Source organism: Artemia sp. Qi Xiang Cuo, chromosome 9 (assembly GCF_049724085.1).
Source record: "Artemia sp. Qi Xiang Cuo chromosome 9, ASM4972408v1, whole genome shotgun sequence".
Taxonomy (NCBI): Eukaryota; Metazoa; Arthropoda; class Branchiopoda; order Anostraca; family Artemiidae; genus Artemia; species Artemia sp. Qi Xiang Cuo.
The window spans coordinates 9128272-9650771 of record NC_142802.1 but is presented as its reverse complement, the minus strand read 5'-3'; the positions used below and the strand labels follow the sequence as shown (position 1 = coordinate 9650771).

At 34.7% G+C, this 522500-nt stretch overlaps 3 protein-coding genes across 6 annotated transcripts in view; 2 read left to right on the top strand and 1 right to left on the bottom strand.

Moving 5' to 3' along the window:
* Nucleotides 1–38505, top strand: part of LOC148948298 (uncharacterized) — a 281601-nt gene extending 243096 nt beyond the window's left edge. The window contains exons 12-13 of the mRNA XM_089094880.1: nt 37526–38222; nt 38298–38505. Of these exons, the coding sequence (XP_088951006.1) occupies nt 37526–38222; nt 38298–38505 (905 nt within the window). The remainder of the gene's footprint in view (nt 1–37525; nt 38223–38297) is intronic.
* Nucleotides 38506–194243: 155738 nt separating this feature from the next.
* LOC148948297 (CUGBP Elav-like family member 3-A) lies at nt 194244–474514 on the bottom strand. Of its 3 annotated transcripts, XM_089094277.1 has the most exons (12): nt 474492–474514; nt 440519–440864; nt 361963–362045; nt 291698–291746; nt 278529–278657; nt 258121–258200; nt 249074–249217; nt 242561–242867; nt 240864–240959; nt 221931–222020; nt 214629–214787; nt 194244–200118 (listed from the first exon to the last, which is right to left on the bottom strand). In XM_089094277.1, exons 2-12 carry the CDS (start codon nt 440829–440831, stop codon nt 199991–199993), a joined length of 1578 nt encoding a protein of 525 aa, XP_088950403.1. In that variant the 5' UTR covers nt 440832–440864; nt 474492–474514; the 3' UTR covers nt 194244–199990. The 3 variants fall into 3 exon arrangements, with proteins under 3 accessions (XP_088950403.1, XP_088950404.1, XP_088950405.1); XM_089094278.1 differs by lacking the exon at nt 221931–222020; XM_089094279.1 differs by lacking the exons at nt 440519–440864; nt 474492–474514 and adding an exon at nt 422144–422276.
* A 47046-nt stretch (nt 474515–521560) lies between these two features.
* Moca-cyp (nuclear cyclophilin protein Moca-cyp) overlaps nt 521561–522500 on the top strand; it is a 100988-nt gene continuing 100048 nt past the window's right edge. Inside the window, exon 1 of one of the 2 annotated variants that reach the window (XM_089094273.1) lies at nt 521561–521647. The gene's annotated coding sequence lies outside the window, so the exon portion shown is untranslated. The remainder of the gene's footprint in view (nt 521648–522500) is intronic. The other variant, XM_089094274.1, reaches the window with a different exon arrangement.

Below are 522500 nucleotides of genomic sequence, written 5' to 3'. Positions count from 1 at the left end.
TATTGGGGAGGGGGAAACCAAATATTAATCAGATAGTGCTTTTACTATGATGCAAGAATTTAGGTACTTATTTAGTAGCCGGTAAACATGTGACTAGAAGCGTATTGAAAAGCTTTACGAAAAAACTAGGTTATCACTTCCTAGTGAGGTGTTGTCAATTCCATGACAGATATTTTTTGTCATACTTTGTTTTATTTTATTAGCATTAGCCAAACTTCATGTTGTGTATACCTACCAACTACTAAATATGTACCGCGCTTTTTTTCTGATCAATTATTTTCTGTGAAATTAATATCGTAAAAATTGGCAAAATATAAAAGTGGTTAAGCTATCTTTGGGTACTTTATATGATTGAAGTGGACAAGTATTCAGCCAATATAATAGCAGGAGGGAAATTAAGTTTTGACGGGACGAAAAATTGGCATAGTTTTTGACTTTATAAAATAGTGGATATTGCACATGGGAAATAAATCCTATTTTTTATAGATTAACATTGGTGAGTTATCGCCACCACTGCCATCAGCTCAAGAAGCACTTATTTACAATGAGCCTGCGGCAATACTTACACCGCCAGTGGACTTTAGAGATGATGATACTTTAGTTGTTGATAATAGGGAGTGGCAAAGGGGGTTTCTAAATGATTGTTTCGGGAATATAGCTAGCCTAGACGACTTAAGTTGTGATATAGATATGACTGAGGACCCGGAATGGACAAATAGGTTTATAAATGAGTATTTGGGGGGTAACCCCACAAGTGCATTTAAACCGGGTTCTCAAGCTAATAGTCATAAAGAAATCCCCTCACAGGACAATACAGGCTGGCTAGATCAACTATCCCCAAATACCCTAGAATTAAAAATCAGTGAATTGGGTGATTTTACAGTACGGGCAACTAGTGCAATTGAACAGACTGGGGGTGGTGCTATTGACGATTCTATACCACCCCCCCTGTTGAGGTTGATGATAGTAGTAGTTAAACAATACCTCCACCAGCAATTATACTTCCAGATTTCTTTCTATCTAACTCTGCCTTGCACCATACAAATGTCTACAGCACAAAATTCAGTGAATCCTTTAACTATTTAATGTCAAGAGATATAATGACAGACCCCCTGGATATTATTCACTCCTATGTTAACAAGATTCGAGCCCTTCTTGAACAACAGATGGGGGGGGGAGGAAGGGACAGTTTAAAGGCTTCAATAGCACTAAAAATATATATTTTAAATGAGAATGCGAACGAACTCTATTCAAAATACTTGCATACAAAAGGTTAGCAATTCGCCCGCATCTGTCAAATTATCAGTAAGCAGCATTGTGACTAAGCTAGATAATTATAACGAGGGGGGTAGCGGGTCGGTTGTTTTCTTCATAGAAAATTTAAACGTTAACATCTGTAGATTTAAAAATGATTTTGTTTTAAGAGGTTGTGGGGAGGAGCAGGGTTCTATAGTTTAAAATATCATTCTGATTTAGAGGGCTGTCAGGAAATACAACGAATCTGTTTCGATGCGAGGCTACAGTGTTTCAAGTATGTATTTTTTATTGCCGCCTATAAACTTCTGCGTGATAATGCCTCTAAGAAAAAGTTGGACAAATTAGAAATTAATGGGGATGGGTCAAAGTTTCCTAAAGTAGATTTTAATTGTTTAAATGGTAAATCTCCCGTAACATTAAGGAGGATAGATATTTTTGAGCGGGAGAATGCACATTTAAAGATTGGTGTTACGGTGTTGCAGTATGAAACAGAATTTGAGGAGGGCCAGCGTTCTGATAAAAAGGGTGTATTATTTCCTGTGAGGGCTCCGTCCATTGAATCAGTGAAGCATTGGGTCTGGCTTCTATACACGCCCCCCTCAGAGCCTGATTCAATAGGACATTTTATTTCAATTAAAGATATTAGTAGGGTTTTGGGGGAGGGTAAAAAGCGGTGTGTATGCGATTACTGTCCGACTTGTCTCTCAAGATTTCGTAGTAATTTAAAGTTAAAGCATCACATAAGAGCCTGTAAACGTCATGGATACCAGGCTGTGGAAACGGTAAGTGGAGATAGAGTGATCTTACGTTTTAAGAACTTTCATAATATGCTCCTTTAGAGCAATAAGATCGCTTCGGAATGTGAAGCGAGACCCACAGACGTTTACGATTCGTCAAATCTTAATCGTGTTAAAATACACGAAGCCATAGGGGTCTCTTACGCTCATGCGCAATGAAATTCCAGTAATACCATGCAAGTGTTGGATGTAGTTCAGTCGTTGGGGGGCGAAGACTGCATGCGATCTGCATTGACCACTCTAATTAAAACAGTGAATGGTGCAATTTCTTGCATTCGCTACACAAACTATTCTATACTCCTATCACCAGATGACAGATTGGCCATTAAAAATCGTAAAATATGTTGGGTTTGCAAGGGAAAATTCGATGATGGCGTTGGGAATGGGGGAAAGAGGAAGGTGCAGGACCATGATCATTTATGGCAGGGAATTACATCGGGAGGGAGTAACCTTAGAGGGGTTTCACATCAATCGTGCAATGTAAACGTTAGACAGCAATATTTCGAACCGGTTCTTATACATAATTCCAATTACGACTTAAAGTTTATTTTACCGGCGTTGCCCCAGATTGCCAAGGGGGGAGTTGTAGATAACGCATGGATAGATGGTTCTTTTTCATATAATATCATCGGAGAAGCTACTGCTGTTAGAATTCATGTGGAAAACAGTTGACATGGGTGGCACATGCCTGAATAAAATCTGTTTTTTAGACTTTTTCAGTTTCTTCCCCAAGTCCTTAAGTCAATTGATTCAGGTAAAGAATAGCGACAATTTTGATAGTTTCCCCCTCCTTAAACAGCGCTTTCCCGATGATGAAATGTATGATTTATTAACGTGTAAGGGCATATATGCATATGATTACTACAACTCTGCCTCGAGGCTAGATGAGGTGTCATTACCGCCTATTGAAGCATTTTATAATTCTCTTACGGAAAGTGAGTGCACCCCTAGCGACTATGAATTTGCTAAGAGGGTTGTGCATAGGGAAGGTGTAAAAATGGGTTGGATTACTGTAAACTATACTTGGCCAGGTATGTACTGACTCTTCTGTACATTGTGTGCCAAAAATACGGACAAAATCTATGGGGAATTTGGATTGGATTTACGGTATTATTTTTGCACTCCTCAACTGGTGATGAACATGATTCTTAAAATCAGAAAAGAAAAAATAGGACTGATCGCCGACGTGGATCAACACCTGTTTGTGGAGAGATTAATGAGGGGTGGGTATGATTTTTATGGGGATCGTATCATGAAAACTGATCCGACTGGACAGCACACCGATTAAAAGTCAGACCCAGTTATTTTGGATATGAATTTCCTTTATCCGTCGGCAATATCTCACTACTGTTTGCCGTGTGGGAATTACAAATGGCTTAACAATCCATGTACTTCAAATTTCCCCAGCATTGCTACCGTTGAGGAGAATGGGGCCCAGGGAGTTTTTTTTTTATCGACGGTGAAATACCTGTGGAAATCCATGACTCAGTAAAAGATTTTGTTTTCCCGTGCATAAATAGGCCGGTGGCGGTGGGTAGGGACTCTCTGAGCCCCTACAATTTATCTTTAGTAGAGGATGGGAGTATGCACTGGGTGCCTTCAAAGCAAAAACTTATTGCCGACCTCAACCCGAAAGAGAATGTCGTTGTACATCACGTGCTATTGAAATGGATGGTGTCTAAGGGTTTAAAAGTCAAAAAGATTCATAGAGCCCTCCAATTTCACCAAAAGCACTGCATGAAAACGTCTATTGACACCTTAGTCAGTAAGTCTTACCTAGCAAAAGCAAAAGTTGACAAGGAATTCTATATACATTTTAAGCTAATCCTTCTGTAAAATGTGCGAAGGCGTACGAAACAGAAGTCGCTGTGACATTGTAACCAATCCCAAAGATTGTGCTCGAATAATTGCGGATCCAAACTTCACATCGTTCACAATCATAACACTCTGATATGTTGCTCCTACATCGTAAGAAAAGAAACATCATTTTAAAGAAAAATATTGCAGGCGGGAGTGCAATAACGGAAATATAAAAAATCATGTTGTCATTTTATTATAATGTATGCAAGGTACAATGACCGATTGAGGAACAAGTTCAAGTGCATTATGGTGACACTGATTTACTCCTGTTAAAAGTTAAAACTGAAAATCTGTTGAACGGTTTTGAAAATGGAGAGTGTATTACATCATGGATGGACTAAACCAACTGCACTGAATCCCTCTAACCAGAGCTAGTGATACGCCAGGCCCCGAATCAATTGTTAATGTTAAAATCTGAAACGGGAATCGATCTGTAATCCAGTGGTGTGTTTCCTGGGCCGAAGGTATACTGTGTGGAAGCAGACAACAAGGATATCAAACAAGTTTGGACGGGGGTGCCTACACACTTTGTAAAAAATAATTTCGATATGAGTATCTATAGAAACTGTGCGGAACGTAGTTTAGTCCCAAGAGCGAAAGTCATGGCGATTCACTCTTTACAATTTAAAAACACAGTTAAAAAAACTTTTAGAGTTGAGAAAAATATCATGTCAGCCATATCAGACAAATTTTATGTAATTGAGGATGGTCTGAAGGTGCTACCACATGGTCACTTTCTGATTTCAGACCGAGTTGAATGTGTAGAGTATAGAAAGCAACTCGGTCTACAAAATTTAACTTAAATTCTTTAATAGTACAAGGTGGTTGGTGGTGGATGTTTATTGTTTTTCTTTTTATCAATAAATTTACAATGTGTGTGTGTGTGTGTTTTCAAGGCAGAACATTTACTTCTTCTTCATAATTTCCAGTACACACAGTTATTTAATGTCCCCGACCCGGCCCCGGTCCGCCGTGGCAGGCCCGTCGCACTTCCCAGCTGCCCAAGGTGGCCACCCCCGGGGGTGGGGGGATCCCATTTTTTTTTTGTAAATAAAAAATTGTGATATTATTTTAAGTTTATTTTTTAATAAATATTGTTATTATATATAAATAAAAAAAGTGTATTTATTAAATATAAAGTTTGTGATATATTCCTAGTGTCTATTTCTAATAAATGTTTATGTTTTTCTTATAAATAAAAAAATAAAAAAAAGTGTATTCATTGAATATAGAGTGTGTGATATTTTCCTAGTGCATATTTCTAATAAATGTTTATGTTTTCCTTATAAATAAATAAAAACAAAACAAAAATTCTATGTTTAAAGTGCCTTTTTCTAATTATATTATTTGTAAAGTGCTGCTACTCGTATGTTAATAATAAAAGAAAATATGATTGCTTATTTATTTTGTTCTTCTTCTCATTATTCTTGAACGGAGTAGTAATAGGGAAATTATTTAGTCATTAGACATCTCTAGTTTACAATTAGTTGTAGGTGAGCTGTTGAAGGGAACAGCAATCTGTATCAAACAGTTCGTGGTAACGAACTGTAAGTAAGGAGCGACCCGGCTCAATGGTAGCCGAAACTCTAAGAGACAGATAACAAAAGATACATCAAAAGAATTACATTTTAATGTTGATTTCAAATATATAAGTTTCATCAAGTGTATTCGTACCCATCAAAAGTTACGCTCCTGAGAAAATTTTGCTGATTTTTGAAAAAAAGGGGGGAAGGCCTCCTAAAAGCTATGGAACCTTAATGAAAATCACACCATCATATTCAGGGTATATGAGAACCCTACTGTAGAGGTTTCAAGCACCTATCTACAAAAATGTGGAATTTTGATTTTTTGCCAGAAGAAAGATCACGAATGCGCGTTTATTTGTTTGTTGTTTTTTTATTTCCCCAGAAGTGAACGTATCGATCCAATAGTCCTAGAATATCGTAAGAGGGCTCATTTGAACGGAAATTAAACGTTCTAGTGCCCTTTTTAAGTAGCCGAAAAACTGGAGGGCAACTTGACCCAATCCAACGCTCATTTTTTTCCCGAAGTGACCCAATTAAAATTTTGAGATAGGTATTTTGTTCAGCATAGTTGAAAATCTAATAAATATTTCTTTTAGTATGACTTAATCCCCCACAGTTCCTAGGGGAAGGGCGGCAAATTATGAACTTTGCCCATTGTTTACATATTGTATTGGTTATTGGGAAGTATACAGACATTTTCAGAAATATTTTTTTCTGGGGGAGGCAGGAGGAGGGAGTTACTCGGGAGAATCTTTCCGTGGAGGATATTTCCTTGGGGTAATGGACATTTATATGAAGGGGGCGCCGGATTTCCCAGCATTATTTAAAAAACGATCGGAAATAAAATTAAAAAAAACTAGTTTTTTCAACTGAAAGTAAGAAATAACATTAGAACTTAAAACGAACAGAAATTATTACGTATAAGAGGGGGTTCGCCCATAAGTCAATACCTCGCTCTTTACGCTAGAGTTTTTTTTACTGCTTTCAAAAGAGCTATCTATTCTAATTAAACAGCCTTTGTGAAGGGGAGAATTCCCTCATATACGCAATAACATATACGTAATAAAAAAAACAATAAAAAACAAGCGATACGGCTTCTTTACGCTATAGTTTTTTAGTACTTTCAAAGGGTTATCTATTCTAATTAACCGGTCTTTATGATTTAGGGGTTTTTATTCGAACAAAATTTGAACTTTAGCGTAAAGAGCGAGGTATTGACTAGGGAGCAAACTCCCTAATATACTTAATAAATATACAATAAAAAAACAAGCGATACGGCTTCTATACCCTAAAGTTTTTTAGTACTTTCAAAAGAGCTATCTATTCTAATTAACAGGCCTTTGTGATTTAGAGGTTTGCGATTCGAACAAAATTCGAACTTTAGTGTAAAGAGCGAGGTATTGAATAGGGAGCAAACTCCCTAATATACGCAATAAAAACAAACGAATATAGAAATTCGTTACGTAAGTTAATTTGTCAGTTACGTCAGCACAACATTTGGAGAAAGTCAATTAGCCAAAAAAAAATCAATATACAAATTTCGTTTTAATTATTCATATACGGTGAGCCAAAATCAAAGCTCCATTAATTCAAAAACATTCAGAAATTAACTAATAAAAAAGTTTTTTTATTGAAAGTAAGGAGCGACATTAAAACTTATAACGAACAGAAATTATTCCGTATATGAAAGGGGCTGTCCCCTCCTCAACGCCTCGCTTTTTACGCTAAAGATTTTTATTGTTTTAAGAAATAAAGTTGTGAGACAGAGTCAAACTTTAGCGTAAAGAGCGAGGCGTTGAGGAGAGGACAGCCCCTTTCATATAAGGAATAATTTCTGTTCGTTTTAATTTTTAATGTCGCTCCTTACTTTCAGTTTAAAAAACTTGTTTTTTAGTTAATCGATTTAAAACACCATTCAGATCGTTTCTGCGTGGTCCATCATTGTGAGGCAAAACGAAACTCTTAACTGAAATAATTAAAAATTGTGATAGAATGTTTATGGAAAAGCCGAAAAAAATCTACTATTGCTACAGTATTTGGCAGGAGTCATACGATAAAATACAAGCCATTGCTACATCAGTGCAGATACAATTCATACGGGACTTGATGTTTTCGACATTACTGAACCAAACTCTTGGCTAATTATTGACGATTTAGCTGAATCCATTGCACAATGGTCCAAGGAAATGCTACAATTGTTTACTGTTCACTCTCATCATGAACAGATTTCCGTTACTCTAGCTCTACACAATCTTTTTCAACGGAACAAATGTATGCGAACACTTGCTTTGAAATGTACCTACTATATCATCTGCAGAGTTGTTCGTGATTCTAGCTCGCTAATAACTCTTAATAAACAAATATATCCCGGCGCTCCCAAATTTTCTCTTTCAGCGTACAATCAGGAAATTAATAAGCCCTAGGGCTACAACCTATTGGATCTTAATCAAAATACACCCTAGGATTTATGTGGAGTCACAGATATTTTTGACAATCAAATTACAGTATATCTCCCTGTGAACAGTAAAAAAGGCTATTAGTTTCAATCATGAAACTGAAAAAAATACATGAAAATAGACATTTAGTCTCCGTTCTAAGCACTTCAAAACCCCCGCTTAGAAAAGTCATACTCAAACATGGTATTGACAGTGATTTCATTAATCTAATATCTGAATTTTGTTTAAATTTATCCGAGGGCAATGTTCAACTGCCAGAAGTAATTAAGCAACAGGCAAAGCAACATCGTTCTATTGTACATGCATTGGCCCGTAAAACATTTTAGAAGGAAACGTCTTCTTCAAGCGGGCTATTGTAGATTTTTGTAGATTTTTTACACTTTTACTGCCAATAATTGCAGGACTTGTAAACAGTGTTCTCTAGATGGCTAAACCCTATAAATTGACTCCAATAGAACTCGCTCTTTCACCAATGGAACACTTTGAGGGCAATCTGAGTAAATTCATTGACAATGAGAATAATGAGGATGATAAAAACTACTTTTACTTCAATATGCACTTTGCCGAGTGGACCAACATAAGCCCTATCGTGCGAGAGCCAGTGGCAATGTGAGTGTCTTTGATCACAAAAAAAGAAGCATCTCCTCAGGATTCTTCTGCTACTGCTGTAAAACAATTAAAGAAGATGGAATTGGATTCAATATAATATTATATTGGGAAATATAATGCAATACTCATTTCTTGAAAAAATAACACGACTCATAACATATCTCAAAGAAAGAGGTAAAGATCATATTCAAGTTGATAGCAATGGGAAAGGGATATAATCCAAGGGAAGAGCTATTGTCTACTTGATTTAATCTATGACATGGTTACAAATCGTAAAGGACTTATATCATTTGGCAGTCATCTATACAATTTTCTAAATACATCAAACTTCCCCAAAAGTCTTAGTAGCAATAGTCAAATTCTAAAAAAATTAAATGATCATACTCCTTCCTCATCATCAATATTCATTAAAACTGGAAGAAGAAGAAGATGAAGATTTTAAATCGATCTTGGAAAATACTAAAACACCTAGTGGAAACATTGATTTGACAATGAGGAGGAGAAGGAGCACACCGCTGATAGCTAGACAAAAGCGAAGACGTATCAACTCAACGTCACCACCATCATCACCCACTAGTATACAAAAGGGTAGTGGACGTTACACTACGTGTTTATGTTCAAAATGGTTGAAGTTCTCAAACGTGTTTATGAAAATATTGGTGAAGTGGGAAGTTTAAGTTTCCCCACCACTCTTTCCAAAGTCACTGGTTTTCACACTAAAGGTGTACAAGCCTATCTACAAAATGAAACAAGTTACATACTACTTAGAAATCATAGGCTTAGCGATATTCATTATCGAAAGACTAAAGCTTTCCCCCCTACATATAATGCAAGCAGATCGATTAACTCTATATGAGATTCAAAGGCGTCACAATACACCGTACAAGTACATTCTACTTGCAATCAGTGTTTTTAATCGCTATGCATATGCCATTCCATTGCGGTCAAAGAGAGGTGTTGAAGTTGCTCAGGATATAGAAAGTATTCTTGAACAAGATTCATATAAAAAAATTCAAACGGATCGGGGTAGTGAATTTGTTAATCCACATGTTCAAAAAGTACTAATGAAATATAACACAATGCTCTATTATAGTCATAGTCCTATAAAGGTTGCATTCGCTGAACGATTGATAAGAACTATTCGACTATTAATTTCAAGATATTGAACATTGAAAAATACACCTGCTTTTACTCATGATTTAGATAAAATCATGTTAATTTATAATCAACGACCCCATCGATCATTGTCCAACTCAACCCCAACTGAAGTTCATCATGATTCTGATCATGATACATTTGATTCTTTTCTTAAACAATATTCCAAAGAAAAGATTATGAAGAAAAAAATTCAATGTTGGTGATACTGTTTGAATTAATAGAACAAGTAATATTTTTGAAAAGGGTAATTACATGTGGTCCACTGAACTTTTTAAAGTTGCAAAAATCCTAGACACCAAACCCATAACTTATCGTCTACGAGATACCAAAGACGAAGAGATTCTCGGCGGCTTTTATGAGTATGAACTACAAAAAGTTAAAAATAATAGTGAAATCTATCAAATTGAAAAGATATTAAAGACTCGTACTCGCAGGGAGAAGAAACAGTTACTTGTTCGGTGGCTAGGTTACAACTCTGATTTTGATTCTTCGATCAGTGTTGAAGATACTGACAATGCCCAATTATTTTTATGTAGCATTTATGTCCAACGTCTCCAATCCTCTCTATAATGAATTGAATAAAACAAGTGATTTTAGGACGAAACTCTCCCCCGCCATCAAATTCGATGACGGAAAGTATGAAGTGGCTCTTGTTGACTGTATTCTCCAAAATACTTATGATATCCTGAGAAAGGATCGTGTGCATGATATAAAAGTTATACCATTCGATTGGTCACTGTTTGTCGAGTATGAGTGGGTTGAAGCAGTTAAATCTAGTGAATGCCACATTAAACACAATCTAGGGAAGGCCTATATTGTCACATTGAAATATAAAGAATATGGTACTATGACGGATTTGTGTCGTACAATCAAAATAAAAATCTCATATCGTAGGAATGGTACATTCCATTTTAATTATTCAATGGAACACGATAGGATTTACCTCTCCTGTTGACACTGAAATTATTCATCTCAATGATAATCTGAGAGATGTTCTTGGCTTTAAGCAGAATATGATCAGTGTTTAAAACGCTAACACTGTTAGCGGGATGGATCATGTTATTTTTCCTGATCATCCACCTGGTTTCGCCTCGGACTCTTGCATATTTCTTTATGCATCTTTCGTTGAAACATAGAGAGTTGGTAATTCCAATTTCTCCCTCCTACGTGGCCTTGAATGAAAAATAACCCGTGAACTTGTTCCTCGATCTAATATAAAGCTTCTTCAGTATTTTCCTGCAAACAATTCGCACCTTGAACAATCATTTAGAACTAAAAAGTAGATGGAGTGACCTTGTAGCAATAACAAAAGGCTTAGATTTGATTGCATGCCAGTTTCGAACCATCGTCATGACTGCCTAAGATGAACAACCGAAGGATTCCATTTGTCTGTCCTGATATTGACTGCTATGCTGGTGCTCTGAGTCCACGTCAAATAGGTCATGGATTGGACAATTACAAGGGGCGTACTACAATGTCTGGCTATGGTCTTGGTAGCTGGTTTACTAGGCTATTTCGTTCTGCACTACCCCTTGCCAGAAAATATCTTGTACCTGCTGCATCAAATTTTGCTGCCTCAACACTAAAGAACTGGGGTTTGGGTAAAAATTTCAAAGAGAGTGTTAAAGAAAATATTAGATCTTCAGCAAGAGCCGCTGGTGAGTAATTAAAATCTCTCCAAAATGGGATGGGGTTAAAAAGGGTGCGTGGTCATCATTCACTCATCAGTCTCTACCCAGGCGGGAAGCGAAGGACATCAACAACGACTTTGAGGAATAAAACAAAGAAGAAGAAAAAGATTGGTAGATCAAAGAAGGATTTCTTTTCTTAAGATGACCTATCTCCCCCACAAGGAATCGCATCCATCAATCAGCCTCTCATTGAATCTATTCAATGCTGAAAATGTTGATGTCAGTGTCACGTATGGTTACTATGAACAATTTCATCCTCAACAACCCCTCTCAGAAAATATACACTTTCAGATATTTTCCAATGAAGACTTTTTCATTGATTTACCATCAACATTTATTGATTTAAATATTGTGGTGAAGAAAAAGTCAGATAATACAACTCCAACTGCTGCCGATGGCCTGTCCTATGAAAACTTTATCCTACACAACCTATTCAAACAAATTAATGTATTCATTAATGGAACATTGGTAAGCAATAGCAATAATTTATCCGACTATGCAAGCTACATACAATTTATGATGATGACACCGTAGGCATATAAGGAGTTAAGAGAACAGTCATTGGGCTATGAATATAGATCGGGTGTTGACACTGACGGTGAGTTAACTACTGTGGTGACCCAGGAGTATCATCTAGCTGGAAAATTAAATCATGAGATATTCAATATATCCCAATGGTTACCCCCCAATGTCAAGATTGACATAAAGTTGTAACTAGCTCCATTGAATTTCATTTTGAGAAAAACACTTGCTGCAGCACCCGATGCAAATGTCATTATCACCTCAGCAATTCTTAATGTTAGGAAACAATTGGCTAACAGTTCTGTTGCATTGGCAGTTGAAAAGCTAAGAGCCAATGGTAACAATAATAAACTTCTTAGCCCCCATACCATCACTAATCAACGTCACATTGCCACTGGCTCTCGCAGTTACATTGATTATCATTTATCAATGGAGAAATCCCATCAAAAATTGTTTTGGCCTTCATGAAGAGTGCTAGTGTCGTTGGATCCTGGACTGCATCCCCCCATGATTTTAATTTATTTGGTCTATCTAGCTTTGTGTGCAAAGTGTTGGTATTCCACTGTACACTCAATCATTTGAAAAAAATCCTACAGAACTCTGCAAGAGTTGACCATGCAATCCCTAGATCATGATTCACAACTATTTGAAAATGAAATAACTGATTCAATATTTTCAAAAAATCATGATGTAATTGTTTTGGACCTGTCTGGCACCCAGGATATGAGTATAGTACGAATGGGGAATGTACATTTAGAGTACACATTTGCCAATGCCTTGACTGAGAGTATCAGGCTAATATCATTGAGTCAATTTGAAACCTATTGGGAAATAACACCTGACAGCAGTGTTCTGCTAGACCTAGCACCATCAACACAAACCAAATAAACAGCGTATTTAATATGGATTTATACATGTCCCAGTACAAGTCCTATTGCACACCATCGAACTTCATTGAAAAAATTCCAAGTGTTAACAATACCCTATTCATTGTTAATAGGAGTCCATCGACTTTGAAGATACGTCATTGGCTATGTATCTTTCAAACATAGAATATTGAACTTTTAGATCCTCTTGGTCTATCATATAAATTCTAAATTCTACATATCAACAGCTTTATTCAGAGTAATGGCAAAATTATTATACAAAATCAGAGCAAAATAAATGATTGATCGACTATGACATGCGGCTTTCATGCACTACTCTTTTTCATGTTCAGATGTCTTGGCTATACCTACAAGTAGTTTCTCAGCATTTACGTTGACTTTCCAGGATTGAACAACTTTCTAGTGGAATATATACTTTCAAGTGTGTTTAATATTGATTTTAGTGCCCTACAAATAAAATGTTCTAAAAATGTATTTAAAATTGTTTATTAATAAAAATAATGCATATACATGATTAAAAATAACTTTTCTACTCTTTAGATTTCATCTTCTACTACGTATAGGTATTTGTCGAGAACAACTAATGCAGGTAGATGTGCTGTAATGTCAGGGTCACATTTTCTACAGTATAATGTAAGTTCACTCTTATCATATCTCTTTGTATAGTCAATGATACTATTCTCATTTATTTTGTAAAATTCGCAAGTTTCAATTTGCTTATTTGAAGCAATGTCATATGTAGTATCCTCAAGTGATGAATTACATTCCTTAATAGCCAAATAGAAATCAGTAGGCTTATAATATTAGTAGCCATTGTCTTCACCACGATGACGTAGAAACCAAATTCTTTTGTTGTTGCAACAGTCGAACCTTAGACCAGATTCCTCCTCCCAAAACAATCTAAAGCCATGACGATACCTATCTCTTAGCAATAAACTAAAATCACGTTTAGGATTCTTTCCGATCATACCAGGATATGTATTCTCCCACCGATTACATTTATCTTAGTGGCAATTAGAGCATAGGTGTTCTCTAGGATGAGAGTCACACACCCGTTCAAGACAGGAATTACAACCTTTAATTTGTATAGCATATCCCCTATGCAATTTACACGGGTTGCATAATCTAGACTTTTCATCATACTCATCGATCATTGTATAATTCTCACATGATGACCAGCTGCCCAGTGTATACATGCATATTGGACATGTATGGAACATTTTTTCATGTGTTGACACTCTCACCGCCAAAATGAAACTGAGCTACGATCAACAAATTGAGTTGGGGAGAGAGAGAAGTAAATCCTCCTTGAACAACATCTTTCTCGTGAAAAAAAGGCTTAAATTTATAAGCTAGTGTGTGTTTAACAGCAAATTCACTATATAATTTTGCATTGTCGTGATTAATATGTCAATAAATTGTGTAAATGCCTTTGGACCACGACATAAAAGCTTTATGCAATAGTTTAATGACGGAGAATTACTTTTCATTATATCGACAAGCATTCCATGAGAAAATATCTTCCTTTGAACTGATAATTCCAGAAAATCATCATCTAGAATCAAACGTTTTTCCATAAACACAAGATTCCCCACGATTCTCTCTTTCTCAAATATGTCCATATTTTAGAGTCCTAACACTCCCACAACCAACTTCAGACTAACCAGGATTCTTTTTCTACTCTAAAAAATATACGCTAACCTACTATAGAAGAAAAACATCTTCGATTTAGAAACAATTTTATTGAGTATAATTACAACAATAATAATCAGTGATTCAATTTATTTTCCTCGATATGTTTCACTAGTTTATCTAATGCAACTTGAAGTCTATTTATATGCACAATGTTCATTTTTGCTGCAAAGCATAATTTCTCTTCCAATTTAAATTTGCTCAATGATATCACATATCTAGCATACATACCATCCCATTCAAAGGCTTAGTCTCCATCCTCATGTAATATCCACTGTCACGTTTGGTACTCTCGCCCTTGTGTCATTGCTGCTACCTTCTCCACCATCAAGCACCAATAGCGTAAATGTACCACTCATTTTCTTTGCTAATATCGTCTCAAATAAGCTGCTCTCTCTAAATTCAATTCTCTTACTAATATGAACTACAATGAAAATTACTCCTTATATTTGACCAATTACTAATCAACTTACCTCATATGGAGTACCTTCTGCTGCCAATCTCTCTGATTGGTCAAGAAAATAGGTGGTGGCTCAGAAACCTGTCTGGTTGCATTATACAATCTCGTCCCTGAATATCTAGTTCCAAATATAACATGCACGGTCACTTTACTGGTCCATGATATGGAAGGTTTGGTCGTATTGTGCAACATGTCGTCAAATCTTATATATGCACACTACTGGTATTGAGGAGGGGGCAACCCTCTCATATACGTAATAATTTCTGTCTGTTTTAAAGATTAATGTTGATCCTTACATTCAGTTGAAAAAACTTGTTTTTTATTTAATTTATTTAAGACCTTACATATGCAGGCATGTGCGTGCCTGAGATTTACTGTTTTTAAGATGCAGATTAATCCACTAATATAGAATGAAGGAGAAACTTACTGATGGGGGGTGAAACTTCCGAGGCTATACCTTGAAATTTAAAATTTAATAACTGTTCTGGGCCCATGTTAATCAAGTCCATAAAACCACAAGCGAAGAAAAATAAAAAATGTCAGTATGTAAAGTTTTTCACTGTTTTATGGTCAGAGTTTTAGTAATTATTTGGGTATTTACCTTTCATGTGAGGGAGGGGAGTACAAACAAAATCGTTGAAGTGAACAGAATTAAGAAACAGGAAGAAGTCCCTGCAAGAGATAGCCCTCGTTACTTTTATTGTCGCTGTTTTTCTTGGAAAATGATAAATGTAAGAAAGGACAATTATAATTTGGGAAAAGCTCTTTCACTGCAGTTTTTCAAAGAAGTGTGTTATTATTGAACCTGAGGTTCAAGGTTCAATCTTTTTCAAAGTCTAAATTACTTGGAGATATATTTTATACTTTCTAATGCACTTTAAGAGTAATTCAAATGAGTGGGATTCTTTTTATGCCCATCAACTACTAGCTAATTTATTTAAAACCTTACTGTCCAATCCTGGGATTTAGAGTTAGTAAGATACATAACAATTGCTAAGATTTAAAAACATTTAAAATTTTTACCAACAAGAGAGCATTACCAAATCGTTAAGATAAATTGAAAGAACTAATTGTTGCATGACATTAAAACTTCTGAGGCTATATCTTGCTAACACCCGATAATCGTTCTGTAACCTATATAATCCTTAGATCATATCCTTGCAATGCATTCCTGGGAGTTCGCGTTAGTAAGATGTACAGCAATCGTTAAGACAGAGCATTACCAAATTTTGCAAATATTTGTCAACATTAGAGGATTGTCAAACAGCTAAGTTAAATTGAAGGAAAAATTGTTGTAGGGAGTTGAAACTTCTGAAGTTGTATCTTGATATTTTACGTTTGCAGTCAGTGACGGTTCAAAGCCTTGGCCCAGGCAGGGGGGGAAGCTCTCCTCCCAGTTTTTCCGACATTAAATTCGTTTATTTTATATTTTATATTCCTGTGGTGTGCCTTCTCCCCCCCCCCCAACCAGATTATGAGGCTTAAAACCGCTATTGTTTGTATCTTTTCTGTAACCAATTTAATCCAGCTGCAGAGGAAATTTCAGAATTAACCCCTATAAAATTATTTACTGTAAATTTTATGGGCAAATTTTTTAGTCTTTTCGAATTAATCCTTTTCTTAAAAAAACACTCCACGATTTTTTGGGAGCAGAAAAAAGCAATCTTAAGAATTTAATTCCTTTGGTTTTCATTGTTTATTATCTTCTTAAATTGTGTTAAACGAAAAACGGACAATATTTGGTAACGTTCTTATGAGCATTAAAACTCACTGGGGCATTTCTTATGCTTTTTAACTGTTGGTTAATTTATTTAAGATTTTACAATATATTATTGGAATTCAGTGTTAGTAAGATAACAGTAAATGCAAAGATACCAAATGTAACAAATAATTGCTAACAGTATAGCGTTATAAAATTAAAAAAAAAAATTAAGGAAATTTTTTTTTATAAGAGATTGAAACTTATGATGTTATTCCTTAAAATTAAAAATTTAACAGTAGATCTGGGAACAATTTAAGCCCAGTACATAAAGGAAACAGCAGAGAAAATTCAAAATTAACCCCTAATAAAAATTATTTGCGGCTTGATGGTAAAATTTGTTTGCAGTCTATTCGGATTAATTCTTTCTTCTTTTGGGGGGGGGATAAAAGAGTTGTTGAAAAGAACAGGCCACGATGTTTAGGGAACGGAAAGAAGTAATCTTAAGAATTCTTTTAACGTTTATTTTTGATTTTATATGTTGATTTATTGTGGTAATTTAATATTCCATCTGGGATCGATCTAATCAAGACCATAGAAGAGACAATAGGTAATGTTACAAAATTAACCCCCTAATAAAAATTTTTTACTTCTTAATGGTCAATTTCTTTGTAATTTTTTTCCGAATGATCTTTCTTAAAGAAGGCATAACAATTATTGAAACGAACTTACCATGTTTTTAGAGAATGAAATAAAAGTATTTTTTGAATTAACTCATTTTAGATTGCATTGTTGATTTTCTTCTTAGATAGTGGTAAATCAAGAAAAAATACAATAATTTGCTTTATTGCGGTAATGGAACTTACGAGCAATAAAACTTAATGGGCTATTTTTGTGCTTGTCAACTGCTATTAATTTATTTAAAACCTTACCATATATTCCTGGAGTTTAGTGTTAGTGAAATAGAGCATAGTTGCTTCAGCTAGAATATTACCAAGTATTTAAAATAATTACCAACAGTAGAGCATTATCAAAAATCTCTATAAAAACATTAGGAAATTGCTAAGAAAACTGAAGGAAAAATTTTCTGGAAGAGATGGATACTTATGAGGCTATGAATTGAATTTTAGAATTTAATAACTGTTCTGGGAACAATTTAATCAACTCCATAGAAGAGGCAGTGAAAAATTAAAGAATTAAAACCTAAAAAAATTATTTAATGCTTCATGGTAAAGTTTTTGTAACATTTTCGGATGTAGGCATTTTTTTAGGGAATATGAAATATTTTTTGAAGCAAACAGACCATGTTTTTTCAGGGAACATAAAAAGTATTTTAAAAATTTAATCCTTTCAGCTTTTATTGTTGATTTTCCCTTTAAATAGAAAGTTAAATGAGATTAACCCAATAATTTGTTTATCTGTGGTAATGCACTTAAGAGCAATGAAAAATAAACTTAACTGGCTATTTTTGTATTTATCAACTTCTAGATTAATTATTTAAAACCTTACCACGCATTCCTAAAATTTGGTATTAGTTAGAAACAGTAATCGTTAAGACAGATCATTACCAAATATTTCAAATAATTACATACAGTAGAGTATTACCAACAATCTCTAAAAAAGGCATTAGCAAATTGCTAAGAAAACTGAAGGAAAAATATGCTGTAAGAGATGTAAACTTCTAAGGCTATATCTAGAAATTTAAAAACTTATCTCGAACCGACTCAATTAAGCCCGTAGAACCTTTAAAATAAAAAAAAAAAAAAATGACAGCAAGTTAAATTATTTACCCTTTTCAAACAGTTCGCGGTAACGAACTGTAAGTAAGCAGCGACCCTGTTCTGTAGTGATAAGAACTCTAAAAAACGGAAATTTGATACCAATAGATACATCGAAAGAACCAGATTTGTATGCTGATATCAAATATATAAGCCTCATTAAGTTTAGTATTACTCATCAAAAGTAACGAGCCTGAGAAAATCAGCATTTTTTCGAAAATGACTTTTTTCGACCAATTTTCGAAAAAAGGGAGAAACACCAACTAAAAGTCAGAGAATCTTAATGAAAAAAACACCATCAGATTCAGCGTATCAGATAACCCTAATGTAGAGGTTTCAAGCTCATATCGGTAAAAATGGGATTTTTTTTTTTTGCCAGAAGAACGATCACGGATGCGAGTTTATTTGTTTGTTTTTTCTCTTTTTTTTCCAGGGGAGATCGTATATATCCAGTGGTCATAGGTCATCGGTAGAAGGCTCATTTGAATGGAAACTAAAAGTTTCAGTGCACTTTCTAAGTGACCAAAAAAAACGGAGGGCAACTTGGCCCCCTCCAACACTCATTTTTTTCCAAAATGACTTTCGGAATTTTTTAGATAGCCATTTTGTTCAGAATAGTCAAAATATATATTAACTATGTCTTAGAGGACGAATTAATCCCCACAGTCCTTTGGGAAAGGCTGAAAATTATGAACTTTGCCCTTTGTTTATATATAGCATTGGTTATTGGTAAGTACATAGACGTTTCCAGGGGGATTTTATCTTGGGAGGGGGTTCGGGGAGGGGGCTACGTGGGAGGATCTTTCCATGGAGGAATATTTCGTGGGGAAAGGGAATTTTCTACGAAGGGGGGTGCCAGATTTCTCACCATATTAAAAAAACGATCAGAAATTAAATAAAAAAATAATTTTTTCAACTGAAAGTAAAAAGCAGCATTAAAACAAACAGAAACTATTACGTATATGAGTGGGTTGGGCTCCCTTATCAATACCTTGCTCTGTACGCTGTTTTAGTACTTTTAAAAGTGCTATTTAGTCTAATTAAACCGTTGTGATTCAGGGATCATTTTTACAGAATCGGAATAAAATTTGAACTTTAGCGTAAAGAGCAAGGTATTGACGACGGGAGTGGAACCCACTCATATAAGTAATAATTTCTGTTTATTTTAAGTTTTAATGTTGTTCTTTACTTTCAGCTGAAAAAAAAACTTGTTGTTTTATTTAATATGGTTAAAGTTAAATCATCTTTTGGTATTAATCTGTTTTTAGTAAATATAAAAATTTGTTGAAGCGAACAGACCAAGTTTTTTAGGGAAGAGAATTTTTTAAATAAGTTAATCCTTTTAGCTTTTATTTTTGATTTTCATCTTAGATAGCAAGACTTGAAAGAAAGGACAAAGATCAGTTTCTATTTGGTAAAGCACTTAAGAGCAATGAAACTGAGTGGCCTTTCTTTTCGTCCTACCAAATGCTGGTTAATTATACAAGTAGTATCCATCTTTTGAATTCTACGACGCCTCCGTACCAAACAAGTTTTTCTGGTAGGTATAGTATGCTACAGGGGCATTACACCCTTTCAAAGAGATTTACGCAATTTAAGGACAAGTTTGCCTGACGTAGATTTCTAGTTCCTGATATACAAGTTTTTTTTTTTAGGTTAAATCCGTGATCATTCATCTGTAAGTTGATTAGTAGGTTTTTTTTTTTTTAAACTTGGCTAATAGGTTTTTAAACCTATTACTACGAACGCTACATGCATTCCATTTTTGGAACTAGGAGCGAGATTGTGTGATGCTATCAGACTGGTTTCGTTTCATGGGTTCATTAATAGAAGGACTAATGTTTTTGAAAAGGGTAATTACTTCTTTAGTTTACGAGATTTGTGCGAATTTTTTGCGAAAAGGTATTTGCGTAAAGGTATTGCGATGGTTAAGAATGCCTCACGGGTAATTAAAGAATGGGATGCTTGCATCAACAATACAAAGAATAAGCTCAGATACTTAATAGATTTGACGCTTACAAGAGACATTGCTAGAAAGTATTCAATAGCTTAATTGAAAAGTAACGATAGAATGAGATTGTGACTTGACCTAGCTTTACCTCGCCGATGTGGTCTGTATAATACATAAGTAACGTTTGAAAAGTATTGTCAATTTAAAAAGAAATGGCTGAAAAGTGTTTTGAGGGGGATGGGTTGCATGGAGGGTTGAGTTGCACGAGGGTTCAGTTAAAGGGGATACAGTTGCACGGGGGTTTCGGTTATACAGGGGTTCAGTTACAAGAAGATTCAGTTGCACGGGGGTTGAGTTAAATGGGAATTGAGTTCCACGAGAGTAGTGCTTTGTCGTGGTTTAGCCGTGAGGTCCCTTACCACAACCCCAAAGGGCTCCGATCCCCCCCCCAACCCCGAAGGAACCCCCGGTCCTCAAAGGTTCTCTAGGCTCCCAAAGGGGCCGTGGTTTACCTTGTAACTTTTACATTCTCTTGATTTTCAAAGTTCCGTTTGAAGGACTCTGTTGTTTTAAGCCAGTGTGATTTTTTCTTTACATGGGGTTCGTTCAAAAAAGCGAGAATTTCTGTTAAATAAATAATTCTTATATTTTTTCCGTTCAGTTGAAGGCGAGGATTTCTGTTAAATAAATAATTGTAATACCTTTTAAAATGACTTCACGGGGTTTGAGGGGGCTCTGTTGTTTTAAGCCGTTTGATTTTTTCTTTACATGGTGTTCGATCAAAAAGCGAGGATATTCCGTGTGATTTTTTTGGGAAGTTTAATGAATTTATTAGTTACCGAGAGTTCAACGGCTCCTCCCCTCAATGACTTCCAGGGGGTTTTATGACTCCTCCTCACAATGAATTCAGATGGTTTTAGGACTCATCCCCCTAGCCATAACTCCATTCAACCTTGAGCGAAGATATAAAAGTTTGATGAAGTATTTTCCTGCTTAACAACTACATTAATAACTTCCAAGATGATAAGACTTATTTTTTAATTTAATTGGGAACGAAAAGTCAAAGTCTAACATAAAGAACAAGGTATTTCGGAGGGGGTAGCTAACTTCATATACGGGATAATTTCCATTTGTCTTAGTTTTTAACGATGCTCCTTATTTATAGTTGAAAATTCTTATTTTTTAATTTAATTGAGAATGAAAAGTCAAAGTCTAACATAATGAACCAGGTATTTCGGAGGGGGTAGCTAACTTCATATACGGGATAATTTCCATTCGTCTTAGTTTTTAACGATGCTCCTTATTTCTAGTTGAAAATTCTTATTTTATAATTTAATTGGGAATGAAAAGTAAAAGTCTAACATAAAGAACAAGGTATTTCGGAGGGGGTAGCTAACTTCATCTACGGGATAATTTCCATTCGTCTTAGCTTTTAACGATGCTCCTTATTTTTAGTTGAAAATGCTTATTTTTTTAATTTAATTGGGAATGAAAAGTCAAAGTGCCAGATTGGTTGAAATCCACTAGCTCAGTATTGGGGTCTTAGTCCACCAGCCTGAATGGTGGAAATCCACTGGCTCAGTATTGAGGTCTCAGTCCACCAGCCTGAATGGTCGAAATTCACTAGCTCAGTATTGGGGTCTTAGTCCACCAGCCTGAATGGTGGAAATTCACTAGCTCAGAATTGGGGTCTTAGTCCACCAGCCTGAATTGTGGAAATTCACTAGCTCAGAATTAGGGTCTTAGTCAGTGTTCAGATTGGAGCGTTGGGGTCCGACTATCTGGGCTTTATTTGTCAAGACCTGAATGCTAAGCGATGGACATGAGCTCGGTTGGGACCCCATTGTGAAAACGGAAAACAAAAAACAAAAAATATATTGTTGATATGTGTGTAGAGCATGGCATGGTTACCGCTTGGGGCAACAGTCTAACCGTTGACGGTTTTAGGTATCCGTGAATAAGTTCTAAGGCGAGAGTAGAAACTGGGACAAATTTTTGGAGGTGCCCACCTCACCTGCTCAGAGTCTCAGGCAAGTGACCCTAAATTTGAAAAAGTGGAAATTGGCTCAGATTTTCTAAACTGAGCTGAGACATTGAATAGATACTATTGGGAAAGTTATTGGAGACGCTGGGCATCCTTGAACAAGTGCTAAATTGAGAGAGGAATTTGGGACAATATTTGGGGGCACCCACCCGCCCAGTCTCCAGCAGGTGACCAAATAATTTAAAAAACATACAGAGACTACACACAAAAATAGACGAATCACACAAAGAGAAGAAAAACACACATAAACGACACATAGAGACGACACATGCACAGAGACGATACACACACACAGAGTCAACACACACAGAGAAATGAGACACACACACAGAAATGACAAACACACATAGAGACAACACACACAAAGAGACGTCACACACACACACAGTTACTACACACACATAGAGACAACACACACATAGAGACAACACACACACAGAGACAAAAGCCACACAGAGACGACAAACACACAGAGACGACACACTCACAGTGACGACTTACACAGAGAGACGACACATACACAGAGACCACACACACACAAACACGACACATACACATATAGAGACGACACACACACAGAGACGACTCACTCAAAGTGACGACTTAAACATAGAGACGACACACACACAGAGACGACAAACACACAGAGACGACATACACAAAGAGACGAATCACACACAGAGAGGACAAACACACAGACACGACACATAGAGACGACACATGCACAGAGATGATACACACACACAGAGTCAACACACACAGAGAGACGAGACACGCACACAGAAATGACAAAACACACATAGAGACGACACACACAAAGAGACGTCACACACACACAAATACGAAACACACTTAGAGACGACACACACATAGAGACAACACACACACACACAGAGACAACATCCACACAGAGACGACACACACACACAGAGACGACACACACAAAGAGACTACTTACACAGAGAGACCACACACACACAGAGAAGACACACACACAGAGACGACACAGATAGAGAGACGACACACACACAGAGACGACACACTCAAAGTGACGACTTACACATAGAGACAACATACACACAGAGACGACAAACACAAAGAGAATAAACACATATAGAGACGACACGAAAACAGAGACGACAAACACAAAGAGAAAACACACACACAGTTCCGACAACACAACCCCAATGACAAACGCACAGAGAGGACAAACACACAGAAACGACACACACACACAGATCCAATAAACACATCCAGACACCAAAGACCTATATATGACCGAAACACAAATACAAAATACCCCAAAGAGACTACACACACAGAGTTCACTCACACACAGAGAACAAACACACAGAGACGACAGACACAAAGAGACGAATCACACACAGAGAGGAAAAACACACAGAAACGACACATAGAGACGAAACATGCACAGAGACGATACAAACACACAGAGTCAACACACACAGAGAGACGAGACACACAAAAACAGAAAAGACACACGCACATAGAGATGACACACACAAAGAGACGTCACACACACACAGATACAAAACACAAATAGTGACGACACACACATAGAGACAACACACACACACACAAACAACATCCACACAGAGACGACACAAACACACACACAGAGACGACACACACACAGAGACGACACACACAAAGTGACGACTAACACAAAGAGACGACACACACACAGAGACGACAATCACACAGAAACAACACACACACACACATACACAGAGACGACACACACAGAGAGACAACACAGACACAGAGACGACACACACACCGAGAAGACAACAATAAGAGAGACGACACGCACACAGAGACGACAAACACACAGAGACAACACACACAAACAGATACTAAACACCCACAGAGACGACACATTCACAGACACGACACACACACACATAGTCCACTCACACAGAGAGAGGACAAACACACAGAGACGACAGACACAAAGAGACGAATCACACACAGAGAGGACAAACGCACAGAAACGACACAAAGAGACGTCACACACACACACACAGAGACGACACACTCAAAGTGACGACTTACACATAGAGACGACACACACACACAGAGCCCACAAACACACAGAGACTACACACATATAGATAAGACACACACACAGAGACGACAAACACACAGAGAAGACTTACACAGAGAGACGACAAACACACAGAGACGACAAACACACAGAGACGTCACACATAGAGAGACGACACGCAAACAGAGACGACAAACACACAGAGACAAAACACACACAGATACGAAACACACAAAGAGACGACACACGCACAGAGAGGACAAACACACAGAAACAACACACACACACAGAGACGACACACACATAGAGACAACACAGACATAGAGATGACAGACACACAGAGGACAAACACACAGAGACGACAGACACAAAGAGACGAATCACACACAGAGAGGACAAACACACAGAAACGACACATAGAGACGACACATGCACAGAGACGATACGAACACACAGAGTCAACACACACAAAGAGACGTCACACACACAAAGATACGAAACACACATAGGGAAGACACACACATAGAGACAACACACACACACAGACAACATCCACACAGAGACGAAACAAACACACACACAGAGACTACACACACACAGAGACGACACACACAAATTGAATACTTACAAAAAGATACGACACACACACAGAGACTACAAGCACACAGAAACTACACACACACACACACATAAACAGAGACGACACACACACATAGAGACAACAAAGACACAGAGACGACACACACACACAGAGACGACAACACATAGAGATACGACTCGCACACACACACTAAAAACACACACATACAACACACACACACAGATACTACACACACACAGAGAATACACATTCAAAGAGACAACACACACACACAGAGTCCACACACACAGAGAGAGGACAAACACACAGAGACGACAGACACAAAGAGACGAATCACACGCAGAGAGGACAAACACACAGAAACGACACATAGAGACGACACTTGGACAGAGACGATACAAACACACAGAGTCAACACACACAGAGATACGAGACTTGGCATATCTGATGAAATAATTTAGGTCTTATGATCAATTTAATTTATTTTTTTTTAATAAAGTAGTTTTTTTTTTTTAGTAAGGCCACAACACAACACCAGCAAAGAGATAGAACACACACACACAGAGTAGAAGTAAATACTGGGAAGACACACACAGAGACGACATACACTATGAGTCGACAACAAACTATTGTCGACACACACACACACACACACACACACAGAGACGCCAAAACACACAGACCCGCGCCCAATAGAGCCGAACCAACAACACCCACAGAGAGATGAAACACAAACTGATAAAAAACACACACACACAGACACGACACACACACACACAAACAAACAGATACCCAACACACACAGAGAATACACATTCAAAGAGACGACACACACACACACAGAGTACACAAACACCGATAATACATACTAAAAGTGACGACTTACACATAGAGACGACACACACAAACACACAGAGAAGAACACAAACACAGACACTAGACGCATAGAGACGACACACACACACACACACAGATGACAAACACACTGAGACAACACACACACAAAGATACGACACACAAACAGAGACGAAAAACTAAAATAGAAGACTTACACATATAGACGACACACACACACACAGAGATACGACAAAACACACAGAGAAGAGACACAGAGAGACGACACACACACACACACACATAGATGAAAAACACACCGAGACAACACACACACACACAGAGACGACACACACACACACACACACACACACACACACAGATACGAAACACACAAAGAGACGACACACGCACAGAGAAGACACACACACACAGAGCACACACGGGTAGAACCCTCACCACCAAGGTCAGGTTAGGTTAGATTAGGTTAGTATACCTAACATTTCTAGGTTAACTTACATCAGGTTAAGTGGCGCGCCACTTAACCTGATGTAAGTTAACCTAGAAATTTTAGGTAACTTAACCTAATCTAACCTAAACTGACCTTGGTGGTGAGGGTTCTACCCGTGTGTGCTCTGTGTGTGTGTGTCGTCTCTGTGAGTGTGTCGTCTCTTTGTGTGTTTCGTCTCTGTGTGTGTGTGTCGTTTCTGTGTGTGGGTGTGTTGACTCCGTGTGTGTGTCATCTGTGTGTGTGTGTGTGTCGTCTCTATGTGTCTTGTCTCTGTGTGTTTTGTCGTCTCTCTGTGTGTGTGTGTGTGTGTGTGTGTTTGTGTCGTTTCTTATCGTAAGTCATCTATTTGAGTTTGTCATCTCTGTGTGTGTGTCGTCTCTTTGTGTGTGTGTGTTATCTCAATGTGTTTTTGATCTGTGTGTGTGTGTGTGTGTCGGCTATATGTGTCTCGTGTCGGTGTGTGTTGTCGTCTGTCTGTGTGTGTGTGTGTGTGTGTGTGTGTGTGTCGTCTGTCTTTTTCAGTATTCTCTATGTCTATGTCGTCTGTGTGTGCTTGTGCTCTGTGTGTGTGTGTGTCGTCTGTGTGTGTGTGTCGTCTCTTTGTGTGTTTCGTATCTGTGTGTGTGTGTGTGTGTGTGTGTGTCGTCTCTTTGTGTGTGTGTGTTGTCTCCGTGTCTCTATGTATAAGTCGTCACTTTGAGTGTGTCGTCTCTGTGTCTGTGTCGTCTTTCTACGTGTGTCGTCTCTGTGTGTTTGACGTCTCTGTGTGTTTGTCGTCTCTATGTGTAAGTCGTCAATTTGAGTGTGTCGTCTCTGTGTGTGTGTTTGTCGTCTCTGTGTGGATGTTGTCTGTGTGTGTGTGTGTGTTGTCTCTATGTGTGTGGTGTCTCTATGTGTGTGTAGTATCTGTGTGTGTGTGTGTCGTCTCTGTGTGTGTGTCGTCTCTATGTTTGTTTGTCTTTTCTGTGTGTGTGTCTCATCTCTCTGTGTGTGTTGACTCTGTGTGTGTGTATCATCTCTGTGTGTGTATAGTCTCTATGTGTCGTTTCTGTGTGTTTGTCCTCTCTGTGTGTGATTCGTCTCTTTGTGTCTGTCGTCTCTGTGTGTTTTTTAAATTTTTGGGTCACCTGCCGGAGACTATGGGTGGGTGGGTGCCCCCAAATATTGTCTCAAATTCCTCTCTCAATTTAGCACTTGTTCAAGGATGCCCAGCGTCTCCAATAACTTTCCCAATAGTATCTATTCACTGTCTAAGCTCAGTTTAGAAAATCTGAGCCAATTTCCACTTTTTCAAATTTAGTGTCACTTGCCTGAGACTCTGAGCAGGTGAGGTGGGCACCTCCAAAAATTTTTCCCAATTTCCACTCTCGCCTTAGAACTTATTCACGGATACCTAAAACCGTCAACGGTTAGACTGTTGCCCCTAGCGGTAACCATGCCATGCTCTACACACATATCAACAATATATTTTTTGTTTTTTGTTTTCCGTTTTCACAATGGGGTCCCAATCGAGCTCATGTCCATCGCTTAGCATTCAGGTCTTGACAAATAAACCCCAGATAGTCGGACCCCAACGCTCCAATCTGAACACTGACTAAGACCCCAATTCTGAGCTAGTGAATTTCAACCATTCAGGCTGGTGGACTAAGACCTCAATTATGAGCTAGTGAATTTCCACCATTCAGGCTGGTGGACTAAGACCCCAAATCTGAGTTAGTGAATTTCTACCATTCAGGCTGTTGGACTTAGACCTCAATACTGAGCCAGTGTATTTCCACCATTCGGGCTGGTGGACTAAGACCCCAATACTGAGCTAGTGGATTTCAACCATTCTGGCACTTTGACTTTTCATTCCCAATTAAATTAAAAAAATAAGCATTTTCAACTAGAAATAAGGAGCATCGTTAAAAACAAAGACGAATGGAAATTATCCCGTAGATTAAGTTAGCTACCCCCTCCGAAATACCGTGTTCTTTATGTTATACTTTGACTTTTCATTCCCAATTAAATTAAAAAATAAGCATTTTCAACTAGAAATAAGGAGCATCGTTAAAAACTAAGACGAATCGAAATTATCCCGTATATGAAGTGAGCTACCCTCTCCGAAATACCTTGTTCTTTATGTTAGACTTTGACTTTTCGTTCCAAATTAAATTAAAAAATAAGCATTTTCAACTAGAAATAAGGAGCATCGTTAAAAACTAAGACGAATGGAAATTATCCCGTATATAAAGTTAGCGACCCCCTCCAAAATACCTTGTTCTTTATGTTATACTTTTACTTTTCATTCCCAATTAAATTAAAAAATAAGTCTTATCATCTTGGAAGTTATTAATGTAGTTGTTAAGCAGAAAAATACTTCATCAAACTTTTATATCTACGCTCAAGGTTGAATGGAGTTATGGCTAGGGGGATGAGTCCTATAACCATCTGAATTCATTGTGAGGAGGAGTCATAAAACCCCCTGGAAGTCATTGAGGGGGGGAGTCATTGAACTCTCGGTAACTAATAAATTCATTAAACTTCCCAAAAAAATCACACGGAATATCCTCGCTTTTTGAACGAACACCATGTAAAGAAAAAAATCAAACGGCTTAAAACAACAGAGGCCCCTCAAACCCCGTGAAGTCATTTTAAAAAATATAACAATTATTTATTTACCAGAAATCCTCGCCTTCAATTGAACGGAAAAAATATAAGAATTATTTATTTAACAGAAATTCTCGCTTTTTTGAACGAACACCATGTAAAGAAAAAATCACACTGGCTTAAAACAACAGAGTCCTTCAAATGGAACTTTGAAAATCAAGAGAATGAAAAAGTTACAAGGTAAACCACGGCCCCTTTGGGAGCCTAGAGAACCTTTGAGGACCGGGGGGTTCCTTCGGAGTTGGGGTGGGGGGATCGGAGCCCTTTGGGGTTGTGGTAAGGGACCCCACGGCTAAACTACGACAAAGCACTACTCTCGTGGAACTCAATTCCCATTTAACTCAACCCCCGTGCAACTGAATCCCCCTTGTAACTGAACCCCTGTATAACCGAAACCCCCGTGCAACTGTATCCCCTTTAACTGAACCCTCGTGCAACTCAACTCTCCATGCAACCCATCCCCCTCAAAACACTTTTCAGCCATTTCTTTTTAAATTGACAATACTTTTCAAACGTTACTTATGTATTATACAGACCACTATGGCGAGGTAAAGCTAGGTCAAGTCACAATGTCATTCTATCGTTACTTTTCAATTAAGCTATTGAATACTTTCTAGCAATGTCTCTTGTAAGTGTCAAATCTATTAAGTATCTGAGCTTATTCTTTGTATTGTTGATGCAAGCATCCCATTCTTTAATTACCCGTGAGGCATTCTTAACCATCGCAATACCTTTACGCAAATACCTTTTCGCAAAAAATTCGCAAATCTCGTAAACTAAAGAAGTAATTACTCTTTTCAAAAACATTAGTCCTTCTATTAATGAACCCATGAAACGAAACCAGTCTGATAGCATCACACAATTTCGCTCCTAGTTCCAAAAATGGAATGCATGTAGCGTTCGTAGCAATAGGTTTAAAAACCTATTAGCCAAGTTTAAAAAAAAAAACGTATTAATCAACTTACAGATGAATGACCACGGATTTAACCTAAAAAAAAAAACTTGTATATCATGAACTAGAAATCTACGTCAGAAAAACTTGTCCTTAAATTGCGTAAATCTCTTTGAAAGGGTGTAATGCCCCTGTAGCATACTATACCTACCAGAAAAACCTGTTTGGTACGGAGGCCTTGTAGAATTCAAAAGATGGATACTACTTATACAGAGTTCAGTGAGGTAACACCAAAATTGAATTGGATATTATTCCTGTCTGGATTTATTTTGGTGAGGTCATAATTTATTCCAAATGAGTTGTTGACCTGAGTTAACTTTTAGAGGATTATAAAATGGAATCTACTTTGCTTTTAGTTTGACCTATATTTCGATATTTATTAATTCAGTATTTTTTCTTGAATTAATGGTGATTGCGATAGCAATGAAACGCTCTGACGAAACGCCTGAACTTGTATATTCTCCTGTTCTGAATTTTATTCAAAGCAATTTGCAAAGCGGAATTGAGGAGGATATTATTAAAAGACATAGTATGGAGTTTTTTGACGTGAATATAGTCAAAGAAGCTAAAAGTTTAATGTGGCAAATTAGTGCACCTGAATCGGATAGCCCAGTACGTAAGGGAAACAATGCACTTTCTAATCATTTTAGTGACATTATTTCTCTGTTAAGATCTTTTTGACAGTAGCGACACTTTTGTATCTATGTTTGTGATAAAGCGACCTACAGAGGTGCAATGTCTCCCTGCAAATACTTATACTTCTTTACTCTCTAAGTTTAATGAGCAACAACAAAGACAATCAGGGCAACTTGACAATTATCAGTTGAATTTTCCTCAACTTCCGACACTCATACGACAGTTATTGTCTCTAAAGTGCCTTCAGATCTGTCTGATCCGATTAAACGCAAATCTGTTCTCGATCAAATAGCTGGGCATGAATTAGTTTGTAGTGCGAAACCTGTTAAAGACAGATGGTATATCAATATCGATAAATCTGAAACTGAAGATTTCTGTACATCGGATCAAATCTTTATTACCGGAGCAACAGTTAAAGTACGATCCAAGCGCTTTATTGGGATTCTCAGAGGTTTTCCAGTTGATGTTGACCTTTCAGTTATTAATAGACTGCAAGGTATAATAAGTGCAAATCGACTGGGCCAGACTATGTCAGTCAAGCTTGGATTTGAAGACTCCTTCACTCAGTCTACTTATTAAAGAAAAAATTAAAGTTTGATATCAATTTTTTCAAATTCACGAATTTAAGGAAATACCTAAATACTGCTTCAAATGCCGATCAAACGATCACTTTCAAAGTGCTTGCACCAGCAATGTCCAAAAATGTGCCAGATCTGCTGGGCCACATCTTTCAACTAAGGATAGTCCTTGTAGTGCTACTCCCACGTGTGCTAACTGTGTAAAAATCATACTTCTGATAGCTTGTCCTGCCCTATATCTAAGGAACTAATGTCGCGCTCCCACTTTTTGCAATGACTTTGGAGTTTTCAATAATATCGTTTGATATTAATGGTACAAAGGATAAGGACTTCGTTATTGATGAGCTCTACAATGATTTTGATTTGGTTTGTTTACAGGAGCATCTTCTTACAGACTTTAACATTAACGTTTTGCGTCGTAGCCTTCATCATGATTTGTTTTTGAATGCTGCCAGAGCCACAAGGGGCTACCCATCCGGTGGGCTAGCTTGTGTTTTTAAGCGTAATCCTAATTTGGTTTCGCTGGTGATTGTTTACTCAGATGAGTTTTTTTTGGCTGCTCGTATGGGCACTACTGTTTTCATTAATTCTTATCTGTCTTATGATGACCGTTCTTCCAGATCGATGGCTAGATATGCTAATGCCACTAACAAGTTGAAGTTTCTAGTGGAAAAAATTCTTTCTATTTCTCTAGATTATATGATCATTGGTGACCTCAATACGGATATAAATAACTCATCAGTGAGAAGTGATTTGTTGTTAGATTGCCTTCTATCTTATCATATTATACCAAAAACTCATCGGTTTTCTTACATTCACCAGTCATGCAGTAACAGCAATATTGATCACATTATTTGTTCATCTATTATTGCTTCATCAGTGCTGTTTGTACACACTGAAGAAAAAGATTTGGACCATCTCCCTATCTTATTTACTCTTACACTGAATTGAAGCCCTGAAAGTTTCTGTGGAGTACCCAGGTCTCCAAATGATCTGAAAAAAGTAATTGGAAGAAAGCTGATGTTCCTCTCTATGCGTTTACACTAACAAGGCTGCTGTCTGCTATATGAGTTCCCTATCATCTGCTTCAGAGCTCTATACAAGTGAATTGCAAAAAGGACCTGGATTGCTATTATAATCAAATAATTAAATGTGTAAAAGATGCCGAGGTAGTTGCAGTGCCGCTGCAACGTGTTAGACGTGGTACGCAAAAACCTATCTGGTCTTTAGATCCTAATTTAAAAACTTTGAAAAATAAAGCTAAGTTGTGGTTAAAAGTCTGGAATGAATGTGAAAGACCGCCTTGTGGAATTGTATCTGACCTTAAGCATAAGACGCGGAGTGAATATAAAAAATATCTTAAGTCAATGCGCTATCGTGGTACGGATTTTCCAGTGTCAAAGAGAGAATAGCAAAAAGTTATTAATTCTGAGTCGATTAGAAGTGATATGCCAAGTAGTGATTGTCTTCCTGCATCTGCTTGACATGGTCCGTACTCGTCTATTTTTTTCTAATGTTGATTACCGTGTGCATTCTTTGTATTCTCATTCTCTTTCTGCTATTTTTAGTACCCCTCTATCTCAGCGTCTCTGTGTTCCCATTTCTCTTTCATCCGTAATTGAAGCAATTAAGAAACTTAAATCAGATAATGTTGATAATGATGGTATATCTAGATTTCACCTTTTATTAGATTGCTTCCCCCTTATTGACCATATACTCCTACTTCTCCAGATGTGTATTTGTACTTCTAGTGTACCTGAGAGTTGTTTGTGTGGAACTGTTTCTTCAATTTCAAAGAAGGGAAATTCTCCTTTTATTTGCTCTTCTTACCGACCTACTACTGTCTCTTGCACTTTTAGTAAAGTTCTTGAGCATGTATTACTACCTTTTGTGACCAATAATAGGCTTGAGAGAGATAACCAGTTTGGATTTAAGCCCGGATTAGGTTGTCAACACGCACATCGTGTATTATATTCTTTGCTCCTTGAAAATTCTTCTAAGGGAAGGAGTATATATCTTTGTACTTTAGATTTATCAAAAGCTTTTGATAGTGTATGTCATAGTCAACTTTTTTCTGCTCTTCGTGGTTGCGGTGTCAGTCTATCGGTTATTTTACTTCTTCGGTACTGGTACTCTAATTCTTTTCTTCGGCTGAAATCTGTGCCATGATCTATTATTAAATTGAAAAGAAGTTTAAGGCAAGGTGGAGTTTTATCTCCGACCCTTTTTAATTTATGTATTTCAGGAGTTCTGGCAAAGATATCGGCTACCTATCTCTCCGGTTTTTCTGATGTTTCATACCTGGCTTACGCTGATGATCTGCTTCTTATCAGCCGTACTAAAACTGGTTTATCTAACATGGTTTCTTGTGTTGCCACTTCTTTTTCAGACATAGGCCTTTCTTTTAATGTAGGGAAATGCAAATTTCTTTCTTTTAATAACATTTCTTGTACGTCCCCTCGCTGTAGTGGCTTTACTATACCTCTCGTAGATTCTCCTCGATGGCTCGGTATTTCTATTACAAATAATCTTCCCAGCTTGTACCAGCGCACAGTCTCAAACATTAATATGAAAATTAAATTAGGATATGCTAAGATTGTTGCCAATAGAGGTAAATATAATAAACTCGCGTTGGCCAAGCTCTACTCAACTTTTTGTGACCATTCAATTCTTTTTGCTTCTGGAATTTTTCTCCTTTTGAAGAAAAATGAGTTAAAAAGAATCCGGATTTTAGATTTTGTAAATTTTTGTTGTTTCTTCCACCTTGGACCAAAAACCGGGTAATTATTAATAAATTTCTTGTTCCTAATATTACTGAAAAACTGGAAGCACTTACAGAAAACTTTCAAATACTGCTTGTATCCGTTTTTCTCCGCACCATCACCTTATCAGGTTTTTTCAGTCGTAAGCTATTTTTCTTTTATTTGTTTAGTTGTTTTTCTCTGTTTGGTCATTCTACATTTTAGAATTGAAAAGAGTGAGTAAAAATCAAATAAAGATAATAATAATGGCAGCTTATTAGACTCTGCAAGTTGTCAGTTTTTTTCTCTTTTCCTCTTTCCCCCCTCCTTTCACGTTATTTATTTTTTGTTTTAGTTTCTTTTAAATTATTATGTGTTACACTGTAATTGGTAATCTTTGATTTATATATTGATTTGTGTTGCATTTTATGTGTTTTTCCTCGTGATACTCCACGTATTGTACCTCTGTACAGTGTGGGTTGAAAAAAAAAAATAATAATAATTCAGTATTAGGAAGATACACAACTATCACAATGACAGAATAGAGGAAAAACTTCCTTTTCGAGAATGAAACTTCTGAGCCTACTTCTTAAAATTGAAAATTTAATAAAAGTACATGAACCAATTTAATCAATTTCATATCAGGAAAAAAATTACTTCTAATAACACACAGATTTGTATCGTCTTTGGTACCAAACTTTTTTCAGGGAATATAAAAAATGGCTATTGAAGAGAACAGAAACGTTTTTTTTTCAGGAAACAAAAAAAAGTGTGTCTAAGAATTATCAAATCTTTTATTGTCGGTATTCTCCAAGGAATGTCAGGAAATAGAGGTAAGAAACGACAATAATTAGTTTCTAAATAGATACTACCAGTTCATACCAGCGTGCTGTTACAAAATTTGAGGTCTTTTTCTAAGTATAGGACCTCTAAGGATATGAGAGACCAAGCAAGTGGATTAGTTAAAAGGATTTTATAGGACCAGAAAATACAGACATGGCAGGCCCAGCGCTCGCTTTCGACTTCACTGAGTCTTTATTGGCCGACAGAGATTTGGGGTGAACTTTTATGTTTAAGCTGGGTTTGAATGAAAAAGAAATAAATTTATTAATTGAAATGAGGGCCGATAGTTTGCCACTGGGCCAAAGAAGAAAGTTTATCGGGGGAAAGGTCAAATACTGGTCTTTATTTTTGTCCTTGATGTGGAGGGTTGATTGAAAGTGTATATTACTTGATGTGTGAATGTGAAAAACAGACTGATTGGAGAATCTAATTGTTTGCTAGGGAGGATTTTGATTTTTATTGGCTGTTGAGAGTGTATGCGTATGAATGTTTTATGGGTGTCAGAAGTTTTGTACGATTCCTTTGTCTCACGATGGCTCATAGAACTACATTTCTGTAGGATTATTTTAGGATTTTTTAACTTTCTGTGTAAAAGTTCTTTGTTTTATATAATTTTCCATGGCCTATTGTCTTTAAGCAAAAATGAATTCTATTCAATTCTATTCTATAAAATTACTTTGAGATTTATTTTCTGTTGGAACAGCGAAAGCTAGGTGAGATGTCATTTTTGTCGATATTCTCCTGTTTAATTTATTTAGAAAAAAACTTGTAGTAGATTGCACTTAGTGTCATTAACATATACAACGCTATCTTATATATACTGTCAAAGAAAGAGAAGTAATTAACTTACTGATGGAGAGCAAAAATTTTAAGACTAAATCTTGAAATTGACAATTGACCAAATGACAATTGGCAATTGACCAGAGACTAAGTTGATCTAGTTCACAAGACAAACAGCTTAGAAAATTTTAATCAAAGATTCATTTCTGTGTATTCATTTGTTGGACCGATCAGGAATCCCATTGAGAATTGGACAACATCCCAAGATTCACATGCGGATGCTCCCGAAGTATGAAAACAAAATCTCCAGATATTAAACAATAAATATATATTTTCTTGGTACACATTTTCATGGTAATGTTTGATGTATGCAAACATATTTGTCCAAAGATCCCATGCTTGCAGTCGCTGTTGGCCCTCGGAAGGTATCTTTATCGTACAAATAACAGTTCAATAGGAATAAATCCTTTAATTTGACAGTGAAACAAAAAAAAGGTCACATATTACAGCAGCCATCTTCAGTAGATAAACTCTACGGATTTTTTTTTTCTGGGATCCCTCTGAAAATATCCATATATATATATATATATATATATATATATATATATATATATATATATATATATATATATATATATATATATATATATATATATATATATATATATATATATATATATATATATATTTATATTTATTTGTTTCAGTGTCAAATAAAAGGACTTATCTCTTTTGAACTTTTAATTGTACCTCATGGACAGGCATTGTGGTCTTTAAAATACCTACATATACTTAGGTTTTACAACATGTTGTTTTCTATGGCAGAAGACCTTGGATATTTCTCAATGTTTTTAAATCGCTTCTAAGGATAAAGCTGCCACTCTTGCAGCAGCTTACATCTTTGTTTTCGAAGTCCTGAGCAATCAAATCTTGAATTTCCGGTCCATCAGTTACTTTGTTTTTTCAGTGCCTCAAATTTAAATAAATGATTTTAATTTTATAATAGGTAATAAATTCAATTCATAAAATAACAATGTCATGAATACAGAATTGGATTTTTTGTATTAGGTCCGTTTTTTGGCAAATCAATCGACTTAATTCTTGCAAGCTTTGATAAGTTTTTTTTTTTACTTTATATTTGAAAATTAAATTAAATAAATAATTTTAAATATATTGAAATATTATAAATACATAAGAAAAGAGAAATATTACCATTTGAACCTCCAAAAAATTATAGACTCTGGTAGCTACCTGGTAGGTTGTTTCTTAGAAAAATACGATTTCACTATAGTTTTCCGTGCCTTTTTTATTTCTAAAATTCCCATTTTGTTATTTTAGAGGAAATAAAAACTTATAAATAGAAAAAAAGAACAGTTATGGAAGAAGGTCATATCGTATTTGTTCTATTTTTTTCATAACTCAAAATTGTGGCTAAAGTGGACAGGGGCGGATCTATGATTTTTTTTTGGGGGGGGGGGGGAGGGGGGCAAAATAGTTGGATCCGAAAATTTTTTTTTGGGGGGAGCGTGCAAAAGAGGCTTATGTAATAAACTTGCGTTAGGAGTAAGTTTAATTAACGCAAACTTGAGCTAATTAAGTAAATGACACTACTTTAGACTACACTAGGGGGGTGCCCCCCTAGATCTGCCACTGATAGTGGAACTATTAATAAATTTTAAGGAAAATGAGTCTTAAGTTTTATGTAGATTGTTTTTTGTGTTTTCTTTAGATTGCCCAAAACTAAAGCTGTTGAGGCTTGTTGTTTGAAAACTGCAGAACTACAAATAATAAATTTACTCATTGGGGTTTCCACACCTTTCAAAGTACTTCCGTTTTTTGAAGGATTCCGATTAAAAAAAAAAAATGATGAAAACTAAATAACATATTTAACTAGTGGCTTGCCTTATCCCTGACTAGAATAATTAATTTAATTGTACATCTCTAGGGGAGTTTGCTGAAGCACGAGAAGACATAGCAGCTTTGGAAATGGACTACGACGAAATAGCCAAAGACTGGAAGTCATTAGTTGGTGATGATGATGATGATGATGATGAAAGTAACAAAGCACAAAATCAAAAAACCTTCTCTGCCCAAAAGAAGGATTCAGCTAATCGAAAATCAACAAAAGGCGGAAAATTTTCAGCTGATCCAAAGAAGGGAGGCAATGCTTACTCGGAGAAAAAGGGTGGCTCAAAAATGAAAATAAACGCAGCAGCAGATAAGGGCTATTCAGCGGAAAATAGTGTCGAAAATAAGTATTCATCGCGTGGAGATAAATACTCGTCAAAAAGAAATGGCGAATCTAATTCTAGAAGTAATAATGAGGAAAATGGATACACCAGTAGGAAACAAGATACGGAAAATTATAGAACAAGAACTAATGATTATTCAGCAAAAGATGAAAAGCCAAAAAGAAAAAATGCTCAAGATAGAAATAATTATGAAGAATCAAAAAATCGCACAAATAACTATCAGCCACCGAATTACCAAGCCACTAATTATGATCCGTCGAATGCTTACAATAAAAAAAATGATCGGCTATCAAATTATGAAGAAAACCAGCCGTCAAGTTATGGGGTACGCTCTTTTGATCCATCCAACGTAGGAATGGGTTCTTATGAACCGTCAAACTATCGAACAACAAATGAGGGGAATAATTACGAGCAATCCAAAAATCGCACAAGCAATTACGACCCATCGAATTATCCGACGAATAATTACGAGGCGTCAGATAATTATAATCGAATAAATGCTGAGCCGTCAAATTACAGGGAAGGTGTAAATGAGCCATCAAATTATGGAGTACGCTCTTATGATCCGTCAAACGTTGGGGTAGGTTCTTATCAACCGTCAAACTATCGAACGACGAATGAGGGCAGTGCATACCCACCACTGAAAAATTATGAAGCTTCTAATAGGTACTAACAATAAATATAAAATAAGAGAAGCAAGCTAGAACAAACTATCCTCTAAAAAGGAAAACGATAATAACTTATTTAACTTAGTCTGCACGCTTCTGTTTGATTTTGAGATGGTTTAAAATAAATGTGTAATTTATTTTATTGTTAATTTAATGTAATTAAAAAATAATACTTGAAATTAGGTATGAAGAGTTTATTAGATTTTTTCTTTCCATGGGCTTCAGTTAGGCTTTTATGCTGCTTTGTGTAAGTGGGGTTTTAATTCATATTTAATCTATCATCCTTTTTTCTTTAACTTGATAGATTTTGCATATTGTTGAATTAAAGTTTCTTTAAACTTTATTTATTATATAATTTTTTTACATTTTACGAGAACATATAAACAATTCATATTATAACTTGAGTACCTTTTACATTTCTTAAAGGTTTTGTCAGTTGTTAAATTGAAAGGTGAAACGGTATATTAGAGACCTAAGAATTGATCAGGACAATTTTTTTCACTTTTTACTAATCAAAAACTAAGGGCTATATTCGATGAGAAAATGCACTAAGAAACTCCATTTTTCACAAAAAGTATGTAGCCAATGGTGCCAACAATGTTAAATAAACAAAGAAAGTATTTTGGGTAGATTTTGATGTGTTTTAATTTTTTGGGATGAGGAGGAATAAATTAAGTTTGTTAACATGTGAAGCACTGTTCAGAAATGAAAGATCTAAACCTAACAATTTGTTTGTTCCTTATTAAATAAATTATTTAGGAGGAATATTCTCAATAAGATAATGCTATTAAGGATTAAAATTTCTTAAAAAGCCTAAATGATTTTTACAATCAATGATACATGCTAAATAATTACGGGGGACAATTCATCCGTCTAAAAACTAAACTTATTTGTCTCAGTGGCTTTCAATTTACTCCTTTTAGAAAATTAAATATATTTGATCAAAATTGAGATACAATATCAGAGAATTTAGATTTAAACTGGAATTTCCTTTTTCGATATGTAATCAACTAAGCATTCAGTAATGAATATCTTAAAATATAAAATTAGGTAAAAAAGCTACCGAAAAAGCTAAAACGAGAAACTTTTACACCAGTTTAATTTAATGGTAATTAAGAAATGAAACGTTGAAAATTAGTCCTTGTAAAAACAGGACCAATTTACTTCTGTAGCTTCCCGTTTTACTTTTTTCTAAATTTTAAAAATAAAAAAGGAGACAGAGACCCAAGATACTCCCCTGCTTTATAATCATATAAATTGTTGAACACTAAGGAAATAAAGCCGAATTTATATTCCTTTACTAACTTTCAAAAATTAAACAAGCTAAGATGGTGCAAGGCTGTTAATTTCGGGGGGGGGGGATGGTCTTCTTGATCTTTCTGCACCCCCTCCCCTAGATTTTGAAAATATCTATTTTGGTATTTTAAATGAAAAATACTGTTTTTGTATTTTCACAAAAGAAAATTGAAAAAAATTTCCCCTCCTAGACTTTTCTCCTTTCAAAAAAACACATTTTATCCCCTCCTCTTGTGCTTCCGTAAATTGATGCCACTGAGGAATAGCAACAATAAATTAGTGTTTTCAGATTCCCTACTCAGTACACCTGTCTAGAGAGCAAAGCGTTATAAACTAAGCTATTTGTTCTCGTTAAAAGCAGGAATTTTAGGAATAGAGATTAATCAGGGATATTGTTCTCAGACTTAAAAGAAGGTAGTGGATTCAAAGAAAAGAGTTTCTTAAGAACAGGGATGCCACTCCTTACTTTCACCAAAAAACTTGTTTTTTTTTTGTTTTTTTTTTAATTCAATTTCTGTTCGTCCTAAATTTCATTACATCTCTGGTACAATTTTTTGTATGGCTCTGTGAGCAGCTTTGATTTGACCCTAGTTCTTCTTGAAAGCTTTCTATTGGCTTTCAATGACCCTATTGGCTTTCAGACGAGCCAATCGGATAATATTTTCCATTCTTTTAGAAACATTGTAAATAGAACAGACTGTAACCTCCCCAATGTCTTTATTAATCACATAATCTTAAAACGAATATTTTTCTAGTATTTTTGAATAAATATTTAAACAAATATTTTAATGTTTTAGAATCCTAAAATCTATGTTTTAGAATCGCGCATTTTAACTTAAGCGACGACTACAGGGAATCCCAGTAGTGTTGACAGGTTGACAGTAGTAGTAGACAGTAGACAGTAGACAGTAGACAGTAGTGTTGACAGAAGGTGTGACGTTCCACAGGAAAAAGAAATTCAAGAGGAAGGAAAAGGAACTCAAGAAAAATGAAGAAGGAACTATTAATTCAAGAAAAATGAAGTAGCCTACATTATTTAGTTTCAGCCGCCCTACTTTTGCTAATAATCAAAAAGAAAATCCAATGAAATTAAGAAAGTGAAGAGGAAACTTAAAACAAACAAAAACAAATATTGTTTTGAAGCTTATGCAACATATTCCTCCAATATTAGTTCAAATAAACTGACTCGTAATACTTTCCAAATTTTTTTTAATCCTGAAAAACTAGCGCTTTACTAAAAACACAAAATTGACGTAACAAAACACTATTAGGAGCAGAAAAGTCCGTAAGTATCCTGCAAAAAAGACTAATTTATAAAAGTTTCAATAGTCAAACAGAAAATAGTCAAACAGAAAATTTTAGAACACAATTTTAGTTCTCTCAAAACCATCAGTAAGATCAGTTTTAAATAAAGCCCTAGTTTTTCAGAGTTCTCAGGGATTGGACAGAATTAGACCGTTGAAGCTTCTGGTTATTTTATTACCAAAAGTCAATTGGACCTTGGCCTGATATTTTCCGAAATTTGTACTTTTGAAGAAAGCCTTCTAAAACTTTAACAACTGCTTATCTCAATCCTGAAGGCTTATTGCTTCGCTTCACCCCCGTCTACCCTGAGGGGTAAACACGCACCCACGTCATATAGCTAAATTATATTTAATAGTAAATTATATTTAATATTTTATATATTAATAGGCACTATATACCATAGAAGGCTCTAAAATAACCTTCTAATTGTCGCAGTTTAAAATTTAAAACAAGGAATTTACATACCCCCTCCCCATCTCGAAAAACGGCTCTGTAGTATGCGGACCAAGCCAAGAAATCCGAATAAATTTGTTTCTAAAATGAGATTTTTTTATTTTATATAACCAAAATAATTGTTACTATTTCTGATTCAGCTACAAGTCGCAATTTTTTTTTCACGTTTTTTTCAAACCACGTTTTTAAAATGTTGGTTACTTTTTTTCATGGTTCACTTTTTACTATAGGTTGCAGTTTTTACTATCGCTGCAATCAGTGATAAGTTTAGTTTATGGTCAGTTAAGTCATGGTCAGTTATGGTCAGTAATGGTCAGTTATGGTCAGGTCAGTTAAGTTTATGAGATGCTCGTGTCAGGACTTTCTATTTTACAAATAAAAAAAAACATAAGTTTTTTAATTGAAAACACAGAGTAACATTGACATTAAAATGAACAGAAAATTTGTCTGTATATGAGAGAGGTTGCCTTCTGTCAAACTCCCCCTTCCCTAAGCAAGTACCCACAAGGATGTAATATTTCGTGACACTCTCTAAACGTTTCTACAATAAAGGGGGAGCTGTAATCCAGTGGCATCCGTACTAGTAGGAGAAAAATAAGTTTTGACCAGGAATAAATAGGTAAAGAAATGGTTTCTTCACCATCTGGACCAGAAAAAAATGCTTAACAATATATCAAAAATCTAAATCTCTAGCTTGATGCAAAATTGTTTTTTTTAATGTTTTTTTATTTCTTTTCTCAAAAACCGGGAAAAAAAATCAAAAACGTAAACTATAATGTTTTACACATCTTTTTAGATCAGCTTTTGGCTCTGAATTCATTTCTGATACTCATTTCGTTACCTGACCAAAAAAAAATATTTATCAGCAAAAAAAAAAATGGGGAAAAAACTATGTCTTTGGGGAAAAAAACTCTTACCAGCGTTTATCAAGGTCTACTACGGAATAAGTTTGTCGTTCTTGTAGTCTATTTGGCTATGTAAACGAAAGGCTTAGAAAAAAAACGACTAAACAACAATAAACAGGAATGACGAAACACCTCAGCACCAAACACCATGAGGCAAGATAGGTTCTAACTTAATGTTTTCAGAGAAAAGCTTTTATCTTATTTTTCAAATATATAGAAATTGCACATCATGAAAATGTACGAACTAGATTTTTAATCATAACAGATAACTGTTATTCTCCTTCAGTAAGTTCTTCTTCTTGAAACTTCGAATTGTTGAACGAGCTTCCCTTACACGTACGGCAGGCTATAGTACACTCAAGTCCGTTTTTCTTACAAGTACACTTTTCAATATCACAGCCGTCAATACGACACGAGCATTTGATAATTTTCATCAGCTGAGACGGAGCGGCAGGGAGATCTGATTTTATTGGCGCAAAAACTTCGTTATCCTGCAGTTTCCATCCCAGGCATAAAGGGTCTACTGGGTTCCCGAGCCAGATTTGAACTTGGCAGTAGACACATAGCGAGTGGTACTTCGCTGCTGCCTGAGTCGGTGGCAGTTCTTGTGGATGCACGAAAGTGGTGGCAGTGCTCACTTTTCTGTGAAAGATTAGCTTTCTGGCAGGGTCCAGGTTCGAAACATCAGGGCAACCGTACAGTATCAACAATGCTCGCTCTCCTACTGCCACAATATCATCAAGCGATGGGAGCTTGTCGCCAAATATAGCAGCGCTGTCCCTGAAACTCTTGTTGGAAAGTAGCAGCTGAACGGCTTTGCTCTTTCCTATTCCGTAAAGGTGAGAGGTTGCGTCACAACCCAGCACAGCATGACAGAACGGAATCAGATTGCTGACATCTGTTCCTATTTTCTGCTTCATCTCACTAATATCCCAAGCTGTACTAGTACCGCCAAACTTCGCTTCTGGTGATAAATATACACGCCCGGAACGCGAATCTGATCGACTTATCAGAAGAACCAAGATGTCAGTATCATCAGCAACCACGATTGTGTCTGTAAGATTAGCAGCTTCTACCGCTTTTTCTACAATCAGAACGTCGGCGTCTCCTTCCAAGTGGAAAATTCGGAAACCTACGGCTTCCAAATGGTTGCCGAGCAGCTTCAGGAAACGTCCTTTGTTTGTCTTACATGAAAGAAACTCTTCTTTCTTCATGCAGAGGGTCATCTCTTCGGTGAAAAAAACTTGGCGGCCAACCATCCCTGCTCGACGTAAATGAGTAGCATCTTTGATTGCTGGACCACCTTCATATCCGTCAAACACAACGATCGCACTAGGGTACCTTGCTTGTACGTAATGGACGTATGAAGCAAAGATGACCTTGAAGGTTGACCCTACCTTCCATGGAACTCGATGTAGAAGAGAACCACCCTCCAAGGTGATGTTACACGCAGAAGCAGGTCTCGAGGGTGACTGAGTCTCGATCTCGCAAGCCTGAAAGATCGCTTTTGCAAGCTCTGACATATTTGCTTTTCTCATAAGACCATCGCTTTGAAAAAGAGAAGGAGGAATCGTACTAGGTTTGTACTTGAAGTATTCTTCTCGAAGATCAGTTCATTGGGCCACTATTATAAATCGCCGGAAAAGGAGCGCCGGATCTATGTGCGCTACCACGGATGACCCCGCCTTTTTGGCATTCATTAGGGTCAATTGGTCTTTTTTCTTGAAGACTTGCTCCTTCAAGGTTTTTCCCGTCATCTTACTTAGAATCAACTTTCCAGCCACATCGGCCTCGTCAACATTAATATCTTGGGAAGAAGTTATACCATTGGCAATGTTTCTAAGCTAATTGTCACCTCTGAACGGAGAAGATTCTCCGAAGTATCCGACGAGCTTCTGGGTATCGTCGAAGTCACGCTCCTTTCTACTGGAACTCATGTCGTGGTGCTGCTCACTTGTCGAGTAACCAATTTTCGTCAAATTTTGCATCAAGAGGTTGATCTCCAGGCTTGCTGGTCTTGACAGAACCCAAATGGCTCTCTGCTGTTCTGTCATCCCACCTCCAGTTGTAAGACCGCCCGATGTTTTCAGACTTTTCATATACTCCTGCTCGATGACAAGATCTGCCGAGAGCCCAGCCCAGCGTCGCTCTGATCTTCTAATGGTGTGACCTCCCTGTTCAAATGCTTCAAAGAGTGGTGGGTGACTAGTTTGAAGCTTAGCCATCTCTTGCTGGTATATCCAGACCGACTTGACATAGAGGTTATTTCCAGATGCTGCTAGAAACGGAAGCATCTCTACTGCAGATTGTAGGTGCAAATCCCACAGGCCTAGTCTCTCGGCACGTATGAACTTAAGCAGTATCCCAACCATGTCAAGATACTGAAACCAGAGCTTCGCAGTTCTCTGAATCAGCAGGTCTTGGCGTCTCTGCTTGAAAAAGTTTTCAAGTTGCTTGAGCTGGGGATCATGACTGAGATCTTCGGGTGGGAGGTATCCATCCAGTACGTTAGCGAAGACAGTAGACATGTCTAGAGACGTCAACGTCGCTTGCTCTTCTTCGAGGAGAAAAGCATATATGGCCAAGCTCACGAGAATGTGAGATCGAACAGCTCTAGAAATCGCTCTTCCAGAAAGAATGTGCGGCACTGCACCAGTCGCGTATACCAATTCCAGAACCTCTTTCAGACCAGAACCTTGCATGAGGTGTCCTATGCGTCCGACGAAACTCATCATCAAATGAAAACCACCTAACTTGAGAACAATACTACTCAGCTCATTCGTCGTGTCGGACTTGAGGATTTTCATAGACTTCCACCAGAGCGGCTGGTCAAATGTGAGAACGGGTTTGAATCCGTAGGTTCTGCCTTGCGAAGCTACAAAGCGCAAGGTTGAGTAAAGGCAGGATTCGTTGCTAGACGGGAGGTCAATCATCGGCAAAAACAAGACGCTTGCCTTGCTGCGAAGGTTTCCCGTTTCATGACGTATTTGGTTAGAGAAAACTGACTGCATGAAACCATTCCAGCTCGGTCTTGGGACATTCAGGAACCCGGTAGCTAACCAGAGCTGATCGAGTGAGGCATACGGGTCGTTGACATTTTTGCCAGGGATCTTCTCATTTTGCACCTTTGAAAGCACTGTCTCACTTAAGCGGTAAGGGTAGATGGGAATTTTTCCTTTTTGGGCTACTTCATCTAATGAAACTTCAACTCTCGGAATGGCTGTTAATGAGAGGAGGTGTGACTGTTGCTAGCAGAGCCATCCCATGGAAAGTGTTTCTTCCGTCCATCGTGCAAACATCGCGATCTGCATTATCAGCTACATACTGCACAGCATGTGCGGAGGTAATTCCTGCAAGGCTAGATTCATCATGGACTGATGCACAGCGTTTAAATTTCTGTACTTTAGTATAGGAGGAGCAGAATCCATGGCTGTGTAAAGCGTCAATAAGAAATCTGGACTGGAAATGGTGATCCAGTTGCACTGCTAAGCCTAGTTGCAGTGGAAAAATGAGGGCACGCGGGCAAGCTGCTTGAACGATGGAATTGCCAATGGCAAGTACTTTGAAGGAAATATCGGTTCCAACGAATATTTCATCTAAGAACACCATTAAGCTATTAGGTAGAGAGCCTTTCAGCTGTTCTCCAGAAGAAATCTGCTTTGCGGTCATATATGATTCCTTCTGTGCTGGCAGTCCTTTGATATCACTTTTGATAATCTTTGCTGCTGCTTTAATAAGCTTGATTTTCTCACTCTCTTCGTTATCGGTTTTCTCCAAGTAATAAAAATTCTGGAGTATCGCTGATGCTTTTTCTTTGAATGTCACCACGTCAGCCTTACCGTCAATAGTTGCAAATACTAGCTGGTCACTGAAGTATTCCAGAAGCTTGCTCTTTAAATACTTGTTAGAGTACGGTTCAAGGTCTGTCCCATTCAAAAGCTCTCCCATTTTAATAACAAGTTCACTGACTGTATACTGATCTTCGTCATTTTCTTCGAAAAAAGTATCCAGCTTCAAAAAAGCATAATATCTTTCATCTTGACCTGGCTTTCCTCTTTTTGGACGTTTTTTTTATCTGGCTAAGTATTTTCGAGTAATCCAAAAAGTTATTGCGCTACAAATCTGGCTCGAAGGTTGTTATTTAATATAAATAAATAAGAAAAGGCTTGGTGATAAGTTGCGTCAACTTCGTGTACCCTTGACACTGAACGTATTCGGCAAACAACGATATTTGACCAATCGTCATCACGGCTCTTGCACACTGCCTTTATACTCTCTTCAAAGTCTTTAGTCCGAACCTTTTACCACTCGTATTCTTTTCTGTGGGTAGTGTTGAGATTTATCCTTGAAGTGCAGAAAAAGCAACGCTCTTGGAAGTTGAAACTTAGAGTCCGTGATCGGAGTACCACTTTTTCTGCGTCTTTCTTTTATTGCAAGGTTCTTCATCTTTCATTCTCAATTTTCGACAGGTATATTTTGTTTGTGAAAGTCTTTCTGCAAGTAACATGGAAATGGTTCCCTGCCTCGACAGAGATGCTGGTACCTCTCGTTTTGCTAGTTTCATTGATTGCCGTAGCTCCTTATTCTGCCAGTACCGACGATTCTGAGGTGTCTATTGAACGTTCACAAAGGGGATATAAAACTGCGGTCTCCGCCATCTAAAAAAGAGAACTGGGAATAAGTGAGTATAAGTATAAGTAGTATACGTAATAAGTGAATATAAGTATGGGAATAAGTAGAGCTGTCGGTGAATGTTACAACGAAAACCCTGATTCTGAACCCAAAAATATGTAGCTAAACCCTCCCCAGTTCAGATAAGTTACTAAAATAAATGAACTGTCAATCTTATTGAGGGCCGGTGTCGAGTATCATGGGTGCTTCAAGGATTCTTGACCAGGGAAATCTGACAGTCACATCCGCGAAAGGGACCAGTGATAGTCGATAATACTCTCGCTTCCACTAGAGAAATAGCTTTTTCGTTCCGCCTAGCGGCGTCAACCGTGCTGCACTCTAGCGACTTGTTTGCTGTACTTAAGTTTTCTTCAGACAGATGGCGCTGATAAAAAATGTGTCAGAAAATAGAGGTAGGACGAGCGTAGAGTTTTTTTTCCGTTCTATATTTCCTTCCTCCGATTCCTTTCCGCCTCCTAGTAGTTACGTTACAAAAGCATCGGCAAGAAAAACAAACAAAAACGTACCTGTGTTAAATCTCTGCTCGGACTCCAAAATACTTTCCATCTGAGGAGTTTTTTGCAGATAGGTGGCTCTAAAAGGCTCAGCAGACTGAAGCAACTTTGAAAAGAGTGTAAGATCAAGGCATGGTGTAACAGAAAGTGAATATCAGAAGGGACTTTCCAGCTGGTTGAAAATGTCGTCACCAATAAAGCTCGGTAGGAAAAGAAATGGATTCGGAACGCCAGTAGGCTATTTGTTCAGATGGGGAAAAATGAACTGAAAATTCGTGCTCCTCTTCGAAAAATACCCTGTGATCGTGTGTCGCTTTATTTTTTTTTTTTTTTTTTTATTTTTTTTTTTTTTTATTTTTTCTTCATAAAAAAAAAAAAAAAAATAAAAAAGAATTAAATGTTTAAACGTGATGTTTCTGTCTAATAAAAGAGCCCAAAAACAATCGTTTCTTAAAAGGGAAACCATCAATAAACTACTTTTCTTTTCACGGTTCCTCATTCTCGGATTCTGGAAATATCTAAAAAATAGGCGCAAAAAACGTAAAAAAAGGGAATTAGATTTTTGATATGTTGTAGAGCTCTCTTTTCTGAACACAGTGGTGCAAAATTAATTTCTATACCAATTTTTTCCTGGTTCGACCATTTTTTTCCGTATTTTTCCCCTACTAATAGGCGTAATCCAAAAATATTCCTCACAATGAACGGAAATTCGTGACAATTCACTTCCTCCGTTGAAACTCCGTGAAATTCGTGGAAAATTTCACTTCCTCCCTTGAAAGTTATATGATTTCGGCTTAAAAATGCATTTCTGAGCCTTGAGACCACCCCCGCCCCACACACACTAAAATGATGACAAATTTACCCCCCTTCATATGGCGGAAATTTATGTGGATAAACTTAAAAACAATTTTCTAAGAATACTATATTTTTTATATGGTCTCTGTGAAGGAATGGGCAACCGGGCAGCGTTGTGTCCTTTAAAATTGGGATCATCAATATATAGCTTGACGATTGGTCTGAGTTTGATCTTATTTTGATTATTCATAATTTTTACTTGAAAGTATTATGGGCTAAAATTATTTTTTCGGCACAGTATCTTTTGCTACTTAAAAGTGTTCTAGAATTTGTAGCGATAAAAATTTTGTAGCGAGAGATACAGACATATAAAATGGAATAAACACAGATAAAAAAGGCAATAGATTTATTGACTTACATATTTAGGTGTACAGCAATGGGTCACTTCAAATGACAATAATGGTGACCAAGATGAAAGAGTTTAAGACTTCTATCAGAATGGTCCTGCTTCAACTTTTCGAATCCCTCCAAATCTCATTTACGAATAAATTTAAAAAGCACATCTACCCCACTACCAAACGCAGTTCTTTCGTCCTGCGCTGTAAGGACTGGCTTGCCATTGGCTCACGTGGCCCAAGGACGCGAATCCTCGTCCAAAAATTTCTTTAAGATATTTCAAATGATTCAGGCGTTCACACGGTTTTTCGCCATTTAAACTTCCTTAGAAATATCGTACGTAGCATTTTTTTGCTACTACTTATCTTAGCGAAATTCGAACGACTAGCGTCGTTGTTTGACTGAAGCTAGAATGCAATTTCTCTTTTTGCTGATTAAGACTTTAGACTCTTGGAAGCGGTATTTGAGCTCAAGTAGGGGACGTTTAATTTCTGCCCGAATCATCTTTAGAAGGAAAGAATCTTGTATTTTAAATATATGGTATTTTACTCATGGTGCACATCACCCTTCCCATCAATTAATGACGTCCCGTCATTAGTAACTGCTCATTAGGAGTGCTTAAAATTTTTCAATTATTTATTTTATTTTATTCTACATCCCTATCTAAAATTTATTTACCGGACTAAGATTATTTATGGTTCTAGGTTAGCTACTATACTAAGGATTTATTTTTTTTGTTTCTACATCTAACACTGATTACTTTTGTATTTACAACAAGGTTGGGGCTATTCTACCTTTACATAAGTTTTTTTTTTAATTCACTTTTTTTTTTGTCTATGTGGCATACTACATTCTATCTACACTACATTAAATGAATAGCTTGACAACGCTACACATAACTATCTGGATATCTAAAACTACATACAAAAACAATTTAAAAAACACAATATTGTGTTTGCCATGTTCACTGGTAATTTTAAAATACTTTCACTATTGCGATTTTTGAATTGTTAAAGTTATTAGGAAGTAACACATGTAGATTCACATCTATTCATCACCTTCGAGTCTTTAGTGTACTGCACCATTCTGTTGTAAATTATTGTCCTTCACTCTTTTTGTCTTGGCAAAAATTTTGAAGCATTTACGTTATGGTTTCTTCATGGAAAAGTTCGAGTCTAGTTGTCTTTACACGACAAGTTTTCCCTAATAGTCAACTGGGAAATGACCGTTAAATATCGTTCTAATAGTCAACTGGGAAATGATGCTTCCCACTACTCGTGTTGGTGTTTTTCTTCTCAGCATATAATTTTTAGGATTTTTGAGGCACATAGAGAATGTATTCTCGCGTAAAATTGTTAATTTGTGCCTTTTGAAACGGGTAGTCGTCATACTATGGTGATTCTTTTAATACATTGTCCTTAAGTTCAACTTCAAATATCATTTAACTTCAAATATCGTTAAATATCATGTGCTGATTGATGGGATTCTCAGAATTAAACTTCAAATTGTCTCTAACTTCAGCTTCAAATTTCTTTAAATTTAAATATCATTTAACTGGAAATATCGTTAAATATCGTTTATCGTGTGCTGATCGATGGGGTTCTCAGAATTAAACTCCAAATTGTCTCTAACTTTAGCTTCAAATATCTTCAAATGTTTTTAAGTATCATTTAACTTCAAATATAATTAAATATCTCGTACGGATCTGGTATTGATCGAACTGGATACTAAGATTCAAATATAGTGTTACCTGATACGTAATATGGTTCATGGTCGAAGAAGCGACGATCAAAGGTAACTGTTGTTTTCGTAGACGAAGCTGGGATGAAAATTGCCTGGAGTCTATGGTGAGTACTCTTCATTGGTTGAGATATGATGAAAATAGATGATACTCGGTTGTATCTGTACTGGGCAGCTCATTGTAATGCTCGATAACCAATTTGCCATTTACTTCCTGTAATAAAAATAACAAGGCAGAATCACACGTTCTTTGAAGTAAATACTCATACAATAATTCACACATTAATTGGATTATAATAAAACAACATAGTTCCCGTTGGGAAATTCAATACATAGCAGTTTCTTATAAAATATTAATTCTTTAACTTTAAGTATGGTCTCTTATTATACTGTCTAATATATACTAATACATACACTTTATTTTAACTTCTTTCAACACTTAGTTAATTTTACAATAGATTTAAAATAATCATTTAAACAGAGTTTATGCTACATGGTTAATTTTTGAGGTCTAATTTTACAACTTATTTCATGCCTGCATTGTTCACGCACGTCCGTGCTGCATAAGAAACGCATGTTGCGGCGTCGTAACCACACGGTTTTACGTAAACGATACTACACTGAAGGAACGAGACATAACAAAGACAAGTGGAAACCTCTCTACCCATTCGTTTTGTAATGTCTTCCCTATTTCTTGGCTTAGACGTTCTCATGGGGTGCCGGGTTTAACCTCAGCATTTCAGCTGTTTCCCCGTGTTCTTCTCTTGGTTTTCGTCCTATTAGTTTTAGGATTTTTCCGTAATTACAAGTCGATATGGTTCTTATGGTCAGGTAAGTTGAGAATACGAAACATACGGCCAATAGTATGTTCCACCAGGAATTGGTCGAGAATAATCAATATCTATTATATACATACGTTAATCTTTGGTCTTCATTTGTAAATAGGGGAATTTGCGAATCTAATGCTTCTCTTATTTTTGTAAGCCTTATTGTTCCTTTATTCTTTTCTATTTTTGACCATATCGAGGTTTTTATTTCCTCGTTTTCTATATTGGGAATAGTGTATGACAGGTTGATCGCCTTGAAGTGAGTTATTATGGGACTTATTATCTTTGTGCTCGTGGTAATTAACGGCGTTCGGACGGTTGACTCTTTAGTTACGAGTCGACACCCTTGTTTTATGGTTATCGTACCCACATTTTGTAATAGTAATTCTGTTTTGTAACTTGGGTCTATTCTTTCTGTATTATTGTAACAAGACAAAGTTCCAACAGTTTATCTTGGAAGAGAAATCATGATAGTGTTTATAAATATGAACAGGATCAGCTCATAATTAGACTCTTCTGTACTGGTAGTTTTTTTTTTCATTTTATAAAGCTGCCAGATAGAAGAGTATAGCCTACTGAATTGCATAGTTTAAAAACTAAACTTCTTTTCAAATACCCGACGCTCCGAACTAGTCGTGTTTACTTCAGCTAATAAAAACAAATTCGCTCTATCAAAATATACTGAAAACTGGCGGAAATTTGTACGGGTATAATGGGGGTGAAGAATATAGGTTTCAAGAGGAAATCTCTTTAGTAGTCACTATATCAGAATTAGATAATTTAATATACATGTTGCTCAAATAAATTTCGCATAAACTAAAAAAAAAGGGAGAAACAGGAAAAAATTTACAAAAATAAACGTTTTCCACTAAATGAAGCACAATCTTTTCAAGTTAAACATAAACCTTAGTCTAACTTAAATAAATTATCAGGTTCTAATTAGTTTAATTGAGATAATTGAATTTTAATTACTAACTTATTGAGAAATTATATTTTAATAAATAATTAAAGTAAAAATTGGGTGCGGATTGATTACTAGAATAATTAAATAAGAATTTGACTGATATTTCAAGCAAAAAAAAGAACAAAACGGCAAGTAAAAAGGAAGATAAAACACTAAAAACCTAAAAATAGAGCAAAACACGATTCAGATCAAGTTCTAGCTATGAATAGTGTCAGATTATCGAATTTTTAAGTCAAGTTAGGCATATTTGATTTACTTTTGATTAATTTTCTTCATAGTTTAAATTTTTTTTTTCAATCTTCACGTGGAAGATAATTTCATACAAATGAACTTAAGAAAGGGGTAGATACCAAAGCAGTACTGCAAAACATACACAAAGAGCCCTGTCTTAATGAGTTTAATAATGGTTGAAGGGATTCTACATCTTAGAAAGCTCTTATGCCCATTTTAGAGAGGAGATTTCGCCTCGTCTTAATCCATGTATAAGACCATTAGTAAAGATGTCACCGTCATCACCTTGCAGTCTTCTTATTGGTAGAAATTAAATGATTAGTAAAAAACCACGACTTTCTCTCCTCTAAACCAATAGCTGTCATGAGCCTTGAGTTCCTCCCCAGGCTTCCCACAGGACGTGGTCCAACGCCAGTTGTCGTCCTCAGTAGACCACGAGCTTCCTACCTTTGGTTATTTTCTGTTCCAACCTTTCTATTATCCTTTTAAAGGGCATAGAAATAACACTAACAAAAATAAGACATCTAAAACTTAATCAAATCCTTAGTAACATAGACTAATTTAGTCTAAGGTGCGCAAAGTATAGCAATCAAGGATGCTTGTTGTAACAAAACATTGAACGTAGATTTAATTAAACTAAAGTACTAAGGTACGTCTTATGTCTAGCTACAAAAATAAAACCTACATATGCTCATCCTCTCTCGCTCTTAAATAAGTAGACAACATAAAAAGAAAATTGACATTTTCAAATAAGCAGTTTTTAAGAACAATAGACAGACTTTTGACGACCTTTCTTAATTGTGTTGAATGGTATCTGTTTATAAAAAAAGCAATAAGTTAAGTCTGATATTTGCCATCATTACAAATAACCCATAAAATTAATAAGCGCAAATAACGCGGATATTTATCCACTAGGGGACCTAACGTGTGTGAGGGGAGTTGACCCCAGCAATACAAATGACACTCGACCCAAAAAAAATACATTCATGTATTTTTAATTATTCTCAAAAGAAAATATTAAGTAAGCATACTTCTTAAATAGGCTCAAAGGCAGGAAATAGCATAAAAAATTGCATAAAAAAAACAAATATTGATTTTACGCAATACATGTCAATTCTAATATTCTGAGTTAGAAGATCAAAATCAAGTAGCCTTGATAAGGTCCATGTTCAAATATTTTTCAATGTAGGTCAATCATTCCCCGCCCCGCTTTCAACGCCTACTAATATATTAAGGCAATAGTTGTTTTTTCTTAAGGTAGCTACCTAGTAGGCAAAATGTGCAACACAGGACCTAAAAACACTATTTGTCACCATCGGTCGACCACGAGCTTCCCGCCTTGGGCCTTTCTCCCTGATCGCCGACGTTCTGACATCACTTGCATTACACATATACTATATATTTAAAAGTTACGTGTCACCTATTAACGCCCTGTGTAATTGTTTCCGTGATAAGGTTTCTGTTCTAGCATGATAAGCTTTCTAGGCACAATTTTTTTGTAGACTAATTGGATAAGGGATTATCGGCTTCACTCTATTTGATTTCTATAATCAGATCATATTCATCTGATATAAAATTTATCTGATATTCGACTAAGCTATACTGATTTATAATCAGACTAAGGTTGAGGATGATTTGTCTTTGAGTAACCATAAGAACGGACCAGAACTATCAATAGTTCTCTGTTTTTCCTCATGTGGGCTTATATTCTTTGTAAACCAGCATGAACACTGGCTTGTTATACATCTACATGGCTGTAAAGCAGCCCTGGTTCAAAATTCAAATTTTCTTGATCACTCATTTTGCGGAGCTAATTCAGAATTTGAATTTTCTCTATCACCATTATTCAGATGAAGGTCATCTGTGTAGGTAAAGGAGACTCTTTTAAGACCTACCCCGATGCCTCGATTTTCTGTGATTAACGGTTTCTTTCACCGATTGCTAAGCTTCCACTTTTTTTTCTTATTTATTGTTACTCTTCTTGTTTTTTTTTAATCCTTTTCCTCAAGTAATTTAATTATATATTTATATATCTTTTCCTTCCCTTTGCTTGTGAAACTACATAACTAACCTAGTATTTGTTAGCTTCAACAAAGGTAATTTTATTGCTTATTACGTCATAAAATGCCATATTTTAAAGCATCTCTACTCCTAAAACACTCGGAAATGGCAGTGTTCGTAGTGCTAGCTACCGCTGGCACCACTTATTGGGGTGTATGTGCGGGGTCACCACTTTTAAAGGCAAAAATGGCGCAAAAAAGGTTGCTATGCCACTTACTCGAATGACGCAAAAAGATTGCTATGCCACTTACTCGAATGGGAGACCCCTCGTCGGCCCAAATATTAGTGAGATTCCCGCTCTTACCCCAACGGTTCTGCAAATATTGGGTTTGGTACTACCCTATTTACAGTATATCCTGTCCCAGGGTATGGTAACGCGATCGAGTTGTCAAATAGCCACTTTCTAAAGCCAAATGTACCCGCCTTGGGTTACGGCTAGAAAATCTCTACTCTCTCCTTGGAGGTAATAACCCTCCCTGTCAATATAATAATGACGGTGCCTTGTAGCTCTATTCCTACCCTGCCTGGGTTACGGAAAATACTACACAGTTTGTAGAAAATACCTTACTTGTATTCTTCCAAAAGGGTCACAAATGTAATTAAAGAAACGAAAATAGTTCATTTATCTGAAAGGAAAAGAAACAGGGGTGGAACCCCAACAGTAGCAGTGTTATCCTTGAACAATAAGTTTATAGCCTGTACCTGTAGTAAGGCTGAGTTAGGACCCCATTTGCTACTATTATGTCTATACCTGCGTTTCATCGGTCCAGCTAGATTTTGTTTTTCTTTACGTATTATCTTTTATTTTATTCTTTCAATTCACGGTACAAATACTTTATTATTTAGTAATATACGGCACTACTACATTGCATTTATTACTAACACAAAAAAAACTACTAATTATACACTTGCTTCTACTTGTTAAAAACTGAATACTATTTTTTTTTTTCATTTTACAATATTTTATTGAGCTTTTTCTCCATTTTTTCTATTGTACCCAACTCTTTGAGGGGATACAAATTTATTTCTAATAGCCAAAGTTCAAGCAAAGCTGCTCGAAGTTTTGCTAATTCGAGCGCCGCTAAAAGCGAAGTCCATTTACCTTCCTCTTTCGACAAAGCCATTCCTGTTTCAATATACAATTTTTATTTAGTCAGCTCGATTCAGTTTTCCCAACTTCCACCAGTTAAAACTTAAAGAAAATAAAAATATAGTATATATGTATACAAGCAATGAATCAACTCAAAATAAATTATTTTTTTTCGTTTAATTATTTTGGGGGAGGCTATTATCTCCTATGAGATATTCTAAAGGGTTTCCCTTTCGTAGCCTAGCGGCAATAGGCCTAATCACTTTTCTTATATGTCTGTATCTCTCCAATAATTAAATTCAAATTACAAAGTTTTAATAGCTTAATTAGTTCGCACTTTTTCTCCAATTTCCGACTCGCGCCATTTGTAGCGATAAAAATTTTGGAGCGAGAGATACAGACATATAAAATGGAATAAACACAGATAAAAAAGACAATAGATTTATTGACTTACCTATTTAGGTGTACAGCAATGGGTCACTACAAATGACAATAATGGTGACCAAGATGAAAGAGTTTAAGACTTCTATCAGAATAGTCCTGCTTCAACTTTACGAATCCTTCCAAATCTCATTTACGAATAAATTCAAAAAGCACATCTACCCCACTACCAAACGCAGTTCTTTCGTCCTGCGCTGTAAGGCCTGGCTTGCCATTGGCTCACGTGGCCCAAGGACGCGAATCCTCGTCCAAAAATCCCTTTAAGATATTTCAAATGATTCAGGCGTTCACACGGTTTTTCCCCATTTAAACTTCCTTAGAAATATTGTGCATAGCATTTTTTTGCTACTAATTATATTAGCGAAATTCGAACGACTAGCGTCGTTGTTTGACTGAATCTAGAAAGAAATTTCTCTTTTTGCTGATTAAGAATTTGGACTCTTGGAAGCGGTATTTGAACTCAATTAGGGGACGTTTAATTTCTGCCTGAATCATCTTTAGAAGGAAAGAATCTTGTATTTTAAATATATGGTATTTTACTCATGGTGCAAATTTCCAACTTCTGTTTGATATTTTTACCATTGATTTGATACAGCCATCCAAAAAAAATACTAAATGAATAATCTAAATACTAATAATAAATGTATGCTAATACTAAATAATCTAATACTAAATGCATTATACTAAATACGTATCATTGAATATGTTTCTTAAACATATCGTTCTTTTCCCGCATCTTTTAAATAGCACAAAATAACATATATGTGGATAGGAGCTTGAAGTAATTACGATATTGTTCTCTGATTAAATAAAAAAAACATGTTTTTTTAAACTGAAAGTAAGGAGCAACATTAAAACTTAAAACTAACAGAAATTATTCCGTATATGAAAGGGGCTGTCCCCTCCTCAACGCCTCGCTCTTTACGCTAAAGTTTGACTCTGTGTCACAACTTTATTTTTTAAAACGATAAAAACTTTAGTGTAAAGACCAAGGCGTTAAAGATTTTCATTAACGTTAGTAGAGAGGGGGGTCCGACTCCGGGACGAACCACGTGGTTTATGGTTTTCTCACTGAGAATGAAAAAACAGGATTTTTCTCACTTGAAAAAACATGGTTTTTCTCACTTTTATGGATGTTTCTTGGATGGTTATGAGTGTTAGTCAATTTATTTGATGTTTTTCATGGATGTCAACAGCAATTTATGTCTGTTTTATGGTTTTTGTCAGTGAGAATGAAAAAACAGGATTTTTCTCACTTTGATGGATGTTTTCTGGATTATTGAGTCTAACGGGGACAGGGTCAATGACACTTCTTTCAAGATCCCCTTTCGTGAATCAATAATTCTCCTTAGAAACAACAAATTAATTCCCCTTTCTTGACAAATCAATCAACCATGACATCATCTGTCAGACATTAAAAAACTTCGCCCAGAAACAATTCTCCAGGAATAGACCATAGACAATAATGAACTTCACCCCGGAAAACATTCTACTGGTTAAACTCCAAAGATATTAATAAACTTGGCCATGCAAACAATTCTCCAAGAAACATCTTAGCGATGAATAGATTAATGCGTGAAAGGGTTTCCCAGTAATTTGAAATGTGACAGCGCAGGGATGCCAAAAACAAAAGGAACACGCATAAATTACGTTTAGCGATTATTTGGGCGAAACCGTTTTAGACATTATAGGGAATTATTTCGGCGAAACAGTTAGAGACATCTTAAACGATGATTTTAGAAGAGGTTTTAGAAGAGGATTTGAGGGTGAAACTCTGCGGTCGTTATAATACACAAGCTCCATTTGAAAAGTGTCGTGAGATCCCTAACCCAAGCCCAAAGGGCTCCGATACCCCTACCCCAACCCCCAAGGAAGCCCCCCGTCCCCATCGGTCCCCCGGGCTCCCAAAGGACCACCCCGCCCTCAAGGGCCCCCCAGACCCCCAAAGGCCCACCCCCGGCCCTCCAAGAGTCCCCTCCCCCATTTGTTAATAACTTTTTATGCACTTTATTTTATCATTTCAAAACAAGTTCCTTTCTTAATGTCATTCCTTAATCCTATTTTACAAGTTGAAGTACCCATCCTATTCACCTACAACTTTTCTTTACCGCTTTTTGGATACCTCAACACCAAGATATTCTCTTCAAAAGACATTTCAGAGCAACTTCTTTTCTTAATGTTCCCTTCCAAGTACATTTTCCAACGTGAAGTACCTGGCCTCTTCACCCACAACTTTACTTTACAGCTTTTTGGATACCTCAACACCAAGAAATACCTTTCAAAAGACATTTCAGAGCAAGTTCCTTTCTTTATGTCCCTCCTAAACCTATTTTACAAGTTGAAGTACCCATCTTTTTTCACCCACAAATTTACTTTACAGCTTTTTTGATACCTCAACACCAAGAAATACCTTTCAAAATACAATTCAGAGAAAGTTCCTTACTTAGTGTCACTACTAAACATATTTTAAAAGTTGAAATACCCATCTTTTTCACCCACACATATACTTTACAGCTTTTTGGATACCTCAACACCATGAAATACATTTCAAGAAGCATTTAAGCGAAAGTCCTTTTCTTAGTGTCCGTCCTAAGCCCATTTTACAACTTGAAGTACCTGTCCTTTTCACCCACAACTTTACTATATGACTTTTTGGATACCTCAACACCAAGAAATACCTTTCAAAAGGCATTTCAGAGCAAGTTCCTTTGCTTAATGTCCCTTCTAAAACCATTTTCCAACTTGAAGTAGCCTTCCTTTTCATCCACAACTTTACTTTACAGCTTTTTGGTTACCTCAACACCAATAAATACCTTTCAAAAGGCATTTCAGAGCAAGTTCCTTTCTTAATGTCCATTCTAAAACCATTTTCCAACTTGAAGTAGCCTTCCTTTTCATCCACAACTTTACTTTACAGCTTTTGGATACCTCAACACCAAGAAATACTTTTCAAAAGACATTTCAGAGCAAGTTCCTTTCTTAATGTTAGTCCTTAACCCATTTTTACAAGTTGAAGTACCAATCCTTTCACCACAACTTTACTTTACAGCTTTTTTGGATACCCCAACACCAAGCAATACCTTTCAAAAGGCATTTCAGAGCAAGTTCCTTTCTTAATGTCCCTTCTAAACCCATTTTACAACTTGAAGTACCCATCCTTTTTCACCCACAACTTTACTTTACAGTTTTTTGGATACCTCAACACCAAGAAATACCTTTCAAAAGACATTTCAGAGCAAGGTCCTTTCTTAATATCCCTTCTAAACCCATTTTAAAAGTTGAAGTACCCATCCTTTTCACTCACAACTATACTTAACAACTTTTTGGTTACCCCAACATCAAGAAATACCTTCCAAAGGGCATGTCAGAGCAAGTTCATTTCTTAATGTCCCTTCTAAAACCATTTTACGAGTTGAAGTACCCATCCTTTTCACTCACAACTATACTTTACATGTTTTTGGATACCTCAACACCAAGAAATACCTTTCAAAAGCCATTTCAGAGCAAGTTCCTTTCTTAATATCCCTTCTAAAACCATTTTACAACTTGAAGTACCCATCCTTTTCACTCACAACTATACTTTATAGTTTTTTGGATACCTCAACACCAGGAAATACCTTTCAAACACCATTTCAAAGCAAGTTCCTTTCTTTATGTCCCTTGTAAACCCATTTTACAAGTTGAAGTACCTATCCGTTTTCACCCACAACTTTACTTTACAGCTTTTTGGATACCTGAACACCAAGAAATACCTATCAAAAGGTATTTCAGAGCAAGTTCCTTTCTTAATGTCCCTCCTAAACCCATTTTCCAACTTGAAGTACCCATCCTTTTCACCCAAAACTTTACTTTACAGGTTTTTGAAAACCAAAACACCAACAAATACCTTTAAAAGGGAATTTCAGAGCATATTCCTTTCTTAATGTCCCTTCTAAACCCATTTTCCAAGTTGAAGTACCCATCCTTTTCACCCACAACTTTGCTTTACAGCTTTTTTGGATACCCCAACACCAAGCAATACCTTTCAAAAGGCATTTCAGAGCAAGTTCCTTTCTTACTGTCCCTTCTAAATCCATTTTTCAACTTGAAGTACCCATCCTTTTCACCCGCAACTTTACTTTACAGCTTTTTAGGATACCTCAACACCAAGAAATACCTTTCAAAAGGCATTTCAGAGCAAGTTCCTTTCTTAATGTCCCTTCTAAACCCATTTTAGAAGTTGAAGTACCTATCCTTTTTCACCCACAACTTTACTTTACAGCTTTTTGGATACCTCAACACCAAGAAAAACTTTTCAAAAGGCATTTCAGAGCAAGTTTCTTTCTTAATGTCCCTTCCTAAACCCATTTTACAAGTTGAAGCATCTTTCTTTTTCATCCACAGGTTTAGTTTACAGCTTTTTGGATACCTTATCACCAATAAATATTTTTCAAAACACATTTCAGATTAAGTTACTTTGTTTATATGCCTTCTAAGCTCATGTTACAAGTAGAAGAATCTCTCCTTTTTACCCACAAATTTACTTTACAGCTTTTTGGATACCTCAACACCAAGAAATACCTTTCAAAGGGCATTTCAGAGCAAGTTCCTTTCTTATGTCCCTTCTAAATCCATTTTCCAACTTGAAGTACCAATCCTTTTCACCCACAACTTTACTTTACAGCTTTTTGGTTACCTCAACACCCAGAAATACTTTTCAAAAGGCATTTCAGAGCAAGTTCCTTTCTTAATGTCCTTCCTAAACCTATTTTATATGTTGAAGAATCCTTCCTTTTCACCCAAAACTCTACTTTACAGCTTTTTGGATACCCCAACACCAAGAAATACCTTTCAAAAGGCATTTCAGAGCAACTACTTTTCTTAATATCCCTTCTAAAACCATTTTCCAATTTAAAGTACCCATCTTTTTCACCCTGAACTATACTTCACAGCTTTTTGGATACATCAACACCAAGCAATACTTTTCAAAAGACATTTCAGAGCAAGTTACTTTCTTAATGTCCCTCCTATACCCATTTTACGAGTTGACGCTTCCATCCTTTTCACCCACAACTTTAATTTGTAACATTTTTACACGAAAAATTATCATTCAAGATTCCACATCAGTTCAGATTTTTTTCAAAGAGATGAAAAAATTTTAAATACTGTTCAAATTTTTTCATAGAAAATAGAAAGTTCAAGATACCTTCTGAATTTTATCAAAGAACTTACAGTTCAATTTTAATTTCTCCAGAGAAAATAAAAATCTTCCACTTCACTTCTTAATTTCACAAAGACACAAGGAAATTTAAAGTTCTATTTGAAATTTTTCCGTAGAAGATAGAAAAAACTATACCATACTTGTGAATATCTTCTCAGACGATAAAAACTTCTACTTCAATTTTAAATGTTCTCAACGAAGTGAAGAAAAGTTCAAGCTCTAGTCTGAATTTTCTCAATGAAAAAAAAATAAGTTATTGATCAAGGCTCGTTTTTCCAAATAATGTAAAAAGGTTCCACTTCAGTTCAAATTTTTCTCAAAGATATGAAAAAATTTTAAATAATGTTCCAGAGTCTTAGCTTAGAGTTTTTTTGGAGTTCTAGTTTAGTTTAGTTTTAGTTAAGAGTTTAGAGTTTTAGCCTAGAGTCTTAGCTTAGAGTTTTAGTTAGAGTTGAAGTTTAGTTTAGTAATAGTTAAGAGTTTAGAGTTTTAGCTTAGAGTGTTAGCTTAGAGTTTTTGTAAGAGTTCTAGTTCAGTTTAGTTTTAGTTAATAGTTTATTGTTTTAAATTTTAGTCTTAGCTTAGATTTTTTTTTAGAGTTCTAGTTTATTTTATTTTTATTTAAGATTTTAGTGTTTTAGCATATAGTCTTAGCTTAGAGTTTTTGTTACAGTTCTAGTTTTACTTAAGAGTTTATAGTTTTAGCTTATAGTCTCAGATTAGAGTTTCTTTTAAATTTCTATTATATTTTAGTTTTAGTTAAGAGTTTACTGTTTTTAGCTTATAGTCTTAGTTTATAGTTTTTTTTGAAGTTACATTTTATTTTATTTTTAGTATAGAGTTTTAGCTTAGACTTAGAGTTTTAATTAGAGTTCTAGTTTTGTTTAGGTAAGAGTTTAGAGTTTTTAGCCTAGAGTCTTAGCTTTTAGCTTAGAGTCTTAGCTTAGTTTTACTTAGAGTTATAGTTTAGTTTAGTTTTAGTTAATAGTTTATAATTTTAAAATAGAGTCTTAGATTAGAGTTTTAGTTAGAGTTAAAGTTTAGTTTAGCTACAGTTAAGAATTTATAGTTTTAGCTTAGAGTCATAGCTTAGAGTTTTACTTAAAGTTATAGTTTGGCTAAGTTTTAGTTAAGAGTTTCGAGTTTTAGCTGAGTCTTAGCTTAGAGTTTTTGTTAGAGTTCTACTTTAGTTTAGTCTTAGTTAAGAGTTTAGAGTTTTAACTTAGAGTCTTAGCTTAGAGTTTTTGTTAGAGTTATAGTTTAGTTTAATTTTAGTTAAGAGTCTGATGTTTTAGTCTAGTTTTAGTTAAGAGTTTAGAATTTTAGCTTAGAGTCTTAGATTAGAGTTTTTGTTAAAGTTCTAGTTTATTTTAGTTTTAGTTAAGAGTTTAGAGTTTTTAGCTTAAAGTCATAGCTTAGAGTTTTTGTTGAAGATCTAGTTTAGTTTAGTTAAGAGTTTAGAATTTTAGCTTAGAGTCTTAGCTTAGAGTTTTAGCTAGAGTTGAAGTTTAGTTTAGTAATAGTTAAGAGATTAGAGTTTTAGCTTAGAGTCTTAACTTAGAGTTTTTGTTAGAGTCCTAGTTTAGTTTAGTTATAGTTAAGCGTTTGGAGTTTTACCTTCGAGACCTAGCTTAGAGTTTTAGTTTAGTTTAGTTTTAGCTAAGAGTTTAGAGTTTTTTAGCTTAGAGTCTTAGCTTAGAGTTTTTGCTAGAGTTCTAGTTTAGTTTAGTTTTAGTTAAGAGTTTGGTGTTTTACCTTAGAGTCATATCTTAGAGTTTTAGTTCGAGCTGTAGTTTAGTTTAGTTTTAGTTAAGAGTTTGGAATTTTAGCTTAGAGTCTTAGCTTAGAGTTTTTGTTAAAGTTCTAGTTTATTTTAGTTTTAGTTAAGAGTTTAGAGTTTTTAGCTTTGAGTCTTAGCTTAGAGTTTTTTTTGAAGTTCTAGTTTAGTTTAGTTAATAGTTTAGAGTTTTAGTTTAGAGTCTTAGCATAGGTTTTTTTCTAAAGTTGAAGTCTAGTTTAGTAATATTTAAGACTTTAGCGTTTTTAGCTTAGAGTCTTAGCTTAGATTTTTTATTAGAATTCTAGTTTAGTTTATACTTATTTAATCGTTGTGAGTTTTAACTTCGAGACTTAGCTTAGAGTTTTAGTTTAGTTTAGTTTTAGTTAAGAGTTTAGAGTTTTTTAGCTAAGAGTCTTAGCTTAGAGTTTTTGCTAGAGTTCTAGTTTAGTTTAGTTTTAGTTAAGAGTTTGGTGTTTTACCTTAGAGTCATAGCTTAGAGTTTTAGTTCGAGTTCTAGTTTAGTTTAGTTTTAGATAAGAGTTTAGAATTTTAGCTTAGAGTCTTAGCTTAGAGTTTTTGTTAGAGTTATAGTTTAGTTTAGTTTTAGTTAAGAGTTTAGAGTTTTTAGCTTAGTCGCCGGAAAATCCATACTCGCCGGAAAATCCTCAACCCTAACTAAAACTCTAATCTAAGACTTTAAGGTAAAACTCAAAACTCTTAACTAAAACTAAACTAAACTAGAACTCTAACTAAAACTCTAAGCTAAGACTTTAAGGTAAAACTCTAAACTCATAACTAAAACTAAACTATGCTAGAACTCTAACTAAAACTCTAAGCTAAGACTCCAAGCTAAAACTCTAAACCCTTAACTATAACTAAACTAAACTTCAACTCTAAGTCATACTCTAAGCTAAGACTCTAAGGTAGAACTCTAAACTCTTAATTAAACTAAACTAGAACTTCAACAAAAACTCTAAGCTAAGACTCTAAGATAAAACTCTAAACTCTTAACTAAAACTAAACTAAACTAGAACTCTAAGTAAAACTCTGAGCTAAAACTCTAAGCTAAGAACTCTAAATTATTAACTATGACTAAACTAAACTTCAACTTCAACAAAAACTCTAAGCTATGACTCTATGATAAAACTCTAAACTCTTAACTAAACTAAACTAGAGCTCTAACAAAAACTCTAAACTATGACTCTAAGATAAAAACTCTAAATTCTTAACTATAACTAAAATAAACTTCAACTCTAACTATAACTCTAACTATAACTAACTATAAGCTAAGACTCTAAGATAAAACTCTAAACTCTTAACAAAAACTAAACTAAAACTCTAACAAAAACTCTAAGATAGGACTCTAAGATAAAAATATAAACTCTTAACTGAAATTAAACTAAACTAGAGCTACAACAAAAACTATAAGCAAAGACTATAATCTAAAAACTAAAAACACTTAACTAAAACTAAACTAAACTAGAACTCTAACAAAAACTCTAAGCTAAGACTCTAAGCTAAAATTCTAAACTCTTATCGATATCTAAACTAAACTAGAACTCCAACTAAAACTCTAAGCTATGACTCTAAGGTAAAACACCAAACTCTTAACTAAAACTAAACTAAACTAAAACTCTAGCAAAAAATCTAAGCTAAGACTTTAAGCTAAAAAACTCTAAACTCTTAACTAAAACTAAACTAAACTAAAACTCTAAGCTAAGTCTCGAAGGTAAAACTGCAAACGCTTAACTATATCTAAACTAAACTAGAACTCTAACAAAACTCTAAGCTAAGACTCTAATATAAAATTCTTAACTATAACTTAAACAAATCTAGAACTTCAACAAAAACTCTAAGCTAAGACTCTAAGCTAAAACTCTAAACTCCTAACTAAAACTAAACTAAAATAGAACTCTAACAAAAACTCTAAGCTAAGACTCTAAGCTAAAATTCTAAACTCTTAACTAAAACTAAACTAAACTAGAACTCTAACTAAAACTCTAACCTAAGACTCTAAGGTAAAACACCAAACTCTTAACTAAAAGTAAACTAAACTAGAACTCTAACTGAAACTCAAAGGCAAAACATTAAATTCTTAACTAAAATTAATCTAAACTAGAACTCTAACAAAAACTTTAAGCTAAGACTCTAAGGTAAAACTCTAAACTCTTAACTAAAACTAAACTAGAACTCTAACAAAAACTCTAAGCTAAGACTCAGCTAAAACTCGAAACTCTTAACTAAAAATTAACAAAACTATAACTTTAAGCAAAACTCTAAGCTATGACTCTAAGCTAAAACTCTAAATTCTTAACTGTAACTAAACTAAACTTTAACTATAACTAAAACTCTAAGCTAAGACTCTATGGTAAAACTCTAAACTCTTAACTAAAACTAAACTAAACTAGAACTCTAAATAAAACTAAACTAAGACTCTAAGCTAAAAGCTAAGACTCTAAGCTAAAAACTCTAAACTCTTACCTAAAACTAAACTAGAACTCTAATTAAAACTCTAAGTCTAAGCTAAAACTCTAAACTAAAACTAAACTAAACTAGAACTTCAACAAAAACTCTAAACTAAGACTCTAAGCTAAAAACACTAAAGTCTTAAGTAAAACTAGAACTCTAACAAAACTCTAAGCTAAGACTCTATGCTAAGACACTAAACTCTTAACTAAAACTAAAATAAACTAGAACTCTACTAAAAACTCTAAGCTAAGACTCAAAGTTAAAACACTAAACTCTTAACTAAAACTAAACTAAACTAGAACTCTAACAAAAACTCTAAGCTATGACTCTAAGCTAAAAATGTAAAGTCTTAACTAAAACTAAACGAAACTAAGCTAAACTAAAACTAAGCTAAGACTCTAGGCTAAAACTCTAAACTCTCAACTAAAACTAAACTAAACTAGAACTCCAACAAAAACTCTCAGCTAAGACTCTGGAACAGTATTTTAAATTTTTTCATATCTTGGAGAAAAATCTGAACTGAAGTGGAACCTTTTTACATTATTTGGAAAAAATAGAATTGATCAATAACTAATTTCTTTTTCATTGAGAAAATTCAGACTAGAACTTGAACTTTTCATCACTTCGTTGAGAACATTTAAAATTGAAGTAGAAGTTTTTATCTTCCGGGAAAATATTCACAAGTATGGTATAGTTTTTTCTATCTTCTACGGAAAAATTTCAAATAGAACTTTAAATTTCCTTGTGTCTTTGTGTAATTAAGAAGTGAAGTGGAAGATTTTTATCTTCTCTGGAGAAATTAAAATTGAACTGTAAGTTCTTTGATAAAATTCAGAAGGTAACTTGAACTTTCTATTTTCTATGAAAAATTTGGAACAGTTTTTTAAATTTTTTCATCTCTTTGAGAAAAATCTGAACTGAAGTGGAATCTTGCATGATATTGTGTAGTGTAAAAAAGTTGTAAATTAAAGTTGTGGGTGAAAAGGATGGATGCTTCAACTTGTAAAATGGGTTTAGGAGGGACATTAAGAAAGTAACTTGCTCTGAAATGTCTTTTGAAAAGTATTGCTTGGATTTGATGTATCCAAAAAGCTGTGAAGTATAGTTGTGGGTGAAAAAGATGGGTACTTCAAGTTGGAAAATGGTTTTAGGAGGGACATTAAGAAAGGAACTTGCTCTGAAATGCCTTTTAAAAATTATTTCTTGGTGTTGAGGTATCCAAGAAGCAGTAAAGTAAAGTTGTGGGTGAAAAATGATAGGTACTTCAACTTGTAAAATGGGTATAGAAGGGACATTAAGAAAGGAACTTGCTCTGAAATGTCTTTTGAAAAGTATTGCTTGATGTATCCAAAAAGCTGTGAAGTATTGTTCTGGGTGAAAAAGATGGGTACTTTAAATTGTAAAATGGTTTTAGAAGGGATATTAAGAAAATTAGTTGCTCTGAAATGCCTTTTGAAAGGTATTTATTGGTGTTGAGGTATCCAAAAAGCTATAAAGTAAAGTTGTGGGTGAAAAGGAAGGATGCTTCAACTTGTAAAATAGGTTTAGGAGGGACATTAAGAAAGGAACTTGCTCTGAAAGGCCTTTGGAAAGGTATTGCTTGGTGTTGGGGTATCCAAAAAGCTGTAAGGTAAAGTTGTGGGTGAAAAAGATGGGTACTTCAAGTTGGAAAATGGATTTAGAAGGTACGTAAGAAATGAACTTGCTCTGAAATTCCATTTGAAAAGTATTGCTTGGTGTTGAGGTATTCAAAAGCTGTAAAGTATTGCTGTGGGTGAAAAGTATAGAAGCTTCAACTTTTAAAAGGGCTGTATAATGGACATAAACAAAGGAACTTGCTCTGAAATGTCTTTTGAAAGGTATTTCTTGGTGTTGAGGTATACAAAAAGCTGTAAAGTAAAGTTGTGGGTGAAAAGGATGGATGCTTCAACTTGTAAAATGGGTTTAAAAGGGACATTTAGAAAGGAACTTGCTCTGAAATGCCCTTTGAAAGGTATTTCTTGGTGTTGAGGTATCCGAAAAAGTTGAAAGTAAAGTTGTGGGTGAAAAGGATGGGTACTTCAACTTGGAAAATGGGTTTAGAAGGGACATTAACAAAGGAACTTGCTCTGAAATGTCTTTTGAAAAGTATTTCTTGGTGTTGAGGTATCCAAAAAGCTGTAAAGTAAAGTTGTGGGTGAAAAGGATGGATGCTTCAACTTGTAAAATGGGTTTAATAGGGACATTTAGAAAGGAACTTGCTCTGAAATGCCCTTTGAAAGGTATTTCTTGGTGTTGAGGTATCCAAAAAGCTGTAAAGTAAAGTTTTGGGTGAAAAGGATGGGTACTTCAAATTGGAAAATGGTTTTAGAAGGTACATTAAGAAAGGAACTCGCTCTGAAATGCCTTTTGAAAAGTATTTCTTGGTGTTGATGTATCCAAAAAGCTGTGAAGTAAAGTTGTGGGTGAAAAGGATGGGTACTTCAAATTGGAAAATGGTTTTAGAAGGTACATTAAGAAAGGAACTCGCTCTGAAATGCCTTTTGAAAAGTATTTCCTGGTGTTGAGGTATCCAAAAAGCTGTAAAGTAAAGTTGTGGGTGAAAAAGGATAGGTACTTCAACTTGTAAAAAGGGGTTTAGAAGGGACATTAAGAAAGGAACTTGCTCTGAAATGCCTTTTGAAAAGTATTTTTTGGTGTTGAGGTATAAAAAAAGCTGAAAAGTAAAGTTGTGGGTGAAAAGGATTGGTACTTTAAGTTGGAAAATGGATTTAGAAGGGACATAAGAATGGAACTTGCTCTGAAATGCCATTTGAAAGGTATTTCTTGGTGTTGAGGTATCAGAAAAAGCTGTAAAATAAACTTGTTTGAGAAAAGGATGGGAATTTCAACTTGTAAAATGGGGTTAGAAGGGATATTAAGAAAGTAACATGCTTTGAAATGCCTTTTGAAAGGTATTTCTTGGTGTTGAGGTATCCGAAAAAGCTGTAAAGTAAAGTTGTGGGAGAAAAGGATGGGTACTTCAACTTGGAAAATGGGTTTAGAAGGGACATTAAGACAGGAACTTGCTCTGAAATGCCCTTTGAAAGGTATTTCTTGGTGTTGAGGTGTGCATAAAGCTGTAAAGTAAAAATTTGGGTGAAAAGGATGGGTACTTCAAGTTGGAAAATGGGTTTAGGAGGGACATTAAGAAAGGATCTTGCTCTGAAATGCCTTTTGAAAGGTATTTCTTGGTGTTGAGGTATCCAAAAAACTGTAAAGTAAAGGTGTGGGTGAAAAAGGATAGGTACTTCAACTTGTAAAATGGGTTTAGAAGGGACATTAAGAAAGGAACTTGCTCTGAAATGGCTTTTGAAAGGTATTTCTTGGTGTTGAGGTATCCAAAAAACTGTAAAGTATAGTTGTGAGTGAAAAGGATGGGTACTTCAAGTTGTAAAAGGGTTTTAGAAGGGACATTAAGAAAGGAACTTGCTCTGAAATGGCTTTTGAAACGTATTTCTTGGTGTTGAGGTATCCAAAAACATGTACAGTATAGTTGTGAGTGAAAAGGATGGGTACTTCAACTTGTAAAATGGTTTTAGAAGGGACATTAAAAAATGAACTTGCTCTGACATGCCCTTTGAAAGGTATTTCTTGATGTTGATGTAACCAAAAAGCTGTAAAGTATAGTTGTGAGTGAAAAGGATGGGTACTTCAACTTGTAAAATGGGTTTAGGAGGGACATTAAGAAAGGATCTTGCTCTGAAATGTCTTTTGAAAAGTATTTCTTGGTGTTGAGGCATCCAAAAAGCTGTAAAGTAAAGTTTTGGGTGAAAAGGATGGGTACTTCAAGTTGAAAAATGGGTTTAGGAGGGACATTAAGAAAGGAACTTGCTCTGAAATGCCTTTTGAAAGGTATTGCTTGGTGTTGGGGTATCCAAAAAAGCTGTAAAGCAAAGTTGTGGTGAAAGGATTGGTACTTCAACTTGTAAAAATGGGTTAAGGAATAACATTAAGAAAGGATCTTGCTCTGAAATGTCTTTTGATAAGTATTTATTGGTGATGAGGTATCCAAAAGCTGTAAAGTAAAGTTGTGGATGAAAAGGATGGGTACTTCAAGTTTGAAAATAGTTTTAGAAGTGATATTAAGAAAAGAAGTCGCACTGAAATACCTTTTGAAAGGTAGGGATTTGTGTTGTGGTATCCAAAAAGCTGTAAAGTAAACTTGTGGGTGAAAAGAAAGGATGCTTCAAGTTAGAAAATGGGCTTAGAAGGGATATTAAGAAAGCAACTTGCTCTGAAATGCCTTTTGAAAGGTATTTCTTGGTGTTGAGGTATCCAAAAAGTCTTATAGTAAAGTTGTGGGTGAAAAGGACAGGTACTTCAAGTTGTAAAATGGGCATAGGACGGTCATTAAGAAAAGAAGTTGCTCTGAAATGCTTTTTGAAAGGTATTTCTTGGTGTTGAGGTATCCAAAAAGCTGTAAAGTGAATTTGTGGGAGAAAAAGATGGGTATTTCAACTATTAACATAGGTTTTGGAGGGACATTATGAAATGAACTGGATGTGAAATGTCTTTTGAAAGGTATCTCTTGGTGTTGAGATATCCAAAAAGCTGTAAAGTAAATTTATGGGTGAAAAAGATTGGTACTTCAACTTGTAAAATATGTTTAGGAGGGACATAATGTAAGGAACTTGCTCTGAAATGTCTTTTAACAGGTACTTTTCGTTGTTGAGGTATCCAAAAATCTGTATAGTACATTTTTTTGTTACGGGGCCAGGTTATTCTCATTTTAAAATTTGCTTAACAGGGAACATTAAGAAAAGAAGTTGCTCTGAAGTGTCTTTTGAAAACTATTGGTTTGTGTTTAGGTTTCCAAAAAACTGCAAAGAAAAGTTTTGTGTGAAGATGATGGGTACTTCGACTTGTAAAAATGGGTTAAGGACTGACATTAAGAAAAGGAACTTGTTCTGAAAAGATATAATAAAGTGCATAAAAAAGTATTAACAAAATGGGGAGGGGACTCTTTGGGGGCCCGGGGAGGGCCTTTGGGGGTCTGGGGGGCCCTTGAGGGCCGGGTGGTCCTTTTGGAGCCCGGAGGACCCTTGGAGACCGGGGGCTTCCTTCGGGGTTGGGGTAGGGGGATCGGAGCCCTTTGGGGTTGGGATAGGGACCTCACGACACTGTTCAAATGGAACTTGTGTATTATAACGACCACAGAGTTTCAACCTCAAAATCTTTTCTAAAACATTTTCTAAAATCATTGTTTAAAATGTCTCTAACTGTTTCGCCGAAATAATTTCCTATAATGTCTAAGAAGCTTTCGCCCAAATAACTTCTAAGCGTAATATCTGCGTGTTCAGTTTGTTTTTGGCATCCCTGTGCTGTCACATTTCAAATTACTGGGAAACCCTTTCACGCGTTAATCTCTTCATCGCTAATATGTTTCTTGGAGAATTGTTTCCATGGCGAAGTTTATTAATATCTTTGGAGTTCGACCAGTAGAATTGTTTCCGGGGCGAAGTTCATTAATTTCTTGGGTCTATTCCTGGAGAATTGTTTCTGGGCGAAGTTTTTTAATGTCTGACAGATGATGTCATGGTTGATTGATTTGTCAAGAAAGGGGAATTAATTTGTTGTTTCTAAGGGGAATTATTGATTCACGAAAGGGGATCTTGAAAGAAGTGTCATTGACTCTGTCCCCGTTTGACTCAATAATCCAGAAAACATACATCAAAGTGAGAAAAATCCTGTTTTTCCATTCTCACTGACAAAAACTATGAAATCAGACATAAATTGCTGTTGACATCCATTAAAAGTATCAAATAAATTGATCAACACTCATAACCGTCCAAGAAACATCCATAAAAGTGAGAAAACCCTGTTTTTTCAAGTGAGAAAAATCCTGTTTTTTAATTCTCAGTGAGAAAACCATAAACCATGTGGTTCGTCCCGGAGTCGGACCCCCCTCTCTACTAAGGTTCTATAACTTTTAGGGGGTGTTTCCCCCTTTTTCGAAAATCAGGCACATTTTCTCAGGCACGTAACTTTTGATAGGTAAGACTAAACTTGATAAAACTTATATATTTGAAATCAGAATTAAAATTTGATTCTTTTGATGTTTATATTGATATAAGATAATTTCTTAAACCACATTGGCCTGACATTGGCCTGACATTGGCCTGACATAAAGAAAGAAAAACGAGCAAAAATGGGGTTTTTATAGGCCAAATGAAGATACTGAAAAAACGAAGCGAATATTTCGAGAGGACAAACGCCTCTCTTCTTCAGCGCGAAACGAAACGAAACGAATTGTTTCGTTTCGCGCTGAAGAAGAGAGGCGTTTGTCCTCTCGAAATATTCGCTTCGTTTTTTCAGTATCTTCATTTGGCCTATAAAAACCCCATTTTTGCTAGTTTTTCTTTCTTTATGTTATATTGATATCAAAATTCCGTTTCTTAGAGTTTCGATTACTATTGAGCCGGGTCGCTCCTTACTTACAGTTCCTTACCATGAACAGTTTGATAGGCTAAACCTTGCTATGTAATCAAACTGTTCGTGGAAACTAACTTTAAGTAAGGAGCGACCTGGCTCAATACTAACTCAAAACTCTAAAAACCAGAATTTTGATACCAATAGATTTATCAAAAGAATCGGCTTATTATGCTGATTTCAAATATGTAAATTTTATCAAGTTTAGTTTTGCCCATTAAAAGCTACTGAGAAAATTTGACTAATTTTCGAAAAAAGGGGGAAAAAACCCACTAAATATAACAGAATCTTAATTAAAATATTTCCATAAGATTGAGCGTATCAGAAAACCCCACCATAGAAGTTTGAAGCTCCTATCCGCAAAAATATGAAATTTTGTATATTTTGCCAGAACAAAAATCACGGAGGCGTGTTTATTTGTTTATTTTTTCCCCGGGGGTGATTGCATCGAAACAGTGGTCCTAGAATATTGTAAGAGGGCTCATTTGAACGGAAATTAAAAGGTCTAGTGCCCTTTCTAAGTGACCAAAAAGATTAAAGGGCGACTAGGCCCCCTCCCCCGCCACTTTTTTCCAAATCATTTGATCAAAATTTTGAGATAGTAATTTTGTTCATCATAATTGAAAGGCCAAATAGCTATGCTTTTGAACATAACAAGACCCCTCCACGTCCCCGGGGAAAGGTCTTTAAGTTAGAAAATTTCCCCATTGTTTACGAAAATTATTTGTTATTGGGAAGTATGTATACATTTTTTTTGTGGGGGTGGGGCGAATTTTTTGCTGAGTATTTTTCCACGGGGGAATTTTCCAAGGGGAGGGAAGTTTTCCGGGGGTGAACTTATCAGGAGAAATTATACTTGGGGGAATTTGACATAATTCCTAAACATTCTAAAAAAGAGCTTTGAAACTTGAAGTCATTAAATTTTTTACCCGCTGTATAATATTAGTTTAATTCTGTGGAGGTACTTTCCATTAAGTCTCTACTAGCAAGCAAAAATTAAACGAAATGCATGAAACACTATAGTATAGTCCTTCTTTTGAATTTGCCAAGGCCCCCGTACCAAACAGGTTTTTCTGGTAATTCTATTCTAGAGGTCAATACATCTTTCTTTGCCAGGAGATTTACACCCTTTCAAAGGTCATTACACCTTTCAAAGAGACGGGTTTTCTATTGTGACATCGATTTTTTGGAAGCCAAACTCATGGATACATGTTTATTTATTAATTTTTTTTTTTTTTAAACTGGTATTTTTTCAATGAAGTCCATAGCACTTTGCAGAAAACCGTGAATGTAGGACTGAAAGTCCAATTTACATCTTAGTGTTAACTGAGCAATGACTAAAGGAACATTTGAAGGTGGAGAAAAAAAAGTGGTAATTAGCGATTGGATAATTTTAACAAGAAATGACCGAAAAGTGTTTTGAATTGCACAGTGTTGTCAATTTTAAATAGTTTAGAAATAAAAAAAATTAACAAGAAATGGCTGAAAAGTGTTTTGAGGGAGTTGAGTTGCACGAGGGTTCAGTTACATACGGATTCAGTTACAAGAGGATTATTTAAACTGTGTCGAGTAGCACGGAGGTTCAGATGTACAGGGTTTCGGTTATACAGGGGTTCAGTTATATGGGGGGTTCAGTTGTACGGGGTTTCGGTTATACAGGGGTTCAGTTACATGGAGGGTTCAGTTATTTTTTCTGATTTTGTGTGTTTTCGCAAGAAAAATAACTGGTCTTTTAGCAAACTTAGCCATAGCTACCTGAATTGATAGGTGATTTGAATAAAAGGAATTCAAATATTTTGTCTATGAAATAGAAGCTAACTCAATTTGCGAAAAGATATTCCATTTGAACAACTCTGATCTGATTGAATTGTTGCCGACAATGAGATTTAATCGCTGCTAAGCCTATTGTTATTGCGAAAAGGGTTACTCAATTTACTTCTTAGTGTTAAATGACAGATTTCCAAATACGATCATTTTGAAAAGCAGACAAAAAAAATTGGTTTGTCCCCTCATTTCTGTAGGGCAGGAGATAACTTAATTTACTTAGACAATGAATGATATTAATTAGTGATTGATTGTATCAGTGGAGAAAAAAAGGATTAAACTGATTAACAGTTAAGGTAACCCCAAAGGAGCAGTTAACTGAGGTAATTTGTTATAAATTTGAAAAATACCTAACGACGAATCGGAAACGTTTGATTAACATTTGCAAAAAAAAATTAGTAATGGGATTTGCGAATTGGAGGAGATGGGGTGGTTATGCACTGTATAATACACAAGTGATGTTTTGGAGAGTTAGGGGTCGTGTGTGTCTCTTTGGGCTATGTTTGTCTCTTTGGGAGCGTTTGAATATTTTGGTTACTAAAGTATTATATTTTCATCATGTTTTAGGATATTCGATTAGGATTAACTTAACTTCATTCCTTGAGTGTTATCGGGGGTAACACGTAAGTACCAAATTTTGAGTTCACTGCAGGGGATTTTCCACAAGGAGAATTTTCCATGGGGAGGGAATTTTCCAGGAGGTGAATTGCTACAAGTTTCACGGGAAATCATCCGTACATAGGTTTTTTCCAAATTTTTAAAAGAAAATTTGCAAATGAAAAGAGGATATTTGTACCAAACTTATGTTAATTTCTGCTCGTTTTGGGTTTTGATTCGATTATTTCCTACATTCTTTACAGTCTCATGAAATGTAATTAAACAAATATAAAAGATTTTTCAACTAAAGTAAGGAGCAAGTTTAAAAACTCATAACAGATTTTTCTTAAAAAAATTTGGAAAAAAAAAACCAACTTCACAATAAAGAGTAAGGAGTTTTTGATGAGACAGACTTTTGATCTTTTACATAATTAAATAAATAACAACGGGGGGGGTTCAGTTGTACAGGGTTTCGGTTATACAGGGGTTCATTTAAAGAGGTCTCACTTGCACGAAGGTTCAGATGCATGGGGATTCACTTGCTTGGGGTTCAGTTACACGGGGATTCAGTTACAATGGAACCCACACAAAAAACAATGGGAGGCACACACAAAAGCCAAATTAGCCCAGTGGCCTACGAGAAATCATGGGTTGCATGGGGGGTTGACTTGCACGAGGGATTCAGTTAAAGGGGGTACAGTTACACGGGAGTTTAGTTAAATTGGGTTGAGTACAAATATAAAAGATTTTTCAACTAAAGTAAGGAGCAAGTTTAAAACTCATAACAGATTTTATTTAAAAATTTATAACAAAAGCAAACTTCACAATAAAGATTAAGGAGTTAAGGATGAGACAGACTTTTGATATTTTAAAGAATTAAATAAATAAAAATGGGGGGTTCAGTTGTACAGGGTTTTGGTTATACAGGGGTTCAGTTAAAGAGGTCTCACTTGCACGAAGGTTCAGATGCATGGGGATTCACTTGCTTGAGGTTCAGTTACACGGGGATTTAGTTACAATGGAACCCACACAAAAAACAATGGGGGCACACACAAAAGCCAAATTAGCCCAGTGGCCTACGAGAAATCAGAGGTTGCATGGGGGGTTGACTTGCCCGAGGGTTCAGGTAAAGGGGGTACAGTTACACGGGGGGTTTAGTTAAATTGGGTTGAGTTGCATGAGGGTTCAGTAGCACGAGACTTCAGTAGCACGGGGGGGGGGGGGTTCAGTTGTACAGGGTTTCGGTTATACAGGGGTTCAGTTAAAGAGGTCTCACTTGCACGAAGGTTCAGATGCATGGGGATTCACTTGCTTGGGGTTCAGTTACATGGGGATTCAGTTACAATGGAACCCACACAAAAAAAACAATGGGGGCACACACAAAAGCCAAATGAGCCCAGTGGCCTACGAGAACTCATGGGTTGCATGGGGGGTTGACTTGCACGAGGGATTCAGTTAAAGGGGGTACAGTTACGCGGGAGTTTAGTTAAATTGGGTTGAATACAAATATAAAAGATTTTTCAACTAAAGTAAGGAGCAAGTTTAAAACTCATAACAGATTTTCTTTAAAAATTTGGAAAAAAAAGAAGCCAACTTCACAATAAAGAGTAAGGAGTTAAGGATGAGACACGATTTTGATCTGTTACATAATTAAATAAATAAAAAATGGGGGGTTCAGTTGTACAGGGTTTCGGTTATACAGGGGTTCAGTTAAAGAGGTCTCACTTGCACGAAGGTTCAGATGCATGGGGATTCACTTGCTTGGGGTTCAGTTACACGGGGATTCAGTTACAATGGAACCCACACAAAAAACATTGGGGGCAGTTACATTTTCTTGATTTTTCAAAAGTTCATTTTGAATTTATTTAGTTGAAAATCTAGAGTTGGAATATTTAAGTAGTTTTTGTTTGTGGTTTTCATTGACTATCTTAAATATTAATTATTTTTATTATTGCATTTTTATTTTCTTTATTTGAAATTTAAGTGTTGGATTATTTCAGTAGTGTTTGGTTCTGGTTTTACTTGTCACAGTTACATTTTCCTGATTTTTCAAAGTTCATTTTGAATTTCTTTCTTTGAAATGCCAGAGTTGGAATATTTCAGTAGTGTTTGGTTGTGGTATACCTTGTCACAGTTACATTTTCTTGATTTTTCAAAGTTCATTTTGAATTTCTTTCGCTGAAATGCAAGAGTTGGAATATTTCAGTAGTGTTTGGTTGTTGTTTACCTTGTAACCGTAACATTTTATTGAATTTTCAAAGTTAATTTTGAATTTCTTTCTATGAAAACCAAGAGTTGGAATCTTTCAGTAGTGTTTGTTTGTTGTTTAAATTGTCAAAGTGACAATTTCTTGATTTTTCAAAGTTCATTTTGAATTTCTTTCGCTGAAATGCAAGAGTTGGAATATTTCAGTAGTGTTTGGTTGTGGTTTACCTTGTCACAGTTACATTTTCTTGATTTTTCAAAGTTCATTTTGAATTTCTTTCGTTGAAATGCAAGAGTTGGAATATTTCAGTAGTGTTTGGTTGTGGTTTACCTTGTCACAGTTACATTTTCTTGATTTTTCAAAGTTCATTTTGAATTTCTTTCATTGAAATGCAAGAGTTGGAATATTTCAGTAGTGTTTGGTTGTGGTTTACCTTGTCACAGTTACATTTTTTTGATTTTTCAAAGTTCATTTTGAATTTCTTTCGTTAAAATGCAAGAGTTAGAATGTTTCAGTAGTGTTTGGTTGTGGTTTACCTTGTCACAATTACTTTCTCTTGATTTTTCAAAGTGCATTTCGAATTTCTTTCGTTGAAATGCAAGAATTGGACTATTTCACTAGTGTTTAGTTGTGGTTTACCTTGTCACAGTTACATTTTCTTGATTTTTAAAAGTTCATTTTGAATTTTTCTCGTTGAAATGCAAGAGTTGGAATATTTCAGTAGTGTTTGGTTGTGGTTTACCTTGTCACAGTTACATTTTCTTGATTTTTCAAAGTTCCTTTTGAACTTTTTTCATTGAAATTCAAGATTTGGAATATTTCATTTGTGTTTGGTTGTGGTTTACCTTGTCACAGTTACATTTTCTTGATTTTTCAAAGTTGATTTGAATTTCTGTCGTTTAATTTCAAGATTTTGTCTATTTAAGTAGTGTTTGCTTTTGGTTTACAATGTCAAATTTAAATTTTCTTGATTTTTCAAAGTTCATTTTGAATTTCTTTCATTGAAATGCAAGAGTTGGAATATTTCAGTAGTGTTTGGTTGTGGTTTACCTTGTCACAGTTACATTTTACTGATTTGTCAAAGTTCATTTTGAATTTCTTACGTTGAAATGCAAGAGTTTGAATATTTCAGTAGTGTATGGTTGTGGTTTACCTTGTCACAGTTACATTTTCTTGATTTTTCAAAGTTCATTTTGAATTTCTTTCGTTGAAATGCAAGAGTTGGAATATTTCATTAGTGTTTGGTTGTGGTTTACCTTGTCACAGTTACATTTTCTTGATTTTTCAAAGTTCATTTTGAATTTCTTTCGCTGAAATGCAAGAGTTGGAATAGTTCAGTAGTGTTTGGTTGTGGTTTACCATGTCACAGTTACATTTTCTTGATTTTTCAAAGTTCATTTTGAATTTCTTTCGCTGAAATGCAAGAGTTGGAATATTTCAGTGTCACAGTTACATTTTCTTGATTTTTCAATGTTCATTTTGAATTTCTTTTGTTGAAATGCAAGAGTTGGAATATTTCTGTAGTGTTTGGATGTGGTTTACCTTGTCACAGTTACATTTTCTTGATTTTTCAAAGTTCATTTGAATTTTTTTCATTAAAATTTAAGATTTTCAATTTTTTTGTAATGTTTGAATGTGGTTTCCCATGTCACAGTTACGACCTATTGATTTTTTAAGGTTCATTTTGAATTTATTTCTTTGAAATGAAAGATTTGGACTATTTCAGTAGTGTTTGGATGTGGTTTAAATAGTCACAGTTACATTTTCTTTATTTTTCAAAGTTCATTTTGAATTTCTTTCGTTGAAATGCAAGAGTTGGAATATTTCAGTAGTGTTTGGTTGTGGTTTACCTTGTCACAGTTACATTTTCTTGATTTTTCAAAGTTCATTTTGAATTTCTTTCGTTGAAATGCAAGAGTTGGAATATTTCAGTAGTGTTTGGTTGTGGTTTACCTTGTCACAGTTACATTTTCTTGATTTTTCAAAGTTCATTTTGAATTTCTTTCGTTGAAATGCAAGAGTTGGAATATTTCAGTAGTGTTTGGTTGTGGTTTACCTTGTCACAGTTACATTTTCTTAATTTTTCAAAGTTCATTTTGAATTTCTTTCGTTGAAATGCAAGAGTTGGAATATTTCAGTAGTGTTTGGTTGTGGTTTACCTTGTCACAGTTACATTTTCTTGATTTTTCAAAGTTCATTTTGAATTTCTTTCGTTGAAATGCAAGAGTTGTAATATTTCAGTAGTGTTTGGTTGTGGTTTACCTTGTCACAGTTACATTTTCTTGATTTTTCAAAGTTCATTTTGAATTTCTTTCGTTGAAATGCAAGAGTTGGAATATTTCAGAAGTGTTTGCGTGTGGCTTAACATGTCAAAGTTAGATTTTCTTGATTTTTAAAAGTTCATTTTGAATCATTCAAGAAACGTGATTAAACACGTTTTTAAACTACATGCTATTTGCATGCCTTTGCTTAGCACCTTTCCAAATGAGCATGGATTCCCCGCTGGTTCCTACACATTGCAAAAAAGTGAGCAGTACGAAAACTCCTAAAGTTGAGTTAATCTAGGTTCACTTAGAGTGGCACGCCACTGTAAGTGAACCTAGATTAACCCAATTTTTGGAGTTTTCGTACTGCTCACTTTTTTGCAATGTTTAGGACCCAGCGGGGAATCCCCGTTCGTTTGGGAAGGTGCCAAGGACAGGCATGCAAATAGCATGTAGTTTAAAAACGTGTTTAATCACGTTTCTTGAATGATTCAAAATGAACTTTGAAAAATCAAGAAAATGTAACTGTGACAAGGTAAACCACAATGAAACACTACTGAAATATTCCAACTCTTGCATTTCAACGAAAGAAATTAAAAATGAACTATGAAAAATCACGAAAATGTAAATGTGACAAGGTAAACAAAAACAAAAAACTAGTGAAATATTAAATCTCTTGCATTTCAATGAAAGAAATTCAAAATGAACTTTGAAAAATCAAGAAAATGTAACTGTGACAAGGTAAACCACAAACAAACACTACTGAAATATTCCAACTCTTGCAGTTCAAAGAAAGAAATTCAAAATGAACTTTGAAAAATCAAGAGAATGTAACTGTGACACTGAAATATTCCAACTCTTGCATTTCAGCGAAAGAAATTCAAAATGAACTTTGAAAAATCAAGAAAATGTAACTGTGACAAGCTGAAATATTCCAACTCTTGCATTTCAACGAAATAAATTCAAAATGAACTATTAAAAATAATTCGAATGGAACATTCACATTGGAAACCTCAACACCTGTGAAAAACTCCAAAACTAGCATTTCTAACACAGAAGATCGAATAGACAAATGAACATTATAGCCACTTTCCCATGGTCAAGGTAAATAAACCACTATTGAAATATTCTAACTCTTGCGTTTCAGCGAAAAAAATTCAAAATGAACTTTGAAAAATCAAGAAAATGTAACTGTGACAAGGTAAACCACAACCAAACACTACTGAAATATTCCAACTCTTGCATTTCAACGAAAGAAATTCAAAATGAACTTTGAAAAATCAAGAAAATGTAACTGTGACAAGTAAAAACACAACCAAACACTACTGAAATATTCCAACTCGTTCATTTAAAATAAATAAATTCAAAATGAACTTTCAAAAATCAAGATAATTTAACTGTGACATGGTAACCCACAACCAAACACTGCTGAAATATTCCATATCTTGCATCTAAACGAAAGAAATTCAAATGAACTTTTGAAAAATCAAGAAAATGAAACTGTGACAAGGTAAACCACCACCAAACACTACTGAAATATTCCAACTCTTGCATTTCAACGAAAGAAATTCAGAATGAACTTTGAAAAATCAAGACAATGTAACTGTGACAAGGTAAACCACAACCAAACACTACTGAAATATTCCAAATCTTGCATATCAACGAAAGAAATTCAAAATGAACTTTGAAAAATCAAGAAAATGTAACTGTGACAAGGTAAACCACAACCAAACACTACTGAAATATTCCAACTCTTGTATTTCAAAGAAAGAAATTCAAAATGAACTTTGAAATATCATGAAAATGTAATTGTGACAAGGTAAACCACAACCAAACACTACTGAAATATTCCAACTCTTGCATTTCAACGAAAGAAATTCAAAATGATCTTTGAAAAATCAAGAAAATGTAACTGTGACAAGGTAAACCACAACCCAACACTACTGAAATATTCCAACTCTTGCATTTCAATGAAAGAAATTCAAAATGAACTTTGAAAAATCAAGAAAATGTAACTGTGACAAGGTAAACCACAACCAAACACTACTGAAATATTCCAACTCTTGCATTTCATAGAAATAAATTAAAAATTAAATTTTAAAAATCTAGAAAATCTAAATGTTACAATGTAAACCACAACCAAACACTACTGAACTAATCCAACTCTTGAATTTCAGCGAACGAAATTCAAGATGAACTTTGAAAAATCAAGAAAATGTAACTGTGGCAAGGTAAACCACAACCAAACACTACTGAAATATTCCAACTCTTGCATTTCAACGAAAGAAATTCAAAATGAACTTTGAAAAATCAAGAAAATGTAACTGTGTCAAGGTAAACCACAACCAAACACTACTGAAATATTCCAACTCTTGCATTTCAACGAAAGAAATTCAAAATGAACTTTGAAAAATCAAGAAAATGTAACTGTGACAAGGTAAACCACAACCAAACACTACTGAAATATTCCAACTCTTGCATTTCAACGAAAGAAATTCAAAATGAACTTTGAAACATCAAGAAACTGAACCATTGACACGGTCAACCACAACCAAACACTACTAAAATAGTCCAAATCTTTGATTTCAACGAAAGAAATTCAAAATGAACTTTGAAAAATCAAGAAAATGTAACTGTGACAAGGTAAACCATAACCAAACACTACTGAAATATTCCAAATCTTGCATTTCAACGAAAGAAATTCAAATGAACTTTGAAAAATCAAGAAAATGTAACTGTGACAATGTAAAACCATAACTAAACACTACTGAAATATTCCAACTCTTGAATTTCAACGAAAGAAATTCAAAATGAACTTTGAAAAATAAAGAAAATGTAACTGTGACAAGGTAAACCACAAAAAAACACTACTGAAATATTCCAACTCTTGCATTTCAACGAAAGAAATTCAAAATGAACTTTTGAAAAATCAAGAAAATGTAACTGCCCCCATTGTTTTTTGTGTGGGTTCCATTGTAACTGAATCCCCGTGTAACTGAACCCCAAGCAAGTGAATCCCCATGCATCTGAACCTTCGTGCAAGTGAGACCTCTTTAACTGAACCCCTGTATAACTGAAACCCTGTACAACTGAACCCCCCGTTTTTTATTTATTTAATTATGTAACAGATCAAAAGCGTGTCTCATCCTTAACTCCTTACTCTTTATTGTGAAGTTGGCTTTTTTTTTCCAAATTTTTAAAGAAAATCTGTTATGATTTTTAAACTTGATCCTTACTTTAGTTGAAAAATCTTTTATATTTGTACTCAACCCAATTTAACTAAACTCCCACGTAACTGTACCCCCTTTAACTGAATCCCTCGTGCAAGTCAACCCCCCATGCAACCCATGATTTCTCGTAGGCCACTGGTCTAATTTGGCTTTTGTGTGTGCCCCCATTGTTTTTTTTGTGTGGGTTCCATTGTAACTGAATCCCCGTGTAACTGAACCCCAAGCGAGTGAATCCCCATGCATCTGAACCTTCGTGCGAGTGAGACCTCTTTAACTGAACCCCTGTATAACCGAAACCCTGTACAACTGAACCCCCCCCCCCGTGCTACTGAAGTCTCGTGCTACTGAACCCTCGTGCAACTCAACCCACTTTAACTAAACCCCCGTGTAACTGTACCCCCTTTAACTGAACCCTCGTGCAAGTCAACCCCACATGCAACCTATTATTTCTCGTAGGCCACTGGGCTAATTTGGCTTTTGTGTGTGCCCCCATTGTTTTTTGTGTGGGTTCCATTGTAACTGAATCCCCGTCTAACTGAACCCCAAGCAAGTGAGTCCCCATGCATCTGAACCTTCGTGCAAGTGAGACCTCTTTAACTGAACCCCTGTATAACCGAAACCCTGTACAACTGAACCCCCCGTTTTTATTTATTTAATTATGTAAAAGATAAAAAGTCTGTCTCATCCGTAACTCCTTACTCTTTATTTTGAAGTTGGCTTTTTTTTACAAATTTTTAAAGAAAATCTGTTATGAGTTTTAAACTTGCTCCTTACTTTAGTTGAAAAATCTTTTATATTTGTACTCAACCCAATTTAACTAAACTCCCGTGTAACTGTACCCCCTTTAACTGAATCCCTCGTGCAAGTCAACTCCCCATGCAACCCATGATTTCTCGTAAGCCACTGGGCTAATTTGGCTTTTGTGTGTGCCTCCCATTGTTTTTTGTGTGTGTTCTATTGTAACTGAATCCCCGTGTAAGTTAGCCCCCAGCAAGTGAATCCCCGTTCCTCTGACACTTCGTGCAAGCAATACCTCTTTCACTTAACTCCTGTATAACTAACCCCCTGTCCAACTTGACCCCCCCCGTTTTTTTTTATTTTTTTATGTAAAAGATCAAAAGTCTGTCTCATCAAAAACTCCTTACTCTTTATTGTGAAGTTGGTTTTTTTTTTCCAAATTTTTTTAAGAAAAATCTGTTATGAGTTTTTAAACTTGCTCCTTACTTTAGTTGAAAAATCTTTTATATTTGTTTAATTACATTTCATGAGACTGTAAAGAATGTAGGAAATAATCGAATCAAAACCCAAAACGAGCAGAAATTAACATAAGTTTGGTGCAAAAATCCTCTTTTCATTTGCAAATTTTCTTTTAAAAATTTGGAAAAAACCTATGTACGGATGATTTCCCGTGAAACTTGTAGCAATTCACCTCCTGGAAAATTCCCTCCCCATGGAAAATTCTCCTTGTGGAAAATCCCCTGCAGTGAACTCAAAATTTGGTACTTACGTGTTACCCCCGACAACACTCAAGGAATGAAGTTAAGTTAATCCTAATCGAATATCCTAAAACATGATGAAAATATAATACTTTAGTAACCAAAATATTCAAACGCTCCCAAAGAGACACACATAGCCCAAAGAGACACACACGACCCCTAACTCTCCAAAACATCACTAGTGTATTATACAGTGCATAACCACCCCATCTCCTCCAATTCGCAAATCCCATTACTCCTTTTTTTTTTGCAAATGTTAATCAAACGTTTCCGATTCGTCGTTAGTTATTTTTCAAATTTATAACAAATTACCTCAGTTAACAGCTCCTTTGGGGTTACCTTAACTGTTAATCAGTTTAATCCTTTTTTTCTCCACTGATACAATCAATTACTAATTAATATCATTCATTGTCTAAGTAAATTAAGTTATCTCCTGCCCTACAGAAATGAGGGGACAAACCAATTTTTTTTGTCTGCTTTTCAAAATGATCGTATTTGGAAATCTGTCATTTAACACTAAGAAGTAAATTGAGTAACCCCTTTTCGCAACAACAATAGGCTTAGCAGCGATTAAATCTCATTGTCGGCAACAATTTAATCAGATCAGAGTTGTTCAAATGGAATATCTTTTCGCAGATTGAGTTAGCTTCTATTTCATAGACAAAATATTTGAATTCCTTTTATTAAAATCACCTATCAATTCAGGTAGCTATGGCTAAGTTTGCTAAAAGACCAGTTATTTTTCTTGCGAAAACACACAAAATCAGAAAAAATAACTGAACCCCTGTATAACCGAAACCCCGTACAACTGAACCCCCCATGTAACTGAACCCCTGTATAACCGAAACCCTGTACAACTGAATCTCCGTGCTACTCGACCCCATTTAACTCATCACCGTGTAACTGAATCCGTATGTAACTGAACCCTCGTGCAACTCAACTCCCTCAAAACACTTTTCAGCCATTTCTTGTTAATTTTTTTTATTTCTAAACTATTTAAAATTGACAACACTGTGCAAACCAAAACACTTTTCGGTCATTTCTTGTTAAAATTATCCAATCCCTAATTACCCCTTTTTTTTCCACCTTCAAATGTTCCTTTAGTCATTGCTCAGTTAACACTAAGATGTAAATTGGACTTTCAGTCCTACATTCACGGGTTTCTTCAAATTGCTATGGAATTCATTGAAAAAATACCAGTTAAAAAAAAAAAAAAATAAATAAACATGTATCCATGAGTTTGGCTTCCAAAAAATCGATGTCACAATAGAAAACCCGTCTCTTTGAAAAGTGTAATGACCTTTGAAAGGGTGTAAATCTCCTGGCAAAGAAAGATGTATTGACCTCTAGAATAGAATTACCAGAAAAACCTGTTTGGTACGGGGGCCTTGGCAAATTCAAAAGAAGGACTATACTCACTATGGCAAATTACATAGAAACATCTTTCCATCTATTAATTTAAGATTTGACTTTGTGTACAAAAGTTTTGGGAACTCACCTGTGCAAACGGTGAGAAAAAATTCATTGGATAACAGCTATTCTTAAAAATAAGGAAATGCTATAAAACTGAATCTCAGGTACTTTTAATTTTACCTATCTCAGCCAGATGAGGAAAAAACATAAAAGATTTCTTCTGCAGATCAATCAATGGCCCTTGACAAAGAAGAGAGAGCTTTATTGTACACTCTTCTGAGATTGATTTTTTTTTTTTTCCTATATGGATAAATGCCTTTCTGTTCAAAAGTAAATTATTTATAGTTCTAAATATAGTCCTGTGGTTACACAACAGAACTGATCTCTGTTTGGTAATACGGCACCCGATGTTCGATTTCAGCTGCAGCGACCCGCCCCAGGGTCCATAATTTATTTTCTATAATGAAAATATGTGAAAGTATCTCCATACTAATATAAAGAAGAAGAAAAACAAGAGGCTCTAAAGGTTCTTTTAGCTTCTTTTCACACCTTTCACACATGACGAGACACGTATATGACGAATACGTATAATCAAGGTGTTTTAGAAATTATAATTTGAACTCTCTAGATTAGATGGGAGATCTGATCCTTACTTCACTGAAGTAAGGATGCTGGGACTGCTTTGAAAAAAAAAATATCTTTGGTTTGATTGGTCGCATGTTGTTGTGAGTCTTTTTTTCTTTTATATATATTTTTGTCTTGCTGAGGACGGCCCTTGAACATAGGGCCCAAATTCAAATTATCTTCACTGTCTTACAAAAAGATTTCTCTATTGTTCTTTGTGCTTTTGTTGTTTGATAGTTTGAACTCTCTAGATTAGATGGGAGATATAACTAAAATACAAAAGCAAAGATATTTAAAACATTATCAAATTAGAATAAAATCCAACTGGTTTAAAAATGAATAAACTTCAGGGTTATTGGTCAAACCTTCCTGGGATGGTGTAAAGAGGGAGGCTTTAAATAGATTGGAATGGAGGATGCGTGTGCGTAGCTGTTTTGGTCTCAAGTGACTTGGTGCTGCAGTGAGTTGTTAGTAGTAGTAGTAGAATTTATCAATAATATTGCATAAAAAGTTAAGATGAGGATTGGAAAATCGTGAATATTAATAAGCGGGCACACAACTCTTAGAAGTCAACAATAGGTTAGAGACGTTATTCGATCAAAAAAAGGAATTATATTAACCCTAAATGTACAGCAAAAACCAAATAGAACAAATATTGTTTATCACATCACAACAGCAGAAAACTAGGCTAGTCAAATAAGAACAAATCATACTAACTGATGAACATTTTTGTGGAATCGGTGAATGCTTTAGGCTTTCAACCCTAAAAATTACCTTCCTCCACTGGTTGTGGTTGCCTTTGTTGGTTTGAGGCACACGGCCCATGCTTGACTTCATTTTCTATTTATTTTTTTTCTTGTGAAAATACCTGTAAATTTTAATTGTCTTTAATAAAGAAGAGAAATGGAGCATATAAATCTTTTAGGCCCTGGCGTGAAAGGGTCTTGTCCGGTCATTTTTTTTTTCGTGTACCATTTGGTAAATCCAGCCGAAATTATTTGGAATTACCCAGAATATTGCTCTTGAATTATTATTCTTAAAAACTAGAATTATTTTGTAAGAAAAACTGTTACCCACGCGAATAAAAGGATTACCTTTGGTAAAATCCCAACAATGAATAAGGGGGTTCTCGTTGGAAGTATTATTTATTATCATAAAAATAGGCCCATTCCCTATTTACAGAAACTAGAATAGACATATTGTGATAACGTGTCGTTTTTTTCCATTGTCGAGCGCCAACCACCAATTTTATTAGATTTATCTGGCTAAATAATGTTAAAAATATTTTGTAAAATATTTTTCAACAAAACAAACAGCGATATCATATAACTACTGATGTTCCGGTACTGTTCTATTAACTGGGCTCTTTTATGTAGTAGTAGAAAGCTATCTTATACTCGTGACGGGGCTCCTTATATGGGCATAGCCTCCCTAGGGAGAATGATTGCGTAATCGGTCAATGACCTAAATTTCCAAAGGTCGATTTATTTGCTGATGTTGTTGTTGTTTTGGGCAAGTGCATGCTCGGAGCGAATGTTATGAGTTTCCAGAAATAGGAAACAGTTAGATCACACGTGACAGAAGATGTCATGGTTGATTGATTTGACACGAAAGGGGAATTAATTTGTTGTTTCTAAGGGGAATTATTGATTCAAGAAAGGGGAATTAATTTGTTGTTTCGAAGGGGAAGGTGGGGAAGAGATATATTGATTGCGTAATCGAAGGGAGAGAATTCCAGAGAAATTGATTACATAATCGGTAGAACCATATCAGGAGCTCGTGACGGGAATCCATTGGCATAGAATGACGTAATCAACTAGGACAAATGGATTTCTGAGAAATTGATTACATAATCAGTAGAACCCTATCAGAAGGTCATGACGGGATACTTTTTTAAGGCTTTATTATATCTTTTCAGAACAAGTTATTTTCTTAATGTCCATTCTAAACCCATTTTACAAGTTGGAATGGGTGAGACCGTTTTAGACATTTTAGGGAATTATTTCGGCGAAACAGTTAGAGACATTTTAAAAGATGATTTTAGAAGATGTTTTAGAAGAGGTTTTGAGTGTGGTCGTTATAATACAAAAGTTCCATTTGAACAGTGTCGTGAGGTCCTCTACCCCAACCCCAAAGGGCTCCGACCCTCCTACCCCAACCCCAAAGTGTTCCTATCCCCCATCCCAACCCCGAAGGAAGCCCCCGGCCCCCCAAGGGCCCCCGAATCCCCAAAGGCCCTCCCGGGTCCCCAAAGGACCACCCGGCCCCCCAAGGGCCCCCGGACCCCCAAAGGCCCTCCCGGGTCCCAAAAGGACCACCCGGCCTCCAAGAGGCCCCCCACCCCCTAATGCCGCCCCCACCCGGCCCCCAAAGAGTACCCTCTCCATTTTTTAATACTTTTTTAATGCTTCATTATATCTTTTCAGAGAAATTTACTTTTTTAATGTCCCTCCTATACCCCATTTTAAAACTTGAGGTACTTATATTTTTCACTCACACCTATACTTTACAGCTTTCTTAATACCTCAACAACAAGAAATACTTTTCAAAGACCATTTCAGAGACTCCTAAACCCATTTTCCAACTTGATGTACTTAGCTTTTTCGCCCACAACTATACTTTACAGCTTTTTGGATACTTCAACACCAAGAAATACTTAGGTTAGGCTAGATTAAATTAGGTTAGATTAGGTTAGGTTAAGTTAGGTTATCCTACGCACGCTTCACTTAGGTTAGGTTAGGTGAAAGACAGGCAAAAATTTAGGTGAATGGTTAGGTTAGGATAGACTAGATTAGGCTAGGTTAAGTTAGGTTAGGCTAGGTTAGCCTACAAACGCGCGCGTACGTAGGCTAACCTAACCTAACTTAACCTAACTTAATCTAGTCTATCCAAACCTAACCATTCACCTCACTTTTTGCCTGACGTACACCTAACCAAACCCAAGTGAAGCGTGCGTAGGATAACCTAACCTAACCTAATATAATCTAACCTAATTTAATCTAGCCTAACCTAAGTATTTCTTGGTGTTGATGTATCCAAAAAGCTGTAAAGTATAGTTGTGGGTGAAAAAGCTAAGTATTTCAAGTTGGAAAATGGGTTTTAGGAGGGACATTAAGAAATTAACTTGCTCTGACATGGTCATTGAAAAGTATTTCTTGGTGCTGGGTATCCAAAAAGCTGTAAAGTATAGTTGTGGGTGAAAAACATAAGTACTTCAAGTTGGAAAATGGGCTTAGGAGGGACATTAAGAAAGTAATTTGTTCTGAAATGTTCTTTGTAAATTTTTTCTTTGTGCTGATGTATCCAAATATCTGTAAAGTATAGTTGTGGGTGAAAAAGATAAGAACTTCAAGTTGGAAAATGGGTTTAGGGGGGATATTTAGTAAGTAACTTGCTCTGAAATGGTCTTTGAAAAGTATTTTTTCGTGTTGAGGTATCCAAAAATCTGTAAAGTATAGTTGTTGGTGAAAAAGATAAGTACTTCAAATTGGAAAATGGGTTTAGGAGGGACAATAAGAATGTAACTTGCTCTGAAATAGTCTTTGAAAAGTATTTCTTGGTGTTGAGGTATCCAAAAAGCTGTAAAGTATAGTTGTAGGTGAAAAAGATAGGTACTTCAGGTTGGAAAATGGGTTTAGGAGGGACATTAAGAAAGTAACTTGCTCTGAAATGGTCTTTGTAAAGTATTTCTGGGTGATGTGGTATCCAAAAAGCTGTAAAGTATAGTTGTGGGTGAAAAAGATAAGTACTTCAAGTTGGAAAATGGGTTTAGGAGAGATATTAGGAAAGTAACTTGCTCTGAAATGGTCTTTGAAAAGTATTTCTTGGTGTTGAGGTATCCAAAAAGCTGCAAATTATAGTTGTGGGTGAAAAAGATAAGTACTTCTAGTTGAAAAATGGGTTTATTAGTGACATTAAGAAAGTAACTTGCTCTGAAATGGTCTTTTAAAAGTATTTCTTGGTGTTGAGGTATCCAAAAAGCTGTAAATTATAGTTGAGGGATGAATAAGATGAGTACTTTAAATAGTAAAATGGGTTTAGGAGGGACAGTAAGAAGGTAACTTGCTCTGAAATGGTCTTTGAAAAGTATTTCTTGGTGTTGATGTATCCTAAAAGCTGTAAAGTATAGTTGTGGGTGAAAAAGATAAGTACTTCAAGTTGGAAAATGGGTTTATGATGTACATTAAGAAATTAACTTTCTCTGAAATTGTCTTTGAAAAGTATTTCTTGTTGTTTATGTATCCAAAAAGCTGTAAAGTATAGTTTTTGGTGAAAAATATAAGTACTTCAAGTTGAAAAATTGGTTTATGAGGGATATTAAGAAAGAAACTTGCTCTGGAATTTTGTTTGAAAAGTATTTCTTTGTGTAGAGGTAAACATAAAGCTGTAAAGTATAGTTGTGGTTGAAAACGATAAGTACTTCAAGTTGGAAAATGGGTTTAGGAGGTACATTAAGTAAGTATCTTGCTCTGAAATGGTCTTTGAAAAGTATTTCTTGGTGTTGAGGTATCCAAAAAGCTGTAAAGTATAGTCGTGGGAGAAAAAGATAAGTACTTCAAGTTGGAAAATTGGTTTAGGAGGGACATTCAGAATGTAACTTGCTATGAAATGGTTTTTGAAAAGTATTTCTTTGTGTTGATGTCTCAAAAAATCTTTAATGTATAGCTGTGTGCGAAAAATATAATTACTTCACGTTGTAAAATGGGATTAGGAAGGACATTAAGAAAGTAACGTGCTCTGAAATGGTCTTTGAAAAGTATTTCTTGGTGTTGAGGTATCCAAAAAGCTGTAATGTATAGTTGTGGGTGAAAAAGATAAGTACTTCAAGTTGGAAAATGGGTTGAGTAGGGACATTATGACAGTAAATCTCTATGAAATTTTAGTTTAAAAGTATTTATTTGTGTTGAGGTTTCCTAAAAGCTTTAAAGTATAGTTGTGGGTGAAAAAAATAAGTACTTCAAGCTGGAAAATGGGTTTAGGAGGGACATTAAGAAAGCAACTTACTCTGAAATGGTCTTTGAAATGTATTTATAGGTGTTTAGGTATCCGAAAAGCTGCAAAGTATAGTTGGGGGTGAAAAATATATTAAATTCAAGTTGGAACCTGTGTTTAGTAGGGACCTTAAGAAATTAAATTGCTATGAACTGGTCTTTGAAAAGTATTTCTTGGTGTTGAGGTATCCAAAAAGCTTTAAAGTATAGTTGTGGGTGAAAAAGATAAGTACTTCAAGTTGGAAAATGGGTTTTGGAGGGACATTAAGAAAGTAACTTGCTCTGAAATCGTCTCTGAAAAGTATTTCTTGGTGTTGAGGTATCCAAAAAGCTGTAAAGTATAGTTGTGGGAGAAATAGATAAGGACGTCCAGTTTGAATATGTGTTCATGAGCGAAAAGTTGTATGATACTTGCTATGTTATGTTCTTTGAAAAGTTTCTTGGTGTTGTGGTATCCAAAAAGATGTAAAGTATATTTTTGGGTGAAAAAGATAAGTACTTCAAGTTGGAAAATTGGTTTAAGAGGGACATTAAGAACACAACTTACTCTGAAATGGTCTTTGATAAGTATTTCTTGGTGTTGAGGTATCCAAAAAGCTGTAAAGTATAGTTGAGGAAGAAAGACATAAGTACTGCAAGTTGGAAAATTGGTTTAGGAAGGACATTAAGAAAGTAACTTTCTCTGAAATGGTCTTTGAAAAGTATTTCTTGGTGTTGAGGTATCCAAAAGCTGTAAAGTATAGTTGTGGGTGAAAGAGATAAGTACTTCAAGTTGGAAAATGGGTTTAGGAGGGACATTAAGAAAGAAACTTGCTCTGAAATGGTTTTTGAAAAATATTTCTTGGTGTTGAGGTTTCCAAAAAGCTGTAAAGTACAGTTGTGGGTGAAAAAGATAAGTACTTCAAGTTGGAAATTGGGCTTAGGAGGGACATTAAGAAAGTAAATTGCTCTGAAATGGGCTTTGAAATGTAATTCTTGGTGTTGAGGTATACATAAAGCTGTAAAGTATAGTTGTGGGTGAAAAAGATAAGTACTTCAAGTTGGAAAATGGGTTTAGGAGGGACATTAAGAAAATAACTTGCTCTGAAATAGTCTTTGAAAAGTATTTCTTGGTGTTGATGTATAAAAAAGCTGTAAAGTATAGTTGTTGGTGAAAAAGATAAGTACTTAAAGTTTGAGAATGGGTTTAGGTTGGACGTAAAGAAAGTAACTTGCTCTGAAATAATCTTTGAAAAGTATTTCTTTGTGTTGGAGTATCCATAAAGTTGTAAAGTGTAGCTTTGGGTGAAAAATATAAGTACTTTAAGTTGTAAAATGGGTTTAGGATGGACATTAAGAAAATAACTTGCTCTAAAATGGACTTTGGAAAGTGTTTCTTGGTGATAAGGTAACCAAAAAGCTGTAGAGTATAGTTAAGGGTGAAAAAGACAAGTACTTCAATATTTAAAATTTGTTTTGTATGTACATTTATTAATAATCGTTCTCTTTTTTTGAAAATTTACTTATTGTCTTGTTTTTTAATCATTAAAAATGCTTTAAAGTATAGTTCTGAATGAAAAAGATATGTACTTCATATTGGAAAATGGGTTTAAGAGGAGCATTAAGAAAGTAACTTGCTCTCAAAGGGTCTTTGCAAATTATCTATTTGTGTTGATGTATACAAACAGCTTTACCGTATAGTTTTGGATGACAAATATCAGTACTTCAAGTTGAAAAATGGCTTTAGGAGGGACGGTAAGAAAATAACTTGCTCTGAACTGGTCTTTGAAAATTATTTCTCGGTGTTGAGGTATACAAAAAAGCTGTAAAGTATAGTTTTGGGTGAAAAAGATAAGTACTTCAACTTGTAAAATGGGTTTAGGATGGACATTAATAAATTAACTTGCTCTGAATTGGTCTTTGAATAGTATTTCTTGGCGTTGAGGTATTCAAAAAGCTGTAAAGTATAGTTGTGGATGAAAAAGATAAGTACTTCAAGTTGGAAAATGGGTTTAGGACAGACATTAAGAAAGTAACTTGCTTTGAAATGGTCTTTGAAAAGTATTTCTTGGTGTTGAGGTATCCAAAAAGCTCTAAAGTATAGTTGTGTGTGAAAAAGATAAGTACTTCAAGTTGGAAAATGGAATTAGGAGGGACATTAAGAAAGTAACTTGCTCTGAATTGGTCTTTGAAAAGTATTTCTGGGTGTTGAGGTATCCAAAAAGCTGTAAAGTATAGTTGTGGGTGAAAAAGATAAGTACTTCAAGTTGGAAATATGGCTTAGGAGGGACATTAGGAAAGGAACTTGCTCTGAAATGTATTTTTAAAAGTAGTTCTTGGTGTTGAGGTATCCAAAAAGCTGTAAAGTATAGTTGTGGGAGAAAAAGATAAGTACTTCAAGTTGGAAATGGGTTTAGGAGGGACATTAAGAAAGTAACTTGCTCTAAAAGGGTCTTTGAAAAGTATTTTTTGGTGTTGAGGTATCCAAAAAGCTGTAAAGTATAGTTGTGGATGAAAAAGATAAGTACTTCAAGTTGTAAAATGGGTTTAGGAGGGATAATAAGAAAGTACCTTGCTCTTAAATGGTCTTTGAAAAGTATTTCTTGGTATTTAGGTAACCAAAAAGCTGTAAACTATAGTTGTGAGGAGGGACATTAAGAACGGAAGTGGCTCTGAAATGGTCTTTGAAAAGTATTTCTCGGTGTTGAGGTATCTAAAAAGCTGTAAAGTATAATTGTGGGTGAAAAAGATAAGTACTTCAAGTTGGAAAATGGGTTTAGGATGGACATTAAGAAAGTAAGTTGCTCTGAAATGGTCTTTGAAAAGTATTTCTTGGTGTTGTGTTATCAGAAATGTTGTAAAGTATAGTTGTGGGTGAAAGAGATAAGTACTTCAAGTTGGAAAATGGGATTATGAGGGATATTAAGAAAGTAACTTGCTCTGAAATGGTCTTTGAAAAGTATTTCATTTTGTTGAGGTAAACAAACAGCTCTAAAGTAGAAGTGTGTGAGAAACACATAAGTACTCCACGTTTGAAAAGGTTTTTCTGGTTGAACTAAAGTTTGGTTGGTTCCATGTAATTTACTATTAAATGTATTTCCTTTTTTTTAGTTTACCTTATCTCTTTCTTGTCGAGTTTTGTTAGAATTAGTTAAGTAACTCTAGTTGAACAAGGGGCGTTGGAGTGACCTCTAGAAAATAACTTGATCTAAAAGGGACTTTGAAAAGTATATCTTTGTATTGAGGTATCCAAAAAGCTGTAAAGTATAGTTGTGGGTTAAAAATATAAGTATTTCAAGTTGCAAAAGTTGTTTACGAGTGAAAATGAGTAATTGACTTTCTCTGAAATTGTCATTTAAAATTATTTATTTTTTCTGAATTATACATATATCTTTAAAGGATGTATGTTTCTGATAATTATAATACAAAAGAGGTTGAACTATTTCATATTACTTTAATTAATAAATTAACTTGCTCTGAAATGGTCTTTAAAAAGTAATTCTTTGTGATGATGTATACAAAAAGCTGTAAAGTTTAGTTTTTTGTGAAAGATATAAGTAACCGATGTTTTATATTTTTCTTATGATGGTCGTTATTAAATTAAATTCTTCTTACATAGTCTTTTAAAAGTATTTAATGTGGTTTAGTAAAACAAAAATACGCAAAGTATAGTTTGTTGTTAAAAAGGTAAGTACTTAAATGTGTAACGTGAGTTTAGGGGGACATTAAGAATTTAACGTGCTCTTATATGTTATTTGAAAATTATTTTTTGGTTTTTAGGTATCCAAAAAGCTGTAAAGTATAGTTGTGGGTGAAAAAGATAAGTACTTCAAGTTGGAAAATGGGTTTAGGAGGGACATTAAGAAAATAACTTGTTCTGAAAAGATATAATAAAGCCTTAAAAAAGTATTAAGAAATGGAGAGGGGACTCTTTGGGGGCCCGTTGGGGGAGGCATTAGGGGGTTTGGGGGCCCTTGGGGGCTGGGTGGTCCTTTGAGGACCCGGGAGGGCCTTTGGGGGGTCCGGGAGGGCCTTTGGGGGTCCGGGGGCCCTTGGGGGCCGGCTGGTCCTTTGGAGATCCGGGAGGGCCTTTGGGGGTCTGGGGGCCCTTGGGGGGCCGGGGGCTTTCTTCGGGGTTGGGATGGAGGATTGGAACCCTTTGGGGTTGGGGTAGGGGGATCGGAGCCCTTGGGGGCTGGAGTAGAGGACCTCACGACACTGTTCAAATGGAACTTGTGTATTATAACGACCACACTCTAAACCTCTTCTAAAACATCTTCTAAAATCATCTTTTAAAATGTCTCTAACTGTTTCGCCGAAATAATTCCCTAAAATGTCTAAAACGGTTTCGCCCATTTCAACTTGTAAAATGGGTTTAGAATGGACATTAGGAAAATAACTTGTTCTGAAAAGATATAATAAAGCTTTAAAAAAGTATCCCGTCATGACCTTCTGATAGGGTTCTACTGATTATGTAATCAATTTCTCAGAAATCCATTTGTCCAAGTTGATTACGTCATTATATGCCCATAAATGGATTCCCGTCACGAGCTCCTGATAGGGTTCTACCGATTATGTAATCAATTTCTCGGGAATTCTCTCCCTTCGATTACGCAATCAATATATCTCTTCCCCACCTTCCCCTTAGAAACAACAAATTAATTCCCCTTTCTTGAATCAATAATTCCCCTTAGAAACAACAAATTAATTCCTCTTTCGTGTCAAATCAATCAACCATGACATCTTCTGTCACGTGTGATCTAACTGTTTCCTATTCCTGGAAACTCATAACATTCGCTCCGAGCGTGCACTTGCCCAAAACAACAACAACATCAAATAAATCGACCTTTGGAAATTTAGGTCATTGACCGATTACGCAATCATTCTCCCTAGGGAGGCTATGCCCATATAAGGAGCCCCGTCACGAGTATAAGATAGCTTTCTACTTGTAGTGCTAGTTGGTTTAATACTAATGAAATAAATTAAAATAGGATGAATATATAACGTTCAACGTTCAACGAACGTTTAAAGTTCAACGAACTTTAAAGATGACCGCTTTAAAGCACAAAACTAGAGTTTTGTGCTTTTCTTCACCCAACCTGCCAGAAATCGCTGTTGCAATACAACTCCTGCTAGAAAGAGAACCAAAAATAAAACTGTCCTTTGCCAAAAGCAATCGCAACATCAAATTTAATCTCTCACTCCCATCAAATTAGTAGCAATGACGGTAAGGATAAAAAAGGAACAAAGATCCTCCTGAGCCATCGCTGGCACATACTGTGTCGAATCGACGTTTCAGTTGCTGCATCTTTTTTTTGCTGTGGCAGGAATGACGGGAAGAAACATAAAAAAAAATAAGGCTAGAAAAAACGCAGGACAAAGAATATTGATGCTGTAAAATTCCAGAAATGTGTTAAGTGATTGAGAAGCTATCTATGCTAAGACACACACAAGATGAAGCCCAATGTAACAAACCAGAGGCAACAAATGACATTCTATCATTTAGTGATAAATCTCACCGCGTTCCAAGCACATTGCAACATGATTAATGCATCACCTATTTGCCAATCCCTTTCTAAAAAAGGCACTTAAAAGTCTAAGGAGGAATACTGTTCTATATTATATTCTATCGCTGCACAAACCAAATAAAGGTGAATCAGCCATGTTTTGAATCTAATGATCTTAAGACTATTCAATCAAAAATTATCATTAACTGAATTCAAAATGTCTTTAAAGCCATTTTCAAAATTACATTTTACTGTTAAGACTAATTGAGAGCATATTTACCATTCATGAATCAACCAAATTTTTTTCACTAGCCAGTTTTTAAAAAGTCAATTTTAATTGTTTGTTTCAATGGGCCCTGGTCCGTTCTGTAATTTGTTGACCATGATATATAGACATTACCATTAATTCATGAATCATGAATCATGAATGGATATCCATTCATGAATATTATTCATGAATCATGAATGGATAGTTACCATTCATGAATCAGCCAGATATGACAGTTTTTTCACTAGCCAGTTTTTTAAAAGTTAATTTTAATTGCTTGTTTCAATTGGCCCTGGTCCGTTCTTTACTTGGTTAACCAAGATATATAGACTTGTCACACATAACTCTGTTCATTAAGAAATATTATAACTAATTTTTATCGCTTTAACCTATGCTAATATTGCCTTTATATTAGGCTTATCAATCAGCTAAGATTCATTGGTCAGGCAGTTCTTGAATAATATATACATAAACCCATCAGCGTATCCACATTTAAGAAATGTTTTTCACTAGCCAGTTCTTGTTTAAACGCATGATTTAATTTTTGGTTGCGTTGAGCTGTGGGTCATCCTCTACTAGGATGCAGCTACTGCTGCTACCTTGACAAAAATTCATTCCGCTCTGATCAGTGTTCTGACGAAATTCATGTGGGTATCATTGAGGTCCTCTACTTAATTTTCTACTGAGTGAAAAATTTAAGCTTAAGTACTGTTGGCTGAGATCAAAGGATTTAGTACTTTGATCAAGCAAAAAAAAAAACAAATACTGAGCAAAATAATATGAGATCAAAGAAGCAACATCCTAGCAGATTAATCAGCTGAAAAACAGGATTACTCTTTTGTGTTATGCTTGCAAGTCTTATTAGCTTGGATTTTTGACCGAGCTTGGCCGCTATTGTGCTATATTTACCTTGTTCAATTTTTCGATTATCTGCTTCTGATCAGTTTTCATACAAAGAATTTGAACAAGAGATTGGCTTTTGCTTCTTGTTTTTATATGTTTCTGTTTTTCAACTTGCTGAATTGGTAAAAATGTATAGAAAATACACTTCAAAATGAGGCTATAAAAAGCTCAGTGATTTTCTGAATTCTGGAGGCTCCATGTGCTTTTGAACAAACTCAACCTAGTCATCCAAAAAACGACGGAGACCTTGGTCATCCTAATTAATTTTTTAGCTCACATCGAATGCATATGATATTAGGAGCTAATTACAATGTGAACATTTTGAGAATTTAGAAAAAAGTCTAACACCCCTCAAATTGAACCCAAATGGGAATAAAAGAAGGGCTAGCATAAATCCCAAAAAAAGTTTACTGATGGAGCTAAATCATAACACATTATACTATTTTATGAGGGCCATAACTAGCAACTGAATTCACTTGGCGAGTATATCATTTGGACGAAATTAGCGAAACGCCTTGAAATCATTTATCATTTAAAATATCAGAGGTGCCAATAATTTCGACAACCAAGAACTACCAGTTATGCAATGCCATATGTGGACTATAAACGCAGTGTGAAATGTTCCACTGACCAGTGAACTCACTCAAATATAATCTTACTTAATACAATTGGTAATATCCGTAACTCCTGATCAATCACTAACTTGAAAACAATCGCTTGATGTCATACAACGGGCATTAAGCCTCTGCAACTAGACAATATCCTAACCCGGGACATCAACTGACTTATGATTTTTTTCTTTTTTTTTTTGCCTTAACGCTGAAGGCAAGCACTTGTTCTTGATTCACACATTGAATATACAATGTAATTTCCATAGAGGGCAACACAATTTAGGTGTATTTTCTTAAGAACTTATATATCAATACAAAAGGGGAGGAGTAAGGGGAACATTGGAATTTGTTTTTGGGTGAAATTGTAAGATATTTTTCTTTTGACTTCACTAAAAACGTTATATTTTTTTTTTCTTCTTTTCATACCAGTTGTTAGACAAATTTTTGGCAAGTCTAAACTAACTGGATAACTTAGGTCACACTTGCTTCCAACGTACCTTGAGTCATGTACAATACAGCACAAGAATTTGATTATGCTTCAGAGAGATGATGCCAAGGTGCCCGCTGACTGAATACAGTCGTTAAATCTGTATAATAAAAGCGTAGTGTTAGGATTATGCTTATAGGTAAAATAATGACAAAAATAATAAAATAAAGTTTTCTAAAAAAGCTCCAAAATGTGGTCCCAAGCTTTGGATCCAAAAAGTGTAATTTGTATTTTAAAACGCACGTCTCAAGGTATACCATTGTACTTGGTTCACTATTACTATCTTTAACACAGCTAATATTTGTGGAATTGAACTCATACCCTTCTGGCATTTTCCCTGTGCAAGTCCAGTTTTTACCAGTCCCGTCCTTGTGTGGGTTTGAACAATACGCTTTTGCTGCAATTACAGGACAGGGATCTTCGCATTGCATTTGAAAAAAAGGACCTCTGTGATCAAGTAATTCTGTCTCTGCTGAATACGTGAAAATTAAACTATCTACTTCTGACAAGTTTATGCTTGTATCGTAAAAGGGTACGACTGGCGCTGATGAGATTCCAATTAACGATGAAACAATTGTAGCTAAAAAAATACTTTGAATAAGAGATAACATACTTAGCAAAACAAATACATATCGGACTTTTTGTTAGAGTCAATCGAGAACCTTAGTTTTTCCACACAGGGAATAAAATCCCAGAAAATTATTTGAAAGCAATCTGGCAACAAGGAATAAAGTATTCACACGGAATATATTTGCAGCTTATAGTTTTTTGTTTTTTTTGTTACTTTGAATTATATGAGGCTCTTGAGGCCCTTGGCCCTGGTTATTAGATAAATGTCTTTTTTAAAACTTAATATAATTTTTCTTTAATTTCACTGTCAACCCTGGACCTAGCTGTTGTTACGACACGTCTGGAAATAATCATATAATTAACTGACATCTGAAAAATAAAGGTGAGCCATGACTCATACGGGTATAAATTTTGCTTGCAAAAGCCGAGGGTAAAGTTTTTACTTGAATTTGAAAAGCCATTTACTATCAATTTGAAAGCAAAGACAAATGTCTTTGCTCGAAGCTCACAAACCTCAGAGCTCGAAGAGTTTTCAGAAGATTTTTGAGCCTGATGACGGTGGTTCTAACAGTGGTGCCTCGGGCCCATTAGTGTCGCGCATACATACTGCGGGACGTACACTTGTCTTATATCTACTGGTTATAAGAAATCAGTATGCGCAGAACGCCTAGAATGCGTGGCGTGTTAGAGTTGTTTGTTCCACCGTAATGCCAAAGGAATTACAATAGTCCACGAGAGAATATGGGCCACTCGGCTACGGTACCCTACTCTAGCGGAAAACAGTAGTGTCTCTGTGGTGATGTGCCACATATGCTGGCACCGCCTGAAATTACACCGGTGGTGCTAGAGCGCTTACAGAGCGTATTTTGATTGAAAAAGTGTTGCCAAATGTGCTATCATAACCATCATGTTTGGCATGTAGTGTAAGATGATCGTCAGTTAAAACGAAAGGCTCGCTCAAATTCAGCCATATGGTTTAATTTTTCGAGCACCGCAATTACGGCACAGTTTCACCAAGCTTGGCCAGTTCCTAAGACACTTGGCACAGTCTGTACAAAACTTGGCATATTTTTGCCTCGCTTGGCACGTGCCAACTGGTGAACTTAATTTCTGAAAATTGGCTCACCCTCTAGCAACTCAGCCTGCACCCTTCACAGATATTGTTACCAATATAAGTTTTTGAAAACTCTTATAAAGAGATTTCCAAGAATATTTACATTGATTTCTTCAAACCTAAAAAGGTTTGCATAGGTTATTTTAAGGTTATTTAAGGTCAACAGAGAAGGGAGCAGGAGGGAACATTCTGCAAAGAGTGAGACTATAGCAACGGTTTGACATATATGAAAAATTAAAATAAATTATGGTAGCATAATCTATGATTAAATCATGGTTGCAGTGGCAGACGCAACTTTATTATGAACTAAACCGGCCCATAGTATCAAAACATTAAAAAACGCGTTTGAAAAAAACTGGTAACTGAGAAAAAAAATATCATTTGTAGCTGATTAAGGAGTGGTAATGAATGGGCAGGGGGTGTTTTTCGGATATTTTTTACAAAAAAAAATTAAAAGCGCATCAAATTTGTTTATATGAATTTTCTTACTTTTTTGCGAAATGGACAAAAATTTCGGTTAAGTTCAAATTCCCTAACTTCCTGGATACAGCCTTTCCAAAATATCAAAACAATTACGTAGGTTCGAAATAAAATGCGCACTGTTGTAATAACGTTGGCTAAAATCCCTACATATGAACTTACAGTCCCCTGGCTTGAACAATCAGGAAAATCACTTTTCTGCATAGGTAGCACTGTGTCATCTTTTTTTTGTGCTGCTATTAGGGCACAGGAAAATCATAGAGAGCTCAGGTTAAGGGAAGGGCCCAGTTTAAGGGAAATCCATTTTACAAAACTATATCTTCAACAAAACTTTAACAAAAACTATATCTTCATATATAATATGATGAATAACGTCCTTATTGTAGCTTATTACCATAAATGACGCTATAGTATAATTATGTGATGACGTGTATAGTAACTGGGGTTTGTTCTTGACTATATCCACCTAAGCAGAAACTGATTTTTTTTTTCTGTGCGTTATATATATCAACTCTCTTTCAAAGAGCAATTGTGTATTTATTTGTTTATATATTTATTTTTTTCGAAAACGACTCCATATTTTTTTTAATCAATAGTGAAGGACGCACTCTAACCAATAGCAACCGAAATATTAAAATAAAACTCCTGTTTTCGACAAAACTGAATTATCATGTGCAGGGTGATGCAACAGACGTATTTTTGACAATGTAGTATAACACAAATATCTTTTGAAAAGTTGCTTCTCTGGGTTATGATGTCATATTTGGGTTACTTCTCTGCCTAATTCCCTGCTGTTCGTTTTTTTCTATCTTAACCAAGAAAAAGCTGAAGGTTTTTTCCTGTATGTAATATACATCGCACATTAATCATGTTATAACCCTTATTTTCCCTAGGGGTGATCATATTGAACCAGTGTCTGTAGAAAATTACGTACAGGTTCAAATTAACTTTAAAAATCCCTATAAAATAAACACAGCTATTTATTCGAAGTGTGATAGTAGTAGGAAGCTATTAATAATTCCCGTCCCACACCACTGCTGCCATCTACAATTGATTCTAACGCCAAGTCTACATAATTTATTAACGGATTATCGATCGAGTCTAATGGGGTCAAGGTCGATTTATTTGTTGTTTCTAGGTGTAATGACTCCGAGGGGAAGTTTGCACATGCGCATTAAGGGGAAGAGATGTATTGATCGATTCGAGGGGGAAATGGATTTCCGAGAAATTGACTTACAGAATCGACGTGGACTTTATTGATTGAGTCTAACGGAATTAGAAATGGCATCACTTATTTCCTAGGAATTATCCAGGACTCTAAAGAGACAGGTATTGTATATTTAAATATGGCCTCTTTGGTCTATAGTGTCAGAGATAAATGGATATTCTATTCTTAAATATGGCTTGTCCGATCTTTATGTCAGAGTAAAAAATTGATATTCTATCGAAACCATAATAGTGTAGCTAGGAAAATCTTAGAGATGAAGAGATTAACGCGGGAATTTTTTCCGGAGAATTTCAAATGTGACAACGCAGGGATGCCGAAATGAAAGGAACACGCAGAAATTACTTTTAGGGGATTATTTGGGCGAAACCGTTTGAGACAGTCTTAGAAGATGATTTAGGCGAAACAGTTTGAGACATTTTAGAAGATGATTTGGGGTGAAACTCTGTGGTCGGTATAATACACAAGTTCCATTTGAACAGTGTTGTGAGGTCCCCTACCCCAACCCCAAAGGGCCCCATCCCCCCAAAAGGCCCCCGGGCCCCAAAAGGTCCCCCCAGGGCCCTTTTGCAAGTCCAAATATTTTTTTTGCAAGTCCAAGTGTTTGCATGTCCAAGTATTTGTTTTTGTTTATTTGAATGTCTAAAGTGTCTGTCTTTCTCTGTTTCTATGTCTGATTCTATTTGTTTGCATGTCTGGGTTGGTGTTTGCAAGTCTAAGTATTTGTATTTGTTGGTTTGAATGTCTAAAGTGTCTGTCTTTTTCTGTTTGTGTGTCTGATTCCATTTGTTTGCATGTCTGGGTTGGTGTTTGCAATTCCAAATATTTGTCTTTGTTCTTTTGAATGTCTAAAGTGTCTGTCGGTCTCTGTTTGTGTGTCTGATTCAATTTGTTCGCATGTCCGGGTTGGTGTTTACAAGTCCAAGAATGTGTCTTTGTTGGTTTGAATGTCTAAAGTGTCTGTCTTTCTCTGTTTGTGTGTCTGATTCTATTTGTTTGCATGTCTGGGTAGGTGTTTGCAAGTCTAAGAATTTGTCTTTGTTTTTTTGAATGTCTTAAGTGTCTGTCTTTATCTGTTTGTGTGTCTGATTCTATTTGTTTGCATGTCTGGGTTGGTGTTTGCAAGTCCAAGAATTTGTCTTTGTTGAATTGAATGTCTAAAGTGTAAGTCTTTCTCTGTTTGTGTGTCTGATTCTATTTGTTTGCATGTCTGGGTTAGTGTTTGCAAGTCCAAGTATTTGTCTCTGTTGGTTTGAATGTCTAAAGTGTCTGTTTTTCTCTGTTTGTGTGTCTGATTCTATTTATTTGCATGTCTGGGTTGGTGTTTGCAAGTCCAAGTATTTTTCTTGGTTTGAATGTCTAAAGTGTTTGTCTTTCTCTGTTTGTATATCTGATTCTATTTCTTGGCATGTCTGGGTTGGTGTTTGCAAGTCCAAGAATTTGTCTTTGTTGGTTTGAATGTCTAGAGTATCTGTCTTCCTCTGTTTTTGTGTGTGATTCTTTTTGTTTTCATATCTGGGCTAGTGCTTGCAAGTCCAAGTATTTGTCTTTGTTGGTTTGAATGTCTAAAGTGTAAGTCTTTCTCTGTTTGTGTGTCTGATTCTATTTGTTTGCATGTCTGGGTAGGTGTTTGCAAGTCTAATTATTTGTCTTTGTTTTTTTGAATGTATTAAGTGTCTGTCTTTCTCTGTTTGTGTGTCTGATTCTATTTGTTTGCATGTTTATGTTGGTGTTTGCAAGTCCAAGTATTTGTCTTTGTTGAATTGAATGTCTAAAGTGTAAGTCTTTATCTGTTTGTGTGTCTGATTCTATTTGTTTGCATGTCTGGGTTAGTGTTTGCAAGTCCAAGTATTTGTCTTTGTTGGTTTGAATGTCTAAAGTGTCTGCTTTTCTCTGTTTGTGTGTCTGATTCTAATTGTTTGCATGTGTGGGTTAATGTTTGAAGGTCCAAGAATCTTTCTTTGGTTGTTTGTATGCCTAAAGTGTCGGTATTTCTCTGTTTGTTTGTCTTATTCTTTCTATTTGTATGTCTTGGTTGGTTTTTGTAAGTACAAGTAAGTGTCTTTGTTGGTTTGAATGTCTAAAGCTTCTGTCTTTTTCTGTGTGTATGTCTGAATCTATTTGTTTGCATGTCTGGGTTGGTGTTTGCAAGTCCAAGAATTTGTCTTTGTTGGTTTGAATATCTAAAGTGTCTGTCTTTGTCTGTTTGTGTGTCTGATTCTATTTGTTTGCATGTCTAGGTTGGTGTTTGCAAGTACAAGTATTTGTCTTTGTTTGTTTGAATGTCTAAAGTGTCTGTCTTTCTCTGTTTGTGTGTCTGATTCTATTTGTTTGAATGTCTGGGTTGGTGTTTGCAAGTCCAAGAATTTGTCTTTGTTGGTTTGAATGTCTAAAGTGTCTGTCTTTCACTGTTTATGCGTCTGATTCTATTTGTTTGCATGTGTGGGTTGGTGTTTGCAAGTCCAAGTATTTGTCTTTGTTGGTTTGAATGTCTAAGATGTCTGTCTTTTTCTGTTTGTATGTCTGAATCCATTTGTTTGCATGTCGGGGTTGGTGTTTGCAAGTCCAAGTATTTGTCTTTGTTGGTTTGAATGTCTAAAGTGTCTGTCTTTCTCTGTTTGTGTGTCTGATTCTATTTATTTGCATGTCTGGGTTGGTGTTTGCAAGTCCAAGAATTTGTCTTTGTTGGTTTGAATGTCTAAAGGGTCTGTCTTTCTCTGTTTGTGTGTCTGATTCTATTTGTTTGCATGTCTAGGTCGGTGTTTGCAAGTACAAGTATTTGTCTTTGTTTGTTTGAATGTCTAAATTGTCTGTCTTTCTCTGTTTGTGTTTCTGATTCTATTTGTTTGCATGGCTGGGTTGGTGTTTGCAAGTCCAAGAATTTGTCTTTGTTGGTTTGAATGTCTAAAGTGTCTGTCTTTCTCTGTTTGTGTGTCTGATTCTATTTGTTTGCATGTGTTGGTTGGTGTTTGCAAGTCCAAGTATTTGTCTTTGTTGGTTTGAATGTCTAAAATGTCTGTCTTTTTCTGTTTGTATGTCTGAATCCATTTGTTTGCATGTCGGGGTTGGTGTTTGCAAGTCCAAGTATTTGTCTTTGTTGGTTTGAATGTCTAAAGTGTCTGTCTTTCTCTGTTCGTGTGTCTAATTTTATTTGTTTGTATGTCTGGGTTGGTGTTTGCAAGTCCAAGTATTTGTCTTTGTCGGTTTGAATGTCTAAAGTGTCTTACGTGCAAGCACACGCGGAAACATCAAAACCATGGGGTTCTCCGACATGCTAAATCTCTAATGGGGGGTTTTCATTTAAAAGTTTGTTCTTATTCTAATGGGGGTTTTTTCAATTAATTCTTTATCTGGGGGTATTCAATTAAGTCCTTATAGGAGGGTTTTCAATTAAAAGTTTATTTGGTGATTCGCAAGTAGCATCCTACAGTAGAGGGGGAACTTCGTGTGGTGGGGGGCATAAATCAGTGGTTCAAATGGGGAGCGTAAATTGATGGCCATACTGAGTCGAAATCAGATTGAAAGGATTCAGGCTCCCTTGAGAGTGGTTGGAGCCACAAGGACTAACTATCTTGAGAAATACTAACATAAAGAGAAATAAATAAGAAGGTAATTTTTACTCACATGATCGGTACAAAGCTTGTCAGCAATATCAAAAATACTTCACAGTCATGGACACTAAGATAAAATTGTTGTCTGGGGCAATACAACGCAAAAGTTATTTCACAGATAATAAATGTTTTCAAAAGTTCATTCTAAACCGATAGTAGACTGCAAATAGACTCACATAAGACTGCTTCTAGACTCACATAAAACTGATCATAGACTCCAAATAGACTGACTCAAACTTGCTAAGTTCCAAGCAACTATACCCTGCGATTTCGCCGAAGGTTACATTCAGGCGTTGCTAAAAAGTACATTATACTGGTTCTATTGGTTCAGACTGTATGTCCTATATTCCTATTGGACAGGGATGTACCAATTAGCTAGTTTAATTTAAATAACTTTGATACAATTTATAACTTTTAAGACTTCACTTTGGAATTTTTCTTGAACAAAATAAAGTTTTACATTGTAATTATAGTGGAATACATAGTTCTATTTTGTATCTCGAGTGACCATTTTTCGTATAATAAATTCTACCATGTCTTGACAGTTTGGAAATTCAAACTCAAGATTTAAATTACATTGTTTGTCGCCTGTCATGTACAATTGGTCACGCTGATGTTTATTGCTGTTACAAGATTTTTGTTGGAAAGATTTGTTGGAAAGATTTTTTCGTAGAGTTACAATTGTAATACAATTGTCTCGCTACTTTTTAAATTCGACAATTAAGTGTTACTTGATCTATGGGTTATTTCAATTGTCGGGTTCGTATTTTGGGCGATTTTATTTTACTTGGGTAATTTTAATTGGAAAATTTCGGGGTTTTGAAAATTGATTCCATTACATATCATCCTTCCCATTCTTAACGATGTCCTCATCGTTGTGTTACCACTACTCTTTCTAATCTTTCAAATCTTGATCTCGCTTTTTTTTAAAATTTAACTTGGTACTTATTATTTAAACTAACTCAGCTTTGGTAAGATATATATTTTTTCTTCATATTCCCGATTGCTTTATGAGACTACATATATTAAAACATTACTTTAAAGTCCATCACCTATTCACTCTATTTGACGAAAGGGCCAAAGAGTTTCTATTGACTAACACATTTGGTTATATGATTACGTATATAATTGTTACTTCCTCCACCTAATACTAAAATTACCTTCACCTGATATGCTAATAATTCTACATGGTTTTAATTAATTAAGTTCTGCTTTTGCAATTATTTTACTACTTGACATGGTACACGTTTACCTCTTCTAATACTAGACTATACTTCCACCTGACGCCATATTGACACGATAAGTAACTGACTTCAAGAGCACTGATATGTATGGATTAAAAGAATTTACAAATAAAAAGTTTGACACATTGATAGGTTTAAGCTTAATGTCTGATTGCAACACTGGGATAATATAGCTTGCACTTATTTTCATCTGTTTTATGAAAAGTTTCTCAATATTCACTAAAGTTATAAGTTAGATACATAAGATTCACACTTACTTCATCATTCTACGTGTCTATGATACTCACATACGTTGTCACTTTACCTTGCGTTTCCGTTTAATTGATTACTGGGTTGGCTAATTGTTTATGGTTTGTCTTCCTGGTGTTTCACTTTTTGCCACTTGTTCCTTGGGATAAACGTTTTTGTTGTCCTTAAGCATGAATCTTTGCACAAAATTACCCGTGCGTGATTTTTCACGTCATATAAAAGGGGTTGCTGTTACAGATTCGTTGAAATTTTTCCTGGGTAAATAACCCTTTGGGAATTAATTATATGACATGGGTATCCTGATTGCCGGACTGGGTGACTCTTTTTGGGCACTTCTACCCTTTGGAAAATTTTATACTCGTACAGTCTATGTTTCCCGTAGATTGTTCGCGTTTAGTCTTTGTTTTACTTGAATAAAGGGCTGTGTTACGATATGTAAGGGTAATTATGGTTGGATCAAAACTTGATCTCAGGTTCTATGTTCGACACATTGTCTTTTATTCTTGTTTAATGATAAACTATCATTGAGTGCTTAGTCATGGGGTTATGGCTAAGATAACTTGGTTTGGTCTCTTCTCTGACACTTTATTTTGGGAAAGTTTGCACGTACAGTTTATATTTCCCGCAAAATTGATTATGTTTGGTTCTTCTTCACTGGAGGATGGTTTGGTTTTGCGACATCTAATAATGATTGGATAGGGTCAAAACTTAAACTTGGGATCTTGGTTCAACATATTGTCTCTGATTTGGGGCTTAAGATATATAATCTTTGAGGGATTGCCTCCAGGGTTATTCTTGGTCCTTGGGATTTAATATTTGGGACCTTGCCGTCTAAGGATAGTTATTTGATGGATTTTTATGCAGTTTTACGACATGACTGGTCGGGATGGTTCTCTAGGTAATCATTAATTCGGATATATACATATATATGGGGTTCTCGGTTTGCCGACATTGTTTGAGGTAGTGTTACCTGGTACTAGGCTTGGGTGACTTAGATAGTCATCAGGGTATTGTCTTCAGGGGTTTCTATGGTGAGCAATTATCGATGGTTGACGAATGATGAGATTAGATGCTACTGGGTTGTATCCGTGTTGCGTGCTGGTACACCAATAATGAATTTGCACAGATTACTCTTTCCTGGAATATAAATATCTAGGCAGAATCATATGCTCCTTAGAATTACGTAAGTTAAAACACATACGGTAATAATACACAATTTATACAATATTATACGGGGACTATTGTTTGAAATAATAGTCGTAATTAGTCGTACTAATAATATCAATTTAATATGGGTATGGTTAAACTTAAAGGTAAAATGAATAAGAGCAATTTCCATGCTTTTACATGCATATTACAACAACACTATATTGCTGTGAGGTGAGCTCAGTAATCATAAGAAAAATGATTGAATATACGAACAATAACACAATATTAAGATTTCAAGATTAATTCTTATATATATACATGTATATTTGGCGCACGTTCAGCATTAATTATATTTTAAATATTACCAACACTCGACAACTTCAGCATTTTTACTTTCCAATTGTCTAACTACGCCTGAGGTAGGTTAAATAGTTTTATGAGAGGTCTCGATTTACAACAAATTTTCAAGTCTTTACTGTTTACGTGCGTCCCTGCTGCTTAAGAAATACATCTTTGCAGCCGCATGGATTTACGCAAACAATAAGTAGAAATTTAGGACTGGACATGGCACGAATGAGGACCTCTACTCCCACTCGCTCGATCATGTCCTCCCTTACTTTTTTTTGGCTCAAGGATTATCAGAGAGTTCCGGGTTTAGGTTTTGCATCTCACTCGATTCGATGCGGTCTGTCCTTGCTCTTTTTCTACGTATTCTCATAATTTTTCCGTAATTCAGGGTCAATAGCATTCTTATGGTCAGAGAAATCACGAATACGAGGCCTATCGTGAGGAGCAAATTCCACCAAAAATTTTTTGAGAATAATCCGCATCAACTTTCGGAACACTCCAATTTTTTATTTTCAATAGTAAATAGGTGGCTTTGAGAATCTAAAGTCTCTATTATTTCTGTTAGTGGTTAGGTTGCCATGATCTTCTCTATTTTTTACCACATTGTGGCTTTTACCTCTTTGTTATCAATATTAGGAATTGTATGTGATAAATTTAATGGTTTGAAATTGACCATCTTTGGACTTATTATATTCGTGCTAGTGGTTATCCGTGGTGTTTGTACCGTGGCTTCTTTGGTTACTAATCGACACCCTTGTTTTATGGCTATTGTTCCCACGTCTTGTAATAGTAATTCAGTTCTGTAGCTTGGATCGATTCTTTCTGTGTTGTTATGAAATGATATGGTCCCAATTGTTTCTCTTGGGACAAGAAATAGCCACAGATCATTCCTAAGGTTAATATATATCTTTCGTTTTTTAATTCCTACTAGCGCTTCACATGGATTAGAAATTTCTTCGTGTTGTGTTTCTTTTAAAAATATGTCTAACATGCAGGATCCAGATTTTACGTTATAAATAGGCAGGGTTAACTGACATACTAGATTTTTGAATGCTACGCATTCCTTAAGGTCCTGTGGATTTGCTAAGGCATATTTCCTCCTATCTTGATCGACTAGCAAGTATTCCGCTTCGGGGGTGATAGTCTTGAACGAATTAGTTCTACCTATATTGGCTGGAAACGTAGAAATTTTATACAAGTCATATATGGATTGTTGATTTATTAATGGAATTGTTACTACTGCAAATAGTTGTTCGTTTATTTCCGTGATGTGAATCTTTAGTTTGGTGTAATAGTGGAATAGGTTTGCTACTTCTGGTTCCGTTGGTAGATATAGACCGAACGTTAGATGTGTTTTTATTTCATCTAAGATACTTTTTAGGTTCGAAGTGTCCACCAGGTCATATGACAAGGCTCCTCCAGTAAGGGCAAATAATACAAATTCAAATAAAGAAAGAAAAACGAGCAAAAATTGGGTTTTTATAGGCCAAATGAAGATACTGAAATTCAAATTTGCTGACGTCAGTTGGCAGGTTAAGTAATGACATTGTCACTATGTCTAGTGATACCATGGTGAGGCTCGAATCAGAAATCACATGATCTACTTCATTTTTGAAATAATTCATCATGTTTACTGTCTTTGATATTTTCTTTGAGATTGCCTCAATTTTGTCTCTCTGATAATTGGCCATACTGGCTTGTAGTTTTTGGAGATGTAAGGTCACGTTCATGGCGTTATTTAGTTTTCTCACGTTTTCTCTTAGGATATCTTGGTCTTCTTCAGTTGATAGCCCGAATAAGCGTGAGGCCAATTCTCCCACGATTGGTATTAGACTAGGTGATCTGCGGTATTTGCTTTTTCGAAAAAATACTTCGAAGATTCTTGTGGTACTTTGCTTTAACTTTTGTATTTCTGTATTGAATAATTCAAATAGTGCTTGTAGTCTCTGTCTATACAAAGTTAAGAAGGATTGGTGAATTGATACTCTTATCAATTCTCTGGTAATGATTTGACGTTTTCTTTGATTGGTTCGTCGGCCATGGCCAGTTTGGCACATGTATATTTCCCGTCAATTGTCCAACACCTCTCGGGTACGTATTTTTCCTTCTTTTTACTTTCAGAAAATTTTCTTTTCTTATCCGAATGGTAACCTTGAACGAATATAGTTTGAGTCTCGGTATGCAATACTGAGAGTCTTGCTCTTAAATTTATATACATTTTGCCGAAGGAGTGGGTCTTTGTAAATGCTGGTCCTGTGGACCATGTCCATTTTGTAAACGTCGCTTGTTTCAAATGCGTTAGGGTAACTAGTTTTTCTGGAGATAGTTCGTGGAGTTTGATTAACTCTGTACTTGCATTGGTTGTGATGTCCGTTAGTGAGGGCTGTATTTCCTCTGTTCTTGTCTCGAGTTTGGGCGTGGTTGTCGATGTATTTTTCTTTCCTCGTGGCTTGTCTATATTTTTCAAATTTTTTCTTTTGGTGATACTTTCTTAGTAACGTTGCTCGCCGTATGGTCTTGCCATAGTTGCTTGAGGTATTTCCATGTGCTTGGTAATTCATTTAACATGGCGTAATTTCCATCATAGTGTTTATTTTTCTTGGAAGTTGTCAGGGAGGAACTTGTGGTATATTTTGTCGTAGTATGTTCGCTTCTGGAACCGTCTACATTACTTAATGCTCTTCTCTTTCTGTTTTCTCTGTCGTTAGTCCCTAGAGCCTTATCGATTTCTGCCATTTTCTTGTCAAAGTCATCTATTAGGAACTTCGACTTTAGTTTAGGAATAATCGGGGGTAGATCTCCTTTATTTTCCTTATGGTGCATGTCTTTCGTCGTCTGCAGGGTTTTGTCTGATTTTAAGAATTGGAATATTGAGTCCATTAGTTCATTAGTGTTCTTCTCTAGTCTCATTACTTGTTGAAACAGGGTTTCAAACGGCTTAGGATCCAGTTTCATAAATATCTTCCAAGCATTGTGACTTGCAACTAACGAATTCTCTTGTCTGAAGTTGCTTCGAGTCTGGCTGTAGTTTGGGCAACAAAGATTATCATGAAATTTGTTAGCCACATCCTTTTTTTTGCTGTTTCTGGAATTAATATGTCATTAAACATAATATAGGTAGATTTCTTATGATTGATAATCGAATGAGAATTTAGATTCCTATTATATGGGATTTTTTTTTTCGGGGAAAGAAACAAGGAGAGATTAAGATTCGTGGTCATAGAATTTATTGATTGCTTATGGTAAACATACGACTGATTCTTAGGCTGGGGGGATAGTTATTTTGGATGGTTTCGTTCAAGGGTTTTTCCCTTAACTTAAAGGGTGTGTGGGTTGACTTTGATTTACAGCGTAGCAAATTATTTCAATAGAGAAGGTTTTCTTAACTTTTGGTTGCTTTTAATTTCGATTCATTGGTTTTTATTCTTTTAAATATAATTTCTTTTCTTTTTGCTCTATATATTACGTTTTTGGATTGAAGAGATATTGTTTGTAGTTTTTTATTTCTTGGAGTGGGTCGTGTTGACCTTGTTATTTTACGCAGTTTGAATTTCCCTCAATTTTGTAGACTAATTTTTGTTTTCTACATTTGTCAAGAAGCAATAAATCTGTCTGACATGGACCTTTAACGTACCAGTACCGAACTTTATATTGTTTTTGCAATTTTTTTATCTTATGTCGTATATAATGGAGGTACTGGCCCTTTGTGCCGGTATATTCTATACCCAATTTTCCTCTTACGGGTCGATACTTGGGTGTATTCGCTAAACTTAGTCGGAAGCTATATGATCCTATATCATATTTCGTAGATTTATGTTTGACATACCACTTTTTCACGAAAACTTTTTCCCCTCGATTTATTTACAATGAGAATTGCTGCTGAGTATATCATATTTTCTTTTGCGTGCCTTATAGTTATGAACTCTGTGTTGATAATTGCCTTGGGCATTGTTTTGAAATGAAAGGTAGTTTCTATTGACTTTTGTCTAGTTAATTTTTTCAAGATTAGTTACAATCATGGTATACTCTAAGTCGAGGTCAAACTACCTTTTTGCCGGTATTTCCTCATACATCGGGTACTTATTCGTTCGACATAATTCGATCCTTTGAAAGCTCCATATTAACCAATAATGAATATGTACTTTGAATGGAGAGTAAGGTAACTTCAGGTCGAAGTTGAACTACTTTTTCACCGGTGCCACCTTGCACAAGGCTATTTGTGTATTCGACCGTAATTCGATTCTCTAAAGTTCCATACAGGTTTAAAAGTATTGAGACTTTCGAGAAACTACCTTTTTTTCTGTCATTTTATTAACAATGTATTGAAATCCCTGGACATTCACTCTAATTCATAGTTTTATAAATATTAATACACTACTAATTTATTCATATAATGCACTTTTTAAACAATGAGAATCTATTCACATAGACATAACACTTCAGGTAATGTTGGCGGGCTCTTCTATTATTCGTTTTATCGAGATTATTTATATAATGTATTACGGTAATTACTTGGCGAAAAAAAAAAAAAAAAAAAAAAAAAAAAAAAAAAAAAAAACTGTCTTCTTACTTTAGTAACTCATATAAATGAGCACTTGAACAAGGTCTAGACCCCACTCAACCATCCAGTTCCCCAGGACAAAACAGTATATCCAATTCGACAATCCGAAAATCAGGTCCAAAATAGAGCAAAAATCAACATCAATAAGTATACGTCAATGTTCCGAAACAAAGCTATAGCACCTTAAATCTACAAAAACATTATATTCCTAAGGTGATCACCACATATAGGGGCTCATCAGATGAAAACTCATTGCCTAAATGGGTTTCGGCGCTTAAATTTCATTACCCAGGCAATATGTTTGGCCTTCTTAATTTATGGTATTTAACTTTCACTGATATCCTTGGGTTCCATTTTTGTTCGAGTTGTTCTTAGTAAGGAAATACTTTGTAAGGGCGTCTGCCCACAAAATAATCAACCGTGCACCTACGCCCTTAATAGGTATTCCCCACGCATCGGACTTCCTGCCCATCTTCATTCCAGATTCCCGTATGGTCACTTGTGTTATCACTTTTTCTTCTAATGGTATGGGTGAGGTAGGGTAATTCTTGCGGATCACTTTTTATAGAGAGATTAGTTGATTTTCTCATGAGAGTCCCCAGGCCAGACTATTATGACCAATGGGATAAAAGGCACCACAGGTCACAACAGTTGACCAGCGGGCCCCGACTGTTTAGGGTCATTTCTTTCAACTGTAGTTTATAATTCTTTATTTTTCATCGTTCATATTTATAACTGGGTAGTAGTTTCTCATAGATAGCTTAAGACCAATCAGGAGGCAGAGGGGTAGTAGACACCACTTCCACCCGACTGTCCAAAGCTTCCCACTACTGAGGGTTCATCCATTTGTCAGTTATTTTTTTGTTACGTAATCACAACTCGTATCTGTATAGTTGTTTTTCATAGAGAGCCAGGAGCAAACGGAAATGGGAACGGGATAATAATAACACCACTCCCACTCACCTCTGGACACCGTTTCCCACGATTGAGGGTATATTTGTCGAAGAATTTTGACAAATAGGCAGTTATAGTATTTGCCAAGCGATTTCTTGTTGTGTAATCAAGTCTCATATTTGTGTAATCTTTTCTCAACAGAAGGTGAGAGTCAAGTGCTTGCGTGGTGGGATAATATACACCACGCCCATCTTTGGCTCTGACCTCCTATGATCGGGGGCCCATCCGTTTTCACTATCGCGTATCCTATGGATATTTGAATCATTCCTCCTATACCACTTTCAAAGTATTTCATGGGGTTGTTCGCTGATTATTTATTTATTTCGTTTTTATGAATGAGAATTGTCGTGTATATTGAGCTCTTACTACTTAAGGAGAGTAAAAAAAAATTATTCTTGTTACCTCCTGGAATGGGTAGGGTACCCCTACTGATTTTTGACTAAAAGTGTGTTCTTACTTAGTTTAGAGTGGATTTTTGAGCTTAAACCGTTAAAGGAAAAGTTTTAGCATATTTTGCGCTAGCATATTTTAATTAATGCGAGAACTGGCGATCAGTTTGAAGGAGTTCATAAATTTTCATTTAGAATTTAATGCGGGCATTCGATCCCTATACTTGGTTAAATCCTCCTATCCAACAATCTTTTAAGTATTTGAATTTAACAATATTTTTTTAAACAATCTTTTTAAGCATCCGTGGTTATTGTGTATCATGTCAGCGTGAACAAATTCCATTAAGGCCGAGGTTTGAAAATACAAACTCATCTTTTAAGGCTTTCAAAAATTATGCTATTAAACTGTAAGGCATTTTCATTTATCGCCAAACTTTATTCAGCTTTGATTACCTTCTATTAAAATATCTGTTGATTTATTTTCTTTCGTTTTGTATTCGATTAATTAAAGAGAGTTAATTTATTTTATATTGAAGGCGGTTCTTCCTTGATTGCTTATTCTGATAGCTATTCTTTAAGTTGAATCGAATGAAGATTTGTTTATTGGTCTCTATTCAAATAACATTTTCAGAATATGTAGGACTAAATTCCTTATTTCAGGGTCTTTCAAGATTGTGTAAAATTAGTGTGACACAAAGGCTTGCTAGTCGGGATTAAATTTTCCCTTCAAAATAGTTAAAAAAAAATATCAATGTTTAATTTCTCGACTTATTCTTCCTCCGTGGCAGATTTATCGCCATGTGGCAGGAGTAGTTATCCTTATGCGCGATATTATCTAAAATTTGTGAATGCACAAAAATTGAATTTCCTCGTTTTCCCTAAACGAAATTAAGATATGTTATACATGATGTATTAGATCATGGGCAATTAGAGTTAGTTTTAGTCCCAATTTAAATTTCATAAGTTATAATGAGGTGTAAGCTATTTATTATGAAGTCATTGGAGATGCGACCGAAAGATATGAGAATTAAATTATACAAAACGCGGTATATAAAACTTCATTGTTTTTAATTTTTTTGAAGTTAAAATCATTTCGTACAAGAATCCTATCTGGGTAATGATTTCACAATATTGCGAAAAGAAGGTATTAAGATGTTGTTAACATATAATATTTTAAGCATTTTGCTACTGAGCTATTTATGGCACATCGTGTTCCTATTTCGGGCCATTCTACTTCTGTGGCAGAAAAAGTGCCATATGGCAGAGGTATGATATTACCTCAAATTTTGCATGGATATATGTATGCGTTTAAATGGGCGCTTTGCCTAAGGTATAAGAATTTCCATACGACTCAGAATTGTCATATTTTTCAATTTTTCTATTCTTTTTCCTCCTGTTTATAATTCATTCAGTAGTATTATCGTGTGACTCATTATGTTTCTGAAAGGAATCCGTTTGATTTGCCTATTTTGATGTCGCGGCGCCACACGTTGGTGCCACGAAGATGCCACACAAAATTGCCAAGCGACAAGAGGGGTTTCATATGTTTGATCATAATATAACATATATTTTCTGTTGCTTTTTTTAGTTCAATCACGATATTTATTACTAGGTTGGCCTTTTACCGAGATTTGATTTGAAGAGAAAGTTTCTATGTTTATTAAGCCTTTTTCTTATATCTTCCAATTCAGGGTTTTTTAAACGTGTTTCTGAAAAAAAACAAATTTGAACTTTGGGCCGTTGTTAGTAAGTTACAGGTGCTAGGACACAGGTGCTGAGCGACAGGTTACTAGGATTCTATTTACCTATTCATAAAAATTTTGGCGAGTTATGGCTTCCACTTTCGTTTGATTACATTAGAAATTATTCTTGAATCACTCATACTCCCTATAAATGTTCGTTTTTCTTTTATTAATTCTAGTTCAAACTCATGCATGTCTTAGTAAATACTTATTTTTTGAACTTTTAAATAGCGTGCATTTCGTGGAGCTTGATTTTCATTGATAACATGTCGCTTACTATGTTAAATTTCTTCTTTGGGGGGATAAAGTTTAGCAGGGATCTAAGGCCGTGACTAGTTTATAAGGTTAGTAGAAATTATTAAATACTGTATTTCTCATTATATGAGCCCTTATGAATTATGATAATTTTTGGAAGAATCTTCTTATTTGTACATTAATTGGTTAGTTTGTGAATAATCTTGGTTGCTAATCTGTACATTGGCATGTCTGGACGACATGTTGCGGGACTTACGTCTTTTGCGAGAACCCATATAAATTGGATTACACTATTTTTTTGCAATTTCTCGAGAATTAGGCTAAAACCACGGCCTTATCCTTGCAGGTAACTATAACGCAGGTTAGTTTAAGAAGTTCCCGTCAAAGAAAGGGTTTTGAATTATACATTAATTTTTAGCGGTCACTCATCTTCGAGACCCATTATTTATTGTCTGTTTTCTGAAGCAGAATAATATCTGCTATTGTCAAAGAGACATTAGCCTAGTTATACAAATTGCCCTCCTTTATTTTTCTCTCTTTTTTTTTGCCACGACGAATTATTGATTGATTGACGCAAGGATCATTTTCACGACACGTGCTATTTGGTTGCACCCTAAATATTGTGTCTACTTCCTTTATCTGGGAGTTACGATATTTTAGGATTTCAATAATTAGTTTTATGCTTTTACCCTTTCGGAAAGCTATTCTAGTAAACTGCTTGTTTCATATATATATATATAACATACGACTGATTGCTGGATTGTAAGCGAATAATTTTATTCGAGACGAGTTTCGCATTTGGCTTTACAGGTTTGAGATTATTTTCCAATTACATTACAAAACCTCTTGAAAGTTAAGGAATCGTCTGGCCTAGGAAAAAGTTTTTATTTTGTTATTCTTATTGTTACAGGTTATCCTTCTTATTCTGTAATTGCGCGGTTCATTTTCGTACGCTTTGACTCGTTTTCATTAAACCGAAAGTCTCAATAGACTAAGGCCGTAAAACTGCTCTTTTCAGGTTTTTCTCGTGCCCTGCGCATTTTTTGGGACTTATTTTTAAAATTTAAGGATTATACTGCCCTTGAGGTTTTGTTTATATCCATGGACTTATCTCATGTTAAGGATTATATTGCATTTCTATAGGTTAAAACTTACGTGCAAAGATTAGTATTTTAAATTCTACAATTTTGGATTATTTTTACATTCAGGGCTATTGATCTTTTTTTTGATTCCTTAGCAATTATTCCTTTTACTTATTTAGGTTCCGAAACTGACTAGCACATTATTTCATGTATTTTGGATAAGTATTTTTGTATTTTGGATAATCCACGCCAACCTATAATCAAAATATGATCCAATATCAATATATAAATAAAGATATATCGAAAATATCAACACTTGAGAACAAAAGGGATTTTTTAATCTTGTTATTTTCACCGGGGTAATTTTTATCTTATTGCTGAAGTTGGCGTTTTTATTCTTTGGTATTTAATGAACAATTTATCATGGTAAGTTATTTATTCCTATGATCTTTAGTTTTCAGGTGAAAGGAATGTTCATTATAGGTATCCAAGTAGCTCAGAGTACACAACGGTATACGGGTCAATTATTCTTATTATTAATAAAAAGATGAAAAGGGAAAGTTGTTTAATTCGAGGACATTATGCTTAGGTGATCCGACTAAACTATCATAAATCTTAGTGGTTTCAACTCCGTTTGGAAACTACGGGCTTTGATTTATTATCGTATCAACGCTTTACATGGGGTCAATTGAACTGTGTACGCAATTAATGACATTTGAGGTAAATAGTATGATTTTCTTTGAAAAGCCACGACGTTATTTTTTCCATTCAATCTATGAGAGATGTTTAATGCCATTTGTAGGGGCTCTTTTTTTCTGACCTTTATTTGAAAGAGTGCATTTGGTTACTATTTGCACCAAAGCCCTTTTTGAGTTTTACTGTGAGCAGTGGGTCCCAAGAATTAGCATTTTACATAGGGTCACTTAAAATGCATAAACAATTTCTAACGTTAAGAGGAGTGGTATTATTTTAGTAAAAAAAATTGCGAAGAGAGATTTTTTTTGTCTCGTTTGGTGATTTGCAGGGGTCTTTAAATAATTAAATTTTTTTTAAACGTCAGAAGAATGCTTTCAGTTCCCATTGGCCACTTTTAATTTTCTTTTTATTTTACCGATAAGGATGATTTTTTTTTGATAATTTGATCTTTTCGTCATCACATGTCTTGCATACGGTTTAAAGATTCATCTACGTCACCAAAGAAAAGATATATAATTCTGCTTAAAATTAGTTTTAATTAGGGATTTTTTTTGCCGAATTCTGGAGTTTATATGTCGATTCGAATGATTGGCGACCGATTTTATTTTTCTTTTAGTAGGTCTACACGGACAAATTTGAAAGATTAGTCAAGACTGATTTTGTTATTTAGATTGACGGAAACTCTATATTTGTGGCTTGGTTAACTATTATGTTTCTACATGCTAAAAAACCATGCCTCACATCATTACTACCCTCATATATGTATATATATATATATATATATATATATATATAGTAGTAGTAGTAGTAGTAGTAGTAGTAGTAGTAGTAGTAGTATATATATATATATATATATATATATATATATATATATATATATATATATATATATATATATATATATATATATATATATATATATATATATATATATATATATATATATATATATATATATATATATATATATATATATATATATATATATATATATATATATATATATATATATATATATATATATATATATATATATATATACACACACACACACACACACACACACACACACACACACACACACACACACACACACACACACACACACACACACACACACACACACACACACACACACACACACACACACACATATATATATATATATATATATATATATATATATATATATATATATATATATATATATATATATATATATATATATATATATATATATATATATATATATATATATATATATATATATATATATATATATATATATATATATATATATATATATATATATATACCTCTAATCACCAAACTGAGAATCGTTGGTTATAATTAATGCGTTAAAACCTTGTACATATTTCTATCGAATGTGTATTTTAGATCGCCTAGTATTTTATGACTTTTATAGCCAGTTAGCGTGGATACTTCCGGTAAATTTTTCTTGTGATTAAACTCGGACTGCCTTATTATATTTTTTTGAAAGAGTGATTTTTTATTTTATTTTTTGAGTTCTTACTGTCATAAGGGGCTACTTATGATTTGTGTAATTGAACGTCGCGTGTCTTATGATTGGCTATTATGATAATTCTAATGATAATAACAGGATATTTCTAAAATAAGGTTTTACGTTGGACCAATTGTCTAACTTGACCAATTGTCTGATTATCTTGTTCGCGTGCGTTTTTTGAATTTGGATAAGTTATTAACTAAAAATTGATCTCAGAAGAGTTAGGATTGATCCTAAAGGAACCCTTAGTATATCAAACCTTGAAACACAAAAGAATCAAGCCTTTCGAGGCTCGACACACCGAAAGCCTCCTCAGATCCGCATTTGAATACTCATCCTTATGCACTATATACAATTATATGCCAAGTGATTCCTAGTGATCCTCATGTTTACCTACTCTGAGGGCTACCCGGGACAGGCAAAGCTAGGACGGCTGTCAATTACACTTTCTCTTCTATGGCTGAATTTATAATATTTTTTTTTTCGTCCAAAATTTAGGAAATACTATATTCTGCTCAGCAGAAATATAGGTCCTCTAGTTTAACGTGGATTGCGCACGTTATATTAGGCTATCGCTATATCCTATTGCTATACGCTATATCCTATAATGTGTGCACCCTTTACTATATTAAACTTGTAAAAAAAAAAAATTCATTTAAACGAAAAAGAATTTTTACCTCCTTTTTGAGTTTAATTAACAGCCATGATTAATATTTTCCTAGTTTTCTGTATCATCTGGTAATGGTTGCATTTTGGGCGTTCCTTGTGGTGAAGAGATCTCTGATGAGTCTTGGTCAGTTGTATCAGTCATTTGCATATTGGGGTATTGGGTCCTAATAGATACGTTATTGTCCGTTGGGGTGTTTTGTTGAATAGACTCTATTTGGGGTTTTACATGGTGATGCCGGGCTTGGTTTGGGATTGTGAAATACAAGAATTGTGATGAATCTTCGTTGTAATTGTTAGCAAGAATATTTTCCAAATGGGGGTTGAGGGGTAGGTCAATTTCAACTGTAAAATATGTTGCTACCATTTTCTCTAAGTTTGAACAGAATTCTTTTTTTTTGCTATTCTCTGTTAATTTCGGCTTGGTTTTCCTTCAGTTGTTTCTCTAAGCTGTCCTGTTGTAGTTTAATTATTTCTTTCTGTGCTTTTAAGTGGTCGTATTTATGTTGTAAGTCTAGGAGCTTTACTCGTTCGGGTGCCAGGGCTTCTTGTACCGCTATTGTTGCGAAAACAGTAATTTTCTATAATCTTGCACTTTTTTTTACCAATTTTTTGCATTTTATTATATAATACTTGTAATTTTAGGATCTTGTCGGGATAATTATATCCCTTAACAAGCGTGGCGTCACTTATTGATTCCATTTCATTCTGGATTTTGGCGGTCTGCTCCTTAACTTCCATAAACTGGGTCTCAATAAATTTATCCATTTGTTTGGTTAGTAGGATCACATTTATTTTTTTGTTCATTTTTTCTTTGAAAGCCTTAACTTCACTAAGAGATTTAAGTGTGGCTTCTATCATATTCTCGATTTTCAGTCTTTCTGTTATCAATTTTGCCGAGGCGTCTAGAAGTTTCGATCGTATCTGAAATAGCTGGTCCATAGTGCTTCCGTCTGTAACGAGGTGGCAATACTTTTTTTGGAGGAGAGTTTGAGCAATTCTTGTTCTGCTTCTATCTTCAGGGTTTTTATCAAGCCAGGATTCAGTTTATCTGGAAAAATTAACTATTAACTTCCTTTGACCTTTTACGGGTAGCTTCCATTGGAGTGTCTTATTCATACACCTTTGTTTTAGGGTTTTTTTTCAAGACGCTCATTTCGTCTTAGTGTTATTTTATGAGTTTTTGGGGTACTTGATCTCTAGACGTATTTCCATTTATCTGGTTTTTTACTTACTCTGCCAGACTTTGTGGTAACTTCCTGTTAGCTTTCTTGCGTTTTATTCTTTTTTGACTTTCCCATAGAGATTAGGTCAAATTTCTTATACTGTTTCAATAGGAATTTTTTGCCTTTTAATTTAGCCGCTTTCTCATGAGCCACGGCAGAAGCCGGTTTTCGTTTTTGTGCATCTTGGGGGTTTTCAGGAGCTGATTCATCGTCGGATTCAGTAGAGGTAGTCCCTGATGAGTCATCACTAGGGTTTTCTAGGATGGTTCCTTGCGATTTGGGAGTAACACCTGCCCTTGCTCCATATATTTCGTCTTTTTTCGAAGTAGAGTGCTTGCTTTCCATTTCTTCGCGCTGAATTCCTGGTTCGGGAGAGTTAAAAGATTCTTGGGAACTCTGGGAGGAGTCAAATGTTTGTGGAGAATGTCTCCATTGTTTGAATGCTATAGCCTCCGGGGGGTGGGGTATAATTAGTAACATGGTATGTTTCCAGGAGTAAGATTCCTTGGGCTTCACTTTGGATACCGTTATGTGATGATATTGTCCTAGATTTTCATCTCGAGGGTGTTCCTGGGTCCAAGGCAAGGTACTTTGCCTTGTTTTTATTGGGTAATTGATGATGTCCATAGCTTCTCTAAAAATTTTTATATTTCTTTTATTTGTATCCCTGGGTGGAGTTTTCTTTATTTTTGCACCCGGGGTTTCCATAGCTCTATTTAATTCAGCCTGTAACGATAGGGGTCTTTCTATCGGGGTTGCTGGGGATAGTATATCGTCTGGAAATCTTTTGGGGGGACACGGGGTTGAAATTCTATCAGGGAAAAATTGGATTTTTAGGGACAGCGTATAATTTAATTCTTCCGAGCTTTCTGATGATGAATTTTTGGACCTTTTGGGGTTCTTATTGGTATGGGTATTAAGGGTTTTCTTTTAAGGATGACTAAATTTTTCGTAGCTAAAAATTCTTCAAAGTTTTCCTCGTCGCTATGATTTTCGAAATAGTCTTGTTTGAAATTGAAAGGTTTTAACTCGGCTAGCCTTGATTTGGGGAATTCATTTTCCTTGTTTGATGAATCAGTAGATGAGGGTTTGGGTGCCCACCTGGCTGGGTACTTGACCCTTTTTATGCGGCTAAAATTTGCCTTATATGTTCTTCCGTGGTCAGAGTTTATCATTTTAAAGGTAAAATCATTGTCGTATTTTTTGATTATTCTGTAGGGTCCCGAATATTTATTGGAAAGTTTTTTACCTACCACCTTTGCCTCATTTTTTAGATATACACAATCTGCTACTTCAAAGTTTATGTTTCCTTTGACTTTGGACTCGTTTCTCAACTCTTGGTTCATCTTACATTTTTCTAATTCTTGTCTAACTACCTTATAGGTTTTCCTCATCCTATTTATAAAATCTTGCTTGTAGTCCTCTGTATTATTGTAATATTGTCTGGATTCTATAATTTCCTGATAAGGTATTTTAAAATCGCGTCCGAATAAAAGAAAAAATGGACTTTCTTTAGTTGTTTCTGAATAAGCAGTATTAATTACATTGATTAAGTAAGGTAGATATTGATCCCAATCGTTTCGGTTGTCTTTTGTATAAATACTCAAGACATTGGAAAATATGTTTTGCCTGTTCTCAATTTTCCCATTAGCTTGGGGATGGTAGGGGGAGGTCACCAATTTTTCTATTTTCAGGAAACTCATTAAATCTTTTGTTACTTTAGAAACAAAATTACTTCCATTATCGCTAATAACTGTTAGGGACACCAAATTTTACAAATATTTTTGCTAATTCTTTACTCGTAGCGTATGCGCCTTGATTTTTCAATGCTTTTGGCAAAAGTGAAACCGGTAAAGTGCTCTATAACTGAAAGAACGCAAGTATGGCCTCTGTTGGAAACTGGTAAGCCTCCACTTGGTCCATATAAATCGAATGACACAATGTCGAAAGGAAATCTTGTTACTGGCACTCTTCCCATCGGGGGATTAGGATAAGTTTGGGAATTTTTTCTTAAATTAGACGCTTCAAATGTACTTATAAAATCCTTAAGTTTTCTTAACGCCGATGGTACATAAAACTATTGTTTTAACTTGTGAAAGGTCTTAGTTATTCCTAAATGTCCACCGATATCGGAATGGAAATATTCAAAGGCAGGTATTATCAGATTTTGGGGTAGTACTGGGACTATTAAAGTTTGATTTCTATTTGTCTCACCTGTTACTATCCTGCAAAGGATTTCCTTGTCTAAATCAAAATAGAAATTATCTATTTCCCTTCTTAGGGCCTTGAACTTATCAGGAAGGTTATCAGAATTCACAAAATAGTTAATGACAGTCAAACACATTTCATCCTTGATTTGATTTCTTTTAATGTTTGCCAGCGATAAGGGGCAATCATTAATCTGGTTTTACTCTATTTGAATTTTTGGCTTATTCTTCTTGCGTTTTCGTTTACTGGGATTAACGGCATTAATTTTTTATTTTCGTTATCTGAGGGGTTATTTTCGGGGTATCTACTCAAGTAATCACAGGATCCATTTTGTTTACCGGTCAAATGTTCAAATTCGTAATCCAAATCTTGGATTTTCATTATCCATCTAGCTAAGATTCCAGTTGGATATTGAATGTGCTTAGGTACTGTAAGCTTTTATGGTCCGAACGCAAATTGAATTTTCGACCCACTAAATAATGTCTAAATTTGTCTAAATTGTATATTATAGATAGTAGTTCCAATTGCGTTGCAGAATAACTGCTTTCGCCTTTCGATAGAGTTCTACTTGAATAGCATATGCCTTTTTCTATATACTGAGGGGATTTTTGTAGAGGATCGGGGTAGTTTTCCACAGGGATTAATCGGGAAAGGATTGCACCGATGCCTAGAGCTGAGGCGTCAGTGGTGACTACAAATTGTCCTTTTTCAAAATCTGGTAGCGACAATTCTGGTTCAGAAGTTAGCGCTTTCTTGAGAGTATCTAAGGAAGTTTGAGCTTCCGGGGACCAGGTAATATTTTGGGAGGTCCCTTTGGTTAGATCCGTTAGGGGTTTTGCAATTTGTGCGTAGTTACGCATGAATTTTCTAAAATAACTTGTTAACCAAATAATTGCTCGCAATTGTTTTATTGTTTTTTGGGGCTTGAGGTTTTCTACACATTTTATCTTTTCAGGATCTGGTGATATTTGACCTAGGGTCACTATCATTTCTATGAATGTTATTTTGAATTGAAGTAAAAATACTTTTTCAGGTCTACATTTTAGATTACCCTCTCTGAACTTTTCAAAAACTTTGGCTAATGTGTTTAAATGATCCTCCGGGGTTTCTCCCACACAGATCACATCATCCACAAAATGAATAATTTTGTCTACACCTCGTAATAGGTGTAACAGAGGCCTACATAGTGCACTTGAACTAGTTTTGAGTCCGAAGGGTACTCTTAAATATTCATAAGAGCCACATTCAGTCGTCGAAAACGCTTTTTTATAAACGTCATTATCTGCTATCTTAACCTGAAGATAACCTTGCGTAAGGTCGAGATATGTAAATATTTTGTTTTTGGTTAAAATGGAGTCTAGGATTTCATCGATTCGGGGCAGGGGAAATTTTTCACTAACTACCTGCTTATTTAAGGCTCTGTAGTCTACTACAAGCCTAAGGTCCTTGTTCTTTTTTGGCACTAGTATAACCGGGGCCGAATACGGGCTTATGCTTGGGCGTATAATATTGTTTCTTTCTAATTTGCGGATTTTATTTTTTAACCAATCTTTGTAGGGATGAGGGATGCGATAGGGTTGTTTAGCTACAGGCAACCCGGTAGTTTGGATAGAATGTTCATAAAACGGTATCAGTCTAATGTCTTCTTCACAAGTGGAAAATATATCTCTAAAATTCCAGAGCAATTCGCATAATTTTTCTTTTAATTCCGTATCTTTGATATGGTCTAATTCAATTTTTTTTTAAAATTGGGGTCTTGTTAGTGGGTACCTATTCCTTGGATTACTAATACCAATGCTATTAATTAAGCTTTCCTTGGAGTTTTTCAACTTGTTTAATTCGCGCTCAGAAATCACTTGTATTTCAACGAGGCATGTTCCCTTTTTTAACGTAATAGTATCATTTTCATGTGTATTTGTCAACCAAATAAAACCTTCCCCTTTCTCATATAAAATGATCTGTTCTTCACAAAACAGATTTTCGGGGATTTCTCCACACGGGGATTCAAACGAAATTTCGGAATTGTCGTTTACGGGGGTGACCATTTGTGAGATTTGAACTCTTTGCATTGTTTTTTGGAGGATCTTTGTTTTATGCACCGCGAATCCATAGTATTTTTCTTCTGAGTATTTTTCTATTAAGTTAAACTTGGCGCTTGGTTGTGTCAAATCTTCCGCTTGTGGGGTTGGCTGTGAGGGGACAGTATTGAGATTTATTATCTCGTTCCATAATTCTGCTATTTTCCTTATTTTTGTTTGCCTATATTCCTGCATTTTCCCTATATTTGTTTTTATTGACTAGATCCATTTGCTGCTTGAGTTTCTCCCACAGGACAAGAAACAGGATACAAAAGAATTTTCTTTTTTTACTGGTACTGTCTCTGTGCTAAAACGTCGAAGAGTAAGATCATATGGACATAAGAGTCCGTTAGTTACTGTATCTAACAACGCTTTATTATATTTTTTTAAATTAGTACTAATTATGGCCTTATATGAAAAATTTTTGCATATTGTTAAATTTGTAGGAAAGATTCTACTTTTTTCTGTAACATCTAGGCGTTTGGAGCATATTGCTTCCAGTCTACGCCTTGTGACGCTAGTTAAACTGTGAATATTATAACTTTTCCGTCACTTAATATATACTAGTAGTCTATTAAATAAATTCGGATTTATCATATTAACCGATCCACCGTAATCTATTAACGCTTTGAAATAAATACTTACAACACCAAAATCATTTAATATAGGTAGTATATCATCATTATCACTTAAAGAAGGCACCACTACAGGAAGGGACCTATAAAAAATAGTGGCCTCCAGGGTCCCGGTTAATTTTCTTGGGGGCCTGATTCGTTTCCCTGTGCGTTTATTTGGTAGGTTGGTGTTTGACATTAGGGCTCGGTGGGAACTTCCCTAGCAAGTTGATTGACGCTTGTTTGTCTTGGTTGCCAAGTATTATTGCGTTGGTTTGAATTTCTTGTGCTGACGGCTATTGGCTTTTGTTTATTTTGAATTGATGAAAGATTACTTCCTGTTGGAAAAAAATGTCCCCTGTTATCACTCGTATTCCTGTTAAAACTAGTCGGATACACTGTTCGTGAATTAAATTGGTACATGTTTTGTTGCGTATTTGGGGTGGGGAACCGATAATTATTTTGTCGGTTGGGGAAAGGGTTTGCGTATTCCAATCCTTGTTGGTAGGGGTTACGGAACGATGGGAGGCGCGGGGGGTTACTTCTATAACTTCTTGATCCATTGGCATTTAAGTTTGTTCTCCCGAACAAACGGTTATTAGAATTAGGGATTGCAGGTGAATATTTTTTTTAGTACGGCATTCCCTGGCATTATTCCCTTGTTTATTACATGCGTATCATATAATTGGGGGGTTATTTACTTAGTTTGCCGTCTTCGTAGGTACGAAACGTACCATTCTTTGCCTGGTAGGGGTTGAGGATCTATTTTGGTTCAGTTTTGGTGAATTATCTCTCGAGAAAAATGCGGGTGAAATTCCTCGTGATCGTCCCGGAGTTGATTCTCCTACGTTATTTATTCTTGACTTATTGTGATTTGCCACAATCGTGTCAATTTTAACCATTCTCTCTACTTCCTGAACTGCCAGCTCTAATGTTTGAATATTTTTTTATATTAACATTCGGTACAGTTTGGGGCTCAATCCTTGCAAGAAAGCATTTAGAACAATTTTATCATATAAAGGACCCGATTCTTTCCCATATTTAGCCTCAATGGATACCATTACTTTGTGTAGGTATTCCCTAACATTTTGGGTTTCGTCGAAACATACAGTTCCGTACTTTAATTTGTGTGTTGAAATGGTTTCAACAAATCTTTCTCGGAACGCTTTTAGCAATTTTTCTATTGAGTTTATTGGGAGGTTGTTCTCTTCCCCTATTGTATTTTCTATTTGTTTTAGGAATGTTAATGCTTGCCCCTTAAGTCTCATTAATAACATGCCTACTAATGATTTTAAGTCAGTTTGAGTTACTTCTACGAATTGGTTTAATTGGATACTAAATTCATCTACGTCTGAATTTCCGTTATATGAGGGAAGGGATTTTGAAATTTCTACTGTTTTGGCAATAAGTTTTTGCTTTAGCAATTGTTCGTTTGGATCTAACGACATATTGGTTAGTTTTTTTTCAAAATTAATTAAAATTCGGCACTGGTTTTATTTTTTTGATATAATTCAAATTTGACACTTCCAAATTATATTTTTTGTTACTATCTTAAGGGAGCTTAGGCCCAACAAGACATTGCACTTTAAATACTGCAGGAAATATTGCACTTTTTCTGTGGGTATTATTTCTCAATAATCTTTTTTTGTAGCAATTTTTGTCATTGTGTTTTGCTTCTTTAAACAGCGCCACGCCAATTCTCATGGGGGGGGGGGGGTTTCAATTTCTTATTCTAATGGGGGGGTTTTCAATTAATTCTTTATATGGGGGTATTCAATTAAGTCCTTATAGAAGGGTTTTCAATTAAAAGTTTAGTTGGTGATTCGCAAATAGCATCCTACATTAGAGGGGGAACTTCGTTTGGTGGGGGGCATAAATCAGTGGTTCAAATGGGGAGCGTAAATTGATGGCCATACTCGAAATCGAAATCAGATTGAAAGGATTCAGGTTCCCTTGAGAGCGGTTGGAGCCACAAGGACTAACTATCTTGAGAAATACTTACCTAAAGAGAAATAAATAAGAAACTAATGTATTTATTTTTACTCACATGATCGGTACAAAGCTTGTCAGGAATATCAAAAATACTTCACAGTCATAGACACTAAGTTAAAATTGTTGTCTGGGGCAATACAATGCAATAGTTAATTCACTGATAATAAATGTTTTCAAAAGTACATTCTAAACCGATAATAGACCGCAAATAGACTCACATAAGACTGCTTCTAGACTCACATAAAACTCATCATAGACTCCAAATAGACTGACTCAAACTTGCTAATTTCCAAGCAACTATACCCTGCGATTTCGCCGAAGGTTACGTTCAGGCGTTGCTAAAAAGTACATTACACTAGTTCTATTGGTTCAGACTGTATGTCCTATATTCCTATTGGACAGGGATGTACCAATTGGCTAGTTGAATTTAATTAACTTTGATACGATTTATAACTTTTAAGAATTCATTTTGGAATTTTTCTCCAACAAAATAAAGTTTTACATGGTAATTACAGTGGAATACATAGTTCTATTTTGTATCTCGAGTGACTATTTTTCGTATAATAAATTCTACCATGTCTTGACAGTTTGGAAATTCAAACTCAAGATTTAAATTACATTGTTTGTCGCCTGTCATGTACAATTGGTCACGCTGATGTTTATTGATGTTACATTTTCCGTGGGAAAGATTTTTTCATAGAGTTACAATTGTAATACAATTGTTTCGCTACTTTTTAAATTCGACAATTAAGTGTTACTTGATCTGTGGGTTATTTGAATTTTTGGGTTCGTATTTTGGGCGATTTTATTTTACTAGGCTTATTTAGGCCTATTTAGGCTTATTTAGTTAGGCTTATTTATAAGCTTATTTAGTTAGGCTCATTTAGGTTCACTTAGCGTGGCGCGCCACGCTAAGTGAACCTAACGTGAATGCAGTTACTTGAAAAAAAGGGTGGTATTTTAGGTTGGCTGCAGGTATCCCGGTGAAGGAAAAATCAGTTGTGCTGCCATCTATACCTTAATTGAAAAAGATGGTAGTACTTGCCTTAGTAAAAAAAAATGAACCAATCCACGTAACCTAGTTCAAATTAACCCCAAAAGGTCAAATAATCTCCATGAAAATTACACTTTCAGAGTCAGCATGTCGGACAACACACTTTCGGGCTCTGTATGTCAGCGAACTCCAAAAGGTCAACCCTAAAAGGGTAAGTTAACTCTAAAAGGTTAAAGAATCTCCTTGAAAATTACACTTTCAGATTCAGCATGTCGGAAAACCCCATGGTTTTGATGTTTCCGTGTGTGCTAGCACGTAAGACACTTTAGACATTCAAACCGACAATGACAAATACTTGGGCTTGCAAACACCAACCCAGACATGCAAACAAATAGAATCAGACACACAAACAGAGAAAGACAGACACTTTAGACAGTCAAACCAACAAAGACAAATTCTTGGACTTGCAAACACCAGCCCAGACATGCAAACAATTAGAATCAGACACACAAACAGAGAAAGAGAGACACTTTAGACAGTCAAACCAACAAAGACAAATTCTTGGACTTGCAAACACCAACCCAGACATACAAACAAATAGAATCAGACACACAAACAGAGAAAGACAGACACTTTAGACACTCAAACCAACAATGACAAATTCTTGGACTTGCAAACACCAGCCCAGACATGCAGAAAAATAGAATCAGACACACAAACAGAGAAAAATAGACAATTAAGACATTCAAACCAACAAAGACAAATTCTTGGACTTGCAAACACCAACCCAGAAATCCAAACAAATAGAATCAGTCACAAAAACAGAGAAAGACAGACACTTTAGACATTCAAACCAACAAAGACAAATACTAGAACTTGCAAAAACCAACCCAAACATGCAAACAAATAGAATCAGACACATAAACAGAGAAAGATAGACACTTTAGACATTCAAACCAACATAGACAAATTCTTGGGCTTGCAAACACCAACCCAGACATGCAAACAAATAGAATCAGACACACATACAGAGAAAGACAGAGACTTTAGACTTTCAAACCACCCAAGACAAATTCTTGGACTTGCAAACACCATCCCAGACATGCAACCAAATAGAATCAGACACACAAACAGAGAAAGACAGACACTTTATACATTCAAACCAACAAAGACGAATACTTGGACTTGCAAACACCAACCCAGACATGCAAAAAAATAGAATCAGACGCACAAACAGAGAAAGACAGACCCTTTAGACATTCAAACCAACAAATACAAATTCTTGGACTTGCAAACACCAACCCAGACATACAAACAAATAGAATCAGACACACAAACAGAGAAAGAAAGACACTTTATACAATCAAACCAACAAAGACAAATACTTGGACTTGCAAACACCAACCCAGAAATGCAAACAAATAGAATCAAACACACAAACAGAGAAAGACAGACACTTTAGACATCCAAAACAACAAAGACAAATTCTTGGACTTGCAAACACAAACCAAGACATGCAAACAAATAGAATCAGACACACAAACAGAGAAAGAAAGACACTTTAGACATTCAAACCAACAAAGACAAATACTTGGACTTGCAAACACCAACCCAGACATGTAAAAAAATAGAATCAGACATGTAAACAGAGAAAGACAGACACTTTAGACATTCAAACCAACAAAGAAAAATACTTGTACTTGCAAACACCAACCCAGACATGTAAACAAATAGAATCAACCACACAAACAGAGAAAGACAGACACTTTAGACATTCAAACCAACGAAGACAAATTCTTGGACTTGCAATCATCAACCCAGACATGTAAACAAAGAGAATCAGACAAACAAACAGAGAAAGACAGACACTTTAGACATTCAAACCAACAAAGACAAATTCTTGTACTTGCAAACATCAACCCAGACATGCAATCAAATAGAATCAGACAAAAAAAACAGAGAAAGACAGACACTTTAGAAATTCAAACCAACAAAGACAAATACTTAGACTTGCGAAAACCAACCCATACATGCAAACAAATAGAAACAGACACACCAACAGAGAAAGACAGACACTTTAGACATTCAAACCAACAAAGAAAAATTCTTGGACTTGTAAACACCAACCCAGACATGCAAACAAATAAAATCAGACACACACACAGAGAAAGACAGAAACTTTAGACATTGAAACCAACAAAGACAAATACTTGGACTTGAAAACAACAACCCAGACATGCAAACAAATAGAATCAGACACACAAACAGAGAAAGACAGACACTTTAGACATTCAAACCACCAAAGACAAATTCTTAGACTTGCAAACACAAACCCAGACAAGCAAACAAATAGAATCAAACACACAAACAGAGAAAGACAGACACTTTAGACATTCAATCCAACAAAGACAAATTCTTGGACTTGCAAACATCAACCCAGACATGCAAACGAATAGAATCAAACACACAAACAGAGAAAGACAGACACTTTAGACATTCAAACCATCAAAGACAAATACTCGGACTTGCAAACACCAACCCAGACTTGTAAACATATAGAATCAGACACACAAACAGAGAAAGACAGACACTTTAGACCTTCAAGCCAACAAAGACAAATTCTTGGACTTGCAAACACCAACCCAGACATGCAAACAAATAGAATCAGACACACAAACAGAGAAAGACAGACACTTTAGACATTCAAACCAACAAAGACAAATACTTTGACTTGCAAACACCATCCCAGACATGCAGACAAATAGAATCAGACACACAAACAGAGAAAAACAGACACTTAAGACATTTAAACCAACAAAGACAAATTCTTGGACTTGCAAACACCAACCCAGAAATGCAAACAAATAGAATCAGACACACAAACAGAGAAAGACAGACACTTTAGACATTCAAACCAACAAAGACAAATACTTGGACTTGCAAAAACCAACCCAAACATGCAAACAAATAGAATCAGACACATAAACAGAGAAAGACAGACACTTTAGACATTCAAACCAACAAAGACAAATTCTTGGTCTTGCAAACACCAACCCAGACATGCAAACAAATAGAATCAGACACACAAACAGAGAAAGACAGAGACTTTAGACTTTCAAACCACCCAAGACAAATTCTTGGACTTGCAAACACCATCCCAAACATGCAACCAAATAGAATCAGACACACAAACAGAGAAAGACAGGCACTTTAGACATTCAAACCAACAAACACGAATAGTTGGACTTGCAAACACCAAGCCAGACATGCAAAAAAATAGAATCAGACGCACAAACAGAGAAAGACAGACCCTTTAGACATTCAAACCAACAAAAACAAATTCTTGGACTTGCAAACACCAACCCAGACATACAAACAAATAGAATCAGACGCACAAACAGAGAAAGACAGACACTTTAGACATTCAAACCAACAAAGACAAACACTTGGACTTGCAAACACCAACCCAGACATGCAAACAAATAGAATCAAACACACAAACAGAGAAAGACAGACACTTTAGACATTCAAACCAACAAAGACAAACTACTTGGACTTGCAAACACAAACCAAGACATGCAAACAAATAGAATCAGACACACAAACAGAGAAAAGAAAGACACTTTAGACATTCAAACCAACAAAGACAAATACTTGGACTTGCAAACACCAACCCAGACATACAAACAAATAGAATCAGACATGTAAACAGAGAAAGACAGACACTTTAGACATTCAAACCAACAAAGAATAATACTTGGACTTGCAAACACCAACCCAGACATGCAAACAAATAGAATCAGACACACAAACAGAGAAAGACAGACACTTTAGACATTCAAACAATCAAAGACAAATTCTTGGACTTGCAAACATCAGCCCAGACATGTAAACAAATAGAAACAGACACACAAACAGAGAACGACAGACACTTTAGACATTCAAACCAAGAAAGACAAATTCTTGGACTTGCAAACATCAACCCAGACATGCAAACAAATAGAATCAGACACATAAAACAGAGAAAGACAGACACTTTAGAAATTCAAACCAACAAAGACAAAATACTTAGACTTGCGAAAACCAACCCATACATGCAAACAAATAGAAACAGACACACAAACAGAGAAAGACAGACACTTTAGACATTCAAACCAACAAAGACGGATACTTGGACTTGCAAACACCAACCCAGACATGCAAACAAATGGAATCAGACACACAAACAGAGAAAGACAGACACTTTAGACATTCAAACCAACAAAGACCAATTCTTGGACTTGCAAATACCAACCCAGACATGCAAACAAATAGAATCAGGCACAAAAACAGAGAAAGACAGACACTTTAGACATTCAAACCAACAAAGACAAATACTTGGACTTGCAAACACCAACCCAGATATACAAACAAATAAAATCAGACATGTAAACAGAGAAAGACAGATACTTTAGACATTCAAACCAACAAAGAAAAATTCTTGGACTTGCAAACACAAACGCAAACATGCAAACAAATAGAATCAAACACCTAAACAGAGAAAGACAGACACTTTAGACATTCAAACCAACAAAGACAAATTCTTGGACTTGCAAACACCAACCCAGACATGTAAACAAATAGAATCAGACAAACAAACAGAGAAAGACAGAAACTTTAAACATTCAAACCAACAAAGACAAATTCTTGAACTTCAAACACCAACCCAGACATGTAAATAAATAGAATCAGCCACATAAACAGAGAAAGACAGACACTTTAGACATTCAAACCAACAAAGACAAAATCTTTGACTTGAAAACACCAGCCCAGACATGCAAACAAATAGAATCAGACACAAAAAAAGTGAAAGACAGACAATTAAGAAATTCAAACCACCAAAGACAAATTCTTGGACTTGCAAACACCAACTCAGAAATGCAAACAAATAGAATCAGACACAAAAACAGAGAAAGACAGACACTTTAGACATTCAAACCAACAAAGACAAATACTAGAACTTGCAAAAACCAACCCGAACATGCAAACAAATAGAATCAGACACATAAACAGAGAAAGATAGACACTTTAGACATTCAAACCAACATAGACAAATTCTTGGGCTTGCAAACACCAACCCAGACATGCAAACAAATAGAATCAGACACACATACAGAGAAAGACAGAGACTTTAGACTTTCAAACCACCCAAGACAAATTCTTGGACTTGCAAACACCATCCCAGACATGCAACCAAATAGAATCAGACACACAAACAGAGAAAGACAGACACTTTAAACATTCAAACCAACAAAGACAAATACTTGGACTTGCAAACATCAGCCCAGACATGCAAACAAATAGAATCAGACAAACAAACAGAGAAAGACAGACACTTTAGACATTCAAACCAACAAAGACAAATTCTTGGACTTGCAAACACAAACACAGAAATTCAAACAAATAGAATCAGACACACAAACATAGAAAAACAGACACTTTAGTCACTCAAACCAACAAAGACAAATTCTTGGACTTGGAAAAACCAACCCAGAAATGCAAACAAATAGAATCAGACACACAAACAGAGAAAGACAGACACTTTAGACATCCAAAACAACAAAGACAAATTCTTGGACTTGCAAACACAAACCAAGACATGCAAACTAATAGAATCAGACACACAAACAGAGAAAGACAGACACTTTAGACATTCAAACCAACAAAGACAAATACTTGGACTTGCAAACACCAACCCAGACATGTAAACAAATAGAATCAGACATGTAAACAGAGAAAGACAGACACTTTAGACATTCAAACCAACAAAGAATAATACTTGGACTTACAAACACCAACCAAGACATGTAAACAAATAGAATCAACCACATAAACAGAGAAAGACAGACACTTTAAACATTCAAACCAACAAAGACAAATTCTTGGACTTGCAAACACCAACCCAGACATGTAAACAAATAGAATCAGACACACAAACAGAGAAAGACAGACACTTTAAACATTCAAACCAACAAATACAAATTCTTGGACTTGCAAACACCAACCTAGACATGCAAACAAATAGAATCAGACAAAAAAAAACAGAGAAAGACAGACACTTTAGAAATTCAAGCCAACAAAGACAAATACTTAGACTTGCAAAAACCAACCCAGACATGCAAACAAATAGAAACAGACACACAAACAGAGAAAGACAGACACTTTAGACATTCAAACCAACAAAGACAAATTCTTGGACTTGTAAACACCAACCCATACATGCAAACAAATAGAATCAGACACACAAAAAGAGAAAGACAGACACTTTAGACATTCAAACCACAAAGAAAAATACTTGGACTTGAAAACACCAACCCAGACATGCAAACAAATAGAATCAGACACACAAACAGAGAAAGACAGACACTTTAGACATTCAAACTACCAAAGACAAATTCTTAGACTTGCAAACACCAACCCAGACATGCAAACAAATAGAATCAAACACACAAACAGAGAAAGACAGACACTTTAGACATTCAATCCAACAAAGACAAATTCTTGGACTTGCAAACATCAACCCAGACATGCAAACGAATAGAATCAGATACACAAACAAAGAAAGACAGACACTTTAGAGATTCAAACCATCAAAGACAAATACTTGGACTTGCAAACACCAACCCAGACTTGTAAACATATAGAATCAGACACACAAACAGAGAAAGACAGACACTTTAGACCTTCAAGCCAACAAAGACAAATACTTAGACTTGCGAAAACCAACCCATACATGCAAATAAATAGAATCAGACACACAAACAGAGAAAGACAGACACTTTAGACATTCAAACCAACAAAGACAAACACTTGGACTTGCAAACACCAACCCAGACATGCAAACAAATAGAATCAGACACACAAACAGAGAAAGACAGACACTTTAGACATTCAAACCAATAAAGACAAATACTTGGACTTGCAAACACTAACCAAGATATGCAAACAAATAGAATCAGACACACAAACAGAAAAAAGACAGACACTTTAGACATTAAAACCAACAAAGACAAATTCTTGGATTTGCGAACACCAACGCAGACATACAAACAAATAGAATCAGACACACATATAGAGAAAGACAGACACTTTAGACATTCAAACCAACAAAGACAAATACTTGGACTTGCAAATACCAACCCAGACATTCAAACAAATAGAATCAGACATGTAAACAGAGAAACACAGACACTTTAGACATTCAAACCAACAAAGACAAATTCTTGGACTTGCAAACATCAGCCCAGACATGTAACTAAATAGAAAAAGACACACAAACAGAGAAAGACAGACACTTTAAACATTCAAACCAACAAAGACAAATACTTGGACTTGCAAACACTAACCCAGACATATAAACAAATAGAATCAGACACATAAACAGAGAAAAACAGATACTTTAGATATTCAAACCAACAAAGACAAAATCTTGGACTTGCCAACACCAACCAAGACATGCAAACAAAGAGAATCAGACACACAAAAAGAGAAAGACAGACAATTTAGACATTCAAACCAACAAAGACGGATACTTGGACTTGCAAACACCAACCCAGACATGCAAACAAATGGAATCAGACACACAAACAGAGAAAGACAGACACTTTAGACATTCAAACGAACAAAGACAAATTCTTGGACTTGCAAACACCAACCCAGACATGCAAACAAATAGAATCAGTCACACAAACAGAGAAACACAGACACTTTAGACATTCCAACCAACAAACACAAATACTTGGACTTGCAAACACCAACCCAGATATACAAACAAATAAAATCAGACATGTAAACAGAGAAAGACAGACACTTTAGACATTCAAACCAACAAAGACAAATACTTGGACTTGCAAACACCAACCCAGACATGTAAACAAATAGAATCAACCACCTAAACAGAGAAAGACAGACACTTTAGACATTCAAACCAACAAAGACAAATTCTTGGACTTGCAAACACCAACCCAGACATGAAAACAAATAGAATCAGACAAACAAACAGAGAAAGAAAGAAACTTTAAACATTCAAACCAACAAATACAAATTCTTGAACTTCAAACACCAACCCAGACATGTAAATAAATAGAATCAGCCACATAAACAGAGAAAGACAGACACTTTAGACATTCAAACCAACAAAGACAAAATCTTTGACTTGCAAACACCAACCCAGACATGCATACAAATAGAATCAGACACACAAACAGAGAAAGACAGGCAATTTAGACATTCAATCAAACAAAGACAAATTCTTGGACTTGCAAACACCAACCCAGACATGCAAACAAATAGAATCAGACACACAAACAGAGAAAGACAGACACTTTAGACATTCAAACCAACAAAGACAAATACTAGAACTTGCAAAAACCAACCCGAACATGCAAACAAATAGAATCAGACACATAAACAGAGAAAGATAGACACTTTAGACATTCAAACCAACATAGACAAATTCTTGGGCTTGCAAACACCAACCCAGACATGCAAACAAATAGAATCAGACACACATACAGAGAAAGACAGAGACTTTAGACTTTCAAACCACCCAAGACAAATTCTTGGACTTGCAAACACCAACACAGACATGCAAACAAATAGAATCAGACACACAAACAGAGAAGGATAGACACTTTAGACATTCAAACCAACAAATACAAATTCTTGGACTTGCAAACACCAACCCAGAATATCCAAAAAAATAGAATCAGTCACACAAAAAGAGAAAGACAGAAACTTTAGACATTCAAATCAACAAAGACAGATACTTGGACTTGCAAACAACAACCCAGTCATGCAAACAAATAGAATTAAACACACAAACAGAGAAAGACAGACACTTTAGACATACAAACCAACAAAGACAAATTCTTGGACTTGCAAACACAAACCAAGACATGCAAACAAATAGAATCAGACACACAAACAGAGAAAGAAAGACACTTTAGACATTCAAACCAACAAAGACAAATACTTGGACTTGCAAACACCAACCCAGACATGTAAAAAAATAGAATCAGACATGTAAACAGAGAAAGACAGACACTTTAGACATTCAAACCAACAAAGAATAATACTTGGACTTGCAAACACCAACCCAGACATGTAAACAAATAGAATCAACCACATAAACAGAGAAAGACAGACACTTTAGACATTCAAACAAACAAAGACAAATTCTTGGACTTGCAAACAACAACCCATACATGTAAACAGATAGAATCAGAAACACAAACAGAGAAAGACAGACACTTTAAACATTCAAACCAACAAAGACAAATTCTTGGACTTGCAAACACCAACATAGACATGCAAACAAATAGAATCAGACAAAAAAAAACAGAGACAGACAGACACTTTAGAAATTCAAACCAACAAAGACAAATACTTAGACTTGCGAAAACCAACCCATACATGCAAACAAATAGAAACAGACACACAAACAGAGAAAGACAGACACTTTAGACATTCAAACCAACAAAGAAAAATTCTTGGACTTGTAAACACCAACCCAGACCTGAAAAAAAATAAAATCAGACACACAAACAGAGAAAGACAGACACTTTAGACATTCAAACCAACAAAGACAAATTCTTGGACTTGAAAAAACCAACCCAGACATGCAAACAAATAGAATCAGACACACAAACAGAGAAAGACAGACACTTTAGACATTCAAACTACCAAAGACAAATACTTAGACTTGCAAACACCAACCCAGACAAGCAAACAAATAGAATCAGACACACAAACAGAGAAAGACAGACACTTTAGACATTCAATCAAACAAAGACAAATTCTTGGACTTGCAAACATCAACCCAGACATGCAAACGAATAGAATCAGATACACAAACAAAGAAAGACAGACACTTTAGAGATTCAAACCATCAAAGACAAATACTCGGACTTGCAAACACCAACCCAGACTTGTAAACATATAGAATCAGACACACAAACAGAGAAAGACAGACACTTTAGACATTCAAACCAATAAAGACAAATACTTGGACTTGCAAACACTAACCAAGATATGCAAACAAATAGAATCAGACACACAAACAGAAAAAAGACAGACACTTTAGACATTAAAACCAACAAAGACAAATTCTTGGATTTGCGAACACCAACGCAGACATACAAACAAATAGAATCAGACACACAGATAGAGAAAGACAGACACTTTAGACATTCAAACCAACAAAGACTAATACTTGGACTTTCAAACATCAACCCAGACATGCAAACAAATAGAATCAGACATGTAAACAGAGAAACACAGACACTTTAGACATTCAAACCAACAAAGACAAATTCTTGGACTTGCAAACATCAGCCCAGACATGTAACTAAATAGAAAAAGACACACAAACAGAGAAAGACAGACACTTTAAACATTCAAACCAACAAAGACAAATACTTGGACTTGCAAACACTAACCCAGACATATAAACAAATAGAATCAGCCACATAAACAGAGAAAAACAGATACTTTAGATATTCAAACCAACAAAGACAAAATCTTGGACTTGCCAACACCAACCAAGACATGCAAACAAAGAGAATCAGACACACAAAAAGAGAAAGACAGACAATTTAGACATTCAAACCAACAAAGACGGATACTTGGACTTGCAAACACCAACCCAGACATGCAAACAAATGGAATCAGACACACAAACAGAGAAAGACAGACACTTTAGACATTCAAACCAACAAAGACCAATTCTTGGACTTGCAAATACCAACCCAGACATGCAAACAAATAGAATCAGGCACACAAACAGAGAAAGACAGACACTTTAGACATTCAAACCAACAAAGACAAATACTTGGACTTGCAAATACCAACCCAGACATGCAAACAAATAGAATCAGACATGTAAACAGAGAAACACAGACACTTTAGACATTCAAAGCAACAAAGACAAATACTTGGACTTGCAAACATCAACCCAGACATGCAAACAAATAGAATCAGCCACATAAACAGAGAAAGACAGACACCTTAGACATTCAAATCAACAAAGACAAATTCTTGGACTTGCAAACACTAACCCAGACATGAAAACAAATAGAATCAGACACACAAACAGAGAAGGACAGACACTCTAAACATTCAAACCAACAAAAACAAATTCTTGAACTTCAAACACCAACCCAGACATGTAAATAAATAGAATCAGCCACATAAACAGAGAAAGACAGACACTTTAGACATTCAAACCAACAAAGACAAAATCTTTGACTTGCAAACACCAACCCAGACATGCATACAAATAGAATCAGACACACAAACAGAGAAAGACAGACACTTTAGACATTCAAACCTACAAAGAAAAATTCTTGGACTTGAAAACACCAACCCAGAAATGCAAACAAATAGAATCATACACACAAACAGAGAAAGACAGACACTTTAGACATTCAAACCAACAAAGACAAATACTAGAACTTGCAAAAACCAACCCGAACATGCAAACAAATAGAATCAGACACATAAACAGAGAAAGATAGACACTTTAGACATTCAAACCAACATAGACAAATTCTTGGGCTTGCAAACACCAACCCAGACATGCAAACAAATAGAATCAGACACACATACAGAGAAAGACAGAGACTTTAGACTTTCAAACCACCCAAGACAAATTCTTGGACTTGCAAACACCATCCCAGACATGCAACCAAATAGAATCAGACACACAAACAGAGAAAGACAGACACTTTAGACATTCAAACCAACAAAAACAAATTCTTGGACTTGCAAACACCAACCAAGACATACAAACAAATAGAATCAGACACACAAACAGAGAAAGACAGACACTTTAGACAATCAAACCAACAAAGACAAATACTTTGACTTGCAAACAACAACCCAGACATTCAAACAAATAGAATCAGACACACAAACAGAGAAAGACAGACACTTTAGACATCCAAAACAACAAAGACAAATTCTTGGACTTGCAAACACAAACCAAGACATGCAAACAAATAGAATCAGACACACAAACAGAGAAAGAAAGACACTTTAGACATTCAAACCAACAAAGACAAATACTTGGACTTGCAAACACCAACCCAGACATGTAAAAAAATAGAATCAGACATGTAAACAGAGAAAGACAGACACTTTAGACATTCAAACCAACAAAGAATAATCCTTGGACTTGCAAACACCAACCCAGACATGTAAACAAATAGAATCAACCACATAAACAGAGAAAGACAGACACTTTAGACATTCAAACAAACAAAGACAAATTCTTGGACTTGCAATCATCAACCCAGACATGTAAACAGACAGAATCAGACACACAAACAGAGAAAGACAGACACTTTAGACATTCAAACCAAGAAAGACAAATTCTTGGACTTGCAAACATCAACCCAGACATGCAAACAAATAGAATCAGACAAAAAAAAACAGAGAAAGACAGACACTTTAGAAATTCAAGCAAACAAAGACAAATACTTAGACTTGCGAAAACCAACCCATACATGCAAACAAATAGAAACATACACACAAACAGAGAAAGACAGACACTTTAGACATTCAAACCAACAAAGAAAAATTCTTGGACTTGTAAACACCAACCCAGACCTGCAAACAAATAAAATCAGACACACAAAAAGAGAAAGACAGACACTTTAGACATTCAAACCAACAAAGACAAATACTTGGACTTGCAAACACCAACCCAGACATGCAAACAAATAGAATCAGACACACAAACAGAGAAAGACAGACACATTAGACATTCAAAGCAACAATGACAAATTCTTTGACTTGCAAACACCAACCCAGACAAGCAAACAAATATAATCAAACATACAAAAAGAGAAAGACAGACACTTTAGACATTCAATCCAACAAAGACAAATACTTGGACTTGCAAACAGCAACCCATACATGCAAACGAATAGAATCAGATACACAAACAAAGAAAGACAGACACTTTAGAGATTCAAACCATCAAAGACAAATACTCGGACTTGCAAACACCAACCCAGACTTGTAAACATATAGAATCAGACACACAAACAGAGAAAGACAGACACTTTAGACATTCAAACCAACAAAGACAAATTTTTGGACTTGCAAACACCAACCCAGAAATGCAAACAAATAGAATCAGACACACAAACAGAGAAAGACAGACACTTTATACATTCAAACCAACAAAGACAAATACTAGGACTTGCAAAAACCAACCCAAACATGCAAACAAATAGAATCAGACACAAAAACAGAGAAAGACAGACACTTTAGACATTCAAACCAACATAGACAAATTCTTGGGCTTGCAAACACCAACCCAGACATGCAAACAAATAGAATCAGACACACAAACAGAGAAAGACAGAGACTTTAGACTTTCAAACCACCCAAGACAAATTCTTGGACTTGCAAACACCATCCCAGACATGCAACCAAATAGAATCAGACACACAAACAGAGAAAGACAGACACTTTATACATTCAAACCAACAAAGACGAATACTTGGACTTTCAAACACCAACCCAGACATGCAAAAAAATAGAATCAGACTCACAAACAGAGAAAGACAGACCCTTTAGACATTCAAACCAACAAAAACAAATTCTTTGACTTGCAAACACCAACCCAGACATGCAAACAAATAGAATCAGACAAACACAAAGAGAAACACAGACACTTTAGGCATTCAAACCAACAAAGACAAATACTTGGACTTGCAAACAACAACCCAGACATGTAAACAAATAGAATCAAACACACAAACAGAGAAAGACAGACACTTTAGACATACAAAACAACAAAGACAAATTCTTGGACTTGCAAACACAAACCAAGACATGCAAACAAATAGAATCAGACACACAAACAGAGAAAGAAAGACACTTTAGACATTCAAACCAACAAAGACAAATACTTGGACTTGCAAACACCAACCCAGACATGTAAAAAAATAGAATCAGACATGTAAACAGAGAAAGACAGACACTTTAGACATTCAAACCAACAAAGAATAATACTTGGACTTGCAAACACCAACCCAGACATGTAAACAAATAGAATCAACCACATAAACAGAGAAAGAAAGACACTTTAGACATTCAAACAAACAAAGACAAATTCTTGGACTTGCAAACATCAACCCAGACATGTAAACAGATAGAATCAGACACACAAACAGAGAAAGACAGACACTTTAAACATTCAAACCAACAAAGACAAATTCTTGGACTTGCAAACACCAACCTAGACATGCAAACAAATAGAATCAGACAAAAAAAACAGAGAAAGACAGACACTTTAGAAATTCAAGCCAACAAAGACAAATACTTAGACTTGCAAAAACCAACCCAGACATGCAAACAAATAGAATCAGACACACAAACAGAGAAAGACAGACACTTTAGACATTCAAACCAACAAAGACAAATTCTTGGACTTGTAAACACCAACCCATACATGCAAACAAATAAAATCAGACACACAAAAAGAGAAAGACAGACACTTTAGACATTCAAACCAACAAAGACAAATTCTTGGACTTGAAAACACCAACCCAGACATGCAAACAAATAGAATCAGACACACAAACAGAGAAAGACAGACACTTTAGACATTCAAACTACCAAAGACAAATTCTTAGACTTGCAAACACCAACCCAGACATGCAAACAAATGGAATCAGACAAACAAACAGAGAAAGACAGGCACTTTAGACATTCAATCCAACAAAGACAAATTCTTGGACTTGCAAACATCAACCCAGACATGCAAACGAATAGAATCAGATACACAAACAAAGAAAGACAGACACTTTAGAGATTCAAACCATCAAAGACAAATACTCGGACTTGCAAACACCAACCCAGACTTGTAAACATATAGAATCAGACACACAAACAGAGAAAGACAGACACTTTAGACCTTCAAGCCAACAAAGACAAATTCTTGGACTTGCAAACACCAACCCAGACATACAAACAAATAGAATCAGACGCACAAACAGAGAAAGACAGACACTTTAGACATTCAAACCAACAAAGACAAATACTTGGACTTGCAAACACTAACCCAGACATATAAACAAATAGAATCAGCCACATAAACAGAGAAAAACAGATACTTTAGATATTCAAACCAACAAAGACAAAATCTTGGACTTGCCAACACCAACCAAGACATGCAAACAAAGAGAATCAGACACACAAAAAGAGAAAGACAGACAATTTAGACATTCAAACCAACAAAGACGGATACTTGGACTTGCAAACACCAACCCAGACATGCAAACAAATGGAATCAGACACACAAACAGAGAAAGACAGACACTTTAGACATTCAAACCAACAAAGACCAATTCTTGGACTTGCAAATACCAACCCAGACATGCAAACAAATAGAATCAGACACACAAACAGAGAAAGACAGACACTTTAGACATTCAAACCAACAAAGACAAATACTTGGACTTGCAAACACCAACCCAGATACGCAAACAAATAGAATCAGACATGCAAACAGAGAAAGACAGACACTTTAGACATTCAAAGCAACAAAGACAAATACTTGGACTTGCAAACACCAACCCAGACATGTAAACAAATAGAATCAACCACCTAAACAGAGAAAGACAGACACTTTAGACATTCAAACCAACAAAGACAAATTCTTGGACTTGCAAACACCAACCCAGACATGTAAACAAATAGAATCAGACAAACAAACAGAGAAAGACAGAAACTTTAAACATTCAAACCAACAAAGACAAATTCTTGAACTTCAAACACCAACCCAGACATGTAAATAAATAGAATCAGCCACATAAACAGAGAAAGACAGACACTTTAGACATTCAAACCAACAAAGACAAATTCTTTGACTTGCAAACACCAACCCAAACATGCATACAAATAGAAACAGACACACAAACAGAGAAATGCCGACACCTCAAACATTCCAAACAGCACAAACAATTACTTTGTCTTGAAAAACCTAGCTCAAACACGCCAACCAGTAGAATCAAAAAAATAAACAGAGAAAGACAAACGCTTTAGATATTCAAACCAACAATGACAATTACTTAGACTATCAAGCAACACTCCAGACATGCAAACAAATAGAATCAGACATGTAAACAGAGAAAGACAGACACTTTAAACATTCAAACCAAAAAAAAAAATACTTGGACTTGTAAACACCAACCCAGATATGTAAACAAATAAAATCAGACACACAAACAGAGAAAGACAGACACTTTAGACAATCAAACCAAGAAAGACAAATACTTGGACTTGCAAACACCAGCCCAGACACGCAAACAAATAGAATCAGACACACAAACAGAGAAAGACACACAATTTAGACATTCAAACCAACAAAGACAAATACTTGGACTTGCAAACATCAGCCCAGACATGTAAACAAATAGAATCAGACAAATAAACAGAGAAAGATAGACACTTTAAACATTCAAACCAACAAAGACAAAATCATGGACTTGCAAACACCAACCAAGACATGCAAACAAATAGAATCAGACACACAAAAAGAGAAAGACAGACACTTCAGACATTCAAACCAACAAAGACGGATACTTGGACTTGCAAACACCAACCCAAACATGCAAACAAATGGAATCAGAAACACAAATAGAGAAAGACAGACACTTTAGACATTTAAACCAACAAAGAAAAATTCTTGGACTTGCAAATACCAACCCAGACATGCAAACAAATAGAATCAGACGCACAAACAGATAAAAACAGACACATTAGACATTCAAACAAGCATAGACAAATTCTTGGACTAGCAATCACCAGCCCAAACATTCAAACAAATAGAATCAGACACACAAACAGAGAAAGACAGAAACTTTAGACATTCAAACCAACAAAGACAAATACTTGGATTTGCACACACTAACCCAGACATGCAAACAAATAGAATCAGACACACAAGCAGAGAAAGACAGACACTTTAGACATTCAAACCAACAAAGACAAATTCTTGGACTTACAATCACCAACCTAGACATGCAAACAAATAGAATCAGACAAAAAAAAACAGAGAAAGACAGACACTTTAGACATTCAAACCAACAAAGACAAATACTTAGACTTGCAAAAACCAACCCAGACATGCAAACAAATAGAAACAGACACACAAACAGAGAAAGACAGACACTTTAGACATTCAAACCAACAAAGACAAATAATTGGACTTGTAAACACCAACCCATACATGCAAACAAATAAAATCAGACACACAAAAGAGAAAGACAGACACTTTAGACATTCAAACCACAAAGACAAATACTTTGACTTGCAAAAACCAACCCAGACATGCAAACAAATAGAATCAGACACACAAACAGAGAAAGACAGACAGTTTTGACATTCAAACCAACAAAGACAGAGCGTTGGACTTGCAAACACCAACCCAGACATACCAACAAATGGAATCAGAAACAAAAATGGATAAAGATAGACACTATAGACATTCAAACTAACCTAGAAATATTCTCTGACTTGTAAACATAAACCCAGACATGCAAACAAATAGAATCAGACACACAACAGAGAAAGGAAGACAGTTTAGTAATATAAACCCAACAATTGCATAATGTTGGAACTGCAAACACCAACCCAGAAATGCAAACAAATAAAATCAGATACACAAACAGAGAAACACAGACACTTTAGAATTTCAAACCAACAAAGACAAATTCCTGGACTTGCAAACAACAACCCTGACTTGCAAACAAATAGAATTAGACGCACAAGCAGAGAAAGACTGACACTTTAGAAATTCCAACCAACAAAGACAAATTCTTGGACTTGCAAACATCAAACTAGACATGCAAACAAATAGAATCAGACAAAAAAAATAAGAAAGACAGTCACTTTAGACATTCAAACCAACAAAGACAAATACTTAGACTTGCAAAAACCAACCCAGACATGCAAACAAATAGAAACAGACACACAAACAGAGAAAGACAGACACTTTAGACATTCAAACCAACAAAGACAAATTCTTGGACTTGTAAACACCAACCCATACATGCAAACAAATAAAATCCGACACACAAAAAGAGAAAGACAGACACTTTAGACATTCAAACCAACAAAGACAAATACTTGGACTTGCAAACACCAACCCAGACACGCAAATAAACATATTCAGACATACAAAAAGAGAAAGACAGACTCTTTAGTCATTCAAAGTAACAATGACAAATACTTAGACTTGCAAATACAAACCCAGACAAGCAAACAAATAGAATCAGACAAGCAAACAGAGAAAGACAGACACTTTATACATTCAAACCAACAAAGACAAATACTTGGACATGCAAAAACCAACCCAGACACCTTAGATATTCAAACCAACAAAGACAAATTCTTGGACTTGCAAACATCAACCCAGACATGCAAAAAAATAGAATCAAACACACAAACACAGAAAGACAGACACTTTAGACATTCAAACCATCAAAGACAAATACTTGGACTTGCAAACACCAACCCAGACTTGTAAACAAATAGAATCAGACACACAAACAGAGAAGTTTAGACATTCAAACCAACAAAGACAAATTCTTGGACTTGCAAACACCAGCCCAGACATGCAAACAAATAGAATCAGACACACAAACAAAGAAAGACAGACACTTTAGACATTCAAACCAACAAAGACAAACACTTGGGCTTGCAAAAACCAACCCAGACATGCAAACAAATAGAATCAAACACACAAACAAAGAAAGACAGACACTTTAGACATTCAAACCAACAAAGACAAATTCTTGGACTTGCAAACACCAACCTAGACATGCAAACAAATAGAATCAGACACACAAACAGAGAAAGACAGACACTTTAGACATTCAAACCAATAAATACAAATACTTGGACTTGCAAACACCAACCCAGACATGCAAACAAATAGAATCAAACACACAAACAGGGAAAGACACACACTTTACACATTCAAACCAACAAAGACAAACACATGGGCTTGCAAAAACCAACCCAGACATGCAAACAAATAGAATCAAACACACAAACAAAGAAAGACAGACACTTTAGACATTCAAACCAACAAAGACAAATTCTTGGACTTGCAAACACCAACCCAGACATGCAAACAAATAGAATCAGACATACAAACAGAGAAAGACAGACACTTTAGACATTCAAACCAATAAATACAAATACTTCGACTTGTAAACACCAACCCAGACATGCAAACAAATAGAATCAAACACACAAACAGAGAAAGACAGACACTTTAGACATTAAAACCAACAAAGACAAATTCTTTGACTTGCAAACACCAACCCAGACATGCAAACAAACAGAATCAGGCACACAAACAGAGAAAGATAGACACTTTAGACATTAAAACCAACAAAGATAAATTCTTGGACTAGCAAACATCGACCCAGACATGCAAACAAATAGAATCAAACACACAAACAGAGAAAGACAGACACTTTAGACATTCAAACCAACAAAGACAAATTCTTGGACTTGCAAACACCAACCCAGACATGCAAACAAATAGAATCAGACACACAAACAGAGAAAGACAGACACTTTAGACATTCAAACCAACAAAGACAAAATCTTGGACTTGCAAACACCAACCCAGACATGCAAAAAAATAGAATCATACACACAAACAGAGAAAGACAGACACTTTAGACATTCAAACCAACAAAGACAAATTCTTGGACTTGCAAACACCGACCCAGACATGCAAACAAATAGATTCAGACATACAAACCGAGAAAGACAGGCACTTTAGACATTCAAACCAACAAAGAAAAATTTTTGATCTTGCAAACACAAACCCAGACGTGCAAACAAAAAGAATCAGACACACAAACAGAGAAAGACAGACACTTTATACATTCAAACAAACAAAGACAAATTCTTGGACCTGCAAACACCAACCCAGACATGCAAACAAATTGATTCAGACATGCAAACAGAGAAAGACAGGCACTTTAGACACACAAACTAACAACGACAAATTCTTGAACTTGGAAACACCAACCCAGACATGCAAACAAATTGATTCAAAAAGTATTTTTTTTAAATGTTGGGGCCCGGGGGGCTTTGGGGCCCCAGGGGGTCTTTGGGGGCTCGGGGGCCTTTGGGAGCCGGGGGCCCTTTGGGGGCCTTTGGGGGCCCGGGGGCCCTTTGGGGGGATATGGCCCTTGGGGGTTGGGGTAGGGGACCTAACAACACTGTTCAAATGGAACTTGCGTATTATAACAACCACGGATTTTCACCCCAAATCATCTACTAAAATGTCTCGAACTGTTTCGCCTAAATCATCTTCTAAAATGTCCCAAAATGTTTCGCCCAAATAATCCGCAAATTTATTTTCTGCGTGTCTCTTTTGTTTTGGCATCCCGGCGATGTCACATTTGAAATTCTCTGGAAAAAAGTCCCGCGTTAATCTCTTCATCTCTAAGATGTTCCTACCTACATTATTATGGTTTCGATAGAATATTAATTTATCTCTGTCACTAAAGATCAGAGAAGCCATATTTAAAAATATAATATTAATTTATCTCTGTCACTAAAGACCAAAGAAGTCATATTTAAAAATGGAATTTCTATCTCTTTAGAGTCCCGCATAATTCCTAGGAAACAAGTGATGTCATTTCTAATTCCATTAGACTCGATCAATACATTCCCCACCGATTATGTAAATCAATTTCTCAGAAATCCATTTCCCCCTCGAATCAATCAATACATCTCTTCCCCTTAATGCGCATGTGCAAACTTCCCCTCGGAGTCATTACACCTAGAAACAACAAATAAATCGACCTTGACCCCATTAGACTCGATCGATAATCCGTGAATAAATTATGTAGACTTGGCGTTAGACTCAATTGTAGATGGCAGCAGTGGTGTGGGACGGGAATTATTAATAGCTTCCTACTACTATCACACTTTGAATAAATAGCTGTGTTTATTTTATAGGGATTTTTAAAGTTAATTTGAACCTGTACGTAATTTTCTACAGATACTGGTTCAATATGATTACCCCTAGGGAAAATAAGGGTTATAACATGATTAATGTGCGATGTATATTACATACAGGAAAAAACCTTCAGCTTTTTCTTGGTTAAGATAAAAAAAACCGCAGGGAATTAGGCGGAGAAGTAACCCAAATATGACATCATAACCCAGAGAAGCAACTTTTCAAAAGATATTTGTGTTATACTACATTGTCAAAAATACGTCTGTTGCATCACCCTGCACATGATAATTCAGTTTTGTCGAAAACAGGTGTTTTATTTTAATATTTTGGTTGCTATTGGTTAGAGTACGTCCTTCACTATTGATTAAAAAAAATATGGAGTCGTTTTCGAAAAAAATAAATATATAAACAAATAAATACACAATTGCTCTTTGAAAGAGAGTTCATATATATAACGCACGGAAAAAAAAAATCAGTTTCTGCTTAGGTGGATATAGTCAAGAACAAACCCCAGTTACTATACACGTCATCACATAATTATACTATAGCGTCATTTATGGTAATAAGCTACAATAAGGACGTTATTCATCATATTATATATGAAGATATAGTTTTTGTTAAGTAACAAACACTTAGTAAGTAACAGTAGTAAGTAACAAACTCTTTCTTGAATTCACCTCTTGGATACACAATACAGAAATTTAATTCAGGAAATTATGAAAAAAAAATTTAGACGGGGTTACGTGCGCGCACGTAACCCCGTCTAAATTTTTTTTTCATAATTTCCTGAATTAAATTTCTGTATTATGTATCCAAGAGGTGAATTCAAGAAAGAGTTTTTTACTTACCTACTTACCTACTTACTCACTTACTTACTTAAAATTTTTTCATAATAACATAATGATATATCCAACTACAGATGTTGATAAAGAATTAATTCAATCTGATGCCTAGATTTTGTCATTAGTATTCCGATGCAAGCGAGCAAGGGATGTTGATATAGAATTTAATCAATCTGTTACTTAGATTTTGTCAATTTTATCTAACATTTTATCCTTTGTATCCGAGAAAAGGATGCTGATATCGAATTTAGCCACTCTCATGCTTAGTTTTTGTCAATTTTATCCGACATACCCGATGATGGATGTTGTCAAAGCATTTATTCCTTCTGAAATTTAGATTTCGTCATTTTTATTTGATGTATCTAACAAAGGATGTTGATAAAAGAAAAAATTATTCACTCTGACACGTAGATTCTGTCAATTTTATATGATGTATCTGAGAAAAGATGTTGATAAATAAAATTTATTCACTCTATCCCATGTGTCTGACAATAGATGTATGCCAATTCCTTTTCTTATATCTTCAATGTTTTGATAGACATTCTAAACGTTTGATATGCTAGCTTACTCTAAAAATAATGAACACATAAAAATGTAATGCATAATGTATTTTTAATGAAATAATGCCATGTAGAATATTAATAAAAAAATATATTATGATACATTATTAATATCAATGATCAACTTTGGACATTTTGAATCTGTTCCATAAAATAGTTCACCTTGTTCTCTCTTGATATTGTAGCTATTGTCTTCTCTTAACTCGTAATCGGTAGAATAATCATTATTCCATTTTTAGTCATACACAATATTTAGTGGTGTGTCTCCGACAGGCTCAATATACGTTTCATCTTTGGTATTATTTGGTTAATTGACTGTTTGATCAATGGTAGTAACGTTTGCTGACAATTTGTTTTTCATCGATTCATCTTTATATTCCTTAGTGATATTTTCTACCAATGCCCTTTTTATTTTTCCGGCAATTTTACTGTCTATTAAAGCCTTATTTCTACATAGGTAACAGCTCCGACATGTTGACAAGATATGGTTTATGATATTAGTAGAAGAGTGCCTACTCTACTTTCTTTTCCCCTTTGCTTTCATTTGAATGCTAATACCTAAAAGATGACAATAGATTCTATCAATAGGTAGCATGTTACCTATGGCACTAGCATGAAGATACCCCTCTTCATCAACTATTATTTTTATGTTGTCATTCTCTTTGAGTATTAACATCTCTGGAAATGATACTTTCGCATATCCACCATTTGTATAATTGAATTTGTTTAGTACTCCAAAGAAATTTAATTCCTTAGTGTCATGACAACGCACGCATACGTTTCCGATAATGCTACCACTTGTACTTGTTTCATAGTTCAAATACTTCTCCATGTCAGCATTCAATGCTACAATACCACTAACATGTGAACACATTTCTAATGGGTGGTCATCCATATGTTCAATATGCATTTCATCTTTGCTATTATTTGGTTCATTAATGGTAGTGACGTTTGCTGGCACTTTGTTTTTCATCGATTCATCTATATATTCCTTAGTGATATTTTCTACCAATGCCCTTTTTATTTTTCTGGTAATTTCACTGTCTATTACAACATTATTTTTACACAGGTAACAGTTTCGGCACGTATACAAGATATGCTTTATGATATTAGTAGAAGAGTATGCATGTCTTCTTTTGAACTTCTGTTGAATGCTAATACCCGAAAGTTGACGATGGGGTGCAACAAGAGGTAGCGTGTTACCACAAGCACTGGCAAGAAGATGTCCCTCTTCATCAACTATTATTTTTATGTTGGCATTCTCTTTGACTGCTATCATCTCTGGATATCTTACTCTTGCATATCCACCATAATAAGAGATGAATTTTTTTGGTACTCCAAATAAATTAAACTCCTTACTGTCATGACAATGCACGCATACATCTCCAATAGTGTTACCATTTTTGCTCGTTACATTGTTTAACTACTTCTCCTTGTTGGAATTCAATGCTACAATAATATTCACATGTAAACAAACTTTATTAAAATTCTCCATCTTAACTTTTTTTTTAAGATATGACTTATGTGTTTATCGTTCCACTGCGTAAAAAATACTGATTTAATACATGCAATAGACCAGGTAGTGTCGATATCCGGACATAGAATACCAGTGGGAAAGCCAAATCGTGTCTCTGACCAATCACAGAGTACAATTGTTAGAGCCGTAAGCATATTTTGTCATTTGAAGATACGTACAAAAAACTAAACAAATAAATAAAGTTGAATAATTTCGAAGTTTAAAAAAAAATTGTTTTTTTTTATGAAAAAAAATTATTGAATTAGAACCATCAGTCCTCATAATTATGAGTATCCAAAACTGGACTTAAGTTTCACATTTGAACCAGAGAATGGACCTAAGTTTCACATTGGAACGAGAGAATTGTATTTTCCATAATTTTCTTACAGGAAACTAGAGCTTATGGTCAAAAACCCTTATTAGCTCAGATTCTACACAAATAGCTTATTTTTCGATCCATAACTGGACTTAAGTTACACCTATGAACCAACGAATTGTATTTTCCATAATTTTCTTACGAAAAACTAGACTTTACGGTCAAAAACCCTTATTAGCTTAGATTTTATAGAAATAGTTTTATTTTTCAATCCAAAAATAGACTAAAGTTTCAGATTTGAACCAGAAAATTGTATTTTCCATAATTTTCTTAAAAAAAACTAGAGTTTACGGCCAAAAACCCTTATAAGCTCAGATTTTACAGAAATAGTTTATCTTTCGATCCTAAAATAGGCTAAAGTTTCACATTTGAACAAGACAATTGTATTTTCCATAATTTTCTTACAAAAAACTAGAGTTTACTGAAAAAACCCTTATTAGCTCAGATTTTATAGAAATAGTTTATTTTTCAATCCATAACTGGACTTAATTTTCACCTATGAGCCAACAAATTGTATTTTCCATAATTTTCTTAGAAAAAACTAGAGTTCGCGACCAAAAACCCTTATTAGCTCAGATTTTACAGAAATAGTTTATTTTTCGATTCAAAAAAAGACTAAAGTTTCAGATTTGCACCAGAGAATTGTATTTTCCAGAATTTTCTTACAAAAAATTAGAGTTTACTGCAGAAAACCCTTATTAGCTCAGATTTGACAGAAATAGTTTATTTTTCGATTCATAACTAGAATTAATTTTCACCTATGAGCCAACGAATTGTATTTTCCATAATTTTCTTACAAAAAAAACTAAAGTTTACGGTCAAAAACCCTTTTTTAGCTCAGATTTTATAGAAATAGTTTTATTTTTCAATCCAAAAATAGACTAAAGTTTCAGATTTGGACCAGAAAATTGTATTTTCCATAATTTTCTTACAAAAAACTAGAGTTTACGACTAAAAACCCTTATTAGCTCAGATTTTACAGAAATAGTTTATTTTTCGATACAAAAATAGACTAAAGTTTCAGATTTGAACACGACAATTGTATTTTCTATAATTTTCTTACAAAAAACTAGCGTTTACGGCCAAAAACCCTTATTAGCTCAGATTTTACAGAAATAGTTTATTTTTCGATCCAAAAATAGACTAAAGTTTCAGATTTGAACCAGACAATTGTATTTTCCATAATTTTCTTACAAAAAAATAGAGTTTACGGCAAAAAACCCATATTAGCTCAGATTTTATAGAAATAGTTTATTTTTCGATCCATAACTGGACTTAATTTTCACCTATGAGCCAACAAATTGTATTTTCCATAATTTTCTTACAAAAAACTAGAGTTTGTGACCAAAAACCCTTATTAGCTCAGATTTTACAGAAATAGTTTAGTTTTCGATCCAAAAATAGACTAAAGTTTCAGATTTGCACCAGAGAATTGCATTTTCAATAATTTTCTTACGAAAAACTAGATTTTACGGCCAAAAACCCTTATTAGCTCTGATTTTACAAAAATAGTTTTATTTTTCGATCCAAAAATAGACTAAAGTTTCACATTTGAACCAGAAAATTGTATTTTCCATAATTTTCTTACAAAAAACTAGAGTTTACGGCCAAAAACCCTTATTAGCTCAGATTTTACAGAAATAGTTTATCTTTCGATCCAAAAATAGACTAAAGTTTCAGATTTGAACCAGACAATTGTATTTTCCATAATTTTCTTACAAAAAAGTAGAGTTTACGGCCAAAAATCCTTATTAGCTCAGATTTTACAGAAATAGTTTATTTTTCAATCCAAAAATAGACTAAAGTTTCAGATTTGAACCAGACAATTGTATTTTCCATAATTTTCTTACAAAAAACTAGAGTTTACGGCAAAAACCCTTATTAGCTCAGATTTTATAGAAATAGTTTATTTTTCGATCCATAACTGGACTTGATTTTCACCTATGAGCCAACAAATTGTATTTTCCATAATTTTCTTACAAAAAACTAGAGTTTGTGACCAAAAACCCTCATTAGCTCAGATTTTACAGAAATAGTTTATTTTTCAATCCAAAAATAGACTAAAGTTTCAGATTTGCACCAGAGAATTGCATTTTCCATAATTGTTTTACAAAAAAACTAGATTTTACGGTCGAAAACCCTTATTAGCTCAGATTTTACAGAAAGAGTTTTATTTTTCGATCCAAAAATAGACTAAAGTTTCAGATTTGAACCAGAAAATTGTATTTTCCATAATTTTCTTACAAGAAACTAGAGTTTACTTTAAAAACCCTTATTAGCTCAGATTATACAGAAATAGTTTATTTTTCGATCCAAAAATAGACTAAAGTTTCAGATTTGAACCAGACAATTGTATTTTCCATAATTTGCTTAAAAAAACTATAGTTTAGGGCAAAAAACCCTTATTAGCTCAGATTTTATAGAAATAGTTTATTTTTCGATCCATAACTGGACTTAATTTTCACCTATGAGCGAACGAAATATTTAAAAAAGCTTCTAAAGCAAAATTTTGGAAAATTTTGAGTTTGGGGTAAAGGGGGATTTCAAAAACATCTTCCCATAATATAATTTATCCTCTAAAGTTGATTCCGATGTTTGTAGCACTCTATGTCTTAACGCTTTAGAAATCTTAAAAAAAAGGTTCTAAAGTAAAATTTTTAAAAATTTTGAGTTTGGGGGGAAGGGGGATTTCAAAAACATCTTCCCATAAAGTAATTTGTCCTCAAAAGTTGATTCTGATTTTTGTAGAACTATATTTCTAAGCGCTTTATAAATATTAAAAAAAGCTTCCAAAGTAAAATTCTGGAACATTTTGAATTTGTGGGGGGAAGGGGGATTTCAAAAACATCTTCCCATGATATAAATTGCCCCCTAAAATTAATTCTGAGTTTAGTGTAGTATTCTTTATTTAACGATTTTAATATCAATTTTTTAGTATATCATAACGCTAGACCCTATTTTAAATTGACAACATTGTTCAAACATCACTTATGCATCGAATTTCAAAGGCTTTACTTACCTTTAATTTGACCATAAAAAGAATCTACACACACACACACACACACAGTCACACACACAACAAAATAGTGAAAATCATTACGTTGTTATTGAATTTGCAATATTCATTATACTTTCTCAATGAATTATTGAGTAGACAGAAAAATAAACAGCGCATGCACTGCTCACACACACACACACAGTCAATGTGGCATCGTTCCATCTTGCTCCCTATCAATTCTGAGTTTCTGGCTAGAATTTAACAAAACCCGTCTTAATCACCAAGCTTTTGTTTTCAGATACGATACGTGCGAAGTTTTGCTTCCAAAGGGGACCCTTTCTGTAATTATAAACAGATGTTTCTATTTAAACAGATAAAGAAAACGCATTTTAATAGAATGAATGAGGAAACTGACATTTTGAACGAAATAACTATTTATAAAGAATTAAGCTCGTAAACAGAACAGGGGGGGAGGGTTTTTATTTACATAATAGAAAAAAGAGCGTACTTTGCGTTTTCTAGCGAGTATACTCATACTATTGTATGGTTTGTATTCTTGGAGGGGAGGGGGGCTATGTCCCCCTGAAATTTGAATTTACTAGTGGGATGGTAAAATGATTTTATTAGGAAATAAATTAAGAAATTTAGTAAACTGTAGTCACATTGTAAATTGATGTATCCATTGCTTTAATAATATATAATGTATTACCTATGATAATCACCAATCAAGTTATCGTATATTGAGCAACCACCGCTGTCTCTGATTGGCTCCTAAAAAATGGGTGTTGCCTTTTTTTTTTTTTGCAATGTCCACGTGTAACCGTAGTGTCTCAGGCGTGGGTTTTCTTGTCCCTTTTCGTGTCCCTTTTCAATCTATTACACTTTTGAGCATATTCTTATGCAATTCCAAGTACTATTAGGATTCCCTTAGTTTCAAAACATGCTTGCCCACTTTATAACTTACCCGCTTTTTTTGCAATGTCCATGTGTAACTGTAGTGTCTCAGGCGTGGGTTTTCTTGTCCCTTTTCGTGTCCCTTTTCAATCTATTACACATGGAGTTGAAACAAACTTGTGTGGGGAATCCCCACTCGTTTGGAAAGGTACCAAAGGGACATAAGCAAATAGTACTTAGTTTCAAAACATGTTAATCACGTGTAAATGTCCCATAGAATAACATTGGAGGGAACATAGTACTATAGAATAGCATGGGAAGCAACATAAGCCCTTAGAATAGCATAGGTTGGAACATAGCGCTATAGAATAGCATAGGAGGGAACATAAGCCCTTAGAATAGCATAGGAAGGAACATAAGCCCTTATAATAGCATAGGAAGGAACATAGCGCTATAGAATAGCATGGGAGGGAACATAATCCACCCAAATCCATAAGTACATGCCATGAAAAGGTGTCAAGGAACGTAATCTCCCCAAATAGCACAGAAAGGAACATAGTCGGCAAGAATCCATAAGTACATGCTCTGGAAAGGTGCCAAGGAACGTAATCTCCCCAAATAGCACGGGAAGGAACATAGTCGGCTAAAATAGCACAGGAAGGAACATAAACCCTTAGAATAGCATAGGAAGGAACATAGTGCTATAGAATAGCATGGGGGGAAACATAAGCTCCTGGAATAGCATAGGAAGGAACCTAATCCACCCAAATCCATAAGTACATGCTCTGGAAAGGTGCCAGAAACGTAATCCACTCAAATAGCACAGGAAGGAACATAAGGCAAGCAAATCCATAAGTACATGCTCTGGAATAGTGCCAAGGAACGTGCTTCAAGCAAATAGCATGGTAATTCCTATAGCTTCAAGCAAATTCATTATAAGCATTCTACTAATAACCCACAAAATTCACCCTACATACGCAAAATTCAACCCAAAAAATTTTGCCAGCCAGAATTGAACACTCACAAAGTTTTATTCCTGAATCCTGTGCAGAAAGACGTGAGAGGGGAAGCGAAATATAGGCGGGAGAAGGAATGTGTGAATTTCCACCCACGCTAAACTTACTGTTCAAGTTTTGAACTTAAATAATATTTAGGAAATCGGATTAGATTAATAAATTCGGTACGTTTCGTTTAACAGGGTTATGGAATATTTATTATAAAAAGAGCCCACTTTATTCTTTATTTAGGCAGCGCTATTGCACTGGCGATGATTGTTGTTATCCCCTTTTTGTAACTAGTAAGATAAATTGGCATGCATTATATCCAACTGGGCGCTTCTTCAGGCATTTCTTTGGCTTCAGTGTAACATGTTTCCACATTGAGTTTTGTTAATAAAATTGATTGAATTCAACTGAATTGAACTAGTACAATATGAAGGTTTTCAGAAGAACTGTCTTTTTATGGTGTCATATCCGTATTGAATCTACTGATGTCATACTTGAAGACAGCTATTTGACGTTATCTAGCTTCAAAAAAAATTATGGCTGTCGTCCTATCTTTACTAGGTTCTAGCTAAAAAAAAAACTGCTAAAAAGGATCTTCCTGTACGTTTATAGTCCTGGCCAAATAAAAGAATCTACATACAATATGTACATGAACATTTCTTTGATGAGCATCTTAGGTAAAAGTAATAACACTAAAGTTTGCAGTTTGTATATTTTACAAACATGAAACATCTCAAAAACGTTAAGGGACAATAAATTGAAACTATCAGGGAATTTTGAGTGAGATTTCAATTATCAAACAGTTTGTGGTAACGATCTGTAAGTCAGCAGCGACTCTGCCCAATAGTGAGCGAAACTCTAAAAACCGGAACTTGAATAATAATGGATATGTCAAGAGTATTGGTTTTTTATCCTCATTCTGTGTACATATAATTCATTGATTTTCATGTTACCTGTAAAAAGCAACGAGCCTGAGAAAACTTTTGTGATTTTCGGATACCCCCAAAAAGTCAAGAAATCAGTGAAAATCACACCATCAGATTAAGCATATTACAGAACGCTACTGTCAATGTTTCAAGCTCCCAGGGTTGATAGTATAAAACTAGTGGTCCTAGAAATTTGGGAGAAGGCTTAGCTGAACAAAAACCAAAAGTTATAGTAGCCTACCCATTTTAGGTATCCAAACAGAATGGAGGGCAAAAATCCCCCTTTTCCCCAAAGTTACCTGACCAAAATTTTAAGATAACCGCTTTGCTCATCATTGTCGAAAGGTCCTATAACTATGCCTCTGAGGATTACGTGACCTCTACAGTCACTGGGGAAAAAACATTAAGTTTTGAAATTTGTCCACTATTTACATATAGTATTTGTTACTGGGATGAACATACACATTTTTAGGGGGGAATTAGCCACATAGAGGTATTTTCCACGGGAAGAGTTTTTTGTGGGTAGGGACGGGAAATTGTATTCGGTGAATTTTCCAGAAATCCAATACGAAATTCTCTTTATTAGTCTTACTTTCTCTTTGGCAACTCAATTTTCATATGAAGATGCTCTGGGACAATTGTCCGGTGTAAATATTCAACGGGGCTGGAATTGTCCAAAAGGATTTTCCACGAGATAAATTCTACATAGAGGATTTTTCCGTAGAAAAATCTTTCCATTGGCGTGGGGGGATTAGATTTCTAGGTAAAACTTTCTAAGGGAAGATGAATTTCCGGAAGGACTTGAATACGATTAGAACCTAAACAAAAAAAAAGTTTTTAGCAAGTAAAACTTTAACGTAAAATTTTAGTGCAAGAGTCTAGACGCTAAAGTGAAACTTTAGGGTATTAAATAAAAAAAAACAATTTTTTTTAACTGAAAATAAGGAGCGACATTAAAACTTTAAACGAACAAAAATTACTCCGTGTACGAAAGGGGCTGTCCCCTCCTCAATACCTCGCTCTTTATGCTAAAGTTTTCTATTGTTTTAAAAAACAAAGTTGTCTGACAGATCAAAACTTTAGCGTAAAGAGCGAGGTATTGAGGAGGGGACAGCCCCTTTCATATACGGAATAATTTTTGTTCATTTTAAGTTTTAATGTCGCTCCTTACTTTCAGTTAAAAAAGCTTGTTTTTTTATTTAATTTCCGAACGTTTTTGAATTAATGCAGCTTTTATTTTGGCTCATCGTACATGAATAATTAAAACGAAATTTTTATATTAATTTTACTTTTATGGCTAAATAGCTTTCTCGAAATTTTGTTCTGACGTAACTTACGAATTAACTTACGTAACGAACTTCTATATTCGTATGTTTTATTACGTATATTATGGAGTCTGCCCCCTAGTCGATACCTTGCTCTTTACGCTATAGTTCGAATTTTGTTCGAATCACAAACCCCTGAATCACAAAGGCCGGTTAATTAGAATAGATAGATCTTTTGAAAGTACTAAAAAGAACTTTAGCGAAAAGGGCGAGGTATTGACTAGAGGGCGAACCCCCTGATATACATAATAATTTCTGTTTGTTTTATTTTTTAATGTTGCTCCTCACTTTCAGTTGAAAAAACTAGTTTTTTTAATTTAATTAATGATCGTTTTTTAAATAATGCTGAGAAATCCGGCGCCCCCTTCATAGAAATGTCCCTTCCCCCTAGGAAACATCCTCCAAGGAAGGATCCTGCCCCATAACCCCCTCCTCCGACACCCCCCCCATCAGAAAAAAATCCCTCCTGAAACGTCTTTGTACTTCCCATTAACCAATAATATATATAAACAATGGGCAAAGTTCATAACTTCCAGCCTTCCCCCGGGAACTGTGGCGGATTAATTCATCCTCAAATACATATTTATTAGATTTTCGACTATGCTGAACAAAATGGCTGACTCAAAATTTTGATTGAGTGACTTTGGGGAAAAAATTAGAGTGGGAGGGGGCCAAGTTGCCGTCCAATTATTTTCGGTCACTTAAAAAGGGCACTAGAACTTTTAATTTCCGTTCAAATGAGCCCTTTTATGATATTCTAGGACTACTGGATCGATACGATCACCCCTGGGAAAAAAAAACAAAAAAAAACAAATAAACACGCATCAGTGATCTTTCTTCTGACAAAAAATTAAAGATTCCACATTTTTGCAGATAGGAGCTTGAAACTTCCACAGCAGGTTTTTCTGATACGCTGAATCCAATGGCGTGATTTTCATCAAAGTTCTAAGACTTTTTGGGGGTGTTTCCCCCTTTTTTCGAAAATAAAGCAAATTTTCTGAGGTTCGTAGCTTTTGATGGCTAACACTAAACTTTATGAAACTTATATATTTGAAATCAGCATAAAACTCTAATTCTATTGATGTATTTATGGATATCAAAGTTCCGGTTTTTAGAGTTTCGGTTACTATTGAGCCGGGTCGCTCCTTACTTAAAGTTCGTTACCACGAACTGTTTGATAGAGCGAAGGTTGACGGAGGGGCTTCCTTCCTCACACACGGAAGAATTTCTGTTTAATGAGGCTCCTTACTTCCAGATGAAAAAACTTGTTTTTTTTAAGTAGAACCTCAAACCTGCTATAAACGAAAATACATAATTTTCTCTTGTGGTTGCAACGGTAGTTGCAATCTAGTAAAAGAAGAACCCGTCCCATAGCAACAACAAAAAATATCGCAAAACCATTAAAAAGTGGTGTCACATCGAAACACAATGTACACCACTAGAACCTACCTGGCCGAAAGCTCTACAAAGGAAACTTGCTTTCCTTTGGCTGACACAAGAAGGCAATCCATTGGCTAGAAAAACCATGAAATTGGCCGCAACCGCGAAATTCTGCATCAGAAGCTTTTTTTTCCGTTTTTTCCCTTCTCTGTAGCTAGTGGGACACTGGAAAATCATAGAGAGCTATCTAATGGGTCATTTTAATGGAAATCAATAAACCTACGTACTATTGTAATTAGCAAAAACAATATTTAAAATATAATCAATTTTGTAAAAAAAACTGTGTTTTCATATACAAGTTCATGAATGACGTCAGAGTTGTAGATTTGTAGATAAATTACGTAAAAAATAAAATCTACATTATGATACTAGTTATAATGGCGTAAGTATATAGTGACGTCGTACTTTTGGGATACAGAAAGCCGTGGTTGCAGCGGTAGTTGTAATAATATTTCTAGAGAATGATGGTCACGCTTGCGTTTTTGTTTTTTGTTTCCTAGGAGTGATCGAATATAACCAGCAGTCTTTGACTGATGAAAATAATATATCAAAGGATAATTTTAAAGATCTAATGAATAATTTAAGTAACAAAAATAATAAGCCACAGTCTACTCTCTTTAAACGAGCAGTAATTGTTTATATTTATGGTTATCTATATCTTTTCTCGAAAACGACTCAATAATTTCTTCTTAAAATTTGCACACTAGTAGAATGCGTCGTCTGGATTTGAGGAATCCCCCGTACCAAACAGGTTTTTCTGGTAGGTAAACATTTCTACAGGTCATTACACCTTTGCCAAGAGATTAAACCAGTATTGTCTATAACTTAATTTACGTAGGTTAAACTTCCGGTGGTTAAGAAAGCGTAACGAGTAATTAAAGTATGAGAAATGGGATGCTATAATTAGAATGGTTTTAAGTTGAAAATTGTGACGTAAAAATAACTCAGATATTTGCTTGCGTGTATAGGAATTCCCATGTTATTTGCTTGCCTGTATTTTGTGTTAAATAAGTAGTTTTTGTATCTTTTAAAAGAGCTTTAAGGGGTTTGAGAGACTCAGTTGCCTGATTCCGTGTGGATTTTCTTTACTTAGTGCTCATTAAAAACGAAGTTTTGTTTTAAATAAGTAGTTTTTGTATCTGTTAAAAGAGCTTTAAGGGGTTTGAGAGACTATGTTGCCTGATTCCGTGTGTTTTTTCTTTAATTAGTGCTCATTAAAAACGAAGTTTTTGTTTTAAATAAGTAGTTTTTTGCGTGTATAGGAATTCCCTTGTTATTTGCTTGCGTGTATAGGAATTCCCATGTTATTTGCTTGCGTGTATAGGAATTCCCATGGTATTTGCTTGCCTGTATTTTGTGTTAAATAAGTAGTTTTTGTATCTTTTAAAAGAGCTTTAAGGGGTTTGAGAGACTCAGTTGCCTGATTCCGTGTGGTTTTTCTTTACTTAGTGCTCATTAAAAATGAATTTTTTTTTTAAATAATTATTTTTTTTATATGTTAAAATAGCTTTAATGGGTTTTAGAGACTATGTTGCCTGATTCCGTGTGGTTTTTATTTAATTAGTGCTCATTAAAAACGAAGTTTTTGTTTTAAATAAGTAGTTTTTTGCGTGTATAGGAATTCCCTTGTTATTTGCTTGCGTGTATAGGAATTCCCATGTTATTTGCTTGCGTGTATAGGAATTCCCATGTTATTTGCTTGCATGTATAGGAATTCCTATGTTCTTATCTTGCATGTATAGGAAGTCCCTGGATCTTTGATTGCGTTTATTTTAATGCGAAGTTATTTTGCTTGCTTGAATAGTAAGTGCCATGTTATTTGCTTGCTTGTATAGGAATTCCCATGTTATTTGCTTGCATGTATAGGAATTCCCACGTTATTTGCTTGCGTGTATAGGAATTCCTATGTTATTTGCTTGCGTGTATAGGAATTCCCAATGCTATTTCAGGACCTTATGTTCCTTCCTATGCTATTATAAGGGCTTTTCCGTGTGGTTTTTTTTTACTTGGTACCCATTAAAAACAAAATTTTTGTGTTAAATAAGTAGTTCTTATATCTTTTAAAAGAGCTTTACTGGGTTTGAGAGACTCGATTGCCTGATTCCGTGTGGTTTTACTTTACTTAGTGCTCATTAAAAACGAAGTTTTGTTTTAAATAAGTAGTTCTTGTATCTGTTAAAAGAGCTTTAAGGGGTTTGAGAGACTCTGTTGTCTGATTCCGTGTGGTTTTTCTTTACTTAGTGCTCATTAAAAACGAAGTTTCTGTTTTAAATAAGTAGTTTTTTGCGTGTATTGGAATTCCCTTGTTATTTGCTTGCGTGTATAGGAATTCCAATTTTATTTTCTTTCGTGTATAGGAATTCCCATGTTATTTGCTTGCGTGTATAGGAATTCCCTTGTTATTTGCTTGCGTGTATAGGAATTCCCATGTTATTTGCTTGCGTGTATAGTAATTCCCATGTTATTTTCTTGCGTGTATAGGAATTCCCATGTTATTTGCTTGCTTGTATAGGAATTCCCAGGTTCTTTGCTTGCGTGTATAGGAATTCCCATGTTATTTGCTTGCTTGTATAGGAATTCCCACGTTATTTGCTTGCGTGTATAGGAATTCCCATGTTATTTGCTTGCGTGTATAGGAATTCCCAATGCTATTCCAGGACATTATGTTCCTTCCTATGCTATTATAAGGGCTTTTCCGTATGGTTTTTCTTTACTTGGTACCCATTAAAAACAAAATTTTGTGTTAAATAAGTAGTTCTTATATCTTTTAAAAGAGCTTTACGGGGTTTGAGAGACTCGATTGCCTGATTCCGTGTGGTTTTTCTTTACTTGGTGCCCATTAAAAACACAATTTGTGTCAAATAAGTAGTTCTTGTATCTTTCAAAAGAACTTTACGGGGTTTGAGACACTCTGTTGCCTGATTCCGTTTGGTTTTTCTTTACTTAGTGCTCATTAAAAACGAAATTTTTGTGTTAAATAAGTAGTTTTTTGTATCTTTTAAAAGAGGTTTAATGGGTTTGAGAGACTCAGTTGCCTGATTCCGTGTGGTTTTTCTTTACTTAGTGCTCATTAAAAAAAAAGTTTTTGTGTTAAATAAGCAGTTTTTATATATTTTAAAATAGCTTTAAGGGGTTTGAGAGACTCAGTTGCTTGATTCCGTGTGGTTTTTCTTTACTTGGTGCCCATTAAAAACACAATTTTGTGTTAAATAAGTAGTTCTTGTATCTTTTAAAAGAGCTTTACGGGGTTTGAGACACTCTGTTGCCTGATTCCGTTTGGTTTTTCTGTACTTAGTGCTCATTAAAAACGAAATTTTTGTGTTAAATAAGTAGTTCTTGTATCTTTTAAAAGAGCTTTACGGGGTTTGAGAGACTCGGTTGCCTGATTCCATGTGGTTTTTCTTTACTTTTTGCCCAATAAAAACTAAATTTTTGTGTTAAATAAGTAGTTTTTGTATCTTTTAAAAGAGATTTAAGGGGTTTGAGAGACTCTGTTGCTTGATTACAAGTGGTTTTTCTCTACTTAGTGGTCATTAAAAAATTAATTTTTTTTTTAAATTATTTTTTTTTTGTATCTTTTAAAAGAGCTTTAAGGGGTTTGAGAGACTCAGTTGCCTGATTCCGTGTGGTTTTTATTTACTTAGTGCTCATTAAAAATGAAGTTTTTGTGTTATTATTTGAGAATTTAACTTTAGTATTTTATGGTTTTATGTGCCTGAAATCATGAATTAGAATAGTTAATTACCTGTTTAGGGTTTTCAGACCTAGGTTTTTTAGATTTTCGTGTGTGTTTGACTCCTGGGGTTTATTATTTGAGAAGTTAACTTTAGTATTTTATGGTTTTACGTGCCTGAAATCATGAATTAGAATAGTTAATTAGCAGTTTAGGGTCTTCAGACCTAGTTTTCTTAGATTTTCGTGGGTGTTTGTTTCCTGGAGTTTATTATTTGAGAAGTTATCTTTAGTATTTCATGGTTCTATCTTGAATTCACCTGCTGGATAAACAAAAGACATTTCGTTCAAGAAATTATGACAATATTCTAAGTAAGTAACAAACTCTTTCTTGAAGTTACCTCTTGGATACACAATGCAGAAATTTCATTTAAGAAACTATGAAAAAAATGGTAAGCAAGTAACAAACTCTTTCCTGAAGTCACCTCCTGGATACACAATGCAGAAACTTCATTTAAGAAACTATGAAAAAAAATGTAAGTAAGTAAGTAACAAATTCTTTTTTGAAGTCACTTCTTGGATACACAATACAGAAATTTCATTACAGAAACTATGAAAAAATTGTAAGTAAGTAGAAAATTCTTTCTTGAATTCACCTGCTGGATAAACAAAAAGACATTTCGTTCAAGAAATTAGAACAAAATTCTAAGTAAGAAACAAACTCTTTATTGTTTTCACGACTTAGATACACGATGTAGAAATGTAATTCAAGAAATTATGAAAAAATTCTCAGTAAGTAACAATTTCTTTCTTGAAGACAACTCTTGAATACAAAATACGGAAATTTCATTCAAGAAATTATGAAAATATTTGTAAGTAAGTAACAAACTCTTTATTGATTTCACCTCTTGGATATACAATACAGATACTTCATTCAATAAATTATGAAAAAATCGCAAGTAAGTAATAAACTCTTTATTGTTTTCACCTCTTGGATATACAATGCGGATATTTCATTCAATAAATTAAGAAAAAATTGTAAGCAAGTAACAAACTCTTTCCTGAAGTCACATCTTGGATACACAATGCAGAAACTTCATTTAAGAAACTATGAAAAAATAGTAAATAGATGAATAAATTGTAAGAGATGTCCAAAAAGTTGGGTTAATCTAGGTTCACTTAGAGTGGCGCGCCGCTCTAAGTGAACCTAGATTAACCTAACTTTTTGGATAGCTCTCTCACTATGACTCTGTTTGTGTGTCGTGTCAAAAACCAGTCTGGTTGAAAACGTGGAGTTTTCGTGCTGGTCACTTTTTTTGCAATGTGTAGGAACCAGTGGGGAATCCCCGCTCGCTTGGAAAGGTACCAAGGAAAGGCAAGCAAATAACATGTAGTTTCAAAACGTGTTTAATCACGTGTAGAGGTCCCATAGAATGAAATTTCTGTATTGTGCATGTAAACGGCAAATTCAAGAATGAGTTTTTTACTTACTTAGAATTTTGTCATAATTTCTTGAAGGAAATGTCTTTCTTTTTGTATCCAAGAGGTGAAATCAATAAAGAGTTTGTTACTTACTTTCCTTTTTTTTTATAATTTCTTGAATTAAATTTCTACATAGTGTATCTAAGTCGTGAAAACAATAAAGTGTTTGTTACTTACTTATAATTGTCTCATAATTTCTTGAACAAACCGTCTTTTTGTTTATCCTGCAGGTGAATTCAAAAAAAAAATTTTCTAATTACTTACAATTTTCTCATAATTTTTTTACTTAAATTTCTGCATTGTGTATCCACGAGGTGTATTCAAGAAAGAGTTTGTTACTTGCTTACAATTTTTTCGTAATTTCTTAAATGAAATATCTGTATTGTGCATTCAGGAGGAGGATTCAGGAAACAGTTTGTTACTTGCTTAGAATTTTGTCATAATTTCTTGAATGAAATACCTTTTTTATTTATCCAGTAGGCGAATTCAAGAAAGAATTTGATACTTACTTACAATTTTCTATAATGTCTTAAATTAAATTTCTGAGCTGTGTATCCATGAAGTAACTTCAAGAAAGGATTTGTTACTTATTTAGAATTTTGTCATAATTTCTTGAATGAAATGACTTTTTTTTGTTTATCCAAGAGGCGAATTCAAGAAAGAATTTGCTACTTACTTACAATTTTTGATAATTTCTTAAATGAAGTTTATGCATTTTGTATCCAAGAGGTGACTTCAGGAAAGAGTTTGTTACTTGCTTACAATTTTTTCATAATTTATTGTATGACATTTCCGTATTGTGTATCCAAGAGTTGACTTCAAGAAAGAAATTGTTACTTACTGAGAATTTTTTCATAATTTCTTGAATTATATTTCTACATCGTGTATCTAAGTCGTGAAAACAATAATGAGTTTGTTACTTACTTGGAATTTTGTCATAATTTCTTGAACGAAATGACTTTTTTTTGTTTATCTAAGAGGCGAATTCAAGAAAGAATTTGCTACTTACTTACAATTTTTGATAATTTCTTAAATGAAGTTTCTGCATTATGTATCCCAGAGATGACTTCAGGAAAGAGTTTGTTACTTGCTTACAATTTTTTCATAATTTATTGAATGAAATTTCCGTATTGTGTATCCAAGAGTTGACTTTAAGAAAGAAATTGTTACTTACTGAGAATTTTTTCATAATTTCTTGAATTAAATTTCTACATCGTGTATCTAAGTCGTGAAAACAATAATGAGTGTGTTACTTACTTGGAATTTTGTCATAATTTCTTGAACGAAATTTCTTTTTGTTTATCCAGCAGGTGAATTCAAGAAATAATTTGCTACTTACTTACAATTTTTTAATAATTTCTTTAATGAAATTTCTGCATTGTGTATCCAAGAGGTGACTTCATGAAAGAGTTTGTTACTTGCTCACAATTTTTTTTCATAATTTCTTAAATGAAATTTCTGCATTGTGTATCCATGAGGTAACTTCAAGAAAGAGTTTTGTTACTTACTTAGAATTTTGTCGTAATTTCTTGAATGAAATGTCTTTTTTATTTACCCAGGTGGCAAATTCAAGAAAGAATTAGCTACTTACTTACAATTTTTTGATAATTTCTTAAATGAAATTTCTGCATTGTGTATCCATAAGGTAACTTCAAGAAAGAGTTTGTTGCTTACTTAGAATTTTGTCATAATTTCTTGAATGAAATTGAACGAAATGTCTTTTTGTTTATCCAGCAGGTGAATTCAAGAAAGAATTTGCTAATTACTTACAATTTTTTCATAATTTCTTTAATCAAATTTCTGCATTGTGTGTCCACGATATGACTTCATGAAAGAGTTTGTTACTTGCTTACAATTTTTTTTAATAATTTCTTAATTTAAATTTATGCATTGTGTATCCAGGAGGTAACTTCAAGAAAGAGTTTGTTACTTACTTAGAATTTTGTCGTAATTTCTTGAATGAAATGTCTTTTTTATTTACCCAAGAGGTGAATTCAAGAAAGAATTTGCTACTTAATTACAATTTTTGATAATTTCTTAAAAGAAATTTCTGCAATGTGTATCCAAGAGGTAACTTCAAGAAAGAGTCTGTTACTTACATTGAATTTTGTAATAATTTCTTGAACGAAATGTCTTTTTGTTTATCCATCAAGTGAATTCAAGAAGGAACTTGCTACTTACTTAGAATTTTTTCATAATTTCTTTAATGAAATTTCTGCATTGTGTATACAAGAGGTGACTTCAAGAAAGAATTTGTTACTTACCTATTTACAATTTTTTCATAGTTTCTTAAATGAAGTTTCTGAATTGTGTATCCAAGATGTGACTTCAGGAAAGAGTTTGTTACTTGCTTACAATTTTTTAATAATTTATTGAATGAAATACCCGCATTGTATATCCAAGAGGTGAAAACAATAAAGAGTTTATTACTTACTTGCAATTTTCTCATAATTTCTTGAATGAAGTTTCCGCACTGTGTATCCAAGAGGTGAAATCAATAAAGAGTTTGTTACTTAATTACAAATATTTTCCTAATTTCTTGAATGAAATTTTCGTATTCTGTATCCAAGAGTTTACTTCAAGAATGAAATTGTTACTTACTGAGAATGTTTTCATAATTTATTGAATTACCTTTCTACATCGTGTATGTAAGTCATGAAGACAATAAAGAGTTTGTTTCTTACTTAGAATTTTTTTCTAATTTCTTGAACGAAATGTCTTTTTGTTTATCCAGCAGTTGAATTCAAGAAAGAATTTGCTACTTACTTACAGTTTTTTCATAGTTTCTTTAATGAAATTTCTGTATTGTGTATCCAAGAAGTGACTTCAAGAAAGAATTTGTTACTTACTTACTTACATTTTGTTTCATAGTTTCTTAAATGAAGTTTCTGCATTGTATATCCAGGAGGTAAATTCAGGAAAGAGTTTGTAACTTGCTTATAATTTTTTTTATAATTTCCTTAATGAATTTTCTGCATAGTGTATCCAAGAGGTAACTTCAAGAAAGATTTTGTTACTTACTTAGAATTGTTCAATAATTTCTTGAAAGAAATGTCTTTTTGTTTATCCAGCAGGGGAATTCAAGAAGGAACCATGAAATACTAAAGTTAACTGCTCAAATAATAAACTCCAGGAAACAAACACCCAAGAAAATCTAAAAAACCTAGGTCTGAAAACACTAAACAAATAATTAACTATTCTAATTCATGATTTCAGGCACGTAAAACCACAAAATACTAAAGTTAACTTCTCAAATAATAAACCCCACGAGTCAAACAAACACGAAAATCTAAAAAACCTAGGTCTGAAACAGGTAATTAAATATTCTAATTCATGATTTCAGGCACATAAAACCATAAAATACTAAAGTTAACTTCTCAAATAATAACACAAAAACTTCGTTTTTAATGAGCACTAAGTAAAGAAAAACCACACGGAATCAAGCAACTGAGTCTCTCAAACCAATTAAAGCTATTTTAAAAGATACAAAAAACTACTTATTTAAAACAAAAAATTCATTTTTAATGAGAACTAAGTAAAAAAAAACAACACGGAATACTGCAACTTAGTCTATAAAACCCCTTAAAGCTCTTTTAAAAGATTCAAAAACTAATTATTTAACACAAAAATTTCGTTTTTAATGAGCACCAAGTAAAGAAAAACCACACGGAATCAGACAACCGAGTCTCTCAAACCCCTTAAAGCTCTTTTAAAAGATACAATAAATACTTATTTAACAAAAAAATTTCGTTTTTAATGAGCACTAAGTAAAGAAAAACCAAACGGAATCAGTCAAAAGAGTGTCTCAAACCCAGTAAAGCTATTTTACAATATAAAAGAACTACTTATTCAACACAAAATTGTGTTTTTAATGGGCACTAAGTAAAGAAAAACCACATGGAATCAAGCAACTGAGTCTCTCAAACCCCTTAAAGCTATTTTAAAATATATAAAAAATTATTTTTTAACAAAAAAACTTCGTTTTTAATGTGAACTAAGTAAAGAAAAACAACACGGAAACATGCAACTGAGTCTCTCAAACCCCTTAAAGCTCTTTTAAAGGATAAAAAAAACTACTTATTTAACACAAAAATTTCGTTTTTAATGGGCACCAAGTAAAGAAAAACCACACGGAATCAGACAACCGAGTCTCTCAAACCCATTAAAGATCTTTTAAAATATACAAGAACTACTTATTTAATACAAAAATTTAGTTTTTAATGAACAATAAGTAAAGAAAATCAAAACGGAATCAGTCAACATAGTCTCTCAAACCCAGTAAAGCTCTTTTAAAAGATACAAGAACTACTTATTTAACACAAAAATTGTGTTTCTAATGGGCACCAAGTAAAGAAAAACCACACGGAATCAGGCAATCGAGTCTCTCAAACCCCGTAAAGCTCTTTTAAAAGATATAAGACCTACTTATTTAACACAAAAATTTTGTTTTTAATGGGTACCAAGTAAAGAAAAACCATACGGAAAAGCCCTTATAATAGCATAGGAAGGAACATAACATGGGAATTCCTATACAAATAACATGGGAATTCCTATACACGCAAGCAAATAACGTGGGAATTCCTATACATGCAAGCAAATAACATGGGAATTCCTATACATGCAAGCAAATAACATGGGAATTCCTATACACACAAGCAAATAACATGGGAATTCCTATACACGCAAGCAAATAACAAGGGAATTCCTATACACGCAAGCATATAAGATTTGATGTCATTTACTATCAAGAAAATAACATGGGAATTCATATACTATCAAGCAAATAACCTGTGAATTCCTATACAAGCAAGCAAATAACATGGGAATTCCTATACATGCAAGCAAATAACATGGTAATTCCTATACACGCAAAAAACTACTTATTTAAAACAGAAACTTTGTTTTTAATGAGCACTAAGTAAAGAAAAACCACACGGAATCAGGCAACAGAGTCTCTCAAACCCCTTAAAGCTCTTTTAACAGATACAAAAACTACTTATTTAAAACAAAACTTCGTTTTTAATGAGCACTAAGTAAAGAAAAACCACACGGAATCAGGCAATCGAGTCTCTCAAACCCCGTAAAGCTCTTTTAAAAGATATAAGAACTACTTATTTAACACACAAATTTTGTTTTTAATGGGTACCAAGTAAAGAAAAACCACACGGAAAAGCCCTTATAATAGCATAGGAAAGAACATAAGGTCCTGGAATAGCATTGGGAATTCCCATACACGCAAGCAAATAACATGGGAATTCCTATACACGCAAGCAAATAACGTGGGAATTCCTATACATGCAAGCAAATAACATGGGAATTCCTATGCACGCAAGCAAATAACATGGGAATTCCTATACAAGCAAGCAAATAACATTGGAATTCCTAGACATGCAAGCAAATAACATGGGAATTCCTATACACGCAAGAAAATAACATGGGATTTCCTATACATGCAAGCAAATAACATGGGAATTCCTATACACGCAAGCAAATAACATGGGAATTCCTATACACGCAAGAAAATAACAAGGGAATTCCTATACACGCAAAAAACTACTTATTTAAAACAAAAATTTCGTTTTTAATGAGCACTAAGTAAAGAAAAACCACACAGAATCAGGCAACAGAGTCTCTCAAACCCCTTAAAGCTCTTTTAACAGATACAAAAACTACTTATTTAAAACAAAACTTCGTTTCTAATGAGCACTAAGTAAAGAAAAACCACACGGAATCAGGCAACTGAGTCTCTCAAACCCCTTAAAGCTCTTTTAACAGATACAAAAACTACTTATTTAACACAAAATACAGGCAAGCAAATAACATGGGAATTCCTATACACGCAAGCAAATAACTGAGTTATTTTTACATCACAATTTTCAACTTAAAACCATTCTAATTATAGCATCCCATTTCTCATACTTTAATTACTCGTTACGCTTTCTTAACCACCAGAAGTTTAACCTACGTAAATTAAGTTATAGACAATACTGGTTTAATCTCTTGGCAAAGGTGTAATGACCTGTAGAAATGTTTACCTACCAGAAAAACCTGTTTGGTACGGGGGAGTCCTCAAATCCAGACGACGCATTCTACTCACAGTTTTTGCCTTAACAAAAACAACCTAGATAGGTCCCGACTTAAGGAAAATTTCTTTATAGTCTTAATTTTCAAAAAGTATTTTTTTTTGAAAAAAGGACATCTGATTTGTATAACGAAAATGATGCCTGTCAAAATATGTGGTTAAAAAACAAATCAACTTGCAATGGAATGAAGGAACAGGTTTTGCCAATCGCCTCCCTGGAGAATACAAAATACTGTAAGAATATGAACTGTAATGGAAAAACAGGAAGAATGAAGTAAATTCACACCATAATTTCTTAATTTAACCTTGGAGAACGTTTTTAATGCGAATAACGTCACATTCGTGTGCCTTAATTTGTGAGTCTTAATTTTGGAAAAATATTTTTCGAATAAAGGTTTTATAACAAAAGTAGTAGACGTCAAAACCTATGGTTAAATGACAAATCAAATTGCAATGAAATAAAGGAACATATTTTTTTAATTACCTCCCAGGAGAGTAAAAAACTCCGTAAGAGTTATGATTTTGTAAAAGATAAACAGGAAGGAGAAAGTTTCAAACCAGAAACTTCTCGCTCTTTACGCTAAAGTTAGACTCTGTCTCACAACTCTATTTCTTAAAACAATAAAAAATTTTAGCGTAAAGAGCAAGGCGTTGAGGAGGGAACAGCCCCTTTTATATACCGAATGATTAATGTTCGTTTTAAGTTTTAATGTTGCTCCTTACTTTCGGTTAAAAAAACTTCTTTTTTTTTTTAATACATTTGAACGTTCATTCAGCCCGTCTGAAGCATAGAACATAAAAAGTTCGGGAATTTTCTTAATTTAATTGAAAAAGCTGATTTGCCACCCCATTACTTGAAACTAAAAAACAACACTAAAATTATGCTAATCCGTAATCCAAGAATCATATATAAAAGCCTTCCTTATGCCAAATACAACTTTTATAATCTTCCTACTGACAGGAAGTCTCAGAAATTATGACCGTATGCATCTGAATGTTCATTCATTTCGTCTGAAGCACAAAACAGGAAAAGTTAAAAAGGAAGCCCAAAAGCACTTTTAGGGTATTTATTCAAACCTGCTGTTGTCAAGCTTCCCCCTTAAATTTAGAGTCATAAGAACAGAGCATGAGGATACGCTCTTTTTTATTTATGTTAATCCAGGGCATGTGATATACCGATAGTATATCGGGGTATGCTATTGGAGTAGTGTAATTTTATATTCTGAGGGGTATTTCTGGCCCTTTAATTGTGTCTCAGATTCATGTTCCACAAAACATACGATGAAAGATACCCTAAATTTTGAATAAATAGTAATAGAATTAACCAAAAATCGCTTTAATTATTGTAACTAACTATAGCTATAAATAGTAAACAGCTCAAAAAGTTTTATCTCATGCTGGGTCAAAATACAAAAATAACTCAGTATAAATGATCCCAGAAAATGTTATCATAGTGGCATTTGCTTAGTTTCAGAAAATGTTTGGAAATCATAAAACTAAGTTTAGGATTCCCAAGAACTCCCGAACAGAGAAACTTCAAAAATTTGTATTTTCAATGTCATGGATGCTTTTTTTGCGAGGGGTAGTCAAATTGAACCAGCTATCATAAAATTTTGGGAGGGGTCTCATTTCAATATAAATTGTGAAGGAGCCATTTTAATAAAAAAAATAGCCAAACATAAGAAATTACCTCCAAAGCTACTAGTGAAGCCCCAAGCTTGTTTGTAAAGCTTTAAAGAATTGTTCATCATGGTTTTATCAATAGCTGCAACCTAGTAAAGAGCTAAACATAGCCTGTAATAACTAGAAGTTTAAAACACGTTTTGAAAAAAAATTAAATTGCGCGATTTTTTTTTTAAGGTGATTCAGTTTTTTTTAAGCAGTAAAAGTTTATTGCAAATAGAACTTGAACCACAACAAAAATGGCTTTGAGTAGAAACATAAAGTGCACCATTGCAATCAACATGACGGAAAACCCAAACTGAAAATTGCAAGCTTGTGATTGTTACCTTAAAAAAAGGAAAATCATTTTGTTGCATAGAAAGCAGTGACGTGCCTCCTTTTCTTTGGCAGGACCATAGACAAAACGTATGTAATGCAGACTTCCAACTAAAATAAGCTTATTTTAGTATTTAATGCAGACGTCCAACTAAAATCAATTGGTGCTTGTGCTCGTCTATCCTCAGTTTCTAAGGCTTCTAGCATGCATCAATCTTATCATGCATAGACTAAAGGCATTCATAAGTTGTATCCCCGCAAGTACTTCTATAACATCCCTAGGGACTACTCCTTGCTTCTATAGGTTCAAGAAGAATGCTTAACGGTGGTTTCCTCTTTTGGTGACCAGGTGTCGCAATTGTAGGTGGCACTCCCGCTCAGGTAAGATTTGGCACGATCAGGTATTACAATCTTAGGTGAAATTCCCAGGTGTTTCAACTACTCGGAATTTGGTCCGTATAATACACCAGTTTTAATGATAAGCTCCTACCCCCTTGGACCTGTTTCTAGGCGAGATTCCCGCCCAGGCAAGATTGTGCATGTCCATGCAAGATTAGGCATGTCCAGGCAAGATTAGGCATGTCCAGGCAGGATTCGGCATGTCTAGCCAACATTTCAAGGACACACCCTTTTTCCCTGTTTTTAGGTGGCATTCCCGCCGTTGGCAAGAGTTCAAAGGTTAGGTGACACACCCCTCTTCCCTGTTTTATGCAAAATCATGTCTAGATACGTTCCCAGATGATTGAAACCCCCCGCGATGCTTTTCCAGACATACTCCCAGCTAGCAAAACTCTCCCACGATGCTTTTCAAGACAAAATTCCCAGGTGGTTAAGATCCCCTGCGATGCTTTTCCAGACACACTCCCAGCTAGCAAAACTCCCCTGCGTTGTTACTACACAAAATTCCCATATGGTTGAAATCCCCCGCCAAGCTTTTATATTAAAAGCCAAAGAGAACTTCCCTCCACAATATATGCTATATATAGAGCGGCTAGAGACATTTCCCTATATGTCTCTTTCAAAAAGTTGACAAGTGCACAAGCATCTTAAACAATGGATAATACCTACAACCATGTAAGTGCCTATCTCTCTATAGTTACCCCCCCCCCCACCAAAAAAAATCTTTATACTTTGGTTTGTTTCAAAATATACTCTTTTTCCACTGTTTATTCCTTCCTCCCTCCCCCCGACCATTCATTACTATTTAATTCCTTCGAAAAAGAAATAATTCTTTTCGCTAATAACTTTCGTTTTTCTGCAATCTTCAACTCTCATGTCTAGACTGTAGAGACGTTTGTTTAAACCTTAGCATTCATAAAATCTATCGTACACGCTTTACCTAAAATTGGCATCTGTTGTGAATAAGGCTGTAACCCTCTCAAAGGGTGTTTACTGTTTAGTAAACAGTGACACTTGGAAGAGGGTTGTTGTCAATTAATAAACCTTACGGGAGAATGTCAGATTTAGAAAATTATATGTCTGAAAGAGATCCTATTTCCCACAACATTAATGTGTAATAGTCACATTTTAAGCTTGGAAATTGTGCGTATAAGAAGAGAGGGGGTGTAATAAAAAAAAATATTTTTATTCTAGACAAAAATCTAGTTTTTAAGCTGTTTATTGCATATTAATGGTAAAAACAATGTGTATCCCCCCCATTAATAGGGTCATATGCATGCCTAGGCTACAGACAAATTATTCTCTAGCATTTAATCCCCTTTAGTATTCGATTTTTCTCCATTTTTAAAATTCCTAAGCATAAAGAAACAATTGCGTATTATTTCCAAGCCTATTTTTACGCTTTCTTGAAAAAAAGAGTGACTTATTTAAAGGTGGGTGGGGGCAATAAAGAAACTATGGTTTCCAAGTTTTACCTTCCCGGAAAAAAGAGGGCTGTATATTTTTGAGATCTAGATTATTTGATAACTATTTTATGCTTTCTTGAAAAGGAAAGGACTTATTTCAGACAAAGTTTAAATATTTATATCTTCTGTTTTTCTTCTGTAGCAGGCTGGGTACTAAATTTTTTTCCTGAAATAGGGAGTCATTCTTTTATACTAAATTTTCATGACATCTCAGGACCATCAGTGCGAGCTGTGAGACATATGCAATCCCCTCTTCCTCGAGCTTCAATACTGCCTCGTGAAGTTACAGCCCCGGCTGCACGAGCCCGGTATATCGCTGGCCCGGCTGCAAAAGATCGTGATGGACATGATACGAGTAAAAAGGCCTTATTGACTCCAGGGGGGACTCCTAATATGGGTATAGAGTCCCTAGGGAGAACACATGGTTAATGGGGTCAATGACCTAAATTTCCAAAGGTCCATTTATTTGATGTTGTTGTTGTTTTGGCCAAGGGCACGCTCGAGGCGAATGTCAATGTGTCCAAAAATAGGAAACAGTTAGATCACACGTGACAGGTGATGTCAAGGTTGATTGATTGTCACGAAAGGGGAATTAATTTGTTGTTTCTAAGTAGAATTATTGATTCAAGAAAGGGGAATTAATTTGTTGTTTCTAAGGGGAAATATTGATTCACGAAAGGGGAATTAATTTTTTGTTTCTAAGGGGAATTATTGATTCAAGAAAGGGGAATTAATTTGCTGTTTCTATGGGGAAGGTGGGGAAGAGATATATTGACTGCGTAATCGAAGGGAGAGAATTCCCGAGAAATTGTTTACATTATTGGTAGAACCCTATCAGGAGCTCGTGACGGGAATCCATTTATGTGCAAAGAATGATGTAATCAACTAGGACAAATGGATTTCTGAGAAATTGATTACATAATCGGTAGAACCCTATCAGAAGGTCATGACGGGAATCCATTTATGAGCATAGAATGACGTAATCAACTAGGACAAATGGATTTCTGAGATATTGATTACATAATCGGTAGAACCCTATCAGAAGGTCATGGCGGGAATCCATTTATGGACATAGAATGGCGTAATCGACTAAGACAGTTGGATTTCTGAGAAATTGATTACATAATCGGTAGAACCCTATCAGAAGGTCCTGACGGGAATCCATTTATGGACATAGAATGACGTAATCGACTAAGACAAATGGATTTCTGAGAAATTGATTACATAATCGGTAGAACCCTATCAGGAGGTCATGAGGGGAATCCATTTATGGGCATAGAATGATGTAATCAACTGTAAAGTTTTTTGGTTACCTCAACACCAAAAAATACTTTTCAAAGACGATTTCAGAGCAAGTTGCTTTCTCAATGTCCCTCCTAAACTCGTTTTCCAACTTGATATAATTATCTTTTTCACCCACAACTATACTTTACAGCTTTTTGGATACCTCAACACCAAGAAATACTTTTCAAAGACCATTTCAGAGCAAGTTACTTTCTTAATGTCACTCCTAAACCCATTTTCGAACTTGAAGTACTTATCTTTTTCACCCACTACTATACTTTACAGCTTTTTGGATACCTCAACACCATAAAATACTTTTCAAAGACCATTTCAGAGCAAGTTCGTTTCTTAATCTCCCTCCTAAACCCATTTTCCAAATTGAAGTACTTATCTTTTTCACCTACAATTATACTTTACAGCTTTTTGAATAACTCAACTCCAAGAAACACTTTTCACAGTCCATTTCAGAGCAAGTTACTATCTTAATTTACATCCTAAACCCATTTTACCACTTGAAGTACTTATGTTTTTCATCCTCAACTATACTTTATCGCTTTTTGGATACCTCAACACCAACAAATACTTTTCAAAGACCATTTCTGAGCAAGTTACATTCTTAATGTCCCTCCTAAACCCATTTTTCCAACTTGAAGTACTTATCTTTTCACACACAACTATACTTTACAGCTTTTTGGATACCTCAACACCATAAAATACTTTTCATATACAAAGACTGAGCAAGCAACTTTCTCACTGTCCCTCCTCAACTCATATCAACGCAGGGAGTGCTGGTCTTTTTCACCATAAGCTATAAATTAAATCTTTTTGGATACATAAACGCATAGAAATATTCATAAATTTCAATTTCAGAGCAAGCTACATTTTTGATGTACTTCCTAAACCCATTTTCCAACTTTAAGTACTTACCTTTTTCACCCACAACTATACTTTACAGCTTTTTGGATACCTCAACCCCAAGACATACTTTTCAATGACCATTTCAGAGCAAGTTACTTTCTTAATGTCCCTCCTAAGCCCATTTTCCAACTTGAAGTACTTATCTTTTTCACCCACAACTAGACTTTACATAGTTTTTGATACCACAACACCAAGATATACTTTTAAAATAACATTTCAGAGCAAGTTACTTTCTTAATGTCCCTCCAACACCCATTTTCCAACTTGAAGTACTTATCTTTTTCACCCACAACTATACTTTACAGCTTTTGGATACCTCAACACCAAGAAATACTTTTCAAAGGCAATGTCAGAGGAAGTGACTGTCTCACGGTTCCTCCAAAACCCATTTCCCAATTTGTAGTACTTATCTTTTTCACTCAGAACTATAGTTTGCAGCTTTTTGAATAACTCAATACCAATAAATACTTTTCAAAAGACATTTCAGAGCACGTTCCACTCTTAATGTCTCTCCTAACCCCATTTTCCAACTTGAAGTAATTATCTTTTTCACCCACACCTATACTTTACAGATTTTTGGATACCTAAACACCAAGAAATACTTTTCAAAGACCATTTCAGAGCAAGTTACTTTTTTAATGTCCCTCCCCACAACTATACTTTACAGCTTTTTGGATACCTCAACACCAAGAAATACTTTTCAAAGACCATTTCAGAGCAAGTTACTTTCTTATTGTCCCTCATAAACCCATTTTCCAACTTGGATTACTTATATTTTTCAACCACAACTATACTTTACAGCTTTTTGGATACCTCCACACCAAGAAATACTTTTCAAAGACCCTTTAAGAGCAAGATACTTTCTTATTGCCCCTCCTAAAACAATTTCCAACGTGGAGTTATTAAATTTTTATCCCACCACTATACTTTAGATGATTTTTGATAAATAAAAGTACAGACATACTTTTAAAAGTACATTTCAGTACATGTTACTTACATGATTTACCTCTTTAGCCCATTTTCAAACTTTAATTACTCGTGTTTTTCACCCATTTCTATACATTACATATTTTTTGATACCTCAACGCCCAGATCTACTGTTCAATGGCCATTTCAGAGCAATTTACTTTCTTACTGTCCCTCCTAAGCCCTTTTCCCAACTTTAAATACTTATCTTTTTCACCACAACTATACTTTACAGCTTTTTGGATACCTCAACACCAAGAAATACTTTTCAAAGACCATTTCAGAGCAAGTTACTTTCTTAATGTCCCTCCTAAACCCATTTTCCAACTTGAAGTACTTATCTTCTTCACCCTCCACTATACTTTACAGCTTTTTGGATACCTCAACACCAAGAAATACTTTTCAAAAACCATTTCAGAGCAAGTTACTTTCTTAATGTCCCTCCCCACAACTATACTTTACAGCTTTTTGGATACATCAACACCAATAAATACATTTCAAAGTTCATGTCAGAGCAAGTTACTTTCTTACAGTCCCTCCTAAACTCAATTTCCAACTAGAAGTACTTATCTTTTTCAAACGAAACTATACTTTACAGCGTTTTTGATACCTCGACACCAGGATATATATTTCAAAGACAATTTCAGAGCATATTAATTTCTTAAGGACTAAACTAAACCCATTTTTCCAACACTAAGTGATGAACATCGTCAACAACCAACTAGTATTGCGCGCTTTTTTGGATACCACTACATACCGTCAACATTATAATAGGCCATTGCGTGGCACGTAAGACACCTTTTGTACCTAATCAACCAATTTCCCAACTAGTTGTACTTAAATTCTACAACCACACATATACTTTTCAGATATATGTATACCTAAAAACCAAGAAAAACTTTTCAAAATACATTTAATATATAGTTACTTTCTTAATGTATCTATTATCCCCATTTTTCAACTTTATACACTTTAAAACTATTCCCTATTAGCGACTTTACGTCTTTTTGGAAACTTAAAAAAAACTAATCATTTTTAAACGACCATTAAAGAAAAGAATAAAACTATAATATCAATCCAAACCCCAATACTTTGAAGAGTATACTTTAAATAGCAACCAACACATACTTTTCAAAGACCATTTCAGAGCAAGTTACTGTCTTAATGTCCCTCCTAAACCCATTTTCCAACTTGAAGTACTTATCTTTTTCAACCACAACTATACTTTACAGCTTTTTGGATACTTCAACACCAATAAATACTTTTCAAAGACAATTTCAGATCAATTTAATTTCTTAATGTACCTCCTAAACAAATATTACAACATGATTTAATTATTTTTTTCACAAATAAATAAACTTTAAAGATTTTTTTATACCTAAACACCAACAAATACTTTTCAAAGACCATTTCAGAGCAATTTACTATCTTAATGTCACATCTAAACCCATTTTCTAACATGAAATACTTATATTTTTCACCCAAACTAAACATTAAAGCTTTTTTTATAACTAAACACCAAGAAATACATTTCAGAGACCATTTAAGAGCAAGTTACTTTCTTAATGTCCCTCCTAAACCCATTTTCCAACTTGAAGTAATTATCTTTTTCACCCTCAACTATACTTTACATCTTTTTGTATATCTCAACACCAAGAAATACTTTTCAAAGACCAGGTCAGAGCAAGTTCCGTTCTTTATGTCCCTTCTACCCCCATTTTCCAACTTGAAGTACTTATCTTTTTCACCGACAACTATACTTTACAGCTTTTTGGATACCTCAACACCAAGAAATACTTTTCAAAGACCATTTCAGAGCAAGTTACTTCCTTAATGTTCCTCCTAAACCATTTTTCCATCTTGAAGTACTTATCTTTTTCACCCACAACAATACTTTACAGCTTTTTGGATACCTCAAAACAAAGAAATACTTTTCAAAGACCATTTCAGAGCAAGTTACTTTCTTAATGTCTCTCCTAAACCCCATTTTCCAGCTTGACGGACTGATCTTTTTCACCCACAACTATACTTTACAGATTTTTGGATCCCTCACCACCAAGAAATACTTTTCAAAGACCATGTCAGAGAAATTTACTTTCTTAATGTGCATCCTAAACCCAATTTCCAACTGGACGTATGTATCTGTTTCACCCACAACTATACTTTACAGCTTTTTGGATACCTCAACACCAAGAAATACTTTTCAAAAACCATTTCAGAGCAACTTACTTTATTAATGTCCCTCCTAAAACCAATTTACAACTTGAAGTACTTATCTTTATCACACACAACTATAATTTACAGCTTTTTGGATACCTCAACAACAAGAAATACTTTTCAAAAACCATTTCAGAGCCAAGTACTTATCTTTTTCACCCACAACTATACTTTACAGCTTTTTGGATACTTCAACACCAAGAAATACTTTTCAAAGACCATTTCAGAACAAGTTACTTTCTTAATGTCCCTCCTAAAACCATTTTCCAACTTGAAGTACTTATCTTTTTCATCCACAACTATACTTAAGAGCTTTTTGGATAACTCAACACCAAGAAATACTTATCAAAGACAATTTCAGTGCAAGTTACTTTCTTAATGTACATCCTATACCACTATTACAACAATAAGTAATTATATTTTTAAAAAATTACTATACTTTACAGCTATTTGCATACATAAACACAAAGAAATACTTTTCAAAGACCATTTCAGAGCAATTTACTTTCTTAATGTCACACCTAAACCCATTTTCCAACTTGTAGTGCTTATATTTTTCACCCAAACTATAATTTACAGATTTTTGAATACCTCAACATCTTGAAATACTTTTAAGAGTCCATTTCAGAGAAAGTTAATTTCTTAATATTACTCCTAAACCCATTTTCCCACTTGAAGTACTTATCTTTTTCACCCTCAACTATACTTTACATCTTTTTGGATACATCAACACCAAGAAATACTTTTCATAGACCATGTCAGAGAAGGTTACTTTCTTTAGGTATATTCTAAGCCCATTTTCCAAATTGAAGTACTTATCTTTTTAAATGACAACTATACTTTACAGCTTTTTGGATACCTCAACACCAAGAAATACTTTTCAAAGACCATTTCAGAGCAACTTTCTTTCTTAATGTCGCTCCTAAACCAATTTTTCAACTTGAAGTACTTATCTTTTTCACCCACAACTATAATTTAGCGTTTTTTTGTTACTTTATCACCTTGAATCAAATATTAAATACAATATAAGAACAAACTCAATACCAAACGACCATCATCCACTAATTCTCCAACATTAACTCCATAACTTTTTCTTCCAAACATAAACGGTACAGTAGTTTGTATACCAATCAACAAAGAAATACAAAATATAGACAAGTTCTGAGCAAGATACTTTCTTAATGTCCCTCCTAAACCCATTTTCCAACTTGAAGTACTTATCTTTTTCACCCACAACTATACTTTACAGCTTTTTGGATAACTCAACACCAAGAAACACTTTTCAAAGACCATTTCAGAGCAAGTTACTTTCTTAATGTCCCTCCTAACACCATTTTTCCAACTTGAAGTACATATCATTATGAACCAGAACTATACTTGACAGACTTTTGGATAAGTCAACACCAATAAATACTTTTCAAAGACCATTTCAGAGAAAGGTGATTATCTTTTTCACCTACAACTAAAATTTACCGATTTTTGGATACTTAAAAACCAAGAAATACTTTTCAAAGACAATTTCAGAGCAAGTTACTTTCTTAATGTCCCTCCTAAACCCATTTTCCAACTTGAAGTACTTATCTTTTTCATCCACAACTATACTTTACAGTTTTAGCTTAGAGTCATAGCTTAGAGTTTTAGTTAAAGTTATAGTTTAGAAAAGTTATAGTTAAGAGTTTAGAGTTTTACCTTAGAGTCATAGCTTAGAGTTTTTGTTAGAGTTCTAGGTCAGTTTAGTTTTAGTTAAGAGTTTAGAGTTTTAGCTTAGAGTCTTATCTTATAGTTTGTGTTATAGTTCTAGTTTAGTTTAGTTTTAGTTAATAGTTTAGAGTTTTAGCTTAGAGTCTTAGCTTAGAGTTTTTGTTAAAGTTGAAGTTTAGTTTAGTAATAATTAAGACTTTAGAGTTTTAGCTTAGAGTCTTAGCTTAGAGTTTTTCTTAGAGTTCTAGTTTAGTTTAGTTTTAGTTAAGAGTTTTTAGATTAGAGTCTCAGCATAGAATTTTAGTTGAAGTTCTAGTTTATTTTAATAATATTTAAGAGTTTAGAGTTTTACCATAGAGTCATAGATTACAGTTTTAGTCAAAGTTATAGCTTAGTTTAGTAATAGTTAAGATTTTAGAGTTTTACCTTAAAGTCTTAGCTTAGAGTTTTATTTAGAGTTCTAGTTTAGTTTAGTTTTAGTTAAGAGTTTTGAGTTTTACCTTAAAGTCTTAGATTAGAGTTTTAGTTGGAGTTGAAGTTTCGTTTAGTTTAGTTATAGTTAAGAGTTTAGAGTTTTAGCTTAGAGTCTTAGCTTATAGTTTGTGTTAGAGTTCTAGTTTAGTTTAATAATATTTAAGAGTTTAGAGTTTTAGCTTAGAGTCTTACCTTAGAGTTTTTGTTAGAGTTCGAGTTTAGTTTAGTTATATTTAAGAGTTTAGTGTTTTACATTATAGACTTGTCTTAGAGTTTTAGTTTAGTTTAGTTTTAGTTAAGAGTTTAGAGTTTTAGCTTAGAGTCTTATCTTAGAGTTTTTGTTAGAGTTCTAGTTTAGTATAGTTTTAGTTAAGAGTTTAGAGTTTTTAGCTTAGATTCTTAGCTTAGAGTTTTTAGTTAGAGTTCTAGTTTAGTTTAGTTTTAGTTAAGAGTTTAGAGTTTTACCATAGAGTCTTAGCTTAGAGTTCTAGTTAGAGTTGAAGTTTAGTTTAGTTATAGTTAATAGTTTAGTGTTTTAGCTTAGAGTCTTATTTTAGAGTTTTTGTTGAAGTTCTAGTTTACTTTAGTTTTAGTTTAGATTTTATAGCTTAGACTTAGAGTTTTAATCAGAGTTCTAGTTTAGTTAAGTTTTTAGTTAAGAGTTTAGAGTTTTTAGCTTAGAGTCTTAGCTTAGTTTTATTTAGAGTTCTAGTTTAATTTAGTTTTAGTTAATAGTTTAGAGTTTTACCATTGATTGTTAGCTTATAGTTTTATTTAGAGTTAAAGTTTAGTTTAGTTAAAGTTAAGAATTTAGAGTTTTAGCTTTGAGTCATAGACAAGTTTTACTTAAAGTTATAGTTTGGTTAAGTTTTAGTTAAGAGTTTCGAGTTTTAGCTGTGTCTTAGCTTAGAGTTTTTGTTAGAGTTCTAGTTTAGTTTAGTTTTAGCTAAGAGTTTAGAGTTTTACCTTAGAGTCTTAGCTTAGAGTTTTGGTTAGAGTTCTATTTTAGTATAATTTTAGTTAAGACTTTGTTGCTTTACCTTTGAGTTTCAGTTAGAGTTCTAGTTTAGTTTACTTATAATTAAGAGTTTAGAGTTTTACCTCAGAGTCTTAGCCTCTATCCTTTGTTAAGGTCGTAGTTAAGTTAATATATAATTAAGAGTTTAGAGTTTTATATTATAGTCTTAGCTTAGAGTTTTAGTTAGAGTTCTAGCTTAGTTTATTTATAGTTAAGATTTTAGAGTTTTAACTTAAAGTCTTAGCTTAGAATTTTATTTAGAGTTCTAGTTTAGTTTAGTTTTAGTTAAGAGTTTTGAGTTTTACCTTAAAGTCTTAGATTAGAGTTTTAGTTAGGGTTGAAGTTTAGTTTATTTTAGTTTTAGTTAGGAGTTTAGAATCTTATCTTAGAGTCTTAGCTCGGAGTTTTTGTTAAAGTTATAGTTTAGTTTAGTAATATTTAATATTTTAGAGTTTTAGCCTAGAGTCTTAGCTTAGAGTTTTTGTTTAGTTTAGTTATAGTTAAGAGTTAGGTGTTTTACCTTAGAGACTTAGCTTAGAGTTTTAGTTTAGTTTAGTTTTAGTTAAGAGTTTAGAGTTTTAGCTTAGAGTCTTAGTTGTAAGGAGCTACCAAAAAGCAGCCCTGGTAAGCAAACCTTAGAGTGCAAGCACAAGTCCATTGATAGGTCATAACAGGTAAAAAGATGAACAGCTAAATTTTGAGCTGATCAAATCAAAGCTGTAAACGGAGCCTTGTCCCAAAAGGACATTGAAGCTGGAGAAAAAAGGGATTACAGGCGAAAACTTTATAAAACTGTCTCAAGTACCTGAAATTCAAAAAGAATTAAAAAGCTCAAAAGGGTGAATAAACAAATAGACAGAGTAAGCTAAAAAAAACAGTTAAGGACACAAGTTGGTTCGAAATAGAACCAAAGTTGTAAAACAAAGATAAGAAAAAAAGCAAAAAATAATTGTTTATATTCGTATAGAGAAAATTTATGTAGTGGTAACAAATGTTTTTGAGAAAATATATACAGTTATAAAGGTATTTTGAAAACATTTAATAAATATGGAATTGTTATCGTAAAAAAATTGTAAATATAGAAATGTTAATAGCAAAGCCATGTTACATGAACTATTGCCAAGCCCTTATATAGAGGCTAATCACAGTTCTCAGTTATAGTGAATAAATCTAATTGTTGGAATTGATTTTTGTTTGCTTTTTGCAAATATTTTAATTGCAGTTAAGACTTATCAGATAAAAGTCTTATCAGACTTATTTAAAAGTTATACAAAGAACAAATATTGCAGTGACTAAATAAATTGTAAGGGTACTTAATTATTGTTTGTTTTTAAAAATTTAGTTATGTATCAACGTAACTTCTGTTAATATATATATATATATATATATATATATATATATATATATATATATATATATATATATATATATATAAACATGACCCTAAGGAAAACCATTGAGGGTATATGCACAGAATGACCCAAATATGGCAGCATATAACTATGTACAAAATAAAGTTGTTTAAAAAGTAAAATATTGAGAGTTGGGACAACTCTTCTTAAAATAGGGAGTCCTGTCGTGACGCTTTCTAATTAAGCCAATTTGGAATTTAGTAAAAATATTAAGACGCAAATACAAAAGTTTAGAAATACTACTTTTTATTAAGATAAGGAACGTATCCTAGCAAGTCTTTGCTTAACTCGAAATTGAGAGATTACCGCTTCCTAGCTGTGTTTGTCAGTGGGTCCCAATAAGCTTGTTTAAGGTGTGGTTGATAAAAGGTATAAAAGATAAGTTTTATAGGAAGGGGTGGCCTAATACTAATTTTATGCCGGACTTACCTCTGGTCCGTTGATTTAGAAATACCTTGGAATATTGTCGGATTATTGTAAGTGTCTAAATATCTTATTATACATTATTGTAGATTTCTGATACTTGAGGTCTACCTGGGACAACTAGTCCCAGGAGAATATATATCTATTATTAAACCTTGTACTAGTGTATGGCAACTGAATAAAAGTATTGTATTATAGCCATCCTCTCTGCAATCTACATTTAGTCTCTCGAATATACCCAGCTGGAATGCCTCATTAATCAGGTCATATTCTAAGGCACGCTACCAAAGTTTAATTACCTTAGGGCCATAGTTTATCTTCCCTATAAAGAAAGAATAAAGATATTTACAACAGCCTCACCTTAATACCAAAGAACCACTTTACCACATATTGGAGAACCAAGAAGTTTAAGTTTTCCAACTACACTTTCCAAAGTCACAATGAAGAGAATATTCTCAATGATAATCTAGGAGAAGTGCTTTCTTATAAACATAATTCAGTCAAAGGCAAGAGCGCAGGAACCGCTAGTGACGTGAATCCTATTATTTTCGCAGAGTACTTGCCTGCCTTCTCTTTAGACAGTTGTATATTTCTTTATGCATCCTTTATCGAGAAATCAAGAGTCGTTAATACCAGCGTCCCCTTTCTACTTGTTCTTGAACGAAAAACCTCTAGTGAACATATTCACCACTACAATGTAAAGCACCTTCAATGCGTTCCAGTCAACACTTCGTATTTGGAGCTCTGTCAGTTAGCATTAAGAAGTGATTTGGGTGATCGTCTTGCAATAACAAAAGATTTGGCTGTGATTACATGTTGTCTTTGAACCATTCAGTAAAATAGCTAATAGAACTCAGTCTGTATGTCCTGATATTGATTGCTATGTTCCTACTCTTTTATCACGCCAGTTGGGACATGGAATGGACTATTATAGGGGTCGTTCGTCAATGTCCGGGTACGGTCTCGGCAGTTGGTTTGCTAAGCTTTTTCGCTCTGCACTACTCTTGGCTAGAAAATATATTGCACCGGTTGCAGCGGATTTTGCGTCCTCTATATTACATGATTAGGGCTCTGGGAAAGATATTTAAGACAGTGTTTCACAAAATCTCAGGTCGAGCGCACGATTCCTCGCCAAATGATTGAAACAGATAGGAAAAGGTTTAAAAAGGAGGAGAAAGACCCCAACACTCATCAGTCTCAATTCAGCCGGGAATCGTAAAGCATCAAAGAAAGTAAAAACATCCTAAAAGGATTTTTTTTCCTAAGATGGCATATCTACCACATAAAGATTCTCACCCATCAGTCACCTGGTCTCTAAATCTTTTCAATGCGGAAAATGTAGATGTCAGTGTAAAACTTTGATACTATGAACATTTTTACCCGTAAAAACCACTTTCTGAAAATTTATTCTAGTGAGGATACTCTATCGATTTGAATTCGACATTTATAGATTTAAATGTCATTGTTAAAAAATCGAACAATCCTACAAAAATTGTGTACTACATAATTTATCTCGACAAATAAGCGTCTATATAAACGGAACATTGGTGAGCACGAGCAATAATCTTTCAAATTATTCAAGTTACATACAATTCATGTTGATTACACCAACGTCCAATAAGCAGTTGAGGGGTATGACTATTGGATATGAATATAAAATAAATACTGATACTACCAATATTCTTAGAGAGGTGACAACTGAACATTTGCATTTAGTTGGAAAACTAAATCATGAAATATTTAATATACCTCAATGGCTGCCTCCTAATTTAAAGATTGATATAAACTACTACTCGCGTCGTCCAATTATATTATGCAAAAATTATTGGACGCTGCACCCGATGTAACAGTCTCTCTCACCTCGGCAACACTTCATGAACGAAAACAACAAGTTATGAGTTCTGTGACTTTGGCAATTAAAAAATTAAGAGCTACAATATTTAACTACTTGTTCCTCATACAATCACAAATCAACGTTATACTGCTGCAGGTACGCGTAATTATACCGATTAGTCATTTATTAATGGCGAAATTCCTTCAAAATTGGCATTGGGTTTTGTAAAAAGTGCTAGCGCTGTTGGATCGACAGATTCCCCGCTTAAATTTTAATTATTTGGACTTTCCTCGCTTGTATGTAAAGTAAATGGAATGCCACTCTGCAATTTGTTCTTTGATAAATCCTATAGGGCCTTCTATGAATTGACAATGGAATCCCTAGATCGAGATTCTCAATTATTCGAAAATGGTATAAGTGAAGAAATGTTTGCGAAAACGCATGACATTATTGTATTAGATTTGTCTGGTCTCAAGATATGAGTATTGTTCGATCGGGACATGTACGGATAGGGTGTACCTTGGCCTAACCAATGGATGAAAGCATTACATTAATCTCGTTAAATCAATTTGAAACTTATTGGGAAATTACTACTGATTGTATTAGTGTTTTATTATACTTGGCAGTGTTTTATTAGACCTGGCACCGTGAACACGGAACAAATAATTGATGTATTTAACTTAGACCCCTAGATGTCCAAATGTAAAACTTATTGCTTACCTTCAGATTTCTTGGAGTATATTCAACATGCTGACAATATCCTAATCATTGTTAATAGCAGTGCATCGAGTGTAAAGACTCGATTTTGAAAGATGCATTGGTTATGCATCTTTCAAACAAGAAGTAATATAGAATTTTTCGATCCGCTTGGCTTGCCGTATACATTCTACACACCTCATATTAAAAATTTTCTTGAGCAGAGCCGGAAATCTATTATTCAAAATCGGAAGTGGGTACAAGATTTATCAACGTTGAGCTTTGGTTTTCACGCCCTATTATATTTTGATTTTCGAAATTTTGGACGTACTTACAGGGAATTATTCGGAATTTATGGCGTTATTCCTCGATTGATTGACCTTCTAATGGACAACACTCTCTCTTACCGCTATCACATTCACTTAGGCGCCCTAAAAGTAAAATGCTTAAAGAACGGGGGTGAGTTTGTTTATTAATAAAATTTTGTACAAAACACTGTGTCCTTTAGATTTCTTCTTCTACGTAGGCTATAGGTAATCATCCGAAACGATAAGTGGTGGTGGCTCATCAGGATTTAACTTTTATTCGTCTTAACGTGCAAAGTCAGGGTCATATTTTCTACAATATAGGGTAACTTCATTTTTATTAAATCTTTTTGTAAAGTCAGTAATACTACTCTGATTCATATGATAAAATTGACGTGTTTAAATTTGCTTATATGAAGCAATGTCACATATGATATCGTCATATGAACAATAACTTTCTGTAACAGCCAAATGAAATTCCGTAGGTTCATAATAATTTTAGCCAGTTTCTTCATAGCTATGACTAAAAAGCAGACTCTTTTATTATTTCAACAATTGAAGCTTAGACCAGGTTCTTACTCCCAAAATAATTTAAAGCCACGACGATACCAGTCTCTTAAAAATAAACTGAACTCAAGTTTAGGGTTTTCAGCAATCGGGCCAGGATAAGTATTTTCCCATTGATCACATTTATCATAGTTACAATTTGAGCATAAAAACCCTCTATTATGAGAGTCACAAATCTCTTCAAGACAAGAATTACAGTCTTTAATTTGCACTGCATAACCTCTATACATTTTACATGGATTGCCTATTTTACACTTATCATTATAGTCATCAGCAAAAGTACAATTCTCACAAGATGACCAGCCACCCAAAGTATACAAGCATAACGGGCATGTGTAAAACATTTTTCGATGTTGACTGCTCCACTTCCAGAAACAAACTGACTCTCAAACAACATCTCCTAGATGCGTTACAAATGGCCGTCTATAAACAGCAATATCATTTTGTTTTGTCTCAATCAATATATCTATAAATTGAGTCAAATCCTGGGGACCACGACGACGATAGTCCAAATAAGGGGAATCGGTTCCCATTATATCGTTAAGAATTTCTCCAGAAGTTTTCTTTGGAGAGATAATTCCAGAAAGTCATTATCTAAAACTAACCACTTTTCCAATTTTACTAGACTATCCCTGATTTTCTGTTTTTCAAATCATCACTCTCACTGTCAAATACAGACTGTTTTCTATAAATTATTCTCTTCAATATATTTCGCCAGCGCATTTAATCCATCTTGTAGTCTCTATAAATGCACATTATTCACCATAGCGTCAAAACATACTTGTTCATCCGACTTGAATTTGATAAGTGTCATAACATATCCATTATACATCGTTTCCCATTCTAGGTTTAGCCGGGAACCCCTTGTAACTTCTACCGCCACCTTAGGCACTGTATGTTCCGTTTCATCAACACTTATAATATGCAATAGTGTATAAGCATCCAAGTTGACTGTCCCACTTCCAGAAAGAAACTGACCCTCGATCAATAGTTTCAACCACCTTGGAACGTGTCTAGACATGATTTTGCCTAGAAACAGGGAAAAGGGGTGTGTCCTTGAGATCTTGGCTAGACATGCCGAATCCTGCCTGGACATGCCTAATCTTAACTGGACATGCCTAATCTTGCATGGACATGCCTAATCTTGCCTGGGCGGGAATCTAACCTAGAAACAGGTCCAAGGGGGTAGGAGCTTATCATTAAAACTTGTGTATTATGCAGACCACATTCCGAGTAGTTGAAACACCTGGGAATTTTACCTAAAATTGTGATACCTGATCGTGTCAAATCTGGCCTGGGCGGCAATGTCGCCAAAAATTGCGACACCTGGTCACCAAAAGAGGAAATTGCCATTAAACATTCCTTTGAACCTACAGAAGAAAGGAGTAGTCCCTAGGGATGTTGCAGAAGTGCTTACGGGGATACTACTCCAATATACCCGACCCTTTTTTTCAACTTTGTAAGATGTTGTGTTCAGAACTACCAAGCTTCGCAAGACTGTATAAGGACTAAGACCTGTGCAATATCGTATAAATATATTTAATGACTGACTTACTAGCTTAATTCTACGAATAGCTTAATTCTTTGGCAAGCTTACAAGGCTGCGCAAGACTGGGCAAAGACCAAGGACTGTGCAAGATCGTAGAAATGTGTTTAATGGTTGACTTAATAGATACCCCTCTTACCTAAACGTTTTTCCCATAGAAGTTTGCATTCAAGTGAAATAAATTTTTTTCACAAAACTGCCTTTATATGCCAGTTTACTAATGAGATCATGTGATGTCATTTGTATATAGATCATTTACATATGACGTCATGTTGCACGACGTCATTGCATCGTTTGCTCTTTACTGGGCTCCATAAAATCAATATGATAATTAGCAAAGTATCAATTCATACTTTATTTCATGGCTGGGAAGTCTTGTAATAGCTATGTCAAAATATTTACTCTTTTATTTTTGTTCTTTGAACATTATGGAACTAGGGATCTTATTATTTTTGCAAGTTATTTTTTGCAAGAGTATTTATGCTTTTCAATCAAAAGACTCTTAGATGAAACAGCTCAAATTATCTAACAAAAAGAGTTAGATCGGGTAACGTTAGTGTGTGTCATTGTCAATCACGCCATATTTCGTTAGTTTTCTCAGGAGTATATTTATACTGGTTTTTACTAGTTAAAAAAAATTATTTATCAGATTAACTTCATAGATGTATGCTAGTAGAATGGTAGATAAGCCATATTTGTCATAATTTGCCTTCAAATAGGAAAAATAGGTACTATGCCGTCTAAAATAAATATCTCAAAATTTTAGTCCAATTTTATGTGGGGCTCGAAGCACTCGGCTTTCTATTTGGGAATAAAGTTGACAAGTCTTTTAAATGTTTTCAATAAGAAAGAACACAAGAATTGAAATTTTATATGTGATATATTTGACGGAAAACGACATCATCCTAAAATCAAGGCATTGGGGGTAGGGTGGTAGTACCCTATTATAAACCCTAAACTGTAAGAATTATTAACACCATTTTTTCAAAAAGGAGCTTACCATTTCTTGAGAATATGGAGAGGACCACTAGGCGAATACGTTGATGAGGCTTTTGGACCCTCCCCCGAATCGGGTACTTTTACCTTTTCGGGACTATTCGCCGAATCGTGGTACTTTCCTCCAAAAAAGTTCCTCCAAAAATTTTTCATGCTTTTTGTATAGCTTTTTCTTAGAGTTTATTATCCCTTCACCCTCTCTTTCGAATTATTATCTCCCTTCAAAAGAAAAAACTTGCATACTTGCCTTTGGCCCAAACGTCTGAGCTCTTTAAATGGCTTCCCTTCTGATTAGTATAAGAACTCTAAGAATTCTTGCTTAGAAAAATTTCAAGAATGTAAATGATATAAGTAATTTCTCTGAACCTAGACGCTATGAAAAGAAAGCAAAAATTATTTTTAAATATTTTATTATTCTCTTAACTAACTATAAGAATAGCAATACGACGCGACATGTCGCATAATACTCCGCATATCGCGACAGGGGTAAAATCGCTGCAAAAGCATCTAATCAATGAATCAATATATCAGGAAAAGCACTGAAGCGACCTTTATATAATGAGTAGCTAAATAAACTCTTCATTTAAAATACTGATAAAAATGTTTTTATCAGCCTGAATAAATTGCACTTTGCCTAAAAAATGGCTATAAATATTAAAATGAAATGACGATTCAATAACAAACTATCTCGTATTTATAAAAAATTCTCGTATTTCAAACTTGCGCTTAGAAAACTAAACTATGAAGCCCTAATTTCAATCCTACAATGTTTAAATAAATCTTTGAGTACGTGCAAAGGTAAAATCACTCAATTTAAAGGAAATATATATAGTTATTCTTCTAAGAATATTTTGAGTGCCCAGTTGTCGAAGCATTCCAAAATATCTATAAGGTAATTAGCAATGAAAAAACTACTAAAAAAAATTAGACCATGTTTTAAATTTAAAGTATTATTTTTTAATTTATTTTCAAAAGACAGTAGTTACCGCTCTGACTTCTAACCACTACTGATACGTATATAACACGACTGGAAATTCCAGCTATTGCAAAGAATAGAGTATGAGCCCCTGACAAAAGTGATTGTGCAGCACTGGAGCTACGTAATTTTTATCTTGATCAAAACTAAAAAAAAAGCAGTTATTTCGTATAAATTATAAGCGTGAACACTACTTCGCCATATTTAAAATTGCATGAAATACAAACTGGAATGCCTCGAAAATGGAAAACTGGAATGGACTAGGGAAATAAGTGGTACAGAATAATTCTGATTTCAAGCTACCCAAAATACTCAGGGATCTATAAGGAATAACCCTAGGATTTAACGTACTACGTTTGAAGGGATTTAAAAACAAAACCCAAAATAACTTCGAAAATTACTTTTTCATCAGAAAAACTATTCAAAAATTGTTAATTTTTAATATAGAAGCGTACTACCTTCGCAAGAACTTGGACTAAAATTTATTATTATTATTATTAAATATACAAAACAAAACTAGGAACAATAGCACATGCGCAAGAAAGGGTTTGTGCAAATATACCCATAGACTAGTAATGCAAACTATAATCACTTTATACGACGCTGAAAAATTAATAAAATTTGTGATATGAATCATCGCAATTTAAAAAAAAAGAGCTTAATTAGGCGGTAAACATGGAAAAATCAATAAACGATTGAATAAGTGAATTTCAAAAAACTATACCAATTAAGGGTGAAAACAATTCAAGTCTCAAACTAAAATAAAGTAGTCTAGATATAATATAATTATATTTATTTTTTCTCAGTCGGATTGGATGGCGATTAAGTTACATACATATACGATCCTGATTATCAGTACGGCGAACTGATGTTAAAAATTTGTCAGAAAAAAGATTTTTACTTCAAAAAACATCCTAATGAAAAACAAAATCTCAAAACCTCAATTCATCTTAATATAGACTTGATAAATAGCCTGACAAATCTTAATTTGGGCAAAAATTATTTGAGTCTCTTAAGATAATTTCAACGTTACTAAATTAATAGAATTCGATGAAACTTTCAGCGAGTGTCTTTTAAGAAAGAAAGAACATTAGTTAATGTATGGGCTAGCCGTTAACACATATTTTATTTTATTATTTTCAAAGGAAGAGAACTATCGTTTCCCAGAATTATTTTTCTTTTGTCCATCTGTTTTAGGTAAACTAATACTGATGATTTCAACTTCGCCCCTGGAAATGGTTAATGTCAACACTGCCATTGTGATTGATCACTTCTGCTTAAGACATTTTATATATGTCTTTACCATAGATAAAATCACTAATACCGAAATTCAAAAACGCTGCCACGAAAAATCTGACATCGTTGCAATAATAAAAAAATACTGCCTAAATGTCCTTGTCGTGGGTCATGTTTTTTTGGATGCCAGATAGCGCTTTCACTAAACAGGTATTGAACTGTAAGCGTTTGAGTCGTTGGAAGAAGAAGCGGCGAGGACCCGCAATGTAGTTACTCCAGACCTAGCACCAATTGGTGGCTTTCGACACCACGGTTGAAGATGGGACAAAAAATGGCTAGAGATCACCACACCATACACTGACACAACAAATAGCACTTGACAAACTGTTAAGTTGTAGGGACAGGGAGAGCTTTTTCAACTAGGCCAGAGTTAGATTTCTTTTGCACAAAAATGAGCAAAAAAAAACAACGAATAATTAAACAAAATTCATTTACTACTTGAGTTTCCGCTACACAAAATTGTTCTTTGATTATACACAAGAAAAAAATTCAAATAGAATAAATAGAATTACTGTTTCAATAATTTTCCAGCCAAAGTTTTTTTTTTAAAGAAAAATAAAAATTATTCCCAAAACAGGGAAACCAATTGATTTCTGAGACTACATTGGCTATATATGATGTACAAGAAACCGAAGAACGAAAAATAAACGAAATAAAAGAAGCAAAAATACGAAACCAAACTAGGACAATTTTCAACCAGTGAACACGCGAAAAACAAAGCAGATATTTGGGCAAAGACTTCCGCTAAGAGAAATTTGATGTTAAAAAAAAAAAAAAAAAAATGGATATCTTTATGCTATTAAAATAATTTTTTGAACATAGAAGAGGGCTTAGCAGAGGTATTTGCCAAAGTATCTGCTTAGTTTTTTGTCTATTCACTGGCCAAAAATTATCCTAGTTTGTTTCTATTTCTTTGTTTTCTTCAATTTTTTTTGTCCTTCATATTTTGCGTACTAAAAATATAGATAAGCAAATAACGGTGAAAATTTTTTAACCGCAGCGAAAAAAAAACAAAAAACTACTCAAATATTAGGGGCGTATTCGCTCCTTTTTTTACCTGTCTTAATTAAAAGTTAATCAATATATTTTTTTATTAGTAAACCGAGATATAAAGGCTGTTTCTCAGTCTCCTTATTTCTATTTCTAATATGATTAAAGCTTTGACTGCCAGGCAGGAGGAGCCTAAGTAGTGAGAAACTTTATGTAACTTTAAATCGAATGCAAAACCAGAAACTTCCACGAATTTAAAATGCAGGAAAGGCGATAAATGGAAACGTGGGATTAAAATTAGTTTGAAGTGAATATATAATATTTAATTCAAGCAGCTAGTTTAAAGACAAACTTTACTTTTGGCTAGCCTGACAATTGCATATCGCAATAAAAGTGTAGCACAAGCGAGCGCAACTATTTTCTTTTCTCGCAAGCGAGAAAAGAAAATAGAAAAACAAGCAAAGTTAAATTGGCCATCAATTTGTTAATTTTTAAAATCCAGGTCTAAGCATTCATAAATTAAATGCAAATGGAACACTTAGATAATAGTGTTTAAATTACAAAAGATTAATTGGTAAACCCAAGCGGATACCCAATAGTGACTAAGTAAGACTAGCTGGGTTGTCTAACTCCTTCAGCATAAATATTTAGAGACGGCAATGCTATAAAAATTGCTATTTATATAAGGGAAAAATTGCTCAATGGGTGCTGCTCAATCTATAGCTAGTTTATGAGTTATTATTTCTGCTATTATTATTATGTATTATATGCTGATTTACACATAGAATATTTATATGTAGCACCGTTTTGAGAGTTTCTTAATAATTCCAATAAATTCTATACTCGATCAGTTTTCATCTATTTCGAGGAAACAATCTTCGATATTTGTCCCATTATACCCTTAGACCTACAATTCACATCCCGTGAGAAAATTTGTGTTTCAAGCCCCGTCATTTCCGTAGAAAAGTGAGTTTAATATTCGATTAAGGAACCTGAAGCACGATTGGTCTTCGGAATTAACTGTAATTTATATATGATAATTTACAATATTTTATATATAATTTATGGTGACTTATAGTAGTTTACAACAATATACTATTTTACCTGAGTTTTTGTTGTGTTGGTTTTGTTCGATTACTGAAGTTGAACCATCTTTGGTTTTGGTAGTGACTATGAATTTCTTTCTTCTAAACTATTTGCTTTGCATTTACTGTTTTTATTTGTTTTTTTTTGTTTTTTTTTTAGCGCTACATGTCCTTTATTTGTATACCGGGTTTTCAAAATATAAATAAAAACTTTATTTATTAAAAGAGTTTTCTAAAGTGTCAAACCTTAAGGTAAAGTTACCAACTTACAGGAGGCATTTTTGTGGGTGTTATTTTGTGTTCTTTCCCATTTTTTTGTTTTTTTACACTACTGTTTATCTTCTGCATGTAATTTTGTAATGTATAGATATTTATTGTATATTTACCATAATAAGCAACTGTATAACTTCTTTTATTGATTTGTAAGGCCTGAGATAATTTACATCTCTGAAATTTTAAAATTCTTTTTTTTTTTCGAAAAATAAAAACGACTGTTATTACGCAAGATTAGTCATTTTTATAAAGGTATTCAAACATAATTCGTTAAGAACAACAATTTATTGTTAATATATTACAATTATCGGCGATAGTGAAGAAATAGGAAGACTAACCCACACTAATAGTAAATTGGGGCTAACCTCGTTTAGTATTCGTTTATTTTGCCAACCCTAACTAGTCACAATAAGCTAACTACATGTGGGGCTGAAGTTGTTCCGGCGTCAGAATAAATATGCATTTGTAATAATATATATTTTTTTTTTAATCACTCAATAAACGTTTGAGACTTGAAAAGAAAATTGACAATACATAAAATAATAGGGAGGGGGGGGTGAAAAAAAGTTTGCTCAGATTAATAAAGACTTTAATTCACAGAAAAGGGTAGTATCATAATTACCCAGATATTGAATAAATCATCTATCAAAACAATTATGAATTTCACTTACCAGAGCGCCTTCTAACTCAGCTGGTTAGAAAGTATTTGAATGTACACTGAAACTTCAGAAGTAATTAGAAGAACAGGAGCATTACCTAGTTGCAATGAGCTGATGGGACGTGGGGATGGCCTTGCCCCGGAATCAGAAGGATTATAAATTCCTTCTGTTTTTTAATCATTGAAAAATAGCCTTGCAATTTGTGAATGGCATCCAAAAAACAATAGTTGAGAAAAAAGTTCCAAATTGAATAAACAATAGTTTTGCGTAGAGTATCAAAAACGCAAATTTGAAAGAAGAAGCAATATCATAATTTCACAAATATTATCTTAATTATTTCCAATAAAAAATTATGAATTTACCCCACAAGACAGCCTACTAACTTAGCTGATTCTAAAATTCCTTGTATCAGACAGAGACTTCAATAGTAATCAAATAAGTAGCGATAGCTTTTTGAAAGATCCTCCAAAACGTGTCAAACAAAATTATGATAAAAATACAAACAAAATGAAAAAAGAACTGAAAGAGTATTGCAACTTGTTAAAAATAACTTTTAAAACTACAAAATTAATTACATAGCTTTTATAAAATAAAACAATAGACTAGTTCTATTCCCGGATGGGTCTAGCATATGCAAATAAAAAATCTAAACCTACAATTTTTTAAAAATATATATTAAAGCAGAGATCCGTTAATTTTGGCAATTGGAATGTCAGACTAGAATGACAACATCGCACAGCCTCCCCTTTGGAATGGCACTTTTCAATGAATTTACACTGTTGCCACATAAGAGTATTTAAAAAAAACTGGCACCATTACTCGCTAAAATCACTCCTATATTCTTTGGCAAATCGTTGTGCGAAAAGTTTAATAAGGTCGGCTAGAGTCCTTGGGTCTCTTCAGTTGGACCTTTAGACGCTTCATTCCGATTTGGAAGCCGTTCATTGCTTGAATTGCCGCTTGAGCACTACCTGGATTGTCAAAACTTACAAATCCTGAAATTGAAAAAGATAATATAGTGAAATTAAAGCATGTAATATATATATATATATAAATCTATAAGTTGGGTAAATTTGTGCATATGGGTATGACACGTAAATATAAAGTTCTGATAAACTGTGAGTAGACTAGAGCTAGTAAGGCTTTCATTATTATTATGTGTATTATAGTATTTGCGATATTATATGTTATTGTGTATGTTATTGCTGTGGTATTATGTGTCTTATTACGTGTTTTTTTATTTTCTTTATTGCTAGGTGTTATGGTTATGTGATTGTCATGTTATTGTATTCTTATTATTATGTTTGTTATTATTATGTGTATAAGTGTTTTTTTGTTGTTGTTTTTCCTCGCCACGGCCATAAGATGCTATTGTCGCAAAAAATATCTATCAATCTATATATTAGGCAAAGCTTTTACTTGGTGGAGGGTTTTCAGGCAAATTATAAAGCCCCTTTTCCCCTTGTATAAAGGTTAGTGCATCACAATGTATTTAGATTCATATAAAGCTATTAAATAGAAAAAAACAAGTTTTTTTTAACTGAAAGTAAGGAACGACGTTAAAACTTAAAACGAACAGAAATTATTCTGTATATGAAAGGGGCTGCCCGCTCCTCAACGCCTCGCTCTTTGCGCTAAAGTTTTTCATTGTTTAAAAAAATTGACTTGTGAGAAAGTTAAACTTTAGCGTAAAGAGCGAGGCGTTGAGGAGGTGATAGCCCCTTTCATACACGGAATAATTTCTGTTCGTTTTAAGTTTTAACGTTGTTCCTTACTTTCAGTTAAAAAAACGTGTTTTTTTTATTTAATTTTTGAACGTTTTTGAATCAATGCAGTTTTTTTTGGCTCACCGTACATGAATAATTAAAACAAAATTTGAATATTAATTTTACTTTTATTTGGTTAAATGGCTTTCTCGAAACTTGATTAATTTTATTTACGAATGTTTTTATTAGTAATAAATATACGTAACTTACGAATTAACTTACGTAACGAACTTCTATATTCATACATTTTTAATACGTATATTATAGGGTTCACCCTCTAGTCAATACCTTGCTCTTTAAGCTGAAGTTCAAATTTTGTTCCAATTTTTTTAAATGACCCCTTAATCACAAATGCCGTTAATTAGAATAAATAGCTCTTATGAAAGTACTAAATAATCTTTTGCTTAAAGAGCGAGGTATTGACTAGGGGGTGAACCCAATCATATACGTAATGTTTTCTGTCAATTTAAGTTTTGATGTTGCTCCTTACTTTCAGTTGAAAAACTTGTTTTTTTATATATAATTTCTGATCTTTTTTTAAATAATGCTGGGGAATCCGGCACCCCCTTCATAACAATGTCCCTTCCCCTAAGAAAACTTCCTTCATGGAAATATCCTCCCACATTACCCCCAACAAAAAACCCACCCACACCACCCAACCCACTACCAGAGAAAATCCCCCCTGAAAACGTCTGTATACTTCCCAATAACCAATACTATATGTTAACATTGGGTAAAGTTCATAACTTTCAGCCCTCCCCCCAGGGACTTCGGGGAATTAAATCATCCTAAAAGACATAGTAGTCATATTTTCGACCATGCTGAACAAAATGGCTATCTCAAAATTTTGATCGGATGACTTTGGGGAAAAAATGAGCTTGAGAGGGGGCCTAGTTGCCCTCCATTTTTTTTGCACTTAAAAAGGGCACTAGAACTTATAACTTCCGTTCGAATGATCCCTCTCGCGATATTCTAGGACCACTGGGTCGATACAATCACCCTGGAAAAAAAAAATTAACACACATCCGTGATCTTTCTTCTGGCAAAAAATGCAAAATTCCACATTTTTGCAGATATGAGCTTGAAACCTCTACAGTAGGGTTCTCTAATGCGCTGAATATGATGGTGTGATTTTCGGTAAGGTTCTATAACATTTAGGGGGCCTTTCCCCTTTTTTGAAAATCAGCCAAATTTTCTCAGGGGCGTAACTTTTAATAGGTAGGACTAAACTTGATGAAACTTATATATTTGAAATCAACATCAAATTCTGATTCTTTTGATGTATCTATTGGTATCAAAATTCCGTTTTTACAGTTTCGGTTACCATTGGGCCGGGTCGCTCCTTACTTACAGTTCGTTACTAAGAACTGTTTGATAGGTACAAATACTATGTGCTAGCTTAAATTATAGAAATGGGCGTAAGAGTAGAAAAGGTTTATTACTGAAAAATGGCTATCACAAGCCAAAATGGGCCTAACTCGCACTTTAGCGTCAATAAACAAAAAAAAAAAGAGAACCAAAACAAACAACAAGCAAATAAAAAATGGCATGTCGGGGAAAACAAAATAAAAAAATTATAAAAAGGTTATTCGGTAAAAATGTTCAAAAAAATTTTAAGTCAAAAGACTGGAAGTGGTAGCAGAGTAAGTTGCAGCAACATGACAATAAAAAATTGTATTCAACGCTTTTTATAGAAAGACCCGCTTACTCACCAAAAAAAATTCTTCGATGCAGAAAAATTTTAGAATTTTTAAAAGGGTTGGCTTTCTAGAAAATTGGTGATCTTTTCTTTTTCTTTCTTTTTTGTGGTTGATTTGTTTGTATGAATACATTTGAAAATTACACAAATATAAGCAGCATCCAAACCAAGGAGGACCACCCCCTGGATCTGCCACTAATTCTACGGGTGTTAGCAATCAATATTTATGAAATACATTGTATTAAATAGAATGCCTATGCTTGTTTACTTAATCATTATTAATAGAAGAAAATTAAAAAACCCTGCATCTTAAGATTTATTACTTGAACAGATACTCTGGAAAATTATTACAATACCTGGGCAGTAAATAGCCCAGTTAATAATAAAGTAATACATCTACGCTTCTATCTATTATATTGTGCTTCTGTATACATAGATACTTCTATCTATTCATCTTCCATCTCGGGTATTATAGTAACCGAGCCGGTAAATAACACAGTTTATGACAAAGTAATACATCTCTGCAGGTATCTATTAAACCATGCTTCTATATCTATAGATACTTCTATCTATTCATCATCTATCTTGGGTATTACAATACCCGAGGCGGTAAATAGCCCGGTTTATAATTAAGTAATACGTCTATGCTTCTGTATATTATACTATGCTACTTTGTCTATAGCTATCTTTTATCTTGGGTATTACAATACCCGGTCCACTAAATAGTTCAGTTTGTAATAATGTAAACACGTCTGTGCTCGTATATAATATATATTAGCAAAAGCCACAGTTCATATAATTATCCAGTATGATCATTTCCTATCTCACCCATTATAAAAACCTGGACCGGGGTGCGAGTGCTCCGGAAAACGTTTTTGCAGATAGAAACATAGGCGGTATCAGATATTTTCACGGGTAGACAAGTCAGATTTCTCTTGGACGCAAAGCTTGGCTTCAACGTAGGAACACTATTTTTGAAGAAACTAATTTTAAATTTATTTATTCCAATACATACATGAAAATCGGTAATCAGTAGTGTAATGTTATTATTAGATGTTTTTAGGAATTAAAAATAGGTTTCAAAGTCTCAAGTTGGTTTCAAAGGCATTTTGAGAAAGTTTCTGCCAAAATACGTGTTCCAGGGTAATTTGACCGCTGATGGCAGATCCAATGAGAGGAGCTGTTTGTACGCGCCGATATAAATATATATATATATATATATATATATATATATATATATATATATATATATATATATATATATATATATATATATATATATATATATATATATATATATATATATATATATATATATATATATATATATATATATAATATTATATATATATTATATATATATATATATATATATATATATATATATATATATATATATATATATATATATATATATATATATATATATATATATATATATATATATATATATATATATATATATATATATATATATATATATATATATATATATATATAGGTCAAGATTATGTGTAGGTCAATGGTCAAGATTCTACATGTTTTGCTTTTTTGGTGACCCGAACTTCTTTCCTAATGCACATCGCTTTTTAGATGCTGATGTGACCACATTCCTCTTTACATTCGGGTAAGGATTAGCTTCAAATCACCGAATGAATTTTTTACCGTGTTATTCAGAAGCATATTTTTAGTTAGTAGGTATGATTACAAGTGATATTTTACTGGCTAATTGTTTAATTGTTTGATCAACTGAACCTCTGAGCAGTTCAGTTAATACCTGTGGTTCAACTTTGTTTTCAACCTGGTAATTTTATGCTTAACATAGTCTACTGCTACTAGTGGAAACTCATCACAGCATCAATACACCTGATGCAGACACAGCTTTATACACTCCTCCTTTACCCAAATTTGTTCAGAGCTTCACCTTTACTCCCTCTCATAATTTTTTTTCAATTATTTTAAGTCTTCCTTTACCCCCTTTTCTCACTTACTCAAATATGTCTCGCTTTTTTGATTGGCGTCATCTTGGCGGCCGAAAAGAATAATTTTTGGCCATCTGCCATCCTTCATGCGTACAATCTGACCTAGCCATCTTAAGCTTTCTTTCATTATAGTCCTAGAAAGTTAAACCAAACAATAGTTTTGTGCATCCTATTATTTGAATCCCGGCCATTCAAACGAGAGCCTAGAACAATCCTTAAGCAATTCCTTTGTAAGATATCTAGTATATCTTATTCGACCTTTATAAGCACCAATGTGTAAAGCCGTAATTGATCACTGTCATTACCGTGGCTTTAAGTATCCTAATCTTAATTCTAAGACTTCATTTCCTATATCTCATAACTCTTTTCAACTGCAGAAAAGGACCCTTCTTGGGGGGGGGGGGGAGGGTACATTTGCTCCCACCTAAAATCTACTTTTGAAAACATAGATTTTGAAATCATTTTTTTCTTCTGTTTTCATTTAAAATGTTTTTTGGGGAATTGTCATTCAGAAAACTAAAAACATTGAGGCTACCACTAGCATTTAAAAAATACATTTTGCCCCATCCCCTCCGTAATTTCCGTGAATTGAAGCCACAGGAAGATAACCACTCGGTAAATTTTCCCGTTGTCTTATGTTACCTCTACCTCCTCAGTTAGGAGCCACACAAAATAAATTACAAAGAGAAGAACAGATGACTAACTAAACTCATGCATTCATATAATTTAACAGATTAAGGCTGCAGAAGCTCCACGCCTTCAAGGCTTATATTGGAGCTTATTTATAACTTAATAAAGCTCCAATATACAAGGAATAAGCTTATATACAAAGAATTTAAGCTTATTTATAACTCGCCAAAGACCTTGTCACAGTCGGTAAAAAGATAATATAAAAAAAAGTGGTTTGCATTCTATTGTGAGGACCGGAGAAAAATATTTTACTTCCTTCCCCAGGCACAAAATCCTAAGTGGGGAAGGATGTGTCCTTCTCCAGGACCCTTATAACCTTCTCCTTACAACCACCTCCACTGAAAGAAGTTGTTCCCAAAAGTTTTAAATCGACCCCCGAGCCATGAGACAAAAACGGGGCCTTAAAAATATATAATTCACCGCCTACTTAAACAAACCTTCTGACAGTATGTAATCTATAATACGAAATGCTTGCTTGCCTTTAGGCTTCAGGCAACATATTTACAACAACACGTGATTGTTTTAAAATTAATAGTTTGGTGGAAGTTGCAGATACTGAACAATCACATAAAGCAAAAGGATTAAATATAAAAATGAACTTAAAATCATAGAAATTCTGTTTTTAAGTTACTCAGCATGTTCAACTATAATTCCATAGTCAATGTTCCAATGTTCTCCATTTTCTGATATTTACAAGATTAAATTAATCAAACTATATATCGGATCGCTACCTTAAACTAGATCAAAATATATATATAATATTGTCACACAACTTTCTTAGAAGTTAAACCGTATCTCTTTCAATAATATTAACAGTTTATGTAAATGATTGCAGCACAAATAATTTGAAATTTGTTCAACTTTTTTTCTAGCCTTTTAGATTTTCACTCTTCTTTCCACTGTCAGTAATTTTGATGATGTGTTTTTGGTCCACCGTCAAGATATATTTTTCAGTCATTTCCAAATAATTCCATAGCAACAGAAGTGGCAACACCGTCAAGAAAATATGAAAGGTGATTTATATTTGCGTGACAAGGCAGGGCTGATTTGATATGCTTTTATGTTCTTTCGTGATCTTTACCATTAGCATGACTCGGTTTGTGTAAACGAGGTGAGAATTTTATTGGTCCTACTCTCTGGTGTAATCCCTGGTCATAATAAGTCTTTTGTAGTACATTGCCCCACAGAAAGTCCATAATGTTAAACGCAACAGGGAAAATAGAAACATCGTAAAAGTGTTATTTTGGTATCTGTGTGCAGTTCTGAGGCATGGCAATAAAAAGTATAGATATCATTAAAGAGTGCTAAAAAGATGATGCTACGGGTAATTCCTTTAAAAACCATTTCTCATGATTTGCTTTGAAGGATTTGAGGGAAAAGGTCTTAGCCATAAAAAAGCCATAAAAAGCACAACGCATGATATTTTGCATGAGATTCATCTCCCCTGCCAAGGAAAAAAAAAGAAAAGGTAAAGGATACGGTCCCTTAAAGTCCAAACCGACAGTGCGGATCTCCGTTTCAAGGCCCTTCCGCCAGTAAGTGCAAAGGGGAATTGGGTGCCAGCCTGGGCTTTCGCACACCCTTCCTGCTTACCTTCCCAGATTTCTTCAAGTACCCATTTAGAGCTGAATCGACTCTGGCTGAGCTTACAGAGTCACGCCACTGACCCCCGTCCCAAAAATAATAACTAGCCACACCAGGAATTGAACCTTTGCCCTTCGGACAAAGGATTCCAAATCCTGCGCCCCACCCACTCGGCTAGCACCCCTGCAAATGAGGGCTTTTGATAATTAAAATTTACTTATTTTGAGTTATCTATGATTCTTTTTTTATTTTAATAGCAGAATATGGGATTAAATCTCTTCCTTGAATAAATTGCTAATATAAAGAGTAAACTTGAAGTAAAAAACACACGAAGGGCAACATAAAAAATGTATAAAGGTTAATTCGAAAGTTTACATACTAATCAAGCAGCGATTCCAAGAAGTTCAAAAGTCCTATAAATCCTTCCTTATTACCTATTCTTAGCCCATTCGGGGAAAACCTGCTTTTCGTTTGGCCAGAAATAACCCATTTGGTCAGGCACCCTTGTGATATTGGGCTTTCCCGATATTTTGCTTATTGCGCCCTTATAACATTGCCCCCCCAAGAATTTGCTCTAGATCCACCCCTACCCCTAGACGTTGCAGATACAAAAAAGAATTACAGAATACTATAGACAATAAGCTGAACTAGGGTGAAATTTCAAGCTGCAATTTTATGGCTGATCCAGCCAAAATTTGATCTGCAGTGACTGATCCACAAGCGTGACTATAGTCTGACTCTTGATTCATATATCTCGATTTTTGAATATTGTCCAGGGTACATCCTTACTTCTCATTTAGCTTGCTGAGGCTGTCAAGACACAACAATGAAAATAATAGCAATAAAATTACAATAAATTCTTCAAAAAGTAAACTGAGGACATTAGCAAAAGTATTAAAGCCGATCCAGCGGGTCAAAAAGGGAGCAAGGAGTTGCCAACATTCAGAAACCCACGTACACCAGATGACATGTGTCAAGCGTGGATAAAGTGTGTCAATCTTGGTGCAACTGCGCCACGCCTGGCAGAACTGTGTGGCACATACGGGACTCCAAGATGATCACCAGGTTGCGGAAAGTGAATAGCCCCTAGAGAGACTACTCATACTAATAATAGCTCACTGCAGCACAAAGCCGTCTGAGGTCATCACAGCTAGGCACGCCTAGCTGTGTTGACGCCTCCTCCGTCCCTGATCTATACGAAGCCTACCTCTTTACAACCTCCCTGGAAGTGCCCATTTCCCTTAAATCTTTTCTTATGACATCCTCCCATCCCATTCGGGGACAACCTATTTTTCGTTTACGTTGAACAACAAGGACAATCTTTGGCAATCTGTCATCCTTTACCCGCAAAACGTGCCCTAGCCATCTCAACCTTTTTCTCGTTAAAGCCCCAGAAAGCTTGATTGAACCATATTTTTCGTACAGACTACTGTTTAAAATACGGTCAGTCAGCTGGGCACCCGAAACAACCCGCAGGTAGTCTCTCTGGGAAACATCTAACAAATCCTCCTCTATTTTTCGGAGTACCCACGCTTCGGAAACATACTTGACCCTGACTGTCATCACTGTAGCTTCCAACATTGTAATTTTGGTTTGCAGACTTATCTTCCTATTCTTCCAAACTCTTTCAACTATGAAAGAATCACCCTGGGCCGTAAAACTGTCCACTTGATCAATCTTCTTGTTATCCAACATCACCTTCTCACCTTCTCTTATTGCTAATCTTGGCGACTTAGTCTTCTTAACAATAATTTTCAAACCTATTCTTGCACCCCCAATTGACAAAACCTCAAACAGTTCTTTCATTTTGCTAACATTTTCATCTAGGATGCTTAAATTATCAGCAAAAATCTGGTCGGCGCATACTCTACCCTTCCTAAAACCTAACTGTTCTTCTCATAAAACTTTATCTACAGTATCTCTAAGCATAAAAACAATCATCATACTAAGTAATTTGCTTCCTACAAAAACCACACTTTCTCTTATTACCTTTTTATAGAGCTGTTTAATTAGAGTTTCCTAAGATCGCTAAGTATTTTTTTTAATTAAAAAAATCGTATTGATAATATTCAGCGGCTTATCTCTAACACCATAACGACCATATTTAAAAAACTCAATTACCAGCTATCAGCACCAGGGACCTTATTATTATTTCAACCCTTTATTACTGTAACTAATTCTTCCTCACAAAATAAATCTTCCTTCGCGCCAAAAGTATCACAGTTTTTCATTCTTTTCCTCATCTCTTTCTATAACTCTATTACGGTTTATCACATTCTCGAAACTTTCTGCCCATCTTTCTATAACTCTTTCCTTATCAGTAACTGCGGCCCCTTTCCCATCTTTTCCTAGGGCAAGTGCAGATTGACTATTCCCTTTATATTTATTAAAATACAAATACAATATTTTACAACTATGCCGTCTGGCTGAATCTTTCAGATCTTCGGTGATTTTATCCATAGTCTCCAGTTCTCAAATCCTTATTTCATATTTTAATGCTTTCTCTTCTAGCTTTGCATTCCTCTTATTTTCATATGATCTATCACTCAGATAAATCTTGTACAAGCCCCTCCTCTTCTTTATTAAACGTAAAGCATTTTCACTAATATTCCTAGCTGTGTTTCTAAATATCTTCCCTAAGACTCATTCTAATTATCATTTCTTGGATGACCAGGCTTCTGGAAGTTTGTAAATATTTATGTAAATAAAGTGATTTCTCTATTAAAAAAAAAAAAAAAAAAAAAAAAAAAAAAAAAAAAAAAAAACCACCATCAGCCGCTTTACAAACTATCTTCTTAAAATTATTCCATCCATCTTCTACATTGTCAAATTTTAAACTCTCCAGCTTAATATTCAACTCTTTCTAGAAAGTTTCATTCAGATTCTCATCCTGGTTTCTGCCAACGTTATAGCGTCCGGAAAGGTAGTTACCCTTGCGAAATTTGAGCTTTAAATTAACCCTAAACACTATTAGATGGTGATCTTTACTTTTAACATCAATAACACCACTCCGATATACCCTAGTATCTTGTATCGATCCTGTCAGTCTTCGGTTTACAATACATAATCAGTAAGGTTAGCTGTCTTACAACATTTGAATACCATGTTAACTTATGTGGCATTTTATGGCCAAATACTGTATTGGTTATAATTAGATTGCTGTACCAATAGGATTGCAGCAGTCTGTAACCGTTATTGTTTTCTTTTCCTACGCCAAATCTACCTAGGCTATGATACCTTCTATCCCCCTCAAAAGAAATTATCTTAACTTCAAAAACATGTATTTTTTACGTTCTTGCGATCTTGACGTTGGGTTTTAGTCCATAGTAGAAAGAGCTAAGTAGCGACAACATTAGAGGCTAGGTAATGGCTTCGAAAAACCTGAATAATTATCTTAAAGACTGCGCTAGCTGTTTTAAACCCTATGAAAAGGTAAAGTTTTGCTAAAAAAAGCCCCTTGTAGTTGTCTGTTCAAAAATTAAAGCAACGACAAGTTAAGATCTCATCACAGTTTATAGAATTATCCAGTAAGTTTATCGCAGATCATTTCTGGTCTTCATTCTCGGTGCGAACAAAAAGATCCTCCCACTTATTTCTGCATTAGCGGGTTAGTGTGTCTTCGTCAATCAATGAGAAATGGTTACAAAGTGCATTAGTCGTAATTGCGAAAGCAGAAAAAAAACTTGGTGAGCCAGCCAAGTGGTTTGCAAGTGTCCCATCTCACAGGTATGACTTAATTTATATACAAATTATGACTTAATCTATTATTTACATACAGTGGACTCAACTGACCGGCCTATGTAGGATTTTATAAAAAAGGGGGCGGGGGTTGATGAAATTTGTGAAAATACGGAATTTTTCTTCTTCTAATAACTGGTGGAGTAGGTGTGATGGTTTGAGGGGCGGATCCAGGATTTTTTTAGGGGGGGGGGCAAAATAGGTCGATCCGACAAACTTACGTTAGGAGCAATTTTAATTAATTCAAACTTGCGTTAATTAGGTAAATTACGCTACTTTAGACTACTATAGGGGGGCACCCCTCGCCCCCCCCCCTCTGGATCAGCCACTGGATGGTTTATCATTTTTTTTCACGTCGTGATGTTTATTTTCTACGATATTCATTTTCTAGATAAGACTAATTTCGTTTTCAATCAATATTTTCGTATGAAATGGGCAGACATTTCCTAAACTTTAAACAATAAACACCTCTGTTTGAAAATCTTTGCACTTTGTGAATTTAGATAGCGATAAGGGTTCCTGATTGAGACCAATTTTAGGACTTGGGTTCTAATTATTGGTTGCTTTGGTAAAAGTTAGCCATAATATGCCTATCAAGAAGAATACCAAACGTCTGTTAAGAAGTGTTTTTCGTAAAATTCTTAGGGAACTATTCAGAAAATTTATATTTCATACTGATCTTAAGTATTAACTTATAAATTATACTATATATATATACTATATATATATATATATATCATATATATATATATCTGATATAATATATATATATATATATATATATATATATATATATATATATATATATATATATATATATATATATATATATATATATATATATATATATATATATATATATATATATCGGCGCGTACAAACAGCTCCTCTCATTTGATCTGCCATCAGCGGTCCAATTACCCTGGAACACGTATTTTGGCAGAAACTTTCTCAAAATGGCTTTGAAACCAACTTGAGACTTCGAAACCTATTTTTAATTCCTAAAAACATCTAATAATAACATTGCACTACTAATGACCGATTTTCATGTATGTATTGGAATAAATTAATTTAAAATTAATTTCTTCAAAAGTAGTGTTCCACTGTTGAAGCCAAGTTTCGCAGTCAAGAGAAATCTGGCTTGTCTTCCCGTGAAGAGATCTAATGCCGTTTTTGTTTATATATGCAAAAATGTTCTCTAGAGCCTTTGCACCCCGGTCCGGGTTTTTATAATGGTTGAGATAGGAAATGATCATAATGCTAATTCTATAAACTGTGGATCTCATAATGAAGTTAATATAAAATGAATATATGGTACTAATCCTCACACAGGATCCTTAGCTGGTAAAAAAGGGGGAAGACATGCGAGTCATTTAAGCATTAATTCAGAGAAAAAAAAATGAAAGGGGAAATGTTGGAATCATTCTAATATATCGATGCTGACACTGGATTTTGGAGGCTTCTGTTTAATGAAGTGAAGGAGTTCCTGGTTGCCGAAATGAAAATTTTGGTAAAAAAGTATTCTTATGCAGCTACTTTCCGACACAAAAATCAAAGCCATTATGCGTCGGATATTATCAGGAAAAATTGGAAAATGCGAAGGTTATTGTCAGGGACACCAAAAGATTGGTTTAGATCGGTCCACGGCTTGTGTGCTTTTCCTTCTTGCCAGATAATTTCTGACCCAATAGCTTAAAGTAAAAAAAAAAGACTCAGCTAAAAAAAAATATTTAAACACAAAATATTGAAAGTTGGGGCTCAGTAGGTTTTGTAGGGTTTTGCAGGAGAATCTTATGCACCAATTTCAACAGGGCCGCGAACATGCCCTGTTACGTTTATCAAAGCCGATGAGAACAACACTTTATTTGTTTCCAAAATGTATCAAAACTACCTGTGGAAATACGTTTATTGTTTTTCTTTTTACGATGTTTTTCTTGGGTCAACTAAGAAATCTACCTATTTTAAGCGATCTTTAGCTGATTTTTTTGTGTTGTCGAGAAAATTGCTAAGTTGCCTGATAAAGGTTGAATTTGTTTTAACCACCTAATAAATTCCTTCACAAAGCAAATAAAATCGCAGATTGTATTGCCAAAATATTGCTTCTGTGTGAACATCTGTGCGAATCTAGAAAATTTCTAAAAGCTCTGTCTTTCCTTGATGTTTAAAAAAAAAAATCAATGTTCTTTAGTCTTTTAAGCTGTTGATATCTGCGTCATAAAGACACAGATTTATATGCAAAGTTCTTTCAAATTTTGTAGAATATGAGGAAATCGAAATAACAAATCGTTGCCTTACTCAGAAAAAAGAAAAAGGAATAATTCTTACATTATGAAAAATAATGTATATTAAAAATAGCAAAAGATATTTCTCTTTCTGAAAAAAATGTTGAGTTTAAGTGTGGTTGGGAGAGATTTCCATGTCATTAATGATTTACCAGTGCATAGAATGTGTTTCTGAGTGAATATTTTTCTTAAAAAAGAGAGGGAAGGCTCGATGGAAACAAATAAATTTGGGAACTCTAGGCAAAAAGTGTGTTTTAGACTGTGTTAGAAGTAGTGGGGAAAGCCCACTGTTGTAACTTACATGCAATTAAATTCAAATTTTGAAGAAAGTTGGGAAGTCAAAAAAACAAATATATATATATATCATAACAAGATATATATATATATATATATATATATATATATATATATATATATATATATATATATATATATATATATATATATATATATATTCTTGTTATGATATATACATTTTTGTTATTTTGACTTCCCAACTTTTCTTCAAAATTTGAATTTAATTCAATTAATTTAATATATATATATATATATATATATATATATATATATATATATATATATATATATATATATATATATATATATATATATATATCATGCCAAATCTTACATGTAAGGAGGAACTGTATGGATTTCTTTTTTTTGTATTACGAAGATTTTAATTTTGAATTACTTAAATACTTTTTCAGATCCGTTTTCACTGAGAACAGCTATTGATTACATACCTAAGATGCCCGTATAGGTTTGCCTATCATTGCATTGATCAAAAAGTCTCGATTTCTATGAATAATTTAGTTTTTTTTAATGGTATTGTTTGAAAAAAAGAAAAGTCTATCCGAACATATTCTTGCGTTACGCTTTTACCCATGCTCTATTCACTCATTAATATTGATTACAAACATGATATACGCCCAGTCAGTGCCATAGTGATATCTGTCAACAACAAAAAATACATGAATTATTAATGAAATGTGTTTTTCTCGGTTATGACGTCACATCTGTACTAAAGAAGTATAAATTTGAAATGCCAAGCAATTGGCTCAGAGAAGGGATTGGCAAGGGATTAAAAATAATATATGTCAAAACCACACCATAGTCTCACCTGTCAATAACAGAAGTCCAAGATATGGATAATCTGTATTTATCATTGATTATGACGTCACGCAAGCACTAACGAAGCGTAAAACTGAAATGGCAAGGGATTGGCTTAGAAAACAGATTTGCAAGGGACTGATATAAAAATAATATGTGTCCAGGCCGCACCCTACAGTAATACCTGTCAATAAAAAACCAAAATCCAAGATTTATGGTTGATCTGCGTTTATCCTTGATCATGACGTCATCTTTAGTATGGTCTATCATAGAAACAGAACTGCCGTTCCAAGCTTCTAACTTTTTTAATTTGAAAAATGTTGCCTTAAATATTTGCTCTAATTGGTAAGTCATAAAGTTTACGCTTTAAAGTTCAACACTGCTCCAGTCACTAGATTACACACGGGATGTATCATCGGCGCTATAATCATGCCTAAATTTGAATTTTATCCACAAATGTGACAATAATGACTCGTGCAATACAATGAAAGCAGCGCCTCGTTTCTAATCTGCTTACCCCTCTGTTTGCTCTATTTAACCTAGCGTGATAAACCACCCCCATTTCCAGAGATAAAATAACAGGAACTTGAACCCATTTTAGCTCAGCCAAAAAAAGCACTTAGAAAAAAGAGAAGTTTGTTCTCTCCTTACCAAAACATTTGCTCTGATTCGTTGCTCTATCGATAAAAACTTTGGAGCTAATCACGTTTCCAAATGGAAGGAACATTTGCATCAATTCCGCGTCACCAAATTCTTGGGGCAAATGATAAATGAAAAGATTGCATCCTTCAGGGCCAGATATAGAACACCCTGAAATAAGAAACAGTTTAAGTACACAGGACAGTGAAAATGAAATTTGACTTTCTGATTAAAATCTTAAAACATTAAAATCTAAAACAAACAGAATTTATTCCGTATACGAGGGGGTTGCCCCTTCTTCAATCTTCGCTCTTTATGCTAAATTCTTAACTTTCCTTAAAAATACTTCTCATTCAAATTCAACTACCCTTCAGCAGTCTTTCTTACAGAATTGTGACAAAAAGACAAACTTTAGCATAAAAGCAAGGGTTGAGGAATGGGTATCCCCCCTTTTTTACGGAATAATTTCTGTTCGTCTCAAGTTTTAAAGTTGTTCCTTACTTTAAGTTGAAAAAACTTGTTTTTTATTTAATTTCTGGCCAAATCATCTCAGGAAATGTCCCTCCCCGTCTACAATTTCCCCTCAAAAATTCCCCATGACTTTGATATTAATCAAAGTTTCCATCAAATCTTATATTAAGTTCCAATTTTTCTTAGCTTTAAGATTTTAATTAGAAGAACAAGAATAGAAGAAATTGAGAAAATATTTGTCCCTGGAAGTAGAAGAATTTCGAATATATTGACGGAAATAACACCGTATGTCATACAACAAATAAAAAGAAATATTTACGAAAATGGCTCAGCGTTAAGTCCATTTTTACAAATATTTCAGCTTTGTCTTCTTGTATGGTTTTGTGGCCAGGCACTGTTGAAAGATGGTGCCTGTCAAATATAACAGTTTTCAAATATGAACGTCGAAGTCGGGATCGAACGCAGAACACACTGGTGAAAAAAAACTCTATAGTGTTTGTTCAACTATTTTATCGTCAATAATTTGTTCATCAATATTGATTAAAATTGTTGACCATCTTGATTAGAATTTCTTAACTTTATGTTTTCATGGCTATAAAGTAAATATTTAGAAAACAATTCCAAAAAAGAAACAGAGAAAACGTTGCTAATAAGAGAGCAAATAAATTTGGGACTACAAAATATCGAAGGGGAACCAGGTTTGACGGTCTGTTAGGGTGAAAATTTCGGTTGTTATTACAACTTATTGATTATTATTGGAGATGTTTCAGAAATAGGAATTTTGCCTGACGTTGTTTCTTTTACTAACCTTTGGTGATAGTGCTAATACAAAATAACGGGAAATTGAGCAGTTTTATTTTTAGGTTAATCATTTTAATCGTTCTATTTTTTCAACCAACATTAACGCATCTAACTGTACATTATTAATTAGTCAGTTTATGTTGATTAATTAAAATCTAAAGAGGCCATGTTTTTCAGGGTCAATTTTCATTTTCGAAGCAATATTATAGAAAAGCTATATTTTAGCTGAATGGCATGGGCAGTTGGAGTGAGAGCTCCTTCGTAGTAATTTGTTTACCAAAAACTGACACAAATTAAAAACAGAAACATCTGTAAATAAAGTGAGGATTGACATTTAAACTCAAATTGAACAGAAGTTATTTTGCATGTGAGGAGGGCTGCGTCACCTCAGCCCCCCGATCTCTGAGCCAAAACTTGATTATACTCCACTGTTGTACAAAATTTCAAGAACAATTGCTCTGCTAAAATTAATTCGTTTATTCTAACAATACATCAAGCAAAGCCGTATTCATGGGGGTTAGGGGGTTTAAACCCACGCGAAGTAATTTTTCGACTCGTAGAAATGTAACAAAAATGAATATAAACAAATTTTGATGAATTTTTTTAAGTTTCTTTTGGAAAAATAATCCTAGAAAAAAAAAACAGAAAAAAACTAAATATGCTGGCCTCAAGAATAGATTTTTCTGTTGCATTTGCTTTAAAAAAAAGTCTTAAAATGCAATCTGTGAATAAAACACCTACATTTACGGGCTGGCGATATTCTTTGCACCCTGAAGTATTTTCAGTTAAGAGGGAGGAAGTTACATTTGAGTGTAAAAAACTGAGGGTGGAGGGGGCAATTCTTTGGCAGACTACCTCCACTTCCTTCATTTGGTAATTGTTGTAAGAGATATTAATTTTATAGTAGTTTATAAATAAATCTGTTCAGTTCGTGACAGAGAATCATAGAGCCAAAGTACCTGATTTCCTTCATATTTGGAAAACTCTGATACTGAATGAATTGAATTAATTTCAATTGAATATTAAGTTGAGAACGAATAGAGAACTTGTAAAAATAAAGTGAGTTTGCAGCTGAATGAACTTGTCAAATGTTGATATAGCTGGGATCAAAAATTCTGAGGTGTTTTAACAAATGCGTTACATACCTTTCACTAGGATTAGTCTGACCTTTCCAGTCCGACCAGTGCGCAAAAGTGCTGATTATGTTACTACCACCATAACCCCTACTTGCCATCACTTAAATAATCAAATTTTTAGTTCTCATAGCTATATTTTTCACACAAGGCCTCTGAGATATTCATAGGGAAAATTAAACAAAACTGTTTGAATAATAGTGCTTGTTCGAGTACAATTGTTCTGGTCCGAGTTAGCGTGAGACTATGCTGCTACTTTTATTCCCACCATGATCACTACTAGACACTGTGGTGGTTCTGACCTCTCTTGCGCCTGTAGAAAAATCTTGATTAGTGCCTTCCCCCCTCATGTCTCCCAAAATTTCAGGATAAATTTTAACAAAAGTTTATTTTATTGACAAACTTTTCTATTTATTTAAATCTAGCTTTTCTTACTTTAGCCTCGTACAAAATTATGAATTATCTCGTCCTAATTGATTGCTTCTAATTCTCTAATTAGGTCTACTTACTTTTCGTGTAAAACCCAGTCTAAGATTGCTATACTTCTGTCTACTTACTTTTTTTTTTCAAAGAATGGTGATGAATAGGAAAAATGAAAATTTCGGGTCGAATTTGCTTATACTTACTACCAAATGTACCCTCTATTTTATTTTGATAAAAATAGAATTTCAAAATTTAAAAAAGATAATAACCGTCGAATTATTTATTTGAATTTTTTTACCACTAAAATTTCTGTACCCGGGGCAAGTGCATATCTGTATCCCCTGAAAACCGTCTCTGACTAGACATACACTTATGCTAGACAGTCAAAACCTTTGGTTTGCAATGCTATTTGTCCCTACCAAGGACTCTAGGATGCAGAAATGTTAATTCAAGAAAGACCATTAATTTCAACAAAATTAATTAGATAATAATCCCTATTTATTTGCCCCTCTCCTTTTCATCCAATTAAAATTTTATCTTTTCTAATTGTCATTTTAGCGGAAGACATGTTGGAATTCACTCTATTAGAAGTATTTTTTTTTCCCATAAAAAAAAAAGGTTTACTGCTTAATTTACTCCATGAAATAAGAAAAAGCACTCTCCTTCTAATTATCCCATCTTCTTTTTTTCTTGTGTAAACTTCGCCACGTTGTAAATTCTACGAGCCTGAGGCAATTACCTTTTTCTGTCTTATATTTATGTAAATTTACCCTCTATTGCTCTTTCTAAAGAGCGTTTTTCCAGGTCGATTCCTCTCCAAGTTTCCTTCTTTTTTATGCAAATTTCTATAGGGACATTAGAAAGCTAGGAGATGTAAGATACTTTGATAGTATTTATGCTCGTTTTTTGCCTCTAATACGCTATATTAAATAAAGGGGTATGAAAAATGACAGAAGGAAATCTATAAGGAAAAACATTATCTGGAATGAAATTATTTTTTAGGAATAGCCGGGTGTTATGCTCAGATAATGGAAAAGAACTGCAAAGCGCTTGGAGGAAGAATCCTTGATAAAGTGATCTGTAAATAAAATATGGGATCAATATTTGTACTTATGATATTCAGAATATTCATATTATAATTAGCTTAGGTTAAAGGCATAAAGAAGGGAAAAAACGTTGCCTTTGCTCTCTTGTGAGGAAGGAAACCAATGAACTGTAACTTAGCAAATACTCACTTAGTTTAAGGCCTTAGGTGCCCGTTGTATAACGCAGCATGACTGTTTTCAGATTAGTGATTGGCTGGGAGTTACAGACAATTAACAATTATACAAAGTAAGATATGAGGAACAGATCGGTGTTCGGTAAAATAAAAGCGGAGAAAAAGCGACGAGGTAGTAGAGTGAGATACTGTATGAGAGAAAGGGAGACAAAAAGAGAGAGAGGGGACAGGGAGACAACTACTGATGCGGACCACACTAAGCTATGAAAATTTCTCAACACCTTTGTGAAGTTTTTAGAAGATGACCAAGGCAGGAGCTTTAATAATGCTGAAAATACTAAACGATGAACTAGCCAAACAATGCAGCTGCCACTTGGTGGAAAACGGTGCGTTTTTATGGAAAACGGTGCGTTTTTTAAGAAGAATCTGCGAGAAAATGTATTCAGAAAAGTAAGGTTTAGCACAAAGAGAATTTTAATTCAATTAAATAAAAAAAACAAGTTTTTTTAAATGAAAGTAAGGAGTGACATTAAAACTTAAAACGAACAGATATTATTCCGTGTATGAAAGGGGCTGTCCCCTCCTCAGCGCCTCGCTCTTTAAACTAAAAATTTTTATTGTTTAAAAAAATAGAGTTGTGAGAAAGTCAAACTTTAGCGTAAAGAGCGAGGCGCTGAGGAGGGGAAGGCCCCTTTCATATACGGAATAATTTCTGTTCGTTTTAGTTTTGATGTCGCTGCTTACTTTCAGTTAAAAAAACTTGTTTTTTTTTAATTTCTGAACGTTTTTAATTACTAGAGGTTTTGATTTTGGCTCACTGTAAAAAAATAATTAAAAAAAAATTTGCATATTAATTTTACTTTTATTTGGTTAAAAGGCTTTCTCGAAACTTGTTGAATTTTATTTACGAACGTTTTTATTAGTAATAAATATACGTAACTTACGAATTAACTGACGTATCGAACCTCTATTTTAATATATTTTTAATACGTATATTAGGGGGTTTGCCCCCTAGTCAAAACCTTACTCTTTAAGCTAAAGTTCGAATTTTGTTACAATTCTTTAAAAATGACCTCTTAATCACAAAGGCCGTTAATTAGAATAAATAGCTCTCATGAAAGTACTAAAAAATGCTTGGCTTAAAGAGCGAGGTATTGACTAGGGGATGAGCCCAATCATATAGCTAATATTTTCTGTTCATTTTAAGTTTTGATGTTGCTCCTTACTTTCAGTTGAAAAACTTGTTTTTTTTATATTTAATTTCGGATTTATTTTTAAATAATGCTGGGGAGTCCGGCGCCCCCTTCATAGCAATGTCCCTTTCCCCATGAAAACTTCCTTCATGGAAAGATCCTCCCACATAATCCGCGAACCACCCCCACCCCCCACTACCATAAAAAATTCCCCCTGAAAACGTATGTAATCTTCCCAATAACCAATGCTATATGTTAACATTGGGTAAAGTTCATAACTTTCAGCCCTCCCCCCGGGGGCTTCGGGGGATTAAGTCATCCTAAAAAACATAGTTATCACATTTTCGACCATACTAAACAAAATAGCTATCTCAGAATTTTGAGCGGGTGACTTTGGGGAAAAAATGAGCGTGGGAGGGGGCTTAGTTGCCCTCTATTTTTTTGGTCACTTAAAAACGGCACTAGAACTTCAAATTTCTGTTCCAATGAGCCTTCCTACGATATTCTAGGACCACTGGGTCAATACGATTACCCCTGGGACAAAGAAAAAAAAAACAAACAAATAAACACGCATCCGTGATCTTTCTTCTGGCAAAAAATCGAAAATTCCACAATTTTGTAGTTAGGAGCTTGAAACTTCTACAGTAGGGTTCTCTGATACGCTGAATATGATGGTGTGATTTTCATTAAGGTTCTATAACTTTTAGGGGGTCTTTTCCCCTTGTTTCGAAAATAAGCCAAATTTTCTCAGGCGCGTATCTTTTGATGGGTAAGATTAAACTTGATGAAACCTATATATTTGAAATAACAATTAAAATCTGATTCTTTTGATGCATCTATTGGTATCAAAATTCAGTTTTTTAGACTTTCGGTTACCATTGAGCCGGGTCGCTCCTTACTTACAGTTCTACCACGAACTGTTTGATAAAAAAAAACAAGTTTTTTTTAACTGAAAGTAAGGAGCGACATTAAAACTCAAAACCAACGGAAATTATTCCGCAAATGAAAGGGGTTGTCCCCTCCTCAACGCCTCGCTCTTTACGCTAGAGTTTTTTATTGTTTTAAAAAATGAAGTTGTAAGACAGAGTCAACAAACAAATAAACACGGATCCGTGATCTTTCTTCTGGCAAAAAAAAAAATACAAATTCCACATTTTTGCAGATAGGAGCTTGAAACTTCGATAGTAGGGTTCTTGGATACGCTGAATCTGATGGTGTAATTTTCATTAAAGTTCTTTTAGGGTTTTTTCTCCCTTTTTTCGAAAATAAGGCAAATTTTCTCAGGCGCGTAAGTTTGGATGGGTAAGACTAAACTTCATGAAACTTATATATTTGAAATCAGCATAAAAATGTCGTCCTTTTGATGTATCTATTGGTATCAATATTCCGTTTTTTAGAGTTTCGGTTACTATTGAGAAGGGTCGCTCCTTACTTTTTGAAAAAAAAGTTCTGCTCCGTTGATCGAAAAACAAATTTACACTTCCTAATGATTTAAGTTTTCCTAAAACTAAATATCTGTATCTCCGGCGCAAAAAAAGAGAAGTTACAAGGTTTTCCTAAGATTTCAGGGAAAGTAAATGATGGGTTTTAGTTTTCTGTCGTTTATTTGGATAGCCTATCTCCTATCCAAACTCTACAAGTTTTGGCAAGACCGCTCAGTCAATTCTAAATAGTTTGGCAACTTAAACTAAAAAAGTTTATTATGGACGAGATAGGCTATAGCTTTATGGTACCGAATCCCCGTAGTAATAAATCAGTAAATATGCGGATGAGTGTTGAATGCAGCCTGTTGAATGCAGTGTTGGACACAACAACGTTTATACCATACATAGTTAATTTAAAATTGTGAGGGATGAGTGCTCAAATAATTTTTGGTGATGACGGTGGCACTATATCTTCCTATGTGCTTAAAGGCACAGAGTTTATAAAAAAAAGAGGAATTTCAGATTTTTAATCTTTTCTAAGACTTACGGTGCCAAATTCTGGAGTTGAAAGAAATTAAAACGATCCGCATTCTTTTGGCCCTAAGAGAAACTTTTATAAGCAAAAAGAAAGAAAAATCATGTGCACATACCTTCACGACTAACAGGGCGGACATCACAGGGTTGCACAGTTGCCATAGGTTGCATAAAGCTGCCATGGGGAATTTGAAAAGCGCCAGGTGCTGGGAACACAATAAAGTAATCATGAACATGCAAGTAACGGACATGCAGGTGAACAAAAGGAAATGTTATCTTTAAAAATAAAAATGTCAATCAAACAACCTTATCATAATATAGAAACTTGAATCCCAAAGTATAAAATAAAAATCCCTGTTAAGTAGGAATCAAATACGCTCAATTCTTTCAAATACACTCTATAACGCATAAATTAACTTGTAAATGTGTGCCAATTTAATTTTATTTTTCAGTGGCACTGCTCTAGCGCTGTCTAAGTTTAGAGCCATAGCCCTGGAATATATTACTTTCCATTTTCTTCCCAATCACTTTTTAGATAAGGGATAGTTTGAAGAATTTCGGAGAGGCTGAATCGATTGGAAATTGAAAGTTCTAGTGTTTTTAAAGAGTTGAAAGCAATTAGAGTTAAACATTGCACCTGTTTTTGCTACTGGCCTCTGCCCTCCATAGCCCTGAAAGATATCGAATTCAAAGTTCGGTGTAGCCATTTTGTTGAAAATAGTCAAGTTAACGGTAGTATATTTTGTTTTCACTAAAGTGTAAACTACACTTTGGCCGTTGGAAGGTTTATGGGGGGTGGTAGTCCTAATCACTATTCATCTTAATTTTTGTTGTATTTTAGGTTCCGTTTATTTATTAATACCATTTCTGTTCGTTTTAAGTTTAAACCATTGTATTACTTTATTTCTGCTTATCCTGGGTTTTAAAATGGCTTATAACTTTTCTTAGAAAAAACTTATTTTTTGGAAATGCTGAATATATAGCGACTATTGACTATATCTCTGGAATACACAAAGGACTGGTTATATATCTTTGATGAGTGTGATTGATAAAAGACGGTAAGTTTATTTTCGTGAAGAGTATGCTTCTTCATAGATGCTATGTATTTTTTTTTTTTTTTTTTTTTTTTTTTTTCGGAAGTCACATAATTCAATAAAGAGCCTATTCACCGAACTTGTCAAGTTGACTTATATGCCTTAATTCAAATGCATTTTTGAAGTCTTATCAAACAAAAAACTTGTTGTTTTTTTACTTAACTATTAAAAGAAGTGATTACTTTCCTTTTTTTTCCTTTACTACCAAGAAAAAACTGAAAAAACTTGTTTTTTTATTTAATTAATAAAATAAGTTATTCTTCCCCTTTTTTAATTCTCCTTTTATTACCAGGAAATTATTTAGTCTATTCTATTATTAGTTTTCTACATCTTTCCCTTTCTTTTTCTTGTTTTCCTCTCATTCACTGTTAATCTTTATTTTTTAAATATTCAAAATCAATTTCTAACATTTTTCTCCTCCCCCCCTCAAAAAAATTAACACTAATTGCTGTGTGCTCAAGTGACCACATGCTTTTACGGTGCTTGCTTTGAGGTAGATAGTGAAGTGGTAGTGGCTAGCCTACTATTATTCATAAGTAGCATTACGCCTTAATGACCAAAAAACAAAATAATAGTGTTTAATAGGAAAATACATTTAGGTGCCAATGTTACTTCCACGACATACGAGGTGCCACACGTACGCATGATGTGCCACAACAACACATTTAGGTACCAAGATTATATTCAAAGTCCTCCAAAATTGTCTCTTTCTTCCTTGTTTTGTTTTAAAATATCCGGAGGGTCTGCAAAACCTTAGAAATTTGGCTAGTAGGATCTTTTTCCTTTTTTTTTAGGTTGGTAACTTTAAAATTTGACGACGGTGGGTCCAATTCCCAACCAAGGAGTGTGAATTTTTACTACGTCACAGATTTATTCATATAATTTTCAGCAGGCCTGGAGCTGCAGAAAAAAAAAATCTATAACATAGTAACCGAAAATTAATAAAACACAAGAACCCTCCGAGCATGCATCGAGGCTTTTTTTTGTGAGGGAAGTTGTGCCGATTTTATGCATCCTTCTTTCACCCAAATGTAAAAAGATGACACTTGACACTGTTTTGGGTACTAGCTCTGCAGGGGAATAATTTCGGCAAAATCCTAGGGGAGGGAAAAGTAGGAGCTGATTTTCCCATGTAAAGTGAAAATAACCAATTAAAAGATGAAAAATGTGCCATATACTACCATAAAGGTAAAGGTATAGCAAAGAAACTGGTCTGTTTTTGTGGATGCTTGAATTATGTAGGCCCATCTTAGTTTTGACAAGATTTTTGAAGACACTAAGTTTCAGCTGGTGGAAGGGGGAAAACTAGGGTCTGGGAGGAATGGTTCCTATAGGTTCCCCTCTTCCTATAGCAATTTATGCCCCTGTAGCTCTGGTTCGAGATAGAAAACAATACAAGGAATGAATCAAGTTTGTTTTGCACCGTAGTTGCAAGACCTGTTGCAACAAACAAGCTAACAAAAAAATGCTCAACATCCTACTAGTTGTGCTAAATATTTATAAGAATCTGTAAATATTTTTGAAATCCTAGAAATAACCTTCTGTCTTTACAAACTGGTGAGAAAAAAACCTTTCTGAACTGGCTTAGCTTTCTAAGGCAAGCACATTATTATTGAAAAAGTTCAGCTACAAACTATTCAAAAAAAAAAAAAAACAGAAAGTGAAATCTTTGTAGTAAGGGTTGCCACTTTGACGATATTTGTGCCATAATTTGTCGACATCATATTTCCTTTTTGATAGGTTTTAGCTAAGATTTAAACCGAAATTAGCAATAGCCTAAATTGTGGGAGAATCCAAACATTACCAGTTGCATAAACAACAAAAAATATTTTGCTTAGAAACTAGATGGAAACTTACTTAGCCAGCTTTGAAACATGAGTTAGAAAAGATTTTGCAGTAACTTTGCTTGCAATATTTAGATACTAGTGAATATTCCAAGTATAGCATTAAAATGGGGATTAAAAAATGCACAATGGAACATGCCAGAAAAGATGAACTAAATTATGCAAAGCTTGTAAAATCATACTAAAATTATTTCAATAAATAGCACAACTCAAAAGATTTCTACAGTAAAAGCTAAAACTGGAAATAAAATATATCCTCAACTTGTAATTGGTTAGAGCGCAAGTACCAACTAATTGTAAGGTTCAAAAATCCTAAGATATCTTGTCGAGCCTTGTCGATCTTATGTCGACAGACAGATCGACTGTCGATCATGTTAACGATCATGGTTCCTTTAAATCAGTACATTAAATTTTTCATACCAAAAAATTAATTGATTACTCAATTTTTCATGACTATCCGTACTAAGAATAACCTTTATTTTTTAGCTTAATTTAAATATTACCTCCAGTAACTATTATTAACTATCTACTTATATTTACGTACTCATTATATTTACTTCATTGTTTATTTAATGATGTTTATATACATATAATACTAAACTGTATCTTAACGACTTTAACAATTTGATTTTCTTTTCCCCTCTATATTTCATCAAGTTACAGTTTAGGGTCTACCGCTAAATTATGTTAGCAGTGCCAGCTTCAGTTCAAATGATAAATTTTTATTAATAAAAAAAACAAATATTATTTTAAAAAAAATATAGTATTATAAGCCCTTTCAATCTGTTAAATCAGTGAATTAGTTTCTTTGTTCCAATAAATAATGCTTATTTGGATCTTAACCAAGTTTGATTTACTTTTTCTCTTTTTCAAACGGTTCGTGGTAACGAACTGTAAGTAAGGAGCGACCCGGCTCAATAGTAGCCGAAACTCTAAAAAACGGTGTATCTATTGGTATCAGAAATTTTGATAACAATAGATACACAAAAGGAATAAGATTTTTATGCTGATTTTAAATATATAAGTTTCATTAAGTTTAGATTTAGCCATCAAAAGTTACGAGCCTGAAAAAATTTGCCTTATTTTCGAAAACAGGGGGAACACCCCCTAAAGTCATAGAATCTTAATGAAAATCACACTGTCACATTCAGCGTGACAAAGAACCCTACTGTAGAGGTTTCAAGCTCCTATCTGCAAATTTGTGGAATTTTGTGTTTTTTGCCAGAAGAAAGATCATGGATGCGTGTTTTTTTCTGTTTTTTTTTTTTTCCAGGGCCGATCGTATCGACCCAGTCGTCCTATAACGTCGCGAGAGGGCTCATTCAAACGGAAATTAACATTTCTAGTGCCATTTTTAAGTGACCAAAAATTGGAGGGCAACAATGCCCCTCTCACGCTCATTTTATCCCAAAGTCACCGGTTCAAAATTTTGAGATAGCCATGTTGTTCAGCATAGTCGAAAAGGTTGCAAGTTATGACCTTTGCCCCTTATTTACATATAGTATTGGTTATTGGGAAGTATGCAGACGTTTTCAGGGGGGATTTTTTTGTTGGGGGTGGTGGGGGTTCTGGGGAGGAGTTTATGTGGGAGGATTTTTTCATGGAGGAATTTTTCATGGGGGAAGAGAATTTCCATGAAGGGGTCGCTGGATTTCCCAGAATTATTTAAAAAACGGTCAGAAATTGAATAAAAAAAAAAAAAATTCAACTGAAAGTAAGGAGCAACATTAAAACTTAAAACGATCATAAATTATTACGTATATGAGGGGGCTCGTCCCATCCTCAATACCTCACTGTTTACGCTAAAGTATTTTAAATAATTTCAAAAGAGCTATTTGTTCTGATTAAAAATGCCTTTGTGGTTCAGGGGTCATTTCTTAAGGAGTTGGAACAAAAATTCGACCTTTAGCGTAAAGAGCAAGGTATTGACGAGGGGGCAAACCCCTCAAATACGTAATAAAATTATACGAATATAGAAATTCGTTAGGTAAGGTAGTTCGTAAAATATGTATATTTATTACTAATAAAAACGTTCGTAAATAAAATCAAAAGTTCTAGTGCCCTTTTTAAGTAACCAAAAATGTGGATGTGAAGTTAGCCATACGACATTAAATATTATAAGTATGATTTTTTTATAAAATTAAATTATATATAAATGTGAACTTTAATAAAGAGAAGGCGTCAGGCGATTTTAGGCAAATTTTAATCAAGCCCCTGTGTTAGAAAAGTGATAATAGTCAACATAGTAATTGTAGATTCACTGGTATGATTTTGGGAGGAAGCAAACTACTTAGTTTTTTCGACTAGGAAATACAGTATATAAAGTTTTTATGGAACAAACACCGTGGGCTTAAAAGATAGTATGTGTTGGCAATGTTTTCAGGCTTAGTTTAATAATGGGGAGGTTTTCGTTTAACCAGGCATTTGATAGGGCATGCCGACTGGGGGTAAGGGGTCCGGAGGTGAGGGCAATGGTCCCTTAAAAATCTTCTGAAAATTGTTTTTGATATTTTCATTGAAAAATATGTTTTTTGGTATTCCCATTGGACAAAAATAAAACAAAACAACAAAATGCCCCCAGTCCCTAAATTAAAAAAAAAACAACATAGTTATCCTCTCCTCTCTAAATTTTTGTGAATTGATATCCCTGAACTCTATTCGAAAGATGAATAAGCTTCATTGACGGTTTAGGGTAGTCTAATGTGCGAGATTAGGTTTGAAGAGAATGTTATTAGGACTATATTTCCTAATTCAGTGTTCCTAAAATTAGCAATCGGGATGAAGAGATAGTGTTAGGTTCCGAAACAACTGCCTGAGTGGGACGCTTTACTTACGTAAGACGCATTATCAAGATATCAAAAGCATAAGTGCAGGCAAACCACAGTTTATAGAATTATCCAGTAAGTTTATCGCAGATCATTTCTGGTCTTCATTCTCGGTACGAACAAAAAGCTCCTCCCACTTCTTTCTGCATTAGCGGGTTAGTCTGTTTCCGTCAATCAATGAGAAATGGTTACAAAGTGCATTATTCGTAATAGCGGGTTTCCACTTGTTTCGTGTCCAAGAGAAATCTGACTTGTCTACCCGTGAAAAGATCTAACGCCGCTTATGTTTCTATCTGCAAAAACGTTCTCTGGAGCACTCGCACCTTGGTCCGGGTTTTTATAATGGGTGAGATAGGGTATGATCATACTGCTAATTCTATAAACTGTGAGGCAAACAGAGTATATTATCGCAGTTGTAGAAAGTTTAGAGGAAAAAATCCAACAAACGATGTCAATTATAAACTGCTGAAATCATTTTCTTAAAAAAAAAAGATTTAAATTATTTTCTAAAGCTCAGAGACAGACTCTTTCTCTTATAAATCGATTGAATATCCCTCTTTTCCATCTTTTCGTGTCCATGGAGATTTGACAAAACCCTTAGGGCGGTTCTATCCTCAAGGAGACTACATTAGAAGTACGACAATATACAACATAGGGAAAACTTAATCTTGTTTTTTAAGGCAAGTTTACTCTAAACTGGGGAGATATTCGAAACAGGTAATGTCACTTAATTTTGGTCTAGAGATAATGGAGTATCTATTGATTATTTATCTTCGAGCAAAGATTAACATTGAGGTAAAACCAATTTTTTCTGTTGTTTTAGCATAAAACCCGTAAAATGATTTCTAAATTAGATAAAGTGTGAGACAATCCTGACCCCTATTCAAAATCACTCTGTTATTGAGCTTGGTGCAAAACACGTATTACATGTTATTTGCCTTTTTTTTAAAGTATAAAAAGAGTCTTTGTTTTTCAGTGTAATATGTGAATTTTTTTTTTAATCAAAAACATTATTATTATTAGCTATACCCCTAAGATTGTACTACGGAACACAAGATTGATCGCATATTTTTCGTGGAAGGGAGATTGACAATCAACAGCAACCCAGAAATGACTGTGTAAGGAGCTCATTTGTTCCTCAAAGGAGCTCATTTGTTCCTCAAAGGAGCTCATTTGTTCCTCAAAGGAGCTCATTTGTTCCTCAAAGGAGCTCATTTGTTCCTCAAAGGAGCTCATTTGTTCCTCAAAGGAGCTCATTTGTTCCTCAAAGGAGCTCATTTGTTCCTCAAAGGAGCTCATTTGTTCCTCAAAGGAGCTCATTTGTTCCTCAAAGGAGCTCATTTGTTCCTCAAAGGAGCTCATTTGTTCCTCAAAGGAGCTCATTTGTTCCTCAAAGGAGCTCATTTGTTCCTCAAAGGAGCTCATTTGTTCCTCAAAGGAGCTCATTTGTTCCTCAACTTGATTAAATAAAAAAAAAACAAGTGTTTTAAACTGAAAGTAAGAAGCGACATTAAAACTTAAAACGAACAGAAATTATTCCGTATATTAAAGGGGCTGTCCCCTCCTCAACGCTTCGCTCTTTACGCTAAAGTTTTTTATTGTTTTAAAAAATAAAGTTGTGAGACAGAGTCAAACTTTGGCGTAAAGAGCAAGGGGTTGAGGAGGGGACAGTCCCTTTCATATACGGAATAATTTCTGTTCGTTTTAAGTTTTAATGTCACTCCTTACTTTCAGTTTAAAAAACTTGTTTTTTTTATTTAATTTCTGATTGTTTTTTAGTTAATGCAGCTTTTATTTTGGCTCACCGTCATTGAATAAGTAAACAAAATTTGCATAAAAGTTTTACTTTTCTTTTGCTAAATGGATGTCTCTAAATTTGGTTATGACGTAATTTACAAATTAACTTACGTAACTAACTTCTATATTCGTATATTTTTCTTCTGGCAAAAAATACAAAGTTGCAGATTTTTGCAGATATGAGCTTAAAACCTATGTAATAGGGTTTTCTAATATGCTGAATCTGACGGTGTGATTTTCATTAAAATTCTTTCACTTGTAGGGGATGTTTCCCCCCTCTTTAAAAAATCGGGGAAATTTTCTCAGGCTCGTAGCCTTTGATGAGTAATACTAAACTTAATATAATTTATACATTCAGGATCAGCATTACAAACCCATTCTTGTGATACATTTATTGACATCAAAATTCTGTTTTTAAAAGTTTCGATTACTATTGAACCGAATCGATTGTTTTTTTTATTGTTTTTTGTATTACATATATGTTATTACGTATATGAGGGGGTTCTCCCCTTAGTCAATACCACGCTCTTTACGTTAAAAGTAAAAAAAAAATTTATTAAAAAACCCCTGAATCACAAAGGCCGTTCGTTTAATTAGAATAGATAGCTCTTTTGAAAGCACTAAAAAAACTGTAGCGTAAAGAGCGAGGTATTGACTTGAGGGAGAACCCCGTCATATACGTTATAATTTCTGTTCGTTTTAAATTTTAATGTTGCTTCTTACTTTCAGTTGAAGAAACGTGTTTCTTTTATTTAATTTCTGATCGTTTTTTAAATAATGCTTGTAAATCCGGCACCCCCTTCATAGAAATGTGCCTTACCCCAAAGAAACATCCTCCACGGAAATATTCTCCAGAGTAACCCCTCCTCTAGTCCCCCCCCCCTCCAGAAAAAAATCCTTCCTGAAAATGTATGTATACTTCCCAATAACCAATAAATAATGCTGGCAAGTCCGGCGCCCCCTTCATGGCAATTTCCCTTCCCCCATGAAAACTTCCTTCATGGAAAGATCCTAAAAAATAACCCCCGACCCCCCCCCCCACTACCAGAAAAAACCCTCCTGGAAACTTCTGTATACTTCCCAATAACCAATATTATGTGTTAACATTGGGTAAAGTTCATAACTTTTAGCCCTCCCCCTGGGGACTTCGGGGGATTAAGTCATCCCAAATGACATATTTATCGTATTTTCGACCATGATGAATAAAATGGCTATCTCAAAATTTTGATCGGGTGACTTTGGGAAAAAAATAAGCGTGGGAGGGGGCCTAGTTGCCCTCCATTTTTTGGCCACTTAAAAATGGCACTAGAACTTTTAATTTCCGTTCTAATGAGCCCTCCCACGATATTCTAGGACCACTGGGTCGATACGATCACCTCTGGGAAAAAAAAAAAAAAAAAAACAACAAATAAACACGCCCCCGTGATATTTCTTCTGGCAAAAAATGCAAAATTCTACATTTTTGTAGATAGGAGCTTGAAACCTCTACAGTAGGGTTTTCTGATACGCTGAATATGATGGTGTGATTTTCACTAAGGTTCTATTACTTTTAGGGGGTCTTTCCCCTTTTTTTGAAAATCAGCCAAATTTTCTCAGAAGCGTAACTTTTGATGGGTAGCACTAAACTTGATGAAAATTATATATTTGAAATCAGCATTGAAATCTGATTCTTTTGATGTATCTATTGGTATCAAAAACCCGTTTTCTAGAGTTTTGGTTACCATTGAGCCGGGTCGCTCCTTACTTACAGTTCGTTACCACGAGCTGTTTGAAAAGATTTTTTTACAGACCACGACATAAGCATATTTTATTCATGTTTGATACGGTTGTACAGAGCCAAGAATAGGTTGAATTTGTGTCAGTTTTATATATCTGGAAGATAATTATATATATATATATATATATATATATATATATATATATATATATATATATATATATATATATATATATATATATATATATATATATATATATATATATATATATATATATATATATATATATATATATATATTTATACAGACATATGAATTATATACATATATATGTTTGCGAAAGATAAAATTTCAAAAAAAATGCAAAATTGGTTAGTCAAACAGTTCGTGGTAACGAACTGTAAGTAAGGAGCGACCCGGCTCAATGGTAACCGAAACTCTAGAAAACGGGTTTTTGATACCAATAGATATATCAAAAGAATCGGATTTCAATTTTGATTTCAAATATATAACTTTCATCAAGTTTAGTGCTACCCATCAAAAGTTACGCGCCTGACAAAATTTGGCTGATTTTCGAAAAAAGGGGGAAAGACCCCTTAAAAGTTATAGAACCTTAATGAAAATGACACCATCTTATTCAGCGTATCAGAGAACCCTACTGTAGATGTTTAAAGCTCCTATGTACAAAAATGTGAAATTTTACATTGTTTGCCCGAAGAAAGATCACGGTGGCGTGTGTATTTGTTTGTTTGTTTTTTGTTGTTTTTTTTTTCCCCAGGGGTGATCGTATTGACCAAGTGGTCCTATAATATCGTGAGTGGGCTCATTGGAATGTAAATTAAAAGTTCTAGTGCCCTTTTTAAGTGACCAAAAAAAATGGAGAGCAACTAGGCCCCCTCCCACGCTTATTTTTTTCCCAAAGTCACCCGATCAAAATTTTGAGATAGTCATTTTGTTCAGCATGGTCGAAAATATGATAAATAAGTCTTTTAGGGTGACTTAATCTCCCGACGTTTCCAGTGGGTGGGATAAAATTTATTAACTCCACCAATTTTTAACATATAGCTTTGTTTTTGTGTATTTATAAATATTTTTCCAGGAGTTTTTTTTTCGCGTTGTGGGAGGGAAGGGTGGGTCGGTGGTTATGTTGGAGGATCTGTTCATGATGGAAGTTTTCTTGGGGGAAGGGAAATTGCCATGAAGGGGGCGCCGGACTTGCTAGCATTATTTATTGGTTATTGGGAAGTATACAACCATATTCAGGAAGGATGTTTTCTGGAGGTGGGGGGGCTAGATGAGGGGTTACTCTGGAGAATATTTCCGTGGAGGATGTTTCTTTGGGGTAAGGGACATTTCTATGAAGGGGGCGCCGGATTTCCAAGAATTATTTAAGAAACATTCAGAAATTAAATAAAAAAAAACAAGTTATTTCAACTGAAATTTAAAAAAGAATATTAGAAATTAAAACGAACAGAAATTATAACGTATGTGAGGGGGTTCTCCCCCAAGTCATTACCTCGCTCTTTACGCTACAGTTTTTTTTAGTGCTTTCAAAAGAGCTATCTATTCTAATTAAACGGCCTTTGTGATTCAGGGGTTTGTGAATCAAAATTTGTTTTAACTTTTAACGTAAAGAGCGTGGTATTGACTCAGGGGAGAACCCCTTCATATAAGTAATAACATATATGTAATAAAAAAAACAATAAAAAAACAAGCGATACGGCTCAATAGTAATCAAAAATTTTAAAAACGAAATTTTTATGTCAATAAATGTATCAAAAGAATGTGTTTACAATGCTGATCCTAAAGATATAAATTTTATTAAGTTTAGTATTACTCATCAAAGGCTACGAGCCTGAGAAAATTTACCTGATTTTTTAAGGAGGGTGGAAACATCCCCTACAAGTGAAAGAATTCTAATGAAAATCACACCGTCAGAATTCAGTGTATCAGAAAACACTATTACATAGGTTTGAAGCTCATATCTGCAAAAATCTGCAACTTTGTATTTTTTGCCAGAAGAAAAATATACGAATATAGAAGTTAGTTACGTAAGTTAATTTGTAAAGACATCCATTTAGCAAAAGAAAAGTAAAATTTTTATGCAAATAAAAGCTGCATTAACTAAAAAACGATCAGAAATTAAATAAAAAAAACAAGTTTTTTAAACTGAAAGTAAGGAACGACGTTGAAACTCAAAACGAACAGAAATTATTCCGTATATGAAAGGGGCTGTCCCCTCCTTAAAGCCTCGCTCTTTACGCTAAAGTTTGACTCTGTCTCACAAATCTATTTTTTAAAACCATGAAAAACTTTAGTGTAAAGAGCGAGACGTTGAGGAGGGGACAGCCCCTTTCATATACGGAATAATTTCTGTTCGTTTTAAGTTTTAATGTCGCTCCTTACTTTCAGTTTAAAAAACTTGTTTTTTTTATTTAATTAACAAAAAAGGCGTCCATACGCAGTGATGCCGTCTTTGATAGCTGCAACAGTTTTTTTTGGGAGGGGGAGGTTTGCTTTCTAAAAAAAGTAGGTTCCTTACTGAATCAATTCTTTGCCAAAACTGAGCTTAAAATTGAAGGTGGCAAACTCAAAAAGTGAAAAAATCGGATCCATAAATAGATAAATAAACTTCTTTGCTAAAGTTAATCCATCTTTTGACATCATTTTAACTTTGCCTATTTCACCTATTCTAGCCGAATAACATATAATAGAAATATCTAAAATGTTGCTTGTCATCCAAATATTATTCGGTTCCTTTGTAGCCTAAGGCTTAGGAATAGAAGTCGAGTGGTGATATTAAGCTCATCTTATTCGTTTTACAGACTGATGTTGAATAGGGAAGTAATTTCGTTTACTCCGGAAGATAATTTTAAATAGGAAAATATAGACCTTCTCACACCCCACTCTTTTAGCCTCAGGCACGTACGCAGAGGGGGGGGAGGGGAGGAAGGGGCGGATCCATTATTTTTTTAGGGGGGCGCAAAATAGGTTGATCCAATAAAAAAAATTAGGGGGGACGCAAAATTGGTTGATTCGATAAACTTGCGTTAGGAGCAAGTTTAATTAACGCAAACTTGAGTTAATAAAGTACATTATACTACTTTATACTACGCTGGGGGGGCGCCCCTTCGCCCCCCTGGATCCGCCACTAGGGGGAGGCGTGTCTGCCTGAAACTGTTCTAACTAACACCAGAATTATTTTACACGAAACAAAATACTTATACTCAATAGAAATTTTGTCGAAGACCTTAGCAATTATTCCTCACTAATTTTTTATCTTTCTGTTTTGTATGCATTTTCATCACTGGTCCATCTAAGTTTCAGGATGTTCAAGTTAAATTTTTTTTTTTTTTTTTACATCCTTCGTGTACAGTTATGTAGAGCTTTATGTAGCTATTATGTAGAGCTTTGTATCTTTGTAGTGTCTTATTATTTTTTTCTTCGTTTTGAACCGTCTTTTTACTTTTGTGTTTGATGGGTTCAGAGTAAGTTCAATTCATTTCTGTTTCTTAGAACAAATATAACCCGTAATCAGTGGGTTCAAAAAAGATTTATTTTAGGGGGAAGAGCAAGTTTTTATGCTTTCTTTGAGAAACTATTTTTTGCTGTCGTAAATTATTTTCCTAGTAATTTTTTATTATATTCCTACAAGATTATGTTTGTGATTACTATCCAAAAAAATATGCATAGAGATTGTTTAGATTATGTTTTATTGTTTAGATTATTGTCAGATTATGTTACAATCAATTAATAATTTATTAATTGTTAGTTACGTCATTTGTTTTTGGAACTTGTGTCCTATTTAAAGTATATTTCAGTGTTTTTTTTAATTGTTATCCTTAATCACAGTTTGTATAATTATCCAGTATGATCTGTCCCTATCTCACCCATTATAAAAACCCGGACCAAGGTGCGAGTGCTCCAGAGAACGTTTTTGCAGATAGAAACATAGGCGGCATCAGATCTTTTCATGGGTAGACAATTCAGACTGTGATCTAATAGGAAACAAGTGGAAACCCGCTATTACTAATAATGCACTTTGTTCGAAACAATCGGAAACAGACTAACCCGCTAATGCAGAAAGAAGTGGGAGGAGCTTTTTGTTCGCACCGAGAACGAAGACCAGAAATGATCTGCGATAAGCTTACTGGATAATTATATGAACTGTGTCCTTAATGGTGTAATGTTTAGTGCTACAAGCTTTGTGAAGCTTATCGCGTTTGGTATTAATAAATAAATAAATACATTATTTTTCATGTTTTAAAAGGCTAAATAATACAACTATTTTGTTGACTGTCTGCGTTATAAGCGCAAAAAGAGCTAAAGTATTAGCTGCTTTTGATTATTGCTAGCATCAAGGCCGTATCAAGGGTTTTGTTTGGAGGGAGCGGGTATTTGGGGAGCTACAAATATAACTTAAAAAACGCATCAAAGGTTTGTTTATATGCATTTTGCTTCGTTTTTACAAGTCGGACCAAAACTTCAATGGGGATTCAGACCCCCAATCCTCCTCACTGTTATAGGGCCTTGGTGAGCATATAAGAGTTTGAATGTTTGTCTATTAGCTATTTTAGCATGAAGGTAGTAGCAATCGGTTAAATATAATGACAAGGCTTCGGTAAGGCATCCTAAGTTTTTGAATTCCTAGAAATCCTAGAAATTCCTAGAATTCCATTTCAAAATCCTAGAAATGGATACAAATATATGCACAAAGGTTTACGAATTAAATGAAATGAAAAAAAAGTTGTTTGCGAAAGGGACTAAAAAACTGTCTTTCTTTACAGGTTCGGAACGTTTTCTTTGAATTAGGAGCATTGGGTTTTCCCTGAATTTAATTAAAAAAACTGTTTTTTTTTAACTGAAAGTAAGGTCCGACATTAAAACATAAAACGAACAGAAATTATTCCGTATATGAAAGGGGCTGTCCCCTCCTCAACGCCTCGCTCTTTACGCTAAAGTTAGACTATTTCTCACAACTCAATTTTTTATTACAATAGAAAACTTTAGCGTAAAGAGTGAGGCGTTGAGGAGGGGACAGTCCCTTTCATATACAGAATAATTTATGTTCGTTTTAAGTTTTAATGTCACTCCTTACTTTCAGTTAAAAAAATCTGTTTTTTTTTTAATTTAATTTCTGAAAATTTTTGAGTTAATGCAGCTGTGATTTTGGCTCACCTTACATGAATAATTAGAATGAAATTTACATATTCAGTTTACTTGTTTTTGCTAAATGGCTTTCTTGAAATTTTGTTCTGCCGTAACTTACGAATTAACTTAGGTAACGAACTTCTATATATCTATGTTTTTATTACGTATATTAGGGAGTTTACCCATAGTCAACACCTCGCTCTTTACGCTAAACTTTGAATTTTGTTCGAATCGCAAACCCCTGAATCACAAAGGCCGGTTAATTAGATAGCTCTATTGAAAGTACTAAATAAACTTTAGCGTAAAGGGCGAGGTATTGACTAGGGCCGAAACCTCATATACGTAATAATATCTGTTTGTTTTAAGTTTTAATGTTGCTCCTTACTTTCAGTCGATAAAACTTGTTTTTTTTAATTTAATTTTTGATAGTTTTTTTAAATAATGCTGGGAAATCCGGCACCCCCTTCATAGAAATGACCCTTCCCCCAAGGAAAAATGCTCCTTGCAAATATCCTTCCCCGTAACCCCTTCCTCCCCCCCCACCACGAAAAAGTCCCTCCTGAAAACGTCTGTATACTTCCCATTAACCAATACTATACGTAAACTATGGGCAAAGCTCATAACTTGAAGCCCTTTCCCCGGGAACTCTGGAGGACTATGCCATCCTCAAAGACATATTTATTATATATTCAACTATGTTGAACAAAATGGCTATTTCAAAAATTTGATTGGGAAAAAAATGAGCGCGGGAGGGGGCAAAGTTACCTTTTAGTTTTTTTGGTCACTTAAAAAATGCACTATAACTTTTAATTTCCATTCAAATGAGCCCCCTTATGATATTCTGGGAATACTGGATTGATAAGATAACCCCTGGGGAAATAAAAAAAAATTAAATAAAAAATACGCATGGGTGATCTTTCTTCTGGCAAAAAATACAAAATTTCACATTTTTGTAGATAGGAGCTTGAAACTTCTATAGTAGGGTTCTCTGATACGCTGAATCTGATGGTGTGATTTTCATTAAAGTTCTATGACTTTTAGGGGTTGTTTCCCCCTTTTTTAAATAAGGCAAATTTTCTCAGGCGCGTAACTTTTGATAGGTAAGACCAAACTTGATGGGTAAAACTGCTCAACTCCTCGCTCTTTACGCTAAAGTTTTTCATTGTTAAAAAAACAGAGTTGTGGGAAAGTCAAGCTTTAGCGTAAAGAGCGAGGCGTTGAGGAGGGGACAGCCCCTTTCATGTACGGAATAATTTCTGTTCGTTTTAAGTTTTAACGTCGTTCCTTACTTTCAGTTAAAAAAACTTTAACTGAAAGTAAAATTTTTTATATTTTTTCTATTTAATTTTTGAACGTGTTTGAACTAATGCAGCTTTTGATTTTGGCTCACCGTACATGAATAATTAAATCAAAATTTTCATATTAATTTTACTTTTATTTGGTTAAATGGCCTCCTCGAAAGTTGTTTAATTTTGTTTAAGAACGTTTTTATTAGTAATAAATATACGTAACTTACGAATTAACTTACGTAACGAACTTCTATAATCATACATTTTTAATACGTCTATTAGGGGGTTCGCCCCGTAGTCAATACCTTGTTCTTTAAGCTAAAGTTCGAATTTTGTTCCAATTCTTTAAAAATGACCGCTTAATCACAAAGACCGTTAATTAGAATAAATAGCTCTTATGAAAATACTAAAAAATCTTTGGCTTAAAGACAGAAGTATTGACTAGGGGGTGAACCCAATCATATACGTAATATTTTCTGTTCGTTTTAAGTTTTGATGTTGCTCCTTACTTTCAGTTGAAATCCTTTTTTTTATTTAATTTCTGATTTTTTTTTAAATAATGCTGGGAAATCCGGCATCCCCTTCATAGCAATGTCCCTTCCCCTATGAAAACTTCCTTCATGTAAAGTTCCTCCCAAATAACCCCCGACCCAACCTCCCCCCCTACCAGAAAAAATCTCCCTGAAAACGTCTGTATATTTCCCAATAACCAATACTATATGTTAACATTGGGTAAAGTTCATAATTTTCAGCCCTCCCTCCGGGGGCTTCGGAGGATCAAGTCATCCTAAAAGATATAGTTATCACATTTTCGACCATGTTGAACAAAATGGCTATCACAAAATTTTGATCGGGTGACTTTGGAAAAAAATGAGCGTGGGAGGGGGCCTAGTTGCCCTCTATTTTTTTTGGTCATTTAAAAAGAGCACTAGAACTTATAATTTTCGTTCCTATGAGCCCTCCTACGATATTCTAGGACCACTGGGTCGATATGATCACCCCTGGGGAAAAATAAAACAAAAAACAAATAAACACGCATCCGTGATCTTTCTTCTGACAAAAATGCATTTTCCAAATTTTTCTAGATAGGAGCTTGAAACCTCTACAGTAGGGTTCTCTGATACGCTGAATATGACGGTGTGATTTTCATTAAGGTTCTATAGCTTTTAGGGGGTCTTTCACCCTTTTTTCGGAAATCAGCCAAATTTTCTCAGGCGCGTAACTTTTAATTGGACTAAACTTGATGAAACACATTATTATATATGTGAAATCAGCATTAAAATATGATTCTTTTGATGTATCTATTGGTATCAAAATTCTGTTTTCTAGAGTTTCGGTTACCATTGAGCCGGGTCGCTCCTTACTTACAGTTCATTACCACGAACTGTTTGATATTTGAATAGCATACGTTCACGAACAGTAATCTTGCTTTTTACAATCAAAACGAGCGCTTTCTCATGAATTGCTTTAAATTCATGAAGCTTGGATTCTCATAGAGGAAAATGTGTTTACTTAACAATGAGATTAGCATGTTAAATGAGATCCAATTACTGTAATTAGCACTTGCATTAGCTCAGCGTTGAAAATATTCAATTTCACCAAGAGGAACTATCAAAACTGAAAAGGTCTAATGTACAAAGGAAAAAAATATTGTGTAATTGTTTGAACTAGTTAAGCGGGAAATTACACCATCATATAAATGATCATATACATGATTGTGTAAGACATATGCATATATATATATATATATATATATATATATATATATATATATATATATATATATATATATATATATATATATATATATATATATGGAGGACGGGACGAAACATAGTTTTCATTTTTTGATCTTTTACTTGCTACCTGCACAAAGAGGGGGGAGGAGATCGGGACACCTCACCGTCACCCCATGGGTGACATTTATTCAATGAAACTGCTTCCATTAGAGAAATCAGAATTCACGACCTACAGAATTATTTTTGAAATTTCAACTCCCTCAAAAATTTATTTTAAGAGTGTACCCTCTTCAAGGGGATTCTCATTTAGAAATATTACTATCCAAGTGTTGAACTTTAGTAGAAACTGAGAGAGTGGGGTTAAGGGGATGACAACTCACTATGATAAACCTCCAACTGATGCTGTAGACAGCCCATAATTGAACAAAGAACCCAATTTTTTTTTTCAAAAAAAGTAAACAACAATGTTAAAACTTACGACGAACAACATTAAAATAAGACTAACATGGATATTTTGCTATTTGTTTGATTTTTTTTTTACCAAAATACCAAAAAAGAAAATTTTCAGTTCTTGTAGGGCAATATGCCCTCCCCTACCCTGCATGGCAAAGCAAAACCTTCTTAAGAATTATATTATGCATACCCACAGTTAGATTCAGGGGGTTGTCCACTCTTTCCAACTGGTGCTCATCTCTGAGTTAAATAATATAAGGATTCAAGATAGGCCCAACTACCTAGAGCTAGTAAGAGGCAATATTAAAAATATATACAAAAAAATAAATGCATGCACAAGCGAAATAATCTTGAACTAAGTTTTTATAATTCATATAAACAGTTGATATGTAACGTTAAATCGGCTACAGTAATTCAAAAGGTATTATCTGATATGACTTCTAAAATTCAGATTTACAAACCATTCCTCAAACCAAATTAGTTCACTCAAGTAGTTATATATATATATATATATATATATATATATATATATATATATATATATATATATATATATAACGACTTATTTCCACGACTTATTTCGATCTCAATATATATATATATATATATATATATATATATATATATATATATATATATATATATATATATATATATATATATATATATCAAACGAAACTCAGAGAAGAGAGAAAGTAACAAAATGAAAAATAAAATCAAAATGGTTTAAAAAACGAGGATTTTGTCAGCCAGCGAACCATGAAGAAGATAAAATATAAGAAAATATTTCGACAAGGACCTCCACCAAGTCGTCCTCAGTGCGAAACAAAAACAAAAAAGATAAGAAAAAAAAAACGAGAATCTAACCTTGCTCTTTATTTACTCAAATAATCAGTAGAGAAACGGAAAATTGTTTTCGTTACATATATAATCCCTAATAAAAATTTCTTGCATCCAGCTACTGGTCCTTACATCTAAGTATCTACTAAAGAATATATCTTCGTGGTTTTGACTCACTTGTGAAATGTGTTTTGGGACATTACGTAATTTGAATTACCCAACTTGAGTTACCCCTCTCGTCAATTTCTTATACTCTTTGGATTACTCTTTCAAATAGTAAAAGAGGAGGCGTAACTTACCAACTCCAGGAAAGGATTGGAGACCCGGAAAACTTGCGGCAGCTACTGCGGCTGCCGCTTGTTGCAACACAGCGTCACCGTTTGTGATTGATGGAGCTAAAATTAAAACACGTCACAACAGTGGGAAATTCAAACTTAAGAATGAAATTTAGAGCATAATACTCAAAAATATTTTAGCGTGGGCTATGAACAGTGCGCTCGTTGAAGGATAAAAAATTGGGCCACTTTTACGCAATTCCTTAGAGTCAGTAGGGTTGCATAGCCCCCTCCCACCTTCCGATGACTTAGCAGTAAATGAGATGCGTAAAATGAAGGAAATTTGGTTTAAATTGTGCATCATAATAAATTGTTTCTGAAGCCCCCCCCCCCCCTCTGCCTTAGAATAGAAAGTTTAAAACAATTCTAAACAAATCTAAGAATAAAAAACAAATATAAAAATAAACATTCTAAAACCCTCTAGAGCCAATAGTATTCCATACCCCCTCCCAAAGGTGCCTCATTAATATATTTGAGGGAAGTTTGGGTTTAGATGGTATAATAATAAATTATTGCCCAAGTCTTGTTCCACCAAAAAAAAAAACAAAAAAAACTGGAACCTTGTTTTGGGTTTAGATGGTATAATAATAAATTATTGCCCAAGTCTTGTTCCACCAAAAAAAAAACAAAAAAAGCTGGAACCTTGTTTTGGGTTTAGATGGTATAATAATAAATTATTGCCCAAGTCTTGTTCCACCAAAAAAAAAACAAAAAAAACTGGAACCTTGTTTTGGGTTTAGATGGTATAATAATAAATTATTGCCCAAGTCTTGTTCCACCAAAAAAAAAAAAAAAAAAAAAAACTGGAACCTTGGTCGTCCCTCGACCCCCAGAGTAGAACTTAGATAAAATTAAAATACTATACTGGATTCCTTCAACAAAAAACCCATATTTTCATCATCAAAGAGTGAATTAGACCCAACACACCAAGTTGAAAAACATTTTATCCCGAGGATGACCTGACAGATGAATAAAGTAACTAATGATGGGTAAGGAATTCCGAAAAACAGTTCATTTAGAAAAATAAATGGTCTTCCTTAAAAAGAAGAAAATATGTCAGAGCTAAACAATGGGAAGCACAAATGAATTATAGATTTTCTAGGCTACACTAAAGCATTAAAGTGAAAGAATGGCTTAGCTTATCTGTTTCAACTCGAAGATAGATCAGGATGAAAAATATACAGTGCAAAAAAGTCTCGATTTGTCATGCTTTATTAGTATTTTTTCGTAGTTATAAAACAAATATCCAATTAACTAATAATGCTAGCAAGCGGTCACCCGAAAATAAAAACAAGGGGGGAGGTTACGAAGAAAAGTACAAAGGATGAGCCAAGACTTCAAACCATCTAGGTAGGCATAACACCACCTATAACATGTGGTTAATCCAAAAAACCGAGGCTTATATCATTCTACCCAAGGACAAGAGTGTTAATATTTAGTTTAATTAGATCAACTATTGTCATAAGGGGGCTTTATAGCAAAGGTGTTCTGGTTGATTAAACAGTACTTCTGGCAAGTAATTAATTATAAGGACAGAGACGTATATTATGCGACTCGTTCATAAGGATTGACACTTCCTCTAATTTGGTCGACTACTGTCAAAGGAGTAAAGCGTTTATTTGTTTTTTTAAATTCACAGGGAGAACGAGCACCATATTTACCAGTTGGATATGCTTGAGCTAGGCCATTGGTATACATATTTGTTTCTGTTGCACCATGTCCGTTTGGAGTTTGTGCAGCAAGACCAAATGTAGGTATTGTTGGCGAGGGGATACCACTCATGGCACCATTTAATTGTGTTTGCTGTGGTCCTGATGGTGCATGAGCCATAACTGGACTTCCTAAGCCATTAAGTGATGTTGGAAGTTGCGCTGCTAGTGCCACTGGGCCGAGGTAGGTACCAGTAGGAGTTGTTGCTGCAACAAGGGCTGCCTGTTGCTGCATCAGTTGTGATAATGCAAGATCATACTAGAATAAAAAAAAAAATATTAGAGCAATTGGCTTTGTTTTCCAAATAGAACAGTAGCTTTTGGATCTTGAGAAAGCTTGACTTGTCTGAAATATGAGCTGCTTCACTGACGTATGAGAGGACTGCTGAGAGGCAATGTCACTGGCAGGTCTTTTTATTTTTTATAAGACTCAGTTTATGCATAATATCTAGCATGGTTTAAAATCGAAATGTTTTTGGGAACATTTTAACCGTAGTACAGAATCATAGCTACAGTGTTAGAAATCATAGTCAGTTTAGGAGACCGTAGAGACCATGGGTAGTCAGTTAGGAGAACTGCGCATTCTGGTTCTTCTCCACATGATTCCCCAGACCGTTCGTGTTGCAGTTGAGAGGCCAATCTTTCATAGCTTTCTGTGAAACGACCTGAGATTCTTTGACTTATGATGCCCTTTATTTGATTTTCTACTAGTTTTTTTGTCTGGTTATCTCTTAAGCAGTCTAGGGGATTTATATTTTGCTTAGTTACATGAACCAGGACTTCATCTTTGAACATCTTTGGAATGTTTCAAGTTATGGATGTTGTTATGTTTTTGCAGTGTCCAATACCAGGGCCGTATCCAGGGGGGGGATACACGGTTTGAACCCCCCCCCCCCAATGGTTGTCTGAATCGTAAAAACGTAACAAAAACGGATATAAACAAATTTTGTATGCGTTTTTTTAGTTTTTTTGTAACCCCCCCCCCCATTTTTTTTAGTAAAACCACCTCCGAAAAAATATCCTGGATCCGGCCTTTTCCGATACAACCCATTTATATTTTTATTTTTATAAATAGCACTTCTTAACACAAAATCGGATATATAAGGGGGGTAGGGTACACGTCAATCATAGAACACCAAAACACGAACCAACACATTGTCTAGGATCAATCACAAAAATACATCACACTCCAAAGTGTTGAAACATCACTTCCCTTCTGAGAACTTCTGCAGGCACCCGTGAACTCAGTCACTGTTGAATTAATATTTCGAACTGAGAATTCTGTTTTAGCAATTGAATAGCAGGTAGAGCTTTTGTGCGGTTCTAGGTGTTTACTCTCCCCCCCCCACCCCCCGGAAAATACCCCCCTCGGAAATTTTCTTCTCTAATCTTGCCCAAATGTAAAACAAATGTCCAATGAAAGTGGCAAAGCCTTCCGTGTCTTCTAATTGCAAACCAAATGTTGAGTTTATAGTTGTTTATTGGGTTGGTCTCATTTTCCTATATATGCGATATATTTTTGGCGTAACGCCTTTAATTAGGTGTTGTTTTCTTAGACCACACTGCCGTTCTACAATTTTATTATTTTAGTATTTCTACTGAAGAGGGTCGCTGTATATGTGATAGAAATATATGGACTTTTGTACCTGTCTTCCCTGTCTAAATAAATGGATTTATCCCCATTTGAAAGTTTATTTGTTCATCGTAGAACGGCAGTGTGGTCTAAGAAAACAACACCTTATTAAAGTTATTTCCCAGAAGTTACTTGTGCATTTTGCGCCACTCACTCAAGTTTAATCTGTGTAAAATTCGAGAACACAGCGTTTTTTTTTCGCTAGTTTCTTTGTTACTTTAGAAATAAATCTGGACTATAGATTTGTATATTAGGGGGAGGGGGGAGGGGGGAATAAAGTATAGTGAGTCTGCATGTACAATTTTTTTTGGTACAATAATTCTCAATATTAGATAGATAGAGAGATAAGTGTATTTTAAAGCCAAATATACGGCCATGAACACAGTAAAATAACATAAATGAAAGGCACAAATAACATAAACTTTGATGAACGATCATTATAGAGCCCTTAAATAAAAAACTACATTAACCTAATAATAGTAGTTGATACTGGAGAAAACGGTCATTGAAAAAAAAACACCTAACATTTGGAAAAAAACACTTAAATGAAACATTACATTTACTTTATACTGGGATTTTTTTTTTTAGTTAACAAAATTTCCAGATACCTCGCTTTTCTTCTGTAATATTTTAATGGCCATATCCATATAAAAAATTGTTTTCGACTTCAAACTGTCCAAATACTTTACCCTCCCCTCCCCCTTATGTGCAAATATATAGCCCAAATTATACATTTCCCATATATTCCGTCACTTGTCTTTGCCTTGTCTCGCGCTAAGCTGGAAAAAAACTAACGAAGAAACCGGTCTGTTCTCGAGCCTTACATAGCGTAAACTTGAGTGAGTGGCCCATCATACACAAATACCAAAACTCCTTCCCCCTACGGGAATTACAAAAATAAAATTCAAATAAAATTTTCAAGTTTTGAAAGCCTTATTTTCCATGAGGGGGGGGGGTATTTGCCGGGGGTATTTTCCGCGGGGGTGTTTTCCACAGGGGGTATTTTCCAGGAAGTATTTTCTGCGGGGGTGTTTTCTGGGGGTACTTTCCACAGGGAGGGGGGTATTTTCTGGGGGGGGGGGTATTTTCCAGGAGGTTAATCGCCGGGGGAGTAAACACCCGCCACCCCTTTGTGCTGTGGATCTAATACTTGTTGTCCCAGATCTACTCAGTCTTACTCAAAGGTGGAAAACTTCGAATTTTTAGTACAGCCAGAGTAAAAACTAAGAACATAAGTAATTTTCAGGTTTTGAGAGATATTCACTAAAGATATTAAATTTAAAGAGTAAAATCTAAAACACTGTTATTCCAGTAGGCCTAGAAGTGAGAAAACAATGACGGAGGTATATCTCTGAATGGTAACGAGGAGCTTCCACCTCCCTTGTCTGAACGACCAAAAATACATAAGAAGTACACAATTTGGAACTTCCAAAATGCAAATTCTCTTACAAAAATTTTTCAATTAGAAAAAAAATTAAAAAAACACACATAATAAGTTAGTGTAGCATATAAATTCAATGAAATCCTGGGTAAGAAAAAAACTTACCGTTTCTTGACACGTGTGTCTTGGATAAATCACATCAGCTCGAGTGACAGAAGTCCCTCACTGAATTTAAGAATTCCCGTGCTTTTGGATTACACAGTTTTTATTCATTTTGTTCGATTTCCCTACATCCAAAAACAAGTCACAGAACAGCACTGAGTTTGAATTGTTGCTAGTATTTCTCAATTCTCAAAAACTTCAAATATTTGAAAATGAAGCTAAATACATCGATCTGGTATAATCCTGCTTAAAATATCGAGCTATTAAGATTCTTATGAATATATTTGATGTACTAAATTTGTCAAGAACCTCAAGGAGTTACAAGCCCTGATTCCCGCTAAAAATCCTCTTCGATAGACTATTCTTCAATTATTTACATGATCGTAACGTGGTCCGTAACTCTAGAGAAAAAAAACGCTTGTATTTGTATACATTAATGAGACAAAGGTTTCAAACCATGTAACAAGCCTGGCTAGCGCATATGATACACAATCTCACTCCTAATCCTGGGTCATGAGTTCGAGCCTGAAATTAGGTTTTTTTTTCGTCGGTAGATATTTTAACTTTGTAAATGAGTGTTTCCAAATTCAAAGTTAAAACTTTCAAAAACCGTCTGTTGAAGCAGAGCAAGTCAACTTTGATTTTTGGGAGAAGGGGGAGGGGTATTTTATATGAAACTAAAAGAGTATATGGTATGCTACGATTTGCTTTTTTTATGCCTGTCATCTGACAAGCTTTGTTATTAGTTTGCCTACATTCAATATAGCAAATTCTCAAGAAATGGGATAAGCCCTTAGCCTATTCTTCAGCAAACACGTTCATCTTTGCTAATCTTTCTTCAAGACAGCCTCTGCAATATTTTATCAGTAACAGAAGTGGTAAGTTACAGCTAATACATAATAAAACACAAAGTCCACTATCTCTCCAGTTCTAATCCTTCCATCAGAGAGGATTAAATTCTGCTGACAGCAGAAAGGACTCATGCTGATCATAAGAACTTCGTGAAGAAGAGATTAGTCTCTTGAATAAAAGGCAATCTCCAATGTCCTGCTAAATCCTTTTGTTTTGGACAAAGCCTGTATGCAATGTTTTTTTCTGATTAAATAGGAATAGAATTCTAGTATAGAACGTGACTAGAAAGTTGAAGGCTTTCAATAACGTAGATAAACAAGATTAGGTTTTATTAGAAAAGGTGCAGTGTAATATTCCGAAAGAAAAAATAAAGCTAGGATCCGATTGGACGCTTAACAAAAAAACAAAAAAAAACATTCCTTGACCTGGTTTTTCTTTATGAGATTTGAAAACCAAAAATAATGTATGTAGCACTGTGCATCATGTCTGTAAAAGCAAGGACGGGGGAAATTTTCTTGTCCTAAGATAGATTCAAAGAACCCCTGTGCGCTCCTGCAGCACAGACTTTTTTCGACCTAGGTTGTTTGGCCACTTTATTCCAGCTCGTTTTTCCTGTTGTCGAGTCTAAAATCATGTCAGAAGGAAATGCAAAAGGAAATCAGAAGGAAATGCAAAAGCCATCTTATTTAACCATTCAGAACATAATAGGAATAAAGTAATGGTGAAAAGTGAATTGCAGTATTCTAAAACATTATTTAAAGTACCAATAATTACACAAAATTAAAGTACCGAGAATATCAAAATAAAGAAATTTTTACTCCCTGGACACATTTAGAGCCGGTTCTGGCCTTTCTTGTGCCTGGGGCAAATCTTAATTAGTACTTACCCCCTCTGTCTCCCAAAAATTTTCAGAGCAAATTTTGACAAACAATTTTATTTATTAACAAAATTTGAATTCAAAATATAAAAAAAAACATTAAAATTAATTCGTTTACTTGCTCTTATTTTCAAGGACTGGTCCTGAAGATATAGGAAAAGGGAAAACTTTTGCATTCAATTTGCTTATACTTACTGCAAAGTGAGCCCTCTATTTTATTTTAACAAAAATAAATTTAAGAAGTTACAAAATAATTACAGTTTTTAGATTATTTATTTGAATTTTTTGTCCCAAAGGTTTCTGTGCCTGAGGCAACTGCCCCCTCTGCCCCCTAAGACCATCTTTTGGTTCATTTTTGGTAGTTAGGTCTATTTAAACCTGAAAATCACGATTTTGTGACTATTTTCGTTTGATTTCAAAATTATAAGGTTCCTAGGGGACTGTCACATTTTTGTCAGCGGTACCACACTGGATTGTGAAAATAAATAAACAAAACTATTAATTAAAGTTGACAGCGCTTCAGACACTAACTGTCGTTCATTCCCGGAGACAACTACAACTTCAAAAGAAAGTTTTGCCCTTATAAGCTGTTTCTTGCCAAATGATTTTTAGATTGTTTTTTTTTAGCTGATTTTTCACCCATTTTTGTTTTTTTTAACTTTCTTTCTATTTCATTTTTATTTGCTGAAGTTACGTTTTTATTTTTTACTCACAAGACTAACTTGTCATTTTTAGTTGGTTTAGTTCTGTTAAATATTTTGTGATTTTTTATTGTTTTATCCTTTTTAAAGTTTATACCATTAATAACATGCTCAATTTTTCTGAACAGCCTTAATATATTTATTTATACTATATTAGATACTATGTTTACGTATATATACTATACTATACTTATTACTATATTTATTACCTTACTATATTTATTTTGTTTACGTAATGTGAATATGGCTCATCTACGCTTGTGATAGTAATTTTTTGGAAATAAATCTTCTCTTAAAGTTGGCGTCCGTGACCACCGTAAATTGCATAACTGTATATTTAGAACTTTTTCATTAAAAATTGTTCTCACGATTTTTTTTTTTTTTTAAATATATAAGCTTGTCAAAATTTCCATTTGTACAATTCAAACAATCTCATTTCACTTTCCCTGCCCGTGCTACTTTAATTATTAAATCAGGATTTACCTGTTGTAATCCCCCTTCTACAATATTTTCTTTCATTCTTAACTTAAATACTACTACTACTCTAGCAACTCACTTCAGTACCAATCCGTTTGAGTCTAGCACAGCTACACACGCTCATCCTCCGTTCAAATTTATTAAAAGCCTACCTCTTTAAACCCACCCATGTTTCCAGTTTCCCTTAAATCTTTCCTTTCACCCCAAACGGGGACGACCTGATTTTCGTTTGGCCTTAGACGGTTGGCCGACAACGGCAATCTGCCATTCTTCATCCACAGAACGTGACCAAGCCATCTCAACCTTTCTTTCATTACAGCCCTAGAAACCTAAATGTTGGGAAAAAATCAATTAAGTATTAAGCATGGTTTCGAAGGTTTACCTGGGTATATGTTCCATAAGAACTAAACTGTCCAAAAACGACCGGGTGTAAGAGTCCCACGCTTCCTGCGACTTGCTGCATTCTTCTTAATTGGCGCTCTTTTTCGGTATCAGCTAGTTTTACGACTAAGCTGGAAGACGCACCCTGAAAAAAATTAAGTAATTAAAAATTATAATTCAAATTGAAATTATAATTATTAGAGCTAAAATTATTACCAAAATGTAAGATGTATCATGTAAAAAATAAATATTTATTACCAAGCAACTAAAAATTTAAGTTACAATTGTTGTAATTAAAAATTGTAACCAGGCTGAAAGACACCAAGCAATTACAAATTACAAAATCGAAATTATCACAACTATTAAAATTAAAAATAACAACCAAGCTGGAAGATTCACACTTAAAAAGAAATATATCAACATTAACATGTCAATGACGATTTACAACAAAAAACTCGTCAAATTGCTGAAAATTTAGGGAAGTCGTAGCTCTAAAAGTTTTATTGGTCAAATAATTTACACATATTTCCCTGGACATAAAAATACATGGCTTAAAATGTAAATGTTTTAAGTAAAGAACAAATAAGATTTGATTTTAATTTTTTCGCCGTACTTAAAAATTGTTTTGATCAATTGTTCAATGTGAACGTTGAAATAGGCTTCAAAAGGCCGAGGGCGTTGGACACTTCAAAAACGCTGACATGAATTTGTTAAATTTTTTCCAGAGGAGTTGTCTAAGGATTGGATCTAGGGAGGAATTGTCTAGGGGATAGGAGGTGCCTACCTTCCAGGGCTATTAAATAAAAACAACGAGCTTTTTCAACTGAAAGTAAGGAGCAACATTAAAGCTTACAACAAACAGAAATTATTACGTATATGAGGGTTGTTGACCCTCCTCACAACCTAGCTCTTCACGCTAAATGTTTTTAGTACTTTTAAAAAACCTTCTTATTGTTCTAATTAAACCGCCCTTGTGTTTCAGGAGCCGTTCTTAAAGAATTGGGACGAAATTCAAGCTTTAGCATAAAGAGCATGATGTTGAGGAGGAGGCAACCACCCTCATATGCGTAATAATTTCCGTTCGTTTTAAGTTTTAATGTTGCTCCTTACTTTCAGTTGATGAATCTGGTTTTTTATTTAATTTTTGATCATTTTTAAAATATACCACGAAATCTGGCTTCACCTCTACGGAAATATCCTGTAGACAATTCAATCCAGGTAAAAATTTACCCCGAATGAAAGTTTAAAATTGAAACGGCCAAGAGAAAGCAAGACGCATAAAAAGAATTTTGTGCATGAATTCTGGCAAATTCCCCCAGCAGAAAATTTTCTCTTGAAAATTTTCTCCGTAAAAAATCCCCCTGGCAGAAAATTCACCCCCCCCCCACCTGATATATCTATTGGTATCAAAATTCTGTTTTTAGAGCTTCGGCTACTATTGAGCCGCGTTGCTGCTTACTTACAGTTTGTTACCACCATCTATTTGATAATGAAAGAAAGAATAGTCGCGTTTTATGGGTGAAGGATGTCGGGGTGCCAAAGATTCTTCTTTTTCACTATCAATCAGGGGCCAAATATAAAGAAGACCGTCCCTAAATTGTTTTGTGAGAGGCCACAAGAAAGGATTTAAATGCAATCGGAAGTTCATGAAAGGAGGTAAAGAGTGAAGCTTTGAGAAGACTGGGGTGGAAGAAAGTAGTGTGTAGCTGTTTTGGCCCCAGGTGGCTTGGTGCTTGGTAAGTTATGAGTAGTAGTAGCAGTACTAGTGTATATAGATGTACCACGTAAAATAGTCCGTTGACAGAAATTAAGAATCTTAAGTCTCTATAAGTATTTAAATATATCTATATTATATTTTCAAGCACAAACCCACTTGAAGAGGATATCCCTAGAGGGATGTCTTAGTCTTTACCTAAGTCTTATACTTTGCCTGACCTAAGAGTTGATCAAAGAGTTCGTGGTAATAAACTGTAAGTAGGGAGCGATGCGGTTCAATAGTAACCGAAACTGTAAGAAACAGAGTCTTGACAATAATAGATACATCAAAAGAATTGAATTTTGATGCTTATTCAAAATATATAAAATTCATGAAGTTTAAATGTTACCCATTAAAATGTTACCCATTTAAAGTTACGAGCCTGAGAAATTTTGTCTAATTTTTGAAACCACTCCTAAAAATCCCCTAACTAAAACACCCCTAGGGGTGTTTCCCCTAGGGAAAACACCCCTAAAAATCCAAGAGATATTAATGAAAATCGCACTATGAGATTCAGATTATCAGAGGACTTTACTGTAGAGGTTTCAGGCTCCTATTTCAGACAGAAATGTGGAATTTTGAATTTTATGCCAGAAGCAAGATCATGGATGCTTATTTATTTATTTGTTGTTTTTTCCAGGGGTAATCGTACCAATCCAGTGATCCTAGAAGATCTAGAGAGGGTTGATTTTATCGGAAATCAAAAGTTCTAGTGCCCTTTAGTGACCAAACACATTGGGGGCAGCTAGCCCCCTCGCACCCGCCTTTTTACCCCAAACTGTTTTATCAAAATTTTGAGATAGCCATTTTCTTCAGCATGGTTGAAAGATCTAATAACTATGTCTTTGAGGATAACCCCCTTCCCCCAGACTTTGAGGATTAACCCCACAGCCCCGGGGGATAGGTTGCAAGTTATAAACTTTGTTCATTACTTACATATAGTATTGGCTATTGGGAAGTATAAGCATATTTTCGGAAAGGGGGGAATTTTCTGGGGGAGGATCTTTCCATAGAGGTGTTTTCGGTGGGGAAGGATATTTTTCATGGGAGGGGAAGCTGGATTTCTAAACATTAATCAAAAAACAATAAGAAATTAAATAGAAAACACTGTTTTTCAATTGAAAGTAAGGAGCAACATTAATACTTGATACGAACAGAAACTATTTCGTATATAAGGGGGTTATCACCTCCTCAGTACCTCGGTAAGATAAGATGTGTTTTGAATTTGTAAAAAAGCTTATTATTCTAATTTAACGGTCCTTGCGTATCAGGAGTCATTCTTAAATAATTGGAACAAAAAGTAAAACTTTAGCGTAAAGAGGAAGGTACTGAGGAGGAGTGACGCACGGAGGAATGACGAAGCTTGCATTGTGGTGTACATCTTTAGACTTTCCTATCATCTATTAAAAACACTAAAACGACAAGAAAATAGAATATAGGAAGCTTGTTTTTCTATCTTCATTAAAAAAGTAAAAAAAATCACCCTTCCCCCCGATTTTGTAAAATACTTTTTATCATAATAAAAACTGAAGAAAAATCCTCCCCCCTCCCTACTTTTTCAGAAATTGGTGCCCCTGTCTGTAAACCAAAGAGATGAATTGATTAATTGTTCATATATTTAGACATATATTGGCGTATGCCAGACTCCTGTCCAGACTCCTGGTGCAGACTCCTGTCTGCACCAGACAGGAGTACATAAATTACTAACCGGGATTCACCTAAGACTGGGGGGGGGCTTAGGTAAAAACACCACAAACAACCAAATTATATATAAATATAAAAAAATGAAACACTATCATAACTATCTTGTTATTGTGCGACGGGGATAAGAGAACAAAAGCCCCCCCCCCTGAATAAGTAACTCCGCAGTGCAGACTATCATAGGCAGCGCAATAACGCTGCCTAGCTAAAGAGCGATGTGGGCACTATGTAATTTTTTTTTGTTTTTTTTAGGCCAGGCCCTTCGTAAAGGACTTGTCATGGAAACTTTGAAAAGGGCTCATTTGATTGGAAATTGAAAGAGCTAGTGCCCTTTCTAATAGTCAAAAGTGACTGTAGGGCAACTAAATCCCCTTCCACGGTGATCATTTCCCCAGACACTTCCTTTCGAAATTTTTAGATAGCCATTGTGTTCAACGTATTGAAAAGGTCCGAAAGTTATGTCTTTGAGGATGACAACCCCCCCCCTAGGGAATTCAGGGAAAGAGTTGTAAGTTATGCCCTGAGGGTATAAAAGGTTTTATAGAAAAGGGTGGGCGTAAAACCACCACCGAGTCAAACTCAAAACGAGCAACAATTAACATAATTAGGGCTAATAGCCCGTATGCCTACTAAAGAGCAGAACATAATTTGTGATTTACTGAAAACAAGATATGATGATGTTTTCACTTCTTTACTTCAATAAATAAAAATTATCAAAACTTCAAGGATTAAATATCAGTCAATTAAACTGACCATACACGGTTATTTTTTTTTTTTTTTTTTTTTTTTTTTTTTTTTTAGTCTTGAGAAGGCATGGGGGCTATCAGCCCTACTCATGTTAATTTTTGCTCGTTTTGTGTTTGACTCGACTATTCATTGTAATTTCTGCTCATTTTGAGTTTCATTTATTTATTGATAATGGTTTGTGGTAGTTTTACGCTTGGAAGATTATTTGAATTTATCTCTGCTCATTTTTGGCTCAATGTAGCTCTTTACTTTTCTTTGAAAAACTCATTTTGTGGAATAAGTTTTTTAAATTCATTAACAGAAAGAGCAAGAATTATTCTGTAGAAATATTAGAGCTTTGCTGGGCCCTATTAAAGATGATTTTTTTTTTTATTGTACAATAAAAACAATTCCATTTTCAGCTCATTTTCAGCTCAATGTAGCTCTTTACTTTTATTTGAAAAATTCTTTTGTGGCAAATTTTTTAAATCGTTAACGTAAAGAGCAATAATTATTCTGTATAAATATTAGAGCTTTGCTCGGCCCTATTAAAGATGATTAATTTAAAAAATGTACAATAAAAACAACTCCAAAAAAGAATGTTCCTTGATAAGTGACATATAAAATATAAAAAAAAAACTAACAATAAAAAACCTATAATTTACTTATTAAGAAGTAAATAATAAATTTTAGCCGATATTTAATCTATTTTTGCCTCTCAAGGAGAAGAAATTATGAACACTCATTTGAACTCAAAAGTAAAGCGAAATTGTATCTCTCTACAAGTTGCTAGAGACTACTTATTCTGCTACAAGTTTCAATCTGTGACGATTCTTTCAATTACTTGTTTCCCCCGAGGCATTTACCAAGGTTATGACCTGGAAAATTCTCCGGAATGGTTGTTTATAACTAGAAAAGCCTGGAAAAATCAGTAATCTCACTATAATTCAAGCTAAGGCTAGACACAATCTCGATTTCTAGGTTTTAGGAAAAACAAAACAATTTATGTTATCAAATTGCTCGTAGCTAATAATTTTAGCCGAAAGTAGAAAATCAATAATTTATTTTGTTGTTTTGTTGTTTTTTAGTAGAGGAATGGCGGAGGGCAAAAGAGGAATAGCAAAGGGCAATTTAATAGAGAGGGCAAATAATAAAGGAAAAATCATACTTTACGACAAGACCTTATAAAGAGAAAATATAGATGTATGCCTTCGACCCAAGACTAGAATATTGGAAGCTACGGTAATGACAGTGGTTCAGGCACTTTGTAAGGCAGAGGAAGGTTTTTTAAATGTTTTCTAGAGGAATCATTTAAGGATAGCTCTAAGTATGTTATTGGACTGAACTTATCCCAAGCAATAAGCTGCAAGATGGACGTAGTTCCATCCCACTTTCCAGGGCTATAATGAAAGAAAGGTTGACGTGGCTAGGACACGTTCTATGGATGAAGGATGACAGATTGCAAAATATTGTTCTTTTTGGCCATCCATCTGGGGCAAGCGAAAAGCAGTTTGTTTGTCTCCGAGTGGGGTAGGTAAATCACATAAGAGATGACTTGAAGGAAAAGGAACTGCACAGGAAATGGTAAAGAGTGAAGAATGAAGAAATTGGGGTGTAGGAGGAGCGTGAACTGTGTTTGCATCAAGTTGCTTTGAGCTGTTAGGAGAAGCATTGGTAGTTTTAGTGTCACACAAATATAGCGGCTAAGGGCAAAGATATAAGGTTACTTTCATTTTAAGTTTTATTCCTTTTTCACTAAAATCGGTCATAGAAATGACCTTAAGAAATTAAAAAAAAATATATATTTTTTGTTGGTTTGGTAAGAAGCTTTACTAAGATATTCATTGCCAGAAGATATAGTTCACTCAAATACATTTCTTAAGAATATTCATTTGACAATTTGAGCAATTTTGACAATTTGACAATTTGACAATTTATTCAGTGACAATTTGAGCACTTACTTTCTAAGTTCAATTAAAAGAAATACAAATGAAATAAATGAATTACTTTGAAATGGATTTAAAGAAAGAATTTTTTATAATTCCAATAAAGATAATATGGAATAAAATAGAATGAATAGGCAAAATGGAAACAGTCTAAAACCACCAACAAAGCACTTGATGGTAAAAAAAAAATCAAATACCTATGTTATGATAAATGATCACTAAATGGAAGTTTAACGAATTTACAAAATGAATAAATGTAATGAAGCTTATAGAAATGTACAGACACTTTTAAAAAAAATTTCTGAGGGTGGGGGTATTTTCCACCAGGGAAGTTTTCTGTAGGGAATAAAATTTTCAGTGAAAATTTTTCACAAGGGCGGGGGGAGGAAAGTAGATTTTCTGGTATGATTATGATTTTCCATTCGTTTTAAGTTTTTATTTTCCTCCTTACTCCTAGTTGAAAAACCTGTTTTTATTTTTGAATCGTCAACCTGTTTTTGAAAGACCTGTTAAACCTGTTTTGAAAAACTTGTTTTGAAAAACCTGTTAGTTGAAAAACCTGTTTTTAAAACTGAATCGTCAGAGTCAATTTCAACAAATCTCTAAAACAAGCAGTTTTAGCAGTCTCTAAAACAAGAAAACTCAAAAGCAAGATTCATTATTGATTTCGATTTTAAGGCACCACTCATCAATTAAAAATTCTTCGTAATTTTTAAATGTATGTTCTCAACTGGTAATTTGGGGTTTTATATGCTTTTAGAGTTGCACGAGCTACCTTTTGATGTGCTTGATAAAAAACCGCTAATCCTGAACCGTATTGATTAAATTTGATTGTTTGAGCAATTGTATTTCGTAAGATATATAAACAGGTTTTTTTTTTTTTTTTTTTTTTTTTTTTTTTTTTTTTTACCGAGATAAAACAGCTACTCAGTATTCAAGTACATTTTTCAGTTAAAAAATATTAAAGAAAGTAATAATTTTTAAAGGTCGGATATATCCAGGCTTTTTATTCTTTTTTGGAGAATAGGTAGCATTGCTTCAGATTCTCAGCAAAGAGCTTTTAATCTTTATATATGAGAATGTTTCAGAGGAAGGGTGTACAAATGCACAGATATCCAGATGGTGGTCTTAGGGAAACGTGCCCCACCCACAAAAGGACAAAAGTTGCACTATTTACAGGTATGGAAGGGCAAAAATACCTACGGGAATGCCCTGATTTTGTTGGTGCCCCCAACATAAATTCTGTATTTACCCCTGCTGACAAAAACAAATTATATAGGTTGATAAGGCCTCCTCCTGCAACCACGTTTCAAAATATAGGTATATACATATTTCTAAGGAAATATTTAAGACAATTCTTAGAGTTTTATACGTACACAAGAATTTTGAACCTACAAAGTTTTACAAAAGCTATATGTATTAACTCTTGCTCGATTCATTTTTGAGGCGAATAAACATTAAATTAGAAGCACCAAATTTCTAAGGGAGTTGGAATTATTACAAGGTTACTCCTAAATCGGTAAAAAAAAACGATTTCCCCTGAGAAAAGAGCATCTGTTCCATCCAGTTTTGGTAACAGAAGACCCGAATTCGACAACTAAATTGTTCTTTTTATGTACATTTCATGGGAAAAAGCAAGTATGAAAATGACACAAATGAACGGGTGTATTTGTTCTAATCCTTCTCTTCTGCAAAATAATGATGCAGCTTTGCATTTTGGCAAAATTTTGTCTCAGCGCTCTATTGCAAAATTACACATTTTCTGTTGAAACCTTTTACCTCGCAAATGAAATACCGTAAGTGATTTGGTAGCTGAAGTGATTTGGTAGCTGAAGTCTATTGAAAAATTACACATTTTCTGTTGAACCTTTTACCTCGCAAATGAAATACCGTAATTGATTTGGTAGCTGAAGTGATTTGGTAACTGAAGTCTATTGAAAAATTACACATTTTCTGTTGAAACCTTTTACCTCGCAAATGAAATACCGTAAGGGATTTGGTAGCTGAAGTGATTTGGTAGTTGAAGTCTATTGAAAAATTACACATTTTCTGTTGAAACCTTTTACCTCGCAAATGAAATACCGTAAGTGATTTGGTAGCTGAAGTGATTTGGTAGCTGACGTCTATTGAAAAATTACACATTTTCTGTTGAAACCTTTTTACCTCGCAAATGAAATACCGTAAGTGTATTTCATTGCGAGGCACGTTCCTTTTATGTAATCTTTTCTTCTGGACGGCAGCTCTAACTTTTCTTTCTACTTGGAGCTGCCTCAAGGAAGGACACGGAAGAGCATTGGAAAGCATTCAAAAGAAAGCATCGAAAAAGGTACTTTCAATGAGTTAATTTATTCCTTTTGTAACTCTTTTTTAGAATTGAGTATGTCATATTTATATTTTGTGTAATATTGACCTTAATTTTATGTAAACGGTCAAGATTCTAGAAGCCATTTAAATTATCTAGGGTGGAGGGGTAGAGTAAAGATCATATGGGTATAAAAATGAAGAAAGCCATTGCTCGTCACGTTTCAAGGTATTTTTCTCTTATGAACGATAATTTATGAATTTGTGAGTCTTATATAGTGTTTCTACTCTGCCCTCTGCAGAAAAAAGCCAGGCTCAAACTCTTTCATTTTAGTTTTGTCTTCTTAAAAAGATTCCTGTGTGAACACGTGCAGTCTAAGCTAATTGGATTGGAATTGAAGAACTTGAATAACTTTCTTGGAATACAAGTCTTGGAATAAAACTTTCTTATATTGAGTCCAATTACCTCTAAAGGGAAAAAGGTAAATCTCATCTGCTTTATAATTTTATTTGCAGCCTCAGTGAAAATTATTCTTCCACGTTTAAACTGTTAAAGAAAAAATAGGTTCAGGCAAATAACTCTTTCAATAGAGGTGGGGTAAGCTGAAAAAAACTTACCGGCATAGTTTGACTGCCGTGTAAGGCAGTAATTGCGTTCTGAGCTTCTGTATGTGTAGAAAACTTAACAAAGGCACAACCTAGAAGAAGAAACAGCTCTGAAAAGATTTCATAGGATTACTGGGTAAAATTTAAAGTAAATTTATGTGCAAACATTTTCATGTACATACATAAACTTACGTACAAACATTTTTAGCTTATAATTAATATTTTGAAGTAATGGAAGAATATTATAGGTATTTTTTAATCTCGTATGGCTTATGGAATAGTTATGGTGTGTTCATAAAAGGAAAACAATTTCACATATACCTGATTATAATGGTTTATGAACAAAATTATAAGATTTATATAAATGGCAAATCCCAAATTGTAATTTTAATATTCATATTAGATCGCCCGTTTCACTCAATTCCATTCTAACACCGTATTTTATCCAGATGGATTTTACACTGAAGCAAGAATAATAATATTACCTTTCCTCGACCTTTCCCTATAATAAACATACATCTTCTCAACGAACCATCGAGATTGGACTGTTTTAAATGCCTAAGTAATATTTCAGAACTGAGTTCCTTCCCATTTGCAATTAAAACGAAATGAAAATATTAAAAATAAGGTAATACTTTTGATAGGACAATGAACTTTAAGGGAAATTAAATTAAAAAAACAAGTTTTTTTTTTAACTGAAAGTAAGACGAACAGAAATTATTCCGTATATGAAAAGGGCTGCCCCTCCTCAACGCCTCACTTGTTACGCTAAATTTTTTTATTGTTTTGAAAAATAGAGTCGCGAAAAAGAGTCAAACTTAAGCGTAAAGAGCGAGGCGTTGAGGAGGGGACAGCCCCTTTCGTATAGGATATAATTTCTGTTCGTTTTAAATTTTAATATTGCTCCTTACTTTCAGTTAAAAAACTTGTTTCTTTTTATTACATTTCTGAACGTTTTTGAATTAATGCAGGTTTTGATTTTGGCTCACCAAAGATGAGTAATTAAAACGAAATTTATATATTAAATTTAATTTTTTTGGTTAAATGGCTTTCTCGAAAGTTCTTTAATTTTATTTACGAACGTTTTTATTAGTGAAATAAATATACGTAGCTTACGAATTAACTTCCGTAACGAAATTTTATATTCATAGATTTTTAATACGTATATTAGGGGGTTAACCCCCTAGTCATACCTCGCTCTTTACGCTAAAGTTCAAATTTTGTTCCAATTCTTTAAAAATGACCCCTTAATCACAAAGAACGTTAATTAGAATAAATAGCTCTTGTGAAAGTACTAAAAAAACTTTAGTGTAAAGATCGAGGTATTGACAAGGGGACGAACCTAATCATATACGTAATCATTTCTGTTCATTTAAGTTTTAGTGTCGTTCCTTACTTTCAGTTGAAAAACTTGTTTTTTTTTATTTAATTTTTGATAGTTTTTTAAATTATGTTGGGAAATCCGGCGCCTCCTTCATAGCAAAATACCTTCCCCATGAAAACTTCCTCCACGGAAAGATCCCCCCACGTACCCCCCGACCCCCCACCCCCCACTACCAGCAAAACTCCCCCGTGAAAACGTCTGTATGCTTCCCAATAGCCAATACTATATGTAAACATTGGGCAAAGTTCATAAGTTGCAGCCCTTCTCCCGGGGACTGTGGGGGATTAAGTCATCCTCAAATACATAGTCAATATATTTTTCGACCATGTTGAAAAAAATGGCTACCTTAAAATTTTGATCGGGTGACTTTGGGAAAAAAAATGAGCGCTGGAGGGGGGCTAATTTCCCTTCATTTTTTCGGTCACTTAAAAAGGGCACTAGAACTTTTAATTTCCGTTCCAATGAGCCCTCCCACGATATTCTAGGACCACTGGGTCGATAAATCCCCCCTGGGCAAAAAAAAACAAAAACTAATACACACATCCGTGATCTTTCTTCTGGCAAAGAATAGAAATTCCACATTTTTGTAGATAGGAGCTTGAAACCTTTTCAGTAGGGTTCTCTGATCCGCTGAATCTGATGGTGTGATTTTCATTAAGATTTTGCGACTTTTAGGGGTTTTCCCCCATTTTTTTCGAAAACCAGATAAATTTTCTTAGGCGCGTAACTTTTGATGGGTAGGACTCAACTTGATGAAACTTAAATATTTTAAATCAGCATAAAAATTTGATTCTTTTGATCTATCTGCTGGTATCAAAATGCTGTTTTGTAGAGCTTCGGTTATTATTCAGCCGGGTCGCTCCTTACTTACAGTTCGGTACCACGAACTGTTTAAAAACAAGAAACTTTTCTGAACAATGATAAAAAGAAAAGTCCCAAGATTTTGGTTTCACTTCTAAAAGCCTTTATCGAAGAAAGGGGGGGGGGTGAGAAAACTAATTTGAAAAATTTGACATATATATTGAAAACTGACGAAAACAAACGATATGCAACAAAATCGAAAAAGAAAACGAAAGAAATTCATTATGATTAGCTAAAATTTTTGATTTATATACAATGCGGTATTAACTATGGTTGTTGTGGTTCTCTCTTTGTTTTAGCGTTTATGTGTTTATCCTCTTTTTTAGTAGGTGTTGATTTGTTTAGCCTAACTTTTATTCTTATAATTTTTCCTTTTGTCTTTTTTTGTTGATAAAGCCTTCTTATTCGAAGCCAAAATATTTGGATTTTTATCATAATTTGTACAATAAATTGGGGCAAAATTATTTTTTTGAAATTATTTTCAAGCTTCTCGTCGAAGTTGACACTCAAGGTCAGATGTGGCCAGACTATCAAACTGCCAGAGGTCAGACTGTTTTTGAACAAATGGCTATCTCAAAATTTCCATTGGATGTATTTGGGGAAATAGAACGTGAGGGGGGGGATGAAACAATATATTTCTTAGAAAATATTCTCCAATCTAGAGGTCAGATGCGGCATTTCTACACTCCTGAGTAATTATCAAAAACCGTTTACTAAGCTGCTCTCAAAGGGAGCACATGCAGGAAAATATTCATGTGTCCAATCACAATTTCATCCACCCAATCTTCATTGCCGAGTGGATCCTCCCTGCAAGAGCAATATAGGAAATGGCTTTGGTAAATACCTCAAAAGTGTGGAGCTACCAAAGACGACAATTAGAACTCGAAACGACTAATTTATAACTGAGTCTTATGATGAATTCTTATTATTCTGTTACCTTTTGAGTCATTTTACTTGCACTCAAGCAAGAGCCCGTGCTCCCGCGAAATTTTATTTTATATAACTTATTTGTATTTTTATATAGCATATTTTTATAATTATATAGCATAATTATATAGAAGAAAAGTTAAAAAATGGAGTTACTGGAAGTTACTGGAAAACAGCGTTACTGTTACTGGAGAAAGAAATGGAAACAACGGTGCAATTCCACTGAAATAAGACACGTTTCAAACACAATTACTAATCCTTTCTGTTGATCATGCTAGATCCCCCTGAAAAAGACCCTCCCTAGGAGAATGGCTACCTGACTACCGACATTTGTTTTGGTAGCTTTCGGTTTAAAGAAGGAGAGTTATAATTTTAAAACAGCAAAAAAATTACATTTTATTTGTACATGCTTGATTTTACATATTTCATCATTTTTTCTTATTTATATTTACATATTTACTTTATTTTTATTTTATATTCTATTACATATTTTATTTTTGCATATAAGATTTCACAGTTTAACAAAGTATTTAAAAATATAAACATTTTACATATTCCAATCAAGTAATTGTGTAAGAAAGAGCCTTAGTGCCGATACCTCCACTGAAATCTCGAGGTTTCTATAATTTTTCTATAACTTCTTAATTTTCCTTGTAATTTGTTTATTTTTCTTATTTTTATGTTAGCCCCCCCCCCTAAAAAAAAATACTGTTTACATCTTTGAAGAAAATAGCTAAATAGTTCTTGAAATAAGGTGCAGTTGAACTTTAAACAGATTTTTAGTCTATCCCTCTGAATTAAGTTTTATGAAACGAAAACTTTCACACAGACTTTTCACACCTTTTTTTTTCCTTGATTAGCCTTGAAAGTTCATACCCCGAGAAGCATTGATTTTTACTATTCATTTTGTATTTATCCCAGATTAGAATGTCGGTTTTATAACAAGCGGAGATAAATTATACTCGAAGGTCATTTTTCCGATTTTTGGCCTCCTTCCAACTCGCAGTGAGGTGGTCCCTTCAAACAAAGATTGTAACTTTAGTGGATGTCTAGGGCATTTCAAATCCCTGGAGAAAGATTGTTGGTACTGGCATTTCTCCTTTTGTGTTTTTCCTTTCTTGCATCAGGGATTCTTGCGCAATTGGGGCCCCAAATGAAAAATATCAGAAAAGATCCTCTTTTTTCCTAAATTGTCTAAGAAGCTAGACACTTAAGCATAAATTCATTTCGGGGAAGCCAAAATTTCCAAGAGGGGGATAAATTGTAAAAACATAATAAAGAGCAAATTGTGTTAAAAATAAATAAAATCCTGGAGGAAATCAGAAGGAGTTTCTTAGAGGTCACGAATCAATTAAACATGGACTAAACAATAAAACCTTAGAATCAGCTAAAGACTTTTTAATTTTAAATTAGAAAATGTAGGCTATATAACTCTTTTAAAACTGGATAATTTTTTTTATTTTTTTATATATAAAGAAATATATTTTATAATTTTTAATATACATAATATATTTTAAATATATGAAATATATTATATATTGTTCTTTTTTATACATTTTTTAAAATAATTCTTTTAAAATTAAATGGTTAAATTCAAAGTAGCAAGTTCAGCTTTGTATATAAAATTCGGTGTCTTGGTTTTCAAAAGCGAAAGATTTAAAAAAAGAAAGAAAAAAGTAATCATCATAAATGTGGGTTGCCACTTCTCTTGTTTTTATCTTCACTTGTGCCAGGGAATCTAGCACAATTGGAACACAAAATGAAAATGTACCAGTGTAAATACTTTTTTTTTCTAAATCGCCCTTAATTTTCTGAAAAGTCAGAGAGGAGATATATTTTAAAACTACAAGAACTAGTGAAATAAATAAAGGATCAATGAAAATATAATAGAAATTGTAAAGGGTTTTCGAGACGTTGCCAATCGATAAAACAAAAAAGCATATAACCACTTCTGTATGTAGTTGTAACAGAGGAAATATAAAAGATTTACTTGGTTGGGAGGGTGGCATTGTTTGAAATCAAGACTTAACGCAAGTTAGAAATCGATAATACTTGTAATTAATAGATTATATTTGATTTTCAATGTCAAATGAGCCATTAAAAAATAGTAACCAGGGGATATAATTTTATATTTTTATTTATTTATTTTTTGGCGAGTTTACGTTTATATAAAGATATAAAACTTTGTCTATGTACCTTTTTCATTGTATTTTTCTTTGATTCGCTTTTTGTGCGATTTCATAAGGGATTATTTTTAATAGAATTTAATATTATAATTCTTAATATTTGAAATAATGGACTATATCACTTCACGTTTTCCACTCTCCAAAGATTAGCGAAATACCGCTGCTTTTAAGATCCGATTTTTGAACTGTTGGACTGTAAATGAGAACACGTATTCTAACCAACTTTCTTTTTTTTTTACAATCCAAAATAGCATATATTATTATAATTGCTCAGGGGAATAGTTTACTAAGGTGTATATGCGTTCAAATTCATTATGGTCGTTGTTATCGTTTAAAAATGTTCAACTCGTTATGTTTTTTGTTTACATTATTTAAAGTTGTGTTTTGTTTTTGGTGTTTTTTTTTATGTTGTGCATTGGTGTGGTCTATGAGTTCTTGCAATAAAATGTATGAGCATATGAAAAATCCTAAGAGCATTATAAAATAAATTTTATTTTGCATAAGGAGCTCCCTTGGCTGTTCATTAATGTGATGGCGACAGATTAAATTCAATGCCTAACGCTTTTATGTCAGTTAAAGAGATTTTTTTACCCTGACACCACTAGTAAAATTGAATGAAATAAATAATTTCAATCTTAACCGATATACCTTTTATATTTCCTGTTTAGGGCTTATGTTTAACAATTTTGAAAAGTAGATGAAATTTTTTTTTATCATTTATTGTTTTGACTCGCTTGTAGTTCATTTCAAGCACATCGTTTTGAATCGAACACAGCCTAACGGTCTTTTGGACTCTTATCGTAAAGTAAAAGAAAAACACATTTAAAGTAAACTAAAGAGTAAAAAATAAAATAAGAAAAAATAAAAAAAATAAATAATTACAAAAATATTTTATGGGAGACCTACCACCTCCACATTCAAAATCCTAGTTGAGCCCTTTTAGTATATTTAGTACTTTTCTGGAAATACTAGTAATACTTGCTCTTAATGGAGCTGTTGTGTATTTTAAGTTAGAAACTAGTTCTACTTCATTTTCGCATTCTCATTTGTCATATAAAGCAGTTCCAGCGTCGTTGGAATATCGTTTCTACAAAAACAAAGAACAGAACCTTAAATAAAAGTAGTAAAACTCTCAAGTTTTATTGATTGTGATTCTTCCTGTTTCCTCGTTTCTTATTCTGCTAGTTGGTCCGGGTGGGTGGACGAGAATCGGGAGGAGTATGTTTTGCTTATGTTAACAGTAACACTGGGTTTATTCCAAAATAAAGTATACATCTTATATTCCCTGAAGCAAACTTATACGGGAGAAAACCCTCCTAATAAATCAATAAACTAAAAAAAAACAAAAAAAAAAACATAATTAGAGCTCAACTTACCGGACCTGCAAACCACCGAACCTCCAAACAGCACCCAACAAATTCATAATATTTATATTCATTTACATATTCAGCTGCAACTAAACCCTCCTCAAAAACTTAACTTAACTGGCCCAGAATAATCCATCCAGATTGTTCTTGTTCATTGTGGAGCTGCCAGATATAAGAATCGTTTTTTGGTGGAAAAGATTCGAGGAGTATGTTTTGTTTATGATCTTGTTCATTGTGGAGCTGCCAGATCTAAGAATCGTTTTTGGGTGGACAAGAATTTGGGGGGGGGGGGGTATATTTTGCTTATGTTCTTGTTCATTGTGGAGCTGCCAGATCTAAGAGTCATTTTTGGGTGGACGAGATTCAATAGGAGTATGGTTCATTTATATTTGTCTTGGTGGAGATGTTAAATCAAAGCTTTTTTTTTGTTTCATTGTTTTGGTATCTAGTAGCCTATGTAGCCCGGCAAAGCATGTACACATTTTTTTGGGCCCCCAAAATTGAAAAAAAAACTATATTATTTCATATTGGTTTATTGTTTTTAAGGTTTTTGAATTGTTGTAATCCCTTGTTAAAATATATACAAATATTTTTGCAATTGTCAGTTTTTTGCTCTTTCCGCAATTTAATGTCTTTTTATACTGATCTGTTCAAAAATATTTGATTATTGAAGGTAGCCCGATTTATAACAACAATATGTAGGCTACTAAGTTCCAAAATTTTGTTTTTCTTTTTTAAGGTTTTTGAATTGTTGTAATCCCTTGTTAAAATTAAATAAAAAAACAAACTTTTTTTACTGAAAGTAAGGAGCGACATTAAAATTTAAAATGACCAGAAATTATTCCGTATATGAAAGGGGATGTCCTCTCCTCAACGCCTTGCTCTTTACGCTAAAGTTTGACTCTGTCTCGCAACTTTATTTTTTAGAACAATAAGAAACTTTAGCGTAAAGAGTGAGGCGTTGAGGAGGGGACTGTTTCTTAGAGTTTCGGTTACTATTGAGCCGGATCACTCCTTACTTACAGTTTGTTTCCACGAACTGTTTGATACATACAAATATTTTTGCATTTACCTGTTTCTGGCTCTTTCCACAATTTAATCTCTTTTCATACTACTGTATTTTCAAAAATATTTGATTATTAAAGCTAGTCCGATTTCTAACAACGATGTGTTAGCTAGCTTGAAACTTTTGGTTTTCATTTTCAAAGTTTTGAATTGGTGTAATCCCTTGTCAAAATAGAGAATCGTCATTTGTAATATGACGTATTGGTGTAATTTTGAATTGGTGTAATCCCTTGTCAAAATAGAGAATCGTCATAAAGTTTTGAATTGGTGTAATCCCTTGTCAAAATAGAGAATCGTCATTTGTAATATGACGTATTGGTGTAATTTTGAATTGGTGTAATCCCTTGTCAAAATAGAGAATCGTCATAAAGTTTTGAATTGGTGTAATCCCTTGTCAAAATAGAGAATCGTCATTTGTAATAATTGCAAGTTTTCGGTACTTGGCCCTTCCTAGAGTCGTTATATAACTGGTTACGTTCAAACCTGTAAGCTTAATCACGTAGCGAGTTGATTTTATCAAACGAAAAAACAAACTAATTTTAAAATTTTCAGTTTTTTCTAGTTTGAATTAAAACATCAAAAATATTGCTCAGATACCGTAAATATGTTTTCAGTTTACAAATTAACTTTCGCGATTCTGAACAAAACTAAAAAATTTTCAACTTTTTTGAAAATTTTTGAAAGACATTGCTTATACTTATAAAACAAGAAAATCGATAATGATGTTTTTCTAGCAGCGATTTCTATTGAGCTTCATAATTTTGGTTTTCTCTTTTAAAGCTTTTGAATTATTGTAATCCCTTGTTAAAATATATAGGCCTGCAAATATTTTTGCAATTACCAGTTTTTGCTCTTTATGCAATTTAATGTCTTTTCATACTGAATCTATTCAAAGATATTTGATTATTATTACAGCAATTCTGATTTCTAACAACGATTTCTACTAAGCTTCAAACTTTTGGTTTTCCTTTTTAAGGTTTTGGAATTGTTGTAATCCCTTTTTGATATATATGCAAATATTTTGCAATTGCCAGTTTTTGGCTCTTTAAACAATTTAGCAAAAACTTCTAAATGCATGAAAATCTTCAATTTTTCCATATTGTGACAACGTAACAATGTACTGTATTTCCACATTGTCACAAGTGTGACGTCATTGCCGAACCTCTGTTTCTTTTAATTGTTCAGGTGGTGGGACAAAAACTTTTTCTTTTTCCTCGATTTGTCTTTTGTCATTATGAAAGACATATCGTCGAACCTTTGTTTCTTTTAATTGTTCAGGTGTTGGGACGAAAACTTCTTCTTTTGCCTCGGCTTGTCTTTTGTCATTATGAAAGACATATCGCTGAACCTTTGTTTCTTTTAATTGTTAAGGACATTTAAACAGTAGGTACAGACGGCGGAAGGAGTCTTTCTATTTCTATATTTGTCAGAGGCAACGCTATAGCGTTTCCAATAGTAAAGGCCATACGTCTCAAATGTTTAATTATTATTTCTTTTTTTCTCAGAGGCCCTTCACATGGAAGGGAGCGTCGTAAAAACTTCAAAGGGGGCTCATTCGATTGGAAATTGAGAGTTCTAGTGCCCTTTTTAAGGGTCAAAAGTGATTAGAAGGCAACGCACACCCCATCCACGCCCACAATTTCCCCTAACACATCCAATCAAAATTTTGAGATAGCCATTTTGTTCAGCGAAGTTAATTTCTAGATAGAAATTATGTTTATGAGGAGGACACTCCCCCACAGCCCTCAGGGCAAGGGTTGTAAGTTATGCCCCCAGGGCATAACTTACATTACAGACGCTTTATAGACGCTTTCTATAAAAAAAGCGTTGTGGTAGAAACTTCAAAAAGGGCTCATTCGATTAGAAATTTAAATGACTAGTGCTCTTTTTAACAGTCGAAAGTGATTGGAAGGAAACTAACACGCCTACCATTTCCCCAAACACATCCAATCAACATTTTGAGATAGCCATTTTGTTCAACGTAGTTGAAAGTTCTGGAAATTATATCTTATAGCATGACACTCCTCCCCTCCCCCCAAGGTCTTCAGGGCATGGGTTATAAGTTATGCCCTGGGGGCATATATGGTTCTTATGGAAGGAATTCTCATATAAACTTCAGAAAGGGCTCATTTGATTGGAAATTGAAAGTTCTAGTTCACGTTTTCAGTGTCAAAAGATATCGGAGGGTAAGCAGCCCCCTCACGCCTCTTTTTCCCCAAATGCATCCGATAAAAATTTTGAGATAACCATTAAGTTAAAAATTGTTCAAAAGTCAGATAACAAAAAGTCAGGTGTCGATACAACCCCCCAGGGCCCGGGGGCAGGCATTGTAGGTTATGCCCTGGGGCATATATGGTTCTTATGAAAGGGATACTCGTATAAACTTCAGAGAGGGCTCATTTGGTTGGAAATTGAAAATTCGAGTTCACTTTTTAATAGTCAAAAGAGATCCGAGGGCAACTAGCCCCCCTCCCCCCCACCCCGTCTTTTTCCAAACCCATATGATAAAAATTTTGAGACAGATATTTTGTTACAAATAGTTCAAAGGTCGGATAAGAAATACTCAAGTGTCAATACAACCCCCAGGGCCCAGGAGAAGGCGTTCTAAGTTATGCCCTAGGGGTATTTTTGGTCCTTATGAAAGGGATGCTTGTATAAACTTCATAGAGGGCTCATTTGACTGGAAATTGAAAGTTCTAGTTCACTTTTTAAGAGTCAAGAGATTTAAGGGCAATCAACCCCCCCAAGCCCTTTTTCCCCAAACCCATCCGCTACAATTTTGAGATAGCCAGTTTTTTTAAAAATTGTCAAAAAATTAGATAACAAAAACTCCGGTGTCAAAACAACGGCCCAGGGCCCAGAGGGTAGGCGCTGTAAGTGTTGTCCTGGGGGCGTGTATGGTTCATATGAAAAGGATGCTCGTATAAACTTCAGAAAGGACTCATTTGATTCGAAATTGAAAGTTCTAGTTCACTTTTTAAAGGTCAAAATATATCCAAGGGCAACTAGCCCCCCACACTCCCTTTTTTCCCCAAGCCTATCCGATAAAATTTTTAAAATAGCCATTCCATTAAAAACAATTCAAAGGTCAGATGAGAAAAAACTACTGTGTCGACGCAACCCCCCAGGGCCCGGAGGCAGGCGTTATAAGTAATGCTCTGGGGGCATATATCGTTTTTATGGAAGGGATGTTCATATTAACTTTGGAGAGGGTTCATTTGATTGGAAATTGAAAATTCTTATTCCCTTTCTAAGAGTCAAAAGAGTCCTAAGGGTTTCTAAGAGTCCCCTCCCTCCACGCCGTAAATTCATCAGATAAAAATTTTGAGATAGACATTTTGTTAAAAATAGTTCAAAGTTCAGATAACAAAAACTCTGGTGTCGACACAGCCCTCCAGGGCCCAAGGGTAGGTGTGGTAAGTTATGCCCTGGAGGCATATATGGTTGTTATGGAAGGGATGCTCTTATAACCTTCAAGGAAGGCTCATTTGATTGAAAATCGAAGGTTGTAATTCACTTTTTAAGAGTAAAAAGTGATCGGAGGGCAGCTAGCCTCTCCCCACACTCCATTTATTTTTTCCCAGAGGCACTCCATATAGAAGGGGTCGTCGTATAAAGTTCAAAGGGGGCTCATTTAGAAGGGAAAAACTTTTTTCACTTTGAGATTGTTACTTTGATACGAGGTTTGATACTTTGATGAAAATTTGATTTTTGTTTTTAAGTTTGATTCTGAAATAAGGAATTTTTAAAAGCTTGAAACTTTTTGCAATCAAAAACGAACAAAAAATAGTTAGTGTAAAACTTTCCAAAAATTAAGTTTTTTAAAGAAAAGTAAAGGCCATTTTAAACTTAAGCTCAGCAGATACAAATACTTGTTAAAATTGAATACGAAAATCAAGCTTAAAACGAAAAAAATATTTTCGTATCGAAGTATACATGAAACTTAAAATGAACAGAAATTAAATAAACAATCAATGCAAACTAACATACAATAGATATTAATGTAAATGAATAAATAAATCTTAAAACGAGTGAAACTTAAATTGAATATGCAAATCAAGATTGAAACAAACAAAAATCACTACAAACAAGAGTTTGTATATCGCCTCCATCTCTCACTGTAAAAGCCTAAAACCTACTGCGTCATTAGTGCTTTTCTGAAAACTATATGCGTCTTGAACAGTCTTTGAAAATATAAACAACATCAAATTGAATATTTGATTTATAATGATATTAGTTGTTGAAAGATCCATCAGTTCAAGAATTTATTTCACTCTAATTTTATTTTTATTTTCAATGCTGTAAGAAACTGGAAAAGCAAATATTTGTAATATAATTCGTTTTCAGTGAAGCGCCAATGACTCAGTAGGCTTTTGGTTTTTATTTACAGTTAAGAAAGGGAGCAGTATTCAGACTCTTGTTTGTAGTGAAACTATATTTGCCTTGAACAACTTTAGAAAGAACTAATAAATTAAACTGAATATTTGATGCATAATGATGTTAATTGCTGAAAGCTAATCAGTTTAAGATTTTATTTTAATTTTAATGTTTATTTTCAACCTTAAGTACAGAAGAAAATATTTGCAATAAAATTGGTTTTCAGTAAAGCGCCAATGACGCAATAGGTTTTAGACTTTTACAGTGAGAGAAGGAGGCGATACAAAAACTCTTGTTTGTAGCGATTTCTGTTCGTTTCGAGCTTGATTTGCATTTTCAATTTAAGTTTCACTCGTTTCAAGATTTATTTATTCATTTACATTAATATCTATTGTATGTTTGTTTGCATTGATTGTTTATTTAATTTCTGTTCGTTTTAAGCTTCATTTATACTTCAATAGCCAAATATTTTTTTCGTTTTAATCTTGATTTTTATATTCAATCTAAGTATTACTCGCTTAAGATCTATTTATTCATTTATATTATTACTTGTTGTGTGTGTTTTCCTATGAGTGTTTATTTAATTTCTTTTCGTTTTGGGTTTCATTTATTCTTTAATAGTAATTTCTGGTCGTTTTTGGGTTTGAATTTTAACAGGTATTTGTATCTGCTGAGCTTAAGTTTAGAATGGCCTTTACTTTTCTTTGAAAAACTTATTTGAGCTTAAGCTTTTTTTTTAACTAATTAAATAAAAAAAATCGAGTTTTTCACCTGAAAATAAGGAGCAACATTAAAATTTTAAAAGAACAGAAATAATTACGTATATAAGAGGGTTCACCCCCTATTTAATATCTCGCACTTTGCGCTAAAGTTCGAATAGATAGCTCTTTTGAAAGTAGGCTACTAAAAAAACTTTAGCGTAAAGAGTGAGGTATTGAATAGGGAGCGAACCCTCTCATATACGTAATGATTTCTGTTCTTTTCAAGCTTCAATATTGCTCCTTACTTTCAGTTGAAAAAACCTCTTTTTTTATTTAATTTCTCATCGTTTTTTAAGTAATACTAGGAAATCCGGTACCCCTTTTATAGAAATTTCCCTTCCCCTATGAATTCATCCTTCATGGAAAGATCCTCCCTCTGACGCTCCCATCAGAAAAAATACCCCCTGAAAACGTCTATATACTTCCCAATAACCAATACTATATGTAAACAATGGGCAAAGTTCATAACTTGCAGCCCTTCCCCCGGTGACTGTGGAGGATTAAGTCATCCTAACTGACATTGTTATTATATTTTTGACTATGCTGAACAAAATGCTTATCTCAAAATTTTGATCAGTGGACTTTGGGAAAAAATGAGCGTGGGAGGGGGTCTAGTTGGCCTCCAATATTTTGGTAACTCTAAAAGGGCACTAGAACTTTTAATTTCGGTTTGAACTAGTCCTTTCGCGACAATCTAGGACCACTGGATCAACACAGTCACCCCTGGAAGAAGAAAAAAAACACGCATCCGTGATCTTTCTTTTGGCAAAAATACAAAATTGCACATTTTTGCAGACAGTAGCTTGAAACCTCTACAGTAGGCTTTTTTGATACGCTGAATCTGATGATGGAATTTTCATTAATATTCTATCGTTTTTAGGGGCTGTTTTCCTCTTTTTTTCGAAAATAAGGCAAACTTTTACAGGCTCGTAACTTTTAATAACTAAACTTGATGAAACTTATGTATTTGAAATCAGCATAAGAAACTAATTCTTTTTATGTTCTATTGGTATCGAAATTCCGTCTTTTAGAGTTTCGGTTACTATTGAGCCGTGTCGCTCCTTACTTACAGTTCGTTACCACGAGCTGTTTGATTAACCTGTTCGTCTTTACGAACTGACTTCATGAAAAAAGAAAACAATGGACAAGTTCGGAAATTTTGAAAATTTATTTACAATAATTAACATTAGGAAATTAAAGCTTATAAAATTCATCTTGTAGTTGCCAACACCAAAGGAGATATAAATGATTGCCACTATCTAAAATGGATTTTTGCAAGTTCTTTCAGCGAAGTTGTTCGGAGGAATACTGCTCCTATTATTACTGGGTTGGATATGGTTAAAGCTCTTAATGCCATCGGGTATCCTAAAGATGTTAAAAACCAAGGACGGTGAAAATAAAATTTGACTGTTTAAAGTTTAATAAAGGGGAACGTACAAAACCATATATGTCTTAGGAAATTGACAAAAATATAGAATTCATTTTTCATAGGCAGCAGCGCTGCCTAAATAAAGAACGATGTTAGCAGAATGTACTATTTTTTGTTTGGGGGGGGGGGGGGTTCTTTTAGACCAGGGCACGCCGTATCAAAGAAATTGTCGCAGAAACTTCAAAAAGGGCTCATTCGATTGGAAATTGGAAGGCCTAATGTCTTTTTGATAGTCAAAAGTGATTGTAAGGCAACTAACACCCCTCCCACACCCACCATTTCCTTAAACACATTCAATAAAAAATTTGGGATAGCCATTTTGTTCAATGTAGTTGAAAAGTCCGGAAATTATGTCTTTGAGGATGACAACCTCCCCACCCAGAGCCCTTAGGGCGAGGGCTGTAAGTTATGCCCTTTGGGGATTTAAGGTTTATATAAAAAGGGGGATCACAAAAACTTCAAACAGGGCTCAGTCAAATGGAGTTGAAAGGGTTAGTGCCTTTTTAAAAGGCAAATTTGATGGGAGGGCAACTAACCCCCCTCACGCCCACCATTTCCCCAAATGCATCCGATCAAAATATTGAGATAGCTATTTTGTTCAACGTAGTTAAAAGTTCTGAAGGTAGGTCCTTGGGGATTATACCCCTCCCACCACAACCCTCAGTACAAGGGTTGTAAGTTATACCCTGGGGGTATATAAGGTTTTCTAGAAAGCGCTGCCGTAGATACTTCAAAAAGGGCTCATTCAATTGAAAGTTGAAAGGGCTAGTGCCATTTTTAATAGTCAAAAGTGATTGTAGGGCACCTAACTCCCCTCCGACGCCCACTATTAACTATGCTTTCTAAAGGCCAGAATATAGTATGTGCTTGAATTAGAAAAATTCTTTTAGTTGTTTTCACTTTTATCAAACAGTTCGTGGTAACGAATTGTAAGTAAGGAGCTATCCGGATCAATGGTAACCGAGACTCTAGATAACGCGATTTTGATTCCAATAGATAACATCAAAAGAATCAAGTTTTAGTGCTGATTTTAAACATATAAGTTTCATCAAATTTTGTCCTACCTATCAAAAGTAACGTGCCTGAGAAAATTTGGCTGATTTTCGAAAAAAGGGGAAGAGACCCCCTAAAAGCTATAGAACTGTAATGAAAATCACACCATCATATTAAGCGTATCAGAGAACCCTACTGCGGAGGTTTCAAGCTCTTATCTACAATAATTTGGAATTTTTTGCCAGAAGAAAGATTACGGATGCGTGTTTATTTGTTGTTGTTTTTTTCAGGGGATGATCGTATCGACCCAGTGGTCCTAGAATATCGTTGGAGGGCTCATTCGAACAGAAATTAAAAGTTATAGAATCTTAATGAAAATCACACTATCAGATTCAGCATACCAAAGAACCCTGTTGTAGAGGTTTCAAGCTCGTATTTACAAAAATGTGGAATCTTGCATTTTTTGCCAGAAGAAAGATCACGGATACGTGTATATTAAAATTTAAAACCACTGTATATATAATTAGCCTAATTATAATTAACCTAATTATATATACAGTGCTTATAATTAACTAATAGGTTAATATAATTAACCTAATTATATATACAGTACTTAAAACGAACATAAATTATTCCATATATGAAAGGGGCTGTCCGCTCTTCAACGCCTCGCTCTTTACGCTAAAGTTTGACTTTCTCACAACTCTATTTTTTTTAACAATAAAAAACTTTAGCGTACAGAGCGAGGCATTGAGGAGGGGACAGCACCTTTCATATACGGAATAATTTCAGTTCATATTAAGTTTTAACGTCGTTCCTTACTTTCAGTTAAAAAAAACTTGTTTTTTTTTATATTTAATAACTTTAAGAAATCAGAAATTAATTGAGATTTTAAGGAATAAATATCAGCATATGTACATTAAGCTGACAATACGCATTTTTTTCAGAAAATTGATTTGAATTTTTTCAGTAAAGTACAAATTATATTCTGGTTTTTAGAAAGCATAGGAGTTTTGAACCCTACTCATATTAATTTCTACTCGTTTTGAGTTTGGCTCGTCACTTTTTTCCTGTTTGCTTTAGGTTTCATTCATTTATTGATACTGATTTGTGGTTGTTGTATACTTGATATATTATTTTATTCTATTTTTTTTCATTTTGGTTTAATGGAGTTCTTTTCTTTTTTTTAAAAAAACTTATTTTGTGGAAAAGTTTTTTTTAATTAATTTAAGTAAAAAGACAACCATTGCAGTTTTTGGTTATAGCGGTCACCAAGTTAAAAAAAAAAAACTGGGTCAAAATGAGTAAACACACCTAAAACATATCGCACTATACGACTTAAGAAGAAAGTGTAGCTTTCTTTTGAAGTTTTAGTTATTTGGGAATCAAAAGATTGTTAATGTTTGAACTTTTACGGACGAAAAACACTGTTAAATTTAACCAATTAGTTTGGCTTATTAATTTCATGGTTTAGCGCGGCAACATTGTCAAAAATGGGGTACATCCCCTGAAAACTTCATGGAAACAACCAAAACAAAAATCTAATGAAATCATGCATTTTAGTCATGTATATTCTTTAGACGGGTCCAGGAAGCCAAAAACTATTTTTATTTTGATGCTCTTGGCACTTTTATAGAGATTATAAGAGAATTTTAATTTCCACAGCTTTTCTTCTCAATATAAATTTCTCATATTCTCTTAATGTCTTGAAGTGTCGAGACTCTCCCGTCAGATTCTGTTTAGTTTCGCAAAAAGCTTAGTATCAACAACAAAAATCAAAGATTTTCAGACATTTTTCGGAAGCTCTAATTTGAAAGTCCTCATGGAATTTTTCTGGGAACTTTTTTTTATTTATCCCATCAAGCCAAGCAGGTACTATCGAGTAGCCCAATCAAATTTCTCTTATCTTGTTTTTAACATATCTAATATTGTCATTATTCTTATATTTCTTTAAATTTTATGTCTTATATTTTCTTATAGATAATAATTATCTTAAATTAAAAAAAACATTTAATACATCTTCTTTTTGATATATGTACAAACTTCTTTTGTCTCCTAAATAACTTGTATATTTTATCTTGTCTGAAATTTTATAGTTCTTGCAACTTTCCACATTTTTATACTTTTTTTTAAATTAACTTTTGCCCCATTTTTTGTTTTAGAGAGATCCCCTCCCTCAAAATATGAGCCCCATCCCAAAATAAATTATTGCAAATGTGCCTGCCCTTAGCATATGTTACATCATTTTTTTTTCTTGTAATAAAAAGTCCCTATCCTCTACTCAAAAGAAACACTGGAAACCTTTCCGAATTTGAAACATTCATCTTTAACTGAATTCAAGGGAAGAAACTCGATTCTAAGAAATCTAATTCATATTGTCAACACCAGAGACACAGGCCATGAATTCTAATATATCATAGAGATTTTTTATCCTTTCTCATCGTCTGAAATTTAAGAAATAGTAGTTCCGAGTACAATTTCCTTCAACACTTGCATAGTTAAATCTTTGACAATATAAGTGCTAGTATTTCGTTTGTTGACTTCAAGTTTTTTTTATTAATTACCCGTTTTTTTACTGGCTTAAAGTTTCACAGAGAAGAATCAATCAGATCGAATTTAAGTTTTGTTAAATTCTGACTTATGGCTAAAAATTTCAAAATACGAAGCCCGATTTAAAAAAAAAAAAAAAAAACAGGGCTATTTGACTCTCTACAAATAATGTTTCCTGAAGGAATAATTGGGTTAGCTTACTAAAATACGTAACAGACAATACACCAATAAAATTTAAGCACTTTTTTCTACCTTTAATTTCAAATCGAGCAAAAATTATACCGTATATATGAGGGGTGCTGCCTCTTTCTCGACTCCTGTTTTTTTTGTTTTTTTTTTGACGGGTCAAAAAAACATTTGCCTTTTTGTCGCAACTCTTTAAGAAAGACTGCTAAAACACAAGGGCCATTAAATTTGAATGACAAGTATTAAAAAAACTAAGTGAAAATAAATATTTTCACTTAAATTACTTTCAATATTTTTTTGGTAAATATTTTCAATATTTTACCTTAAAATACCACATTGGCTTTTGTTTAATTTCTTCGTGAATTAATTTCTTTTGCGAGGGTCAGAAACCTACTGTATAGTAAGAAAACTCTTCAGATATTCCTTTTATGGGGTCACAGAATTCTTTTTAGAGCCAAGAGTTGGTTTTGTTGATTTCTAGGTTTCTAGTAATTTTTTCGTGATTATTTTTCAAATTTTTGTCTTGTCTCACTTTTGTTTAAAAAATGTATATATTATCTTAAGCTAATCCCACATTCAGGAATGAAGAATCTTTCAGAATGGACAATAAAAAAATAAAAAAATAATAAAAAATAAAAAAAAATAAAAACAATAAAAAAAAATAAAATTAAGTGAACATTCATCACGGAAACAAGAGTCATTTTAAGCCAGTGGAACAAACGGAATGAAATGACCGGAATGACACGTAGAAATGAAAATGAAATAAAATTGGAAATGAAACCGAATGAATATTTCTGCAAAGACCTCCGTCAATCCGTACGCAGTTGCTAAAAAAAGCACACAACAAACACAACCAATCTGATTTGTGAACAGTCGATCATCTATTCTAGCTTCATTTTTTGTTTGTTTGATTCAGTATCAAACAATAATGCTCTGTTACTATATTCTTCTAAATTTAGTTTATTTTGTGTTTGTTTTTTTGTTTTTTTCGCCGAGGACAGCTTGGCGGAGGTCTTTGCCGAAATCTCTGTTTTTGTCTTTTCATTTGCTTTTTTCGCTGGTTGAAAAACACTCTTATTCCCTTGGTTATTTTTTTAAATTAAGTTTTATTTTAAATTTTATCGTTTTTTGTCAAATGTCAAATGTCATGTATGGCCAGTGTCGTCTTGAAGGTATTTACGATGAACCTTAAATATTTTCACTCGTTTTTTGCAATAATCATAATTTAAAGTCAATTCCGTTTCAACCTATCTTAAATTTGAACGAAGTATTGCCCTGCCCTGCACAACAGTTGATTGTGCTTTTGTTTGTGATTTTGATTTGTGCACAACAGGTGATCTTATTTTGTTTTTAAAGTAGAGAAGATTTCTCTTGTGGCTCTCTTGTGGCTTTCTTGTGGCTCTTCATTTGCTGGTTTCATATACATAAGTATATCACAGCGAAAAAGACATCTGCTGGTTTCATATACATGAGTATGTCACAGCGAAAAAGAGCAATTACTGTCCCATGCTTCCATATTAAAAGGTACGCTTTAATTGGTGTATTTTTGCAAGCAAGGTACATCGCTCCTAATTTCTACAGAGAGTTTGACTAAATGGTCAAATACTGACCGGGTTTAACTAATGCTGAATGATAAACCTAGATCACTGTATATAAATAATATAGCAGTAAGATCACGACTTAGGGATTTTTGGTACTACACCCTCGGCGCGTAAAAAAAGCTCCTCCCATTTAATCTGTTATCAGGGGTCCAGTGTATATTACCCTGGAACGCGTAAGCTCGCAGAAACTTTCTCGAAATGCCTTTGAAACCAACTCGAGACTTCGAAACCTACTTGTAATTCCTAAAAACATCTAATAACAACATTCCACTACTAATTACCGATTTTTATAGGTGTATTGGAATAAATTAATTTAAAATTAGATTCTTTAAAATTTAGTATTACAAAGGTGAAGCCAAGTTTTGCGTTCAAGAGAAATCTGACTTGTCTACCAGTGGAAAAATCGAATGTCGCTTATGTTTATACTTGTTTAAATATTCTGCGGAGCACTTGCATCTCGGTCCGGCTTAGTATAATGGTTCAGATAGGGAATGATCATACTGTGTATATTTATATACAGTGACCTAGACGGACAAGTCTGGTGGAAAGAACTTATACACGTATAGCTCCGCCTATATGTCCGTAGTATAGATGCACAGTACTATGGTAAAATGTATTTGGGTTTTGGATGGTTGAGTAATAGTCAGAACTCCCTTAAATGGACCTAGCATTTAATTATATGTTTAATCGCATTGGCAGACATCTAAGAAGAAAAAAGGCAAGTACAACGTACCTTTACTTTGTCCGTCAGGTCCCCTTAGAATTGTACACTCTTCAATAGAACCAAATGGTTGAAAAATCTGTTTAACGTCCTCGTCTGTCTGCTGCTTACTAAGCATGCCAACAAACAATTTTCGATCCTCTGAGGGAAGAAAATAAGAATTGATGAACCAAGAAAAGAGATAATTTCTAAGAATATTCTTTAAATTTGGTCCTTAGGAAAGACCTTGGAAAAATATGGCCTCTATTGTGTCCGAAGAAAGCAAACAATGAAACGTTTTAGTAAGCTTGAAATAAGTTTCCCTGTAAAAATTGTTCTCCATTTTGTAACAAACTTTAAAGTAATTTTTTTTAACAAGATCCATGAGGAAAAGATGAATATTATTCAATGGCAGCTATAAATTTTGGGAAATCTTAACATGTGGACAACAGCAAAGTTGCTCCCCATAAAGTTAATTGTCGCACAAATTCTTTTTTGCGATAACGAGTGTGTTCCTATTTCTATGTTTTCTTCATTGTTTTTTATTAGCTTTTTTTATTAACCTTTTTATTAACTTTTTTTTAACTTTTTATAACTTTATTATTTACTTTTATTTTATTATTTTTTTTATTAAGAAAAAATCTAAAGATATAGTTTTTCAGTTCATTCTGCATTCTGAGAACTACTGAGCTGAGAACTACTGAGAACTTCAGAGTTATCAGTGGGGCCTTTTCCAGGCCACTCAGCGCGTCCCCAGGTGGCGGATAGGGGAACGTCCTGTAGATATGCAGGGCACCTCCCGGTAGGGAGGCGCGAACCAAGGGAGGACCCGGTCTATGGGGGTCTTGAAATATAGCTGGAGCACCCACGTCTGGGGCCATAAATTCAGGCGGAGGGGGTGGAAGGCCCCTCTGATGCGCACTGTGCAGGGGGCCCATCAGCGTATGGATACGTCCCACCAGTCACAAACCTTCTCCCAGCAATGGGAAAATTGCAGGTGATGCAGGACACCAGAAGGGCGCATTATCAGTAGTAGATTTAGCCAGCTCCTGCTAGGGATGGAGAGGAGTGGCTTACCGCCGTCCTGAAATTGGCCAAGAAACCTCTTTTCCTATAAAATATGAAGTACAAACGATCACGAACGAGACCCAATACTACCGCGTCCGGGTCAACCGACGAAGTTACCGCGTTCGGGGCAACCAACGAAGTTACCGCGTCCGGGGCAACCGACGAAGTTACCGCGTCCGGGACAACCGACAAACTGACGACCCAGACTCTCCCTTTAACAATGTTGACAACTCCAAACCCGGAGGCTATGCTTTCTCCTAAATTCATTTTATCTGTTGGAACCCTGAACGTTAGGACGCTTGCTAAACAAGGCAAAATAGATCTTGTCCTAAATGAACTAAACCGATATACATGGGATATTGTGGGACTTTCAGAAACATACCTCCCTACCACTAGCGAAGAAAGGATCGGCAACACTAGTCTGATAGTTTCTGGTAGAACCGATGGCGTCCATCGCCAAGGTGTTGGTTTTTTGATGTCGACTAAGGCACGAAGATCCCTGATTTCTGTAACGCCTGTGTCAGAACGGTTGATTATGATACGAATGAAGGGATCCCCGATCAACATCACGATCATACAAGTCTACGCTCCTGACTGCAGCAAACCAAATGAAGAGTCTGACAATTTCTACCTTCAACTGCAAAGCTTAATTGACGCAGTTCCTAAAAGAGACCTTATTGTTGTCATTGGCGACTTCAATGCTATTGTTGGTAACGATTCTGCTCGAAATGAAGATGTTATGGGTAAATTTGGCCTTGGACGACTTAACAAGAGGGGCGAACGCCTCATTGAATTTTGCAGAGACAGTGATCTAGCCATTACCAATACTTTTCTTCAAACATAGAGAACGTCGTAAGGCGACATGGACTTCGCCGGATGGAAAAACCCGTAATCTTATTGATTACGTGCTCGTCTCTAGGCGGTGGAAATCATCTGTGCTAGATACTGTCACCCTCGCAGGTGGCGATTTCGACAGCGACCATTCCCTGGTCATGTCTGCACTAAAGATACGCCTGAAATCCTCCTCAAAGCTGAATAATAGACCCGCTCGTTTCAACACACATCTTCTCAAAGACCCTCAAATTCGCCAAACCTACATCGATGAACTGTCTACTCAAATATCGGACCTTCTTTCTAATATTTCTATAACTCTATCTAAAGAGGATATCGATAAACTGGTCACGGACTCCTCTAAGATCATCAGCAAAGTAGCGATGTCCGCCCTAGGAACCAAAAAGGGTGATAACAAGCCTTGGATAACAAATGAAATTATTTTATTATGTACTGAGAAACGAAAACACAATAACAGGTCAGACAGAGAGAGCAGGGACAGATTTAAGCAGTTGAAGCGTGCTGTAGAAAAAGCCACCCGTAGAGCCCATCGCACCTACATTAAAGACAAATGTGAACAGTGTGAGGCTGATTTTAAGAGAGGCGATTCATACTTCATGTATAAGAGAGTTCGTGAGCTAACAAGCAAGAAAAACCTCAGTTCTTGTACACTGCTAGATAAAAATGGCTCTCAGATACAAAGCACAGAAGGTATCCGATCGAGATGGATGGAGCATTTCAAAGTAAAGCTTAATCCTGATATCTTTCCAAACTCTGCTGTCCTGGACCTCTTGCCCGTTACTGTCTCAGACCCCAGCCCACCTCCTCTCCGTTCTGAGGTCGAAGATGCCATCCAAGCGCTGAAGACTAACAAGGCCCCTGGCCCGGACGGGATACAGGCAGAACTGCTGAAAGTCCGGTGTGAACCACTTATAGATCTTTTCCACAAGGTTGTATCCGGTGCCTGGCAAAAGAGTCATTTCCCAACTTCTTGGTGCGAAGCCACAATTGTTCCACTACACAAGAAGGGGTCAAAGGCAATATGTGATAATTACCGTCCTATTAGCCTAACAAGTCAAACTGCCAAGTTCTTCACCCGAATTATACTCCAACGGATCAGAGCCGTGTCATCATTAGTCATCCAAGAAGACCAAGCCCGTTTTCGCCCTGGGAGATCGACCGTTGATCAAATTTTCACTGTTCGCCAAATTTTAGAGAAATATCTGGAATTCGGTCGCGGCCTGTATCAGCTCTTCATCGACTTTAGGCAAGCATTTGACCTTATTTGGAGAAATGGCCTATGGCATACCCTTCTCCATTACGGAATCCCACGAAACCTAGTAGATCTTATCAAGGATATGTACTCAAAATTTGGGAGTCGTGTGATGACTAGTGAAGGTCTCACTGACAGTTTCCAGACTTCCGCAGGTGTCCTTCAAGGATGCCTTTTGTCTCCAGAGCTGTTCAACCTTTTCCTCACAGCAGTCTTATCCCTGGTGAAGACAACTTGCGGCGCACATATAGGGGGTGTTCAGATAGAAAAGCTAGCCTACGCCGACGATATCAACGAAATGGCTGAAACACCCGAGGATCTACAAGCCGTTCTTAACGACGTCTTCGAAGCCACTAGTTCTTTTGGAATGATCATAAATGTATCAAAAACAAAGGCTATGTGCTGCTCACGAAAGCCAAAGGATACAGTTAAGCCAGACCTGAAAATTAATGGAGAGAGTATCCAGTGGGTTGACGAGTTCCCTTACCTCGGTAGTCTGATTACCAGCGACAACAGTCCATCAAAAGACATCAAAAGACGTCTCGCCCTCGCGAGTTCCAGTTTCAAGGCCCTTATGCCCATATGGCGAAGCAAGGATTTGTCTCTGCGGCTTAAGACACGACTTTTTGATACCCTGATCACCCCCATCGCAATCTACTCATGTGAAACACGGACACTGAAGGTAAATGACAACCGTCGACTTGCAGCATTTGAAACTAAGTGCCTCCGCCGCATCGGCGGGATCACTTACCTTGATAGAATCTCAAATGTCGACCTTCTCGAGCGCCTTAAAGTACAACAAACAATTCTCATGAAGATCCAGCTCCAACAACTTCGATGGCTCGGTCACGTACAACGGATGAGTCGGTCCCGTCTCCCAAAAATCACCTTCGAAGGCCAAATTCACGGTTCTCGTCCTCGTGGTCGTCACCCAAAAAGGTGGAAGGAAAACTTTGCACCTCACCGCTTCTCGGACCTTCCTCGCCTAGCAGAAGATCGTGAAGCATACAAAAGGCACATCCACGCTGTTACGAAGAAAGAGGCCCCAAGACGACCTTTAAGGACGGATGGGACTTAAGTAAGTTAAGTAAGTCTGCACGAAAATGCAACAGCAATGAATGTAACAGAAATTCTTTCTGCGATGACGAGTTAGTTTGTGTATCTGTTGCTTCCGTCAGTGTTTTATAAGCTATAATATCAAATCATTAGAAAATGTGTCAGAAAATACTTTTTTAAGGTAATTCTATATGCTGACATAGGAACAGAGATTGTAGCAGCAAATCTCTGTAATAACAATTATTGTAACAGTAATTATTTTCTAGGATGACAAGTATGTTTGTGTTTCTTTGTTTTCGTCGGTGTTTCTTATCACATCATAAGGAAATCACCTTAAAAAATGTTTTTTTTTGTTAAGTAATTTTGCATGTTGACGTAGGAATAGAGATTGTAACAGCAATGATTGCAACAGCAATCTTTTCTGCGATGACGAGTGTGTTTGTGTTTCTTTTGTTTTCGTCGTTTTTTTTCAAGTTATGAAAAAAAATCTTAAAGATGATTCTTTAAGGTTCTTTAAGGTGACTCCACATGTAGACTTGTAAGTAGATGTCTCAATCCTGCATGTAGGACTTGGGACAAGTTATGAAAGAAAATTTAAGGTGAATCTGGGTGATACATCTAAGGTGATAAGGTGGTTTTTTAAAGTGATTCTGCATGTGGACTTAGGACTAGAAATCTTTACTATATAATTTGGATTTGATGGTTATTCTGGACATTTTAAGGTTTTTAGAAATCTATAATATTAAAATTAATATCTAGGGGACGTAAAAAAAAATTAAAGCAGGTCACAGTTCAAAGTAAAATAAATTCAAGCATCATTTATACTGTAATAGCAATACCTTTTATAGCATTAACTGTAATAGCATCATTGACGTATTATGTTGCGTATCTGTTTTAAAAACTTCTATGTACTTGTACATAATTCTCTGCTATGATTCGAAAAATTTTATTGATAAATTTGAAGTTTTCACTCAAGGCAAAAGACTTGGGTCCTGTAAGATATTCTGCTTGGACGTCTACTTTTCCATCTCTACTTTCCCCTACCCGTAATCTCCAGCTGAAAGCAGCAAAAGTCCTTCAGTCCACCAATTATGCTCCTGTCCAGCTCTTAAAGCTGAAGGATATCTATATATTTTCGTTATTTTTAATGGCATTCCTTTATTTCGTCGGTTGGTGGAAATGGGGACAAAAGTACTTCTCCGTGACAATCTGCAGAGCTTCCAACCACAGGTCTTCCGAAGATGTTCCCCATATCGTAGCATCCTTCTCTTGGCATCAGCCAACCGTCACTTTCTTCAGTACATGCCTTTTGGAGACCCAGCATTGACCATAATGCGGTAGCATGCCATTACCCATGCGACCCCGTTATCTCCATCTAGTGCTTAGGACTTTCTGGGCTATCAATGGCTGCTTGCCTGCTTCGTTCTGTAATATATGTAGGATTCGTAATTCTGTCAGACATGGGGATTCCCAAGATGGGTAGAGGCAGTTATTTTTTTTATAGTCCGGAACAAAACGGCGTAGTTATCCCAATTCTTAAGGTGGGTAATATGTGTTTCTTTTAAGTTGCAATTTCACTTTTTTATAAGAATTAAAAACCCCTCATTTTGACCAGTTAACTGTGATTAGTTGTTTTATTCCTTATTGGAACAAGTTATTTTTGTTTTATCTTCACAATGTAACGTCGCAAACTACGAGACCCCATAGAAAGAAAAAAAAATTCTTAAGCCAAAAAGTTAGTCAAGGACGCCACGAGCTCTTCGTCATAACCACTTTCCAAGTATACTTCTTCCTCCCAGCAGGGATTTATCCACTTTTTTTTATTTTTTAACTTTGCATTACAGGAAGAAAGTTTCAATTTTTAATTCGTGGCAAAGTTCAATTATATACTTTGGTAACCTAAGTTTCCTTAGAAATATGTCAGACTCGAGGAACTGTCTTTGGTGGCCTATATCTTAGGCCAGGACCTTGCTTTGTGCAAAAAAATTAGGTATTTTAATATTTTAATTTCTTCTAAATTCAAACAAAGAAAATTTTCCGGAATATATGTGGAGTCCACGTTAAACAACAAAACGTTTAGCTTTGCGGAATAGGTTGGTCATCCGAAATAATAAAAAAAATATATTAGTTTTGTATAATTTGAATTGAATGAATTATATTTTTCTGTTTGATCTACTTGGCCGTCAAAATGTTCTTTTATATTTACAATATTGAAAAATAAAAATGAATATTATTATTATTATTTTATTACCCATTATTAAACATACAAAATGTTGTAAATGGAGTACAAGAAAAAAAAAGGAACATCAAATAACAACAAAATATCCGAAGAAAATTCAACTACAGAAAAACAAGATTAAGAGCATTAAAAATCTCCACAGTGAAGAAAAATCTCCAATTACTGAGTTTCCTAGGTTGATGTCGATATATATCAAATATTCGTTTTATATTTACATTAGTTCTTTCTAGTCTTATTGAAGTCCCTATTGAAGTCCCTATTGAAGTACCATTGTCCATTGCAAAATAGAGTCTATTCACCTCAAATCTGTAAAAGATCTATATAATGTGGTTGAATTTCAAATGGCCACAATTCTCAGGGTATCGATAAGATACATGTGCACATTAAAATAGTAATAGTTTATTCACATATGTACTACAGAGAATACATAAAAACGTTTAGAAAGAAGAGGGTCTAATCTTTTCCATCTTTTTTATCTTTCAACTTTATAAATATCCTCCATGATTAGCACTGTTAAGACTTGGTAATACCAGAGGTTATTAGTAATATCAAATTTAAAGGTAAATTTCGGTGCTCAGGAAACTCTTTACAGTAACTCAGACGACATGATAATATGTTCGTGTATACTGGGTACCAGTAGTTACATGGGTACATGTATGCAAGGATTTATTGGGTACCAGGGTACATGTATACAATTTTCTTTCGCAGAGTGCAGGATACCAGTGGGATGATTACTCACTAAAATTATTATGGTAGGGAAACAGAAGTCAATAATATGGGAGAAATAAAGTATATGGACAATTCTACGCTGATGTTGCCTCCACTCCTCCCCCAATAGCTAAGAATATAAGGTCGAAAAAATTATAATTTATGTTTCCAAAAAAGTATCCTTGATCATTTTGCCTTTTTTAAAAGGAGATACCATCATTCCATTTATTTTATTAGTTGGTTTTCTTAGGGTACAAGAATAAACAGCTACTATCACATTTATATGTGTTTTTTTTTTGTAATATACATACATTAATTATACATTAGTGTATACATTAATTTGTATATAAAATTAATATACAAATTTCGTTTTAATTATTCATGTACGGTGAGCCAAAATCAAAACCTACATTAATTTAAAAACGTTCAGAAATTAAATAAAAAAAAAGTTTTTTTTTTAACTGAAAGTAAGGAGTGACACTAAAACTTAAAACAAACAGAAATTATTCCGTGTTTGAAAGCGGCCGTCCCTTCCTCAGTGCCTCGCTCTTTACGCAAAAGTTTGACTCTTTGTCAAAACTTCTTATAGTAATAAAAAACTTAACATATTATAGCATACTATAATTATACTATAACATATACTATAACATGCTATACTATAACATACTATAACTATAACAAAAAATATACGTGAACAATGTGCAAATTTCATAACCTACAGCCCTCTCCCCACGGACTTTGGGATGGGTCATTTTACTCCTAAAGAAATTATTATTTGATGTTTAAACTAAACGGAAAGAAATGGCTATCTCAAATTTTGATCAGATAACTTTAGGAAATAAATGGGCGTGGGAGGGGGGCAGTTGCCCTTCACTCTTTTTGGTCACTTAAGAATGTCATTCGAAATTTTAATCTGAGTTTGAATACACCCTCTCCTGATTTCCTAGGACCCTTATTTCAATACGGTCACCCCTGGGGAAAAAAACGTCAAATAAAGACGCATCCGTGATCTATCTTCTGGCAAAAAAAAAGCAAAATTCCATATTTTTGTGTATAGGAAATTGAAAATTTTACAGTCGGGTTTTCGGGTACACGGAATCTGGAATCTTATGTATTTGGAATCAGCATAATAAACTGATTTTCTTTTATGTATCTATTAATATCAAAATTCCGTTTTTTTACAGTTGCGGTTACTACTGAGCCGAGTCGCTCCTTACTTATAGTTCGTCACTACGAACTGTTTGAAAGAGCACCGAACCGGGTACCAGAGACCCGATTTTAATTAGAACTAGTTGCTAATAATATATATTGACTTATTTACAGTAATGTTTGAGATCCCAGGGGTTATTTTAGCTTTTACTCACATTTACTCACAAAAACACTCAAATAGTACCCAGTCTGGCAAATGTGTGGGCAACAACATTAAGAAACTGATTTAAGTTAATTTTACAAATTACTCATTATGCCTAAAAACCAAATTATGGCTGCACTGTAAAAAAAAATTGATATTCAACAAAATGTTTTGCTCGAATTCAAACAAGTAAAAAAAAATCCAATTTTTCTGTTGGAATTGTGACTTGCGTATTGAATTAAAACAAGTCAAAAATGAAATCCAATCTTTCTGTTGGGATTGTGACTTGCTTATTGAATTCAAACATTTTGTTGAAATTATCCACAAGATTTATCCACTTTTCAGTAGAAAAAATGTAATTTTCCACGCAAATAGGTTAAATTAATCAAAATGGTTTGGACTTCAACAGTAGATTGAAATTTTTTGAATATCATATTGAATTTGACTATGGTGCCATTTAAACTGAAATTATGTACAAATGTTTGGATGAACCTGCACAATATATGTACAAAACATTTAAAGCTTGTAATTAATATTTTGGAGCAATGGAAAAATACCACAGGAATTTTTTAATCACTTATGGCTTATGGAATAGTTAAAGTGTATTAATAAAAGAGAAACAATATTTTTTTATTTTTTTTAATTAAGACCGGACTTAATTCTGAAGTACGAATACTTAGGTTTTGCTGGAAACCGACAATCCCATTAAACTTCATGATAAATGGAAATGTCTCCCTCTGAGCAGGAGAAGGACCTGTTCGGGTTTATATCGATAATTGATTAATGAGAACCATTCCTGGCTGCTGTTAGAATATCCAACTAGTTTATTTTTCAACAAGTTGAAATCTCAATTCGGGTATGGGAATCCAACGTTTTTGTTTCCCAACAAACTGGATATTCAATAAGGATAATGGAATTCCAATATGGTGTCTAATATTCAATTTAAGCTTTTGAGATTACAATTTTGCTGTTGATAAATATTACAAATAATTTTTGTTGAATCTCAAACAACTTTTTCTACAGTGAGGTATGAAAAAATTTCCAAAGCTGCCAGTAGCAGAATTCCAAAAGCTGCCGACACTTTAGCAGCAAAACTTGTGTTTTGAAGCTTTTCTTTGAGCAAAAATTATTTTTATATGTAGAAATGGTATTTGGAGGCAAAATCTGCCAACAAATTTGAAAACCGCCAAGTAGCATTGCTACTATTCTACCCCACTTTTTGCACGGTGGAATATTCCGTTTTATTGAATTTGAACAACGTACGTTTTTAACTGTATTTTAAATACTTCTTGTATATTTACCAGAGAGAAATACGATCGGTTGACAACCATGAATTGAAATGAATTGTAATAGATATTTGTCTCGTTTCTCTCTTTGAAAGACAATCAACGCCACAGAATGAAAACAGAAAGTGCCTTTATTGAAAAAGCAATTAATCTTCATTCGAAGTTTCTTTGGCATGATTCCATAAGAACTTATTGCGTATTTTCACATAGTAAAGAAGGAGCTATTGATTTGGCAGGACGATAGGACATGAGAAACGTTTTAAGGAGGACCTGGATTTTGCAATGTCAGTGACAGATGATGTGACAGTGACAGTGACGCTGACAAAATGTCAGTGACAGAACTCAAATTCGGCTACTTCTGGTATCTGAGGTTTTGGAAATAATTCTTGACCTTTTATTTCGAAAATTACGCCAAGAAGCAACGCAGCCTTCACTTTAAAGTTGAAGATTCATCAAACAGTTTGTCGTAACACACTGTAAGTAAGGAGCGACTCGGCTCAATAGTAACCGAAACCCTAAAAAACGGAATTTTGACACTAATAGATATATAAAAAAAATTGGATTTTTATGCTGATTTCAAATGTTTAAATGTCATTAAGTTTAAGCCTACCCATCAGAAGCTACGAGCCTGAGAAAATTTGTATGATTTTCGAAAAAAGGGGGAAAGACCCCCCAGAAGCCATAGAATTTAAGACTTCATTTAGTTTATTCTTACCCACCAAAGGTTACAAGCCTGAGAAAGTGTTTCTGATTTTCAAAAAAGGGGGAAATAGCCCCTAAAAGTCCAGTGATCTCAATGAAAATCACACCATTAGATGGAAAACTTTTGACTTTTAGGGGGAACAGCCTCTATAAGTCAAGTGATTTCAATGAAAATCACAGCATTAGATTAAGCATATCAGAGATCCTTACTGTATAGGTTTCAAGCTCCCATATGCAAAAATATAGAATTTGTATTTTCTGCCAGAAGAAAGACCACGGATGCGTGTTTATTTGTTTGTTGTTTTTTTTTTCCAGGGGTGATCTTATCGACCCAGTGGTCCTAGAATATCGCGGGATGGCTCATCTGAACGGAAATTAAAAGTTCCATTTCCCCTTTTTAAGTGACCGAAAAAATTGGAGGGCAACTAGGCCCCCGCCCCCACCCCTTTTCCCAAGATCGTCTGATCAAGATTTTGAGATATCCATTTTGTTCACCATAGTTGAAAGGCCCAATAACTATGCCTCTTTGTATAACATGACTCCTCCCTAGCCCCAGGGGAAAAGTCTTTAAGTTATAAAATTTGTCCATTGTTTGCCCATAGTATTTGTTATTGGGATGTAGGCATACATTTTCAGATGGTGGGGATTTTATGCTGTGTATTTTTTAAGAGGGAATTTTCCATGAGGAGGGAAGTTTCCTGGGATTGAACTTGTCAGGGGAAATTATACACTGAGAGAATTTACCAGAATTCTTATACAAATTTCTTTTTATGTGTCTTTCTTTCTCTTTCCCGTCTCAATTTTACGCACAGAGTGGTTAAGAGTAATTGTCCTGAGTAAATTTTCACCGGGATCGAATTGTCTAGAGGATATTTCCGTGGGGAGGCGGTTTCTCCGTGGAAGTGGGGCCAGCTTTCCTGGCATTATTTTAAAACGATCAAAAATTAAATAAAAAAACAAGTTTTCAACTGAAAGTAAGGAGCAACATTAAAACTTAAAACGAACAGAAACAGAAATTATTACGTATATAAAGGGGATTGCCCCCTCCTTAACACCTCATTATTTACTCTAAAGTTTGAATTGTGTCCCAATTCTTTAATTATGACTCCTGAAACACAAGGGACGTTTAATTAGAACAATAAGATGTTTTTTTTAAGCACTAAAAAAATTTAGCGTAAAGAGCAAGGTGTTAAGGAGGGGGAACCCTCTTTTTATACTTAATAATTTCTGTTCGTTTTAAGTTTTAATGTTGCTCCTTACTTAGTTTAAAAAGCTTCTTTTTTTTAATGACTACCGGACCGGATTTCAAGCTTTGACGTTCCTAGGCCCAAATATTTTTGCAGCTCCGTTTTTGCAAGATTTTTAGGGAAACCCCCGAAAACCCAGGGATAGAGGAAGCATTGTACAAAAAGTAACTGATGGGCCAAAAGTAATAAAAAGAGAGGTGATACCGAGCCTAACTCTCAGCTGCCCTTCTTGGGAGACATCTGACAGTTTATAAGTGGCCACGGAATTCATGTAGTTTTAAAACCACTTTTTAGTAAATAAGCAGCGCGGCGTTGGAGTGCGCCTGGCACTTTGACGGTATATCACATTGGTTCAGTTTTGTTAAGAAAAATATCACTCAGTGATAATTTGTAGCGCGCCCTGGCATTGTGCGTCCCTTTTATTACATAGACAGGACAAATATGTTTTACATTTAAGGTTTGTTTTACAATATTATTTGATATTTATCTATTGTTTAAATATATGGTTTAAATATTTTTTCACATTTAAATCAAACTCATACATGTGCACATAAAAGAATTTCTCTTACTCTTTATATTGGTTAGACGTATCCGGTCCACAGAGACATTGAAGAAAAGGGGGCCTAAGTTACTTAAAATTTTAATCCCTTCATAAACTACAAAATACTATCTACAAAATACCACCTTCCTTCTTCCCTGAGAGTCCTTCAACCATTCATTAATACTACTACTACTAACAACTCACAGCAGCACCAAGCCGCCTGAGTGCCAACACAGCCACGCACGCTCCTCCTTTATCCCAATCTATTCAAAGCCTCCCTTTTTGAACCCTCCAACGAAGTTCTCATTTCCTTTTAATGTTTCTTTACGACGTCCTCCCACCCCAGACGAGGACGACCTGCTTTCCGTTTAGCCCTAGACGGTTGGCCAAAAAAAAACAATCTTCGGCAATCTGTCATCCTTCATCGCACAACTTGCCCTAGCCACCTCAACCTTTCTTTCATTATAGCCCTAGAGAGTGGTATTGAACCTAATTTTTCGTACGGCCTATTGTTTGAAATACGGTAAGTCAGCCGGGTACCCAGAACAATCCTTAAGCAATTTCTCTGGAAAACATCTACCAAATCTTCATCCGCTTTTCGGAGCGCCCATGTTTCAGAACCATATTTGACCACTGTCATCACTGTACTTCAGAATATTATTTGAATCTACATGAGCCCTGATTTCTTTTAAGTCAGCGTTTGCCCTCATCAGCCCCTCCCTAGCACCTAACCCCTCCCAGTTATTCTAATTACCCCTTCCTCTCATACCAGGCCAATGTTAAGTCTCACTAAACAGAGCCTTCATAAAATAATGCTTCTTGAGGATTATTAATCTTTTTGGTTTATCGTAATCAGTGTCCTAATCTCCTTATGGACTCTTAGGAAACTTATGGACTCACCTCCTCTACTGTCTGTGTCCGCTGGTTTAACTTGAATTGGCCGACTCATCTAGAAAAAGAAGATATATAAATGTTTTTCCTTGTCGACAAAAAACATTTAGGTACTTTTATGATATACCCCTACCTAATATTCTTCTAATATGTTTCTCTGGCGCTCTATCCTAATGAAATAAACCAAAGTAACATAAAAATATAATACTTTAGAAACAAATGTGGGCTATATATTTGCACAATTGGGAGGGGGGTAAAGTATAGCGGGTCTTCATGCCTAATATAATAGGTACAATTATTCTGTATATTATGTAGTAAGAATTGTTTTCTAACTTCACACTGTCTAAATACTTTGCTACCCCTAATGCGTATATTCTATGGTATATTCTAATATACCCCTAATGCGCAAATATATAGCCCAAATTATATATTTCCCATCTATTCTGCGTCTTGTCTCACGCTAAGCTGAAAGAAACTAAACGAAAAAAATGGTTCTATAATGCGTCAATGAATAAACAACTTGAGCGGTAGGGGGTTCATCATACAAGTACCTTTACTTATTTGTGTAGTTTTCCACAAAGAATTGTAAAATAAAGAGCATTGGACGGTCATTAAGGCGATTACACTGACAGTTTATTCAGTGTCGGCTACGTATTTGCTTCACAGTAATGGAACTACGATAACTAAAAATTTTCGCAGGCTGAACAATTGGTTGCGTTGTACAGGCACCTATCTCCTGAGTCGATGCCTTCTGTCGGGATTGCAATGCGTGGTTGGGGTAAGAAATAAATAGATGAGATAATTTATTTCCTAAGACAGTATCTTTATTTTTAAGATATATTTTAAAATATAATACAACAGCTAAAGCTGCATTACTTGTTTTGTATCAAATGCAAGTTCAGCGAAAATATCAAACCAAATCTTCATAAGCCACATTTGATAAAACAAATAAGTTAATAAAGTATCACAAAGTTTTTGTGCCCCTTACATATTCTCTTCAAAAATCCTGTTCTTAGGCCTAGTTTTAAACTTTACGCTATTTCATACTACGATGCCTGAGTAAAATTCACCCCCCCCCCTCGCCACGGATCTCATATGGTCTCTTTTTTACAGTAGTGAAGGGGTATATTGTTACGTATTTCACAAACTGTCAGTTCATTATACCTTACTGTTTGGTTATTTTCATTTTGTAGGTTGCTTGGTAAAAAAAATAGTAATTTACTTCTTTTATCTAAAGTTGGTATATAGATTTAAACTAAAATGAAATTTCGCAACTTAATAATTAATTTGATATTCACTTTATTTTAATTTTATCCAGTCGCGTTGGTGTTCTCATTGATTCCTCCTCAAAACCTCGCTCTTTACGCTAAACCTTTTTAGTTCTTTTAAAATGTGTTTCTTATTGTTCTTATTAAACCAACAGTGTTTCGGGAGTCGTTCTTAAAGAATTGGGACAGAATCCAAACTTTGTAGTAAAGAGCGAGGTGTTGAGGAGGAGAAACCCCCCTCATATACGTAATAATTTCTGTTCGTTTTAAGTTTTAATGCTGCTCCTTACTTTCAGTTAAAAGAACTTATTTTTTTTTTTTATTTCTGATCGTTTTTTAGCATGCCAAGAAATCTGGCTACACCTCCATGAATAATTCCCTCCTCCCCACGAATCTATTTTCCAGACAATTCAATCCTGGTGAAAATTTACCCCGGCAAATTACCCTTAACATCTCCACGCGTAAAATTAAGTCGGCAATGAGAAAGCAAGATATAAGAAGAAGTTCGTATAGAAATTCTGGTAAATTTCCCTAGCGCAAAATTTCCCTTGAAAAACTCACCCCCTGAAAACTTTCCTCTCCATGAAAAATTATCCCCATGGAAAGTCCCACCAGCAGAAAATTCACCACAACCCCCCCCCCCCCCCCCTGAGAAATGTATGCATACTTCCAAATAACAAATACTATACGTGAACAATGGGCAAATTTTGTAGCTTAAAGACCTTTCCCCACCTTTGGGGGGTCATAATATCTCCAAAGGCATAGTTATTCGGCCTTTCAACTATGCTGAAAAAAATGGCTATCTCAAATTTTGATCTGACCATTTTGAGAAGAAGAGGAGCGTGGGAAAAACAACAAAAAAAAACAACCAAATAAACACGCATCCATGATCTTTCTTCTGGCAAAGAATACAAAATTCCACATCTTTTAGATAGGAGCTTGAAACATCTACAGTAGGATTCACTGATGCGTTAAATCTGATGGTGTTTCAAAAGGTTTTACTACTTTTAGGAGGATTTTTTCCCCTTTTTTTAAAAATCTGACAAAGTTTCTCAGGCTGGTAACCTTTGATGGTTAAGATTAAACTTAATGAAGCTTACATAATTGAAATCAGCATGAAAATCCATTCTTTTGATATATCTACTGGTATCAAAATTCAGTCTTTTAGAGTTTCGGTTACTATTGAGCCGGGTCGCTCCTTACTTGCAGGTCATTATCCCGAACTGTTTGATTTAAATTGAATGGATTTAATTAAATGAGGATCTGATGAATCAAATATTGTCTCTGAAAACTTAATATAGGCCTATAAGACTTGCTTTCCATTAAAACATGAAATTCAAGCTATACCCGAAAGAAAATTCCTACCCGAAAGAACAAATGCCACCTAGTGACCCTACATTTGATTACAATGAGATTCTACTAATCCCGAGATATAGCTAGCGGTAATTTTTGCCAATCGGATTCTTCCTAGAATTTTCTGATTGACTTATATCAATCAGAAAATTCTACAGAAGCTTCTAAGAATTTTTTAACTTATAAGAAAATTAAATTGACTAAAAATCCAAAGGGGGATTTTCGCTTAATGGAAAAAAAATCTGATCGATGAAAATGCATAATTTTAAAGTCGTTACCTAAGAACTTGCCTCTAAAAACTTGCCTAAAAACCTAAAAAGTTGCCTATCATCAGAATTCAAATGCGTTTTTGTTTCGGGGGGGGGACCTAAAAAAATGGCGCAGGATTTTTTTCAAAACAATAAATAATTTTTTAACCTAAAACTCAATGGAAAGCCTACACTATTTATTTCTTTTTCGCATTAAAACTTACTTCGTAGGCTCCACCTAACTCGATTTACTTGAAGTGTTGAGTCTGGATGTCTTAGAAAGCTATTTTTATTAATGTTAAAAAATTGCCCCGTCGTAATTGAACTTTTTGTCTTGAGTAAAAGTTAAAAGGCATATTTCGAATTCCATACGCTTAGTAAGACATTTTACTCTGTTGACTTCGGAACAATGAATTGTTTCTAATAGCTTTAAGCTGCTTTTACTTTTTAGACATTTTTATTATTGAGTTAATTAGTTGGAATATAATAATTAAAATCAATATTTTTCACTTGTTTTTGACGCTAGAAATAATTTGCATTAGATAAAACTATTAGGAATCGTGCCCATGACAATTGAAATTTGGAATTGCCAATTAGAAACAATTTGCATTGCAAAATACGCAAATAAAAGTGTCAATCCTAAAGTCAAGAGCAGACAAGTGTTTAGAATTTTTTCTCTTGGTGGAGGGCCAACAACAACAACAAAATTAAAGTGAAGTGGCTCTATAATAAAAAAAAAGAAAAAACAAATTTTATATGAATTCGATTAAGAAGCGCTCAGAAATTCAAGACAATTTTAGGATTTCAGCATGTGGAGCACCCTCCCGGCCTCCCTCCCTTACTTAGATTCCAGGTCAAGAGTCAATCGACCAATCTTTCTAACGGACGCTTTTTTTTCAACGGTGCGCTTCTTTCGAAGACTTCTTTCATGCCGTTTTCCTATGTAGAAAAACGAAAAATTTAAAATCCAAAATTGCTTTACAAGTGATTGTTTTAATTTTTGAAATTAATGTTTTTATATTTCCACTGATTCTAGATAATTCACTTTGACAGAGATTTTAAATACCCATCAGAAATAAATGTTATTAAAATACATTATAAGAAATGATCCACGACAAGTCTGAATCCAAGTAGTCAAATATAATCAATTTGTATTTTGAAACATAATTTAAAGAATCTCCAACAATTCCTTCTTCCGGAATATCTTCGGAGTAGCATACCAGACTTAATATAAGATATATATTTCGGATCAGTGTTAAGAAGTTATGTAGCTATGTGGAAAACAAAAGTTAAAAATCAAAAAGTAGTTTCTCTTCGGAAATTTTGAAGTTTATATATGCATTGAAACATAATTTAAAGAATCTCCAACAATTCCTTCTTCCGGAATATCTTCGGAGTAGCATACCAGACTTAATATAAGATATATATTTCGGATCACGGGTGTAACTTGCTATTGGGCAGAGGGCAACCACCCCTCCCAGAACTTGGCTTGCCACCCCCATAGACCCTGTTTCACACCCCCTTCCCCAGCTGAAATTTAGTTTTCAGAGAAATCTTGTCAAAAAGTTCATTAAAATTTATTTTTTCAAAAATCTTGTCAAAACTAGGATAAGCCTGGATAATTCAAGCATCCACAGAAACCGGTCGGTTTTCTTTAGTATATCTCTACCAATTCCTTCTACAAGTTTTTACTCGTCAATCTGTTCGAAAAATATATCCAAGTTTAAAAAATTTTCCGGTTACGGGCCATCATGAATTTTATAAACTGTGGTTATTTTTGGATTGTAGCAGCCGAAAGCGGTGGGGGCATTTTCATTGACAATACCCTTTCTTTGTATTTTCATTATTAGAATTGAAGGTACTTATATATTATAAGAGAAACACTCGAAAAGTGAAGTTCTGTTAATCCTAATGAAATAAAACAAAATATGATGAAAATATAATACTTTATTAGTAAAACTGTGAAAACTACAACTTAGAGTTACGTGCCCAGAACGTAGAAATGTCCTAACGTAGAAAAACCCCAACTGCACACTGACACCAAAACGTTAACTTGCTCCAAATTGTTGTTTAAATTTATTGGATTTGCAATTAAGATTCAGGTTAGAGGACTATTTAAAACAAACTCTAAAAATATTCCAAAAGCTACTTTAAAACTACCATAAAACTAACACTACTTATTTCATGGTTTTTAGTTCAGAACAGGAGACAAACAAGCCTGGTACCTATATTTACATATTCCTCTGTATTATCTACTCTAAAATATGTTAAAATGGTACACTCCAACAAGTTTAATAAACCAAACCATTATGGTAGTATATGGCTCATTTTTCAGTTTCACTGTCATTTTCACTTCAGTTGGGAAAATTGGCTCCAAATTTGCCCCCCCCCCCACAGGTTTTAACGAAATTACGCCACTGTTCCGAGGAATTCTTTTTAGACACCATTATACTTTGCACTGGCATAAAACTATAGCAAAAAGTGACCAAAATGGCAAAGCATTTATATATAAGCATCTCTTCCATTGGTATGGTCAACTCAACCACTGCGTCAATTCAAGAAATTATACAGGGGAGGGCCAAAACGTATTCTGAAAGTTTGGGGGGCGTTGAATCTGTTGCTTTTGTACAGTCTCTCGGTGAAAATACATAATAAAGCCCTTTTTTCAGTAAAAATACCAAAAAAGGTATTCTTCAAAATCTGAAGAAAGAGGGCAACAAAGCTAAGGGGCAAAGAAGCCCTCCTCTTTTTTGTCGCCACTGAACTCAACTGAACAGATCACAATCTTATTACCAATTACCAAACTGGCTCCCAAATTGGTTTACAATAACACTGACGAATTTATTTACAAAATGTCCACAGATCAGTAATTCAGTTTACGAAGATTATGTTTAAACATAATAAATGGTACCTGGCTTGGCCAAAATGCATAAACACGATGTTTTACGTAAGAAGAGTTTTTATTTTCGTAATCAAAGTACGGCTAATGAGATGCATATTGATTACTGATATACAAGGCCGTTTCCAGGGGGATTAAGGGATCTGACCCCCCCCCCCACCCCTGAAATATTTGTCCGACTCGTAAAAATGTAAAAAAGATGAATGTAAACAAATTTTTCATGCGTTTTCTAATTTTTTGTACCCCTCTCCCCCACCCGAAAAAAAAAATCTTTTATAAACACCCCCCCCCCAAAAAAAAAACTGGATATGGTCCTGCTGATATGCAAAATCTTACATTAGGAACGATTTTGGGAAAATACTATAGTTAGCCAACTATATGTTTGTTGTGTTTGTCTACTATTCAGCACTTGTTCTGCGATCTCTTATCAGAAGCTTGTTACAGAAATATTGTTTAAAATCGTATTTTCCCTGTTTTATTGTCGGTGATGCTGATTGGGAGAGCATTTGCCCTCCCTTCATAATTTTTTTACTCCCTCCTTGGTTTCTAAAAATACTTGTTTTTGGTTTAGTTTTATTAAGAAATTGAAAAAAAAATTCTAATAGAATTAGAAAACACAAATTTTGCTCCCCCCCCCCTGCCATATTTTAATGAATTAACACCATTGATTGCAGCAGCTTGTTTCTTGGGAATGATTCTTTTAATGATACTTTTATGACCTATGTCCACAAAAAAGCCTCATTATCTAGGCCAACATGACAATTTGGAAATTTGATACAGGATCGTGTAAAATAGTTTTGCGACCTCCAGCATTATTCCAAATTGAATCACAGGCATTGACACGTATAAGAGAGTTTTGTAGCTTAAACCTTCTTATAAAAGATGACCAGTGGAATGTATTAGATTACTCGAAAGAAACGAGGATAAAGAAATTTCCCGCTTCGTCAAACAAATGTCACCATTTTTCTTGATTCCAGATTTCCTCTCCTAAATTTCTATTCCGTCACCAAGGAGATAGCCCCCCTCCATTTATACATTCGAATGTAGTTAATCTAATATATGTCTCTCCGAAAATCATTTTCTACCTAGTAATCGGAAATTTGATTTTTTCCCGGCGGGAGGTTTACGATGCAAAAGCAATGATTAGCCAAACCTGTGAAGGTAAAGCGATGAAATAATTTTTTTTCTATAGTATTCTAATTTTGAAGGGAACAGATTTTAAACAGGATGTTATTTACGAGCAGGGGCGTGTTTTGGGGGGAGGTCTGTCTCCTAAGAATATTATTAAATGTTCCTGTATTTCTGGAGACTTCTTCTTCCAATTATCAAATAAGATTTTTTTTTATTTACACTCTTAGGTCCCTATCCCCACCAAAAAAAAAAAAAAACTTAAACACGTGCCTAATTACGAGAACATTGGAATCACACAGGAAAAAGTGTATGTCCAGAGAAGTAATGTACTTTTGCAATATAGCCTTTACGTAACATAAATTTTATATAGCTTCATATGTCAGAGGGGAGGGGGGAGAAGGGTAGGAGCATCTTATTTTCCCTCTGATTGGATATCAAGTCCTAACCTAGGTTTTGTCGCCAGACTTTCGTCGTTTTCTTGTTTTAAATGAAGACAAATGTTTGTCAAAAATTCAGACAAGACGAACCCTGTCCCTTTGTTTGCCTTAACCTTTTACTCTGCTGAAAAAAAAATACAGATTCAAAGCTAGGAAATTCTTTTTTTTAATAAATAAGGCACTTTAATTGCAAATCTTATTATTAAAAGACCTTACGTTTACGTTTACATCAATATGTCCAGTTGAACAAGTTAACTTATCACCAACCAGGTTATGGTTGGTAACTTATACTTGGGTGGTAACTTATCACCAGGCTATGGATAACTACAAAACATACAATTTTTTTTTTAATTCTTCTTCAAGGTATGGGGGTGTTACCAAGAAGATTCCTTTGCGGAACTAAGAGTGTAAAATTACTATTTCCACCCTGTGTTTCTTGTTAGAAAGTATCATTTGTGATATATATTTTTAGAGTGTTTTTGATACATCGCGAATGGTACTCCCCTCCTCGACTATTTTTGCTCAACCTTCTGATGTATTGACTGTGTAACTCTAAATTGTTTTTCATTTTCCATAAATCTAGTTCTACAGCTCTGTTTCATTTCCAACCCATCCCAATTCAGAACTCAACTGTCTGTTTCTCAGTTCAGCAATTTTCAAAACTTGTTTGATTTGAAATTGTCTGATAAAATTTACCTGATGAATGCACAAACGGAAAAAGTGCCCAGAATTTATGTTTATTCTGGACATCCTCTTTGAAAATTTTCTTTCTTATTTACATATATAAAAAAGTGCTTATTGCCCACGATATAGCAATGAATTCTCTTACTAGGAAAGAAGTAGTTTAAATTCCATGATATGAAGTTTTGAAAAATTAATATGATAAAAAAAGGAAATAAGGTGATTATTTGCAAATTTAACATGCCAGAGTTTTCCTTGGTCACTCAGATTTAACTTCTGTGAGATTGATCGGACGAGGGCAAAGGCCGTACCCAGGATTTTTTTTCGGGGGGGGGGAACAAAAATCAAAAAACGCATAAAAAATTTCTTTAAATCCATTTTTGTTCCGTTTTTACGAGTCAAACAAACATTAGGGGTTTCAAAACCCCCTAACCCCCCTCCCCTGGGTACGGGCTCATTTGAATGGTAAATTTCATTGTGTTTTTGTTTTTTGTTGTTGTTTCTTTTATTTCGATCCTATTCTGTTGGCATTTTACAATCTAAATTGTTAAAAAAAAATTGAGGATTGGGGGCAAGATCGCATTCAGGAGATTACCGGATTTGACCCCCCTCCCACCCCCCCCCCCGAAACTTTTATCAGACTCGTATAAACATAACAAAAATGCTTATAAAAAAAATATGAAGCGTTTTTGTATAATTTTGTATTATTAATAAGTATACAATTGTATTATTAATAATAATTTTGTAATAATTTTGCCCCTTCGATTTGTTAAAGACCTTTTATGGAAACTTAAAGGAATATTATCAAAATCGTTTTTTGGGGGAGAGGGGTGAATGGAATTGATTTCCTGCTTTCACCTCTTTACCCGACAATTAATTTTAAAAAAAATTCCACAAAATAAGTTTTTCAAAGAAAAGTAAAGAGATCCATCAAACCAAAAATGGGTAGAAATAAAGCCAAATAATCTTCCAAGCGTAGAACTACCACAAGTCACTATCAATAAATAAATGAAACCCAAAACGAACAGAAATTACAACAAATAACTGAGTCAAACTCAAAACGCGCAGAAATTAACATGATTAGGGCTGACACCCCCCAAAGAATATAACATAATTTTCACTTTACTGAAAAAAGCAAATGAATGTGGATTGACAGTTTAATATACATACACCGATATTTATTTCTTAAAGTATTGATAATTATTGGTTTATTAAAGATAAGAAAGGAAAAACATTTAATTTTTTTTTTATTTAATCACTAGCAAGCATGACTTATGTGTGGCCTTACGAAACTTATGTGTGGCCTTACAAAACTTATGTGTGGCCGTGCATTACGAAAAATACTATTCGACAATATTGCACAAGCTAGATGTTGTGTCGCTAACAGATGGGGGGGGGGAAGCCAGACTGTAACGAGGCCTGTCTTCTGAAAGGCCCCAGGATCTCAGTATTAGTGATATTTAGCAATAAAAATGTTAGTATTATTTGATTTATTAAAGTTATAAAATTAAAAGCATTTATATTTTTTCAGTAAAGTGCAAATTATGTTCTGAACTTGTGAAGGCATAGGGGTTTTGAGCCCTACTCATGTTAATGTCTACTCGTTTAGAGTTTGATTCGGTTATTTATTGTAATTTCTGCTCGTTTTGGGTTTCATTTATTTTTCGATGCTGATTTGTGGTAGTTTTACGCTTGGTACATTATTTGATTTTATTTTTACTCATGTTTGGTTTAATGGAGCTCTTTAGTTTTCTTTCAATCAATCAATGATTCAATCAATCAATTTATTTAATCAATAAACTCAAAATTATTCAATAGACTTGAAAAACTTATTTTGTGGAAAAAGGTTTTTTGAATTAATTTCAATTAAAGACAATAACTTATTGAATAAGCATAATCATTATGCTCTATTCAACGCAGTTTGAGCATCAATATTTATCTTTCAAAGGAAAATCAAAAGAACTTGTTCAAATAGAAAATATAAAAATATAGAAAATATAGAAAATAAAGAAAATATGAAACTAACCAGAAATACTGTTAGTTTTTATGAATAGATAAATAAATATACCTGGAATTTAATAATGGGACAATAACAAATTGCAGATTATTGAGCTCTATAATTAAATACCCAATAATTAATTACTCAATGGGTATCAATAAATGCTTTTGAATGGAATTCAATAATGGCAATCACCTATTGAACGCCGAAATTTCAAAAATGGATTGCAATAAGCTTAATGAACAAAGGGTTAGTGTTTTGTGCTTAATTGTGCCTTTCATTTTTGTGCCCTTTTTGTGCCTTTCATTTTTCATACTTTATGCATTTCTTACTATGATAACAAGCAACCCAGGACTTTTTCACAAGTCAGACAAACGTATTGGAGGAGGGTCAAGCCCCTAGCCTCCCCCTATTTACGGCCTTGAAGAGTAATAACAACAATGGGTTATTATTAAAGAAATAATAATAATAAGGTCATACAAAAGAAATATGTAATCTTGCTTTCTCTTTTCCGTCTCAATTTTACGCATGGAGTTGTTAAAGGTAATCGTCCGGGGTAAATTTTCACGAGGATTGAATTGGCTAAAAGATACTTCCGTGGGGAGGGGGATTTCTCCATGGAGGTGGAGCCAGATTTCCTGGCATTACTTAAAAAACGATCAGAAATTAAATAAAAAAAAAACAATTTTTTCCAACTGAAAGTAAGGAGCAGCATTAAAACTTAAAACGAACATAAATTGTTACGTATATAAAAAAAATGGATTGCCCCCTCCTCAACACCTCGCTCTTTGCGCTAAAGTTTGATTTGTTTCTTAATAATATAGGAACAACCCCTGAAACTTAGGGTCTGTTCAGTTAGAATGATTAAGATATTTTACAAAAGTACTAAAAGAACCTTATTGGAAAGAGCAAGGTGTTGAGGAGAGGGCAATCCCCTTAATATACGTAATAATTTTTGTTCATTTTAAGTTTTAATGTAGCTCCTTACTTTCAGTTGAAAAAACTTGTCTTTTTTTATTTAATTTCGCTTTTCAAGGGCGTATAATCCCCATTTGGAGGCAAGCTCTAATTTTAAATTTCAACCCCTACAAGATTTTATATATTTAAGATTTATACGGAAAATAAGTTTCTTTGGAATAACCTTTTTCTTGGGGGGGGGGGGGTTATTATTATTAAAATTTGAAAGCGTTCAGATCCTGAAGTATATTAACATTTGAATTGGAGGAATGTAAACTTCTCAAGCTAAATCAAGCAGTTTTCAATCAAGATTTCAAACTTCTCAGGTCAAAATATATAAGTTTTCAAAAAGCTTTTCAAGTTAAGACTGCCTATATCGGCTTGTAGTTTCCAAATATGTAGGCTACTATTCTATGATTTGTGCTACATCAAATTTAAACTTGAAGGTCCATGGAAGGGGGTGGGGGCTGTTTCTAAAGGTTAAAAAATCATACAGAATTGCTAAGTATAAATTTAGCCTATAAAACAGAATAAAAGTTTAAAATACAAGTTCGAATAAAACTGTTTTGTTTTGTTTTCTTGTTTTTTTTTTCATTATGATATTTCTTAGAGTAAAAGCTGAACCGTCTTTAAAAGAATATTTTAAACACAAAGTCTCATTCCTTTTCAAAATCACTAGCATAGAAAAATAGGCCCAATGCAAAAAGTTTATTTTTTATCACATAGCCATGGCCCTGATTGTTGCAAAATATGGTAGCATTCTTATAGCAATAGCTATTGACAGAACTTTATATTAATGCGCTAAGTATTAAGCTGCATTACTTTTTAACATTCTTGGAATTGAAAAATAGGTCCAACGAAAAATGCCTTACTTCCAAAAAAAGCCAAGATTGTTAGAAAAGATTGTGGCAATGAATCAATTTTTGTTGGAAAGTCAACTACTGGGTTTGAGAGTTCAAAATAGAATATATAGGCTATTATTTACTTTCTTAGTTAACATCAGCCTTATCACTCGAGCCAACAAAAAAAGTTGCGGAAATAACGTTAAAATTATTGGCACAATCCCTTTATATGGGCCTTTCTAAAAAGTCAAGTTTGGTTAATGCTAATGAAATAAAATAAAATAGGATGACTATATAATAGTTTAGAAACAAATTTGGGCTATATATTTGCACATTATGGGGGAGTGGGGGGCAAAGCATAGCATAGCCTATATTAAATACGTAACCTAACCTAACATAGGTACCTCCCCCCCCCCCAAAAAAAAAACACCAAAAAACGACACTGTAAATATCTTAAACCACGCTATACAATGTATTTCTCTACAGAGGTGTATTTAACCCTCTCGTAAAAACGGATTTGGTTTTTCATTGCGTCTCTCCCGTTTGACTGTAGCATCTCTTGTTGGACTTCTTTAGAGAGGCCCATATAAAGGGATTGTACCAAATTATTTTACGAAAACTATTTATTACTTTAATCCACATCCCCAGATTTTCAACTATTAATACAATTTGTTAAGTACGAAGCATTAAAAAAATTATTGATCTTGGCCTGAGTCGTCTGTAGCATGAAAGTGCATTTGTTTGTTCGAATACATAAATTATTTGTTCTTCAACAGAAAACTTACAGCCATGACTAACAGATCAATCTCTCCATTTAAGACCTTCTCCACTTACGAGTCCGATTGTAAAATCATAATATGGATTGTAAATGTGCGGTTGCACCAACAACCCTGATCATGGCAATACTTTTTCATTGACAATTGAGATTGTGAGCTCATAAGGTAGATTGTGAATTCAACAACAACAATCAAAAAGTTTTAGATTCAGTTTTTGCAAGAACCATAAATTTTATGGTTCCACAGTGTTTATAAGCCATTTTCATAAGCTGGTCTTATAAACTTCTTTGTTCCACTGAAAATCCTCAATCTTGTTTCAAGAACCTGGATTGTCAGCAAATAACGCCTTTAGTCAGAAATTCAATTGGTTTACTTACCCATTGTTCACCGGGAAAGGGAAAAAAAAATTCCGAGTTTATCTACAGGTATCACAATTTATCCACTAAACTATTCTATGATCCCGCACGAAAGAGAGTCTTCCCCGTAGTAAACTCTTGGAGCAACAGGCGTCCAAATCTACTCCTCAAGCAGAACATCCAAGGAGAAATCTATCGATCCGCAATCACATGCTCGGTGACGTTTAAATTTGCTGCGCGATGATCTATGCGCGCGCGTCGAAAAAAGACAATGAATTTGCTAATGTCTAGACTAATTGAGCATCTATTCATTATTTGTCTTCTCTAGATATATTGGAAGCATTTCGATAACAGATTTTCAATCTCTTTTTCCCTATCTCAACGTAATGCAAGTCAACACTTCTTCTAATACGATCTGAATGGCAAATAACTTTTGTATCACGAAAATATTTTATAACTTCAAAGAGAAAATTTGAAAATAATGCATTGAAGCTATTTGTATACACCATGGTATTCTACTTAAAAACAGATTTTAGCAATAGACTTCATAGAATCATAATGGAAAAGAAGTATGTCAAAAAGCTGAGGCCAAAGAGTAAGGGAAGCAAACAAAAGAGAAACTCATGACCGTCGCTGAGGAACAATAACCAACACCATCTAGCATTACCTACCAAAATCATAAGACTATTTGTAAAAAAAAAAAAAAATAATAAAATCAGTTGAACTTCTTTCGTTTTTACTTTGCCTTATATTGAGCCGAAAATACAAGAACTACCTTCGTAGAAATGTCATATCAGGTAAATTGGAAGTAATCCCTTAAACTTCTTATGTTCTGAACATTAGCCTAATATTAACTATTTTATATTCAATGAAAAATAGTTTAAACAGAATATGTTGCCTACTCCTAGAAAACTTCATGTTTTCTAGGAAACATAGACCTTATTAAGTCTTATAGTTAAGCCTTGTTTTTTTTTTATGCTAGTATAAATTAGTCTTTAAGAAAAAGCCATAGTAACATCAAAATCCTGGATAGGTCAATGAATACATCTAAAGCTAGTAATCCAATGATATATTTGCTGACTTTGACATGGGTATTTTTGCTGACTTGACATTGGCCTTCTAATTTTATGAGTTTACTTTGTACTTTGTTTTTGTTTGTAACGTTTTACGTATTTGACATTGACCCTTTTATAATTTTCTGTTGTTGTTTGATTGTTTGTTTTTGTTGTTCTTTTTTCGCTGTATTTGACTCTAAAGTGCGAATTCGGCCCTTTTGGGCTTGTGATAGCCATTCTTCAGCAATAAATCTTATCTTATCTTATATATTTTGTTCTTTCGTGGCAAACTACAGGTATAGGTATGTCGCAAAATCATATTTTTCACAGGGAGCAATTTTATTTAAATTTTCCCTTTAATGTGTGTGGTTTTGTTTGTGTTGTAGCCTATATCAAAGTTGTGCTTATCAATTTGTCGGCTGTTTTGGTCATCAGTTACACTCATCAATTTGTCCAATTCCTGGAATGTATGGTCATCAATTTGCAGGATGAATTTAGCATTGCCTCATTTGGATGGTAATTCACTTTAAGTCTCAGTTCAAAGTTTTTTTTAAACTTAGACCTTTATTTTCACCCAAATTTTAACAAATTAAGCAGCTTCTTTTATTTTTATTGATTTTTTTATTCTACTTGAAACACTGCACTTCACTTTGAAAAATATATACAGAACAAAATAAAAAAAGAAGATATGAAACTGGAAAAATTTGCAACACTATTTTTTACTACAAAACAGGGATTTATTGACTACATGACATAGACAAAGCAGCTAAAATACAGCTGTAAAAACTTTTCAAAAAAAACAATTTTTCTACATCATGAGCTGCTTTCTAAAAGAGTAGCAAAAATTGTTAATATAGTTAAACATTATAAGCTGGTTTTGTCTATATTATACATATTTTTGCAAAATCAACGATTTTTATCTCATCTTTTATTTTCAGGCAACAATGGGATGACAAAGCTATAGTGAGGAAACTTGATAACTGAAATTGCTCTAGACACGGTAAGTTCTACACTTTGGATAGACTGTAATGTATTAGCACCTTAATACAGAATTACTAATACACAATTTATTCACTATTCTGTATTCACTATTATAAATAATTCACTATTCTGCTAAACAGACAGTTAAGACTTATTTTAACTTGAAGAAAAGAATAGGCCTACGCTAAATTGGCCAAAATATTTAAGTGTAACAATATCACCCTAGAGGCTATTGAAGACTGAATGCAGCTTACAGGCAGGCTTGAGTATGAGAGTATTTGTCTTTTCAAGAACCAGCTCGTGTCTTAAACCTTCTTAATTTCTTGTAGTCTATATGAATCCTTGTACGCAACTTCAAAATTCTGAATTGTTTTTTAAAACGATGATTTGAAAGCACAAAAAGCACTTCTGTCGGATCAAAGTGTACAGTTTTTTCGTTTAGATTTTCTTGGAATATTTGTAGGTGAAGGGATCCCCCACCTTTCTATTCAAAAATATTTGTGCAAATATATTTTAACCCATCTGTTTTTAAAGACGAAATGTCTACTCTTTGACAAATGGTAGCAGCTAGATTCCTATGAACAAAATAATAATGTGTGAATCAATAGACAATTCTTGATCACGTAATATCAGACAATCGGCTTCTTCTGTTACTAAAATATAAAAACTTCTGGTCAGCCATACTCAAGATTTAACACGCTTTGTCAGACCAAATAGTTTCTTATAATTCAAGCATCATAACTCAATTGTTCACTGACAGGAATGGACCATAACTAAGCCTACCCCCTTTTCAAGAGATGCATAAAAGTATAGTTCGTGAGTATAAACAGTGATCAAATAAGAGCATAAAATTAGATGTAGTTACACTTAGACTTCGAAATCAGTTTCCTCACAAGTTTACATAAACTCTCTTGTTTTTATATAATGTGTAACGCGTCGAAATTATCTTCTGTTTGATTTACTTTTTGCTTTTAAGGTTCTTTTCCGGTTAATGCCTTTCCTATTTCCGGTATTTTCTCATTTTTGCTTGTTTTTGTTTTTGTTGTTTTTGCATAAAATTTGTCGTTTTGTTTCTTTCCTTTTTGCTTTCAGCTGCATCATGGGCACACTACTCTCATCTTTTAAGTTAGAATAGCTTTTTTGTCTGTTTGATTTTTCCCCTTTGAGGCAATTTACCAAATGTTGCATACTCTAATTTCTTAATTGAATATTTCAGCTACCGAAAAACAATTTATAATAAATAAATGTAATAAATGTAACTCAGATGAAGGTGCTGTACGATAGGTAAAAAGGTTCTTAGGCTACGTTAATGACGTTAATTTTAAATGGTTTCGAGTTTCCATATGTTTGGAATGAAGGAATGGGGCTTGAACAAGAGATAAAAATGTAGCCAAATTAGTCAGGGGTGTGCCAGAAGACCAGGAGGCAGTGTGAAGTCACAGCCTGTACGTCCCACGGAGTTCAACGACAATGAAAGGAGGTCTGGGGTGTAATATTTTTTTTGAAGTGGGTTTAACTAGGGATGATATTAAGCTGTATACATCAGGAAGAGGTATTTTTCTACTGCTTTCAGAATACAGGGAGGGTAAGCGTGATAGTGGGTCCTTACTTATGCCCCATGCGTGAAAAACTGGCGAGGATCTTTATGCTCCTTTGTCCTGAATTACAGGACTTAAGGAGATAAATATTTTCTAATTATATGGAGTCAACTGTTTGACTTGGTGGAAATGTCACGCACAGAAAACTTTCTTGAGGGAGGGTTGGAGACTAGTGTTTTTAGATATTTTTGAAATAATTTAATTCTATTCTATTTTGCATACGTAGTTGAACCATTCATTTATGTATTAAAAGAGTTATTTTGCTTGTTTCCACGCTGCCTTTTTGTCATGCTGCCACGCTTGTTGTCATGCTGCCTTTTTGCAATAAATATACATCTATCTATATTCTAAGCCTAGAAGACAAAGCCTAAAGCTAAACTATAAGCAAAGTAGTGGAGATAAAGTCATGTTCCTAGGGAAAAAGCGAAAGAAAGTTAAACAATCTTTTCCCCTAATGAATAGCCAGTAATTCTATTCTCAGGAAATGTAAGATTACGAATTGAGAACAAAGGCTGGAATAGAAGATGTTGAAAGAGAAATATAGCATTATTCATCCGTCAAAAGGGAACAACACAAGAGAGATAATGCGCTACATTATAATCGGATTAATAGGATTTGGGTCCAGCTGTAATTAATTGCTATCGGCCTATATCCCTTTTTGGAGTCTGTTATAAATAGTAATTCCAAAGTAGTAAATTTTAGATACTGCCCGAATTTCATATTAATATAATAGTTATGAATCTGCTAAAAAAAAAATATCTTTCCATTTTTAATTTGTGTTTGGTAAGAAAGAAAAAAAACTACTTTTTCGTAAATTAATTATGAAATTTATAAAACCTTTCAAGTTAAATAAAACTTTTAGGGATCCCAAAATTCTTTTGAAAAATTTGATCGCTAATAGGATTTTATAGATATTAATTAAAAAAAGAACGTTCTATAAAAGAAATGTTTGAGATATTGGTAAATAGCTACATTAAATCATAGACGATCAGAAATAAAATCAAGTAATAATCCAAGTTTAAAACGAACATAGATCAATATAAATAAATAAATGAAACACAAAATTAACAGAAATAAAATCAAACAGGAGCGACCCGGCTCAAAGGTAACCAAAACTCTAAAAAACGGAATTTTGATACCAACAGATACACTAAAAGAATCAGATTTTAATTCTGATTTCAAATATATAAGTTTCATCAAGTTACGCGCCTATCAAAAGTTTAATCTTACCTATCAATAGTTACGCGCCTGAGAAAATTTGGCTGATTTTCGAAAAAAGGGGGAAAGACCCCCTAAAAATTATAGAAACAATGAAAATCACACCATCATATTCAGTGTATTAGAAAACCCTACTGTAGAGGTTTCAAGCTCCTATCTGCAAAAATATGGAATTTTGCATTTTTTGCCAGAAGAAAGATCCCGGATGCGTGTTTATTTGTTTTTTTTTTTTTCCTAGGGGTGATCGTATCGACCCAGTGGTCCTAGAAAATCGTGGGAGGGCTCATTGGAACGGTCATTAAAAGTTCTAGTGCCCTTTTAAGTGATCAAAAAAATGGAGGGCAACTAGGCCCCCTCCCACGCTCATTTTTTTTCCCAAATTCACCCGATCAAAATTTTGAGATAGCCATATTGTTCAGCATGGTCGAAAATTTTATAACTATGTCTTTTAGGATGACTTAATCCCTCGAAGCCCCCAGGGGGAGGGCTGAAAGTTATGAACTTTAACCAATGTTAACATATAGTATTGGTTATTGGGAAGTATACAGACGTTTTCAGGGGGAATTTTTTCTGGTAGTGGGGGGTGGGGGTGGATCGGGGGTTATATGGGAGGATCTTTTCATGAAGGAAGTTTTCCTGGGGGAAGGGAAATTGCTATGAAGGGGGTGCCAGATTTCCCAGCATTATTTAAAAAAAAGATCAGAAATTAATTATAAAAAAAACAAGTTTTCCAACTGAAAATAAGGAGTAACATCAAAACTTAAAACGAACAGAAAATATTACGTGTATGATTGGGTTAACCGCCTAGTCAATACCTCGCTCTTTAAGCCAAAGATTTTTTAGTACTTTCATAAGTACTAAAACTTTCTCTTTACGCTAAAGTTTTTTATTGTTCGAAAAATAGAGTTGTGAGAAAGTTAAACTTTAGCGTAAAGAGCGAGGCGTTGAGGATGAAATCAAACCTGTTCCATCACTTACTTACCTTGGAGTCCCGATCGGTACGTCACTCAAGGCCACACGCGTACTTATTATCGCTGATACCCTTAGAAAAGTTCGTTCTGCATATGGAAAGCTTGTCCTGAGCAAGGCGAGATATAGTCGTGATATTTTAGCCCGATTGTATAATGCATTTGTTTTACCAAGTTTTCTCTACATCTCTCCGTTTTGGAGTTGCTTCACATAGACAGAGAAGAAAAAGTTACGCATGATTTATTTTAAATATGCTAAGTATCTGCTTGGACTACCAACAAGGTCCAAAAACCGATATTTCATCAGTAGGGTTGGATTGATAGACCCTGTCTTGGCAGTTCCTGCCAGAGTAGCGAGTTTTCATAAAAAGTTCATGACTCTAGGTCATCCTTGGGTAACTCTTCAGGGATATACTTGAGTTGAATGTTTTATTTGAATTTCGATGTTAATGGCCCATTTCCTTGAATATATTGTGTTAAACCGTACTATGTTGTTTGTCTTGTTTTTTTCTTTTTTTTCACTTTTTTCACTTTTTTATACTCTGCCGCCCATTGTATCTTACAGTTTCGGCAGGTAATAAATCTATATTATTATTATATTATAAGGAATAAGGTTTTCATTGTTTAAAGAAAATAAGAGTTGTGAGAAAGTCAAACTTTAGCGTAAACAGCGAGGCGTTGAGGAGGGAACAGCCCCTTTCATATACGGAATAATTTCTGTTCGTTTTAAGTTTTAATGTCGCTCTTTACTTTCAGTTTAAAAAATTTCTTTTATTTTATTTAATACATTAAAGATCGGGACGTCATTTGAAATTACTTATTGCGTTGCCTACGAAACAAGCGCTAAATAATTCTAAATAGGTTCTGGATAGTTCTAATTTCAGATCTTGTGTGGTTAGAAATCCAGCTCTTGCGCTCATATCTTGAGTATATATCGATGTCATTGGTGTTAACTGTTTGCAGGAGGGAGGGGTAATTTGTCCTCAAAGATTTTTGGCTCTCACTCTCAGTATTTTAAAATTAAATTGCTATATAAAATATGAAACAAAATGTTTTTTTGTGTTTTTCTTTATTCCCCCCACCACACGAAAAAACAAAATTCTAGAGATTGAAATCATAAATAGGAGAAACAGCAAGAAACGAAACAAAACTAAGTTTAAATTGGGTGAAATACTACTTTATTACCATCACGTATAGCTAAACATAATGGATACAATTTGTTTTTCCATTATAGATATGACACAATTTTTAGTACAAATATAATAACTTGCTTTTTTGAAATGAAAACTGAAAACTTTGACAACTGAAAACTTGTGTTGTGGCTCATTTGCCTTGCTCATACGGTAGTGCGTAAAAACATGTTCAATATAATATAATATATTAATATAATATAACATAATATTTGAGGTCAAATTCTCCTAAAATTTGATGTGAAGGACCTATCTTAATCTAAAAAAGGACACATTTTGGCATAAGAATAACCCTTTGTAATATATTTAAGATCGGACATCTAGTTTGGATTGGCACAAAAAAAAAGAAAAAAAATCTATTACATTAATTTATTAGAGGAATTTAATGAGCTTTGCTAACAAACTAAAATTTGAAGGGTAGAGAGGAAACGGGCCTTTTTAGAAAGATTTTTTTTATCAAATGTGGAAAGCATAAAAGGATAAAGTGGGTAAAAAGGAAAATGAGACGAATGCAAATTTTGTCTAGCTATGCACAGCGTTTGAATATACAATAGCTTTCCCAAAAGCTATATAGTAACTTCTTCCTTCAAAAGCTAAAACTGTCTTGTACATATATATATATGCTTCTATCAATTGAATATTCTAGAATTTTTATCCTCAAGAAATTTAGGACAGAAGAAAAAATTTGAAAGATCAGTCAGTATATCTGTGTACTAAGCTTGTTTGAAGACTTAAGTCACAGTTTTATTCTGCACACATCAATTATCTCCTTTTGATGGACTGTTTTTTCTCTTATTTATTATCATTATTAATTCTTGTCTTTTCTTCAAGAAAGTAAAGCAGTAGTTCCCAACCGATTATGGGCCATGCCCCGCCTGGGTCCCGCCCGCCTAAAATTCTGATGTCCTCTTGGTGATATTTTAATTTTGTTACCCAAAATCCTACGCATATTCACCTGAAGGAAGCTTAAAAGACTCAGCTTTGATTTTGGCTCACCATACATGAATAATTAAAACGAAATTTGCATGTTAATCTTACTTTTTTTGGCTAAATGGCTTTCTAGAAATTTTGTTCTGACGTAACATACGAATCAAATGACGTAACGAATTTCTATATTTGTATATTTTTATTACGTATATTAGGGGGTTCGCCCCCTAGTCAATACCTCGCCCTTTACGCTAAAGTTCAAATTTTGCTCCAATTCATCAAGAATGACCCCTTAATCACAAAGGCCGTTAATTGGAATAAATAGCCCTGCTGAAAGTACAAAAAAAAACTCTAGCGTAAAGAGCGAGGTAATGACTAGGGGTTGAGCCCAATCACATACATAATAATTTCTGTTCGTTTTAATTTTTAATGTTGCTCCTTACTTTCAATTGAAAAAATTGTTTTTTTTATTTGATTTTTGATCGTTTTTTTAAATAATGCTGGGAAATCCCGTGCACCCTTCATAGCGATGTCCCTCCCCCATGAAAACTTCATTCATGTGAAGATCCTCCCACGTAACACCCGATCCAACCCCCCCCCCCCCAACTACTAGAAGAAATCCCCCAGAAAACCTCTGTATATTTCCCAATAACAAATACTAGCCTATATGTAAACGTTGGGCAAAGTTTATAACTTGCAGACCTTCCCCCGGGGACTTTGGGGGATTAAGTCATCAAGAAAGACATAATTATTATATTTTTCAACCATCCTGAACAAAATAACTTTCTAAAAATTTGGATCAGTTGACTTTGGGAAAAAATAAGCGTGAGAGAGTTCTAGTTACCCTTCATTTTTGGTCACATAAAAAGGGCACTAGAATTTTTAATTTCCGTTCGAATGAGGCCTCCCGCAATATTTTAGGACAACTGGGTCCATACGATCACCCCTGGGAAAAAAAAACAAAAAAAAAACAACAAAATAAACACGCATTCGTGATCTTTCTTAGTAGAAGTGACCCTAAAGGCCCGACGAGAACACCCTGCTGCCATCTACAATTTAGTCTAACTCTGTCAGCACACCATATATGGGCATAGAGTCATTAGGGAGAACACGTTGTTAATGGGGTCAATGACCTCTTCTTCCAAGGTCGATTTATTTGTTGTTGTAAGTACACGCTCGAGGCGAATGTCAAGGTCGATTTATTTGTTGTTGTAAGTGCACGCTCTCAGCAAATGTCAAGGTCGATGTTATTGTTGTTACAAGTGCACGCTCTCAGCGAATGTTATGATCCAGAAATAGTATTTGTTGTTGTTTTGGTCATGTACATGCTCGAGGCGAATGTCATGGTGTCCAGAAATAGTATTTGTTGTTGTTGCTCTCGCCAAATGTTATGAGTTTCCCGGAAACAGTTAGATCACGTGTTTCCTTCTCAGCCAATCAGTGAGTCGGTTACATCCCCCTTCTCAACCAATCAGAGGGCTTGCTACATAGTAGCGGCGGAGGGAATATAAAGAAAGGATTTTTGGTATAGTTTTATTAGTCTGTGAATAGAATTCAAGGAGTGAGAAGAACAGTTTTGACTTTACTCTTTTGGATATATATTTGTGATGGCGATGAGTGGAATGTTTACCCTATTAGAAGTTGATAGTGGAGTTGATGATAATGGTACAAGAGCACCAAACATTGTAGTGGAAATTACGAAAGGATTACATCTTTGTCTGGAATGGGATGCAGTATATGCAAGATATGTGATATCCTTGAGCAAATTTAAAATGGAAGATCAATTATGTTTTGCCGCAAAAGTTGATATAGCACATGTGAATAGACTTCAATGTGCTTTAAGTGCATTGGTGAAACATATTGAAGACAATAAACAGTATCGTTAATTGTACATGCTCTGTATTATTGATGTTGTTGTTCTAATTATTCAATAAAATTGTTTCGAAATCGAAAATGTTCTCTTTCTTTTCCGGGTAGGGCTAACGAATCAGGCTCAGTCTAGAGTCAGCAGTCGGAGTGAAAGGATTGAAAAATGAATAAATTTGAGAAAGAGAGAATTAGATCAAATCTAGTGTTTATGGAAAAACATTTGATTTTGGATGATGTTTTTCTCGAGTTATCTCTTAAACGCAGGGTATTCTCTTGTCAGGGAACACTTGACAATATAATTAGGAGTGATTCTCCCCCATTGGACTATTGTATGAAGCTTTTAAAATGTGATTCAAATGCTTATAGTCAATTTATTGATATATTAATTAGAACAAAGCAGAATCATATTGTGGATATACTTTTGAAAAAATTGCCAATGGATTCAATGTAGATGTCTCCCCCCATCATTCGAAAGAGGTAACGTCAAAGAGATACTCCTCTCTCCCCCATTTCCCTCTCATTGAATTTATCGATCGAAGAGGATCAGTTTCGTTTTATCAGTGAGTGATTTGACATTGGAAACAACAAAATTTTCTATATATCTCCATTGTGCGTGTACACTCTTGGCAGTTGGACTCAATGTGAGAATTTTACAATTATTGATGTCTATAGTGAAAAGTGTAAATTATGTAATCCTTGTAAATTACATAGAGGCTATGCAGTACAAATTAAAGGATGTAATTCATGTCTTGAGGAGGTGTGTGACTCTCATCCTAGAGGGCACCTGTGCTCCAATTTTCACTATGATAAATGTGATCAGTGGGAGAATACTTACCCCGCTATGATTGGAAAGAATCCTAAACGTGATTTTAGTTTATTTCTACGAGATTGGTATCGTCGTGGATTTAAATTAATCTGGGAAGAGGAAACTCGTCTACCATTCAACTGTTGGGGTAACAATACAATCTGGTTTCTACGTCAACGTTGTGATGACACCACCAACTATGACTATAAAACAACTGATTTTTATTTTGCAGTTACCGAATGTGATTCACCATTTGAAAACATTGTATGTGATATTGCTTCAAATAGACAGATTGAAACTCGTGAATTTCATAATATGAATGCAAATAGTATCATTGACTATACAAAGAGATATGACAAGAGCAAAGATACATTGTACTGCAGAAAATGTGACCCTGACTTTGCAGTCAATCAAGATCAATATACAGTAAATCCAAATGATTTAGCAACATTAGTGGTTCACGACAGTTGCCTATACATCGATGAAGAAATCTAAAGTGAAAATTTAAAGACATTGTTGTATATATATGCATTTTATTAATAAGCAAATTCACATAAAATTTTTAAGTACTTTACTCTTAGGGCACTGAAATCAATACTATATAGGTCTGAGAGGATATTTTCCACTAGAAAGTCATTCAGACGTGGATTGTCACTATAAATGTGGAGAAACTGCTTGTAAGTATAGCCGCGACATCGGAACACAAAATATAGTAGTGCATGGAAGCCACAGCTTTTAGTCGTTAGATCCTGAACCCTCTTCTAATTTTGAATAATAATTTTACAAGTGCTCTCTATATAGTTGCTGATGTGAGGCGTGTAGAATTAGTAGGGTAGGCCAAGAGGATCAAAAAATTCAATCGTTTTCATTGTTTGATAGATGTACAGCCAATGACCCGTCAACACAGTCGACGGACTGCTATTAACAATAATCAAGGTATTGGTGACACGTTGAATTTTTCAAAGATAATCCGAGGGCAGACAATAGGATTTGTACTGTGACATGTAGGGGTCCATATTAAATACATTGATTATTTGAATGGTGTTCATGGCGCCAAGTCTAGTAGAACACTGCATTCGGGAGTGATTTCCCAATAGGTTTCATATTGATTTAGTGAGATTAGTGCAATACTCTCAGCCAATGGGTCGGTAAATGTACACTCTAAACGCACACTCCCCGTACGTACTATACTCATATCCTGTGTACCCGACAAATCCAGTACAATGATAACATGTTTTTTAGCAAACATATCTTCGGTTATACCATTTTCAAATAGTTGAGAGTCATGATCTAGGGTTTGCATGGTCAACTCGTACAATGTTCTATAGGATTTATCAAAAGATAGATTGTAGAGTGGGATGCCGTTTACTTTACACACAAGAGATGAAAGTCCAAACATCTCGAATTTATGTGGACATTCAGTCCATGATCCAAGTACACTGGTGTTCTTCAAACCTGTCAGCTCAAGGAGTTTCTGAATTTTACCTTTGATAAATTGTTGCTCAGTGAATGTATGTTACCCTCATGCTAATTTACGTGAAGTGTGGATTGTCGGATCAACACATCTGGTAAAATTGCTAAACGTGGCTTACTGATTTTACATGGCTAAAGAAAGTGAACTCATAACCTGTTGTTTGCGTACATGTCGTATTGCCGAGGTGAGGGAGAGACTTACATCAGGATTGGCAGCAAGTTCTTTTCTCAATATGAAATTGGAGGGTGCAAGCGTTAGTTTTATATCCACTTTAACATTAGGCGGCAGCCATTGGGTATATTAAATATTTCATGATATATTTTTCCAACTAGATGTAATTCACTAGTTGTAGCATTTTTAAGTGCATCTGTACTATCAGTATTAGTAATATATTCATATCCATTGGAGGTACCTCTCAATTCCTTGTATGACTTTGGTGTCATCAGCATGAATTGTTTATAGCTTGTATAATTTGAGAGATTGGTGCTTGTGCTCACCAGCGTGCCATTGATGTAGACACTGATTTGACGAAATAAATTATTTAGTATACAATTTTCATAGGATATTCCATCGGCCCGAATTGGCATTGTATTATCGGTTTTCCGGACTTTCATTTGTAAATCTATAAATATTGAAGACATGTCCATAAATTAGTCTTCATTGGAATAAATTTGAAAGTGGATATTATCGGAGAGGGGTTGTTGATGATAAAATTGTTCTTAGTATACATGCTTGACACTCACATCAACATTTTCAGCATTGAATAGATTCAACGAGGCGGTGATTGAAGGTTGAGAATCCTTATGCGGTAGGTAGGACTTTTTAGGAGAAGAAATCTAGTTTCGATCTAACAATTTTCTTTCTGGGACTTCTGTTTACAGCACGTGTCCGCTTTTTCCTTCTTTTCTTTGACAAGAGGGAGGATGTCTTTCGTTTCCGTCCTGAGCGGAGACTGATGAGTGATGCATTGTTTCTCGACCTTTTTAAGCCTTTTCCATTTTGTTTTAATTGCTCGCCAAGGGTTCGCGCACTAGACCTAATATTTACCTAAGTACTTTTTTTAAAATCCTTGCAAGAGCCCCAACCGTATAGTGTAGAGTATGTGAAGTCTGTCGCAGCCGGTAAGATATATTTTTTAGTCAAAGTTGGCGCAGAGCGAAACAGCTTAGCAACCCAACTGCCAAGACCGTAGCCAGACCTTGACGAGCGACCTTTGTAGTAGTCCATTCCATTGCCCTGTTGTCTTGGGCCAAGAGTATTAACATAGCAGTCAATATCAGGACAAGTGAATACCACTTTTTTATTAGACATCTTGCTTTTGAATGATGGGTCAAAAATGGCATGTAATCACAGCCAACCCTTTTGAAATTGCTATGGGATCGCCCAATTCGGTTCTTAGCGTTAACTGACAGAGTTCCAAATAGGAAGTGTTTACGGGAATATACTGAAGATGCTTTATATTGTAGTGGTGAATATGCTCTTGATTGGTTTTTCGCTCAAGAACTCGTAGGAGGGGAACATTTGAATTACCAACTCGAGATGTTTCCACAAATGAAGCGTAGAGAAATATACAAGTGTCTGTGGAGAAGGCAGGCGGATAGTCAGCAAAAATGAAATTAGTGTTTCCGGCACTTTTACCTTTGATTATATTGAGCTTAAAGCCAAGAACATCCTTTAGATTATCGTTGAGAATAACCTTTACACTGGCAATAGGTGAACTAATGTAGATCTTGCACTCCTCCTTTGAATAGTTGAAATGAAAAGCACCCTTTTTACGAGCGGAAATTCTTTTATTAATAGAACGACATAAATCATTCATACAGGTGAGTTCCTCGTAGGGTAATTCAATATATGGATAATCCATCCAATTGATTTTTTGAATTTGTTCTTGATCACCTGTTGATGACGGCGGCCAATCATAGGGTCTAATTCTTATTTCATATTTACGATCCTTTCTCAGGATGTCATAGGTATTTTTGAGAATACAGTCGACAAGAGCCACTTCATACTTTCCGTCGTCGAATTTGATGGTGGGGGAGAGTTTCGTCCAAAAATCACTTGTTCTATTCAAGTCATTGTAGAGAGGATCAGAAACATTGGACATGAAAGTCACATAGAAATCATTGGGCATTGTCAATATCTTCAGCTCTGACCCAAGAATTAAAATCTGAGTTGTATCCTAGCCAGCGAACAAGCAACTGTCTCTTGCCATGGCGTGTACGACTCTTTAATATCTTTTCAATTTGATAAATTTCACTAGTGTTTCTAACTTTTTGCAGTTCATATTCATAAAAACCGCCGAAAATCTCATCATCCTTGTTGTCTTGCAGTCGATAAGTTATGGGTTTGGTGTCCAGGATTTTGGACACTTTAAAAAGTTCAGTGCTCCATAAATAATTCCCTTTTTCAAAAATATTGCTGGTTCTATTAATTCGAACAGTATCACCAGCATTGAATTTCACATTTTTTTTTTCTCTTTTTCACCATTGGAGTATTGCTTTAGAAAAGCATCAAATGTATTTTCATTGTAGTGAACATCCCGAGGGCTTGAGTTGGACAGAAATCGATGGGGTCGATGATTATAAATCCGAATGTTTTAATATAAATCATGAATAAAAGCCCATGTATTTTTCAGGGTACAATATCTTGAAATTAGTAGACGAATCATTCTTATTAATCGTTCAGCCAATGCAGCCTTTATCGGGCTGTGACTATGATAAAGTGTTTTATTATATTTCAATAGAACCTTTTGCACCTGGGGATTAACAAATTCACTACCACGATCCGATTGAATTTTTCTATATGAATCCTGTTCTAGAATACTTTCAATGGCCCGAGCAACTTCATCACCTCTCTTTGATCGCAGTGGAATGGCATAGGCATAACGACTAAAGACACTGATTGCCACCAGAATATATTTGTAGTGCGCATTGTGGCGTTGTTGAAGTGCGTCTAAAGTTAAAAGATCCATTTGCATTATATGTAGAGGGAAAAAGGGTTTAGTTTGTCGATATTGTTTACTGCGAAGCCTGTGATTCCGATGTAGTGTGTAACTCAGTTCACTCTCTAGATACTCTTTTGCATTTTTCAATGTGGTGCCGGAGACAGCTTTGGAAAGCGTTTTGGGAGAACTTAAACTTCCCGCTTCGCCAATATTTTCATATACACCTTTCAGAACTTCATCCATTTTGAACGTAAGCACGTAGTGTAATGTCCACTCCGCTTCTGCACACTGTAAGGCGAATCAATTCGTCTTCGCTTTTGACCAGTAAACACGGGGGTTGTAAAATCAATGACGCTGCTAGTATCTTCAAATATTGAATCTTCTTCTTTCTTAAATGGTGTTGGAGGAGGACTATATTCTCTTAGTTTCTTTACAATTTGCTTATTGCCAATAAGACTTTTGGGGAAGTTTGATACACATAGAAAGGTGTATAGATTATCGTCAATGGATATGAGTCCTTTACGATTCGTCACCCTATCACAAATTAAATCAACTAGATTATAACTTTTTCCCTGAATTATAATTCGTTTCCCTGTGCTCTCGACTTGAACTTGATCACCAGTTTCCAACATGAGATAAGATAATACTCTTTTACTCTGTTCTCGATAGGTCAATGGCAAAAGGTTTCCAATTTTCAATACAATTGAATTCAATTCCTTCTCCTTTGATGCTGCTGCAGAATCTTGAGGATATGCTTCCTGTTTAGAGGGATCAATGACGGGTCTCTCGCGATATGATTTATGTTTGTCCACACGTCACAATGCATCTTGAAGTAAAAGCGGTTTTTTGTCGTCTGCAATATTCTCATCGTTATTGAATTTGCTTAGATTGTCTTCAAAATTTTCGACGGGTGAGAGGACAAGTTCAAATGGAGTCAATTTATAGGGTTTTGCCATTCTCACTAGAGAAAACTGTTTACAAGTCCTGCAATTATCGGTAGTAAAAGTGTGAAAAAGCTACCGCCCGCTTGAAGGAGCCGTTTTCTTTTAAATTTTTTTCCCTTGTTTTTACAAGCCAAGGCGCGTACAGTGGAACGATGTTGCTTTGTCTGTTGTATAACACCTTCTGACAGTTGAACATTGCCCTCCGTTAAATTTAATCAAAGTTCAGATATTAGATTAATGAAATCATTGTCAACCCCATGTTTGAGTATATCCTTCCTAAGCAATGGTTTTGAAGTGCTTAAAATGGAAAACAGAAGCCGTTGTTCGTGTAGTTTCTTCAGTGTCATAATGACAACTAATAGTCCTTTCTACTGTTCACTGGAATATATACTGTAACTTCATTGTCGAAAATGTCGGTTACTACGCGAATATCCTTGAGCAGGCTTTGATTAAGATCCAACAAAATTTAACCATATGGCTTGTTAGTTGCCTGAGTGTATGCTGACAATAGAAAGTTAGGGGCGCCAGGGTCTCTTTGTGTATTGAGAGTTATTAGCGAGCTAGAATCACGGACGACTCGATAGATAATATAGACGGTGCAATTCAAAGCAAGGGTTCGCATACATTTGCTCTGATGAAACAGATTGTGTAGAACCAGAGTAACGGAAATGTGTTCATGATGAGATCGGACAGTGAACAATTGCAGCATTTCCTGTGAGAACTGTTCAATGGATTCAGCCAAATCATCAATAATCAGCCACGAGTTCGGTTCAATACTATTGAAAACATCAAGTCCCCGTATGAATTGTATTGGTATGGTTGTGTCAATAGCTTTTATTTTATCATAGGACTCCTACCAAATACCATAGCAATAGTAGATTTTTTTCGGTTTCTTCAAAAGCATTTTATCGCTATTTTGAATTATTTTAATTTAAAGCAGTGTTTTCCCCGACATTGAGGGCCCGAACAAACACGATCTGAAGGACAGTTTAAGCTAATACATTATGCTTTTGGGGACAAAAGTCGGACTACAGCTAACTGTAATTCATATGTGTCCTATGAATAAGTAGTAATAATTTTCCCTTGAATCTATCTATTCAAGAACAACAAAAACAGTATTTCATGGTAGTATTTATTTCGGCTCTGCATGAAAACAAATATTTGCAGTAAATATGGACAACTATAAAAATAACACCCGTTCAGAAAGAACAGTTGACAAAATTTCTAGGTCAACATGAAAACTCTGTTTGTTAAACATGAACGACGATAACACTCTATAAAAAAAACACTTTTCTACCCATCAGCAGGAATGTTTTTATTTAAAAACCTTTCTTTCAATATTTTAAATAAATTTTTTTAAAATAAAAAAATTTTATTTACAAAAAAAAACAAAAAAAAAACACTTTTATAAACAACACTTTTTGTAAAACAAAAATACGATAAAACAGCACATGAAAAAAAAACACTAGGAAAATGACCTAGCAAAGTTGAAAATTACAGTGAATTTAAAGGTGTGGGCTCCCCCCCCCCCGGGGACCGCTGGGCCGCCGGCCGGCCGGCAGCGGGCGGTACCCCCACCCCCCCCCCCCCGGGAGCGGCGGGGCGAAAAACAATAGTTGTCATCAGTGCGGCTGCTACAGGTTAGTGGTGGTGGTTAGTGCTTGGGTTAGATGAGGTTGAGTTAAGGTAGTGAAATTGGGAGCATTTAATTTATGAACAGGTTGGGGTGGTGGTTAGTCAGATTAGGTTAATTTATCCAGACCAAGTTGATTGCGATAGTCAATGCAATCAACTCGGTCTGAAAAACGGTAGTGGCAATGAGGTAGAACAATCACACCATTCTCGAGCACATAGACCTTTTCGGATATACACGACATTGCATTCTTTTCCACTCTCACAGTATAATTTCTATACTGTAGAGAGCGAATTGCAAGCAATTGTGCTCTCGGCACTAGGCTACTTTCTGCACAGTCTCTGTACACGCTCATGTTAAAATTGCTCTTTACAAAATGTGTAGGCACCCCTTTACACGCCTTCTTTTCATCCCCACTATGAGTTTCCACGCAATAAACTTTGGGACCCGGGAACATCCCCCTGGATATCAAATCACTCCCCGTCTCTGATTTTAACATTAATAGTTGGTTGGGGGCTTGACGTTTCACCAACTCGGGGTAGCGAGATGGATTTCAGTTGGTGAAATCCGTCAGTGAGCTGATGTGCACCCCATTTTGCAAATCACCCAATAAATCTTCAGTCCCATTTACCTTTAACAGCAGAGAATCTGTATCAACATAGTAAACTTGAACCTCCCCCTCCCGTGGCCATTGCACCTTGCACACATTGTAAAAGAACGACAACATGAGATTTTTTGAAATTTCCAGTACTGAACTGCCGCCTGCAATATTCTTGTTCAGTACCACATTTCGCTTTCACCTGTATAGAAGAACCATACCAGTCTCTGTGCTCGTGAACGAGGTAAAATTGGGGTCGGCACTAGTTCGTGTACACTCTAGAAGGTCAGTCACAACGTCGCAGCGAGATCTATTACGAACGCTTTCACACATTTTGCCAAACGCTGAATTTAGGATGAGCTTATACATTTCCTTCTCCACCTTTGAATTTGCCCTAGAGCGTTTATCGACAAAGGTGTCGATAAACGTTTTCAAATAGGGTTGCTGATTGAACTGCAGGACCCTGTGTATTTTGGTGATCTTGAAACCATTGCTCACCATCCAGTGCAAAAGCACATGGTGAACAACGATATTCTCCTTAGGGTCCAAATCAGCAATCAGTTTCTGTTTGGAGGGAGTCCAGTGCATCCCCATATCCTCAACCAATGAACTATTTTAGGGGCTCAGCGAGCCCCTGCTGACGGGCCGATTGATACAGGGAAAGACAAAATCTTTGACTGAGTCGTGAAGTGCCAGCGGAATTTGACCGTCAACTTCAAAGAACCATCCTTGTGGCCCATTGTCCTCGACGGTGGTAATGTCGGGGAACTCACAAGGATTCTCAAGCCATTGATAGTTTCCACACGGCAAAGAGTAGTGAGACATTGCCGAGGGGTATAACGAGTTCATTTCCAAGAACACTGCATTTGACTTTACACCGCTGCTTTGTCCACTCAGATCAGTTGATAAGATGTGATCCCCGTGGAAAACGTACCCTCACCGCCTTGATCGCTCTCAACAAACATGTTGATCTATGTCGGTGATTAGGCCTATTTCCTCCCTGCGACTTTTGAAAATTAAATACCTTACGAACTGGGGTGTGGAAAAATAGTAGCCTATATCTAACCCGAACTCTGAATAGATCTGGTCTGTGTTCTTACAGAGTATATCTAGCAGAGTTAAAACGTCACTGGCCAAGTACAGTCTACAATAATCCCGCCCATTTTTACAATCCCCCTTGGACCAAACCTTCTTGGCAAACTCATACTCCTCGGCTGTGCATTCACTGTTGGTCAGTGAATTGTAAAAAGCTTCAATTGGAGGTAGTTTCTCCTCGCTTAAGCGAGCGCCAGAACAGTAATAGTTGTATGCGTATATACCTTTGCAGGTCAATAGGTTATACATTTCACTGTCTGGAAAGTGCTGTTTAAGCAAGGGAAATCTATCAAAATTGTCGCTTTTTTGCACTTGAATCAAATGACTCAATGCCTTGGGGAAAAAACTAAAGGAATCTAAAAACCTGATTTTATTCCAGCACATACGCTCACTATCCGCTGCCTGCCATTTCCGTTCGAGAAGCAGCAAGTTCTCAGCCGATTTGGGAATTATTTTGTAGATAAATGAACTATTCACCCATGCGTACTCTACTCCCTCTCCCTCCATATGCCTAAGTGCCAGTGCCGGTATAATAAATTTTAAATCATAATTGGAATTATGAATAAAAACAGGGATAAAAAACTGCTGGCTAACATTTAAATTACACGATTGATGCGCAACCCCCCTAAAATTACTACCCCCGAGGATATTTCCTGCCACAAGTGATTATGATCTCTGACTTTCCCCCTCCCCCCTCGTTTCCCTTTAGTTCCCTTATGCCCCTCTGCAAACTCCCCCGTACAAACCCAACATATTTTTTGTTTTTTAATCGCAAGACGATCCTCTGCGGACAACACCATTGGATAACGGGTATTTCTCAAACGAAAAATAGCACCATTAGCCGTGCCAATCAGTTTAGTCAGTGCCTTGTCCATGCACTCATCCTCATCCAATGTTTCAACTATTTTTTAACAACTGCATGGTGTTAGAATTGTTACTTTGCGCGTGGGCGTTGGACACTGCAATAGCCTGATGTTCTTTGACTCGGTTTGGATATTGGGGGTCATTCACCTCCACCAGCTTAGCTTCACAGTCTAAAGATATTTTGTCACACTGGAGAAGGGTGTTTTGGAAATTTTTTAATCGTAGAATGGCCCTATCCTCTGAAACTATTTCCACTGTCTGATAGCCATGCCGTCTACAATGCCTCATATGATTTCGCAACTTTAGTTCAGTCCAAAATCTAAAGAGGTAAGTTGGGCAGTAGAAACGAGTCCCCCTATTCTTACCCTCCCCCAGAACTCTACTAATGTCAGTGATAGGGTTAAAATGACCGATTGTGTTCGGTTGACTAGGTGGTGTGTCAAGCAACCAAACCCAGTGTTTAACCAAATCAACTGACGGGCTCCTTACGGGGAAGACCACCCCCTTCTTTTTAGAGCGAGTTCCATCTTCAAATTCAGTTTCATATTGTACCACAGTAACGCCAATATTTAAGTGGGAATTAGCCCTTTCAAAAATGTCAATAGATCGAAGCGTTACTGGGTATTTTCCTTCTAAACAAGAAAAATCTACAATGGGGAAATCGGACCATTCCTTCCCATGTACAGCCCAATGATCTAAATTCTTCTTGGTAGCGTCATCTGCTAGAGGCTGAAAGGCTGATATGTGGAAAGCATATCTGAAACACTTTTGATCTGTTTCAAAACAAATCCGCTGGACACCTCGACAACCTTCTAGATCTGGATTATATTTTAAAACTACTGACCTCTCAGACCCTGCGCCCCCTCTTTAAGTAAAATCTTTCTTAAATTTACATATATTAACGCTTAAATTTTCAACAAAAAGAACTATAGATCCACTACCATTTTCATTAAAGTTCTCGAGATGCGTTATAATTTGATCTACCCAATCCATGAAAACACCCCCAAAATTTTCCAAATTCGAATAAACCAAACGCATCTCGGAATGTACAAAATGATAGTACACTTCACTGTTTCCCTCATTTAAATAGAACACTTTTAAAACAATGGAGACCTTAATTGAATCCCTACCTCCCCACAACTGAATCTGATTCTCCAGAAGTGCAAGAATTTTATCTACATATGCATGAAGAATTTCTACAAGCTCAAAAACAAATTTTCCACCCATAAGTGTATTAAAAGGATCCCCAAACGTTGCGGTGAAAACAACTATATTATTTAATATTGTATTCGACAATTGAAAATCGGGGAAAGATGTACCCCCTCCCCCAAGTTGTTCAACAATATTTGGGCTATGTTCCACTTCATTCATTTTAAGTGGAAGTAGGTTATCGGGGGCTAGAGGAGGAGGAGGATTTCGTGTAAATTCCCCGATAAATTCATCCAAAAGCTGCAATGTGTTTGGACTCAGCAAAGGTAAGTCCCCCTGCTCAACTGCGCTATAATCAACATTTAAAAAATCACCTAAAAACTCATCAATATCGAAAGGTACTTCAATAGAGTTAATGATTTCGTTGTCCTGAATCTCCACTGGTGGTGTTACAATTGGTTCGTCCCCTTCTTCACTGGACGGAGAGTAGGGGACCAAAGCAATCTATAAATGAAAAATAGCTTATTTTCAAAGTGTTCAAATCATCCCCTACTGTTAAAATTTGGATTATTGCATAATAGCATTTGGTTAATTCAACTGAAAGAAAATCTAACTTAATATAAGATAAATACAAACTAAAATTCCGCTTTACAAGGAAGGCTGTAATTTTATTTTGTGAAAAAAATATCTTATTTTCAGTGTTCTAATCATCTCTACTAATTTTTTTTTTTTTTTCGGCGCTTTTTGGATCCACCGCGCATCCCTGACCCACGGCGCTTCCCCCAACGCGCCCCTGACTCGTGGCGCATCCCGGTGGCACGTCCCTTACCCGTGGCGCAGCCCCCGGCGCTTCCCTAACCTTGCCGCCCCCCCCCCCCGGCGCTTCCCGGACCCATCGGCTCCGCGGCTCCCGACCATTTACATAATGCCACAAAAAAGTTGAAATATTTCTAAGTCCATACAGGTTCGGTAAACACATGAGTTTAATTATGGAGGTTAGATGAACGAGTTCGAACTTCAAAATGTTGAGACTCAATAAGTCACTTTCCCCACTCGCTTCTTAGGCATTATATCGCTATATTTTGACATATTGCTCTCTGCGCGAGATTATAAATAATTTTGGCATCTCCTTTCCCTGTTTTGTTTTACATTAGCGGTTTTAGTCAATCAAGGTTTCAATGGCCTTTGCGTCATTCTGTGATTTCTGAAATAGCGGAGAACAAATTGTCTGCAAAATTAATATTAGGACATTGGAGTTCTATATTCTATGTAGGAGCGAAACATAGCACGATAGAAATATTCAGTGTAAATTAGAACGACAATATGTGACAGATGGGATAATCTCTCTCAAAATTAGGTGAAAAAGAGCAGTCGGTGTTTCAAAGGTACCTAAAAATATATGTGATATTCAATTGTGAAAAAATAGCATTTTGAGTTTCAAAGGCGGTGATTATTAATAGAAATTACCTAAAAATATTCGCTTATGAAATATCGAAGCGATAGCAAAGATTAGAAAAGAGTGGTTTCTTTGCAAAAAAATTACATTTAGATATCTCCGAGGGAGATAAATTTAAAACAATGGTTGGGGGGTGAGGGGCTAATATCCCGCTGCGATAAGTTTATATTGGGAATTGAAAAAGAAAAAAACATTGGAAGAAATAGAAAGGTAGGAAAAAATGCTTATATTTGCATAATCCGTCTGGTCTTGGGTGCCCGAAGGACCAGGTAACACGTGTTGGAGGGCGGACGGGGCGGCGTCGCAATGTTCTTGTGCAGATTGGACTGCGATGTTATGGGATTGTATAGATGAGCCGGCGGGGTTCACCATATTATAAGAAGCCGTCCATTCTCTTTTTGGGTTTTGACCGGACTGTATGGTGGCTGGCACTGCTGGGACTGCCTCACCCTCTCTGGCTTTCTTGGAAGGAGGGGGCATGCAGTCTTCATAATTTGCCTTAGAAAGAAGTGAAAAAATTAGTAACAAAATAATTTGCCCCTTTTTTTACAGAAAGAAAATTAGTACCCTCATCCATATAATTTTTTTCTAGAAATGCATTTATCACTAAGAAAGCACCCCTATGCCAAAAGTACAGCAATAGGTAAAATTTCGCGAGAAATATATTAGGCTTAGAAATCAAACGTTTTTATTAGACAATCAGTAGTCTATAGCCTTAGGATAGAAATCAATGTTTCTATTTTTATCATTTAGAAAAAAATTAAATTTTCCAGTCTATAGGCTTTAAATTAGATCGTTAACCCATCGACCTGTAGGCCTAAAATTTGCAAACATAGGTTAAATGCTATTCAATTTACGCATAATATAAGCTTTATCCAACTCCTAAAGACTTTTCCTTCTAGCCTTGAATATCAAAGTTAAAAAGCATAGTTTTCACGCACCCCTCCTGGGAATATAAAAGAAACTTTATCGAAAGAAAGCCTGAAAAAAATTAAAAACATGCCTATAGACGCAACGCATATATTTACACATTAGTTTTCTTGTCAAAGGGTATACATATCTACACAGCGAATCACCCCTCTTACTTCTCATGCGAAGAAACAGTTTGTTTTCATTTTACACTGATGGCGGTAGAATTGAAGGCATTGCCCCCCCCCCATTACATAATTTACTTACAACGAAGCTGTTAGAAGCAATGTATTACCCCCTCCTCCCTTTCACATAATGTTCTAAATATATTGTTAAATTTAATTTGAAAATAATCTCTTTTACCGGCTCTCTGACAAAAACAAGGTTACGAAACTACATGCTTAATATACAGCAATCTCTTTTTGCTTAAAACTGTTTTAATTTGACAGCCAAAACAAAACCCTTTGACTTTGGCTACTGCGTTCGTAAACACAGAGGGACAAGGGTGACAGCTAATTATAGGCCTCGCGCTGGAGCTATGTGTCAAAACCAGAGCGGGTTAATAACAACAGTGACGGAAGTCAGTAGACACTTTAAATCACAATAGAGAAAGGCTACAATTTTTCGAAAGAAAATTATTTCTTTTTGCGAGAATTTGGGAGTGTAAAACAATGGCGGGAGGGTAAAAAGAATATATTTTATGTTTTCCATTGATTATAATGATTGTTTGTATGGTTTGGGGGGGGGGTTTGGGGTATAGGAATATATTTACATTTTAGCTGAATATACTGGAGGATGTCCAAGGAAAATAATTTTATTTGAAAATGTACTAAAACGGAACTTACATGGTAAATTGTAGTTGCCAAGGCTTCTAATTCATCAATATTATCCATTTTAGTTGTTTACACGGTGTCAAAATACTTTCTGATAATTGAATCACATTGCATGTCCGTTATATACGAAATCTCAAGGGCGAATTGTTATGTAACGGGGAAAACCATATGTAACAAGCCCTCTGATTGGTTGAGAAGGGGGATGTAACCGACTCGCTGATTGGCTGAGAAGGAAACACGTGATCTAACTGTTTCCGGGGAACTCATAACATTTGGCGAGAGCAACAACAACAACAAATACTATTTCTGGACACCATGACATTCGCCTCGAGCATGTACATGACCAAAACAACAACAAATACTATTTCTGGATCATAACATTCGCTGAGAGCGTGCACTTACAACAACGACCTTGACATTCGCTGAGAGCGTGCACTTACAACAACAAATAAATCGACCTTGACATTCGCCTCGAGCGTGTACTTACAACAACAAATAAATCGACCTTGGAAAAAGAGGTCATTGACCCCATTAACAACGTGTTCTCCCTAATGACTCTATGCCCATATATGGTGTGCTGACAGAGTTAGACTAAATTGTAGATGGCAGCAGGGTGTTCTCGTCGGGCCTTTAGGGTCACTTCTACTTTTCTTCTGGCAAAAAATACAAAATTCCACATTTTTGCAGATAGAAGCTTGAAATTTCTATAGTAGGGTTCTCTTTTACGCTGAATTGAATGGTGTGATTTTCATTAAAGTTCTATGACTTTTAAGGGGTGTTATCCCATTTTTCCGAAAATAAGGCAAATTTTCTCTGGCGCGTAACTTTTGATGGGTAAGACTAAACTTGATGAAACTTATATATTTATAAAAATTTGCTTCTTTTGATGTATCTATTGGTATCAAAATTATATTTTTTAGAGTTTCGGTTACTATTGAGCCGGGTTGCTCCTTACTTACAGTTTGTTACCACGAACTATTTGATTGCATGCAAATGAAAATTTTTGCATACAACACGTTTCACACAGTGCATGACGTCGTTGCAATGACGTCATCTGTTTGCTCTCTAAATGCATATAAACGTGACGTAATTTACATGAAAAATGTTTTTTTTTTTTAGTTAAGGCACTAAAGTAGTGCCAGTCTATGTGGCACTCTAGTGCCAGTCTAAGGGTGGGCGTTGTGCGCATGACCCACCAAAATATTCCCATACCCCACCAACGGGGCGTGTGCCCCAAGTTGGGAACCACGGCACTAGATATCAAAGCTAAGTTCGTCTTTTCAAAATGTATTTTCATACATTAAAACGAGTGTAATGTTTTTTTGTTTGTTTTTTTGCTAAATAGGGTATTTAACAGTTGAATATATAATAGATTTTTTATTTAAAAATTAAAACTTCTTTCATACTTTTTTCTTGATAGAAATATTCCTCTTTATATTGAATAGTCCGGAAATTTTATCCTCGAAAAATATAAGACGGAGCAGAAAATATCCTGTATCAATATTCACCCTAAAAAGGGACACCTCGAAAAAGACACTACGTTAATTCAACTTTTAATAGGATACTTGTGACAATTAATTTTTATTTGCGTATTTCTCTTTTTAATAACCGTAATAAATAATGCTTCATTGTAAATAGCGTCGCTGTATATAAACTATTTAAAAGTTGAATATATAATAAAGTGTTCATTAAAAATTAAACCTTCTTTTATACTTCTTTCTTAAGAAAAATATTCCGATTTTATGTAATTGCCCAGAAATTCTATCGTCAAGGAATTTAAGACGGAGCATGGAGAAATATATCAGTATTCACCCTTAAAAAGGGACAGCTTGAAAAAGACACTACGCTAATTCAACTTCTTGTGATACGCTAATGGAATCCTTGTGATAATTAATTTTTATTTTAATTAATAATTATAAATAATGCTTCACGTTAAAAATTATGGAGTCACTCTTTTCAGTGACGTCTTAGCTTTAAAAGAATTTACAAAAGGTGTAATCCTGATGAGAAGAGAAACGTTTTAATTTTAATTTGGGCTAGTAGTACAGGCAAACTAGAGAAGAGTTTGACCGCAAAAAAATTGCGACAGAAATGATTTTTACACCATGTTGTAGAATAAGAAAAGCTGAACAACATATCCTAAGTTGCACATTCTAGGTCGACGTAAAACTAACTTTTTTTTGCGGATCGTGTCAGTTTTCTCACTTTCCTAACAAAAAAATTAAGTGCCGGTAAATTTTCATTTTTCTTGAACTGAACTATTATGCCGATGTAAAAAGACGAGATGAGTGCGAAAATGGAGTCAAATTTGATTTACGGTATATAAAAAAAATTTCATAATCATCAATATGAGGATTTACGCTTATCGTTGTCATGAACCCTTTTTTTACCAGACCATCTTTCGCTGGCTAAAGTTTGGATTTTGATATCTAATAATTAGTTCGCCTGAATCTGATCATAGCTGGCTCCATCACCTGATGGGTCGGCCAAAAAAAGAGTGATTGCAAGATGTTTATTAAAACATGAAAAGTATTAAAAAAAAGTAAAATCATCTATGAAACTAGTTTTCAGCGGCCAACATTTAAAACCACTCTTAGAATAAACTATTATCAACACACTGACTAGTCTTCACAACTGATAAAATTATCGGCTCAACTTCACGAACATTTGAAGGACACAATCAAACTCCGACTAGTATTCACAACTTATTCTTTTGATATCTAAGCTCCGACATTCTCTTCATCGTTATAGCTTTCAATTCTTGGAGAGTTAGAACAAGCTGTCCCTTTGCGCGTTTTACACGTTGTAGCGCAAGCTAAGCCGTTTTTAAAGCAGCTACATCTTGTTGAGCTATATTCCAGTTGACAGGATCACATCACAATTTTCAGAAGCAGACGAGGGGCTGGTGGAACGTCAGTTGTCAATGGATACAAGAAGAAATCTTCATTTTTCCAACCCCGTTCCTCGGCTTTAAGTTCAGAATCATGATCTCCACTCCATACCTGAACTTGGTAGAAAACCCTGAAACTGAGGAATTTAGCTGCATCAGAAGTTGGTGATAGCTGTTCTGGGGGGACGAACGTGCTAATAGTAGTCACCTTCTCTTTAAATATTTCCCTGCGGAGTTCATTCAGATTTCCCTCTTTTTATGAGCCATAGTATCGTGAGCAGAACGTTTTCTCCAGCAACCCTTACTACCTCCTTCGAAGCTGACTTCAGCATGAAAACTGCAGCTATGGAAATCGGCACCTGCATTTAGATTCTTCAGTGCAAGGCCTTTTCCCACACTGTGGATCCGTGGAGTAAAATCACAGCCTAAGATGACATGAGCAAAAAGAATCACATTGCATGTCTCTTGGCCCAGCTTCACTTTCAATTTGCGAATATCTCATATTCGGGGAGTTTTTTTCGACTTTGGCTCAGGTGCAAAGAATAGTTTCTTGCTTGATAGGTCACCATGATAACACAACAGAACTAGAAGATCTGTATCATCTCCATTGACGGCAGTGTCGTAACACCTCGAAGAATCAACAGCAGCTTGCACAATTAGGACATCTGCATCACCTGGTGCCTGGACAACGACGAAGCCCTTTGATCGGAGATAAACAGCCAACACGCAGATAAAGCTGGCTTTGTTTTTCTTGCAGGACAAGAACTCATCCTTTTTCACCTTCAGCTGCGTATCTGCTGTGAAGAAGATATCGCGGCCTTTTATATGACTTCTCTTCGACTGGGCCATATCCTATATGGTAGCTCCGCCATCGAGCCGTCGAACACAATAGTGGCAGATGGATACTTTTGGGTCATGTAAGTAGCATAATGGTCAAGGATTTTGGAGTATCGTTTGTTTTTGGCCCGTTCAATTCTGTGCAGAAGAGCTCCAACGTCGATGATATATCCAATGCCTTTGGGAAGGGGAGTAAAGTGCTCCTAAAGATTGCAAGCCTGTGCTATAGCTTTGGCAAACTCTGGCTTGTTCGGAGACCGGAACATGCAAGAACTGTCAAAAAGTGATGCCGGTTAGGAACACAGTTTGTGTTGAAATTACTCAGATTCCGTGAGATTGATCCTCTTTGCTAGCGTGATGAACCTCTGAAAAGGGAGAGTGGGGTCTAGACTTTTCCAATCTCCATCTGGATTCCGTTTTGCAGTAATTGGAACTGCCTGTTGTTTTCTTCAAAACACAAAATCAGTGAACAGCTTTTCAGACATGGATTCAATTATTTTAGGCCTACATCTCTAGCAGAATCAACGACCGTTGTGATGTTTCTTAGTTAAAGAACCCCATTAAATGGAGATCCTTTTTCTTGGAAATCGATTACTATCTGGGTGTCTTTACAGTCTCTTAGCTGCCTCTGCTCGGACGTTTCCTTATGTTATTCACTAGTTCCATAGAAAACCTGTGACATACCCTCCATCAGAAGATTTAGTGCAGAGCAGACTGGTCGAGACAGAACCCATAAAGACCTTTGAACCTCTGTCATACCACTTCCCTCGGTAAGACCACCAGCCATTTTGAGACAACGCATAAGCTCCTGCTCAATGACATGATCCGTGGAGAGCCCAGCCCAGAATCTATCAGAACGTATGATCACATGCATCCCATTCTGGAAGGCCTGATAAACGACAGGAAGGGTTTCTTGGAGCTTGACCAATCACTGGAGGTAAAGCTGGCAGGAATTTGTGTAATTGTTGTGCCCAGATGCTGCTAGATAAGTTTGCATGTCAGAGGTGGATTTTAAGTGGAGATCCCATGACCCAGACCGTTCGGCTGTGAATAAATTTCGCAGTACGATTACCATATCGGGATATTGGAACCACACTCTAAAAGTTCTGTACTGAAACCGTTCCAGTCTCTTCTTATCGATGAATCCCACTAGTTTTTTCATTGAAGGGTTTCCACCTATATCCACAGCGGCCATTTCTTTGTTCATTAGCTTTGTATACAGGTTTCTGAGTTCCAATAACTCTTCATGCTGCAGAATTGATTCAGCAACACTGGAACTTTCTTCCAGAAAGACTTTTAGGATCCAGAAAGACTTTTTCTTCCAGAGGAACTTTCTTCCTCGAACTTTCTTCGAGAAAAATTTTTAGCTTGTTAGGTGGTGAATATATCGAATGACTTTTTGTATCTCTAGATGGCAAGATATCAAACACGGGCATTAACGTGACTTAGTAAGTCATTACTCGGGGTAATTTTCACTTGTGGCTTTTTAGCTTACGGCTTTATGCGAGAAATCACTTGGACAAAGCGTGAGACGAAACGTTGACATAATTTATTGCCTACGAGGGTAATGAAAGTGGTGTAGCTGCCTTCTGTTCGTTAACTGGTATTCTAAACAAGCCAACCATAATTTATCAGCCCACTTATTTTTTTTTACCAACAATCGACAAATTGGTGGACAATAAGTGCTAAAAGAAACATGTCAAATGAAAATAAAAAAGTGTATATTGATGAATATGAAACGGGTTTTCTAGTAGACACTGCATCAGGCTAATTTGATTTTTAGGCTCAGATCACATTTTATGCCAGAACAGTTGCATTCTGATAGTATGGTTAAAAAGAAGTCACAATGATGAGAAGGGTAAAATCACATATGGATGACTATGAAACTCTTTTCTGGTACATTCTACATCAAATATGCTTCCATTTTCGGGCTCAGATCTTCATTTTACATCGGGACGGTACTTCGTATACAGAAAGACGAACATTTACCGACAGTTCATATTTTTTAGAAAAAACTGAAACAATTGACATGAAAAGCAAAAAAAAAAAATAATTTTGCGTCAACCTAGAATATACAACTTTGGATATGTTCTTGAGCTTTTTTTGTACAACATGGTATAAAAATCATTTCTGTTGCAATTTGTCGGTCCATTATTTTGACTAGTTTACCTGTATGATAGCAAAAAAAAAGAAAAAACGATTCTTGAAAACTTTTGTTTTAAAGTTTAGAGCTCTGCGGACAAACTGACAATTTGAAGAAAGTGAACAAGCCAAAATGCATTTTTAGAAAGAGCTTTGGAAAACCTATTCAGGTGGAAATTCCATGAATGGTAATGTTTTTCAAAAAAAAAGAGATGAAAAGTGAAAAAGCGGGAGAATGAAAGAAGTTAAAGAAAAATAAAGAGAGTTTGGCTTTTTCTAAAGAGCGTTGATCTTTAGCTTTGTAGAAACTATTAAACTCGAGTCTCTTGAAAGTTCAAGTTTTTTAAATGGTAGACAGCAGAAGAAAAAAGAGAGAGAAAGGAAGGACACGGAAATTGTGTAATTTGGCTAGAGAAATATCAAACTTAATTTTGCGAAACTTGTTTTGCAAAATTTGTTTGTCCAATGAAAGGACAAGTTAGTTTAAAAAAAAAAAAAAGCAGAAAAGAGTATTTAAAAAAAGAGAGAGGAAAGAAAAAACGGAAAAAATCCTAAATTTTGCCAAAGACAGTTTAGCACCAGTTTGTAACTGTTGTAACAGTTCGTACACCAGTTGTAACAGTTTAGCACCAGTTTGTAAACATGAATTTACTCAGGTGCCTGTGTCGTTTTCAGATAACGTTCAGATAACGTGCATAACGTTCGAAAACTCTGGGAATACTTGTCTACCGAATTCAAAGCTTATAGGAAAGAATACACAAATGATTGTCCTGTCCACTAACACCTGTAAACAATGGGTAATTTTAAATAAATAAAGGTCACTGGGCCCTAGGGTTGATATAAACCCTGAAGGCACACTTACTTGACCTTTCAACATTTCTGAACATTGTTCTGTTTCAAAATTTTGACCCAATATGATATTGGGTCAAAATCTCTAGGGTCTTGCTTTCTATCCCGCTTTCTAGGGCTATAATGAGAGAAAGGTTGAAATGGCTAAAGCAGGTTTTACGGATGAAGGATGACAGATTGCCTAAGATTATCCTTCTCGGCCAACCATCTAGGGCTCGACGGAAAGTAGGTCGTCCTCGGTTGGGGTGGTAGTATGTCATAAAGAAATATTTAAAGGTAATGGGAACTTCCTGGGAGGGCTTAAAGAGTAAGGCTTTGAATAGATTGGGATGAAGAAGTGGCGTGCACATCCGTGTTGGCCTCAGGCGGCTTGGTACTGTGGTGAGTTGTTAGTAGTAGTAGTAGTAGTAGTAGTAGTAGTAATAGTATTAGTAGTAACAGTAGAAGTAGTAATAGTAGTAGTAGTAGTGGTAGTAGTATATTTGTATATTTTGTTTGAGATTTCTGTTATACAGCATTGGAATTGCCGATTGAACCAGGTAAGCCCCCCCCCCTAAAATTAAGCTTATGGACACCCTTGCCAATATCATGAGAGTCTGGGAGTGGATGAAACTCACTAGAGGGAGGCTGATTGTCTACGAATCACTTTTGAGCCTTCAAAATATTACTAAAACTTTGAGTTTCCAATCATATAAGCCTCCTGAAAAGTATCTACGATCATCCCTTCTATGCGAGGTAACTAGGGCAGAAAAATTCTTAGCCCTTTGCTGGCCATTTATCGGCCCCGTTTTGGAGGGAAACGAATGGATTGCGAGGGAGATAGGTAATTATAAAGGGCACTGGAAGGGGATTCGTTGCCCTTCAGTAACTTTTGACTCTTAACTTTTTACTCTGAAACTTTCAATTTACAGTCGAATTAGTCCCCTTCAGAGTTTCTAACGTCCCTTCTTTAATACGAAGTGGAAAAAAATTCTAGTCATGTGACTCTTTACTTAGGTAGCACAAGAACAATGCCTCTGATGGCGCAAGAGCACTGCCTCTGATAGTACATTTGAAAAAAAAAACTTAATTGATTATATATTGTGATTATATATTCAGAACAACTTTTATTCTACGTTCAAAAATATGTGCAGACTTTTTTTGTCATCTAGAGTTTATGTATATCCTGGCCAAAGAACCTGTTTGCCGACAAGCATAAAAACCCGTAATTTAAACTGTTTTTGAGAATTGGAGAAAAAAAAATTATTCTACTGGAACATGCACAAAATCTTAAGTGTCCTTCCTCCTTATCCCCTCCCAAAAAAAAATTATAAGAGTGGAGTTTATGTTTATATTCTGTTCTAAGCTCAACGTTAACATAACAATATTCTTACTTAATTAAGTTCAAAAAATTTCTATGCAGCCTATCATATTCCTAAATGATTTCCAGTTTTAATTACATCTCAATTTCTCCCTCCCCTTCTAAATGCCCGGAGCCTAGGTTGTTTACAAAAGTTTACTGATAGCTATAATTTAGGTTTGACGAATGATTGGCTGGGTGCTATGGACATTAACCAATAAAAAAATAAAAAAAAAATGATTTTTTAATTGTGCATTAACTTTGGCGTTTCCAAAGAAAATTTGAAAGGATTATTGCATCAGAACTGTGAACACAAAAAGTTATATTAATTATATTTTCCATGATATATATATATATATATATATATATATATATATATATATATATATATATATATATATATATATATATATATATATATATATATATATATATATATATATATATATATATATATATATATATATATATATATATATATATATATATATATATATATATATATATATATATATATAAAAAAAAAAAAAAAATATATATATATATATATATATATATATATATATATATATATATATATATATATATATATATATATATATATATATATAGCGATAATTTAGGTTTCATTTGCCGTTGATAAAGGCTTTTTTTTGCTGTTGATAAAGGCTTTCGGACGTCGAGTCAAAATATTGGGATTTCTATTATTTAAAGATTGATGGTTTTTTTGTTCCACTGTTTTATTTAAATTAAACCCATTTTTTGTCTTAGATTCTGTAATTGGAAAAAAAGTCTGATCTTAGAAATCATTGATTTAAAAAAAATTAACTTACCTAACTTACGGCTTGCAAAGTCAAGCTTTTCTTCAATTGAGATATAAAAAACGAAAGCATTTAATTCTGAATAACCCTGGTTTATTGCCAGCTTTTGTGGCTAAAAATAACGTTAAGAGCACAATGTTTGTTTTTTTACGCTGTTACCAAGCCCCTTTTTTCCATTCGCTTTTAAAATAAAAGGACCTGGGAAATCTAAATTTTTTTGGGGAATAAACCATCTCCCTCCCCAATGAATAGCTGGCTATTTCATTTCCAGGAAATGTGAGATTGCGAATTGAAGACAATAGCTGGTGTAGAAGACAGTGAAAGAGAATTATAGCAATTTTCGTTCTGAGGACACATCTTTGGAAGAGATAGTACGTTGTGTCTGGCTATCGAACAATATTGGACTGTTTTAAATTCACCATTGTTTCAAATAATACCATATGGTTACCTTAAGTCAATGAAAGAATTAATCCTTTACTGTTATAATATTGTAAAATCAAAGCTAGTGTTTAGTAATCGAAAATGCAATTTTGCAAGGCAGTCTCCAGTTTTTTTTATATTTTATTTTTATTTTATTTTTTTTAATGCCCCAAAGAACCTTGAACAAACTTTCATCTAGTGTTTGGCTCTTTAAAGAAAATGTGGTTTCTCCGGGCATTAAGATTGACCTCCAAGTTTCATCCATTTAGTCTTTACTGCTACATTTCCCCTAAAAACTTTCTCAAACTAATTCTTAATATGTTTTTCAATATAACTTAAAGCTTGTTTATAACTGAAATTATATTTCGGTAAATACATCATTCTAACAGAAACTACATGTAGGTGGCAACACTGGCCCTGGAAATTTAGGAAACCAAAATACATATCCCATCTCACAAATTTCCTATATTTTTCATATTATTTGCCTTTTCTAGTACTTCTTTGAGTTCATAAAATTCATTAAATATTCACCTACATATTTTACTGCAACTTTAAATACACACAGCCTATCATATGGGCCATGAGCAATAAGCGGTATCGCAAAGACGGGGTCAGTTGAATTAAAAAGGGCAGAGTTCAATCCAGGGTAGTTCTTATCCAATGATTTCTATATTGTTATTCATGCATCACAAATTTCTTATGCTTCGAAAGTTTCAAACTTATAAACGCACGAATTATGGTTTCAAAAATGAAACAAGTAGGAATAGACATTTCTTTTTTAAATACAAATGTTAGCTATTAATTATTAAGGTAATTTAACAGCAAAAACTTTATAAGCCAGTTAAAACAAATAGGCCGGAATTTGGGTTACACAATCTTACTTACTTACTTGTACTTGTTGAATGTTGAAGCCGCATCCAGGCTCATCGTGGCGCCCAGCAGACGACGACAAGTTTCTTTCCAGAGATTTCGCTCGAGGGTGGCAGGATCCATAATTTCAAGCCAGTGACGATCCCAGCGTCACCCAAATTTTCAGAAGCACCCAATAGGCTCTAAGTCACCCTTGACTGTCAAGCTATGTTTTCTTCTGTCCTCCTGCTTTCTTCTTCCATACTGGTAGTGGAAGATATTTGAGGCAAGTTTTGGTACTATACTCTTCTGATCTCCACATGGTGTGGCCAAACCACCTCAAACACCTCATTTTTTCAACATCAGAGACAATTGGGTGATCGCCACCTCTTCTCCTGACCTCTTCGTTCGAGACTCTGTCTGAGAGGCGAATGCCTAGCATATATCGCTGGCATTTATGATGGAATACGTCCCACGCTTCCGCTGCTTTCAGTGACCAAGTTTCACACCAATAGAGAAGAACAGAGAGTGCCATGGCTTTGTAGACTCGGAGCTTTGTGCGTGGAGAGATTTCGCTTTGCTTCTAAAGCGAGTTCTTTAGCTGCAGTAAGACGTTCCATGCTGAGGATATGCAATTCCGGATTTCCTCTGATGATTCCCCAGTTGCATTTATCTTTGAGCCAAGGTATTTAAACGAATGAACGTCCTCGATTTGACTGCCATTTAGGGTCACAGGGGTGTCATCCACCCCATATGTCTGCATCGTTTTCGTCTTCGGTAGCCTTATTTGAAGGCCAGTCAAAAGTGCTCTGCTTGCTCCTTCGTTAATCATGGCCTGGGTATATGTAACAGACACAGCAAGTATATCCACATCATCAGCGTAATAAAGATCCGTGACAGAGAAGGACGGGCTTACTTCCACACCTTGATACTTGTCGAGGGCCACGATCATCCATCCATATTTGTTACGCAATCATATTCATTCATACTAAATGTACAAAATGCCGAGTACAATGAAAATGATATCTGATAATTTTATGTTTTATTTTTGGGTTGTCATATGCATCTTAAAAGAGCCGAAAAGGTTGGAAATTCAATTTTTAATATAACAAGCCCTGTCTGTACTTTTGCAGTTTCTGGTACTAGTGGGTACCAAATTAAAAAATAAAATCAAAAAATTTTTTTTTAAATATATGGCACCAAACAGATTAAGAAAATTTTTTTTTTTTTTTAGGGTTTAATTGTCTTTGGGAGCCAGGAGATTGTTAGTGTTTGAATTTTAAGAAGGAAAAGTGTTTTCAAATTAAGCTAATTAGTTTTGCTTATTTATTTTCATTATTAAGCATGGCAACACTGACAAAATGTGACTACAGATTTTGACCTCCAATTTTGTAACAACCAGATGGAAAATCTTTGAAAATTACGGTTTTCAGTTAAGGATGGATCTAAGATTCGTCCCGGTTTCAAAAAGGATTTTATTTTGATGCCCTTGGCACTGCAAATATTATTTGTGGGTTTGTCAATGTAAAGCAAAATTGCCTTGCAATAGATTTACTCGCGTAAGGTAACTACTAAGGTAACTACTTGCGAAAGTTATCTTTTTTGCTATTTGAACTCACAGTCCTTTTCTATCTTGAAGTTAAAGCCCATGTAAAAAGTTGCAACTGGAATCGTAATGGAACTTTAGCAGTAAAGTTATTTTTTTTATGAAAGTTTTTAGTCACTTATTTCATATTTGCGGATATAACTCATCATAAAAATAATATCAAAAATCAATATTGTTTATTATCAATCTAGGCATCATTGATTGGACACTTGTATTTGTCTTCAGCACGATTTTTCTCTTTTTTGTCTTTTACTTCTGTGAATTATCTAAATGCGACCTAGCTTATTTTCTAAGAGCTGTAAGCAGTTCCTAAGCTTGTCAATAGTTTACTTTTTCTGTTGAAGTTATTTATTCTTTTATTTAAAAGGTATATATGTGTTATTTTTGTTTTTATATTTTACAGCCTTGGATGCTGCAGAATATTCGGTAAAGACAAAAATTTGTGACTAAAAATGTCCCATATTCCTATCTCCTTGAAACCTCAAAACTTGATACCCTCCAGTCCAGAAGAAAAATTTATACCTCCGTTTTGGGAAGTCAGCACAAATAAACCCCCGTACTGAAAACCTCTTTCCTAGCCGCCACTCACCCATAAGAAATCGCCACCCCCGTATAAGTAAGTAACAATGGGTTTATTTAAAAAAAAAATATATACATCATTGATTCCCTGAAGCAATTCTTGTGCGGGAGAAAACCCTCCTAATAAATCAAAAAACCAAGAAACCAAAAAAAAAAGAGAAAAAAAAAGAGAAAAAACAAAACCTAATTAGAGCTCAACTTACCGGACCCGAAAACCAACGAACCTCCAAACAACACCCAACAAAATTATAATAATTATAATCATATTCAGCTGCAACTAAACCCTCCTCAAAAACAAAACTTAAGTGGCGTGGAATAATTCATTCAAAATATACACATCAAAACAATGGTTCTTTAGCGACTTACGAAAATCCTGCAAACGCCCAACATTCCTCAAATCCTCTGGCAAACTCTCCCAAACTAACGGAACAACATGGCGAATTGAAAACCTAGACCTAGACGTGACCATAGCTGGTCTTCGCACCAACTGAGAAGATCGTGTCAAATGAAGATCGTGAATATAGTGTCCCAACCCATCCCCATTCTTTCTCCCATACCCTTTTCCACCTTACGTTATAAAAAAAACTTTTATTCCCTTTTTTACAAATAAAATCAACCAAAATTACAACCCATAAGTTTGCCAAAAATTTAAACTATTTTGTATATATTATTTTTTCATTTTTGAATATTTGGTTATTTTATTTGTTACCCTTTTTATCTTTTCATATTATGACCTATAAAACTTTTTATAATTATAACCTATATTTATGACTTTTGTATTTTCTGACTGTTACCTGTTGTGTTTTCGTTACAGTGGTAACTATGTATTGTTATTGTATTATTATCTATCTGTGTAAATATCTATCTATCTCCTATCTCCTATCTTGTTATTGAACTGTCAAAGCTGAGCCAAAATGTGCAAAAAATAGAATAAGTGAAAAGCTGAGCTGTTTTCCAAAGCTAAGGTAATTTCTTTTAATTACTTTTTTTCTTTCTTGTTTTTTTTTTCATGCAAAACTAGTTATAATCACATTTTTAAATCATCAATAGCATCGTCTCCTTAGGTGTCTTCATTTTTTTTATTTCGAATGTACTATATATGCTTTATTGACTTTTCGATTGACTGCAACTTGGGATACGGTGACATTTTTAAGCCAAGAAAAACTTTGTGATTAGATATTGTTATGGAACCGTCAACTCTGAGCCAGGGAAAATTTAGGAAAGACTTGTTTTGATTTTAGTTTCCTTGGCTCTAAGCTCATGATGATTATCCAAAGAATGGGGAACAGGAAAGACAAATATTCCCCTAGAAATTATTGAATTGGTTTTCTGCTAGAATAACATTTTCCTTTCATTTGAGAGAATAACTAATGTTTGCACTGTATTTGTCCTGGAAAAATAGCCCTTTTACACAAGGACCAAAAGTAGAGGCTCTAAGGGACTGAACTAAGTACTTTAAGGAAATCCCAAAGTACACCCAGAAAATTCTTTACAGTTGTACTTAAGGACTAGTGAAAATCTATAGGAAGTGTCCCCAGCAAACAATGCAAATTTATGTGTTTTTTTCTTTTTGTAGGAGAGTTTCCTAAGAAATACCAAAGTACACCCAGAAAGTTCTTTACAGTTATACTTAAGGCCTAATGCAAATCTATAAGAAGTGTCCTTAGCAAACAATTCAAATTTATGTTTTTTTTTCTTTTTTTGTAGGAAATTTTCCTAGGCCTGAGGCTTGCTTATTTTCAAACAGTATTATCAGCTGGTAAGGTTACATAGAATGACATAAAATACCACATGAAAGCGCAGCCATAAAATGACATTCTGCCATATGTATCTTATTTTGAGCGAAATTTTGCCGAAGATGGCATTATTTACAACATTTAGTTTGAAAAATAGGCCAGAATAACAATCTAACTAACGACTAATAAATGAGGTTTTAAAAGGGAGGACTAGTGATAATGATAGAGTAAAAAGTCTGTTGGTGAATGGAAGTGAAATCGCTGATAAACAAGAAATGGCAGATAAATTTAGAAAATATTTCACGAACATCGGCACAAGTATTAAGGAAGAAATAGCTAAAAAGCCTTAACGACATCGGTAAATGTCCTATATTGATAATCGAGGTGAAGGGCGCAGTTTTACGTTCAAGAAGTGCGGAGCAAAGGATATCAAGATCACAGTTAAAGGACTGAAGTCTAACTCGGCCGGAATAAATGGGCTTCATTTTAGGGCTGTAAATACCATCCTAGTTTATATATTACCTTGTCTACTTCATTTGGTAAATCTATCACTGTCTTAGTGGTCTTAAACAGGCAAAGGTAATACCATTGTATAAAGGAGGCAACAAACAAGAACTATCGAATTGGCGACCCATTTCGTTATTGCCTATTTTTTTTAAATCTATGAAAAGATAATTCACAGGAGACTTTATCAATATTTAGATAAACTAGGAATATTGTGTGACAGCCAATTCGGATTCCGCAGTAAACATTCTACTAATAATGCTGTTCACCATCTTCTGGATGTTTTCAATGGAGCTCTAGAAAAAGGTCTCAATCCCTTAACGATCTTTGTCAACTTCAAAAACGCCTTCGACACTGTGGATTTTGAGTTGTTGCTGTGCTGTGCGTCTAGTCTGGGGATAAAAGATGTTTGCTTGGGTTTGTTTAAATCATATTTGCGTGGAAGATCAACTAAGGTAACGTTAGGTGACATCGTCAGTGGAGTCTATCCTGTAAAATGCGGAGTTTCACAGGGCTTATCCTGGGTCCGTTACTCTTTCTCGTATACGTCAATACTCTGAGGTTCTACATACCTGAAGCAACTGTGCATATGATACTGCTTTGACAATTTTTGCACGGTCGCTGGAAAACCTTTTGGTGTTTACCTCCTTGAGTTACCTTGCTGTTAATACTTCCAAGACAAATTATATGAATTTTAGTAGGATAAGAAAAATAGTAAACAGTGTTTCTATAGTATTTGAAAATTTTTCGCTTTCACAGGTTTTTGAAAATAAATATTTGGGATTTTTTGTTGATAATAATTTTAGTTGGAAGAAACACATAAAATATTATTTCTTCTAAACTTGCACGAGGTCTTGGAGTGATGCGGCGTTTGAAACACGTGTTATCTTTAACTGTTTAAAGAAATGTATATCATACTGTTTTTCGTTCTTTTATTGTTTATGGTTACTGTATTTATGCATCTAGTTTTTTTTAAATATTAAAAGACTGCAGATTCTCCAGAATAAGGCGCTTCGAGTACTAGGTGAGTTTATTCAGTATGAGCACACGCGTGAATGTTTTTTGAGTTTTAGAATTTTAAATGTTCATCAGATCAGGGACCATTAAGCGGAAGTGTTCACTTACCAAGTGCTTAATATAAGCACTCTAAGTTCTCTTGAATAACTTAGAGATTTTTTTTCAAGTTTAATTTAGATTATCATCAGCATAGGACTAGAGGTCGTAGAAGCTTAGTCTCAGAAGTAAGGAGTACGAGTCGATCTAGTTTTTTGATTAGAAATTATGCAATTAATTTGTGGAATGGTATCCCGGAGAGCATTAGAGAGTCAGAAAACCAGTTTCAGTTTAAAATTAGATTAACAAAGTTTTTGTTGAGTGGGAATTGAGTGTATTTGATTGTTAGTTTTATATATATATATATATTTTTTGTGTGGGGGGGGGGTTGTTTTGTGGGTATTTTTTATTCGGGAGGGTTGAATAGTATTGAAATGTAAGAAAAGAGTAGGAAGAGTGAATGAGTTTGGTTTATGGTGAAAGATTGTGTGACGATGCTCAAATCACAATAGTGGCTTAATAAAGCGAAGCACGTTCTTGCCATTTTCTACGTTTGTTTGATAATGTTATTTAAAAAATGTGGTAAGTGCCAGTTAGGTATGATGTAATTATTAGTTGAAAATAAAACCCATCTCATCTCATCTCATCTCATAATACCTTACCACCTAGAACCAGTACGCACTGCATCTGGCGAGACTGTTTTCAGTTGAGAAATTCACAATTGCAATGCAAGTTTATCAGAAAGTTGTGAAAAAGTCACCATCTTGGTGAAATTTTACTCTTTACATTGAATTTTTGCATGCGATTAAATTTGTCAGCTTTCATCGCAGTCGATATGCAAAAAAAAAAACAAAAAAAAAAACATTTTTGAATGGTTTAGAAGTAAATTTTGATCGGATTTTGGAAATACCGTGCATAATGAAAATAAGGTTTTATTAAACCTTATAAGCTATGTTTATCAAAAATTTAATAAACGTTTTATTTTAAAATTTTATTAAATTTAAAAATTTAAACTCAATAAAATTTAATATAAAAAATTTAATAAAAATTAATAAAAAATTTAATAATTTAAAAAAAAATTAAAAAAATTTAAACGTAATTTTTTATTAAAAATTTGCTAGAAATTAGGTTTGCACCCAAAGCTATAGTAAGGCTATGGGAGATATCTGACTATAGGGAAGGTCTTTTTAGTCATAATGTCACAAAAAATAAACATTTAATAATTTTCACATTTGGATGAGGGTGTGAAATGCAGAACGCTCTCCTCTTAGATACTTGCCTGCTATAGGGGTCTACATCATGGGCGTATGGAGGAGGGCAGGGGGGCAGCTCCCCCCCCCCCTAGACCTTCAAATTTACATTAGATATGGCTGAAAAAGCAGATGGTTTGGAAAAAGCAGTTGACAAAACTCCATCACACTATCGACTGCCCCCCCCCCTAGACAATATGCTGCCTAATCTTGCCTACGCCCATGGTCCACATCCATGGCAGTGGCTAGAAATTTTGGGCAATGAAAGTTATGGGGCTTCTTTGAATAACCTTACAGCTAAATTTTCCCCCCGATCTGGATTTTTTGAAATAATTCACGAATAATGTTCAATTTTAAACGAACGTCGCTGCGCGTACTACTTTTACCAAAACTTTTTACTTTCTCTATACAGTATATTGTAATTGGAAAGGGATTTTCATAATGAAAAATTCACGCAACCGGAAATAAAAATGATAATTAGAGGTATATCATTTGGGCTTTGACCAATACTAGTTTCAAACACCTAGATGATTTTGCACCAAATAACTTTAAATTTTTCCAGTGAGTGGTTGATTTTGAAAATAATTATTAAGATTTAAAATAAAATTTTGGTAATGACTTCTAAATGTAGCCTACAATTTTTTTTGCCATATCTAATAATTTGATCTTAATGGAATATGTAATAAAATGGGGATCTGGCACTAGGACAACACTAAAACTGAATTGAACTAAGACACGATGGCGAACAAACTGAGATTTACCGTCTGGCACTCTTGTTTCTACTCTCATTCTGTGCTCACATAGTTTATATGTTCTGATCTGAAAGGGCTAAGCTGACCTGGAATAGTAAACTAAAACTGAATTGGAAAACCAAAACTGAACTGGAATAGGACACCGTGCCAAGCAAACTGAGAGTTACCGTCTGGCATTCTTTTTTCTAGTGCCATTCTGTGCTCAGATAGTTAAGTTGTTCTGATCTGAAAGGACTCACAAATTTCGTGTCAAGCAAAAACACAGCCCTGCTCGTATGTTCAAGCGAGCACGTTTGTGTTTTACTATTAAACATACCGATTTAAAATCAGTCTGTTAATGCTGTTAAAAGCAAACAGCGAAATCGAAACATGAGGCTGAATAACGAGTAAAAGAGAATAATTGTTTTCTATTTATCTAAATTTGCCTCTCAGCCCCCTAAACTTCGTCCAGTAAGAGAAAATATTAATGAAAGAAGAAAACTAAAACCGAAGTAAAATCGACTTCTTTATATGTACCGCAATAAAGATGTACTTCCACGGGGGTGCAACCTTATATGTTTACACATATTAGGAGTAAACGGCTGAAAAGTCATTTATTGTCAGTGGAATTCCGTGGTAAATGAACAAAACTTAGAAACCTTTTCGCGTGCTGACCAGATCTGTGTTGCGCAGATACTGATCTTCTGATTCGATGCCTCCGGCCGGGAGTGCAGTACATGGATAGGGGCAGATCATCAGACCCTTCCTATATTATTCCCCCAGATTTCTCCGGACATCCATTTGGAAATGGGCCGACTCTGGCTGAGCTTACAGGGTCAGGCCATTAACCCCCGTTCCAAACCAAAACAACCAACGAGACCAGGATTCGAACCCAGGACCTCAAGATTTTAAGTCTGGACCGCTAATTACTCGGCTAGGCTTTTCACTTTTGATCGGAGTTCTGTATATTGAATGCCATTAGGTTATGACAAAAACCAAAAGTATAATACTTGAATTATCCTTAAATTTAATCACAACGCTGCTTAATTTCTTCAATCGTCTGCTTAAATCAGGTTATTAATATATCATAATGCCTATAAAAATAAATAACCTGTATAGACTTGTGGGTTGGCTTGAAATATACCTTTTATTCCAATATAAGAAAACATCTCAGTCCAATTTTTTGATGGTCAAAGCATTTTAAAGAAAATTAGTATATAAGGTCGATATCCACACCCCTGTTTAAGTGGCTTAAGTTCAGATACCCCTCCCCCTCATTCATACCTTTTGATTGTCAGGAGGAATTTAGATAAAATAATTGGTAGTCTAGCATGGTTTTGTGGCAACATTGTTATCTTCTTTTTGGGCAGTGAATCCTATTTATAGTAAACGTGACTTAAATTTACACACATTAAATTTCAAACATAGTGACAATTCAGGTCTGTCACCATTGTGAAACTGAAAATCACGCTAGGGGGAGGGGATTTAGTATCGCTTCAATAACCTTCAATGGCGGCATTTTTTGGAGCGGAAAAGCCTGCATACAACATTTGGAATTCATATCACACTTCCTAAAGCTGTTTCCACGGCCATGTTCGAATGCCTGAGAAAACACAAAGCCATAATTTTCTAATCATCTTGCGAAAGGAGGCTGAGATTGAATTTGAAAGATTCTAAACAGTTGGCCTTCAGCTCCAGAATGCGAAATTTGCCATAAAGAGACGTTTCTCTCGAGAATTTTCTAAACTTTTTCCATAAAAATCTTTATTACTTTTTTCATTTGTTAGAGCATTGTGGAAGAGATTAATAAAAGATCTTAACGTCCCTTCTTTAATACGAAGTGGAAAAAAATTCTAGTCATGTGACTCTTTACTTAGGTAGCACAAGAACAATGCCTCTGATGGCGCAAGAGCACTGCCTCTGATAGTACATTTGAAAAAAAAAACTTAATTGATTATATATTGTGATTATATATTAAGAACAACTTTTATTCTACGTTCAAAAATATGTGCAGACTTTTTTTGTCATCTAGAGTTTATGTATATCCTGGCCAAAGAACCTGTTTGTTTCAGACATTAAATTATTTTAATGGTATAAAACTCAGTGGTTACTAAATTTTAGTAAGATTTTTCAACTGCCAGTTTTTCAAATTGTCAATTTTTCTGCAAAAAGTGTTGAAAATATTTGTTATTTTAGGTACATTTATAGATTTCCTTTAAAATTATTTGAGAAAAAGGAATTAACGAATAGGTCAACTACTAAACTAAATTATTTTAATGGTATAAAACTCAGTGGTTACTAAATTTTAGTAAGATTTTTCAACTGCCAGTTTTTCAAATTGTCAATTTTTCTGCAAAAAGTATTGAAAATATTTGTGAATTTAGGTACATTTATGGATTTTCCTTTAAAAGTATTTGAGGAAAAGGAATTAACGAATTGGTCAACTACTAAACTAAATTATTTTAATGGTATAAAACTCAGTGGTTACTAAATTTTAGTAAGATTTTTCAACTGCTAGTTTTTCAAATTGTCAATTTTTCTGCAAAAAGTGTTGAAAATATTTGTGATTTTAGGTACATTTATAGATTTCCTTTAAAATTATTTGAGAAAAAGGAATTAACGAATAGGTCAACTACTAAACTAAATTATTTTAATGATATAAAACTCAGTGGTTACTAAATTTTAGTAAGATTTTTCAACTGCCAGTTTTTCAAAATTGTCAATTTTTCTGCAAAAAGTGTTGAAAATATTTGTGAATTTAGGTACATTTATGGATTTTCCTTTAAAAGTATTTGAGGAAAAGGAATTAACGAATAGGTCAACTACTAAACTAAATTATTTTAATGGTATAAAACTCAGTGGTTACTAAATTTTAGTAAGATTTTTCAACTGCCAGTTTTTCAAATTGTCAATTTTTCTGCAAAAAGTGTTGAAAATATTTGTGATTTTAGGTACATTTATAGATTTCCGTTAAAATTATTTGAGAAAAAGGAATTAACGAATAGGTCAACTACTAAACTAAATTATTTTAATGGTATAAAACTCAGTGGTTACTAAATTTTAGTAAGATTTTTCAACTGCCAGTTTTTCAAATTGTCAATTTTTCTGCAAAAAGTATTGAAAATATTTGTGAATTTAGGTACATTTATGGATTTTCCTTTAAAAGTATTTGAGGAAAAGGAATTAACGAATTGGTCAACTACTAAACTAAATTATTTTAATGGTATAAAACTCAGTGGTTACTAAATTTTAGTAAGATTTTTCAACTGCCAGTTTTTCAAATTGTCAATTTTTCTGCAAAAAGTGTTGAAAATATTTGTGATTTTAGGTACATTTATAGATTTCCTTTAAAATTATTTGAGAAAAAGGAATTAACGAATAGGTCAACTACTAAACTAAATTATTGTAATGGTATAAAACTCTGATCACTGAGCAATGTCAATTATTACATCTAGGATCCTGAATACTAAGAAAAATTTCAAATGAAATGCGTGATGTCGAGCACAAGTACAGACAAAGAAGCTCATAGCAAAGTTTCATCGTCAGTTCAGTGGTATATATCTACATTAGATTATATTTTCTCTTTAAAATTTTAGTATTTTATATTTCCAGTTTCATAAATTATGATATTCTACTACTACTACTACTAATTAGTCACTGCAACACCAAGCCGCCTGAGACAAACACATCTATGCACGCCCCTTTTCCATCCCAGTCTATTCAAAGCCTCCCTCTTTACACCCTCCCAAGAAGTTTCCACGTCCCTTAAGTTTCTATCTTACGACATTCTCCCACCCCTTCTGGTTTTCGTTTGGCCCTAAACGGTTTGGCGACAAGGACAATCCTTGGCAATCTGTCATCCCTCATCCGCAGAGCGTGTCCTAGTCATCTCATCCTTTCTCTCATCATTGCCCTAGAAAGTGGGATTGAACCACAGTTTTAGTAGGCAATTTCTCTGAAAACATCTAGCAAATTCTCTACCATTCTTTGGAGCACCGACGCTTCAGAACCGTACTTGACCACTCTCGTCACTGTAGCTTCCAATTTTAATTCTTCCAATTCTACCCATTTATCCTATCTTTTCTTATGAATCTTATTTCTACATAACCTTAGATCCATTGTCTGCTTTACATTTAATACCCTCATAAAAATATACTCTAAAAAATAAAGGTTAATGCCGAATAAAATATTTCGTCTTAAGTAATAAAAAAATTTTTCAATGAAGCTTGTTTTATTTCATTCCGGCTGAAACGTATATTTAAATGTACTATCCACTCTGAAACTTAAAAGAAAATGTCAAAACGTTGACGGTTTATTCTGGCAAAGGATTGGGACTTTGGAACTAAACTAATATTAAATAAAGAAAAAACTAGTTTATTTTAACTGGAAGTAAGGAGCTAGATTAAAACTTAAAACGAACAGAAATTATTCCGTATATGAAGGGGCTGTCCCCTCCTCAACGCCTCGCTCTTTACACTCAAGTTTTTTACTGTTCCAAAAAAAGAGTTGTGAGAAACAGTCAAACTTTAGCGTAAAGAGCGAGGCGTTGAGGAGGGGACAGCCCCTTTCATATACGGAATAGTTTCTGTTCGTGTTAAGTTTTAATGTCGCTCCTTACTTTAAGTTAAAAAAAACTTGTTTTTTTATTTAATTTCTGAAAATTTTTAAATTAATGCAGGTTTTGATTTTGGCTCACCGTACATGAATAATTAAAACGAAATTTGCATATTGATTTTACATTTATTTGGTTAAATGGCTTTCTCCAAAGTTGTTTAATTTTATTTACGAATGTTTTTATTAGTAATAAATTTACGTAATTTACGAATTAACATATGCAACGAACTTCTATATTCGTATATTTTTATTACGTATATTAGGGGGGTTCGCCTCCCTTAGTCAATACCTTACCTTTACGCTAAAATTTGAATTTTTTTTCCAATTCTTTAAGAATAACCCCCTTAATCACAAAGGCCGTTAATTAGAATAAATAACCCTTATGAAAGTAACTTTAGCGTAAAAAACGAGGCATTCACTAGGGGGCGAACCCAATCATATAGCCTACGTAATAACTGTTCGTTTTAAGTTTTGATGTTGAAAAGTTTTCAGTTGAAAATTTTTTCAGTTGAAAAATTTTTTTTTTTTATTTAATTTCTTATCGTTTTTTTTAATAATGCTGGGAAATCCGGCGCCCCCTTCATAGCAATTTCCCTTCCCCCCTGGAAATTTCCTCCCACGTAACCCGTCTCCCCCCCCCCCCACTACCAGAAAAAATTACCCCTGAAAACTTCTGTATACTTCCCAATAACCAATACTATATGTAAACAATGGGCAAAGTTCATAACTTGCAGCCCTTCTCCCGGGGACTGTGGGGGATTAAGTCATCCTCAAAGATGTAGTTATTATATTTTTTTACCATGCTGAACAAAATAGCTATCTCAAAATTCCGATCGGGTGACTTTGGGGAAAAATGAGCGTGGGAGGGGGCCTAGTTGCCCTCCATTGTTTGTCACTTAAAAATGGCACTAGAACTTTAAATTCCCGTTAGAATGAGCCCTACCGCGATATTCTAGGACCACTGGGTCGATACAATCCTCCCTGAGGAGAAATAAACAAACAAAAAAACAAACAAATAAACACACATCCGTGATTTTTCTTCTGGCAAAAAATACAAAATTCCACATTTTTGCAGAAAGGAGCTTGAAACTTCTACAGTAGGGTTCTCTGACACGCTGAATCTGATGGCGTGATTTTACTTAAGGTTCTATGAGTTTTACGGGGTGTTTCCCCTCTTTTTCGAAAATAAGGCAAATTTTCTCAGGCGCGTAACTTTTGATGGGTAAAACTAAACTTGATGAAACTTACATATTTGAAATTAGCATAAAAATCTGATTTTTTTATGTATCTATTGGTATCAAAATTTCGTTTTTTAGAGTTTCGGTAACTATTTAGCCGGGTTGCTCCTTACTTACAGTTCGGTACCACGAACTGTTTGATTATTTACTCTTATTCAACTTTCTTCCTTATGTCGTCAATGGGGTAAATTTATTTAACTTATGAATTGTTTATTCATCAAGTCATTTTTTACAATTTTTTTTTTTTTTTAGGAATAACATATTTTTTATTGAAGCTATTTTGTTATACTTGAATACACCATTCTCAAACTAAGAAAAAGCCAAAAATGCAGACATTTTTTCCTAACAAGGGATCGGTACTTTAGAATCGAAAGCAATATTCCCTGTTGTTAAACTTTCTTCCTTAAACCTTCAATGAAATAAATTTATTCAACTTCTGAATGGCTTAATCATCAAGTTATTTTTGAAAAGTAAAAAACAAACATTGTATTATTTAGCAAGTTTCATTAAAGGTTCCAATACGGCAAGCCCATGGCAGATGTATCTAATCCTAACTTTTATATTTGCGTTCTAGCGAAAATTATCCGAAGTTATTAGAAAGTAAATGAAGATGTCGTACCGAACTGACAAAGCGGAAACAAAGATGCCATTAGGAATGCTGAAGCCATGATTTTCTATTTTAATAGATAGTATATGGTTGTGCAGATATATAAAACTGGTAGAAGGGATAAGGAGAACTTTGGTGTACAGTCTTGACATCATAGGCAGCGCAATCGCGCTTCCTAAGTAAAGCACGATGTTGGCACAATGTATTATTTTTTTTTCTTCCATACCAGGACACTTCGTATTTTGTCGTAAATCTTCAGAAAAGGCTCATTAGATTGGAAATTGAAATGTCTAGTGCCCTTTTTATAGTCGAAAGCGATTGGAAGGCAACTAACACGCCTTCCACGCCCACCATTTCCCGATATACATCCAATCAAAATTTTGAGATAGCCATTTAGTTCACCGTAGTTGATTTTCAAATAGAAATTATGTTTTTGAGGAAGACACTCCCCCCAGCCCTCAGGGCAAGGGTTGTAAGTTATGCCCTGGGGGCATATAAGGTTTTTTATAGAAAGCGTTGTCGTAAAAACTTCAAAAAGGGCTCATTCGATTGGAAATTAAAATGGCTAGTGCCCTTTTTAATAGTCGAAAGTGATTGGAAGGCAACTAACACGCCTTCTACGCCCACCATTTCCCCAAACACATCCAATCAAAATTTCGAGATAGCCATTTTGTTCCACGCAGTTGAAAGTTTGGAAATTATACCTTTGAGGAGGACACTCCCTCCACAGTCTTCAGGGCAAGGATTATAAGTTATACCCTTGGGGCATCTAAGATTTTGTGAAAATCAAGCTTAAAACGAAAAAAATATTTTCCTATTGAAGAATAAATGAAACTTAAACGAACAGAAATTAAATAAACAATCAATTAAAACAACAATAAAATAGATATTAATTTAAATTAATAAATAAATCTTAAAAAGATTCAAACTTAAATTGAATATGTAAATCAAGATTGAAACTAAAAAAAATCACTACAACCAAGAGGGTGTGTCTGACCTCCTTCCCTCACTGTCCAAGTTTGAAACCTACTGCGTCATTGGCGCGTTACTGAAAACAATATGCGTTTTGAACAGTCTTGGAAAGTATAAACAATATCAAATTGAATATTTGATGTATAATGATATTAATCAAACAGTTCGTGGTAACGAACTGTAAGTAAGGAGCGACCCGGCTCAATGGTAACCGAAACTCTAGAAAACGGGTTTTTAATACAAAGAGATATATCAAAAGAGTCAGATTTCAATGCTGATTTCAAATACATAATTTTCATCAAGTTTAGTGCTACCTATTAACAGTTATGTGCCTTAGAAAATTTGGCTGATTTTCAAAAAAAGAGGGAAAGACCCCCTAAAAGTTATAGAAGCTTAATGAAAATAATACCATCATATTCGGCGTATCAGAGAACCCTATTGTAGAGGTTTCAAGCTCCTATCTACAAAAATGTGGAATTTTACATTTTTTGCCAGAAGAAAGATCACGGATGCGTGTTTATTTGTTTGTTTGTTTGTTTTTTGTTTTTTTTTTCCCAGGGGTGATCGTATCGACCCAGTGGTCCTAGAATATAGTGGGAGGGCTAATTGGAACGAAACTTAAAAGTTCTAGTGCCCTTATTAAGTGACCAAAAAAATGAAGGGCAACTAGGCCCCCTCCCAGGCTTATTTTTTTCCCAAAGTCACCTGATCAAAATTTTGAGATAGCCATTTAGTTCAGCTTGGTTGAAAATATGATAAATAGGATGACTTAATCCCCCGAAGTTCCCAGAGGGAGGGCTAAAAGTTATGAACTTTACCCAATGTTAACATATAGTATTGGTTATTGGGAAGTATACAGAAGTTTTCAGGAGGTTTTTTTTCTGGTAGTGGGAGGGCAGGGTGGGTCGGTGGTTATGTTGGAGGATCTGTTCATGAAGGAAGTTTTCATGGGGGAAGGGAAATTGCCATGAAGGGGGCGCCGGACTTGCCAGCATTATTTATTGGTTATTGGGAAGTATACAACCATTTTCAGGAAGGATTTTTTCTGGAGGGGGGGGGGCTAGAGGAGGGGGTTACTCTGGAGAATATTTCCGTGAAGGATGTTTCTTTGGGGTAAGGGACATTTCTATGAAGGGGGCGCCGGATTTCCAAGCATTATTTAAGAAACGATCAGAAATTAAATAAAAAAAAAAAGTTTTTTTTAACTGAAATGTAAGAAGGAATATTATAACTTAAAACGAACAGAAATTATAACGTATGTGAGGGGGTTCTCCCCCAAGTCAGTACCTCGCTCTTTACGCTACAGTTTTTTTTTAGTGCTTTCAAAAGAGCTATCTATTCTAATTAAACGGCCTTTGTGATTCAGGGGTTTCTGAATCAAAATTTTTTTAACTTTTAACGTAAAGAGCGTGGTATTGACTAAGGGGAGAACCCCTTCATATAAGTAATAACATATACATAATAAAAAAAAACAATAAAAAAACAAGCGATACGGCTCAATAGTAATCGAAACTTTTTAAAACGAAATTTTGATGTCAATAAATGTATGAAAAGAATGTGTTTATAATGCTGATTCTAAATATATAAATTTAATCATGTTCATTGTTACTCATTAAAGGCAACGAGCCTCAGAAAATTTAATCGATTTTTAAAGAGGGGTAAAACATCCCATAAAAGTGAGAAGATTTGAATGAAAATCACACCATCAGATTCAGCGTATCAGAAAAAACTATTGCATAGGTTTCATACTCATATCTGCAAAAATCTGCAACTCCGTATTTTTGGCCAGAAGAAAAATATACGAATATAGAAGTTAGTTACGTAAGTTAATTTGAAAAGACATCCATTTAGCAAAAGAAAAGTAAAATTGTTATACAAATAAAAGCTGCATTAACTAAAAACGATCAGAAATTAAATAAAAAAAACAAGTTTTTAAACTGAAAGTATGGAGCGACATTAAAACTTAAAACGAACAGAAATTATTCCGTATACGAAAGGGGCTGTCCCCTCCTCAACGCCTCGCTCTTTACACTCAAGTTTGACTCTGTCTCAGAACTTTATTTTTTGAAACAATAAAAAACTTTAGCATAAAAAGTAAGGTGTTGAGGAGGGAACAGCCTCTTTCATATACGAAAAATTTTTTTTTTGTTTTAAGTTTTGATGTTGCTCCTTACTTTCAGTTGAAAAAACTTGTTTTTTTTTATTTAATTGTTGAAAGATCCATCAGTTCAAGAATTTATCTCACTGTAATTGTATTTTTGTTTTCAATGCTGTAAGAACTGGAAAAGAAAATATTTGTAATATAATTCGTTTTCAGTTAAGCACCAATGACGCAGTAGGCTTTTGGTTTTTATTTACAGTTAGGAAAGGAGGCAGTATCCAAACACTTGTTTGTAGTGAAACTATATTCGTCTTTAACAACTTTAAAAAGAGCTAATAAATTAAAATGAATATTTGATGCATAATGATATTAATTGCTGAAAGCTCATCAGTTCAAAATGTTACTATAATTTTAATGTTTATTTTCAATATTAAGTACAAAAGAAAATATTTGTCATAAAATTGGCTTTCAGCAAAGCGCCAATGACGCAGTAGGTTTTATACTTTTACAGTGAAAGAAGGAGGTCATACCCAAACTATTGTTTGTAGTGATTTTTGTTCGTTTTGAGCTAGATTTGCATATTCAATTTAAGTTTCACTCGTTTTAAGATATATTTATTAATTTACATTAATATCTATTGTATGTTTGTTTGCATTAATTGTTTATTTACTCTCTGTTCGTTTTAAGTTTCATTTATACTTCAATGTGAAAAATTTTTTTTCGTTTTAAGCTTGATTTTCATGTTCAATCTAAGCATTACTCGCTTCCAGATCTATTTATTCATTTATATTATTACTTGTTGTCTGTTTTTGCTAAAAATTAAACAAGAAAAACGGGTTTTAATTTCTACAAAGCAGTGAATACAAACACTTAATTAAACAAAAATACTCCGAATATTTCGGCCCCACCTCCGGGAGCCTTTCTCAACGGAAAAAAAAATGAAAAAAAAAAGTTCTTTTTTAAAAAACCTTAACTTACATCAACATAAAAACATACTAAACAAACAAAAGAAAAAATATAAATAAATAGGAAAACATGGGGGGCCGAAATATTCGGAGTATCTTTGTTTAATTAAGTGTTTGTATTCACTGCTTTATAGAAATTAAAACCTGTTTTTGCTATGATTATTTATTTAATTTCTGTTCGTTTTGGGTTTCATTTATTCTTTAATAGTAATTTCTGGTCGTTTTGAGTTTGAATTTTAAAAGGTATTTGTATCTGTTGAGCTTAAGTTTAAAATGGCCTTTACTTTTCTTTGAAAAACTTATTTTTCGGAAATATTTTCTTAATTAATCATTATTAAGGTCAGTACAGGTTGCATACAAATCAAAGGGATCGTATAAACGTAAGGAAATATTGACAAAAGTAACTGTGCTTCAAAAAGCCTACTGTGCTTCATATCAAATAAAATATAATTTATATTTGATATAATATCAAAGGGTTTTATACAATAGCAATAAAAGGTGCAAAAAACCTACTAATCATAATTACACCTGATTCTGTTGAACGAGAAGAAAAAGGATGAAGGATCAAATTACGAGGAAACTAGAGCGGAAACAGACTCTTGAATATTGCCTTTCGTAAATCAATATTTGGGAGAAATCAGGAAGCTTTACAGTTAGTCTTTATTACAATCGATCGAAACTCAATAAGACGGGAATTCGGCATTGAATTCGCCCTAGGGATGATGAAATGCTTCTTCAGTCATGATCATTCTGTAAACTTAATAGACTAAGATTTATTTAGTTTTTGACAATGTTTACCTACGATGCATCGATGACATTTTAGATTCAATTTTGCAAGACAACCGTGGTATTAAAGGTTCAAAAAGGTTTCAGATCTGGATATAAGATAAATTTTCCATTATGGTAAATAATGTTAATGCTTAACTGACATTTACCATAAATGCTAAACCAACCTAAATGCTGTAGAAATACTGTTTGTTAAAAATAATACGATGAAAGTTTTATGTTTTATTGTATCATCTTTACCCGCCTCTGATTTCAGTAACAAAACTAGTGTGTTTCACCTCACTAACAACCACCGCTCGTAATTTGCTCGCTAGTTCTTCTTACAGAAGTTCCTTTTTTACTAGAAGTTCTTTTTTTCACTGTATGCTAACTTTTTATTCAAATATTGGTAAAGGCTTTTCAGTTTTCAAATTAGTTTATACCGAATAAAGAACAAGACATAGCATAGAAGGAGTCGAGGAAAATTTATGATGAAATGTGGTGCTCGCTTTGACGATCTCCTGGGCCCTTTCGGTGACTACTACTAATGGTTATAACAAAGTCCGGCTGCTTTAATTTAGAACTTGGTAAATTGCATAACATAACCTTTTATGGAATGCAGAAAAACAAACACCTGTTGCAGGTGAGATGGCTACAACTAGTAATCACTCGCGGGTAAAAAAAGGATTTGACATTTAAGAAACGGTAAAAACGATCTTGATATCGAATTTTCAGTTTCTTAACTATTTATATAACTAAAAACAAAAATAAATAACCCATTTTTCAGAAACTACAATGTATCTTAGGAACCAAATTATTAAGGGGAAAACAGACTGAACAAATCGTTAGAACTTTTCGATACAACTTGAAAAAATGGTCAGCCGGGACAAGGTAACAGTTGGATATAATTTACAAAATGGTTCTTAAGCTCGAGGACAATGAGGGCTATACTAGGAGGGTAAGGGAGGGTTATTCTCGACATATGAAAACGAAAAAGTATTTGGTAAGGATGGAATAATTAAGTAAGAATTATACCATAATTATACCAAAGAATTATACCATATACCATAATAATAATTATACCAAAGAATTATACCATATACCAGTAAGTATAATAATAACCGTAATCGATAGAGCTTGTTTTGTTTGAGATGGGTGGTAAATCTAAATTGTTTCTTTAATGCCTTTGCAAAATTATGGGCAGGTCAGAAGATTTAGTTGAAGAATTTGTTTGTCATGTATGTATGTATTATGTTAGGGTTTACTCTTATTAATGAAATCAACTAATACCAAAAAATGAAATAACGCCTTTTGAATTACCGTGGGCAAGACGGGAGTGTCAGCATCGAAACAATTTTGTATTAATTAAAATAATTAATGATGAATAGTACTGTTTTAGAATTGATTTAAGAACAAATATTTTAACTCCGTTTAAACTCAAAGATTTCGAGACAGTTCATAACAAAGAGAAATATTCCTTACATTCTTAAAAGAAACATTATAATCAGGTAGCCAGTAGAGGGGTTAGGCCTCATAATATATGGGGGGGAGATAAGCCACAGGAGTACACAAATATAAAATGAAAAGAATTTGATATCAGATTAAAAAAAACTGGGGGCCAGCTGCCCCCCTGTCTAGGCCTAGAACCACTACTGCAGGTGACAATGCTAGAAATTTATCATCCGCAATTGCAACAACATCGCTGTCAAAAAAAAAATAATAACTTAAAGGATACGACATGCGAAATTGACAAAAATGATTTCAATGTCAAAACGAGATTGACAAAAACGGTGTAAAACACTTCCTTTCCATCAATCCTATAGAAAAATGTTCTATCATTTTAATATAAATATCAGTTCACTAACATGCTTTACCGAGTCTAGGAAACAAAATAAACGAAAAAAAAGATATGGGTTAAATAACTCCCGTTCCTAAACAAATGGGAGTCCTTTGATCAGGTCCTAATCACCAGGACAGTCTAGTGCTGCGGAAAAAGGAATCGAGATATTTGGAAAACACGAAGTGTGCACACGAATTGACTGATTGACTACTAACATATGCTTAGGCTCAGAAGCATAACAAGTAAGTTAAAGGCTTTAGATGAATGTTATTCAAATCTGAAGAAATGAAGTTTAACTGTAATTTAGTTCCCTCTGTATCATGTTATCAGACTTCGTTTTTGTATCCTGTAGGGACTATTATATTGTATGTAATATGATGCCTGATCTTTTCGATGCTGTCAATCTTTTAGCTTCCACCGAAAAATTTGTATAAAATTTTTGGCTTCTCTTTAAACTTTTTTTCTTTTTGTCCAGGAATGATTCTGTTTGCACTTTTATTATATTTGTTTTGCTGAGTGTTTCTTTATTTCTTTCTCTCTCTATCTCTCTGGACTAGTGCTTAAATGATTCGTGCCCCCCCCCGTCTTCTCAGGCAAACGGGCCATTTTAGGGATTAGTGTCGTGTATTTAATGTTTGTTTAATTCATTATGAATAAATCTGATCTCATCCTATAGCACATGATTTTAGTACTAAAAAAGCTGATTTCACATTTTCTCAAATCAAAAACTAGGAAACAATATATGTGAGATGGAGTTTGTTCAAAGCCAATAAGACATAATACGATCTTCCATGATTTGAAGTCATTACGTTTAAAATTTTCAATCAAATTCTCTAACTGATCAACTTACAGGTGGATGAAATGTCTTTCTTTCATAAATCATAAATTTAGAAATTCCTCGATTAAACTCAAATCAGATCATAACTGCCCTTTGGATACGGTGATGCTTATGATGCGGTGATAAGAAAAACGGCAATTGATATTGCTAAAACTTGATCTCAGGTACCCAAAGGCCAGTTTAGAAGGAATATCAATACCTTGATGATCCAATACAAAAAAGTGTCTTTCTGCAGAAGTGGGCTATGAATTGACGGTTATGCAGAATCAATCTCGGGTTGTAAGTCTGATACTCTTCCAGATTTATCAACTGTACTTTGACCCAGCAATAATACCTCCAGTCCTACAGCTGTACTTTCAGATCTTTAGTTCGGCTATGTAATCCACAAAGATCGTTAGTGAGTAAAAAAACAGGACACCTTAATAGCAGTGCTTCATGCAGTCTAGATGTTAAGGTGATGTTCCTTTTTTTCAAAATCTTGGTTCGTGACACTAAGACTTGACAGTAGGGATTTAACATATAATAGAGGATACAGAAACAGGATAACAGATAAAACATGAGAAGAGATAATAGTGGTGACAGAAGTTAACATAGGAATAACTAGGATTTAACTGATATACTAATATTATTATATTTTGTTCCACTTCCTTGACAACTTATAAGAGTTAGATCTTCGGACATTTGAGCGTTACATAAAGAAGTATACGCTATATAAAAGATAATTAAGTCTGGTGACTTCTTAAATAAATAAAAAATTTACAAGGAAATTGGATGTATAATACAATTAGTCTGCAATGTTATAGACTTATAGGTGGAACTTTTCCGTAAAATTTCTCTGAAATTGCTCACAATTAGCCAACGACTTTTGTGCCTTTAAGTTCGAAAGTCAAAATCTAGTCTGCACACCTTAGTAAAGTATTGGTAGGTTCAGTAGGCTAGTTTACTTTAAACTTGATTTAGATTATAAACTTGATTACATTATAAACTTGATTACATTATAAACTTGATTAAAATTTTATTTACATGCGTTTCAATCTTTTATTTTTTTTTCTAGCTTCCGACTTCTTTACTTTTTTTGTGTGCAGAACAGTGGCAAGATTCTGATTCCTAATTTGCCCCAAGTACAATTTGAGCTAAAGGTTAATCCAATTATAATAATAATAATAAGAAATTTTCCAAAAATAAATATAAAATAGGTTACAAAGTACAATTTAAATTAGAAAAATAGGAGTAAGGTGGGTTAGCTAAATTAAAAAGAAAATAAAACTTACCCCTGGTAAAGTTCGCTTTTCATGAAAGGCATGTTGCGCTTCTAGTGCAGATTCACGGTTGCAGTAAGTCAAAAATGCACAGCCTGAAGAAAAATTTATAATACGAAAAAGCTAAAAAAATGTTCTGAAACTAATCAAAAATAAATAAATTACACTAAGAAATCAGAAGTCCAAACTTTGGAAAAATTTGAAGAATTTCATCGAAATAAGACAAATTACGAATCACACTTAAAACAATTCCTTTAAATAATAAATTAAATGTAGGTGGTTTCAAAACAAATATTAACACTGATTTAAGTGGTTTAAAGAATTATGTATTTCATCTTATCAAGTTGAGAATGTGTGTTACATCATAAAACAAATCATACTTTTAAGGGCTAATAATATAATTAATAATAATATATAAAATAGCCTAAATAATATAATTGATAGTAATATAATTAATACAATTACTAGGAAAGATAACACTGCTTTTTGCAATACGACCAATTGCGCTAGTTAGTTTTGTCCGATATGAATCGTATTAAATGCAGGATTAAAGTTTCTAATCCACTGAAATTGGATTCTCCCTGTGAACTTCCATAAGAAAATTACTTCATTAGACTCAGCAAAGATTCAATTTCAAATCAAATAGGCACAGGTACTTTTATTAGACAGTGAAACAAAAATATCAAACAGTTCGTGGTAACGAACTGTAAGTAAAGGGTGACCCGGCTCAATGGTAACCGAAACTTTAGAAAACGGGATTTTGATACCAATAGATACATCAAAAGAATCTGATTTTAATGCTGATTTCAAATATATAAGTTTCATCAAGTTTAGTCCTACCCATGAAAAGTTACGGGCCTGAGAAAATTTGGCTGATTTTCGAAAAAAGGGGAAAGACCCCCTAAAAGCTATAGAACCTCAATGAAAATAACACCATCATATTCAGTGTATCAGAGAACCCTACTGTAGAGGTTTTAAGCTCCTATCTACAAAAATGTGGAATTTTGCATTTTTTGCCAGAAGAAAGATCACGGATGCGTGTTTATTGTTTTTTGTTTTTTTTCCAGGGGTGATCATATTGAATCAGTGGTCCTAGAGTATCGTGGGAGGGCTCATTCAAACGGAGATTAAAAGTTCTAGTGCCCTTTTTAAGTGACTGAAAAAATAGAGGGCAACTAGGCCCCCTCCCACGTTCATTTTTTTCCCAAAGTCATCAGATCAAAATTTTGAGATAGCCATTTTGTTCAACATGGTAGAAAATATGATAAATATGTCTTTTATAATGACTTAGTCCCCCAAGGTCCCCGGAAGGAGGGCTGAAAGTTATGAACTTTACCCAATGTTTACATATAGTATTGGTTATTGGGACGTATACAGACGTTTTCAGGGGGGATTTTTTTCTGGTAGTGGAGAGGGGTCGGGGTTATGTGGGAGGATCTGTCCATCAAGGAAGTGTTGACGGGGGAAGGGAAATTGCTGTGAAGGGGGCGCCGGATTTCCCAGCATTACTTAAAAAAGAGATCAGAAATTAAATATAAGAAAAACAAGTTTTTCAACTGAAAGTAAGGAGCAACATCAAAACTTAAAACGGACAGAAAATATTACGTATATGATTGGGTTCACCCCCTAGTCAATACCTCGCTCTTTAAGCCAAATATTTTTTAGTACTTTCATAAGAACAATTTATTCTAATTAACAGCCTTTGTGATTAAGAGGTCATTTTTAAAGAATTGGAACAAAATTCGAAATTTAGCTTAAAGAGCAAGGTATTGAATAGGGAGCGAACCCCCAAATATACTTATTAAAAATATATGAATATAGAAGTTCGTTACGTAAGTTAATTCGTTAAGTTACGTATATTTATTACTTATAAAAACATTCGTAAATAAAATTAAACAAGTTTCGAGAAAGCCATTTAACCAAATAAAAGTAAAATTAATATGCAATTTTTTTTTAATTATTCATGTAGCCTACGGTGAGCCAAAATCAAAACCTGCATTAATTCAAAACGTTCAAAAATTAGATAAAAAAAACAATTTTTTTTTAACTGAAAGTAAGGAACGACGTTAAAACTTAAAACGAACAGAAATTATTCCGTATATGAAAGGGGATGTCCCCTTCTCAACGCCTCGCTCTTTACGCTAAAGTTTGACTTTCTCACAACTCGTATTTTTTTAAACAATAAAAAACTTTAGCGTAAAGAGCGAGGCGTTGAGAAGGGGACAGCCCTTATTCAAAACAATCTTATTCCGTATATGAATGGGGCTGTCCCCTCCTCAACGCCTCGCTCTTTACGCTAAAGTTTGGCAATACTTAAAACATACAAAAATTTTTTCGTATATGAGGGGGGTTTCTCCCTCCTCAACACCTCGCTCTTCAAGCTAAAGTTTTTTAGTCCTTCTAAAATAGCTCCTTATTGTTCTAGTTAAACGACCCTTGTGTTTCAGGTGTAGTTCTTAAAGAATTGGGACACAATTCAAACTTAAGCATAACCTTTAAGGTGTTGAGGAGGGAGTAATCCCCCTCATATACACAAAAATTTCTGTTCGTTGTTGGTTTTGATGTTGATCCTTACTTTCAGTTGAAAATCTACTTTTTTAATTTAATCTCTGATGTTTTTGAATGATGCCAGGAAATCTGACTCCACATCCACTAAAAAATATCTCCTTCCCACGGAAAGATCCTCTAGACAATTCAATCCCAGCGAAAATTTACCCTGGACAATTTCCGTTAACACCTCCACGCGTAAAATTTAGACGGAAGAGAGGAAGTAAGCCAAATAAAAGAATTTCGTATAGAAATTTTGGCAAATTCCCCCAGTGTAACCCTGAAAAAATCCAACCCCCGGAAACGTCCCTTCCCATGAAAGACTCTCCCCTTATAAAACCTCCCAGAAAAAAATACCATCCACCAGAAAAATGTTATTAGTTAAAGACCTTTCCCCAGGTGCTATGGGGGCCCATTTTATCTCCAAAGGCATAGTTATTGGGCCATTTAACTATGCTGACCAAAATGGCTATCTCAAACTACTAATTGGACGATTTTGGGAAAAAGGGGTCGAAGGAGAGGGCCTAGTCCTCTTCCAATCTTTTTAGTCACTTAAAAAGGGCACTGGAACTTTCAATTTTCATTCAAGTGAGCCTTCTCCCGATGTTCTAGGACCATTGAATTGACACTGAAATATCCATACAACCGTATTTACTAACAATAGCATGATTACGGTAAGATCAGGCAAATAAAGTAGGTAATTCCGGTACCGAAATTAAATCACTCAAAGTTATTTTAGTTGCTTCTTCTGGAGCAGAAAATACATACAAGACATAAATAGCACGGAGTGATCACAGAAGATACTGTAAGGACGAGCGAGCGCTCGACGTGAGTAGTATGTATAAAACGATTACAACGAGACAGGTACCCATATAGCTATAATGATAGAGAACAGACAGTCCCACCATATATTTATAATGATAAGTAGCGGACAGTGCTCCTGCCAATACAAGCAGACAGTGTAATGACCGGAATTCAACCACCGTCAAAATTCGTGTTGATCTGTGTTCAAAGTGCGTGATGATTCCTTTATACTATAGTAACTTCCTATCTGTCTGCTACCTTTTAATTGTTAGATGTGGTTGACTTATGTTTGACTTTGAATACGGGTATAAAAACTCTGACAATTTGTAATCTTCTCAGTTCAGAATTGACATTTGAAATATAATGATGCATTCAAATAAAAGGAATATTGACGAATGCTACACGCAAGAAGTAAGTTATTCTTTTATATTCATAGCGGGTAAAGAAATTAATTCTACTAAAATTTATACAGACCTTATTATAGTTAACAGATTGTTAAATATTTTTTGAACCTGGATCTCCAGAGGTCGGTAAAGAGCAATATCAAAACAAGAAAAAAAAGTATGTAAACACTGTATTTAAATGGCTTGCGAGCTTAGCACATGAGTTAAATCATACCTATTTTTTATTCCGGACCAAAGTTCCCCACATTCATTCCCCACCGGCCCCACATTCATTCCCCACCGGCCCCACATTCGTTCCCCACCGGCCCAAAGTGCCACAATCGTCCCCCCCCATCCCTCCAACCCCCTCCCTCCAACCCCCCTCCACCCCCTCTTTTTTTTTCTTTTTTAACTTTTTTAAACTTTTTTTTACATCTCTCAGAATGTCATTAAACACACTTAAAACACAAAAAGTTCATATTTGATATTTTCCAACTTCAAAATGGGAATGATATAGATATGTGTCGCGACTTTTACTATTAGAAAAATAATGTTTGTAGTGACCAATTTTTTTCTGAGTTTTTTTTTAATTTTTTTTCTGAGATTTTTTTTTCTTACAGTTTTTTTTATTTTTAACTTTTTTTTCTGAATGTGTTTTTTTAAATTTTTTTTTTCAACCTTTTTTTTACATCTCTAAATAATATAAGAAATCTATAATGACACTTTTAATTTAAATTTTAAAAAACTTATTCTTGTACATACTATTGATGAGGACTGATGGTTCTCTTTCAATATTTTTTTCTTTATAAAAGAATTTTTTTTTTTGATTTTCCAGAGCTCCCCCTCCCAATTAATAATGTAAGATAGGGTGAAGAGACTTCAGTGGTTATTTCAAACAGACTAACGGTTATACAACATGGTCGTAGGTCGAATCCATTAATACAATCAACATTAACCGTAAACCGCCCAATAGCCAACTATCCAGCTGTCACATCCAGCATCCACAACAATATGCCACAACCATCCGGACCCATCATACACCAGCCAACTGTCAACTGGTCAATTACCAGATCCAACACTCACAACAAGATGACACAACCATCCAGACCCATCATACACCAGCCAACTGTCAACTGGTCAACTGCCACACTCAACATGCATGTACCAAGTACATCTACAGGGGTAATGGCTCAACCAGCAAACCTCGAATGGACTGATCATCTCAGTCCTGATACACTCGAGTGTTTTTTGAGTGAGTTGGGGGATTGGACAGCACGTAACATCCCAATCATTGAGCAAATTGCTGGAGAAAATGAAATCCCCGTAACGCCCCCTGTCATGCCCGATTTTAATTTAGTTGACTCTGCCTTGCACAATGTATTTGTTTATAGGGCTGAGTTTGAGGACCCATTTAATTCACCAACATCATGTAGCATCATAACAGATCCGGTAGACATAGTACACTCCTATGTGGGCAAGATTCGAGCCCTTCTTGAAAGAGTGATTCGGGAGGGTGGTGGGAGGGATGGGATTAAGGTTGCTATCGCACAAAAAATAATTTTTTTCAATGAAAAGGCGGATGAGGTGTATGAGCGTTATTTACGTACTGAAATGCTATCACTTCATCCGGACCTGAATAATTTTGAGGGTGTTTTTATGGAATGGGTTGACAATATAGTAATAAAATTGGATAATTATACTGAGTTGGGTAGTGGGTCGTGGGTTTTATTTATTGGGAGTTTAGATATTAATGTGGGTAAATTTAAAAATAATTTTATTTTAAGAGGTGGGAGGGGGGTGGTGGGGGCAGAATATAATGATGATTTAAAGGGGTGTCAAGGTGTACAACGATTTCGTTTCGATACAGGGCTTCAATGCTTCAAATATGCATTTCTTGTGGCAGCTCACAAACCTCTGCAAGAGGAAGCTACTAAGACACTGTTGATCAATTATGCAGTTAATGGGAGTCCAAATTTCCCTAAAGTAGATTTTAATTGTTTAAATGATCAATATCCAGTAACACTTAATGGGATAACTATTTTTGAGCGGGCTAATGCTCATTTAAAAATTGGTGTTACTGTGCTACAATATGAAACGGAATTTGAGGGGTGTTACCGTAAAAAGGGGGTTATATTTCCAGTGAGGGCTCCATCCATTGAATCAGTGCAACATTGGGTTTGCCTTCTTTACACGCCAGCCAGTGACCCCGATTCAATTGGACATTTTTTTCCAATACCAAACATTATTCGGGTTCAGGGAGAGGGTAAAAAGGGGTATAAAGGAGACTGTTTCTATTGTCTAACATGCTTTTCTAGATTCTGGTCAAAAATAAATTTAAACAATCATATGAAGCATTGCAAGCGTCACGGATGTCAATCTGTGCAAATGGTTAGCGGTGACTGAGCCATCTTGCGATTTAAGAACTTTCAAAACTCACTCCAACAGAGTGACAAGGTTGCCTTAGACTGCGAAGCCGCTCTCATAGATGTGTATGATCCATTGAATTCAAATCCTGTTAAAAACATGAGGTAATTGCAGTCTCTTATGCTCATGCACAAACAGACTCGTTTAATTCCATACAATTGGTAGAGGTAGATGAGAGATTGGGTGGGGAGGATTGTATGGTCTCAGTCGTGACAGCACTCATTAAAACAGCAAATAAATCGATATCACGGCTGCGAAATACATCCTATCCAATGACTCTATCACCAGAGGACGAGTTGGCCATTAAAACTGAAAAAATATGTTGGGTTTGTAAGGGGGAATTTGTTGAGGGTATTGGGAAAGAGGGAAAGGGGAAAGGGGGAAAGGGGGTAAAGGGATGGTCCGCGACCACAATCATTTGGGCAACCCGATTGTATCGGGATTGAGTAATTTTCGTGGAGTGGCCCATCAATCGTGTAATTTAAACTTTAGTCAACAATTGTTTCTACTTATTTATATACACAATTCCCGCTATGACATGACATTTATTTTACCGGCGTTGGAACGATTACAACAAGTAGGAGATGTAGATGGCACATGGGTAGATGGTTCTTTTTATTATAATATCATACCCAAGTCACCTGAAAAGCTGCTGCTCTTAGAATTCAAATGGCAAATAATAGATAACTATAAATTGTGCATGTATAAGATCTATTTTTTAGACTCCTTTAGCTTCTTCCCCAAATCCCTAAGACAACTCATTGAAGTACAGAAAAGTGACGATTTTAATAGTTTCCCCCTCCTTAAGCTAAGTGGACGCGCGCTGGGCTGAGAATCCGTGAATTCGGGTTCGATCCCTGGTGTGGTCAGTTTCTTAGTTTGGGACGCGGGTCAGTGGTGTGACCCTGTAAGCTTAGCCAGAGTCAACCCAGCTCTAAATGGGTACCTGGAGAAATCTGGGGAAGGTAAAACAGGAAGGGTTTGCGAAAGCATAGGTTGGCTGGCCCCCAGCCCCCCATTGCACTTCCTGGCTGAAGGGCCACGAAACGGAGATCAGCACCGCCGGTTTGGACCTTAAGGGTCTAGTGCCGCATCCTTTAAGCAACACCTCATTAAACAGTAGCACTTTTCAAACGGTGAAATATATGATTTATTAACGTGTAAGGGCATATATCCGTATGAATACTACAACTCCACCGCGAGGCTTTCTGAGGAACAATTGCCGTCCATCACTTCAATCTACGATTCACTCTACGAGCGTCAATGCACCACTGGCGACTATGAATTTTCCAAGAGGGTTTGGGCTAAGGGAGGGTGTAAAAATGGGTGGGATTATTGTAGATTATACCTGGCAAGTGATGTATTGACGTTGCTGGATATTGTGTGTAAGAACACGGATAAAATCTATGGGGAATTTGGGTTGGATTTAGGTTATTATTTTTCCACTCCTCATTTGGTGATGGATTTAAATCGTGAAATCGGTAAAGAGGAAATGGGCTTGATCACTGACGTGGATCAGCATCTATTTGTAGAGAGATAAATGAGGAGAGGGTATGTTTTTCATGAAGATCATATACATGAAACTGATCCGACTGGACAAGACACCGGTGTAAAGTCGGATGCAGTTTTCCTGGATATGACCTCCCTCTATCCGTCGACAATGTTTCATTACTCTTTGCCGTGTGGAAATTATAAATGGCTTAACGATCCTCGTGCTTCAGATTTCCCCAACATTGCCAATGTTGAGGAGAATGGACCGCGGGGACGGTTTTTTGAAATCGATGGTGAAATACCGTGGAGCATCATGACTCGGTGAAGGATTTTGTTTTCCCGTGCATAAACAGAACGGTGACTAGGGACTCTCTGAGTCCATACAATATTTCTAAGGTAGAGGATGGTGGTGTGCACTGGACACCTTCAAAACAAAAACTTATCGCAGACCTTCATCCGAAAGAGAATATCGTTGTACATCACGTTCTTTTGCGGTGGATGGTAGCCAACGGTTTCAACATCACAAGGATACATAGAGCCCTCCAATTTGATCAAAAACCATATTTGAAAACCTTTATTGACACTTTTGTTGGTAAAAGTTCTAAAGCAAAAACGAAGTTTGAAAAGGAAATTTTTAACCTCATTTTGAACTCAGCCTTCGGTAAAATGTGTGAGGGTTTACGTAATCGAAGTTATTGTGACTTTGTGACAGACCCTAATGAATTTGCTCGAATCGTTGCCGATCCAAACTTCACATCATTCACCATCATAGACTCCAATATTGTCCTCTTAAATAGAAAAAAAAAGAAATGTAATTCTAAATAAAAATATTGCAGGTGGCAGCGCAATAACCGAAATATCAAAAAACTCATGTTGTCATTCCTTCACGACGTGTGTAGGCGCCAATGGCCGGGGGAGGAAGAAGTTCAAGTATATTATGGGGATACCGATTCACTTTTGCTAAAAGCTAGAACTGCAAATTTATTGGGAGATTTGGAAAAAGACGTGCACATTAGCTCTCTAATGGACTTTACCAATTGGGACGAGTCCATTTACCCGGAGTTAGTGAAGCGCCAGGCCCCAAATCAGTTATTAATGTAAAAATAAGAGACAGGAAGCGACTTGATTTCCAGTGGTGTGCTTGCAGGTCCGAAGGTGGACTGTGTGCAAACACACTACGAGGTTATCAAAAAAGTCTGCAAAGGGGTGCCTAGACACTACGTGAATAAGAATTTCTACATGAATGTATACAGAAACTGTGTGGAAAATAGTATAGTTCCAAGGGCGAAGGTAATGGCGATTCGCTCTTTAAAATTTAAAACCACACAGCTCGAGTTGACAAAATAGCCATGTGTCCCGTGTCGGATAAAGTCTATGTGTGTTCGGATGGTGTGAAGGTGCTACCCCATGGACATTATTTAACTTCTGACCGAGGTGTGTGTCGAGATTATAGACATCGCCTCGGTCGGGAAAAAATTAAATAGTAAATGGTTTGGTGGTGGGATTCTTTTTTTTTAATAGATTTTTTTTCAACTCAGCAGTGGTTTTTTTTTCACAACTCAGCAGTAGTTTTTTTACCAACTCAGCAGTTTTTTTTTATAGCAGGGTAGAGTCGTATGTTTTTTATTATTTTTTTTTTAATATAAAAAATTTTTTCAAGTTTTTTTAAAATGTTGTTCTTGCTGTTATTGTTGTACAAATAGTGTGAGTTATTGCTATTCGTACTGTATTTTAACTTGTACAAAATGTGATGTCAACAAGTGAAAAATGTTGTTCTTCATGCTATTGTTGTACAATTAGGGTGTGATATTGCTATTCGTGCTGTATTTTAAGTTGTATAAAATGTGATGATAATAAATGAAATTTATTGCTATTGCTATTTATGATGTATTTTAAGTTGTTTTTGTCAATAAATGAAAAAATATGTTTTTCTTGTTCTTGTTATTGAGTAACGTACTAGGTAGATCTAAGGGAAAATTATTATTTATTCATTAGACAAGTATGGTTTACAGTTAGGTGTAGACCGACTATTCTCAATAGCAGTAGTATTTATCAATTTGAAATACCATTCAGATCGCTTCTGTGTGGATCATCAATGTCAGGTAAAACGTTTAGAATGTTTATTAAAAAGTCAGAGATGTACGAAAAAGGAATTTTCAAAGAAATCGATACTACTAGCAGACTCATAAAACCAATAATTATTGACTGAGTGTCAAAATTAATAGGAAAAAAGTACATTTGCATAGAACAAATTCAACTACACAGATATTTCATAGCATCAAAATGATCTTACAACATTTCACAGAATCGAGAGACTACTATTGCCATCTACCAACCTATAGCTTTAGATGGCAGCACAGTCCCTCAGACACACGGCTATTGTGTGAGAGACATGCAAAAAAAAAATAGATATTGATGACAATACTAAACTAACATAACCACAAAATTCCACATTATTGCAAAGAAATACCAAAACAATAGTTGTAGACCGACTATTCTCAATAGCAGTAGTATGTATCAATTTAAAACACCATTCAGATCGCTTAGGTGTGGATCTTCAATGTCAGGTCAAACGTTTAGAATGTCTATTAAAAAGTAAGAGATGTATGAAAAAGGAACTTTCAAGGAAATTGATACTACTAGCAGACTCCTAAAAGCATTAATTATTGACTGAGTGTCAAAATTAATAGGAAAAAAGTACCTATGCATAGAACAAATTAGGTTAGGTTAGGCTAGCCTACGTACGCGCGCGTACGTAGGCTAGCCTAACCTAACCAATGGTTTTGGTATTTCTGTGCAATAACGTATGCGCGCGCACGTAGGCTAGCCTAACCTAACCCAACCTATGGTTTTGGTATTTCTGTGCAATAATGTGGGATTTTCTGGTTAAGTTACTTTAATATTGTCATCAATATCTAGTGCTTTTTTTTTGCATGTCTCTCACTCTATAGTCGTTTGTCTGAGTGACTATACTACCATCTAAAGCTGTAGATTGGAAGATGACAAAAGTAGTCTCTCTTGATTCTGTAGAATGTTGTAAGATCCTTTTAATGCTATGAAATATCTGTGTAGTTGAATTTGTTCTATGCAAAGGTACTTTTTTCCTATTAATTTTGACACTCAGTCAATAATTAATGCTTTTAGGAGTCTGCTAGTAGTATCAATTTCTTTGAAAGTTCCTTTTTCATACATCTCTTACTTTCTAATAAACATTCTAAACGTTTTACCTGACATTGAAGATCCACACCTAAGCGATCTGAATGGTGTTTTAAATTGATACATACTACTGCTATTGAGAATAGTCGGTCTACAACTATTGTTTTTATATTTCTTTTCAATAATGTGGAATTTTGTGGTTATGTTAGTTTAGTATTGTCGTCAATATGTATTGTTTTTTGCATGTCTCTCAGCCGTGTGTCTTAGGGACTATGCTGCCATCTATAGCTATAGGTTCGTAGATGGCAATAGTAGTCTCTCGATTCTGTGAAATGTTTTAAGATCCTTTTGATGCTATGAAATATCTGTGTAGTTGAATTTGTTGTATGCAAATGTACTTTTTCCTATTAATTTTAACACTCAGTCAATAATTAATGGTTTTATGAGTCTGCTAGTAGTATCGATTTCTTTGAAAATTCCTTTTCGTACATCTCTGACTTTTTACTAAACATTCTAAACGTTTTACCTGACATTGATGATCCACACAGAAGCGATCTGAATGGTGTTTTAAATTGATATATATTGCTGCTATTGAGAATAGTCGGTCTACAACTAGCTGTTAACCATACTTTTCTAATGAATAAATAATAATAATAATTTTCCCTTAGATCTACCTAGTACGTTATTCAATAACAAGAACAACAAAAACATATTTTTTCATTTATTGACAAAAACAACTTAAAATACATCATAAATAGCAATAGCAATAAATTTCATTTATTATCATCACATTTTATACAACTTAAAATACAGCACGAGTAGCAATATCACACGCTAATTGTACAACAATAGCATGAAAAACAACATTTTTCACTTGTTGACATCAGATTTTGTACACGTTAAAATACAGTACGAATAGCAATAACTCACCCTATTTGTACAACAATAACATGAAGAACAAAATTTTTAAACAATTTGAACACATTTTTTCTATTTAAAACAAAATAAGAAAAAACACACGACTCTACCTTGCTATTAAAAAAACTGCTGAGTTGGGAAAAAACTACTGCTGAGTTGTGAAAAAAAAACCACTACTGAGTTGAAAAAAAAATCTATTAAAAAAAAAGAATCCCACCACCCAACCATTTACTATTTAATTTTTTCCCGACCGAGGCGATGTCTATAATCTCGACACACACCTCGGTCAGAAGTTAAGTAATGTCCATTGGGTAGCACCTTCACAACATCCACACACACATAGACTTTATCCGACACGGGACACATGGCTATTTTGTCAACTCAAACTGTGTGGTTTTTAAATTTTAAAGAACGAATCACCATGACTTTCGCCCTTGGAACTATACTATTTTCCACAGAGTTTCTGTATACATTCATGTCGAAATTCTTATTCACGTAGTGTCTAGGCACCCCTTTGCAGACTTTTTGATTACGTCGTTGTGTGTTTGCACACAGTACACCTTCGGACCTGCAAACACACCACTGGAAATCAAGTCACTTCCCGTTTCTTATTTTTACATTAATAACTGATTTGGGGCCTGACGCTTCACTAACTCCGGGTAAATGGACTCGTCCCAATTGGTAAAGTCCATTCGGGTGCTAATGTGCACGCCTTTTTCCAAATCCTGCAATAAATTCGCAGTTCTAACTTTTAGCAAAAGTGAATCGGTATCCCCGTAATATGCTTGACCGGCTCCCTCCCCCTGCCATTGGCACCTACACACATCCTAAAAGAATGACAACAGGAGTCTTTTTTATGTTTCGATTATTGCACTGCCAGTTGCAACATTTTTATTGAGAATTACATTTCTTTTTTTCTATTTAAGAGGACCATATTGGAGTCTATGATGGTGAATGTTGTGAAGTTTGCATCGGCAACGATTCGAGCATATTCTTTTGGGTCAGTCACAACGTCACAACGACTTCGATTGCGTACACTCTCACACATTTTACCGAAGGCTGAGTTCAAAATGAGTTTAAAAATTTCCTTTTCAACCTTCATTTTCGCTTCAGAACGTTTATCGACAAAAGTGTTAATAAACGTTTTCAAATATGGTTTTTGATCAAATTGGAGGGCTCTATGTATCCTTGTGACGTTGAAACCGTTGGCTAGCATCCACCGCAAAAGAACGTGATGTACAACGATATTCTCTTTCGGATGAAGGTCGGCAATAAGTTTTTGTTTTGAAGGCGTCCAGTGCACACCACCATCCTCTACCTTAGAAATATTGTATGGACTGAAAGAGTCCCTAGTCACCGCTCTGTTTATGCACGGGAAAACAAAATCCTTCACCGAGTCATGATGCTCCACGGGTATTTCACCATCGATTTCAAAAAACCATCCCCGTGGTCCATTCTCCTCAACACTGGCAATGTTCGTGAAATCTGAAGCACGAGGATCGTTAAGCCATTTATAATTTCCACACGGCAAAGAGTAGTGAGACATTGCCGACGGATAGAGGGAGTTCATATCCAGAAAAACTGCATCCGACTTTTCACCGTTGTCATTTCCAGTCGGATCAGTTTCCACGATACGATCTCCATGAAAAACATACCCTCCCCGCATTGATCTTTCTACGAATAGATACTGATCCACGTCGGTGATCAAGCTTATTTCCTCTTTATTGATTTTAAGAATTAAATCCATTACAATATGAGGAGAGCAAAAATAATAACCTAAATCCAAACCAAATTCCCCATTGATTTGATCTGTGTTCTTTCACACAATATCCAGTAGCGTCAATGCATCACTTGCCAGGTATAATCTACAATAATCCCACCCATTTGTACACCCTCCCTTAGCCCAAACCCTCTTGGCAAATTCATAGTCAGCAGTGGTGCATTGACGCTCGTAAAGTGAATCGTAGAATGAGGTGATGGACGGCAATTATTCCTCAGAAAGCCTCGCGGTGGAGTTGCAGTAGTCATACGGATATATGCCCTTACACGTTAATAAATCATACATTTCACCGTCTGAAAAGTGCTGCTGTTTAATGAGGTGTTGCTTAAGGAGTGGGAAACTATTAAAATTGTCACTTTTTTGTACTTCAATGAGTTGTCTTAGGCATTTGGGGAAGAAGCTAAAGGAGTCTAAAAAATAGATCTTATTAATGCATAATTTATCGTTATCTATTATCTGCCATTTGAATTCTAAGAGCAGCAGCTTTTCAGATGATTTGAGTTTGACATTATAAAAGAAAGAACCATCCACCCATGCGTCATCTACAACTTCAGCTTGTTGTAATAGTTCCAATGCCAATAAAATAAATTTCATATCATAGCTGGAATTGTGCATATAAACAGGTAGAAACAATTGTTGACTAACGTTTAAATTACATGATTGATGTTCCACTCCACGAAAATTACTCAATCCCGATACAATCAGGTTGCCCAAATGATCTTGGTCACGGACCATCCCTTTACCCCCTTTCCCCTTACCCCCTTTCCCTCTTTCCCATTACCCGCTACAAATTCCCCCTTACAAACCCAACATATTTTTTCAGTTTTAATGGCCAACTCGTCCTCTGGTGATAGAGTCATTGGATAGGATGTATTTCGCAGCCGTGATATCGATTTATTTGCTGTTTTAATGAGTGCTGTCACGGCTGAGAGCATACAATCCTCACCACCCAATCTCTCAACTACCTCTACCAATTGCATGGAATTAAACGAGTCTCTTTGTGCGTGAGCATAAGAGACTGCAATGACCTCATGTTTCTTAACAAGATTTGAATTCAATGGATCATACACATCTATGAGAGCGGCTTCGCAGTCTAAGACAACCTTGTCACTCTGTTGGAGTGAGTTTTGAAAGTTCTTAAATGGCAAGACGGCCCAGTCACCGCTAACCGTTTGCACAGATTGACATCCGTGACGCTTGCAATGCTTCATATGATTGTTTAACTTAATTTCTGACCGGAATCTAGAAAGGCATGTTAGACAACAGTAACAGTCCCCTCTATACCCCTTTTTATCCTCTCCCAGAACCCGAATAATATTCGGTATTGGGAAAAAATGTCCAATTGAATTGGGGTAACTGGCCGGCTTGTAAAGAAGGCGAATCCAGTGTTGCACTGATTCAACGGATGGAGCCACCACTGGAAATATAACCCCCTTTTTGCGGTCCCCCCCCTCAAATTCTGTTTCATATTGTAGCACAGTAACACCAATGTTTAAATGAGCATTAGCCCTCTCAAAAATAGTTATCCCATTAAGTGTTACTGGATATTGATCATCTAAACAGTTAAAATCTACTGTAGGGAAATTTGGACTCCCGTTAACTGCATAATTGTCCAACAGTGTCTTACTAGCTTCCTTTTGCAGAGGTTTGTGAGCTGCCACAAGAAATGCACATTTGAAGCATTGAAGCCCTGTATCGAAACGAAATCGTTGTACACCTTGACACCCCTTTAAATCTTCATTATATTCTGCCCCCACCCCCCCCCGCCCACCTCTTAAAATAAAATTATTTTTAAATTTACCCACATTAATATCCAAACTCCCAATAAATAACAACAATGACCCACTACCCAACTCAGTATAATTATCCAATTTTGTTTGTATATTATCAACACATTCCATAAAAACACCCTCAAAATTATTCAGGTGCGGATGAAGTGGTAGCATTTCAGTACGTAAATAACGCTCATACACCTCATCCGCCTTTTCATTGAAATAAATTATTTTTTGTGCGATGGCAGCCTTAATCCCATCCGTCCCACCACTCTCCCGAATCACTCTTTCAAGAAGGGCTCGAATCTTGCCCACATAGGAGTGTACTATGTCTACCGGATCCGTTATGATGCTACCTGATGTTAGTGAATTAAGTGGGTCCTCAAACTCAGCCCTTTAAACAAATACATTATGCAAGGCAGAGTCAATTAAATTAAAATCGGGCATGACAGGGGGCGTTACGGGGACTTCATTTCCTCCACCAATTTGCTCAATGATGGGGATGTTACATGCTGTCGAATCCCCCAACTCACTCAACAAACCCTCGAGTGTAACAGGACTGAGATGATCAGTCCATTCGAGGTTTGCTGGTTGAGCCATTACCCCTGTAGATGTACTTGGTACATGCATGTTGAGTGTGGCAGTTGACCAGTTGACAGTTGGCTGGTGTATGATGGGTCTGGGTGCTTGTGTCATCTTGTTGTGAGTGTTGGATGTGGGAATTGACCAGTTGACAGTTGGCTGGTGTATGATGGGTCCGGATGGTTGTGGCATATTGCTGTGGATGCTTGTTATGACAGCTGGATAGTTGGCTATTGGGCGGTTTACGGTTAATGTTGATTGTATTAATGGATTCGACCTATGACCATTTCGTATAACCGTTGGTCAGTTTATAATGACCACCGGAGTCTCTTCAACCTTTCTACATTTCTTACTGGGTAGGGGAGTCTCTGAAGAATCCTAAAAAAAAGTTCGTTTTTAATGAAAAAAATCTTGAAAGAGAACCATCAGTCCTCATCAATTGCATACACAAGCATAAGTTTTTTAAAATTTGAATTAAAATTGTAATTATAGATTTATAATGTTATTTATATTTAAAAACAAAGGTTTAAAAAAAAGTTTTAAAAAAAAACTGTCAGAAAAAAAAAGTTAAAAAAAAAAAAAATGTAATAAAAAAAAAATCTCAGAAAAAAAAATAAAAAAAAACTCAGAAAAAAAAATGATATCTATATCATTCCTATTTTGAAGTAAGAAAATATTAAATGTGAATTTCTTATGTTTTAAGTGTGTTTCATGACATTCTAAGAGATGTAAAAAAAAGTTAAAAAAAGTAAAAAAAAAAGTAAAAAAAAAATTGGTCACTACAAACATTATTTTTCTAATAGTAAAAGTTGCGACACACATATCTATATCATTCCCATTTTTAAGTTGGAAAATATCAAATATGAAATTTTTTTTTTTTAAGTGTGTTTCATGACATTCTAAGAGATGTAAAAAAAAGTTAAAAAAAAAAAAAAAAGGGGGTTAGGAGGGGGTTGGAGGGGGATTGGAGGGAGGGGGTTGGAGGGTGGGGGTTGGAGGGAGGGGGTTGGAGGGATGGGGGTGGACGATTGTGGCACTTTGGGCCGGTGGGGAACGAATGTGGGGCCGGTGGGGAATGAATGTGGGGCCGGTGGGGAATGAATGTGGGGAACTTTGGTCCGGAATAAAAAATAGTTATGATTCAACTCATGTGCTAAGCTCGTAAGCCATTTAAATACAGTGTTTATATACTTTTTTTCATGTTTTGATATTGCTCTTTACCGACTTCTGGAGATCCAGGTTCAAAAAATATTTAACAATCTGTTAACTATAATAATGTCTGTATAAATTTTAATAGAATTAATTTCTTTACCCGCTATGAATATAAAAGAATAACTTACTTCTTGCGTGTAGCTTTCGACAATATTCCTTTTATTTGAATGCATCATTATATTTCAAATGACAATTCTGAACTGAGAAGATAACAAATTGTCAGAGTTTTTATATCCGTATTCAAGGTCAAACATAAGTCAATCACATCTAACAATTAAAAGGTAGCAGACAGATAGGAAGTTACTATAGTATAAAGGAATCATCACGCACTTTGAACACAGATCAACACGAATTTTCATGGTGGTTGAATTCCGGTCATTACACTGTCTGCTTGTATTGGCGGGAGAACTGTCCGCTATTTATCATTATAAATATATGGTGGGACTGTGCGCTGTCTATCGTTATAAATATATGGGTACCTGTCTTGTTGTAATCGTTATATACATACTACTGACGTGAGTAACGAACACGATTAGCGATGATTTTCCCGTAGCCTATTTGAAGCTTTTGTTTAATGTCGACAAGACCTTTTGCAAGTTAATCTTTAAGTGCACAAGCTTAAATAGTTTAAAAGTTCTATCTACAAAAACACGAGATTTTGAATATTTTCCCATAATTCTGCGTCTATTTGTTGTTTTTTTTTTTTTCTCCCGGGGTGATCGTATCGAGCCAATGTTCATAGAAAATCAGGACAAGGCTCATTAAAATAAAATATAGTTTTAGTGGCAGTTTTCAATAGCAAATGGTTTGCACCACAGGAAAGTGGTGTTTTCTGCAATTTCGTGGCACAAAACACAAATCAAAAATTTTATCCCAAAAACGAAAAAAGCTATCGATTGAAAATTCTGAGACAGATAATCTATTTGATACAATCGAAAAATTACATAATGAGCTACCCAGTTTCAGAGGCAGCAATGTCCGTGGTGGCGCATTATTTGTTAAAAATGTATGTAGTCTATACAAAATAAAAATTTAATAGGGAACTTTATTTTAATGTTTCATTTAACTAAGTTGATTCGTTTGAGGCTTGATAATATTGTATATAGCGATATATAATTGGGTTTCAGCTAATACAGTGCAGAGCTGGTGAATATTTATGTAGCAGGGAGGATGTATCTTAACCCTAATAAAGTACATTTTTATATCCAATTTTCTGACTCTTTGTGTGCCTTCAAATGAATATAAAAGGAGTTCTGGGGGGGGGGGGCATAAATCAATCTCTAATTTCCCTTTATTAGTGACAGTATTTTGAACTCTTGAGGCCTTTAATATGGGTGCAACACATGATAGTTCCCCTTTTATTACAGAAAACAATTTCCGTTTAAAATTAAATATTGTTTTCTTATGTTTACAAGCAGAAATGGGAGAAAGGTTGGGGTTATCATGAGTCCCACAAGGAAATATCTTGGGATGGGGACCAAATACTACAGCGAGCTTTGTTTTTGCCAAAATCCAAATCTAATATTCCTCATTTTCCTATTTATCATGTTCTCTTGTTTTTCATTCCTCATTTTCCTCATTTTCCTATTTTTCCTATTTATATGAATTTCATGTTCTCTTGTTTTACAGGAGTATTGATTTCATGGCCTTCATGCCGGTGTCCCTAAAAGATTTGTTCGAAAATGTTGCTTCGAAGGTATCACCTTGAAAAACTTGGAGGTGATGACCTTGTTCTTTTTTATATTTTAGACCCTCGTACCTTCCTCATAAACATTCTGCAAGATGCCCTTTTTCATGGATGATTATCATTCTCAAAGTATTGTCATATGGATGTTAAACTTCAATGAAAAAAAAAACACCTTTGAAAGAGAGAATAATTCACATTTGACAGAGCCTTAGATCAAATAGTTCGTAGAAACAACTGTAAGTGCAGAGTAGCCCTTGTCATTAGAAGTCAAATCTTCAAATCTCTTAGAGCGAAGTTTTGAGTAAAATATATGCTACAACAAAATATATAGTTTATGCTGGTTATAAATAAATGAAATGTAATAATTTAAAAGTTGTTCGTCACAGACTATTGCAAATTCAAAATTGTATAGTCTTAGGAAATCAAATCCAACATGTATGAGAAACTTATATACGCTATGTACAAAATACCAAGTCTATGACTTTTCAAGAGAAAGATGGCACGCATGTGCATTCATAGTTCGTAGTGCTAGATTATTGAAAGAGGATTCATTCGAATAGATATTTATTATCTAGTGCCCTTTTTAAGTAATAAACAAATATCAAACCATTGGAATTTGCAATATTCTAGCGTTTGGCCCGTAAAGCTCTAATTTTACCCCAAATAGGGCCGAAATACTATCGAGCGAAAATTCTGGCAACTATTGAAAGAGTATTTATGTAGCCTCCCACTCTCAGAAGCCATACTGGCAACTAGTATATTATTCGGCCCTAAACATATGTGCAGTCCATAAAATAAACCGTCATTATAAATCGCTTATCCAATGAAATAAGGGTTACAGAGTATTGCATAGCTTAAGGGAATAGATTAGATTGATGGTCAATGAATTGGCCATCAGTCACACAATAAATCATCATAATAAGCTATAAAAAACTCACATAATAAATCTTGGTTTTGAGTAATACAACTCACAACTATGCAAAGACCAACTCCCTTCTCGACAAGAGACACAGACGGTAAGTTCTACAGAAAAGTTTCTTATATTATGTTTTTCAAATATCCTTTTCCAGGAAAAATTCGAAGAAACAGATTTTTATTATTATTATTATTTGGAAACAGATAAAGGAAAACAGACGCATTTATTGAAGTAGCCGTTGATACACCCATACAAACCTTTTCCTAATAGATTGAAAGACCTTTCATCAATTTTACACGTTCTCAGAATGGTTTTGTTTTTGTGTCTTTTGGAAATCTGTCCCAAGACTTTTGTGCGCCCAAGTATATAAAAAGAAAAATTTTGGCAATAAGTCTGTTGCAGGAGTTCTACACAGGGGATTTAAAGCATTCAAGCACCGTACTTTTTTCTAGCCAATTTTCCTGCTGTGGTTTGCTTCGGCCATTTATACAGAAGCTCGGTACCCTAACTATGGAGCATAGTCGAGTAGATTGGGAACTTAACAAATCAGGGCTTTTTGAGGCTAATCACAAGCATTAATATTAATGCGTACAATGTCAAATTCTAAACGTTCAATTTAATATCTCTATGTAATTTAATGTAAAATACATTAATTTAATATTAATTGAATTTAATATTAATAATTTAATATTAAACATACAATTTAATATTTATGTTTTTTTTTATAAGAGATCGACCTTTACAGCTAGCTATCAAGTTTTCAAGACCAACGGTAGATTATCAAGTGATTCATTCGCTCCAAATCTAATTAAAATACATTTTAACTAGCTTGAAAATTAAACAATCATAGTTATAATTTATTTAGCTTATGTTCAACAAAATATTATGTAATTTAATAGTATACAGTATAAAATAACATATATAATATACAATTAATATATAATACATAAACACGTAGTTTAATTCAAATAAAACGATTGTTCTAGTTTTTCGTATGCAACTTAAATCAGCGTAAGTTTCGACTATTTACACATTGTATCATGGACAAAAATTTAACCTGGTCACTTGAAGGTGCCCTAAATAGTAGAATTATCAGGTTGTCATTATTATCGCAAAAAATTTGAATGTATTGTATGCAAAATTTAGGAATACCAATATGTAATTCCAAAAATGTAAAAATTCGTTGTAGTAAGAGTTTTATAGTAAGAAAATTCATCAAATGCGAAAATTCGACTTTTTGCACTATCCTACTAGTCAAGCTTGAATTAAGTAAACAATGTTTGTTTGAAGAATATAAATGAGTTTGTTCAAAACAAATCTCAGAACATAGCATTCTGAAAACCACAAAATTAATTTAATAACAAATTTTGACTTGCTATAACCTTAAACCGGTCTTTGAGTACGCTTTGTCGAAACACCACCAAGCTGGGCTTAGTGGTGAAAAGTTATACATCGACGGCAGAGTGTTTGCTTATGACTTTTCTTCGGAGTGTGTTAAGGAAGTAACCACCAGCTGCAGTGAAGTGAATAAACAGGGGGTCCTCGAAGCGGGTCAGCAGAAACAAGAGAAGTCGAACTAGCTAAAGAACCGGATAGCGAAAAAATGGACATTTCCGTTGCTGGTAGAGTGGTGTCTGAAAGCTCTGAGAGTGATAGTCAAGCCGATAGTGATACCGAGACGGTGATCAAATTTAATATACGTGATCCAAAACAGCATTTGTCGAGGGGTGCTCCACGTCCTGTCCGGAATTCTCCAATAGCTGCGAAAAATACTGAAAAGCGAAAAGCCTGGGAGGTCATAAGCCCGGATGATCAAAATCGTATTGATGCCCGTAATGTTGCAAGAAAGAACTCTAGATCTGGCGGTGGAAGAGCTAACTATAGAGGTCAGTCGAGGAGCATCAGAGCTGCGTCATCAAAAGATTATTATAGACTTTCATACTTACCTGATGAGCTAGAAACGCCCTTTGTCCTGCCGACACATGACCAGCTTGTTCTAAGTGAATAGGGACAGTGTGGCCATGTTCACCCTATGCGAGTAATTGCATGGAATGTCCAGGGTGTGAGAAATAAGGTTGAACAAGTACTGAAGGACCTAGGTGGTGTTGATATTATTGCTCTTGTGGAGTCGTGGCATAATGACGATACAGTGCCTTATTTTGAAGGATACTGGGTAGAAAATGTTGCTCGTAAACCAGCAAAGAATATGAGATATTATGGAGGTATTTTGTTGTTAATTAAGCAAGGTCGTTTCCGTAAACATTCTCGAATTTCTAGTGTATCGGAGAATATTATATGGGTTTCGATTCATATTGTTAGTGGTAAAAGTTTGATTTTAGGTGCCGTGTATATCCCCCCCCCCCCAGAATAGTTCGTATGTAGTAGAAGTGACATGGGACTTATTAGAGGAAAAGCTTAGGCAATTGCGATCACGTTTTGATAAGGATTATTTTTGGTGGTGGGGGGCTTATACGGGAACATGTAAGGAGATTAATCAAGTTTTATTTGTTGATACGCCGGACCTGATACCTGATATTTTTAAGACATCTAGAAGGAGCAAAGATATTGAAAGAAGGGTTAATTGTTGAGGTAAAAGGCTTCTGGAACTGTGTTCACATAATACATTAGTGATCAGAAACGGTAGATTTGGGATGGATGGGGAGGAGGGTGAGTTTACCTGTCTGTCGAGGAAAAACCCTAGTATAATTGATTATGTTTTGGTTGGTATTGAGCTCGTGGCCCTGACAGTTGATGTTGAGGTTCTTAGGGTCGTAGGCTCTGATCACTTACCAGTTGAGATTAAGCTTTGCCTAGGAAGAGGAGTTCCATGGAATAAAAAAGGTGATAGTCCTAGTAGTAGGGTTACAAAGGATCTTTGTTTTTCAGAGAAGTTTTTAAAGAGTGAATGGAGTAAAGTGGAGCTGGAGTTGATGAATGAGGAGTTTTTGAGGCCTGAAATAATTGAGAAAGTTGAGAGTCTGCACGATGAAACAAGAGATATAGATGAAATTTTGGAAGATTTGGGTTTTGTGATTTATGAATATGAAAAGGAAAAATTGTTTTTTTGATGATGAAAGGAGAAGGGAATAGAATAGGCTAAAACGGAGGAAAAAACGGGAGAAAATTAGAGAGGAACAGAAAGGGATAGAGAAGGCTTATATGGTAGGGGGTACAAAGCAATTTTGGTCAGGAATAAGGCAGGAGAATAAACAAGGAAAAGGCCAATTACAAATCCCTGAAACTAATACCAGGCCTTGTTTTCTTGAGAGTATAGATGAAGATTCTAGTGGCCTTGATAGTGAAGAATCAAGTTTTGCTCCGCAGTTTCTGACGAAAGTAAAAGATTATGAGTTAGTGAAAGAGGTAACCTCAGATGAAGTTAGGAAAGTAGTTAAGAAGATGAAGGGGATCAAGGCCAGGAATAGATGGTGTACCAGCAGTTTTGTTAAAGAGGTTTCTTGGTGTTTGTTTGCTAGTTTTAGTTAATATTTTTAATAGAATTATAAGTAGTGGTGTATGGCCTTCCTTATGGAAAGTATCGATTATGGTACCTCTATTTAAGAAAGGTAGTCCTAGTGATCATGATAGCTATAGGTTGATAGCATTAGCGCCTGCACTTAGTAAAATTTTAGAAAAGATTTTGGACAATCGGTTGAATGAATGGTTGGAGGGTTATGGGGTAATTACAGAGGATCAGGGGGGTTTCAGGAAAGGGCATAGTGCGTCGGATAGAGCATTTGTGTTAAGTGCACTGACAGAGAAGTATGGATCAGGTAGAAATAGGCTGTATGTTGTGTTTCTAGCCTTAAGAAAGGCATTCGACAATGTAGATAGAGCTCTTCTTGAAAATTGTTTGAGATGTATGTCTACCTCTAAGTTTTATTCGTTTATTTGTTAGTATCTATTCAGGGACTAAGTCTATGGTCAGGGTTGCAGGTACGGGATTTTCCAGGCTATTTGACATTAAGAAAGGAGTGAAGCAGGGCCGTGCCATGTCCCCGGGACTGTTCGGTTTGTTTTTGAATGATATGGTGGAATTTCTTGAAAAAATGGGCTCCAAAGCTGTGTCTTGGAAAAATTAATTTTTCGGTGTTATTATTTGCGCATGACACTGCATTGGTGGCGAAGTCGGCAAAGGAGCTTCAGATATTACTTGATTTAATTGAGGAATATTTACAAATGAAAAAGTTACAGATTAACGTTATGAAATCTAAAGTGGTTGTTTTCAGTAAAAGGAATGACAAAATAGATAATATATTTGTATTTGGAGGACAGCAATTAGAAGAAGATGAAAAAATAAAGTATCTTGGTTATATCTTCCAAAGTAATGGTGGATGGAGTTCTCATATTGAAGAAGTGTTAAATAGGGGAAGAGCTGCAACATTTTCATTTTTCAGGAATAAAATTAGTGGAATAAAGAATTTCTAAGATTAGGCCGATTCTCCATTACGTGGCAGAGACCTTGGGACGTGAGAACGCTGCCCAGCTAGAAAGAGTTCAGCTAGGTTATTTTAAGAGATTGTCGGGGTTGCATCGAATGACCCATTCCGAGTTTCTTAAAGGAGACCTTGGACTTTGGTCTCTTAAAAGTTATAGGACAGTCCAAATGATAAAATTTCGGCTAAGGGTTGTACAGTCACCCAGTGATAGGTTACTGAAGGCTGCATATGATGAGTTACTTCAGCTACATAGGAAAAGATCTTGGCCCTTTAAAGTTAAAGAGGTACAGGATAAGACAGGTTTTTCTTTCGCATGGAATGAGGGCCTTGGACCAACTAGTCAACAATTACAGTTGGACAAGGAAATTAAGCGGGTGCTGGAGGACCAGACGATACAGAAATGGGGTGAGGAGATTGAGAATTCGGAAACTTTAAGGTATTATAATGAGGTTAAGATAATTTACGGTCAGGAATTTTACTTTAAGTTAAATTTACCCTCTAGATACCTTACATATTGGATGTAGCTACGATCTAATTGCCTTCCCATTCGTTCGAGATTGAAAGTTTTTGAGAGGAGGAAAAGTGTCCCGGACGGCAGGCTTGCTTGCCCTCTTTGCCAAGAAGAGGAGGAGAACTTTTTAGTATTGTCTGAGTCGTTGTCGAGGTCTTTTGGGGGTAAGGGAAAATTTATTTAGAAATGATGGAGTGCTGCTTCCTGATGCCTTGAAAAGTACGTCGTCACAATTTATTTGTCTAGTGGGAAGATATCTTGATGAGTATTTTGCAAAAAGAAGAAAGTAGTTTTTATTTTATTTTTATTTTTTTCTTTATTATTGTGACGAGTGCTGTAATTTGTTAAGCTTGTATGTTATTTGTGTACATGGCCATATTTTGGCTTGAAATACACGTTATCTTATCTTATCTTATACTTTTTTCTTAGGCTAGCATCGTGTTAAATCTGAAAAGTTATTGTGAAAGTTAAATCTGTGAAAAGTTATGAAAAGAAATCAGGTTAGCTTCAAGGAATATTTTTTTTTCAGTTTATTCTTGTTTTTCCGTTCCTGAAACTCAATAATTTTTACTTTCACTTAATAATACGAGATATTTTAAATAAAAATGACCCACAAATAGTGCACATTAATTATTAGTAATTTTTTCGATAAAAAATGCAACAGATAGTTCATCTTTTCAGAATCATTTTGTAGTTTTTAAGAACATAATGATGTTTTTATGGCGTTTTTCGTAAATTATAGAAGAAGTAAAGGAAGCAAAATTAGAAATTATTTCCCACACAATTCACCAAAATACTTAATTGTAGCATTTTCTTCAATACTTCTTATCTTGCTTACCGAGACGAGCTATTAAAAAAAAGAATGGTCGACAAATAATCCGCGTTAATTATTAACATACTTTTCAATAAAAAACGGAAAAGATACCTCATCGTTTCAAGATTATTTTGTAAGATAGTAAGCATACTTCTGTGGGATTTCTTCGCAAATTACAGAGAAAGTAAAAGAATTAAAAGCAGAAAATATTTCCCACACTTCTGTCCGAAGTGCTTAGATGTAGTGTTTTTTTTTTCAATACTTCTTTTATTCAAATAATTCGTGGTAACGAGCTGTAAATAAGGAGTGACTCTGCTCAATAGTAACCGAAACTCAAAAACAGAGTTTTAATATTAACAGATAATAAAAATAATCAGCTTATTATGCTGATTCCAAAATATATAAGATTCATCTAATTTCAACCCATCAAAAGTTAAGAGCCTGAAAAAAATTTGTGTGATATTAGGGTGATATTTGTGTGATATTATTTATATTTGTGTGATATTATTTGTGTGATTGTATGATGATTGTGTGATATTTGTGCGAATTAGGGGAGGGATACTCCCTAAAATTCAAGGAATCTTGATGAAAAATTACACCATTAAATTCAGCGTTTCCAAGAACCTAGTGTAGAAGTTTCAAGCTCCTATAAAGAACTTTTAGGCTGTTTTTAAATATATAAGTTTTATTCGGTTTTGTCTTACGAATCAAAGGTTACGAGCCTGAGAAAATTTGCCTTGATTGCGAAAAAGGGGAAAACACCCCCTAAAATTAATAGAATATTAATAGAAAGTCACACCATCAGATTCAGCGCATCAGAAAACACAATTGTAGAAGTTTCAATCTTCTACCTGTACAAATGGGGAAATTTGCATTTTTTGCCAGAAGAAAGATCACGGATGAGTGTTAATTTGTTTTGTTTTTTTGTTTTTTTCCCCAGGGGTAACCTTATTGACCCAGTGGTCCTAGAATATCGGGAGAGGGCTCATTCGAAAGGATATTAATAGTTTTATTTGCCTTTTTAGTAACCAAAAAGATTAAAGGGTAACTTGGCCCCCTCTCCCACAGTTTTTTCCCCAATGATGTCTGATTAAAATTTTGAGATAGCCATTTTGTTCATCATAGTTGAAAAGCCCTATAACTATATCTTTGGATATCAAATAACCTCCCCCCAAGGTCCCAGGGGGGAAATCTTTAAGTTATAAATAATACCCATTGTTTACAATGGGCAACTGTTACAATGGGCAGTATTTGTTATTCGGAGGCATGCATACATTTTGTGGTGGGAAGACGAATTTTCTGCTGGGAGTTTTCTTCAGGGGAAACTTTCAATGGGGAGGGAAGTTTCCAGGGTGTGAAATTTTCAGAGGAACTTACAAACTGGGGGAATTTGCCTGAATTACTATATAAAATTCTATTTTATATTTCTTGCTTTCTCTTTTCCATCTCAATTTTACGCGTAGAGTTGTTAGGGGTAAATATCCTGGGTAAATGTTTACCGGGATTCAATTACCTAGAGGATATGTCCCTGGGGAGGGTATTTCTCCGAAGAGGTGGGGCCAGATTTCCTGGGATTATGTAGAAATGATCAGAAACGATATAAAAAAAACAAGTTTTTTCAACTGAAAGTAACATATATATATATATATATATATATATATATATATATATATATATATATATATATATATATATATATATATATATATATATATATATATATATATATATATATATATATATATATATATATATATATATATATATATATATATAATATATATATATATATATAATATATATATATATATATATATATATATTTATATATATATATATATATATATATATATATATATATATATATATATATATATATATATATATATATATATATATATATATATATATATATATATATATATATATATACTCGTAAAGCTAATTGGATCCAAGCGGAGAAAAAGGGATTTCGGACATTTATCGGTGATTGTCGACATTAACCAGATTTCGGACATTCGCGGTTACATATATATTAAAGACTTATGCTATTATACGGTTAACGTCTTATGTTATTTAACATTTTTGAGTCTTCTTTATATCAGCTACATATCTTGAGATGAGAAAGACAGACTATTGTATATGGAAAGCTTTTCTCTCAAAGGATCTCCACTAATCACAAACCAAATTTGGTCTGACCAAAACTTCAATAGAAAGCATCATCTTCCTAGTAAGTGCCAAGGGACACTTTTACATGGAACGAATTCCCTTGCTGTTAGAAAGCCACTGGAAAATTTATAACTTAATATGTGGAATAATTTTGGAAACCGTTTATAAGGGTCAGTTATACTTTGTATGCTAGTACAATAGCCTATACGTTTAGACTGAATTGAGTCTTCCATGCTACTAAAGGATTTGGTATGGATTACGGTTTACATATGATTAAATAAAAAACAAAAGTTTTTTCAACTGAAAATAAGGAGCAATATTAAAACTTAAAACGAATAGAAGTTATTACGTATATGTTGAGGTTTCCCCCTCCTCAACACCTCACTCTTTACGATAAAGTTTGTTAGTACTTTTAAAAAAGTTTCTTATTGTTCTAATTGAATGACCCTTGTGTTTCAGGTACGTTCTTAAATAATTGGAAAAGATTCAAACTTTAGCGCAAAACGTGAGGTATTGAGGAGGGGGAAACACCCTTCAAATACGTAAGAATTTCTGTTCGTTTTAAGGTTTAACGCTGCTTCATACTTTCAGCTCAAAAAAGCTTGCTTTTTTATTTGCATTTTCTAGTCATTTTGTAAATAATGCCAGTAAATCTGGCTCTACCTCCACGGAAAAATCACCCCTCCCCACGGAAATATCCCATAGACAATTCAATCCCGGTAAAAATTTACCCTTGACAATTACCCTTAACATTTCCGCGTCTAAAATTGAGTCGACAAAGAGAAAGCAAGACATAAAAAGAACTTCGTATAGGATTTCTAACAAATTCCGTAGGTGAAAAGTTTTCCCTGAAAAGATCACCCCCTGGAAACTTCCCTCCACATGAACAATTCTCCCCGTATAAAATTTTCTCCATCGGGAAATTCACCCCCCCCGACCCAAAAAATGTATGCATACTTTTCAATGACAAATCTTCTTCTTAAACAATGGGCAAAGTGTATAACTTAAGGACATTGACCAGGGGTTGTGGGGGTCATCTTATCTCCAAAGGAATAGCTACTGGACCACTCAATAATGCTGGACAATATGGCAACCTCAAAATTTTGATTGGACTATTTAGGGAAAAGAGGAGCTTAGGAGGGGGTCTGGTTGCCCTCCCATCTTTTTGGTCACTTTAAAAGACACTTGGTCGATACGATCACCCCTTGGGAAAAATTCCAAACAAACAAATGAACACCCATCCGTGATCTTTCTTCTGGCAAAAAATACAAAATTCTACATTTTTGCAGATAGGAGCTTGATATCTCTGCCCTTCGGTTATCTAATTTGCTGAATCTAATAGTGTGATTTTTCATTAAGATTATTTTGAGTTTTAGAGGACGTTTTCCCCCTTTTTCATAAATCGGGTAAATTTTCTCAGGCTCGTAGCCTTTGATGGATAAGCTTATATATTTCGAATCAGCGTAGTAAGCTGATTCTTTTGATAGATATTTATTTGTATAAAAATTCCGTTTTTAGAGTTTCGGTTACTATTGAGCCGCGTTGCTCCTTACTTACAACTAAATAAAAAAAACTGTTTCAAGGAATGACCACCGTTGTCAAATTGAAAGGAAGGTGAAACTTGCAGAAGAAGCTGCCAAAAAAAAAGGTGACTCTTGAGCCCTGGCCCTTTTGAAAAAAAAGTGCAAGAAATGACCACCGTACTTGCAGAAGAAGCTGCCAAAAGAAGTGACTCTAGAGCCCTTTATAGGATAACAATAGGAATAGTTGGAAAGAAACCCTCTCAAGATGGCCCCGTTAGGGACCCTTCCGGTGCTTTACAGACAGAGTCAGATGTTGTAAATGAAATATGGGTGTCACACTTAAAATTCTGAATAGACCTCCTCCAGAAAGCCCCCTGAATGTCCCAACGATACCACTTTTTTTCCTTGAATATCAGTGATGAGCCACCAAGTGTGATGGAGATAAGTCCTGCAGCAAGGAAATTGAAAAACAGAAAATCGCGAAGTGAAGACCGAATAACGGCAGAGATGATTAAGGCATCAATCCCAGGACAAATATCATACTGAGTCAAGTTCTTTACCAAAATCTGGGAGAATAGAAAAGTACCAGCTGAATGGAAGAGAAGCTCACTGGTCAGGCTTTTCAAAAAGGGTGATGCTACTGTTCCTGGAAACTGGCAAGGAATCATCTTACTATCAGTGCCTGGGAAAGTGCTTTGTCATGTTATTTTGGAAAGGATACAGACCGAACTAGATAAACACCTGAAAGATGAACAATATAGGTTCCTTGCTTGACAATCTTGTGCGGATCTTATTTTCACTTTACGCATGCTCACAGAGGAAAGTCAAGAGTGGCGGTCCAAAATATACATGGCTTTCATCGACTTTGAAAAGGCTTTCGATTCGGTCGACCGCGAACCTTTGTGACAAATTCTGCACTATTACGGCTTTCCGGATAGAATAATTAAGATAATTATGTCATTGTACGAAGGGAGTGAATGCTCCAATAAGACACCAGAAGGCCAAACAAGATACTTTAGAAACTTATGTGTAGTTAAACAAGGATGTGTGTTGTCACCACTGCTCTTTATATGTAGCTATTGTTTATATCCTTCGTAACACAATAATAGTTGGCATTGGAAGTCAGCGATTTAGATTTCGCAGACCCATAACATTAGTTCAGGGTTGCAAGCAACGTTTGCAATACTTCATTCACAGGGTCAGTGTGAAAGCTAGCCATCTTGGTCTTAAAATAAATCCAGGGAAAACAAAAAACATGGCAACGTCCAATTCCCCCCTGCATATCACATGTGCTGGTGATGAAATTGAACAAGTTATTGAGTTTAAGTATTTGGGAAGCATCATAGAGAATACTGAATCTACCACAAAAAAAGTCATAACTAGAATAGGTCAAGCTAACGTAGCCTTCAATCGACTGAAAAGAATCTGGAAATCCAAGAATTATTCAAATCGCCCGAAGCTGCGCGTACTAAACAGTTACGTTTTACCAGTCCTCCTGTATGCCGCTGAGACTTGGCACTTAAACGTTCAACAAGAGAAGAGTACTCTTGCTTTTGAGAACAATTGTCTCTAAAGGACAGTGGATATACATTGGTCGGAAAGGCTCTCAAACGATACCATTCGGAGAATCACCTATCGACCACTATTAACCGACACCATCAGATCCCTTAGATGGAGGTATCTCGGACATGTTTTAAGAATGGAAAACCATCGAATCCCGAAGTCTACACTTGAATGGCAGCCAGTTGGAAGCCGGAAGCGAGGAAGACCTCGAAACACATTGAGGCGAATCTACAACAGTGACCTATGCCTCCTGAATGCCTCTCCACCCAGATTGGGAAGATCTCTACGCAGCGGCTCATCTCAGACCCGATTGGCAAACATTCACTGATGCCCTAGTCACCCCTGGCGGCGCAGGGGGATCTAAGGTCCAAGGTAATGTTACATATAGCATTGGTTATTGGGCAGTATACAGACGTTTTTAGGGGGATTTTTTCTGGTGGGGAGGGGGTCTGGGAGGGGTACGTGTGAGAATCTTTCCATGGAGTAATTTTTCATGGGGAAGAGAATTTTCCATGAAGGGGGCACTGGATTTCCCAGCATTATTTAAAAAACGATAAGAAATTAAATAAAATAAACAAGTTTTTCCAACTGAAATTTGAAAAGGGCAGGATTTACGATTCACTATTTGAGACCGAGTGTTTGGAATGTGCTTCCGGCAAGACTAAGGTGGCTGAACATGTACAGAAATTTAAGAAAAGATTAAATAATGTTTATTGGGGGGGGGAGAGGAGGATGAGGAACACTAACTTGTGTAGTATGTATTTATTTTTATTTATTTTAATATATATATATATATATATATATATATATATATATATATATATATATATATATATATATATATATATATATATATATATATATATATATATGTGGGGGGGGGGGAGGAGGATGAGGAACCATAACTTGTGTAGTATTTGTTTATTTTTATTTTAATACATATATATATATATATATATATATATATATATATATATATATATATATATATATATATATATATATATATATATATATATATATATATATATATATATATATATATATATATATATATATATATATATATATATATATATATATATATATATATATATATATATATATATATATATATATATATATATATATATATATATATATATATATATATATATATATATATATGTGTATTTTCAACAAAGTTATAGTTGATTTGAAATCCTTCCTTGTTCTTTCTTGATTATTAGAAATTCTGTTATATTGAACATCTTGGTAATCTGAACTTTTTCTCAGGTCCCTTGAAATTCAAATTATCGAGAGTGGACTGTATTGTTTTCTTGCAGTACATACAGCGTTAAGTAATCCACATGGTGTCTATCATACCCAAGGTCAGTCTGGCAGGGTTACTAACCTCTCTGTAGCTGATATAATTTATCCACAGTAATCACCTCAGGAAAAAATCAATTAACTTCATTTTAATCCCTCTTCCTAGATTGCAGCGTCATGAAAGGTCATAAATTCTTTCTACTTTATTTTTTACCTTTTTTGGGGTCCATGTCAAAGACATTGAATTCTAATTAATTTCTTTTCTTTGTTTGATGTTTTAAACTTATAAATCAATTTGAAAATAGCAATAGACTAAAATTAAAAAAAAGAAGAAATTTCGACGGTTATGAACGGACTTCTTATTATTGAAAAAAATTTGGTACCTAAACCAGAATTAACTATTCAAATCAGCTTAACTTGAACTTTCAAAATACTATCAATACTACTACTAGCTATCAATAGTAGCACCAAGTCACTTGAGGCCGGCATAACTACACATTCTCCGCGCCCACTCAACATTTTGTTAAATGCTGCACTATTTACTCTTTTCCCCGAAGTTCTTACTTCCCTTCGGTAGCTTTCTAGTATCTTCTCCCATACCGTTTGAGTTGTTCGTTTGACTCCAGCTGAGTTACCAAAAATCAGATGGTTCGTTAACGTATGATCCTTCATCAATTAAACATGAGTCAGACACCACTTTCTTCTTTTCATTATATCCCTAAATGCGGTAACAAACCAAATTTGGAGTTTATCTTATTGGTTGATACAAACAAATACTACTGCTACTGTTAACAACTCACCGTAGCACCAAGCCACCTTGGTCCAACACAACTACGCACGCTCCTCATCCATTCCAATCTCTCCCCAACGAATACCTAAGACTATCCATAGACAATTCGTCTGGTATCCATGTTTCAGAACCGTACTTTACCAATGTCATTCCCACAGCTTCTCGTATACAATTGTTATATCTGTAACTTATTTTTCTATTCTTCCAAGCTTTTCTAAGCTACAGCACTCTATGCCTTGGCTAATCTACTAATCTACTCTACTTTCAAGGGGGAATTGCCCAAGGGAAATTTTTCAGAGGTGGATCGTCAACGGAGACAGTTCCACGGAAGGGTAGATTTTCCACGGGAGGAATTTTCCATGGGGTTAATTTTCAGGGGGGATTTTTCCGTGGAGGGGGGATTTTCAGACATGTTTGAAAAACGATCAGAAATTAAACAAAAAACAAGTTTTTCCGCTGAAAGTAAGAAGCAATATTAAAACTTAAAAAACTCAGATGTGGATCGTCAACGGAAACAGTTCCACGGAAGGGGAGATTTTCCACGGGAGGAATTTTCCATGGGGTTAATTTTCAGGGGGGGGGGGGGTTCCATGGAGGGGGGATTTTCAGACATGTTTGAAAAATGATCAGAAATTAAACAAAAAACAAGTTCTTCCGCTGAAAGTAAGAAGCAATATTAAAACTTAAAAACTTAAATTATTCCGTAAATGAGGTGGCTGCCCATTCTTCAATCCCACGCTCTTTGCGCTAAAGTTTTTTTTTTGTACTTTTCAAAACTTTTTGTCCCAATTTCTTAAGAACAACTGCTGAAACACAAGCAGTAAGGGGATAATAGATTGAAAACCTACACGCAAACCTACGCCCGAGGCATGGATCTGTGTGTAGGTTTTCAATGTATTGGGTTACCAGGGTCATTTGCAAAGAGGTACCATTTTTATAGAAGCTATAGCAATTTCAAATATTATATGGAATTTGCTTGAAGCTATATACTTTGCGTACGCCAACAGGTTGGGTATAATCTGTTTTGGTTCAAGTTTTTTCTGACACAATTAACTGAATTTCTATTTCATGATATACAAGTTTTTTTTTAGGTTAAATCCGTGTCGGAAAAACCGGTGTATCTTTTTAGTTGCCAATTATTTTTTGTATATATTCAAATTTCAAATTAGATTCTTCAACAGTTTTGAATAGTTTATTGAACATAACACAACTGACATTTTTTGTAAACATTTACATAGAAAATGGATAATTCTAAGCAATTTCTGGTGAGTAAAAATTTTCTCATTATTATAATAAAAAAGAAATTGTCTTGTCATTAAGTTAAGGAAGAAATTCTTTCCTTACACTAGAACTAAGGGTACTTATGTACTTAGAAGCCTATTGTTTTTAGGAGCTAAAACCTCTGAATCCTTCTCTTATAAGCTGAAACTTACGGTGCGATTTTTATCAAGATCAGTGGGTCTTTTTAGAGATTTTTTTGAAAAAGGTGATTAGCTCTCGATCAGTAATTTAGGGTTAGAATAAAATGTTGATTCTTTCAATGTATTAATTTTTAAAAAAGCTTCCTTTTTATAAAGATCAGCGGCTTTTTTTTTTTTTTTTTTAGGGATTTTTTTTAAAAAAATTACAGGCCAGTGTGCATTTACGGTGTGATTTTTATAAATATCAGTTAAACTTTTTATGGATGTTTTTTAAAAAGTGATTATCTCTCGATCGGTAATTTGGGGTTAGAATAAAATGTTAATTCTTTTAATGTATTAATTGTTACAAAAGCTTCCCTTTTAGAGTTTCGGTTTGTTCCTTACTTATAGTTCGCTACCATGTACTGCTGGAAAATGTATTTCAGTATTCCCAAAATTTGAAATGTTGTAAGTAAAAGTGTATGATATTATTTCACAAGTGTGTGTGCACATTAGTCCAATAAATGTTGTATTTTTTTATAAATAAATAAATAGAAAAAAAAGTGTATTTATTTAAGTGTTTTTTTTTTTGTTTTTTTTCTAGTGGCTATGTAAATGTTGTTTTTTTTTTATTATAAATCAATTAGAAAAGTGTATTTTTTTTAATTCATGTTTAATGTGCCTTTTTCAATTTAATATTTTTTTTTAAAGTATTGTTACCTTTTTATGTATATAATAAAAGAAAATATTATTATTTATTCTTCTTATTCTCGTTATTATTCTTAAAGTGAGTAGAAGTAGTAGGGAAATTATTTGGTCATTAGACAGCCATAGTCTACAGTTAGTTGTCCAGGTGAACTGTTGAAGGGAACATGTATCAATTTAAAACACTATTCAGATCGTTTCTGTTTGGAACGTCAATGTCGGGCAAAACAACACTCTTAACTGAAATAATTAAAAATTGTGATAAAATGTTTGTGGAAAAGCAGAAAAAAATCTACTATTGCTATAGTATTTGGCAGGAGTCATATGATAAAATAAAAGCAATTGCTGCCACGACAGGGTTGATGCAGATACAATTCGTACAGGGACTTGATATTTTCAGCATTATTGAACCAAACTCTTGGCTGATTATTGACGATCAGGCTGAACTAATCCAATAATGGTCTCAGGAAATGGTAAAACTGTTTACTATTTACTCTTTTCATGAACGGGTTGCCAGCAATCTAATTCTGCGCACCAATTTCCATTAAAGCAAATACTTGCAAAGATTTGCCTGGAACGGTACTCTTTATATAATATACAGAATTGTTCGTGATTCTAGCTCGCTCATGACTCTCAATAAACGACTCTACCCGGGAACCCCCAAATTTCTGCTCTCAGCATACAATTAGGCAACTAATAGACCCTACGGCTACATCCTATTGGATCTTAATCAAAATACACCCGAGGATCTGCGTGTAGTCATAGATATTTTTGACAATGAAATTACAGTATATCTCCCCGTGAACACTAAAAAGACCTATTAGTTGCTAACATGACACTGAAGAAACTACATGAAAATAGAAATTTGTTTTCAGTTCTAAGCACTTCAAAACCTCCGCTTAGGAAAGCCATACTCAAACACGGTATTGACAATGATTTCATTAATCTAATATCCGAAGTTTGTTTAAATTTGACCGAGGGTAATGTTCAAGTGCCAGAAGTAGTTAAGGAACTTGCAAAGCAACATCGTTCCATTGTACGTACATTGGCATCTCAAAATAAAGGCAATAATTTTAAACGTAAAGGACTTCTTCAGGCGGGCGGTAGCTTTTTCACACTTTTACTGCCAATAATTGCAGGACTTGTAAACAGTTTTCTCTAAAGAGAGAGAGAGAGAGAGAGAATGGCAAAACCCTATAAATTGACGCCAATAGAACTCGCTCTCTCACCCGTCGAACACTTTGAGAACAATCTGAGTAAATTTCTTGACAATGAAAATATTGAGGATGATAAAAAACAGTTTTTACTTCAAGATGCACTTCGCAGAGTGGACAAACACAAGCCCTATCGGTCGAAGCCCATTGCTGCTGCTGCTGATCCCCAAAAAGAATCATCTCCTCGGCATTCTGCTTCTGAAACACAATTGAAGAAGGAGGAATTGGATTCGATTGTATTGAAAATTGGAAATATAGTCCCCAGATAATATCTTGAAAAAATAACACGATTCCTAGCCTATCTCTTGGAAAGTGATCACATTCAAGTTGAGAGCATTGGGACAGGGATTATAATTCAGGGCAAGAGCTATAATCTACTTGATTTAATCTATGATATGGTTACAAATCGTAAAGGACTATTATCATTTGGCACTCATCTATAAAGATTTCCAAATATATTAAACTTCCCCAAAAGTATTATTGGCAATAGAAAAATTATAAAAAAAATTAATGAACATGCATCATCATCATCATCAACAACAACAACAACAACAACATTCTCACTATTAAAAAATTAACTTGAAGAAGAAGATTTTAAATCGATTTCGGAAAATAATAGCACACCACTGATAGCTAGACAAAAGCGAAGACGCATGTAGTCATCATCGCCACCAACAGCCCGTATACAGAAGGGTGTCAGACATTGCACTACATGTTTACGTTCCAAATTGTTGAAGTTCTGAGAGGTACTTTTGAAAATATTGGTGAGGTCGGGAATTTAAGTTCCCCCACCACTCTTTGCAAAGTCACGGGTGTTCCCACTAAAAATGGACAAGAATATCTATAAAATGAATCAAGTTACACTCTGCATAGAAATCAGAGACTTCGTGCCAATCAATATCGAAAAACTAAAGCTTTTGACCCAGTACAAAAAATGCAAGCAGATATCCTGACTCTAGATGACCTTCAAAGACGTCACAATACGCCTTACAAGTAAGTCCTATTTGCAATAAGTGTTTATAGTCGTTATACATATGAAATTCCATTGCAATCGAAGAGCCATTGAAAGTATTCTCCAACAGGATTCGTATAAAAAAATTCAAACGGATCGCGGTAGTGAATTTTTTAATCCCCATGTTGCAAAAGTACTAGAGAAATATAGTACACTGCTCTATCATAGTCAAGTCCTATAAAGGCTGCATTGGCCGAACGTTTGATAAGAACTATTCGACTTTTAATTTCAAGATATTGCAAATTGAAAAATACATCGCCTTTTATTCGTGATCTTGATAAAATCATGTTGATTTATAATCAACGACCTCATCGATCATTGTCCAACTCTACGCCAACGGAAGTTCATCAGTCTGATCATGATACAATTGACACCTTTCTTAAACAGTATTCCAATGAATCGTCGGCTGTCAAGAAGATGAAAAATAAATTCAGTGCTGGTGATACTGTTCGAATTAATAGAACAACTAATGTTTTTGAAAAAGGGAATTACTTGTGGTCCACATAACTTTTTAAGGTGGGAAAAATCCTAGACACTAAACCGATAACTTATCGCCTGCGTGATACCAAAGATGAGGAGATTCTCGGTGGCTTTTATGAATATGAACTACAAAAAGTTAAAAATGCCAGTGAAATCTATCAAATTGAAAAGATATTAAAGAGACGTACTCGCAGGGGTAAGAAACAGTTACTTGTTCGGTGGCTAGGATACAACTCCGATTTTGATTCTTGGATCGGTGTTGAAGATATTGACAATGCCCAATGATTTCTATGTAACTTTCATGTCCAACGTTTCCGATCCTCTCTACAATGACTTGAATACGACAAGTGATTTTTGGACAAAACTCTTCCCTGCCGTCAAATTTGACGGTGCATATGAAGTGGCTCTTGTCGACTGTATTCTGAAAAATCCCTATGACATCCTAAGAAAGGATCGTAAATATGAAATAAAAATTAGACCCTATGATTGGCCGCCACCACCAGGTGATCAAGAACAAATTCAAAAAATCAATTGGATGGATTATCCATATGTTGAATTATCTTACGAGGAGCTCACCTGCATGAATGATTTATGTCGTACTATCAATAAAAGAATTTTTACTCGTAAAATAGGAGCTTTTCATTTCAACTATTCAAAGGAGGAGGGCAAGATCTACATTGGCTCACGCATTGCCAATGAAAAGGTTATTCTCAATGATAACATAAAGGACGTTCTTGGCTTTAAGCTCAATATAATCAATGGTAGAAGTGCTGAAAACACTAATTTCATTTTTGCTGACTACCCACCTGCCTTCTCCACGGACACTTGTATATTTCTCTACCCTTCATTTGTGGAAACATCTAGGGTTGGTAACTCAAATGTCCTCCTCCTACGAGTTCTTGAACGAAGAACCAACCAAGAACATGTTCACCACTACAATATAAAGCATCTTAAGTATATTCACGTAAACACTTCCTATTTGGAAGTTTGTCATTTAACGCTAAGAACCGAATTAGGTAATTCTCTAGCGATTTCTAAAGGATTAGCACCGATTAATTGTAATTTTCGACCCATTGTCAACGACAACGGTACAATAACCTAAAAAATGAACAATAGAAGAACTCAATTTGTCTGCCCCGATATTGACTTTGATGTTGGTGCTTTGAGGCCACGTCAAATAGGGAATGGATTGAACTACTACAAGGGGCGTACTACAATGTCTGGTTATGGTCTTGGTAGCTGGTTTGCTAGGCTATTTCATTCTGTACTACCCCTTGCCAGAAAATATCTTGTGCCTGCTGCGTCGAATTTTGCTGCCTCAACACTACAGGACTGGGGGTCGGGCACGAATTTCAAGGAGAGTGTTAAGGAAAATATTAGATCTACAGCAAGAGCTGTTGGTGAACAATTAGAATGTCGACAAAATGGGTAGGGATTGAAAAGTATGCGTTCACGTCATTCACTCATCAGTCTCCACCCAGGCAGGAAGCAAAGGACATCAATAATGACTTTGAGGAATAAAACAACGAACTACAATAAGCAACAGAAGAATGAGAAAAAGAAAAAAATCTTTAGATCAAAGAAGTATTTCTTCTCTTAAGATTACTTATCTCCCCCACAAGGAATCATATCCATCAATCAGCTCCTCATTGAATCTATTCAATGCTGAAAATGTTGATGTCAGCGTCAAGTATGGGTACTATGAACAATTTCACCCTCAACAACCCCTCTCGGACAATATACACTGTCAAATATTTTCCAATGAAGACTATTTCATTGATTTGTCGTCAACATTTATGGATTTAAATGTTTTGGTGAAAAAAAAGTCAGATTATACACCTCCAAATGCTAGTAATGGTCTCTCCTATGATAACTGTATTCTACAAAATCTATTCAAACAAATTAATGTGTTTATTAATGGAACATTGGTGAGCACAAGCAATAATTTATCAAACTATGCTAGCTAGATAAAATTTATGATGATGACGCCAAAGGCGTACAATGAGATAAGAGGACAATCGCTGGGCTATGAATATCGAACAGGTGTTGATACTGACGGTGAGTTGACTACTGCAGTGACCCAGGAGTATCATCTAGTTGGAAAATTAAATCATGAGATATTCAATATATCCCAATGGCTACCCCTCCAATGTCAAGATTGACATAAAGTTACAGATCGCACCATCGAATTTCATTTTGAGAAAAACACTTCGTGCAGCACCCGATGCAAATGTCATTATCACATCGGCAATTCTCCACGTCCGAAAACAACAAGTTATGAGCTCTGTTGCATTGGCAGTGGAGAAGCTAAGAGCCAATGATAACAACATTAAACTTCTTGTCCCCCATACAATCACCAACCACCGTCACATTGCCAGCGGTTCTCGTAGCTATAGCTATTTATCATTTATCAAAGGAGAAATCCCATCAAAATTGGTTTTGGCCTTTGTGAAGAGTGCCAGTGCCGTTGGATCCTGGACGGAATCCCCCCATGATTAAGATTTTTTAAGTCTATCTAACCATTTGTACAAAGTAAATGATAGTTCATTGTAAACTCTATTTGACCGCAAAAAATCCTCAATAGATCTGTGCTATTTGGCTATACAATCCATAGATCATTACTCCCTATTTTTTGAGAATGGCATAGTCCATTCAATGTTTACAAAAAATCCTTGGGTAACTGTTTTAGATCTGTCAGAGACTCAGAATATGAGCATAGTACGAGCAGGGAATTTACGTTTAGAATGTACATTTGCCAATGCTCTGACTGAGAGTATCACGCTAATATCACTGAGTCAATTTGAAACCTATTGAGAAATCACAACCGACGGCAGTGTTCTACTAGACCTTGCACCATGAACACAAATCAAATAATCAATGTATTTAGTATGGATCCATATATGTCCCAGTACAAGTCCTATTGCATACCTTCGGACTTCATTGAAAAAATTCCAAGTGTTAACAATACCCTAATCATTGTTAATAGCTGTCCATCGACTTTGAAGACCGGTCATTGGCTAACCGTCTTTCAAACAGCAAAGAATATTGAATTTTTTGATCCTCTTGGCCTATCGTATAAATTCTACGCTCCATACACCAGCAACTTTATTGAAAGCAGTGGGAAAACCATTATTCAAAATCAATGAAGAGTACAGGATTTAACGACTAAGACATGTGGCTTTCATGCACTACTCTTTTTCATGTTCAGATGTCGTGGCTACACCTACAAGCAGTTTCTCAACATCTACGTTGACTTACCTCAATTGAACGACTTTCTAGTGGATAAAATACTTACAAGTGTATTTAATATTGATTTTAGTGCCCTAAGCATAAAATGTTCAAAAGATGTATGTGAAATTGTTTACTAATAAAAAAATTTATATACATGATAAAACGACTTTTCTACTCTTTAGATTTCATCCACTACTAGGTATTTCTCGACAACAACTACTGCAGGTAGATTTTCTGAATTCACAGTGTACTGATCCTGATGTAGTGCAATGTCAGGGTCACATTTTCTACAGTAGTGTGTGACTTCACTCTTGTCATATCTCTTTGTATAGTCAATGATACTATTTTCATTCATTCTATAGAATTCACATGTTTCAATTTGCTTATTTGAAGCAATTTCACAAACAATGTCCTCAAGTGTCGAATCACATTCCGTCACAGCCAAATAAAAATCAGTGGGCTTATAATCATAACACCCAATGTCTTCACAACGATGACGTAGAAACCATCTTCTTTTTTTGTTCCAACAGTTGAATCGTTGACCTGGTTCCTCCTTCCAGAACAATCTAAAACCACAACGATACCAATCTCGTAGCAATAAACTACAATCACGGTTAGGATTCTTTCCAATCATACCGGGGTATGTACTCTCCCACTGATTGCATTTATCATAATGACAATTGGAGCATAGGTGGCATCTAGGATGAGAGTCACACACCTCTTCAAGACAGGAATTACAACCTTTAGTTTGTACAGCATATCCTCTATGTAATTTACACGGGTTGCATAATCTACACTTTTCATCATACTCCTCAATCATTGTGCAATTCTCACATGATGACCAGCTGCCCTGTGTGTACATACATACATAACGGACATGTATGGAGCATTTTGTCATGTGTTAACGCTCTCACTGCCACAATGAAACTGAGCTAGCAACAAAAAAAATTGTCTGAGAGAGAGAGAGAGGAGTAAATCATCCTTGAGCACCATTTTTATTATGAAAAAAGTTCTTAAATTTCTAGAAACTAGTGTTTAAAAGTATATCCACAATCTCATTTTGTCGTTTCGTGATCAATATATCAATAAATTATTTAAATGCATTTGGACCACGACGTCGAAGCTTCATGCAATCCTCTAATGACGTATAATCGGTTTTCATTATATTGACAAGCATTCCTCAAGAAAATATCTTCCCTTGAATAGACAACTCTAGAAAATCATCATCTAAAATTAAATGATTTCATTTTTGTACTCTAGGAAATATACACAAGTCTACTTTAGAAAAAGAAAAAAATGCCATTGGTTTAGAAATATTTATATTGAACATAATTACAATAATAATATTCACTTAAGCAGTTTGGTCTCATCAATATAATTCGATATAAAATCTAACGCTGACCGACGTTTATTTATATGGAGAATATTTACTTTTCCAGCAAAACACAGCTGCTCCTCCTGCTTAAATTTGCTTAATGATATCACTTATCTCGCATACATAATTTCCTATTCAAGACATAGTCTACAGCCAGCAGTTATTTCCAAAGCTACATTGGGTACTCGTATATCACTGCTGCTGCTGCTGTCGGTTCCATTATTAATTTCCAATATTGTAAATGCACCACTAATTTTTTTTTTTCACTAATATCCTTGCAAATAAAATATTATATTTGAATTCAATTCTCTTACTAATATGAATTGTAAAGAAAACTATTCTTTTTATTCAAATCCTACTCACCACTCAAGTTATACTCGGTCCGCTTGGCAAAGATGTAATGACCTGTAGAGTTGTACTACCAGAAAAACCCGTTTGGTACGGTGGCGTATGCAAAGTTTATACCTTCAAACAAATTCCATATGATATTTCAAATTATTCTAACTTCTATAGAAATGCTACCTCTTTGCAAATGACCCTGGTAACCCAATGCATTGAAAACCTACACACATATCCATGCCTCAGGCGTAGGTTTGCATGTAAGTTTTCAATCTATTATCCCCTTACTACTGACACAACGGTCGATGAATCGGAATAAGAAGTTTTTTTAAAGAACTAAAAAACTTTAGCGTAACAATCAAGGGAAGAGGACAGGGTAGCCTCGCCTGATGAACAGTATAATTTTTGTTCGTTTTAAGTTTTAATATTTCTCCTTACTTTAAGTTAAAAAAAAACTTGTTTGTTTTATTTAATTACTAAAAACCCATCGCACCAGGCCACATGACGACAACACAGCTACTCATGCTCCCCTCCGTCCCAATATATTCTAAGCTTCACCCTTTACCCTGTCTCACGAAGTTCCGATTCCCTTTAAATCTGTCCTTATGACATCTTCTCATCTGATTCAGGGACGTTTTGACTTAGATTGGCCAAAGATGGATAGTCAAATACCACAACCTTTAGCAATCTATCAACATAAACAAAAATCTTGAAAAAGATTTTGATAGACCTGTCTGTTTCTATACCAGCATAAATATGTTGCTGCTAATCTTACTGGTGAAAATTGCCAGAGTCAATCAAAGCCATTCTCAGGAGAAATCGATATCTTGGATATATGGTTTAGAACTACTTGCTATAACAGGACCAAAAACGGGGCAAAAGAAGGCGGCGGCCTTTGATCACTTGGTTACCAAAATAGGGTAATATATTTTGGCACTTTCAATTGAATGATACCTTTACCAATTTCGTACAAAACTATGTTCTATATGACGATGCTGGGAAAGAAAGAACAGTTAACTTATAAAGAAAGAACATCTTTTTAGTCATTCAGACATAGCTACTACTACTACTACTAACAACTCACCGCTGCACCAAGCCGCCTGAGGCCAACACAGCTACGCACGATCCTCTTCCATCCCAATCTATTCAAAGCCTCCCTTTTTACACACTCCTAGGAAGTTCCCATTCTCTTTAAATCTTTCTTTATGACGTCCTCTCACCCCAGACGAGGACGACTTGCTTTCCGTTTAGCCCTAGACGGTTGGATGAATAGGACAATCTTCTGTAATCTTTCATCCTTCATCTACACAAAGTGCCCTAGCCATCTCTAACTTTCTTTCATTATAGCCTTAGAAAGCTAAATTTAACCACATTTTTCGTACAGCCTACTGTTTGAAATACGGTCTTGGAAATACTGTTTGAAATACTGTTTGAAATACTGTTTGACATACTGTTTGAAATACGGTCAGTCAGTCTTCATCCGCTTTTCGGAGTGGCCATGTTTCAGAGCCATATTTGACCATTGTCATCACTGTAGCTTCTAATATTCTAATCTCGGTTTGCAGACTTATCTCCCTATTCTTCCAAACTTTTTTTTAACTATGTGGCACTTCTCAATTATTAACCCAAGAGTGAAAATGTGGACGACACATCCTCTACCTTTTCTAAAACCACACTGTTCTTCTCTTAAAACTTTGTCTACAGTATCTCTCAGTCTAAAAAGTATCATATTACTAAGTAATTTGCTATCTACAGAGACCAGACTAATAATTACCACACTCATTCTTGTCACCTTTCTTATAAAGTGGCTTAATTAAAGTTTTCCTAAACTCTATAGGTACTTCCCCTTTTTCAGAAATCATATTTATAATTTTCAGTAGCTTATTTAATCATTCAACTTAGTCATTGTAAATATTTAATCACAAAATTAATTTACTTTCTATCAAAAGAATCAAATTCTTTTGCTGATTTTAAATATGTTTCATTAAGTTTAGTCTTACCCATCAAAGGTTAGGAGCCTGAGAAGATTTGCCTGATTTTCGAAAAAAGGGGAAGAAACCCTAAAAGTCATAGAATCTTAATGAAAATCACACCAACAGATTCAGCGTATCAGAGAACCCCACTCTAGATGTTTCAACCTCCTATCTAACAAAACGGGGAATTTTTTTTTTCCAGAAATAAGATCAAGAATGCGTGTTTATTTGTTTGTTTGTATTTTTACCCCATGGGTTATCGTATCGACCCAGTGGTCTTAGAATATCGCAAGAGGGCTCATTCGAACGGAAATTAAAATTCTGCCCTTTTTAAGTGATCAAAAAATTAGAGGCTAACTAGGCAGCCTTCGATGCCCCTTTTTTTCTCAAAATGGTCCGATCAAAATTTTGAGATTGCCATTTCGTTCAGCATAGTTGAAAGACCGAAGACCTATGTCCTTCGACAGATCAAGAACCCCCCCCCCCACAGCCCTTGGGTAAAGGTGTTTAATTTACAAAATCTGATCATTGTTTATGTATAGTATCTTTTATTGCGAAGTATGCTTACATTTTTCGGGGGGGGGATTTTCTGCTGGTGGATTTTCCAAGGGGATACTTTTCCATTTAGAGGGTAGGTTGGGGTAAATTTTTCAGGAGAAATTTACACTAGGGGAGTTTGCCAGAATTCCTCTACGACATTCTTCTTATGTTTTGCTTTCTCATTGTCGACTAAATTTTACGCGTCGAGGTGTTAGGGTTATTGTCCGGGGTAAATTTCCACTAGGATTGAATTGTCTAGAGAATAAATCTGTGAGGAGGAGGGATTTATCCGTGGAGGTGTAGCCAGATTTCCTAGTATTATTTAAAAAATAATTTGAAATTAAATTAAAAAACAAGGTTTTCAACTGAAAGTAAGGAGAAACATTAAAAGTTAAAACGAACAGAAATTATTACGTATATGAGGGAGGTTGCTCCTCCTCAACACCTCGCTCTTTACGCTAAAGTTTAAATTCTGTCCCAATTAATAGTAAAATAACAGTAAAATATTGTACTGACATGTTAAAAATAGAGAGGGAGTAGTCAATCTGAACTTGGCCCAGTTAAAGATAGGAATGGGGCCGCAATTAGCGATAAGGAAAAAACTAAAGAGAGATGGGCCGAACATTCTGAGAATTTGCTTAACAGAGATAGAGTTACAGGTCAATATATAGAGTAAGATGAAAGGCTTTATGATACCTTGGATTTGAAAAAAGATCTGTATTGAGAGGAAGAACCAGCGACAGTTCAAAAAGAATTAAAAAATAATAAGGGTCCAGGTACTGAAAGTGTGGTAAATGATTTTATTAAATATGGTGGCTCTGAGGTTAGAAATAAGTTACTGAAAGATTACGAATACGATTTTTGAAAATGGGGAAGTAAAAAACGATTTAAGGAAAACCTTAATTAAGCCTATAAGAAAGGTGATAAAAGTGAGTGTGGTAATTATCGAGGCATTAGTTTGGTCTCTGTAGGTAGTAAATTACTTAGTAATATGATACTTTTTAGACTGAGAGATACCATAGACAAAGTTTTTAAGAGAAGAACAGTGCGGTTTTAGAACAGGTAGAGGATGTGTCGACCAAATTTTCACTCTTAGGCTAATAATTGAGAAGTTCCTGAGTTTTCAAACAGCTTTGGTCCTCAATTTTATAGATTATGAGCAAGCGTTCGATTCTGTTGATAGAAGAGCTTTAGTAAAGTTTTATCCTTGTATGGTATACCAGACAAATACATTAACGTAATTAGTGCTATGTACGAGAATAACACTGCTGCGGTTAAGGTAGGAAATGAGGTTAGCAGCTGGTTTTGTATTAAGTCAAGAGTTAAGCAGGGTTGTGTTCTATCCATCCCCCTTTATATGGATTATTTTGATTGACTTTGCTTAAGGAGCACAGGAAAGGCAATGGGAGACCACGGAATCAAATGGGGAGGAAAAAGCCTCCTGGACTTAGATTATGCTGATGATTTAAGCATCCTAGAAAATATGAGCAAAATGAATGAAGTTTTAGAGGTTTTGCGAGTTCAGGGTGCTAGAATAGGTTTGAAAGTTAATGTTAAGAAGACTAAGTCGCTAAGCCTAGGAATAAGTGAAGATGAAAAGGTGACGTTGGGTAACGAAAAGATTGATCAGGTGGACAGCTTCACTTACTTTGGTAGTATTATTAGTAAAGACGGTGGGAGCAGTGAAGATGTTAAGAGTAGAATAGCCAAAGCTCAGGGTTTTTCACAATTAAAAAAAGTTTTGAAGAATAGGAAGATAAGTCTGGAAACCAAAATTAGAATATTAGAAGCTACAGTGATGACAGTGGTCAAATATGGCTCTGAAGCATGGGTGCTCCGAAAAGCGGAAGAAGACTTGCTAGATGTTTTCCAGAAAAATTGCTTAAGGATTGTTCTGGGTGCCCGGCTGACTGACCGTATTTCAAACAATAGGTTATACGAAAAATTTGGTTCAATACCGCTCTCTAGGGCCATAATGAAAGAAAGGTTGAGGTGGCTAGGGCACGTTGTGGGGATGAAGGCTGACAGATTGCCAAAGATTGTTCTTTTCGGTCAACCGTCTAGGAATAAACGGAAAGCAGGTCGTCCTCGTCTGGGGTGGGAGGATGTCATAAAGAAAGATTTAAAGGAAATGGGAACTTCGTGGGCGGGTGTAGAAAGGGATGCTTTGAATAGATTAGGATGGAGGAGGAGCGTTCGTAGCTGTGTTGGCCTCAGGTGGCTTGGTGCTGCGGTGAGTTGTTAATAGTAGTCGTCTTTAAGGATAACTCCTGAAACACTGTTTGTTTAATTAGAACAATCAGAAGCTTTTTTTAGAAGTACTAAGATAATTTAGCGTAAATAGCGAGGTGTTGAGGAGAAGCAACCCCCCCTCCCCGCATATACGTAATAATTTCTGCTCGTTTTAAGTTTTAATGTTGCTCCTTACTTTCAGCTGAAAAAAGATTGTTTTTTTACTTAATTATTTAATTGATCTCAGGAATGGCTACGGGTATTCAATTGAAACTTTCATGGAACACTAGGGTGGACGTTAAACAAAATTAAAAGATACTGCTTGCATCAAGGTAGCCAAGACGGCATATCTTCAATATTTCAAGAACTGTTAGGGAAGGGCGTCAAGTTGAAACTTTCCGAGAATGTTGAGTGGAACGTTGAATTTAATCAGATACTACTTTCTGCATTCCTGTTTTCAAAAGGGCATATCTCTAATATCTCAGATCAGCTGATGGTATTAAGTTGAAAATTTCAGGCATTGTTGAACTAAATCAAGAGATACTATGTACATCCAGCTTGTAAAAATGATGTTTGCAATACCTTAGCTTGGGGTGTTAAATCAAAAAATATTCAGAGAATGTTAAGGGGGATGAAAAACTCGATCAAAAGACATTATATGTATCCGGTCGTCAATAGGGTGCATTTGCGATATTTCAGGAACGACTAAAGGTATGCACTTAAAACTTTCAAGGAATATCAAGGAGGATTTTGAAATAAATCAAAAGACGCTAATTAGAAATAATAAATTAGGACTTGACATTTTAATTCTTAAGTCGAGGACATGAAAAACTTGAGAAATATTCATTAATTGTACCAAGATTAAAACTTCGGTATTCAAAATCGAACATAAATTGATTTAAAAAAAACTTTTCATAAAAGAAGTTTTTCAAAGAAAATTTAAGAGTTTGAAAAATCACTACAGGTCTAAAGTTAAAAAAATTAAACTTTAGACCAGTAGAAGTAAAGTTCTATAACAATTCAACCTCAAAGTGACAAGAATGTACTATTAAAGAACAAATATAACTTAAAAGAAACAGAAATTAAAATCAATGCTTTAAATAAATTTGACTTAAATAATTAATTTAAGAACATTATTGACTGAATAATGTAATTCCAAGAACAGGTTAGTCGGGTAAATTTACAGTCTTCTGTCAGGACTTTCCTTTGTCCCCCTTTCTACGATTTCTTCAGGAGAACAATGCACATTTTAGGTGGTAATTTTGCCCCTTCCTCCCCAGCAATGCAATCGTCAAATGTTAAAGCTTCTAAGCTAAAACAGCTTCCAAGTTCGTCGGGAGAATTGAATTATTATAGATAGAAAAACGAAATATTTTAGTGATTCATTTTCATTTGTGACTACAGCTATGACTATGATTTTCTAATTATATTTCATTGCGTATCAAAGAGAATGATGAACTTATGAGAGTTGTATCTTTTTGTCTTCGCATGGAAAGAACGGGATTCGAAACTGCTAAAGTCAATTATGATGTAGCGTCTTGTGACTTCATTAAAGAAATAGAAACTTTTAAAGTAAATTGGATATTTTATGAGATTAATTTACAATATATTAGCATTTACAGAAAATTCCCTGTAAGTGAAATCAACATTTTAATTTTCAGGAGTTATTTAAAATAAAAAAAACGCGGTTCAAAATTTAAAACCTACCATTTGCTGTCGTCTTTGTCAACCAGCATCCAGCACTAATTGTGACAGGAGTTCGTCCTTACCGGATGCACTTATTGCTTTTGCTGATGACTGTACTCTTGGCACAGCGGGTAGAACTGAGTCTGATCTTCGTTCAAAGATAAATGCCCTTTTTGAAAGAGTTATTTTGATATAGGTTATCTTGCCTTAAATGTCGGGAAGTCATTTTTTCTTATTTTTTCGAGTTTCAACGGCTTGCCCTGACTTAAATGAAATACACGTATCAAGAGGTTCTCTAAGTAGGCCTAAGGATCGTTACGTTCGATTCCTAGGCATCTTACTTGACGAAAATCTTTCCTCCAAGCATCATATTGACCTGATTAAAATGAAAGTCTCCAGGAGTCTTAAAATCCTTAGAAAGCTCAAACACATATTTCCAGAGTCAATTCTTAGAATCTTGTTCTACAGCCTAGTTCAGTCTTATGCTTCATATTGCTCTCTTATTTGGATTTCAACTTTTTTTTTGTCTTTGATACCACTTTTAAAAATAAATAGTTAATTAAGGAATCTTATTAAAGAAACTGATTGATCTTCACTTAAACCCTTGCTTGATTTGAAATCTCTCTATTTTCTTTCTTGTTCTTCTTTCATATTTTTACAGTTGCACGGCCATCTTCCTGCTGCTCTGTGTAATAATATATCTTTTGTTTTTGATCAATCGACTTATCCTCTCCGCACTTCCAGCAATTTACAGATTCTTCATACTCCATCAGTGAGGTCTGACTTCAACCCTCTGACAACTTGCAACAGGATTTGGGGCACGCACCCTGTGTCTGCACGAAGCTGCCACTTGTTTGGTATCTTCAAAAATTATGTTAAAGATTTTCTAGCTAGTAATTAAGCTTTTTTTCGGTTTCCCTTAGAGTTGATGTCTCTGGATTGAATTGGATTTGAGTTGGTGAATTCATGTGTTATCCCCTGCCTAGCTTGTCATTCTGGGGATTATTAAGGTGGGCGACTGGATTTTTTTTTTGGACTTTGTTTATATAATTTTTTTTTGTTGGTATTTTTTTCTCCCCTGTTCTTTCCCGGCCATGGAGTCTTATAGGGGAGATTTTGTTGATTTAGTTTTTTGTTTATGATTTTTTTTTGTTAAATAGAGAACTCACTCACTCAATCACTCACTATGTAGATTGGTAAATCCAAAAACTCCGATAGAGAGATAGAGATAGAGAGAGAGAGAGAGAGAGAGAGAGAGAGAGAGAGTTAGAGAGAAATAGACAGAGAAAGATACAGATAGCTAGAGAGAGAGAGAGAGAGAGAGAGAGAGAGAGAGAGAGAAGAGAGAGAAATAGAAAGAGAAATACGGGTCTTTGAGCATCACCTTGAGCACAGGAATACAATTAAAAAGAAAAGAAAGAGAAAAAATTCTGCACTTGCTCATAACCTAATTAATTTAAATTTTGTATTTAATTAATTAAAAAAACTTTTTCCACAAAATAAGTTTTTCAAAGAAATGTAAAGAACTCCATTAAACCAAAAATGAGCAAAAATAAAATCAAATAATCTACCAAGCGTGAAACTCCCACAAATCAGCATCGATAAATAAATGAAACCCAAAACGAATAGAAATTGCAATAAATAGCCGGGTCAAACTCAAAACGAGCAGAAATTAACATGAGTAGGGCTCAAGACCCCTATGCCTTCCCAAGGCAAGAACATAATTTGCACTTTACTGAAAAAATATAAATGTTTATACTTTTATAACTTTCATAAATCAAATAATATTAACATTTTGTTTAACAAATATCAGTATATGTATATTAAACTGACAATGCACATTCATTTGTATTTTCAGTATGGAAGGGACGGCATAATGTGATTGAAACCTTATAGAAAACAAACAAGAACAAAATATGTAACTTTAACGTCACTCCTAAGAATTGGTGAATTTGATTTCACCCGGTTTCAAACTTAGTATCTTTTAATCCTTATTGGTTTTGGCAAAATCACTCGATGGAGAAGATTCGTCTTCGCTCGTGATTTATCTCTCCCAGAAACTGATGCTTAGGATCTGGTCTGCTGGTAAGGGCTTTTGGAACGAGTTCAAAAGTTGTCACAAGCAGCTGAGCCAAAACGAATACATCCCCTCTCCGTAATTGGAAAGATTCGTAAGCTTGATTCTAACCGTCACGCCTGTGCCAGTTACCCAACAAATAATGAAAGGAAGGAAAGAAGAAAGAAATCCCAACGCATCAAACTTCTTTTTATGAAAAGAGATACAAGCCATGGACGACCATAAGCCTGCCTAAGTAAAGGAAGGCTTTTGGTCGTCCATGCGCTGCCTAAGTAAAGAACGATGGGGACACAATGTATTATTTTGCTTTTGCTCCATACCCGGGCACTTCGTATCGAAGAAGTTGTCGTAGGAACTCCAAAAAGGGCTCATTTGATTGGAAATTGGAGTGGCTAGTGCCCTTTTTAATAGTCTAAAGTGATTGGAGGGCAACTAGCCCCCCCCCACGCCCATCATTCCCCCAAACACATCCAATACAAATTTTAAGATTCCCATTTGATTCAGCGTAGTTTATTTCTAGATAGAAAATATGTTTTTGAGGAGGACACTCCCCCACAACCCTTGGGGCAAGGGTTTTAAGTTATGCCCTGAGGGCATATAAGAAAGATGTTGGCACAATGTATAACTTATTATTTTTTCCTTTTGAGCTGGACACTTCGTATCGAAGAAGTTGTCGTAGTAACTTCAAAAAGGGCTCATTCAATTGCAAATTGTAGTGGCTTGTGCCCTTTCTAATAATCGAAAGTGACTGTAAGGCAACTAACACCCCTTCCATGCTAACCATTTCCCGAAACACATCCAATCAAAATTTTGAGATAGCCATTTTATTCAGCGTAGTTGATTTCCAGATAGAAATTTTGTTTTAAGGAGGACACTCCCCCAAAGCCTTCAGAGCAAGGGTTGTAAGTTATGCCCTGGGGGTGTATAATGTTTTTATAGAAGGCTTTGTCGTAGAAACTTAAAAAAAGGCTCATTCGATTGGAAATTCAAAGGGCTAGTGCCATTTTTAATAAACGAAAGTGATTGGAGGGCAACTAGCCCCCCCCCCACGCCCATCATTCCCCCAAACACATCCAGTCAAAATTTTGAGATTGCCATTTTGTTCAGCGTAGTTGATTTCTAGACAAAAAATATGTTTTTGAGGAGGACACTCCCGCACAACCCGAGGGTTTTAAGTTATGCCCTGAGGGCATATAAGAACGATGTTGGCACAATTTATAACTTTTTTTTTTTTTTTGCTTTAGAGCTGGAAACTTCGTATCGAATAAGTTGTCGTAGTAACTTTAAAAAGGGCTGATTCAATAGGATATTGGAGTGGTTTCGGTCCTTTTTAATAGTCAAAAGTGATTGGAAGGCAACTAACACCCCTTCCACGCTCACCATTTCCCGAAACACATCCAATCAAAATTTTGGGATAGCCATTTTGTTCAGCGTTGTTTATTTCCTGACAAAAATTATGTTTTGAGGAGGACACTCCCCCACAGCCCTCAGAGCAAGGGTTGTAAGTTATACCCTGGGGGCATGTAAGGTTTTTACAGAAATCGTTGTTGTAGAAACTTCAAAAAACGCTCATTCGATTAGAAATTCAAAGGGCTAGAGCCCTTTTTAATAGTCGTAAGTGATTGGAGGGCAACTAACCCCCCTCTCACGCCAATCTTTCCCCCAAACACATCCAATCAAAATTTTGAGATAGCCATTTTATTTAACTTACTTTTAAGTTCTGAAAATTAGATTTTATGGGATGACGACCCCCTTAGAGCCCTTTAAAGCTCCTTGTTTTCCAGAAAGAAATAAAGAAGTCCTTAGACCTTAGCTAATATTTTGATACATTGTCCTTAAATTTGTGGGCCTAAAATTTAAAGGTTCACCTAAGAGTTTCAAAAATTTGCAAATGTTTCAAACTACCCCCCCCCCCAAAAAAGGTAATAAAATATTCTAGATACAAAAGCCCGAAGATAGGAACCCCTTGCCTCAGGAATTCCATTTGAAAGCCTCTGGGTTTGATCCGCTGGAATTACTTTCTGCTTCAGAGGTAAATTATTCAGGGAGCTTAAAGGGCCAATACAAATTACGAAAGGGCATGTTTTAGCAAGACACGGCATTATCTGTATCCACATTGTTTTGTTTAATTCATAGATATGTCACTTCAAGGGAATATCAAGTCTAACTTCTAACAATTGAAATTTTTCAAGTATTACGATGGTTTTTTTTTGTCTTTTGAATAATTTTGTACCTCCTAAATACCTTTTCCATCCCAAAAACAAGCAAACATGCCCAGGTAATCTCTGTATGACAATAGCATCAAAAGCTTGTCAAAACTCTGTTTGACACCCAAAGGGGGCTCATCCAATTGGAAATCGAGAATTCTAGTGCCCTTTTTAAGGGTTAAAATGGATTGGAAGGCAACTAACACCCCTTCCACTCCCACCATTTCCCCAAACACATCCAATCAAAACTTTGAGATAGCCACCTTGTTCTACGTAGCTGATTTCCAGATAGAAATTATGTTTTTGAGGAGAAAGCCCACAACCTTCAGGGCATGCGTTGTATGTTATGCCCTGGGGCATGTAAGGTTTTTATACAAAGCTTTGTCGTAGAAACTTCAAAAAGGGATCAGTCGATTGGAAATTCAAAGGGCTAGTGCACTTTTTAATGGTCGAAAGTGATTGGAGGGTAACTAAGCCCCCCCCCACCTCCTCACACCTACCTTTTCCCCAAGCACATCCAATCTAAATTTTTAGATAGCCATTTTGTTCAACGTAGTTGAAAACTCTGAAAATTAGGTCTTTCCAAGGCCAGAACATAATTTGCACTTTATTGAAAAAAATATAAATGTTTTTACTTTTAGAACTTCAGTAAAACAAATAATATTAACGTTTTGATTACTAAATATCAGTATATGTATATTAAACTGACAATAAACATTCATTTGTATCTTTTCAGTAGAGTGCAAATTATGTTCTGGCCTTGGGAAGGCATAGGGGTTTTGAGCCCAACTTATGTTAATTTCTGCTCGTTTTGAGTCTGACTCGGTTATTTATTGTAATTTATGTTCGTTTTGGGTATCATTTATTTATCGATGCTGATTTGCGGTAGTTTCGCGCTTAAAAGATTATTTGACCTTATTTTTTGCTCATTTTTGGTTTAATAGAGTTCTTTACTTTTCTTTGAAGAACTTATTTTGTGGAAAAAGTTTTTTAAATTAATTCCTGTTCGTTATATATTGACATAGTCTTATCTGGGAAAAAGAAAACAATACTTTAAATCTTTTCGTTTTTGTAAGACTTTATAGTTTGGCCTGCTATTTTTATGCTGGAGAAGAATTTTCAGCAATTTTTGACAAGATACACCCTTTTAAAAATCTGGACGCAAATAGTAGTGTTTAATTTAGTTTCATACCTCCTCTAGCTTACCTGAAATTGAAAACTTGATACCATTCGCAAAAAAATCTCTTTACTTTCTTTGATAGCTTAAATACACTTACGCTATTTTGACTTGGTTAAATTTTAAGATCAGAAGTAGCCCCGAAAGTTTGAGCATAATACACTCAGTCATTCTTGGTATACTGCTGAGATGCCTTATTGGGAATTAGAATTAACACAGTGCATTTTGATTTAATCTTAAGGCAACATTTAGTTTTTGAACATAATGGGCAAATGCGAGGGTGGGCATGGGAGGGTGATTAGTTGCCCTCCAATCACTTTTGACTATTAAAAAGGGCATCAACCCTATCTATTTTCAATCGAATGAGCCCTTTTCGAAGTTCCTACGGCAACTCATTCGATAAGAAGTGCCCTGGTCTAAAACAACAACAACAACAAAAAATAATACATTATACCCACATTGATCTTTACTATAAAAATATCAAGCCTTCCAATTACTTTCGACTATTGAAAAGGGCGACTATTAAAAAGGCCTTTCGATTTCCATTCGAATAACCCTTTTTGCGTTTCCACGACAACACTTTCTATAAACACCTTATATGCCCCCAGGGCATAAATTACAACCCTTACATTAAGGGCTGTTAGGATGGTTTTCGTCCTCTAAGACATAATGTCCAAAACTTTTAACTACGTTAAACAAAATAGCTGTCTCAAAATTTTATTTGGATGTGCTTGGGGAAATGGTGGGCGTGAGAGGGGCGTTAATCGCTCTCCAATCACTTTCAACTGTTAAAAAAGGCACCAGCCCTTTCAATTTCCAATCAAATGAGCCCTTTTTAAGTTTCTACGACAACGCTTTCAACAAAACCTTATATACCCCCAGGGCATAGCTTACAACCCTTGCCTACAGGGTTGGAGGGGGGGGTGCCATCCTCAAGGACCTAATTTCCAAAACTTTCTACTACTACTACTAACAACTCACCGCAGCACCTAGCCGCCTGAGGCCAACACAGCTACGCACGCTCCTCCTCCATCCCAATCTATTCAAAGCCTCCCTTTTTACGCCCGCCCATGAAGTTCCCATTTCCTTTAAATCATTCTTTATGACATCCTGCCACACCAGACGGGGACAACCTGCTCTCTGTTTAGCCCTAGATGGTTGGCCAAAAAAAAACAATCTTCAGTAATCTGCCATCTTTCATCCGCACAACGTGCCTTAGCCACCTTAACCTTTCCTTCATTATAGCCCTAGAGAGCAGTATTGAACCCCATTTTTTTTGTACAGACTATTGTTTGAAATATGGTCAGTCAGCCGGGTACCCAAAACAATCCTTAAGCAATTTCTCTGGAAAACATCTAGCAAATTTTCATCCGCTTTTCGCAGCGCCCATGCTTCAGAGCCATATTTGACAACTTTCATCACTGTAGCTTCTAATATTCTAATCTAGGTTTGCAGACTTATCTTCCTATTCTTCCAAACTTTTTTTAAACGTTGAAAAAACACCTTGAGCCTTGGCTATTCTACTTTTGACATCTTCACTGCTCCAACCATCTTTACTAATAATACTACCAAGGTAAGTGAAGCTGTCCACCTGATCAATCTTTTCATTACCCAACATCATCCTTTCATCTTCACTTGTTCCTAGCCTTAGCGACTTGGTCTTCTTAAAATAAATTTTTAAACCTTTTTGAGCACCCTGAGTTCGCAAAACCTCTAAAATGTCATTCATTTTGCTCACACTTTCATCTAGGATTCTTAAATCCTCAGCATAATCTAAGTCCAGGAGAATTTTTCCTCCGTGGTCTGCCATTGCCTTTCCTGTACTCCTTAAGACAAAGTCCATCAAAATAATCCATATAAAGGGGGATAGAACACAACCCGCTTAACTCCTGATTTAATACAAAACCAGCTGCTAACCTCATTTCCTACCTTAACCGCAGCAGTGTTATTCTCGTACATAGCACTAATCACTTTAATGTATTTGTCTGGTACACCATACAAGGATAAAACTGAGGACCAAAGGTGTTTGAAGACTCAAGCACTTTTCGATTATTAACCTAGGAGTGAAAATTTGGTCGACACATCCTCTACCTTTCCTAAAACCGCACTGTTCTTCTCTTAAAACTTGTCTACGTCATCTCTCAGTACGTTCAACAAAATGCTTATCTGAAAATTTTGATTGGATGTGCTCGAAGGAATGGTGGGTGTGAGAGGGGGGTTAGTTACCCACCATTGACTTTCGTCTATTAAAAAGAGCACTAGCCCTCTCAATTTCCAATTGAATGAGCCCCTTTTGAGTTTTTTACGACTACTCTATCTATAAAAACCTTATATGCCCCCATAACTTACAACCTTTGCCCAGGGGGCTCTGGAGGGAGGGGGTTTGTCATCCTTAAAAACATAATTTCCAGAACTTTCAACTACGCTGAACAAAATTGCTATCTGTAAACTTTGAATGAATGTTTTTGGGGAAATGGTGGGCGTGAGAGGGGGTTAATTACTCTCCACCCACTTATGACTATTAAAACGAGCAATTTCAATTTCCAATCAAATGAGCCCTTTTTGAAATTTCTACAACAACTTTCTATATAAACCTTAAATGCCCCCAGGGCATAACTTACAATCCTTGCACTGAGTGCTCAGAGGGGGGTTATCATCCTAAAAGACCTAATTTCAAGAACTTTCAACTACGTTGAACAAAATGGATATCTCAAAATTTTGATGGGATGTGTTTGGGAAAATGGTGGGCGTAAGAGGGGATGTGGTTGCCCTTCAATCACTTTCGACTATTAAAAAGGGCACTAGCCATTTGAATTTCCAACCAAATGAGCCCTTTTTAAAGTTTCTACGACAAAGATTTCAATAAAAACCATATTTGCCCCCTGGGCATAACTTATAACACTTGCCCTGAAGACTGTGTGGGGGGGGGAGTATCCTGCTTAAAGGTATAATTTCCTGAACTTTAAACTGCGTGGAATAAAATGGCTATGTCAAAATTTTGATTGGATTGGTTTGGGGAAATGGTTGGCGTGGAAGGGGTGTTAGTTACCTTCCAATTACTTTCAGCTATTAAAAGAGGCACTAGCCCTTTGAATTTCTAATCGAATGAACATTTTTTGAAGCTTCTACAACAACGCTTTTTATAAAAACCTTAAATGCCCCCAGAGTATAACTTACAATCCTTGCCCTGAGGGCTGTGGAGGAGTTTTCTCCTCTAAAACACAATTTCTATCTGGAAATCAACTACGCTGAACAAAATGGCTGTCTCAAAATTTTGATTGGATGTGTTTCGGGAAATGCTGGGCGTGGAAGGGGTGTTAGTTGCCTTCCAATCACTTTCGACTATTAAAAAGGGCACAAGCCACTCCAATTTCCAATTCAATGAGCCCTTTTCGAAGTTCCTACGACAACTCCTTCGATAGGAAGTGCCCAGGTATGGAAAAAAAATAAAATAATAATACATTGTGCCAACATCATTCTTTAATTAGGCAGCGCTATTGCAATGCCTATGATATTGTTACTTTGATACCAGTTTTGATACTTTGATGAACATTTGATTTTTTTAAAAAAAAGTTTGATTTTGAAATAAGGACCTTTTAAAAACTTGAAACTTTTTGCAATCAAAAACGAAAAAAAATTAATTTTAAAATTTTTTTTTGAAAAATCTGTTTTTGAAAGAAAAGTAAAGGCCATTTTATATTAAGCTCAGCAGGTACAATAACCTGTTAGTATTCAAAAACTTTAGTATTTAAGCGGGGGCAGCACCTGATGTGCGAAATGATATCTGTTGGTTTTAAATTTTGGTGTTGCTTCTTATTTTCAGTTGAATAAATACTTGTTTCTTTTATTTTTATCAAATAAAAAAGAACAAGTTTTTTCAACTGAAAGTAAGGAGCAACATTAAAACTTAAAACGAATAGAAATTATTGCATATATGAGGGGGTTTTCCCCCTAGTCAATACATCGCTCCTTACGCTAAAGTTCGAATTTTGTTCGAATCATAAATCCCTGATTCACAAAGGCTGTTTAATAAGAATAGATAGCTCTTTTGAAAGTACAAAATTTAGTGTAAAGAGCGAGGTATTAACTAGGAGGCGAACCCCCTCATATACGTAATAATTTTTGTTCATTTTAAATTTAATGTCGCTCCTTACTTTCAGTTGAAAAAAATTGCTTTTTATTTAATTTCTGATTATTTTTTTAATAATGCTGGGAAATCCGGTGCCCCTTCATAGAAATGCATCTTCCCCCAAGGAAACATCTTCCATGGAAAGATGTTTCCAACGTAGCCCCCTCCCTGGACACCTACCCCCCTAGAAAAAATCTCTCCTGAAAACGTCTGTATACTTCCCAATAATCAATACTATACGTAAACAATGGGTACAGTTCATAACTTGCAGCCCTTCCCCCGGCAACTGTGGCGGACAAAGTCATTTTGAAAGACATATTTATTAAATTTCGACTATGCTGAACAAAATACATATCTCAAAAATTTGATTGGGTAACTTTGGGAAAAAATTAGCGTGGGAGAGGGCCAAGTTGCCCTCCAATTTTTTGGTCACTTAAAAAGGCCACTAGAACTTTTAATTTCCGTTCGAATGAGTCCTCTCAAGATATTCTCGGACTACTGGATCGATACGATCACCTCTGGGAAAAAAACAACAACAACAAAAAGAAAATAAATAAACACCCATCTGTGATCTTTCTTCTCGCAAAAAAATACAAAGTCCACATTTTTGCAGATAGGAGCTTGAAACATCTACAGTAGGGTTTTCTATTATGCTGAATTACGTGGTTTGATTTTACTTAAGTTTCTGTCACCTTTAGAGGGTGTTTCCCCCTTTTTCGAAAATAAGCAAATTTTTTCAGGTTCGTAACTTTTGATGGGTTAGACCAAATTTGATGAAACTTATATATTTGAAATCAGCATAAAAATCTAATTCTTTTGATGATCTACTTGTACCAAAAATCAGTTTTTTAGAGTTTCGGTTACTATTGAGCCGGGTCGTTCCTTACTTACAGTTCGTTACGACGAATTACTTGATCATAACTAATGTCAATGCTATTCCCTGAGTATATTATTACCTTTTAGTATCCCAGATCAGGATATAAGTCATAGTTATTTAGTTTAATATGTGGTTTGAAATAGACATGTTCTTTCAATTTGCCCCTTACTTGCTATTTTTCAACGGAAAGTAAGAAGCAACATTAAAACTCAAAAAGAACAGAAACTATAGATGTATGAGGGTAATATCAACTATTTGCCGTCTGTACAGGAGTATACCATCTCTTACTGCCTACTCGCCGTCTAAAAAACAGTAAATAGTTGCAAATATCTTCTACATATTTGTGAGTTTTCAACAACAGAAAAAAAATTAGCCGAGCTTCTCTATTTTTGTTGTCGCTTCTTTTTTTGTTTTGTTTTGGTTTTGTAAAAAAAAACACTTAGGCTCAAGTATTTACCTTCTATACAACTGTTTTATTTACTTTCACCATACCTTACTACCATCATATTGCCAGAGCGTCAGCCTGTATTTCAAGAACAGTGCAAGAGGGCATATATTTGGGGCTTCTCAGCAACAACAAAAAATTATAAGCTGAGCTTCGTCAATTTTTTTTTCTGTTTATAAATGTCTACAATGACCCAACCTAACCTTGCATAGCTTACTGAGCCCCTAGCTTACTCGATTTCTGTACAAGAAATATTAATTAAAACCTTTAAAAATCCAAAAAATATTAGAAGAAAAAAGAAGTACCAGCGAACAACTGGGCAATTGCTTCTGGATCCGCTGTTGCTTCAATATGGCAAGGCTGTTGAGTATACAGAGATCCATACAAAGGATGAGTCATTCTTGAAACCCACGTGACTAATTAAAAACAAAACTCAACAAAGATGATTCACACACACACACAAAACCAAAAGCAATACTAGACTTGGTGATTGAGCCGGGAAAGTTTTCATAGGAGAGATGCGCGCGCCCCCTCTAGCTTTCAATTTCTAAGCTGTCTTTATTACATCCTTAAGGATTTTCTTACAGTTCTATCACCAGTCTTAGAGAAGAAATATTAGAAGAGTTGGAACAAATAAAGCTGAGATGTCTAAAAGAGCCCTAGATCACTTACAGTTAAAGAAAAAAATATTCATATCCTTTTTAATTCCATGAGTGTAGCCAGGAGGTTGAATAGGGCTGGCCACATGGATATTTAAAGTTTCCGAACAAGCGGAAAATCAGAGCATAGGCCATGGCTCATAAATATTCTTCGGTTAAATGGATTATAGTTGTAAATTTTCCCCAGCTTTGAGGCTCATGTTCCATGACTTTTGATTCAGTACTCAAGTAACAAGCGGTACTAAATCGCGGAAAATACGTTAAAAATCATGGAGTGTAAGCTTTTAAGTTTTTAATACAGTAAACTCTTGATAACTCGAACCACGATAACTCAAAAACAATCTAAGTAGATGAAAAAACTATGCATAACTCGAAATAGTTTTGCTATTATATTCTACCTCTGTAAGTCCTTAGTGACCCTGAAATTACCTCTTTTACTCAAAATTCAGTAGATAAGTCGTCATTTAGTTTCTGCTTTACCTCCACAAGTCAAAGTATACCTCTGTATTTCGGAGATTTTCCTACGGACCTCTATTAGTCGAAACCCCGGCATGCAGGACTTGCAGTTAGCAACGTGTAAACTTTGATATGCATTAATTTTGTTTAACTTATTTTGGTATCAGATTCTGATAATTTCTATTTCCAAGGAAACTAATTATTATTGGCATTTGAAAGTCAATTACAGACATTTGAAGGCAAAGTCTTGATAACCTTCTTTTAGTTTGTTATAAGACATCTGTAAATTGAAGTCAACTCCGTGTCCACACAAAAAAAAATCAGAGGAGGGGTGAACTTGTATGCATTTCTTACTAGAGGGGGGCGTAGAATTAAATAAAATGAAAAAAAACTATTTTTTAACAGAGGTAATACAGTTTTTTAATTTTATAAATGTTATACTTTTTGTACACTTTGTGGTCTTGTACTTTTGTGTAACCCCTCAAAGCTTAATTCTCTGAGCAAAGAGCATTGGAAACTGATAAAAAAGTAAAATCAAGTGAGTTTAAAAAAATACCATCAAGCTCTACCAAGGAGAATGATATACTTACTTTTAAGTTGAATTTCATTGGGTAGTTTAACTCATATTGTGCCTTCTTAAGATTTCTGTTTTTTAGATAGCCTCCTCAGTAGGATCCTAAGACAGTTTCAATTCAAACAAGAAATATTAGCAAAGTTGCATCCTTTTTGCGGTTTTATTCCTGTTTTTCTGAAACCACACAAAGTTTCAAATGGGAATAGCTTTGAAACTCTAAAAAACAGGATTTTGATAACAATAGATATATCAAAAGAATCGGCTTATGTTGTTGTTTTCAAATATATAAGCTTCATTAGCTTAAGTCTTACCCATCAAAGGCTACGAGCCTGAGAAAATTTGCCTAATTTTCGATATAAAAGGGGAAACACCCCCTAAAATTCAAAGACTCTTAATAAAAAATGACAGAATCAGATTCAGAAAATCAGAAAGTCTTACAGTAGGGGTTACAAGCTTTTATCTTCAAAAATGTGGAATTTGTCGTTTTGTTTTTGCCAGAAGAAAGGTCGCGTATGCGGGTTTTTTTTTATTGTTTTTTTTTTCCAGGGGTAATCATATCGACCACGTGGTCCTAGAATATTCGGAGAGAGCTTATTATAACGGAAAGTAAAAGTTATAGTGCTCTTTTAAAGCGACTGAAAAGATTGGAGGGCAGCTGGGCCCCCTCCCATGCCCATTTTTTCCCCAAAATTATCCGGTCAAAATTTTTAGATAGCCATTTTGTTCAGTATAGTTGATAGATGAGATGATTATGTCTTTAGGCGTAAAAAGCCCCCCCCCAGCAGTTCATGGGGAGAGGCATGTAAGTTAAGAAACTCGCACATTGTTTACGTATAGTATTTGTTTTTTTTTTGTTTTTTTTTATTCTAATATTCACGGCGCCAGGTACTTCAAAGTATCTGATATGCCGCTATTCATTTACCTCTTTCAATGGCCTCGAGGTTTTAAATGTCTATTGAACCTTCTTTTGAAGGTGTCGACAGAGGGATTTGCAGGGATAATATCCCCAGGAAGATCGTTCCAGATAGAACTGCAACGCCGGATGAAGCTGTTCCTCAAGTACTCGGTTTTTGGCGTATCCTCCTTTAGATAATTGGACCGAGCTGTGTGCCTTCGTGTCTGCCTTGTCGGCTGGACAAAGGGGGGCACAATTCGAGAGAGCTCGTCTGAGGGAGACGAATTCATGTACTTGTATAAAACAGCCATCGACGCTACATCAAACCTTTCATTTAGAGGCTGGAGCGATTCTTGTGTAGAGGCGCAGCCCGCCCTATTTTCCCTATTCTGGATCTTCTGAAGTGGTGCCAACAGCGTTTTCGGAGCACCAACAAATAGCGGGCATCTATATTTAGCTATGGGTCTGATGCAAGACTTGTACAGTAGGATGATCGAGCTTGATGGAAGAAGGTTTTTGCAGCAAAGAGTAACTCCCAGCTTTCTTGCCCAGGAGGTTCTCACCCGATCAAGGTGGTTGTTCCAAGAGAGGTCGGTGGAGAAATGAATCCCCAGTAGACGAAGCTCGTCGACTCTCTTCATAGCTTCATTTTTGAAGATGAAACTGGGGTGTTCACGTGGCACCTTTAATCGGGTAATTAGAAGCTCCTTTGTTTTCGATGCACTGAAGTTGATCATCCATGCATCAGACCACTTTTCAATTTTCAAAAGATCCATCTGTAGGGAAAGGGAGGCTTGTGTTGGGTCTTCGTGTTTAGGGACGGCTGAGTGTGTCGTGGTATCGTCGGCAAATTGATGCAGAGGGTTTGCGAGGTTGTCTTTCATGTCGTTTATGTAGATAAGGAAGAGCGTAGGTCCCAAGACACTGCCCTGGGGTACCCCTGCTTTCACTGGATATTCGCGTGAAATAAACCCGTCAAGAACAACCCGCAGTGAACGATCGGAAAGAAAGCTCTTAATCACTTTTGACATACATCCACAAACACCATACACATAGAGTTTTTTTAGCAGTCCACGGTGCCATACTCTGTCAAAAGCTTTCACAATATCGAAGGATAGTAGCCTGATTTCGTATCCCATTGCCAGTAGTTCTATCCACTCCTGATACTGGGCCACTAGGCAGTCTAATGTTGAGCGTTTCTGGCGGAATCCATATTGGCGATCGCCTAGAAGGTCATTTGATTCCAGGTACTGATGAAGTGTTTCATTGGAGACGTTCTCGTAGATTTTGCCAACACAGGATAGAAGGCTAATAGGCATGTAGGAGCCCAGGCTCGTTGGATCGCCATCTGGCTTTAGAGTAGGTATAACATGGGCGGACTTCCATGTTCGTGGGAAGGTTCCGGAGCACAGCCGGAAAAGCAATGACAAGGGTCCAGCTAGTTCGGCATTGCAGGACTTGAGGACAACATTTGGTATGTTGTCAGGACCCGTGGCTTTAGTCACATTCAGATGTTGCAGAATGCGAAGAATCTTGGGAGCAGAAAAGTTCACGCGTTCCAGGACAGTGTCGGTTCGGTCGGAGAATTTTGGCACTTCTCTACCGTCATTGTCTAGATTCGAGAATTTGGCAAAAGCCTTAGCAAGAGCTTCAGCCTTTGCCTGTGGATCTTGTACCACTGTCCTGTTACTCTGGAGAGAAGGAATTGCGGTCCCCTTGGACGACGGTAAAGCCTCCTTGACAATTTTCCACCAACTCTTTTCAGAAGCAAGTTGAAGCTTGGTGGCGAATTTCTCCTTATACTGAACCCGGGACTGCCGAATCGCTCGAACTGCATCTTTGCGTGCATTTGTGAATGCAATTCTGTCCTCTTCGCTCTTTGAAAGTAGCCATCGCTTGTGTGCCTTTTGCTTTGCTCGGATAGTCTTTTTACACTGGGCGTTGAACCGTGGTTTGTCCTTACTGGACACCTGGATCCGATCTGAAAGGATATGCTTTTCGAAAGAGTAAACTATGGGCTGTTGGAACTTTTCTGCAGCTTTCTCTGGGCCTTCCAGGAGGAAGGCTCTCCACTGCTGAGAAAAAAGAGTGTTTCTCAAACCGTCCCAATCATCTCTTTTTTATAGCCAGATTGTTCGTTCATGCTTTACTGGAGGCGGAATACGTAGGCTTCCACGTGCAACGACGGCAACGTGGTCAATGGTGAAAGCATGAGCGTCTACCTTAAAGGAGTCAGGGTGATCCGTAAGGAATAGGTCAAGACGTGATGATCCGTTTGGGCCGTGATACGTTTCGAAATCGACAAGTTGTTCCAGCCCGTAAGAGAGAGACAGATCATACAAGTTCGACCCTTCCCTATCAGAATTTTTGCTGCGAAGCCACACGCTATGATGGACGTTGAAGTCTCCATGAAGGAAAATGGCAGACTTAGCGTACTTGCCTCGGATATATTCAAGGGAGGTTTCAAGTTAGCTGGTAATCTGGTAAGTTGGAGGGTTATACACGGTACCGACAATCACGGATTTATTTGGAAGGGTCACCCTAACCCACAGAGCTTCTTTGCTTGCTGAATCTGGTATGTTCAGTCATGAATAAGGTATATGGCTCTGTATATAAACAGCGACACCTCCTCCTCCTCCGTAATGAATACCGACAGTGCACTTTTGATCCTGCCTGAGGAGTTTGTTTTCATCTATGCCATCCTCAATGCCCTGTATTTCTTGGTTTAGAATGGTTTCAGTGATGCACATGATAGATGGCTTGACCGAGTTCACTAAATGTAGAAACTGGTGAAACTTAGATCTGAGACCTCGTACATTGCAGCGGGCTACCGTAAACAGGTCCGTTTGGATGGTCGGTGGACGTGCTACAGGTCGTCGTCGAAATGGCTGTTTGGTCCGAGGCTTTTTGTTGTTAATCATAACCAGGTAAAAGAAGTTTTGCCAGGTGGTTAGCCCAACAAAGCCCATAAATCCATTGCCATCCATAATTAGACGGGGAACGGTGCCACCTGCCACGCACCTCATTTCCGCATCTTCAACATGGAGGTGGTACCCCATAATGGGTTAGGATTCGGCACAAGAACCCCCACCTATAATACCTATATAATTGTAATTGGGAAGTATATAGACATTCTTTTGTTTAGGGGGGGGGTGCATGGGGTGGACTTCTATGGGGAGAATCTTCCTTAGGGAAGGAAATTTTTGGGTGGCGGTGAATATTCCAGGGTATATGTTATACTGGGGGATTTGATAGAATTACTATACAAAATTCGTTTTAATTGTCTTACATTCTCTTTATCAAATTTTTCACGTGGAGATGTGCCGGGGGAATTTTACAGGGGCTTTTTTCCGCGTGTTTTGTTTTCTGGGAAATAATTTCCACGGAAGGGGGTATTTCTGGAGTGATCGAGAAACCGATTAGAGGTTAAACTCTTATTCAAATGAGTATATGCTAAGGAGAATTTTTCAGGCTGAATCGTCCGCAAGCAATTTTACAGGGAGGGGGATTCTCAGCAAGGATGAACTGTCTGGAGGGAATTTGACGGAGGGTGGTGCACTTTACGTTGGATTAAATTTACACGGAGGAGTTTTCCGTGAAGCGGAGGGGTATATTTCATAGGAGGTGAGCCAGATTTACCGACATTGTTTGAAAAAAAAAACACAGAAATTATTCCTATGTGAAGGGTTGCCCGGCTCAATACCTTACTCTTTGCTCTAAAGTTTGACTGTTTACTAAAAATGAAACACGGGGGCCTTTTAATTAGAATAGGAAGCTTTTTTAAAAGTGCTAATAGCTTTAGCATAAAGAGAAAGGTACTGAAGAGGGAGCAACCCTTCGTATACGGAATAAATCTACCAAAATTAATATACAAATTTCGTTTTAATTTTTCATGTGCGGTGAGCCAAATTTGAACCTGCATTAGTTGAAAAACTTTCAGAAATTAAATTAAAAAATTTTTCACGTACGGTGAGCCAAATTTTAAAGTTTTATTGTCGCTCTTTGCTTTCAGTTAATTTTTTTATTTTATTTAATGCAGGTATAAAAGCGCCATTAATAGTCATTCATTCGGCATTTTAAAATTTAGAAATATGTCTATGTCTATTCTTCAGTAATTTATGAATTACTTGACCACCTTTTTGTAAACTCAGGATATTGTCTGATTCTGTTTATGAATACTATAAAATCTAGTTGGGGTGGGGCAAATTAGAATACAATGCAGATTCTCTGAATTTAAAGCTCATTTAGTACCTCATAGCAGGAGATAGGGAAATTCATTTTGTCTTTCTTACTATTTTCATTTAAACTTTTTCATACTAATTCTTCCCTACTTTTTAGACCCCCTTCCTCCCAAATAAAAACTCTTAAAATTATTTTCTAAAAGGAGGAAATTAGTCAAAATGTAAGACAGACCATTTTGGGGTCAAATGTTTCTGCCCTCCCTGAAAAGCCCCCTCCCCCGGTCATAATGATGGCTCTGGGTATTAGAAGCAAAGAGCTGCACTTAGGATTGCTTTCCTGACCATTTCCTACAAATGTATTTGCCTTACACTGTGCAGCAACTGCCTTTGTGCTAAAAATTTACTGTACCCGAGCCGTGTCCCCCTCCTTTTTTGCAGGAACAATTGAAAATTCAAAATTAATATCATGCTTTGCATGTAAAAACAAATTGGAAAATAATGAGTTAGATACTATTGAACAAAAATATTTATTCAATAGAGTAGAAGTTCAAACAGAAGGCAAAAGCAGCTGCAAAACCTAACTGAAGGGCTTTGGATAAATAGTAGAGACACATGTGGGAACTAGTAATCAATACAATTTTAACACATCATGAATTGGAATATTAGGTAAATTAGAGAGACTAGCTACGTCAAATAGAAGTTCAAAAATTTGAACTTAGGGTGGAAAGAAAATAATCTTTCAAATCTCTTTGCTTAGTTACATGCAGAATGCGTGATCGACCTAGAGAGTTCAATTTTTTGGCCTTTTTTCCATGATACATGGATTGGTTTTAGTAAAACCTATTTATTGAGTTAAAACCCCGTCAAATTTCGAGGCTAAAACTATCAAAGAAAAATTTTAACACTTCTACAACTTGCCGTATACTTGATAACTATGCAAAAGAAAAAACATAAAATTTAATCAGAGAATGGTGGAATTCTTACTATAGAAAACAAATTTGATTCGATTTTACCATTGGTAGCTGGTATTTTTTTTTCTATTCAGGAAGGTGTTTTTTCTCAACGTTTTATTTTAGAACTCTCTAAAGTATAGATTTTTTTTTCTCTTGATGCACTGGATGAGTTTTCAATTAACCAGTTTGCTACAATAAAAGTCTCTCAAAATTTAACGATAAACCTAATTAATGATAAAAGAGGACTATACAAAAGAAAATATCAAATTTAAATATGGATTGATAAAATCTTTTTTATAGAACATAACATTCAATTTTTCAAGAAACATAATATTTTCTGTGAGGAAAGAAATTATTTCTCAATTTATTATTTTAAAAAGTCCATAATATCTCTTGAGCGTAACATTTGTATTTTTTTTCTTTTTGACATTTTTGGCAATTTGACCTGTAGACTTAACTATTTTTAAATTATGATTTCTTTTTCAGAAAATCTAATATTCAATTTCTTTATTCCAGTTATATTTATTTAAGACACTTGAGTAACTTGTGTTTACGTAGCTACCATTCTTTCACTATTATTTTTTTTCTTTTTCTATAAGTTAGTACAAGCAGAAGGGTTTTGCTAAGCAACAGATATCAAACAATTAGTCAAAACAGAAATTGATATTTTGTAATGTCTGCTATTAGAACTTGTCTATTTGAAACCTACTGTTACGGACAATTTCTATCTTGTTTCTATGTTAACGGAAAAAGGGGCCATTGTATTGATGACAAACGTGAAAGATTCATTCATGAACACCAGCAACGAAAATTAAAGTACTAAGGACAGTGAAATGGAAATGTGACTGTTTAAACTTGTTAAGTCGAAACTATTGAATCATTGGAATCTTGAAAAATTAAGAAAAATCGGGAATTTTAGTACCCGATTGTTTATTTAGTAGGTTACCCGAAAAATCGGGTATGTTAAACAAAAAAGATTTCTATGCGCTTATGCAGTTTTTGGTAGTAGCTGTAGTAGAAAGTAGGAATCGTGATCGATAAATTAGCAAAACATAGGCTAAAACATATGGCAACATATAGCTTAAGCAGATATAGCTTTTTTTAAAGGCTTGGTTGTCTTTTAGAATCATCAGATTGTTAGTATTTGCATTTTTATGGACAAAAATCAGCAAAAAATAGGCTAAAACACATGGAACTATATAGCTTAAACAGATATGACTTTCCTTTCAAGGCGTGGTTGTCTTTTAGAATCACTAGATTGTTAATGTTAGCGCTTTTATGGACAAAATCAGCAAAACATAGGCTAAAACATAAGGTACCATATAGCTTAATCGGATATAGCTTTTCTTTCAAGACGTGGTTGTGTTTTAGAATCACCAGATTGTTAATATTGGCATTTTTATGGACAAAAATCAGCAAAAAATAGGCTAAAACATATGGAACCATTTAACTTAAACGGATATAGCTTTCCTTTCAAGGCGTGGTTGTCTTTTAGAATCACCAGATTGTTAGTATTTCCATTTTTTCGAATAAAAATCCGCAAAAAATAGGCTAAAACATATCGCACCGTATAGCTTAAGTCGATATAGTTTTCCTTTCAAGGCATGGTTGTCTTTTAGAATCACCAAATTGTTAATATTTGCATTTTTAGGGACACAAATCAGAAAAAATAAGCTAAAACATATGGCACCATATAGCTTTAGCAGATATAGGTTTCCTTTCAACTCACTTTTTGTCTTTTAGAATCACCAGATTGTTAATATTTGCATTTTTACGGACACAAATCAGCAAAAAATAGACTAAAACATATGGCTACACATAGCTTAGGTGGATATGGCTTTCTTTTCAAGGCGTGGTTGTCTTTTGGAATCACGAGATTGTTAGTATTTGCATTTTTTATGGACACAAATCAGAAAAAAGAGGCTAAGACATATGGCACCATATAGCTTAAGCGGATATACCTTTCATTCCAAGGCGTGGTTGTCTTTTGGAATCACCAGATTGTTAATATTTGCATTTTTTATGGACACAAATCAGAAAAAAGAGGCCAAGACATATGGCACCATATAGCTTAAGCGGATATACCTTTCATTTCAAGGCGTGGTTGTCTTTTGGAATCACCAGATTGTTAATATTTGCATTTTTTATGGACACAAATCAGAAAAAAGAGGCTAAGACATATGGCACCATATAGCTTAAGCGGATATACCTTTCATTTTAAGGCGTGGTTGTCTTTTTGAATCACCAGATTGTTAATATTTGCATTTTTTATGGACACAAATCAGAAAAAAGAGGCTAAGACATATGGCACCATATAGCTTAAGCGGATATACCTTTCATTCCAAGGCGTGGTTGTCTTTTGAAATCACCAGATTGTTAATATTTGCATTTTTTATGGACACAAATCAGAAAAAAGAGGCTAAGACACATGGCACCATATAGCTTAAGCGGATATACCTTTCATTTCAAGGCGTGGTTGTCTTTTGGAATCACCAGATTGTTAATATTTGCATTTTTTATGGACACAAATCAGAAAAAAGAGGCAAAGACATATGGCACCATATAGCTTAAGCGGATATACCTTTCATTTCAAGGCGTGGTTGTCTTTTGGAATCACCAGATTGTTAATATTTGCATTTTTTATGGACACAAATCAGAACAAAGAGGCTAAGACATATGGCACCATATAGCTTAAGCGGATATACCTTTCATTCCAAGGCGTGGTTGTCTTTTGGAATCACCAGATTGTTAATATTTGCATTTTTTATGGACACAAATCAGAAAAAAGAGGCTAAGACATATGGCACCATATAGCTTAAGCGGATATACCTTTCATTTCAAGGCGTGGTTGTCTTTTGGAATCACCAGATTGTTAATATTTGCATTTTTTATGGACACAAATCAGAACAAAGAGGCTAAGACATATGGCACCATATAGCTTAAGTGGATATACTTTTCATTTCAAGGCGTGGTTGTCTTTTGGAATCACCAGATTGTTAGTATTTGCATTTTTTATGGACACAAATCAGAAAAAAGAGGCTAAGACATATGGAACCATATAGCTTAAGCGGATATACCTTTCATTTCAAGGCGTGGTTGTCTTTTGAAATCACCAGATTGTTAATATTTGCATTTTTTATGGACACAAATCAGAAAAAAGAGGCTAAGACACATGGCACCATATAGCTTAAGCGGATATACCTTTCATTTCAAGGCGTGGTTGTCTTTTGGAATCACCAGATTGTTAATATTTGCATTTTTACGGACACAAAACGTTGATAAATTTAACTAATTTAGTTTTTAGTTATTTTCACGCCTCAGCGTGGTGACAAAAACTTGGCACTGCTTTAAAAGCTTCAAAGTTTAACCATATGGAAAATATTAGAAAGCCGTAGTTTTTCAGGAATGATTAGAACTAAGATAGGTCTAGCGGACAAAAAAATGTCTTATCTGCGGTAAGGGAGTTACTTAGACGCTAAATTGATTTAATCATCTTCTGATTAAATTTGGGAACTTATTTATTTATAAATTCATGATTTTATTATTTTTTGGTTTTTTATTATTCCTAGGAGTGTATCTAGGACCATCAGAGGATGAGGTGCATTATCACAAAAGCGACCATGATATTTGGAATCTAATTATACTACTTTTATTTCACTAGATTTTATTTTATTTTATTTTATTAGCATATTTCCTTCAGAAACTGCTTAAACTGCTTTGTGCAATTTGTGCTAGGCTTATTTTTTACTGAATTTCTTACGTATCATTCTTTTCAATTAAAATTTGAACTAAAATCAACCTTGTGGAAGTGATGAAAAACTTGTTAGCAATGACTAATTAGACTAAAGCCAAGGCAGATAGTTTCTTGCTCTTGGTACTTTGACGTTTATAATTATAAATTAATTTTAAAAAAAAATCACAACCCCCTATTTGGAATCAGCAAAAAATTTTTTTTACTTTTATTGGAAGTACTCTTATTGGAAGTTACTTTTATTGTTACTTTTATTGTTACTCTTATTTGTTACTTTTATTGGAAGTTTTTATTGTTACTTTTATTGAACTAAAATCAACCTTGTGGAAGTGATGAAAAACTTGTTAGCAATGACTAATTAGACTAAAGCCAAGGCAGATAGTTTCTTGCTCTTGGTACTTTGAAGTTTATTATTATAAATTAATTTTAAAAAAAAGTCACAACCCCCTATTTGGAATCAGCAAAAAATTTTTTTACTTTTATTGGAAGTAGAAAAAAATGTTGCTACTTTTATTTTTTCAGAAACTGCTTAAACTGCTTTGTGCAATTAGTGCTAAGCTTATTTTTTACTGACCTTCTTGTGTATCATTCTTTTCAATTAAAATTTGAACTAAAATCAACCTTGTGGAAGTGATGAAAAACTTGTTAGCAATGACTAATTAGACGAAAGCCAAGGCAGATAGTTTCTTGCTCTTGGTACTTTGACGTTTATTATTATAAATTAATTTTAAAAAAAAGTCACAACCCCCTATTTGGAATCAGCAAAAAATTTTTTTACTTTTATTGGAAGTAGAAAAAAATGTTGCTACTTTTATTTTTTCAGAAACTGCTTAAACTGCTTTGTGCAATTAGTGCTAAGCTTATTTTTTACTGACCTTCTTGTGTATCATTCTTTTCAATTAAAATTTGAACTAAAATCAACCTTGTGGAAGTGATGAAAAACTTGTTAGCAATGACTAATTAGACTAAAGCCAAGACAGATAGTTTCTTGCTCTTGGTACTTTGACGTTTATTATTATAAATTAATTTTAAAAAAAAGTCACAACCCCCTATTTGGAATCAGCAAAAAATTTTTTTACTTTTATTGGAAGTAGAAAAAAATGTTGCTACTTTTATTTTTTCAGAAACTGCTTAAACTGCTTTGTGCAATTAGTGCTAAGCTTATTTTTTACTGACCTTCTTGTGTATCATTCTTTTCAATTAAAATTTGAACTAAAATCAACCTTGTGGAAGTGATGAAAAACTTGTTAGCAATGACTAATTAGACTAAAGCCAAGACAGATAGTTTCTTGCTCTTGGTACTTTGACGTTTATTATTATAAATTAATTTTTAAAAAAAGTCACAACCCCCTATTTGGAATCAGCAAAAAATTTTTTTACTTTTATTGGAAGTAGAAAAAAATGTTGCTACTTTTATTTTTTCAGAAACTGCTTAAACTGCTTTGTGCAATTAGTGCTAAGCTTATTTTTTACTGACCTTCTTGTGTATCATTCTTTTCAATTAAAATTTGAACTAAAATCAACCTTGTGGAAGTGATGAAAAACTTGTTAGCAATGACTAATTAGACTAAAGCCAAGACAGATAGTTTCTTGCTCTTGGTACTTTGACGTTTATTATTATAAATTAATTTTTTTAAAAAGTCACAACCCCCTATTTGGAATCAGCAAAAAATTTTTTTACTTTTATTGGAAGTAGAAAAAAATGTTGCTACTTTTATTTTTTCAGAAACTGCTTAAACTGCTTTGTGCAATTAGTGCTAAGCTTATTTTTTACTGACCTTCTTGTGTATCATTCTTTTCAATTAAAATTGAACTAAAATCAACCTTGTGAAAGTGATAAAAACTTGTTAGCAATGACTAATTAGACGAAAGCCAAGGCAGATAGTTTCTTGCTCTTGGTACTTTGAAGTTTATTATTATAAATTAATTTTTAAAAAATCACAACCCGTGCAGAATTTCGTATACTTACAAGTAATTTCAACAAAATCACAAGCTTATACATACACAAAAGAAATGCAACGTCAAGTATCACAAAGATTTTTATATTTAACAGAATATCAAACGAGAAAAGAGACAAACCGTAGGAAGCAAATTCAGAGGGGGACACCCCAACGTGATTATAATTCAAACCTGACTCTATTATTCATAAATTTCCCGTTCCTGACAAAGAACACTCTTCGAGACACACCTTTTCATTGAAGAACATTTCTTTAAATTGGGGACTGTATTAGCCCAATTAAACCTATTTCCAATGGGAGGGATATGGTACCTGCGTGAAACTCGAGTGAAGATAAGTAGAGGAAAATGAAGTTTCTTGGAGCGAACATGGACAGAGGAGACAGGAATCCCTATAACTGCTATATAACATAAATAGTTAACTAGAGATTGAATATTATAACACAAATTTTCTGTTTGTAAGTGTTGAGTTGTTTGAAATAATTAGAAAAAATGGGTAGTGATTTTAGCGCACTATTATCGGGCAAAATGCTTGTGTGCTCGAGCATTGGAAAAGCTATCCAGAATTGCCTAATTCTATTTAGATGACATGCTATTTATTATAATTGGGTTTATTATATTTATTATAATTTATTATAATTGGGTGCGTTTTGGAAAAGAATTAGTAAAGCAGGCGTCTAAAAACGTTATCCAGCATTTGATTCACTGAAAGTTTTACATTATCCAAGATTCAGTTCCAATATAAGATAAATATTGCAATATCTGATAATAAATAATAATAGTATAAATTTTGAAGTGATGTTTAATATTTACGATTTTCCCAAGGTTTCTAGCTCAGGGGTGTCAATTGATGAAGAAGTGGAGGGGGCAATATAGATTGTTCCAAAGCTAGAATGGAGCAGTTTTTTTTCGAATATTTTTCAGCTAAAATACTGAAAATATTATTTCCCAAAATCTATGAGACGGGGGAGAAGCAAATGGAGGGCTCTAGCTAGGGACTGAAATCTCAAGATATGGGGGAGTTAATGAGGAGTTATGATGGTAACAAAATTTGTTGCGACTGTTTGATATTTTTTTTTAAATACACCTCTCTCTGAATAAAGTTTAGTTAATGAACTGTTTTAATACTAAAAACTTAAAAATACACAAACTGGGATTGGTCAAATCGACTTGTGAAAGGCTAATCAATGCAGGAAAATTGCTAAATTTTATTATGGACCTAAAAAAAGGACAGACCGATGTGATATGGGAGTGGTTATTGGTACGTAATTAAGTATCAGAAGGGGTGGGGCAAAAGCAAAATACCGTTTTTAAAACAGTTGAACGCAAATAAAATTGGGAGACTAATGAGGTGATCAGCTGACTGAAAATTCCATATGTTACCACGAACTATTTGATATTTCCAACTCTTTTATTTGAAACTTCTTATAATTGTTTTGGCGGAGTTTTTAATTTTCCCAGATATTACATGTTTCTAGTTGGTATAAGCACGATTGTTTACTTAACCGTCTCTTGTATTAAATTAATTAAAAAAACTTTTTCCGCAAAATCAGTTTTTCAAAGAAAAGTAAAGAAATCCGTTAAACCAAGAATGAGCAGAAATAAAATCAAATAATCTACCAAGCGTGAAACTACCATAAATCAACATTGGTAAATAAATGAAACCCAAAACGAACAGAAATTACAATAAATAACCGAGTCAAACTCAAAACGAGCAGAAATTAATACATGTGGGCTCTATGCCTTCCCAAGGCCAGAACATAATTTGCACTTTACTGTAAAAATAACTAACCGAGTCAAACTCAAAACGAGCAGAAATTAACATGATTAGGGCTCAAAATCTCTATGCCTTCCCAAGGCCAGAACATAATTTGCACTTTATTGCACTTTTTTGTTGAATTTCCAATCGAATGAGCCTTTTTTGAAATTTCTACGACAAGGATTTCTATAAAAATCTTTTATGCCCCCAGGGCATAACTTACAACTCTTGCCCTGAGGGTTGTAGGGGAGTGCCCTCCTCTAAAACATAATTTCTATCTGGAAATGAACTACGCTGAACAAAATGGCTATCTCAGAGTCTTGATTGGATGTGTTTGGGGAAATAGTGGGCGTGAAAGGTTGTAACTTGCCTTCCAAACACTTTCGACTATTAAAAAGGGCACTAGTCATTCAAATTTCCAATCGAATGAGCCCTTTTCGAATTTTCTACGACAACTCCTTCGATGCCAAGTGCCCTGGCATGAAAAAAAATAATAATAATACATTGTGCCAACATCGTTCTTTGCGTATAAATTAACTAAAAAAAAACAAGTTTTTTAAACTGAAAGTAAGGAGCGACATTAAAACTTAAATACGAACAGAAATCATTCCGTATATATAAGGGACTCGCCCCTCCTCAACTCCTCGCTCTTTACGCTAAAATTTGACTCTGTCTCACAACTTTATTTTTTAAAACAATAGAAAACTTTAGCGCAAACAGCGAGGCGTTAAGGAGGGGACAGCCCCTTCCATATACGGAATAATTTCTGTTCGTTTTAAGTTTTAATGTCGCTCCTTACTTTCAGTTAAATAAACCTGTTTTTTTTAGTTAATTTCTGAACGTTTTTGAATTAATGTAGCTTTGATTTTGGCTCACCGTACATGAATAAATAAAGCGAAATTTGCATATTAATTTTCCTGTTTTTGGCTAATTGGCTCTCTCGAAATTTTGTTCAGACGTAACTTACGAATTAACTTATGTAACGAATTTCAATATTCGTATTTTTTTGTTACGTATATTAGGGAGTTTACTCCCTAGTCAATACCTCGCTCTTTACGCTAAAGTTGAAATTTTCTACGAATCACAAACCCTCAAATCACTAAGGCCGGTTAATTAGAATAGATAATTCTTTTGAAAGTAATTAAAAAAACTTTAGTGAAAAGGGTGAGGTATTGACTAGGGGACGAACTCCCTCATATACGCAATAATTTCTGCTTTAAATTTTAATGTTGCTCTTTACTTTCAGTTGAAAAAACTAGTTTTTTTTAATTTCAATTTCTGATTGTGTTTCAAATAATTCTGGGAAATCCGGTGCCCCCTTCATAGAAATGTACCTTCCCCCTAAGGAAAAATCCTTCATGGAAGGATCCTCCCCCGTAACCCCCTCCTCCGACACCCCCCTTCACCATCATAAAAAATCCCTCCTGAAACGTCTTTACACTTCCCGTTAACCAATACTATATGTAAACAATGGGCAAAGTTCATAACTTCCAGCCCTTCCCTCGGGAACTGTGGGGGATTCAGTCATCTTTAAAGACATATTTATTAAATTTTCGACTATGCTGAACAAAATGGCTACCTCAAAATTTTGATTGGGTGACTTCGGGGAAAAAATGAGCGTGGGAGGGGGCCAAGTTGCCCTCCAATTTTTTTGGTCACTTAAAAAGGGCACTAAAACTTTTAATTTCCGTTCAAATGAGCCCTTTTACGATATTCTAGGACTACTGGATCAATACGATCACCCCTGGAAAAAAAAAACACGCATCCCTGATCTTTCTTCTGACAAAAAATACAAAATTCCACATTTTTGCAGATAGGAGCTTGAAACTTCCATAGCAGGGTTTTCTGATACGCTGAATCCGATGGTGTGATTTTCATTGAAGTTCTGTGACTTTCTGGGGTGTTTCCCCTTTTTTCGAAGATAAGGCAAATTTCCTCAGGAACGTAACTTTTGATGGGTAGAACTAAACTTAATGAAACTTATATATTTGAAATCAGCATAAAAATATGACTCTATTGATGTATCTATGGGTATCAAAATTCCAGTTTTTAGAGTTCCGGTACTATTGAGCCGGGTCGCTCCTTACTTACAGTTCGTTATCACGAACTGTTTGATGAGGGAGTTCGTCCCCTCGTCAAAACCTCGCTCTTTACGCTTAAGTTTTTGTAGTACTTTCAAAAGAGCTGTTTATTCTGATTAAACGGCCTTTGTAATTCAGGAGTCATTTTAAAAAAAATGGAAAACAATTAGAACTTTAGGGTAAAGAGCGAGGTATTGGCGAGAGGGTGAACCCCCTCATGTACGTAATAAATTCTATTCGTTTTAATATTTAATATTGCTCCTGACTCTCAGTTGAAAAAACTTTTTTTTATTTAATTTCTGATCGTTTTTTTAAATAATGCTTGGAAATCTTCATGGTAGATCATGTTTCCCCATGAAAAATTCTTCTATGGAAAGGTACTTCCACGTAACCCCTCCTTCCTACCTCCCACCGGAAGAAAATTCCACCTGAAGAAGTCTGCATACTTCCCTATGTAAACAATGGGCCAAGTTCATAACTTGCAGCTCTTCCCCCGAAGACTGTGGGGGATTAAGTTATCCTAAAAGACTTAATTATTAGATTTTTCGGCCATGCTGAATAAATTGGCTATCTCAAAATTTTGATTGGTGACTTTGGGAAAAATGAGCGTGGGAGGGGGTCTATTTGCCTTCCAATTTTTTGGTCACTTAAAAAAAAATCACTAGAACTTGTAATTTTTGTTCGAATGAGCCCTCTCGCAATATTCTAGGACCACTGGGCCGATACGATCACCTCTGGAAAAAAATGAATAAATCAATAAAAAACACGAATCTTTAGTCTGGCAAAAAATACAAAATTCGACATTTTTGCAGATAGGAGCTTGAAACCTCTACAGTAGAGTTCTATGATACGCTAAATCTGATGATGTGATTTTCATTAAGATTCTATGACTTTTAGGAGTTGTTTCACCCCCCCCCGCACTCTTTTTCGAAAATAAGGTGAATTTTCTCAGGCTCTTATTGTGTCAAAATTCCGTTTTTTAGAGTTTCTGTTACTATTGAGCCGGGTCGCTCCTTACTTACACTTCGTTACCGTGAACTGTTTGATTAACAACTTTTTCTTTTTCGACTGGTTTATTGTTTTTATTCAAAGATTTATGCAGTTTTCGTTATCTTAAATTATGATATAATACTAACTCTTTAAATGTGTTTAAAATGTTAATATATTATTTCATAATGTGCATTTTAATGTGCACATGCAATTATTTTAATGTACGTTTTAATATTTGTTCTAGTCATATCGGCTGATCATTTCGTATTAGAATCATTTTTTTTTTGGGGGGGGGGTTGAAATGTTACTTTAAAAGAATTCGTGAAGGATAGAAATATTGCTCAAAAGCTTTCAGGAAAACGTAAAAACAACCAAAGGCTGGATCACCAAAACTAAATGCCTGGAAACAGAAGGATATAACTTACCTTTATGCATTCCTGTCACCTTATCCCTAAGGATGGTAAGCTCAAAGATTTTTCCAAACTCTTCAAACATCGGTCGGATATCAGCCTCATCTAAATGTCTTGGAATTTGACCAACAAAAAGTTTTATTGCCTCAGGATCCTTCCTTAACGGAGGCGTTGGAGCTAGAGGAATTGAAGGTTGAGAGCCGTAGGGGATGACACCTCCTTGCGGAGATGGAAAAGGGAAGCAAACTTGTTGTAACTGGACGTGTTGCTGCAGATCATAGCTACTCATTAAACTTTGTTGGTTATAGTGACTAGCTTGAATTAGCATTTTTGAATAATGGTCAAAAACAGAGAATACAACCTGGAATAAGTTGAAAAATGTTACTAGGGATTAATATAACAATTTATAATAGCTTACACTTACATATGTATTAGTTCATGTGAACCCATGTAGTAAAAAGCCAAATAACCTGTCGGACAACATAAATAAAAGGGGGGAATGCAGAGCTTAGTTTGCTAAATAGCAGGGCGCAACTTCCCCTTCCAGACACCATCTTGCCCCCCCCCCCATGACCAAAGTTTACCCACTTGACCCCATTTTCCCCCAGATGATATTTATTTTTGATAAAAAAAAAAAACTTGTCAAAACTAAGATAAGACTGCATAATTCAAGCATCCAGACAATCAGGTCAGTTTTCTTTAGTACATATGTGCCTTTATGGCATTATATGGCCCATTTTTTATATTTCACTGTTATTTCCACTTGCTTTGGAAAAATTGGCTCTAACTTTGCCTCCTCTTGTTCAAACTTTTGAAACTTTTTACAAAAGTTTCAACAAGTTTGCCCATCGTGAGACCGAACAGGATGTACCCTATTGATGTGATAGCAACCAACTGATTGTAAAGTTACTGTATAGACATATTGCTTCAACTACCTGTTGTATAGCCTCAAATGACTTGCTAGGTGTTATGGAAACTTACCAACTATATAACAAAAATTTAAACGTGAGCTTTGACTTGTTTTTTGAAAAGAGATTTGCTGTCCTTGAACAGGCTAGTCAGATAAAGAAGTTTATATTGTTATTTAAGAAATCTAACCTGAAGAAATCTGGAGAAGGTAAATAGGAAAGGCGTGTGAAAGCACAACCATACTTTGCTGAAGTACTTGTTGATAACATCACAGGTTTATCTTTGCGGATTGTTGGTGTATTTTTTTAGAGGGGTTCGAATTTCATTCCGTTTCTTTAAGAATGACCCCTGAATCACAAAGGCCGTTTAAATGTCCCTGGAAAGATCCTGAAAACTTCTTCCATTGAAAGATCCTCCCATGTAACCCCCTGATCTACCCCCCCCCCCACCAGAAAAATCCCCCCTGAAAATATTTGTATACTTCCCAGTAACCAATACTATACGTAAACAATGGACAAAGTTCGTAACTTGCAGTCCTTCTCCCGGGGACTGTGGGTGATAAGTCATCATCAGAGACATAGTTATTAGATTGTTCGACTGTGCTGAACAGAACGGCTATCTCAAAATTTTGATCGACTGACTTTGGGGAAAAAATGAGCGTGGGAGGGGGCCTAGTTACCCTCTAATTTTTTTGGTCACTTAAAAAGGGCACTAGAATTTTTATTTCCGTTCGAATGAGGCATCTCGCAATATTCTAGTACCAGTGGTTTGAAACACGCATCCGTGATCTTTCTTCTGGCAAAAAATACATTCTCTGATACGGTGAATCTGACGGTGCGATTTTCATTAAGTTTCTATCAGTTTTGGGGTGTGTTTCCCCCTTTTTTATACAACAAGGCGAATTTTTTCAGCAAAAAAATCCGATTCTTTTGATATGCCTATTGGTACCAAAATTTCGTTTTTATAGTTTCAGTTGCTATTGAGCCGGGTCGGTCCTTACTTACAATTCATTACCACGAACTGTTTGATTTGTCAATGTTTCTTCCAAGTAATATTATATTACACCAAAGAATATTGGTAACTCATAGTAACTCATGCTCTTTGATATTGCACTATGAAAGCTCTGGGTTGTGTAGTCGCAAGTGGGACGCAAAGCTTTCTAGGCTCAGGGTGAAAATTCAACACGTCAATATGAAAGAATTTAGCCTATTTAAAAACCGTAGTAGAACTGTTTATTTTATAAAGCAGATAATCAAGAGTATCGTGTTTTTTTATACCTTTTTAGAAATTGTAGGAATGAAAAATGGGGTGGGAAAAATGTGGGTTAACGTTTGCAGCTTGGCTGGCAAAACCATTTAAAATATTAAAACCAACAACAGGCTGGGAGATCAATTCTTGCGCTTGGGCAAATTCTGCTAAGCTTAGAGAGTGAACGCACGTTGGTGACAAAATATAAACTCGTGCTAAATTAAAATTTTGAATAGCTACTGGAAGCCTAGTGAATATAAAGCCAAAGCCATGCAAATTAATCCGATAGTTAATCTTAAAAATAGAGTCGGTCCGTCCTATTTTCTTTTAGGTCCTTGGGCACAAGGAAAATGATGTGCTGCTTAGATTTTCATCATTCTAATATCTATCCTAGTGGAGCATCTTTGATTGTTGAGCCCTTAGGAAAACACCCATTTGGACCCAGCTGTGGCCCTAAATGACCAAAATGACCGTAACAATAGAAGAAACTCATGGCTTCTAGATCCATCTTAAACGTAATTTCTCAATCTTATGTCTATGTTTTACCTAAAAGAATAGCAATGATCAACAATTAGAGCAAAGTTATTTTTTCCTCTTTCATCCGTAAAAGTATAAAGGCCCCCTCTGGAATTAAGGCTGTTACGCTATCTTTATTACAAATGCATTAGTTATTCAAATTCACCAAATCCAATTTATGTCTTGTCAACCTGTTCTCATAGGTTCCTAACATTAGACATATGCCAGAACTTTTCCTGAAAAATTCTAAAGCTTGAAACGTATTCCCACTTTTACTATTCAACAAGGGGTTGTGCAGTGCCAATAGTAGTTGTCCTAAACTTTGAAGCCTTCACCCTTCCTTCTATTATTAATATACCCTTCCTTATTAATATAACCTCCCTTTACCCTTCCTTATTAATTAAAGCTAGAAAGTACCCAGGTGTACAAGAGCAGACATAAGGTATGGAATTTAATTAAAACATGAATTTTTGAGCAAACACTGTGCTGTTGATTTCAAATAGGCTTCTGAAACAAAGAAAAATCCTTAGGCTCTTAATAGAAATGGAGATGAAGTAAAGTTAACAGGAATATGTAATGCTATTCTGAATAAACCGAAGGAGGCTTCTTGCCACTTTGTTCCTCCAAAAATAGCAGTTGTATTCTCTAAAACAATATATACTGCTACTTTCTCAGACTCCTCTAAATCAGCTTATCAGTCTATTGTTAGTGTTTTGGAGTAGCATTTTATTTTTGTGGTTAAGTTTTCAAACAGTTCGTGGTAAGGAGCTGTAAGTAAGGAGCAACTTGGCTCTATAGTTACCGAAGCTCTAAAAAACGGAAATTGATAACAGTAGGCACAAATGAATAAAATTGATTATGTTTAATGTTACTAATCAGAATCTACGAGCCTGAGAAGATTTGCCTGGTTTTCGAAAAATGGGGGAAACACCCCCAAAAAGTCGAGCATTCTTAATGAAAATGACACCTTCAGATTCAGCGTACTTGAAAACCTTACTGTTCAGTTTTCATGCTAGCATCTCCAAAATAATCGGAAGTTTGTATTTTTTTTTTGCCAAAAGAAAGATCAAGAATGAGTGTTCATACATTTTGTTTTTCGTTCTTTTTCCCCAGTAAATTGAACAGGAATATGTGACCATGGTCAAAATAAACTGAAAGAGACTTCTTGCCACTCTATTCCTCCGAAAACAGCACACGTATTCTCTAAAACAAGGTATACTGCTGATATCTCAGACTCCTCTAAAATCAGCTTATCCATGTATTTGTAGTATTCTGGTGTTGCATTTATTTTTGTGGTTCAAGTTTTCAAACAGTTCGTGGTAAGGAGCTGTAAGCAAGGAGCAACTCGGCTCAGTAGTAACCGAAACTCTACAAAACATAATTTTGATAAGAATAGGCATATGAAAAGAATTGGCTTATTATGCTGTTTCCAAATATATATAATGTATTAGGTTTAATGTTTCTAATCTAAAGCTATGAGCCTGAGAAAATTAGCCTGGTTTTTGAAAAAGAGGGAAAAAAAACAACCAAAAAGTCGAGCAATCTTAATGAAAATCACAAAATCAGATTGAGCATAATAGAAAACATTATTGTAAATGTTTAAAGCTCCTATCAGAAAAAAATGGATTTTTTTTTCATAAGAAAGATCACGAATGCGTGTTAATCTGTTCTGTTTTTGTTGTTTTTTCCCCAGGGTGATTATATGGAACTAATAGTCCTAGAATATTTGCAGAGGGCTCATTTCAACGGAAATAAAAATTCTAGTGCCCTTTATAAGTAAACCAAAATATTGGAGGACTACTAGCCACCCTTCAACGTCCTTTTTTCCCAAACACATCCGATCAAAATTATGAGAGAGCCACTTGATTCAACATAGTTGAAAGGCCAGAAACTGTGCCTTTGGGGATTCCATGACCCCACTCAGTCCCTGGGGAAAAGGACAGTAAGCTATGCAATTCCCCACTTGTTCAGATATAGTATTTCCTTATTGGGAAATGTACAGAAATTTTCATAGCGATCTTTTCTTGCGGGGAAGGAGGGATTTTCCACGGGAGAGTTTACTGTGGGCAGGAAATCTTCCAAGGGAAATTTTACACGAGGGGTGGATTTCCTGGTATGATTTGAAAAACAGTCAGAAATTGCACTAAAAACAAGTTTTTTCAACTGAAAGTAAGAAGTAGTCTTAAAACTTAAAACAGAAAGAAATTATTCCGCATAAGAGGGGGGCTATCCCAATCTCAACCCTCGCTTTTCGCGTTAAAGCTTGATTTTTGGCCAAAATTCTCTAAGAAAGACTGTTCAAACACAGTGACCGTTGAGTTCAAATGAAAAGTATTTTTAAATAGCTTTAAGACATTAGCGTAAAGGGCAAGAGATTAGAAAGGGGCAATTCCCCTCATATACTGTATAATTTTTGTTCGTTTTTAGCGTTAGCGTCGCTCCAGTTGAAAAAACTTGTTTCAGTTGCGGTTTCAGTTGAAAAAACTTGTTTTTTTAGTTTATCGTATATAACGTGATCTTAGTTTTATTTTCTTGTTTGTTCAGTCTTTGTAAAGGTTTGAATTTCATATCCAACTTTCGGACAAGACTGAATATGAATCGGCAAATATTAGGTTGAAGCAGCGCTTGATTGCCTGACTCATTAATAGTTTAAAGTAATTTAAATACTCTTTTGAGTAATAAAATTGTTATGTCTATACAAGGACTAAATAAAAAGAAACAAGTTTTTTCAACTGAAAGTATGGAGTGATATTAAAACTTAAAACGAACAGAAATTGTTCCGTATTTTTTTTAGTTTTTTCAGTTGAAAAAACTTGTTTTTTTAGTTTGTCGTATATAACGTGATCTTACTTTTATTTTCTTGTTTGTTCAGTCTTTGTAAAGGTTTGAATTTCATATCCAACTTTCGGACAAGACTGAATATGAATCGGCAAATATTAGGTTGAAGCAGCGCTTGATTGCCTGACTCATTAATAGTTTAAAGTAATTTAAATACTCTTTTGAGTAATAAAATTGTTATGTCTATACAAGGACTAAATAAAAAGAAACAAGTTTTTTTTAACTGAAAGTATGGAGTGATATTTAAACTTAAAACGAACAGAATTTATTCCGTATATAAAAGGGGCTGTCCCCTCCTCAACGCCTCGCTTTTTACGCTAAAGTTTTTCATTGTTTTAAAAATAAAGTTGTGAGACAGAGTCAAACTTTAACGTAAAGAACAACGCGTTGAATTTTGAAAAAGAGTCAAACTTTAGCGTAAAGAGCAACGCGTAGAATTTTGGGAAAGAGTCAAACTTTAGCGTAAAGATAGAGGCGTTGAGGAGGGGCAGTCCCTTTCATATACGGAATAATTTCTGTTTGTTTTAAGTTTTAATGTCGGTCCTTACTTTCAGTTAAAAAAAACTTGTGTTTTTAATTCAATTTCTGAACGTTTTTGAATTAATGCAGCTTTGATTTTGGGTCACCGTACATGAATAATTAAAACGAAATTTGCATATTAATTTTACTTTTTTTGGCAAAATGTCTTTTTCGAAATTTTGTTCTGACGTAACTTACGAATTAAATTACGTAACGAACTTCTATAGTCGTCTGTTTTTATTACGTATATTAGAAAGTTTGCCCCCTAGTCAATACCTCGCTCTTTACGCTAAAGTTCTAATTTTGTTCGAATCACAAAGGCCGGTTAGTTAGAATATATAGCACTTTTGAAAGTCCTAAAAAAAAATTTAGCGGAAAGACGGAGGTATTGACTAGGGGGCGAACCCCCTCATATACGTAATAGTTTATGTTCGTTTTAAGTTTTAATATCGCTCCTTACTTTCAGTTGAAAAAACTTGTTATTTTATTTAATTTCTTATCATTTTTAAATAAAGCTGCGAAATCCGGTGCCCCCTTCATAGAAATGTCCCTTTCCTCAAGGAAACATCCTCTATGGAAATATCCTCCCCCGCAACCAACTCCTCCAACCCCCTCCCCCCCACCCACCAGAAAAAATCCCTCCTGAAAATGTCTGTATGCTTCTCATTAACCAATGCTATACGTAAACAATGGGCAAAGTTCATAACTTGCTGCCCTTCCCCCGGGAACTGTGGGAGATTAAGTCATACTCAAAGACATATTTATTAGATTTTCGAATATGCTGAACAAGATGGCCATGTCAAAGTTTTGATTAGGTGACTTCGGGAAAAACGAGTGTAGCAGTGGGCCAAGTTGCCCTCTTTTTTTTGGTCACTTAAAAAGGACACTAGGACTTTTATTTTCCGTTCAGATGAGCCCTCTCACGGTATTCTAGGACTACTGGACCGATACGATCACTCCTAAGGAAAAAAAAACAATAAACGAACGAATAAACGCGCATCCGTGATCTTTCTTCTGGCAAAAATACAAAATTCCACATTTTTGCAGATAGGAGCTTGAAACTTCTATACCAGGGTTCTCTGATACACTGAATCTAATGGTGTAATTTTTATTAAAGTTCTATGACTTTTACGGGTTGTTCCACTCCCCCCCCCTCCTTTTCTTGAAAATAAGTCAAATTTTCTCAGACGCGTAACTTTGACGGGTAGGACTAAGTTGATGAAACTTATATATTTGAAATCAGCCTAAAAAGTTGGTTCTTTTGATGTATCAATTGGTATCAACATTTTTGTTTTATAGAGTTTTGGTTACTATTGTTCCGGATCGCTCCTTACTTACAGTGCGTTACCACGAACTGTTTGATAATTATATCTACTAAAATTATATCTTGTTCAAAAATTTGAGGTGCTTAATAAAAAAAAAAACCTTTCGCTTTGTGTTTTTCCCCCATTCCTCGTTAGACAGAGAGCGAAAAAGTATACAATCCTAATGTCTGCATATTCTAGTAAAAGTTTTATACATATGTCGATTATTTCCTGTAATAAAAATGATCGATAAGCCTTTTCATTTGGTCACGACTTTCAGCTTCAAGAGCATCTATGAAAGATAGTTAGCTGAATAAATAATCGATATATGGATTTGTAGTATTAAATATGAAAAAAGAATTCTAGATCTTCAAAAGGGGATTTTTATGTTCTTTGTTGTTCTGAATATTGTATGCTGGTATCCAGGCACAGGGAAATGCTTTTGTATCTACTTGTCGTGAGATATCAAATTTGACATGTGACGTGAGAGTTAAATGGAAAATATAACGGTCAGTCTCCAGTAAGCTTTCAGTATTTATCTACCAGGGAATAGGGGCCATAAAAAATTGGTTCTCATTATAGAGTAACTAAATTTGAGAACAGTAAGGGGAATGGTATTTGGTCCAAAGCATTTCAAAAGACGTTGCATTACCATTCTACGGTGAATAAGATTATCATATAAAGACGTTGAGCAAACTACCTTCGATTTTTGTTAATGCTTTTAGCATTAAATAATTTCTTAACTTCTTCCCTTTTTTTCTACTTTAATGACCAGGAATCATCATTTCAAAAAAAAAATACTATAATATTCAAAATCAAGCACAAAACAGGAATTATTTGGGAAGAGGGGACGTCAATGAGAAAGATTCTTTGGAAAAATATACTTCCCTGGAAACCTAGGCCTTTAGGGTAAGGGTTCTTATTCCTATTACAAAAGCTAAAAATTAACCATCTGGAAAGTATGTAGAAAGTACTTTTCATTAAATTGTAATTCTGGTTAGTATACACATTTTGTCTAGTTCAAATAAACTTAGTTTAAAAGCCACTGTTTTCTGCAGCATCTAAGTTTCTGCTGCGCTCAACTCTGTCATACATTCGCAATCACTATAGTGCCTCTTAAATTCAGGAGTGGACCTCCATATTGCCATATTCGTCACGATTGGCACTTCTACACACAAAATTGTGTTTGCGTGGGATAGCAGCGGACACCATAGGAAAAACTTGCCTGAGCTCATTTACCTTTTCAATAGAGTTTAGTTCTGTTATCTATACCATTACTAAACTCTTTCAAGAGAAATTTTCCTAGAGGGCTTGGACCTCAGCTTAAGTTTTATGCAGGTGGAGTGTTCTTAAGGAGTGTTCTTAAAAAGTGTTCTTAAGGAGTGTTCTAAAGGTTCTATAAGAGAATCTTCGTCTCCTAGTCACCCTGTACAGAAGAATAGGACTATGGGTCATTGAAAACAGAATTCATCATTTTTAGTGGCACAACTTTGACCAGTTAAACTTTGTCCTTAATGGTCAACAAGTTAAATGTCATTAACCAAAATGATGATGAAAATTGTCATAAAACATGTTGGTCAACTCTTTGATTATTGACTGAAGCAGTCTGTAGATATTGATAAGCTAGGTGTATGGGAATTTGGTACATATCATTTCTGTGAGATATATTGTCCGTCACCGAACGTCGGGAAATATGAAGTGCACAATTGAAATTTGATTATCTTTTGCTGGGACTTCTACTACGGTTTTTTAATTGCAGAGATTTTATCCATAATCGGGATTATCGATCCATCAACAAAAGTAGTCGATTTAGAACGGAGAACTTCAGTGCAATTTATTATCGAACTCATCTGAAAAGAGTGCCTGTATCGAAATTAAATGTGGAATTTGCTTTTCTTTTTTGTTCATTTTGCACTTCTCTTTAACATTTTCTTACCATACAATTAAGCGGGCAATAGTAAATATATATGCATATATGAATCATTTTTAAAATAAAAATATATTTAAAAGATGAGAAATCTTTTTTTCCCAAAAATACTCCTAAATGTTGTCAATCCTTTTAGAATTAAATAAAAAAAACAAGTTTTTTAAAATGAAAGTAAGGAGCGACATTAAAACTTAAAACGAACAGAAATTATTCCGTATATGAAAGGGGCTGTCCCCTCCTCAATGCCTCACTCTTTACGCAAAAGTTTTTTATTGTTTTAAAAAATAAAGTTGTGAGACAGAGTCAAACTTTAGCGTAAAGAGCGAGGCGTTGAGGAGGGGACAGTCCCTTTCATATATGGAATAATTTCTGTTCGTTTTAAGTTTTAATGTCGCTCCTTACTTTCAGTTAAAAAAACTTGTTTTTTTATTTAAATTTGAACGTTTTTGAATAAATGCAGGTTTTGATCTTGGCTCACCGTACCTGAATAATTAAAACAAAATTTTCATATTAATTAACTTTAATTATCTATTTATTAATTAACTATTTAGTTAAATGGCTTTCTCGAAACTTGTTTAATTTTATTTACGAACGTTTTTATTAGTAATAAATATACGTAACTTACGAATTAACTTACGTAACGAACTTCTATATTCATATATTTTTAATACGTTTATTAGGGGGTTCGCCCCCTAGTCAATACCTTGCTCTTTAAGCGAAAGTTCGAATTTTGTTCCAATTCTTTAAAAATGACCACTTAATCACAAAGGCTGTTAATTAGAATAAATAGCTCTTATAAAAGTACTACAAAATCTTTGGCTTAAAGAGCGAGGCATTGACTACGGGGTGAACCCAATCAAATATGTAATATTTTCTGTTCGTTTAAAGTTTCGATGTTGCTGCTATTGCAGTTGAAATACTTGTTTTTTTATATTAAATTTCTGATCTTTTTTTAAATAATGCTGGGAAGTCCGGCGTCCCCTTCATAGCAGTGTCCCTTCCCCCATGAAAACTTCCTTCATGGAAAGATCAAAGCCAAAACCTCAACTAATAACAGAGAAAACGCGATCTTTCAAACATTTCGTGGTAACAAGCTCTAAGTAAGGAGCGACTCGGCTCAATAGTAATCAAAACTCTAAGAAACTCTATTTTGATATCAGTAGACATATCAAAAGCACCAGCTTATTATGCTAATTTGAAATATATAAGATTCGTCAAGTTTAGTGTTACCCATCAAAAGTTACGAGCCTGACAAGATTTGCCTGATTTTTGGAATAGGGGGGAACACTACCTAAAATTCAAGAAACCTTTATGACGCCATCAGATTCAGCGTATCCAAGAACCCTACTGTAGAAGTTTCAAGCTCCTACATACAAAATGTGGAATTTTGCTATTTTTGATAGAAGACAGTTAACGGATGCGTGTTTATTTTTTTCCAGGGGGGGGGGATTGAATTGAAATAATGCTCCTAGAAGGTCAGGAGGGGGCACCTTCAAACGCAAATTAAAAGTTCTAGTGCCCTTTTTAAATGAAAAAAATATTGGAGGATAAATTGCCCCCTCCCACGCCCATTTATTTCCCAATGCTATCTGAACAAAATTTCGAAATAACCATCTTGTTTAATATAGTTGAAAGGTCAAATACTTATGTCTTTGGGGGTAAAATACCCCCCCATAGTTCGTGGGGAGAGGCCTATAAGTTATGAAATTTGCCCACTGTTTACGTAGGGATATAGTATTGTTTATTAGGAAATATACAGACATTTTTCAGGGGGGGGGTTGGGGTGGATTTCTATTGAGAAAAACTTCTTTGGGGTGGCTAATTTCCGGGGGTTAAAATTCCAGGGAGAATTTTACACTGGGGGAATTTGACAGAATTTCCACACGAAGTTCTTGTTAATTGTCTTACATTATCTTTGCCAATTCAACTGTGCATGTGGAGATATTCCGGAGGAATTATCCGGGGGCTATTTTCCACGTGTTTTGATTTCCGAAAAAAAACTCTACGGAAGGGGGCATTTCCGTAATGATCGAGAAACCGATTAGAGGTTAAAGTCTTTTTCAAATGAAAGCAAGGTAAAAAAAAAAAACTTTTCAGGCCGAAACGTCAGCAAGAAATTTTACGGGGAGGGGGGATGTTTGGAGAGGATGGAACTGTCTGGAGGGAACTTGACGGGGGGGGGGTGTACCTTACGTTGGATGAAATTTTTATGGAGGAGTTTCCCATGAAAGGTGAGGTATATTTCACTGAGGCTGAGCCAGATTTATTTGCATTATTTAAAAAACGAATAGAAATTAAATAAAAAAATTTTTAACTGAAAGTAAGGAGAAACATTAAAAACAAAAACGAACAGTAATTATTCCGTATATGAAGGGTTGCCTCCTCCTCAATACCTTACTCTTTACGCTAGAGATTGGCTGTTTGTTCCAATTTTTAAGAACGGCTACTGAAACACAGGGGCCTTTTAATTAGAATAGGAAGCTTTTTTTAAAAGCGCTAACTGCTTTAGCGTAAAGAGCAAGGTATTGAGGAGGGGCAACCCTTCATATATGGAATAATTTCTGTTCGTTTTGAGTTTTAATGTTGCTCCTTACTTTCAGTTAAAAAAAACTTGGCTTTATTTAATGCTTAGTAAGTAAGTCTTCACCCAGGATATTGATTTAGAAAGATCGAGTCATTTCTTGAGAGGGTCATATATGAAAAATACCTTGTTCATGTATTTTAACCTATTAAATACATGTTAAATAATTTAACAGACGGAATTGGAAAATATTTATTTTGTACTTAACGATACGGCTACAATCCCCAACCTTTTCCCATGAACTTGGCTCTCTAGTAAATCCGTTTTTAAAATAATACAAAAGGCTTGAGCTACTAAGCTCATTAAGTTCCGAAATTCTAAGTATCTCGCTCTTGGGATGGGAAAATTTTCAGTTGTGGTTCCCTATTTTTAACACTGAGTGTCATGGAAATTCAATGGAATAGAGTAAAGTCCAAGTTCTCAAGAAATTCTAACGACAGAGCTTAAACTTTATGATTCCCGTTTAACTGTAGAACTATAAATTAATATTCTCCTGTTAAACTGTAAACTTACATTTAATTAAAACAAAACTGCACAAAGAAGAATCTGAAAATGAAAATAATAGATAAATACGTGATAAGGGCAATTCTAAAAAGAAAAAATATCTAAGGAAAGACTATAACCAGTCAAAAGGCAATTTTGTGAAAAAATGATAAAACAGATTCACTAAAAAAATGATCAAATGATATTCTTTCTTTCACTGTGATCTTCTCAGATCTTCACAATGATCAGAATGATCTTCTCAGATTCACTGAAAAAATGATTGCAGTGACAAATCCGATTTTTCAACCTCCACCCCTGGAACGTTAAAGGTAACATTTTTGGTTGTACAAAAAATAATATTTTTGGTAATAAAAAAATCATGTTTGACCCTTTCCCTTCTCCAAAATGGCCTGAATCCTCCACCAGACATTGTATTGAGCACCACCCTGCCTCGGATCCATGATGTGTTGCACCTAACTCTGAGCTAGGAATATTATTTTTCTGAATCTCACCTAATGAAGATCTGCAGACCTTTTTACTTTGCAGAAAAGATCTAAAAAGTGTGAGAAGTATGGGCGTAGGGAGGGTGGCAGGGGGGCAGCTGTCCCCCCTAGACCTTCAAATTTACATTATATATGGCTGAAAAAGCAGATGGTTGGAAAAGCAGTTGATAAAAGGCCCTCCATCACACTATCGACTGCCCCCCCCTATACAATATGCTGCCTACGCCCATGGCGAGAAGCAAAGTGAAAAGTAGTTTTGCACCGTAGAATAAGGAACTCCGAATGAGTCAAAACAGTGCAAAACCAAATTAAGAAAAATAGAAAACTCTAATTACAGCTCAGTAGAAACCATTTATTTTAGAAATACCCAGCATGTTTCAGTAATATGGAGCTATCTTATTTTGGTTCTTTTGCAAATTTTAATGCATAAAAAAGGGTGAAAACACTATGCTGTCATCACAAAAGTGGTTTTATTTCTGCTAAAATCTACGCTTATTTAAAACCTTTCAGTGGGAGCGTTGGAAGGGATTAAAGACTAATAGCAGAAACAATATCTCATCACAGATCCCGTTTCGCATCAATCTATTTTGTATATTAGCGGTGATACCGTTTTAGGAAATAAGATCTTTTGTTGTTTCCCCTCATTTGGCTTGGCTCTGAGGGTACTGGCAACTTCCAGCTTATTGCTTCAGAACTATTCAAACTTAATGAACTGTAATTTATGGGGTTAAACAAAAAGTGGAACTTGGAAATATCACTGGCGCTAGAGTATTGAGATTAATTCACAAATGTTCTGAATTTTAAGCAAAATAGCACATGCTTTGTTAAAGGGCAGGGTTATTCATAAGAATATAAGGTGGGACATATTTTTTTTTAAGGAATATACCAAAAAACATGAGATAAAAAAAACATGGATCAAAGAGATATCTAGGCCCCGCCACCCATCTCCTTTCTAGTTGAAGTACCTAGTAAAGGGTATACCTAGTCATTTTGACTTAAAATTGTACTTAGATGGATAAATGTTTAACCCTTGGGGAGAAATCTGGAGATTTCTTCTCTGGGGAAGGGTGTGGGATGATAGAATTGTAATTTTCAGTCATAATTTTTAAACTTTACCGGGAAACGGCTGTACTCAAATGGGACATCCTCAAGTTCCTCGCCACATCCTCAACGCCTTCAATACCTTAATACCTCAAGCCCCTTGTCACATCCTCAATGCCTTCAATTCAGGGAAATTATGCAAGAGGAAGCAAAATTAATTTTCCCAAATCTAAGGAGGGGGGTAAAATTTTTTCATTAAAACTACCTAATAAAAGGTATTTTCAAAATATAGGGGGGGGAATCTAGGACAAAATAGTGCCCCTCTCCGTTTTGTATGGCAGATAACTTCAATTCCTTCAGGAGGAGAAAAGCCGAGTTTTATATATTTTTGATTTTTGATGAAAATTAGAATCTACCTTAAATTTCAGAATATTCTATTCAATTTTTGAACTAGAAAGCAATTCTTAATGTATATGATACAGCCTATGAAAAGATATTTCAGACGTTGAAAAACGACATATAACTTTGACGTGACAAATAGATTTGGAGCACCTCAAAGTTAGCCTCTGGAGTCTTTCCGCAATTAAGTTCTAAGCTGATGAATTTGAAAAAGGGCTGCATGCTGAAAATCAAAATTCAAAGAGGCCTAAGCAATCTTTTAGACTAGGTTCTGAAGCTGATTGACTGCCGGTAAATAATGTATATTTTTTCTCAAAATAAATACAGCAGAAAATACTACTCTGGACATAGTTGACTTTCCTTTTCATTGGTTTGTATTTTTGATTTTAGATTTATAAATTTATACAAAATGCATATCAAAAACAACTTTTCACTGTTTAATCTTAAAATTCAGAACTCGTGATATCAAACAGTTCGTGGTACCGAAATGCAAGTTAGGAGCAACCCAGCTCAATAGTAACAAGACTCTAAAAACCGTAATTTCAATACTAAAAGATATGTCGAAAAAATCATATTTTTATGTCGAGTTCAAATATATAAATTTCATCAAATTTAGTCTATCCAATCAAAAGTTAAGCGCCTGAGAAAATTAGCCTGATTTTTGAAAAAAGAGGGAAACACACCCTAAAAGTTATAGAACCTTAATGAAAATCACACCATCAGATTCAGAGTATCAAAGAACTCGACTGTAGATGTTCAAGCTCCTATCTGCAAAAATCTAAAATTTTGTATTTTTTGCCAGAAGAAAGATCACGGATGCGTGTTTATTTGGGTTTTTTTTGTTTCTTTTTTCCCAGGGGGTGATCGTATCGACCCAGTCGTTCTAGAATATCTCGGGAGGGCTCATTCAAACGTAGGTTAAAAGTTCTAGTGCCCTTTTAAGTGACAAAAAAAAGGAGGGCAACTAGGCCCCCTCCCACGCTCACTTTTTCCTGAAAGTCTCCCGATCAAAATTTTGAGATAACAATTTTGTTCAGAATGGTCGAAAATATAATAACTATGTCTTTGAGGACTACTTAATACCCCACAGTCCCCGGAGAAAGGGCTGCAAGATATCAACCTTACCCAATGTTTACATATAATATTGGTTATTGGGAAATGTACAGAAGTTTTCAGTGGGATTTTTTCTGGTAATATGGGGGGGGGTTTGGGGGTTACGTGGGAGGATCTTTTCATGGAGGAAGGTTTCATGTGGGAAGGGACATTGCTATGAAGGGGATACCGGATTTCCCAGCACAATTTAAAAAAGCGATCAGAAATTAAACAAAAAAATAACAAGTTTTTCAACTAATAGTAAGGGGCAACATCAAAACTTAAAATGAACAGAAATTATTGAATGAAAAGAAATAACGCCCCATGATTAGAGTAGTATGTACTACTCTACTCCCATGGTCAATACCTTGCTCTTTACGCTAAAGATTTTTTAGTACTTTCATAAGAGCTATTTATTTTAGTTAACGGCCTTTGTGATTAAGCAGTCATTTTTAAAGAATTGGAAAAAAATTCGAACTTTTGCGTAAAGAGCTAGGTATTGACAAGGGGCCGAACCCCCTAATTTACGTATAAAAAGTATATGTGTATAGAAGTTCATTACGTATGTTAATTCGTAAGTCACTTATATCTGTTACTAATAAAGACGTTCATAAATAAAATTAAACAACTTTCGAGAAAGCCATTTAACCCAAAAAAGTAAAACTAATATGCAAATTTTGTTTTAATAATTCATGTACAGTTTGCCAAAATCAAGACCTGCATTAATTCAAAAACGTTCAGAAATTAAAGAAAAAAACAGATTTTTTTAACTGAAAGTAAGGAGCGACATTAAAACTTAAAATGAACAGAAATTATTCCGTATATGAAAGTGGATGTCCCCTTCTCAACGCCTCGCTCGTTAAGCTAAAGTTAGACTCTTTCTCGCAACTCCATTTTTTAAAACAATAAAAAGCTTTTGCGTAAAGAGCGATGCGTTGAGAAGGGGACAGCCCCTTTCATATACGGAATAATTTATGTTCGTTTTAAGTTTTATTTTCGCTCCTTACTTTCAGTTTTTAAAAAATCTTGTCTTTTTTATTTATTTCTATATTAAACACACTGTCACCAAGGCAAAAAATGCGACTCGCTATTTTCGCTTAACACGGTATGAAACTCGACAGCTACAAAAAAAAAATTAAAATTTTACAGAACGCTATCATTTACTCTAGCTTTCATTTATCCTATATATGTCAGTTTCATGATTTTAAAAAAATGGTATAAAAGGAAAATTAATGAAATACTTCAATGCTATCTTGAAACTCATAAAATTCAGATTATTTTTTTTTTACATTATGCACATCCCATTTAAAAAATCACAACGCGTAAAATACAATTTGAGAAAAAACTTCGAAATATTTGAGGAATTAGAACGGATTTCTCAATTAAGACTCGTGCAAAGGATAATGAAACATGTCTTTCCAATTTTTCCGATTCTTTATTTTCTCGTAATCTTATTTTAAACTGCATTTCAAATTAACTAGGAAACTATTTCTTCTTCTTACTTTCATTTGTTAAATGTCTGGTATATTTGTAGCTTCAAGGGTCAAAATAAAGAAAAAAGTGCATTTTAGTCAACTGTTTTCTAATTTTTCTAGAGTACAGGTTTTTGTACCAATTTACTCGTTTTTCACACAATTTGAAAATTTTTTGTGTTTTTATATAAATTTGAAAATCTTCTACAAAATGTAAAAATTAACGTTACCTTAGCCCCCCTCCCCCCCCCAATAATGAAACTGTCACGATTGTTTCTATGATTTTGTATTTCATGCGATCTTTTTGTCTTTTTTATGTTTTTATATTTTTTTATTCTTTTTTTTTTATCTATGCCCTTATCTCAAAAACATCTGAAGCTTTATCCTGGATGTAAATCGTTTGGCAACTAAACCGTTACTTGATATTAATTAAATAAAAAAAAAGTTTTTTTAACTGAAAGTAAGGAGCGACATTAAAACTTAAAACGAACAGAAATTATTCCGTATATGAAAGGGGCTGTCCCCTCCTCAACGCCTCGCTCTTTACACTAAAGTTTCTTACTGTTTAAAGAAATAGAGTTGTGAGAAAGTCAAACTTAAGCGTAAAGAGCAAGGTGTTGAGGAGGGGAAAGCCCCTTTCATATACGGAATAATTTCTGTTCGTTTTAAGTTTTAATGTCGCTCCTTACTTTCAGTTTAAAAAACTTGTTTTTTTTATTTAATTTTTGAACATTTTTGAATAAATGCAGGTTTTGATCTTGGCTCACAGTACATGAATAATTAAAACAAAATTTTCATATTAATTTACTTTTATTTGGTTAAATGGCTTTCTCGAAACTTGTTTCATTTTATTTACGAGTGTTTTTATTAGTAATAAATATACGTAACTTACGAATTAACTTACGTAACGAACTTCTATAATCATATATTTTTAATACGTATATTAGGGGGTTCGGCCCCTAGTCAATACCATGCTCTTCAAGCGAAAGTTCGAATTTTGTTCCAATTCTTTAAAAATGACCGCTTAATCACAAAGGCCGTTAATTAGAATAAATAGCTCTTATGAAAGTACTAAAAAATCTCTGGCTTAAAGAATGAGGTATTGACTAGGGGTGAACCCAATCATATATGTAATATTTTCTGTTCGTTTAAAGTTTTGATGTTGCTGCTTTTGCAGTTGAAAAAGTTGTTTTTTTTTATATTTAATTTCTGATCTTTTTTTAAATAATGCTGGGAAGTCCGGCATCCCCTTCATAGCAATGTCCCTTCCCCCATGAAAACTTCCTTCGTGGAAAGATCCTTCTACATAATCCCCCACCCCAGGCACGTACGCAGGAATTTGTTTCGGGGGGGGGGCAATTTGTTTCGGGGGGGGGGGGCAAATCCTTCAAACCCATTATTCTGTGAGAAAAATCAGAAAATTATGGAAAAATGAAAAAAATCGTGAGATTTCGGGGGGGGGGGCGGGTCCGGAGGCCCCCCTCCCCCTCACTATACCAGGAAAAATCTCCCCTGAAAACATCTGTACTGTATACTTCCCAATAACCAATACTATATGTTAACATTGGGTAAAGTTCATAACTTTCAGCCCTCCTCCCGGAAAATTCGGGGGATTAAGTCATCCTAAAAGATATACTTATAATGTTTTTGAACATGCTGAACAAAATGGCTATCTCAAAATTTTAATCAGGTGACTTTGGGAAAACAATGAGCGTGGGAGGGGGCCTAGTTGCCCTCCATTTTTTTTGGTCACTTAAAAAGGGCACTAGAACTTTTAATTTCCATTCCAATGAGCCCTCCCACGATATTGTTAGGACCACTGGGTCGATACGATCACCCCTGGGGAAAAAAATAAAAATAATAAACACGCACCCGTGATCTTTCTTCTGGCAAGAAATGCAAAATTCCACATTTTTGTAGATAGGAGCTCGAAACCTCTACAGTCGGGCTCTCTGATACGTGGAATATGATGGTGGGATTTTCATTAAGGTTATATAGCTTTTAGGGGGTCTTTCCCCCTTTTTTCGAAAATCAGCCAAATATTCTCTGGCGCGTAACTTTTGATGGGTAGGAACTCGATGAAACTTATACATTTGAAATCAGCATTAAAATCCGATTCTTTTGATGTATCTATTTGTATCAAAATACCGTTTTCTAGAGTTTCGGTTACCATTGAGCCGGGTCCCAATAACCAATACTATATGTTAACATTGGGTAATGTTCATAACTATCAGCCCTCCTCCTGGGGGCTTCGAGGGATTAAGTCATCCTAAAAGACATAGTTAAAATATTTTCGACCATGCTGAACGAAATGGCTATCTCAAAATTTTGATCGGGTGACTTTGGGAAAAAAATGAGCGTGGGAGGGGGCCTAGTTGCCCTCCATTTTTTTGATCACTTAAAAAGGGCAATAGAACTTTTAATTTCCGTTCCAATGAGCCCTCCCACGATATTCTAGGACCATTGGGTCGATACGATCACCCCTGGGAAAAAGAAAAAAAAACAAAAAACAAAAACAAACAAATAAACACGCATCCGTGATCTTTCTTCTGGCAAAAAATGGAAAATTCCACATTTTTGTAGATAGGAGCTTGAAACCACTACAGTAGGGTTCTCTGATACGCTGAATATGATGGTGTGATGTTGATTAAGGTTCCATAACTTTTAGTAGGTCTTTCTCCCTTTTTTCGAAAATAAGCCAAAATTTCTCAGCCGCGTAACTGTTGATAGGTAAAATTAAACTTGATGAAAATTATATATTTGAAATCAGAATTAAAATCTGATTCTTTTTATGTATGTATTGGTATCATAATTCCGTTTTTTAGAGTTTCGGTTACCATTGAGCCGGGTCGCTCCTTACTTACAGCTCGTTACCACGAACTGTTTGAAAAACTTTATATTCTTTCCTGTGTGTCTTTCGCTTTTCTTCAGCTCCGTGTTGATATTCCTAGGTCCCTTAGATTAACGTCTTCTTTTGTATATGATCGGTCAAATTATCAGCTCCGTAGTTCTCTAAATATCCGAATTCCGCCAACCATAACATCCATATTATATCCTTATCCGTATCCAACAACAACAACAAGATCCGTAACCGTAACCGTATCCGTAATCTGTATCCGCATCCGTAACCAACAACAAGATCGGATTTTAATCCTTTTGTTGCGCGTCACTTGACATTGAACGCCCTTCCCGATTCGGCTCGAGAATGCCACTCGCTTGGCACCTTCAACAGACTAGTAAAAAAAAATTGTTTTCATGTGATTAATTTTCCTTACTTTTCCCTGAACAATTTTTTAATTTTTCCTAAATAAACTTTGCTTTATAATTTTTATTTATTGATATATCTTTTCTTCTCCTTTTTGCTCTTCTTTCTGTGACTGTGAGTATAAGTTTTTTTTGTGCCTTATGCACAGCCTTTCTCACTGCTTAACTTTGTGCTTTGAATGGTTGGCAATAGTTTTTCATTTAATTGTTTTTCGTTTCTGTTTTTCTTTTCTTTTTTTTCTGTGTAATCTGATTGTGACCAGTGGATTGTAGAAGGGTATGAAGATCACGTTTGTGATTTGAGAATAATATGCAGAGACATGAATTATGTTACGCTTTATTGATGTTTCATTTTTTATTTTTTTTTGTACTGTTTTTTTCTTCTTTTTTTATCCCAATAAGTAATTGGCGATTATTCTCTGAGTTTGTGATCCGTATATACTCCCCTAATTACAGACCAGGGAGCCTTTGGAGGGGCTAGCAGAGTGTATTATTATATGTGTATTGATAGTAAACAAAATCTTATCTATCTATCTTTCCACACTCGTCTTTTTTTTCTGTTTTGGCCGCCTTCCCTTGAATAAATTCCTGTGTGTCCGATGACTTTCTGGGGAAGGGATGGTGATCTAATAGCCGGAAATGCACATTTTCAGACAAAATTTTCCTGTATCTTTCTGGAAAAGTCCTTCGGGCCAACTTTGGGAGGGGGATAACTGCCCTATCCTCCTTGTGCTAATGTAGGCTAAAGTTCGCAAGAAAATATAAAAAATCCTGAAATATTTTCCCCGTCAGGTTTTCACACCTCCTTATGGGCCTGCTCCCCTAAAACTCTTACATTTGCATAAATTCTGCTCCAATTTCCTATATATTTCATAAAGTTCAAATTTTGTTCCAATTCTTTAAGAATGACCCCTGAATCACAAAGGCCGTTTAACTAGAATTTTGAAAGTACTAAAAAAAAACTTTCAGCTTAAAGAGCGAGGTATTAAGGAAGGAGAGAACCCACTCATACACGTAGCCTAATATTTTCAGTTAGTTTCAAGTTTAAATGTTGCTCCTTACTTTCAGTTGAAAAAACTCGTTTTTTATTTAATTTCTGATCGTTTTTTAATGATGCTGGGAGATCCGGCGCCTCCTTTATGAAAAAATGTCTTCTCCCATGAAAAATTCCTCCTCTGAAAGATCCTCTCACGTAACCCACTCCCCAGCTCCCCCCTCTCACCAGAAAAAATACCCCCTGAAAACGTCTGTATGCTTCCCAATAACCAATACTATATCTAAGCAATGGGCAAAGCTCATACCTTGCAGCCCCTCCCGCGGGGACCGTAGGGGATTAAGTCATCCTCAAAGACATAGTTATTAGATTTTTCGACTATGCTCAACAAAATGGCTATCTCAAAATGTTGATCCTGTGACTTTGAGAAAACAATTAGCGTGGGAGGGGGCCAATTTTTTTGGTCACTTAAAAAGGGCACTAGAACTATTTCCGTTCGAATGAGCCGTCTCGCGATAATCTAGGACCACTGGGTTGATACGATCACCCCCGGGGATAGGAGCTTGAAACCTCTATAGTAGGGTTATCTGACACGCTAAATCTAATGATGGGATTTTCATTCAGATTCTATGACTTTTAAAGAGTGTTTCTCCCTTTTTTCGAAAATAAGGCAGTTTTTCTCAAGTTCGTAGCCTTTGGTGGGTAAGACAAATCTTGATGAAACTTATATATTTTAAATCAGCATAAAAAGCCAAGTTTTTATGCATCTATTGGTATCCGTTGTTAGACTTTCGGTTACTATTGAGCCGGGTCGCTCCTTACTTACATTTCGTTACCACTGAGCAGAAATTAAGTTCTTTAATAATTCAAAATTAATGCGACCAGAAATTACAATCAAAGAATATATGAAGTGCAAAAGGAGCAGCAATTAATCCAATTAATCAAAATTAAAACAATTAATCATTTCGAACATAAAGATAATAGATGTTGATATATATAAATAAATAACTTCTAAAACCAGTAAAAATTAAAATGAACAAAAAACTACTACAGACATGATCTTGGCTGCTATTCCAATCCCCATAGCCTTATATCTTCTAAAGCCTCCTGCGCTCTTTGCATTGTATTGAAAAACTATTTGTATTTTAAACAGCTTACTCTAATCTTTCAATTGATCGTTAAAAAGTGAATATAGATCACTATGATAATAAATTTAATTGGAGAGAACCAATGAAATTAGATTGGATGTTGAAAACCTATTGATATTATTTCCTGGAAATTTCAGCAATTCAATATTTTACTTCACAGTATTTTTTTTTTCCGTGTTACGAATATAAAAAAAATGTAACGGCCTAGACAACCTAGGTTGTCAATCTGACAACATAGAAGCACATATTGCCTTTTTACCTAGTTCAACATCCCTCTCAACATTCCCTGAAAATATAGACTTATTACCCTTACCATTTCTGAGTTAATGCAAATATCATTTTAACAACCTTGATGCACATAGTATGCACTGGATGCACCCTTAAATACTCCTGAGGTATTTCAGACATGCCATTTTGACAACCTGGATGCATATGGTGTCTTTTGATTTAGTTTAACATCCCAATCGAGATTTCCTGAAAGCTTCAACTTAATAATCTTAGCCGTTCCTTGGGTATTCCAGTTATATCCTTTTGACAACCTAGATGTACCTAGTCTTTTCAACCTGTCTTTTCATTTATTGAAACATCCCCCTCAACATTTTCTGAAAATTTAAACCGAATATCCTTAGCAGTTCCTGGCATATTGCAGAAACGCTCTTTTGAGCACCTAAATGGGCATATAATCCTTAGTTTAGTATTAATATACCCCCTTAATATTCTCTGACCTTTTCAGCCTAAAAAACCTTTGCCTTTCCTGACACATTGCAGATAAGCCCTTTTGGCGACTTGATTGCATTTAAACTCTTTTGATTTAGTTCAGTAGTAGTAGTGATTGTAGAATTATCAGTAAAAGTGGCAGCAGCAATCACGGTTGTATTCAAAATCAGAATAGGAGCAGTAGCAGTCCCAGTCGAAAGTAGTCGCATTTGCAGTTGTAATTCCAATCGCCGTCACAAGCAGCTGCAGTAACGAACGGTCACAGTCGCAAGTCGTCACGGTTGCAGTCGCAAGTCGTCGCCGTCACAAGTATTCACACTTGCCGTTACGAGCAGTTGCAGTTGCAAGTAGCTGCAGTCGCAAATGGTCATAATATCAGTGCGAAGTATTCACAGTCACAGTTACAAGCGGTTGCCGTCGTGACTACATTCACAAGAAGTCGCAAGCAGTTGTAGTCACATTCGCAAGTAGTCACAGTGGCAAGAAGTCACAGGTGTAGTCACAAGTAATTGGAGTCGACAGTATTTACAATCGCAGTCACAGGTAGTCATAATCTTAAGTAATCGCAGTAGCTATCGCACGTAGTTTCAGTCACAGTCACAATTAGTCACATTTACGTTCGCAAGTAGTCACAGTCGCAAGTGGTCGCAGTCGTAAGTAGTTCCCCACAACTTTTTGGTGAGTTTAAATGAGATGCTCGATCATAGTTAGATGCAAATGCAACCGAAAAAGAAGGGGAGATATCAGGTAAAATGATATTGAGATGGCCGAATTAAACATTCATAAGAAATTTTCTCATCTCAATTTAGGCTCCAACAAGAGTTGAATTTCTCTTTGTGGCCAGATTAAGAAGTTCGCTATAAAAAATCCCTTCATGTGGGCAATTATCCAATTGATGTTTTAATAAGGTTAGATTAGATATTTAATATATTGCGTTCTGCGTGGCCTGCTTTCCACAATTCTCTGTTGTAGTTTCTTTTTCATTATGATTAACCTGAGTTCATTTTTTGAGTGTGGTCGGGATATTTAACAAGTAACTTGTTTGGTGCCTGTTACGACCAAAAACCTCATAACTGCACGTGAAGGTCGTTTTCGTTAAAAATAGAATTTTCGATTTTCTCCAGTTTTGTAAGATATACGGTTGTGTAAAATTCAACTTAACCAATTCAAACAATCACATACTATTACTGTTTTTGGTGCTTTCGCTTTTGAATCAGCCGGAATTCACATAGCAACGTCACTTGGCCATTTCGCCTCATAGAATCACTCGTTTTCTGTCAGATTCAACTTGACCTTATTCATCTTGCACAATTTTATTATTTGCATTACCGTCAACGTTCAATTCACAAATTGGGAAAGAATCACTTTAACTGGACCGTTAATCAAATACTATCGCCAAATTTTTTTCCTGAATTCAGATTTTTGAATATTTCATATTAGACATATGCCATCTAATAAATCATAAAGCTTATCATGAAGTTTTTGAAAAAGTGTTTACAGAAAGCAGCTGCTTTGAGGAGTAAATTTTTCTCTTTCTTCTTCCTTATCACTCTGTCAAAGAGAGTGAGGGTTCCATCGACTATTCAGGAAAATAGGAAAGGGAAATGAGGAAACTTTTGTAAAGACTAAACCAACCTTGAAGTGAAATAATGGAAGTAGATCACTTAGATCAGGCACGTACGCACGAAAGTTTCAAGAGGGGTGAATTTTTGTGCAACTGAGCTAAATTTTTTAAGACAGCAAAATAAGACAATTTCTTTGGACATTATAGACAGGGCCGTGTCCAGAACTTGTTTTGGGAGGGGGGGGGGTACAAAAGGATTTGGAGAGGGTTTAAAAAATTTAAAAAGTGCATCAAATATTTGTTTAAATTTATTTTTGTGATGTTTTACGAAACAGACAAGCATTCCGGGGGGGTGGGGGCTCAACCCCCTAACGCCCCTGGATACGGTCTTGATTGTAGGTAACTGCAAAAAATCAGAAATAAAGATAATTAGGTATGGTGCTGAACTAAACAGCTCATGGCAAGGCCGTATCCACAGGGGAGCTACTGGGTCTGATCCCCTCCCGAAAATTTTTTCCGACTCGTAAGAACGTAATAAAAATACATATAAACAGATTATTGATACGTTTTTGACGTTATTTTCACCCCCTCCTCCCCCTCTAAAAAATACCCCCCCCCGAATAAAATCCTGGACACGCCTTTGGCTCCTGGATATATGAATTATTTGAGTTCTCCAGTCTTGCTATAAAAAACAAAGAAAGATATACAAACAACTTAAAACTATATTAATTGTTGCCGCTTTATTTTGTTGTTGCGTTTTCATTGTTGCGGTTCTTTTTTCTTTTTTGAAGCGGTAAATGATGTAGCTTTTAAAGCATTATCTTTATGCAGGGGTAGATATTGGAGGCACAAAGCAAACCTGGGACTTCTCCATTGGCATTTTCACCCACCCCTTCTAATTAGTGTAAGTATCGACCCCACCAGGGGGAGGGCATATATCCCTTTTCACTTCTTTTTACGATGGAAAGGCAGCGTAGTGTTCGTCAGTACATGACACCTTAGCACATGAGCTTGATGGTTAAAAAAAGTTAATGGTTAAAAAAATTTTAATGGTTAAAAAAATTAATGGTTAAAAAAAATTAATGGTTAAAAAAAGGAAAGTAGGTAAGAAAACAATTAAATTTGTCAGCCTGTGGGAAAACAAGAAAATGTCAAACAGTTTTGAATGGTTATTATCGTTAAACTGGAATAATGTAAAACCTGGATAAGATGAAACTAAACCGTTAAGAAATTTGCTTGAAAGATCAAAACTTCAGAGCATAAATGAATGAATATCAGACCTAAAATCTCAACTCTAAAATTAAAACTTCAAATTTCAATAATTCATATCATGTCTGTGAAATTTTGAAAATTTCTAAGCCGCCTAAAAAAGTTTTTATTCCCGTACCTTCCCCTTCTGAAATTTGAGCTCTTAAGCAATTTCTTCTATTAAAATCTTAAGTTTCTCTCCTTTTGGTCCTGTATTAATTTTCAGTTATTCAGTCAAACAGAAAAGATTTGTTTTTTTATAAGCCTGTCGAAATTTTTCTCTTATTGTTTCAATTGTATTTCTCTCCGCATTATACATTCCAAGGTTATTTGAGGCGTATAGTAGCAGCCCACTAGTATCGGTAGATTGTATGTCTTGGCATGATCTACTTATTAAGATTTTTTTTTCTTTCTTAGAAAAAAAAATAAAAAAGCTTCAATTCCTTCTTAACGACACCAAGTATTTATCCCACATCAATTATCACAAACAGTATACACGCGAATAGCGTGTTCGCATGAACAGCAGGTGAATAGTTGCTGCTCAAGAAGCTTCTTCACTGTCACCCCCCCCCCCTCAAAGCTGAATTAGTCTCAAGTTTATTTCTTCTTTATCCTCCTCTCTTTGTGGTGTTGCGTTAATGAATTTCCAGTTATTCAGTCATAAAGAGTTTCAGCCAATGATATTTGTTTGCAAAAAGAGAAGAACAAGCTTTAAGCTCCTCTTACTGATGCCATCTACTTATCTCACATCACTTATCACAGACAGTATACACGCGAACAGCGTGTTCCCGTGAACAGCAGGTGTTTTCGAAAACTCTAATAGGTCTAATCCTTCAAAATAGACACCCTCATTTCTTTTATAATAAGGTAGCTTTCTCAACAATCAGAACACGGTGAAAACGAAACAGCTGGTCCTAGGACGCTATTTACGAGGAAATTTGATGTAAAAAGATCTGATGAGACTCGTTGTTAATAATTAGGGATAGTTTCCTTCAGGGTAATGACCCCGAAACCGTTAGAAATATTGAACCTTGCAGAGAACAATAGGAGGGTGAAATTGACAGCTATGTCAAAAGTTCTTTTTTCTGGTTTGTTCCTAATTTGAACTAATTGGTTAATGTGACCTTCATCACCAGATAATCGCAAGAAAATAGTCCAGTTGTGATTCTGGCTTAATTTTATGGTAACTTTTAGAGAGAAATGAGAAACTTTTAGGGGATAGAGATGCTTCAAATGTTAAATAACATATTCTAACATATTCGCTTTCTATAACATATTCTAACAAGGGTGAATTCCCCGCCCTTTTGTGCCGGAATTCATTATACCAGACATGTACATATTTTGAGCACCAAATTACATGTGGTTTGACAAAATAATTTAACTGTGATGTTAAAACTACTAGGGTCTTGGCATAAAGTCAAACAATTCGTGGTAACGAACTGTAAGTGAGGAGCGACTCAGGCCAATAGTCACTAAACCCTGAAATACCCTGAAGTTGGCTTTTTATGTTAATTCAAAATATATAAAATTCAACAGTTTTAATGTTACCTGTAAAAAGTTACGAGTCTGAGACAATTTGCTTGATTTTCAATAAAAGAGGAAAACACCCCCAAAAATGCAGGAGGTCATAATGAAAATCCCATCGTTGGATTCAGCATATCAGGGCATCCTACTGTAGGGGTTTCAAGCTCCTATCTTGAAAAATGTGGAATTCTGCTTCTTTTTCCCCAGAAGAAAATCACGGATGCGTGTTTCTTTATCATTATTTTTTCCAGGGATGATCGTACCGAGCGGATAGTCCTAAAAGACCAGGAGAGGGCTTACACGAACGGGAACCAAAAGTTTTAGTGCCCTTTTTAAGTGGCAAAAAGTATTCGGCCGCAAGAAAGTGGTGTTTTCTACCGTTTTGTGCCGCTACACTACGATTTTACCCTAAAGAGAAATAATTTATTTTGAGATAGATAATTGATTTAAAAGTATCAAACTACCATAATACAAGATAAATCGTTAATGAGAACATTTACCTTAATACTTGATTTAAATAAGGTAATTTACCGGATTTTTTTATGAATTTATGATTAGTGATGTATCAATGCGTATCATCTATTATGAAGGAGGGGTGGTGGGTCATGGTGTAGATGAGGGAGGGGGTGAATTATGCATAAAAGAGTACATTTCAATATGCAAATTGTCTAACTCTCCAGGAGCCTCCAGATAAATATTGATTGGGTATGGGGGGAGGGTGTATGAGCTAATGTTGAATCTCTCTTCATTAAGAATAAGCCTTCCTTCTTATTGCAGAAAAATATTTCTGACTTTTTTATTTCAGAACTTTATTTTACTAATCTTATTGCTTCCATTTAAAAAAATCATATACAGTGATTTGTAACAACGCATTAGCTATAGAAAAGAGGGGCTGTGGGTTGACGCCTCAAATAGTGCATTTAATGCCCAAATATTATAACTCTAGTTGAGCCTATCAGGTACATATAGGAAGGTGGAAATTATTATTTAATCCCTTTTGATTCTCAGGAATTTTAGTCTAAGCCACTGATTTCCAGCGTGGGACATAGGCCTCATTGGTGGAGCGTGGCAATATTTTGATGGGTCATGGATAGGACGTGCATTCTTTGGCTGACTATACTTTGGAGCCCTAATTTTGAAAGAAAAATTTTTTTTCGTCTGTAATTGTATCACATTCAAATGCATTTAAAGAATAAAAATGAGACACGATAGTATTGCAACGATGTTATACATCGTATAAAAGGTGTTGTATTCAGACAATATTTTTTATTATAATAAAATATGCCTAGAGGATGACCCGAGAAAAAAAATACCAAGTTGATAGTTTTTTAAGCTTCCTTCATGTGAATACACGTGAAATTTTGTATAACACAACCTAAATACCACGAGGGGGATATCAAGATTTTAGAAATACCTTGATGGGGCATGGCCCAAAGTCGTTTGGGAACCACAGGTCTAGACCTTTATTATTCGTACTGGGGGGGGGGGGGGGGTAACAGTACTCCTCCCATTGCAACAGTATTTTTCTATGTGACATAAAGTTTACATTCAAAGTTGGAAAAGGCGGGGCGAGGCGTCATAAACCTCGCCAGAAAATTTCTTGGGGGGGGGGGAGAGTGGTGCAATGAGATTTGCTTTCAGCGATTACAAATGGTAATGGTTTTTCCTACTTATAAACAATGTTTCAATGTATTCAAATTATGTATACAGTGTATTCAAGCATAAGAGGAGGGAACTATAGAGTCGACTCAATGGCTTCAGTCACGTATAAGATAAGAAGTCACTCGGAATTTCCATCCATATGAACAATAATGCTCCTCTCTGTCCATCCGAAATTCTTTAGCAGATATATTATTAATAACTTATTCAATAAAATTATTGTTCATCGAAAACTTTGACTAGATAGCCTATTTAAATTTTCTCCAAAATTTTAATTCTAATCCATCATTTTAATGCTGCAGCAGAAAAATGAAAAAGCGGGACCCAACCAAGAAATTCATAATTATTAATATACAAAATTTAACAACAAGAAATCGGGGTTTTATGGAGCTGGTAGCTCATATCATCTTTTGGCTAGGCCTGGGCATGATTTGAGAAACTGACATAAATTAAATGAAATAAAAACAAGCTTTTTTAAACTGAGAGTAAGGAGCAACATTAAAACTTAAAACGCTCGAATATTATTTCATTTATGGGAGGTGGTTTCCCCCTCCTCAACCCCCAAGCTTTTATGCTCAAGTTTGACTTTTTGTCCCAAATCTTTAACAATGACTGCTCAAAAGGACGAGCCGTTGAATTGGAATGAAGAGTAATTTAAAGCCCTTTAAAACTTTAGCACAAAGAACAGGGGACTAAGGAGGCGGTAGCCCACCTAATATTTGTTCGTTTAAATTTTTAATGTTGCTCCTCACTATCAGTTGGGGAAAAAACCTTTTTTATTTAATCCCTTTATAAAACATTTATCAAGATTAGTATTATTATTATTGTTGTATTTTTATTTTGATTGATGAGTGTCAAGGAACGACATTATTGTTCAGTCTTAAATTAGTGGTAACGGAGTACATGATGTTATAGTTATGCTTTTTTTCTTTTTTTTTGTGGATGTTTTATAAATAGCCAATAATAAGTACGGGGCTGTGATGCAGTAATTTTAAATCGCATGATGTTTATGGATTTGCTGCCTTTGGATTTAAGACAAAATCAGGGATTTAGTCCTAAAGGGTGTTTCAGTTGTCCTGGTAGCTCCTAGACCCTGCTAAGCGTATTATTACCTAAACTCATCATTATCTCTAGAACCAGTGGAAAGACTTAGCCCCGTGCGCCGGAATTTATTAAAGAATTTTGAATATGTTTAGAACTATACATAAATATAAACATAATATAACATAATAAATGTAAACATAAAAGAATAAACATAAATGAATGAAACAATAATGATTGAAACTATTCTGTGCACGTAAATACAAAATTTATAAAACACAAGAATCCGTAGTTAAGCATTCTTAGTTACCAGAAGGGCAGTATCCATTTTCTGGTCTGGGGGCATTTTTCAGGGGGATTGGCACAAAAAATGTTTCAAAACGCGTCAATAATTGGTTCATATGCATTTTTTCCGTTTTTTGAGTCGGACAAATACTTCATGGAAGGGGGGTAAATCCCCCTAACCCCCCTGGATACGGTCCTGGTTACCTTACATAAAAACTACCAGAACACCATTATGATCTCAAGATCTTGATGGAGGAAGGGCACGAATTCACAGACCCTCCCTCTTGTTAATAATTTATAGAATAACATATGTGCAAACATTATCACGCATGAAGGGGGGAGGGGACTTAAAAGTAAAAAACTTTCTATTTAACATAAATGTATTATACTGAATATTTGAAAAATAGTTCACTATTATACATTGTTCATCTTTAAGAAGGGCCAGTATCTGGTCCAACCCCCCCCCCTCTAGGAGCTAATAAGGTCAGTTAAATACAAGGTCTATTACAAGGTCTGTCAGTCAATTCTTACTTTGCTACTTCGTAATATTCTTTTAGCAGCCTTATGTTTTTTCCAAAGCTAACATTAGGGTATTCATCTGCTTTTCGAACTTTTCACATTTACGAATCTATTTCCAAAGTGAATTTTAAGTCTAATATCCAAGACTGAATCCATCTGCACAGAATAAACAAAAAAATGATAAAATAGTATTTCCCCACAGAAAGTATAAGAATCAAACAGTTCGTGGTAACGAACTGTAAGTAAGGAGCGATGCGGCTCAATAGTAGCCGAGACTGTAAGAAACAGGTCTTGATAATAATAGATACATCAAAAGAATCGAATTTTGATGCTTATTCAAAATAAATAAATTTCATGAATTTAAAAGAATTTGAGGGTCGTTGAATTTGAATGAGATGTGCTTTTAAAAAGCATTAAGACTTTAGCTTCAGCAGTGAGATTTGATGAAGAGGCAGCCCCCCTCATTTACGAATTAATTTATGTTTTTTTTTAAGTGTTAATGTTGCTCTTTAATTTCTTTTGAAGAAATTGTTTGTTTTTTGTTTAATATTCCATAATGTACAAGATTTAAAAAAAATGAATAAAAGTATCAATCAAATTTTCCAGAATAGAAAACTTTGGAAATAAAAACGTATATGGCGATTAATTTAGTTTTGCTATTACATAGGAGAACTTTATTTTTGTCACTATATTCTTCCTTCTAGTTGAGTTATTTTCAAATTCATAGAAAAATCAGTTGGCTAAGCAAAACTTCCGGTTTAAGGAATCTATTGAGCTTACAGTAAATTGGAAATGACAAACTAGCCATTTAGGAGACTAGAGGGTCGGTTGGGGGGGGGGGGTTAGTTTTTATTTATCTTTGAATTAAGCTGTTTTATTTCTGGAAGTGTGTAGGCCTACAAATTTCAACTTTTTAATGTTATAATGAAAATATACAAATTGTTTAAAATTTGGATTATTTTTTTTTTAATTGTTTCAAATACCTCGGTCTTTGCACTAAAGTTTTTTTATGACTTTTTAAATAGCTTGTTATTCTAATTAATTGGTCCTTTCGTTTCAGGAGTCATTCTCGAAAGACTGGAACAAAAAGTCAAACTTGAGCGTAGAAATGATTGGAACAAAAAGTCAGAAGTCAGACAAAAAGCATCCCCCCTCATATACGTAATAATTTCTGTACGTTTTAAGTTTAAATGTCGCTCCTTACTTTCGGTTGAAAAAAACTTGTTTTTTTACTGAATTTATTACAAGATCCGCAATGCCTTCTTCAACTGTTTGTGCTCGATAGATCGATTTACTCCATTCTTTGTTACCAAACTGGGTTCTTAAGGCAGGCATGCACAGAAGAATTTATGTTGGGGAGCTCAACATTTTTGAAAGGGGACAAAACCCATGAAAGACGCCAAAAATAGGTGAATTATATGAAAATTACTAGAAATCATAAAGAAACTTGGAAATACCCAGTGTCTTTACGGGACTCAGGGCTAAAGGCCCTTCTTCGCCCTGCCTCTCTTAAGTTACCTGTATTGATCGACAGTGTGTAGAGGAAAGTATCCACGGGATATACCTTTTTACAGCGGGTAAGCTATATCCACTATTGACCGTTTTGTGTCGGCTCGATTAGGATAACAGTAAAGTAAAACAGTTCCCAGTTGAATATCTTCAAATGGTGACGAATACATATTTTGAAACTTTTAATTACAACTTCAAATATAATTTGCACCGTGGATTTTCATTAAAACATGAGTTAATGACAATTCAAATCAGCTTATAGCAATTGTTTTACTTAAACCACCGATTCTAGTTTATTACAAATAGTATTAAATTGTAATAAAAAGCATTAATATTATATATCTATATAATATTATAAATAGTATAATATTTTAATAATAGTATTAATATAATAGCATAAATTGTATAAATAGTATTAATTCTAGTTATTACCACTAGTATTTCGAATGTCCAGATATGCGGGGAAGGTCTGTTTTATTCCTTTCATCGGGCTCAGGGGTAAATACAGAATTAGTGTTTGGGGGGGGCACCAGTAAAAATTTGGATGCTATATCGGTATTTTTTCCCTTCGATCCTGTAATTATAGCAATTTTTAACTTCCTGGCGGGGACATGTTCCCCCAAAAAATCATCCCTGGATCCACCTTTGATTGAACTGGCACCAAAATACAACTTAAGCAACACGTTTTGTGTTTAAGGAAATTAGTGACTGGGAGGGGTGTAAGTAAAGTGTCTTTGTGAAACATTTATTCTAGAAGAAAATTTTTACTTCTCAAAGAATGTTTGAAGATTGAGACGTAATTAAATCAAATCCAAAAATTAATTCGTTGGTATAAGCCTAGAATTGGAGCTATTAAGAAATAAATATGTTAAGAAAACAATTCTAACTTCATAATATGCTTAATAATTGTATTTAACACATTTTGACTGCAATTTTACTATAATTGACCCCAATCCCTCTCCCCCAATACACAAATATAAAACCCAAATTATATATTCCCCGCGTGTCTTTCCGATTCTAGATTTCGTCACAGTTGATTAGATTTACGGGTACACGGATTGAAACAGGAGTGACGCATTGCAAAATGCATAGCAAATATATAATTTGGGCAATATGTCTGCAAATTAGGGGGGATTAGGGTTAAAATATAGCAGAATTGCAATCAAATGGGTTAACTGCTATTATCTGGCATATTATGAGGTAAGAATTGTTTTCTTAATATGTTTCCTCCTTAACATTTCTTTCTGAGTGCGAGAAGAGTGAAAACCAGCTTAAATATAAGTTTTTGGAATAATTTTAGCTCATTTTAACATTTTCTAACCAGATGAAAATAGCAACGAAGACCACACTGCATTTCCATAACAAACAACAAAAACAGGAAGAACAATGGGGAAATCTTTTTGTAAGACAGTGGATATAAATTTGAATGATTATTTCAGCCCCATGTCCAAGGGCCGTCCTCAGCAAGACGAAAAGGCTGAGGACGGCCCTTGGATATAGGGCCGAAATATTCATTCAAATTTATATCCACTGTCTTACAAAAAGATTTCCTTATTGTTCTTCGTGCTTTTGTTGTTTTCTAACCAGATGTCAGCCTATACCTCTGAATAGCACTCATCTAAGTCCCATAGAACCCTAAAATATTTATAGCATAAAAAGATTAGAAATGAAAGAATGAACTTACAAAATTAAATAAACCAGACAAAAAGAACGACAATACACACAAACACGTCACAGTCTAACTCGCAACTGTTTCCACTTCCACCCTTCGGCAGAAATATCGATAAAGTGCACGCGAGTAGGGGGATCTCATGGAAATTATCCCCTCCTTCCCTTTAATCTCCTGATACACCCTCTCTCAGCTGAATAATCTGAGAAAAACATTGACAAGAGCAGGATGCAGGCAATGGACTACATAGCCTATGAATGGCTTAAGTAGACGGGGATGCTTTGGTGGTTTTAGGGGTGACTCTAATAATTCAATTTGTAGAATATTCTATCATTTTTAAAAGCCATTACTATACTTAGTATTTATTCTTTTACTAAAAAAAATACATGCAGTATTTCTCTCTTTTCTAAAATATAATTCATGTAAATTAAGGCATGAATTTTAATTTTCAGTTTTTTTTACCCCGAACATACTTGACCTCTCCAGTGATTAACTCTTAAAATTTTCGGCCTCATGCCCACTGTTTTCCCTTTTGAGAGTCAAACCTTATTTCGAAGCTTTCTAAAATCTTTCTTTAGGACAAAATTTTGATTTGACGCTAAATGTCTTCTATTTTTTTTTTACTGTGGTTTCTTTTGTCTTCCTTGAATTACAAAGAGATGATTGTGTATTTTTTTTGTGTCTGAAATATTTACATAAGTATTTTTTCGGTACAAGGTTTCACCCTCCAGCTCATTCTATTATATATTTTTTCTTTGTTTTTCGCTATTTCGTTGTTGTTTTTTTTTTTTTTTTTTTAGTAGCACACCTTCTCAGTAGGGGCCTCCCCCAGGCCACTCAGCTCGTCCCCAGGTGGCAGATAGGGGAGCGTCCTGTAGATATGCAGGGCACCTCCTGGTAGGGAGGTGCGGACCAAGGGGGGATCCGATTACTGGGGGTCTTGAAATATAGCTGGAGCACCCACGTCTGGGAGCCATGAATTCAGGCGGAGGAGGAGGAAGGCCCCTATGATGCGCACTGGGTAGGGCCCATCGGCGTATAGATACGTCCCGCCAGTCACAAACCTTCTCCCAGCAATGGGAAAATTGCAAGTGATGCAGGACGCCAGAAGGGCGCATTATCGGTAGTAGATATAGCCGGCCCCTGTCTATGAAGTACAAACGATCAAGAAAGAGAGCTAATACTACCGCGTCTGGGGCAACCGACGAACTGACGACCCAGAATCTTGCGAATAGACACTTTAACAACGTTGACAACTCCGACCTTGGAGGCTATTGTTTCCCCTAAATTGATTTTATCTATCGGAACCCTGAACGTTAGGACGCTTGCTAAACAAGGCAAAATAGATCTCGTCCTAAATTAACTAGACCGATATAAGTGTGATATTGTGGGACTTTCAGAAACACACCTCCCTACCACTGGGGAAGAAAGGATCGGTAACACTAGTCTCATAGTGTCTGGGAGAACCGATGGTGTCCATCGCCAAGGTGTTGGCTTTTTTATGTTGAGTAAAGCACGAAGATCCCTGACATAGTTCCCAAAAAAGACCTTGTCGTTGTCATTGGCGACTTCAATGCTATTGTTGGCAACGCTTCTGCTGGAAACGAAGATGTTATGGGTAAATTTGGCCTTGGAAGACTTAACAAGAGGGGAGAACGCCTCATTAAATTCTGCAGAGACAACGATCTGGCCGTTACCAATACTCCGTTTCAAACACAGAGAACGTCATAAGGTGACATGGACCTCGCCGGATGGAAAAATCTGTAATCTTAATGATTACGTGCTCATCTCTAAGCGGTTAAAATCGTCTGCGCTAGATACTGTTACGCTAGCAGGTGGCGATTTCGTCATTGACCATTCCTTAGTCATGTCTACACTGAGGATACGCCTGAAATCTTCCGCAAAGCTGAACAAAAGCTTTGTTTCAACACGCATCTTCTCAAAGACCCTCAAACCTGCCAGACTTACATCGATAAACTGTCTAATCAAATATCGGACCTTCTTTCAGGTACTCCTATAACTCTATCTAAAAAGGATATTGATAAACTGGTCACAAACTCCTCTAAGATCATCAGCGACGTAGCGATGTCCGCTCTAGGAGCCAAAAAGGGGGATAAAAAGCCTTGGATAACCGACGAAATTACTTTATTATGTGGTGAGAAACGAAAACACACTAACAGGTCAGACAGAGAGAGCAGGGACAGATATAAGCACCTAAAGCGTACTGTAGAAAAAGCCACCCGTAGAGCCCATCGCACCTACATAAAAGACAAATGCGAACAGTATGAGTCTGATTTTAAGAAAGGTGACTCACACTTTATATGTAAGAGATTTCACGAGCTAGCAAGCAAGATTAGTATCAGTTTTTGTGCACTGCTAGATAAACACGACTCAAAGATACAAGCCACAGAAGGTATCCGATCGAGATGGATGGAGCATTTCAAAGAAAAGCTTAATCCTCATATCCTTCCAAAACCTGCTGTCCTGGACCTATTTCCCGTTACTGTCTCCAACCCCAGCCCACCTCCTCTCCATTCTAAAGTCGAAGACGCCATCCAGGTGCTGAAGAATAACAAGGCCCCTGGCCTGGACGGAATACAGGCAGAACTGCTGAAAGTCCGATGTGAGCCACTTATAGATCTTTTCCACAAGATCGTATCCGCTGCCTGACAAGAGGTTCATTTTACAACTTCTTGGTGCGAGGCCACAATTGTTCCGCTACACAAGAAGGGGTCAAAGGCGATTTGTTATAATTACCGTCCTATTAGCCTAACAAGTAAAACTGCCAAAATCTTCACCCGAATTATACTTCAACGGATCAGAGCTGTGTCGTCCTTAGTCATCCAAGAATACCAAACTGGTTTGTATCCTGGGAGATCAACCGTTGACCAAATTTTCACTGTGCGCCAGATTTTAGGGAAATATCTGGAATTCGATCGTGACCTGTATCAACTCTTCATCGACTTTAGGCAAGCATTTGACCTTATTTGTAGAAATGGCCTATGGCATATTCTCCTCCATTATGGAATCCCGCGAAACCTAGTCGACCTTATCAAAGATATGTACTCCAAATTTGGGAGTATCATCATGACTAGTGAAGGTCGCACTGACAATTTCTAGATGTCCTCAGGTGTCCTCCAAGGATGCCTCTTGTCTCCAGAGCTGTTTAAACTCTTCCTCACAGTAGTCTTATCCCTGGTGGAAACAACTTCCAGCGCATATATAGGGGGTGTTCAGACAGATAAGCTAGCCTACGCCGAAGATATCAACGAAATTGCTGAAACACCCGAGAATCTACAAGCCGTTTCTAACGACGTCCACGAAGCCACTAGTTCTTTTTGAATGATCATAAATTCATCAAAAACAAAGGCTATGTGCTGCTCACGAAAGCCGCAGAATGCAGTAGAGCCAGACCTGAAACTTAATGGAGAGAGTATCCAGTGGGTTGACAAGCTCTCTTACCTCGGTAGTTTGATCACCAGTGACAACAGTCACTCAAAAGACATTAAAAGACGTCTCGCCCTCACGAATTCCAGTTTCAAATCCCTTATACCCATGTGGTGAAGCAAGGATTTTTCTCTGCGGCTTAAGACACGACTTTTCGATACCCTGTTTCAGTAAACTGTAAATTATGTTTTGGTCTTGAGGGAGTGCGGGGGTTGTCAGCCCTACTCATACTAATTGTTGCTATTTTGAGTTCCAATAGGTTATTTATTGTAATTTCTGTTCGTTTTGGGTTCAATTCATTTATTGATTGCGATTTATGCTAGTTTTAGGCTTGGAAAACTTTTTGAAATTATGTTAACTCATTATTGGCTTAAATAGGCTGTTTAGTATTATGGGACAAACTTGTTTTGTGGAAAAAATTTAAAATTAATTTTCATTCATTTTTTATTGACTTAGTCTTTTTCATATAAAAAATATTTTATATCTTTTTAATTTTTTTTATCTATTATACTCCATAGTTTTTACTTTGAAGATTATTTAATTTTGTTTCTGCTCATTTTTGTCTTAATGTGGCTCTTTACTTTTCTTTAAAAAACTTATGTTTCCCATTAATAAATACTATCTATAAGTAATAAGTAATACTATCTGTAAGTAATAAGTAATACTATCTGTAAGCCACAGTGAAATTTATGCAACCTGTGACTAAATAAGCCGAATCGGTGTGTCAAGCATGTGGGTCACGTAAGAGCGAGGGGTTGAGGAGGAGGCAGCCCCCAGTAGAAAGGGGTCAGGAGGTCCCGGGGGGAGTCCATATATGGGCATAGAGTCCCTAGGGAGAACACCTGTGCTGTCATTCCCAATCCCACACCATATATGGGCATGGAATCCCCAGGGAGAACACCTGTGCTGTCATTCCGAAGGGGAAGTGAATTTCTGAGAAATTGATTTGTTGGAGTTCGTCCAGGAGAATTGTCTCTGGGCGAAGTTTATTAATGTCTGACAGATGATGTCAAGGTTGATTGATTTGTCACGAAATGGGAATTAATTTGTTGTTTCTAAGGGGAATTATTGATCTACGAAAGGGGAATTAATTTGTTGTTTCTAAGGGGAATTATTGATTCACGAAAGGGGAATAAATTTTTGTTTCTAAGGGGAATTATTGATTCAAGAAAGGGGAATTGGTTTGTTGTTTCTAAGGGGAATTATTGATCTACGAAAGGGGAATTAATTTGTTGTTTCTAAGGGGAATTATTGATTCACGAAAGGGGAATTAATTTGTTGTTTCTAAGGGAAATTTTTGATTCAAGAAAGGGCAATTAATTTGTTGTTTCTAAGGGGAAGGTGGGGAAGAATGTTTTGATCTTAGGTTAGGTTAGGGATGCATACTAGACAAACAATTTCTACTGATACTTGGGCCCCAAGTCCTACCCCTATCCCTCACCCTTATCCCTCCACCCTCCCTCTAACCCCTCCAGCCCTCCCCCCCCCAGGGCGAATGACACATGACACATGACACATAACACACGACAAATGACACATGACACATGACAGATGACACATGACACATGACACGTGACACATGACACATGCCAAATGACACATGACACATGACACACCCCATCCCCCAAAACTTTTGGTTCCCCCTCCCACCATTAGTGTTTTGTTGTAGTTTACCATATCACAGTTACATTCTCTTAATATTTCAAAGTTAATTTTGAATTTCTTTCGTTGAAATGCAAGAGTTGGAATATTTCAGTAGTGTTTTGTCGTGGTTTACCTTGTCACAGTTACATTCTCTTGATTTTCAAATTTCATTTTTGATTTAATTCGTTGAAATGCAAGATTTGGAATATTTCAGTAGTGTTTTGTCATACTTTACCTTGCTACAGTTACATTATCATAATTTCTCAAAGTTCATTTTGTATATCTTTCCTTGAAATGCATGAGTTGGAATATTTCAGTATTGTCTTGTCGAAGTTTACCTTGTCACAGTTACATTCTCTTGATTTTTCAAAGTTCATTTTGGATTTCTTTTGTTGAAATGCAAGAGTTGGAATACTTCAGTAGTGTTTTGTTGTGCTTTACCTTGTCACAGTTACATTCTTTTGATTTTTCAATGTTCATTTTGAATTTCTTTCGTTGAAATGCAAGAGTTGGATTATCTCAGTAGTGTTTTGTCGTGGTTTACCTTATCACAATTACATTCTCTTGATTTTTCAAAGTTCATTTTGAATTTCTTTCATTGAAATGCAAGAGTTGGAATATTTCAGTAGTGTTTTGTTGTAGTTTACCTTGTCACAGTTACATTCTCTTTATTTTTCGAACTTTATTTTGAATTTCTTTCGTTGAAATCCAAGAGTCGGATTATTTCAGTAGTGTTTTGTTGTAGTTTACCTTATCACAGTTACATTCTCTTGATTTTTCAAAGTTCATTTTGAATTTCTTTCGTTGAAATGCAAGAGTTGGAATATTTCAGTAGTGTTTTGACGTAGGTTTACCTTGTCACAGTTACATTCTCTTGATTTTCAAAGTTAATTTTGAATTTCTTTCATTGAAATGCAAGAGTTGGAATATTTCAGTAGTGTTTTGTTGTGGTTTACCTTGTCAGATTTACATTCTCTTGATTTTTCAAAATTCATTTTGAATTTCTTTCATTGAAATGCAAGAGTTGGAATATTTCAGTAGTGGTCTTTCGTGGTTTACTTTGTCACAGTTACATTCTCTTCATTTCTCAAAGTTCATTTTGGGTTTCTTTCGTTGAAATGCAAGAGTTGTAATATTTCAGTAGTGTTTTTTTTTGTGCTTTACCTTGTCACAGTTACATTCTTTTGATTTTTCAAAGTTCATTTTGAATTTCTTTCGTTGAAATGCAAGAGTTGGATTATTTCAGTAGTGTTTTGTAGTGGTTTACCTTGTCACAGTTACATTCTCTTGATTTTTCAAAGTTCATTCTGAATTTCTTTCATTGAAATGCAAGAGTTGGAATATTCAGTAGTGTTTTGTTGTGGTTTACCTTGTCACAATTACATTCTCTTAATTTTTCAAATTTCACTTTGGATTTCTTTCGTTGAAATGCAAGAGTTGGAATATTTCAGTAGTGTTTTGTCGTGGTTTACCTTGTCACAATTACATTCTCTTGATTTTTCAAAGTTCATTTTGAATTTCTTTCATTGAAATGCAAGAGTTGGAATATTTCAGTAGTGTTTTATTATGGTTTACCATTTCACAGTTACAATCTCTTGATTTTTCAAAGTTTATTTTGAATTTTTATCACTGAAATGCAAGAGTTGGATTATTTCAGTAGTGGTTTGTTGTGTTTTACATTATCACAGTTACATTCTATTGATTTTCAAAGTTCATTTTGGATCTCTTTCATTGAAATGCAAGAGATGGAATATTTCAGTAGTGTTTTGTCGTGGTTTACCTTGTCACAGTTACATTCTCTTGATTTTTCAAAATTTATTTTGAAATTCTTTCATTGAAATGCAAGAGTTGGAATATTTCAGTAGTGTTTTGTTGTAGTTTACCTTGTCACAGTTACATTCTCTTGATTTTTCAAAGTTGATTTTGAATTTCTTTCATTGAAATGCAAGAGTTGGAATATTTCAGTAGTGTTTTGTCGTGGTTTACCTTGTCACAGTTACATTCTCTTGATTTTTCAAAGTTCATTTTGAATGTCTTTCATTGAAATGCAAGAGATGGAATATTTCAGTAGTGTTTTGTTTTGGTTTACCATTTCACAGTTATATTCTCTTGATTTTTCAAAGTTCATTTGGAATTTCTTTTATTGAAATGCAAAAGTTGGAATATTTCAGTAGTGTTTTGTCGTGGTTTACCTTGTCACAGTTACATTCTCTTGATTTTTCCAAATTCATTTTGAATTTCTTTCATTAAAATGCAAGAGTTGGAATATTACAGTAGTGTTTTGTTGTAGTTTACCTTGTCACAGTTACATTCTCTTGATTTTTTAAAGTTCATTTTGAATTTCTTTCATTGAAATGCAAGAGTTGGAACATTTCAGTGGTGTTTTATCGTGGTTTACCATGTCAGAGTAAAATTCTATTGATTTTTCAAAGTTCATTTTGTATTTCTTTCGTTTAAATGCAAGAGTTGAAATATTTCAGTAGTGTTTTGTTGTTGTTTATCGTGTCACAGTTACATTCTCTTGATTTTTCAAAGTTCATTTTGAATTTCTTTCGTTGAAAACCAAGAGTTGGAATATTTCAGTAGTGTTTTGTCGTGGTTTACCTTGTCACAGTTACATTCTCTTGATTTTTCAAAATTCATTTTGAATTTCTTTCATTGAAATGCAAGAGTTGGAATATTTCAGTAGTGTTTTGTCGTGGTTTATCTTGTCACAGTTACATTCTCTTGATTTTTCAAAGTTCGTTTTGGATTTCTTTCGTTGAAATGCAAGAGTTGGAATATTTCAGTAGTGTTTTTTTGGTGCTTTACCTTGTCACAGTTACATTCTCTTGATTTTTCAAATTTCATTTTGAATTTCTTTAGTTGAAATGCAAGAGTTGGAATATTTCAGTAGTGTTTTGTCGTGGTTTACCTTGTCACAGTTACATTCTCTTGATTTTTCAAAGTTCATTCTGAATTTCTTTCATTGAAATGCAAGAGTTGGAATATTCAGTAGTGTTTTGTCGTAGTTTAACATGTAACATTTACATTCTCATAATTTTTCAATGATCATTTTGGATGTCTTTCATTGAAATGCAAGAGTTGGAATATTTCAGTAGTGTTTTGTCATGGTTTTACTTGTCACAAATACTTTCTCATGATTTTTCAAAGATCATTTTGAATTTCTTTCGTTGAAATGCAAGAGTCGGATTATTTCAGTAGTGTTTTGTAGTGATTTTCCATTTCACAGTTACATTCTCTTGATTTTTCAAAGTTCATTTTGAATTTCTGTCGTTGAAATGCAAGAGTTGGAATATTTCAGTAGTGTTTTGTCGTGGTTTACCTTGTCACAGTTACATTCTCTTGATTTTCAAAGTTCATTTTGAACTTCTTTTTTTAAAATGCAAAAGTTGGAATATTTCAGTAGTGTTTTGTCGTGGTTTACCTTGTCACAGTTACATTCTCTTGATTTTCTAAAATTCATTTTGAAATTCTTTCATTGAAATGCAAGAGTTGGAATATTTCAGTAGTGTTTTGTTGCGGTTTACCTTGTCACAGTTACATTCTCTTGATTTTTCAAAGTTGATTTTGAATTTCTTTCATTGAAATGCAAGAGTTGGAGTATTTCAATAGTGTTTTGTGGTGGTTTACCTTGTCACAGTTACATTCTCTTGATTTTTCAAAGTTCATTTTGAATGTCTTTCGTTGAAATGCAAGAGATGGATTATTTCAGTAGTGTTTTGTTTTGGTTTACCATTTCACAGTTATATTCTCTTGATTTTTCAAAGTTCATTTGGAATTTCTTTTATTGAAATGCAAAAGTTGGAATATTTCAGTAGTGTTTTGTCGTGGTTTACCTTGTCACAGTTACATTCTCTTGATTTTTCCAAATTCATTTTGAATTTCTTTCATTAAAATGCAAGAGTTGGAATATTACAGTAGTGTTTTGTTGTAGTTTACCTTGTCACAGTTACATTCTCTTGATTTTTCAAAGTTCTTTTTGTATTTCTTTCATTGAAATGCAAGAGTTAGAATATTTCAGTAGTGTCTTGTTGTGTGTTACATTGTCCCAGTTACATTCTCTTGATTTTTCAAAGCTCATTTTGGATATATTTCATTGAAATGCAAGAGTTGAATTATTTCAGTAGTGTTTTGTTGTGGTTTATCATTTCACAGTTACATTCTCTGGATTTTTCAAAGTTCATTTTGAATTTCTTTCGTTGAAAAGCAAGAGTTGGAATATTTCAGTAGTGTTTTGCCGTGGTTTACCTTGTCACAGTTACATTCTCTTGATTTTTCAAATTTCATCTTTGAATTTCTTTCATTGAAATGCAAAAGTTGGAATATTTCAGTAGTGTTTTGTTGTGGTTTACTGTGTCACAGTTACATTTTCTTGATTTTTCAAAATTCATTTTGAATTTCTTTCGTTGAAATGCAAGAGTTGGATTATTTCAGTAGTGTTTTGTCGTGGTTTACCTTGTCACAGTTACATTCTCTTAATTTTTCAAAGTTACTATGTCAGAGTTACATTTTCTTGAATTTTCAAAATTAATTTTGAATTTATTTCGTTGAAATGCAAGAGTTGGAATATTTCAGTAGTGTTTTGTCGTAGTTTACCTTGTCACAGTTACATTCTCTTAATTTTTCAAAGTTACTATGTCACAGTTACATTTTCGTGAATTTTCAAAATTCATTTTGAATTTCTTTCGTTGAAATGCAAGAGTTGGAATATTACAGTAGTGTTTTGTTGTAGTTTACCTTGTCACAGTTACATTCTATTGATTTTTCAAAGTTCATTTTGAATTTCTTTCGTTGAAATGCAAGAGTTGGAATATTTCAGTAGTGTTTTGTCGTGGTTTACCTTGTCACAGTTACATTCTCTTAATTTTTCAAAGTTACTATGTCACAGTTACATTTTCTTGAATTTTCAAAATTCATTTTTTATTTCTTTCGTTGAAATGCAAGAGTTGGAATATTACAGTAGTGTATTGTTGTAGTTTACCTTGTCACAGTTACATTCTCTTGATGTTTCAAAGTTCATTTTGAATTTCTTTCATTGAAATGCAAGAGTTGGAATATTTCAGTAGTGTTTTGTCGTGGTCTACCTTGTCACAGTTACATTCTCTTGATGTTTCAAAGTTCATTCTGAATTTCTTTCTTTGAAATGCAAGAGTTGGAATATTTCAGTAGTGTTTTGTTGTGGTTTACCTTGTCACAGTTACATTCTCTTGATTTTTCCAAGTTCATTTTGAATTTCTTTCATTGAAATGCATGAGTTGGATCATTTCAGTAGCGTTTTTTTTTGGTTTACTATGTCACAGTTAAATTCTCGTGATTTTTCAAAGTTCATTTGGAATTTCTTTTATTGAAATGCAAAAGTTGGAATATTTCAGTAGTGTTTTGTCGTGGTTTACCTTGTCACAGTTACATTCTCTTGATTTTTCCAAATTCATTTTGAATTTCTTTCATTAAAATGCAAGAGTTGGAATATTACAGTAGTGTTTTGTTGTGGCTTACCTTGTCAGAGTTACAATCTTTTGATTTTTCAAAGTTCATTTGGAATTTCTTTCATTGAAATGAAAGAGTTAGAATATTTAAATAGTGTTTTGTTATGCTTTACCTTGTCACAGTTTAATTCTCTTAATTTTTAAAAATTAGTTTTGGATTTATTTAGTAGAAATTCAAGAGATGGAATATTTCAGTTGTGTATTATTATGGTTTACCTTTTCACAGTTACATTTTCTTTATTTTTCAAAGTTCATTTTGGATTTCTTTCGTTGAAATGCAAGAGTTGGAATATTTCAGTAGTGTTTTTTTTTTGTGGTTTACCTTGTCACAGTTACATTATCTTAATTTTTCAAAGTTCATTTTGAATTTCTTTCATTGAAATGCAAGAGTTGGAATATTTCAATATTGTTTTGTCATGGTTTACCTTATCAAAGTTACATTTCTCTTGATTTTTCAAAGTTCATTTTGAATTTCTTTCGTTGAAATGCAAGAGTTGGAATATTTCAGTAGTGTTTTGTTGTGGTTTACCTTGTCACAGTTACATTCTCTTTGATTTTTCAAAGTTTAATTTTGAATTTCTTTCATTGAAATGCAAGAGTTTGAATATTTCAGTAGTGTTTTGTCGTGGTTTACCTTGTCATAGTTACATTCTCATGATTATTCAAAGTTCATTTTGACTTTCTTTCGTTGAAATGCAAGAGTTGGAATATTTCAGTAGTGTTTTGTTGTAGTTTACCTTGTCACAGTTACATTCTCTTGATTTTTTAAAGTTCAATAAAAAAGAAATTCCAAAAATGAACTTTGAAAAATCAAGAGAATGTAACTGTGACAAGGTAAACAATGACAAAACACTACTGAAATATTCCAACTCTTGCATTTCAACGAAAGAAATCCAAAATGAACTTTGAAAAATCAAGAGAATGTAACTGTGACTAGGTAAACCGCAACAAAACACTACTGAAATATTCCAACTCTTTGAATTTCAATGAAAGAAATCCAAAATGAACTTTGAAAAATCAAAAATGTAACTTTGACTAGGTAAACCTGCAACAAAACACTACTGAAATATTCAAACTCTTTGCATTTCAATCGAAAGAAATCCAAAATGAACTTTGAAAAATCGAGAGAATGTAAGTGTCACAAGGTAAACTACGACAAAACACTACTGAAATATTCCAACTCTTGCATTTCAACGAAAGAAATTCCGAAATGAACTTTGAAAAATCATGAGAATGTAACTGTGACAAGGTAAACCACAACAAAACACTACTAATATATTCCAACTCTTTCATTTCAACGAAAGAAATCCCAATGAACTTTGAAACATCAAGAAAATGTAACTGTGTCAAGGTAAAGCATAACAAAACACATTTCAACGAATGAAATCCATAATGAACTTTGAAAAATCAAGAAAATGTAACTTTGTCATGGTAAACCATGACAAAACACTACTGAAATATTCCAACTCTCGCAATTCAATGAAAGAAATCCAAAATGAACTTTGAAATATTAAGAGAATATAACCGTGACAAGGTAAACGACAACAAAACACTACTGAAATATTCCAACTCTTTCATTTCAAGGAAAGAAATCGTAAATGAAATTTGAAAAATCAAGAGAATGTAACTGTGACAAGGTAAACCACGACAAAACACTACTGAAATATTCCAAATCTTGCATTTCAATGAAAGAAATTCAAAATGAACTTTGAAAAATAAAGAGAATTTAACTGTGACAAGGTAAACCATAACAAAACACTACTGAAATATTCCAACTCTTGAATTTCAATGAAAGAAATCCAAAATGGACTTTGAAAAATCAAGAGAATGTAACTGTGACAAGGTAAGCCACGACAAAACACTACTGAAATATTCCAACTCTTGCATTTCAATGAATGAAATTCAAAATGAACTTTGAAAAACTAACAGAATGTAACTGTGACAAGGTAAACCATGACACAACATTACTGAAATATTTCAACTCTTGCATTTCAACGAAAAAAATCCAAAATGAACTTTGAAGAATCAAGAGAATGTAACTGTGACATAGGTAAACCACGACAAAACACTACTGAAATAATCCAACTCTTGCATTTCAATGAAACAAATTCAAAATTAACTTTGAAAAATCAAGAGAATGTAACTGTGACAAGGTAAAGCACAACAAAAAACTACTGAAATATTCCAACTCTTGCATTTCAATGAAAGAAATTCAAAATGAACTTTGAAAATTCAAGAGAATGTAACTGTGACAAGGTAAAGCTACAACAAAACACTACTGAAATATTCCAACTCTTGCATTTAAACGAAAGAAATTCCAAAATGAACTTTGAAAAATTAAGAGAATGTAACTGTGACAAGATAAACCACGACAAAACACTACTGAATATATTCCAGCTCTTGCATTTCAACGAAAGAAATCCCAATGAACTTTGAAACATCAAGAAAATGTAACTGTGTCAAGGTAAAGCATAACAAAACACATTTCAACGAATGAAATCCACAATGAACTTTGAAAAATCAAGAAAATGTAACTTTGTCATGGTAAACCACGACAAAACACTGGTTGAATATTCCAACTCTTGCATTTCAACGATAGAAATTCAAAATAATCTTAGAAAAATTAAGAGAATTTAAGTGTGATAAGGTATACCAAAACAAAAAACTACTGAAATATTCCAACTCTTGCATTTTAACGAATGAAATCCTAAATGAAATTTGAAAAAATCAAGAGAATGTAACTGTGACAAGGTAAACCACGACAAAAAACTACTGAAATATTCCAACTCTTTCATTTCAACGAATTAAATACCAAATTAACTTTGGAAAATAAAGAGAATGTAACTGTGACAAGGTAAACTACGAAAAAACACTACTGAAATATTCCAACTCTTGAATTTCAATGAAAGAAATCCAAAATGAACTTTGAAAAATCAAGAGAATGTAACTGTGACAAGGTAAACCACGACAAAACACTACTGAAATATTCCAACTCTTGCATTTCAATGAAAGAAATTCAAAATGAACTTTGAAAAATTAAGAGAATGTAACTGTGAAAAGGTAAACCATGACACAACATTACTGAAAAATTCCAACTCTTGTATTGCACGAAACAAATCCAAAATGAACTTTGAAAAATCAAGAGAATATAACTGTGAAATGGTAAACCACGACAAAACACTACTGAAATAATCGAACTCTTGCATTTCAATGAAAGAAATTCAAAATGAACTTTGAAAAATCAAGAGAATGTAACTGTGACAATGTAAACCACAACAAGACACTACTGAAATATTCAACCTTGCATTTCAATGAAAGAAATTCAAAATGAACTTTGAAAAATTCAAGTAGAATGTAACTGTGACAAGGTAAAGCACAACAAAATACTACTGAAATATTCAAACTCTTGCATTTAAACAAAGTAATCCAAAATGAGCTTTGAAAAATTAAGAGAATGTAACTGTGACAACATAATCCACGACAAAACACTACTGAAATATTCCAACTCTTGCATTTCAATGAAAGAAATTCAAAATGAATTTTGACAAGGTAAACCACAACAAAACACTACTGAAATATTCCAACTCTTGCATTTCAACGAAAGAAATTCAAAATGAATTCTTTCGTAAAATGCAAGAGATTGGATTATTTCAGTAGTGTTTTGTTGTGGTTTACCATTTCTGACAGTAATACATTCTCTTGATTTTGACAAAGAAATTCATTTTGAATTTCTTTCGTTGAAATGCAAGAGAATGTAATTGGATTATTTCACGATAAAGTGTTATTGATATGTCCGGCTTTGCCATTTCAACGAAATAAATACATTCTCTTGATTTTTCAAAGTTCATTTTGAATTTCTTTCGTTGAAATGCAAGAGTTGGAATATTTCAGTAGTGTTTTGTCGTGGTTTACCTTGTCACAGTTACATTCTCTTGATTTTTCAAAGTTCATTTTGAATTTTATTCATTGAAATGCAATAGTTGGAATATTTCAGTAGTGTTTTGTTTTAGTTTACCTTGTCACAGTTACATTCTCTTTATTTTTCAAAGTTCATTTTGGATTTCTTTTGTTGAAATGCAAGAGTTTTATTATTTCAGTAGTGTTTTGTCGTGGTTTACCTTGTCACAGTTACATTTTCTTGATTTTTCGAACTTCATTTTGGATTTCTTTCATTGAAATGCAAGAGTTGGAATATTTCAGTAGTGTTTTTGTTCTAGTTTACCTTGTCAAAGTGACATTCTTTTGATTTTTCAAAGTTCATTTTGAATTTCTTTCCTTGAAATGCAAGAGTTGGAATATTTCAGAAGTGTTTTGTAGTTGTTTACCCTGTCATAGTTACTTTCTCTTGATTTTTAAAAGTTCATTTTGAATTTCATTCTTTGAAATGCAAGAGTTGCAATAGTTCAGTAGTGTTTTGTCGTGCTTTACCTTGTCACAGTTACATTCTTTTGATTTTTCAATGTTCATTTTGGATTTCTTTCGTTTTAATGCAGGAGTTGGAATATCTCAGTTGTGTTTTGTCGTAGTTTACATTGTCAAAGTTACATTTTTTTAATTTTTCAAAGTTTATTTTGGTTTTATTTCATTTAAATACAAGAGTTGGATTATTTAAGTAGTGTTTTGTTGTGGTTTACTATGTCACAGTTATATTTTCTTGATTTTTCAAAGTTCATTTTGAATTTCTTTCATTGAAATGCAAGAATTGAATTATTTCAGTAGTTTTTTGTCGTGGTTTACCTTGTCACAGTTACATTCTCTTGATTTTTCAAAGTTTATTTTGGATTTCTTTCGTTGAAATGCAAGAGTTGGAATATTTCAGTAGTGTTTTGTTGTGGTTTACCTTGTCAAAGTGACATTCTTTTGATGTTTCAAAGTTCATTTTGAATTTCTTTCCTTGAAATGCAAGAGTTGGAACATTTCAGAAGTGTTTTGTAGTGGTTTACCTTGTCATAGTTACTTTCTCTTGATTTTTCAAAGTTCATTTTAAATTTCTTTCGTTGAAATGCAAGAGTTGGATTATTTCATTAGTGTTTTGTTGTGGTTTACCTTGTCACAGTTACATTCTCTTGATTTTTCAAATTTAATTTTGGATTTATTTCTTTGAAATGCTAGAGTTGGAATATTTCAGTAGTGTTTTGTCGTGGTTTACCTTGTCATAGTTACATTTTCTTGATTTTTCAAAGTTCATTTTTTATTTCTTTCGCTGAAATGCAAGAGTTGGAATATTTCAGTAGTGTTTTGTTGTGCTTTACATTGTCAGAGTTACATTCTCTTGATTTTTTAAAGTTCAATAAAAAAGAAATCCAAAATGAACTTTGAAAAATCAAGAGAATGTAACTGTGACAAGGTAAACAATGACAAAACACTACTGAAATATTCCAACTCTTGCATTTCAACGAAATAAATTCAAAATTAACTTTGAAAAATCAAGAAAATGTAACTGTGACTAGGTAAACCGCAACAAAACACAACTGAAATATTCCAACTCTTGCATTTCAATGAAAGAAATCCAAAATGAACTTTGAAAAATCAAAAAATGTAACTTTGACTAGGTAAACCGCAACAAAACACTACTGAAATATTCAAACTCTTGCATTTCAACGAAAGAAATCCAAAATGAACTTTGAAAAATCAAGAGAATGTAAGTGTGACAGGGTAAACTACGACAAAACACTACTGAAATATTCCAACTCTTGCATTTCAACGAAAGAAATTCCGAAATGAACTTTGAAAAATCATGAGAATGTAACTGTGACAAGGTAAACCACAACAAAACACTACTAATATATTCCAACTCTTGCTTTTCAACGAAAGAAATCCCAATGAACTTTGAAACATCAAGAAAATGTAACTGTGTCAAGGTAAAGCATAACAAAACACATTTCAACGAATGAAATCCATAATGAACTTTGAAAAATCAAGAGAATGTAACTTTGTCATGGTAAACCATGACAAAACACTACTGAAATATTCCAACTCTTGCATTTCAATGAAAGAAATTAGAAATGAACTTTGAAAAATCAAGAGAATGTAACTTCGAAAAGGTAAACCATAACAAAACACTAGTGAAATATTCCAACTCTTTCATTTAAATGTAAGAAATCCAAAATTAACTTTGAAAAATCAAGAGAATGTAACTGTGACAAGGTAAACCACAACAAAACACTACTGAAATATTCCAACTCTTGCATTTCAACGAAAGAAATCCAAAATAAACTTTGAAAAATTAAGAGAATGTAGTTGTGATAAGGTAAAGCACAACAAAACACTACTGAAATAATCCAACTCTTGCATTTCAACGAAAGAAATCCAAAATGAACTTTGAAAAATCAAGAGAATGTAACTTTGACAAGGTAAACCATAACAAGACACTACTAAAATATTCCAACTCTTGCATTTCAATGAAAGAAATTCAAAATGAACTTTTTAAAAAATCAAAAGAATATAATTGTGACAAGGTAAACCACGACAAAACACTAATGAAATATTCCAACTCTTTCATTTCAATGAATGAAATTCAAAATGAACTTTGAAAGACTAACAGAATGTAACTGTGACAAGTTAAACCATGACACAACACTACTGAAATATTCCAACTCTTTCATTTCACGAAAAAAATCCAAAATGAAATTTGAAAAATCAAGAGAATGTAACTGTGACATGGTAAACCACGACAAAACACTACTGAAATAGTCGAACTCTTGCATTTCAATAAAACAAATTCAAAATGAACTTTGAAAAATCAAGAGAATGTAACTGTGACAATGTAAACCACAACAAGACACTACTGAAATATTCCAACTCTTGCATTTCAATGAAAGAAATTCAAAATGAACTTTGAAAAATTCAAGAGAATGTAACTGTGACAAGGTAAAGCACAACAAAACACTACTGAAATATTCCAACTCTTGCATTTAAACAAAAGAAATCCAAAAGTGAACTTGGAAATATTAAGAGAATGTAACTGTGACAACATAATCCACGACAAAACACTACTGAAATATTCCAACTCTTGCATTTCAATGAAAGAAATTCAAAATGAATTTTGAAAAATTAAGAGAATGTAACTTTGACAAGGTAAACCACAACAAAACACTACTGAAATATTCCAACTCTTGCATTTCAAAGAAAGAAATTCAAAATGAACTTTGAAAAATCAAGAGAATGTAACTGTGACAAGGTAAACCACAACAAAACACTACTGAAATAATCCAACTCTTGCATTTCGACGAAAGAAATTCAAAATGAACTTTGAAAAAAGCAAGAGAATGTAACTGTGACAAGGTAAACCACGACAAAACACTATTGATATATTCCAACTCTTGCATTTCAACGTAAGAAATTCAAAATGAACTTTGAAAAATTATGAGAATGTAACTGTGACAAGGTAAACCACAACAAGACACTACTGAAATATTCCAACTCTTGCATTTCAACGAAAGAAATTCAAAATGAACTTTGAAAAATCAAGAGAATGTAACTTTAACAATGTAAAGCACAACAAAACACTACTGAAATATTCCAACTCTTGCATTTCAGCGAAAGAAATTAAAAATGAACTTTGAAAAATCAAGAGAATGTAACTATGACAAGATAACCCACCAAAAAACACGAATAAACATTTTGACAGTTACATTATCTAGATTTTTCAAAATTCATATTGGATTTCTTTCATTGAAATGCAAGAGTTGGATTATTTCAGTAGTGTTTTGTTGTAGTTTACCTTGTCAAAGTTACATTCTCTTAATTTTTCAAAGTTCATTTTTTATTTCTTTCATTGAAATGCAAGAGTTGGAATATTTCAGTAGTGTTTTATCGTTGTTTACCTTGTCACAGTTACATTCTCTTAATTTTTCAAAGTTCATTTTTGGATTTCTTTCGTTGAAATGCAAAAGTTGGAATATTTCAGTAGTATTTTGTTGTGCTTTACCTTGTCAAAGTTACATTCTCTTGAATTTTTCAAATTTCATTTTGAATTTCTTTCATTGAAATGCAAGAGTTGGAATATTTCAGTAGTGTCTTGTTGTGGTTTACATTGTCACAGTTACATTCTCTTGATTTTTCAAAGTTCATTTTGAATTTCTTTCATTGAAATGTAAAAGTTGGAATATTTCAGTAGTGTTTTGTTGTGGTTTACCCTGTCACTGTTACATTCTATTGATTTTTCAAAGTTCATTTTTAATTTCTTTCGTTGATATGTAAGAGTTAGAATATTTCAGTAGTGTTTTGTCATGGTTTACCTTGCCACAGTTACATTCTCTTGATTTTTCAAAGTTTATTTTGAATTTCTTTCATTGAAATGCAAAAGTTGGAATATTTCACTAGTGTTTTGTTGTAGTTTTCCATGTCAAAGTTACATTCTATGTATTTTTCAAAGTTCCTTTTGTATTTCGTTCATTTAAATGCAAGAGTTGGAATATTTCAGTTGTGTTTCGTCTTGGTTTACCTTGTCACAGTTACATTCTCTTGATTTTTCAAAGTTCATTTTGGATTTCTTTCATTGAAATGCAAGAGTTGGAATATTTCAGTAGTGTTTTTGTTCTAGTTTACCTTGTCAAAGTTACATTCTTTTGATTTTTCAAAGTTCATTTTGAATTTCTTTCATTGAAATGCAAGAGTTGGAATATTTCAGAAGTGTTTTTAGTGGTTTACCTTGTCTTAGTTACTTTCTCTTGATTTTTCAAAGTTCATTTTGAATTTCTTTCCATGAAATACAAGAATTGGAGTATTTCAGTAGTGTCTTTTCCTAGTTGACAATATCACATTTAATGGTTTGTGAATTTTCAAAGTTAGTTTTGAATTTTTCTCGTTGAAATTCATGAGTTGGTATAATTCTGTAGATGTTTTTTGTAGTTTAAATTTTATAAGTAACCTTATCTTGATATTTACCTTTTAATTTTGTCTATTTTCATTGTAAGGAACGAGGTGAATTATTTCAGTAGTATTTTGTTGTGGTTTACTTTGTCACAGTTACATTCTCTTGATTTTTCAAAGTTCATTTTGAATTTCTTTCATTGAAATGCAAGAGTTGGAATATTCAGTAGTGTTTTGTCGTGGTTTAACTTATCACAGTTAAATTCTTTTAATTATTCCAAGTTCATTTTAATTTATTTCCTTGAAATACAGAAGTTGGATTATTTCACTAGTCTTTTGTTGTGGTTTACTATGTCAGAGTTACAATTTCTGTATTTTTTAAAGTTCATTTTGAATTTCTTTCGTTGAAATTTAAGAGTTGGAATATTTCAGTAGTGTTTTGTTGTAGTTTACCTTGTCTCAGTTACATTCTCTTGATTTGTCCAAGTTCATTTTAAATTTATGTCATTGAAATGCAATAGTTGGATTATTTCAGTAGTGTTTTGTCGTGGTTTACCTTGTCACAGTTACATTCTCTTGATCTTTCAAAGTTCATTTTGGAATTCTTTCATTGAAAAGCAAGAGTTGGAATATTTCAGTAGTGTTTTGTTGTAGTTTACCTTGTCAAAGTGACATTCTTTTGATGTTTCAAAGTTCATTTTGAATTTCTTTCCTTGAAATGCAAGAGTTGGAACATTTCAGAAGTGTTTTGTAGTGGTTTACCTTGTCATAGTTACTTTCTCTTGATTTTTCAAAGTTCATTTTGAATTTCTTTCGTTGAAATGCAAGAGTTGGATTATTTCACTAGTGTTTTGTTGTGGTTTACCTTGTCACAGTTACATTCTCTTGATTTTTCAAATTTCATTTTGAAATTCTTTTGTTGAAATGCAAGAGTTGGAATATTTCAGTAGTGTTTTGTCGTGGTTTACCTTGTCATAGTTACATTTTCTTGATTTTTCAAAGTTCATTTTGAATTTCTTTCGCTGAAATGCATGAGTTGGAATATTTCAGTAGTGTTTTGTTGTGCTTTTCATTGTCATTGTTGCATTCCCTTGATTTTTTAAAGTTCAATAAAAAAGAAATCCAAAATGAACTTTGAAAAATCAAGAGAATGTAACTGTGACAAGGTAAACAATGACAAAACACTACTGAAATATTCCAACTCATGCATTTCAACGAAATAAATGCAAAATGAACTTTGAAAAATCAAGAGAATGTAACTGTGACTAGGTAGACCGCAACAAAACACTACTGAAATATTCCAACTCTTGCATTTCAATGAAAGAAATCCAAAATGAACTTTGAAAAATCAAAAAATGTAACTTTGACTAGGTAAACCGCAACAAAACACTACTGAAATATTCAAACTCTTGCATTTCAACGAAATAAATCCAAAATGAACTTTGAAAAATCGAGAGAATGTAAGTGTCACAGGGTAAACTACGACAAAACACTACTGAAATATTCCAACTCTTGCATTTCAACGAAAGAAATTCCGAAATAAACTTTGAAAAATCATGAGAATGTAACTGTGACAAGGTAAACCACAACAAAACACTACTAATATATTCCAACTCTTTCATTTCAACGAAAGAAATCCCAATGAACTTTGAAACATCAAGAAAATGTAACTGTGTCAAGGTAAAGCATAACAAAACACATTTCAACGAATGAAATCCATAATGAACTTTGAAAAATCAAGAAAATGTAACTTTGTCATGGTAAACCATGACAAAACACTACTGAAATATTCCAACTCTTGCATTTCAACGAAAGAAATTCAAAATGAACTTTGAAAAATTAATAGAATCTAACTGTGACAAGGTAAACCACAACAAAACACTACTGAAATATTCCAACTCTTGCATTTCAATTAAAGAAATTCAAAATGAACTTTGAAAAATCAAGAGAATGGAACTGTGACAAGGTAAACCACAACAAAACGCTACTGAAATAATCCAACTCTTGTATTTCAACGAAAGAAATTCAAAATGAACTTTGAAAAATCAAGAGAATGTAACTTTGACAAGGTAAACCATAACAAGACACTACTAAAATATTCCATTTCTTGCATTTCAATGAAAGAAATTCAAAATGAACTTTGAAAAATCAAGAGAATTTAACTGTGACAAGGTAAACCATAACAAAACACTACTGAAATATTCCAACTCTTGCATTTCAATGAAATAAATCCAAAATGGACTTTGAAAAATCAATAGAATGTAACTGTGACAAGGTAAGCCACGACAAAACACTACTGAAATATTCCAACTCTTTCATTTCAATGAATGAAATTCAAAATGAACTTTGAAAAATTAACAGAATGTAACTGTGACAAGGTAAACCATTACAGAACATTACTGAAATATTCCAACTCTTGCATTTCACGAAAAAAATCCAAAATGAACTTTGAAAAATCAAGAGAATGTAACTGTGACATGGTAAACCACGACAAAACACTACTGAAATAATCGAACTCTTGCATTTCAATAAAACAAATTCAAAATGAACTTTGAAAAATCAAGAGAATGTAACTGTGACAATGTAAACCACAACAAGACACTACTGAAATATTCCAACTCTTGCATTTCAATGAAAGAAATTCAAAATGAACTTTGAAAAATTCAAGAGAATGTAACTGTGACAAGGTAAAGCACAACAAAACACTACTGAAATATTCCAACTCTTGCACTTAAACAAAAGAAATCCAAAAGTGAACTTGGAAAAATTAAGAGAATGTAACTGTGACAACATAATCCACGACAAAACACTACTGAAATATTCCAACTCTTGCATTTCAATGAAAGAAATTCAAAATGAATTTTGACAAGGTAAACCACAACAAAACACTACTGAAATATTCCAACTCTAGCATTTCAAAGAAAGAAATACAAAATGAACTTTGAAAAATAAAGATAATGTAACTATGACAATGTAAACCACAACAAAACACTACTGAAATAATCCAACTCTTGCATTTCGACGAAAGAAATTCAAAATGAACTTTGAAAAAAGCAAGAGAATGTAACTCTGACAAGTTAAACCACGACAAAACACTATTGATATATTCCAACTCTTGCATTTCAATGTAATAAATTCAAAATGAACTTTGAAAAATTATGAGAATGTAACTGTGACAAGGTAAACCACAACAAAACACTACTGAAATATTCCAACTCTTGCATTTCAACTAAAGAAATTCAAAATTAACTTTGAAAAATCAGGAGAATGTAACCGTGACAATGTAAACCACAACAAAACACTACTGAAATATTCCAACTATTGCATTTCAGCGAAAGAAATCAAAACTGAACTTTGAAAATTCAAGAGAATGTAACTATGACAAGATAACCCACGACAAAACACGAATAAACCTTGTGACAGTTAAATTCTCTTGATTTTTCAAAATTCATTTTGAATTTCTTTCGTTGAAATGCAAGAGTTGGAATATTTCAGTAGTGTTTTGTAGTGGTTTACCGTGTCAAAGTTACATTCTCTTAATTTTTCAAAGTTCATTTTGAATTTCTTTCGTTGAAATGCAAGAGTTGGAATATTTCAGTAGTGTTTTGTCGTGGTTTACCTTGTCACAGTTACATTCTCTTAATTTTTCAAAGTTCTTTTTTGGATTTTTTTTGTTTAAATACAAGAGTTGGAATATTTCGGTAGTGTTTTGTTGTGCTTTACCTTGTCAGAGTTACATTCTCTTGAATTTTTCAAAGTTCATTTTGAATTTCTTTCATTGAAATGCAAGAGTTGGAATATTTCAGTAGTGTCTTGTTGTGGTTTACATTGTCACAGTTATATTCTCTTGATTTTTCAAAGTTCATTTTGAATTTCTTTCATTGAAATGCAAAAGTTGGAATATTTCAGTAGTGTTTTGTCGTGGTTTACCTTGTCACAGTTACATTCCCTTGATTTTTCAAAATTCATTTTGAATTTCTTTCATTGAAATGCAAGAGTTGTAATGTTTCAGTAGTGTTTTGTTGTAGTTTACCTTGTCACAGTTACATTCTCTTGATTTTCCAAAGTTCATTTTGAATTTCTTTCATTGAAATGCAAGAGTTGGAATATTTCAGTAGTGTTTGGTTATTGTTTACCCAGTCAAAGTTATATTCTCTTGATTTTTCAAAGTTCATTTTGAATTTCTCTCGTTGAAATGTAAGAGTTGTAATATTTCAGTAGTGTTTTGTTGTGGTTTACGATTTCACAGTTAAATTATCTTGATTTTTCAAAGTTCATTTTGAATTTCTTTCACTGAAATGCAAGAGTTGGAATATTTCAGTAGTGATTTGTCGTGGTTTACCTTGTCACAGTTACATTCTCTTGATTTTTCAAAGTTCATTTTGAATTTCTTTCATTGAAATGCAAAAGTTGGAATATTTCAGTAGTGTTTTGTTTTAGTTTACCTTGTCACAGTTACATTTTCTTTATTTTTCAAAGGTAATTTTGAATTTCTTTTATTGAAATGTAAGAATTGTAACATTTCAAGATGTTTCGTCATGGTTTCCCGTGTCGCAGTTCTATTCTCTCGATTTTTCAAAGTCCAGTTTGGATTTCTTTCATTGAAATGCAAGAGTTTGAATATTTAACTACGGTTTTGTTGTAGTTTACCTTGTCAAAGTGACATTATTTTGATTTTTCAAAGTTCATTTTGAATTTCTTTCCTTGAAATGCAAGAGTTGGAATATTTCAGAAGTGTTTTTAGTGGTTTAACTTGTCATAGTTACATTCTCTTGATTTTTCAAATTTCATTTTGAATTTCTTTCTTTGAAAAGCAAGAGTTGGATTATTTCAGTAGTGTTTTGTTGTGGTTCACCTTGTCACAGTTACATTCTCTTGATTTTTCAAAGTTCATTTTGAATTTCTTTCATTGAAATGCAAGAGTTGGAATATTTCAGTAGTGTTTTGTCGTTGTTTACCTTGTCATAGTTACATTCTCTTAATTTTTCAAAGTTCACTTTGAATTTCTTTCGTTGAAATGTAAGAGTTGGAATATTTCAGTAGTTTTTTGTTGTGCTTTACATTGACACGGTTACATTCTCTTAATTTTTCAAAGTTCATTTTGAATTTCTTTCGTTGAAATGCAAGAGTTGGAATATTTAAGTAGTGTCTTGTCGTGGTTTACCTTGTCACAGTTACATTCTCTTGATTTTTCAAAATTTATTTTGGATTTCTTTTATTGAAATGCAAGAGTTGGAATATTTCAGTAATGTTTTGTCATGGTTTACCTTGTCACAGTTACTTTCTATAGATTTTTCAAAGTTCATTTTGAGTTTCTTTCGTTGAAATGTATGAATTGGAATATTTCAGTAGTGTTTTGTCGTGCTTTACCTTGTCACAGTTAAATTCTCTGGATTTTTTCAAAGTTCATTTTGAATTTCTTTCGTCGAAATGAAAGAGTTGGATTATTTCAGTAGTGTTTTGTTGTGGTTTACCTTGTCACAGTTACATTCTCTTGATTTTTCAAAGTTCATTTTGTATTTCTTTCATTGAAATGCAATAGTTGGAATATTTCAGTAGTGTTTTGTAGTGGTTTACCTTGTCAAAGTTACATTCTCTTGATTTTTAAAAGTTTATTTTGAATTTCTTTCATTGAAATGCAAGAGTTGTAATATTTCAGTAGTGTTTTGTCGTGGTTTACCTTGTCACAGTTACATTCTCTTAATTTTTCAAAGTTCATTTTTGGATTTCTTTCGTTGAAATGCAAGAGTTGGAATATTTCAGTAGTGTTTTGTTGTGCTTTACTTTTTCACAGTTACATTCTCTTGAATTTTTCAAAGTTCATTTTGAATTTCTTTCATTGAAATGCAAGAGTTGGAATATTTCAGTAGTGTTTTGTTGTGGTTTACATTGTCACAGTTACATTCTCTTGATTTTTCAAAGTTCATTTTGAATTTCTTTCATTGAAATGCAAGAGTTGGATTATTTCAGTAGTGTTTTGTCGTGGTTTACCATGTCACGGTTACGTTCTTTTGATTTTTCAAAGTTCATTTTGGATTTCTTTCGTGAAATGCAAGAGTTGGAATATTTCAGTAATGTTCTGCCATGGTTTACCTTGTCACAGTTACATTCTCTTAATTTTTCAAAGTTCATTTTGAATTTCATTCATTGAAATGCAAGAGTTGGAATATTTCAGTAGTGTTATGTCGTGACTTACCTTGTCACAGTTACATTCTCTTGATTTTTCAAAGTTCATTTTGGATTTCTTTCATTGAAATGCAAGAGGTGGAATATTTCAGTAGTGTTTTGTTGTGATTTACCTTGTCATAGTTACATTCTCTTGATTTTTCAAAGTTCATTTTGAATTTCTTTCATTGAAATGCAAGAGTTGGAATATTTTAGTAGTGTTTTGTTATGGTTTACCTTGTCAAAGTTACATTCTCTTGATTTTTCAAAGTTCATTTTGAATTTCTTTCGTTGAAATGCAAGAGTTTGATTATTTCTTTAGTGTTTTGTTGTGGTCTACCTTGCCACAGTTACATTCTCTTGATTTTTTAAAGTAAATTTTGAATTTCTATCATTGAAATGCAATAGTTGGAATATTTAAGTAGTGTTTAGTCGTGGTTTACTTTGTTACAGTTACATTCTCTTGATTTTTCAAAGTTCATTTTGGATTTCTTTCATTGAAATGCAAGAGTTGGAATATTTCAGTAGTGTTTTGTTGTGATTTACCTTGTCATAGTTACATTCTCTTGATTTTTCAAAGTTCATTTTGAATTTCTTTCATTGAAATGCAAGAGTTGGAATATTTTAGTAGTGTCTTGTTATGGTTTACCTTGTCAAAGTTACATTCTCTTGATTTTTCAAAGTTCATTTTGAATTTCTTTCGTTGAAATGCAAGAGTTGGATTATTTCTTTAGTGTTTTGTTGTGGTTTACCTTGTCACAGTCACGTTCTCTTGATTTTTTAAAGTTCATTTTGAATTTCTATCATTGAAATGCAAGAATTGGAATATTTCAGTAGTGTTTAGTCGTGGTTTACCTTGTCACAGTTACATTCTCTTGATTTTTCAAAGTTCATTTTGGATTTCTTTCATTGAAATGCAAGAGTTGGAATATTTCAGTAGGGTTTTGTTGTCGTTTACCTTGTCACAGTTACATTCTCTTAATTTTTCAAAGTTCATTTTGAATTTCTTTCATTGAAATGCCAGAGTTGGAATATTTCAGTAGTGTTTTGTCATGGTTTACCATAACAAAGTTATATTCCCTTGATTTTTCAAAGTTCATTATGAATTTCATTTGTTGAAATGTGTTTTGTTATGCTTTACCTTGACACAGTTACATTTTCTTGATTTTTCAAAGTTCATTGGGATTTCTTTCGTTGAAATGCAAGAGTTGGAATATTTCAGTAGTGTTTTGTTGCGGTTTACCTAGTCAGAGTTACATTTTCTTGATTTTTCAAAGTTCATTTTGGATTTCTTTCATTGAAATGCAAGATTTGGAATATTTCAGTAGTATTTTGTCGCGGTTTACCTTGTCACAGTTACATTCTCTTGATTTTTCAAAGTTCATTTTGGATTTTTTTCGTGAAATGCAAGAGTTGGAATATTTCAGTAATGTTCTGTCATGGTTTAGAATATTTTAGTTTTGTTATGCTTTACCTTGACACAGTTACATTTTCTTGATTTTTCAAAGTTCATTGGGATTTCTTTCGTTGAAATGCAAGAGTTGGAATATTTCAGTAGTATTTTGTCGCGGTTTACCTTGTCACAGTTAAATTCTCTTGATTTTTCAAAGTTCATTTTGGATTTCTTTCATTGAAATGCAAGAGTTGGAATATTTCAGTAGTGTTTTGTTGCGGTTTACCTAGTCAGAGTTACATTTTCTTGATTTTTCAAAGTTCATTTTGGATTTCTTTCTTTGAAATTCAAGAGTTGGAATATTTCAGTAGTGTTTTGTTGAGGTTTACCTAGTCACAGTTACATTCTCTTGATTTTTCAAAGTTCATTTTGGATTTCTTTCGTTGAAATGCAAGAGTTGGAATATTTCAGTAGTGTTTTGTCATTGTTTACCTTGTCACAGTTACATTCTTTTGATTTTTCAAAAATCATTTTGGATTTCTTTTATTGAAATGCAAGAGTTGGAATATTTCAGTAGTGTTTTGTTGTAGTTTACCTTGTCAAAGTGACATTCTTTTGATGTTTCAAAGTTAATTTTGAATTTCTTTCCTTGAAATGCAAGAGTTGGAACATTTCAGAAGTGTTTTGTAGTGGTTTACCTTGTCTTAGTTACTTTCTCTTGATTTTTCAAAGTTCATTTTGAATTTCTTTCTTTGAAAAGCAAGAGTTGGATTGTTTCAGTAGTGTTTTGTTGTGGTTTACCTTGTCACAGTTACATTCTCTTGATTTTTCAAAGTTCATTTTGAATTTCTTTCGTTGAAATGCAAGAGTTGGAATATTTCAGTAGTGTCTTGTCGTGGTCTACCATGTCACAGTTACATTCTCTTGATTTTTCAAAGTTCATTTTGAATTTCTTCCGCTGAAATGCAAGAGTTGGAATATTTCAGTAGTGTTTTGTTGTGCTTTACATTGTCACGGTTACATTCTCTTGATTTTTCAAAGTTCACTTTGAATTTCTTTCGTTGAAATGCAAGAGTTGGAATATTTCAGTAGCGTTTTGTCGTGGTTTACCTTGTCACGGTTACTTTCTCTTGATTTTTCAAAGTTCATTTTCAATTTGTTTCATGGAAATACATGAGTTGGAATATTTCAGTAGTGTTTTGTCGTGGTTTACCTTGTCATAGTTACAATCTCTTGATTTTCAAAAGTTAATTTTGAATTTCTTTAGTTGAAATGAAAGAGTTGAAAAATTTAAGTAGTTTTTTGTCGTGCTTGACCTTGTCACAGTTACATTATTTAGATTTTTCAAAGTTCATTTTGAATTTCTTTCGTTGAAATGTATGAATTGGAATATTTCAGTAGTGTTTTGTCGTGGTTTACCTTGTCACAGTTAAATTCTCTGGATTTTTTCAAAGTTCATTTTGAATTACTTTCGTCGAAATGCAAGAGATGGATTATTTCAGTAGTGTTTTGTTGTGGTTTACCTTGTCACAGTTACATTCTCTTGATTTTTCAAAGTTCATTTTGAATTTCTTTCGTTGAAATGCAAGAGTTGGAATATTTCAGTAGTGTTTTGTTGTGCTTTACCTAGTCACAGTTACATTCTCTTAATTTTTCAAAGTTCATTTTGAATTTCTTTCATTGAAATGCAAGAGTTGGAATATTTCAGTAGTGTTTTGTCGTGGTTTACCTTGTCACAGTTACATTCTCTTGATTTTTCAAAGTTCATTTTTGGATTTCTTTCATTTAAATGCAAGAGTTGGAATATTTCGGTAGTGTTTTGTTGTGCTTTACTTTGTCACAGTTAAATTCTCTTGAATTTTTAAAAGTTCATTTTGAATTTCTTTCATTGAAATGCAAGAGTTGGAATATTTCAGTAGTGTCTTGTTGTGGTTTACATTGTCACAGTTACATTCTCTTGATTTTTCAAAGTTCATTTTGAATTTCTTTCATTGAAATGCAAGAGTTGGATTATTTCAGTAGTGTTTTGTCGTGGTTTACCATGTCACGGTTACATTCTCTTGATTTTTCAAAGGTCATTTTGGATTTTTTTCGTGAAATGCAAGAGTTGGAATATTTCAGTAATGTTATGTCATGGTTTACCTTGTCACAGTTACATTCTCTTAATTTTTCAAAGTTCATTTTGAATTTCATTCATTGAAATGCAAGAGTTGGAATATTTCAGTAGTGTTATGTCGTGACTTACCTTGTCACAGTTACATTCTCATGATTTTTCGAAGTCCATTTTGGATTTCTTTCATTGAAATACAAGAGGTGGAATATTTCAGTAGTGTTTTGTTGTGATTTACCTTGTCATAGTTACATTCTCTTGATTTTTCAAAGTTCATTTTGAATTTCTTTCATTGAAATGCAAGAGTTGGAATATTTTAGTAGTGTCTTGTTATGGTTTACCTTGTCAAAGTTACATTCTCTTGATTTTTCAAAGTTCATTTTGGATTTCTTTCGTTGAAATGCAAGAGTTTGATTATTTCTTTAGTGTTTTGTTGTGGTTTACCTTGTCACAGTTACATTCTCTTAATTTTTCAAAGTTCATTTTGAATTTCTATCATTGAAATGCAAGAATTGGAATATTTCAGTAGTGTTTAGTCGTGGTTTACCTTGTCACAGTTACATTCTCTTGATTTTTCAAAGTTCATTTTGGATGTTTTTATTGAAATACAAGAGTTGGAATATTTCAGTAGGGTTTTGTTGTCGTTTACCTTGTCGCAGTTACATTCTCTTGATTTTTCAAAGTTCATTTTGAATTTCTTTCATTGAATTGCGAGAGTTGGAATATTTCAGTAGTGTTTTGTCATGGTTTACCATGACAAAGTTACATTTTCTTGATTTTTTAAAGTTCATTATGGATTTCATTTGTTGAAATGTGTTTTGTTATGCTTTACCTTGACACAGTTACATTTTCTTGATTTTTCAAAGTTCATTGGGATTTCTTTCGTTGAAATGCAAGAGTTGGAATATTTCAGTAGTGTTTTGTTGTGGTTTACCTTGTCACAGTTACATTCTCATGATTTTTCAAAGTTCATTTTGGAATTTTTTTCGTTGAAATGCAAGAGTTGGAATATTTCAGTAGTGTTTTGTCGTAGTTTACCTTGTCACACTTACATTCTCTTGATTTTTCAAAGTTCATTTTGGATTTCTTTCGTTGAAATGCTAGAGTTGGAATATTTCAGTAGTATTTTGTCGCGGTTTACCTTGTCACAGTTAAATTCTCTTGATTTTTCAAAGTTCATTTTGGATTTCTTTCATTGAAATGCAAGAGTTGGAATATTTCAGTAGTGTTTTGTTGCGGTTTACCTAGTCAAAGTTACATTCTCTTGATTTTTCAAAGTTCATTTTGGATTTCTTTCATTGAAATGCAAGAGTTGGAATATTTCAGTAGTGTTTTGTTGCGGTCTACCTAGTCACAGTTACATTCTCTTGATTTTTCAAAGTTAATTTTGCATTTCTTTCGTTGAAATGCAAGAGTTGGAATATTTCAGTAGTGTTTTGTCATTGTTTACCTTGTCACAGTTACATTCTTTTGATTTTTCAAAAATCATTTTGGATTTCTTTTTTATTGAAGTGTATTAGTTAGGTTATCGTTTGTTTTTATGAAGTAGCGCAAAATATTGAAGTTCTCTTCTGAATTTTCTTAAGACAAATTCAGAAGAGAAGCTATTGTCCAATTCTATTTTGCGCTAAGAAAATAAACCGCGACAAAACACTACTGAACCTATACCTGACTCTTACACTTCAATGAAAAAGAAATCCAAAATGATTTTTGAAAAATCAAGAGAATGTAACTGTGACAAGGTAAACAATGACAAAACACTACTGAAATATTCCAACTCTTGCATTTCAACGAAAGAAATTCCAAAATGAACTTTGAAAAATCATGAGAATGTAACTGTGACTAGGTAAACCGCAACAAAACACTACTGAATATATTCCAACTCTTGCATTTCAACGAAAGAAATCCCAATGAACTTTGAAACATCAAGAAAATGTAACTGTGTCAAGGTAAAGCATAACAAAACACATTTCAACGAATGAAATCCATAATGAACTTTGAAAAATCAAGAAAATGTAACTTTGTCATGGTAAACCATGACAAAACACTACTGAAATATTCCAACTCTCTCAATTCAATGATAGAAATTCAAAATGAACTTTGACAAATTAAGAGAATGTAACTGCGACAAGATAAACCACGACAAAACACTACTGAAATATTCCAATTCTTGCATTTCAATGAAAAGAATTCAAAATGAACTTTGAAAAATAAAGAGAATGTAACTGTGACAAGGTAGACCATGACAAAACACTAATGAAATATTCCAACTATTGCATTTCAATTAAAGAAATACAAAATGAACTTTTAAAAATAAAGATAATTTAACTGTGAAAAGGTAAACCACCACAAAACACTAATTAAATATTACAACTATTGCATTTCAACGAAAGAAATTCAAAATGAACTTTGAAAAATCAAGAGAATGTAACTTTGACTAGGTAAGCCACGACAAAACACAACTGAAATATTCCAACTCTTGCATTTCAATGAATGAAATTCAAAATGAAATTTGAATAATCAAGAGAATGTACCTGTGACAAGGTAAACTATGACAAAGCACTAATGACATAATCCAACTCTTGCATTTCAATGAAATAAATTCAAAATGAAATTAGAAAAATCAAGAGAATGTAACTATGAAAAGGTAAACCACGACAAAACACTACTGAAATATTCCAACTCTTGCATTTCAACTAAAGAAATTCAAAATGAACTTTGAAAAATCAAGATAATGTAACTTTGACTAGGTAAACCATAACAAAACACTACTGAAATATTCCAACTCTTGCATTTCAATGAAAGAAATCCAAAATGGACTTTGAAAAATCAAGAGAATGTAACTGTGACAAGGTAAGCCACGACAAAACACTACTGAAATATTCCAACTCTTGCATTTCAATGAATGAAATTCAAAATGAACTTTGAAAAATTAAGAGAATGTAACTGTGACAAGGTAAACCATGACAGAACATTACTGAAATATTCCAACTCTTGCATTTCACGAAAAAAATCCAAAATGAACTTTGAAAAATCAAGATAATGTAACTGTGACATGGTAAACCACGACAAAACACTACTGAAATAATCCAACTCTTGCATTTCAATGAAAGAAATTCAAAATGAACTTTGGAAAATCAAGAGAATTTAACTGTGAAAAGGTAAACCACTACAAAACACTAATGAAATAATCCAACTCTTGCATTTCAACGAAAGAAATTCAAAATGAACTTTGAAAAATCAAGAGAATGTAACTTTGACTAGGTAAGCCACGACAAAACACTACTGAAATATTCCAACTCTTGCATTTCAATGAATGAAATTCAAAATGAACTTTGAAAAATAATGAGAATGTAAGTATGACAAGGTAAACTACAACATAACACTACTGAAATATTCTAACTCTTGCATTTCAATGAAAGAAATTCAAAATTAACTTTGAAAATCAGGAGAATGTAACTGTGACAATGTAAACCACATCGAAATAATACTGAAATATTCCAACTCTTGCATTTCAACGAAAGAAATTCAAAATGAACTTTGAAAAATCAAGAGAATGTAACTGTGATAAGGTAAACTACAACCAAACACTAATGGTGGGAGAGGGAGCCAAAAGTTCTGGGGGATGGGGTGTGTCATGTGTCATGTGTCATGTGTCACGTGTCATGTGTCATGTGTCATCTGTCGTGTGTCATGTGTTATGTGTCATGTGTCATGTGTCATGTGTCATGTGTTTAGTGTCAATCTCCCCGGGGGGGGGGGGGTGGAGGGGTTAGAGGGGTTAGAGGGAAGGTGGAGGGATAGGGTTGAGGGATAGGGGTAGGACTTGGGGCCCAAGTATCAGAAGAAATTGTTTGTCTAGTATGCATCCCTAACCTAACCTAAGATCAAAACATTCTTCCCCACCTTCCCCTTAGAAACAACAAATTAATTCCCCTTTCTTGAATCAATAATTTCCCTTAGAAACAACAAATTAATTCCCCTTTCGTGAATCAATAATTCCCCTTAGAAACAACAAACTAATTCCCCTTTCGTAGATCAATAATTCCCCTTAGAAACAACAAACTAATTCCCCTTTGTTGAATCAATAATTCCCCTTAGAAACAACAAATTAATTCCCCTTTCGTGAATCAATAATTCCCCTTAGAAACAACAAATTAATTCCTCTTTCGTAGATCAATAATTTCCCCTATAAACAACAAATTAATTCCCCTTTCGTGACAAATGAATCAACTTTGACATCATCCGTCAGACATAAATAAACTTCGCCCAGAGACAATTCTCCTGGACGAACTCCAACAAATCAATTTCTCAGAAATTCACTTCCCCTTCGGAATGACAGCACAGGTGTTCTCCCTGGGGATTCCATGCCCATATATGGTGTGGGATCGGGACTGACAGCACAGGTGTTCTCCCTGGGGACTCTATGCCCATATATGGACTCCCCCCTGGACCTCCTGACCCCTTTCTACTGCCCCCTTCATATACAGAATAATTTCTGTTCGTTTTAAGTTTTAATATCGCTCTTTACTTTCAGTTAAAACTTGTTTTTTTTTATTTAATTTGTATCTAACTCCGATCTGGCTAACCACGCTGAATCTATTTATCCGTAAATTCAAAGCTATAAAAAGAGCTGACGCATTTGTATTAGTCTTAATGTAAATGTTTGGGGATATGATGGGAGGGGGGTGTTGTTGCCCTCCAGTCACTCTCAGCTATTTGAAAGAGCACTAGACCTTTTAATTTCTAATCCAATGAGCGTATTAGTTTTACTATTTATTTTTCCAATCGGTGGTTTTGTCGACCGAATCGTCCTAGAAGATTGGAAGTGGGTTGATTTGAACGGAAATTAAAAGCTTTACTGTCATTTTTAAGTGAACAAAAAGATTGGATGATAACTACTCTCCCTCCCACGCCTCTTTCTACTAACGTCGTCTTACAGGAATTTTGACAAAGCCATGTCTGTCAGTATAAATGAAAGGTCTAGCAACTATGCCTTTGGGGACACCATGATCCTCCACAGCCTCTGGGGAAAGAGCTGTAACTTTGAAAATTTGTCCATTGTATACAGACAAATATTTTAGAGGGAAGTATACTAACATTATCATGTATGGGAGGGGTAGTTTTCCGCAGGGAGAATTTTCCGTTGGGAGGGAAGTTTCCGGGGGTGAACTTTCCTTGGGAAATCTTGCGCTAGGGGAATTTGACACAATTTCTATGCGAAACTATTTTGTGTGTTATTTTCTCTCTCTGTCGTCTCAATTTTGCATTTGGATTTGTTCCAGGACAATTTTCGAGGGGAAATTTTCAGCTGGGTTGGCATTTTCTAGGGGATTTTTTCATGGCGGGGGGGGGGAGATTTCCACGAGAGAAATTTTTCCTGGGGTAATTTTCCAGGCATAAATTATCCATGGAATAACTTTTAACAGGGTTAACATCCCATGGAGGGGGGAGGGAATTCTCGGGAAAAAATTCCACAGAAGAAGATTTCTATTTGTTTTGAAAAACGATTTGAAATTATAGGGAAGGGGCAACTCCTTTCATATGCGTAATAATTTCTGTTCGTTTTAAGTTTTGAAGTTGCTCCTTACTTTCAGTTGAATAAAAATTAATTTTCCTTAAAATTTAATTTCTGATCTTTTTTAGCAATACCGGGAAATCCAGCTCTCTCTCCATGAAAAATTCCGGTACTTGTTTATTATACGCCACTCACTTAAGTTTACGATGTGTAAAACTCCAGAACAAACCGGTTTCTTCGTTACCTTAGAAAAGAATTCGGACTATATATTTGTACATTCGGGGGGCGGGGGAGGGGAAGTATAGCTGGTCTGCATGAAAAATTTTTTCAGTACATTTTTCTGCATATTAGGTAGATGAGTGAATAAGTATATCTTAAAGACAAATATACGGCAATGAACACAGTAAAATAACATAAATGAAAGGCACAAATAACATAAAGTTTGATCAGCGATCATCATAAAACACTTAAATAAAACTCTAAGCTATCCTAATAATAGTACCTAATACTAGGGAAAGTGGTCATTGAAAAAAAAACACTTAACACTTGAAAAAACACTTAAATGAAACATTACATTTACTGCATAATAGCATTTTTTTTTTTTTTTTTTTTTTTTTTTTTTTTACCTTGTTATTCTTCTGTAATTTGCTAGTGGCCATATACCTAGAAAGAATTGTTTTATGACTTCAAACTGTTCAAATACTTTTGCTAAAGGTCTTATCCTTGTATGGTATACCAGACAAATACATTAAAGTGATTATGTACGAGAATAACACTGCTGCGGCTTAGGTAGGAAATGAGGTTAGCAGCTGGTTTTGTATTAAATCAGGAGTTAAGTAGGGTTGTGTTCTATCCCCCTTTATATGGGTTATTTTGATGGACTTTGTCTTAAGGAGCACAGGAAAGGCAATGGGAAACTACGGAATCGAACGGGAAGGAAAAAGTTTCCTGGACTTGGATTATGCTAATGATTTAAGCATCCTTGATGAAAGTGTGTATAATTAATGAACTTTTAAAGGTTTTGCGAGTTCTGGGTGATAAAATAGGTTTGAAAATTAATGTTAAGAAGACTAAGTCACTAAGGGTAGGAATAAGTGAAGATGAAAAGGTGACATTGGGTAACGAAAACACTGATCAGGTGTGCAGCTTCACTTTATATGGATCATTTTGATGGACAAGAAGTGAAGATGTTAAAGTAGAATAGCCACGGCTCATGGTGTTTTTTCATAGTGAAAAAAAATTCAAAAGAACAGGAAGATAAGTCTGCAAACCAAGATTATAATACTGGAAGTTACAGTGATGTCCGTGGTCAAACATGGTTCTGAAGCATGGGCACTCCGAAAAGCGGATAAAGATTTGCTAGATGTTTCCAAAGAAATTGCCTACAGATTGTTCTGGGGACCCCGCTGACTCACCGTATTTCTAACAGTAGGCTGTACAAAAAGCGTGGTTCAATCCCCTTTTCTAGGGCTATAATGAGAGAAAGGTTGAGATGGCTAGGGCACGTCCTGCTAATGAAAGATGACAGATTGCCGGAGATAGTCCTTTTCGGCCAACCTTCTTGGGCTAAACGGAAAGCAAGTGGTCTGCGGTTGGGGTGGGAGATTTTCATAAAGAAAGATGTAAAGGAGATGGGAACTTCCTGGGAGGGTGTGAAGAAGGAGGCTTTGAACAGATTAGTATGGAGGAGGAGTGTGATTAGCTGTGTTGGCCTCCGGTGGCTTGGTGCTGTGGCGAGTTGTTAGTAGTAGTAGTAGTTTTTGATTTTATGCATTAATTTATTATAACATCTGACCTTTTTGGGGTTGACGCGTAAAATGACTTTTTTTCTCTGACTTCTAGGTTGTAATATTGCTCTTTTATTTCCCTTAGAAAACTTTTCTTTTGAAAAGCGTTTCTTTTTAAATTGATGACACAAAATAATTTACGTCATGTGCTCTTTCTATTGCAGCGTAATGAAATTTTTGGGGAGATTTACACATCATCCTACTTTTATTTTCTTGGAGATCTAAACATCATTTCTACTTTAATAACCGCAGATATGTTTTTCTCAATTTATTCAAATTTATACAGAATTTTCCTCTGAAAGAGTATCTATATGAAAACCTTAAATCAGAATCGTTTCCGTAACTCAAAATTTCAAGGACAAGAAAATGGTTCCAAAGAATTTGCTAATAATACTAATCGTAATAAATTATGTATATTCCATTATTTTACACAGCTTGAGTAAATAAAAAAGAATGAAAGAAAATCATTGAATGACACAAAATCACCCAAAAAAAATCGTCAAAGACACAATAGTCATCAAAGACACAAAACAAGAGAAAATGAAACTAATTACGAGAATAGGCAGATAAGATTCTCTCTCTCTCTCTCTCTTCTCTCTCTCTCTCTCTCTCTCTACACACACACACACACACACACACACACACACACACACACACACACACACACACACACACACACACACACACACACACACACACACACACACACACACACACACACACACACACACACACACACACACACACACACACACACACACACACACACACACACACACACACACACACACACACACACACACACACACACACACACACACACACACACACACACACACACACACACACACACACACACACACACACACACACACACACACACACACACACACACACACACACACACACACACACACACACACACACACACACACACACACACACACACACACACACACACACACACACACACACACACACACACACACACACACACACACACACACACACACACACACACACACACACACACACACACACACACACACACACACACACACACACACACACACACACACACACACACACACACACACACACACACACACACACACACACACACACACACACACACACACACACACACACACACACACACACACACACACACACACACACACACACACACACACACACACACACACACACACACACACACACACACACACACACACACACACACACACACACACACACATACAATCTCTCTCTTAAGAAGTACAGAAATAGGAATTTAACAATTAGAGGCAACGCTTTAGCGTTGCCTATGGCAAAGACCATACGGCTCCAATGTTTTATTTTTAAGCGTCAAAAGATATCGGAGGGAGTTCAACCCCCCCCCCACGCGCTTTTTTCCCAAATGGATCCAATAAAAATTTTGAGATAGCTATTTTGTTAAAAATAGTTCTAAGATCATATAACAAAAACTCCACTTGTCGACACAGTGTCGACATATGGTTCTTATGGAAGGGATGCTCCTATAAACTTCAAAGAGGGCTAATTTGATTGGACATTGAAAGTTCTAGTTCAGTTTTTAAGAATCAAAAGAGATTGGAGGGCCACTAGCCGACCCCCACACCCCTTTTTCTCCAAATACGTCCGATAAAAGTTTTCAGATAGCCATTAAGTTAAAAATTGTTGAAAAGTCAAATAAAAAATCTCATGTGTCGAAACAACCCCCCAGGGCCCGGGGAAAGGTGTCTTAAGTTATGCCCTGGGGCATATATGGTTTTTATTAAAGGGATGCTCGTATAAACTTCAGAGAGGGCTCATTTGAATGGAAATTGAAAGTTTGAGCTCAATTTTTAATAAAACAAAAGAAACCCGAGGGCAAGAAGCTCCCCCACGCCTTCTTTTTCCAAACCCATCTGATGAAAGTTTTGAGATAGATATTTTGTTAAAAACAGTTCAAAGGTCAGATAAAAAAAAACTGCGGGGTTAATACAATCCCCCAAGGCCCGGAGGAAGGCGTTCTAAGTTATGCCCTAAAGGCATGTATGGTTCTTCTGAAAGGGATGCTCGTATAAACTTCATAGAGGGCTCATTTGATTGGAAATTGAGAGTTCTAGTTCAGTTTTTAAGAGCCAAGAGATTTAAGATCTACTAGACCCCCCCCCCCCACAAAAAAACACTCTCTTTTCCCAAAGCCCGTCCGATAAAATTTTAAAAATAGTCATTTCATAAAAAATAGTTCAAAGGCCAGATAAGAAAAACTCCTGTATCGACGCATCCCCCAGGGATGCGGTTCCTTATGGAAGGGATGCTCGTCTAAACTTCAGAGAGGGTTCATTTGATTGGAAATTGAAAGTGCTTGTTCACTTTTTAAGAGTCAAAAGAGATCGGAAGGCAACTAGCACCCTCCCCCTCCACACCCTAAATGTATCAGATAAAAATTTTGAGATCGAAATTTTTTTTAAATAGTTTAAAGTTCAGATAGCAAAAACTCCGTTGTCGACACAGCCACCCAGGGCCTTGGGGTAGGCGTTGTAAGTTATGCCCTGGGGGCATATATGGTTGTTATGGAAGGGATGCTCGTATAAACTTCATAGAGGGATCATTTTATTGGAAATTGAAAGTTGTCATTCACTTTTTAAGAGTCAAAAGTGATCCGAGGGCAGCTAGCCTCCCCCACACTCCATTTATTTTTTTCCCAGAGGCACTTCATATAGAAGGCGCCGTCGTGTAAACTTCAAAGGGGGCTCATTCGATTGAAAATCGAGAGTTCTAATGCCCTTTTTAAGAGTCAAATTGATCGGAGGCAACTAGCCCTCCCCAAGCCCTTTTTCATCAAATACATCTGAAAAAAATTTGAGGTAGCCATTTAGTTAAAAATAGTTAAAAGGTCAGATAAGAAAAACTCCTGTATCGTTCTAAAGTTCTAGTTAACTTTTAAAGAGCCAAATGATATTGGAGGACAACTAGACCCCTCTCCCCCTCCAAGCCCTTTTTTCCTCAAACCCATCCGATAAGAACTTTGAGATAGCCTTTTTTTTCAAAAATAGTTCAAAGATCATATAATGAAAAGTCCAGTGTCGACACAACCCCCAAGGGCCCGGAAGCAGGCGTTGTAAGTAATGCTCTGGAGGTATATATGGTTCTTATGGAAGAGATGCTCGTATAAACTTCGGAGAGGGCTCATTTGATTGAAAATTGAAAGTTCTCGTTCACTTTATAAGAGTCAAAAGAGATCGGAGGGCAACTATCCCCCCCCCTCCACGTCCTATTTTCCTCAAACCATCCGATTTGAACTTTGAGAGAGCATTTTTTTCAAAACGGTTCAAAGATCATTTAACTAAAACCCCGGGGTCGACACAATCCTTCAGGGCCCGGGGTAAGCGTTGTAAGTTATGCCTGGAAGGCATATACAGCTGTTGTTGAAGGGATGCTCGTATAAACTTCATAGAGGACTCATTTGATTGGAAATTTAAAGTTCTAGTTCTGTTTTTAAGAGTCAAAAGAGGTCAGAGGGCAAATATCCCCCCACACCACTTTTCCCCCAAATGCATCCGATAAAAATTTTGAGATAGCCATTTTGTTAAAATAGTTCAAAGGTCAGCTATAAAAAAACTCCGGTGTCGACACAACCACCCAGGGTCCGGGGGCAGTTGTTGTAAGTTGCGCCCTGGGGGCATATATGGTTCTTATGGAAGGGCTGCTCGTATAAACTTCAGAGAGGGATGATTTGAAGGGAAATTGAAAGTTCTAACTCTACTTTTAAGAGTCAAAAGAGATCTAAGGACCCCTAGACCCCCCCCACGCCCGTTTTCCCCAAACCCATCCAATACAAATTTTGAGATAACCACTTTGTTTTAAATAGTTGAAAGGTCAGATAACAAAAACTCCGGTGTCGACACAACCCCCCAAGGCTCAAAGGGCTTGCACTCCGGTGTCGACACAACCACCCAGGGGGCAGGCATTGTAAGCTATGTCCTGGGGCCTTATATTATTCTTATGAAATGGATGCTCGTATAGACATCAGAGAGGGCTCATTTGAATGAAAATTAAAAGTTCTAGTTCATTTTCTAAGAGTAAAAAAAGATCGGAGGGCAACTAGCCCCTCCCACCCACCACGCCTTTGGGTTTATCGGATGGATAAACTCATACTATAAAAATTTGAGGTCACCATTGTGTTAAATCTAGTTCAAACATTAGATATTAAAACTCCGGGGTCAACACAACCCCCAGGGCCCAGGGACAGGCGTTGTAAGTTATACTCTGGGGGTATATATAGTTCTTATAGAAGGGATGATTGTGTCGATTTCAGAGAGGTCTCCTTTGATTGAAAATGGAAAGCTCTAGTTCACTTTTAAAGAGTCAAAAGAGACCGAAGGGCAGTTAGCCCCCCCCCCCCCACGCTATTTTTCCCCAAACCCATACGATAAAAAATTTAAGATAGGCATTTTGTTAAAAATAGTTCAAACATCAGATAATAAAAACTCCGAGGATGACAAAAACCCATCTTTTCACTTTGATATTTTTACTTTGATACCAAATTTGATACTTTGATGAACATTTGATTTTTTTTTAAGTTTGATTTTGAAATAAGGAATTTTTAAAAAACTTGAAACTTTTTGCAATCAAAAATAAACAAAAATCAATTTAAAAAAAACTTTCCGAAAAATAAGTTTTTCAAAGAAAAGTAAAGGCTATTTAAACTTAAGCTCAGCAGATACAAATACCTGTTAAAACTCAAACTCAAAACGACCAGAAATTACTATTAAAGAATAAATGAAACCCAAAACGAACAAAAATTAAATAAACAATAATAGCAAAAAACATACAACAAGTAATGATATGAATGAATAAATAGATCTTAAAGAGAGTAGTGCTTAGATTGAACATGAAAATCAACCTTGAAACGAAAAAATACTTTCCAATTGAAGTATAATTGAAAATGGTAGCGAGTAAACGGTAAATGAACGATAGCCTCAAGCCAGTACACAATAGATATTTATGTAAATTACTTAGTATTCCTCATGACGAGAAAGACTTAAACTCAACGTAAAAATTAAACCGCGGACAACCAAAAATCACCACAAACATGAATTTGGGTATGACCTCCTTCTCTCATTGTAAAAGTCTTAAACCTACTGCGTCATTGGCACTTTAATACATGTGTCTTGAACAGTCTTGGAAAGTATAAACAACATTACATTAAGTACTTGATGTATAATAATATTAATTGTTGAAAGATCCATCAGTATAAGAATCTATTTCACTCTAATTTAATTTTTTTTTTCAATGCTTTAAGATCTGGAAAAGAAAATATTTGTAATATAATTCGTTTTCAGTGTACCGGCAATGACACAGTAGACTTTTAATTCTCATTTACAGTTAAGAAAGGGGGAATTATCCAAACTCTTGTTTGTAGCGAAACTACATTCGTCTTGAACTGCTTAGAAGGAGCTAATAAATTTAACTGGACATTTGATGTAAAATGATGTGAATTGCTAAAAGCTGATCAGTTCAAAATTTTACTAAAACTTTAATGTTTATTTTGAACATTAAGTACAAAAGATAATTTTTGTAATAAAATTTGTTTTCAGTATAGTGACAATGACACAGTAGATTTTAGACTTTTACAGTTAGAGAAGGAGGCTATACCCAAACTCTTGTTTGTAGTGATTTTTGTTCGTTTCAAACTTGATTTACATATTCAATTTAGGTTTCACTCGTTTAAAGATTTATTTATTCATTTACATTAATATCTATCATATGTTTGTTTGCATTGATTTTTTATTTAATTTCTGTTCGTTTTAAGTTTCATTTATATTTCAATAGTAAAATTGTTTTTTCGCCTTCAGCTTGATTTTCATATTCAATCGAAGCATTACTCGCTTTAAAATCTATTTATTCATTTATATTATTACTTGTTGTATGTTTTTTGCTGTGATTGTTTATTTAATTTCTGTTCGTTTTTGGTTTCATTTATTTTTTAATGATAATTTTTGGTCGTTTTTAGTTTGAATTTTGACAGTTATTTCTAGCTCCTGAGCTTAAGTTTAAAATGGCCATTACTTTTCATTGAAATACTTTTTTTTCGGGAAGTTTTTTTTTTAATTAATTGCTAGATATATCCATACCCGTTTACTTAAAGTCTGTAAGAAAATAAACTTCATTGTTACTGCTGGATCATTTTTAGCTGAAAAACATTTTAATGACAATCACTTACATTACTATGTAATGTACGAATGACAATGTAACGAATGACAATGTAAAAAAGCATTGTGACAATGAAACAGATACGAATGACAATGTAAAAAAGCATTGTGTTGATCTTAGACAATTAAAAAAGAATAGAAAAAAGTGACCTTAGGTTCTGACTAACAAAATAAGTAATCCCGTAATATCCAAAATTAAGATATTTATAATTTGACCATTCCGTGTCAGATCTCTTCCAGCCTCCTATTCATTCACTTTGCTTGCTCTATTAAGAAGTTAAGTGAAGTTCAACTGCTGTCCAAATGTGAAAAAACTCTTAACTTGTTGGACGATTTTATCAACGTCAACTACAAGGCATCCCGGTACATAACTTCTGCTGTCTGTTCGGACATTTACTCCTTATTGACATCAAGACTTTTGTTTATTTATTGGATCACCTAAGTCTAAACGTAATTCTAATTCTAAGCTCATTTCATCAAAGGGTCGCATTGTCATATCAAAAAAACGTTTATTCTTCTTTGCAAAGAGTATTTTCAAAGAGTCACAGTCTCAGTGGATCTCTTGTCAATTTTCTAGATTTAGTTTATATGAGCAAATTTAATAAAGAATTTCTTATTCTGTTAGATGTTTTTTCTGGTATTTGTATTTTACGTGGCGCAAAATGCGTCCATTAGTTAGGATTTTTGGCCTAGCATAGGTCACAGCCAAAAACGAGAAAGCTAGCAACAAATTAAGCAATGTAATCAAAATAAAATTGGGTCAACTGAATTTTTTTTTTTATTATAAAATCCCAAGAAAAAATTTTTTTTCATTGTTTGATTGTTCTACTTTGTCTGTATAACCTCAAATTAAAATGGAACTTTTTTGGGGAAGTCAGGTCAATTTATTTTTAATAGTTCTCACTTATATCCTATGAAACTTTGTACGTGCATCTATTGCGTGCATCTACAGCTCAATTTTTTTTTCGCTTTTTGAGAAGTCATTCATTGCCTCCCATCTACTCAGTATCAAATTGAGCCTCGTTTGATTTAGCTTTCTGTGTCAACACAGCAAGGAATTTTGCCATTTTATTCAACCCTATCGATATGGCGGGCGTACAATTTGTAAAGTGTTGACATAACTTTGACATTCCGTCCTCTTTTGATGACAGAAAAAAAAGTGGCTGATGTTATCCTTGTCGATACTGAAATTATAAGTTCAGAGGCAAATTAATAATGAAAGGTGAACTGTTAAGAAAAGAATGATCTTTTGTTTGTGTTCAAGAGTGTTAAGGAACATAAGTATTAGCCAATTAACTGCATAAGAACCGACGCGTTGTTAATTTAGAAAAAATTAGCATTCAAATTTAAATTTCAGCCAAAAAATAGATATAGCTAGCCATTTCAAGCGAACATAAAGCTTATAAAGAACCAGATTATGTTTGGAAGTTTCAACTTTAATCTCTCAAACACTCAGGATTTTTCTTCAATTGAATTCACCCAGCAATTGGCTTTAACTCTGGCCTTTACTGAAATAGTACGAACTCAAAAAAAAACCCCTATTTAGTAACCAAAATGGCAACCATACCAGACTCAGCGGTTCTATAGATGATTTCGTCGATTGCTTCATGTTAGAAGTTCTGATGCTGGTTAGAAGAGTTTACTAAGTATCCTTTTTATACTAGTAGCAAGGTACTGATCCAACATAACACTTAGAAATAGAATATTCGTACAAAATCTCTTAACTTTTTTTTAGATTCTCTGTAGTGGAATTTCTATGAGTATCCTTAGAACTCAGAAAAATACCACTATTAGTAATCAAAGCTGAGTTGGTGATTTTATATGTAATTTCGTGAAGTACTTCATACTAAAAGTTATAAGTACCCTAAACTCCTTCTTTATACTACTTTCAAGGAAGTGATCCCATATAAAGTTTAGAAACAGAATATTTGCATAAAATCTCCGGAATCCATTGAGAGTCATTTTAAAGCAATTTACAGGTCTTCACTCACCAAGGTGAGCAGAGTTCACAGAAAGACACTGTGAATAGCTTAAAAGATCTCTTAAAGTGTCTGTTTGCTGTTCTTTTCCGTTCACAATTAATTGAACTTGTTCAAATATCTATGAAGGGTATTGAAGATGCTGGTTCTCTAAATAAACATAAAATCTTGAACTACCAAAAGAGTAATTCAAAGCTGCAATGGCAACCACTGTTTAGAAAATATACTTCCTATATAAAGGCTACTCAAAACTGCGGAACGCATCTTATTGCAAGTTCATCTTACAATAAAAGTAATAAGAATAGACTTGGTTTTAATTTCCTTAAAATTAGAATAGGTATATGGAATGTATAAAAATTTTGATTGTTAAAGCTACTGAGAGCCTTGTAACGCCAAAGTGTAATTTTTATTATGAATTTTTTATTAACGCACTATCTTTTCGGTATACTTAAAGCCAGTCTCCATTTGGCAGGTTCTGCAAGTCTGCAATCTTGCTGAAAAAGCAACTTCGAAGGTTGCAGTATCTGCAAACTGCCAATACGGAGCCGGAAAAGAAGTCTCCATTGAAATAAAATTTCCAGATTGGTGGTGCAGATTTGCAGAATGCCAAATGGAGACTGGCTTTTACAACTAGAATATCAGAAAAATATGTTCACCATTGAATTATGTTAAGTTGGGGGGGGGGGTGTAGGTCATATCAACGGGAAACAAAACAATAACCTAAGAATGTATGAAAACAAAGGACACATCGATGGTAGAGAAAATACAGTGTCACAGTCTTCAGTCTGGTTGTTGGCCTGTTCGTAGTTAATGTATACTGGGTTTCTCTTTATGCTTGCCAAACATAAAGTGCTGAATGTATTTCTTTAATGTCAAGGACATCTTGTGCTTTAAGAGACGAGTTCATTTATTGATTTATTTGTCTTTGAACAAAAGCCCAACATTAAACGTAATAAATCAAAACTCTCTCGTGATTTTCCTGATCTGAGCAGAATCTTTTGCTGATTACCAAACACTCTTATGTCCAACTCCCATGGATGGTAAGTTTTTATAGTATTTCCCTTATATTCCCAGAAGTTTGTTCTAGCATATTCCCTATATTGAAAAAAAAAAAAATATACCTATGAATTAACACTTCTTCGTGTGCCTGGCTTTCAAGGACTTGGACTCATATGTACTTCTGTAATTAATAATAAACGTTTATTTTAGGGGATTAAGTTGCATTACATGAACAACTAGTATAGTTTAAAGTTTTTTTTTAGCTAGGGAAAAACGGAAGTCACGGGTATTTTGGTGCAAAGCAAGGATGATATCCCCCTTGACCGCCCCCTCCTAGTATCAACTATGCCCAAGGCTGTAGCCAGTTAATTTTTTATAGTCTGTACAGTCGATTCTGCATTAATAGTTATGGGTAAATCTATTCCAGTTTTTTATGCTAATAAATTGCTTATGCTATGCATAAATTGAGAAATGCATCTTGAACTTTAAAAAATCTTGGATGGCACCTTGGGCATACTTCTTTTACACAAATCTGTCAAGCAAAAAAAAAAAAAAAATAAATAAATAAAAATAAGTACAGTACTTTAAGTTGTTGCAATAGTTAGTCAAATAAACTTTGAAAAATATAGGATCAGGTATTTTCTCAGATTTCTTCTTGCCAAAACATTCAAACTAGACGATTCGATACATCAAAATACCAAATTTTCTGTAATATTTAGGATAATATTTTTTCACCATGAGAACTCTAAAGGAGGGGCTTCAGCCACTGAGAATCCTTCCTCCCTCCTACTCTAGGTTGAACCCGAAACCAGGAATAATAAAACACACCTTTTAGAGCTGCCACCACAACGCAAAACTATCCCTGAGTTCCCATTGATGCTATTTCACACAAAAACGGCCACTTTTGCGTGATCCGTCAAATTTTTTCACTTTTTTGCTACAAGTTTCTGCGTCACAACAGTTCAATGGCTGCGTTGAAATATTTCTACTGAGCCGTTGAAAATTGCATCCTTTATTTGAAATTGAAAGCATTGTAGAACCAAAAATTGTAAGTAGCCGAGGAACTAAATATGTTTATCAAAAGTTTTCCGTTAATATTTGACAAACAGCATGAGGATTCTACCATTTCAATGCAAAAATTTAATAGGAGAGTCCTGGCGGGATTTTTACAAGGAATAAGCCAAGGAGATAAGACTTATATTTTTCATTTCATTTTTCATATTTTTCATTTCATACTTAGGCATAGTTAGCCTACGTTATTACCGATTAGCTTTTTGAATATTTTTTTGGCTTTTAGAATTTGATTTAGCCTATTCCTATACATATGCTTTTTAAATATACCCTAATATCTTTGCGCTTCAATGGCTGTAGTGAACCGTTTCTGTGTGAACATTTTTGCGATTTTCCCACAGCCGCTATCCGTGAGTCGTTTTGCGTAAAAAAAATAATCGCACTATTGGGAACCAAAGGTATCGCTAATAACCAGAAGTCAAGAACTAGAATATTTTCTTGAGGAAGAAAAGATTTACTATGCTGTATAGAATTGAATCAAACTAGGCTCTCAATAAAAGAAATATACTAGGGCCAAAAACAAACTTTAGAAAGGTATTGCCAAGCTACTATCTTAACCCTCTTCTGATTTCTAAGTCATTATTTTCCTAGAGAACTAACTTGAGAGAAGGAAATATGTTAAAAAGAAACAATATTTACTCAGGGGTATAATTTGCTATGGGGCAGGGGGCAACAACCCCCTCCAGACCCAAGTTTGCCCCCTCATATCTTAATTTGCCATACCTCCCCCCATATGAAAGTTAGTGTACATAAAATCTTGGTAAATTTTTTGCAGTTCATATTATTGACATAGGCTACAAATAAAATGAACATACCACTTGATGTCTTTTTTTGTGCTCTTTACAAATATAATAATCGTTTCTATCCTAAATTCAAATTTACCCAACCCCGCCCCCTAATGTGCAAATATACCCTGAATTATAACCACACAAAGAAGTTAGGCTATCAACACTAGGGTAAGGCACCCAGTAGTCATCCACCTGCCTATTCTCGGACAGAATGTAACTAACAGGGAACCTAGCTCTAGGCTAATGTGGTCACTTAGTGGTCACTAAACTGGTCACTTAGCAGACTATTTTAATTTTAGACAAAGAAAGCGACAAGTTGAAATTGTTGCTTTACCCGTGCCTCAGCCATTGAAACATTTGCCTTGCAATTACTTGGACTATCTGGTCTTGGCTTTTCTCTGTCTACAATTACCCAGCCCAGTCTTGATGCAACCTATTGCCCAAAATACTTGATAACTTCAATTTGTTGATTTTGAATTGAAGTTAGGCTTATCAAGTATTTTGGGAAATAGGTTGCATCAAGACTGGGCTGGGTAATTGTAGACAGAGAAAAGCCAAGACCAGATAGTCCAAGTAATTGAGAGGCAAATGTTTCAATG

Bases quoted from the DNA above. Each gene is read 5' to 3' on its own strand.
- LOC148948297 (XM_089094277.1), bottom strand. From the start codon at position 440,831: ATGCTAATTCAAGCTAGTCACTATAACCAACAAAGTTTAATGAGTAGC. The intron at 291,747-361,962 runs GTAAGTTTTATT...TTCTTTTTCTAG, and splicing joins AAAAGCGAACTTTACCAGGG to ATGAGTCGGCCAATTCAAGT. The intron at 242,868-249,073 runs GTAAACCTTCGA...TTTTTATTCTAG, and splicing joins CTTATGGAACATATACCCAG to TATGATCTTGCATTATCACA.